Consider the following 576,716-nt stretch of genomic DNA (forward strand, 5'->3'; position numbering starts at 1 on the left):
GCCTACTTGGTTCTTTCTGGTCATGTGTCTTATCTGGGCTTTTCAATTCTTTTTCGAGTTCTTTTTGTCTCTTAATTCATGTGTGAATCATCCTTATTCATGGGCTCACAATCTTTGTTCAGAATTCCTTGGTCATCCGTTTCTTCTCTAGTGTCAGACACTATTACTCTCAAGATTTCTGAACCTTCTTCTTCTTTGTCCGCTTCCTGCACAGTCACTCTCGAACTTTCCTGGCTATCAGCTTCCTCTTGTAAATCAGGAAGTGCCACATATGTCCATTCCGGTGACTTGTACTTCTGGTTAGGCCTTTTAACCTCTTTGTACGTTGCAAGTGCTTCTGATCCGTGTCCTCTTGTTTTTCTTGACTGGACACTTCATTCACTTGTTTGGCATTATCATGCTTTATTCTTGTCAATCGGTATTTCAGTTTTTTGATATTATTAGGCCAAATGTCTCCTTTCAATGGCCTTTTTAATTTGGATCCTTTCTCTGCACGTTCAGATTTCCAAGCCCTTTTTCTCAAATTTCTTTCCCCTTCATGTCCTGTTTCACTTTCTTCTAACTCTGTCTCCGTTTGGATATCGCTTTCCTTTGATTTTATCCTCAATATTTCAGGTTCACTGTCTGAATTTATCCCTCCTCGTGTGACTTCCACACAATCTTCCTGCTGACTATCTTACCCTTTTTCTACCTGTTTTGGTTGTGTCCCTAAACCTCCTCGGGGTTCTTCCGCAATCACCTCAACCTCACTCCCTGTATCTAATTCTTCTCCTTCTACCTCTATAATTTCTGGAGGAATCTCTCTTGTACTTGTACTCGGGGATTCTTGGTCAAAGATTACTTGTTCAATTTCTCCTGTTTCATGATTAGTTATTTTTCGTACTCCTGCTTGCTCCATCTCAGATTCAGAACTAGTATCTGAAATTTCAAGGCGTCGTCTCAATGGTACATATTCCTGTCCAATAATTTGACTTCAGCCTTGTTCATCTGTTCCCGATGTGGTTCTTCAGATTGATCTTCCGGATCTGGGACTCGAAGAGTGTGACTGGCATGAGTCCAGTTCTTCACCCCTGCACACTTCACAGAAGTTGTCGTTGTCAGAATTACTTGACGTGGTCTTCCCCAGCGTGGAACTAGACAATTTCTTCTTATGTGTACTTTTGTGCGGACCCAATCTTCAGGACTCAAATCATGAGCTGGCTTCCTTTCAAGAGTGGTCGCATCTGGTCCAACCTGATGAAACACAGAATGTACCATATCAGCCAATCCTTTACAATAATCCAAGATGAAGTAATCAGATATAGGCAGCAGTTTGTTGACAGGAATGAAAACGTGTCTCATTGCTCTGCCCATTATTATTTCATGAGGGCTCAGACCAGTCTTCCTATCAGGAATTGATGTAATGCTCATTAAGACAAGAGGCAAGACATCTGGCCATTTGAGACCTGTGGCCAAACACATTTTTCCCAATCTGTTCTTTATGGTGCCATTCATTTGTTCCACCACTCCAGAAGCCTCTGGTCGGTAGGCACAATGCAATTTTTGTTGTACATTTAATGCTTCACAAATCAATTTTATAATTTCATTCTGGAAATGTGTCCCTCTATCTGTTTCAATCGTTACTGGGAAACCAAACCTAGGAATTAACTCTCTCAGTAGGAGTTTTGCGACAGAAACTCTATCATTTCTTCTGGTCGGGTAAGCCTCAACCCAATGACAAAATAGGCAAACTATCACCAGTACATATCTTAACCTGTTGCATGAGGGCATTTCAATGAAATCAAGCTGCATACGAGTGAAAGGACCTCACTTTCGTCCTATGGTTCCCAAGCTCAACACAGTTTTCCTTCTTGGATTAAATTGTTGGCAAATGAGACATCTCTGGCAAAGGCTCTCAGCTATAAGCCGGAATTTGGCATTATACCAAGTTTGTTTGAAAAGTCTAATCATGGCATCCCTTCCTATGTGTGCCTGCCCATGGTACATCCGTGCCATGGTAGAGATCATTCTATCAGGCATTACTGGTCTTCCATCTCTGTAAACCCAAACTTTGTCTATTTCTCGTTGTGTGCATCCTGATTTTATCCATTGTTTTTTCTCCTCTTCCCCTGCTTCTTCCTGTAACTGTCTCACTTCATCCCATGTACTTACTGTGTTAGTAAAAAGCAAGGGACATAAATCCATTTCCTTTTCCCTGTTACGATTCAATGAAGTCACATTTCGAGCACAGTATTGAGCTATGTCATTTGCAAACTCATTTCCAGCTGACACATAATCGGTTCCTTTCTTGTGTGCTGTACATCTCACAACAGCTATTTCTTTAGGCAGCTGTATCGCCTCAAGCAACTTGCTAACTATTTCTGCATTTCTAATTGGAGTTCCACTCGACGTCAAGAAACCTCTTTGGGACCAAATTTGCTCAAAGTCATGCACCACTCCAAACCCATACTGACTATCAGTAACTACAGTGACTCGCACATTTTTTCTCAACTTGCATGCTCTAAGCAGTGCAAACAACTCAGCAACTTGAGCAGATCGTACTCCCTTCAAACAAGATGCTTCCAAAACGGTTGCTACAGTGCACACAGCATATGCAGCACTTAGAATTCCTTCTCCAGTTCTTAGGCATGACCCATCTACATACATCACATAGTCAGACTCTTTCAGAGACATGTCCTTTATACCAGGACACGGTTTGGTGCAAAAATCAAACACTTCCAGACAATCATGATCAACTTCATCCTTTACTTCCGCATCCACAGCATCAGGCAATAATGTCGATGGGTTCACATTAGTGCATTTTACAAGAGTCACATTTGTAGCACCCAAAATCACCTTTTCATATTTGGTTAGACAACTATGCGTCATGAACTGTGTTTTACTTCTTGTCAAGAGAATTGCCACATCATGTGGAACAAACACTCTCACAGGATATCCCATTATAATTCCTTCACTTTGTTCCAAACTCTTACATGTGCAGCTACTGCTTTCAAACATCCAGGTAATGCTGCAGCTACTGGATCTAGAACAGCTGAAAAATAGGCAATTGGTCGTCTCAATTTTCCATGTCTCTGAACTAACACGGGAAGAGCACACCCATCGGGTTCCATGATGGAATATCGTTAACACAAATATCGTCAGAAATAAATATCGTCACTAAAATATCGCTTACATTAATATCGTCATCCTATACTTAAACAAGGATTCACACAAATATCGATTTTTTTTATCGACAACCCTAATATCGTTCACACTAATATTGACAACATAAATATCGACTACTACATTATCGACTTTATTTTAAATAACATTACCTTAGACATATATATCGACTACACTAACATCGACGACCTATCTGCTTATAGAAATATACAAAAAATATCGTCTTTTTATTACCAACTCGATATGCACTATTCTTTTATTTTACTCACTTTTTTTTACTATTGTACTTTACAAAACTATTCACACATATAATTATTTAGTTTTCCTAATACTTATTGATATAAACAAATAGTGATGCAACAAACTCTTACGAAAATAACGGTTTTCTAATTCAAAATAACGTTCTCGACCAATGATTTTGAAATTTCACTAATTGAACCAATCAAAAGCTACCATTAATTAACTCACTAATATAAAAACAATTATACACTTAACGTAATTTACCATTTTTGGCCCAAACTTGGAGAAAAAGGGTTACCTTGCTGAGAGAAGAGAATACAAACCTACGACTACAACTACAAAACGTCATACTACACTTCAAGTAAGTAAAATCCCATTGCTTTTTTCATTCGAACTTAGCAAAAAGTAGATAAACTCCCTAATTTAAAAACTGTTCTTCTTTAGAGTGAAAACAAAACATGTTGAACTTATCAACAACGACCAGAAACTTAGATGTAAAAACATTTATAAACTACCTTATCCATGTCTACTTAGATAGCTGATAAAAATTATTTAAACTTGCTAAGTAAATGTACAATTTACTTCATATGTTAACAACTACTATCATCCAAATACTATAAGTAACACAATGATTAGAAAAAATAAATAAATGCTGCGCTAGGTTGCTGTCCAGTAGCACAGGCGCAAAGGACGATAGTTCAGTTAATCCATGAATGTATAGGCAGCATACGTGGCAACTGCTTCCAACAAAAAATCGTTTGCAGGGCCACTAAAAGTCTCAGCCATCCAATTAATTTAAGAAAAGGAACATACGTGTTCTTCAACCATCGGAGCCTCTAGCACAATCAGAGGGCAACCGGAATGTTCCTCTAAATAGCTCATAGCCAAGAAGTCGTAGGCAGCCGTTGAGATGTCCCAATTACCCAGGATACCATGCGCCGCACCACAGGCCATAATCCGGACACCAGAACAGGCCAACTCGTGAGACACTAAGGGCCTCATCAGTCGATCGAAATCCGGCACCGGAGACACCGTGTTGGTCAAGCACAAATCCAGAGGCCATTCAAAGGGACAATCCAGGCAGTGAAATACAGGTTGCACGCAGGTGAAGTAGGAATACCTGAAGGATAATCCATATGCCAGGCTTAAAGTCGCCAATGGCAGAGTACCATAAAAGTCAAGCATCCTATCACGAAGAAGATGCAGACGGGACAGGTGCTCGTGTGGCACAGAAAGAGCAGCCATTACGCAGTATGAAAAGTAAAAGCAGCACACCTGCCACCAGCGCCAGAAGCAGCGGAACACCTCCAAAGATGCTCGAGAAAATCGAATGAAAAAATGCCGGAATCACACCAAAAATAGTTTGGAAAGAGGTCATGAGGCCTGAGCCTACAAGTTTAAAAAAATGAGCCAGGACGGTCGTGGACGAGGCATTGAAAATAGTTTGGATCAAAGCTCCGAAATGTAGGGGGAGGTCAGTATTCAAAAGCGCCTGTACCTCAGTGCGCGTATTAGCAACGTGAAGGACAAATGTTTCACGAGAGGAAGTCAATGGCACCTCTTTTTGGGACAATAGAGCTCTTATTCTGCTCAACTTGTTGAACTCTGCTTTCAAGGTTGGAATCGAAGGCCAGATGGAAACATCCAGCCGCCCGTGCGGGGGTGGAAAGAGAACATTATTGCAGCAGACAACCCTCTGCGATACAGTTACTATATATGGGATTCCCACTAACATCCCGCAGCAAGCTTCATTATTCAAAATTAAATAACTACCGTTTGCAAGCAGCGTGAAAGAAGGCGTAATCACAGGCACTGGGACACCTCGTAGGACGCAGGCCAAATTCGGGGCTTGTACATTGCATGCACCGTGTAATTGAATGTGCCTACATACCAAGGAATTATCTGGTGTCGTGGTACATTCCTCACCCTTCAGATAAACCTCAGTTCCGTCCCTAGTACATCTATACGTAAAGGGGAGGGACCAAACCTCATGTATGAAAGCGGTGCCCAGCTGTTCATATCTACCCAGAGCATAATGTTTCATACAAGACGTAAACTTAAAAAGTGCGAACGGGAGAGTTATCAACTCGTGTATAAGCCACGTGGCTGAATTGATTTCCGCCACAGAGAAAGGTAACGGTTCTAATTTTTCAATATGTAATAATGAATATGTAGCATCTTTCATGGACATAAATCGCTGCTTATCAGTAAGGTTAAAGGGAAGGAATAACGATGTAGTGTTCAAATAGTCCCAAGGGACCCTCCCTGCCTTTAACGTCTGCAATGTCCATGCAAACTGCATAACAGAACGCAACTGGTTTTGACCATGATATAACACAGACATATCATCATGCACAATATCAACAACTGACGAAACAATATTATCTAATGTATAAATTCTGGAAGAGAGAGTGCTAATGCTGTTATCTATAACGGCTAAAACCTTTTCCATGTTTGCTTGGTCAATAGCTCTCAATCTGGAAGCCGCCTCAATTTGCGACAATTTCCACACTTCGTTGTAAATAGCATACGCCCACCTTTTGTTTCTGCCACCCACAGGACCTTTAACAAAATCATTCAAATCTATTTTGTCATGTAACTTCGATAAATGAACTTTGACAGATGCCAAGGTGGAATGTCGCAGCCAGGATTGACATAACTTTCCCACAGAGTATGAAGTTACAGTATGTGACGACTCAAACCGAGGGTCTACGCGTTCCTGAGGACTAAATACCCTTTTGATCAAAAATAAATTGTATTAAATAGCATAATATTTACCATGTTTAGTAATAATTTACTTTTTATTGTTAAAAAACAAATGAATATTGTAAAATATACATTAATATGTTCAATAGAATTATGTATTAATTGTTTATTGTATATTAAAAAATGTTTTTCACTGTTAAATTTTTTTCTCAGATTTTTAAAAATGTAAATTTATGTTATGTACATATCGTGATAAAATCAATGACATAAAAATATGTAATATTTTTAATTTTTATAAAAAATATTAAAATTTAATATACTAATTTATGCATAATTGAAACTGTATTTATGTACAAAACTGCAATATAATTTGTTAGCAAAAATTATGTTAAATGTTTTATAAAATGTTCAAAATATTTGCAGTAACAAATTAAACTATGAATAAAAAAAACAATTAAAATGTTTTTATTTTTTAATTTAGAAACTTGTCATATGTATGTAAAAATGTTATAAATTTTTTTTTAATTTATATTGTTGAAATGAATATTACAACATGACATATATTAATCTTATAAAAATAGTAAATAGATAATGCTGGATAATAAACCATAATAATTAACTATTCTAACTCCAATCCTACGTAAGTCAGGGTAAATGGTGGATAGTAAACCATTATAATGAACTATTCTAACTCCAAACATAACATAAGTCAGGAAAAGTGCTGGATAGTAAACCATAATAAATTACTATTCTAACTCCAATCCAACATAAGTCAGGGAAAGTGCTGGATAGTAAACCATAATATATTACTATTCTAACTCCAAACATAACATAAGTCAGGGAAAGTGCTGGATAGTAAACCATAATAAATTACTATTCTAACTCCAATCCAACATAAGTCAGGGAAAGTGCTGGATAGTAAACCATAATAAATTACTATTCTAACTCCAAACATAACATAAGTCAGGGAGAGTGCTGGATAGTAAACCATAATAAATTACTATTCTAACTCCAATCCAACATAAGTCAGGGAAAGTGCTGGATAGTAAACCATAATAAATTACTATTCTAACTCCAAACATAACATAACTCAGGGAAAGTGCTGGATAGTAAACCATAATAAATTACTATTCTAACTCCAATCCAACATAAGTCAGGGAAAGTGCTGGATAGTAAACCATAATAAATTACTATTCTAACTCCAAACATAACATAAGTCAGGGAGAGTGCTGGATAGTAAACCATAATAAATTACTATTCTAACTCCAATCCAACATAAGTCATGGAAAGTGCTGGATAGTAAACCATAATAAATTACTATTCTAACTCCAAACATAACATAACTCAGGGAAAGTGCTGGATAGTAAACCATAACAAATTACTAATCTAACTCCAATCCAACATAAGTCAGGGAAAGTGCTGGATAGTAAACCATAATAAATTACTATTCTAACTCCAAACATAACCTAACTCAGGGAAAGTGCTGGATAGTAAACCATAATAAATTACTATTCTAACTCCAATCCAACATAAGTCAGGGAAAGTGCTGGATAGTAAACCATAATAAATTACTATTCTAACTCCAATCCAACATAAGTCAGGGAAATTTCTGGATAGTAAACCATAATAAATTACTATTCTAACTCCAAACATAACATAACTCAGGGAAAGTGCTGGATGGTAAACCATAATAAATTACTATTCTAACTCCAATCCAACATAAGTCAGGGAAAGTGCTGGATAGTAAACCATAATAAATTACTTTTCTAACTCCAATCCAACATAAGTCAGGGAAAGTGCTGGATAGTAAACCATAATAAATTACTATTCTAACTCCAAACATAACATAACTCAGGGAAAGTGCTGGATAGTAAACTATAATAAATTACTATTCTAACTCCAATCCAACATAAGTCAGGAAATGTGCAGGTTAGTAAACAATATAAATTTTTCTATCTAAATTATTTTTTAGATCCTATTCCCCTATAATACCAAAATAACGCTTCTTCAATATTAATTTAATATTTTTTATTAATATTAAAAAATAAATTTCGTGTAAAATTTTAAATTTCGATGTTACATTTTGATTTCATGATAAATTTCTAATTTATTAATATTTCATACAATTTTTTAACACTACATTTTTAAATTACTACCCACCCTAATCCCCTATAATACCAAAAACCCGCTCCTAAAATTTTTATTTGAAATTTTAAAATTTAATTACAAATTTAATTTCGTGAACAATTCGAAATTTCAAATTAAAATTTCGATTTCTTAATTATTTTCTAATTTGTTTATATTTTATACATTTTTTAAAAACCAAATTTTAAATTACTACCCACCCTTATCCCCTATAATACCAAAAACCCGCTCCTAAAATTTTAATTTGAAATTTTAAAATGTAATTACAAATTTAATTTCGTGAACAATTCGAAATTTCAAATTAAAATTTCGATTTCTTAATTATTTTCTAATTTGTTTATATTTTATACATTTTTTAAAAACCAAATTTTAAATTACTACCCACCCTTATCCCCTATAATACCAATAACCCGCTACTAAAATTTTAACAATTCTTTTGTAGAAAATATTTTTTAACACATATTATTACTAGTAGGAGTTTTGTAAGTTTTTTAAAAACATAATACATATTTTTTTATAAATTTTATAACACCTTATGTTTTTGTGTCGATATTATATAAAACGACATTTTGATCAACGATATTCTGTTCATTGATATTTTTTTATGACGATATTTTTGTCATTCTCACGAAACGATATTTTTAACAAAGATATTTTCTATTACGATATTTTTAACAGTCGATATTCTTACCACGATATTAATGCTAGTCGATATTTTCCCGTCGATATTCTATCTTTATACCCACCCATCTCTTTCACTGCAAAAAAGCTACAATTATTTTTCGTAATCAGGCATTCCCAGAGCCGGTGCTTCACACAAGCCATCTCTTAATTGTTTAAAAGATTTCATCTCTTCATTAATCAGCTCAATTGGATCTCTCACATCACTTTTTGTCAGACGTACCAATGGTTTTGCAATCAAAGAAAAATTACTAATCCACTGGTGACAGTACCCCACCATTCCAAGAAACATTCTGACTTCTCTCTGTGTCATTGGGGCTCTCATTCCTTTAATGATTTTAATCCAATCCAATGTTACTTTTCTCAGGCCTTTTTCAATCTTATGACCTAAGTATTGTAGTTCTTTCTGACAAAACTGTAATTTTGACGGTGATACTTTTAAGTCCTCCATCCGCCAAATAATTTAACAGTGCAATTGTGTCAACAACACAAGCTTCTCGCGTCTTTGATGCCACTAACAGGTCATCGATATTTTGGACTAGCACTGAACTTTCTGGCATTTTTAAATCTTCCAATGATTTCTTTAAGATCTGATCAAATATTGAAGGACTTTCTGTATACACTTGGGGGATACGGCACCATGCCAAAATACGCTTGCCGAACCGGAAAGCAAACATTTGTTGGCTTTCAGAGTGCAATGGAATGGAAAAGAAAGCATGACACAAATCAATGACAGTGTACCATTCTGCATCATAGGAAATCTGATATAGGATTACTGAAGGGTTTGGCACAATAGGACAGCAAGGAACAACAATTTTATTCACTTTTCTCAAATCCTGCGCTATTCTAAATGTCCCATTTGGCTTTTTCAAACCCATGATCGGTGAATTACATGGACTGCTCATTATCTCTTTTAGAATTCCTTGTTCAATCATTCGGTCTATTACAGGCATTACTCCTGCAACTATTTCTGGTGTCAATTTATACTGAGGAATATGCAGGTAATTTACTCCTTCTTTTACAGTTATTTTCACAGCATCCACCCTTTTCATTAAACCGACATCTTCTCCTGTGAAATCCCACACTTCTGTTTTCACTGTTTCCTTCAATTCTTTAGGTATTCCTTCTGGATCAAATATAACAAATGCATCAGTAATTTCTGGTTCTACGTTAGCCATTGTCATTCTATAAAGAACATCATCATCTGGCGTTTCAAAAGCTATGCCATCAGGTGTACAAAAGATGGTGCAATTCATTTTACAAAGTAAGTCCCTTCCTAACAGATTTACAGGACTAGTGTCACATACTACAAGACAATGCATATCAGCAAATTTCCCTATTCTAACCTTGACAGGTTCGGTAAGATGGGCTTTGATCTGTCTATTAGAAACTCCAATCACTTGGATTGTCTCACCCGAGAGAGGAAGGTTTTTCACTTCAGCTGATCTAACAGTTGAACGAGTAGCACCAGTGTCCACTAGGAAAGTAACATTTATTTCATTCACCTTTCCATCCACAAAGGGTCCAGTCTGGTCTACTTCTAGAGTCGCGCCAAGTACGCACTCCTCTTTCTCTCCTAGGCACCGTCAATAGCTCTCCTCTGACTCACTTTCATCGCGTTGCAGCCAATACTGCGAAATGGCACCAGCGCGCGGTAGCTTTGTTACCTGTTCTTCGTTGTAGAATCCTGTCTCATTACTGTATCTTTGAGGATTTAGGTTCTGTGCAAAAGGAGGCTTTGGCACCTGACACTGCTGGGTAAGAACCTGCTGCTATGGCGGCGGTTGGCAACTCACCTCACTCTGCACCTGTGGATTCAATGATGAATTATCACCATTAGCTTTCGGTGGCAATTTACACTCGGACTTCCAATGTCCTAACTTTCCGCAATTATGACATGCACTTCATCCTCAGATTCACTCACTCCATATCTATAACCTTCTGACTCTTTATAATTTATTTTTTCCGTACATTTTCTACCACCTGTATCTCCAGTACTTCTCAGAGGAAACATGCCTTCAGTCATGCTCGCATTTCGCCATCTTCTCATTCTGTCATCGTGACTTTCTTGACCATAATATCTACCAAATACATAATTATACCTTCTACCACTCCGATGCCTTTCCCTTTCATACATCTTTTTCTTCCCATTCAGTCAAAGCCTCAAATTGGGTAGGTCTGGGTTTCGGTTCTAATCTCATCATTCTATCTCTTAAATTTCGTAGTACAGCTAGGCTAAATGACCCATTTTCCGGAAACGCTAGTACTCCATCATCTTTGGTATACTTTACCCAATTTTCCAACCAAATGCATGTATGATAACCATATTTCGCCACCATAAAGGATGCAGGCGTTTTCGGCGGAGGAAGTATCTGTCCTTCTCTAGTTACAATCGGCTTATCTTTCTTAAATAGGTCTTTGATTTTCCCAAACCATTACTTTTTCTCCTTTTCCGGTGGATCGTAATACATCTTGTTTATTTTTTCCAATCTCTTATCAATGAAGCTCCGCGATTCACCTTTTCACCGCTTCTCAGTTTTTCTGACCAATCCTAGCGCGACTCACACTAACGCACCAATCCAGGGTGTCTACGTCACTCTTGTAATTCTCCAATCCTAGCGTGTCTCAAACTAACGCACCACTCAGTGAAAGCTTCGTTCGTCCTCAGCTGACCAATCCCAGCATGGTCTTTCTGTCGTCAGTCTTTCCCACTACTCCTGCTCTTGCTGACCCCTCCTTTACAAAATGTATCGGTAAACATTCATTAAGTTTACTTTTATCAACAAAAAAAATTCGGTTAGTAGCGACATAAACACATCTCCATTGCCTGTTTCACTAAACCAAAGGAATAGCTTTGTTCATTTACACAAGAATTCTGTCTTTCCAGTAGGCAGCGCTTACCTCTACCCTACCACAGAATTTTTTCCATTTCGCCGATAAAGTAGCACATCCCTCTACCTTACCCTTCTATCAAGAAAAAGACAAACCCGTTTCTCTGGGGATAAAACACATGTGCAGACTACAATGCTCCTGAGAATTAAGGCCAGAGTTTCACAAGAAAACCTATTGCTATTTCACTCGCACACATTCATACGGAGATTTCCCTAACATAACACAATTCCATGTGATCACGATTCTTGAAACCAGATAATGTTAATTCCATGTGACTTCTCTTGCCACATAAATACACTCCCTACTTCCCGGAAGCTTCAAACTTTTCCCCCGACTACACTTAATGTAAACAATACTCAACATTGAGGTGCCGATCATGATCCGGTAAAAAATATCCCCGTGCGACTCGTATCCGGTCTTTTTACCGTACGAATCGTACAAGTGCCGTACGAACTGGCAATCACGATTCGCATGGTAAAAAGTCCATACGAACCGCATTGGGAATCATTCCCCACACGTCCTCGGGTCGGAAAATGTGTCCGACACGTCCTCGTACGATTCACCGTACAAACGTGAAAGGTGAAGTCCGACCGAGGAATCATGATCCATCCCGGGCGTCCGAATGTACAACCGTATGGTTAAAAGACCGTCCGCACCGAACTCCCATAACAACCATGGAGACGTCCAAACAGGTGCCCGGTACGTGCCGTACCCCCCCCAGCCCCCGCATTGTACGCGCCGTACCCCCCCCAGCCCCTGTAGGTACGCGTAGACCCCCCCCAGCCCCCGTAGGTACGCGCCGACCCCCCCCCCCAGCCCCTGTAGGTACGCGCCGACCCCCCCCAGCCCCCGTAGGTACGCGCCGACCCCCCCCAGCCCCCGTAGGTACGCGCCGAACCCCCCCCAGCCCCCGTAGGTACGCACCGAACCCCCCTGTATGTACACCCGTGTACGTGTCGAACCCCCCCGTGTACGTTCGAGTCGTACCCCCCCGTGTATGTACGGTGCGTACCCCCCCGTGTACGTTCGAGTCGTACCCCCACTGTACGTTCGAGTCGTACCCCCACCCGTGTATGTACGGTGCGTACCCCCCGTGTACGTTCGAGTCGAACCCCCCGTGTACGTTCGAGTCGTACCCCCCGTGTACGTTCGAGTTGTACCCCCCGTGTACGTTCGAGTCGAACCCCCCGTGTACGTTCGAGTCGTACCCCCCGTGTACGTTCAAGTCGTACCCCCACCCGTGTATGTACGGTGCGTACCCCCAGCGCGTAGCGCTGGGGGTACACACCGTACATACACGGGTGGGGGTACGACTCGAACGTACACTGGGGGGTTCGACTCGAACGTACACGGGGGGGTACGACTCGAACGTACACGGGGCGGTATGACTCGAACGTACACGGGGGGTTCGACTCGAACGTACACGGGGGGGTACGACTCGAACGTACACGGGGGGGTACGACTCGAACGTACACGGGGGGGTACGACTCGAACGTACACGGGGGGGTACGACTCGAACGTACACGGGGGGGTTCAACTCGAACGTACACGGGGGGGTACGACTCGAACGTACACGGGGGGGTACGACTCGAACGTACACGGGGGGTTCGACTCGAACGTACACGGGGGGGTACGACTCGAACGTACACGGGGGGGTACGACTCGAACATACACGGGTGGGGGTACGACTCGAACGTACACGGGGGGGTTCGACTCGAACGTACACGGGGGGGTTCGACACATACACGGGTGTACACACAGGGGGGTCGGCGCGTACCTACGGGGGCTGGGGGGGGGTCGGCGTGTACCTACGGGGGCTGGGGGGGGGTACGGTGCGTACCGGGCCACCTACTCTGGTCGATTCGCGCCGTACTTCGCTTTTGCGGCACTTTTTGGGTGCCGTGAAAATATTGCCGTCCGGACTGCTGTCGGTTCGAATCGTAATTCCTGGGTCGTGAAACGCTGCCTGAAAGCGTCCCGACGTCACGTCGCAGCATTCCCGGATCACATTCGTATGTATATTTTCGTCGGTCGGTGTTTTTTACGATTCGTACGGAATTGGTGTTTCCGTGCGAATCGTAATTCCATGTTTGTAAAGTTTTACGACCGGGTACGAGTCGGACGGGGAATTCGCTCCGACCGACGGTTCGTACACGGTTTTTACCGGATCGTAATCGGCACCATAGTGTTAATCATAAATCAATAATCACCAAACCAATACAATAGTAACCATCACCTCTGCTACCACGAAATACTGATACAGCGCGGAGGACACAATTTACATAATCTCCTTATGTCACAGATTCTTATTCACCACAATTCATTCATACATTCATTCATTCATTGATGGGGCCCATAACACCAACTTGCTTCCCATCTACACAACTCACTCGAATATGTGCACAGGAGAAAGGGTACTGGACCAAGGGGGTACCTTATTACCTGTCAGGACTAATTTCCTACTAAATTATATATATGTGATCAAGACCGCTGTGTCGGTCGAAACGCGTCTGAACCAAACTTTAACTACGAAATAATAAACCGAGCATGAAAATCTGAACCAGCATTCGAGTGTCTCATTTTAAGCATGAATTTTTCGAAAACTTTAGTAAATTATTTACTAAAGAAATAGATAACAAATAACTTCAGGTTGACCGCACAAGAATAACCCAAAGACAAACGTAGCCACAACTCCAAACTGCAGCTCTCGAACTCCTTCCAAGCCCACTAACTCCAACTCGCTGCAACTGCGGCTTCTGGAAAACCCCAACACCGAACTGAGCTCTGAAATCCAAACTTAACCTAGGAGACCCAACTTCCCCACGAAACTGATGAGGGGTTATTATATCCTCTTGTCTCTTACTTAATACAAAATATGGCAACTTTAGGGGCAGACCAAATGTTCTGATTGGACAGTCCAGGGTTATCAATAGTTCATTGCACTCTTCCCAGAGCAAACTGATTCTTGTATAGTGACTTTGCACAAAGTTAATAAATTGTCACTTTCCTTCCAGTTCTCATACATGGAACAGTAAATATAACTTTCAAGGCAAAAGGGTCTTATTGACAGGTTCATTCTTTGTCTTTTCTTCGGTTCACATTTTGTCATCGTCTGACTTGCAGTCAAATCCCCAACACATTGACCTTGGCAAGGAACACGATGTCAGGAGTTCATGCCACCTTGTGATCTCCAAAGCTATCTAGGCATTCGCAGAAATCATCGCGTGCACAGAGAACGCCATCTTGAATACTGCGGCCTAGTAGGCCCGAACATTAACTAAGCGAAAATAGACATAGCAGCAATTAATATGTAGAAATGAAGGTTCTAATGTTCAAACTCACACTAATCCCATTATATATTAGTATTTTCCTAGCTGCAGCGACATTTAAAGCAATAATACTTACCATACGATAACTTTAAGCCACAATACAATCGCAAAGCAATATAAACCATGCAATTTTACTATTTCACCACAATCTAAGGTTAGTTTGTGTACCATGGTTAATTATTCAATTTTGCCATGCAATTTGCAATTTAGTCCCACGTGTATCTATGTTTATCAAGGTGCAAACATTTATTAGTACCACTTCCACTGCAAACATGTTATGTAAATTAATTTAGAATGATTACGTGATTAATTTCATGCACATTAGAGGAGGTATACAAAATGTTGTTTTACCTGCTCCATCAGGGCCTGTGGCTCACACTTACACGATGGTGTGGCAGTGCCATTCACAGAACAGCAGAGCCAGGCCACAGGAAGTGATGCTGTCTACGGTGTGGACTGGAGAGGAGCTTGGTTTTCTAGAAGCTCGGGGGGGGGGGCTACATATAAAAAGGCTGTTCAATCGGTGCACTGATGTTGAAATGGGAGCTCATTGTAGGCTCAAGATCATTCGTTTGTAAAATAAAGATGCAGGGGAACCATTCCTCGTGTGTGAAAGCAGCCCAAGGACTCCTGGGATGTCGCATGTGTCACTGGGTATCGCAATAAATGGCACTTTTGACATGTTGTTCCCATAAACAAGTTCTGTGCACAGTGGTGTGAATGTCTTATCGCCAGTGTGAGGCGCTGGTGCTTATTGTGGATATTTTGAGGCAAATTAATTAACCCTTTGGTCGGGTTTGCCTCTCAAAGGTGACAGCGCTCCATGCAAAGTGGTGATTTTGGGATTTACTTTCCAGTGCAAAGCCTATTTTATGATGGATAGTAGCCCCAAAGTCGCTCTTTGTCCTACTTTGAGCACCTTTGTATCAAGGAGGACGTGCCATGGGTGACACAGGGACATTCCCACGCAACCACCCATGAGTTTCGATGCCAACCCTCTCTACTAACGTTAGTAGGCAGGGATTTGTGCCCCTCTTCTCAAAGCTTTTCTAGCTCTTTATGCTGGCAGCACACATTAAAGTTATCAAAGTGTTACACCATGTCAAAGTCTAGTATTGAGTTGAAAGCCTTGTCCTTTACATCAGTGGAACAGACATGGATGGATGTTTGTCTTAAAATTGGGAGTGATATTCTGAGGTATTTCTCGCGGTACCAGCCGCGTAAGACGACATTTTGTATTCCAGGGCACCCTTCTCCAAAATGGCCGACGTCCACCGCCAACACATTGTCTCGCGCTGCTATAGGCAGAGCTTCCGTTTAATGGAAAGAAGAGCATGATTATTTCTAGAGTCCTTCAGTGAGCACACATCCCTGGGACCTCTCTGACCCTCTTCGAGTTCTTCCCTTGGGGCATAGCGCAGCCTATCACAAACCATTATGCATTGGTGAGCCAGTTGTCGAGTTTGGCATCCAGGATTAAACTCCAGTATGAACTGGGCTTGAATCACTGGAAGGTAGTGTAAAGATTGACAACCACACAGTACAAGCCGCAGCGTCTGACATTCGGGGGCGCTTTCCAGGACACACAAGTAATCCATAGTCGAAGGAAGATAGGGTTTCAAACATGGAGGAGCGCGAGTGTAGAGGGACCTGCCCGCTTTGCACAGTACCCTTTCAAAGCAGGCATCCAAAGGCTTTACTTTTTAATCACAATAAATAACCTTGATGCCACCACTATCCTTCAACCAGTGGATGGAACTAAGATGTTATTTGTCTATCTCTATGCCTTGATATGAGATCAAAAGTTTAAAATACTGGCATGGTTTGGGAGCAAAAATCAATAAAAATATATTTTTTTAAACCACAAGAAAATTATAATATTCTTTATTTATACATTACCAGACTATCAAATCTTAAAGATCATGATACAAAAATATCTTAGCTAGAATGTCACCGACTAAAATATCATGAAGGTAAGTATGTATTGGCATATATATAGGTATACATGGATTTACATGTCTTACTCCACGTGCATGTACCTCGACAATATATCTTCAGGATACATAGATCGGCCCCTCCAGGTTCCAAAAGATCACTAACGCCTGCGGATCCCTCACGGTTCCATACTGGCCCCTGTCAAATTCAGCCTCTACTTGGAGCCGCTTGGAGGTCCACTCGCAAATAAAAAAGTCTATAATAAAGTGATGGATGGAATGCTTGAATTAATCGAAGCCACGGCAATTACTTGGGCCGCATCCCAGACCTTCGTTATTTTGCATGCATGGTTCCTGTGCTCATTGTGCCCTAGGACTCAAGCTGTGCCCTCCTGGCGAGCCCCAAGTAGGGTGAGACCGGTCTGGTCTTGTGATTCCTTCTGCAGGGCACCTCGCGTGGCAGCTGTATGGACATCTCCCATGACGAGCAGCAGGGTCCCTACTGATTTACATAAGGCTGGTGTAAAGATACTCTGCATATTTTAGGTTAGTAATATATTCTATATTTTATTGAGTGTGGTACAACTTGACCAGCAGGAGGGCTGGACAGCAACAACTGCCATTCTGTAAATCAAAAACCAACATTCCTATCTCCAGCATCACCCTCCAAACAATCCAATCTAGAATCTTGACCCAACATCAGGCCTTTGTTTAGAGTGGCATGGTGGGTGAAAAATTGTAGACTGGAATGTGGCGGTGAGCAATTACCACTGTCTGAAATTACTTCAAGTAAACCTCCCCTTTGTTGTTGCAGTAGATGCCCTAAGTTTGACGAGAATGCCCAGACTACATCAGGACCTCACTGTGCCATAAGACTCAAACTACACCCTACTGATGAGCCCTAAGTAGGATGAAGCCGTCTTGCTTGTGGTCTCTTCTGGAGGAGGTATCACCTAGCACTTTGAGACGGACTGTTCCCGAAAGGAACAGTATGGATTTGCATAAGGCGGGCCTTTGTTCAGAGTGGCATGGCGGATGAAAAAGTATGGACTGGAATACAGCCACAGCAATTGCCAGTGGCTGAGATTAATGCAAGCATTCCATCAATCGCGTTGTTGTTGTTGCAGATGACACCCTACTACAATGGGTAAGTTTGTTGTTGTTGCTACTCACAAATAGCGCTAAGGTTCACCATTATGCCAGTAATACATAACTCTACTTGAAAGTCCCCTCCGCTTCAGACATCAACCCCTCAAACACTGCCCGTGCATCATCCAGACCAGGATGACCAGCACCTGCCCGGAGCTAAAGCCATCCAAGACGCAAGCCCTATTGTTTGCGAAGAACACCAACAAAACTGTTCTACCGTGGTCCAATGACAGGAACTTTAACCGTTTTGAATGCCAACTGTCATTGTGAGCAGAGGTGCTTGGATTCACCCTGGACACCATTCTCACCCTCCAGGGACACATTGCCAAAAACAAAACAGCCCCAGACCAACTGTCTCTTCTAAAGAAAGTGAAATGGTTTCTTCCAGAAGCACAGTTCAAGCCCTTAGACCCTGGAACCTGATGGTTAGCAGCATGTTCCATGGACTTCCAGACCCCGCACTGGCACCCCCTAGGGGCATCCTACATACTGCAGCACGTTTCACCAGAACCTGAAAAAAATATGATCACATCACCCTCATCCTGAAAGATCTTTTTTGGTTTCCCTCGGGTACCCGCCCTGCTTTCAAAACCAGCTGCATCATTCACTGCTCCATCACAGCCGACAGCCCCGCTTATCTTGCAGACACGCTCACCATCTCTGGTGGTTCTAGTCACACCCGTAGACAAGACACTTTTACTGCAGACTGGGAAGAAATAAAAAAGAACAAAACATGACAGCATGCACATAGGATCCAGAACAGCATCTCTGTATGCGTCAGGACCGCCCCATCGCTGCTCCAAGATGCACTTCTTGAAAGAACACTACATCACAATGCATTATGTGTCCACAACTCAGCTACCTCTCCTGTCACTGCTTGACTTTATGATTGTCTTTGACCCTGTACAGCATTCCGATATCTTTTAGCTAGGTTCAATCTATAGAAATACCACATACATACATACATATTCTTATCTCTCTCTCTTTCTCTCTTTCTATCTCTCTCTCTCTCTCTCTATATATATATATATATATATATATATATATATATTACCTACTTGCGGTCACCAGTAGGTAGTTATAGTTAGGACCTAGTTACTATAGGAAAATGGCAACATTCTATTCGCAATAACTTTGGCGCCGATTGATGAAGCTTTGTGAAATTTTCAAAACTAATTCTTTGTTGAGATCACCTCCTATGTTGAACGTTTGGGGGTGATTCGTCAAGGGGGGGCTGAGAAAAAAGGGTGTCCCAAAACGTGTTTTTCAATGTTAATTTCCATAGGAAACTTTAGACAAAGCTACAGGTCGAACGGGTGAACGGAATTACCCCAAAGTTGGCAGGGAGAAGGGTCTTGGTCTAGGAAGCACACTTTTGTTTATTTGGTGTAAATCCGTTCAGTAGTTTTTGAGAAGTATCGACATTTACAGATATCGATATTTGGCAATTCTGCCATCTGATTGGCTGAGGCGTTACGAGCACGAGCTTAATGCTGATTGGCTGCGAGCGCTTGGAACGTTTGCAACTGGGAAGTGTTGGCCGCCATTTTGTTATTCCGCTGAAGCGAGTAAGGGGGAAAAAGGGTGAAAAATATGGAAAGAGGAGGGTAGGAGCACTGTAACCTTTGTGGGGTGTTTAGGGTGTGCTATAGAGGGGGTGAGAAGTGAACTAATCATATCTACCAGTGTGAAAGTTCTAGGCTATGAAAATTAAGTGAGGTATTGGCTAGTGTGTGATGTTTCTAAGGTGAGCTTGTGCGCGGCTCAAGAATTAAAGCGTGAGCCCACACTGTGTGTCTTATGCTGTGAAGTCATGTGCCCTGGCCGCTGCAGTACAGTTGTGGAAGTAGTGTCAGCATGTGTTATACCTACTAGGATGAACTACTGACCTGTAGTTGTGTGAAAGTCCTGGGTACGGAAAATATGTGAGGTATTGTCTAGAGTCTTATGGAAGGAGGAAGTGTTGCTGGCATTTTGTGATTCCGTTGAAGCGAGTAAGGTGAAAAAAGGGGGAAAAAAGGGTGAAAAAAGTGGGAAATAGGAGGGTAGGAGCACTGTAACCTCTGTGGGGTGTTTAGGGTGTTCTATAGAGGGGGTGCGAAGTGAACTAATCATACCTACCGGTGTGAAAGTGCTAGGCTTCGAAAATTAGGTGAGGTATTGCCTAGCGTGTGATGGTGCTAAGGTGAGGTGGTGCAGGACTTGGGGATTAGAGCGTAAGTCTAAATTGTGTGTTTTATGCTGTGAAGTCATGTGCCGTGGCCGCTGCAGTACAGCTGTGGAAGTAGTGTCAGCATGTGTTTATAACTACTAGGACGAACTACTGACCCGTACTGGTCTGAAAGTTCTGGGGTATGGAAAATATGTGAGGTAGTGTGTAGAGTCTCATGCTGCTAAGCTGAGTTGCTGCCGGACTCGGGGATGAAAGCGTGAGCCCAAACTGTGTGTCATATGCTGTGAAGTCATGTGCTCTGGCCGCTGTGCCACATCTGTGCAAGTAGTGTCAGCATGTAGTTATAGCTACTTGGAGGAACTTTTGTTTCGAACAGTGTAACTTGTGTATGGTGCTTAGGGGGTGTTATATAGGGAGCGTGAAGGTAAATTCGTGTGTATGAAATGAATTTGGTATTTGGAAAGTGGAAAGCACTGAGGCCTACGGGTCTGATGGCGCTGGGGGCATAAGGTAAGGTGCTGCTGGAGTTGGGAATAAAGCTGATGAACTACTGACCCCTATTGTGAACTTTTAACGTGCCGTTAAATGTTCGATAAAATGTTGCAAAGGTATACCGTCAGGTTAAAAAAAAAATGATGAACTTTTTACCTGCAGGTGTCGTAGAAGGTTCCAGAAAGTGTGGTGATAAAATAGGTTGAACTTGTGACCTGTATGTGGCACGGAATAATAAGTAGCTTTTCAGAAGGAAAATTCAAAATTAACCAATGGAGGTAAGTTTTGGAATGTCGTTGAAAGAATGAAGTATTTTGATTTGTTCTTTACATGTATTTATGTGTGGAGTGACAGAGAAATTGTGCCATTCCTGGCTTTACATGTACTATGTGAGAAAGAGAGAATTGTATGCGTGTGTCATTTGAAATCTGGATAACAACTACAAAGGTGAGTTAGAAATGAACAAGGTGTGTTATGTGTTTTATAGTTTTGATTAAGTATTTGAGGTGATGTTTTTAATTTTAAAGTAATATAGTGTTAGTAAAGTGTGGTGTTTGATATTGGTTATGAAATATGCATACAATTTGAGCTGTTAAAATTAACGTCGTATATGGGTACAGTGGTGCTACTAGGAATGGGGAGGTTTCTTTTTGATTTTGTACTGTTAAGCAAGGGCGGGGGTGGGTGTGGGGGAGGTAGTTATGTTGCTGTTTGAAACACATAATATAGTAACGTGGAGATGTGGAGGTACTAAAGGTGATGTAGTACCACTAGGAGCACTTATAAAGTGCCATATGGCATGGTATATGTTTTACCCGCAAAATGCATGTTTTAATACGTTTTGCTGGTGAGCTTTTCGGGAGACATATGTTGAAATTAAGCCTCTGTATGGCTATTGTGGCAGTTCTACGTTTGTGGGGCTCTTTCTTTTATTGCGTAAAGTTAAGCAAGGGCGGGTGTTGAGGTGGTGTAGTGGTACTGTGACTATTTATAAACCGTCGTATGGTATGGTGTATGTGTAAGTTGCAAAATTGCAGGTTTAAATAGCTTTTGCTGATGAGCGTTCCGGCAGACACCTGTTGACAATAAGTCTATGTATGGCTATAGTGGCGGTAACAGGAGTGTTGGTGCTCGTTGTTTGATTTTGTAAGGTTAAGCAAGGGATGGGTGGGGGAGGTGCATATCTTGCTGATTATAAGACGTATATTTGTAACGTGGGCATGTGTAGTTACTAAAGGTAATGTAGTTTCACTGGGCCCATTTATAAATAGTGCTATGGGATGGTTTATGTTTTACCCGCCAATTTGCATGTTTGAATAGTTTCTGCTGATAAGTGTTCCGGTAGACACATGTTAAAATTAAGCCTGTGTATGGGTATAATGGCGCTACTAGGAATGGGCGGTTTCTCTTTGATTTCGTAAGGTTAAGCAAGCGATGGGTGGGGGTCGGGGAGGTAGTTATGTTGCTGTTTGAAATACAGAATATAGTAACGTGGAGATGTGGAGCTATTAAAGGTGATGTAGTACCATTGGGAGCACTTATAAAGCGCACTATGGCATGGTATACGTTTTACCCGCAAATTTGCATGTTTTAATACGGTTTCCTGATGAGCTTTCCAGGAGACATCTGTTGAAGTTAAGGCTGTGTATGGCCATCGTGGCGCTTCTACGTTTGCTTGGGCTCTTTCTTTTATTGCGTAAAGTTAAGCAAGGGTGGGTGTTGAGGTGTGTAGTGGTACTGTGATTATTTATAAACCGTCTTATGGTATGGTGTATGTCTGAGTTGCAAAATTGTACGTTTTAATAGCTTTTGCTGATGAGCGTTCCGGCAGACACCTGTTGACATTAAGTTTATCTATGGCTATAGTGGCGGTAAGGGAAGTGCAGGTGTTCGTTGTTTGATTTCGTAAGGTTAAGCATGGTATGGGTATGGGTGGGGGTGGGGGATGTGCGTATGTTGCTGATTATAAGACGGACATTTGTAACGTGGGCATGTGTTGTTAGTAAAGGTAATGTAGTTTCACTGTGCCCATTTATTAACCGTGCTATGGTATTGTTTATGTTTTTCCCGTGAATTTGCATGTTTGAATACTTTTTGTTGATAAGTGTTCCGGCACACACCTGTTAAAATTAAGCCTGTGTATGGGTATTGTGGCGCTACTGGAATGGTGGGGGGTTCTTTTTTATTTTGTACAGTTAAGAACAGGCGTGGGAGGTTGTGGGTGTGTGGGAGGTGGATATATTTCTGATTAAAACACAGAATATAGTAACGTGCAGATGTCAAGCTAATAAAGGTGATGTAGTACCGCTGGGAGTACTTATAAAGTGCCCTATGGCACGGTCTATGTTTTACTTGCAAATTTGCATGTTTTAATACGCTTTGCTTATGAGCGTTTCAGAAAGTGGGTGTGCTCTAAAAGAGGGGGCAAAGCTCTTAAAGGGGTGTGGGCTATGCAAGTTGGGCCGTGGTCTAAATCAAGATAAGTATCATTGTGTGCTTTAGAAAATCCTCTCCAATTATCCTACGTTTGGAAAAAAACATTCTTTAAAGGATTTCCCTTCCTTCTATAACGTGGGTAACGTAGCGTGATGTCTCCAATTCTCAGTTGTGAGCAAAATAAGCACGCGTACATCGATGTGCATGCTCTCACTGCAGTGCAATAAATTTTTTTTACAAAATTGACTATGTTTGCGAGGGCCGAAAATAAAATTGACTATGTTTGCGAGGGCTGAAAATAGAGCCTGATAGAGACCCTTTTGGAGGCTCCTTGAAAATAAGTGCTGGTCCGCAGACCTGGCCCAATTAAAGCCCAGCATTCATCTATCCTAAGCACTGCGCCATCCAACCATCTTTTAATTGATGCATACATTCCTACTTATATACATACATACATCTGTTCCTGCACTTATCTTAGCATCTTAAGCATCTATGAGCGCACTCGCCTATTGTAAGCACTGTGTCATTCATGCAGCCATACGCCTATATATCCATAGATACATCTGTCCCATAACCAATCCTAAGCATCCATCAGTCCACCAGTCTATCGTAAGTACTGGTCCCTGTATTCATTTACCCTTCCATTCATACATTGATACATCCATCTATGTATATATGCATCTGGCCATGCATCCACTCGCCTTTTATTCAACTATACATTCTTATTTTCGGGCATCGTCTGCCCCGATCCTAAATAGGACGTATTATATTCATCCATCCAGCCTGTTAAGGGGTCGAAAAGGTTTGCGAAAAGCATTGACAGGCAGATTGTTTTATAAGGAATAACAAAGCTTTGAGTTGCTCTTTGTGGAGCATACTTCACCATCCTTTTCTGGTGGTGTTTTAAAGAAAGGTACATATAGCGAAAGAAATGTAAAGGAGCTTTTATGTGTAAGACGTTAATTTAGAAACATAATGTTTTGTCGAGTTGTATATAGGCACACTGTTTAAAAGTGGCCGTGACTGACAGATACTGAATACCTGTATTTCTTACATTTGAGAAAGTATACCAGAGAGGTAATTTGGGGTGGTGAGAACCTTGATTTCTATATTTCCATGTGAAGTACAGTATAGGAATATAAAAGTAAGTGGAAAGCTTTTATGTTCATATTAAAGAGGGGGTGTGAGAACTAAGTGAGGCAGGCAAAGCGTGTGTTTTCGTGGCCCTAAAACAAGAGAATGTGTAAGGTCAGAGCAGGTTTGTGCTGGAGTTGCTTGGTTGTGGTCGTTTCAAGAGGCGCAACAAGAGCGAAATTTCTGGGGAGCCTAATTTTTTCAGCAATAGGCAGAGTGGGGATGTAGGGGCTATAAAAAGGGGTGAAACAGAACTGAGTCTTCTTTACCAAAAAATGATCTTTTGAAAACCTGTGAAGTACTCGGGTGCGGCTGTGTGTGTGCGCTCGGGAAGCTGTTTGAGAGAGTCCGGGGCAATGAGCGATGCGCGCCTGGTGGTGTGTTTGCTAATAACCCCACGATGATGTTGCTCCTGCGTTGCAAAAAGAGAAGGGAAATTCTGATCGAAAAAGTGTCTTTTTAAAGGATTTCCCTTCTCCTACAATGTGAGTCACCTGGCATGATGTCTGCACTTCTAAGTAGTGAGTAATGTGCATGCTCTTACAGTCTCACTGCAGTGCAATAAAGAAAAAAAAAGGGATGAGGCTTGTGAGGCCCGAAAGTAGACTCCCTTAAAGACCTGTTTCGAGGCCACCTAAAATAAAGTGCTGTTGCTCAGACACCCACAGACACCCTTCCCCGCACTTAAAACTGGGGGGGGGGGGGGCAGTGTTATGTTTGGAAAGTTGTAGATAAAATTGTAGGCTAATAATGGTAATTTTTTTGTGTGCTTTTTGGTTGATAATATCATCTTAAGTACATAGATTTAAAAAATTTAAAAATACTATCTATAAAGTTGTCTGTGGTGGGTTGCAGAGAGGTGTGCGGCGGAGAGGTGAAAAGTACGAGGTAGTGCAGTTACATATAAATTGTAAAGGTGTTTGTAAATAATTAAATAAATACTTGTATGTTCTATGGCACTACTTGTCATGTTAGTGCTGCTCTGTCGTGTTCAATCACGTTGCAACACTGGGTGTGGAAGTCGTTAGTGGAAGTTTTGTAATTGTATGTTATAATTTTAACATAGTGAACAAAAGTGAAAAATAATTGAATCTATTTTTTTTCCAGAAAATTATTTCGTTTGGATTAAAATTTGGAAATGCCAAGAAGAAGTAAAAAAAAAAGAAAAATATATATTGGTGTAAAAGGCAAAAGTTTGTATTTGGGAAAAATGGGAGTACAGAAAAACTTTGTTCTACTATAAGTACAAGATGAAAAAATGATCACACAAGAGGAAAAATAGGAATTTTTCAAGTAAGGTGAAGCAGAGTTCAATTTCAAATACTAGGAAAAGGAAAGATGATAAAGAAATAGTATCTGTTACTCGGAGACAAAAGGAGTTTCATGAAAATCGTCAGATACTTTTTCGATGTAGAGTGATTCAGAATTCAATGAAAGAATGCTTCAAATATAAAAGGAATGTTTTTGAATTGAAAGAGAAACAGCATATTGAAAGTATAGTGGATAGTGCTTTCAATTTAAAACAGAAGTTATTCATTGTGATTTTGAAGAGAAAGTATTAAACAGAACGTTAAGTGGTTACCAGGACTAGATCTATGTCACGTAAGAAAATATACTGAGAAGTATGGGCATTCTCTGGCTTGTCTTTGAAGAAAAGTTTGTAAAAGTGTTTTTTATCAGTTGAGGATGGTAGCAGTATGTTATTCAGAAATGCAGAAGTTTGTGAGGAAAGTGTACTATGTAAAAAGTTCTGTATTATTTTTAAGTGAACTGAGTACAAGTCTTTTATATGCTTCTTTATTAGTTTTTCAAAAAAAGTGTGATGATATTGAAATGCGATATTTTGGTTCAGAGGAGCATTTCATAGAATGTGAAAGTTTAACAATTACAGATGTTGGAGGAGATGGGAAAGTGATTAGCACTGATCAGTTTGAAGAAGAAATTGGAAAGTTTAATGTAGTGTGGTGTGAAATACGAGACTATGTTTTTGTTTGTTGTCGACGTACTAATTATAAAAGTCAAAGTAGGAATGTTGATTTGTATTTGAAAAGTGAAAAGGAGAACAATGGTAAGTGGGTAGAATTTACAATTTACTTATTGGTGGAATGTCAATTTGAGTTAAGTAGTGATCAACGTATATGTAAATATTGTTATAACAAATTAGAAGAGAACAAAATGCCTTTTAGAGCAGTACATATTAACTTAGACTTAGTAGCTATTCCGGAGGAACTGGCAGAATTGAATACTTATTAGTCTGTTCTAATTCAATGTGTTAATTATTTTCAAACTATAATTCGGATGGAGCCTAAAACATGTAAACTGTAACCAACAGACTTGAAAAGAGGTTTGAAGGAAGAGTGGTGTACTTAACTTTGGATTTTAAGAAAAATATTGAAACTATTGCTGGAGTGAAAGAGGAAAATTAGGCAGTAGTCATTCTAGTAAATGTTGTAGTAACAAAAAGTCGGAAAATATGGAAAGATTTTGTGGGTGTTAATAAAGTTGAAAAGTCTACCTTATATCTTACAGAGAACAATATATATTACAAAACTGTAAATGTGGGTGAACAGTTAATAAGTTAATAAGTTTAGAAGATGAATCTTGTTGATCGATATTCTGAAGCTGCAATCGGTACAGGTGGATCATTATACCTTTCACCTTCTCCTGTAGGAAACAGCTGTGGAAAATAATGACCTTCCAAGGTTTTCTCCCATACACTTATTGGAGTTCCCTGTGCTTTTTTCATTTCAAATAACTCAATGCGGCGTCCTATTACTTCTTTTGAATGCAAAGGACATATTGTGTAATGTTCATAAATATCTTCAATCCTTGACTTGTCCACTTTCTCTATTTGACCACTTGAAATTTCAGATTATATTCTGAAGATCCTAGATTTCGACAGTGCATTTTATACATATTTCACCTTTTTGTTTGAAAGTGATCTGTCTTGTTTGTCGTTTGCAGGGAACCACATACTTAAAACTAAAGTTCATCAATAAGTTCTTTCTGCAAAATAATTTGTGGGGAAACTTCAAGAACGAGATGAAAATTTAGAAGGCCACTTAATCAATTTGATGGCATGTCAACGTGGAACAAATGAGTATTGGTATTGTCGTCATGAAGAACTCAAGTGTATGTTACGGGACTTAGGTACAAGAACATGGTTTGTCTCACTTAGCTATGCAGAGTATGCATGGGAAGATTTGCTTGACTTTCTAAGAGAAGCGAATTCCAATATAAAAAATGTTGAAATAGAGACTCGTGGTGAACTGTGTTCATTGGATCCTGTATATGTGTGCAGATATTGTAATGATAGGCTTCAATCTATAATGTCTTTTATCTGCAATAAAAAGAATAAAGCTCTTGGAGAGGTTACCGATTTCTTTTGGAGAAAGGTGTATCAAGCAAGAGATGCACCTCATATACGTATGCTACTATGGATCAAGGATGAATCTAAATTTGGAAATGATTCTGATGAAACAGTATTGTCTTTCATTGAATAGTATGTGACATGTGAGATACCAAGAGAAGAAGGAGATAGAAGCTTGAAATAGCAAGTTTTACATTTCCAAAGTCACAGTTGTTGAAAGTCTTGCAGAAGAAACAACAACTTTATAGGAAAATTTTACAACAGATGTCAGTTTGGTTTCTCCTGTCCAGTCATTTGTAAAGGAAGAGTATTTTTTTTTTCTTCTTCTGTAAGGCACACAATAACTCGGAAATCTCAAAAGAATAACTACAAGTTAAAAAGAATAGCAGTGTCAAAATATATCATGATTACAATCCAGTCATTTTAAAAATGTGGAATGCGAACATGGACATTCAGTATGTTGCAGATAACTCAATTGCTGTTGCATGTTACGTTACATCGTACATAACAAAATCAGAAAAAATAGAGATGAAAGAACTGTGTGAAGAAATTTCACAAGAGAAAAGCCTTATTAAAGAATTGTACAGATTTACTTTGAAAATGCTTTCCTGCCGAGAAATTGGATTGTATGGATGTTCAGACTGATTGTGCTCTTCAAGTTTAAATTCAAAGTCACAAGGAATAATTGGGGTAAGTTTAGGTCTTGCCCGCAAACGAAATGGAGTCTTGAAATGATTTGAATAAATTGAAGAATTAGCAGTAAATGAAGCAGACAGTACAGACAATCTTAAAACTAATATGTTGGACACGTACTAACCGAAAAGGAGTCAACATCTGGAACAGCTATGCCTGTATGAAGTACTTCAACATTACAGCTTGAAATGTTAAAGAGAATGTAAAAGAAGGAAAATATGCAGTAGTTGGATGTCATGGTTGTTTAGTAAAACATGCAAAGAGTAATCTCATAAACCACAAGAATGTTACTTGCGAAAGTTTAGATAAGGGAGAATTTTACTATTTAGCACATCTGCAACTGTTTAATTCATGGTGTAGTGAAAGTGAATTATTTGGAGACTTTGACTGTTACGAAGATTCTTGTAATACATGTAAAAGTAGCGTTGCATGTACAATTTTTGCTATATATTTAAAAATGTTGAATGATGAAGTTGAACAGAAAAAGACTATTACAGCTGAAATTAGTAATGAAAGTTCTCAAGATTGTGAAACTCGTGGTCCATGTCAGTCAGTCAGTCAGTCAAAGAACTTTATTCGGTTACTAAAAACCATAAAAGCAGTACAAAATACATAAAACAAGGTTAAAAATTCAATAAAACAGATTTAAAAAGTGATTGCAAATCCTAAATAAAAGAAACGTATCAAAGATATGAGGAGTACCATATTTACAAATGACAGGTTTGGTGATTGATCTTTGTGGCCAGACTGATTTTCTTTTGTCTAGCGGCTGCTACCAAAAAACACGCTACACCATATGTGACCTGTACCGAGTTCAACATCTGTAAATATAATAGTGCCGGCCGTACCTGCACAAAATTTAAGTCTTTCAGGATAGGAAAAAGAAATTTTTTGCGGGCCACCAAATAATGTTCACAAAGCATCACTAGGTGCAGAGTATCCTGTGTGGAGAAAAAATCGCAGGTGCAAGGTGGGGAATCTTCTGGGATGCCCCACTTTGTATACGAGCCAAGCACAAGGTGTATCAGATTGAACCTGAACCTTATGAGTAGAAAACGATGATATGGTTTAGTAACATATTTTAAATAAGGTTCCATGGCCAAAGACGACGAAAGTTGGTAAAGTGATCTTACCATTGGTTTACAAAGCTCAACCGTTTCCCTCTCAGCTTCCAACATATTTCGAAAGTGCTGCTTGACCCACCTTACATCTTCTTTTTTAAGGTTCTGTGGAAAAGAGTACATATCCGGGCGTCCTAGCCTAGCGCATGCCGCTCTAACATACGCTAGCCACGGTATGCTATCTGCTTTGTCCAAAGACATGCAATCTTTAAGAATGCAGTGGTTCAATGTGATCTCCTCGTTTGTCCAGGTTTTAATCCAACATAACAGTGGGGACATTTTTAAGAGATCAGTGACATAACCCAAGCCTATTTCGTTATGTATTGAATATGTGGGGGATGATTTCGGGAGTGATAACAAGGCTCGTATAAAGTTGTTTTCTATGATTTGAATGCCTGGGGCTGAAACGTAGCCCCATATATCTGCCCCATATGATGCAATTGCCACACATTTGGCTCTATAAATACGAGTCATGGCTTCCATGGGTCTCGAACCCAATCTTTTAGCAAAATGCATAAGAGCTGTGGTAGATCTACTAACACCATTCTCCTTTAACTTTAGTTGGGCACCCCAAGTTCCTTTCTCATCAAAAGTGACTCCTGAATAACAAAAAAAGGGTACCCTCGAGATTGGAGAGTTGTTACAGCTAAAGGCCCTAATCTTCATGTTTTTCCTCCGTGAGCCTGTAACCATAACATGGGATTTAGTGGTGTTGATCTTTAGGTCCAAGGCTTCCATGAAACCACCAAAATGATCTAATAATCTTTGCAGGCCCGTACCAGTCCGAACTACAAGGACGGCATCGTCCGCATATAGCAGTACCGGAATAGGTAGCCCCCCCATATGCGGTATGTCCAAGGTAGCTGAATTCAGGGATTTCCCCTAGGAATTAATATATAGTGTAAAGAGGAGAGGGGCCAGAATGCAGCCTTTTCTGACCCCTCTTCCTGACCTAAACTTCGCCGTGCATCTCCCTTCCCTTGTGACCCTAACCGAGGCGGACAGATTTTGGTGAAGGTCGTGCAAAAAATTAACCAAGGTGCTATCCAAACCCATGTCTCACAAAATAATCCAAAGTTTTGAGCGATTTACCAAATCGAAAGCAGAAGATAAGTCCATAAATCCCAAATAAAGAAGCCCACCCTTCGCCACAGTGTATTTACTAATAATAAGGTGAAGGTTTAAACATTGGTCCATGGTCCCTCTATGTGCTCTGAAACCGTACTGTAAATCCGATAGAGTCCCGCTCTCCACTAGCCAATCCCCCATTCTTTGCAACATAACTCTGCCCAGAATCTTAACGGCAGAGTCCAACAGGGAGATTGGTCTAAAGCAGGCAGGGTCCCCCCTATTCCCTTTCTTGAAAATAGGCACGATAATGGAGGTAGACCAGGAGGAAGGAAAACCAGCTGCAGGTATCGCATTAAACACATTGGTTAGTATTTTTGACCAAAATTGCGGATACTGGATGTAGAGATCTGCGGGGACCCCATCCGGACCCGGGGCCTTGTGTTTACTTGTATCTTTAATCGCCCTCTCAACCTCAGTGATGTTAACCTTCAGGTGAGGTGTGGCATGGGTACTGACTGGTGGCGTTGATGCTGTGGATTCATAAATCTGTTTAAAGTGGCCTAGCCATCTTCCATCTTCGATCACACAGTCCATATCAGTTTTCCCATCCTCGGAAAAAAAAGGCTGGTTCACCAAGGCCCAAAACTTTTTGCTATCTCTCAGTACATCAATGGATAGTAAACTATCCCAAGCTTCCTCCTTAATTTGGTTTTTGCGATTAGTAACTGCAATTTTGTATTCCTTCCTTAGTTTAGTCACTAAGGGCCTATCTCTGGGTTTATGTTTTAATGCTTTCAACAGGGCACTGTGTTTTAGCGAGCAATCCTTGTTAAACCATTTAAAGATCTTCTTGTTCCTTAGAGCGCCTGGCCTTGACTCCAAGTTCTTAGAGATCTTTGTACATATTTCCTCGTACGCTGCCATAACATCAGAGCCAAGGGCAGTTGGATCTAGGCACACTGCCAAATTAGCCTCCGCCTCTTGGGCTAATGTTTGGAAGAATTGCTCAGGGACAATCATCCCCCACTTAAGGCGCCTTCCCTGGTCCTTAGTTGTCAAAACATTTGGAGCTGCCACACTTGTCGATCTACTAATCCGGAAACAGTCTAGGTCCAGCACTAGGAGGACAGGGTGATGATCACTGAAACTAGCAGTAACAACCCTATACTCACGTGCCTTTGACAGGACCCCGGATGATACAAAAATATAGTCTATGACAGTATTGGCGTCTCTCCCTATAAATGTAGGAGGTCTGGGTTCATTTTTACCCTGCTCAATTTCAAATAGATTTAAGTTCGCAAGAAAAGTCTCGAGGCACTCACCCTCGTTTGTGTGTTCAAAATGGGGAATGCCCTCGGTCGGTAAGCCCCCATATCTATCATTAAGACAGTCTCCCTCACAGGGATGAATGTTAAAATCACCCAGGATTACCATCTCTGGGACGGAATTGCAATCTTGTCTATAGACTGACAGGAAATCTAACAAGGAGGTCAAATGCTCATTCGCATGAGAAACCTCCTTGGAATTATAAAAATTAATGAGCAAAAAATCCACTCCACAACTAACGTGTTCATGGGTGCGGAATCTAATTTTTTAAAAACCCCCGCTAAGTTCAGAGAACATAGTGTAAGTAAGCCACCCTGTGCTCTCCCTCTCGCTCCTGGGACTGCTGGGGTTGAAAAACTACAGAAACCATCCAATGAGAAACTTCTAGTGGTATCCCATGTTTCTTGGATTGCCAAGACGTCATATTGTTTTACAAACCCTTGCCATATGGGGTCTAGAGCCTTTACATTTAAACCTGCCACGTTCCAGGTGAGAAATTTGCAATGTGATGAATCTGCATTAGAAGGGGTAAGCGCACCCCGGCGATCACCCTCCACTGGGTCTTTATCAGGGGTATAAGAAAGGTTTAGTTTAATCGAGTCCTCCATAGCAACAGCCTTACTTGGTTGAGTAGGAATAATCTTGGAACTCCGATCAAATTCCAAGCTCTGTGTTTGTCAGTCAACCCAATCTGTGGTTGACAGACATTCAAAACGATTAGCTATTGGAAAGTGCAAGGGATTATCTAGACCATTTGTAAACTGTTGGTAATGATAGGGTTGGCTGTAATGTGAACCAACAAGAGGGCCGCCTTGACGTGGTCTACCTCTTCTACTCCTTACCTGATTCCATCCCGCATTCCACCCCTCCTCCCACCCATGGGGTTGTATCTCCCAGGGGGGATTAGATCTTTGTCTAAATTTACTGTCATGGGGTCCTTTTAACCAACTCCATCGGTTGTCAGCTTGATTTTGTGGGAGATAAAAATAAGACAAAGGTCTAGCAACCACCGTGCTCGTCTGGAATCTAGGGGATCCACTACTACAAATGAACTCTACAACCTCAGTATTCTCAAAAGTGACCACTACACAGTCCCCTTGTAGGTTTTTTCTATTGCCTCCTACCCACGGAGCTCTCTCAATCATTAAAATATTGCACGGTATGTTTGGCGGGAGAGGATAATTTTTAGATAGCCAATAACATACTTTATTTTTCAGGGCCTGATACGATTCAACTTCTGGCGAAGAGATTTCGGTGACGCCAGTGAGAATAATTACGTAAGGGCAGGCATCAGGGGGAAGATGGATGTTTCTACGGGCCATGCCCTTGGCTCTGTCGGGTGCATCAAAATTTAGAGGCTGTGATAAGCGATCACTTAATGTAGCCTGAGTGGTTGAATTGCTCTTGGTTGTTGTCAGAGATTGATCTGTTTTCTGAGTTTGGTCAGTTCTGGGGGCTTTTATAGTGATGCCATCCTGGTTTATAGCGTTACTGGAATTCTTGGGGGTCATTTCTGTAGTCTCCAGCGATTTGTTAACAGCCACCGAAGGCTTATTGACCTTTTTAGCTGGAATGGTAACCTGGGCAGTTCTATTATTCAAGGTGAAACTAGGGGCACTTATGTCCTTATGTATGTTTTTTAGGACAGTTTCCAGACAGCGTAATCTAGCCTCTAAGGGTTCCAGCAGTACTTTTAACATATTAAAAATAGTGGTATTACTCATGCTTGAACCATAGCCCTCCTGTAATGGAGATTTTACTGAGTTGCCCGCTTCCCCGGTCAACTCCAGGATTTCCTCCAGGCTATGATCGATAATAGTATCGTCAGGAAGGCTCAGGGGTAAGCCACTCTTAATAACATGCAGTCCCTCTGTGGAACTGGGTAAAGCTCCTGGCAATTTATCCATGTTAGGGGGGTTAGGGGGAATTCGACCCTTCTTTCCTTTATGAATAGATGGTTTGTTGGTTTTTCGAATTTGCTTAGGGATAGCCCCTTCTGTCCGACCCCTTTCTTCTGTAACGGATATATTGTTAGAGGTATTTGACTCACTTTGTTGCACTCCACATTCTGATAGGAAATGAAGGTTAGGAGAAGCCTCCAGATCCTGTGAGGTGTTTAAAGCGTCAAGATCCCCAGTCTCTCCAGTACTATGTACTAGGACCTGTATATCTGACCGAGAATCAGAGTTGGGTGTCTGTGCCTGTGCTATAAGGCCCAAGGAGGATCGTTTGGCCATGGCCAGGTCTTGGGACACTCTCCTATCCATTAATGTTATACCCTCATCAATTAGCGCATGAGTGCGGGTGATAAAATCATCCAAGGTTCCTGTAAGTTTTTTAGCTCCTACAGCGGCCATGCTTCTGGTTTCACGACAGTTCATGGCCTATAATCCTACCAGTAAAAGCACAGGGGAGCGAAGTACAACGACTAAGGTTTATGGCCCAGTCCAGCCTCCTCTGGCCTCTGAGGGCCACAGAGGGCCCGCCCTTTGCCCGGGCTTAGCCCCGGGCCTCGTACCGCGCGCGTACCGCTAGCGCGCTAGGACGTAGGCAGAGATAAGCCCGGGGGAGGAGTAGGGGGCGTGAACGGGAAGAGGAACCAGGTGAGCACAGTTAGTGGAGCGCAATGCTCCGTGGTCCTCGCAGTCCCGTGGGGTAGTCGATCAGCATCCAGCCCCCAACAAACAGCATAGCGTCCAATACGTAGAAGAACAGCAGAGAGTCCCACCGCTGAAAAGCCCCAGCCAAGGTTTTATACGCTTGAGGCCAACGAGCGGCACCCGCGCAGCGGGGGCCGCGAGGCGTGGCAGTGGAGGGAGGAACCAGGCGGGAAGAGGAACCAGGTGAGCACAGTTAGTGGAGCGCAATGCTCCGTGGTCCTCGCAGTCCCGTGGGTTAGTCGATCAGCATCCAGCCCCCAACAAACAGCATAGCCTCCAATACGTTGAAGAACAGCAGAGAGTCCATGTAGTCACGATCTTCTTGGACGAGCCATACTGGAAAATGAAGCAGCCATTGCTATGCATGAAGTTGAAATTGCAATGCGGTACAGTAGGTCCGAACAGTGAAATGGGGTCTTGATTCTATGATTGAGGATGTCCGAAGTTAAAGTCTGTGATAATTTCTGTGTACCCCCTCTGACCAGGTGCAATCAACTCTAGGTCCCAACAGTGGAATGGTGTCTTGATCCCACAATGGACGATGTTACAACTGCATCTGAGAGTGGATATCAAGGTACTCCCTTCGACCAGGTGCAACTAACTCTAGGTCCCATCAGTGGAACGGTGTCTTAATTCTACCATGGATGATGTCCGATATTACCTGCTGCTTGTTTTTCGCAGAACTCACTCTGTTGAGGTGCATCAGACTCTGTGCTTCCGTAGCTAACTGCTGTACAGGATTATTGGGGTTGGTTGAGTGTAGTCAATGGAGTAAACCGCGGTACAGCAGGTCTGAATATTGAAACGGGGTCTTGAGTCTATTATTGAGGATGTCAGAAGTTAAAGTCTGTGTTTTTTTCTGTGTACCACCTTCGACCAGGTGCAACCAGCTCTAGGTCCTAATAGTGGAACAGTGTCTTGATCCCAGAAGGGAAGATGTCCAATATTACTTGTTGCTTGGTTTTTATAGAACTTCCTCCGTTGAGGTGCATCAGACTCGGTGTTTCCGTAGTTAACTGTTGCACATGATTATTGTGCTTCGTTGACACCAGTCAGTGGAGTACACAGTGGTACAGCAGGTCCGAACAGTGAAACGTGGTCTTGATTCTGTGATTAAGGATGTGAGAAGTTAAAGTGTGTGATGATTTGTGGTACCCCCGCCGATGAGGTGCATCAAACATTAGGTCCCAACAATGGAATGGTGTCTTGTGAGAGAGGGTCTATTTTTTATCATAGGGTACCCCAGGCCTGTTCTGTCCACACCTGAGGTATGAGACCCTTGTCCTTGCCCTGCCAGCCTAATTTATAGGCCGTGGTAAATTGACCGGAGGGTCCTGTGTTACTATATAACAAATACCCTGGGCCATCCTTGTCACTCAGCAAAGCATGAACCCCTACATAGGCCCTGCCAGCCTGATCTGTAGGCCTTTTGTTAAGTTGACCAAAGTTCTGCATCCATCTTTACTGAACAGCAGGCTCTAGGCTTGTCTGACCAAGAATCACAGCCAGCCTCTCTCAGCGAGGCCTCCTGCTCCAAACTAAAGAGCCCCCACCCTACCCGTGTGCGAAGTTCCCTAGCGCAGAGTTCACCATTTCTCTATTCTGTCGACATATAGCACATCACATCCTGGGTCTGTACATGAGAAATAGAGACGTTCCCACCGCAGCCGCGTCAAACTGGGGTGATGAATAACCAAGACACATATCCATATATGTATATTTTATTCCTTTGCATTACATATTTTCTGCCTGCCCTATGCAATTTACAACGAGCGCTTGGCCTGAGAAAATAACCTTTCACCTAGTCTACGTTCCGCATTTAGTGGGATAGACACGACACATCTGATAAAAGTTGCAGACCAAGCTTTAAAGTAACTGACGTAGGTAGAAGTGGCGTGAGATGACGTTACTGTAGGCGCTTCTCATAGCCTTAAAATGTATAAAAAGGGAGCTCACACAGTCCTCGGCAGACTACCCCACCCGTCTGTTAGTAGATGGCAGGCGGGTGTGGGTGCTCCCCAAGAGCTCTTGTTTTTTGTTTTTAAGATACAAATTACCTTGCCAATATATTTGCTGTATTTGCTATGCATTCTATTTTGCTATGCTATTTTGTCCCTAAATTGGTGTTTTCTTATTGAGCATTTCATACTTATATTACATTTGCAAAGCTGCTTTCCTTTATGTTTTAGGTAGGTACGTGAGTATTCTCAGTATTTTAGATCAAGTGTGTTTTACATTCTGAGAACATTTTCCTTGATTTAACTCATGTTTTTCATAATGCATTTATAAATGTGTCTTTGAGGTTTAGTGTCTCTCTCTCTCAAACAGTACAAACGTTTTAATACAGAAATGCCATCTAATCCATGTGACTATCTGTGAACGCAGAGCCACTGGATTCTGAATCTTGTATTTTGTATGCCTTTGTCTTGTAGTTTTTTGAAGTTGCATCTTCTTAATAAAACTGTTAGACTTTCAGCCTCGGTTTCCATGGCTCACATATCTGTTTCCTTCATTTTTAGAGCGAGCGTTTCCCAGACAGCCCGGCTCAAATTAAGGTGCCCCTTTTGTCCCTAACTCACTCCCTCGATCATACGGTGAAGGTTCCCAGAGCCCTGTGCTCAGCCCCCTGCCCTCTTGACCCTTAAAAAATCTCCCTCCAAAATATGGTGCCGTGACTTAGATTGGCAGTACCGGCAGACAGGAGACAGCTGGTAACCGTTTGGGGAGAGTGCTTGTGAGACATCTGCGTTCCTCTTCCCTTTCAGTTTTCTTCCCTGTCTAGCTGGTCTCTATAAAGGACATTCTAAAGCTGAGGAAGCTTGTGTGCGAAATTTAATTTTGAGCCAGAGAGTGAAGTTAGGAAGTTATGTGATTTACGTCTTTTTCTTGCTATAAATAGACGTACGTTATTACTGTGCCTTTCGTAGAGCCAAAGGGAAGACTGCGTTTGGCATCTTTCAGTGCTCATTTTTGTTTTATTATTGTTATAACGTGTTACCGTGCCTCTCTACATATAGCCAGGGGAGGGCTCTGTCTAAGTCACAAGGACTTGACAGGGAAGGGAAGATTGCGTTTGGCGTCTTTCTGTGGTTATCTGTTCATTTTTATAAGTTGTTACCGTGCCTCTCCACATATAGCTAGGGGAGGGGCTCTGTCCAGTCACAAGGACCTGACAGGGAAGGGAAGGTTGCGTTTGGCATCTTTCAGTGATTATCTATGGGTTTTTTTTGGTGCTTCACTGAAAATTCAGAGGGGGCCCCTATTTCAATACTAATAGGGAAGAGGTCGATTACCGGACGCGCCTAGCTAACGGGCTTACGGATATCTCCTGTTTAGAGTGGATTAGATGTGGTTTCCCCGGGATGATTTATTAGATATTATAATTTCGTTAGCTTAAGCATTGTGTTTTTAGGGCTTACATTATGTTTTTTTACTATTATATAGATATATTTTGTGCAACGGAAATAGAGTTTACGCCTGTGCAGGAAGGCAAGGAGTTTGCATGATGCAAATCTCAGCTTTTTGCGGGCTCAGGAGCGGTTCCGAGTCCCGGATAAGATGTGCCACTCTACGTCTTGTGACTGGCACATGAGGATTTATGATAAACAGTTATCAGACTTCCTCTGCTTTTGCGAGGGACTGTCAGTATATATTTTTTATTTCCAAAGACAGTCAACAGGAGTATTGTGTGATTCTGGTTTGTGAGAAGAACACCTTCCAATGTGGTTTTTTGTTCTCTTCCTGTGTTAAAATGAAATGTAAAGACGTTTATTTTTTGCTGTTATTTTAAGACATCCTTCTGTACGCATTTAGGCCAGCAGAGGAGAATGCGCAAATAGCGCTGTGGGTTTATATATATAGATAAACGTGTACATAATATGCTTCACATTTTGTATAATTGAAGTGCGAATATTTTACGGTCAAATGTCTTTTTATTATGGACTTTTTAGCATGCATTGTGGTTGTCTTTTTAAGCATCTGTGCCTGGCGCACTGACCTTTCATGTATTTAGTAAGACCAATAATAACTAGGATTGTTACTGTTTTTTTATATCAAAGCTGTTGCCTTTTTTGTGTATAGGTAGTATTATATAGTTACCCCTTGCCCCCCCAGCCCCTGTCTGACCCATGTGGCGCAGCACCACATTTAATTAGCACAGGTCACTTTCAGATAACTGACCACGTAGTGCACAACAATATACCCCGAATTGTTTAACTATTTCCTCACATTTATATTTTGGAGTCTGTACTTGGTGACAGGAGGTTGCGTCTGGCGTCTCCCACTTTGTGCCACAAATACATGTTTATGGGACTGCATCTGGCAGCTCACATTTGTTTTGAATTTTGATTACCTATTTGGTGTAAATTGTATTGTTTGAACTTTATTTCTGCAGGGAATGGGAGGCATCTTATCGCATTGTGTTTAACAGTGTATTTTTTCAACTGCGTGCTTCCAAAAGGGGAGCTACTTTACTTCATCACATCGCATTGTGGTTTCCTATCTCAGGCCTGGCAGTAGCCGACGCCTTTCGACTTCTCTCTCCATATTGTAATGGGTGTCCTCTGTTCTTCTCCTTTTTCATCTACATGCGGTGTACTTTGATAGATATAAGGTCTGTCACCTTCTCTCGATTTGCAATTTAGCGTCTCTCCCTCTCTTACCTGGCTTATAGGCCTTTCTCCCTGAAGTGATGCAAATCCTGTCCAATAGGAGCTCAATTTCATTATGATTCATGGTCAAAAATACTGTGACCTTTTGAGAAAGTTTTTGTCGCGTGGGTGGCACTTCTATTTTCTTAAAAATTTCCCAGAAGTGACCACAATGCGTCATGTCCTATAGGTCAGAGGCACCTGATAATGTCGTCCTTTTGTGGTCAATAGTTCATCATTAAAAGAGTATAAAGATCTGCTCCTTAATCCATTCAACGGACTACCCCGCTGCAGTGACCCCATGGGTCACTGACGCCTGTGTGGTCTCCTTCAGCCCTCTATCTAAGCATCTTTGGCTGAAGCTCTAATTTCTTATTGTACTTTGAGATGGTCTTTTTCTCTCTCCTCTGCATTACCCTTATTCTAAATTCTAAAACATTAATGCAAAGCACTAATGGTTGTCCCTCCTAACTTAACGTGTGCATTCCTTGCATTGCAGTCAAGTGTATGTTGCATTTTGAAAGTATTTCCATTGACTTACAATATATTTGCATTACATGAGTTTGTTCTTCACTCCAGAAATGTGTCTTTAAATTCCAAGACTTTGCTAAGACTCCCAGGCTATATATTAAATTTAAAAAAAAAGGGTTCTTCTTTCATATGAATAAGAAAGCTATTTTTCTCTATCGTTTACACATCTATTTTGTCATAATTTTGCAGAAGCACCCCCTCAAATTAAGCTGCCTTGGTGCAGTGCCCCAGGACCATGAAATTTCACCCTTTCATTGCCTTTAAATGTACTTTGAAATTTTAAATTCCTGCATGATTAATTTTCTCATTTAAGGGTTTGCCTTCTAGATACTTGAGTATCATAAACATCTATTCTTGTGTTACTATTTCTGGCTGATTACAATTGTAGTTTTGAATAGTCTTTCTGGAACTAACAAATTGATAAGCAATGATTGTGTAGCCCGTGACCACAACAGAAGGGAAATACTTACCATTCATTTCTCATTTTGCTTATGGGCCCTCCTCATCTCTTTCTCTCACAGTGGTACCACAGGAGATGTTATATATAGGTGTACGTCTCTTGTGCACTGCAGTGAGAAGTGATAAGCAGGAGCATCTGGGTACGTGCCAAGCACACCCACTTTAACTGAAACAGGTTCAATTAGAGACCACACAACTGGTGCACGGTGCATCCAGAGTTTTAACTAATTACACACTGAATGTGTGCATTCTGTTCCTTGACAGTCACACCTCACGCTTCCCATCTCACCTTTCTGGCGTGCTTGCACCCATAGTAAAGGATCCTCCCACTTGAATATCCAGTCAAGTGGTAGTAAGAGGGGGAGGAAGGCTTTTGCATGCATTTCTCGCCACAACACACAGCCACCTTTTTTATGTGGAATGCACACTAGCTACACCTATGGTTTGACTTCTTGGTCACACGTCAAATGCTGCTAGGTCCCCTCAGCCTTTCATCTTTCCAAGTTGGATAAAATGAGTACCATTGACTTAGGGGAACAACAAAGATTTGCTATTTTGCGCCACAATACCATTCTGAGTGAACGTGCGCTTTACAAAAAAGCCATATTATTTTAAAATAAGCTATATTTTACATACAATTAAAGACAACATGTGTCTTAATATTACATGGTGCTGAAGGGTTAATAGATTGTGTCTTGGGCTGCCGTTAGAAGTAGCATTCCTGGTCGACCACAGATTCTGAGCGTTGAGCCAGGCAGGAAAGGGACTTCCTGTGGTTGGCAACGAACATGAGATTTAAAGGAAAGAATATGTATGTGTAAAAATATGCTGGTCTGTGGAACAAAGCAAAGAAGAGAAATAAGTTGCCTAGAATCACACAATTTGGTAACGTGGGAAGCTGAGATTGAGTACAGTGTTTCAGGTTTCACGTTGTGCAGTTTAGTGAAGGAAAATGTATGTGTTTATGTGCAGATGGGTGAGAGGAGGTAAGGAATAAGTTTTCGGATATGCACAGCTGTGTGCAGCCTTCAAAATATGAGATAACCAGAGATTCGTAGGAATAGATTACCACAGGTAACCACCACATGCCCCAGTGCTAGGAAAATAAGAAAGAATAAATAATACGTGCAGATATAAAGTAGATTTCAATGTTAAAAGACGGTATGCATGGAGCGAGCAATGCTCGGTATCGCAGTATTGCCAGAATAATAGGTGTGAATTTAAAGAGGCCTTTTAAAAGTAGAGTTGCAGATTTTAGAGGTGGTTGCATATATTTTGCAGTTCGACCACTACGAGTTTTTATCTCTCTTAAAAGTTTCTATCTTCTGTTTGGGTTCTTCTTTCGCTTTCTTAGTTAATCAATGATTAGAAGTTTTGCAACATTATTATTATTAGGGTCTTCCCTGCGTCTCCTAGAAGTGGATTGGATTTCCTGTCTTCAGGATGTTTGCTTATATGGGCTCAATTGTTATTGTTTTCATCACCTCGAGTCTGGTTAGAAATAAAATATAAATAGGAACAACTTTCAGTAATGCCTGAAAAGACTGCTTAAAGATAAAATAGGCAAAATAAGCACGAAAATTGAGGGAAATAAATGAATAAATTGAGAGAAAGCAAAAATAGTTTATTGTCCATGGATCACTCTGTTTTCACTGACAAATATTACAATGTTCTGACAACAACTTAGCGCCCCATATACTTCTCCCTGAACAATTAATATATGTATAGGTCACATCAACTAGACATCACATTGAAATTATGTAAGAAGGCATATATTTGTATAAATTAACACCTCCTGCCAAGTTTCTTTCTTCTCAGGTATCCAGGCAGAAGGGGAAGGGCTCCATCATCCCTGAGTACAAAGAAGAGGAGGACAGGTGATCAGCTGCAACAGGAACACCGCCATCTTCACAAGCAGATGTTCTTCAGAGTTGGAGAGAATATTGGAGTAATAGATTACATTGTAAGGTGGAATGTGCTAAAATGCATTCTAAATGCAGTGCATTCGCCAGGGACACAAAGGATAGGAGTAAAGAAAAGTAGTAATGTTGTGTTTATATTATGTTTATGTATTGATCATTAGTAATCAGTATATGCCAATACAGAAGGATAGTGTGCATTGAATAACTCGTATTATAATGTTTCAAGGATACAATGTGTACAGATTTAATATGTCTTTTAACCTCTTCTGTGCCCATGACGAGATAGTCTCGTCATGGAGCACGGTCGCGCTGTGCCCATGACGAGACTATCTCGTCATGAACCCCACCCACTAATGAAACGCACGGCACAGGAGGGGGAAAGGGCGTGGCACAGAAGGGGTTAATATATAGGTGCAAACTTTCAGTGTGTTTGAAAACAGGTTTCAAGGTATAATGGATTGGCACAAAGGGGTGTGGAATTTAATGAAATATCTACTTGTTGATGGGGCAGGTTGCTTCTTAAATATACTTGTCCTGTAACAAAATACACTTGTCCCTTTTGTGCCATGTAATGCAGCAACAAATTATGGCAGCAATGTCATTATATAAAACCTCGGAAATAGCCTCTCTGATTACATTAGGGCTCCTTCCATAGTGGGCTTTGAATACTAACAATTCCCTTATGTTGCCACGTTTCCGCAGATCTACGTACTGGGGCTGAAGGTAATGGTAAGCAACAGTTCTGGTTCACAAAAAAAAAGTGGCTGGAGGAAAAGTGAACTTGCAATGGCTCAGATTTTCGCTTGAACAGATCTACACCTAAATATTTGCTCATGCTTAAATGCAGTTCACAAATATTTTCTAGGAGTTCTATTTCTTGGCCTACTTCTGTAGTCTTGTGAATTCACAAAAGTTGTATATCTGCACATACTCCAAGGACATGGGTGCACTTTATTTAATAATTAGGCCCCTAATTGGGTCTGGCGTTAACAATGACCTTTTATGTGTAGTAAAATGTTGTCTCTCTCTCCCTCTAGTGGCTAGCTTCACTGTGAGTGACTTCATTCTGTTCTTTCACAAGGAGCATATCGATACACAGTTGTTTTATCCAGTGCCAGGAACTACTGTGCAATGTGTGATTTTTGAGACCACAAGAATTTCTGCTTTTGCCAATGTTTGTTATAATCGTGAGGGCCCAGCAGCTCCCACACCAATGAGGTTTCACAAAAATATTGCCAAAACAAGTTGTGCATTGACAAAGCCAAAAGGCTGACCAAAAATTTCATTGGCTTTACCAATGCTTGTTTATTTTTATGTTGCAAAGAAATGGTACCTACCTTATTCCAGTAGTTTAGCGAAATGTTTTTGCATTTTTTTTGTGTGAACATTTTTATTTTGAAAGCAAAGAATTATCAGTCTTGCTTTCAAGCTTCTGCACATATTTGCATCTAATTGAAGAGCATTCTGAGAGCAGTATATATGGCCTCACATTGCTAAAAATTTAAAAAGTGTCTACACATTTTTATACTCCAACCACTGTCAGAAGTGCAGCCTGAGCTTACAACATTTACTTAGAGCGCTCACCTTAATAATAAAGCCTTTGTATTAATGAACAATAAATACAAGTCTGAACAGCATTAACACATGGACACAAATATTACCTTTATTGCAGACAATGCCTTTCCCTGATCCATAATGTGGTACTATAAACTGGCAGCCAAGGGGTTTGTGTTGTAGGGGTTGGGGCTACTTGTCCCAAGGACGAAATATGCATGAAAACTTGTTGCCCTTGACCTCAAAAGAAAATATGTCCTGGGCGTGGGGCTATAGGAATTCCACATCCCTGGGCACAGTTTGACAAACTATGAGTGTTTTTGATTACTAAAGGTGTTACTGTGACAGAGATTTTCATCTGTGTTTGCTGTTGGGTCAAGCTATAGTACAATGTTTTAATTCCTCTTTTGCTTTTGGAGATAATGAATTTCTTTTTAAAGTCTTGTACAGGGATGCCAATATAATTTTTGGGTTCTTTCCTTCATTTGGAGTTTCCTCAGCTGGACAACACATGCAGCGTGCACCATTAATAGCTCAACTATTGCAAGGCCTGTTACTACCACAGTTTTAATTGTAGAATGTGCTGCACACACACCTCCCCCAAGGACTGTGTATCAATTGGTAAAGAATTTATTGATGCAGATGTACAAAAAGGAATAGCATTCACTGATTGTGAGTACACAGCGGTTCAGATTGCTTCTACTACACATGATATCATGATATAAAGATAAAGGATGATGATACGCACTATGACACTAAGTATATTATTGAAAGGGCTGGGTGGAAGAAAAGGAAGAAGGGAACAGGGGAGGATGTATGCAACCAGACAAGGGATAGGAATAGACCCAAATGAAAAGAAATGTTTACCAACGATAATGCTTGCCCCCATGGCCCGTCTTTTTCATGGTCCATCACTTGTAGGACGTGTTGGGAAGATCAGACCGTTTTCCTAATGCTGTATTTCCACTGCCCCAGGCCACTTCATTTCCCCACATTTAGTGGACTTCATCAACATACCCCCCCCTACTCAAACTACAAGTACGTGTTGGTTATTGTGTGCATGATCAGCAAATGGACTAAGGCATGCCAATTCAAGAACAGCAATGCACAAACTATTGCCAAATGCCTCCTGAAAGAGTTCATACAGCGCTTTTGAGTATCTATGCTTTTGGGTTCTGAAAATGGACCGGCGTTCATCTCACATGTAATTGAGGGGTTGTGCAAGGGGCAAGGAGCCACACAGACACTACATGTGTTCCACGGAAACTACCAAGTGGGAATGGTATCCTAAGCTCATCCTGAAGGGTTGTACGTGCTACACAGAAGAGAAAAGACGAGTGTGTAAGCAGGCTAGAGGGATTCATCACCTAAAGAACATCTGGAAACATCGACGCCCCAACCCCTCAGTCTACAAGTTATGACAATGAGACATCTTTACCTTTTCTTCACTTTGTTTTCTTCATATCGAATGTGCCTAAGTAATAGAAGTGCTTGCAAACCTCTCAAATTACTTGAAGACAGGCACCAACGGTTACTTTTTCTTTTTACAGGTGTCATCTCTGAGGCTCTACATTATTATTCAGCAGACTTTTTTTGAAAATAGTAAACGTTCAGCAGAAGATAAGACATTCTTCTAACTAGTCACACTAGCCACACGTACCAATGATTGGAACAATGCCTCAAGACTTGCTCAAGACTTTCAGAACAATTAGAGAAAATAATCATGGGTGCTACTAGCAGCATTGACCCCCATTGCTACCATTGTAATGACTATGCTCCTTATAGTGTATTGTGATCACAGTGTTATACCTGAGAGACTGCTTACATGAAAAAGAGATATTGTACCAAAATGAATAAATTGCCATTGATAAAGACGGGACAGGGGGACAGTTGACAGAGCAGGATGTTATGTTTGCACACACCGGCCTACCGACACAGAAAACAGCATGTGTTACAATGTCATACCTCTCTCGAAATACTTGGGCTGTGTCCTAATGTACAATATGCTCTTCAGTCAGCACACCGAGTACGTAGCGGTTGCACCTCCTGAGAAAAGCATGATTAGCAAAGGGAGAACAAGGATAGAACAGGGAATGTGAATAACTTAGCACTTATAGAAGTTGTAGAAGTAACAATAGGACTACACTAAATGCAGCCTGCTACCATTACCAAATACCTCAAACACCTGAAAGGTATGCTGTAAGGATTTTGTTCAAGAATGAACAAGAGGAGGGAATGAGAGAGGGTCTATTTTTATCATAGGGTACCCCAGGCCCGTTCTGTCCACACCTGAGGTATGAGACCCTTGTCCTTGCCCTGCCAGCCTAATTTGTAGGCTGTGTTAAATTGACCGGAGGGTCCTGTGTTACTATATAACAAATAACCTGGGCCATCCTTGTCACTCAGCAAAGCATGAACCCCTACATAGGCCCTGCCAGCCTGATCTGTAGGTCTTTTGTTAAGTTGACCAAAGTTCTGCACACATCTTTACTGAACAGCAGGCTCTAGGCTTGTCTGACCAAGAATCACAGCCAGCTTCTCTCAGCGAGGCCTCCTGCTCCAAACTAAAGAGCCCCCACCCTACCCGTGTGCAAAGTTCACTAGCGCAGAGTTCACCGTTTCTCTATTCTGTCGACATATAGCACATCACATCCTGGGTCTGTACATGAGAAATAGAGAAGTTCCCACCGCAGCCGCGTCAAGCTGGGGTGATGAATAACCAAGACACATATCCATATATGTATATTTTATTCCTTTGCATTACATATTTTCTGCCTGCCCTATGCAATTTACGACAAGCGCTTGGCCTGAGAAAATAACCTTTCACCTAGTCTACGTTCCGCATTTAGTGGGATAGACATGACAGGTCTGATAAAAGTTGCAGAACAAGCTTTAAAGTAACTGACGTAGGTAGAAGTGGCGTGAGATGACGTTACTGTAGGCATTTCTCATAGCCTTAAAATGTATAAAAAGGGAGCTCACACAGTCCTCGGCGGACTACCCCACCCGTCTGTTAGTAGATGGCAGGCGGGTGTGGGTGCTCCCCAAGAGCTCTTGTTTTTTGTTTTTAAGATACAATTTAACTTGCCAATATATTTGCTGTATATGCTATGTATGCTATTTTGCTATGCTATTGTGTCCCTAAATTGGTGTTATTGAGCATTTCATACTTATATTACATTTGCAAAGCTGCTTTCTTTTATGTTTTAAGTAGGTTCGTGAGTATTCTCAGTATTTTAGATCAAGTGTGTTTTACATTCTGAGAAAAGTTTCCTTGATTTAACTCATGTTTTTCATAATGCATTTATAAATGTGTCTTTGAGGTTTAGTGTCTCTCTCTCTCTCAAACAGTACAAACGTTTTAATACAGAAATGCCATCTAATCCATGTGACTATCTGTGAATGCGGAGCCACTGGATTTTGTATCTTGTATTTTGTATGCCTTTGTCTTGCAGTTTTTTGAAGTTGCATCTTCTTAATAAAACTGTTAGACTTTCAGCCTCGGTTTCCATGGCTCACATATCTGTTTGCTTCAATTTTAGAGCGAGCGTTCCCAGACACCTTGGCTCAAATTAAGGTGTCCCTTTTGTCCCTAACTCACTCCCTCGATCATACGGTGAAGGTTCCCTGAGCCCTGTGCTCAGCCCCCTGCCCTCTTGACCCTTAAAAAATCTCCCGCCAACACTTAATCTGACAATGGAGGATGTTAGAACTTCATCTGAGAGTGGAGATGAAGGTACTTCCTTCGACCAGGTGGAAGCAACTGCAGGTCCCAACAGTGGAAGGGTGTCTTGATTCCACAATGGAAGATAGCCGATATTACTTGTTGCTTGGTTTTCATGGAACTCCCTCCGTTGAGGTGCATCAGACTCGGTGTTTCCGTAACTAACTGTTGCACATTATTATTGTGCTTGGTTGACACTAGTCGGTGGAGTACACTGTGGTACAGCAGGTCCGAACAGTGAAATGGGGTCTTGATTGTATGATTGAGGATGTCAGAAGTTGAAGTTTGATATTATTTCTGTGTACCCCTTCTGATCTGCTGCAAGCAAGTCCATGCTTTCAAATTGAACGGTACATGGCTGTCAGGTGAGTGAGTCTGGCCTACAATGGAGACAGACGTGTTCACAATTCAGATCGAGTGCTGATTGTTTAATTATAGAATCCAGTAGTCAAGTAACTACAACGTCTATTGGACTATACATATTATGTTTTTTAGTATACTTCTTTGAAGACATTTTTTTAAATGACTTATAGGTTTAGTACAATGACCACATTTAATTTGCAAGTGCAAAGGAACACTGAATAGTCTACACTGTAGACAGCAGAAATGGTATTTGAATTGTTTTGTTCTATTTATTGCATATTTCTCTGCAATTTATGTTGTTGTCTTTTGTTAAGAGGAAGCGAGAGAAAGTATTCATGAATGTCTGTGTGAGTACTGTTTACAATTAACACTGCAGATAGCAGTGTTCACAATTCGGATCGAGTTGGTCTTGTAGATGATGCAGTTCTGTAGGAAAAGACATTGCTCCAGTGCGCTCTGTCGACACCATGAATACGTATTATTACAGGCTCCAGACATGTTTTTTGTTGCTTCGCGTATGACAAACTGTGTAGCTGAATTCCACCTTACGTAGCTGTGGGTCCTTGCTGACTGCTCTCTCTGGCCTACACTGTAGACAGCAGTGTTCACAATTTAGATTGAGTTGCTATTGCTGATGATGTTCTGTTGATGGCAACAGATATTACTCCAAGTACGGCCTGCCCGTCTACAGCACACATCATTGCTGGCTGTTGACATGCTGAATGATTTTGATGTGGCTTTCTGAGTGCACTAAAACTGATGGACCCTTTATGATAAAATCTTTTTGTGTATTATTTCTGATGTATTAATTGTGTCTCAGTATACCATAAGATGTATTAATTGTGTCTCAGTATACCATAAGTTGTGTTTATTTTACGATAGAATATTTTTCTGTATTACTTCACATCTACTGTCCCTACCTTACTGCAGCACAAACTATTGATTCTTTTATTATTGAATGTCTGTGTTTGATCCAATGATTACTGTTGTAGTAGATGATAGCAGCAACTATTCCTTGAGGAATGGTTTACACTGACTCCACACGCATCCACCACAGACGTTACTGGATTTGTGACCCTGGTAATAAAAAGGTGTCGAGCGCATGTGCTCATACCCACTTCCACTATTTATCTGTGTCCGTGTGTTCATTATCTATGCATGATAGTGCCCCTGGGCCGTATGATATTACATTGTGCTGTGGGCAGTGTATGTAACTATGTTACCTCTGGTAGTGGGGAAAACTTCGCTTATGTAACTTGTAGGTGTATGGCTATCACAGGTGGAAGGCTACTTTACAGACCATGAATATTGATGAAGAAGATGGATGCATGTTGTGTGTAGTGTAAGATATGTGTACATTGCAAACAGTTTAGAAAAAAGCTCTCTAAGCAGAAGAGGTGCGTCTCATAAAATGCAGTACAGAGATTGACTAAAATGGGTGGCGTTTTCCAACTGTTACAATGGGAGATGTTATGAACTAATGAAGTGCTTTTTTTTATGGTCACATGGCAAATGTGCACCTAGTGCGCAAGGACACCGCACCCAACGTGATTTTGAGAAAATATAATTGCTAAAATATAAGTTTATTACAGTTAGACATATATAAATGTTTAAAATATGTTAGATTATCGCTTGCTCTCATATCCACTTTAAAGTTATTTAGATCTAGTTTTGAGACAAAAACAAAATGAGGGAATGGCGTACGCGGCGCAACACCGTATGTTTATGATGTAACACAGGGTGTGGCAGGGTGCACTCGTCGCATTCGCAACGCGCAGCGGGCACGACCCCATACGTACATGACGTAACGCACGGCTTGGTAGTGCGTACCCGTCGCATATTAAAGTAGCAGCTGTCGCGACCTCATACGTACATGTTATTAGGCGGGACGTGGTGTCCCAAACCTGTCAGATACGAAATGCGCATCATTTAAATGTGGTGGATAGGATTTGCGTGCTGATCGAGGTTGGTAGAGTACCGGTACGGGACTGTAGTTTTCTCAACAACAAAAAAAAGTTTGATATGCATATTTTTTGGGGAAGATGTAAAACATTACATAATTTTTAAAGTTAAACAAAAGGATAATAGAGTTGGAAAATAAAACAATTAGAAAAATATAGGTTTTAATAATATTAAAATATGAAATTAACATTTAAAAAAACCTTTGAAATTCACGGAAAAAACCATAGGTTTTACAGACATTATAGTTAGGAATTAGCATTTAAAAAACCTTAGCAATTCACTGAAAAAACCATAGGTTTCAGGCACGTTATAGTTAGTTGGACATTTGACTCATATAAAACCAGAGAAATTCGCCAGTTATGGTTAGTTGAGCTAACTATAACTCGCGCGCTCGCAATGCACTGCTGATGACGTCACATATTACATCACTCATGACATGGTCAGCGACATCACTCATGACATCACTGATGACATCTCAAATGACATCACTGATGACATCATCCACGTGATAATCTGATGCACATACTGATGCCCTAATATAAACTATGATACACGCACTCTAAAATACAGACTACTATTTTTGAAACCATACACACAAGAATGCCCGATACTACATAGCACCGACTATTTCCTAGGTCTATACACACATCCAGTGTCTTTCACATACAGTTACTCATCAATACAGTACTATAATATGTACTGATACACCTATACATAGTCACACTCTACCACTCATCCATAGAGTTAGTCACACACCTAGTTAGTCATGCAAAGAATGAATTACATACTCATTTACTCATGTATACAGTTATATACACCAATTGAGATACTTATACACACACCACATCACTTATTTATGCAGATACTAAGACATACTTATTGTCTTATACAATCAGTGATACAAGCAGACGCTCATTTATACACCAACTCTTCAAATAACTTACTCTGACATATAGTCATTTATATACTCCAACACTCACATATACTGCCTTAAAACATATGTAGTTACTCACACATATACCACTGAGACATTCATTCACTCACCACACACCCATACACACACTAGGTCACCCATACACCCCTTCCCAGATGCACTTTTGAATCCATACAACCAGTGAATTTCCCACTCAGACATCTGTGCACAGAGTCACCCCCCCCCCCCCTCCCTCCACCGACCCACACAGACACTCAGGCACTCATACAGATACTCAGACAAGAAATCAATAACCCATATAGAGACCTATGTAGATACTTACCAACCCATCCAGCCGCTTACACACCAACTGAGAGACTAATACAGACTTTCACACAGTTTAGTCACTAACCCATGCATTCAGTAAGACACGTTCAATCACTCACTTATACAGTCAGTCATGTGCCTACTAAATAATCCCTTCAGGCACTTGTAAATCCACTCATTCTTCAATACACCTTGGCATAGATATATATGAAAAATATTTAAAGTTTAGAGAAACACACATTCACTGGATGATGTAATAAGTGATGTCATCAGTGATGTCATTTGAGATGTCATCAGTGATGTCATCAGTGATGTCACTGACCATGATATGAGTGATGTAATATGTGACGTCATCAGCAGTGCATTGCGGGCGCGCAAGTTATAGTTAGCTCAACTAACTATAACTGGTGAATTTCTCTGGTTTTATATGAGTCAAATGTCCAACTAACTATAACGTCCCTGAAACTTATGGTTTTTTCAGTGAATATATATAAATATATATTTACCATCATAATAGTTTAGCAGCCAATACTCTTATTGTGACACAATATTTTTGTGCTTGATACTGTGACAACTGGCACAACTGAGGTGTTATTCAAGGACCACAAAAAAACTTTTTTTCTTGGAGCCCAAATACCAACACCTTTTTAGCACATTTACTACCGGTCTATTAACTTGTTTATACTGAACTGGGGGGGGGGGGGGGGGGGTTAGTGGAGTCGGACATACGACAGGCAGGAGTAAAGTAAGTAAATAAATAAAACTATTTACCTTGCACTCCCTGCATCGCCAACTCGGCTGTGGAAGAGGTATTAGCCATGCAGTCCCACGAACTGATCACAAGGGGGAAATGGAACCTGATTTATAGCCGTGCACTAAGGGAAACTGAACACACAATGGACCTGTGGGAGCGGTAATAGCCATGCAGTCCCACTAACTGATCACAAGCAGGAGATGGAACCTGGTGTATAGCCGTGCACTAAGGGAAACTAAACACACGATGGAGCTGTGGGAGCGGTAATAGCCATGCAGTCCCACTAACTGATCACAAGGGGGAGATGGAACCTGGTTTATAGCCATGCAGTAATGGAAACTGAACACGACAGGGGGCTGTGGGAGCGGAAATAGCCATGCAGTACCACTAACTGATCACAAGGGGGAGATGGAACCTGATTTGTAGCCGTGCAGTAATGAAAACTGAATACGACAGGGGGCTGTGGGAGCGGAAATAGCCATGCAGTACCACTAACTGATCACAGGGGGAGATGGAACCTGATTTGTAGCCGTGCAGTAATGAAAACTGAACACGACAGGGGGTTGTGGGAGCGGAAATAGCCATGCAGTACCACTAACTGATCACAGGGGGAGATGGAACCTGGTTTATAGCCGTGCACTAAGGGAAATATAACACACACGATGTTGCTGTGGGAGCAGTAATAGCCATGCAGTCCCACTAACTAATCACAAGAGGGAGATGGAACCTGGTTTATAGCTGTGCGCTAAGGGAAACTGAACACACAATGGAGCTGTGGGAGCGGTAATAGCCATGCACTTTCACTAACTGATCACAAGCAGGAGATGGAACCTGGTTTATAGCCGTGCACTGAGGGAAACTGAACACACGATGGAGCTGTGGGAGTGGTAATAGCCATGCAGTCCCACTAACTGATCACAAGAGGGAGATGGAACCTGGTTTATAGCCATGCAGTAATGGAAACTGAACACAACAGGGAGCTGTGGGAGCGGTAATAGCCATGCAGGTCGAGTGACTGGGTACAGGAGGCGCCGTGAGATCGTTTACAGCATCATTCTCTGGGAACTGATCGTGAGGGGGACTGTGAGCTGTTTTACAATCAGGCTTCTCTGTTAACTGATGACGCGGGGCTGATGAGAAGGATCGCAGGCCTGAAGGTCAGCAGTGATGAAGCTTGTGATGGTTTACAGTCATGCAGGCCTATTATTGGACCCCAGGGGAGAGCTGTGAGGTATGCAGCCTCAGACCTTATACCATCTGACAGCAATGCAGCCTTGCTCCCTGACCATAGACAGCGTGGAATAGTTTGTAGCAATGAAATGCATGTTATTAATCAGAGGCGGAGTTTTGAGGAAGTTTACATGCATGCAGTTCTCCTAACTCCTCACAAGGGGTGCTGTGAGCTAGTTTACAGTCTTGTGCTCTTGGCCATTGCTCACGGGCCGGGCATGTTACAGCCATTAAACCCATGGAGGAGCTCCTAGATGACGTACAGTAATGCAGCAATGCAATTCTAGTCACTAATTGGGAAGAGGGAGGTTTGAGGTTGTTCACACATATGCAGTTCTATTAATCACAAGGGAGGGGGGCCTCCGCCTATGAAGATCCCGCAGCCGGTCCTGCTGCTCTGCCCCCAAGCCTGGGGCAGGGGCCCCCGAAAAGGAGCTCATGGCCCCTTCCACGAGACTGATATCACAGCAGGGGGGTAGATAGAGAATAATGTCAGGGTGGAGGTGACCTTGAGACTTCCCAACAGGCAACGAGGTTTACCCAACTAAAAGGGACAGGGCAGGCAGCGGACAGTGGTAGTGGACAGGGTAGGAGTATTAGGTTTCATTTATGTGCAAAAGGTAGACCAGTCAGCGTAGATCCTGAGTGAAAACATCTTGACTATGTTGTCCACTCTAGTCCAGGTCTTCTTCACAGCAATGTACGTCAGAGAGGCCCCGCAGAGCCGGCTAGCATGGCACATATCCAAGATCAATAGACCAGGTCTAGGGTGGGCAGCCCAGACCCAGCCGCATACCTCGCTTGCAAGAAGAGAGGTGCGGGATAGCCAGCCAGCCTAGCCCATAACCCAAGATTAACAGACAAGGCCTAGGGTGGCAGCTCCAGCAGGAGGCCTCACTTGGAAGCAGAGAGGCGCGGGAGAGCCGGCCAGCATAGCACATATCCAAGATCAACAGACCAGGCCTAAGGTGGCAGCTCCAGCAACCCAGACCCAGCAGCAGACCTCGCTTGGAAGAAGAGAGGCGCGGGAGAGCCGGCTAGCATAGCTGATACCTAAGATCAACAGACCAGGCCTAGTGTGGACAGCCCAGACCCAGCAGCAGACCTCGCTTGGAAGAAGAGAGGCACTGGAGAGCCGGCCAGGATAGCCCATGCCTAAGATCAACAGACATGGCCTAGGGTGGCAGCTCCAGCAGCCCAGACCCAGCCGCAGATCTCGCTTGGAAGAAGAGAGGAATCAGGGAGAGCCTGAAAGCGGTGAAATAGTCAAAATGCTCCAGAATACCTAGCAGGGTGTACGGCAAGGCACCTAAAACTCCAGGAAAGGAAAGTTTGAAACTACCTGCACTATAACACCCTTGTACGTGTACACGGTGGTGATCTACAGCAAGAATCCAGAGATCCTGCTTCCTTTCCCCCTTTTAATAGAAACTATAGAAATCATGTCACATATTGAAAGATATGAGGATTATGGCGGTGGGTTCATGTGCTGAAGGGCGTTGCAGCTTGTTTTGTTCTATTGGATCTATAGTTGTCCATTGTTCGACTTCAGGTGCTTGTTCAGTTTTGAGCTTCCGTTCCTAATGCCGCAGCTTTGGTGACAGGCTCAGCGTCTGTGGATTTGGCTGCTTTAATCGAATCTTTTCACAAGGGATAAGTCTTCTGATGCAAGACATCATTTGCCAGCATAACTTGAAAGGATGTACCACTGAGGGATCAAACCCCTAGACAACTGTATGGCTGTGATCTGTATTGTGCATATGATGGTGACAGGAGTTGTGTCTCATGTGCACTGTGGTGGTAGGGTGATGTGTAAGTGTGGCCTGAGCAGGACGTCCCACTGATCTAGTGAACAATGAACCGTCTGCATGGCTTTTAGCTGTTTGATTGGCCCAGGATTTGTCCCCTCACCCACTGACATGTGACAGGACAACAAGGCACAATGACTTGAAGGGAGATAGCGATAGAAAGGGTAAACGGAGCCAGGCTGAGGCAGGAAGAGGATGAGAGTCAAGCCGGCCCCTCCCCCCCCCCCATGCACAATACAGATCACAGCCATACAGTTGTCTAGGGGTTTGATCCATCAGTTGTACATCCTTTCAAGTTATACTGGCAAAGGATGCCTCAGCATCAGTCGACATATTAATTGTGAAAAGATCAGATTAAACCAGCCAAATCCGCAACAGGTAGCCAGCACCAAATCCGTGGCAACAGGAAAGGAAGCTCAAAACGTAACAAGCACCTGAAGTAAATCTTCAGCACATGAAGCCACCCCTGTAATCCTCATATCTTTCAATATGTGCCATGATTTCTCTCTCTTCTATTAAAAGGGAGAAAGGAAGAGGGATCTCTGTATTCTTCCTACAGATTACCGCCGTGTACACGTACAAGGGTGTTATAGTGCAGGTAGTTTCAAACTTTCCTTTCTTGGAGTTTTAGGTGCCTTGTCATACACGCGGCTAGGTATCCTGCAGCATTCTCACTATTTCACCTCGCCGGCTCTCCCTGATTCCTCTCTTCTTCCAAGTGAGGCCTCCTGCTGGAGCTGCCACCCTAGGACCTGTCTGTTGATCCTAGGTATGGGCTATGCTAGCTGGCTCTCCCACGCCTCTCTTCTTCCAAGCGAGTCCTTCTGCTGGGTCTGGGATGCTGGAGCTGCCACCCTATGCCCGGTCTGTTGACCTTAGGTATGGGCCGATCTCTTGACTGGGGGTGAATGTTTTGATTTGTTCTGCATTCCGTCCATCAATTGTGTGTCTTTTGCTTTCTCGCCCTAAGTGCACCAGGTATGCCCAGACGTGGGTCCTGTGCTCATTGTGCCACTGGAATCAAGCTATCCTGGCTGAAGAGGGGTGAAACCCCGAAACTGGTCCTAGGATGCTTGTTTCCGGTCCAGGGAGGAATTGCCTTGGCAGTTCGGGCTGGACTGTTCCCATGAGGCACAGGGTGAAGACTGATTTGCATATGGCCAGGTCTAAGCTGTGGTGGCATGGTGAGCAAAAGAATGATGGATTTAACCCAGATCTCTTGACTGGGGGTGAATGTTTTGATTTGTTCTGCATTTCGTCCATCAATTGTGTGTCTTTTGTTTTCTTGCCCTAAGTGCACCAGGTATGCCCAGACATGCGTCCTGGGCTCACTGTGCCACTGGAATCAGCTATCCTGGCTGAAGAGGGGTGAAACCCCGAAACCGATCCTAGGATGCTTGTTTCCAGTCCAGGGAGTACCTGGCTTGGCAGTTTGGGCTGGACTGTTCCCATGAGGTACAGGGTCAAGGCAGATTTGCATATGGCCAGGTCTAAACTGTGGTGGCATGGTGAGCAAAAGAATGATGGATTTAACCCAGATCTCTTGACTGGGGGTGAATGTTTTGATTTGTTCTGCATTCCGTCCATCAATTGTGTGTCTTTTGCTTTCTCGCCCTAAGTGCACCAGGTATGCCCAGACGTGGGTCCTGGGCTCACTGTGCCACTGGAATCAAGCTATCAATTGTGTGTCTTTTGCAAACGATCTCACAGCGCCTCCTGAAATCAGTTACTCGAATTGCATGGCTATTAACGCTCCCACAGCTCCATCATGTGGTCAGTTTTCTTTACTGCTATAAATCATGTTCCATCTCCCCCTTGTCATCAGTTAGTGGAACTGCATGGCTATTACCGTTCCCACAGCTCCATCTTGTGTTCAGTTTTCTTTACTGCACTGCTATAAATCATGCTCCATCTCCCCCTTGTCATCAGTTGGTGGAACTGAAAGGCTATTACCGTTCTCACAGCTCCATCTTGTGTTCAGTTTTCCTTACTGTACTGCTATAAATCATGCTCCATCTCCCCCTTGTCATCAGTTAGTGGAACTGCATGGCTATTACCGTTCTCACAGCTCCATCTTGTGTTCAGTTTTCCTTACTGCACCGCTATAAACCATGTTCCATCTCCCCCTTGTCATCAGTTGGTGGAACTGAAAGGCTAGTACCGTTCCCACAGCTCCATCTTGTGTTCAGTTTTCCTTACTGCACCACTATAAACAATGTTCCATCTCCTCTTGTCATCAGTTAGTGGAACTGAATGGCTATTACCCTTCCCACAGCCACAGCTCCCTCTTGTGGGCAGTTTCCCTTACTGCACTGCTAAAAATCAGAATCCATCTCCCCTTGTCATCAGTTAGTAGAAATGCATGGCTGTTGACTATCCTACTGCTCCCGATGTGGTCATTTACATGAACTGCATGCCTATTCACTACCTCACATTCCCTCTTGGGTTAAGTTACTAGTGGTGCATGGCTATAAGCAGTTTTACCACTTCCCCTGCAGTCAGGTAGCAGATCTGTGTGGCTGTTAACCACCTCACAGCCCCAGCTGTTAGTACAGATCCCTGACTGTGAACGGTCAAAGATCTCCCCCTTGTGATCAATTGCTGAAAAGCATTATCGTGCACAATGGCTCCTTTGTGATGGTAATTAGGATACGAGGGCTGTTGTAACACTCCAATGATTTTTCAGTACTGCACTGAGAGAGAGGACTTGGGAATATGTGCATGTTAAGTGCGCATTTCAGGGCACAATCCAACAGATATAAGAAGCATTGGTCAAGAAAATTTGAGTTGCCTAAACATGGCAGCAATGTGTTTGCAATAAAAAAATATGTAAAAGGCGGTATCCTTTTAGTACAACTGTAGGGGTGCTTTCTAGCGGGCACATGTGCTTGTGCACTTAGAACATGGGCAGATATCCTTTTTACTTTTAATGCAAATCACAGGAAAAAACTTTTCTTAGTGGAGCAAATACAAGGTGCCTGGGCTTTAAATTACTGCAACCAAAAGGCATAGCTTAAACACAAAAGAATGACAAAAAATGTTGAAAAGAGAATGAACAATAGAAAGGAAAAAATGGCACAGTATTGGGCCGCCATCCATGGGACAGAAGAAAACTTCTATTTTAGGGAGACGTGCACAAGATGAAGCAGGCTGCCCAGCTGTCCCGTGCACAATGTAGTGATTGGAACCAAAATGTGAATGATCTTTGAGTAGACCAATGATTGAAGAGGGCTGACCCAAAGTCCCTCTCTCTATGATATAAATACATTTTTATTCATGAATTGTTTTGATTGCATGAGGCTAGCGAGACAGGTAAAGCCGCCTCTAACCGAGACCTAAATAGGAAAAGTATTCACATTCATTCATAAACCAATGAGACTGAATTGTGTCACATAGTATAACAAACAACTTTATTCTTATCTGTAAATAATTTACAGTCCGTTAGGTAATAAAGTAAGAATTGGGCCTATGGGTATATAGACAGTTAACTGCAGAGGGCTCGACTGCAAGACACACACACTCCTAAAGAATGCTTCCTTCCATGGGCTCAGTCATTAGTTAAATTACAACCAGTCATTATAAAGAAATACCAACTACATATTGTATTTATACATTTACATTTTTCACAATGTACATAGCCCCAATGATTTTAAAAATGACAAACAACGCATGTTCCCAGGCATTGGCTGCGTGGAGACACTGGCTCTTGCATGCTCTCCAATCAATCAATCAATCAATCACTGCATTTGTAAAGCGCGCTACATACCCGAGAGGGTATCAAGGCGCTGGGGAGGGGGGGTGCTACTGGTCGAAGAGCCAGGTCTTGAGGAGCCTTCTGAAGGCCAGCAGGTCCTGGGTCTGTCGTAGGATGGTGGGGAGAGTGTTCCAGGTCTTGGCGGCGAGGTAGGAGAAGGATATGCCGCTGGCGGTGGTTTTTCGGATGCGAGGGACTGTGGCGAGGGCGAGGTTTGCTGAGCGGAGGCTTCGGGTGGGGGTTCCCATGCAGCCAGGCATTGGCTGCATGGGAACGTTGCCTCTTGCATGCTCCTCAGGCATTGGCTGCATGGGGACACTGGCTCTTGCATGCTCTTCATGCATTGGCTTGCTGGGGACACTGGCTCTTGAATGCTCCCTGGGCATTGGCTGCATGGGGACACTGACTCTTGCATGCTTCTCAAGCATTGGCTGGCTGAGAACACAGGCTCTTGCATGCTCTTCGGGCATTGGCTGGTTGGGGACATTAGCTCTTGCATGCTCCTCAGGCATTGCCTAGATGGGGACACTGACTCTTGCAGGCTTCTTAGGATTTGGCTACATGGGTACACTGGCTCTTGCATGCTGTCCATGCATTGGCTGGCTGAGAACACTGACTTTTGTATGGTTCCAATGCACTGGCTGGCTGGGGACACAGGCTCTTGCATGCTCTCCGTGCATTGGCTGGGTGAGAACACTGACATTGGCATGCTTCCAAGGCACTGGCTGGCTGGGGACACTGGCTCTTGCATGCTCTCCATACATTGGCTGGCTGAGAACACTGAATTTTGCATGCTTCCAAGGCACTGGCTGGCTGGGGACATTGGCTCTTGCATGCTCCTCAGGCTTTGGCTGCATGGGGACACTGGCTCTTGCATGCTCCCCAGGCATTGGCTGCATGGGGACACTGGCTCTTGCATGCTCTCCAGGCATTGGCTGGCTGGGGATACTGGCTCTTGCATGCTCTCCAGGCACTGGCTGGCTGGGGAGACTGGCTCTCGCATGCTCTCCAGGCATTGGCTGGCTGGGGATACTGGCTCTTGCATGCTCTCCAGGCACTGGCTGGCTGGGGAGACTGGCTCTCGCATGCTCTCCAGGCACTGGCTGGCTGGGGACACTGGCTCCTGCATGCTCTTTCGGCATTGGCTGTCTAGGGATACTGGCTCTTGTATTCTCTCAGGCATTGACTGTCTAGGGATACTAGCTCTTGCATGCTCTCCAGGCATTGGCTAGCTGGGGACACAGGCTCTTGCATGCTCCACAGGCATTGGCTGCGTGGGGACACTGGCTCTTGCATGCCCTTTGGGCATCGTCTGTCTGGGGACACTGGCTCCTGCATGTTCTCCAGGCACTGGCTGGCTGGGGACACTGGCTCTTGCATGCTCTCCAGGCACTGGCTGGCTGGGGACACTGGCTCTTGCATGCTCTTTCGGCATTGGCTGTCTAAGGATACTGGCTCTTGCATACTCTCAGGCAGTGACTGTCTAGGGATACTGGCTCTTGCATGCTCTCCAGACATTGGCTAGCTGGGGACACAGGCTCTTGCATGCTCTTCGGGCATTGGCTGCCTGAGTCTTGCATGCTCTCCAGGCACTGGCTGGCTGCAGATGCTGGAGTAAGCACTCTGTCCCAGCACGGCCTGGCTGGAGTCGTTGGTGCATGTTCACTCTTCAGGCTATGGCTCGCTGGAGACACCAGCCCATGGTCACTCTCCAGGCTTTGGGTGGGTGTGGATGTATGCACTCACACACTCTGCAGGCACCCGCTAGCTGCAGATGCTGGAGTAAGCAGGCTGTCCCCGCATGGACTGGCTGGGGTCGCAGGTGCGTCTGCACTCTGCAGGCTGTAACTGGCTGGGGACACCGGCTCATGGGTGCCCTACTGTCTGTAGCAGGCAGGGAACTTCGGAGCATTCACTCCATGCTGTACAAGACTGTGCCTGCCGCGAATGCGCACTCTCCGTCTACTGGCGGTCAGGAGATACCGGCATATGCGCACTCCAGTCTATGCAATGCAGTCAAAAGGCGGGGCCTGGCCTTGTGCTGAAGGCTTTGAAGTCCAGTAATAATGCAGCTGAAACCCTGCTAAAGATCACCGTAAATAACAGCAACATAAATAAAAAATTACAATCAGGACAATATCTAAAGACAGGTTCAAGGCCGTGTCTATTACATGCCAACATCTTAGAGCGGGAAGCTGGGAGACCTGGAAATAAAAATCGGGAGAATGTAATTTCCACAGTGACTTCAAATGAAGCAGACACAATTTTAGGCAGGAGACAGTTAAAATAATGCCAGGTGAAACCCTGACCCTTGGTTCAAGGCCAGCACTCTCCCCATCAGCCGATTCCAGTCTCCCAGCCCAGCTCTGCGCCGGTCAGGGTTCGAGCCTGCTGCCTGTCCCTGCGCCGCAGTACCCTGCCTGCAGTCCGCCCCGGTGTGCCTGTATTGTCGCCCGTAATTCTTCTTTTACTCTTTTTTACTCTTATTCACTGCATCCTGTATTTAACCCTTGGTGTGCCTGTACTGTTGTCCGCTTATTTTAATTTTAATTTGTTTACTTTTGCTGTATTCACCCTTGATTGTTATGCTCCCTTCTGTGCCAGTTTCCTGACGCTGCTGCTCCTGCGGCCCCGCCCCCCGATCCCGCACACTCCCGCCTTCCGTCCTCTGCTCCCGCCGCCCTCTCCTTCATATGGCGACCACTGCACGGTCGCGCAGTGGACGCGCACAGTGGGTGCGCCTAGGCAAGCCCGTCTGCACCCGTCCGCGCCTGGACCACACCTAGTGCCAGACCCCCTGGCCCACGCAACCACCACAAGATCCGTCACCGCTACGACGTAAACACCCTCCACGCACTCAACGCCGGACAGACTTTCACCTGCTTCCAGGCCACCCCGAAGCTCACCCACGGACCCTTCACCTGCCGCAACTGCAGCTACACCAGCCAACGCACACCTGCACGCCCTGCCCAGCCCAACACTGCAGGCCACGACTACCTCAGCTGCGTACTACTCAACACCCACTCAGTCCACAAGCATGCCGTCAAACTCTGGGACCTGCTCGACTCCTCCGCCCCAGACGTCACCTTCCTGACAGAGACCTGGATGAACACCTCCTCGGCGCACGACATAGCCATAGCCATCCTGCTACAATTCACCCGCAGGGACCGAAACAACAAGAAGCCAGGAGGAGGAATAGCCATCGTCCACAGGAACACCATCAGGATCTCAACCAACACCGAAGACTCCCTCAGCATGGCTGAACACCTACACTTCCAGATCCATGTCAACCACAACACCACCCTCAGAGGAACACTCGTCTACAGACCCCCGGGACCCTGACCACAGTTCAGCGAATCCATCGCCGACCTCATCAGCACGCACGCCCTCGCCTCCACAGACTACATCCTCCTCGGAGACCTGATCTTCCACCCCGAGAACGCCAACAACAGCAACTCTACAACACTGATTGACAACCTCACCAACCTCGGACTCAAACAACTTGTTACAACACCCACCCACTCCGTCAGTCACACGCTCGACCCCATTTTCTCCACCAGCAACCACGTCACCTTCAGCCACACCACCGAGCTCCACTGGACGACCACCATTGCATCCACTTCTCCTTCGAGAAACACCCCGCACACAACCAACTCCAACACATCCCACACCGCAACTGGAAAAAAGTCACCAATGACCAGCTCACTGCCAGAGTCGCCCGAGAACCTCCACCCGAGCCCTCCGAGACCGACGCAGCAGCCAACAACTTCAGACAATGGATCGACAACTGCGCCAACACCCTCGCCCCGATCAGGAAACCCTCCAACATGCGCACCAACACGAGAGCCATCTGGTTCAACGCCGACCTCCAAAACTCCAAGCACACCTGCAGAAGACTCGAGAAACATTGGCGCAGTGACTAGACACCTGACAACCACGCAACCCTTATGAATGCCAGACGCAAACGCCACCAACTCATCCGGTCCACCAAAAAAACCTCCTTCAAAGAACGCATCGACAACAACGCACACAACAGCAAAGAGCTCTTCAACATCATGAAAGAACTCGCCACCCCCAACTCCTCATCACATCACAAGCCGCATCACAAGAACTCTGCGACTTCCTGGCTACCTTCTTCCACCGCAAGATTGCAGACATCCACAACAGCTCCGACACCCGGACTCCAATGACTAACACCATCACCCCCGACTCTACACCCACCAAGCACATCGACCCTCTACTCTCCTGGTGCAACGTCAATGACGAAGACACCATCAAAATCATGAACACCATCCACTCCGGCTCACCCGCCGATCCCTGCTCCCACCACATCTTCAACAAGGCAAGCTACATCATCGCACCCCAACTCCGAAAGATCATCAACAGCTCCTTCGAGACCGCCACCTTCCCAGAAAGCTGGAAACACGCTGAGATCAACGCCCTTCTCAAGAAACCCAAGGCGGACCCAAAGGACCTCAAGAACTTCCGACCCATCTCCCTGCTCCCGTTCCCGACAAAAGTCATCGAGAAGACCGCTAACAGACAACTGTCCCACTTCCTAGAGGAGAACAACGTCCTGGACTCCTCTCAATCCAGCTTCTGCAGCAATCACAGCCCCGAAACCACCCTCATCGCTGCCACTGACGACATCAGGACCATACTGGAAAACGGCAAAACTGCGGCCCTCATCCTCCTGGACCTCTCGCCCGCCTTTGACACCGTCTGCCACCACACCCTGCACACACGCCAACAAGACGCAGGGATCCAAGACAAAGCCCTGGACTGGATCACCTCCTTCCTCACCGGCAGAACGCAGAGAGTCCGCCTCCCCCCCCTTCAGGTCCGAAGCCACCATGATCACCTGCTCCGTACCCCAAGGATCCTCCCTCAGCCTGACCCTCTTTAACATCTACATGGCACCGCTCGCCAACATCGTCCAAGCACACCACCTCAGCATCGTATCATACGCCGACGACACCCAGCTGATCCTCTCCCTCACCAAGGACCCGGCCACCACCAAATCCAACCTCCATGAGAGAATGAAGGCCTTCGCAGAGTAGATGAGGACCAGCTGGCTGAAACTGAACTCGGACAAGATGGAGGTCCTCATGCTTGGCTCCACCCCCTCTGCATGGGAGAAGTCCTGGTGGCCGACCACGCTGGGAGCTGCCCCGACACCAACCAGCCACGCACGCAACCTGGGAGTCATCCTGGACTCAACGCTCTCAATGACCCAGCAAGTCAACACAGTTTCCTCCTCCTGCTTCAACACCCTCGCATGCTCCGCAAGATCTTCAGATGGATCCCCACCAAAACCAGAAGAACGGTCACCCACGCACTCGTCAGCTGCAGGCTGGACTACGGCAACGCCCTCTACGCAGAAACAACGGCCACACTCCAGAAGAGATTCCAACGCATACAAAACGCCTCCGCATGCCTCATCCTTGGACTCCCTTGTCACAGCCACATCACTACCCACCTGAGAGACCTTCACTGGCTCCCGGTCAACAAGAGGATCACCTTCAAGCTCCTCACCCACGCCCACAAAGCACTCCACAACGCCGGACCACCATACCTCAATGAACGACTGTCCTTCTACACCCCAAACCGCCAGCTCCGCTCCGCCGACCTCGCCCTCGCCACCATCCCACTCCTCCGCCGATCGACCACCGGCGGCAGATCATTCTCCCACCTCGCTGCCAAGACATGGAACATGCTCCCCGTCCACTTGCGTCAGACCCAGGACCTGCTGACCTTCAGGAGATGTCTCAAGACCTGGCTGTTCGACCAGTAGCTGCTCGCCCCTGTCCCTCAGCGGCTTGCGACCCTCACGGGTGAGTAGCGTGATCTACAAATGTTTGATTGATTGATTGATTTTTGGCTTCTAAAATTAGGAGTCTTGTTTCCCTTAATGGGTCAGTTGGCGTGTGTGTGTCTGTTACATTCAAATCTCATCAAAACACATTCCGAAATTTCCTTGGTAGTGAGAAGGGAGGTCAAAGCAGGACTCACAATATTTCATAATTCAAAAAAGTCTTATCACGAGTTCCAATAACTAAGTAGTGAAATACGTCAAAGCAGTGGTTGATTTGAGCCGGTGCTTTCCGGTGCTGAGCACAGGCACTTAATTGGTTTCCGGTGCTCGGTACCGGCACCTAATTGTCAACACCACTCTTAGGGCAGTCTGCCACAAGGTGGCGCTGCTCATGTAATTTAGAGATGAGCAGTATAACAGTTGTTTAGGAAAACAATATACATTAAAACATTACTAATACCTGCCTCCCCAGCCATTCCTTTAGCTTTGGGGTCCTGGAATAATCTGAACTGTCGCATTCACATGCAAAAGAGATGGTTACTAGTTGTTTTGGCAGAAACAACAAGGGCGATGGGTGGTGCAAGCAGCAGTGGCCTCCTGGTCAGAGCCCTGGCACTTAATATTTTACAAATTAAGCACTGCATCAAAGTTCTCTCAGGCCAGGTGGCATGACCCCTTCATTACCGCTCTCCTAATCACAGGCAATCGAAAAGCTGTGCCTTTTATTTTGATCCGGGTCGACATGCAATGTTTCCCAAAAACCCTCATTTGTAGGTCTCGGGGAAGAGACATTTGGTTTTCAATCTGTGGACTTCAACTTGCCCATAGTCTTACCAATTGCTCCCTCCATCCTCACTCTCATATCCTTTCTCCCCAGTTGTCCATAGTATGCATGCGTCATGCCTCTTCTAGTGTTCAGCCCTCCCCCAGAGCATGGACCAAGTACTTGTGTCCATCCCCTGCTCCTGTTTTAGAAGCTACGTTTTTCTTTGTGTTTGAGACCTCCACACGAGTGCTCGAATTTTTACAAGCTTGGTCTCCCACTCGGGCTTCAGTTCAAACAACACAGTTATTAGGAATCTGAGCACAAAGGCTGCATTTAAACAATTTGCTTTTGTTCAGTTTTGAAAGACTGGCAAAGATAGTTTTCAAAGTTTTTTTTAGCTTGAAATGTCAATGCATAATTTTAAACGTGCATGAAGTGGCATTATGACGCTTGCTTAGTTCAATTCAAGTTTTGTTTTACAATGAGGTGGGTCCCTCTAGCGTCTGAAAAAGGAATATCCCACACAATATCGCATCACAGCTGGGTCACAGCGCTTTGCTATTATTCAACATGCCTAGAAGACATTGACCATGATGACAACTCCAATAGCTCTGGGATTGCCGAAACCTATTGGCTTTGTCAATGCTTGTTTTAAGTTGAGGAGCCAGCTTCAGTCATTGCCACTCTCTGTGTATTGATCAGCCCAAAGCATTTACAGGAAGCGCTTGGGGGGGGCACCTAGAGGTGGCTGGACCCTCACCAGGGGCGTAACACGGGCTCCTGCGGAGCAGTGGGGCCCCCAACCCTCCAGGGGACTCATTTTGTGTCATGTCACTGACCCTCATTACTGGCCTTCCAGATTCACTGACCCTGAGTGATGACAGACTTCACCCCAGCCCTACAGTCCCAGTAGAATATATGTCTGACTCTGTCCCAGTCCGACTGGCTTGGCATATGCCTGCACTCCAGTCATGGACTCTCAGAGGCGCATGCGCTCCTGTCCCTCTGGAGTGCAGATGACCCCCTCCCCCCATCACTCACAGACCCTGCCTGGTCTCCAGCCTTATCCGCACCCCTCAGGATGGACCCACAGACCTTCAGGATCGCCTTGCCGAGGGGAACTGCCCTCCATACATATTTTCACTCATTCATTCGTTCATTAAATAATTCATTAGTTCATGCCTCTGGCCTGGACTTCAGAACTCTTGAGTCACCGTCTGTTTAACTCCTTTGTGGCCTCTGCTGGGGAAGAGCGGTGTTCAAGCAGCAGACATGGCAGGGAGTCTGAGGGAGATGGAACAAACCATGAGTAAAGGGTGAATTCAGCAGACGAACGCAACAAGAACTAAAATAAACTCAGACCATGCTTATGTTGGGATAGAAATGGTGCTTGAGGGAAGAAGTAGGGAACGTCCCAGATGGCAGCTGGATCGTCTCCTTTTGCAAAATGAGGATTGGGTTCAGGGATTTAGAAAATGAATTTTGGAATATTTTCAGATTAATGAGAGTATGGCTACCCCCTTTTCAGTATGGGGGGGGTTTAAGGCAGCAGCCCGTGGACAGATAATAGCCTATACGGCCGCCCAGTCCAATACCCGGAGGATTAAGATAACTCAATTGCAAACCGAAGTAGGTCGGGAATACGCTCTCCAACTTCAGCTTCTTCGAAATCTATATGAGCAGGCAAGAACAGCGCTGAGGGACTTTTCACTTTAGAAGAGGTTTGCAACTCACGAATATTCCAACAGAGGGTCTACGAAGAAAGTCAGTTAATCGCTAAATTCTTGGCAAATTCCACAAGGAAAAAACAAGAATCAGCCACAATAAACAGAATTTTAGATCCTCGGACTGGCCAAGAAATAATTAACAGTAGCGATATTTCACAGACTTTCGTAGACCATTTTCATCAGCTGTACTCTACTGAGTATTTAGTGGAGGAGGAGCAAATCCAGGAATATTTCATAAATATGAATGTCCCCAAGCTATCAGATGGCTGGATTGGTGAATTAGGAAGGGAAGTAGAGGTTGCTGAAATCTTAGCAGCTATTAAATCAACAGCCGGGGCAAAAGCTTGTGGGCAGGACGGCTTCCCTTTCGAGTTTTATAAAGTATTTTTAAAAGAACTTGCTACCCCATTGAAAAATGTATTTAACTTTGTTAAAAAGGGTGGCGAAGTCCCAGATGTTTTTAAAGAAGCAATAATTGTTTCTTTTGTTACAAAAGATAAACCAACGGAAGATGTGAATTCATATAGGCCCATCCGTCTGTTGAATTCGGACTATAAAATCCTGATGAAGGTATGCCGCCCAAGAAATAATCCATAGAGATCAAACTGGCTTTATAGCCGGCAGATCAATGGTGACCAACACCCAGTTTTTAATACATGCGTTGGATTATTTTAATACAAATTCCATCCCGGCCAGTATTGTAATGGTTGATGCGGAGAAAGCCTTCAACCTTGTGAATTGGAAAACCTTGTTTTTCACCTTGAGTCGGTTCGGGTTTCCTGCACAGGTAGTTAATATGTTACGCAACATCTACCAGGGGGCCACTGCCCAGATCATAATTAACTTAAACTGTGCAGGCACCATAAATATAAATCGTGGAACCAGGCAGGGCTGCCCGCTTTCGCCATTACTATTTACTATTTTTATAGAACCTGTGGTTTTAAAAATATGAAATAATGCTGCTATCCAACCCCTGATACCTGGTATGGCTAAATTAAAACTCTTTGCCGATGACATCATTTTATATCTGACTCCCGATAGAGAGAGACTCTAACAGCTCTGAGGGAATTTTCAGAGTTTGAGCAAATAGGCGGGTACAAAATAAATGCCAATAAAACCGAGGTTCTCGCTCTTAATGCTGATTTGAACTCTTTTCCACCTTGTCTAAAGATACAAGCAACAAAAACTGATCCTATAAGATATCTTAGGATATACGTACCCAATCAGTATCATCAGTTATTTGAGTTGAATTATTTAAAAATAAAGGGAAAGATCACAAAGCTGCTGGAACAACGGACATTACTCCCCCTATCGATAGTGGGTAGAGTTTCATTGATCAAAATGTCCATACTCCCGCTGCTCATTTTTTTATTTTCTAACGTCCCGATTAAAATAAATCAGTCATACTTTAATGAAATTGATACTCTACTCAGGGAATTCATTTGGGGTAGGAAAGCTCCGAGGGTTACATTGAACGTGGTCCAATTACCCATAGTACAAGGGGGCTTAGCGCTGCCTCACTTGAGAACTTATTATGAGGCCGCCTTTTTAGATTTAGTGTCTGGATTAATGGGATCCAATCTTATTAGTGACAGCTTTTTTATGGATAAAATGACACAAGAAATTGGATCACTAACCCCGGTATTTTTAAAAACTTCTAAACTTCCAAAAAAGACACGTTATAAGACTTTAAAAGATTATCTTTTTAGACTCCAGTCCTTTTTTAAAAAGATGGGCTCATCTGGTCTCCAGTTTTTAAAATTAAGAGAATGTACGAGTCTCGGCCTCCAGTTGCAATCTAGACATACTTGGGAAGGCTGTGGACTCTCCGAGTTAAGGCATTTTATAATTCAAAATAGGCCGATCTCCTGGCAAGAAATAGCGGCACGGTCGGACGGCAATCGGAAGCCGACCTTTCTTGAATATTTACGCTTTGTTCATCTGCTAACAAATACCAGTGGTATTTTGGACACCCCTTACCATTTTGTGGTAGCCCTCTATGGGGCCAATGTTAAAGGAGTGGGAAACTGGTACAGGCTGTTACATAAGCAGGGACAGGCTTCCGTGATAGAGACTCATTTGGATAAAATAACTCGGGAGACCGGATGTAGGCTGAATGGGAAGGAGTGGGAGTCTATGTGCCATCTAGGAAGTAAATCTTTGCGTGCCGCAAATTTTAAAAGGATGGGCTTTCTATCGCGATGGCTTTCTTATTTAACTCCGGCCGCATTAAAAAAAAGATTTCCTGGCGTAGAAAATAGGGTGCTTTCGCTGCCAAATAGATGGGGAGGGCGGGTGGCATCATACTTTTTTTGCATGTTCAGGACTTAGGCTTTTTTGGGAGGCAGTTTTCTCGGATATTGGGCAAGCAATCGGTAAGAGTATTTTGCTTGAGGCTGAAGCTGCCTTGTTTGGTATCAGTAGAGATGAAAAGATACTCTCCGAACCTAAAAAAGCCTTTGTATTTATTTCGTGTATGGTGGCTCGCTCTCCAATTTTGCAGAATTGGAAATCTAGGGAAGCACCTTCTCATCTGAAATGGTTCAACAAAATGGAAAGAGAGATCATAGCACTAGGGCTGGTAAATGAATGTAGCAGCTTGTTACTAAAATGCATCAGCACTTTTTCTTATTGCACTTTAGCAGCACTAGCACTTTAATAGTTTTAGCACTTTATAGAATGCATTTTGCACTTTTGTCAATGATGTGAGGAACTGTTATAGCCACAAATCCTCATTGTATTTATGTTGGCTTTAGGCGATAAGATGGCACTAGCACTTAATTGGCATTGCACTTTAGATGTATTAGGAATTCTCCTTATTGCTGCTGTGTTCTAGGATAAATGTGCATTTATTTCGCTTTGTGAATGAGTATATAATAAGCTGCTGTAGTTTTAGTTCTTTGTCATTTTCTTTATGTATTGTCTGGCTGTCATTTCGATTCTTTGTAGAAACTGGTTTTAATGAAAATGTTTTTTTTACCATGTAATTCTTGAACCTAATGCTCTGCTCAATAAAAAATAAAAAGAACTAAAATAAACTCACCCCACAGCGCCCACAGGGCTGTGGGAAAGAGGCGGGCACAGGAGGGGGCAGCAGCTGAGGGTGGGACGGACGGGTGGACGGTGGGTGTCTGACGTCACAGCAGTATCCCTGCTCTGGCCCATCGAATGCAGGGGACATTTCAGAACCTGGCACCAGGCCATGAAGGTGGTCTGTGGGGCAAGCGCCTTGAGGCCATTAATAATACGTCTTGAGGAGTTATATTGGATCCAGGGGGAATGTTTGAGAGCTGAAATGTTCTAATGGAGGGGGATGTAGGGACCACGGGTGGAATCTTATACATGATAGGGGTAAGGTGGACTGTTGTGATGGAAGGGGAATGTGCCGACGATGAGTGGAGTCCTGGGCATATTTGGGCTAAGGTGTAATGGAGGGGGAAAGAATGTTGGGACGACGGGTGAAATCTTAAGCTTTTTTTTGGGTGTCAGGCACTTGGTAAAGGACCCTTCCATCGTCACACCCCGCTCGTCCATTGCTTTGTTTGATTGGGCTTTTTACTGAGCAGACTTTCTGTTTTGAAGCCAGGTCTTCATTTCCAACAGTTGGGGTCTGCACTGTGCTGAGTCTCTTGTCCAGGATAAGTTCAAAGGAAAGCATCTGATGTTTTCTGTGTGCAAAGGGTTCTGGGAAAGGCTGAGCTCACAAGTGTGCCCCTTCAATGGTGTAATTGCCCTGAGACTGTTTGTGAAATAATGTCTGATATTATAATTCTGATTTTGGCAGGGAAGGTCAGGGGTCACAGATAGGGATGGAGTTAAGAGTTCACATGACTCCAGACCATAGAGAACGCTGCAGCCAGACTCATCCTGGGCCTCGCTAAACGAACCCACATCGCCCCCACCTGAGAGACCTCCACTGGCCCCATCCAGAAGAGGTGCCAGTTCAAGACCCCTACGCACAACCATCGACTGACCTTCCACCAACCCTCTAGACACCTGCACTCCTCTTCACTCGCCCTCGCTCACACAATCGCATCCGTCACAGCCGCAGGGGTGGTCACTCCTTCTCTTACATCGCTGCCAAGACCCCCAGCTCTGTGCAGCCCCCTCGCTGGCAGACTTCAGAAAGAAACCCAAGACCGGGCTCTTTGACAGAGACGCAATGCCCAGATACCCCTGGGGGTGACAGTGCTGCGCTCTACAAATGCTACTTGATTGATTGATTGAATGACATGTGCACGATCGAGAATAACCTGGCTGGAGGTCATAGGCTAAAAAGTCAAAGGTTAGAAAATTGAGACTCAAAGTAGGGGGCAGCCTTTGAGCTCTGGAGGGACAGAGCTTGAGGTCACAGGTCTCAGTACAGACGGACAAACCAGGCAGGACAGGATGCAAACAGACGTGGAACCGCTGAATGTCTCTGGACGAGGGTCTCGTCAAAGGGCTGCTGGTCCATGAGGTTGAAGGTCAGAGGGCTGCAGATGGGAGGATGCAGAGCTGGCAGGCAGAGACCAGACCTTCAAAGACTTGACATCCTACAGCTAGAGGTCACAGAAGGTCAGAGGAGCCCAAAGGTCAGGAAGATAGTGGTGAAAGTCACAGGACTGGAGGTGAAAGTTATGAGCCTACAAGTCAGAGGTTACAAGGCATCAGACATAGTTAAAATGAGGTCAAAGTCAGAAAGCTGAAGGTCAAAGTTCACAGAGCTTGGAGTCAAAGAATGCTGGGTTAAAGGTCACAGATGAAATTGGCAGAAGTCACGGGGATGAAGGACAAAGAGGTGGAGATCAAATGGCCAGAGGTGAAAGGTCATAGGACTGAAGGTCCGCAATAGAAAGAGGTCAGAGGTCACACGGATGGTAGTCAACGGCAAGAGGTGAAAGGTCACAGGGCTGTAGGTCGAAGGTGAGGAGGAGTTCAGAGGTCACACACTGGAGGTCAGAAACATAGCATCGTGGATCAGAACTTGGCGCAGTTGGAGCAGGTGCTGTTTGTGAGGGTCTTGCTTGTTAGGGTGGGGAGCACGATGTGGGGGTCCCGCTTGGAGTCCAGGCCCTTGTCGTTGGCGACAATGTTCTTTATCAAGCAGCTCGCGGCCTCGTCGATATTCAGGTTGTCCTGGTTAAAGGGAAGATCAAAGACTCTGTTATACAGCGTACGAGCAGCAGGGCTGAGGTGAGTGTACGCAGTGCCCGTGGGCCCTGGTGCAAGCAAGGGGAAAGGAGACACTGCTGCGTTTAATATTAGGCCGTGGGGGGCACCACCACTTATTTTTCTGCATCTGACATTTACCAAGAGCAAGAGAGTGAAAAACACCTAAACGGGAAAGGTGGTGGAAGAGGAAGGCAGAAAAACCGTCACAAAGGGAATTAATTTCAGGAAATTTTTTGTTAGCCGGGTCTTATAATACAATTTATCAATCTCTGCAGCAGTATGCTCCCACTTCGTTTACCCAGATTTCCTCTTTAAATAACGATCTTTTTTTCAACAATACTTTAATAAGGAAACCAGGAGAGTGGAAACGTTATCTCGCCCAGTCTAAACAAGGCGATCTGGGTTCCAAAGCAGTCAAAAAATGGTGGGAACAAGAAAAACATGTTTTATCATTAACGACGTGGCGGACTATTAATAAATTTAACTTTTCCACATTAAGGGGAGCTAACTGGCGCATAATGTTATTTTTTGGGAAATGGCTTTTGTATTATACCCCGGCGGCAATCGCTAAAATGTTTAGTAATTATATACCAATTTGTTTTCGTTGTCTAAACTTCGCCCCAGCTAATTGGACACACGTAATAGTTGACTGTAGTATGGTGAAAGTGTTCTGGGAAGACATTTTTGGTTTTTTAAGCTCTAATTATCATATCCAGATATCTATAAATGTTAAACTGATGCTTTATGGCTTTGATCCGTATCTTAATCTTTCCGTATCACTCGCTAAATTGCTTTACATTTGCATGGCAGTGGCCAGATCGCTGCTACTTCAGAACTGGCGCACTAATCAGATTCCATCTTTCCACGAACGGCTACTTAAAATGCGAAGAGTAAAGACAAGTGAGCGTAGCTATGCGGCGAGGATTGGAGGGGGGAGAAAATTTGAAAAAATTTGGGGAATTTTTTTTTAATTAATCGTCATGTCTGTTGTCTTTTTGTTTATGGAATTCTGTAAATTGTCTTTGTTATATCAGATGGAAGTTGGGTCCGTTTTATGAGAGATGTTTGGTTTCTGTAATTCTGCATCTTGTTTATTGAACTTTAAATTTGTATGACACCTATCAATTTCAATAAAATAAATTATAAAAAAACAAAAAACAAAGGGAGAAAGCAGGAACCTGCACGAGTGAGATAAAGGGGCAGGGAGTGTCTGTCCATGCATTAAAGAGGCCTGAGGTGGATTTAGGACTACAAAGCCTCGGTCTTCCGGCCGCGCACATTTAATTGCACAGCAGCATGTTTCAGAGCAGAGCTTTTGGCACCGGCAGTTTGTTATGCACAAACTAAGCACTGGCCACACTGCACCAGGCAGCAAAATGTAGTGATTTCTGGGGTACAGTGGGCCTGTCATACGATACCCCACTGCACGGCACTGCGAGTGCTGCACAAATAATAGCTGCACCGCTGTCACACGATACTCCACTGCACGGCACTGCGAGTGCTGCACTAATAATAGCTGCAACGCTGTCACACGATACTCCTCTGCACGGCACTGCGAGTGCTGCACTAATGATAGCTGCACCGCTGTCACACGATGCCCCACTGCACGGCACTGAGAGCGCTGCGCTAATGATAGCTGCACCGCTGTCACACGATACCCCACTGCACGGCACTGCGAGCGCTGCACTAATGATAGCTGCACAGCTGTCACACGATGCCCCACTGCACGGCACTGCGAGTGCTGCACTAATGATAGCTGCACAGCTGTCACACGATGCCCCACTGCACGGCACTGCGAGTGCTGCACTAATGATAGCTGCACCGCTGTCACACGATGCCCCACTGCACGGCACTGCGAGTGCTGCACTAATGATAGTTGCACCGCTGTCACACGATGCCCCACTGCACGGCACTGCGAGTGCTGCACTAATGATAGCTGCACCGCTGTCACACGATGCCCCACTGCACGGCACTGCGAGTGCTGCACTAATGATAGCTGCACCGCTGTCACATGATGCCCCACTGCACGGCACTGCGAGCTCTGCACTAATGATAGCTGCACCGCTGTCACACGATACTCCACTGCACGGCACTGCGAGTGCTGCACTAATGATAGCTGCACCGCTGTCACACGATGCCCCACTGCACGGCACTGCGAGCGCTGCACTAATGATAGCTGCACCAGCTGTCACACAATATCCCACTGCACGGCACTGCGAGTGCTGCACTAATGATAGCTGCACCGCTGTCACACGATGCCCCACTGCACGGTACTGCGAGCGCTGCACTAATGATAGCTGCACCGCTGTCACACAATGCCCCACTGCACGGCACTGCGAGTGCTGCACTAATGATAGCTGCACCGCTGTCACACGATGCCCCACTGCACGGTACTGCGAGTGCTGCACTAATGATAGCTGCACCGCTGTCAGGCGATGCCCCACTGCACGACACTGCGAGTGCTGCACTAATGATAGCTGCACCGCTGTCACACGATGCCCCACTGCACGGCACTGCGAGTGCTGCACTAATGATAGCTGCACCGCTGTCACACGATGCCCCACTGCACGGCACTGCGAGCGCTGCACTAATGATAGCTGCACCACAGTCACACGATGCCCCACTGCACGGCACTGCGAGCGCTGCACTAATGATAGCGGCACCGCTGTCACACGATGCCCCACTGCACGGTACTGCGAGCGCTGCACTAATGATAGCTGCACCGCTGTCACACGATGCCCCACTGCACGGCACTGCGAGTGCTGCACTAATGATAGCTGCACCGCTGTCACACGATGCCCCACTGCACGGCACTGCGAGTGCTGCACTAATGATAGCTGCACCGCTGTCACACGATGCCCCACTGCACGGCACTGCGAGTGCTGCACTAATGATAGCGGCACTGCTGACTGAGCGAGACAACAGAACTCGTATCGATGAGGGACGCCTAGGGTTGCAACTGCTGGCAGGGGACATCCTGCTGTCAGGTAGGACACTCTCTGTCGCACGTGCTGTGTGCAGGTGGACAGTGAATGCTAGAGGGAGCATGTATCAGGACAGTATTAGGGGGAGATCTGTATACATGCGGGACAGTGATTGTTAAAGGAAACATGTATCAGGACAGTATCAGGGTGAGAGCTGTATGCATGTGGGACAGTGAATGTTAAAGGAAACATGTATCAATCAATCAATCAATCCATTTATAGAGCGCGCTACTCACCCGTGAGGGTCTCAAGGCGCTGAAGGGAGGGGGGGTGCTGCTACTGCTCTAATAGCCAGGTCTTGAGGTGTTTCCTGAAGGTTAGATGGTCCTGGGTCAGTCATAGGTGTGAGGGGAGGGAGTTCCATGTTTTGGCTGCCAGGTAGGAGAACGATCTTCCTCCGGTGGTGGTTCTGTGGATCCGTGGGACGGTGGCGAGGGCGAGGCTGGCGGAGCGGAGCTGGTGGGTGGGGGTGTAGAACGAGAGGCGTTTGTTGAGGATTCGGGTCCTTTGTCGTGGAGCGCTTTGTGTGCGTGGGTGAGGAGCCTGAACGTGATCCTCTTGCTGACGGGGAGCCAGTGCAGGATTCTTAGGTGGGCGGATATGTGGCTGTGGTGGAGGATGTCGAGGATGAGTCGTGCGGAGGCGTTCTGTATGCTCTGAAGTCGTTTCTGAAGTTTGGCTGTGGTTCCTGCGTATAGGGCGTTACCGTAGTCCAGTCGGCTGGTGACGAGGGCCTGGGTGACAGTTTTTCTGGTTTTGGTGGGGATCCACTGGAAGATTTTTCGGAGCATGCGCAGGGTGTTGAAGCAAGAAGATGAGACGGCGTTGACTTGCTTGGTCATCGTGAGGGAGGAGTCCAGGATGAATCCTAGGTTACGTGCGTGGTCCATGGGTGTAGGTGCGGAGCCCAGCGCCGTGGGCCACCAGGAGTCGTCCCAGGCCGATGGGAATTGTCCGAGGATGAGGACCTCTGTCTTGTCTGAGTTCAACTTCAGGCGACTGAGCTTCATCCATTCTGCGACGTCTTTCATTCCTTCCTGGAGGTTGGTTTTGGCTGTGGCTGGGTTTTTGGTGAGAGAGAGTATCAGTTGAGTGTCGTCGGCGTAGGAGATGATGCTGATGTTGTGTTTGCGTGCGATGGCGGCGAGGGGGCTCATGTAGATATTGAAGAGGGTTGGGCTGAGCGAGGAGCCTTGGGGTACGCCGCAGATGATCTCGGTGGCCGCTGAGCGGAAGGGTGCGAGGCGGACTCTCTGGGTTCTGTCGGAGAGGAACGAGGTGATCCAGTCCAGAGCCTTTCCTTGGATCCCGGTGTGGAAGAGGCAGGTTATCAGGGTGCAATGGCAAATGGTGTCAAAGGCTGCCGAGAGGTCTAGGAGGATGAGAGCGGTTGTTTCTCCGTTGTCCATCAGGGTCCTGATGTCGTCGGTGGCTGCGATGAGGGCGGTCTCGGTGTTGGGGTTTGCTCGAAATCCGGACTGGGATGGGTCGAGCGAGTTGTTTGCCTCGAGGAAGGCAGTAAGCTGTTTGTTGACGGTCTTCTCGATGACTTTAGCCGGGAAGGGAAGAAGAGAGATGGGGCGGAAGTTCTTGAGGTCTTTGGGGTCCGCTGTGGGTTTCTTCAGAAGGGCGTTGATTTCTGCGTGCTTCCAGCTCTCAGGGAAGGTGGCTAACATGAAGGAGTTGTTTATGACGTTCCGGAGATGGGGTGCGATGACGGTGTCGGCTTTGTTGAAGATATGATGGGGGCATGGGTCAGAGGGGGAGCCGGAGTGGATGGAGTTCATGACGTTGGTGGTGTCTTCAGTGCTGATGGGGGTCCAGGTGCTGAGGGTGGTGGTGGGGGTCGTTGGTTCGGTGACAGGAGGCGGAGTCTGGGGTCCGAAGCTGTCGTGTATATCTGCGATCTTTCGGTGGAAGAACGTGGCGAGGGTGTTGCAGAGTTCTTGTGACGGTGTGATGTCGCTATTGCTGGCGCTGGGGTTGGAGAGCTCTTTGACGATGTTGAAGAGTTCCTTGCTGTTGTGGGTGTTGTTGTCTAGCCGCTCTTTGAATGATGTCCTTTTGATGGTGCGGATCAGCTGGTGGTGTTCGCGAGTGGCGTTCTTGAGGACTGTCATGTTTTCTGTTGTCCGTTCTTGGCGCCAGGTTTTTTCGAGGGTGCGGCAGGATTTCTTTGAGTCTTTGAGGGCGTCTGTGAATCACGGGGTTTTCCTGTGGCCGGTCTTGCCTGGGTGGTTCTTCAGTGGTGCGAGGTCGTTGGCTCAGTTGGTGATCCACTGTGCGAGGTTGTGGGCTGCATTGTTGGTGTCGGCGGTGTTGGTTGGCGGGTTCTGGCTTAGTGATGAGAGGAGCTGGTTTGTGGTGATTTTGCTCCAGCATCTGCGGGGGATTTGTTGCGTGCGGTGGTGAGATGTAGTCTTATTGAAGGTGAAGTGGATGCATCTGTGGTCAGTCCAGTGTAGTCCGGTGGAGTGGCTGAAGTAGACGTGGTTGCTGGCGGAGAAGATGGGGTCGAGCGTGTGGCCGGCGAGGTGGGTGGGGGTGTCCACCAGTTGTTTGAGTCCGAGGTTGGCAAGGTTGTCGAGCAGGGTGGTGGTGTTGTAGTCGTTGTTTTTCTCCAGGTGGAAGTTCAGGTCCCCTAGGAGGATGTATTCTGGTGAGGCTAGGGCATGCGGGCTGACGAAGTCGGCGATTGTTTCGCTGAATTTTGTGCGCGGGCCCGGGGGTCTGTAGATGAGTGTTCCTCTGAGGGTGGTCTTGGGGTCGGTGTGAATCTGGAAGTGTAGGTGTTCGGCGGTGGAGAGTCTTCGGCGTTGGTCGAGATGTTGATGGTGTTCTTGTAGATGATGGCGATTGTTTGGTTGATGCGGTCCTTCCGGGTGATTTTGTAGCCGTCTGGGATGGCTATGGCGATGTCGGGGGCCGAGGAGGCGTTCATCCAGGTTTCCGTGAGGAAGGCGACGTCTGGTGCTGTTGTGTCGAGGAGGTCAGAGAGTTCGATGAAGTGCTTGTGGACGGAGCGTGTGTTGAGGAGGATGCACTTGAGGTGGTTGTTGTTGTTGCTTGGTTTGGCAGGCGGGGGGCAGGTTCGGAGGCAGGTGAATTTGCAGGCTAGTCAGGTCAAGGGTCTGTGGGTGCGCTTCGGGGTGGCTCGGTAGCAGGCGGGTGGTCGTCTGGTGTTGAGTGCGTTGAGGGCCGCGGTATCGTATCTCAGTTGGGGCGGCTGGCTCCAGCTGGGACCAGGGGTTCTGGCTCTGGGTGCGGTCCAGGCACGGACGGGCGCAGACGGGCTTGCCTTTGGCACGCCTTTGGCGCGCCAGCGGCGCTTCCGCTGCGCGGCCTCCATATGAGGGGCTGTAGGAGGGAGGAGCAGCTGGGAGGCGGGAGCGGGGCGGCAAATGGGAACAGCGTGGGGCGGGGCCGCAGGGACACAGCGGCGGGAAAAGTGGCACAGAACGAAAACGGGGAAAAAGGACACAGAAGGCAAATCGGGGGAGAGGGGCACAAAGGGCACAACAGTTGAAAATAGGTGGTACAAAAGGCAGCAAGGCAACAGGGCAACAAAATACAAAAGGCAGCAAGGCAACAGGGCAACCAAAATACAAAAGGCAGCAAGGCAACAAGAGGGACAGAGACCGGAGGAGGTAAAGGGGACGGTGGAGGACTCACGTTACAACAGGCAGCAGCAGGAGCAGGCGACAGCTAATTGCGGGGGCAGCGTCACAGGAGGACCGTGTGGCGGCTGGCGACCTACCTGTGGGCAGGGTCAAAGGTCGGTGTATTAGGACAGTGTCAGATTGAGATCTGTATGCAGACAGGACAGTGAATATTAGAGGGAACATGTATCAAGACAGTGTCAGGGTGATATCTGTATTCAGACAGGACAGTGAGTGCTAGAGGAAACGTGTCAGCGTGAGATTTGTATGCAGACAGGACTGTGAATGCTAGAGGGAACATATATCAGGACAGAGTCAGAGTGAGAGCTGTATGCAGGTGGGACAGTGAATATTAAAGGAAACATGTATCAGGACAGTATCAGTGTGAGAGCTGTATGCAGGTGGGACAGTACATGTTAAAGGAAACATGTATCAGGACAGTGTCAGAGTGAGATCTGTATACAGACAGGACAGTGAATGCTAGAAGGAACATGTATCAGGACAGAGTCAGGGTGAGATCTGTATGCAGACAGGACAGTGAATGCTAGAGAGACCATGCACCAGGACAGTGTCAAGGTGAGAGCTGTATGCAGGTGGGACAGTGAATATTAAAGGAAACATGTATCAGGACAGTGTCAGAGTGAGATATGTCTGCAGACAGGCAGCAAATATTAGAAGGAACACATATATGAATTTAGTGTCAAGGCATGTGCTGTGGGGCAGGAAAGGGTAGAGGGCACACGAAGATGAGGGTCAGATCTGTCTGCTCTGACATCAGACGGGGCAGTAAATCTAACATCAATTCACGTCGGCTGCCATGGTTGCTCATGAGCGTAGCATTACATGCCCTTTTTTGTTTCTATTGCAATTTCATGAGTGGTACAGGAGGTTTGTTAAGTTTAGGAGAAACAAAATTGGACTAGACTGAGTGAATATGGTAACTGAGGCAAACTCTCAATTGACTTGGTAATGCAGGGTATTGAAGTCCATGCCTGGGTTCAACGAGAGGTGCGCGTACCTTGGCTGAGGTCTCGAACCATCCGCTGAAGCCGTTGTCCCAGCAGAAGTGGTCGAGTTTGGGCAGGTCGGTGCCCAGCCCCTCAAGTAACTGGTCGCACTTGTTGGCCAGCAGGATGATGGGGATTGGCTTGCCACTCTGGAGGGACACCTTGGAGTCTAAGTCATCCTTCCACCGCGGAACAGCCTCAAAGGTGGAGGCACGAGTGATATCGAAGACGATGAAAGCACCAACAGCATCGCGATAATATAGGCGCGTCATGTTCCCAAAGCGCTCTTGACCTGTGGGAAAGGAGAGGAGAAGCCACAATAAAACTTCAGGTGAAGAGAAAGGAATCTAGAAAAAAAAAGATCTACTCTAATCTACCTATTCATCCCACCAACCATCTGCATGAACTCAAGGCCCAACACTACTGAGCACAACTAAATCCTGTTAATTTAATCTACAACAAAGAAACTACAGCAAATGTGTGAAATGGTTTACTTGAGAGCACAATACTAATCCCATTAACCCATGGATTCCCCGCTAATTCTGGGTTCCGGAGTAACAGGCTACTCATTACAAAGTGCTTCAATGTCTTGTCAGGGGTAGCGCTATATAAATGTAAATATAACACAATAGGAATTCAGGAAAACAGAAGAAGAGTTTGGAGAAGGAGAGGAAAGTCTGGAATGAGAGGTAAGGTAAAGGGAGGGCAATCCAGAATAAGTGGTTGGGTGAAGAAAGGGGAATACAAAATAATAATTCAAGTACAGAGAGCAGAATCTGGAAAATAATTCATGTAATAAGAGCAAAATTCTGAATAAGTGTTCAGGAAAGGGCTAAAAGTGATCAGGTAAAGAGAGCAGAATCAGAGTAAGAGATCAGGTAAAAAGAGCAGACACCGAGTAAGAGTTCAGGTAAAAGAGAGCAGAATCCAAGTATTCAGGTAAAGAGAGGAGAAACTGAGTAAGAGTCCAGGTAAAGAGAGACGAATCCAAGTATTCAGGTAAAGAGAGGAGAAACTGAGTAAGAGATCAGGTAAAGAGAGGAGAAACTGAATAAGAGTTCAGCTAAAGAGAGGCGAAACTAAGTAAGAGTTCAGGTCAAGATAGCAGAATCCAAGTATTCAGGTAAAGGTAGGAGAAACTGAGTAAGAGATCAGGTAAAGAGAGGAAAAACTGAGTAAGATATCAGGTAAAGAGAGCAGAAACCCAGGAAGAGTCCAGGTAAAGAGAGCAGAATCCAAGTATTCAGGTAAAGAGAGGAGAAACTGAGTAAGAGATCAGGTAAAGAGAGCAGAATCCAAGTATTCAGGTAATGAGAGCAGAATCTGAGTAAGAGTTCAGGTAAAGAGAGAAGAATCTGAGTAAGAGATCAGGTAAAGAGAGCAGAAACCAAGGAAGAGTCCAGGTAAAGAGAGCAGAATCCAGGTATTCAGGTAAAGAGAGGAGAAACTGAGTAAGAGATCATGCAAAGTGAGGAGAAACTGAGTAAGAGTTCAGCTAAAGAGAGGCGAAACTAAGTAAGAGTTCAGGTCAAGATAGCAGAATCCAAGTATTCAGGTAAAGGTAGGAGAAACTGAGTAAGAGATCAGGTAAAGAGAGGAAAAACTGAGTAAGATATCAGGTAAAGAGAGCAGAAACCCAGGAAGAGTCCAGGTAAAGAGAGCAGAATCCAAGTATTCAGGTACAGAGAGAAGAAACTGAGTAAGAGTTCAGGTAAAGAGAGCAGAATCCAAGTATTCAGGTAATGAGAGCAGAATCTGAGTAAGAGTTCAGGTAAAGAGAGAAGAATCTGAGTAAGAGATCAGGTAAAGAGAGCAGAAACCAAGGAAGAGTCCAGGTAAAGAGAGCAGAATCCAAGTATTCAGGTAAAGAGAGGAGAAACTGAGTAAGAGATCATGCAAAGTGAGGAGAAACTGAGTAAGAGTTCAGGTAAAGAGAGCAGAATCCAAGTATTTAAGTAAAGAGAGAAGAAACTGAGTAAGAGTTCAGGTAAAAAGAGCAGAAACCGAGGAAAAGTCCAGGTAAAGAGAGCAGAATCCAAGGGCCCGATTCACAGAACTAATTTAAGACAAAATCCTAAACTTACTACCATTTTCGTATTCACAGAAGGCACTTACTCATTTTGGTATTCACAGAAGACACTTACTCACTTCGGTATTCACAGAAGTTAGGAGTCCTAACTTTAGGACTCCTAAATGCCTTCTGTGAATACCAAAAGTCTTAAAATTAGGATTTTTCTCAGTTTAGGAGTCCTAAAGTTAGGACTCCTAACTTTACTACTACTAAACTGCGAAAAATCCTAATTTTACGGCTTTCGGTATTCACAGAAGGCATTTAGGAACCCTAAAGTTAGGAGTCCTAACTTTACTACCACTAAATTGAGAAAAATCCTAATTTTAAGACTTTCGGTATTCACAGGAGGCATTTAGGAGTCCTAAAGTTAGGAGTCCTAACTATACTACTACTAAACTGAGAAAAATCCTAATTTTAAGACTTTCGGTATTCACAGAAGGCATTTAGGAGTCCTAAAGTTAGGACTCCTAACTTCTGTGAATACCGAAATGAGTAAGTGCCTTCTGTGAATACCAAAATGGTAGTAAGTTTAGGATTTTGTCTTAAGTTAGTTCTGTGAATCGGGACCCAAGTATTCAGGTAAAGAGTGGAGAAACTGAGTAAGAGATCAGGCAAAGAGAGCAGAATCCAAGTATTCAGGTAATGAGAGCAGAATCTGAGTAAGAGTTCAGGTAAAGAGAGAAGAATCTGAGTAAGAGTTCAGGTAAAGAGAGAAGAATCTGAGTAAGAGATCAGGTAAAGAGTGCACAATCCAAGTATTCAGGTAAAGAGAGGAGAAACTGAGTAAGAGATCAGGTAAAGAGAGGAGAAACTACGTAAGAGTTCAGGTAAAGAGAGCAGAATCCAAGTATTCAGATAAAGAGAGGAGAATCAGAGTCAGATATCAGGTAAAGAGAGCAGAATCCAAGTATTCAGGTATAGAGAGGAGAAACAGATTCAGAGATCAGGTAAAGAGAACAGAATCCAAGTATTCAGGTAAAGAGAGGAGAATCAGAGTAAGAGATCAGGAGAAGAGAGCAGAAACCGAGGAAGAGTCCAGGTAAAGAGAGCAGAATCCAAGTATTCAGGTAAAGAGAGGAGAAACTGAGTAAGAGATCATGCAAAGTGAGGAGAAACTGAGTAAGAGTTCAGGTAAAGAGAGCAGAATCCATGTATTTAGGTAAAGAGAGAAGAAACTGAGTAAGAGTTCAGGTAAAGAGATCAGAATCCAAGTATTCAGATAAAGAGAGGAGAATCAGAGTCAGAGATCAGGTAAAGAGAGGAGAATCCAAGTATTCAGGTAAAGAGAGGAGAAACTGAGTAAGAGTTCAGGTAAAGAGAGAAGAATCCAAGTATTCAGGTAAAGAGAGGAGAATCAGAGTAAGAGATCAGGTAAAGAGAGCAGAAACCCAGGAAGAGTCCAGGTAAAGAGAGCAGAATCCAAGTGAGTATGAGTATGACAAACTTTATTCGGTACGGAAATTGCATACCATAAAAGTATTTACATATAAAAATACATTAACATTTATACACTTTTCATTTTTGCAAGATTAATTTGTTTCGCCTAAGCAATTGGAACAAGTGCAAAATGACAAAAGCGGATTTAAAAGAGATGATGTAGCATTAATTTAAGAGTGATAAAATAGATTAAGAGAGTTTGGGCGATGTATAACAGTGCAGAAACAAACCCCCCGGAAGCAATTTTAAGATGCATAGGGGGCTAATCCCAGTTCATCGTAGGGTATGTTTTAAAGTGGTTCGCAGAGAGCATCTGTCAGTGTGTTATTTAAACAGAGATCTTCATTTAGAGGTTAGCTCTATGTCGTGCACAAAATTTTAAAAACATTGCCATATTTTTTGCCAGTAATTCTGTTTCTAGCAGTTGGAGGGCCATGAAAGCTGGCCGACACTGATTTAGGCCCAAATGTTTCAGAAAGGGGATCAAGTATAGCTTTCTTGGCTCAGCATAAAATTTGCAAAACATAATCACATGGATGGTAGTTTGGGGGGAAAGATCGTCACAGGGGCATGGCATCAGTTGGGTGCTCCAGTCGTTTTGCCCAGGGAAAGTGATTAAACGATGGAATATGTTCAGTCGCATTCTGGTGAGTAAAAATTTCTCGTAGTTGCTCAGGTTGGAGTTCAAGTATGGCTCAATCTGATCTGTTGTCTGTATTGAGAAGAACAGTTGGACAGAATTTTTATTTAGTTCAAGAGCCAGGCGCAGATCAGTTAAGTGAGTTAGACAAATATCTCGCAACCTTTTTCTGGGGATTAGAGTGTTATTTTGGGGCTTTAAAAAGAGGTGCTCAAGTTCTAAATCCGTTAGAAACTTTTTGACATATGCAAGCCAAGTGATTGATAGTCCGTGGTCCAAGTTCGTACAATCATTTATGAGTTCCTGGGTGAATTTTAGTTCTGGTGTCGTCCAGATGCGGTGCCATAGGAGGATAGGCTGCATGCGTATCACGTCCGTGATGTACGGAAGGCCCAGTTCGTAATGAATGTTAAAAGTTGAGGTGGACGATGGGACTCCCAGCAGGAATTTCATAAAGGAATTTTCAGTCTTTTGGAGTAAAGTGACGTGTGCGTTTCCCCAAATCCCGGCCCCGTAGATAGCTGTGCTGAGGCATTTTGAGTTATAAATATCTAACATTTCCTTTGATGCTCTTTTACCCAACCTCCAGCCGAACACTTTCAGGGCCGTTGTTGCTTTTAGAAACTGCAAGTTTCTGCTCTCTATTGCGCTTTTCCAAGTAGATTTATTATCTATCACGACTCCTAGATAGGGATAAGTAATAGTGTCCTCTATTTTCATGTCATGTAGATAAATATTTTTCTTGTTGCGAATCCAAGTATTCAGGTAAAGAGAGGAGAAACTGAGTAAGAGATCGGGTACAGAGAGAAGAAACTGAGTAAGAGTTCAGGTAAAGAGAGCAGAATCCAAGTATTCAGGTAATGAGAGCAGAATCTGAGTAAGAGTTCAGGTAAAGAGAGAAGAATCTGAGTAAGAGATCAGGTAAAGAGAGCAGAAACCAAGGAAGAGTCCAGGTAAAGAGAGCAGAATCCAAGTATTCAGGTAAAGAGAGGAGAAACTGAGTAAAAGATCATGCAAAGTGAGGAGAAACTGAGTAAGAGTTCAGGTAAAGAGATCAGAATCCAAGTATTCAGATAAAGAGAGGAGAATCAGAGTCAGATATCAGGTAAAGAGAGCAGAATCCAAGTATTCAGGTAAAGAGAGGAGAAACAGATTCAGAGATCAGGTAAAGAGAACAGAATCCAAGTATTCAGGTAAAGAGAGGAGAATCAGAGTAAGAGATCAGGTAAAGAGAGCAGAAACCGAGGAAGAGTCCAGGTAAAGAGAGCAGAATCCAAGTATTCAGGTAAAGAGAGGAGAAACTGAGTAAGAGATCATGCAAAGTGAGGAGAAACTGAGTAAGAGTTCAGGTAAAGAGAGCAGAATCCAAGTATTCAGGTAAAGAGAGGAGAAACAGATTCAGAGATCAGGTAAAGAGAACAGAATCCAAGTATTCAGGTAAAGAGAGGAGAATCAGAGTAAGAGAGCAGGTAAAGAGAGTAGAAACCGAGAAAGAGTCCAGGTAAAGAGAGCAGAATCCAAGTATTCAGGTAAAGAGAGGAGAAACTGAGTAAGAGATCATGCAAAGTGAGGAGAAACTGAGTAAGAGTTCAGGTAAAGAGAGCAGAATCCATGTATTTAGGTAAAGAGAGAAGAAACTGAGTAAGAGTTCAGGTAAAAAGAGCAGAAACTGAGGAAAAGTCCAGGTAAACAGATCACAATCCAAGTATTCCGGTAAAGAGAGGAGAAACTGAGTAAGAGTTCAGGTAAAGAGAGCAGAATCCACGTATTCAGGTAAAGAGAGGAGAATCAGAGTCAGAGATCAGGTAAAGAGAGCAGAATCCAAGTATTCAGGTAAAGAGAGGAGAATCAGAGTCAGAGATCAGATAAAGAGAGCAGAATCCAAGTATTCAAGTAAGGAGAGCAGAATCCAAATGTTCAGGTAAAGAGAGGAGAAACTGAGTAAGAGTTCAGGTAAAGAGAGCACAATCAAAGTATTCAGGTAAAGAGAGGAGAAACTGAGGAAGAGTTCAGGCAAAGAGAGCAGAATCCAAGTGTTCAGATAAAGAGAGCAGAATCCAAGTGTCCAGGTAAAGAGAGGAGAAACTGAGGAAGAGTTCAGGTAAAGAGAGCAGAATCCAAGTGTTCAGATAAAGAGAGGAGAATCAGATTCAGAGATCAGGTAAAGAGAACAGAATCCAAGAATTCAGGTAAAGAGAGGAGAAACTGAGTAAGAGATCATGCAAACTTAGGAGAAACTGAGTAAGAGTTCAGGTAAAGAAAGCAGAATCCAAGTATTTAGGTAAAGAGAGAAGAAACTGAGTAAGAGTTCAGGTAAAAAGAGCAGAAACGGAGGAAGAGTCCAGGTAGAGAGCACAATCCAAGTATTCTGGTAAAGAGAGGAGAAACTGAGTAAGAGTTCAGGTAAAGAGAGCAGAATCCGAGTATTCAGGTAAAGAGAGCAGAATCCAAGTATTCAGGTAAAGAGAGGAGAATCAGAGTCAGAGATCAGGTAAAGAGAGCAAAATCCAAGTATTCAGGTAAAGAGAGGAGAATCAGAGTCAGAGATCAGGTAAAGAGACAACAATCCAAGTATTCAGGTAAAGAGAGGAGAAACTGAGTAAGAGATCAGGTAAAGAGAGCAGAATCCAAGTATTCAGGTAAAGAGAGCAGAATCCAAATATTCAGGTAAAGAGAGGAGAAACTGAGTAAGAGTTCAGGTAAAGAGAGCAGAATCCAAGTATTCAGATAAAGAGAGCAGAATCCAAGTGTCCAGGTAAAGAGAGGAGAAACTGAGGAAGAGTTCAGGTAAAGAGAGCAGAATCCAAGGGCCCGATTCACAGAACAAACTTAAGACTAAATCCTAAACTTAGTACCATTCTGGTATTCACAGAATGCACTTAGTACTGCTGGTATTCACAGAATGAACTTACTACTTTTGCTATTCACAGAATGAACTTAGTACTTTTGCTATTCACAGAATGGATTTACGACTCCTAAACTTACGTCCGCACTCGGGCCGGAAATTCCGGCCCGGAGGCGGAGCTTCCGGCCCGGAGGCGGAGCTTCCGGCCCGGAGGCGGAACTTCCGGGCCGGAGGCGGGGCTTCCGGGCCGGAGGCGGAGCTTCCGGGCCGGAGGCGGAGCTTCCGGCCCGGAGGTGGGGATTCCGGCCGATTTAGCTATGGCTGAAATCTCCACCTCCGGGCCGGAAGCTCCGCCTCCGGCCCGGAAGCCCCGCCTCCGGGCCGGAAGCCCCGCCTCCGGGCCGGAAGCTCCGCCTCCGGGCCGGAATTTCCGGCCCGAGTGCGGACGTAAGTTTAGGAGTCGTAAATCCATTCTGTGAATAGCAAAAGTACTAAGTTCATTCTGTGAATAGCAAAAGTAGTAAGTTCATTCTGTGAATACCAGAAGTACTAGGTGCATTCTGTGAATACCAGAATGGTACTAAGTTTAGGATTTAGTCTTAAGTTTGTTCTGTGAATCGGGCCCCAAGTGTTCAGATAAAGAGAGGAGAATCAGATTCAGAGATCAGGTAAAGAGAACAGAATCCAAGTATTCAGGTAAAGAGAGGAGAAACTGAGTAAGAGATCATGCAAACTTAGGAGAAACTGAGTAAGAGTTCAGGTAAAGAAAGCAGAATCCAAGTATTTAGGTAAAGAGAGAAGAAACTGAGTAAGAGTTCAGGTAAAAAGAGCAGAAACGGAGGAAGAGTCCAGGTAAAGAGAGCACAATCCAAGTATTCTGGTAAAGAGAGGAGAAACTGAGTAAGAGTTCAGGTAAAGAGAGCAGAATCCGAGTATTCAGGTAAAGAGAGCAGAATCCAAGTATTCAGGTAAAGAGAGGAGAATCAGAGTCAGAGATCAGGTAAAGAGACAACAATCCAAGTATTCAGGTAAAGAGAGGAGAAACTGAGTAAGAGATCAGGTAAAGAGAGCAGAATCCAAGTATTCAGGTAAAGGGAGCAGAATCCAAATATTCAGGTAAAGAGAGGAGAAACTGAGTAAGAGTTCAGGTAAAGAGAGCACAATCAAAGTATTCAGGTAAAGAGAGGAGAAAATGAGTAAGAGATCAGGTAAAGAGAGGAGAATCCAAGTATTCAGGCAAAGAGAGCAGAATCCAAATATTCAGGTAAAGAGAGGAGAGACTGAGTAAGAGTTCAGGTAAAGAGAGCACAATCAAAGTATTCAGGTAAAGAGAGGAGAAACTGAGTAAGAGATCAGGTAAAGAGAGCAGAATCCAAGTGTTCAGGTAAAGAGAGCAGAAATCGAGGAAGAGTCCAGGTAAACAGAGCACAATCCAAGTATTCAGGTAAATAGAGGAGAAACTGAGTAAGAGATCAGGTAAAGAGAGCAGAATCCAAGTAATCAGGTAAAGAGAGCAAAATCCAAGCATTCGGGTAAAGAGGAGAAACTGAGTAAGAGTTCAGGTAAAGAGAACAGAATCTACATATTCAGGTAAAGAGAGCAGAATCAGAGTCAGAGATCAGGTAAAGAGAGCAGGATCCAAGTATTCAGGTAAAGAGAGGAGAATCAGAGTCAGAGATCAGGTAAAGAGAGCAGATTCCAAGTATTCAGGTAAAGAGAGGAGAAACTGAGTAAGAGATCAGGTAAAGAGAGCAGAAACCGAGGAAGAGTCCAGGTAAAGAGAGCACAATCCAAGTATTCGGGTAACGAGAGCAGAATCCAAGTGTTCAGGTAAAGAGAGGAGTAACTGAGTAAGAGTTCAGGTAAAGAGAGGAGAATCAGAGTCAGAGATAATGTAAAGAGAGCAGAATCCAAGTATTCGGGCAAAGAGAGGATAATAAGAGTCAGAGATCAGGTAAAGAGAGCAGAATCCAAGTATTCAGGTAAAGAGAGGAGAATCAGAGTCAGAGATCAGGTAAAGAGAGCAGAAACCGAGGAAGAGTCCAGGTAAAGAGAGCACAATCCAAGTATTCGGGTAAATAGAGGAGAAACTGAGTAAGAGATCAGGTAAAGAGAGCAGAGTCCATGTATTCAGGTAAAGAGAGCAGAATCCAAGTATTCAGGTAAAGAGAGGAGAAACTGAGTAAGAGTTCGGGTAAAGAGAGCAACATCCAAGTATTCAGGTAAAGAGAGGAGAATCAGAGTCAGAGATCAGGTAAAGAGAGCAGAATCCAAGTATTCAGGTAAAGAGAGGAGAATCAGAGTCAGAGATCAGATAAAGAGAGCTGAAACTGAGGAAGAGTCCAGGTAAAGAGACAACAATCCAAGTATTCAGGTAAAAAGAGGAGAAACTGAGTAAGAGATCAGGTAAAGAGAGCAGAATCAAAGTATTCAGGTAAAGAGAGGAGAAACTGAGTAAGAGTTCAGGTAAAGAGAGCACAATCCAAGTATTCAGGTAACGAGAGCAGAATCCAAGTATTCAGGTAAAGAGAGGAGAATCAGAGTCAGAGATCAGATAAAGAGAGCAGAAACTGAGGAAGAGTCCAGGTAAAGAGAGCACAATCCAAGTATTCGGGTAAATAGAGGAGAAACTGAGTAAGAGATCAGGTAAAGAGAGCAGAGTCCATGTATTCAGGTAAAGAGAGCAGAATCCAAGTATTCAGGTAAAGAGAGGAGAAACTGAGTAAGAGTTCAGGTAAAGAGAGCAACATCCAAGTATTCAGGTAAAGAGAGGAGAATCAGAGTAAGAGATCATGTAAAGAGAGCAGACAACGGGTAGGAGATTAGGTAAAGAGAGCACATTCCAAGTATGCAGGTAAAGAGAGGGGAAACCGAGTCAGAGATCGGGTAAACAGAGCAGAATCCAAGTATTCAGGTAAAGAGAGGAGAAACTGAGTAAGAGATCAGGTAAAGAGAGCAGAATCCAAGTATTCAGGTAAAGAGAGGAGAGTCAGAGTCAGAGATCAGGTAAAGAGAACAGAATCCAAGTATTCAGTTAAAGAGAGAAGAATCCGAGTAAGAGATCATGTAAAGAGAGCAGACACTGGGTAGAAGTTCACGTAAAGAGAGTAGAATCCAAGTATTCAGGTAAAGAGAGGAGAATCCGAGTAAGAGATCATGTAAAGAGAGCAGACACTGGGTAGAAGTTCACGTAAAGAGAGCAGAACCCAAGTATTCAGGTAAAGGAGCAGAATCCAAGTATTTGGGTAAAGACAGCTGAAACCGAGTCAGAGATCAGGTCAAGATAGCAGAATCCAAGTATTCGGGTAAAGACAAGTGAAACCAAGTCAGAGATCAGGTAAAGAGAGCAGAATCCAATTATTTGGGTAAAGACAGCTGAAACCGAGTCAGAGATCAGGTAAAGAGAGCAGAATCCAAGTATTCAGGTAAAGAGAGGAGAATCAGAGATCAGGTAAAGAGAGCAGAATCCAAGGAAGAGTCCAGGTAAAAAGAGCACAATCCAAGTATTCAGGTAAAGAGAGGAGAATCAGAGTCAGAGATCAGGTAAAGAGAGCAGAATCCAAGTATTCAGGTAAAGAGAGGAGAATCAGAGATCAGGTAAAGAGAGCAGAATCCAAGGAAGAGTCCAGGTAAAGAGAGCACAATCCAAGTATTCAGGTAAAGAGAGGAGAATCAGAGTCAGAGATCAGGTAAAGAGAACAGAATTCAAGTATTCAGGTAAAGAGAGGAGAATCAGAGTAAGAGATCGGGTAAAGAGAGCAGAATCCAAGTATTCAGGTAAAGAGAGCAGAATCCAAATATTCAGGTAAAGAGAGGAGAAACCAAGTCAGAGATCAGGTAAAGAGAGCAGAATCCAAGTATTCAGGTAAAGAGAGGAGAATCAGAGTCAGAGATCAGATAAAGAGAGGAGAAACTGAGTAAGAGTTCAGGTAAAGAGAGCACAATCAAAGTATTCAGGTAAAGAGAGCAGAATCCAAATATTCAGGTAAAGAGAGGAGAAACTGAGTAAGAGTTCAGGTAAAGAGAGCAGAATCCAAGTATTCAGGTAACGAGAGCAGAATCCAAATATTCAGGTAAAGAGAGGAGAAACTGAGTAAGAGTTCAGGTAAAGAGAACAGAATCAAAGTATTCAGGTAAAGAGAGGAGAATCAGTCAGTGGCTTATTTATTCCTAAGTTCTTTCTTATAAATAGCTGCTTAGCAACCACCATGACCCTCCTCACGATTCAACATTTTGATTAGTAACCAGGCGGAATGTCCAATGTGAAGTCTGGCATTGAAGCATCTTTAATCCATGTCTAATTTGTGAAAACCACGCCAGCAGTAGAGTCTTCCAGCAGGCTTGACAATTCAGTGGCATCTATCACCAGAGAATGGGCATTTAATCATACTGCACTGATGTTTGATTTAGACCCGCTGAAGTGACCCCATAAAAGGTGGATTGGGTGCTGGTCACCAACTCTGCAGATGCACACCTTAAGTGTGCCCAGGCGGGAGGTACTTGCTGCACACGAGAGGGTGCTATGTCACATGAAGGCGCTTGGCAAGCATCCAGGGCCTACAAGGAGCACTTAGAGACTCACAGGGTGTCAGTCAGAGGCCAACAGGAGGGTCCAGGTCCCGTTGCTGTTGGTCAGCGAGGCAGTCGCAAAAAAGGCCTCTTGTATCCTTGTAGCTCGGACAGGAGGTCAGTGTAAACAATGGGGTAATAGTTCTCGGGCCAACCCTACCAACGCTTAAGGCGTATTCAAGATGGCGAAAGTTTTTGGCCACACTAAACTTGGGCTCTAAGAGCTGTGGGGGGGGGGGGGAATGCACTATGGGAATTGTAGCACCCTTTCACTTCTAATACTAAAATCCAGTGGGAGGCAGACACTCTACCCACAATAAACCCAAACACAGAAGTCTGCTAAAACAGAAGTTGGGGTTTCCAGCAATTATACAGTGCAAAAAAAGAATTGTTTTTGTCATTGTGTTTTTCTTCCTCTCAAGTTCACCCCCAAAGTGTCATATGTATACCCAGCAGACCCGTCAAGCAGGATTTGAGATTTGAGCATGATTCGACACTGTAACTATAATGGACGCTCACAGCCCCACCCTGCATATTCATCAGGTTCAGAGCAGTCCTATCTGTCCAATCAGGTCTGCCTATTGTTTCAATCAATGAAGTCATATTTGTAGAGCGCACAGATACTCTACAGAGTGTTCAGGTGCTAAAGGCGCATCGATCGCTGCTCCCCCAAAAAATAATTAGAAGGCACAGCTAAACAACCAGATTTTAAGGCTACGCTTAAAAGAACCTACATCTTTAGTAGCATCCAAGTAGAGAGAAAGAGTTTTCCAGCCAGAAGCCATCAGAGCAAAGAAAGAGGTACCTCCCCATTTCTTCCTCTTGATTTTTGACACTACAGCCAGCAGAGTATCCAAAGAGCGCAGAGCGGTAGCATTCTGCACAAAATGAAGTCTCTGACGTTGGTATAATGCGAGACCCCAGTATAAGGCATTGCATAGCGCAGCCGAGAAGTTATGAGGGCATGGACTACCATCTTCTGGCAGTGTGAGGGAAGCATGAGCAGAGACGTTTTCAAAGATCTGAGAAGGCCAAAACACGTCCCAACCACACTGTCCACCTGGGAAGTGAAGGACAGTTTATTGTCAGCTTCAGCCCGAAGTTCCGAACAACTGTGGCAGGGTTCGAAGAAGAAGGAGCTGAGCTCAGCCAAAATTCACCGCTCCAAGGAGGAGGGATATGAAAAACTAGGACTTTGGTTTTACTGGTGTTGTACAGGAGATTACTCCAGCGCATCCACTGAAACACCGCTGACAAACACGCCTCAGATCAGTTCTGGGCATTAGAGATATTACCATTCCAGGTTAGAAGAATCTGCATGTCGTCTAAATATGAGACCACCCGCACGCCATAACATTCCACCAGGACTGCCAAAGGAGTCATATAGACATTGAACAATGATGCACATATTGCAAAACCACTAGGAACACCAAATTTTAAAGGTTTGGAGTCAAACCCAGTTCCCCTGGGTTATAATCATCCTACTGAACGTGATCCTTGTCCCTGTGATGGTACCAGTAAACAGAATGATCTACATTTTTTATTTTTCTGTAAATTTTATTTAAAATATATCAACTGGTTTTTAACACCTTATTTTAGAAAACAAAGACCCCTCTCCTTGGAGGAGTCCCGTCTAATGTTACTCTCCCTGGATACGGAGGAACTGACTTTTCGCACTAGCACCTTTTTAAGACTAATAATACGTGTACGTAAAACGATGGAGAACCTCTGAAAGATTGCTGTTTTAGTTCCTTTTTAATCTATAAGAAATTGTATTTTGAATATTGTAATAATGAATTGTTTTTATGCCTGTACTTTTATGAATTTAAGTAATTCGAATAAAGGTCTTTTGAATTGAATTGAATTGAGTCAGAGGCTTATGGCGGCACCCAAACAGATTGACACCTGTTTGAAAGAAAAGAGCCTAACCAGGCTAAAGCGGGCGCACCCGTCCTGATGTCCCCCAGACGTTGAATCATAATAGGGTGGGAAGCTGTATCAAGCACCGTGGATAAATCTAATAACAATAGGGTGACCTGCTTCCAATTGTCCATGGCCAGTTTGATGGCGTCAGGAACCTCTACCAGAGTAGATTCAGTGCTGTGTCCTGATTGCAATGGGTTCAGCAGCTGGTTGAGTCCAAACACCTAGAGAGTTGGACATTGATGAGTTTCTCAAGTATCTTCGATAGGCCTATAATTGGCTAAGAAAGACTTATCTGCCGAGGGTTTTTTAACAGCGGAATTAACTTGGCCTTCTTCCAACAGCTGCAGACAGTGGACTGGTGTAAAGAGTCATTTAGAAGAGAATTAAGAATGGTATTAATGGCCTCATAATTGGCCATAATATGAGGGGGCAAGGATTGCCAGGATGGCCCGATTTGCAGGAGTTAAGGGCTTTCTCAGAGTCCTCCAACGTGGTGGCGGTGAATTCTGACAAAGAGCAAGGGCAACACGTTGGAGCTGTCAAAGACTGGTCCCCTATCCAATTGGTATCAACATCATTATGGGATCCAGATACATTTAAAGCATCGACAATGCCCATGATCTTTATATAAAAAAAATCAGAAAGCTGCATGCATAATTTAGGGGAGGCCTCAAGGGGCTGAGCTAAGGCACCAGTGTTAAAAACGTTCTTAGTGATTTTAAAAACATCTTTAGGGTTCTTACTAGACATGGCAATTTCATCTGTGAAGAACTTAGCATGGGCTCTCTTTATTCCCTGATGGTACACTAGTCTACTCCGTGTTAATATTAGCCCTAATGTTTGCTCCTAGGAAGCCCTTCACACCTTTTTCACACCTATTCAAATGTTAACTACTGGCTACCAGAAGTTGGAGAGCAAATGCACATTTAGCTACCAGGAACTTCAGGCAGGGAAAAGGGAACTTTCTAAAAGTTACTTTTCCTGAACATTTATTGAAATCTGACCACACCATTAAAACGATTTTTTAATAACTTTTAAAAATAGTTCTTTATTTTTCTAGCTAGTCCCATTTCCGAGATACACTACTAGGATTTTGAATCTGCACTCTGTTTTTTTTAACATAGGACAGCTAGGCCAGCCACAGTAAAGAAAATAGCTTTTGGGTACTAATTACTGCAAGGACATGTTTACATTTAATTTTTGTATGTCCTGCTTTTTAAATATCATGTGCCCTGCCTTCTAGGCTACAAGACCTGTGTAAAGGTGATGTTTTCATATTTAAAATGGAGATTTTGATCTATCAAAAGTGTTTATTTTGAAAGGTCAATTCGTGGTTTTTACACCGCTACAGTCAGGGTACACTGGTAGGCCTGACGCCATGTTTACACTGTCACCGAAGTGGATGGCACAATGAGCACTGCAGTCCATTAGTGACACTTAACTAACAAACTCTGGAAACATGTTGTACCATATAATATGGACTTATAGGCAAGTTAAATATATCAATTAGGAATAAGCAAAATCAACCATGTTTAAAGGAAGTGCACAGACGTCTAACACCAGCAAAAATATAGAGTGCAGCAAAAAGCAAACAATTGAGGGTAACCACGCAGATAAGGTGGATTTCCTACAATAATGCGATGTTTGACCTCTTTCATAACAGCAGGACATACAGAGATGTGGTTGGAAATGGTGCAGGGTGACTGAAGGGCCAGTGGTAGGTACAGAGGCGGGGACCACACATTAGAGTGAAAGAAGCAGCAACATGACTGACAAAAGTGTGATGTGCGCGGGAGCAAGACACTGAATAGAGAGGCGGACATGACACCAGATTTATCACCTTGGGATCTATCTTGTTCCCTCCCCCACCAATCTGAAACACTGGTACAGAGACGTTGGACACGCAGCCCAAATATGGCCCGAGTCACAAAAGTAATCTGAGACAAAATCCTAACTTTGCGACTTACGGTATTCACAAAAGGGATTTAGTAGTAGCTAACTTTACTTCTCTCAAATCCCTTTTATGAATACCAAAAGTCGTAAAGTTAGGATTTTTCTCAGTTTAGGAGAAGCAAAGTTAGGAATCCTAACTTTACTACCCCTAAATGCTTTTTTCTGAATACTGAAAGTCGTAAAGTTAGGATTTTGTCTCCGATTACATTTGTGAATTGGGCCCTATGAGACCAAGTGAAGAGTGGGAGATTCTAAACCAGAACCAGAAAAATAGACCCCATCACCTTGCGATGAGGACAGTGACAATACAGCTGACTTTTCATTTGTGTCCAACCTGAAGCGCTAGTGAGAGTTCCCTGGCTGCGAACGAACGGGTCGAGTCGCCGTTCATGTTGTCACGGGCTTGTCTGAGTTTGTGAATATCAATTGGCAGTTCCCCAAATCCCTAGACACTTTGAAAAGAGCCGCAAACTGTTTTTGAATGCTTTAATCCTAACTGGGCTGATGGTAATCAATTTTTATGTGTTATTATGATCATGGCGTTAGTGGTAAAAGACCTCAAAGCTAATTAGCGACGGCAGTCACCTGCAGATGATGCTACTTTACTTGCCGATATAGGTGCTTTACTGACTTAGGTTTTTTAAGTGTGTCATTAAAACTGATTGAACTAAGATCATTAGTTGCAAACAAAACAAAGAGGAAACCTCTGCTGCTTCCATTGATCATTTGAAAGACCCAGCCAATCGCTACTCTTGTATTGTGGTTGCTGCTGAATTGATTTAAGAAGCTGTGGGAGGTGCTCTTGTGTGAGGATTTGTGCCCACTCTATAGGAGCAACTGAGAACAACATACGCAGGCCGGCAAAACAAAAATCTCTCATAATCGGTCAGAGGAAGAGGAAGGGCAGCAGTGAGGAGACAGGGTGAACATGGAGGCCAGCCTGGACAGGGAAGTGTGAAGGAGGAAAGACACCAAGGGCAGGGACGGGGATAATGTGCTCCTCCTAGTCTTTCCTCATGTTTCAATTGTGGTGAACTAAGACACTGAAACTGAGATTGTCCAAACCTATCCCAGAGTTCAGACGACCAACCAGAACAGAGCGAGTAACAACCTCCACCACCGAATCAGTATCCAACATTTCGGGACAGCCCGAGGGGAGCTAACTGCTTTGTATATGCTTCTGTTCTGTTGTCAGAAAAGGTTATACGTAGGGGGAAACAACCTTTGCAACGCGGTGGTTACCACGAAATACCTTTACCATGCATATGCCTGTCCCATGCACATTTTTACCATGCATATGCTTCTAGAGCAAAAATGTAAGTATTTTTCAGGTAAGTATATATATAGATTTTTTTTACCTACTTGCGGTCACCAGTAGTTAGTTATAGTTAGGACCTAATTTCCATAGGAAAGGCGTTTTTTGGTTTGTTAATAACTTTGGGGCCGTTTGACGAATTCTTGCGAGATTTTAAAAACTAGTTTGCCACTCACTTCGCCCACTGTCTTGAACGTTATGGGGTGATCCGTGGAGCGGGGGACGAGAAAAGGGGGGGGGGGGCAAATTGTGTTATCCCCATTCAATTTCCTATAGGGGTTTTAGACACAGCTAAAGCCTGAACCATTGAACAGAATTACCCCAAATTTGGCAGAAAGGTAGCAGAAATGAAGCTGAAAGAGACAAATGGTAAAAATGCCCACAAAAAATATAAGGGTTAGTGGTGATGTGCAGTACAAATCAACACTGTGTGCTAAATCCAGGAAAAATAAAAGGATAAGGGCTGCAGGGCTGCTCAGTGCAAAAAAAACAAACATGAACAAAGTACAAGAAAGAAACCCCTGTTATCAAGGACATGCACTAACGGGTGGGTTACAACTGTAAAGTAGGGGTGTGAAACAAGAATGGTAATAACCCTGTGTATTGAGAAAGATCCTGCGGGTTAATAAAACTGATTCAAGTTGAGGAACGCCAAGCTCATTATGACAACTGTAACTACGGTAGAGTTAATGCCCTAATAGGACACAAGTGAAGTTACACGGTGGTGGTGAGTTATAGGTGAATGTTATTAACAAGTGGGTTGCACGTAGTGCCTCAACACTAAAAACAAACGCCTAAGGTATAACACAAAATGCAGAACATCTTACCGCCATGAAGACGAGAAAGGTGTTTTCGCATGTGGAAGAATCCACAGAATGCATGCTCAGCGTGAGAAAGGCAAGAAATAAACGACGGACTGGAAGTGAAACCCCACAGAAACACCCGTGCATGTACTAAATGAAATGAGATTACTGTAGCAATATAAAGCTAAGTAATAGAGTAAACATGAAAACATGAAGAAAAAAAGGAAGGGAAAAAAAGGAACAAAGACAGGTGAAAGAGTAGAAATAAAGTAGGCACAGTAAATTATGTGACGCTACGAGGAAAATTGGAGCCATCTTGGAATGGTCAGTCACGGACATATCCCGCACAACAAATTTTAGTGAATAAGTGTAGAACAAAGCACACGTTGAAAGGGTGACTCAAGAATGGTAAAAAAACTAAAAGAAATTAAATGAGTCATGGTCAATCCAAGGGGGGCCATATTGGAGAGGTGAATCTAGTATGGAAATAGCGAAAATAAACACAATACACACGTTGTCATAAAGGGAATGAATCACAGTAGAACGAGGTGGGTGTAAACTTGTTTTACCAGAGGAGCCAATCCGTGGCGGTGAACCATATATCAACAATATGGAGGGGGGAAAAAACGAAATCAAACGAGCTGTAAAGAGTGGTGAACAAGAATAGGATAAGTACAAGGTAACTGAGCAAGAAGATACAGGGAAATAGGATAAGAGTGACTAATAAGTAAGCAGCATTGCCAAGAGATGAAAAATAGAGCAAGTCATTAAAGAAAACAGCCAAATACAATGTGATCATTGAGTCCATTAGGTATGATGGTGTCCAACAGTTTTGTCCAGGAATTTTTCTTTGGAGTAGATATTTGTGGTTGTTACTACCTTCACAAATATTCACAGTCTCTAGCACCATAAATCGGAGTTGACTGATGTTGTGTTTGGGCTCCAAGAAGTGTGTGGCTACGACTGACTTCTGGTTCATGGTCCTGATATTGCTCTTATGTTCATTCAGTCTGTTTTTGATTTTCCGTTCAGGTTTCCCAAAGTATACCAGTCCACATGGACATTTCAATCGATAAACCACATTTTTGGTGTTCCAAGTAGCAGTTACCTTGAATTTGATTTTGTTACCTTTGCGTGGGTGGGTTATGTAATTTCCTTTGATGATGTTGTTACAGTTATCACAATTGAGACATGGGACAGTGCCCTGATATTGATGGGTAATGTCAGTCAGTTTCAGTTTAGAAAGTATTTCTTTGACGTTTCTGCTGCGTTCATATGCAAAAAGAGGAGGTTCTGTGAAGATTTCTTCGAAGTCTGGCTCTAGTTGTACCATCGACCAGTGCTTTAAGATGATTTGCTTGAATTTAGGTCTTTTTTTGGAGAATTTAGAAACCAGGACCATCGGTCATTTGTGTTGTTGAGTGGTAGCTAAGAGTTCTTCACGGGTTTTAGTGGAGGACCTTTTGAATGCAAGGTCAAGAATCTCTGAAGGGTATCCTCTGTTACTGAATCGTTGGAGCATCTCTGTGGTTTTAATGGATAGTTTAGCAAGATTTTATGTAATTTGTTTGGAGTTGAGATTATGGCAGGTGTTTTTTTAAAGACTATTGATGAATACTGTTGAAATGCAACAGATTGTTGCGATCAGTGTCTTTTCTGAAGGTATTGGTTTCTAATTCGCTGCCAGTCTTCACAATAGATACAGCCAAGAAGTTAATGGTAGTGTCGCTGATGTTATAAGTGAATTCAATGCGATCATTGACAAGGTTTAACTGTTGTATTGATGTTGAGAGTTCTTGATGAGAACCTTTCCATAACAGAAAAATGTCGTCTATGTATCTAACATACATGGCAAGGTTATCAATCCATGGGTCGACCGTCAAAATGGGATCTAATTCGAACCTATGCATGAATAGATTGGCGACGCAGGGTGCTGCACATTTGCCCATGGAAGTCCCATTGAGTTGTAAGAAGTATTCATTTTCCTACAGGAAGTAACTATGATACAATGTGTAGTGCAATAGTTCAAACAGAAAGATCTTCAGATCCTGATCCAACTCCGTGGCGGTTAGGAAGTACTCAACCGCATCCAAACCCATGTCATGTGGAATGGATGTGTATAATGACGTAACACCCATGGCGCAAAGTAACATATATTGAGCACCCTCAAGGCTGATGGAATGGATTTTAAGCAGGAAGTCATTGGTGTCTTTGATGTATGTGGACATTTGTTGTACCACAGGTTGGAGTAACTTGTCCAAGTATTTCCCAATGGGTTCATGAATGGAACCGGGACTGGATACGATGGGTCTAAACCGGGGTTTCATGAGATTCTTATGGATCTTTGGCATCATGTAGATCCTAGGGCTTCTGGGATTATTTATCAGTAGAAACCGTTTATCCTAATCTGTGATAGTGCTGTTCATAACAGCGGCATCTAGAATCATTTTGAGAACTGTTTTGAATTTGTCAATGGCGTTTCTTTCCAGTTTCATGTAAGTTAGAGGATCTTAAACACTTTCTTGAACATTCTGTAAATGAAAGGTTGAATCCATGATGACAAGTGCCCCTCCTTTGTCACATCTTTGCTGCAAGTTATTGCAGGATTGTTGGCAATTTTTCCCAGGACTCTCCGGTCTTTAACGGTGAGTTTAGATTGTTTGGTTCTTTTTCCTTTAGACATTTTTTGTATGTCCTATTTTATGAGGATTTCAAATCAGTTCAAAATGTTGTGACTCACTGGTGGCATAACGCTACTTTTTGGTTTTAATCCTTTGAGTGTGCCTACTTCTTGGCGAGGTTGGTTATCCATTACATTAGTAAAAAAATGTTTAAGGAGGAGAGTACGCATGAATTTAAAGACACTCACTTCGAATTCAAGAGGGTTAGAATGGTAAATAGGAACAAATTATGTGCCTTTTTGGAGGGTGTTAAGTTCCACAGGGCTCAGTGGGTAGGTAGAAACGTTGATGACTAATTCTTGGTGTTACGTTTTGTGGCTTCTGGTTACTCTCTTGGACGACGTTGGATCGATTCTTGTTTCTGTTTCGTTGTTTGCCCCGTCTGGTTTGTCTGAGGCGGGTTGGCTTTGTCCTAAAAAAGAGACCTGGGAAGAAGTGACACTTGTCTGCTGATTGCTAGTAGATAGCAGTAATTGGTTGGTAGGGGCTTGTGTCACACTTAATATGCCACTTCTACAGTTGCCCATATTGGATTCACCGTCAATAGACAAAGTTTCTGTGTCCGAGGTTTTATGGGATGGTCTGCTTTGTCGTCTCTTTGCATGCATTTCGGCCCAATTCTATACCTCCCCAAGTTTGTAATCAATTGTGTCCCTTTTGAATTTCCGTATTTTCCGTTCCTTAAATTCTTGAGTGTGTTTTTCAAGTTGATGTCACCCAAGGTCTTTGACCAATCTTCAGCGGTCAGTTTAGCGGACTATTCTTGTTTGAGTTAATGTATTTCGCTGTTGAGTTCTCCAAGTAATTCAGATAGTTCCTCTCCGATTAGTAGGATCAAATCAAAAGGACACTTGCTTAGCACAGCATACCATTTTTCAATAAACTTTGAATTGTTTTTGCAAAGAGAAGGTTTAAGTGGAATTCCTAAACCTCTTGGAAAGCGTTGCACTCTGTGATACTTGATGAGAGTGGTGGCATGTAAGCGTTGGCTTATTTCTCTCTTGGTTATGTACAGTAGTTGTTTGATATTGCTTTGAATGCTGCCTGTACTTGAGCTAGTGGTTTCCTCGTCATTAATGAGTGCATATATTCTTTATGCTTTATTCTCGGAGAAAACAAAAGTGTCCGCGCGGTTCTCAGTGAGATTTAAAATATCTTCGTATGACATTCTGTCAGTAGGGTGCTAAACACCAGATCAGTAATAGAAATGATGAAGTGGTAGTAAATGCTGACTGATCCACCAGCGTAAGGCAAATTATGAGTAGAAGGCGTTAACCCACCAGGAAACGTACCCCGATTGCACAGCCAAACCCCCGAAGGAGGTTTATCCAATGGTAATCAGAAAAAAGACGGTAGGTTGGAATTATGTAGTATTTATTTTACAAGATAGTTGTGGTCAAATTCAAATTCCTTTAGAGAATGATATCATCTTTGAAATGAATGAGTCAAGTTATCCAGAGTCAATGCATTTCGGGCGAACCCTTCGTGAGGGGAGATTAAATCTGTAAGTAATGAAGCAGAAAGGGGCGAATGTAAAAAATGCCCACAAAAAATATGAGGGTTAGTGGAGATGTGCAGTGCAAATCAACACTGTGTTGGTGTAAGGAGGAGAAATAGCTTGATTCTATCTTTCTGTAATTACCTTTAGCATGTAAAAAAATAAACATGTTGCCATAAATACCTCCTTTCAGCTGATCACTGTTCAATAAAAAAAATAAAAAAAACAGATTAAAAAATAGAATAAACCTGATCTTGTTTTCGTTGTTCAAAAACAGGAATTATGTCATCACAACTCAGTTGTAGTAACTTATTACAGCTGAGAGACTATGTGATTTATTGGTTACAGATGTCTAGAGACACCAGAACTGAAGTGTAAGAAAGAATTTAGATCCAGGTTTTTATACTGGGATTACAGACTCAAATGTTTTATATATAGAATTGATGAAGCATGATTTTGCTAAATAAAATCACGTTCGATTACAACTTCTCATATTTGTCTTACTAATAAAGCAATGACTAATACTGTCACAATGATTAACATGGGTGACAAAGTTTAGTGAATAAGTGTAAAACAAAGCACATGTTAGAAGGTGCAAAATGAAGCACAATACATAGAGAAAAATGAAAGTAGCATTAAACATGTGGAGAGCATGAATAGATACACTTTCTTTATGTGAACTTAGACATTTACGAGAGAGAGAAAAATGGAAATAATAAATAGAAAATGCTTATGCAAACAATACGCAATAATGCTTATTTTTCTTTTCTTATAATGTGAAAGAGACATATTAATCAAGAAATGGACTCATTAGAATAATCTTTGTGGATATAGTAGACATTGATTATTCTTTTTGCCATAATGATCTTTTATGCAAGTATCATTGAAATTAAAATGTGCATTATTTCCCTAGAGAGAGACGCATTACAAAACCCTACGAAGGCCTCGAAACCTCGCTTGAATGATATTTTCTTTTCCTAAAATGTAGGCCTCGGAAGAAAATGTATTTTGTCCGGCACTAGTTCTAACTCGCTGTGTTAGTTTGCTTAGCTGGGCACAAATGAATCTCATGGAACGTCACTTGATTATTTACTGTGAATGAACTTGTCGGATGAAAGTTACGCGCAGGCGAAACGTGCGCGAGGGGTGGATAAAGAAGGTATTTTCCTGCTTCCGTGGAAGGACGACTTCACTAGAACTAACAGGGACTTTCTTCAATGATCTTGGTCGAGCCAGTATATCCAGATGACCCCCTTACTCTGACAACCAATGGAAGCAAGAAGAAGCTATGAGTGATACTTTTGGGAGATTGGCTTTATTATTTAGGGTATAAATATTTGTGTGAAAAGATTTTAAAAGATGAGAGTAGCTTTGTCTATGGGAGGAGAGCTTCGCTGCTGTTTTCGTCGACCCTACTCTGGCCGGCTGCTGTCTTTGCTAACCTGACTTAGACTCACCTGGATCCTTTGCACTTCATCGGCTGGTGTTGTTGCTCTTAGCTATACCCTATGGACCAAGAGGCTAGCTTCCTTTCTCATTGCACGCTCTTCAATCATTTCTCTAGGTCCGTATGAAATCAAATTGCATATTGATATTTGCAATGAAATATTTTCCCTTTTGTGTCTCTCTCTCTCCTACTCTCTTGCTCTCTCTCTCTCTCTCTCTCTCTTTCTCTCTCGCTTCTCTCTCTCTCCCTCTCTCTCTCTCTCACCCTCCCTCTCTCTCTCTCGCTTCTCTCTCTCGCTCTCTCTCTCCCTCCCTCTCTCTCACTCTCTCTCTCTCTCCCTCCCTCTCTCTCGCTCTCTCTCTCTCTCCCTCCCTCTCTCTCTCTCTCTCGCTCTCTCTCTCCCTCTCCCTCTCGCTTCTCTCTCTCGCTCTCTCTCTCTCCCTCCCTCTCTCTCTCTCTTTCTCTCTCGCTTCTCTCTCTCGCTCTCTCTCTCTCTCCCCCTCCCTCTCTCTCTCGCTCTCTCTCTCTCCCTCCCTCTCTCTCTCTGTCTCTCTCCCTCCCTCTCTCTCTCTTCCTCTCTCGCTTCTCTCTCGCTTCTTTCTCTCTCTCTCTCTCTCCCTCTCACTCTCTCTCTCTCTCCCTCTCCCTCTCTTTCTCTCTCACTTCTCTCTCTCGCGTCTTTCTCTCTCTCTCTCTCTCTCCCTCCCTCTGTCTCTCTCTCTCTCTCTCTCGCTTCTCTCTCTCGCTCTCTCTCTCTCCCTCCCTCTCTCTCCCTCCCTCTCTCTCTCTTTCTCTCTCGCTTATTTCTCTCGCCTCTCTCTCTCTCTCTCTCTCCACTCAATTGTCTGTTATTGATATTGTGCTGAGTTTGATGAAAATAGTTTCTTATATTAGTGATTTACCTGTAACATTTCTTTATGGAGAAACTTTTGATTCTTGGTAATGTGTTGATGTACTGACCATTCATATTCTGAAAACTTAGATAAAAGTGACTTGAGAAGTATTTCGGGGTTTGTCATTATTATGAATATTTTGACAGATTTGTACATATTATGACAGCTGTTTTTAAGTTAGATATTTCCTTCATTAGGGTCCTCATGAGGGGATGTTATCCGTCTTTCCATTGCTGTTGTAAGTGGTCATTGAGTTCTCATGGGGCCGAACTGCTCATCATAAAAGGGTCTCGTGGTATAAACACGAGTGATATCTTTAAGGATGAATAACATTTCTCCCGCTTCCGCGGATCAGAATTATAGATGGGTATCAGTGATTGATGAGGGTGGGGTTCACCGAGGGGTTCAGGTTGATATCAAATAAACGAAAAGAACGAAGCACCACTTTGGAAACATGTTTGTGGGGGTCTCATGTGCTTTCACGAGGGTCAACGTCTCTCTACTCTTTAGGAGACCCACTGTAAATGATTTCCGTTCGGGGTATTTGCGTAATGCGCACATTCTGTGATTGGATAGTGGAAATCTGACATAGCTTCTGTCCTGAGGACCATGCTGGGCGCTCCTGCCAAATGTTTCTAAATCACTTGGGACAAAGTACAGGCCTCAAGTCCAAACAGTTCAATTAAAGTGAAGATAAACTCCAGCTCCAGCTGCATGTGCTGTTGCATGAATACCCTGCACACAAACACTATGTCTCTGGTGACACAGAGTCATCTGGTGACCTGAGGGAAGAGGTGTGAATGGCCGCTGCCTTGGACTGGTGAATAGGACGTTCATCAGCAAAGTTTCAGCTTATGTGCCTGACTTCCTGTTCTTGATGTGGTTCTGATAAGCAGCGAAAGGAAGTGTCAACAGCCTTTCAGATCTGATGGTATCTGAGGACTGAAAACCGGCCAACTGTGTGTACTCTTAGTCCTGGGGCAGTGAGAGGGACATGGGTCAGGATTGAGGTACATCCTGTGAGCCCCTGCAGGAGTCCCAGTACTGGGAGAGCAGGGGGCTGCAGGTCAGTGCTGAGGTACATCAGCAGAGGTGGGGGTGGGTGGTAGTACTGGAAGAGCAGGGGGGCTGCAGGTCAGTACTGAGGTACATCAGCAGAGGTGGGGGTGGGTGGTAGCACTGGAAGAGCGGGGGGCTGCAGGTCAGTACTGAGGTACATCAGCAGAGGTGAGGGTGGGTGGTTGCACTGGAAGAGCGGGGGGCTGCAGGTCAGTACTGAGGTACATCAGCAGAGGTGGGGGTGGGTGGTTGCACTGGAAGAGCGGGGGGCTGCAGGTCAGTACTGAGGTACATCAGCAGAGGTGGGGGTGGGTGCCAGTACTGGAGGAGCAGGGGGCTGCAGGTCAGTACTGAGGTACATCAGCAGAGGTGGGGGTGGGTGGTAGCACTGGAAGGGCGGGGGGCTGCAGGTCAGTGCTGAGGTACATCAGCAGAGGTGGGGGTGGGAGGTAGCACTGGAAGAGCGGGGGGCTGCAGGTCAGTGCTGAGGTACATCAGCAGAGGTGGGGGTGGGTGGTAGTACTGAAGGGCAGGGGGGCTGCAGGTCAGCGCTGAGGTACATCAGCAGAGGTGGGGGTGGGAGGTAGCACTGGAAGAGCGGGGGGCTGCAGGTCAGTGCTGAGGTACATCAGCAGAGGTGGGGGTGGGTGGTAGTACTGAAGGGCAGGGGGGCTGCAGGTCAGTGCTGAGGTACATCAGCAGAGGTGGGGGTGGGTGCCAGTACTGGAGGAGCAGGGGGCTGCAGGTCAGTACTGAGGTACATCAGCAGAGGTGGGGGTGGGTGGTAGCACTGGAAGAGCGGGGGGCTGCAGGTCAGTGCTGAGGTACATCAGCAGAGGTGGGGGTGGGTGGTAGTACTGGAAGAGCAGGGGGCTGCAGGTCAGTACTGAGGTACATCAGCAGAGGTGGGGGTGGTAGTACTGGAAGGGCGGGGGGCTGCAGGTCAGTGCTGAGGTACATCAGCAGAGGTGGGGGTGGGTGGTTGCACTGGAAGAGCAGGGGGCTGCAGGTCAGTACTGAGGTACATCAGCAGAGGTGGGGGGTGGTAGTACTGGAAGGGCGGGGGCTGCAGGTCAGTGCTGAGGTACATCAGCAGAGGTGGGGGTGGGTGCCAGTACTGGAGGAGCAGGGGGCTGCAGGTCAGTACTGAGGTACATCAGCAGAGGTGGGGGTGGGTGGTAGCACTGGAAGAGCGGGGGGCTGCAGGTCAGTGCTGAGGTACATCAGTAGAGGTGGGGTGGGTGGTAGCACTGGAAGATCAGGGGGCTGCAGGTCAGAACTGAGGTACATCAGCAGAGGTGGGGTGGGTGGTAGCACTGGAAGAGCAGGGGGGCTGCAGGTCAGTACTGAGGTACATCAGCAGAGGTGGGGGTGGGTGGATGTGGGGGTGGGTGGTAGTACTGGAAGAGCAGGGGGGCTGCAGGTCAGTACTGAGGTACATCAGCAGAGGTGTGGGTGGGTGGTAGCACGGGAAGGGCAGGGGGCTTCAGGTCAGCGCTGAGGTACATCAGCAGAGGTGGGGGTGGGTGCCAGTACTGGAGGAGCAGGGGGCTGCAGGTCAGTGCTGAGGTACATCAGCAGAGGTGGGGGTGGGTGCCAGTACTGGAGGAGCAGGGGGCTGCAGGTCAGTGCTGAGGTACATCAGCAGAGGTGGGGGTGGGTGGTAGTACTGGAAGATCAGGGGGCTGCAGGTCAGAACTGAGGTACATCAGCAGAGGTGGGGGTGGGTGGTAGTACTGGAAGGGCAGGGGGGCTGCAGGTCAGTGCTGAGGTACATCAGCAGAGGTGGGGGTGGGTGGTAGTACTGGAAGAGCAGGGGGGCTGCAGGTCAGCACTGAGGTACATCAGCAGAGGTGGGGGTGGGTGGTAGTGCTGACGGGCAGGGGGCGGCAGGTCAGCACTGAGGTACATCAGCCGAGGTGGGGGTGGGCGGTAGCACTGGAAGAGCAGGGGGGGCTGCAGGTCAGTACTGAGGTACATCGGCAGAGGTGGGGGGTGGTAGTACTGAAGAGCAGGGGGGGCTGCAGGTCAGTACTGAGGTACATCATAGCGCACAGATGCTGCTAATGTACCTCAATACTTTGACCATGAAACAGCCCCCTGACCTTCAGTGACAAGCCTGGTCCTGCAGTAAGTGAATGACATCACAATAGTCTCAAGAACCGAGCAGACGTCATCACGCAAAGGAACATTCTGGAATACCTATCGTCAGAGATGCAACGAGAAGTGTTTGCTCCCCATAGGGCTGTCCCTTTAGGGTACTCTGGCGTCACCACAAATGGCCAGAAACACGTGCCTTATAAACAGGGAAAGGCCAATTATATTTTGACCAAATTTCTTTTTTCTTCTTGCCGCAGCCCCACGCCAGAGCACCCACAGCCCCCAGTTGTAACTGGGTAATTCAATCTACGTTGTGCTCTTCTGAACTGCAGATTGCTTCCGGGTCACCAGTGGGAGGTCTTTGCTTCTCGGTCACCAGTGAGAGGTCTTTGCTTCCAGGTCACTAGTGAGAGGTCTTTGCTTCCGGGTCGCCATAGAGAGATCTTTGCTTCCTGGCCACCAGTGAAGGGTCTTTGCTTGCGGATCACCAGTGAGAGGTATTTTCTTTCAGGTCACTAGTGAGAGGTCTTTGCTTCAGGGTCACCAGTGAGAGATCTTTGCTTCCAGGCCACTAGTGAGAGGTCTTTGCTTCAGGGTCACCAGTGAGAGGTCTTTGCTTCAGGGTCACCAGTGAGAGGTCTTTGCTTCAGGGTCACCAGTGAGAGGTCTTTGCTTCAGGGTCACCAGTGAGAGGTCTTTGCTTCCAGGTCACTAGTGAGAGGTCTTTGCTTCAGGGTCACCAGTGAGAGGTCTTTGCTTCCAGGTCACTAGTGAGAGGTCTTTGCTTCAGGGTCACCAGTGAGAGATCTTTGCTTCTGGGTCACCAGTGAGAGGTCTGTGCTTCCGGGTCACCAGTGAGAGGTCTTTGTTTCCGGGTCACCAGTGAGAGGTCTTAGCTTGTGGGTCACCAGTAAGAGGTCTTTGCTTGCGGGTTGCCAGTGAGAGGTCTGTGCTTCCGGGTCACCAGTGAAAGGTGTTTGCTGTACAGCCTGATTCCAAAGGTAACGTTCTGGCTCTAATGGAGACTTGTCCGAGACGCAAAAAGGCATTTTCAAATGTACAAAGCCCTAATTGCTATTCTCTAACCTATTAACGAATCGCAATTTGGGTTTGTGAATTGATATTTGGAAGCGGCGTGTTTAGCGAGTCCCTTCCATATACTGGTATGTACAAATGCTTTTCGAATGACATGTGGTCACAAAACATTAGCACTACCGACTCAAAGCTGGTGGTAAGCCATCCGCATATGGGAAGGCATCCCCTTGGGAACCCTTCCCGTTTGAGAATGAAAAAAAGATATATTTTTAAGAGCCCACTGCCTGCTCTTAAAAAATGAAGCGCCAAATGTACAAGTCCTGTGCACCGCCGGAACGCTCTTTTTGTGACATTCTGGTGGCGTACAGGGCTGAGCCATATCTACAAGGCCACGTAAAGCCACCCTGCGTGGCTTTTCATGGCCTTGTAAATATGGAGTAAGACGAGTAAGCCCAAGTCACTGCTTCTGCGTGAAAGAGGCGTTCCATGGGTGTTCCCACTCAACACCCATGGAATTTGACGCTGCCCTAGATTTACAACATCAGGTAAACCTGGGGCAGCACCAAACCCTTTCAACTCTCTAGAGCAGGTGTAACGAGGAGAAATGTTCTTTCTCCTCGTTTTTTCCTCTTTCCAAATGTGCTGCATCCTGCAGCACACATAGAAAGAGGAAATCGCCCCTCTAGATTGTTTTTGTGCAGGAAGGTTGAATCTTCCTGCACAAAAACAATTGTTGCAGCAACCCAGACACCCTTGCACCGTGGTGCAAGGGGGCCTGCGCTGGCGCTAGGTACCAAATTGTGCGCCTTTAGAAAGGACAGAAATGTGCCATATTTTGTAACTACAGTGCATTCCTGTGCTTTTGAACTGGCGGAGGGCAGCGCAGCAAAAGGACTTGCAGCGCTGCCCTACGTCAGTTCTTTGTAAATATGCCATGAAGTTTTTCTTTTTAAGCTCATCCTGTTTTCCTTTAATGAAAATGGGCTGCATTTAAAAAAAAAAACAGAAGCAATCACCGACATGGTGGCTTGCTGACCCCAGCAGGCCACCGTCCCTGTGATTTTTGCAGTTCCCAATGGGTGGCAAACAGAGGCTTCTTCATTATTATTCATGAGCGAGGTCTAATTATGACCCACGGTAATCGCTGAAAGTGTAAAACACACTTTAGTGCATTAGTGTTTGTGATCACCAAATAGTGCATTGCAAAAATGTGTTATTTGGTCATTGCAAACACATGTGGCCTAAAGTCCTCTATAGAGCCAGAGATTCTAAAGGCCGGACTCATCTCTCTTGAGACCCTAATCTGTCTGAGCTTCATTATGTGGAACCCCCTTTCCAGTCACGTGATGGTCTCCACCCGGGTGACGTCATCATCATGCGCTCCTGAAAGTGGTCCTAAGTGTCTCTGATAAACACACTGCATCCATTATCATTATTCCACCAGGACAGCAACTGTTAGTGGAAGGTTTTGTTTACTGGTGATTGTAACATATCTCTTGATGGTATTTCAGAGCTCATGTCCACAGACCTCCTGGGAGACCCCCAAGGCTTGAGGCTGCGTTCAAGGGGTGGCCTGGGCTTTGCACCTGATGCCCTGGTGAAGGGCGCTGAGGTCTCTTCCAGGGGAAACAACCTTTGCCACGACTCCGGAACAACGAGTTCTTGAGTCACGCAAGCCGAAGAACTACTTGCCCGAACAACGACTTAGCCTTAGCCACACGTGTGCGTGGTTAAGGCTGTGTCGGTCAGGCGTTCGGGCAGGGCGGAGTTCTGCTTGCATCACACAGGAACAGGTAAGTGGGGTTCGTGGTTAGTTTTTAGGGGGTTGGGGGTTAGTTTTCAGGGTTTGGGGGAGTTGGGGTTAGTTTTCAGGGGGTGGGGGGTTGGGGTTAGTTTTTAGGGAGTGCGGGGTTTGGGATTAGTTTTTATGGAGTGGGGTTTGGGGTTAGTTTTCAGGGGTGGGGGGTTGGGGTTAGTTTTCATGGGTGGGAGGGATTGGGGTTAGAATACAGGGGGATGTGATAGTTTTTAGGGGGTGTGGGTGATCGTGTTTGTTTTTAGGTGGTGGGGGTTGGGATTCGTTTTTAGAGGGTAGGGGTTTGGGGGGAATCGGGGTACTAGTTGGTATGCATTTATTTTTACAATGCATGCCTTTACCATGAAAAATCGTTGTAAAGGAACTTGTGGTAAAAAAGAATCGTGGTTTAGATGAGGTCGTGGTAGCGACCTCGTTGTTAGGGAAGTAGTTGTTGTGGAACTCGTTGTTCCAACATACAACCCTCTTCCAGGGGGGATCAGACCACTTTGTTGTTGCCAGCCATGGGATCAGTTTTATGTGGGACCAGCCTGAAGCGAAGTGTCACAGTGACGTCAAATAGATATATCCCATAAAGGGGGTCACTCTGCAGCTCAGCGCCTACACAGAAGGGCGAAGGGGGTTCAGGGCCACAGCGAAACCTGCTCGGCGAAGGATTGGCATCGGCTCAATGCCTGGCTTCCTTATCCCAGGATGGATGTGAATCCAGATGAGACACTTGCGATGGGGCTGAGGATCCCGGGAGGAGGACTTCACAAAGTATATGCTTTGGATAAAGATGTGTCTGGAGGCGTACCCTGGGCCCTAGTGTCGTCACTGCAGACAGCATCCCCAGACATGGCTTTCAGTCCTAAAGTCTTCCTTAAATCCATCTTGTTTTGAAAGTCTGGGGGAACCGTGCCATCCTGTGAAGATCTAGCCTTTTTTCTATACAAGGGGGTCCTCATTTATGGGGTTTTGGCGTAGGGCAGCACCGTACTACAAGGATGCCTGTGTTGTCGGCAGGATATTTTTGTGCAGGAAGGTGCACCTTCCTGCACAAAAACAATCCTAGGACGATGTTTCCTCTTTCTGTGTGTCCAGCACACATGAAAAGAGGTATAAACAAGGAGAAATAAGGTTATTTCTCCTCATTACTCCTCACCTTGGTAGGCGTAAGGTTTTGGCGCTTCCGCAGGTTTACATGGTTTTGCAAATCTGGGGAAGCGTCAACATTTGTGGGTGTTGCATGGGAACAACCACTGCAACGTCCATGGAACGCCTCCTGGTGGCAGAGTAAGGCAATGTAACGATTTGCATTGCCTTGCCTTACTCCATATATATGAGGCCATTCAAAGCCATACAAAGTGGCTTTGTGTGGACTCATAAATATGATTTCAAGGTGTGTGCCGCCGGAGCGTCATAAAAAGTGACGCTCTTGCGGCGCAAGGGGCTCATTAATGTGCCCCAGAGTACAGAGCTACGGAGAAGCCCCCACATCTAGTCCTGTATTCCTCTAACTCAGCCTAGAGGCCTCATTGGCCATCATTCGTGGCCGTGTCCTCATCAGTAGACAATCTCCTGCCACGCCTTAAATCTTCCTCCTGGATGGCCCTTCCATAGGGACCTGGAAACATCTGCTGACACTGCTTCATGGCAGCATCTGAGAACTTGTTAACTCTGTCAGTATTTGGGTGGTTCCAGACTGCTGAACAACTGCTCCTTAAAACAAGCATTGGCAAAGCCAATAGCTCTCCCCTTTGGGACCTTATGGCTGTACCAATGGTTTTTAGCCATGCTGCTCAGCATCCTTGATGCGGTGCAACATGGCTAAAGAAGAAAAAAAAGCCTATGACGCGAAAGGACGTGTCATTTGTAGGTGCGTGCACACCACTTTGTTTCTTTTAATTTACCAATGCAAGTTGGATCGGTAAAAAAAAAGAAAAATATAGTAGGAAAGCGATTTTTTTAAAGCAGATGAGGTAAGCAACCTGGAAGTGGTGGGTAGGGAGAGGAAGCAAGATGGAGGGCGCTGGTGAGAGCAGCGCAGAGCACAGAGTGGAGAAACACGGGGAAGAGGGAGCTATGAGGAGCTGTGGAGAGATAGCAACGTGGGGAAGAGCTCTCCGGTGAGTGCATCATGGAGGGAGGTGGGGGAGAAGCATATGGGCAAGAGAGAGCCGTGCACGGGGCAACAGAGGCATACGAGGGCGACAACTAGAGAACATACGCACTCTCATAGAGTGCTTATACAAAAAGAGTAGCTCCTGGAAAGTGAGCAGTGGAAGGACACAAGTAATGCGGCAGTGGCCGTGCTCAAGGTGAGGGCAAACACAAGAAGAGAATGTAAAGCTGACACATGCTGACAAAACAGAAACAAGCAAATGAGGGTGACAATAAGGCCAACCAATGGTAAGCAATGGGAAGGCTCTAAGCCCACTGGAAGCTGACAAGTCTTTTCCCTTAGAGACAGCTTGCGCTGCCTGGGCGATGAGACCTACAAAGGGTGCCCTGGACCCCACTGACGCTGCAGTTCATCGCTTCATTCCTCTTCTACTGGCAAAGGGCAATCTGCTTGAGGAGATAGTTGCTAAATGACTGTCCTCTTATCTTGAAGAGTCAACGCACTTGACTCGTGACAGCTGGACGTCAGCCAAGAAGAGGGACACAGTCTGCCTTGGTTCTGCCAGTCACTATTGATAATGTCGCTTTCCCAATCTGAGAAAACACGGATTTTATCACGCTTAAGTAAACGTCATTTGCACTCTTGTTTCTATATGTAGCCTCTCCTCAGCCGAGCAAGTGCTGCCTTCAGCTCAGTACACCATAGTTGTGGCTTCCAGGATGCTACCTGGATTTACGACTGCAATGGGCTCTATGCAGGCTTCCCAGACTATGCACTGACAAATTACAGCAGGTTCAGAATGTAGCCAGCATCTCTATTTTCACCATATGACACGGCCTCACCACCTATCCTCATCAGGCTTCTGCAAGAGATTGGCATCCTTACTTCTCGGCAGCCCGCAAACTCATCTGCAGAGTGCCTCAAAGTTCATTGCTCTACCCCACTTTTCAATGCATACATAATCCCTCTGGCCAAAGTCATCTGGTGGCCGATCCACACCCAGCACCCTCGCCAGGAGCCTAGGGTTCATCATCGACAACAACTGGACATGAGTACAATTCACTGCATCCTTTTTCTACACGCTGATGTCCCAATTATCCCCCCACCTCTTGGCATCTCATCTCTAATGGCCCAAGTATCCCCACCTGTGCTGTCCTAAGTATCTCATGTCTAATACCCCAGGTATCCCCCTACCTCTGCTCTTCTAGATATCTCATCTCCAAAGCTCAAGGTATCCTCCTCCTTGTGCTGTCCTAGGAATCTCATCTCTGATGCCCCACGTATCCCCCCACCTATGATGTCCTAGGTATCTCACCTCCGAAGCCCTGGGTATCCCCCCACCTGTGCTGTCCTAGGTATCTCATCTCAGAAGCCCCAGGTATCCCTCTACATGTGCTGTCCTAGGCATCTCATCTCCGAAGCCCTGGGTATCCCCCACCTGTGATGGCCAATGTATCTCATCTCCAATGGCCCAAGTATCCTTCATCTACACTGTCCTAGGTATCTCATCTCTGATGCTTCAGGTATCTCCCACCTGTGCTTCCCTAGGTATCTCATCTCCGATGCCCCATGTATCCCCTACCTGTGCTGCCCTAGGTATCTCATCTCCGATGCCCCATGTATCCCCCACATGTGATGTCCTAGGTATCTCATCTCCGATACTCCAGGTATCCCCCCCAACTTTGGTGTCATAGGTATCTCATCTCCGATGTCCCAGGTATTCCCCCCCACATGTGATGTCCTAGGAATCTCATCTCCGATGCCATATGTTTACCCCACCTGTGATGTCCTAGATATCTCATCTCTGATTCCCCGGGTATCCCCCCAACTGTGATGTCTTAGCTATCTAATCTCTGATGCCCCAGGTTCCCCCCCACCTATAATGTCCTAGGTATCTCATCTCTGATGTCCCAGGTATCCCCCCCACATGTGATGTCCTAGGTATCTCATCTCCGTAGCCCCAGGTATCCCTCTACATGTGCTGTCCTAGGCATCTCATTTCCGATGCTCCAGCTATTCTCCCACCTGTGCTGTCCTAAGTATCTCATCTCCGAAGCCTCAGGTATCCCCCCATCTGTGCTGTCCTAGGTATCTCCTCTCCGATGTCCCTGGTGTCTCCCCCACCTGTGATGGCCAATGTATCTCATCTACAATGGCCCAAGTATCCTTCACCTGCACTGTCCTAGGTATCTCATCGCTGATGCTTCAGGTATCCCCCACCTGTGCTGTCCTAGGTATCTCATCTCTGATGCTTCAGGTATCCCCCACCTGTGCTGTCCTAGGTATCTCATCTCCGATGCCCGGGGTATCCCCCCACCTGTGCTTCCCTAGGTATCTCATCTCCGAAGCCCGGGGTATCCCCCTACCTGTGCTTCCCTAGGTATCTCATCTCCGAAGCACCAGGTATCCCCCCACCCCATCTGTGCTGTCCTAGGTATCTTCTCTCCGATGTCCCTGGTGTCTCCCCCACCTGTGATGGCCTATGTATCTCATCTCCAATGGCACAAGTATCCTTCATCTGCACTGTCCTAGGTATCTCATCTCTGATGCTTCAGGTATCCCCTACCTGTGCTGTCCTAGGTATCTCATCTCCGATGCCCGGGGTATCCCCCCACCTGTGCTTCCCTAGGTATCTCATCTTCGATGCTCCAGCTATTCTCCCACCTGTGCTTCCCTAGGTATCTCATCTCCGATGCCTCATGTATCCCCCACCTGTGCTGCCCTAGGTATCTCATCTCCGATGCCCCATGTATCCCCTACCTGTGATGTCCTAGGTATCTCATCTCCGATGCCTCATGTATCCCCCACTTGTGCTGCCCTAGGTATCTCATCTCCGATGCCCCATTTATCCCCCACATGTGATGTCCTAGGTATCTCATCTCCGATACTCCAGGTATCCCTCCAACATTGGTGTCATAGGTAGCTCATCTCCGATGTCCCAGGTATCCTTCCCACATGTGATGTCCTAGGAATCTCATCACCGATGCCATAAGTATACCCCACCTGTGATGTTCTAGGTATCTAATCCCAGATTCCCCGGGTATCCCCCCAACTGTGATGTCTTAGATATCTCATCTCTGATGCCCCAGGTTCCCCCCACCTATAATGTCCTAGGTATCTCATCTCCGATGCCCCAGGTATCCTCCTACCTATGATGTCCTAGGTGTCTAATCTCCGATGCCCCAGGCATCCCCCACCTGTGAAGCCCTAGGTATCTCATCTCCGATGCCCGGGGTATCCACTCCACCTGTGATGTTCTAGGTATCTCATCTCCGATGCCCCAGGTATCCCCCCATCTGTGATGTCCTAGGAATCTCCTCTCCGATGCCATAGGTATACCCCACCTGTGATGTCTTACGTATCTCATCTCTGATGCCCTAGGTATTCCCCCAACTGTGATGTCTTATATATCTCATCTCTGATGCCTCATGTAGCCCCCACCTGTGAGGTGCTAGGTATCTAATCTCTGGTGCCCCAGGTATCCCCCACCTGTGCTGTCCTAGGTATTTAATCTCCGATGCTCCATGTATCCCCACCACCTGTTATGTCCTAGGTATCTCATCTCCGATGTGCCAGGTATCCCCCGCCTGTGATGTCATAGGTATCACATCTCCGGTACCCCAGGTATCCGCCACCTGTGACCAGGAATCTCATCTCCGATGCTCCAGGTATCCCCCCCACCTATGATGTCCTACGTATCTCATCTCTGATGCCCCAGGTATCCCCCACCGTGATGTCCTAGATATCTCATCTTCAACAGCCCTGATATCCCCCCACCTGTGATGTCCTAGGTATTTCATCTACCATGCCCCAGGCATCTCCCACTACTGTGCTGTCCTAGCTATCTCATGACTGATTCGCTGGGTATCCCCACCAGCTGATCTCTCCTAGGTATCTCATCTCTAATGCCCTAGGTATCCCTCCACCTGTGATGTCTTATGTATCTCATCTCCGATGCCCCAGGTTTCTCCCCACCTGTGATGTCCTAGGATTCTCCTCTCCGATGCCATAGGTATACCCCACCTGTGATGTCTTAGGTATCTCATCTCTGATGCCTCAGGTATCCCTCACCTGTGCTGTCCTAAGTATCTCATCTCCAGTGCCCCAGATATCCCTCTCCTGTGCTGTGCCAGGTATCTCATCTCCGATGCACCAGGTATCCCCCACCTGTGCTGCCCTAGGTATCTCATCTTTGATGTCCCAGGTATCCCTCACCTGTGCGGTACTACGTATCTCATCTCTGATGCCCCAGGTATCCCCCACCTGTGCTGTCCTAGGTATCTCATCTCCAAAGGCCCTGGTATCTCCCCACCAGTGCTGTCCTAGGTATTTCATATCCAATGTCTCTGGTATCCCCCCACCTGTGATGTTCTGTGCTGTCCTAGGTATCTCATGACTGATTCCCCTGGTATCCCCACCACCTGTGTTCTCTTATGAATCTCATCTCCTATGCCCTGGGTATCCATACACCTGTGATGTACTAGGTATCTCATCTCCTAGGTGTCCCTACATCTGCAAATCCTGTATGATCTTCTGCAATCTGCAATACTCCAGGTGTCCTCACACCTGCAATGTTTCAGGTATTACCTTAGCTGTGATGCACTAGGTAACCTCAAACCTTTGATAGCCCAGGTGTACAGACTTACGTGAAATCCTCAGGTGTCATCCCATCACAAAACCCCACCTCCGAGGCCACAGGTGTCCCTCTTCCTGTTCTTCCCAAAGTGCCCCCACTGACCTGTGAAGACCCAGATGTCCCCTCTCACCTGTGATTACTGAGGTGTTTCCTCTCACCTGCGATAACCCAGGTGTACCCTCTCACCTGCCATGACCCAGGTGTCCCCACTCACCTGCGATGACCCAGGTGACACCACTCACCTGCGATGACCGAGGTGTACCCACTCACCTTCGATGAGCCAGGTGTTCTCACTCACCTGCAACCACCTAGGTGTTTCCTTGCACCTGCCATGACCCAGGTGTCCCCACTCATCTGCGGTGACCCATGTGTCCCCACTCACCTGTGGTGACCCAGATGTACCCTCTTACCTACAATGACCCAGGTGTCCCCACTCACCTGCGATGACCAAGGTGTCCCCCCTTACCTGCCATGACCCAGGTGTCCTCACTCACCTGCCAAGACCCAGGTGTCCCCACTCACCTGCGATGACCCAGGTGTGTCCACTCACCTGCGATGCCCTGGTGGCCCGACTCACCTGCGATGAGCAAGGTGTGTCCATTCACCTGCGATAACCCCTGTGTTTTCACTCACCTGCTATGACCCAGGTGTCCCCACTCACCTGCGATGATCCAGGTGTCCCCACTCACCTGCAATGACCCATGTGTTCCCACTCACCTGTGATGACCCAGGTGTCACCACTCACCTGCAATGACCCAGGTGTCCCCACTCAAGTACGATGACCCAGGTGTGTCCATTCACCTTCGATGACCCAGATGTTCCCACTCACCTGCGATGACCCAGATACACTCACTCACCTGCAATGTCCCAGAGCTGGAGTCGAATGATGGTCTCTGGGCCCCACTTGAGAACTTTGAGTGCGAAGTCCACACCGATCGTGGCGCGATAGTGCTGTGAGTAGACCTTGTGCACGTAGCGCTGGATTATGGACGTCTTGCCCACTCCGAGATCCCCCACAACCAAAACTTTACACAGGTGCTCCTTCAAGGTTGTCCCCATGGTAGAGCTGGGACCCCAGTGCTAGGGAGCCAAAGAAAAGGATTCACTGGTCAGACCTCCTTCTATGTCCACCTTCTGGACATGTAATTCTTTACTCCACCACCCACTGGCAGCCCTTCCCGGACCACTAGACTACCCTATGGACACCATCTAGGGCCTTCCCTTCCCCAGGTCACTAGACTACCCTATGGACACCATATAGGACCTTTCCTTCCCCAGGTCAATAGACTACCCTATGGACACCATACAGGGCCTTTCCTTACCCGGCTCACCAGACTAAACCTATGGACACCATACAGGGCCTTTCCTTCCCCAGGTCATTAGACTACCCTATGGACACCGTACATTGCCTTTCCTTCCCCGGTTCACTAGACTACCCTATGGACACCATACAGGGCCTTTCCCTATGGACACCGTACATTGCCTTTCCTTCCCCGGTTCACTAGACTACCCTATGGACACCATACAGGGCCTTTCCTTCCCTGAACCAATAGACTAACCCTATGACACCATACAGGGCCTTTCTTTCCCCCGGTCAATAGACTACCCTACGGACACTATACAGGACCTTTGCTTTCCTGGGTCACTAGACTACCCTATGGACACCATACAGGGCCTTTCATTCCGCAGGTCACTAGACTATCCTATGGACACCATACAGTGCCTTTCCTTCCCCAGGACACTAGACTACCCAATGAACACCATACAGGGCCTTTCCTTCTCACTAGTCTTCAAGGATACTAGCCTTTTTATACTGGAGCCAACAATTCTCAGGACAGTAGAACAACTATTCTCAGGGCAGTAGACTACCTGTTCTCAGTACAGTAGGCCACCCATTCTTAGGGCAGTTGACCAACTATTCTCAGAGTAGTAGACCAACCATTCACAGAGCAGTAGACCAACCATTCCCAGGGCATTAGACCAACCATTCTCAGGGCTGTAGACCAACCATTCTCAGGGCTATAGACCAACCATTCTCAGGGCTATAGACCAACCATTCTCAGGGCACTAGGCCAACCATTCTCAGGGCAGTAGACCAACCGTTCTCAGGGCAGTAGACAAACTGTTCTCAGGACAGTAGACCAACCATTCTCAGGACAGTAGACCAAACGTTCTCAGGGCAGTTGACCAACCATTCCCTGGGCAGTAGACCAACCATTCCCAGGGCAGTAGACCAACAATTCTCAAGGCAGTAGGCCAACGATTCTCAAGGCAGTAGGCCAACCATTCTCAGGGCTGTAGACCAACCATTCGCTGGGCTGTAGACCAACCATTCGCAGGGCTGTAGACCAACCATTCTCAGGGCTGTAGACCAACCATTCTCAGGGCTGTAGACCAACCATTCCCAGGGCAGTAGACCACCATTCTCAGGGCTGTAGACCAACCATTCTCAGGGCTGTAGACCAACCATTATCAGGGCAGTAGACCTTATGGACAATAAATATCTCAGGTAATGTTAAATTCCATGTGAAGATTTTGGTTGCTGGATCACCAAAGTGGCCAGGATCTATGCATGGAATTCTGCAATCACGAGTCAGTCCCAAGGAGTACAACATACCTGTACGGACCTGGTTTTCCAGACCGTCTTCTGCAGGAAAGTCCCAGTTCCAGGTGTTTTAACACACACACTTACCAGCTTCTATAGGAATGTGGCTAAAATGTCTGGGCTCCTGTTCAGGGGTGCAGGGAGGGTTTGAGGTGGTTTGGGAGGATTGGGTTTGGAAATGGACGACATACTCCCCGTCCCTTGGCGGAGGCTCAAGTTGGCACCCAGAGATGGGTCTGGACTTTAAAGAAGCCCCTGACCCAAAGCAATGTTATTGGCTGGAATTTCCAAGCAGTAAAACCAGGTCCATTCTTCCCACACCTGGGAATCTGGCTGTGGGAACACAGACCCACTCATCATTATAACTGGGAAGTGCACTCCACACGACGAGATAGGAAAACCCTTCCCCAAGATCACTAGTGCTAATGAACACTAAACTTATCAAGACCAAGCCTTATCAGGGCACTAGCCCTCTTATGAAGGAGCCAAGCCTTCTCAGGGCACTACTCCTTGTGAACACTAGCCCTCACATAAAGGAGCCAACCCTTCTCAGGGCACTAGCCCTTATGAACAATAAACATCAAATACAACAGCCAATCTTTCTCAGAGCACTAGTCCTTGTGAACACTAGCCCTGACATACAGGAGCCAACCCTTCTAAGGGCACTAGTCCTTGTGAACACTAGCCCTCACATAAAGGAGCCAACCCTTCTCAGGGCACTAGCCCTTATGAACAATAAACATCAAATACAACAGCCAATCTTTCTCAGAGCACTAGTCCTTGTGAACACTGGCCCTGACATACAGGTGCCAAGTCTTCTCAAGGTGCTAGTTCTTGTGAACATTAGCACTCACATACAGGATCCAAGCCTTCTCAGGGCACTAGTGCTCATTGACCCTTGCCCTCACATACAGGATCCAAGCCTTCTCAGGGCACTAGTGCTCATGGACCCTAGCCCTCACATATAAGATCCAAGCCTTCTCAGGGCACTAGTGCTCATGGACCCTAGCCCTCACATACAGGATCCAATCCTTCTCAGGGCACTAGTGCTCATGGACCATAGCCCTCACATACAGGATCCAAGCCTTCTCAGGGCACTAGTGCTCATGGAACCTAGCCCTCACATACAGGATCCAAGCCTTCTCAGGGCACTAGTGCTCATGGACCCTAGCCCTCACATACAGGATCCAAGCCTTCTCAGGGCCATAGCCCTTGTGAACACTAGCACTCACATACAGGAGCCAACCCTTTTCAGGGCCATAGCCCTGGTGAACACTAGCCCTCACATACAGGAGCCAACCCTTCTCAGGGCACTAGTCTTTGTAAACACTAGCCCTCACATACAGGAGCCAACCCTTTTCAGGGCCATAGCCTTTGTGAACACTAGCCCTCACATACAGGAGCCAAGCCTTCTCAGGGCACTAGTGCTCATGGACCCTAGCCCTCACATACTGGAGCCAACCCTTCTCAGGGCACTAGCCCTTGTGAACAGTAGCCCTCACATACAGGAGCCAACCCTTTTAAGGGCCATAGCCCTGGTGAACACTAGCCCTTCCATACAGGAGCCAACCCTTCTCAGGGCACAAGTCCTTGTGAGTACTAGCCCTCACATACAGGAGCCAACCCTTCTCAGGGCCATAGCCCTTGTGAACACTAGCCCTCACATACTGGAGCCCAGCCTTCCCAGGGCACTGGTGCTCATGGACCCTAGCCATTACATACAGGAGCCAGGCCGTATTAGGGCACTAGTGCTCATGGACCCTAGCCCTCACATACAGAAGCCAAGCCTTCTCAGAGCCCTAGTCCTTGTGAACACTAGCCCTGACATACAGGAGCCAGGCCTTAGCAGGGCACTAGTGCTCATGGACCCTAGCCCTCACATACAGGAGCCAAGCCTTCTCAGAGCACTAGTCCTTGTGAACACTAGCCCTGACATACAGGTGCCAAGTCGTGTCAAGGTGCTAGTTCTTGTGAACATTAGCTCTCACATACAGGATCCAAGCCTTCTCAGGGCACTAGTGGTCATGGACCCTAGCCCTCACATACAGGATCCAAGCCTTCTCAGAGCACTAGTGCTCATGGACCCTAGCCCTCACATACAGGATCCAAGCCTTCTCAGGGCACTAGTGCTCATGGACCCTAGCCCTCACATAAAAGATCCAAGCCTTCTCAGGGCACTAGTGCTCATGGACCCTAGCCCTCACATACAGGATCCAATCCTTCTCAGGGCACTAGTGCTCATGGACCATAGCCCTCACATACAGGATCCAAGCCTTCTCAGGGCACTAGTGGTCATGGACCCTAGCCCTCACATACAGGAGCCAAGCCTTCTCAGGGCACTACTGCTCATGGACCCTAGCCCTCACATACATGATCCAAGCCTTCTCAGGGCACTAGTGCTCATGGACCCTAACCCTCACATACAGGAGCCAAGCCTTCTCAGGGCACTAGTGCTCATGGAACCTAGCCCTCACATACAGGATCCAAGCCTTCTCAGGGCACTAGTGCTCATGGACCCTAGCCCTCACATACAGGATCCAAGCCTTCTCAGGGCCATAGCCCTTGTGAACACTAGCACTCACATACAGGAGCCAACCCTTTTCAGGGCCATAGCCCTGGTGAACACTAGCCCTCACATACAGGAGCCAACCCTTCTCAGGGCACTAGTCTTTGTAAACACTAGCCCTCACATACAGGAGCCAACCCTTTTCAGGGCCATAGCCTTTGTGAACACTAGCCCTCACATACAGGAGCCAAGCCTTCTCAGGGCACTAGTGCTCATGGACCCTAGCCCTCACATACTGGAGCCAACCCTTCTCAGGGCACTAGCCCTTGTGAACAGTAGCCCTCACATACAGGAGCCAACCCTTTTAAGGGCCATAGCCCTGGTGAACACTAGCCCTTCCATACAGGAGCCAACCCTTCTCAGGGCACAAGTCCTTGTGAGTACTAGCCCTCACATACAGGAGCCAACCCTTCTCAGGGCCATAGCCCTTGTGAACACTAGCCCTCACATACTGGAGCCCAGCCTTCCCAGGGCACTGGTGCTCATGGACCCTAGCCCTTACATACAGGAGCCAGGCCGTATTAGGGCACTAGTGCTCATGGACCCTAGCCCTCACATACAGGATCCAAGCCTTCTCAGGGCACTAGTGCTCATGGACCCTAGCCCTCACATACAGGATCCAAGCCTTCTCAGGGCCATAGCCCTTGTGAACACTAGCACTCACATACAGGAGCCAACCCTTTTCAGGGCCATAGCCCTGGTGAACACTAGCCCTCACATACAGGAGCCAACCCTTCTCAGGGCACTAGTCTTTGTAAACACTAGCCCTCACATACAGGAGCCAACCCTTTTCAGGGCCATAGCCTTTGTGAACACTAGCCCTCACATACAGGAGCCAAGCCTTCTCAGGGCACTAGTGCTCATGGACCCTAGCCCTCACATACTGGAGCCAACCCTTCTCAGGGCACTAGCCCTTGTGAACAGTAGCCCTCACATACAGGAGCCAACCCTTTTAAGGGCCATAGCCCTGGTGAACACTAGCCCTTCCATACAGGAGCCAACCCTTCTCAGGGCACGAGTCCTTGTGAGTACTAGCCCTCACATACAGGAGCCAACCCTTCTCAGGGCCATAGCCCTTGTGAACACTAGCCCTCACATACTGGAGCCCAGCCTTCCCAGGGCACTGGTGCTCATGGACCCTAGCCATTACATACAGGAGCCAGGCCGTATTAGGGCACTAGTGCTCATGGACCCTAGCCCTCACATACAGAAGCCAAGCCTTCTCAGAGCCCTAGTCCTTGTGAACACTAGCCCTGACATACAGGAGCCAGGCCTTAGCAGGGCACTAGTGCTCATGGACCCTAGCCCTCACATACAGGAGCCAAGCCTTCTCAGAGCACTAGTCCTTGTGAACACTAGCCCTGACATACAGGTGCCAAGTCGTCTCAAGGTGCTAGTTCTTGTGAACATTAGCTCTCACATACAGGATCCAAGCCTTCTCAGGGCACTAGTGGTCATGGACCCTAGCCCTCACATACAGGATCCAAGCCTTCTCAGAGCACTAGTGCTCATGGGCCCTAGCCCTCACATACAGGATCCAAGCCTTCTCAGGGCACTAGTGCTCATGGACCCTAGCCCTCACATATAAGATCCAAGCCTTCTCAGGGCACTAGTGCTCATGGACCCTAGCCCTCACATACAGGATCCAATCCTTCTCAGGGCACTAGTGCTCATGGAACATAGCCCTCACATACAGGATCCAAGCCTTCTCAGGGCACTAGTGGTCATGGACCCTAGCCCTCACATACAGGAGCCAAGCCTTCTCAGGGCACTACTGCTCATGGACCCTAGCCCTCACATACATGATCCAAGCATTCTCAGGGCACTAGTGCTCATGGACCCTAACCCTCACATACAGGAGCCAAGCCTTCTCAGGGCACTAGTGCTCATGGAACCTAGCCCTCACATACAGGATCCAAGCCTTCTCAGGGCACTAGTGCTCATGGACCCTAGCCCTCACATACAGCATCCAAGCCTTCTCAGGGCCATAGCCCTTGTGAACACTAGCACTCACATACAGGAGCCAACCCTTTTCAGGGCCATAGCCCTGGTGAACACTAGCCCTCACATACAGGAGCCAACCCTTCTCAGGGCACTAGTCTTTGTAAACACTAGCCCTCACATACAGGAGCCAACCCTTTTCAGGGCCATAGCCTTTGTGAACACTAGCCCTCACATACAGGAGCCAAGCCTTCTCAGGGCACTAGTGCTCATGGACCCTAGCCCTCACATACTGGAGCCAACCCTTCTCAGGGCACTAGCCCTTGTGAACAGTAGCCCTCACATACAGGAGCCAACCCTTTTAAGGGCCATAGCCCTGGTGAACACTAGCCCTTCCATACAGGAGCCAACCCTTCTCAGGGCACAAGTCCGTGTGAGTACTAGCCCTCACATACAGGAGCCAACCCTTCTCAGGGCCATAGCCCTTGTGAACACTAGCCCTCACATACTGGAGCCCAGCCTTCCCAGGGCACTGGTGCTCATGGACCCTAGCCCTTACATACAGGAGCCAGGCCGTATTAGGGCACTAGTGCTCATGGACCCTAGCCCTCACATACAGAAGCCAAGCCTTCTCAGAGCCCTAGTCCTTGTGAACACTAGCCCTGACATACAGGAGCCAGGCCTTAGCAGGGCACTAGTGCTCATGGACCCTAGCCCTCACATACAGGAGCCAAGCCTTCTCAGAGCACTAGTCCTTGTGAACACTAGCCCTGACATACAGGTGCCAAGTCGTCTCAAGGTGCTAGTTCTTGTGAACATTAGCTCTCACATACAGGATCCAAGCCTTCTCAGGGCACTAGTGGTCATGGACCCTAGCCCTCACATACAGGATCCAAGCCTTCTCAGAGCACTAGTGCTCATGGACCCTAGCCCTCACATACAAGATCCAAGCCTTCTCAGGGCACTAGTGCTCATGGACCCTAGCCCTCACATACAGGAGCCAAGCCTTCTCAGGGCCATAGCCCTTATGAACACTGGCACTCACATACAGGAGCCAACCCTTCTCAGGGCACTAGTGCTCATGGACACCAGCCCTCAAATACAGGAACCAAGTCTTCTCAGAGCACTAGTCCTTGTGAACACTAGCCCTGACATACAGGAGCCCACCCTTCTCAGAGCATATCTCCTTGTGAGCACTAGCCCTCATATGAAGGACACAACCCTTGTCAGGGTAGTCCTTGCAAGCACTAGCCCTCACATACAGGAGTCAACCCTTCTCAGGGTACTAGTGCTTGTGAACACTAGTCTAATTAGAACTAAGCCCTCTCAGGGCACTAGTACCTGTGAACACTAGCCCTCTTATGAAGGAGCCAAGCCTTCTCAGGGTGCTAGCCCTTGTGAACACTAGACCTCACATACAGGAGCCAATCGTTTTCAGAGCACTAGTCCTTGTGAACACTAGCCCTCACATACAGGTCCCAGGTCTTCTCAAGGTGCTAGTTCTTGTGAACACTAGCACTTGTGCTCATGGACCCTACCCTCACATACATGATCCACGCCTTCTCAGGGCACTAGTGCTCATGGACCCTAGCCCTCACATACAGGAGCCAAGCCTTCTCAGGGCACTAGTGCTCATGGACTCTAGCCCTCACATACAGGAGCCAAGCCTTCTCAGGGCACTAGTGCTCATGGAACCTAGCCCTCACATACAGGATCCAAGTCTTCTAAGGGCACTAGTGCTCATGGAACCTAGCCCTCACATACAGGATCCAAGCCTTCTCAGGGCACTAGCCCCTGTGAACAGTAGCCCTCACATACAGGAGCCAACCCTTTTAAGGGCCATAGCCCTCACGTACAGGTTCAAAGCCTTCTCAGGGCCATAGCCCTTGTGAAAACTAGCACTCACATACAGGAGCCAAGCCTTCTCAGGTCACTAGTGATCATGGACCCTAGCCCTCACATACAGGTGCCAAGCCTTCTCAGGGCCACAGCCCTTGTGAACACAAGCACTCTCATACAGGACCCAACCCTTCTTAGGGCACTAGCCCTTATGAACACTAACCATCAAATACAAGAGCCAATCTTTCTCAGAGCACTAGTCCTTGTGAACACTAGCCCTCACATACAGGTGCCAAGTCTTCTCAAGGTGCTAGTTCTTGTGAACATTAGCTCTCACATACAGGATCCAAGCCTTCTCAGGGCACTAGTGCTCATGGACCCCAGCCCTCACATACAGGACCCAACCCTTCTTATGGCACTAGCCCTTATGAACACTAACCATCAAATACAAGAGCCAATCTTTCTCAGAGCACTAGTCCTTGTGAACACTAGCCCTCACATACAGGTGCCAAGTCTTCTCAAGGTGCTAGTTCTTGTGAACATTAGCTCTCACATACAGGATCCAAGCCTTCTCAGGGCACTAGTGCTCATGGACCCCAGCCCTCACATACAGGATCCAAGCCTTCTCAGGGCACTAGTGCTCATGGACCCTAGCCCTAACATACAGGAGCCAAGCCTTCTCAGGGCCATAGCCCTTGTGAACACTAGCACTCACATACAGGAGCCAAGCCTTCTCAGGGCCATAGCCCCTGTGAACACTGGCACTCACATACAGGAGCCAACCCTTTTAAGGGCCATAGCCCTGGTGAACACTAGCCCTTACATACAGGAGCCAACACTTCTCAGGGCAGTAGTGCTCATGGACAGCAGCCCTCAAATACAGGAACCAAGTCTTCTCAGAGCACTAGTCCTTGTGAACACTAGCCCTGACATACAGGAGCCCACTCTTCTCAGAGCACATGTCCTTGTGAGCACTAGCCCTCATATGAAGGACACAACCCTTGTCAGGGTGCTAGTCCTTGCAAGCACTAGCCCTCACATACAGGAGCCAACCCTTCTCAGGGCACAGGTCATTGTAAACGCTAGCCCTCACATACAGGAGCCAACCCTTTTCAGGGCACTAGTCTTTGTAAACACTAGCCCTCACATACAGGAGCCAACCCTTCTCAGGGCACTAGTCTTTGTAAACACTAGCCCTCACATACAGGAGCCAACCCTTTTCAGGGCACTAGTCTTTGTAAACACTAGCCCTCACATACAGGAGCCAAGCCTTCTCAGAGCACTACCCCTTGTGAACACTAGCACTCACCTACAGGAGCCAACCCTTCTCAGGGCACTAGTCTTTGTAAACACTAGCCTTCACACACAGGAGCCAAGCCTTCTCAGGGCACTAGTGCTCATGGACCCTAGTCCTCACATACAGGAGCCAACCATTCTCAGGGCACTAGTGCTCATGAACACTAGCCCTCACATACAGGAGTCAAGCCTTCTCAGGGCACTAGTCATTGTGAACACTGGCCCTCACATACAGGAAGCAACCCTTCTCAGGCCACTAGTGCTTGTGAACACTAGTCTTATCAGAACTATGCCTTCTCAGGGCACTAGCGCTTGTGAACATCAGTCTTATCAAAACTACGCCTTCTCAGGGCACTAACGCTTGTGAACACTAGTCTTATCAGAACTAAGCCTTCTCAGGGCACTAGCGCTTGTGTACACTAGTCTTATCAGAATTAAGCCTTCTCAGGGCACTAGCGCTTGTGAACACTAGTCTTATCAGAACTAAGCCTTCTCAGGGCACTAGCGCTTGTGAACACTAGTCTTATCAGAACTAAACCTTCTCAGGGCACTAGTGTTTGTAAACACTAGTCTTATCATAACTAAGCCTTCTCCGGGCACTAGTGCTCATGGACACCAGCCCTAACATACAGGACACAATCCTTCTCTGGGCACTAGTTGTTGTGAACACTAGCCCTCACATACAGGTTCCAAGCCTTCTCAGGGTACTAGTGCTCATGGACCCTAGCCCTCACAAACAGGAGCCAAGCCTTCTCAGGGCACTAGTGCTCATGGACCCTAGCCCTCACATACAGGATCCAAGCCTTCTCAGGGCCATAGCCCTTGTGAACACTAGCACTCACATACAGGAGCCAAGCCTTCTCAGAGCACTAGTGCTAATGGATCCTAGCCCTCACATACAGGAGCCAACCGTTCTCAGGGCACTAGCCCTTGTGAACACTAGCCCTCACATACAGGAGCCAACCCTTTCTCAGGGCACTAGTCTTTGTTAACACTAGCCCTCACCTACAGGAGCCAACCCTTCTCAGGGCACTAGCTCTTATGAACACTAACCATCAAATACAAGAACCAATCTTTCTCAGAGCACTAGTCATTGTGAACACTAGCCCTCACATACAGGTGCCAGGTCTTCTCAAGGTGCTAGTTCTTTTGAACACTAGCACTCACATACAGGAACTAAGCCTTCTCAGGGCACTTGTGCTCATGGACCCTACCCTCACATACAGGATCCAAGCCTTCTCAGGGCCATAGCCCTTGTGAACACTAGCCCTCACATACAGGAGACAAGCTTTCTCAAGAGGTTAGTCATTGTAAACACTAGCCCTAGCATACAGGACCCAATCCTTCTCAGGGCCATAATCCTAGTGAATACTAGTCCTGACATACAGGAGCCAACCCTTCTCAGGGCACAAGTGCTCATGGACCCTAGCCGTCCCATACAGGAGCCCACCCTTCTCAGACCACTAGCCCTTGTGAACACTAGCCCTCACATACAGGAGCCCAGCCTTCTCAGGGCACTGGTGCTCATGGACCCTAGCCCTCACATACAAGAGCCAGTCTTTCTCAGAGGACTAGTCCTTGTGAACACTAGCCCTGACATACAGGTGCCAAGTCTTCTCGAGGTGCTAGTTCTTGTGAACATTAGCTCTCACATACAGGATCCAAGCCGTCTCAGGGCACTAGTGCTCATGGACCCTAGCCCTCACATACAGGATCCAAGCCTTCTCAGGGCACTAGTGCTCATGGACCCTAGCGCTCACATGCCGGATCCACGCCTTCTCAGGGCACTAGTTCTCATGGACCCTAGCCCTCACATACAGGAGCCAAGCCTTCTCAGGGCCATAGCCCTTGTGAACACTAGCACTCACATACAGGAGCCAAGCCTTCTCAGGTCACTAGTGCTCATGGACCCTAGCCCTCACATACAAGAGCCAGTTTTTCTCAGAGCACTAGCCCTTGCGAACACTAGCCCTGACATACAAGAGCCCACCCTTCTAGGAGCACAAGTCCTTGTGAGCACTAGCCTTCATAAGAAGGACCCAACCCTTCTCAAGGTGCCAGTCCTTGCAAGCACTAGCCCTCACATAGAGGAGCCAACCCTTCTCAGGGCACTAGTGCTCATGGACACCAGCCCTCAAATACAGGAGCCAAGCCTTCTCAGAGCCTTAGTCCTTGTGAAAACTAGCCCTGACATACAGGAGCCCACACTTCTCAGAGTACATATCCTTGTGAGCACTAGCCCTCATATGAAGGACACAACCCTTGTCAGGGTGCTAGTCCTTGCAAGCACTAGCCCTCACATACAGGAGCCAACCCCTCGCAGGGCACTAGTGCTTGTGAACAGTAGCCCTCTTATGAAGGAGCCAAGCCTTCTCAGGGTGCTAGCCCTTGTGAACACTAGCCCTCACATACAGGAGCCAACCCTTCTCAGGGCACAAGTCATTGTAAACGCTAGCCCTCACATACAGTAGCCAAGCCTTCTCAGGGCACTAGTCTTTGTAAACACTAGCCCTCACATACAGGAGCCAACACTTTTCAGGGCACTAATCTTTGTAAACACTAGCCCTCACATACAGGAGCCAACCCTTCTCACGGCACTAGTCTTTGTAATCACTAACCCTCACATACAGGAGCCAACCCTTCTCAGGGCACTAGTCTTTGTAAACACTAGCCCTCACTTACAGGAGCCAAGCCTTCTCAGGGCACTAGTGCTCATGGACCCTAGTCCTCACATACAGGAGCCAAGCCTTCTCAGGGCACTAGTCATTGTGAACACTAGCCCTCACATACAGGAAACAACCCTTCTCAGGCCTCTAGTGCTTGTGAACACTAGTCTTATCAGTACTAAGCCTTCTCAGGGCACTAGTGCTTGTGAACACTAGTCTTATCAGTACTAAGCCTTCTCAGGGCACTAGTGCTTGTGAACACTAGTCTTATCAGAACTAAGCCTTCTCAGGGCACTAACGCTTTTGAACACTAGTCTTAACAGAACTAAGCCTTCTCAGGGCAGTAGCGCTTGTGAACTAGTCTTATCAGAACTAAGCCTTCTCAGGGCACTAGTGTTTGTGAACACTAGTCTTATCAGAACTAAGCCATCTCAGGGCAGTAGTGCTCATGGACACCAGCCCTAACATACAGGACCCAATCCTTCTCTAGGCACTAGTTTTTGTGAACTCTAGCCCTCACATACAAGAAGTAACCCTTCTCAGGGCATTAGTGCTTGTGAACACTAGCCCTCAGATACAGGAGCCAATCCTTCTCAGGGCACTAGTGCTTGTGAACACTAGCACTCACATACAGGATCAAAGCCTTCTCAGGGCATTAGTGCTCATGGACCCTAGCCCTCAGATACAGAGACAAGAATTCTCAGGACATTAGTGCTCATGGACCCTAGCCCTCAGATACAGGAGCCAAGCCTTCTCAGGGCACTAGTGCTCATGGACCCTAGCCCTCAGATACAGGAGCCAAGCCTTCTCAGGGCACTAGTGGTCATGGACCCTAGCCCTCACACACAGGAGCCAAGCCTTCTCAGGGCACTACTGCTCATGGACCCTAGCGCTCACATACATGATCCAATCCTTCTCAGGGTATTAGTGCTCATGGACCCTAGCCCTCAGATACAGGAGCCAAGCCTTCTCAGGGCACTACTGCTCATGGACCCTAGCCCTCACATACAGGAGCCAAGGCTTCTCAGGGCAGTAGTGCTCATGGACCCTAGCCCTCACATACAGGATCCAAGCCTTCTCAGAGCACTAGTGCTCATGGACCCTAGCCCTCACATACAGGATCCAAGCCTTCTCAGGGCACTAGTGCTCATGGACCCTAGCCCTCACATACATGAACCAAGCCTTCTCAGGGCATTAGGGCTCATGGACCCTAGCCCTCAGATACAGGAGCCAATCCTTCTCAGGGCACTTGTGCTCATAGACCCTAGCCCTCACATACATGAACCAAGCCTTCTCAGGGCACTACTGCTCATGGACCCTAGCCCTCACATACAGGAGCCAAGCCTTTTCAGGGCACTTGTGCTCATGGACCCTAGCCCTCAGATACAGGAGCCAAGCCTTCTCAGGGCACTAGTGCTCATGGAACCTAGCCCTCACATACAGGATCCAAGCCTTCTCAGGGCACTAGTGCTCATGGACCCTAGCCCTCACATATAAGATCCAAGCCTTCTCAGGGCACTAGTGCTCATGGACCCTAGCCCTCACATACAGGATCCAAGCCTTCTCAGGGCACTAGTGCTCATGGAACCTAGCCCTCACATACAGGATCCAAGCCTTCTCAGGGCACTAGTGCTCATGGACCCTAGCCCTCACATACAGGAGCCAAGCCTTCTCAGGGCAGTAGTGCTCATGGACCCTAGCCCTCACATACAGGAGCCAAGCCTTCTCAGGGCACTTGTGCTCATGGACCCTAGCCCTCAGATACAGGAGCAAATCCTTCTCAGGGCACTTGTGCTCATGGACCCTAGCCCTCAGATACAGGAGCCAAGCCTTCTCAGGGCACTACTGCTCATGGACCCCAGCCCTCACATACATGATCCAAACCTTCTCAGGGCATTAGTGCTCATGGACCCCAGCCCTCACATACAGGAACCAAGCCTTCTCAGGGCACTAGTGCTCATGGACCCTATCCCTCACATACAGGAGCCAAGCCTTCTCAGGGCACTAGTGCTCATGGACCCTAGCCCTCACATACAGGATCCAAGCCTTCTCAGGGCTCTAGTGCTCATGAACACTAGCCCGCAGACGTCACAATACAGTCCGTACAGAAGTTAAAGCAGCCCATAGGATTCCCAGCACCGTCCACCCTCCTCCCCCCATTACACTCCATGGTTTTCACAGTGCCGTCCATCCACTCCTTAGGATAGCCCTTGAGTTTCCCAGCACGGTTCATACTTCCCTTATTACACCTCGTGGCTCTCCCAGTATTGCCCATACACCTCGCAGTGTAGCCCACTCCTTCACCAGTACAGTCCACCCACTCACCAGTACAGTCAATACCCTCGCAGCATAGTCCACACCCTCGTCAGTGCAGCCTAAACCTTCACAGCACAGCACTTATCCTCGTCAGTACTATCTATACCTCACCAGTTGAGTCCAAACCCTCACAGTGTTGTCCACACCCTCACCAGTACAGTTCATACCTCCCCAGTACAGTCAGCACCTCACCGGCACTGTCCACACCCTCACCAGTACAGTCTACTCCATCACCAGTACAATCCACGTCCTCACCAGTACAGTCCACACCCTCACCAGTACAGTCCACTCCATCACCAGTACAGTCCACACGCTCATCAGTGCAGTCCACACCCTCACCAGTACAGTCCACTCCCTCACCAGTACAGTCCACTCCCTCACCAGTACAGTCCACTCCCTCACCAGTGCAGTCAACACCTCACCGGCACTGTCCACACCCTCACCAGTACAGTCCACACCCTCACCAGTACAGTCAACACCTCACCAGTACAGTTCATACCTCCCCAGTACAGTCCACACCCTCACCAGTACAGTCCACACCCTCTCCAGTGCAGTCCACACCCTCACCAGTGCAGTTCATACCTCCCCAGTACAGTCAACACCTCACCGGCACTGTCCACACCCTCACCAGTACAGTCCACTCTCTCACCAGTACAGTCCACTCCCTCACCAGTACAGTCCACACCTCCCCAGTACAGTCAGCACCCTCACCAGTACAGTCCACACCTCCCCAGTACAGTCAGCACCTCACCGGCACTGTCCACACCCTCACCAGTGCAGTCCACTCCATCACCAGTATAGTCCACACCTCACCAGTACAGACCACACCCTCACCAGTACAGTCCACTCCATCACCAGTACAGTGCACACCTCACCAGTGCAGTTCATACCTCCCCAGTACAGTTCACACTCTCACCAGTACAGTCCACACCTCACCAGTGCAGTTCATACCTCCCCAGTACAGTCAGCACGTCACCGGCACTGTCCACACCCTCACCAGTACAGTTCATACCTCCCCAGTACAGTCAACACCTCACCAGCACTGTCCACACCTCCCCAGTACAATCCACGCCCTCACCAGTACAATCCACTCCCTCATTAGTACAATCCACGCCCTCACCAGTACAGTCCACACCTTCGCCGGTGCAGTCTAGACAGCTGTCGTTGCAGCCCTTACATTGACAGGAACAGTGCACGAGGGACCCAGGGCAGAACAGATAGTCCCGTAGTGTCCTGGTGAGTCAGTCTACCCCCATAGAGTCCATGTGCTACTTCCCAGTACAGTCTGAATACCCCAGTACTACACCTGTACCCCAGAACAGCCCATGCACACCCCAAGCAGCCCTCCTACCCCACACAAACGTGTTCTCACCAGTGCAGGCCTCGTTGTCCCTTCCAGGTAGGTGGGGTGGGGGAGGCTGTGTCCCCTTAGTACTGACAGATGTCGCCCGTCTCCTTCAGTTGTTGGCCTCTCATTCGGATTGTGTGGACAGACTTTTGTCTCCGGGGGATGTCTCTAAGCCCTGTCTCCTGCTGACAGTCTAGGCGGGTGCTGGTGACAGGCTACTGTCTCCGAGGGATGTCGCTCACTCCTCTGTCTGCTGCTGTCAGTCTAGACGGATGCTGGTGACAGGCTCGTGCCTCTGGGGGATGTCGGTCACTCCGCTGCTGAAACTCTCGAACATACGCTGGTAACAGTCTATCGCTAGCAGGCTGCTGCCGGGTCCACTGACAGTCTCTTGTATTTTGTCTCCTGCTTGGAGTCTCATTCAGATGCTGCGAGCAGTCCCTTGTCTCCGGCGGGCGTGGCTCACTGTCCTGTACTCTGCTGACAGCCTCAGCAGACACTGCTGACAGTCTCGTGTCCCCTGCTGGGAGTTTGGTGAGACCCTACAGACAGACAGACAGTCTCTTGCTTCCTGCTGAGAGTCCCAGCAGACGCTGCTGACAGTCTCTCGTGACCGACGGATGTGGCTCAGCCCCTGTCCCCTCTGACAGTGTCAGCAGGCGCTGATGAGAGTCTGGTGAGGCCCCGCAGACAGCCTCTTACCTCCTGCTGCCCCCGTGCGACCCTTGCAGTGTGCTGCTGAGGCCGTCTCGCCCGTGCAGTGTCCCTCACATGGGGCTGTGAATGAAGCCTGCCCTCAGTGTACACTCACACCCTGGTGCCAGTCCTTCCTCTACCAGGGCCGGGCACACACCTCCCAGCACAGCTGTTCACGATGCAACGGACACTGCCCCAGCCCTGCTGACCTTAGAAAGGCACCGGCCTGAGATGTGATGGACACTACCCCAGCCCTACTGACCTTTCAAACGTCCCATCCTGAGATGCGACGGACACTGCCCCAGCTCTGCTGACCTTTCAAAGGTTCTGGCCTGACGTGAGTGACACAGCCCCTGCCCTGCTGACCTTTCAAAGGCACCGCCTGAGATGTGACGGACACTGCCCCAGCCCTGCTGACCTTTCAAAGGTTCCGGCCTGAGATGCGACGGGCACTGCTCCAGCCCTGCTGACCTTTCAAAGACACCGGCCTGAGGTGCGACGGACACTGCCCCAGCCCTGATGACCTTTAAAAGGCTCTGCCCTGAGATGTGACTAACACTGCCCCAGCCCTGCTGACCTTTGAAAGGCACTGGCCTGAGATGTGACGGACACTGCCCCAGCCCTCCTGACCTTTCAAAGGCACCGGCCTGAGATGCGACGGACACTGCCCCAGCCCTGTTGAAATTTCAAAGGCACCGGTCTGAGATGCGACGGACACGGCCCCAGCCCTGCTGACCTTTCAAAGGCACCGGCCTGAGATGTGACGGACACTGCCCCAACCCTGCTGATCTTTCAACGGCACCGGCCTGAGATGTGACTGACACTGCCCCAGCCCTGCTTACCTTTCAAAGGCACCGGCCTGACGTGATTGACACTGCCACAGCCCTGCTGACCTTTCAAAGGCTCCGGGCTGAGATGCGACAGACACTGCCCCAAACGTGCTGACCTTTCAAAGGTTCCGGCCTGACGTGAGTGACACTGCCCCAGCCCTGCTGACCTTTCAAAGGCACAGCTTGAGATGTGACGGAAATTGCCCAGCCCTGCTGACCTTTCAAAGGCACCGGCCTGAGATATGACTGACACTGCCCCAGCCCTGCTGACCTTTCAAAGGTTCCAGCCTGAGATGCGGTGGACACTGCCCCAGCCCTGCTGACCTTTCAAAGGCGAAGCCTCAGATGTGACGGACACTGCCCTAGCCCTGCTGCCCTTTCAAAGGCACGACCTGACATGATTGACACTGCCCCAGCCCTGCTGACCTTAGAAAGGCATCGGACTGAGATGTGACCGACACTGCCCCAGCCCTGCTGACCTTTCAAAGTCACCGGCTTGAGATCTGACGGGCACTGCCCCAGCCCTGCTGACCTTTGAAAGGCACCAGCCTGAGATGTGATGGGTACTGCCCCAGCCCTGCTGACCTTTCAAAGGCTCCGCCCTGAGATGAGATGGACACTGCCCCAGCCCTGCTGACCTTTGAAAGACTCCGGCCTGACGTGAGTGACACTGCCCCAGCCCTGCTGACCTTTCAAAGGCACAGCCTGAGATGTGACGGACACTGCCCCAGCCCTGATGATCTTTAAACGGCACTGGCCTGAGATGTGAGGGACACTGCCCCAGCCCTGCTGACCTTTCAAAGGCACCGTCCTGAGATACGACGGACACTGCCCCAGCCCTGCTGACCTTTCAAAGGCACCGGCCTGAGATACGACGGACACTGCCCCAGCCCTGCTGACATTTCAAAGGCACCGGCCTGAGATGCGACGGACACTGCCCCAGCCCTGCTGACCTTTCAAAGGCACCAGCCTGACGCGAGTGACACTGCTTCAGCCCTGCTGACCTTTGAACGGCACCGGCCTGAGATGTGACGGATACTGCCTCAGCCCTGCTGACCTTTGAAAGGCACCGGCCTGAGATGTGACGGACACTGCACCAGCCCTGCTGAGCTTTCAAAGGCACCGGCCTGAGATGTGACGGACACTGCCCCAGCCCTGCTGACATTTCAAAGGCACCTGCCTGAGATGTGAGTGACACTGCCTCAGCCCTGCTGACCTTTAAAAGGCACCGGCCTGAGATGTGACGGACACTGCCCGAGCCCTGCTGACCTTTGAAAGGCACTGGCCTGAGATACGACCGACACTGCCCCAGCCCTGCTGACCTTTCAAAGACACTGGCCTGAGGTGATTGACACTACCCCAGTCCAGCTGGTCATTATGACACAAGTCGGACACGTGACCAACACTATCACGCCCTGCTAGCCTTTCACACAATCAACTTACAATTGACTGACACTGCCCCAGCTCTGCTGCCCCGTGAAAGGCACCAGCCTGAAAAGCGAATGACACCACCCAAGTCCAGCTGGTCTGTTGGAAGCATCAGTCAGACATGTGACTGGCACAAGCTGACCCCCCTCAATCCCCTGCCTTTCAGTCGATCAACCTGACACGTGACTGACACTTCCCCAGCCTTGCAGGCCTTTCAGAGACACCGCCATGACGTGATTGACTTTCCTCCAGCCCTACTGGCCTTAAGATGTTCTTGCTTAACATTTTTATTTTTATTTAAAAAAGTTTTCTATAGCGCCAACATGACCCCCAGGGGTATCCGAGCGCTTTACAGTTTATAAGTCAAGGAAGGGTAAAAACAGAGCAACCAAACAAAAAGCAATCTTGACAGCCTCATAAAGAGGGAGCCTTGGAAGCCAGGAATCCAGGCGAAGGTTTCTCCATCCCTATCTGAGCTTCCTTGAGAAGGGAAGTGCAGGGATAAAGGCCATGTTGTGAACATGGTCTCAGTGGGTACCAGGGTACTTCACATAGTGCCAATATCGGCAACACTCCTCAGTTCTGGTACAGCAACATACATCAATAAACCACACCACACCTTTGTTAGTGGAGGAAATTGCTGCAGGTTTATTTGTATAGCAAATATGCCAACATGGTGGGTTATCTTACGGGCGATCCAAGGGCAGGCAGCCCCTATGCCGCCTGCCCGCCTGATGAGCCAAACTACACCGTGGCTGTCGCCAATCGGTGGTTACCAATTTTGGGAGGAGCCACCCCTCCCATCAGTGGACTGGCAGTCCACGCCCTTACTCACGCCCCCAAAAGGTGGGCGGAGGGTTCCAGGCAGCCCCCGGTTGCTCAGACCCACAACCGCACGTAGGACTAACGGGGCGCTGTCGCTCTTCCAGGGGACAACGCTAAGCCATCCCTGGGTATCCTTGGCTCAGCACCCTTGTTGTGCTGCTGCACATAGTACCAATCGGTATCTGGCAGACTCTGGATCGCCTTGTAACTCCTCCACAGCTCTGGGGGTGGCCACCGTCACAACCAGGGCCCCCCACCAAGGCAGATCTTCCTACATACATCCTGCTGCTTCCAAGGCCTCCCCAAGGTCCAGCAAGAATAAGCCCATGCCCACCCTTGAGAGGTGAACCCCCTCCACCTCCCAGCATCCTGTGGACTTGGCATGAAGTAAACCATGTCTGAGAAAGCCGAATCCCCTTTGCTCCGTGAATTTACGCATGGCGCTGTTCACTCTCCTACGTGAGATCTCAATGACGTCCCCAGATCGGGCTCCTGGCCAAACTGGCCGTGGTGTAATTTCTGACCACCACAGTTCACAAGCCCCAGCTGATTGCTCAACTGACCCATGGTGTCTCCCATGTCTTGGAGCAGTGCTCTCCTCCCCCGTGCAGTCAGGTCCCAAGTGTATGACCAGAATATGAGGTGGAGCGATCCCACCCCAAGTCTCTGCTGCGGCTTCCTCGTCAGATCTCAATGGCGTCCCCAGATCGGGCTCCTTGCCAAACTGGCTGAGGTGTAATTTCCGACCACCACAGTTCACAAGCCCCAGCTGATTGCTCAACTGACCCATGGTGTCCCTCATGTCTTGGAGCAGTGCTCTCCTCCCTAGTGCAGCCAGGTCATTCCCTCCCAAGTGTATGACCAGCATGTGAGGTGGAGCGATGCCACCCCAAGTCTCTGCTGCGGCTTCCTCGTCAGCTCGTTCCAGCGCATACCCGGGTAACCTAGCCACGTTATCTCGGTGGCGGAGAAGCCATGACGCCCCTTTCTGTCCTCAGCCCACCGTGCCACTCTAGCGATGCTTGAATGGCCAATTACCCAGACCTTGGTTCCTGGTAAATAAAGAGATGTTGTGTTTGTAACCATATTTATTGTAAACGTTTACACACTACTAGTCTACATTGCACGACAAACCACGTCACTGCAACATCCCTTGGCAACCGGGGCCCAAACTATACACCCTTATACACATAAATGCACGTTGGAACATTGGGCCTAAGAGTCCTCTCGCCACACCCTTCAGCTCAAGGCCTTATATATCGCTTGTAGCATTGGGACTCCCACCGCCCCACCTGCTTAATATGCTCTGGCGGCATCCCTGATAGGAAGGCTGTGGTTGCCGCCCCGATCCTGAAGGAGTGGCTACGGAATCTCTTGCCCACCCCTGCCTGTCCTGACAATTGTAAGCACGCCTGCATAATGTGGTCTACTTGGAACTTCGTAACCGGGGACCCGTCCTCATGCACGAGGAGGTACCCAGCAGTCCTGGGGCGGAGGGCCAGATAAGCCTTGACCAGGAGCAGAGGACAATAACAGGACCACTCTCCCTTCCCCTGCCTGATCAGTTTTAGACTCTCACCACTATCCTGAGACATGATGTGCAAATGGTAACGTCCTTCATATTCAAAGCCACCCCCGCGGTGTCCTGTTTGGATCTAGCCACTAGCTCCCCAATCCTAAAGGCCCCGAAAAAGGCCAGCGCAAAACTAGCCAAGAATAGCGATACCTCATATCCTGTGCAGGATGGTGTAACTGATGGGGGACCTATTGTCCGCAGATCGAGGTTCACTCCTTGCCCATCCCTTACGTGCGGCCCTGATTACAAAGGATTTGGTAGGGTCACTCTGTCCTCTCAACCTGGTGTGATGACTGATGGCCGACAAATGGCCCAAGATTCAAGGGTGAGATTTCCCCTCATCCTTGGCCCACAGGATAAACTTTTGTACTCTGAGCTCCAGAGAAGACCCCTCATCCTCCCATGCTCCCATAGTCGCACAAAATTTGTCAACACAAGTCCTGTAGCGCTTCACCGTCCATGGTGCCAGAGACAGCTCACCCAAACCCCTCATCCGCTGCTCCACTTCAGAAGAAGCCACAGGTGTTTTGGGAAAGGGGTCATCTCTCTCGCTCTCGGCCACGCCTTCCGGAAACGGCACCACTGAAAACAAGAGAGAGCATCAGCGGCCACGTTCTGCACCCCCTGAATATGGCGAGCCCTGCAGTCCACATCATTTTTCAGGCATGCCCTCACCAGCTCTCTCAACAGGCACAGCACCAGGGGGCAGCTTGCCGAGTGTGAGTTGATCGCTTGGACAACGCTAGGTTGTCGGACCAGAACAGGACCCTCTTCGCTGCCAGCACCCCCGGCCAAAGGTGGAAAGCAATTACTTTGGGGAAGAGTTCCAACACAGTGATCTTGGAAGTGATCTTTCTCTTCTGCCACGAGTTAGGCCACCTCTCAGCACACCACTCCCCGTCCAGGATCACCCCGAGCCCTTCCCTTCCAGACGCGTCGGTGAACAACGCCAACTCTGCGCTGTTAGCCCAGGGTGCGCGCCAGATGACAGACCCATTAAAGTTGTCCAAAAAGTCCACCCACATTAGTAGATCTTCTCTCATGCCTCTGCTCAGTTTCACCATGTGGTTCTTCTTTCTGACCGAAGCCGTGGCTCTGGCCAGCCTGCGCGCAAAGACCCTCCCTGCGGGAATGACCCTGGCAGCAAAGTTGAGTTTCCCAAGGAGGCTCTGGATGAAGGCCAGCGAGGCCTCGTCCTTCCCCACGGCTAGCCGAATCTGCTGGCCCAGGTCCCGAACCTTGTCTGGAGGCAGCTTGGATTCACCTACTACAGTATCCAGTTCAATCCCTAGGAACGTAAGCACCTGCGCAGGGCCCTCTGTCTTCTCCGGTGCTAGGGGGACCCCCAGATGATTCGCAATGGTTTGAAAGTTAGAGAGTGCCGCCTTGCATTCCTGCGTGCCATCACGCCCAATGAAAAGGAAATCATCCAAGTAGTGGGAAACCCCTTCCACCCCAAAGGTATCCTGTAGGGCCCATTGCAAGAGGGAACTGAATGCCTCAAAGAAAGCACAAGAGACCGTGCACCCCATGGGCATGCATTTGTCAAAAAAGTACTAGCCATCTAGCCTGAAACCCAGCAGGTGTTGGCTGCCCGGGTGCACTGGTAGCAAGCAGAACACCGATCCAATGTCCGCCTTCGCTAACCAGGCCCCCTTGCCCGCCCTCCTGAGTAAGTCCAGCGCCACATCCAGACTACAGTATGACACTGAGCAAGTTCCTTCTTGGAGCCCATGGTTGACTGAGTCCCCCTCAGGGTAGGATAGGTGATGAATAAGTCTGTAGGCCACAGGCTCCTTCTTTGGTACCACCCCCAGCGGGGAAACTACAAAGTTGTCCAGTGGGGGCTCCCTGAAAGGCCCTGCTACCCTCCCTAGCTCCAGTTCCTTCCTGACTTTGGCCTGCACTACTGATGGTAGGTCCCTGGCTGACTTGAGGTTGTCCGCCTCCCTGCATGACAGGGGGCCCACATAAGGGATCACAAAACCTTCAGAGAACCCCCCCAGCAGTAAAGCCCGTCCACCTTGTTAGGGTACGATCTGAGGAGGGGGAGGATGTTGTTCATGTTGACTGGTGACGGCCCTTTGAGTGCGTGGGGAGCCTGCGTGCAGGGGAATGCCAGGGGTTCGCTAAGCTTAGGAGGAATGCCAAGTACGGTCGAGGCGCTGCGCGGGGGGTCATGTGCTGGAGGGATTGATGTTTCTGCTTCCATCGGTGCTGCCTCAATTGTCCTGTTTACCGTTGGCTGACGGTTTCTTATCCTGCTTGGAATGACATGAGGTCGAGGGATGTCGGCCACCGCATTTACCGCAAGCATGTTGGAACCTACACTTGATCCCCCATGAGCATGCCCCTGCGTTAAAGAGATTGCATGTTCCTGGTGATGCCCTCCTAAACCCCCCTCTCTGGTCCCCCTTACGGCCCCTCGAAAGGGCTGCTTGAAAGCCCTCGCGCTTGTCTGGGAGAACCCCGAACCTGGGTGAGCCCCCCCTGCGTCTTAGGCTGCATCACTGTGCTCTGCGCCCTGCGGGACCCCATATGGTCCATCCACAACTGGACTTCTTTTTGGTCCCACGCCATCTCTGGGCATACTGCCATCTTCTTCCTGAATTCAAGGTCATAGTTCAACCACCCTGACCCACCCCACTTTTGTGCTTCCGTGTGGATCAGCCTTTGGTATTGCACCAGCGCCTGCCCTTGCTCCGGGAATTTTTCCAAGATCACTGACTGGAAAATGGAGAAGGCCGAGAGCCAGCTGTCGATAGACTTTTCCGGCCATGCCTGGAACCTAACTTTCTTATCCTCATCTTTCCCCCAACCCTCCGAGCATCCTGGCCATGTTGGCCAAGCAGGAGCAGGGAAAAAATGTCTAGACATTCACGCCATATTTAGGAGCGATATCAAACACAGCCCACACTACTTGCAGGCAGCCGCTGGCAGAGGGTAGGTGCGTAATGAGCCGGCCCCCGACGCAACCGTGAGTATACTCTTTCACCATGGTGGGACCCCGCAAGCAGCAGTCGTGATAGCAACAATCAGCATTGATACGCTCAGGGGCATCACTGGTAACATTGCCCCCTATGCGTTTTCTATTCAGCAAATAGGGTGCGGGCAGCCAACGGGCAAGCCTAGGAAACCCTCGCCCACACACACGAGGGTAAGCAGAACTATGCCCGTTTCTTTGATCTCAGCTATTCGTTTGCTTGTGCATGGTTCACCTCCCTGGGGTCATTAGAGAGTATATATGAACCTGTGCACTAACCTGAACAATCCTATACCCCCATTAATCCAGGGCATGTGTAACGTCTATGTATGGATTCTATTTTATTCCATTATTACTTTATTATTAATATTTTTTCGAAGTTCTGGTACCGTTCCCCACTGGGGCACCACACACGTTACACACCGAAGCGTGGTTCTGTCCACTTTAGCATCTCAGCTATTACCACCACGGGATTGGCCCCCTGCTACGGTTACTGACCACATTACTAACCACAAAGGTCAACTACCATGGCCGGGGACACTTTGTGACCACAATAAATACCCCCGAACATCGACTCTTGCTCGCATCCTTGTTGTTGTTTACGTATGGAATGTTTGTCTTATGTTCAATGTGGTATAATTCATGCTCTACTCATTCTTTGAGCCACCGTGTGACTGATTGGGACACTATTTTATGGATGGCAGTCAGGGGTATGGACAGTTCTTGCCATGCGTCACTAGACACGTAACTATAACCCCACTTTTTTTATCTTTTTGTCTCCTTCCCCTTCCCGCTCCCCTTCCCTTCTTATGTATCCTTACCAGGTATCACAAGCCTTGGGTCGTTCTAATGAACAACACTTAGACATATACCGCTCATTAGGCCATTGAATCTCGCGGTCTCCACCCACGCACACCTTTACACTCACGCGGGTTACCTTACCTAACCCGGAACCCCCACCAACACCGTGCACAACTATCCACAAAAGCTAGGTCCTGAAGAAACGCCATCGATCTTTGTAGGCTAAGCAGGCGTGAAACATGCCGACCTTATTTTGAGTTACACGGGCACATTGCGCCCATTAGTAACTTACTGACCTGCGGGTCTTTTATCCTACCAGGGGTCCCACAACATTAAATAACCTTATCTGGACACCCCTAGGTAATTTTATCCACATACCTTTGCACACACGTAACCATCAGTTTTTTTGGATCCCCCTCTTTACCCCACACACTCGCATTCACCTATCGGATTTTCTCTTTAAAAGATCTCCGCGAAAGAGACCCTTCGGAGGACCGTCGGGCATTGCAGCGCCGGCCCGACGAGGAGCAAAAAAACCTGATGATGAAGCATGACATCCTTTGGGGTGTGTGAGGGCAATTAAGAGGCAAGATCGAGCCCTCCCCTTCGGGACTGGATCCTTGATACCAGGGATACCTCTCTGTCTCTTTCTCTTTCTCTACCTTCCATTCTCTCCTCGTCTCCCTTTCTACTCTCTGATCTTTCTATCTCTTCGTTGAGCAGGTGTATATAAATATTTTTTCACCTCCGACTCGGAACAATGTCCATTGATTTAACAGTTTATGTTGGAGCACGGACATTGGACCAGAATTAGCTCCTGGTCCCCCCTCTCCTTTTTTGTTGACATAGTCTTAGCACGGCGGCACAGCCGAGGGACCCCCTCTTTCTCTACATTTCCTTGCTCTATATTCCACATTTTGTGAACATGACAACACCCAATATGGGGGACAACTTAGGTCTCGCCTATGGCGAAGACATTGTCTCTTAAATCCTGAAAACACCTTCAATACTTGACATGGACGGCAATATGGCATGCACCAGCTTGAATTCACTGACTGCCCTCAAGAAAACATTAGTCAAAGTGACATTACATGGCCAGATAATGACTGAATATCTTAGGGCCCATGCAACCCCTAATGGCCTTATTGTACACACTGCACCCCGCATCTTCCTTGACGATCCCATATTCAGGAGAGAATGGAGCCAGATCGCCTGGAAGTGTACCTGCGATTGGCTTATCCTTATCATCAGCACAGCCAATCGCCTATCGGAAGCCCTGATCATTAAAATCAAGATCTCTGAAGACGGCCTGAAAACGGGCATCAATATTTCATCCTTCAAAACACGGCTAGCAGAGATTAACAATGAGATGAACGAACACCGCGACTATCTACTACAACAGAAAATTACCAAACTTCAGAAGGATGTCAAGAAATTTGACAGAGAAAAGGTCTACCCATACATCAAGGATGACTATCAGACTACAGACAATGATGTCTAGGCCTGGGCTCTCAGAAGATGGCTCTACATCATCCAAACACTCAGGACAGTCGGCTAACAGCAACTCGAGCGACAGGAGCTGGGGAAGAGCAACAAACCAATCAGGCCTACTACCGCCACCACCACCTATTCCGCCTCACCCTTATGGTTTCCACCACCCTCCGTATCCGCCTCAAGGCCCCATGTGGTACTCAGCCTTCAACGGGCCACAACCAGGATATGTACACGCCGGCTATCCGCAACCCTTCTTCCCAAACCCGCCACCTCCTTTTCAATACAGAGGCAGGGGGCGAGGCAGAGGGAGAAGAAGAGGTCAGAAGCAAGTACAGTGGCTAGACGCCGGTCAACAACAACAACAACAAAGACAAACCAGGAGCATGACAAACCAAAGACCCTAATTGTCAATCTTTCCAAAAAACGATTGAGTGAAGAAGAAACCTTAGCTCTAGAATTAGGCCGTGGCTTCGTCCCTACCCCTAAGGAGGACAAATTCAGAATGAACCAGGAACTACATCAACTGTTCAGAAAAATACGGCTTCAAGCATTTTTTCTGGGGAAACCGATCCAGGAGAGAAATGACTCTGCATTCAGACCCCCATCCAAATTGACACCCACCACCGCGATGGTCCCCTCTGAGGTCCTCACATTCGAGAAGGCAGTACTAAATGAGACAAATCGGCTGACACAGGGCACTCCCTTCAATAATCTTCCAAATAAAGTACGCAAGGCATTGGAATCACTCAGAGAGGACGAAACCATTATCATCAAACCAGCAGATAAAGGGGGCGCTACAGTCCTCCTGGACATTGACGACTACTAGACTGAATGTGATAAACAACTCAGTAAAACCAGATACTACCGTAAACTCAATACAGACCCTGCGGAGGGACTATCCAAACGGATTAGTATGTTGGTGAACGAGGCGAATACAGAGGGCTGGATTTCCTCCCAGGAAGTGGCTTTCTTAATCAACGATGACCCCAAGACACCTTACTTCTACGTCCTCCCAAAGATACACAAAGGAGTGACTCCACCGCCAGGATGACCTATTGTCTCTGGTATTAACCCTCTCCTGGAACCATTGAGTCAGTTTAGCTTCTGTGTAATTCCTGGGCAAGTGGACCCTCATCTCCTGGACTTAGCTGCTGTGCTTGCCATCGCTGTTGGCCGGACCCGCTTCGTGGGTCACGCTTCACGGAAGGAGCAGCGGAGTGACTGTGGTTTCTGCGGCGGCTGGGGAGGTCTGTGGCAGCAGTAGGGCTGCGAGCGGTACTGCAGGGACTCCATCTCCCAGTAGTCCCTGCCTGGCCAATAGTTCACACCTGGCCCGCTCTCCCTGCAAGCCACGCCCCCAGCCTATACGTACTTAACTACGCTTACGACCGCGCCTTGACATCTCTCACTCCGGGCATAGGCCGCATACACGTTACTGGAGCAGTCACTCTTGCTCATGCGCGGGGCCATCTTTTTCGGTGCACGCAATCCCATACCTCTCCGGCAGCCATTTTCAGGCATAGCCTACCAGGGCCGAACGAAACTAATATAAGAACAAACACAACAGAAATTAGACATAGAAAATAAGCCTCTCTGTTTACCACCCGCCATTCTAATACCCCGTGTTAGATATTACCTAGCAAAAGCGATATTTAAAGCCATATTATTTACCATCTGCATTCTTTGCCACAGTATAATTTTACCACACAACAAAATCCATGTAATTTTACTCCATTTATTACGTAAATCACAAAACCTAAGTTATTTTAATGCACACTTGTAAATAAATTAGATTTTGCAAAGCCAGTTAGTTTTTCCACATGTAGTGTCTAATAAAGGTGCATTTTGTTGATTAGTACATACGTTCAAACAATTAGTATCATTAAAGTTATGAGGTCATTAATTTCAAAGGGGTACAAAAATATTTTGTTTCCCCTGCTCCATCAGTACATATATGTGGAGGTTACCGGTCGATATTTTAGATTCAATATTCTGACCTTGATATTCTGTGCCGTCGATACTTTGCTTTTGATAGTCGGGTGCACACCATGTGATTCCATATAAAGGAATGTGTGGATTATTTAAGATACATATTAAAGCACACACAATCAACCTTTCACATCCAACTTTAAATCTGATCAATTAGGTGGGACTTAAAGTAGAAGGATGTAAAACTGTAAATTAGGCTGCCTTGCACCTTTGTGTATTTTCTAGACTGTTTAAGCTTTGTGTAATACAAAGCTTATCAAGTTTTTGTTGTTGTTTAAATCAGCTGGCCTCAGCTCAGAGCCTTCCCTCCACACCTCTTACTTCAGGTCGTGGAAGCCCTGGCCTCGGCTCAGAGCCCTCCCTCCACACCTCTTACTTCAGGTGGTGGAAGCCCTGGCCTCGGCTCAGAGCCCTCCCCCCACACTTCTTACTTCAGGTGTTGGAAGCCCTGGCCTCAGCTCAGAGCCCTCCCTCCACACCTCTTACTTCAGGTGGTGGAAGCCCTGGCCTCAGCTCAGAGCCCTCGCTCCACACCGCTTACTTCAGGTGATGGAAGCCCTGGCCTCAGCTCAGAGGCCTCCCTCCACACCTCTTACTCCAGGTGGTGGACGTCCTGCCTCAGCTCAGAGCCCTCCCTCCAGACCTCTTACTCCAGGTGGTGTAAGTCCTGGCCTCCGCTCAGGACCCTCCCTCCACACCTCTTACTTCAGGTGGTGGAAGTCCTGCCTCAGCTCAGAGCCCTCCCTCCACACCTCTTACTTCAGGTGGTGGAAGCCCTGGCCTCGGCTCAGAGCCCTCCCTCCACACCTCTTACTTCAGGTGGTGGAAGTCCTGCCTCAGCTCAGAGCCCTCCCTCCACACCTCTTACTTCAGGTGGTGGAAGTCCTGCCTCAGCTCAGAGCCCTCCCTCCACACCTCTTACTTCAGGTGGTGGAAGCCCTGGCCTCGGCTCAGAGCCCTCCCTCCACACCTCTTACTTCAGGTGGTGGAAGCCCTGGCCTCGGCTCAGAGCCCTCCCTCCACACCGCTTACTTCAGGTGATGGAAGCCCTGGCCTCAGCTCAGAGCCCTCCCTCCACACCTCTTACTTCAGGTGGTGGAAGTCCTGCCTCAGCTCAGAGCCCTCCCTCCACACCTCTTACTTCAGGTGGTGGAAGCCCTGGCCTCGGCTCAGAGCCATGCCTCCACACCTCTTACTTCAGGTGGTGGAAGAACTGGCCTTGGCTCAGAGCACTCCCTCCATACCTCCTACTTCAGGTGGTGGAAGCCCTGGCCTCTGCTCAGAGCCCTCCCTCCACACCTCTTACTTCAGGTGGTGGAAGCCCTGGACTCGGCTCAGAGCCCTCCCTCCACACCTCTTACTTCAGGTGGTGGAAGCCCTGGACTCGGCTCAGAGCCCTCCCTCCACACCTCTTACTTCAGGTGGTGGAAGCCTTGGCCTCGGCTCAGAGCCCTCCCTTCATACCTCCTACTTCAGGTGGTGGAAGCCCTGGCCTCTGCTCAGAGCCCTCCCTCCACACCTCTTACTTCAGGTGGTGGAAGCCCTGGCCTCGGCTCAGAGCCCTCCCTCCACACCTCTTACTTCAGGTGGTGGAAGTCCTGCCTCAGCTCAGAGCCCTCCCTCCACACCTCTTACTTCAGGTGGTGGAAGCCCTGGCCTCGGCTCAGAGCCCTCCCTCCACACCTCTTACTTCAGGTGGTGGATGCCCTGGCCTCGGCCCAGAGCCCTCCCTCCAGACCTCTTACTTCAGGTGGTGGAAGCCCTGGCCTCTGCTCAGAGCCCTCCCTCCACACATCTTACTTCAGGTGGTGGAAGTCCTGGCCTCCACACAGGTAAAAATATAATTACCACTGATGCCAGTGGTACTGGTATTGGTGTTTTCCAGCGTTTAATGCACAACATTTTTGGTCATTTGGATTATGTTCTCATCTTCCAGAATGACATCCCTGTCATGGGCAAGGACAGTAATGATCATAGAACCAAACTCTTCCACTTGTTCTCCCTTTTAAGCAATTTTGGTTTAACAGTGGCATTTTCTAAGTACAAGTTTGCTGCCAATAGTGTGACTTATCTAGGCCATGAGATCAGTGCTGTGGGCATTCATCCCAAATACAAACTTGTTTCTGGTATTTGTGATGCCCCCAGTCCCAAAAACAAGGATGAAGTTAAATCCTTTTTGCATCTTGTTGAGTTTTTCTCTAAGTTTGTGCATAATTTTTCAAGCAGAACCTTTCATATTAGGCAACTACTTAAACTCAGATTGACTTTTGAATGTTCTTCCTTGTGTCAAAAAGAATTGTTTGACATCAACAATGCCACCTCTTCAGCTCCTGCCCTGCAGGGCTTAGGTCCTTCAGGTAAAAATATAATTACCACTGATGCCAGTGGCACTGGTATTGGTGCCGTTCTTTCTCAGGTGGGTGAAGATGGTTGTGAATCCATTGTTGCTTATGCTTTCAGGTCCCTGCCTCCTGCAGAATGCAAAGACGCTGTGATTGAACGTGAGGCTCTTGCTTGTGCTTGGGCCCGAGAGCATTTTTGCACTCTTGTCTGGGGCAGCGAAGTCACCATCAAATGTGATAATAAACCTTTGATCAAAGTTCTATCTAATGCTGGTATGATTAACATTTCTGCTAGATTAGCACGCATCTCCATGCGGTTATTAGATTTCCTCTATAAGGTTGAATACTTACCTGGTAAGAAAAATGCAGTTGCTGATTTTCTTTCTCGCTTGCCTGTTCAAATGGTTGATGTTAGAAATGGGATCTCTGGTTGGCTAAGGCTTGCGCCAAAGCCAGGCAGAGACCACCACTCTGGTCAGGGCAAGGGAGTTACACGCCAAGATAACCCCTGTTCACCCCCTTGGTAGCTTGGCACGAGCAGGCAGGCTTATCCCGGAGGCAATGTGTAAAGCGTTTGCGCAACACACGCACAGCAGCAACACACTAGGCACACCACAAAAGGAACTCCACACAAGGTTATGTATAAAAATAGTATACAAAAATACTGTAGGTCTACTGTTCAATATGGCTCCAAACACTGATACACCAGAAAAAGACAGAATTGAAAACCAAAGCAAACTAAGATTAACTCAAAAAAGATTCTGCTTAAAGAAGTTAAGTTCCCATCACCCACCGACGGTGGCTTGCTTCATCATCTGGGAACCCTGGGACTTACCATGAGTGCCAACCACTTCTGTGATTGTGGTGGTTGCACAGTTATCCCAGATGTGAGTAATAACGTACTTACAATCTCTGTAATGATGGCTTTGGAAGGTGATGGTTGCAGTGCAAAAAGTGGTGAGTGTAAAGTGCTAATAAAAATGGCTAACAAGACACTAATACTTTTATCCTGGCGCTGCCTTGGTGCCACTTTAAAAATAGCCTTTGTATTGTCATAAACACATTAGATCATAATCACACAATGTATACTGTGCCAACTGGCACCAGGCAGTATTTACAGGGGACTATATACACCTGACAGGGCCAATTGGGCCACTGTCAGGACCAGCACAAAGTGGAAAGAGTAAATGTAGAACTTGTAATAAAGGTAGATCACAACCAGTAATTACTGGCAAACACTGTACTCAGCATTATCCTGCAACATTAAAGATGGGACACCTAAATCATATCAGGCATGAATCTCATTAGGCATAAACCTCTTTAACATCACACATTATGCACCAACCTCATACGTAAAAGCACATTAGGCAAGAACCATGGTGCATAAACACATTAGGTAATAATCATCATAAACACAGGGTGCCCCAATCGGGGGCACACCACCTGGAACTGGCCCGAGGCCAACTGGCCTCTCACAGGGGCTCAAAGGGCCCTATTTCCCACAAAGTCAGGGCTGGCTGCCAAAGCAGCAAAATAAGAGTGTGCAATGGACTTGCCTCCTGAGCCCCTCTCTGTGACTCTCTAATCATATGCCACCACGTTGCAGCTGCCTCCGCTCTCGCAGGGCAGCTGGAAAAACCACAAAACAAGCACTGGCACTACACGTGCTAAAAGAGCCCCATGGGGACTCCTAGAACAATGGGGCAAAACGTTGCAGCTGCCCACTGTCGGACGGGGCAGCTGGGAGAGAAGCCAGCACCAACAAGGTGCACGTTGGAGTCCCGCTCTGGGACTCAGAAAGGAACCAAAACTGCCCAAGACGTTGCTGCTGTCCGCCTCGGCGGTACAGCTGGAGAAATAAACAGGCACTGGCGCTACTAGTGCTGCTTGGGTCCCACTCCAGGACTCGGAAAACACTGGTGCCCCCGTGGGGCGAACGAGCACAACCACCAACCACGTGGAGCCCCACTCACCAGGGCATCAGATGCGCCGACTCCGTCTCCTCCACTCTGCCCCACTCACCGGGGCTCTGCAGGGACTCCGGTGGTGTGTCTCCTTCTCTTGCGGCGGGGGCAGGCACAAGAAATGCGCCTCGGGCCCCCTTCGCTGTAATCACCTTAACGCGGCTGGCCGCGGGGCTCTCCCTCATGCAGGGGAGCTCCGCTCTTCCGCAGACACGGCTTCCGCTTGGGTGCTTCCTGACTCCTTCCAGGCCCCGCCCACAGTCAGGCAGTGCTGGCTTGACTTCCTGGTTTGGCGGAGTTCTCCTTCTCTGCGGCTCGGTGCCGCGGCAGTGATTTGTATGGCGGCGATGCGGGGTGGGCACCCGATAGGATAATAAATCAGATAGGCGGGGTGGGCACCCGTGAGGGCGCCATAATCAAATAAGCAGGGTGGTCTCCCGCTTAAATAAATTCAAAATGCGGCAAGAACGCGGGGTGGGCTCCCGCTACTTAATAAATCAGCACTGCAGCCATGACGCGGGATTGGCTCCCGCTAAGGAATCAGCACAAGCGGGGTAATCTCTACGTCGGGATTCCCTCCCAAATGATCGCAGCTCCGCGCTGCCAGCTAAAAATAAAAGCGCTTGGGGGAATCAGGGAAGCGCTCTAATCCAACTCCAGGGTCAAAACTAAGCGCTCTTCCCTAGAATAAAAGCAAGTTTCAGGGGGGCAAAGGCTGGGCTCAGGCAGGCCAGCTCACAGGGCCCTCCAGCAGGGAGGCAGTCCCTAGTGGCGGTTTCTCCAGGAGCCCAACAGCAGCAGCCCCCCCCCCCCCCAAATCAGGAACAGCACTACAACACATTTTTATGGGGTCACAGCCCCTATATTTATATTACAAAATCCCTTTATGTCACAGCACAGGGCTTGGGGATACCAGTCAGAACTGGTTTAGGGGGGATTTGGAGCACTTTGTTTTGCCCAGCTCCTCTCCCCTTTGTCGGGTGGGGGCTCAGTGATCAGACGCACCACAGGGGGGCGGAGCCAGCATTGTGGAGGGAAGGCACAGCCCTATTCAGGTCCCAGATGCAACTCCTCCCTCCCATCTGCATGCAGATCTATCTATTCATCACTGGGCTGACTCACCCTGTCTCATGGAGCCACCCACCCCCCTCGGCTCCTGTCACTCACAAGCCAGACATGCAATTCACATCAGGCTGGCAGACACAAAGCACCCAGAAATGCCAACTTCTAAAAGTGGCATTTCTCCACCAGTCACCATAAATCTGCGCACACCATTGCGCAGCATTTCTTCTCTTCTAACTCATACATACTAAACTTGCCCCTGCACTCCTCTCATACCAGGAATTACCATGGACACACATATCCCCCATGCATTCTTATGGGAGGGCAGGCCAATCTCACCACACGCACTCAGAGAGTGCACGCACTTTACACTGGGCCACAGTGCTAAAGTGCCCACAGGCCTAAAACCACCAACACTACACAGGAAAAAGGCTAGGAGACAGGCAAAAAGTTTAGGGGTGAACCTGCCAATAGGGCCAAGTCCAACATGTGAGAACCAAGATGAGCTCATGGATAGTGTTCAAGTAGCTTGGTTGTGGGACCATGGTTTGGAGTCTTTCTTCAAGGAGGAATGGAATGATGCTTTGGTCAAAGATGTGTGTTTGCTGAAATTTATTGAATTTTTTAGCAATGATTGGCCTGTCAAAATTGATGTGAAAGATTTTAAGGCGTTCTGGGAGGTCAGAGATGAGTTAACTATTATGGATGGTAACGTTGTAAGAGGTGTAAAATTGGTTCCCCCTGTAAGTCTCAGAGGTAAAATAATCTCTTATGTCACGATGGACATTTGGGTATCATGAAAACCAAAACTATTTTTAAAAGTATTTTCTGGTCGCCAAGTTTTGGACATTGAGGTAGAGAGAGTCGTTAGAGAGTGTGTTTATGTTTGTCGGCTGACAAAACTCTCCAAACTTGAGACCCCCCCATGGGTGATTTTATGTGTCCAGAGTCCCCTTGGGAGCATGTTGCTGTGGACATAATGGGTCCTGTTGGTAGTTCTGGGAAGTATGTAGTCTCTCCGATGGATATGTTTTCTAAGTGGCCGGTGGTCAAGATTATTAAGAAATTGGATACTGACACTGCTTTCAACTTTTTTGATGAGGTATCCCTCAGTGAAGGCACCCCTGCCCTAACCATTAGTGATCATGGTGTACAATTTTCCTCTGATATTATGTCACAGTATTTGTTGAAATGTGGGATAAAACTAAAGACTACCTCCTTGTACAATCCTAGTGGCAATGGTCTTGTGGAGAGGTATAATAGAGTTTTGAAGGGGACCATTCAGTTGGCCTGTAGGAACAGCATTCCTTGGGAGACACAAGTGTTCAAAACGCTCTGGTCTTACAGAGTTTCAGAAGTTGATTCCACAAAATGTTCCCCCTTTGAGCTCATGAGAGGAAGGAAGCCAAGAGCTAAGTTGTAGCCTGGTTGGATTAAGAGCCTTGGTGATGTGAGTTGGTCTTCTTCTGAGATAAAGAACAATTTGTTTCTCAAACATGACAAGTACAAGGAGTTTTATGACCATAGCATAATACCAAACAGACTACGCTTGTGTTGGTCAGTGGGTTAGAATTAAGAAACCTGGTTTTGTTCCCAAGAATGAAAGTACGTTTTTTGAGTTGCAACGCATTGCTGAATTGAGGAAGAAGATAACAATTAACAGGAGTAAGGCCCGTTAACCCAGGTGAGACCCGGTGTAATATGCAACAAAAAACAACGTCTCAACTGGAAGGTATTTTGAAATGAAATGAAAGCAATCTTATAATGCGCGACTAAGCCCAAAGGCATCAAGGCGCCTAACCAAGAAAAATCAAACAGACCAGGGACCAAATTTACGGAAGGGACAAATTGCAAGCGATGAATTAAATCACAGAAGGGCGGGGAAAAAAGGAGGGGAGACCACAGCGTGGGGGTAAGGTTGAAAAAATAAAGTTTTATACAATTCTGTAAGTAGTTAGGAAGCACTACAGTACATATATTTATACAATGACCATAACACACAAGGTGAGCACTGGGCGTGCTAGTGAGATGTGGACGACGCAGTGACACAAGGGTGCAAAGAACAGCATGAACGGCAAGATAGAGAAGAAATAAAGTGCTCAAAAAACATTGCAAATATATACAATTAGTATGTACAAAATTATTTAGATGATTTAGTTGACCACAGGAGTGCCTGAGTTCTAGGCTGTGTAGTCGACGGCGTTTCAACCTGGATAATTTCGGGTCATCATCAGAACATAGGTCATTAAAGAGAGGGTAGTGCTTCTGGTCGAGACCAGAGACGTCAAGTAAGGAAGTAGATCTTTAAGTAGAAGACGCTGTGTAAATCTGTGTCGATCCGATAAGAAAATCCAGAGGGAGGAGAGGAGCGCGTATTGGCGGGCGGGAGGCCAAACCGTGAAATTAAATCAGTGGCTTTAATCCGAGGTAACAGGTACTGGGCGCGTAGCGGAGGGGAAGTATATTAGGAGGCGTCCCAAGCGGGGCAGGGTGAGTGAATCCAGGAGGTCCACGGAGAGTAAATCAATCCTGGGAGAGGAACGAAACCTCTGTGAAGCAGGCGAGCCAGTACTTGTTACCTCGGATTAACGCCACTGATTTAATTTCACGATTTTCCTGTTGCATCTAGCTCTGTTGGTAACAAATTTGATTGTCATGATGTGTTTGTCCCTGATGACAGCTCTGTCAACCTGCAGGATTCCCTCGCCAAGTAAAGCAAAGTTGTCAATTCGCAAGATGTTTCTCAGAAGGCGGATGCCGTCACCCTGGGAAAAAGCATCATCAAATGCTTTATAGGATTTTATTTGTGACTAATTTCTCCTTTCTGAACTTTCTTTTTTTTTTTTTCAGAACTATTTTTCTTTTGTTCATTTTGTTTGCTAAGGAGGAGATGTGTGTGTTTCTTCTTTTTCCTCGTGGAGGCCCTCGTGAGAGTTCCACAAGGGAAGTTTGGAACTCTCCCTCTGTAACAATAGGCTCATGTTTAAACCAATTCTTGGTGCTTTGTGCTGGACTGGCAGTTGACAGCTGCATCTGTTGCTGGCAGTTGACAGCTGCATCTGTTGCTGGCAGTCCTGCTGCATCTGTTGCCGACAGTCCTGCTACATCTGTTGCCGACAGTCCTGCTGCATCTGTTGCCGACAGTCCTGCTGCATCTGTTGCTGGCAGTCCTGCTGCATCTGTTGCCGACAGTCCTGCTGCATCTGTTGCTGACAGTCCTGCTGCATCTGTTGCTGACAGTCCTGCTGCATCTGTTGCTGGCAGTCCTGCTGCATCTGTTGCCGACAGTCCTGCTGCATCTGTTGCTGGCAGTTGACAGCTGCATCTGTTGCCGACAGTCCTGCTGCTGCCGTTGTCTGGTTGAGTGAATAAACTTCCTCTTCTACTTACCTCGTGTGCGTCTTCACTACATATATTAATTACATAGGACCTCATAACAGCAATTTATTGGCTATGTCCATAAATTAGGTAAAGATAAAGTAGGATTTCAAAGGGATCAATGCATTTCAAAAGCAGATTCATACTGCACAGATCTTAACTTACAATATTCAAAAATCAGAAAACGTCTGTTGATGTTCTGCGGAGATGTCTAAAGAGGTCAGCTATAATAAAAAGGCTTCAGCCTGAGATGCCCTGAGTTCTGGTTTCCACAATATTTTGTTCAAGGAGATGCATACTCAGTGGGTTGACCCTGGCTGAGTTATCTGGATATTATTCCATTTTTGAAAGGTAGTCTGCAATAGCAGCCCTTTGTGACTTGACATTCTATACTGAGTGGTTTCAGATTCACACTACTGCTAGTTAGGGTATTTGCAGCACTCTGCAGCAGGCACATTAACCTAACAAACTATCTGGCTCCTACAAACAAAATAAGGATCTGTGGAGCAGAGGTGTTACCCTACAACTGGCCAGCGTAGGCTGGAGCAATGTCAGTCAAATATAAGTCGTGCCCGACTTCTGATAACGCGGCCTCAGCATAGTAGGTTTCTGATTGGACATTGCTGCTGGATGACTGGTAGATGTAGGTAGTGGCAACCACTTACGTATCAGGAGTAGGAACAATCATTACGGTTGCTGACTTCAGACAACATGACTCAATGTCCTGTACAGTTGTGCAATCCCTTCACACAGCAAAGTGTTGTTTGACTTACCACATGTGACAGGTGAGATGGGAGTTCAGCTAATGCCCATTGAATTCTTGGCCTCTCAGCTGTGAACTTGTGTTGATACCACTTTTCCTTTCATCTTCTCACACTCAACACTGTGGCATCCCACAGGGGTTCACCATATCCCCTCTGTTTTCAACATTTATCAAACCTCCTTACAAAAGCTGATTAAACCATTCAACCTCCCCTGTTACAACTACGTAGATTCACACCCAAATCATTTTTACAAATGGATGGTCAAGAAGACCTCTACAATTTAAAACTTTATGACGGCCTTCGGCCATGAACAAATGGACGATGAGTAGCCATCTAGAGCTAACTACCGCTGCAAAGACAGATCTTATCACCTGCAGACAATCGCAAAACTTCCAGCCTACCGCCACACGGCCAAAGGACCACGAGGCCCCTCTAACAATATCAAGAGAAGTCAGAAACCGTTCATTCAGACCTATATTCGAAACCATACATTAACAACATAAAACAGAGTGACTTCCACACAATGGAAACAATACTTAGCCTCTTACCATATCTCAGATACTAACAGAACTCGCTAGCCACCCTCACCCTCGTGATCTCCAAGCTTGATCATGCCAACAGGTGCACCCGCATTTATCATATGTAAAATTCAACTCATCCAAAATGCTGCTGCAATATTTCTTCTCTGCCCAAGAAAACACATGACTCCAGCCGTGCATTCACTCCAGTGGCAACCTGTTGACAACCAGTTCTGGTTTGGATAGCTTGCTCATTTCCATGAGCTGATTGTGGAATATCTCATGGCCATCACTACAGAATTCTTTTGGGTGGATGTCTGCTCGAAAAGGATGGAATGTTATTCACCAGTGGATCTTTCTTCCCTCTATTGGCCCAAATATGTATCCACTATGGCCACTTCTTTACCGCTCACAAAGACTTTCAGATATGAGATAGCAATAATAATGCCCAACGCAGCGTCTCTCTCCACGTCTCTCTCCCTCCAACACTGCAAGCTCTGACCCAGAACTATACACCAGCGGGCGGGTTTACTAATATTTTGCATCTGTGTTGCATCACCTGTGTGGCGCAGCCCCCGATACAAACTCATTTTTGGTGTTTCCTAAGCCATGCAAAGACGCTTTGATTGGCTTTGCAAAGTTTAGTGAATATAAAGTAATTCAAGGTAGTGAATATCGCTGCCTTGCATTGGGATGGCGTTCCAATGTGCAGCATGGGCGGTCCCATGAATCCACCCCTGGATTTTGACGCATGCTCAGATTTACTAAAGCAAGTAAACCGGGGAATGCGTCAAATGCTACGCCTTCCCCAGTGAGTCACAACAAGGAGAAAGGACTTTATTTCTCCTCGTTACTTCCTCCTTCTATGCGTGCTACATTCTGCAGAATGCATGAAAAGAGGACAATGCCTCTAAAAATTCTTTATATGAAGAAAAGTGTCTCTTCCTGCACAAAACCAATCTTGCCCATAACGCAGGCTCCCTTGCAGCATGGTGCAAGGGTGCCTGTGTTGGCGTTTGGCAGCACACGCATTGCGCCAGCAGAAATGTGCTATATCTTTGTAAATATGGTGCATTTCTGCTGTCTGATTTTCACACAACGCAGTGCAGCAAGCTGTGCTGCATAGCATGAAATGTAAGTAAATCTGCCCGAACATTTCTGATTGGGGGAACCAGTGCAGTAACCTGCTAAGCAGACTTTAATCATAAAAAATACCATCGTGGGACCTGCAGAGCTGTTCAAAGTTGCCAGTGGACTGAAAAACCATAAACTGTACGTTTGTGTGTCTCACACCTCATCATACACCACACTGCTGCACTCTGCATCTCATAATATGATAACCCTATCTCAGTGGTCATCCTGCACGAGATGGAAACACTTCGGGCCTCATTTATGAGACTCCTTGCGCCTCTGGAACGGCACTCTTTGTGACGTTCCGTGGCGCAGAAGCCTGCGTTATATTTATCAGGCCGCACTAGGTCACTTTCTTTGGCTGAATGCTGCCTGAGAAATATCAGGCCCTTTACCGCAGTGTTCTGAATTAAGGGGCGTGAAATGGGTGCTGCTGGGGGCATCCCATGCGACATCCATGGCCTTGGTACACTGCCCCAGATTTACGAGAAATCGTAAGTTTGAGGCAGCTCCAAAAGCTGACGCCACCCCAGGGGTCTGTATTTCTCCTCGTTTTTCCTTTCACTTTGTGCTGCATTCTGCACTCGCATAGAAAGAGGAAAAGCCTCCTGTGATTATTTTTGTACAGAAAGGTTTCCCTTCCTGTACAACGCAACGCACCATGGTGCAAAGGCGCCTGCGTTGGCGCACGGCCGCCCATCGTGCGCCGGCACAGGGGAAAAGGACAGGAATGCGTATCCTATAGATACGGCGCATTCCTGCCCCTTTTCTTTTGTCGTAGGGGAGCGCAGCCAGAAGCCCGCTGCGTTGCCCTACGGCAACACCTCCTAAATGAGGCCCTTCCTACACTCGATCATAAAATAAAGACAGCCCCCTTTTAACCCTACACCCCCATATATGGCCTGGCATGCTGCTTACGTAGGTAAGGGCCTCCGTGCCACACATAGGGGAAAGAAGCGCTAACCACATGTGCCACATAATAAAATACAGTTCAATATTTGTCATTTGTGTATTACCAAGAGTTGTTTTCATCCTATTAAAACCTTTGCTTCCATTACACTTCAGAATTATAAAACAAAATGTGCCTAATTTTACTGCTGGTATGTGAGGAAATATTTGTATTGTTCATTAACAGGTATTTACATTTTGTGTCAACTAGAAACAAATTGACGTCCAATAGTATTTCTTTCCGTCCTGCCCGTTCCAAGGCCATTGGATGGATGTGATTCTGCGGCTGTGCAGTGATGCAACTCTGGGACTGTAGTGTTTCCCTCTTAATTATGAATTTACCGCATTTGTCACGTAACCCGTCATCTGCTGCATAAATCTGCAGATTTAAACAAAAGCACGTTTTCGTTTCTAGCTCAAACAAATCAAAGGTTAGGAAAAGTGCCGCAACAAATGCTGCCGTGCAGTGGAGGGTCAGTCTCCGGGTCAGTCTCAGGGTCAGTCCCAAGTTTCAGTCTCAGGGTCAGTCTCAATGAAGCGAAACCCTTGCCCAGACAGTGCTAACGTGTACAAATGACAAGATAATGAAGTGACATAGGGGCATATTTACAACGAGGCGATAAAAAATTATCGCCGCTTTAGCGGCCGTTTTCGGCCGAAAAGCGGCGATGATTTTATCGCTATATTAGCAAGGTCACGCTAACGCGTGATACCTTGCTTTAGCGTGGGGATTTGTAACGCCCAGCTTTGCATCTCTAATGAGATGCAAAGTGGGCGTTCCTGACCTGACATGACAGGAGAAATGTCGCTAAGGGACATTTCTCCTATCATCAAGCCCCACGCTATGAAGCATAGCGGCAAGAAAAGTAGCGATAACCCCTGTTATCGCTACTTTCCTTACGCCTGCTTCAGGACTGACTTAGCCATGATATCCTATGGAAGGTGGATATCATGGCTAAGTTTGTGAGTCCCTATCAACAAGCTAGCGTGAGATTATCGCTGGGTTTCCAGCGATAATCTCACGTTAGCCAGTTAGCGCTAGGATTTTTATCGCCGATGAGATAAGCGTTGCTAATAGCACGCTATCTCAGCGATAAAAATCGGCGCTAGCCGGCGATAATTATCCGAGCGCTAAGTGCGCTCAGCGATAATTATCGCCGGTAGTTGTTGATATGCCCCATGATTACCAAATGTGCAGCATAAAGCCACATTATTAGAGTTTTCATTCCACATAATGTAGTCAACATTGCCACATAATGTCCTCCCCAAGGCCAATGGCCCTGTCTGTTCCCCAGAGAGAATGTCACATAGTTCACTTTCCAAAATCCTCTCAGCTTGCAGTCAAAGTAAAGTAAACAACATCTCTGCGTGAAAAAGCGTAAGCAGCAATAGGTCAGCAGACTGAACCTGACTTTTAACCAGCAGCAAATGTAACCAGATAAAAACAACATTTAAAGGCATTTTTATTTGCTCATTCGCCTTCTGAGCTCTGGTCGTTTGGGGGGGAGGGGGCAAAGATTATAATGGGCTGGCTGGGCCCTCAAATGACCCCCCCCCCGTTTATGGCCCTGGCTGAGAGCAGTCGACGAACGTCAAATGTATCTAATTGAATGACATGGTTAGAAGTATGAAGCAAAGCCACAAGGTCAGCTCGGCAGTGGAAACGAAACAACAACACGTGCTCAAAAAGCATCTATTGACGCGTGTCTTCATGTTTGTCAATTTGAGCACAGTCCGGCCTTTGGAAGCGTCGTCTGGCGTGGCCGAACCCAGGGCATGCCTCGCAGTCCAGGAGCAGCTAATGCCAATGGAAAGCATGGGACCCCGGGTCAGATGCCACAGCAACTGCCCCATGAATGCCCGATCTGTGTTCACCGATGACATCAAGACATTGCATCCCTGCAACTGTCCGTTCAATCCAGCGGAGATTCACAAGCAACGGGGACTCCGCTCACAGTGAACACTTCAGAGGGGAACACAGAGACATGCGAGAAACACCGAAACAGTAATCATCATGCTGCAAGAAAAAACAAGCATTGGCATAGCCAACAGGTCTCGCTTTTGGGACCTTATAAGCATTTAGTTATGCAACACAATATCCTTGGTGCAACAACAACTGTGGCATGGCAAAACACTTATAAGGTCCCAAAGGCGAGACCTATTGGCTATGCCAATGCTTGTTGCTGTTTTTGTGGTACTGCAATATATAGGGATGTTATTTGTCACAGTTTACAGTTTGGATTAGAACATTGATGACACTATTATTCATAGGATCACGATGTCTCCAGTGACAACTTCCTATTCCCAGGTCGTGCCGAGGGGTTCCTTTTCCGGTGGTTCTGCTGTCCTGATCGAGCCAAAGGTCCTGCTGCAGTTGTCTCCTCCCTTTGTGTGCGTGGTTGTGTGTGTGGTTGTGTGTGGTTGTGTGTGTGTGTGTGTGGTTGTGTGTGTGTGTGGTTGTGTGTGTGGTTGTGTGTGTGGTTGTGTGTGTGTGTGTGGTTGTGTGGTTGTGTGTGGTTGTGTGTGTGTGTGGCTGTGTGTATGTGGTTGTGTGTGTGTGTGTGTGTGGTTGTGTGTGTGGTTGGGTGTGGTTGTGTGTGTGCATGTGGTTGTATGTGTGGTTGTGTGTGTGGTTGTGTGTGTGGTTGTGTGTGTGTGGTTGTAGTTGTGTGTGTGTGTGGTTGTGTGTGTGGTTGTGTGTGTGGTTGTGTGGTTGTGGTTGTGTGTGTGGTTGTGGTTGTGTGTGTGACAGTAATACTAAAAGCATCTCAAAATAAAGTAACACAAACATTGAGTTTGTGGAAAGAGAAAGCACGCTGTAAGTCAAACGGGCGCAGCAAAGCATTGACACAACAACAAAAACAAAACAAGATCACTTAGCGAAGACTGAGTGCTGATAATGGATACACACAGCCCATCATCTTAAGAGTTCGATTGCAACCAATGTGCACTCACACCTGCCCCCTCCTTGTGAGTGGCACGCCATATTTCATGAGTTATAACTGCTGCACCCACCATAGCGCTTTGAGATCTAAAGCGCAACATAGGACTAATCGATTAACCAGTCGCCAACATGCTGTGCTTTTGAAGAGAATGTGCCAAAAGTTTCCAGCTTCCTCATCATGTCCTCATGAAAGCACCAACGAAAGGACTCCCTGAATGGTGCAGCCGCTGCGATCAGAAATAAACACTGTGAACGTTGTCCAGTTTCACTGTAACATTTCCTTAATGTTCCTTAAGGCACAAAACAGTAATACTAAAAGCATTTTAAAATAAAGGAACACAAACATTGAGTTTGTGGAAAGAGAAAGCACGTTAAGACAGCGATGGAAGATACATTTAAGGTGGGTGTGATATTGCCTGACGGAGATGCACCCACTGGGAGAATCCCGAACGCTTGTAAGCGCGAAGGCTGGGGGAGGGGCGGAGGCAGGGAGCAAGCAAGAGGAAAGACAGATGGAGCTGAAGGCTGGCGGTTGGCGCGTGCACGCTCGCGTGAACGCAAGCTTGTCGCCAGCCAACAGCACTTTGAAAACTCACCTACTAAAGTCTCTCCGTGCAGCGCATGCGCGCCGACTCAGCGAGACCTAACAAGGACACATTCATGTTTTTGAGATGGGCATATTTGCAAGCCCCTGGAGCCACCGCTGCATCACTTTTATGACGCTCCGGAGGCGCGGTGTTCTGGCCCATATTTACAAGGCCACGCACAGCCACCCCGTCTGTCTCTTTATGGTCTTGTAAATATGGCCCCTTTCACGCATAGGTCTGTGGATAAGAGGCATTCCATGGGCGGTGCTGTGGGTGTTCCCACGCAACACCCATGGATGCTGACACATTCCCAGATTTGCAAAGTGTCCTAAAATTGTGAATTCGTCAGATTCTAACGCCGCCCCAGGGGAGGCGTCAAAGTAGTGTGACGAAAACAAATACTTTTATTTCTCCTCCTTTTCTTTGCTCTTTCTATGTGTGATGCAATCTACAGCACACATAGAAGGAGGACAACACCGCCAATGGTTGTTTTTGTGCAGTAAGGGGTCCCTTACTGCACACAACAATCATCCCTGCAACACAGACACCCTTGCACCATGGTGGAAGGGTGCCTGCATTGCCTCTAGGCGGCCAGCGCACAGGAACAGTGGCGGTGCGTCCATTAGGGCGCTGGGGCATTGACCCACAAGCCGCCCGCGCCTGCAGCTGCCTTGGCTGTTCTGACTTAAGTAAACTGACAATACATGTCAGTCAGCATGACGCTGGACCGCCCACCTCCTTCAGAGTCTGAAGGGGGTGGGCGGTCCGGCGACACGCTGACTGACATGCATTGTCAGGCGAGGGGGTGGCGCGGAGCGCACAGAAGGCAGCAGCACAAGTACGCATGTTGGGTTTAGGTCGGAGAATTTTTTCGACCAGCCCAGTCATGCGCACTAGTGTTGAGTCTGGCTGGCGGCTGCACATTAGGAGAGCGAGGGCTGATCAACGCCGCAACCCTCGATCTCCTAATGGGCAGGCGGGCGGCGAGTGCTAAGCCGATCCTGGCGCTGCTGGAGCAGCGTCAGCATTGACTGAGAGGGGTTGCCACTCCAGTGACGCGGCTGTTCCTGTAGAAGATGTTGAAGGCGCCAACAGGGGACCCCGGCCCAGGAACAGAGGTGGTGCGGACCAGGTCAGATAAGTTTAAAAAAAAATTTTTATTGTAATCTCCCCCGGCCCCCACGCGACCCCCCGCGATTATTGCGAGCGTACATGAGTTTGCTTTGTGTTTCATAATGTTTGTTAGTTCTCACAGGTTGCATAGATTTACAACATCTATTCAAATCTGTCCGTTGTTTTATGTTCCCATAATCATTTACCAGCAGTCACCTGGCTCCCCAGTAAGTTTATTGGGGGGGGGGTCCTCCTCTATTGTTGGAGTGAACCTGCTAACTACCAGAGTCTAGGCGCTACCTGGTGAATGTCCGAACGGAAACATGGCGCTCTGTAACCCAGCGACGGGAAATTTAAATTGGCAAAAGCAACGACAGAGCGGTGGGTACAGCTTATCCACGAGGTGCTAGAACTGATGTCAGCAAGGAGCGAGAAAGGGGGCAGGAAGGGGAATGAAGGGACAGGCACGTGACATGGGGAAGAAGGAGGTGGGGTAACAGAGCACAGGACAAAGAAAGTGCGGGGGTCCGATGGGAAGACATTGAACTGGGTTAAGTTTTAATTGGCGGTCTCAAATATGGCGTCTGTCAAATGGTACAGCCAGGAGACTACTACGGAATAAGGAAAGGCAATGCTGTGACAACGAAGCGCACAAAAGACCCCGGCGAGGTGGTAGGCGCTTTACATATGGTGTCACATTCCCACGATAGGTTCTGTACTCAACCGAGACCCCCTCGTAGGAGAGAGCTCAGACAGTTTCATATCAGCCCTGCGCTGCTCAGCCAGCCCCGCCTCAGCCAGCCTTTACCAGCGCCTTTAATGAATGAAATGCGCGTGAGAGGGTGTCTATGGAGAGATGAGGGCACTTTTGCCCGGTGGTAGTCCGGGAATCCGATGAGGGAGTCATGGCGTGCCAAAACGGATTTTCGCACCAGGCGCCACGGCGCTAAAGCCGGCCCTGGAAACAAACATTGCTCGCTGCAAACACAGATTCATGCAGCCTTCCGAAACACCCGTGCAGCGCGTCTTTACAGGTTCACCACTTCCCCATTTTCCAAATGTAGGACGCTTTTTATCTATCTGGCTCGCTATAATGTTATTGCCCGGGCCGGTTTTCTGACCCAACCCGACCCTGCTTTCTAGCGCTTGGAAACAGAGAGCTGCGCTCAGCCACCTGCTTAGGCCCTCGGTGATACAGCAAGATAACTTAGGGCCTCATTTATGGCCTTTTGGCGTAGGGCAGCGCAGCAAGGCACCTTGCTTCCCTGCCCCACGTCAAAGCAAAAGGGCAGGAACGCACCGTATTTAAGCAACATGGTGCATTTCTGTTCTCCCCCCCAGCGACGTCGTTTCTGCAGCCTAGCGCCAATGCAGACACCCTGGCACCATGCCTCTGTTGCAGGCAAGGTTGTTTTTGTGCAGGAAGGGGCACCTTCCGGAGCAGAGAACGTACCCGTTGCCGCCACGGACATCAGCGCACTCGCTGTTGATCAGATGTACACACAAGGCGTTTTTGGACACCGTTCCGCTATTTCGGACGGCACGGTTCACGCATGATCACAGATACTAGGGTGCTTCATTGAACATACAACTTCCTACCCGCTAACGAAAGTACCAATATTTAGGTACCCTCCCTAATTCCTACACACCACATTTTTGCAACTCGCAATCTGTCGCTTACTTTCTAGACCATCCGGGTCGGCATTATCACCGGCAGAGTGCCCTGAAGAAGTCGCGTGATACTTCCCAGTGTGACGAAACACGTGTTGGCTGGTTTCCCATTTAATAAAAGACAATGAACAGATCCGATTGAACCTTTTTTTTGATCCATTCACTTGAAGGACTCTATGAACTATCATGAACAATTCATAAACGTGTGCATAGGGCCTTGTTTTACTGGCTTGCGAAGGATTCTTTCCTTCCCATTTTAGGGGTTATAGGGTGTTTCCCCTACCTTTTTGCACCGTACACACTAGGATATTACTTACACACATATACGCAGCAGGGCGCCATCACTTCCTAGGCTACCCACACCCCCCACTGAAGTAGCAATCCATCACTGCTTAAAGCCCCTATCGTAATCTCTTTCTTTCTAGTGAGTGGTGCTATTCTGCCTTTTAAAGTCCGATTAATGTATTGCTGACATGCTGATTGGAGCATGTGTGCATGACTGCTATTACTTGGCACATGTGTAGTCTGTTTATTTCACATGTGTGTGGGTACTATGGGTGTGTGCGTGCTTACGCTATATGTGGTTGTTTTACTTCAACCACATATAGTGTTTGCAGCTGGAAAATCAGACATTTAGGGCCTCATGTAGGTAAATAAATTTTACCGGTTCTTAAATACCGAGCCGTACCGAATCGGTAAATTAGAATCGGTAAGTTATATGTAGGTAAAAATTCGGTAACAGTTACCGATTCGGTAACATTCGGTAATCACGAATCGGAATTCACCGAATCGGTAAATACCGAGGTGGTATTTACCGAATCGGAAAATACCGAGGTGGTATTTACCGAATCGGTAATTACCGAGGTGGTATTTACCGAATCGGAAAATACCGAATCGGTATGTACGGATTCGGTAAATAAAATCACATGACTTGACGAAACAGCTAATCCTGTGCAACGACAGCCCACCCAACCGGGAAGTGCCCACACCCAGGCAGGTGTACATAATTAGCCGAAGTGGCCACACCCAGGCAGGTGTACATAATTAGCCGACCCTGGAGAGGCTTGGAGTGCAGAGGAGAGGCAGGGAGCCGTTGCATGTGCGAGCGGATAAACGAACAGCATGTCCAGCCAGAGAACACAGAAAGACGGAGGGGAAAGGAGGAGGAAGCTGAAATTCAGCCCCAAGGAACTCCAGGTGCTGGTGGAGGAGGTGGTGAAGCAGCACCAGAAGCTGTTTGGAAGGCAATCCCTGCAAGTGCCTGAGGCGGAAAAGCGCAACATATGGCTGGCCATCCAGGCGCAGGTCAATGCTGTGGGAGTGACCCACAGGGACATTGAGGTCCTCAAAAAGCGCTGGTATGACCTGAGGATTGTAACCAAGAGGAAGATGGGCGACATCCAGAAGGAGGCCAGCCAGACCGGAGGTGGAACCAACAGGGCACCTGCCCTCACCGAACTGGAGGAGCTGGTGGCGGCCACAATCGAGCAAGAGAGCGTCGTGGGTCTTGGGGACGCCGACAGCTCTGCCAGAGCCGCAACACACCAAGGTAAGACGAAAGCACAGCAATGTAGCCTCCCCTACCCCTATCCCACATCCCCCATTGTGAAACGAGAATCACACTGCAGTCCACACGTGTCAGTGCAGACAGGCAATGCATTCCGGGAGATGTAGTCAGGGCAACACTAACCATGACGTAAATGTTACAGGGCAACAAGGCATGTCACGCACTCGAGGCACAAGGAGACAGAGGACATATTGGAATGTGAAATGATTGATTGTGACGCTTGCAATGCAGCCCTTCGGGGACACTGAGCCAATGTTGTATTTCTGTCCACAGATGTGACATCATGCAGGACAGGGCATGCTGCAGGAGAGACGGCACACCGGCCACAAGTATCACCTCTAGCCAGCACAAGTTCAGACCAGGGAGCAGGCCCACTGGCAGCCGCACCACCAACACAGCCAGCCTCGCCGCACCCAGAGCCAGCATCACCTCACCGAGAGCCAGCTGCACCACAACCAGAGCCAGCATCGCCACTCATGTTCGAATCACCGGCCACATCTCCGCTTGCAGGTGTGAGAATGAGGAGGCGTCCAGCAGCCAGGCTACGAGCCTTAGACACCTCGTCAGACGACAGCATGGGCCCAGAAGACCGCACCGGGCCCCAGGAAGGGAGCCATGCCACTGTGCCCCACACCTCACAGGCAGCACAGACGGGAGCAAGAGGGCGCCGCAGGTCGCGTGTCCAGAGTCCACCAGCACCCACTGACGGCCATGGTGTCTTCTTGGGGCTCGAGGGCCAAATGTTGAAGCAACAGCGCCTGCAATCAAAGGCAGTTATGTCAGTCCAGAGGCACATGCGGGTGATGAAGACAACATTAGTCAACATGGACAATAACATTAGCGGCATGGCTGCGGGCATTCGGGACATGTCCCAGTCAATCCAGCAGTTGTGCAGCAAATTAGATGCTGACATCGAAGCACGGCGCCGGGAACGCCAGAGAAGGGACACTACCAGCAGGGCACTCAACCGTCCGGCAACTGCGACTTCTCTACTGTGCCGGCGCTCTGTGACGATGCAGGAGGGCCTAACACAGTGCTGCAGCGACCTGTCTCGGGGGATGGTGCAGGTGACAAGTGCACTAGGGGTGCTATTGACTAGTCAGGCGTCGACAACTGCTGCAGGGGATGCTGCGGAGAGCATCGACACCAGCAGCAGCATCACACCCCCCGTCCCAGAAGCACGCAGGAGCAGCAGGCGGCTTGGGGTTGGCTCTAGTGAGGATGCACAGGCCGTGCAATCCACCACTGCAGCGCGTATGCGCAAACATTGATGTAGCCCTGCTTAGCCACTTCCCATTGGGTGACGTAACCCTGGACATACTCCTTGTATAGATGGTATATTGCCAGATTGGCCTGTTCATGTGTTCATGGCGTGGTGCCACATTAAAACTACGTCATGACTTCTCACAACTCGCTGTGTCCCCTCACTTACTCAGAAATAGTTGCATGTGATCTCTGCCCGTCTCTCTCTCCCATCGATTGCAGTTGGCACTCTAGCTGCGTTGCCCTCTGGCTGGCCTGACTCATCCTCGTTGTCCTCAAAATATGTCAGTTCCACATCTGTCCCTTTTTTCGTGGCAAGGTTGTGCAGCATTGCACAAGTGGCAATAATCTTGCAGCAGGTGATGGGTTTGTACTGGCGTGCGCCTCCGCTCTTGTGCAGGCAGCGGAACCTGCTCTTCAGTAGTCCAAACGTGCGCTCCACCACATTGCGTGTTGTTTTGTGTGCCACGTTGTATCGTCTCTCACTCTGGGTTGCTGGGTGTAGGTAGGGAGTGAGGATGAATGAACGGCAAGCATATGCACTGTCGCCTGGATGAGTAAAAGGGAACCATCAGTAACATGCCTCTACACACTATGATTTGCAGGTTTCAAGGGGCGTCACTGTTACTTACCTAGCAGGTATCCCTCTCCGAATTCTCCGGCACTCAGTCGTGTGTAGATCCCACTATTCTGGAAGATGTAAGAGTCGTGGGTGCTCCCAGGAAACTTTGCAACAATATCTGTGATGATGTTCCCTGCATCACAGATCACCTGCACATTGATGGAGTGGGTGGACTTCCTGTTCCTGTAGATGTGCTCTGTATCAGCTGGTGGACAGATTGGGATGTGTGTACCATCAATACAGCCGATGACATGGGGGAACTGTGCCATGTGATAAAAGTCTGTTTTTGTTTTCTGCAGTGCAGCCTGTGTGTTTGGGAAGCTTATGTAGTGGTGCATTCTCTGCATCATGGCATCCAGGAACTTCCTGAAGAAACGTGACAGGCAACTCTGGGATACCCCACCCACCGCAGCTATCACCACCTGATAACTGCCGGATGCCAACAGATGTAGGCTGCAGAGCACCTGCACATGTGGGGGTATGGCGTGCGCCCTTCTTATTGGCTGGTCCAGGAGTGGGTGAAGGTCCCTGATTAAGTCCATGATGGTTTCGGGGTGTAGCCTGTACCTCTCATGTATCTCTGCATCAGTCAGCTGGAATAGTGTGATGCGCTGTCTGTAGATTTGTTCCTCCCGTCGCCACACCCTCAGTCCTGCTGCCTGTAGACGTAGGCGCCTTGCAATGACGTACATGGCGGCCATGTTGTCCACGCTGTTGCATTTTGGGTTTGCCTATATACATTGTTGATGGTTACCACCTGCTTTCAATCCGTGTTAATTACCGACTCTTATTTACCGATTTTCCTGGATTTCTTAATTACCGAGTGCTCCTACATGTCATTTTAAATTTTACCACTTCATATTTACCACTTCATGTTTACCGAATCGTTAATTATGTATTCGGTAAATCTGATTCGGTATTTTGGAATTCGGTAAATATGAATCGGTATTTACCGCCTCATATTTACCGAAAAGTGGTTTTTGGACTCCTACATCTCACTTGTCTAAATACCGGTCGGTAACGGCATATTTACCGAAAATCGGCCGTTACCGACCGGTATTTGGCTACCTACATGAGGCCCTTAGTGAATGAGGTATGCGGTATAATAGGGCATTTTCGAGTTTTTAAGGTACGTGTGTCTTCTGCTGTAATTGAATAGCCTCGTTTCTCCTGTACAAAATGAGTGAACTGTTCGTGTCTCACTTTGTTGCTTCTCCTTTCGTTGTGTGGGACTCTATTTCTTCAATTTTCTCCCCTCTGGACACTTTCTAACTTTTTCTGCATTCACTGATGACGTTTTCCCGAGTCAAATTGTTGCTTAACTTCTCTTCAGAGGAGCCAGGCTGAGTCTTGATGTCATCAAGGTCTGCCCGCCCCTCAGTGTGCGCGGCAAAAGTAGTCCTTTTAATGTGGTTGCAGATGCAATTTATTTCCTGGTGTTCACTACTGTAAACCAACCTAACACTGCAATTCTTTCTGGGTTGTTTTGTGCAGTTTTATGCAGCGCCAACACCACTGAAAGGTAGTGGAGCACTTTACACGAGCACCAGTTACTTTACACAAGGACACATTAATTTCTGTACGCGAGGGAGATTAAGCAATTTGCCCAGAATCAAGGATGTTAAACCTGTTACCCCAGCTCCATAGTCTGCAGTTCTGGCCCTTACACCACATCCTCTCCCAAGAGGGTACAATATCATCTTCTAGCCTCGGCTTCAGTTCCACATTTTGTGATTATGGATAATTCACTCAATCTCCCTGTTTCTATACAGAACAAGCATTGGCAAAGCCAGTAGGTTTCGCCTCTGCGAAATCTATTGTTTTTAGGTCTCGGCTAGACAGCGCATGCACTGCTCAGCTAGACAGTGCATGCAATGTCTCAAAGAGACATGTTGTGTCATGGCATGCGGGTGTTTCCCTCTTCTTGTGTGTGGCCCTCCCATAGCGCATGAACTAGGTACATGTCTCCTTACACTGCTGCCAGTTTGCGGCACTATTTTTTCTTTGTTTTCAAGCACTCATTAGTAGTATTTGTGTTTTCAGGCCGTCTCCCTTGTACACGTGCACACACACTACTAAAATGCATGCACGTGAACATAAACAAATGCATTTCTTGAAAAGTTATTAAAAAACGAACAGCACTTGTTTATTTTATTTTTTTGCACGATCCAATGGTATTGGAGCACTCGCTCCATCCACCATCTTGCCATAGCGCGAACACGAGCCGATGGTCCTGGAGCATTTTAAGTGCTCCCCAGTTACATTCCACAATGGCTCGTTAATTTCTATCGCTGGTCCTCCATTTTATTAGACCGAGCTTCTCTGTGCACCAACTGCCCAGGGAGCAAAAGACCAGAAGGTGGAAAGAAGACAGACTTTTGTTGTGTAGTCTTGACATTTTAAAAGCGCTTTGTACTCTACCCGTGACTGCGTAAAGTGACCTCTTGGTTTGTGTGCTTTGTTTCTGGTTCTACCTGCCCGGGATCGCTTGGATTTCTCTCCTAGTTTTCCCCAGACTGTGCTACGGCCTGTTTGAAGGCAAACCATTTGCGGCTCCCTTTTCTCTTAGCAAGGGACAAAAGACAAAATACACCGCAGAGGCTAAGCAGAGCGTGCTTTTAAGACTGCGTAATCTGTTTTTAGGGTTTAATCTGTGTTTGGAAAGTGTATGTAACGCTCATTTTTGCCTAGAAGAGTGAGTTGTTTAAGTGTGCGAAAAGTAGTATTTTTAGTGGCTTAGATTTGGCCCTTACCTGCAGGGAATCGAACAGGAACTCCAGAGTGTGGATTGAGCCTGTCTGTCTCCAGGGAGATTCTGACTTGAGAAGCAGCTCCCAGCCCCCAGACCGGCAGCCTGTGCTTAAGGTCACATGCCCCTTATATAAGTTTCCTACTGGTTGTTACATTTGTGCTCTGATTGGTTCCTATATCTGAGGTTTCTATTGTACTTAGGGCTTAGGATTAGAGTTTTCATTGGCCGATAGGTCTGGAGTTCTGATTGCTTCATGAGGCTAGGATTTCTTTTGGACTTGGGGTTAGGGTTAGATTTCTGATTGGCTAGTAGGTCTGGGGTTCTTAGTGGCTCCTAGGCCTATGGTTTCTATTAGTCTTAGGGTTTGGTTTCTGACTGGCTGTTAGGGTTGTGATTAGTTGTAAGGGCTTGGTCTGCTATTGGCCATAAGGCTTAGGGCTAGTGTTCTGATTGGTTAGGGCTAGCGTTCTCATTGGCCAAAGCTGTCACCTGATCACTGAGGCTATTTAACATTAGGGCTCAGGGCGTCGAGGCCGGGGCGTCGAGGCTAAGGGCGGAAAGGACAAGGGCAGTTGCCTGTTTGAACCAGTTCAGTTCAGTTCTGGTCGGTCCTAAGGCCAGAATGCTGCCCTTTTTACCATTTATCAGCTACCACCTTAACCAATCTACACCCACAAACATATTAACACATTCACAACAAATTTACCCTACTCTTTTACTACAAACAAATGTTGCACAAATTTCAATGTCCCAACACCCACTACAAAACCTCACAACCCACACATATACACCCTTCTGCCACAAATTCAACACAATGACACCTACAGTCACACTTAAAACAACAGTCTATCCTATACCATTAACCAATCCATACATCACCAACATGAAGCAAAGACACAATATACATATCTTTATTACATCCAGGCACACACTCCTTGTGTATGCAAAACACCAGCTTTACCCCCTACTTACTGCTAATGGGCCTTTTCTGTTACCACCAAACCTATACTCAGCCCTCTATCGTTTCATCCACCAATACCATACTTCTCTTTTTACCAAAAGCACACAACCAAACAATCCTGACACTGGAATCCACCTCACATATTACCTCTTTCAGCCATCAAATCAACATAAACACTCATAACTCGTGTCCATCCTGTCACACACCACATACACTCTTTTCCTAAGCACATCACCACCCATTTTCCATTAAACTTCCATTAACCAACGATATTTTATATACAATGCCTTTTCAGAAATTCACAACATCATCTCCTCTCACTACTCCCCAAAAACAAAACATCAGACATGCATCAGCATAACCAAATCTCTCTCTCTCACAACACACACTATCGCACAATACATTCCATCACAAACTTGAAACATACACCCACTCCCACCCTCCTGACTATACAAATAAGACACATCCTAAACCATCTTTACTGTCAACCTTTCTCTCTTTCCCATACCTAACACGAATACACCAACACAACAACTCTCATTCAAACGCCTCTAATCCGCTGCACAATTCAGAGCCTTAAAACATGACCCACACACTGTACCACCAGCTAACCCTGGGCGTAGTTTGCGTAGTAGCACTATGCGTAGCTACGCGAAGTTCACTTCGCACTATGCATGCTACGCGTAGCTACACAAACTGCGTAGTGCGGTAGGGAAATGCTGTTCTCACTGATTGCACAGTGCCGGATGCTTGTCTGCACTGTGCAATCATTGCAAACGGCATCTTGCACAGTGCAAGCGATAATTTTCTGCCGCTCGAGTAGATTTGTACTCAAGCGGCGCTTTCTCAACTTGATGTTGCTGATCGTGAACGAGGAAAAAGTCTCACCGGGATGTTGATTTTGCTCGCTCGCGGTCTTCAACTTGACGTTGAGGACTGCGAGCAAGCAAAAAATGCTCTCAACGCTATGCGTTTTTGCACTGTGCTACGTGCAATTCGCGTAATGCGTAGAAGCGCAAACTACGCACGCTCCGCAAGTGTAGTGTAGTACTATGCCCAGGGTTACCACCACCTCTAACTCATACACCTTCTAACCTAACCAGATGCAAACAAAATAATCCACATGCCACTCTTCACAACTTTGCATCTCCATGTCTATTACACAACAAAGCTACTCTACAAAAACAATATAGCTCATCAACTCGCTCTCAACCACCCTCCCCACCACCTACACACACAGGCCCAGCAAAATGCCTTCTAAGTCTGGTGGACGAGGAACACGATACAGAACAGATACACCATTGCTATCCTCATACAGATAGAACCATCACTCATGACACACCGGCTACAAGTCCACAAAGTACCTCTCACGCTTCTGCAAAACAAAGCCACACCTTCACCAAAACACTTTCTTTAAACTGCTTCTAATAAATGCCCAATCACTCTCTAAAACAAGCATCACATCTACGACCGTCTCACTGGCACACAGCATGACTTACTCTTCATAACTGGATCATGGTTGGGAGGTGATATGCAACATGAAGCCGTTTCCCTAAGCTATCAAACTATCACTCAAAGTTATATAGGCAAAAGAAGAGGTGGCCTGGGTGTTTGATTCAAGCAAGCAATACAACTCACTAAAGCTGACGTTGCTTCCATACAAGGTTGTGACATCCCCTTCACCAATTGCAACCCTACATCAACATTCTCCTGTAACTTCCTACCTCTTTACAGACCTCCACCTAGCAATGCAACATTCCCAGACACACTTCTAGACACGGTTTCTAACCTGATAACACTACACTCCAACCTATGCATTCTTGGTGATGTAAACATTTGGTTTGACAAACCCAGTATGCCCCATCCGAAAACAATCATCACTGGTAGACAACACAATTCAAAAAGTTGATAAATCAGATCCTATGACAAGCAAGGCTCAGCACCATATGAGACGCCGATGCTGAGTATAGGGTATGGTCTATAGCCTTCCGGAATAGAAAAGCCTAAAATTGATGGTAGACCAGCAACAAGTAGAACCCCACATGGGAAATCAGCAAGATATATATTCATATCAGATATGACAAATAGTTCAGCACCGTGTTAAGTGCCGGCATCTAGAGTAGTCTAATCCCCGTTGAATCGAACGGGGATTGGACTACTCTAGATGAGTAGTAAATGGTGCTGAGCAGTGCTTGTCATAGGATTTGATTGATTTATTGACTTTTTGAATTGTGTTATCTACACCTGGATTAAGGATGTAGTATCTCTTTAGGATGAATTATATCCACCCAGCAACTGGCCTTTGGATATAGCTGTTACAACTATTTAAATTATTATCGTAGTGACTGAGTTGTCCGAGTTCCCGTCATCCATTCTGCCATTTGGTCCGTTGCTTTGTTCTTTATCGCTTTTGCCCCGAAGAAGTCCACCTCTTTGGACAAAACGTCTTGGCTGGTCTACCTTATATATTTTTTGATACTCCTGATCAATAAAAGACGACTTGAAGAACAAATTCGGGATGCAGATTGTAAAATTGTCAATGTATTAATGTGTTGGTGCACCAATTGCTTTCTATGTGGAATATCTGTTACTTTACTCCTACTGTGAAAAAAAACATTTGAGTCTCTCCAATGCACTACCCTATTTTTCACCCTGTTCCTCCCTCCATATATCCTCTACCTCCACTCTCTGGCTCATCCCAAACCCCAGTCCACTACTATGATCTCCAAAATAACCCTTTCTAGACTCTTCCCTCCTTTATCCCTCCTTGCATCACCCCAAACCTCATTTTAATACTTTGCTCTCCCAAACAACCCTTTCTAAATTCTTCTCTCATGTATCCTCCTTAGATTCATGCCACACCTCATTTTACTACTTTGATCTCCCTAATTAATTACTAGAGACTCTTCCCTCCTCCATCTCGCGTTTACTCATCCCAAACCTCCTCCTACTGCTATGATCAATGTTGGAAATGGCACTTTCTGGTTGGCTGAGGTGGTGCCCTAGCCAGGCAGAACCTACCTCTCCCATCAGGCGTGGGTGATTACACTCACTGTATACTCTGTGCTCACCCTCGGGTAGCGTGGCAGTGAGCAGTCAGGCTTAACACAGAGGCAATGTGTAAAGCACTGGCACAGCACTCACTCACGATAAAGACACTTAGACTGGGCACAATGTAACATGAATCAGCTTGTCCGCATCTCCCAGGAAATGAGGCACAACGCCTGGTGCACATTGAAATGAGTCACACCAGACAGTTCCGGCCACACACAATTAAGAATCACAAACTCTGTACCTCCCTGGAACTGAGGCACAACGCCTGGTGCACATTGAAATGAGCCACACCAGACAGTTCCGGCCACACACAATCTAGAGTCACAAACTCTGCACCTCCCTGGAAATGAGGCACAACGCCGGGTGCACATTGAAATGAGTCACACCAGACAGTTCCGGCGACACACAATCTAGAGTCACAACCTCTGTACCTCCCTGGAAACGAGGCACAACGTCTGGTGCACATTGAAATGAGTCACACCAGACAGTTCCGGCCACACACAATTAATAATCAGAAACTCTGTACTTCCCTGGAAATGAGGCACAATGTCTGGTGCACATTGAAATGAGTCACACCAGACAGTTCCGGCCACACACAATTAAGAGTCACAAACTCTGTACCTCCCTGGAAATGAGGCACAATGTCTGGTGCACATTGAAATGAGTCACACCAGACAGTTCCGGCCACACACAATTAAGAATCACAAACTCTGTACCTCCCTGGAAATGAGGCTCAACGTCTGGTGTGCATTGATCCTAATTGCAGCAGACAATTCCGGTCATACACAACGAAGAGTTGCAAATTACATACCTCCCTGGAAGTGAGGCTTTATGCTTGGTGCACATTGATATGGGTCGCACCAGACAATTCCGGTCACACACATGGGCGCAAGTTTAGCAGTGTCGCACGAGGTAGAATGAGGCACTACTAAGGGTATGCCCTAACCCTAAGGGTCACAACCTGTGAATCGGACACCGCATGCAATGAGCATGCAGTCGGTGTGTCGCATGAGAAAGATTCGGCACGATCAACAAGCGAGCCACGCTGGATCCTGCAACTGGTGAATCCGCTCACCACCAGCAAGATGCTTATGCATATTGAGGCCCCACGATGCAGGGACACCATCCTTAGATGCGGCCAGTACTTTTGAGGCTCTGCACAAGGCACTCCGGTCTCCAGGCACAATACTTATTTCCATGCTCATGCCGCACCACCACTTTGGGATCCAGCAGATGTGGGCACTTAAGAGGGCACATCTCTCCCAGTGTCACAGGTAGAAGGTGTGGGTCCCTCAGGGAAGGTCACTGATGTCCCTGAGACCTCCAACAGAGAACAGGGGACAAGCCAACAAGCCCTTGGAGAGCACACTTCAGGGTGCCGCACAGCAGCAGGCAGTCAGCCCAGGCCAGCCACTATTCAGAAAAGGCACACGGTTCCTTTCAATGGCAGTAATCCTCCTTGGGCACAACAGATTCCTCGGCAGTGTGCACCACGTAGTTCCAGGATGTCCGGTCCCACTTCCCCAAAAGTTTATCTCTGCCCTGCAGAAGTATGGGCCCAGTAGACATACTGGAGTGTGCCTTTGAAGTCGGGTGGTTCAGGGGTTTCTCTTTGAATCAAAGATGTCGCCTCTAAATTTCATCCCTGTCTGCCATGAGGCCGTGGAATGCATACCCTAATCTTTAGTGGTGCCATGATCTGACTCCAGAGGCCAAGTGTCAGAACCTCTACCTCCAATCTATCCAGCTAGGCCCTCAAATGGCAGAGGTCTGACATTTCTGTTGCATGCCCAATGTTTATGACTGTTGCTGCGGAATGCACAGATGTACTCCTCCAGTGTGGGATGGAGTCAAACTAAAAGGCACACAAGGAGTTTTAAAAAAAAATCTATTTATTAAAGTTTTCATAACAGAGTGCATCCATAAAATCAGTACAGCTCATTCAAATAAAACAGTAATGCATTTCATTCCCAGTTGATCACACATCAATTTCTCCCCCTCCTCCTTGTTCATCATCGATTGTGTCTGTCGAATGTCTTAACAAGGGTGATCCTCCTCCCGGAGGGGAAAGCACAAATATTGCCCCTGTGTATGTTCCATTTCCCCATACCTGGTCCCATTTCTGTGGGCACCCCCTCCTTTTGTAGACAGTTTTTTCTGCGAACATACACCAGTCCATATCCCCCTCCCATATAGTCCCCTCTAGCTGGAAAAAGGCCATGGTCAAGGCTCTACTTAAAAAACCTAACCTAGATCCAGCAGAACTGGGAAATTACCGCCCAATAGCTCTTCTTCCAGGAATAAGTAAAGTGGCAGAAAAATATGTCAATCAAATCCTTTTGGGATTTCTCGAAACCCATAACCTGCTTCACCCCTCCAAAACAGGGTTTCGCCCTCATCAGAGTACCGAAACGGCCCTGTTGGCAGTAGTAGAGGAAAGCAGAAAAATTATTGATTCAGGAGGTTCCACGGCCATCATTCTCCTCGACCTAAGCGCAGCATTTGTCACGGTGAACCACAATATCCTAACTCACCGTTTGAGAAATATAGGAGTCACAGGCACCTTGCTTCAATGGCTGCGATCCTTCTTAGAGGGAAGAACCTTTCAGGTTTTTGAGGAGAATGTCCTATCTGAACTGGCCCCCTTAACAAGCGGGGTCCCGCAGGGTTCCTCGCTCAGCCCGACCCTTTTTAACGTGTATATGCCCCCCCTGGCAGCCATTGTAGCCCCCTCTGGAGCCCGCATAGTGACCTATGCGGACGATATGCAATTGGTGATTGCACTCAACCAGTCGGACCAAAAAAACAACAGTCTCCATACCTGCCTAGAAAACATTTCGCAGTGGATGGACGTATCCCAGCTCAAGCTCAACGGTGGAAAAACTGAGATTATGGTGTTGGGTAACTCCTGCAGTTTCAACCCTAATCTGATGTGGCCTCTGAGCATAGGTCCTCCACCTACCCCTAAGACCGAGATTAAGAGTCTGGGCATATGGCTGGACCAGGACTTGAATTTCAGGACACAGGCCAGGAAGACAGCAGCTACCTGTTTCGGCCTGCTTAGAACGGCACGAAAAATCCTCCCTCTTCTTCCCCCACCAGCAAAAAAGGTATTGATACAATCCCTTATACTTTCTAGGCTGGATTATGGGACTGCATTATACCTGGGCTCCCCTTCCAAAGTAATTTCCATACTCCAGCTAGTCCAGAATAGCGCAGCCAGATTATTAACGGGGTCATCCAATGGGCAATCAGCTAAACCGTCAATACGATCCCTCCACTGGCTCCCTGTGCAAGAACGCATCAGATTTAAAACTTTGTGTATTGCTCATAAAACACTGTCAGGGAAAGGCCCTCCCAATAACTCAGCCCTGATTCTCCCCTACAAAGCAAATAGAACATTTCGGTCGGACGAATTGTATCTGGCCGAGGACCCCAGAATAAGAAGGGCCAGAAGTGGTGGACGGTTCTTCTCCTATAATGCTTCCAAGCTCTGGAATTCCTTGCCACTCCACCTACGCTTGATTTCCACTCACCTGACCTTCCGCAAACAACTCAAGACCCTGCTGTTTCCCTAGTCCATCTCTGCCCGTGTTAGACCTTAGCGCTGGGACACACCCGGGTAGCCATGCGCTTTACAAATGCCCTTTCATTCATTCATTCCTCCTTGGTTGGCAGCTCCTGCACCCCCATCTCTGGGCACTGTTCAGTTTAGCGACCATAAAACCTAGAGCAGCCCAGAGTTGATCCATGTGGGTCATGTCGGAGGCCTCCCACACATTAAGTAAGCACAGTTTGGGTGTCACAGGCAGGGTCGCGCCACTAACCCTGCACACCACCGCCACTACGTTGTTCCAGTATGACTGGATGACTGGGCATTCCCAGAGTGTATGGTAGAAGGTGCCAATCCCCCCACATCTCCTTCGACACTCAGCATCAACACTTCTGCCCATCTTGACCAATGATGTGCATGAGATATATGTTCTGTGGAGGATCTTTAACTGGATTAACCTCAGGCGGGAGGATATGGCGACTTCGCGCAGGAAGGATAACGCATCACGCCAGTCCTCCTCCTCTAGGTCCCCCAGGTCGGCCTGCCAGCGCTTATGTAGCTGTTGCATTGGGTCGGGAGTGAAGTTGATTATTTTGCGATAAGTGAGTGCAATCATTTTACGGTTAATGTGTTCCGTGAGCAACCTGTCCTCCAGAGGTGAGGCCTCCGGCACGTCACCCTCCATTCTGAGCACTGACTTCAAAGCGTGCGATATTGGTATGTATCTAAACGCCGCCCCCACAGATAGTTCATATTCTTGTTGTAGCTTGGCAAACATGCTTATTTTCTCTTGCTTGACAAGGTCCCCCACTGTTGACAGGCCGATGGTATCCCATTTATCAAATCCTAAATATATGATTAGCTTGCCCAGAATCTCACTATGCCACAGGAATGTGCTCAGCGTGACTTTATAACACCAGCCTAGTTTTTGGGTGACTGCGTGCCATAAGACCACTGTAAGGGCCGTTGGGACTGTGAGTTGCTGCCCAGCTGGTTTCATATACAAGGCTTCTCTTAATCCCCCATTGCCCAGCAACCACCTATCCATTCTGCATGCGGGATCTTGCTGCGTGCCGAACACCCATTTATTAATGATCGACAGCTGTGCTGCCCAGTAATAGACTTGAATATTTGGTGGAGCTATCCCTCCGTCACACCACCCCTTGACTAGCTTAGGTGCCGTACTATGGGGAGGTTTCCCATCTGTAAGTAAGTGGGTTTCTGTTGCAGTAACCCCCCCACTCTTTGCCTGATAACTGATGCACTTTTCATTGGTGTGCCCTGGGCTCCTGCCGATCAGGTGCCCAGGGCCTGTGTTGCTTTCCTAAAAACTGCCTAACAGCCAAAACCCAATTGGCATCTCTGGCCACATATCAGCCCCTGGTAAATGGTACACTAGGTACCCAGGGCCTTGTGACCAGAGAAGGCTCCTGAGGGCTGCAGCACTCATTGTGCCACCCTTAGAGGCCCTGTACCCTTACACACACACTGCCTTTGCAGGCTGAGTGTCTGAGTGCAGAACCAAACAGAGACGACAGGGCACACATCCCTGTGTGCCATGCCCACAACACACACTGCCCTGGCATACATCAGCCACCCCTCTAGCTGGGTGCCCTATGCCGGTGGTGTGGGTAGAGGTGCATGAGCCCTGTGCCCCTACAGTACCCAGGTACATTCCTTTAAGAGTATATGGTGCTGGGAGATCGTCAACACAGCACCATGATGGCTACACTGAAGACTGAGAAGTTTGGTATCAAACTTCTCAGCACATTAAACCCGCACTGATACCAGTGTGGGATTTAATGTACAATGCACGACAGAGGGCATCTTAGAGATGCCCCCTGAACCTAACCTACAATCCACACCTTGTCTGAGGGGCTGCCTAGGCTGCCACACAGCAGACATGTTGCTGGACCCCTGGGTAGAGAGCCATCCGCTCTCCTAGGCCTGCAACAATGCACATCCTGGGCGAGGTGCTAGGTCTCCTCCCCCAGGATGGGCAGGTGAAGCTTCAAAGGCATGCCGCTTTTGTGAGCTTCTCCAGGCCACTTGCTGTACTCAGCAACTGGCGCCTACCGGTTCTGACCCCCACTCTGGCGGGAAGACTGGCCGGAAACCCCAAGGAAGGAAAGGGGGTGTGCCAGCCTCTGCCAACCCCACCCCTCAGGTGGGGGAGGCGAGGTGAAGCACATCTCCGGGCTCTCACCATTTTGAAGATGGGAAGTCCTGCCCAATCAGGACTAGGCTACTGCCCCCCTCCCACAGGAGAGTGGCAGGATAGGGGGTGTACCCACCCCAGGGAGGGGACCCATTGGTCCCTGCCCTTTACCTACCTGTAACGCCCCTAAATTTAGTATTTAGGGGCACCCTGAACCTTCCTTCCGCAGATCCAGATTCCGAAACAAGAAAGAAGGACAAGGAACAAGACGACCTGCCGTGCAGCTGCTAACAAGAGGAAGACACCAACTGATTTGGCCCCAGCCCTACCGGCCTGTCAACCCTCGAACCTGCTCCTGCTAAACCCTGGCATCTCAAGTGGTCAGCAACCTCAAAAACCCCGGAGGACCTGGCTGCCTTGTGACTCTAACTAACTGGGACTCCCACGAGCAGTGGTACTGCACAAAGCAAGTAACTGACCCTTGGCATCAGTCAGGAACCTCGAACCCTGCACACTCTGCACCCGCCAAGCCTGGCCTGTGCCGGAGTGGACAAAGACCACGAGGACGTCCTCCCGGTGACTGTGACCCTGAATCCAGCACCCAAGGACTCACCTCGATGCTCCTGACGACACCTGCAGCCTCAGAACCAGGGACCCCTCCAACCCTGACCAGCAGAGGGTAAGATTTCCCGACGCCAAAAGGCAGCCCTGCACCCGGCGCCCTGCGGCCCCCTGTGCCCAACTCCTGGGTGCCTACCTATCCTCCAACTACCCAACTTACCTCTCGAAGTGGTGGTCGCACCTGAAGAATCTTTGTCCCCGAGCTTGCAGCCTTTGTTCGTTCTTGAGCTTCTCCATTGAAATCCATTGAGCGCCCGATGGCTCAAAAGCACCCTGCACCCAGCCGCCCGAGTGCCCCTGGCAGTGTAACTTCTACTCTAATCTACTTACCCATTTGCCCTGAGCAAGTGACCAGGAGCCCAGCTCCAACAGCCGCGGGGCCGGCTATCCAGCAGCCACCAACCAAAGGCCTCCTGCCTCCCATAGGATAACATTGGGCCTAACTCACTCTGCACCCGGCTGCCCCTGTGCCGCTGAGGGTGTAACAACTGTACTTACCTGACCCTGGGAGACCCCTGAGTCTGTGCCCAGAACCTTAACTCTGCCAGTCGAGTACTTACCCAAAAGCCGATAACTCACTTTTCTTCCATAGGGTAACTGTGAGAAGTTGGCCTGGCATATGCTGGTCACTAGTTATAGTGGCCACCTTGCACCAGTACAATTCGACTCTTATGGTAGATAGGTTTAAGACAACCTTTTTAAAGAAAGCTATCCTAGTGGTAGCTGTGGAGAGCAGTCTTCAGGCTAAGTCTCAGAGGAATGTAAAGCAGCTTGTTTTACCTTATAATCTCTTGAATTACCAAATGAAAGGACACCACACAGGTATATATATCAAATATATATGTATTTATTTCTAGACACACTCTACTAATCTCTTTATGAGATTAGAAGCCAGGAACACATTCAAATATCAACGTTTCACAATAAGTTAAGCACAAATATGGCTGGGGCCCTAGGGGCGTACCAGACCATATACTAAAAAAGAGGTTTAGGAAAGTCGACTTGCAGAATGACAAGGCCTAGGGCCTGTAGAATCGCTGGGGCTTCACTACTGCAGTGAAAGCAGGTAAGTAACAGACCCATGGGAGACGCATGCAGTGTGAGAACACAGCCGCGGGTTCCCTATTGATTACAATGGAGCAAGTCGCTGTTTGATTTTTAAAGTTTAAGGGTACTTCGAGGAAGTCTACAAGCGAGCCACTTATAAGGTAAGTAATTCGAGGGCCAACACACACTAGGGCACCGGAGTGCTCGAGTTACCTCACCCAGGTGCATAGGTGTCTTTTGGTGTTGGGTCGCGTCGCTGTTTTCTATGGAGACCAAAGAAGACTTGCTGCTTGCGAAGACTGAAGAAGTGTCCGGTGGAATCGAAGGCTGGATTCAAGATGCAGATGACCTGAAAATTGAAGGGAAAGTATTCACAGTCACTTGCCAGTGACCGGGGGCCAGGAAGCTGGATGCCCACGGATGTCGGGTGATTTCAGGTGATCAAGGGTGTTTTGACTCTTCGCTCACAAGGTCCAGGAGAGATTGACGATGACCAGCAGCTGGATTTGGAGTGTCCCATGACGTCTGCAGCTGACTGTGGTGTCGGCAACCGGATTGGAGCCAACAAGCCTTGGCAACTGCAAGTCTTGTGAGAAGTGAATAAAGTTGATGGTGCAGACCAGCAAGGTCTGAGGGACTCACCCAGCAAAGGTAAGTGAGGGCAGGCAGGCCTGGAGCAACTAGGGGAGCCCTTTGGTTTGATAAGAAAGTCTTCAGGGGACCCACAAGCCAATGGGCAAGGGATCGCAAAGACGCCTCTTGAGGAAATGCTTCAAAGGAGCCCACGGTCACTCGGGACGGGGTAGGCCTCTGATTTTCGCTGCAAAACCTGCTGAAGGCTTGGGCCACAAATGGTCCAAAGCAGAAATTCATAGAATGTCGTGAAGGGGTTGCACTTGACAATAGTGCACGGTTCCCAGGTATTGCAGTTCCTCGTCACTCGTGGGGTCCACTCACCTCAGCTTTGCTGGGGACTCACAATGGCCGTTGAGAAGTCAGGAAATCTACTTCTGGGGCTGCAGGGACTTCAGACTCCAGCGGGAAAGTTGGCAACCGTTGATTTAAGTTTTGGTGCCTGTCAAGCAGGGGAGTCACTCCTTGACTCCAAGGGAGATTCTTCCATCTTCCAAAGGTAGTGGAACGTTGAAGGGCCAGGATTCATCTTGTAAAGCGTTGTCCAGGGTTATCTGCTTTGCAATGGCAAGGGTTCCCTATCTTATACTGAAGATAGGGGAGGGACTAGCTCTATGACCACTCCTCAGGGAGGGTCAGGGGAGTGGGTGGTCACACCCACTTCCCTTCGTCCAGTTTCACGCCAGAGCAGGGGCAGGTAGCCCCTGAACCGGTTTGAGCTGGCATATGCACAGAGGAGCCTACTGCTCCCCCAGTGCAGGACTTCAAAGCACTCTAGGAGTGCACCCACCCAGCCCCAATACACTAAATCCTGTCTGGAAGGTGGTGACACCTCCCTGTGACAGGATGCCTATTGTTGGGCCTCCTCCACTGCGAGTTTCAGTCAGCAGGAGGAGGGCAGCCCAGTGTCTGTGCTGGTGGCATCCATTTTGTGATGCCAGGGCTCTTTCAGATTTCGACTGTGTTACCACAGTAGGCGCATGTCCTCCCCTCTAGAAGGGTGGGGTCACACTCCCACATCATGGACTGATGTGGGGGTAGGATTCCAAGTTGTTTGACACCAAACATGACACGTTTTGATGCAGTCATTCCAAAGTTAGCATTTATAATGCACTTAAGAGTATATGGTTTAACCGCATCCACAAACAGCCACAGGGAATAGACCCTGCCAGCTGCAGAGGGGCCCTGCTCAGGAAGAGGCACCCCCTCACATTGTAAACCTAGCACCCTGCCCTCAGGATTGATAGGGCCTGCCATAGGGGTGATTGATAGGTTTATATGTGTGTGTGTGTGAGATATAGGAACCTATACCTCAGTGAGGAGTGCTAACACTACCTCCCAAGGCTGCAGTAGCAGGCCTGTGGTGTCAGATTTAGTCTGCTTCCCAGGGGTGGCATAATACATGCTTCAGCCCCTGGTAGGCCTGTGAAGTGCCTATGCCCTTGGTACCTAAGGTACCATATACTAGGGGCTCATAAGGTACCACAGTATCCAATCACTAGTGCATCTAATATGCACTCCAAGTTGTTTAGAGAGAACAGAGAGACTGGGGCCCTGATTAGCAGGGACCCAGCCAGACTATAGCCAGAAACCAGTGTTAACATGAGAAAAAAAGTGGGGGCAACATAAGTGCAGATCCTGCTCTCCTACAGTAACATTGACTGGTTTCACTTGGAAACTATTCTAAGTGTCGAGTTTTGAAACTTTAAAATACTCATCTAAAATCAGCCGAATTACGAAAACTAATTTACTCACCTGTTATCAGGAAAGATCCCAGTGCTGGATCTTGGTGCCCAGCACTGACCCTGAAAAGTAATTACAACCGTACTTATCTTTATCTTGATTTTCTTCCATAGGATAACATTGCCTGGTTTTCACCAGAAATTCTTCTGTGTCGATTTTGCAAACTTACAAATATTCGTTAAAAATCGCCTGTATAACAAAAACACATTCTTTAAACTGTTTACAGGAGATGCCCCAGTGCTGGATCCAGGATCCAACACTGAGTTAGAAAAAGTAACAATAACCCCACTTACCTGCTAAGTGAATTTCCTCCCATAGGATTACATTGGTGATGCTATGTAAAAAAGTTTCTGTCAACTTTTAAAATACAATAATATTCCTTAAAAATCACAACTGTAACCAAAACGTTTTTACTCAACTGTTTACAGGAGATGCCCCAGGACTGAATCTAGGATCCAGTCCTGTGGTAAGAAAAGTAAGCCTGGGCAAAGCACTATGCTACGCTCACGTAGTTTGCGAAGTTTGCGCTACTTCACACTACGCGAATTGCACGTAGCACAGTACAAACACGCATAGCGTAGAGCAGTGTAGGAGTCATTTTTTGCTTGCTCGCGGTCCTCAACGTCAAGTTGGCGACCGCGAGCAAGCAAACTGAAATCCTGGCGAGACTTTTTCCTCGTTCGCGATCAGCAACATCAAGTTGCCGATCGCGAGCGTGGAAAATAAACATCCCGGCGAGATTCTCAACGCGGGGAGGTCAGGTTTCTCATTGCGAGTGGTCGCGTATGCTCGCGACCGCTCGCAATGAGAAACTACCAGTCCGCATTGAGAAAGCTGCCGCTAGAGTAAAAATCTACTCGAGCGGGAGAAAACTACAGCTCGCACTGTGCAAGTTGCCGTTTTCAATGATTGCACAGTGCCGGATGCTTGTCCGCACTGTGCAATCATTGAAAACTGCATCTTGCTCAGTGCGAACAGGGTACTACGCAGTTCGCGAAGTGCTACGCGTAGCTCGCGTAGTGCGAAGTTCACTTTGCATAGCTACGCGTAGTGCTAATTCGCGAACTACGCCCAGGGTTAAAGGAAAGTAATCCAAAAAGTAATCAATTGCATTTAACTAGAAATTCCCATTGAGCTCAATGTTATATTATGTTTGAAATTGTGTTGCCTATTGCAACAACTGTATCTATTGCATTCAAAAGTCTATTGCCTATTGAAAGTATTTAACTAAAGCATCTCATTCTGAGAAAGTATATTTTGATACCCCCTTGTGGTTCTAAAATAAAACTATATATTTGTATATACAAACCATTGGCCAAGAGTTCAGTTCTTGAGTGTGTGAGACCATTTGCTGACTGTGTACAACAAATGCTTTACACTGTCCTCTGATACTGCCTTACTGCTCGACTAAGCTACCACTTTAGAGAGTAAGGTTATATCTAACATTAGCCTCTGACAAACCTCTGGGGACTGTGGACTCTGTGCACACTGTACCTATTTGGGAACAGTATATACAGAGCCACTTTCTTACACCATCCCATAGTAGTGTTGAGTTGAAGAACCTTTCCGCGACACTGTACGGCGTATGTTGTAGGGCATATTCATATAGGAGACGGGGCAATGCCATCATTTTGTATAATGCTGCGTGCCCGAGCAGGGATATTGGTAGTGCTCGCCAGTGTCGAACATCACCTTGTAAACGCACACAAGGAGTTTTGCCCACTTTCTTGAAGCAGCAATTCTAAGCTAGTAATGACAAAACTACCTTCACCACAGGAGAGGGTTTGTCATTGTAAATCCAATGACAGGAAACATTATGAGGCTGCAACACTGTAAGCCACCACGGCAGCTTAAAGTAATCTCAGCCATTCTCCCATGTTAACCCATGGGGAGAGCAAAGCTCATAGGCAGGGAAAACACCCATGTGGGTGCTTCACTAACTGGGCAGGGTACACACATGCGTACCTGCCCTGGCTTTACCCTACCACTTGCACCACCCCTCAGGGCTTACCCTAGGGGTGTCTTAGTGGTAGTGATCGACCCACTCTGCATTGGCTAATGGTTTAGAAATGCCAACGTGAGCATAAGTTCAAATGCGCACACGCAGGCCTACAACGGCAGGCTTGAGACATGTTTGAAAATGCCATGGGGCTGCTCCCTGCTGTAAACTAAGACTGTAGTTTAAAAGTCATTCAGTAATTCCCTCATGTTTACCAATGGGGAGAGCAGGCCTCCTAGGTAGGGAAAGCCCACATGGGGATTATTCACTACCTGGGCAGGGAACACACATGCGTACCTGCCCTGCCTTTCCCCTACCACTTGCCCCACCCTCAGAGCTCACCCTCAGGGTGTCCTAGTGGAAGTTCCCATTGGCTAATGGTTTAGAAATACCAACCTGAGCATAAGTGCAAATGTGCACACACAGGCCTACAATGGCAGGCTTGAGGCATGTTTGAAAGGCTATTCTGGTGGGTGGCACAATTAGCGCTGCCCTGGGTATGCTGTGTACCTTTTCACAGGTACGACACCTAAACCAATGAAGATAGCACCCCTTCCTAGCACGTATAGGAAGGGCACGCACACTTTCACGCTGCAGTACAGTGGGAAGATGCCCAGAGTCCTCAGACCACGAAAAGAGAATCAGCAAAAACCAGAAGGAAAATAAGCAAAAGGTTTTAGGGAAATCCACTAAGAAGGGCCGTGTCCAACAGTCTCCCAGTAAACACTTTCTAGACTCTTCCCTCTTCTGTCACCTCATTCTCCTTTTCAATCCAACTAACAGACTCACATGTCCACCTCTCACATTAAATTATTCCAAAGAGAGGGGACAATGGGCTTTTGGTAAGGTCCAGCGTTCATGCCCTAGACTGTCAAAAGGAAGAAGGGTGCGAAGTTCATTGGTGCCTCAAAAATCTTGGCCAGAGACCTAGTTATAGGCACTTGAGGCTGGTTGACCTGTCAGTTGAGTAGTGGGAGGAGAGTTATTCCTCCTTTCGGAACTAGTGCCCGCACACACCCAGCAAGCTAGGTGTCATGCTCTATCATATGGGCCTACTCCTCGTCGGGTTGGCGCTGCAATAACTGATGGGCACCCACAAAGGGGCTCTTTATCGGAGATCTTTTGTTCCTTGCCGTTTGGTGCCGTGGGTGTGAGGGCTCTAGTGAGTTTGGATGTACTAGTGAGTAGGATGATTAAAACAGGTCAGGGGACCTCTGGAACCAACTTTATTCTAGCAGGGTCCCTGCCTGATATATATATATATATATATGATTTATTTATTTAAGTTAACAATAATACTGTTAGAAATGGGATTTCTGGTTGGCTAGGGCTTGCGCCAAAGCCAGACAGAAACCACCACTCTAGTCAGGGCTGGGGAGTTACACGCCAAAGATAACCCCTGCTCACCCCCTTGGTAGCTTGGCACGAGCAGACAGGCTTATCCCTGAGGCGATGTGTAAAGCGTTTGCGCGCGCACCCAGCAACACCACCCAAGGCCCACCACAAAGGAAACTCCACACAAGGTATTCTATAAAAATAGCCTTTGTATTATACACAACACATTAGATAAAAACACACACTCTACAATGTGCCAACAGGCACGGGCAGAATTTACAAGGGATTATATATACAGGGGACAGGGCCACCTGGACCACTGTCAGGAATTAGCACTTTTTAGAACATAGGAATAATACTGTAGTACAAAATAACATATGTAGCACACAACCAGTAATTACTGGTATCAGGTAAGTACCACCTACGCAACCCTAAGCACCTTAGGAAAATATTGCGCAGGGAATCAGGACCTCACTAGCACCACCTGTACTAGGGAGAAAACAACCACCTAAGTATCACAATACCTGTAGGGGTCTAAGCACATAAACACATGATGCATAACATTCAGAGGTGTAAAGCAAAGCACATGACGCATAAACACATTCAGAGGTGCAGGAAAGGAACAATGGCGCAAAAACTCACATTAGCCACTATCTGTGGCAGTCCCTAGGCCAACTGGCCGTGAAGGGGCAAAGGCGCCCTGTGTCCAGCCAAGTCAGGGTGCGCCTGCGCAGGCTGCGCAAACCAAGGTGCACAAAGCACAACCTACACGTAGCAGTTGCCCACTAAGTGCTGGGCAACTGGAGAGATGCTGGGGCACCACTGTGCCTTCCTACATAAATATGGCAGGGGTTGGAGCCTCTCCTGGGCTCTAAGAAAACACTTGTGGCCCCCTGAGCCTCGCAGGCTCTGATCAATATTGTGGGGCAAGGTGGGAGTGGCCCGCTGCCATCTGGGGCCACTCAATCGCCAAGGAAATGCCCCCGTATGCGTTTGGAGCGTGCACTGCGCTCTCCACAACCAATGCGCTGCCGTTGGAGTCCCTCTGGACTCTGAACATAAATATGCCCTCTGCGTTGGAGCCCCGTGGGCTCGACAAAACACAATCCCCACGTTGGACCGCCTCGCGCTCAAAGACAATCGCTGCCACAGTCGGTGGAGCCTCAAGGCTCTAGTGACCCCAGAAATAATGCCCCCGTTGTGGGAGGGGCCGAGCAACAGGACCAGCGCTGGGCGCTGCCGGGGAGGACCGAACCCAGGGCCCCGTCACACCCCCAGTAGCGGACACTCACCGGGTGAACGCGCAGGTCCCGGCCGACGGCAGCGCTTCGTGGAGTCCCGCTCAGGGACTCGGGAATCCTTCGCCAGCACCGATCCCCGGATCCGCTGGCTTCCTCCGGCGACGCGGGACTCTCCTTTGCAGGCGGAGGCGGGGTAGGCTCCCGCCCTCGTCTTCTGGGTCTCCGTCACAGGAGCGCGGGGTAGGCTCCCGTCCGCTTCCTGTTTGAGGCGAGGCCCCGCCTACGTCCCTCTCAGATTTGCCTGACTTCCTGTGCGTCCCGAACCGGGCTGCAGCGGTGATTTTTCCCGTCACAAGAGGGGTAGGCTCCCTCGTTACAGTGGATGTACGGCGGGGTGGGCACCCGCCGTAAAATAAACAAATAAGCGGGGTGGGCACCCGCCAACGAGCACAGCAAGGTCCCTGGCAGGGTGGGCACCTGCCAGGGGATTTCAGGATTGGCACCGCACGGGGGAAATGCCGGGTGGGCACCGGCTTGCAGCAATAAAGCGCTCCTGGCGCTAGGACAAATAAAAGCGCTTCCAAGCGCTAAAGGAGAATAAAAGCGCTTCCAAGCGCTTAGGCCTAACAAGCACCACAAAGTCCAGCAAAGCTCTTCCCTGCAGGCAGCAGAGCAGGGGTGGGGGCAAGGCTGGACCCAGAGCCAGCTCACTGGGCCTCCAGGCAGGGAGGTAATCCAAGTGGCGGTCCTCTGGTCCAGCAGCAGCAGCAGCAGCCCCCCTCAGGTAAGATCCTGGCAGAGAACAGTTTCTGTGGGGACACAGCCCCATTTTTATACAGGCAAACCCTTTGTTCTGGGTTCAGGGTGAGGGGGAAAACCAGTCGCAGCTGGTTGGGGAGCACCCTTGATGTGCTCAGCCCCTCACTCTATTCACTGGCAGGGCTAGGGTCGTCAGTCGCACCACAGGGGGCGGGGCCAGCATTGTGTGTGGAAAACCCTGTCCTATTCAGGACCCAGGTGTACTCCTCCCACCCATCTAGCTGCTGATCTCCCCATTCACCACTGGGTGACTCATCCTGACTCTGGGGAATCCCTAGCCCGTCACATGACATGACCAGCCAATCACGCGACAGACACACTGCACACAGAAGTGCCCACTTCTAGAAGTGGCACTTCCACACTAGGTACATGCACGCCGCACACATCATCGCGCAGCATTCACTCCCACGAGTCCGCACATACCAAACTCGGGCCTGCACACCCCACGCATCAGGAACTACTAGGGACACATACACTCCCCATGCATTCCTATGGGAGGGCAGGCCTATCTCACCACATGCACTCAGAGCACGCACGCACTTTACCCTGGGACACAGGGAAAGTGCGCAGAAACCAAAAAAATTACCACACCAAGTCACCAATAAAAAGCCAAAAAGTCCAGGGGTGAACCTGCCAGAAGGGCCAAGTCCAACAAATACAGATTTTTTACTTTCCACAAATTTGCATTAAAATGCCTTTTCTACGCCCTGATTTCAAAGCTGGCCAAATATCTGGTATTTTTAATCTGAAAAAAGTGTCAATCCTAACGTCACCGGTCACCTCACTTTTTTACATTCCCCCCCCCCCTTCCTTTTTTGTTTATCTTGTCTTCCCCCAACCAGACCCATTGCCAGTTGTCATGGGAGCTCCTTCCTGGAGCGCTGCAGCGTTCCCTGCTATGCATTGCTCTTCGGGCAGGGCTCTCTTCACACCCATGGATCCATGGCGGGCATGTAAATGCAGCCGTTAGTGTTGGGGGGCACACAAGGGGAAGCAGCTCCTGCGCCGAAAAAAAAACATGAAAAGAAAACGGATTGTGCTGCACGGCCAAGTGCAATACCCTAAATGGGACTTGATTGTGTTATGTTTTATGAATTCATTTCGCGCGCGGATACTCGATAGAGTGTCCCGGCGCGTACTTGGGATAAGGAGACATAAACCAGGGCAACTGCTAGAAAAGAAAGGTTTTTACCTTTTTTTTTAAATAGCAAGATCTTGAATGCCGCGCAGCGCCAAGGGTAAAGCATTCCATGCCAAAGCAGCTTTCCGCACAAAGGAGCTCCCACCGAGCCTCTGGCGTTTGAACCTAGGGGTCTGCGCCAGAAGTTGGGAAGAGGACTGCAACTGTCTCACTGGATTGTAAAAAGCAAACCTCTTCTGTAGGTGGGCAGGACCCGAACCATGAAGAGCCCTCTGGGCAATAGCTAAAGTCTTAAATGTTATTTGTGACTCCTCGGGGAGCCAGTGTAAGGAGCGCAAGTGAACGCGCACACTACACCTGGTAGATAACCCCAGCAGCAGTCTGGCAGACGAATTTTGGACAACCTGCAATTTATTCAAGAGGTAGTCGGACATGCCTACATAAAGTGCGTTGGCATAGTCCAGGCGGGACAAGATCAAGGCGCGAACAACCGTTTCTTTAGCAGGTTATGGAAGGAGAGGAAGAAACTTCCTCAGAGCTTTCAAAGTCCAGAAGCAGGTCCCAACCAGCTTCTTAACCTGGGTTGAAAAAGACATGTTCTCATTGAACCAGACCCCCAGATTTTCAGCAGCATTACACTAGGCAAGGGGAAGCCGGGTGGGGAGGGGGGGGGGGCATAACCTCTCTCTGAAGTTAGCTGGAAAAACGCGGATTACTGACCGCAGCCCCAGCCCAGGTCATTTCACGGACTTGATGGAGAGGAGGTTAGGGGAGGAGGAGGGAGGGGGCTGAAGCACTTTCACCTGAATGGTCTGCCTAGACCCTGTCCTGTTAATCACAGCGTGATGCAAGCCCTCTCAAACCCCTGCAGTGTGGGGAGATTGAAAGGGTCACCTCTGGACTTTAGCAGCGTCCCTGCAAAATTCTACTACAGAGGCTCGGTGCAATTGTGAGATCCGGAAGCATCTGTCCTGCGTTGGAGGAGATACCGAATCCGAGCCTGCCGTGCCATCAACCAGGGTACCGGTACTCTCCCTGACTAAAGAAAAGTGCCGGTACTGACGGCTAGAAAATTTGGAAGTGCCGGTACTCGGTACCCGTGAGTACCGACCCATTTAAAGCACTACTCTCACTTCTCCATCACTCACCCTCCACCTCTCCATCACTCGCACTCGACATCTTCACTCCTACTGCCCTCCTCATCTTCACCTCTCAATCACTCACCCTCCACCTCTCCATCACTCGCACTCCGCATCTTCACTCCTACTGCCCTCCACATCTTCACCTCTCCATCACTCACCCGCCACCACTCCATCACTCACCCTCCACCTCTCCATCATTCGCACTCCACATCTTCACTCCTACTGCCCTCCACATCTTCACCTCTCCATCACTCACCCTCCACCTCTCCATCACTCACCTTCCACCTCTTTATCACTCGCACTCCACATCTTCACTCCTCCAGCTCTCCACATCTTCACCTCTCCATCACTCACCCTCCACCTCTCCATCACTCGCACTCCACCTCTCCATCATTCGCACTCCACATCTTCACTCCTCCTGCTCTCCACATCTTCACCTCTCCATCACTCACCCTCCACCTCTCCATCACTCACCCTCCACCTCTCCATCATTCGAACTCCACATCTTCACTCCTACTGCCCTCCACATCTTCACCTCTCCATCACTCACCCTCCACCTCTCCATCACTCGCACTCCACCTCTCCATCATTCGCACTCCACATCTTCACTCCTCCTGCTCTCCACATCTTCACCTCTCCATCACTCACCCTCTGTCTCTCCATCAGTCGCTTTCCACATCTCCACTTCTCCATCACTCACCCTCTGACTCTCCATCACTCACCCTCCACCTCTCCATCACTTGCACTCCACATCTTCACTCCTCCTGCCCTCCACATCTTCACCTCCCCATCACTCACCCTCCACCTCTCCATCACTCACCCTCCACCTCTCCATCACTCGCACTCCACATCTTCACTCCTCCTGCCCTCCACATCTTCACCTCCCCATCACTCACCCTCCACCTCTCCATCACTCACCCTCCACCTCTCCATCACTCGCACTCCACATCTTCACTCCTCCTGCCCTCCACATCTTCACCTCCCCATCACTCACCCTTCACCTCTCCACCACTCACCCTCTGTCTCTCCATCAGTCGTACTCCACATCTCCACCTCTCCATCACTCACCCCCCACCTCTCCATCACTCACCCCCCACCTCTCCATCGCTCGCACTCCACCTCTCCATCACTCGCTCTCCACATCTCCGCTGCTTCAGCCCTCCACATCTTCACCTCTCCATCACTCATCCTCCACCTCTCCATCACTCACCCTCCACGTCTCCATCACTCGCTCTCCACATCTCCATCACTCACCCTCCACCTCTCCATCACTCACCCTCCACCTCTCCATCACTCACCCTCCACATCTCTCTCCACATCTCCATCACTCACCCTCCACCTCTCCATCACTCACCCTCCACCTCTCCATCACTCACCCTCCACCTCTCCATCACTCACCCTCCGCCTCTCCATCACTCACCCTCCACCTCTCCATCACTCACCCTCCGCCTCTCCATCACTCACCCTCCGCCTCTCCATCACTCGCCCTCCACCTCTCCATCACTCACCCTCCGCCTCTCCATCACTCGCCCTCCGCCTCTCCATCACTCACCCTCCGCCTCTCCATCACTCACCCTCCGCCTCTCCATCACTCGCCCTCCGCCTCTCCATCACTCACCCTCCGCCTCTCCATCACTCACCCTCCACCTCTCCATCACTCACCCTCTGCCTCTCCATCACTCACCCTCCACCTCTCCATCACTCACCCTCCGCCTCTCCATCACTCACCCTCCGCCTCTCCATCACTCACCCTCCGCCTCTCCATCACTCACCCTCCGCCTCTCCATCACTCACCCTCCGCCTCTCCATCACTCACCCTCCACCTCTCCATCACTCACCCTCCGCCTCTCCATCACTCACCCTCCGCCTCTCCATCACTCACCCTCCGCCTCTCCATCACTCACCCTCCGCCTCTCCATCACTCACCCTCCGCCTCTCCATCACTCACCCTCCGCCTCTCCATCACTCACCCTCCGCCTCTCCATCACTCACCCTCCGCCTCTCCATCACTCACCCTCCGCCTCTCCATCACTCACCCTCCGCCTCTCCATCACTCGCTCTCCACCTCTCCATCACTCGCTCTCCACATCTCCGCTGCTTCAGCCCCTCATCTTCCTGTTCTCTACATCTCCACCATTGCAGTCCTCCACCCTCGTCATCCATCCGCATCTTCACCCCCCTGGCCCCCTCCCATCCACGCGCATACCTGCCCCCACCGCCCTTCTGCACACTGGTGCAAGCTGCACTCGGGCTGCTGAGTCCGGGCCCAGAGGTCCGTCTCTCAGGGGTGTGAGATTCCTCATCGCTGTGAGACTGGCTGCCAGGCTTCACCCCCTCCATGTCATCGCCCCCCCCCCCCCCCCACCCCCAACGGTTCCCGGAGACTGGGGAGCGCGGGGGGTGGGGTGGGCTTCGAGGGGGCTGAACTCGCGACCCATCTTCGGATTGAACACATGGACTATGGCAGAACCTGTGAAACTTTTGGTAAAGCGCCTAGACTCTAACACTTTACTGCAATCGGTGAGCTATGTTAGTGCAGGACACGTTCTTAGTCAATTCTCAGTGAGACTTCAACAGCGAGAGGATGCCGGGGTAAAGTCCCAGAAATGAAAGAGTGCAAGGGTAAGTGTGACTCGAGGGAAAGGGTGCAAGTGTGACCCGGTTACAACCCTTGGAAACAAACAAACAGCAGAATAAATATATCGCGCTTTCGGAATAACAAAATGCAGGTGTGTCAATGAGCTTTGGGATTAACTGGAGGAGTCAGAGCAGGCACTCAACACCCATTGGACTCAAAGGGCTTCAGCCCCCACGGCCCCCCCCCCCCCCAGTCGTGTGTGGCAGCCCGGGATGAGACAGCTTCCTGGGCACCCACACAGCCGCACCCGAGCACTTCACAGGGCTTTAAAAGACCATTTGCATGTTAATGAGGCCTTGCTGTTGTTTCACCCCTTCTAAGAGCCCCTGCAGCTCCACTCAGCCTATTGTTTAAAGATTCACCCCCCCCCCCAAATCAGCTCCACTCTGCCTATTGTTTAAAGATTCACCCCACCCCCAAATCAGCTCCACTCTGCCTATTGCTTAAAGATTCAGCCCCCCCCCCCCTGAAAATGCAGCGGAGGTGAAACTAACAGGCACAGTGCATCACGGAGGCCTTACTTGCGATGATTAAGGAATCGCGATTAAGGCCTCTCAAAAGCCAATGCTTGTAGGAATGGCTATTAAAATAGCGATTCCTAAACATTCCTTAATTGCGACACGCAAATTGCGAGTTGCAATTAAGGAATGGCTTCCCATTGCGAGTATTGCGCATGCAATTTCAAGGGTGCACGGGTGTCAAAAGGACACCGTGTTGCACCCCTGAAATTGTGATGTGCACCCATGTTGCGCACACACATGTCCCAAGGGCATGTGTGTGTGTAACCTGAAACCTTGAAAAATGCACTTTAGAGCATTTTTCAAGGTTTTTGCAAAATACAGACCAGAGTCATTTCTCTGTATTTTGCGGCCCCAAATAGCGAATTTGCTATTTCGAAGTGCTTTTAGCATTGCATTTAAGGAATCGCACATCGCGATTCCTTAAAAGCAATCGCAATTTAACCCCTTGCGTGTGCACGACGTCTCCCGGCCATCGTGCATTACGGTGGGCGTGTACGCACGACGGCTGGGAGACGTCGTGTTCCCGAACGCCGTTTATTTCTCCCGCACAGCGGGAGAAATAAACCCGCACGCAAGGGGTTGAGAAATCGCAATATATTGCGATTTCTTCAATTGCGAGTGCCTAACACTTTAAAGCATCACAAAAGACATTTTTGCGGGTGTAAACGGACGATTTTTGAGAATCGCACCGATTGCGCTCGCAAAAACCTTTGATGCATGTGTCCCATAGGGTCAAATCTTGTTAGCTTTTCACTTTGTTCAGTCCCTGTTTAGGAGAGATGCATGCACTGTAAGAATATCAGATGTGTTGGTCTTCCCAAGTATTTCCACAAAATAAATTGCATTCATATAGAGCTAACTTCCCCTGAGGAGGCGTTGAAATAATTTAAGTACCACAATTTTTTTCTAGTATACCCCAACTAATCCCAATGCAGGGTGTCAGAGCGCTTTACATCAGACGTGCATATTACATATATGATAAATTATATATGTTTGTAAATGAATCTACAGAATGTGTGACATAAAACAGGGGGGTTACAAGGTGTAGGGGTCACATATCATCTTCCATTGCTCACTGTGCTATTATCCTCACAATGCGCTCAAATGTACACGATAGACCTGCTAAACATATATGTGAGGGCTTTAGATCTGATGTCACTTCTTGTGATGCCACTTCCTGTAAAGTCATGGCTTTTGATGCCACTTCCGTTGATGTCAATTCCTGTAATGTCACATGTGATGTCATGCGCCGTGATGTCACTTGCCGTGATGTCACGTACCGTGATGTCACTTACAAGCTGCCTAACTAGGTGAGGCCCCCCCCACTTCTTTTTTTAGGACTTGTGCCCTGAGAACAATTAAAGGCAGCGCTCGTACCCAGAGCAGTGACCTGAAACACTATGCTGATAGCGCCCTCTCTTGGAGCTCAGCCCTCCCTGCGCGCTGCTCCGCCCGGACACGTGCATCTTCGGCTTCCTTACACCTCCTGAAGGGTTCATGGGGGTCTTTTCTTACAGAGCCTTGCAGGGCCTTGCCACTGAGGCATTCCCCGCTATCCATGCTCTACAGCGCCCGTCTGTACTAGAGAAGCACGTACCTGGGCACAGACATAGGATGGGCGACCCACAAATGGCTTCAGATGGGTCGGGAGACAGGCAGCTTTTGATAGTAGAAGACAGAGCTGAAGCTTCTCTTTTGAAGCCTGTGCCCTTTTACCCACTGCCTGGCCAAGACCTGGGATGAGCTACCGGCAGACATCAGACGCGCCCCCTCCCTGAACACCTTCAGGAAGACCCTCAAGACCTCGCTCTTTGGCTAAACAGATCTGCGGGACCCCCCCTCAGCACCTTGAGCCCCTCACGAGTGAGTAGCGCGCTTACAATTCCCTGATTGATTGATTGATTTGTTGAGGAGGCAGGTGGAGCCCACCTTCAGTGGTCCAGGGTGGCGGATGCCAGCAGTACGTCATTACCATAAGTAGAACCCCAGGGGAGGCCCAGCAGCTACAGACCTTTCTGTGAAGCTTGAGAAGAGATAGTTGAGACTCTATAAACCCTAGACAGTCTTCGCTTCGAGAGTTCAGACCCTTGGATTGAAAATGTGAAGAGGAACTGACACCCTTTGTGCACAGAGAAAGGAAAGAAGGCAGAACAGAGGTCGTCTGAAGGAAGTGACCCAATTAGGGCTCGACCTTCTGTAGCCTTCCTCTAATGAAGAGTCGATGACGCAGTAGAGAATACAAGCAAACTAGTTTATTCGCAAGGGACACTGCAGTGGAGTCCAATCTGACCAGCCTCCTATGATGCCTGACGAGGGACTGACTCTAGTAAGCATAAAGTTACATTATGTATGTTGCGGAGCCCACAAAGACCCGCCTGCTATGGAAAACACTGGTAGCTGTCGTATTACAATGGGGGTACAGAACAGAAGTTTCAAATCTGCAGCCTGGTCCAAGTTATCTACTATCCAAGGTCGTCTGGCCTATCCTCCCCTTTAGACAGGTGGGAGAAGGTCTCTATGTAACAGAAGAGGCATGCGTTAATGAGCAGGATTCAGCATCGGAGAAACAAAACTTACCAAGGACCATTTCTCCTAAATGGGCAAGTAACAGTTTCGATTATAATACAAAATGGCTTTCTCGAGAACTAAAATGGTGGCACAGTTGTCAACCTAACAAACGCAACATCTGCATTTACTAATTGCATATACATACAGTATGCATATAGAATGATTTAGCTATACAATGCTAACATAATATTAGGTAAAATACGAGTAATATGGCAATTTTATGTTTCAATTCGAACATTCCCTCCTTTTACCAATATATGCTAAATACGGACATCTTCATTCTTGCTATCAGGTAAGAGTCTTTACAATTCTAACAGTGGAGAGAGAAATACAGTTATTCAAACAATAATATGTCAGGTACGAATATATATATATATGCATAACCAATGTAAAGAAGAAAATGACACTAAACAGTAGCAGTAGGAGTGACATCAGGAGTGGAACCTGCAAGAGAAGTAGTAGAACCAAAGACCCCCTCATCGATGTTCATGATAGTATCAAACTCTTTTTGGAGCATTTTAGTGGCGCTGGCTACTTACCTCACTCCTTTTGGGAGTGAGGTAAGTAGCACAGTATGAACAGCATAAGGGAAGGCACCGAATCAAATCACAGCAACAAATTAAAAGGACAATGAAATATATCACCTTTTCTAGAATCCAACCCCAACCACCGAACAAGGACCAGCTCCAATTACTGCTCTCCATCCCAAAATATCTATAATATGCTGAGTGATATTTTTTTCCATATTAGTGATACCGACCACACACTGCTCTCCTATTATTGCGCATGCACCACCATTCTTAGTTAAAATAAAGTCACCTGCATATCTCGTTTGTTTGGAGTATATGCGCATACTTTCCAGTTGAGGGGTGATGTCCCGTAAAGCTGCCAACATAGAATTAGATAACATTTGAAACGTACACCCAAAATCCTCTCTAGCTTATTCACCCCGGGTCATGGCGGTGCCACCAAATGTAATAATAGAGGAAAGGATATATCCAAAAGTGATACCATTTCTATAATTATTAACTTCTAAATCGGTAACGCCCTCACAGAATTCTTTGGTCAATCTTCTTTTTACCCACCTTATATTTGGTTTACTGTACCTACAAGGTACCCCAAGAGGTAGCACCATTCCCAAAGCTACGTCCTCTGTACCGTTGCACATATTAGAATATGTACCATTTGATAAAAAATAAAAGCCTGGATGTGCATAGAGTGGACTTTGATAATCTAACGGAGCATATCTAGTATTCATCCCCTTCATACTGGATCATTCTTTCTCACTAAACGCATTACGTGTTTGTGCACTACTTCTCCAGAGCAATCGAGATGCAAATAAGCATCAGCACTATTTATTATAGGGCAAAACGCGGGGTAAATACCTGCCTCTTGAGTGACAGTCCGATCCTGGTAGTGCCAACCTGCCAGGGTGATATTTCTTTTACCAAGGTACAAATCACCACAATACATATCGGGCATGCACCCCGGGTACCCTGCCCCCCTCGGCTTTCTATAATATAAGCAAGGTCCAGGATATCCCAGGCCGAATTCACCTTTTGCCTCTTCGAAATGGGTAGGGCGAACATAAGTATCATTTACCAATGATTATGGATAAGTGGTCCATAAACTTGTAACAGAATCAGTGGGATAACAAGCTGTGTTATCCCCAAATAATTTCCGCTGTGTGTCTAAGAAAACATTGCTATGCATAGTTTTTTTTACTACGATCTGAGGAAACTGTCTGATATAAAACACAGGATGAGGGGCTTCCAGAATACTCCAATGCCCAGAACAGCCACCCTCCCAGCAGGAAAACAACATGACTACAGCCCAAAACATTTTCTTCCTGAGCAACCATTCAAAACTGATCTGCCCCGGTCGCAGGGCAACAAAAAACTGTTCACCTTCTACACGGGGACGACCAAAAAGATACATGTTCGCTATAGAATTACAAATGAATGCACCAGAGAAAGAGACGTCTTATAATGGAACCAATGGTGGAAAGGACACAAAAAGAGAAAAAATAAATAAAAACAGTGAGAAGATCCGGGTCCGTTCCAAGCCTCCCCGGCAGGCTTCTATTGTTCACTCCTCGGTGGTGCTCTTGAGCACTTCACGGTGGAGCCGCACTGCTGCAGCCCATCAGCAAATGTTCACTGTTTTCAGGATAGGGCGCTCTCCCTCCGTGGAAGATACCCTCAACTTACCCTGTCCTGCGTCTCAGACAGTGCACCAATCTTCTGATCCCTAATCTAATGGAAAAAGCAGAAACAAGGGGCATTTTCACTAATCTTATCCACAAAGTCCATCCCTGCTACACTCTCTTCGCTTTTGGTGCACTATCCTTCCGTCGAGGGCGCAAATTATACCTTTTTACTCCAGGTACTAGGTGGTGGAGTAGCGGCCATTGTACGCCAAGAACGAAAATTCACAAGTCTAACTTCACTAGACTTACCTCTGGTAGACAATTTAGTTTTCAAGTTGGAATCGGTCTCGACCCCTTTGATCTGTGTGCTATTATACAGACAACCCCAGATCATGCCTTTGTTCCCCCACTCTTTGGGTGAACAGTTGGCCCATCTTATTACCAACCATGCACAAATTTTGCTGATTGGGGATTTTAATTATTGGGCCAACGATACATGGGGTGGACCCCATGCTACAGAACCGACTGACATACTTAGTGGGCTAAACCTTACTCAGCAGATAACCACGGCCACACACAACAAGGGACACACACTGAATCAGGTCTGGACAGCTAACATTATAGTATCCGCACTTACTGTCTCTACTTGTATATGGTCCGACCACTTCTTAATTCAGTTCACCATTAAGAACATAACTATGGTAAAACCTCCAAGTATCAAAAGATCAGTGGCAAGGAATTGGAATAATATCAACAGAACCCATCTTTATGCCACGTTAGCAGTTCCAACCAATCAGGTGCCAATTAATTCAAGTGAGGAAAACCTCACAGCATGGCTCACAGCGGCAAGCAATGAACATGCACCACTTAGTATACCCAATAGACCGAGACCTGTCTTAATGGTATTTGGAACGTGGAGCATAGGAAAGAAATTTCCTATGCTCCACTCCCATGAGGCACGCAAACACCGCGTTTTCAATTTTCTCCTTTTAACGAATGGAACGAAGTGATTCCTAACCGTGAGTAGATGGTTAGGTTCTGAGTGACCAAGAGCAGGGTACACCTTAGCGAGTGTACACCCCTTGGGTCACGTTCACTGGTCCTGACGAAAACCTGGTAGTAACAATTGATGGTTGAAACATGTAGACCGCCTTTTTCACTATTTACCCACTAGAAGATACTGTAGGTCGATCTAACCTAACACGGTATCCCCATAATCTTTTAACATTGTCCAAATTGCCCTAGAATAAATTATTTGGATTGGGTTAAATTTGGCCAATTTTTAACCAAATTCTTTTCTATTCACCTTCACAAAAAAACCAGCTCCACTGTAATCAGGTGTTGCAGCAGACCTGGATGGCATTCGGCGATACAGGTGGGACCCCGATGATGATGCATGTCACCAACCAGGTTGGTGAGTGAGGGGTATTTTTAAGAAAGACATTTTTTTTCCCATGCTCCACGTTCCAAATACCATTAAGACAGGCCTCTGTCTATTGGGTATACTCCTCTTTTTTGTTTGTTATAATATTTATAAGGGGACCAGGAGTACCCCCTCCAATATCCTTTTATTGCGAGAATCCCTTTCTCTCTATTTTGTTTTGCATGCTCCACTTAGAACAATAAGATCGGCAAGGCGCCATGAGGCACAAAAATGGTTCTCTCCGGACTTAAAAATGCAAACACTAGCACTTCGCCAATCTGAAAGAAAATGGAGAATTAGTTATTCCCTTGATAAAAAAAGAGAGCTATTTAATCCAACTAAAGAGTATAAAAAGTCAATTTCCACTGCCAAGGCTACTTACTTCTCTTCAAAAATCTTGAGCTCTACCAATAGGTCTAAAGAGATATTCTCTATTGTGAACAAAAGTTCCAATCCTGACAGAATCACACTAAAATCTCCACCCTCTCATGCATTTTGCAACTCTCTTAATTCGTTTTTCATTGATAAAATTGCAACAATAAAAGCTAGTATCCCTTTCTGCCCTTCCCTTGAGGTATCATCTTCAATGCTGGAAAACCCCTGTTTTCTTGACCAGTTCTCAGCAATAGACAATCAGACTTTTCTAGATCTCCTGTCTAAAGTAAAGTTCACCTACTGATAGCTGCCCACCCCATGTCTTAAAATACGTTTTTACTATCTTCCCCAGACCCGCCTTGGCACTTCTAAATGACTCACTATCGCAGGGCTGTGTCCCGAGAGCTTTCAAAGAAGCAACTGTCGTCCCTCTACTTAAAAAGCCAGGTGCGGATCCTAGGATTCTGACCAGTTACCGGCCCATCTCCCTGCTCCCCTATTTGGCCAAGATACTGGAATCTCATGTGGCCAAATGCCTCTGTGCTTTAATTGAGCAGTCTGACTATCTTGATCCCAACCAAGCAGGGTTTCGCCCAGCCCACTCGACCGAGGCAGTAATACTTACTGTACTGGACACACTTTGAGAGGAAGCTGATAAGGGCTCCCCCAGGCCTTGGTGCTGCTGGACCTGTCTGCGGCATTTGACACGTGGTCGATCATGGTATCCTGATCGACCGTGTCAGGGCTGCTGGCCTTACGGGAGCAGCGTCCAGCTGGATGTAGTAATTTCTTGAGGATCGCACCCAGTCAGTGCGTCTCTCCCAGTTTTCTGCACCAAAAATGGAAACGACATGTGTAGTACCACAGGGCTCCACATTGTCCCCTCATTTGTTTAACCTCTACCTTTTTCCCCTACTTCGGTTCCTGAAAAACTGGCAGGTGTGCACGTATAATTATGCAGATGATTTGCAAATGGTGTTCACTCTCGATAATTCACCTGACTCGGTGTCTGAATTCCAGGCAACAATGCTGCACATCCGCGACTGGATGAATAGTAACCAGTTAACACTTAAATCAGACATAACTGAAGTGATTCTGATAGGGGGTCCCTGAACCCTTGGAATGCACGTTTTTGGGCAAGTGAGTTGGGCTCTTCCCCCACTCCTTCCCCCGCAGCCAAGAGTCTAGGGGTGATCATCATTAGTGACCTCACTATGAAATCCCAGATAGGAGCAGTGACCTTCACCTGTTTCTTTCAGCTTAGAAAGATAAGAAAGATCAGGAGATTACTTACTCGGGAAGCTCTGAGCCAGGTGGTCCTAGCCATGGTGATCTCACACCTGGACGATGCCAACTCTTTATATTTCGGCATCCCTTTATATCTTACTAAAAGACTGCAGCTGGTGCAGAATCAAGCAGCCAGGCTGAAATTTCAGCAACCCAAACGGGAACATGTCTCCCCCATTATAGAAAAATTACATTGGCTTACTATCCCACAAAGATGTGCATATAAAGGTGGCTGACTCATTTTTAAGTTCCTGCATGGTGCCAGCCCAAAATTCATATCCAGGCTTATTCAAAAATATATACCTTCCCGGAGCTTGCGCTCCGCTCATTGGAACTTCCCAACCATTCCTTCCTACAAACGGAAACGACTAGGTGGTTGTAGGTTCGCAGTACTGGCGCACAGCTTCTGGAATACTCTTCCCTTGGACATCAGAACCTGCACTGAATTCCCTAGATTCAGAAGGCTTCTTAAGACTTGGCTATATATTCAAGCTTGTATCTAGAACCCAGCAGACGATCAAACACATGGGGCTCAGGCAATATCCTAGGTCAGTGCCAAGAAACCAATCGGTGTATGTACGCTCTATAAGAAATTTTAACATAACATAACATACCAGGTACTGTCTCATCACAGAGAAGGATCTAAAATTCAGGGGTGCTGAAGACCGAGACGTAGGCTCCTGTGAATCAGATGACGAAGAAGCCTGTGCAGCCCTATTTTCTGGGGGACTGCCGCTGTCAAAGCTGCCTCGCTCTCCTCCTCCGTCTGCGCCCAAGTCAGCTGGGCGTCGGAAAAGGGAACAAAATGTGGAACCTTCTCCGTTTTGTGATCCCCTATCCCCTCTTTCACCGATCGATCATAGGGGAGGGGCAGCGGCACTTGCCAGCAGTGAGAGGTGTGGATCTAATGCTTCCGGCCGTCCACTCTAACTGACGTCCTTGTCGTGATTAGGAACAGATAGAGCCCCTTCCACCTAGGCTTCAAGCTGTCTCGTGTCTGGAAGTTTTTCACAAGAATATAATCACCAGGCTGTATGGCATGCCTGGGCCCCTCTGGGGCTGTAGGCAAAGCCTCATGCATCTGTTGGTGAATAGAACGTAGACATTTAGTGAGGTCATGTAAATAATCGACTAACAGAGGATAATCAATCTCAGAAAACATTTTTGGTCTAGGGACAATTTGCGGGACAGCCAAAGACCACTTCATGTGGCGATAATCCAGTTCTAGAATGGGCTGTCATTCTGGTGGACAGTAGAGCAAGGGGTAATGCAGCTGGCCATTGTGACACAGTACTTTCCTTAATCTTAGCTAATTTTAGCTTGAGAGTACCATTGTACTTCTCAACTAAACCTGCTGACTGAGGATGATTTGCTGCATGAAACTTTTGCTTGACGTGCAGACCATCGCACACCAATTGGATCACTTTGGCGTTAGCGTGACGTCCATTGTCACTCCAAATCAAACGGGACAATCCATAGCGCGGTAAGAACTCTTTAATAAGAGCTTTCGCTGTAGCCATGGCTGTGTTTTCTTTCGTTCGGTAAGCCTCAATCCATTTTCTAAATGCACAAACCACCACTAACACATATTTCAAATTATTAACTCGCGGCATCTCTATGTAATCCATCTGGAGTACCTCAAAAGGGAGAGAAGGTGGCACAAAATTACCAGAAGGTGTAAGAGTACCTTTTCCAGGATTGTGCTTCATGCAAATCATGCAATGTTTTACTAGGTGCACAGCAACCTTTGGGATATTATCATTTTGCCACACAGGATCCAATAATCTACAGATTCCCATAGTGCTAATGTGAGCTGGACCACGTGCCATAGTAACTACAAAAACAAGCATTGGTATAGCCAATAGGTCTTGCCTTTGGGACCTTATAAGTATTTAGTTATGCAGCACAATATCATTGGTACAACAGCATCAACTGTTGCATGCTAAACACTTATAAGGTCCCAAAGGCGAGACCTATTGGCTATGCCAATGCTTGTTTTGTTATGGGGGGCATAAATACCAGGAGGGTGAAGGTCAGTCAGTCAGTCAGTTAGTCAGTTAGTGAGAGTGAGTGAGAGAGTCAGTCAGTGAGAGAGAGTCAGTCAGTGAGAGAGTGAGAGAGTCAGTTAGTCAGTTAGTGAGAGTGAGAGAGTCAGTCAGTCAGTGAGAGAGTGAGAGTCAGTCGGTCAGTGAGAGAGTGAGAGTCAGTGAGAGAGTGAGAGAGTCAGTCAGTGAGAGTGAGAGAGTCAGTCAGTGAGAGTGAGTCAGTCAGTCAGTAAGAGTGAGAGAGTCAGTCAGTGAGAGTTGAGAGTCAGTCAGTGAGAGTGAATGAGTGAGAGAGTGAGTCAGTTAGTCAGTGAGTGAAAGAGAGTGAGTCAGTGGGATAGTCAGCCAGTGAGACTGAGTCAGTCTTTTAGCGAAAGTCAGTCAGTGAGAGAGTCAGTCAGTGAGAGAGTGAGAGAGTGAGAGAGTGTCACTGAGAGTCTGTCAGTGAGAATCTGTCAGTGAGAGTGAGTCAGTGAGAGTGAGTCAGTGAGAGTGAGTGAGTCAGTCAGTCAGTGAGACTGAGTGAGTCAGTCAGTGAAAATGAGTGAGTCAGTCAGTGAGTGAGAGTGAGTGGGAGAGTCAGTCAGTGAATGAGAGTGAGTGGGAGAGTCTGTCAGTGAGAGTCTATCAGTGAGAGTGAGTCAGTCAGTCAGTCAGTGAGAGTTTTGAGAGTCAGTTAGTGAGAGGGTGCTAGAGTCAGTCAGAGAGAGTCTGTTAGTGAGAGTGAGTCAGTGAGAGTCAGTCAGTCAGTGAGAGTGAGTCAGTCAGTGAGTGAGAGTGAGTCAGTGAGTGAGTGAGTGGGGGTGAGTGAGTCAGTCAGTCAGTGAGAGAGAGTGGAAGAGTCAGTTAGTGAGAGAGTGGGAGAGTGAGTCAGTGAGAGTGAGTCAGTGAGAGTCTGTCAGTGAGAGTGAGTCAGAGTCTGTCAGTGAGAGTGAGTGAGTCAGTCTATCAGTGAGAGTGTCAGTCAGGGAGAGAGAGTGAGTGAGTGAGAGAGTGGGAGAGTCAGTCAGTGAGAGTGGTTGAGTCTGTCAGTGAGAGTCAGTGTGAGTGAGAGAGTCAGTGAGTCAGTGAGAGTGAGAAGGTCAGTGTGAGTGAGAGTCAATGTGAGCGTGAGTGAGAGTGAGAGTGTGCCAGTGAGAGTGTGAGAGAGTGAGAGTCTGTAAGAGTTTCAGTGAGGGTGTGAGGGAGTGAGAGTCTGTGAGAGTGACAGTGAGAGTGTTATAGTCAGTGAGAGTGAGTCAGACATGAATGCAAGGCATTTGCAGTTAGGGTGAGTACTCTGAAGCTCAACTTTCATTGTGACAATGGTTCGAAATAAAACCCGTACCTGTTTGCAGAGTTTAACGATTTGTGGGTATTCCTAATGCTCTGAGGATACTACATTATTATATGCAAATAAATACATGCAGAACAAATAAAAGAAACAATTATAGTGAAGACTTGAATCTGCATGTTCTGAAAACCTGTAATTTCCCATCTTTCAAAAGAGCACAAGCAGCAGCTGTTTTTAAAGCACTTGTGCTTGTGCTCGTCATTGCTAATTTATATTAATCGATTTCATTTTAAAGTAATTCAATTAAGATAGAGAGACAGCACATCGGGTAAGGATTACAACGCACCTGAGAAAACACGTTAAACTCTTATCTTTTCAAGCCCGGGAGTGGTGCGTGCGCAGTCTTCACTTTTTCAAGCACTGCACTCGTGCTTGTGGCACGCCGCTGCGTGCTCCTGCAAGGTGGATGCCGCCACAAGCACAAGTGCAGTGCTTGAAAAAGTGAAGAACGACGGCTAAAGGCCCTCCTATGCAGCGCATGAGCACTGCGTAGGTGAGACCTAATAACATATGCATCGGGTAACATCCATCTCTGCTTCTCAGACTTATCAGTCCAGCACCCTTCGTCATCTAAACGCCCTGTACTTTCCTTCCACACCGCCAACTCCTCAATTGTTGCTTCACTCTGTATTTTCCGAACACTCTCTAGTGAATTTTCAAACATGGTAACATCTGGTACCCACCTAGCAGGTCCTTCCACAAACATCCTTCTCGTTTTTGACCTGGCTGTCTCTTTTGCTATCTGGTCTGCAAAAGCGTTTCCCTTCCCCACATCATCAGTAATTGCTTAATGAGCACAATACTTCACTATTGCCAATCGTTTGGGAATGGTCAAGGCTGTCAAAAGCCTTTCTATCAGTGGACCATTCTGAATTTTGGTACCATGTGAGGTCAAGAATCCTCTCTATGCCCAAAGGCGTCCGAAATTATGGACCACCCGAAGGCATACTGGCTGTCAGTATAAATACTGACAGTCAGTCGTTCACTCAATTCACATGCTCACAAAAGGGCTACCTGCTCCTCAGCTTGCGCTGATTGGTAAGGAATACGTAAGGTCTCAACTACAGTGTTCAGCGTAGCAATCATACGCCGCTGTAGTGGTGCCATCTGGCAGTTTGAAACAAGAACCATCAACATATAGTTCCCCTTTGTGGGTCAGATAAGGGAACGTCAGTCAAGTCTACCCATCCCTTCATCTCCTCCTCGGTCAGGAACAGACAATCATGGACATCTTTGTCCTCATCCCCGAAGGGAGGGGTAGTAATTTGGCTGGATTCAGAATGGCACATCGTTTGATAGTATTATGAGGTGCATATAAAGTTAATTAATAACCAGTCAGACTAGCACTGGTGAGATGCTGCGTCTTTGTCTTGTTTAAAAGTACACCCTCAGCATGAGGTACCATAACTGTAAGTTCACGATTGAGGAAAAGCCCTGCCGACTATCGTATACAGACCACCGCAGCCGCAGCGGCTCTTAAACAACTCAGGAGGGCTCTGGCGACAGGGTCATGCGTAGCAGAAAAATAAGCACACAGCCTCTGCTTACCTCCAAAGGCTTGTGTTAACACCGAAAGCGCACACCCAGCCATTTTGTGTACGTACAGCATGAAAGGCTTCTCATAATCAGGCGTACCAAGCACAGGTGCAGAGCAAAGCACAACTTTTAATTGTTCAAAAGCATGCTGACATTCATACGTCCAGGGCAAGGGTTCATGTAAATTGTAAATTGATAAAATGTAAATTGATACTTGTATAGTGCACTACTCACCCGCAAGGGTCTCAAGGCGCTTGTACGAATACCGCTGTGGAACCCATCCTGGCTTTCCCTGTGAGGCGTCCACACCTGGGCATCCCCAAGGTGGAGGCCAGGCATCCTTAGTGTTGTGGGGGCCATTGTGGAGATTAAGCAAGCTATTGCCCAGAGTTGCAGAGTGGGACTCCATGATTGGAATGGCACCGAGGCGAGAATTATCAGGTCTGTGGAATTTTTGAGCCCAAGACCCGCTGAGGCAGGGAATTGAACCCTGGTCCCGGGCTAGACCTCTGCATCAGGGTCTGTCGCTCTAATCATTGAGCCACACTTCTCCATGCACATCTTTAGTTGTTAGGCGAAGCAGGGGCTGTATTAATAATAAAGAATAAGCAGGTATCCAGTGTCGACAATACGAGGTGATAGCTATGAAAGCACACACATCCCTCTGAGTCACAGGGACAAGCATCTTAACAATGGCATCAACTCTTTCAGGTGTTAGCCTCCAACCCTCCTCCGACAGCAGGTGACCTAAATAGGTGACCTGCTGTTGACAATATTGGGATTTGGAAAGGGACACTATGTCTTTGTTCGCCAAATGCTTTAACAATCGTACTGTGGCATTCCGACAACCCTCTTGGGTATTGGGGGCGATCAGAATATCCTCCACATACTGCAATAATGCATTACCTGCAGGAAGAGAGAGAGAGTCCAATTGATTTTCCAAAGCTTGACTATAAATACTGGGACTTTCTGTATACCCCTGAGGAGCTCGACAAAATTGGAAACTTCTACCAACCAAAGCAAATCCAAACAGATACCGGCTATCTGGATGAATAAGAATACTAAAGAAAGCATTTTTCAAATCAATCACAGAAAAGAATTTAGCAGTAGAAGGAATCATCGTCAAGAGGGCAGTAATATCTGGTAGTACTAGGAACTGAGGAATTACTATCTTATGAATTTCCCGGAGATCAATGAAGAAATTACAAACATCAGGATGTACGTCAGGGCAATCCAAAGGTGCCTTCTTAAGAATAGGGAGAATGGGGCTATTGCATACATTCGCTACTGTCTCCTCAACCACTCCCGACTTGATCAGGTCCTGTATAATATGCATCAAAGCCTGTTCCCCCACCTGTGATATTTTGTATTGGGGAATACGAGGAAGTAAAATGTTATCTTTGACCTTTATTGAAACTGGTGGTATCTGTAACAACCCCACATCCGTATCCCCCATGGCCCACAATGAGGACGGCACATCCTTAAACTCAACAGGAAGCTGCGATCCTTTGCAATACACTGTTTTGCACTAACCACATTAGGTCCAAGAGTCAAGTAAACACCATCTGGGGAATAATAAATGGTAGCATGTAACTTTTAAAACAAATCAAATCCTAATAAATTTCCCCCACAATTTGCTGTTAGCAAAAATGGAGAGTCCACAGTAAAAGGACCAACAGTCAAAGCAAAAGGTTTGGAAATGGGGCTTACAACCGGTACGCCTGAAAAACCTACTGAAACATTATTACGACCAGACACGGCTGCCCCGGGGACCAGCGAATGAGAAACAGAGCTATTCATTGCACCTGTATCCACCAAACATTTCTGTGCCGAACCATGCAAATCTGCCGTGACATAAGGACCACGCTGATCTGCAGGAATTTGGACTGGTCCCTTTCCCTGTCCCTGGCTGTCCTAACCATAGGACATCCCTGCAGCTTCATCCATATCAAATCATCATGATAGCACTGCCTTCCCTGGTGGTCATCAAAATAATTCTGATCAGAACGACCCCCTATGGATGCACCTGCTTGAGCCTCATTCCAATCAACCTCATAACGGCCCCTTCCACTTGAACCTCGCCCTCTAGGGTCTGCAAGTTTTTGTAATAAATCTAGGCACTCACTTGGCCAATGTCCCTCCTTTTTACAATACGCACACTGATTCGGCCCTAGGGGGGCACCACCTCTACCAGCACCCCGTGACCTTTGAGCCGGACCAGTGCCTCGTCCCCTTCCGGACCCTCTTGTAACGCTTGTAACTTGCTACAGCAACACCCTCATCTTCAAATCCTTACTCTTCTTTTCCACCTTGTCCTTTTCCTCATTTTCTCGATGCTCATAGTACTGAGCCTTACTCAATATCACTGAAGGGGAAGAGGTAGTCCAAGGGCTCTCTGACTCTTGCAACCGAGCTGCAATCTCCAGAAGCAAATTTGTGACAAACCTGTTAACAAACAAACGGACACCAACTTCAACTGACAAATCCGGCCCACTAAAATCCAATAACACCCCTTCAAACCTAGTAAAAAAATGAGATACACTCTCCTCTTTCTTCTGGCGACATGCCATCAGCTCATCCCAATCTACTCATCTGGGTGGGATAAGAGAATGCATATAAGTAATGATGCGACCCAGCAAAGCCAGAACCTCAGCTCGAGCTTTCTCACCGGGCTTGCGCTTCTTATCCCATGCCTTAATCTCACCCCAAGAGCCACCCAATTTCACCCTGTGATCCTGCGTATGCACCTGCCTCCATATGTCCACTGGCACCAACAGGCCTAAAAACATCTCTATATCTGCTAGGGTCATAAAAGACGAGGAGGCGGCGTCTGTTAACTCTTTATAATATGCCATAGTGTTTTTCCTAGGATCCGCTAACTGACTTTTAAGAGCTAGCACCTCACTTCTCTTCCACGCGGTATAAACCCACTGTTCCTGAAAATGAGCCGCCACCTGCTGTTGGACCACCTCATCTCTTTGGTTCCGCTGCTCTGGGATCTCGTGATAAAAAAAGGGGGTACCTCCCTCATCAGAAATTGGGACACAGTAGTCGGGATTTGGTGATATAATCTCTTCTGATAACCAAGAAGTATCCCAACATTATTGAAAACTTCTGTAGGGGCCATATCAGCTAAAAAAAACCACTCGAATATCATAAATAATTTGAGGAGTTGTACCACCAATACACTGTTCCCACAAACTAATCAATGTAGTCGACATATGCTGAATGGCATGCTGCTGCACAAGCGTCTCAAAATCTTGCATCACACTCCATATATCCTCCGCAGTATAGATCGGACTAAAAGCCCATTGCGCTGCCTTATTTGCCACCAGCTTTTTCTCATCCTCACCCACATCGGATCTAATCAATACTCGCTCCAATCCCTCCCGTGCTGCCGCCCAATTCCCTACAGCTGATCCACGTACAGTTGTCCCAACACTACACAACACTGGAGATGAAATACCCGGGGAAGACACAAGAGGCAGAGACATAGGCGACAATGTTAACAATGGCTGAGTTGATGGTGTAAGAGAAGGGGAAGAAACATAAACAGGGAAAGCAGACGCTGCGGGGGTGCCTGCAGTCACCATACTTGAAGCTTGCAAAGCTGGAGAGGAGGCAGGCGGGGCTGGAGCAGAAGTAGTTGAGTCTGTAGCAGGACAAAAAGAAGGCAGGGGAGTAACAGGGGACTGAGACGACGGAACAATAGGATATATTTTCTGAAGGGCATAGGGAGGTGGGGGGTGACATTCCAGCAGATCCTCCACAAAAGGGTACTTGTCCTCTTGAAGTACATAAGACTTATTACATTGTAATCGAAACGTCCTATCGGCACACTCAATACCTTTCTCTGTTTGTTCTTTATCATAAACTACACCTTTCTGTACCACTGTCTTTATTGCCTTCTTCCTAGACTCCTTCTCGGCCCGTATACGCCTCTGCTTAGCTTCCTTCTTCCATACCTGCAAAGTATCGAACATCGACTGTCTACTTCTTCTAGCGAATAATTTGTCCTGTAAATAATACAATTTTTGTTCATTAAAGGTACCATCCAGTGGCCACTGAAGCTCAGTATTGTCCTTTTTATACTTATGCCATAACGTACAAAACATAATAGGGCCAATACCGTGCTTCACATACATCTCAAAACTCGGAGTCCCTTCTGGAGGCGCAGGCTGCCTTTCCTCCAGCCGATGATCAGCAGAACAACAGCGGCACCCCAAGCACCACACTTTACTCCAACAAGGCATCCTAGCATCAGACGCATTCACGTATTCACTTAATCAACACGTGCACACACATGCAATAAAGACACACACAAACAAAGAGCTCTCAAAAACAGTCCTCAGACTGCGTCAGGGCAAGTCAGTCCCCAGACTGCACTAAGACAAGATAGGCTCTAGCCCCAGGCCTTTTTCAAGAATAAGCCAAATTCAACAAGTGGCCTTGCAGAATGTTCAAAAACGCTCCTTGTCACAACTGTCCACAAACCCACCAAGTAAATTAAGACAGCGCTGCTTTTACCAAAATAAATCAAGATTATTCTCCACTGCCGACTCTCAGACCAAATGGACAGATAAAAGGGTTTTGCCTTTTCAGGACCCCCAGCCGAGATGACCACTAGACCAGGAGCCTCCTGATTAGACAGGCCGGGCAGCCGCAAGAACCAGGCTCTATCATATGGGGATCCCTGATCCGCCCATTCGACTGGACGCAACCCCGACCCCACAGCTTGACTAAGGGCTGGATGGGCCTCCTGGTGGAGTCCCTGTTCGGACACCAACTGAAGGAAGGAAGTGACCCAATGTTGCAGGGATTCGCTCATGCACAAAACTATGCGCAGGAAACCAGGACCTCAGTGAATTGCGGTGAACCAAAAACTCACCTCAGTACCCAGAACCCCTATCCGACCAGCATCAGTGTCTCATTCACTCTTCATACCGTATAGAAGCTACCAATGATTAGACAACCCAGAACATGTGACTTTAGAGTACTCTCAGGAATGGTGGGAATCAGAAATAACTGTTCGTTATTATTCTCATATCAGTCCACAACAAGAGTATTCAGAGACACAGTAAAGTTTAAAATGTTTATTTTAGAAACTACGTGTCCTAAGATGCAGTACTTTGGCTAACATAAGCAGACAAATGATTAAAATTAAAACCATCAGCATTGTTACAATACCATAGAAAATGAAGGGAGAAATCATATTACAAATGACAGTGGAATACAACCACCCTCCCTTCGCTAGTGAGCTAGTATTATTAGACTAATAGAAGGTCTCTAGGTTTGAATGGGGAACCCCATACCGTAAAGATCAGCTTAGGTGAATCACATCACAGGATCAGCTCTGCTCTGCACCTGGAAAAGTTCTTCTCCAGAATTTGTGTCTAGTGCATGCAAACTGTAATATTAAAAGCGCTCGGCTTTCAGATATTTGCAGCTGTGTGCGTGTTATGGCTAGAGCGTGGGCCGATCAACCTGAACTCAAAAACATACATTGTTTGGTGGCTCAGACTGTTTCTGCACACAATGTTCAGACCAAGGTCGCAGTGCACATCTAGGTATGTGAACAACAGACAGTTCCCATGTGAAGAAAAGGCAAGTAAGCAGTTTTCAAATAATAACATCAATCTGCAGTGTCATGTGCAAAAGCAGCAAAAGTGGCAAGATGGCGTTTCTAACATCTAAGACGCTTATGCCAACATAGCAATGTGTGTCATCTAAAACTCCGCCTACACTACACCCTCCCTTGATTGGACCACAAACTACTAGGGATACTATTTAAGGAACGCAGAGTTCAAGTTCGATAGAGCGGAATCAAGTGCCTGAATTGGAAAACCAAATAACAGGGAGTGAATGTTCGAAGAAAAAAGAAGAATAAAAAATACAAAAAACCTCTTAAAAATAAAGGAAATTGGAGGGAAACAAAAAAAAATGTGTAGTTCGTGTAAGGAAAATGAAATGACAACCAAGTTAATCCATCAACGTGTAAGCACAGTAAGTAGTGACAACCTCCAAGAGGAAGTCATTTGAATGGTCTGCAAAAGTTTCCGCCATCCAGTCTAACAAGGTAAACGAACATACATGTTCCTCGACAACAGGAGCCTCTAGCACAATCAGAGGACAACTGGCGTGTACTTCAAGATAACTTTGTGCTAAGAAGTCACACGCGGCCGTACCGATGTCCCAACTTCCCAGGACTCCACGTGTCGCTCCACAGGCCATAATCCTGACACCAGAACAGTCCAAATCATGAGCCACTAAGGGACTCATCAGCCGATCATAATCTGGGGCAGGAGACACCGAGTTTGACAAGCACAAATCCAGAGCCCATTCGAAAGGACAATCTAGGCAATGAAAAACAGGTTGAACGCAAGTGTAGTATGAAAACCGGAAGGACAATCCATAGGCTTTGCTTAAAGTGGCCAGTGGAAATGTTCCATAATATTCAAGCATCTGGTTACGAAGATGGAGGCGCCATGACAGGCTGTCGTGTGACACAAATTGTGTCCCAGGTCCGGCGGTAGGGGTAGGTCTATGAGTGTACGCGTCAACCGACGCAGGACCCACGTTGGAGTCCTTTCACCCGCCGGTCATTGCTGCAAGATTGCCTTGTCAGTAGCATAGGTTACTTCTGAGCACCTGTTAGGTATGTACAATCCACACACCTTTGCTGTAGATAGTTCGTACCTTTGATCCTGAGGAATTGCCGTGACCATTTCTTGGCTACCTAGGCATGAAACATGTTGATCTTCTTGAGCGTAGGGCATACATAACTAGCTACATAACCACTAGTGGCTATACCCACCTCAATTTCCATTTGTTTTAATTAGGCTGTTCACCACTTTAATAAATATTCATCCGTGGACCAACAGTACCTATTTTAAATACTTCCACTACATCTACACACTCTAGGGCCCCTCACCCCCACAGCACCCTTCGGCAGGAACAAAAGATCCCCGCTAAAGAGCCCCACTATTGGGAGCCCGTTAGGAATTGCAGCGCCGACCTGACGAGGGGCAGGCTCAAATGATGAAGCATGACACCTAGCTTGCTGGGTGTGTGAGAGCCCTAGTTCCAACAAGGGTTTCCCCCCTCCGTGACACATGACAGTCCTACAAACAACCTCCTCTGTGTCTTTCTTCGACTAGAGGAACTTTGTACCCTTTTTTGTATTACTAGTTGTTAGGGTATGTACACTGGACCTCTTTAAACTTACCCTCCTGTCCCCTATTTTGTTGACAAATTGTGCAGCCATTGCGCAGTAAGCACACCAACGGCAGCACACCAGCCGGGAGGGCGAGAAGTAAAGGGAGCCCGCCAAAGACGCTGGAAAAAATAAAATTAAAAAATGCCGGTATCACACCAAAGATATTTTGGAACGAGGTCACAAGGCCGGAGCCCACAACTTTGAAAAAATGCACCAAGCCAGTTGCTGACGAGGCATTGAATATGGTGTGGATCAGAGCACCGAAATGAAGGGGGAGATCAGTATTTAAAAGAGCATGCACCTCGGTGCGGGTGTTTGCTACGTGAAGGACAAATGTTTCACGGGAGGAAGTCAGAGCGACCTCTTTTTGAGACAATAGAGCCCTTATTCTGCTCATCTTGTTGAACTCTGCTTTCAAGGTTGTGATGGAAGGCCAGATGGAGACATCCAGGCACCCATGCGGGGGCGGAAAAGGACATTTTTACAGCAAACTACTCGTTGTGAAACAGTCACAATGTAGGGAATTCCAACTAGCATCCCGCAGCAAGCCTCATTATTTAAAAGCAAATAACTACCGTTAGCTAATAATGTAAAAGAGGGCGTAATAGCTGGCACTGGAACCCCTTTCAGGACGCAAGCTAAATTCGGTGCCTGAACGTTACCTGCTCCATGCAATTGGATGTGCCTACAGACTACTGATTGATCAGGCGTAGAAGTGCATTCCTCACCTTTCAAATAAACTTCTTTCCCTTCTCTCATGCATCTGTATGAAAAGGGGAGTGACCAAACTTCATGCAGGAAAGCAGTACCCAACGGTTCATATCTGCCTAGGGCATAATGTTTCATGCACAAACTGAATTTAAACAAAGAAAATGGCAAAGTGATTAACCCGTGGATAAGCCACACAGCTGAGTTCAATTTGGCCACTGAGAAAGGCAAAGGTTCCAACTTTTCAATATGTAGTAATGAGTATGTTGCATCTTTCATGGACATGAATTGTTGTTTCGCAGTCAAATTAAAAGGAAGAAATAACGATGAAGTATTCATGTAGTTCCAGGGGACTTTCCCAGCTTTTAAAGTTTATAATGTCCATGCAAACTGCATTATAGAACGCAATTGATTTTGACCATGATATAAAAGAGACATATCATCCTGTACAATATCAACAACAGATGAAACAATATTATCTAATGTGTAAATTCTTGAAGAAAGGGTGTTAATGCTATTATCGATAACAGCTAGTACTTTCTCCAAATTGGCTTGATCAATGGCTCTCAATCTGGAAGCTGCTTCAATTTGCGATAATTTCCAAACTTCGTTATAAATAGCATACACCCATCTCTAGGACCTGCCACCCACAGGACCCTTAACAAAATCATTTAAATCTATTTTGTCATTTAATTTTGATAATTGAAGTTTAACAGATGCCAAGGTGGAATGTTGCAGCCAGGTCTGACATAACTTCCCTACAGAGTAGGTAGTAACTGAATGGGAAGATTCAAAGCGTGGGTCTATGGGGATCTGCGTATACCCAGGTTTTAGATTCAGAAACCGGTGTTGACAGGAATCTGAGCTTCTCTGCCATAGTAACCACCCTTCATGATCAAATTCAGAAATGTTGAAGGATGTATTAGTAATGTACGACTGCAACTCTGTAAGGGACAGATCTGTATGATTATCCCAATTAGGATAAGCACCCAGATCAGGAATAGAGGGGGAACTCAACTTTTTAGAAGTGGCCAATCCAAAACAGGTAGTCTGAAAAATAGAAGAATTCAAAAACAACATGTGGTTTGGGATGAGGCAGGCTCGATGCAAGGTTTCTGTTCCTCGCACCTGCCTCGTCTTAGAACTCCAAACCGATTTAAGATCAATTGTAGCTCTCCACACGCCATAACCCCGATAGCCATTCCATCCATAAAGGATTTGGAATACAATAATTTAGTGTGTGTCAGCCGCACCTTCGAGGCAGACTCAGCTGCTAATTTAAAATAAAAAGCGGTAGGTTTTGAAACACTAAAATCAGTGAAATACGCACATTTTTTCACCAAAGTGTTGGAGCTGCCTTGCAAGGGCGTCGGACAATGTTCCCATTGTGTATAATTTACAAAATTCCGAAACGTATTAGCTTTATGTAAGAAATGATTGCCATAATGTTGATAACAAAACAGTTCACCATAATTAGCAGTGTCTAAATATAAATCTTCAGCATCAAAGGCAGCATAATATTTCAAATCAGAAAACAGTGCCTCTATGGCCTGAACGTCCCAATCATCAAAACTGATGTTTTGTTTCACAACATCACCCATAGAAACACGAAGAACATTCGGAACATTAATAACCTCAGTTGATTACATGAATTTGAAATTTAACAGCATCCCACACAATCTCATCTAACACAGGCCAGGCAGTAATGTTCACAAAAGTCTGGTCCCTCTTCATGATGTGTGGTGAGGAGTGGGGGGCCAAAGTTCCATCAATTAGTCTAATTGTAGATCTTTCCTTTAGGTAGTGTCCATTTACAAGACGAAAAAATACCATCACAAATCCAATGGACATAAACCAAAAAACACATATGAGCACCAGCCAAATGTAAGTCCAAGGGGCAATTCAAAAATGTCTTTTGAACCAAACAGCAAAAATAGTAACATTCGATGGAGTATCGGAAGTCATAGAATCAGTGTCAAAGGAGGAATTTGACTGGTTAACTGCGGTAGATTGTAAAACAGCCAATGTAACCTCTGTGGGTTAAGCATACTCAGTATCTTCAGGTGGACCACCAACCGTTGGTGTCAGAAAAGGATTAGTAAATATATGCATCTCGATGGCAATATCAGGCCTGGTGGAAGAAGCCGGAGCCAAAACAGAATTTCTCAGCATCGCAGGGAAAGAGACCGCTGGAGTCATGCTAAGAAGAATCGGCCACTCGCTGTAGTTTGACATTGTCAATTGAGATGTACCTGTTATCCTTGCGACCAGGAAGTGGAGGTAAAATGACTGTTCTTGTACCCTGCACGCCAAGCACTGGAACCGGTGCACGATAAGAGGGGCCGAACTCCTAGTTCTCCACCTTCTCACAGACCAGGGCACCAACTCGAGGTAGCCAGCCGACTACCGAAATCTGAAGCGCAGCATCAGATGTGGAGGGCAAGTGATCCTTCGCAAGACTGTCTCTGGTCTCTTGTAGATTCTGTAATACAGCACAGTGATCATCTACTTCAAAGGGAGCGGCTGACGCTGCCATGTCTAGACCATCAAGGTCTGGGACAAACATTTTTATGCCAAAAAGCATCATGTGTGGGGTCCGCCCACCCAGAGACCTTCTAGGGAGATTATTAAGTGCACGTTGTACGTTATACAGATAGGCAAACCAGTTTCGGCCAGTGCCTAAAACCCTAGCTGTCGGAGATTGCTTTAAGTCACGGTTCATTCGCTCCACAACACTATTACCCTCAGGCCGGTATGGAGACGAAAATTTGACTTGGACCCCCAAAGATCTCATGGCTTCTTTGTACGCCTTAGAGGCGAACGCAGGTCCTGGTCAGAATGAAAGGTACCACATGCAAAAATTCCCACAAAGACATGCAAATCCCTTATGACAGTTCGAGCATCAGCACTCCTTTGTGGCCATACCCAAATAAAACGTGTGCACGAATCCACTGCAACTAAGATATACTTGTACGCAGTATCAGAGGAGAAAGGACCGCAGTGATCTAAATAAACACACCAAAGTGGTTTATTAGATATGTACAACTGAGTTTGTGGTGGGCACGCAGCAGTCGAAGGTTTAATCTGCTGGCAAATGTCACAATCAAGAACATATGTGCGAGTTTGTTTATACAACCCGCACCACCAGTAACGCTGTTGTAACAGAGTAACAGTAGCCGAAACGCCGCCATGGGCAGAGGCCATCCCTTCGTGAGCCGCTGTTATCAAAGAAGGTCTGCAGTTCGCGTTGGGAATCAATCGGTCACCAACGTCTTTAATTCTCACATAGGGGACTTTATCAGGACTCAAATGATAAGAGTACTGAGAAGGGAAACCTCTAGGGTAATTACTACCCTTCTCTGTCGCAGCAATAGCTGTCAAGATCTCATCATCAATCTTACTTTTGGATCTTGTAACTGCTGCTACTAAATATGTTGCCACTGCTGTTTTCGCTGCCTCGTCAGCCAAGCTGTTGCCGACAGCGTGGACACCAACTCGCTGGTGACCAAGAGTGTGAATTATATTCACGAGTGGCAGATGCTGTTTAAGTTCTGCCACCCGAACCCAAAGCATTTTATGCTTAATTGTGCTATCTTTGGAATCGCGATATTCATTCTGAGACCAAAAGAATAGATTGTTGTTAAAAGACTGAACACAGTAAAACGAGTCACTCACTATAAGAGTGGTAACTCGAGGATCAGCAAACTCTAGTGCAAGCACCAGAGCACGAAGCTCTGCCAACTGTGCAGTACAATCACCCAATGACTGCGTATGCACGACATCGGACTTGAATTCTCCATTCACAAAAGTACCCACTACAATTGCGCAGGCCGCTGAATAGGCATGCTTCGATTCCATCGCCGGTTGCGCCGAACCGTCAGTGTGAATGACACAATGGTAATCTTCGAGCGGGCGCAAAGACAAAGGAGTTGGATGAACGAATTCATACTGCAGGTACTCCTGAGTCTGGAATGAGGCATCAAAGATATAAGTGACATCTGGCGATGTCAAAGAAGTGGCCCATTGTATCCACCGTGGATGTAAAGCTTTAGAGTTAGGTACACCGGCTTTCGTCACTGCCTCTAGAGCAGGATATGGTGTAACCACCAACATGCGTTTCCCTTGCGACAGCGCTCATTCTTTAAGAATCGCCATCTGCACCGCAGTTAAAACTTTTTCAACTGAGGAAAAGCGCAGTTCAGCCGAAGTGTACAGGTGTGATTTGTAGGCAATGGGGACTGTATCGCCCTCATTGAACGTTAAGTACGTGAAACCAACTGCGCCAGGCACAATTCTTATTACCAGGTTTGTGTGGTTATCACGCGTTAGTAAGTATTTAGAAGCAAGAAGATCAGCCTGCAATAGTTGCAAGATAGCTGAATGCTCTGGCAGCCAGCTCGATTTGGAAAAAGTAGGTTGTACCAAGGCATATCGCGGCTTGATACGTTGGGCATAATTGGGAATGTAAGTACGCCCGAAATTCAGAAAGCCCAGCAAAGACTGTAATTTCTTCAGCGTTGTCGGAGCACGCAAGCATGCGTACTTCTCCAGAAAGTGAGGAGCTAACCCTCTACCCTCATTGTTGAGCTCGTAGCCCAAAAACAACACTGTATACTCTGCAATGTGAGACTTCCCAAAGTTGAATTTGTAACCGAAGTCTGGAAACATGACAATGATGCGATCAACGCGACACAGATGCGGCCATAACTCGTCGTCCGTGAGATAGATATCATCAACATACGAGTATGCATCAGGGTCAATGCTCTCCAACAGAGAGACAACACTTGCGGCAAAGACGCCAGGGCTGTTCTTATAGCCCATGGCTAATCTCTTAAACTGTTTTTGTTTGCCGCCAGAAGTAAACGCTGTCCACTGACTGCTAATAGAGGACAGGTTATGGTTATAAAAGCCATTGGATATGTCAAGTGTGGTTTTAAACCTTTTTCTCACAAGACTATCAGCGAGAGCAGAACTGTGGGTATTCTGTACAGCACATGTCCGACAGTAAGAGTTCAAATGACGGTAATCCAAAACTAGGCGGTACGACCCATCAGGCTTCGTTACAGTGAATAAAGGATTAGTCATTGGTGACACACATGTTTCAATAACACCCTGATATTCCAATTGGTCAAGGATTCCCGCGACGTGTGATCTAGCTTCGCGACGCATGGGATATTGGGGCTGTGGCTGGGGCATAGACCGTAAAGGAATCTCATGGCTCGGAGACAATTTATCTCACCCAACCTGAGTACGGTACAAAGCCAGAGCAAGTACCTGAGCCCACTCCTCGGCAAACCGTTCAGCGTGATCCTTTGGCACTGTGTGTGCAAAGCACGGGAGGATTACCTCCTCCCCTCTAGGAGCATCCAAAATGAAATCCGGGGGACAGTCTGCCTCCGCTAAGAGAATATCATAGGAAGAGGTTAGATTATCCCAAAAAATCCCTTGTATTGTACGTTGTATGTCACCTTCAATTAAAAGGACTATGTCATATAGTCTGTCAGGGGGAGCCACTCTAGTATCAGCAGTTTCTACAGTTATGAACGTATCAGTTGCTGTCGCCTCCAGATATGGACGCAGTGCTTGCCGCACTACTGTAACCTCTGCTGCGCTGTCGATCTGCGTTAGTGCGCATGTCAGGTTCCGAAGCTGCGTCCGCACTATCTGTGGCATACCTTGCTGTTAATGCAGCAACTTTCTTCTTCTGAAACGGGGGACATTGACGTGCAAACTCGTCCTGCTTGCCTTTACTGTCAGGCTGACGGGGTTGCTCATGTCCTTTTGAGCACACCGACCTTTGCCACGTTCTCTGCCACCGGACTGTGAGGCCGATGTTTCCTGTGAAGAACGAGGAGAATGTTGTTCAGTAACCTGAAATCTATCAGGTGACCTAATACTAGTGCGATCGCGCAAATCATATGTGCGTTCGCCAGTCGCCTGTATCGGTGACGCAGGACGAGACCCCTGTTTCTGTTGCGGCTTTCCCTGTTTCTTTGCTTTCCAATTTTGTTTAGGAAAACTTGGACGATCGTCTTTTCCAGACTAACCCACCTTAGTTTGTTGTTGTATGTCTGGAATGACAATAGTATGCTTAATCCCCAAACTAGTGCGGCCAATAGTTCTATAAGCCACCGCAATAATTTTAGGTAACTCACGGGGCTTATCGAGTTAATCAACGAGGCCTAAACCATTAGCCACTTGAAAGTGTACCGCATCCTCCTTGAGATTACCAAGGACGAGAGTGGCAACTACGTCGAACACACCGACAAGCCGCATCCTCAACTCGACCGCCGCCTCCGGTCCATGTTGATCTTGAACACGTTTAATGACGGAGGGAAGCACGGCCATAGATGGTGTGCCAAAGCACTTAGAGTAGACCGCTGCAAAAAACTTTTCCCCAGTTGTCACAATCGGATACCTCTGGGACTAAGTCTTTCTGCAAACTAATGGTCAGGATCCTGTGTTTCTCCACAGGAGTAGAGTGCGGAAATACTGCCTCCAGCTGGTCAAATTTCTCAGCAAGCCAATAAGGTAAATCATCCCTATTTTGGGGGCGCTTGCCCATTCCCGAATTAACCATGACGGGACTAATAACAATCCCGGCTGGGCCAGCTGGCTGTCCCGCAACAACAGGTGCCCCCACCTGCACGTTGCGTGAGACGTATTGCACTAAAGCCCGATATACCGTAATCAGGGGTATAGGAGTGAAACGTATTATCATCCGCATTCACCGCCGGCATAGTCACCCAAGAGTAAAACAACTTGTAGGGGTAAGACGCATCGGCACTCACCACAAATATAACGGCCATCCCATCATCCGGCACTCCGAACTGCGTCAAATGACGTCGCAGCGGTGTCCGGCTATATGCTGCAATATCGACCGCCATATGGGCACAGAGAAGAAAACAATGTGTAGTAGCACAAGGGCTCAAAAAAATAAAACCTTTATGATTAACAAGCTTGATTGAACCTATCGCACTAATAGGTAGGTTAAAACCATCACTCCCGTTATCCGGAAACAAGAGTGACGGTGTCGTGGACTAATATAAGCACTACTAAGGCGACTCAAATATAAAGACCAAACGTTAGGTGCGCCATGTTGCAGGGATTCTGCTCATGCACAGAACTATGCACAGGAAACCAGGACCTTAGTGAATTGTGGTGTACCAAAAACTCACCTCAGTACCCAGAACCCCTATCCGACCAGCATCAGTGTCTCATTCGCTCTTCATACCATATAGAAGCTACCAATGATTAGACAACCCAGAACATGCAACTTTAGAGTACTCTCAGGAATGGTGGGAATCAGAAATACCTGTTCGTTATTATTCTCATATCAGTCCACAACAAGAGTATTCAGAAACACAGTAAAGTTTAAAATGTTTATTTTATAAACTACGTGTCCTAAGATGCAGTACTTTGGCTAACATAAGCAGACAAATGATTAAAATTAAAACCATCAGCATTGTTAAAATACCATAGAAAATGAAGGTAGAAATCATATTACAAATTACAGTGGAATACAACCACCCTCCCTTCGCTAGTGAGCTAGTATTATTAGACTAATAGAAGGTCTCTAGGTCTGAATGGGGAACCCCATACCGTAAAGATCAGCTTAGGTGAATCACATCACAGGATCAGCTTTGCTCTGTGCCTGGAAAAGTTCTTCTCCAGAATGTGTGTCTAGTGCATGCAAACTGCAATATTAAAAGCGTACATAAAGAAAAAACCTGACAGTGGAACCTTCTACTTACAGCAACTAACCTGTTTTAACACCCCTCACGTAATATCCCATCTATACTCAATGGGCTTAGTGTGCACACTGGATAGTACCCACCATCACAGTACTTATTCCTAAAGGAACTTAGACAATTAAAACCAAAGCACAGGTGCACCACTTAAGAACATCTTATGTCAAAAAGTAAAGGACAAATTTTATACGTCCAAGTTCATCAAAGAAAGCTCTTAAATTTGTTCTTATTTTTCTGTTTCTCTTTTATTGTTTCACTTTCATTTCGCGTCGATGACGCACAGCGTTTAACACACAGAACAGCCGACGCGCTTCGTCCCCTTGCAGGACTTCTTCAGGGATGATGGCAAATAATGGCGCCGTCAAAGTCACGATAACGATCACTCAATTGATAGAGACAGAGAGTCCCACTTATGTAATATCACGCTCTATCACTATGTGTACTTTGCAGGTGAGGTATAGGACCTATCCAAGGTATTCAGAGACCGGTGGATATCATCTTGTCTATAATACTTCTAAACCAAGCAGACTTCCAATTTGAAACATAATAAGCAAAACACCCCAATAAGGCAGGAAGAATGACAACCTCGATAAGGCTGTGACTTCTGGCGTGTATTCAATAGTGCGTGTCAACAAATAAACCGGCAAGAAAAAAGTGGAATGCAACCACCCTCCCTTCGCTAGTGAGCTTGTATTATTAGACTAATAGAAGGTCTCTAGGTTTGAATGGGGAACCCCATACCGTAAAGATCAGCTTAGGTGAATCACATCACAGGATCAGCTCTGCTCTGCACCTGGAAAAGTTCCTCTCCAGAATGTGTGTCTAGTGCATGCAAACTGCAATATTAAAAGCGCTCGACTTTCAGATATTTGTAGCTCTGTGCGTGTTATGGCTAGAGCGTGGGCCGATCAACCTGAATTCAAAAACATACATTGTTTGGTGGCTCAGACTGTTTCTGCACACAATGTTCAGACCAAGGTCGCAGTGCACGTCTAGGTATGTGAACAACAGACAGTTCCCAAGTGAAGAAAAGGCAAGCAAGCAGTTTTCAAATAATAGCATCAATCTGCAGTGTTGTGTGCAAAAGCAGCAAAAGTGGCAAGATGGCGTTTCTAACATCTAAGACGCTTATGCCAACATAGCAATGTGTGTCATCTAAAACTCCGCCTACACTACACCAATTAGGACCACCCAGGTAACTCTCGACCTCCTCTACCCGTCCACTAATGAAGAATCGATGATGGTGTAAAGTACACTGCAGTGGAGTCCAATCTGACCAGCCTCCTATGATGGCTGACGAGGGACTGACTCTAGTAAGCATAAAGTTACATTATGTATGTTGCGGAGCCACAAAGACCCGTCTACTATGGAAAACACTGGTATCTGTCGTAATACAATGGGGTACAGAACAGAAGTTTCAATTCCGCAGCCTGGTACAAGTTAACTGCTATCCAAGGTCATCTGGCCTATCCTCCCCTTTTGATAGGTGGGAGAAGGCCTCTATGTAACAGAAGAGGCATGCGTTAATGAGCAAGATTCAGCATCGGAGAAACAAAACTTACCAAGGACCATTTCTCGGAAATGGGCAAGTAACAGTTTTGATTATAATACAAAATGGCGTCTTTGAGATCTAAAATGGTGGCACAGATGTCAAACTATCAAACTATCAAACGCAACATCTGCATTTACTAATTCCGTATACATACAGTATGCATATAGAATGATTTAGCTATATAATGCTAACATAATATTGGGTAAAATATGAGTAATATGGCAATTTTACGTTTCAATTTTAACTCTACCATGACTAACCCCCTGGCATAGCAGGGATGCAGAAAAGGAGGCTGTCAGGGGTGCGGACTATGGGAAAGCTTGGGCGGACCACATTATTGATAGCCCAAAGATCTTGGACAAAGTGGTATACGTTGGCCTTATTTGCTTTGCGTATGGACAAAATCGGGGTATTGTACCTGCTATCAATAGGAACTAGAACCCTTTGTTTAATCAAACCAGCTATTAGAGGGCGAATCCCTGCCTTTGGTGAAGGGTTCAGTGGGTACCGAGGTATCTTTGGGAGCTTTTTCTGTGGGTTGATCTGATTTTCACCTGTTCCATTGGTGATATGAACCCCACATCTCTGGCTCCTGTGGGGTACAATGTACGCAGCTCCTGCCAAAGCCAATGGGTCAAATTCGGAGACATGGCCGTTTTATGTGGAGAAGTGTGGCTCACTGGTTAGAGTAGGCAGACCTGGAAGCAGAGGTCAGCCCAGGACCAGGGTTCAATTCCCAGCTCGGCTGGGTCTTGAGTCCATAAATTGTCCATGGACTTGATAATTCTCGCTCCAGTGCATACTCGACTCATGGGTTCACACTCTGCGACTCTGGGCAATAGCTTGCTTAATCTCCACAATGGCCCCTCGCGGCGGGATGCCTGGCTTTCACCTTGTGGATGCCCTGCTGGGTTATCTCACAGGGGAATACCAGGACGGGTTCCCTAAGCAAGCGCTTAGAGACCGGTTGGTGATTTGCGCTATATAAATATCTGTACATTTACATTTACATTTATTCTCATGAGACGGAGAATTAGTATTCTCACAAAAGAGAGCAGGATGATAATGTTCATGTTGTTGAGGTACATTCAAATACACGCCATTGGGGCACAAAACACTGTACAGATAAGCTTTCATGATATACGTCACCCTAACAAGTTGGCGGGTGCGACCGGGCTGAGTAGGAAGGAATATTTTTCATTGATGGATCAGAGAGAGATCGAGGCGGGATCCAAAACGTGAGGAAGAACTGGATGGCTAGAAATACAGACAGCGTATGTGGACAAGCCCAAGAGAGGAGGTGAAGGAAACTCAGCATTTTTTTTAAGGTAGAGAGACTAGTACCAATGTTAATGGGGCGCATAGTGCATTTGCCATTTATAATGTAATCTACGTATGGGCCTTTCTGGTCTCCTGGGATTAGGGTCATCTTGACACAGTCAGAACTTGTTGGGCAGTCCAAAAATTCAGGATATGAATTGTGAGCAATCTGATGAAACTCGGGCTGTCAGACGACACCATTTTCAGTGTCCTTGCCAGCCACAAGCAGAACAAGATCCTCCAACTCCGGTGGCTTGCCCTCTGCCCTTCTTGTCTAGTCAACCTCCTCGAACCCCAACCTACACCCACAGACTTCCTCTACTGATATACCCTCACTGCGATCAACACAAACCACAGACTAACCACCTGGAACCAGCTCTCCACATAGGACACAACTCTCATCACAAAATCCATTCACTCTGGAGCTCCCACAGACCCATGCCTGCACCACATCTTCAACCTCGGACATTTAAGGATCAGCCAGGAACTCACCACCCTACTCCACACCTCCATCAACACTACAACATTTCCCGATGCCTGTAAACACAGCGAAGTCAGACAACTACTCAAAAAACCCTCAGCTGACCTCAGCAAACTCAAAAACTACTGCCCAATCTCCTTACTCCCATTCCAAGCAAAGGTACTGGAAAAGACTATCAACAGGCAGCTGTCAACACGCCTGAAGCAGAACCAGCTACTTAACACCTGCTAATTCTGCAATTCCGCAGCAATCAGAACGCCGAGACCACCTTGATTGCAGCCACTGATAACATCTGAGCCCTCCTTGACTGAGGAGAGACACCAGCTCTGATCCTCCTCGACCTCTCGGCAGCCTCCAACACCATATCCCAACACACGCTGACCGAAAGACCACCACATCGGCATCCAAGGGGAGGCGCCCAGATGGGTCACCTCCTTCCTCACTGGAAGGACACAAAGGGTCCACCTACCACCTTTTAACTCCGAACCCAAAGATATCATCTGCGGTGTCCCCCATGGCTCATCCCTCAGCCCTATGCTGTTCAACGCATACATGTCCCCACTGGCCAACATCGTCACATCTCACGTCTCAACGCAATATCCTATGCAGACAACACCTAATTCATCCTCTCCCTCACCGATGAACCTACAACCACCAGGATCAACTACCACAGATGCATGACAAGTATCACAGACTGGATGAAGAACAGCTGCCTGAAGCTAAAGACGGACAAGACAGAAGTATGAAAAAAAGATAGAAGTACTGCTTCGGCAACAATAGCAACCCCTGGAATGAATGCTGTTTTCTCTCAGACCTGATACAAGCCCCCATACCCACCGACCTTGCTAACAACCTCAGAATCATCATTAACAACAAGCTCACCGTGAAATCACAGTTCAAAGCTGTCTCCTCTGCCTGCTCCCTCACTCTACGTATGCTATGGAAGATCTTCAAGTGGCTACCCCTGCACACGAGACACACCGTGACACAAGCCCTCTCCACCAGCCGACTGGACTATGGCAACGCTCTCTACGTAGGAATCGCTACACAACTCCTACAGAGACTTCAAACCATACAGAATGCCGCATCCAGACTCGTCCTCGACCTCCCCTCGACTAACTCTTGTCACACCACACCTCAGGCAACTCCACTGGCCCCCATACAGAAGAGATGCCAATTCAAGCTGCTGACCCCGCACACAAGACTCTACACAACCAAGGACCCGCCTAAATTAGCCACCGCCTGAACTACCAACAGCTGTCAAGAGCACTACCCTCTGCCTCCCTTTCACTTGCCCACACTCCCCGCATCCACTGAAGCAGAAGTGGAGGAGGCTTCTTCTCCCACATCTCTGCAAAGATTTCGAACAGCGTCCCCACGCACCCCCGAACTATCACCTCAGTTCCAGAATTCTCTAGAGCCCTCAAGACCTGGATGTTTGAAGGAGCCTTCCTGGACCTACAAGTGCCTGGATACCCTATTTGGTGATTAGCAGCGCTAAATAAATCCTGATAGATTGATTGATTCCTATGAAGTCACACAGTTATTTGCAACAGTTATTAATTCAAATATCTTCTTTGTTTGCCGTCCATATTCATATTGTCATCAACTGGCTTCACATTCGGTAAAAATTCCTGTAAGAAAGTTGTACCTACAGTTTCCTGAGCCATCTCTATTGGACGGGCAATGCCCAAATATCTTTCAAACACATCCTTAAGTCTGTCTAGGTTGTTCTGTTTAGAGTTCGAGATGTTAGTCTAACAGGTTTTTATCGGGCATGCATCCCCAATCACATTCAACAACGCATCTTTTGCAGCGTTCAACGCTCCATCATTATTATCAGGATCATCCTTTGCTATGCCGACTTTTCCATCGATCGGTGCTTCCCTTCACTCGCACCACCAATCGCCGTGAACTATTCCCACCCGCTTGTCTCCTCTGCATACTTCAAACACCCTTTGAAGCTTCTCTTGGGACTGGTCTGGGTTTCCCTAATGTTAGGAATTGATTCCTAAAACTCCTTAGGTCAGGGAGCGTCCAGGGGACCTGAACCATAACTTCCTCTGGTCGCAGGGTCGTCCCTGCAGGACGCTCGTTCTCTATAGTGCACCAAAACGAGGTACACTGTGCAGAGAGTCCAGGCAACCCTTATTGGCTTACAGAGGCAAAAATGATAACACTAAACGCTCTATTTTGTGGCAGTGTGGGTGAGCAGTTTAGGCTCACAAGAAGGCAGTGCTGAGCGTTTGCTGTACTTACAGCGGCAATAAATGAATAAATCCAAGACCAATTTAGAAAATTAAGTTGTAGGGGGCGTGGCTTAGGTGCCGACGGGCATGGCCGCCGCTCTCGGAGGCTCCGTGAGAGCGTGAGGCGACGGAACTCCCCCGGGCGCACACCGCGATTACAGGACCGCGTGGACCGTTCCTGGCAGAGGCGGAATTCCTCCTCAAAACATGGGTGGCTGAGCGGAGATACGGGGGTGAGCTTCTACAATGATTTTTCAACTTCTATTATCGGCCCCAACCCAGCGCTGAGTTGTGGCCGCCATTTTATGCTTTCATGCTCCCCCTGCTTCCCGCGAAGATTTGTTTTTTCTGCCTGCACATGACTTTCACTGCCTTGAGAGGATTATAGCTGTCATCTATCTCCTCAATTCATGATATTCTCCAATCCGCTTGGCAACTTGGTTATTTTTTTATTCTGAGGAGAATTTTCTTCGGCTCAATGTTATTCTGGACTCCATTTTAGCTTGTTGTCTCTGCCTGCATATTCGATTTCTACCTTGTTTTTCCACAACTTGGTTGGTATTGTTGCTCATTTCCACTCATAATTGATACATAAGCTTATATTGATGAAGGTTTTATCTCTGGCACGTATTAGCTGACCTTTCAGCTTTCCTCAACAAATTTTTCAGTGTTTTCTGCTGACAACTTTTTGAGATTTTGTGCTCTTCTACCAATATTTTCATCTTTCGTATTTTTTGGTAATGATGGCACGTTCTAACCGTAGCAGCGCACAACATATAAATGTCACTTCCGGGCCATTAGAGGAAAATAATCCATTTAGTGTTTTGCAGGACTCTATGGATGAAGTAGCTAACGACTCCATTGGAATAAAAAGCTCATCTCCTAATATGTCTCGCCCCGGCACCAAACCTAACTCTAAATCCCCTTCCACCCCAGGAAAACAGGCAAAGACGAATCCTCCTTCTCCCACGACCACAGCCTTGTCCATTTCCATGGAGCTTCTTCTTGAAGAATTACGCTCTCTTAAACCCTACATGGCTGAAACAAATGCTCGTCTTCAGAGTCTTGAAGATAATTGGTCGCATACTGAACAGAAAGTTGCGGATCTTGAAAGGAAAATGACCTCAGTACAGGAAATTTCTGACCAGGTTCTGGGAATACATAAGGAAATACAATCTCTTAAGCAACAGATTGAAAATTTAGAAAATCGTAATCGACGTAATAACTTACGTATTTATGGCCTTGTGGAAGGTCTTGAAGGTACTAATCCTATATCCTTCTTTCAATCCTTCCTGCCAACGCTCCTTGGTCTTCCAAGTTCTCCTCTGTTAATTATTCAGCGAGCACACCGTTTGGGTCAACTTTCTCGCTCTACCAATTTCTCTTCATCTTCAACGAAACCTAGGGGTGTTATCTTGTACTTCCTAGAGTATACCGACTTGATTAAAGTCATTCAAGCTGCCAAACAAAAGGGGAAAATCTCCTGGAATGGTTCCAATCTCTTTTTTGCTCAAGATTACGCTAAGGCTACTGCGGATCGTCGCAAACAATTTTTGGACATGAGACCTGCTCTCCGTGCCCTGAATGCACGATACGGACTGTTTCACCCTTGTCTCTTTAAAGTGACTTACAACAACAAAACGACGAACTATGAAGATCCTACACTTCTTCAACATTTCCTCAATTCCTGCAGAGATGGTTCTATGGACACTTCCCGTTCATAATTATGCGGATTGTCTCATTATTTTTTATTTTTTGTTTGCCTATCATTGTCTATTTTTATCCTCCTTTTTGCTGTTTTTGTCATGTCTTGAAGTATTTTTCTAATGTGTTTTTTCTCTTTCTCCTGTCAGGTGCAGTTTTTGTGATCCTTTTGATGTGTGACTTCCTCGTCCTTTGCCCGGAGGCTGTTCTTCCTTTGCCGCGTCCTCTTGGAATCTCCTGTTCGGTGTGTGTTTTCCCTTATGTGGTTCCTCCATCCCCACTCTCATTGTCTTCCTGTGGTATGTCTTTTCGACATTCTTACGCTTTTCCAAATAGTGTTTGACATGTTTTGTATTCCTGTTCCATGTTCTCTTCTTCCTTCTCCCTTTTTCTTTTCTTTCTTTTTCTTCTTTTTCTCTTCCTATTCTCTGTTTCTTCTCCTATTCTTTTTTCTTCTTTTTTCCATTTTTGATGACAGCCTCTCTTTTCCTTTCTTCTCTCTTTTTCTAATGTGCATCTCCCACTTTTTGTTACTCTAATATCTATCATTTTTATAATATTGTATTTAGTTTTTTCATTGCTTACATGATACTTGTTCGAGTTGAATCTAATCAGTTGCATATTTGTTCTAATTTCTACCAGTCATTTAGTATTGTGCTTGACTCTTTTACTGTTTGCAAAACAATTGTTGGAATTAATTTTATCAGGTTCCATTTAGAGTTGTTACATGGAATGTTAAGGGAATAAATAATCCTATACAAAGACAACGAATATTAACCCACTTAACCAAGTTAAAGGTTGACATAGCTCTACTTCAAGAGACACACCTATCTGATACTGAATCATCTAAATTAAAACGAGGTTGGGTTGGTAATGTTCTTTCTTCTCCAGCTCTTGGGAAGAAAAATGGAGTATCTATTTTATGCCATAAAAGATATCAGGTTTCAGTTATTCATCAAGAATGTGATTTGGATGGTCGTTGGATAATAATCAAGCTACTCATAAGCCAAATTCCTTTAGTCCTTTTTAACACCTATGCTCCAGTTACTGTGGATAATTCTTTTTGGACTTAAATTTCAGAGAAGCTTCTCTTGCTGGATGATGAATATATTATTTTTGGAGGGGATTGCAATCAGGTTTTTGATCCCATATTGGATAATCACTCTTCTGTTAGATTCTCTAACACTAAGATGCACTCCCAATTTACTTCTGCCATACGTCGCAAATCCTTGGTTGACATTTGGAGGCTTTGTAACCCTGATACCCGAGAATACAGCTTTTACTCCCCGCTCACCATTCTCAATCCTGAATAGAGTACCTCTTCTTTAGTAAATCCTTATCCCAACAAGTTTCTCACTCTGAAATTGGTTCCATTCTAATTTCGGATCATGCTCCAGTTTTTGTTGATTTTGATTTGTTACCCTCCACTCCGCATACACGTAGATGGCGATTCAACAATGCTTTGTTGTCTGATTCTAACTTCACAAGCCAATTCAGCTCGTTTGCTTCCGAATTCTTTTCCCTCAATTCTGTTTCAGACTCTTCCCCAGTTATGATTTGGGACTCTTTTAAAGCAGCGGCCAGAGGCTTTATTATAAATTTTGTATCCCGCAAAAAGAAATCTTTTGAAGCTAAAACTTCTCAAATGCTTACAGAAATTAAACAACTTGAATACGATTATTATCATTCAAATTCTGAATCTTCATTAAAAAAACTTATTGACGCAAAATTCAAATTTAATAAATCGTCCACTGAAGCGGCTTCTTCTTATCTTTTAAAGAGCAGTACTCGTTATTATGGAGGTCAAAATAAAATGGGGAAGTTATTGGCAAACTACCTGAAAATACGACGTGATCGAACTAAAATTGAGTCCATACGGAACAATGCTGGTACCTCTTTATTTAAGGACGATTACATTTTAAACAAATTTGTTTCCTTTTATAAGAATTTATATAATCCTGAACAACAACAGACTTTATCTAGTCTTTCTGCCTATTTTGAAACTATTGAACATCTTCCATCTCTTGATACTGACTTCTCCTCTTTAGAATTGGATATCACTCTTTCCGAAATTACCCATGCAATATCAGTTCTAAAAACGGGGAAGGCTCCAGGTCCAGACGGATTTACGATTGAATTTTACGTGCAATTTGCTAATTTACTCCTCCCGCATCTTCTTTTACTCTTCAATTCCTTTATTACAAGTGGTGCTTCTTCTGGTACATTTCAGGAAGCCTTGATCTGCTTAATTCCCAAAGATAACAAAGACCCTACTCTTTGTAAAAACTATCGACCAATTTCCCTAGTCAATCTTGATTATAAAATGTTTGCAAAACTTCTTGCTCTTCGCCTCGACCCCATCCTACCTAACCTATTTGGACCTGAACAATCAGGCTTCGTAAAAGGTCGTCTATCTTCCGATAACTCTAGAGTCTTTTTCAACATCCTTAGTAAAGCTTCTTCTCTTGAGTATCCTATCGCTGCCATAGCGCTGGATGCAGAGAAAGCATTTGACAGGATTGGATGGGATTTTATGTTCCAAGCCTTTAAATGGATAGGACTCCCTTCTAAATTAATATCCTTGATTTTGTTATTGTATTCGGGCCCTAAAGCCTCTATTTTTGTTAACAGTAAAATCTCAGACTATTTTCCTCTTTTGAGAGGAGTACGTCAAGGTTGTCCCCTATCTCCTCTTTTATTTATAATTGCTTTAGAGCCCTTTTTAACTAAAATTAGGCAAGACGCTCAAATTACCGGTTTCCAGCTTGACACTTCCCATGTTAAAATGTCTGTGTATGCGGACGATATTCTTTTATATTGTTCTAATCCTTCTACATCCATTCCGTCTTTTCTACAACAAGTTGATATCTTTTCTCAATTATCCTGATACCGGCTTAACTCAGACAAATGTGAAGTTCTTCCTTTAAATGTGCTTTGCATTAAACAAGATTTCATTCCTACGGGTTTTTCGTGGCAAACTTCTAAGATAAAATACCTGGGCCTGTGGTTTTCTTCAAACATTCCGGAAACACTTAAATTAAATTTTGATCACATAATCAAAGTTCTATCTGACTCTATCGATCGCTGGCATCCATTTTTTCTATCTTGGTGGGGACGACTAGATTCCATTAAAATGATGCTCTCTCCCATGGTGTTATATATTATTTCCATGATTCCTGTACATATTCCTGAATTTTACTTTAAAAAAATTGATACTCTCCTAATGACATTTCTTTGGAAAAACAAACCTCCCCGAATAGCTCTGTCCTCTTTAAAGAAAGACAAATCTTCTGGCGGTCTTAAATTCCCTGATTTCAAACAATATCATTATGCCTTTTCATTAAAACAATCTTCCCGTTGGCTTTCTCTTGCTCAGACTACACCTTCGCCCATGTGGTTGAATATAGAAAATTACTTTTTATCACCTTTTCATTTTAACGAATCTCTAACCTTTACCAACAATATCTCATCTTTTCGAACTACAGTCATCTCCCATACACGTAAACTTCTTGTTCCATTACTATCATCCTCTTATCCTTCGTTTTCCTCACTAAATCAACAACCCATCTGGCATAACAATCTATTAAGGATTAATAATCTTACCTTTTACTGGAAATCCCGGAGATCTAGGGGTCTGCTTTGGATTTCACAATTAGTACTTAACAACACCCCTCTATCTTTTTCGGAACTTCAGACACAATTTTCCTTACCACCTTCATGTAAAGCTCAATATGATCGACTATATCCTTCGCTCCGCCAATATCTTTTTTCTCTACCGACTACGTCTTCCCCTTCCTCCAGATGCTCCAGGCTTTATCCCTTACTATCTAGTTCTTCTTCAGCTTCTGCTCTCTATATTTGCCTATCTTTTTCCTCTGATAGGAGAAAACAAAAGTTGAATTGGCTTGGGAGAAAGATCTTCTTGAATGTTGGACAATCCCTTTTTGGGACAAGTTGTGGCTCAAAATTCAGAAGACGTCCAGAGCTGCTAATACATCTCAAACCCTTTATTTTATTTATCAACGCCTCTTATTTACTCCCGCAAAATTGGCCTCCTTCACTACAGATGCCTCTCCATCCTGTTGGTCTTGCTCTGCCTCAAACGCTGACTTATTACATATGCTTTTTCACTGCACTTCTGTAAACCGTTTTTGGCAATCAGTTTGGTCTCAAATTAACAAACTTTTTAAAACAAACATTCCTTTTTCTCCCTCTAATATCTTTCTAGTCTCTCTTTCTCCCCATTGCCCCCAATCGCCTTCCAATTTTAAATTACTAGATTTGTTATTGGCGATAGCTCTTCACTTAATAACTTCTAACTGGAAACAAGCTGATAAAGTCACCTTTAAAGCCTGGTGGAATGCAGTCTGTTTTCATCATAGACTTGACACCAGTTTTAATACCCATATCTCTGTATCTATCAAAAGAGACCTTTTATGGCCTCTTATCTCTACATATTTAACTTATATCGCCTCACAAAATGCTCCAATAGTTCAAACCCCTGATGAAGTCCGGAAACCTCCATGATACTCTTGTTGTCTTTTAACTAATTTCACAAAGATCCTTATTAATATTCCCTTTGATATTTTTTCCTTATTGCAATATGATTGACAACATTGTCTTTTCCATTTATAGCAAATACTCATGTGTATTGTTTTTCTTGAAGTTTATAATAATATTACATTTATTATAATACTTTCTTATCCCTTGTTCCTCTCTTACCTTTATCCTCTCCCTCCCCACCCTTTCTTTCCTCCCTTTTACAGTTTTATTGAATTGACTTTATTGCTTTTCAGTATTATCCCCATGTATATTTTATGTATTTGCTGTTTTCTTATTTTGTATTACATTGGAACATTGATGAATAAACTTAAATGTTAAAACTTAAAAAGAAAATTAAGTTGTATTTCTATGTAAGTCAGTAAAAACTTTATTTGGCCAATATGGTCATAAAAGAGTGGCAGCGATAGAAATACAGTTAAAAATATGATAAAAAAGCAGTCAATATGATGAAATTCAAAAGAAACAATTCGTGACTGACATCCTTGTAGCTATGCTGGTCAAACAGCAAGATTAATTATCAAAAAACAGCAGCAGAGGACATACCGTTAAAAACAATTCAAAAACAGAAAAGATGCAGTAAAAACAGTTCAAGGTTAACAATCAGACAGTGTCCTAATGTCTCTTCCAATCCTAAGAGAGTGACAAAGCCAATAGGCGCATGACCGACACTTTCAGAAACCAGGCTCCGCACCAGTTTGAGGCTTTCGCGGCCGATCTTCAGTTTGTCGAGCCTACAATGGGACGGAGAAATTGGGTTCTGGGAGCAGTAAAATATCTACAAAAAACATATCTGTCTGATACTGTCACAGGGACAGCAGGACAGGGACAGAAACCAACTGCCCTGCTGGGGGGAAGCAGCCAGGAAGTGGGTATTACACAACCTGAAGCGTGTTAAATAGAACCCATGCTCCTGGTAGGGAACCCATACTAGATGTGGTTCCACCCGCTGAGGTGACCTGATCTCCAGGTGGAGGAGCGCAGCGTCCATCACCCGGACTTGTTAGACCTTATAGATGCTGCTTGAACGAGGGAGCGTATCACGGCCTCAGTGTTACTATTTATCTCACTGGGGGAATGAACGAGCTGGGACCACCCAGATCTTGGAAGGATTTTGGGGTGTACGCTGATCAAGCGAGGCTAGTTCCACGATTCAAAATTAACACAGTCATTCATTCATTCATGAAACTTTATTTCTGCTATTGCGGCCATAAAAGAACATACATATACACAACCACTTAAAATTAATATCAAGAAAGAATACGATGTCGTAAGAACCACTTATTATAAAATAGTAGAAGCATAGATAGCAGTAATAATCACTCATTGGGAAACAGGGGAATAAAATGATAATCATCACTATGGGAAATATAATCAGTGCAAACCAATCATTAAAAATATAAATTAAACTAAATAAGTTAAAAAGAAATTCACAGCCTATGTTTTTATATAAAACCTAAGTCACGGTAGCAGCCAATTAAAAGCAGGTCTTAATAGATCTCATATCAGTTGTTTGTTAAAGTATCTACGCTTACAGGCTAGGTTTTTGTCAAAACTAGGGTCACAATAGTTGACAAGGGGGAGCGGGTATTACTAATTCTCACAACGGTTTTTCAATAGATACCTTCGCTTACACCACATTGCAAAGAGAAACTTAGAAATTGGAACAACAAAAACCGGGTTAGTATCAGATTTTAAAACCCTGTAGGATTACTTATAATTTCTAATACCTAGGTTCCTACACAGTTGAGTAACCCACTTTAACCTTGCCCACTTATATGCCAAGCAGAAGAACAACACATGAATTACAGTTTCCTCCTCTACTAGGCACCCTGGGCAAAGGTGGGTGTTAGCGCCTGCCCATTTGTTGGTAAGTGCATGGAGCGGCAGCGTCCCATATCTAAATTGCAAAAACAGTTTTTTTGCTGTTGGCGGTTGAATAAAATCCAACACCTGCTCAAATTTATATTGCTGTTTTATGTCCAGGAACCCATAGGTTAAACTAGAAGAGTTAGCGGTCTGTAAAATGCGTGACAATTTATACTCCTTCAGTACACAAACCAATGATTTTTTTTAAATGGCTGAGCATGACTCCTCCGGTGCCGACCATAGGTCCTCCCTTCCTATCGCACGGAATGAGTCTCTGATTAAGGAGAACCACGGGATACTAGCTGCCCCCATAGTGGACATTACAGCCTTTAATTCCTCTCTATAATGTCCTAACTCTGGCATACTCGACAGCCGTCACCAATAAAGCAGTGGGCGTGAAGCAATTAGGTCTGCAATGGGAAGGATGCCCAAATCCACCCTTAGTGGCGTTAAAGGAGTACTTTTGGGCAAACACAGGATTTGTCTCATAAAATTATTTTCTGTTATAGTGAGGGCATTAGCTAAGCTATGTCCCCAAAGTTTGGCCCCATACATAGTTTCCCCCCTAGCTTGAACCTTGTAGATTTCTACAGGCGGGCTTATAACCTTTAGGGCGCATCTCTTATAAATCTTTAAAATCCCCCCCGACTGCCTGAGTTAGCTTTAAATTAGCTTTATTAATTTGGGGACCCCACCCCATTTTGTCATTTAGTGTGAGGCCCAAATAATCGAAGATAGGAACCCTTTCTAAAGGTCCATCATCCATTCTTGGGTACGGACAGTTTGTGGAGTCAGCGTGAAAGACCATATATTTTGTTGTCTTAATATTTACTACCAAATTCCTCCTTTTACAAAACCGACTAAATTCCTCTAATACACGCTGCATCCCCATTGGTGATTAACATGTGGGGAGAAGTTAGTGAACGGGTATCTCCAGATTTTTACCCATAATAGCAGTGGTGCCAGTTCGATCACGGCTTAGACCTCAGTGTGGGTGATAATGTTGGCAGTGCTTTTAGGGACAGCGGTCTGAGGATAAATGTGTTTTCAGCTGCTTGAAAGCAGTCGTAATTCTTGTACACCGAGCTCCCGCCCCAGAAGTACCCAGGGAGAGACATTTTGCTTTAAAAGGGAGGTTTCACATTCTCTGATTGGTTTTTGTTTGAGTTTCCCTGCAAATCGAAACTTGTCTCAGCTGCACTATCCATTTCAAGTCCTTTCTGTATCAGAAGTTTGTCCGTTCATTAATTAGCATCCAGCAAGACCGCAAAGTAGTTCAAATGTGAGACTTTCGTGATGGCAGTGTCATGCGCAGTGAACCTGCGTGACCGAGTATTTCTGGGACCATAGGTGATAATAAGTGATTTTTTATGACTGACCCTAGCTACAGGATCACTGTTAAGTCATTAAATACTTGTTAGCAGTTTGCGATAATAGCACAGCATCGTCAGCGTACAGGAGTACTGGCACTGGCCGAGTCCCTATACTGGGCCAGTGCTTCCCTTGTACTGTAGGGTAGGATCAAGAGAGTTCATGTTAAAAAGAAAAAGGTAGGGGGCTCCAATGCACCCCTGCCTGACCCCTTGTCTACCTTCAAGCAGGGCGTACTCTCCCGATCAGAGACAAATAGAGCCTGGGCTAAAGTGTTGCGGTGTAAGCGCTTGAGGAGTCAACCCGGCACGATTCATTTAGTCCCACAACCTGCCCCTGTCCACCATGTCGAACGCACTAGAAAGGTCCATGAAGGCCAGGTGTGATGAGCATCCCTTGGCCTTGACGTACATCCACAGGATCGGAGCAGGTTGAGGGACTGCCAACCGTGCCCACGCCTGGTCAGCAGCCAAACTATACTTCGGAAAGGAAGCCCCTGCCTTTCGCCCATGCCTCCAACCTCTCAAGGATCGCCCTGACTAGGATCTCGACAGAGGAGTCCAACAGCAAGATCAGATGGTATCTTCATGGAATGCCTCTGTCCCTCTTCTTGAAGATCGGGGCGATGGTGGATTTCTTCCAGGAGCTTGGGATTTCTGTATGAAAAAGGGCGCAGAATACGTTTGTCCACAGGGTGGGTCCAAAAATATGTATTGTGTCTAAAGTAGTCGATTGGAACCACTTCTGGGCCAGGGGCCTTGCCGGGGCTACTCCTTAGGATGGCAGAAGTTACATCGCTCACGTCTATGGTGAACGGGGGAGGAAGTACTAACAGACGTGGGGGGACAGAATGGTTCATGCTGGGTAAAGGGGTATTAGGAAGGCCTAAATCAGGGGGTTTAGTAGACGTATCCTCAAAGATATGTGAAAAATCGGACAACCAGTCTTCTCTGGAGACATGGAAAGTAATATTTGGGTCATTATCATCTGAAAAATAGGGATGATTAATCACGTCCCAAAAAGCATTGGCGTCCCTAAGTTTGGAAGCTATAAGTATATCCTTCCAGGCCTTCTCTCTGATTTCCCTTATTGTGTGTCGTCTTATAAACCCGCCTGGCAAGTCTAATTTCTTCGATATTTCTGGGCCACTTTGGAATTGTGTCTCTGCGGGGTTGATGGCCCTCGATGGTTGCTCGGTGCTGTTAGAGTCCGGACTGAACTTGAACAGGCCTTGGTTGCTGTAACCCGGGGTATTGGAGGTGTGCGGCTCCTGTTAGTCCTGGTGTCCTCTCACTTGGTGGGTGGACAGATCTGACCTTCAGGAGCACAGGTGCCTCTTTCTGAGGGGCTGCTGCATCGGGCTGGCTGGGGAGAGGCACAACGGTAAACCAGACTCTGCTTTTTCGGTGCCTGCGGACTGCAGGGCAGGAGCTCCTCTACTCCAAGGGAGATTGCTGGCAATTTGCGAAGCGCAGGCAGTCTACTGGGGTTCTTGGTAGTTGCTCTGCTGCAGGATGAGTCACTGTCATGATTGTTGAGACTGGTGCAGGCTGCCTGATTTGGCAACAAAAGTCCACAGTAGTCCTCAGTTCTCGTTCTCTCACGGCTCTTCTTTCTCCTCTTCTTCTGGATTCACTGAATCTTAGTTCCAGGCATTAAGAGTACCCCTAAATATTCAATTTCGAGGTGTTAAGGAGAGTGACAGGTAGTAGCTAATGGGCTACTTACTTTTAGGGTGACTACACCCTCTATATGACCACTTCCTGTGGGAAATGGGCATTGCCCTGACCCAGTAATCCTAATTCCACCAAAAATCAAGATGGTGGAATTCTAGTTTTGGTGTTCATATCAGGCAGCCCACCTTAGGGGTGGAACTAGCCTGATTGGGAACACACCTCCTGACTAGTTAATTTGGTGCCAAAGGTGCCTCAGGCAGCGGGTGGCATCTCCCAAGTCGGGGAAGCTTGGGTCGCATATCAAAGGTGGCAGAGGCCGTTCTGTGGTAAATATTTCATTACCGGTACTATTTTTTATGCGGTAAAGTCTAGTAAGAATATCTCAGTAAATATAAGAGGCAGAATCCGTGGTATTAGAGGTTCTAAAAGGCTTTATTCCTATACAAAGGAATACAATTCGAATTGCAGGCTTCTATTCCATCACCACGAAAGTTCAGGAAGGAAGGGCATACATTATTGACAGATAATTAGTTTTATAGGAAATGCATTACAGTGAAACAGATGCAAGAGGCGTAACAGCTGATAATACAGATAAAATGTGCATACGTAACTAATAGAGGCGGACATATGGGCGTAACTTAGTAAACGTCATTATACATGATGTCACAAGTGGGTGGATCCATAAAAGAATCCTGCAATGTCAGCAGAAATATTTGGCAGAGATGCGCGCGCAGCCGCATGACGTGTGATTGACGTGCAACTAGAGGGTGAAGGGGACTTGACATTTAGCTTTACATGTGGAGACAGAAGTCTGGGGGGTCATGTCAACCTAATCCCAAATCATATCTAATATCCTATGTTTAAAGAACTGTGTTATCCAAAAGGAAAGGTCTCTAGGATAGAATCTATTCTATACTGACTGTTAGTGCGTGTACAAGCGTCTAAGTGTCTACATGAGATGCGAGGGGGTAGGAATATTCCATGGTAACGGGGGCTATGAATTACTTGCATGTGGACAGCGAGGCCTGGCCCTTTGCACGGTAGCTGGAGGAATGTTTACCTAAACTACTAGACAGGAATGCATCGGATGAGGAGCGGAGCAGATAATCTTGAAGGTGAAATACAGTTTTTTGCAGGCAAAGGCTGGATCAGGCACCGTTAGCCGCGCAGGGAGTAGGACAAAGTTCATGGACACAGATGCAGGCTCAGACTGGAGCTTTCAGAGGCAGAAGGCAGGAAAAGGCTTGATGACAGAATTCTGGGCCTACTCGCCTGAATCTGTAAAATGTGGAGAGTGAACCACATAAAGTCGGTGGCCTTTCATACTTAGGAATGGAATATCTGACCCATTCATGGCGGATCTGAAAGAGGACATGTTGACGGTGGACGCACATGTATTTGCGTCTTCAAAACTGGAACTGGAGGGAACATACATGTACTTATAGCATGCACATGGAGCCGTTGGGGTCTACGATAGGGGACATAACTGATCACAAAATTCATATTTCCTCATTCCCTCCTTGTCCCCTACGGACCCTCAGGAGATATCGATCTTCATCAATCCGTCGATCTGTTCATATAGCATCATTTGTTCTTCTTTCTTCTTCCGGGATCTTGAACGAAAACTTGGATGTGGGATACACGATGTGGCACACAGACCACAAATCGCTGGCCCACATTGTAGACATAAGCAGCAACTGAATAGTATGAGAAAGCCAATACCTAGGAAGGATAGGATTCTCCATCCCCAGGCTGACAACACGCTCCAAAACCAACCGGACCAAGTCCAGGTGCCTGGACTCTGGTGTATCTGGCTCACAATCTTATGAAGGCGAGTTATGGCTTTATATACTGACGGCGAATTTTCTGGTATGAAAACGCAGCAACTTGATCCGATGACCCTACAAGCTCCGCCCCTATCGGCCAGGATGACGTCAAGGACAAGACGATTTTGAAGCACAACAATCCGCATAGCAGACTGCTCTTCTGTTAAATTGCCTAAGGAGGAAGTAGTCTCGTTCACTACTGCTTCAAGGGTTCTGGTTAATCTACGTATCAGCTTACTATTAGTAACTGTACCTATATAGGGAAAGAAACCTTTATTGAAATCTGTGTATTGTTCCCATGCTGTTTCAGTGTAATCGACAATTGGGAGATCTCTCTGCTGTCTATTGTGTACTAAATGGGTATTTCTATGATAATCAGGAGGAGCTAGGAAAACAGGTGGCAGAAGGAATGCTATGTAACAGGTACCATCCCAGTCTAGAGGTAGACGTATATATGCGGTCTGGCCACATATGAAGTAGGAATGACGGGAGGCTCTAAATGTAGACTTGCCTTGATCACTGAATTTTATTACAGTGGTGCATTTACTATGGCCCATGTGTATGGAACCATTCTTTCTTACACATAATTCCCCTTTTACTGGGAATACTGACATGGCGGGCAAGATTGGTGTAGCTTCAGATTCAACGTTCAGGATCATGAGGTTAAGTGTAAAATTACCTAATCCATATACTTCATTTTCTAGATCAGTTCCTGTTCTTTTGGGAAGTCCCTCCTTGTTAGGGTAGCAGACTTTAAGCAAAACTAGGTTCAGGTTTCCCCATACCCAGTTGTCTTGGTAAACTGCGGAATTTGAATCTAGGGAATTAATCAAACTAAACCATGCTCCACAGGAGCCATTGTGTGTGAACGGATATGGAAAGAGGGGCAAAACTCCCTTATAGTTCTGATAGGGAGGGAGTCGGCCACATATCCAACAATTTGTGGCATTGCTGGTCTGATGGGAATGATGTAACATACTAATGAATGTGTTGTTGCGCAGCGCAAATCTATAGGACAACTCATGCGGAGGTAATTCGCTAAAAGAATGTTCTGCAGTTACATTGTAAGCACGCTTAAGAATAGGGTAATACATGTGCAATAGTATGCTGGAAATGATGATCAGAAGACTTAGAAAAAACAAAATTAATAATGTTACTGTGCAGTGACTACGAAGTGATTTACAATACGCATGCTTTTTAAGCTGCATCTGTTGATTTCTTTCTCTATTCCGGTCTAGAGGATACATGTCAGAGACAAATTCAACCGATTCACCTTGGAGAGGACTTAAACAATCAAATTGTCTGACTTGCTAGACCTTAACTTTAGTTTGTAAAGTTCAGCGTTTGTTGGCTCAACCAAGGGGAGCTTTGAGTCTGTCTGTGAGGGAATGCAGGGTTGAGCGTTCACACTAGATGGTAGTCCATAAAATTTCTTGATATGACTCGAGTGCAACCACCCTTTACGTCCCTCGATCTTCACGGCTGTCCTTGTAGTTAGTAGAACCAATTTTGGCGATGTCCATCTAGGCTCCAGTTGGGTCTTCCGGTCAAAATTCCTGACCAGAACCAGGTCGCCAGGGACCACGTCATGGGGCTTCACCTCAGTATTATCGGGAAAAGCGGCAGCTACCTGTGAACGACAAGATTGTAGTGCAGACATCAAGGAAGCCAGGTAATCTGTCAGCATATTACAGTCAACATCAGTGATTTTGCGAGGTATAGGCGTCCCCCACATATTTGGTGGTCTACCGAAGATCACCTCGTACGGGGATAGCCCTGTTCGAGAATGTGCTACCATTCTCATGTAAAAGAGCGCAACTGGTAAGGCTACTATCCAATCGACACCTTTTTCTCTACATATTTTGGACAATCTAATTTTCAGAGTTTGATTATGGCGTTCCACGAGACCTGCTGCCTCGGGATGTCGGACACAGTGAAATTTCCATTGGTAGCCTAACAAAAGGGAAACGTGTTTCATTAGTTCGGATGAGAACGGCTGGCCGTTATCTGAGTAGACAACACGTGGTAAACCGTACCGTGGGAAGAATTCTCGAACTAACTGTTTGGCAGTAGTCGGGGCAGTGTAATCTGAAACCGGGTAGGCTTCTGTCCAACGGGAAAGAGCACAGACAACTACGAGAACATATTTGAATCCTCGACATCGTTCCATCTGGATATAATCCATCTGGAGGACTTCAAAAGCATGATCAGGAGGTTGAAATCCACCCTGCTCTACGGGGATGCTTTTACCTGGATTAAACTGACAACATATCATACAGGTACGTACTTTCTGTTTAGCTGCGGCTCGTAAATGTTTGTTAAACCAGATGTGTTGAATGCTGTCTAGCATAGCTTTTTCTCCTAGGTGCGCTGGACTATGTATAGTGTTAATGATGACTTGAACCATGGAGTCGGGAAGAAACCATATAGATTTTTCCTTCGTCATCCATCCTTGACCTGTTTGGATCCCTCCTAATTCAGTCCATTTCTTTATTTCTTCTGGTGTAGCATGTGTCTGTATGTCAATTACATCAAGGGCGGGATCCTTAACTGTCATGCAATGTGTTGGTGTCGGAACTATTGTCTTTGTCGCGTCAGTTGTATGAGTCTGATTCTGAGCAGTCTGTTTAGCTGTTCTGTCAGCTAGGTCATTACCCTGAGAAATGATATCGGTAACTTTTGTATGGGCTTTGCATTTCATAATCGATATTGCGGTAGGTAGATGAATCGCGTCTAATAGGGCTTGAATGAGGGGTCCGTGTTGGATGTGGGCACCGTGAGAAGTTAAATAACCTCTCTCTCGCCACAGTACGCCGAAGTCATGGACGACTCCGAATGCATAACGTGAATCTGTGTATATGTTGACTTTCTTATTTTTGGCTTGAATACAGGCTTGTGTCAAAGCGATGAGCTCTGCTGCTTGAGCTGACAAAGTGTTAATACAATTTGTTTCAATGACTTCAGTGTCTGTTGTGACTGCGTAAGCGGCCACTAACTCTCCTGTACTTGTTCTCATACATGACCCATCTACATACAATGTCAAGTCTGGATCTGACAAAGGGATATCTGTCAAGTCTTGTCTGGGTTTCGTCGTGATAGTAATGACTTCGACACAATCATGTGCCAATGGATCTGTTCCGCCTACTGGTAACAGTGTGGCAGGATTTAACGTATTACAACGTCTGATTTCTATGTGTGGCTGAAATAATGTCAATTCGTAACCGGTGAGTCTCGCTATAGTCAAGTGTTGTGTTTGTGTGCGGTTCAAGAGAACCTCTACTGCGTGTGGTACTTGTACTGTCAATTGGTGTCCTAACACTATGGCATCGCTTTGTCTGATTGCTAAAGCTGTTGCTGCCACCGATTTCAGGCACGCAGGAAGAGCCTGAGCTACTGGATCTAATGTACTAGAGAAATAAGCACATGGTTTGTGTGATCCTGCTTGTTCCTGAGTGAGTACTGACAAGGCAGTACCTTCGCGTTCTGTAACAAAGAGTGTAAACTGTTTACTGTAACATGGTGTTGCTAAAACAGGTGCTTGGCATAAAGCTTTCTTTAAGCTTTCAAAAGCATGTGTATGTTCTGGAGTCCAAGGGAGGACAGTCGATGTGGCTGCCTCCTGTGTTGTCAACTGGATGAGTGGTTTTGCTAGAAATGCATATTGAGGGATCCACTGCCTACAGTATGAAGTGAGGCCTATAAAAGCCCGCACCTCCTTTTGTGTCTTAGGTGGTGGCATGTTAGCAATTAACTGGATGCGATCAGGTGTAAGCTGCCTTCCCTCCTTGGACAGCGAGTGCCCAAGGTAAACAACTCGCTGGACACAGAATTGCAGCTTAGAAGGGGACACCTTGTGCCTCTTGTCGGCCAGAAATCTCAAAACCGTCAGTGACGCTTTTTCACATTCAGGTTCGCTTCGGGCGGTGATCAGCAGATCATTGACATATTGAAGCAAGGCAGTGTTAACTGGCATGTGGATACTGTCAAGTTCTCGTTTCAGTGCTTGGCTATAGATGCTGGGGCTTTCTGTAAATCCTTGAGGCGCGCGTGTGAATTTAAAACTTCGTCCATTTAAACTGAATCCGAACAGATATTGACTTTCCGGATCTATTGGGACGCTAAAGAAAGCATTCTTGAGATCAATTACAGTGAAAAACGTTGCTTCTGAGTCAATAGCTGTTAGTAATGAAGAGATATCTGGGACCACAGGGTATTGTGGTACAATACATTTATTCAATTCGCGCAGATCAATAACTAATCGATATACTGGTGGTGCTTTTGGATCCGTTCTTTTAAGAATCGGAATTATCGGGGAATTACATACATTGGAGTCGGTTTCGACAACCACTCCTTGTGCAATGAGCTCGTCAATGATTTGCAGCAAAGCCACAACAGCATCTGGTGGTAACTTGTATTGTCGCATTCGTGGTAGTACTACTCCTGTTTTTAGTGTGACACGATATGGTGTAATATTCATGCAACCAACATCAGTGGGGCCTTGTGCCCATAAATGTGTAGGTAAATTCTGCAGTCGGTGATCCATGTCTCTGGACACGTAGTGACCTTTAAAGTCACGCAAAAATAATCGTACTCCTTCCGGAGAACAACATATTATAGCTCCTAGAGCTTTCAATGTTTTTATACCTAACAAGTTTTCTGGACATGATTTAGTAAGCAATAAATCTGTAGTACGTGTCAATGGACCGACCGTAAGTGGAAGAGGTTGTGTTACGTCATTAATTATAGGTTTTCCTGAGAATCCAAGGGAAATATTCTGTGAGCCTGAGAGGGGTGCCCCTGGAACTTCACTGTGTCTTATAGTTGTTCTGCTTGCCCCTGTATCAAGTAAAAACTTTCTGTCTTCCCCTAATAGTTCACTATGTACATAAGGTCCCTCTTGGTCTACAGGAACCTCTATAAGGGGTAAGCCAACTTCCCTCTCTAGGCTATTTCATGTGTATCGCTGATAATCGGGATAATCTGCTTGTGCATACTGATACATCTGTTGTGTTGTTGCTTGTGTTGCAGCAATAGGCTGTGCTTGTGGTGGTGCTACGGTCTGTTGTGGAGCTCCCTGTTGCGGAGCTAGTTGTTGCGGAGCTAACCTAGGTTGTGTATGCTGAGGGATTTGTTGTTGATTCTGATCCTGTCTAGGTGGACGTGGTCTCTCCTGGGTTCTACCTGTGGCAATATTATGTTTCAGGACTGGACAATCGTGTATATAATGACCTTGTTGTTTACAATAGTTGCATGTCCCTTTCGTTGGACCTGCGGAATCACCCTTTTGATGACCATCGGCTGGGACTGACTGAGCAACAAGCATTTTCATTTTCGTATCTTTCATACGTCTTTGTTCGTGTTCTTGTTCTTCTCTAATTCTATTGTGGTGATATTGTAACATCTGTAACATCTGTGATGGGGTATTACCTTGCCAGGTACTTTCGAATTTCAATACTCTATTCTTGACTTGCAGCAGAGAATTTTCAACTAATTTTGTCACAAACAGATGTGGATATGACTCACTACTGGCTTTTATGCCACTATTTATACCAAAACATTTTTCAAATCGGGAATAGAAATCACTAGTGTCTTCATCTGGCTTTTGTTTACAGGCTGATATTGCACCCCAGTCTTCCTTTTTCGTAGTTAATAAACGTGGCAGTACTTGTACTAGTAATCCTGGTAGTGCTGTAGTCTTTTCCCCAAGCCCTGCTCCTGCAGCTCGGGCCCTTTCTTCGTTTTCTAATGCTGTCCAATCTATCTTTTGGTCTCCCACCTCCCATTCCTTTTCTTTGAGTTTCTCATAAACACCGGCGGGTAATAGGACTTTTAATATTTTCATAATGTCGGGGTAGGTATACTCTCCCATGAGTAACATGTCTTTTATTTCACGGTGGAAACCTGCTGGATCCTTGTCATGGCTGGGTACTACTTTCTTCATTTCTAATAATTCCATTTTAGTTATAGGCGTGTACACAAACACGCGTGTAAAGTTATTACCGTCACCTCTGATTGGGTGTACTTCGCCTAACGGGTTCTGTCTATCTATGTGATACATTTTTCTTCCCATGATGGGAACTGGAACGTGTTCTGGGCATACGAAAGTTAAATATTGGTTTCGAAATTCTAGAATTTCTTTAATCAAATCAGTACCTGACCCTCTCCATATATTCGTGAGTAGTTCTGTCAATATGTCAGGTAAGGGTCCTGGATCGGAGTGTTGGCTTTTATATAATATAAGGAGGTGTTGAATCATGTATATACTAGCTAAACGCTGTTCGTATGGGTCAAGATTCAGAAACGTGTGTGCAAGTACATCATCATTGTATTCGCTGGGACTGTCAGCCCATTGTACTGCTGACCTGGCTAATTCTTGTTCGTCCATGGAATCGAGCATGTGGTACCCCCTTCGATCTCGGAGTAATTTATCAGCGGCTTGGAATAGGTGTTCCGGGGATCTTGTATTTAACATAGGGTTTGGAAAATGTCTATTGCATTCTGGACGTATCGGACGTATCGGATCATTAAAGCCTCTAGTATTATTATGGGGTCTTCCTCTACCTACATAAGCTATCGTATCTAATTGTTCTGATTCTTGCTCCTCCTCTTCCTCTGATTCAACTCTGTCTGCTTCTCGTCTTTCTTTGTGTATTCGTTCTACTTCCTTGCGGATCTTTCGATACATGGCGATTATACACGCCTGCCTATCATGTTTCTCTTCTGATATGTTCTGACCCCATTTGGCAAGTTTTTGCATGGTATCGTGATCTGCCCCAGGCCTGTCTTGATTCCTAATTACGCAATTTCTGAAAAAACGGAGTAGTTGTCTTTGTACATCCACTTTCTGGTATTCCATAGCTTCGTTAATACTTTCTGGACCTCGCCCTGTTTGGACAAAGCGATATATATCGTCTAGGTGTTCAACCATTCCTGGTATCGTCATTAAATACAATGTAGCTCGTCGTATACGTAGTGATGATATGAGCAATTTGTCCTGTCTACCTGGTACTGGGTCGTATCTACAATCCACAAGCTGTTCTTTGAACATGTCGGATGTCGCTAATTGGGGTGTACGTTGGAGTGCTAAATCTCTAAGGGTCTGTTTATTTCGCGGCGGGGTGGCAAACATGTCTGTCGTACCTCCTGTAGCACCATCTGAGGTGCTGGGCAAGAAAGGATTCGTTGGACGTAGGATAGAGATTGTAGATGCGGGAAAAACTGTAGAAACGGACGGACCTGTGGGAACTTGTGTAGGAGGTTGTAGTTGCGGGGATACAGACGGATGCTCTTGGTGTTGAACACCATCGGCAAGCGGTGTGTGTGGTATGGTATTAGCATACTCGGGAGCTACGTCATCTAAATAGGAGGAAAGGAAAACGTCCTTTGCTGTTTTGGGATGTGTTTTGGGATGTGCTTTTATCGGGAGCAATGGAGGAGTTAAGTCTTTTGGTATTTCCGGGGTAGCCTTAGGTAACCCTTCGGCCAGAAGAGGATACATACCATTCATAAGAGTGTTTCTTTGTCTATCTACTTGTTCTGATTTTACTCGGGTACCTTCCTCAATTAATAGATTTTCTCGGGTTTTATTTGAATTCTCTCTACCTTTCTCTTCCTGTCTGAGCGCTTTTTCTGTACGTCTATATGATTCTTTACGCCATAATTCAATGGCATCTTTCTGTGACTGTCTGGCTTTCTTTTTCCATAATTCTTCTTCTACTCTCATGATGCAATCTGCATCCCAGGTCCCCGCTGCGGGCCATCTCTGACTCTCTGGTAACTCTTTGGTGTAGTCCACCCATAAATCAAGAAATAATACGGCATCTAGGCCATGCTTATGATACATAAAGTATCCTGGAGTGTCCCTAGGTGGGATGGGAACAGCTTCTTCGAGTACCCCTTTTCTAGTTTTGATCTGTCTTAATTTCGAAAAGAGCGGCATTTTTAGATGGTTGCTAGAACACACTTTATACAGTAAACACAATAATGAACAATCATTCACACCACAATATATAGAACGTATTAAAACATTTAACACTTAACAGTTTTACGAACGATGATAACTAATAGAAAACTAGTTACTGACATAATACTGACACTAGATAATACTTATTTATATGCAAGACATACTAGATATACTGCTAAACAGTACAGATACACTGCTAAAATAGTGCAGACCGGATTTGTGTACCCAAACCCGTCTTGACCGGCACAGACTATGTGCACGTTAAATGCCTCCCCGGTAATGGTACTCACCGGGTAGCTCGGAACGGAAGGCCTCGGAACGGAACTGTAACTGGACCGGACTGGACTCGACTCGACTGGACTCGGAACTTCGGAACCTGGTGGGCCTCTGTATACCTCGGATCTTGCTCTCTCAGCTAGGCTCTGGTCGGGATACTTCGCACTTCTCACCGCCTCGTCTGGGTGTTGATCGCAGCCTCAGTCGCCCCCGCTTGGCCGGAGGGAGATACAGGAAATCCTGCAGGTACGCGTTTTTGTCCGTTCAGCTGTGGCAGGAGACCGGGCCTGCAACGCACCTCCGGCGCGTGAGATGAGAAAGTGTCCCTGTTCGGGCGCCAATTTATGTGGTAAATATTTCATTACCGGTACTATTTTTTATGCGGTAAAGTCTAGTAAGAATAACTCAGTAAATATAAGAGGCAGAATCCGTGGTATTAGAGGTTCTAAAAGGCTTTATTCCTATACAAAGGAATACAATTCGAATTGCAGGCTTCTATTCCATCACCACGAAAGTTCAGGAAGGAAGGGCATACATTATTGACAGATAATTAGTTTTATAGGAAATGCATTACAGTGAAACAGATGCAAGAGGCGTAACAGCTGATAATACAGATAAAATGTGCATACGTAACTAATAGAGGCGGACATATGGGCGTAACTTAGTAAACGTCATTATACATGATGTCACAAGTGGGTGGATCCATAAAAGAATCCTGCAATGTCAGCAGAAATATTTGGCAGAGATGCGCGCGCAGCCGCATGACGTGTGATTGACGTGCAACTAGAGGGTGAAGGGGACTTGACATTTAGCTTTACATGTGGAGACAGAAGTCTGGGGGGTCATGTCAACCTAATCCCAAATCATATCTAATATCCTATGTTTAAAGAACTGTGTTATCCAAAAGGAAAGGTCTCTAGGATAGAATCTATTCTATACTGACTGTTAGTGCGTGTACAAGCGTCTAAGTGTCTACATGAGATGCGAGGGGGTAGGAATATTCCATGGTAACGGGGGCTATGAATTACTTGCATGTGGACAGCGAGGCCTGGCCCTTTGCACGGTAGCTGGAGGAATGTTTACCTAAACTACTAGACAGGAATGCATCGGATGAGGAGCGGAGCAGATAATCTTGAAGGTGAAATACAGTTTTTTGCAGGCAAAGGCTGGATCAGGCACCGTTAGCCGCGCAGGGAGTAGGACAAAGTTCATGGACACAGATGCAGGCTCAGACTGGAGCTTTCAGAGGCAGAAGGCAGGAAAAGGCTTGATGACAGAATTCTGGGCCTACTCGCCTGAATCTGTAAAATGTGGAGAGTGAACCACATAAAGTCGGTGGCCTTTCATACTTAGGAATGGAATATCTGACCCATTCATGGCGGATCTGAAAGAGGACATGTTGACGGTGGACGCACATGTATTTGCGTCTTCAAAACTGGAACTGGAGGGAACATACATGTACTTATAGCATGCACATGGAGCCGTTGGGGTCTACGATAGGGGACATAACTGATCACAAAATTCATATTTCCTCAGTTCAAGCCTCCTTCCTTGATATGCTGATCACTTAGCCATCCTGCTTGGAGGCGGTGACAACACCTCTGGCGGGAGCAGGCATTGTTTCTGCCCTCAGAGAGCATGGGCTCCCACATGCAGGAGGTCAGAAACCTGTCTGTGGTGGCAAGCTGGTCTACACCAGTCAGCCAGCACACTAGAGTCGGTAGGGTTTCAGGGGGGCACCTCTAAGGTGGCCTCTGGGTACATCTATTAATAAATCCACCACTGGAATCAGTGTGGGCTTTTTAATACAAGATGTTGGATACCAAACATCTTTGGTTTCAGTCAAGCCATCATGTACATGGGGAACCCGTAATCACCAGTGCCCAGTACATATAATAAAGATGGCTTCCATGTTCACTGGCAATGTCCAAGAATCAACTTGGACATCACAGGGGCATATCTGCTCATGCAGGTATGTGCTCACATGTAATACATTGCACCCTGTCTTAGAGCTGTACGGTTTGCTGTAGGAGTGACTCACTTATGTTACATGCATTGTCTGCAGACATGGCACACAGGAGGTGTGCCATGTCATGTCTTCAATTTTCTCTGCGTCATGGCACGCAGTCTGCAATGGCAGTTTGCATGTTGGTGCTGAGGGGTGCCTTAGGGTGGCCCAATACATGCTGTAGTCCTATGGGACCCTTGTTAGTATTTAGGTACTAGGGGTACCACTCACTAGGGACTTCCAGGGGGTGCTAAAGGTATTGCCAATTGGGGGAACAATTGTACAGTTTTAGGGAAAGAACACTGGTACTGGAGACCTGGTTAGCAGGAACCCAGGGCACTTCAGTCAAAGTTGCATCCAATACCAGGCAAAAGGTGGAAGTGACCATGTAAAAAATGAAAGAATGCTGCCTAAGCTGGATGAAGCAGGACCCTCGTCATTGGGGTCACTAGAACGGGGAGAGGAAAAGTGCCTCCTAGCCTCTCTTAAGGATTCTCTACTATTAACAGGGATGTTCACTCAGGCTCGCTTTTCACTGTGGGAAGAGATCTCACTCATGCTCTTGATCTGTCCACAGAAGTGGAATCATCATCTTGTCTAGTCACTTGCACTTGTCTACTAGGTGCTTTACTGTCAGTCACTCACATTGCAGCTGTCACTTGTGCACTATCTGCTTGTGCTTCAGTTGCTGGAGGTCTCGCAGGAGAGGCTCCGTTCCCAGATGCATATGTGGGTGCACTCCCAGCCTCATCGGGTGATGTGGGGAACATGTCCAGCAAGTGTTCCTCCCTGGGTTCCTCCCTCCCTTTCTCCCTTTCTTGTGGTTTATTGCTCTGGTGGAAAAGATAGAGAGGACCCGGAACAGCTGACCTACAAGCCCTTGCTCTGTCCCTGGGGTAACTGATTTGATACTCCATCTCTTCTTGGGTATCTTTCATACCACAGACGTGGGATTCCTGTTACGTTGATCAGCCTCCTCAGGTCACTGCAAGAGTTGCCCCTGCTTGGCATCTATCTTGTTTTTGGGATCCTTCAGTTTCATTTGTGAATACCCTGATCCCTCTACGTCAAAGGTACCAGGGTCAGAAAAGGACTTCTTCCCATCCTCGTTAGCGGGTCATCCCACTGTTCTAGATGCATGCCCGTGCAGTCGACTATGGGTACTTAATAGCCACACTAACTGTAATTCTGATTGCGTGATATACATGATCACGTGCCCTTGCTCTCTACACTACATTGGGTACACTACACGCAAAATCAAGCTCCGAATCAGTGAGCACAAAAGCACGATTCGATGTAAGAAACAATCCACTTGCCTTACAGATCATTTTTTGGCCAAAAAACAACAAGCTGACGACCTGAGGTGGATCGTGCTTGAACGACCTCCGATTCCCCAACATGTTAGTGACACCTCTAGGTTCCTGTTTGCAAAGGAACAAAGGTGGATTTTCAAATTGAAAACGGACACACATGGTCTGAATGACAACATTCCATGGACCTCCATTTGACGGAGCCCACTTCGATCTTCGATTCCACACTTATGAGAATGTTTGTCCTTGACAGCCATGAAATGGGTCAGTACTGAATCTACAAGGAACGATATCAATGGGGACCTAGTAGCAGTAATATCCCATGGCTAGATGCTAGTCCACGTCTCTAGGCAAAAGTTTGATCTCAAGGACGGACAGTATTGTATATCCCTGCGAACTATGGATGGGGAGCCTGAGATCACGTGTGTCATATACCTGAACTAAAATGTGGGTGCCCTGTATCATTTCACTCCATCAATACCTTTCCAAGATCCTATAAACATTGCCAACATGGGTCGATATCCTGGTCGTAATACTTAAATCTCAATGACACTCTATATCTTAAAGACATTCTAAAGATAGAAGTAGATCCCACTGAATCGAATCAGCACTTGTATTATGACTTTTTGGCTGACCTGCATCACTTTCACTCTCACCTTCCAACGAACGCGGACTCATCTATTTGAGACGAGCTTCATTTCATGAGGTTTGGAAGTTGAAAGAAGTGATTGAAGAAGTGACTGAGCAAGTGACAATATTATAACACTAACTCATGTAGGTCACCTCCGGATAGCCCGCTCTAGTGCCTCTTCACCTTTCAATCACATCTACTACGTAGACAGAGGCGGCAGTCCTTGCTTTAGCTGGCCTGAGTAGAATAAACACGCTTGCTCATTTATTCATATAGTGTCTTTTTCAACTATTTCCACTAAGTTTTTAGTTTATAAGATGACAGCCATTTGTCGTTCCACTTGGTCCGGCTGTCCTTTGCACGGTGGTTAAGGCGCGGCACGTCTGGGGAGTGTTTGCGTAGCGTGGGCACATTGCTCTTGATTGTGAGTAATGGTGTGTCACAGGCACATAGTTTTGATGCTTGGTTTCGGTTGGGGTGCTGTATGGAGACATCGGCATACACTAGTCAAGCAGGTCACTCAGCATGCCCTGAACTATTGGAGAGACATTACCGGCGTGTAAATTGGACTGCGCATGTGCGTAGAGATTAGTGTTGCCTTTTTTCGCCTTTGCGAGGTCCGAACTGGGCTTGGGACTGCGCATGCGCTCAGAAACAAACGTTTCTACTTCCGCACATGCGTGTCTTGGAATAGGCGCTCAAAGCCAGGGAATACGTATATACACACACCTGTTGCTAGAATGTCCCACGTCCAACCTGACCAATTAGAGCAGGTATTTAAGGCTCTCCTTCCTGCCTGCCGTCACCTCCCAGACTGCTCGCAGTCAAGTCAGAGGAATCGACGGACAGGTAAGGAAGGGGATATCGAGGCTCTTCGCTACTACTAGGTATTCTGGTCAACCCTTTGATTGACTGTTGGATATTTGGGGAACTAACTGGATGATCATGCAGCGAACTTTTGAAGTTATGGGCTTTTGGTTGTCCCCAGAACAGGATGGGCTAAATCTGGCATAGACATTTTATGTAGTGTATGAAAGGGGTTGAGGTCCCTTTTCTTTTCTTTTCTTTTCTTTTCTTTTCCAAGTCACATCAGGATTTGTATATTGAGATAGGATATAAGAAAACAATCTGCCTGGTACATCTGGTTTATGACGCATGAGGGGGATGTTTTCTAAAGTCAAGAGCATATAGGTTTTAGATGTTGAATTGTGTGTAGGGACTTCCAGGCCATGGCTAAATCTCCGCCACTGGCCGGAATCCCCACCTCCGGGCCGGAAGCTCCGCCTCCGGCCCGGAAGCCCCGCCTCCAGGCCGGAATTTCCGGCCCGAGTGCGGACGTAAAGTTAGTAGTCGTAAATCCACTCTGTGAATACCAAAAGTAGTAATGCATTCTGTGAATACCAAAAGTAGTAAGTTTAGGATTTTGTCTTAAGTTAATTCTGTGAATCGGGCCCTTAGACTTTACCTAACTTTGGTTCATCGTGATCACGCCGTCCGGCCAAAGCACCAGGTCCAGTGCTGAGCAGCGCTCCACCCCTGACCCCCTGGAGAAACTTCTCCCTTACCTCTTGGGCCTGGAGTCATCGCGTGGAGTCGAGTCATTGCGTGGAGTCTGGTCCTGGGCAGTGCTCCACCCTGACCCCTGGGGAAACTTCTCCCTGACCTCTTGGGCCTGGAGTCATCACGTGGAGTCGAGTCATCGCGTGGAGTCGAGTCATCACGTGGTGTCCGGTCCTGGGCAGTGCTCCACCCTGACCCCTGGGGAAACTTCTCCCTTACCTGTTGGGCCTGGGGTCATTGTGTGCAGTCCAGTCATCGTGTGGAGTCTGGTCATCGCGTGGAGTCCGGTCCTGGGCAGTGCTCCACCCTGACCCCTGGAGAAACTTCTCCCTTACCTCTTGCTTCTGGAGTCATCGCGTGGAGTCCGGTCCGATGCTCTCCCATTCGTGTCACATAGATCGTCTCATGCATGCAATGCAACGTGTGTAAAATAAAATACACCCCTTTGCAGACACCTAAAAGTCTGACATCCATTTAATGCAGAAATAGCATGAAAGCAAAACAACGCGTGACCACTGTCGTTTGAGCATTAAATGCTAAAATCCATACATTTTGGCACAATTTTTTGCAGCTTTTTTTTAGTACAAGCCAGTGCAAACGTGAGCACATGACTGAAACTGCCTCTTGAATGAAACTAACTGATGGGCCGATGGCGGGAACAATATGAAGATCCAGAAATACAAACATGCGCTGACTCGACTCCTTTCCACAATTCCCGCTTCGTGGCGCCAATCCTCACAACGAGGCCACGCTTCCTCACAGCGCAGAAAATGTGCGGTTGAACAACAGTGAATAAAATGGCCTCTGGGCTCAGAGGGGACATGTAAGGAGAGTTAATGTGCACATCAGATTCCTATAACATGGTATTGCGATTCAGACATGGAATGTATCCGTACATGTTAATGCCCCACAAGCATCGGCGTGTGAACACTAAAGCACTGGCAGTGAGGCACGGAAACAAAGGATTATGCAAGAGGCAGCTTCTCCATTAGGGCGGAGGAGCCATTTTATGTTTCTACTTCTCGCACTGCGAGAAAGCAGAACGGTATGCCTGGTTGGGGGCGGGTGGCAGGGTATGCCTGATTGGGGGCGGGCGGGTTGGGGAGGAGTGGCTTTCCCAATGTTAATGGGCCCTGACTGTTTGGTCGGCCCTCTGGGGCCGACCAAACCTCTCATGCGCACTCTACATTATCCCTATGTAGGCTGCATGCAGCCTACGTGGAGAAAATGGCCTCTCTACAGGCGACCGGCTAGGCACTGTCCGCACCAATCACAACGCTGCCATTGCAGCGTTGTGATTGGCTTAGGGGAGGGAAGGGAGGAAACCTGCCAGCAACGGAGGCGGCACCGGACCCGGTGAGGTAAGTTTTTTGTTTTTTAATTAATCCCCCCACCCCTCCCACGCGCGAGCCCCAGCCGTGACCCCCCCCCCACCAACCTCCCCACCCGCGAGTCATGCGAGCCGCGACTGGGATTATGCTTTCTCAGTTCACTGCCTCCAGGTATTCAGGGTTTTTCCTGCAGTTTCAGAGGTGTCACCCAGCAGGACACATGTGCATTATTCATCACATAGCTCTGAGTCTGCTGTGTTTTCATTTCAAGTCTCTGAAGCAGCAGCTTTTGTTTCTTGGTGTCTGGTTCAATGGAAGTAAAAGTGAGTTTATTGTTTCTAAAAGATCTGTGAGGCACTGTTTGCAGCTCGTGTCCTGCTCTTGTTTCCTGTTCTGCCTGTGCTCACCCGGACATGTCCTTGGAAGCAGCCGGATGCTCACCCACAATGACCTTCATCTCGCAAGTACTTCCGGTTCTGTACCACGAGCAGGTCAGAGAGCTGTAAAAAGACAAAGTGGAAGAGGTGAAAAGGGGAGACGGCTTCCCCAAGCGAGTTCTTAGATACTTTGGGCCTCTTTTACTACAAATGGTGCAGCGCAGCACAGCGCAGCACAGCGCAGCACAGCGCAGCGCAGCGCCGAAAGACATTTTGCTGCACCGAGCTGCGTCATTTTAAAAGCATATGGATGCATCGTATCAACAACAATATGACGCATCTGTGTGCTTTCCCCTGCCCTGGCACACAATTGGCTGCCATGCTCCAGCGCAGGCACCCATGCGCCATGTTGCAAGGGTGCCTGCATTGCATGGATGATTGTTTTATGCAGAAAGAGACACTTTCCTTCACAAAAACAATAATTTATGGCCTTAGTCTCTTTCTATGCCTGCTGCAGAATGCAGCACCCTCAGAAAGAGGAAAAAACGAGGAGAAATAAAAGTATTTCTACTCGTTGTGCCACGGCTACGCCTCCCCTGGGGAGGCGTTGACTCTGATGCATTCCCAGCTTTACAAAATGTTGTCAATCTGGGATTGTGTCAGGTTCCATGGATGCTGAATGGGAAACACCCACATCAACACCCATTGAACGCCCCTTTCACGCAGAGTAATGCGCGAAAGGAGCCCATATTTACAAGGCCATAAAAAGTCATGCATGGCGACTTTATGTGGCCTTGTAAATATGGGCAAGCCCATTGCTGCCCCGGTGCATGAAAAAAAGTGACGCACCGGCAGCATAATGGGCTTGTAAATGAGGCCTTTTGGGGCTTATTTACAAGCCCCTTGTGCAGCTGATGCGTCACTTTTAATATGGGAAGAAGTGACGTACCGGCGGCGCAAGGGGCTTGTACATAAGGCCCTTCGTCTGCCTGCCTTCTGGTGAAGTGCAACTTACAAAATCAAAGACGATTATACGATTATTCAATTTATATGCTCATGCGAATGGCTTATTGGAGAATTCTACTAAGGTGCTAAGTTTCCGTTTTCCTAATGTCTGACATTTCCATGTTTAGAGTGTGTTCATATGTGACATTCCAATTCGTCTGTGTGACACATGTGTAAATCAGATCAAAGCATTATGTGTATAGCTTGAGAAAGATCTCATAAAATGCACCCCTTTATTCAATATATTGGCAGGGAGACAGTCTTTAAACAGCTGCATCTTCCTGAAGTGATGACACCAGTTCAGTAAATTTCATCTAATTTCTAAAAGGATCATCCTGGAAGCAGGCCCCCTGTTATTAAAAAGGCACGGATACTAAAGGCAGATGGCTGTCCGGCCGCGCAGCAGTGGGTAAGAACTCGCCGTGAGGCTTGTTACCGGCTTTTTAAAAAACTTAATTCTGCATCTTTTAAAATTGAGTTTTTAACTGTGTACTTACATGTGGTTTCTTGATTTTTGTTTTGCCACGCTGTCCCCGGTCCGTCACGGCTAGTAGTGCCAGTTGAACGGAGGGACGCGACTCCTCCCACATTGCTCCTCACTTCCTGCCCCTGGGTACTAAAGGCAGATTGCTGTCCGGCCGCGCAGCGGGCGCGCTGAGGGCGCGTCAAAGGCAAGCCCGTCCGTGTCCGTCCGCGTCCAGAACGCGGCCAGCGCCAGCCATGCTGCTGGTTGTGGGAGTGAGGAGGTTTTATATTGGTCTCGAGACGAGCTGATGCTCCTCAAAGGCTCTGCCTGTCCCGAGACACACCAGATCGACTGAGCAAAGACTACACTGCCGGACAGTTGCTGTTCATGTGGTCAGATGATGAAATATGTCGAAGATATCAGCGTTGGGAGAGCGACTCCCCAGGGCATTGCGATCGAGCTCACTGATAATATTAGGGCGTGCCTCGTTAATTGCAGATCACTGCCCAAGAATACTGCGGACGTCTGGCTAGTGTTAGCAGGGGCTACTTGGGACGTCATGTTTTTAACTGAAACCTGGCTAAATACGGACTCGGTGGCTGCGATTGCCCTGGCGATCCCGCCTGGTTTTAAAATGCGTCACGCCAATCGAGAGGGCAACAAAAGAGGGGGTGGGGTGGCCATTATTTTGAAAGACTCATGGGAGCTAGTTTCCTCTGTCCCACTTTACATGCAGGGCATTGAAGGACTCCATTTTTGCCTCCAAATCAACCCCTCTTCTTCCCTCTCAGGCATGCTCCTTTATAGACCACCTGATTGTGCAGCGACTGTATGTCAGGATCTTTGCAATTTTATTGCTCAGAAATTGCTAGTATATACCAATTTTATGGCCCTTGGTGATTTTAATTTGCATGTGAATGACCCTAACTGTGCACAAGCAGCGCAGCTGGTCTTGTCCCTGGCGGGGGCCAATCTTATGCAATTGGTGTCGCACAAGACTGTGACTTAGCAAAAGGAATCTATCTAAAAGCATTGAAGGAGTTTCATAAGTCACTAAAAGTAGCCAGGAGGGATTATATTGTCTCAAGTATTCACAACGCAGATCACCGCAGTAGAAGGGTCTTTAAGGTTGTCCAAACCTTTTTTAAGCCTAAAGCAATAGAGACTGAAGTGATACCATCTCCATCTTTGTGTGAAAATATTGCTAATTTCTTTGCTAATAAAATTGCAAAGGTCTACGACTCCTTCTTGGCACCAGAGGCAACAGAGAAATTATATACATCACTGGGAGCAGTGGAGGTTCCGCCGTTTTCTAATATCATACCTATCTCGCCTCAAGAGGCATTAGCAGAAATTCAAAAATGTCGATCAGGCGCCCCAGATGATCCATGCCCTCCTAAACTCTGGAAAATGCTGTCCCTTTCTTTGACTGGGGGCTATTTCATATTTGGAACACTTCTCTTGACACTGGTGTCTTTCCAGACAAATGGAAACGCCCAACACTTCTCCCCCTGAGAAAATAAACAAATGGTGACCCAGGAGATCTCAACAATCTTAGGCCAATCTCACTGCTCCCCGCGCCCGGTAAAATGTTGGAGAAGCTGGTTCAGCGCCAACTGACTAACTTTATCAAGAGCAATGGCTCTCTGCCTGACACACAATCCGGATTCCGGGCGGGTTTCAGCACGGAGACCGCTCTTCTCGAGGTGGCTGAGTCAGTGAGATGGTCGCTGGATTCAGGGGCATCAGCGTTGCTGGTGCTCCTGGATATGTCTGTTGCATTCGACACTTTTGACCACGCCATATTGGTCCAGAGACTACAAGATGTGGGCTTTGAGGGGAAGGTGCTGACCTGTCTGAAATCATATTTAAGTGGTCGCACCCGGAGAGTCGCCTTACAACCATTTGAATCAAAACCCAAACTTCTTTGGTGTGGTGTCCCTCAAGGCTCAGCACTAAAGCCCTCTTTAATCTCTACCTAGCTCCGCTTTTCTCTTTGATTGCCAACTGGGGAGTGAAAGCGATCTCGTATGCTGACAATACCCAGTTGCTTTTCCCCTTTCAAGAGCAGAGGGTAGATGCTTTCAAGAACTTTAAAGGGTGTCTGCGAGCCAAAGCATTATGGATGAATACAAACAAATTAAAACTCAATGCAGGAAAGACAGAGGTACTGTTCTTCGGAAAGGGCCCAGTGCCAGCTTCAGATCTGTGGTGGCCATCAGAAATGGGTCCACCACCTTCCCCCGCCACTAATATCAGAAATCTAGGTGTGATATGGGAGGCTGATCTCACCTTCTTGGCCCAAATTCAGCAGGTCACCGCTACCTGCGTCAGTAAATTAAGAAATCTCTGGAAATATTTACATTTCCTACTGGAAGATTGCCGCAAATCCGTAGTCCATGCCACAGTGACATCTAGGCTAGACTATGCAAATGGCTTATACCTTGGCCTTCCTAAATATTCTATCTGCCGCTGTACATGAAACGTAATGCGAAACTCTGGACTGGCCTAGACAGGGCTGATCCAGTCTCTGTCTGGAAGGAGAAAGAATGAAAAGATGTCCTGGGAGCATTGATAAACTCTTAGGGTGGAAAGATGAAGAGAGGAAGCAACCCAGGTGGAGGTATTGAGGCATTCCTCTCTGAATGCGGGCTGCCCCGGGTCCACGACGGGGACCCTCCAAAGAGGGCGGCCCCCTTAGTGCCACATGAGGGCACACGAGGCAGCCGCCCAGTGTTTGCGACCCCTAAGGGTCCGCATGCATGCGTCACTTCCGGGCATGAGTTGGCGGGGACGAGGTACAAATACCTCTCCCGCCCACTGGACGTCCTCTTTTGCCCACTGCCCTGATGCCATTTAAACAGGTCTCCCTGGAGCTGTACCTCATTGCGGTGAGTTGGTGAACTCCGCCCCCCCCATTTTATTAAATAGGCATGGCATCCTGCGCCCGGCAATCGCCGTGGCTGCGGACCGCCGGGGGGGGCGGTGTGGGGGTGGTACAGCTCCACGGGTCCATGTGTGGCATCCCTGGGCGTGGTCTGCGGCCTAGAAGGCGTCTCACGGGGTTGCGAGGTGTCGTTTGCCTGGTACTGCGAGCAGGGGTTTAAGGCTGTTTGTCAGGCCCGGGAGCTCTTCTCTTGCAGTCCCTGGTTTGGCGTCGGTTTTGTTCTGCGCTCCCCCCCCCCTCCACACATTGATGTCGTGGGAGCATTGATAAACTCTTAGGGTGGAAGGATGAGGAGAGGAAGCAACCCAGGTGGAGGTATTGAGGCATTCCTCTCTGAATGCGGGCTGCCCCGGGTCCACGACGGGGACCCTCCAAAGAGGGCGGCCCCCTTAGTGCCACATGAGGGCACACGAGGCAGCCGCCCAGTGTTTGCGACCCCTAAGGGTCCACATGCATGCGTCACTTCCGGGCATGAGTTGGCGGGGGCGAGGTACAAATACCTCTCCCGCCCACTGGACGTCCTCTTTTGCCCACTGCCCTGACACCATTTAAACGGGTCTCCCTGGAGCTGTACCTCATTGCGGTGAGTTGGTGAACTCCGCCCCCCCCCCAATTTTATTAAATAGGCATGGCATCCTGCGCCCGGCCCTCGCCGTGGCTGCGGACCCCCTGGGGGGTGGGGGGGGGGTCTGGGCCAGTGGTACAGCTCCACAGGTCCATGTGTGGCATCCCTGGGCGTGGTCAGCGGCCTAGAAGGCGTCTCACGGGGTTGCGAGGTGTCGTTTGCCCGGTACTGCGAGCAGGGGTTTCAGGCTGTTTGTCGGGCCCGGGAGCTCTTCTCTTGCAGTCCCTGGTTTGGCGTCGGTTTTGTTCTGCGCTCCCCCCCCCCCCCCTCCACACATTCACGGTTTCGGAGGGGCAGAATTTTGAATAACTGCATGCGTGCTCTGCTCCTCGGGGAGGCCCTGTGCGTTTCTCTGCACTGTGGGCAGAGATACATACTCTGTCTGGAAGACTGAGACGTAAATTCATTGTTTGGTTCCAATTGAGTGTGGTGCAAACTGAAGTGGCCGCCTGACGTCAGTGCTGGCAGAGACTTTTCTACAAATTACGCACTTAATGTGTAAATCTGTGAGATCTTGGGGCACAGCGGGGCCACTTTTAGGTCAAAGATATCTGGGCGTGTCTCAGGTCCTTTCCTGCCCGGGTCTCGACTTACGTGGCTGTTACTGGGGCTGAGCTCCCTGCTGTGTTCAGCGCGTGAATCTATGCGAGTTTTTGGAAGGCATGGCATAGCACTAGACCTGCAATATTACATAAATCCCCCAGTTCCCTGCAATATACTTGCACGCCCATTTCTCACACCTCCATGACATCCCCAAGGTGCTGCAACACAAGAAGAGGTTACCCTTCCTTGGGGGGAGGGGCCTCTTTGTAAGAGGGGGCTGGACTTGGTGCCGGTCAGAAGGGGGAAATCAGTGTTCTTGAAGCGAAATAATCAAGCTGTCATGTGATCTCGTTCTTATAGTAGTTGGGGAGTGAACGGATCGATTGGGTGAAAAGGAGCACACATGGATGTAGGACAGGAGAGCCAGAACGGTGCGCCGCTCCACGCCATGCAAGGAGTGAAGCTCATTAGCTCAGTTTAACTTGCCCCCGACCATCTTTCGTTCCCGCTCCTGTGGAGGCGGGTGAAGCACATGGTCAGTGACTGGCTACCGCCCCCCCCCCTTTATGACCTCACCACCCCGGAGACAAGAACATAAGCATGGTATCTTTGGAAGGCGGGAGGTCGCAAGACCCCCCGGCCGTATTTATTAAGTTATAAAACAATAAAAAATTTTATAATTGCATGATAAACCGTTATACAAAAATCAGCAGGACATTAGATACATTATTGTCAACAAGTGTGAATGACTATCCTTAACAAAGACTCTAATACAGATTGTTTCCTAACCGAGTCTAACATCCTCCTCTGCATTTTTGTATACTAACATTTCTAGGCCAAATGGCAAGGTCGCTAACCGGTGTCAGGTCCTACTAGCTGCGCCTCAGATGTGCGCATGCGCAGCCGGGCCCGGTAATTACCCGGTCCACGCCGTGAACTTCATTTACCCACTAAAGGAGGGCCCTTACTCTGCGCCATCCGGTGATGTCATGAGTATGCGCGCGCGGGGTGGCTACCAGCCTAAGGAAAGCGTGACTCCCCAACCCGCGCCCCTTTGAAGCACCAGTTACCTTGCCCCTGAAGTTCTAGGAGGGGCCAATGGCCCCTCCCCCTGGGCGGGAACCTCCATAGGATGATGCCCGCCCCCTCAGACCTTAAAATAGTTGCTCACCGGTCATGACCTTACCGCATGCCCCATACCTAATAAATACGACGACCTATGGGAAAAAATTCTAAGTACAACTACACTGACTAAAACAAAACAGACATCATGTATAACACCGTAGGGCTACAAGGGAAAAAAGGGCCTAGACACAATTGTACCAGTGACACATAATACAGAACCATTCACTACATTGGGAGAAAAAAGGCCTACGAGAAAGCATAGTCAGCAACATATCTTCGCAATACAATATTGATCACTACAATGGGAGAGAAAGTCCTAAAAGAAAACCTCATCAGAAAAACCAACATTTCATACCCAGTTTACCGTGCCTGAGAAAGTAAATTAACCACAACCTAGCAATTTACACCCTAAATTGGACTAGTAACGCATCAACCGCGTCCTACAGGGATGGTGGGTGGGAAAATCACGAGGCCCCGAGCGCGGGGCACGTCCGGTGTGGGGGAGCGTCCAGGCAACAAGGGGGTCACCTGGGCGCTCCCCGCCTCTTTATCTCCCAGCGGCCCACCCCCCCCTTCCCCCCCCGACCCGGATGTCGATTAACGCCATCCGGGTCAAGGGTGGAGTGGCAACCAATCGTTGGCAGGGCGCGCCCCAGTGGACACGCCCCACCACCGAGAGGTCCAGAGGGCAAGGGGAGGGGTCGCCGCACCGCCATGCGGGCGGGGGGGCCAAGGGCCCCCCCTTTTCACATGGTCAGTGACTGGCTACCGCCCCCCCCCCTTTATGACCTCACCACCCCGGAGACAAGAACATAAGCATGGTATCTTTGGAAGGCGGGAGGTCGCAAGACCCCCCGGCCGTATTTATTAAGTTATAAAACAATAAAAAAAATTATAATTGCATGATAAACCGTTATACAAAAATCAGCAGGACATTAGATACATTATTGTCAACAAGTGTGAATGACTATCCTTAACAAAGACTCTAATACAGATTGTTTCCTAACCGAGTCTAACATCCTCCTCTGCATTTTTGTATACTAACATTTCTGGGCCAAATGGCAAGGTCGCTAACCGGTGTCAGGTCCTACTAGCTGCGCCTCAGATGTGCGCATGCGCAGCCGGGCCCGGTAATTACCCGGTCCACGCCGTGAACTTCATTTACCCACTAAAGGAGGGCCCTTACTCTGCGCCATCCGGTGATGTCATGAGTATGCGCGCGCGGGGTGGCTACCAGCCTAAGGAAAGCGTGACTCCCCAACCCGCGCCCCTTTGAAGCACCAGTTACCTTGCCCCTGAATTCTAGGAGGGGCCAATGGCCCCTCCCCCTGGGCGGGAACCTCCATAGGATGATGCCCGCCCCCTCAGACCTTAAAATAGTTGCTCACCGGTCATGACCTTACCGCATGCCCCATACCTAATAAATACGACGACCTATGGGAAAAAATTCTAAGTACAACTACACTGACTAAAACAAAACAGACATCATGTATAACACCGTAGGGCTACAAGGGAAAAAAGGGCCTAGACACAATTGTACCAGTGACACATAATACAGAACCATTCACTACATTGGGAGAAAAAAGGCCTACGAGAAAGCATAGTCAGCAACATATCTTCGCAATACAATATTGATCACTACAATGGGAGAGAAAGTCCTAAAAGAAAACCTCATCAGAAAAACCAACATTTCATACCCAGTTTACCGTGCCTGAGAAAGTAAATTAACCACAACCTAGCAATTTACACCCTAAATTGGACTAGTAACGCATCAACCGCGTCCTACAGGGATGGTGGGTGGGGGAAAATCACGAGGCCCCGAGCGCGGGGCACGTCCGGTGTGGGGGAGCGTCCAGGCAACAAGGGGGTCACCTGGGCGCTCCCCGCCTCTTTATCTCCCAGCGGCCCACCCCCCCCCCCCTTCCCCCCCCGACCCGGATGTCGATTAACGCCATCCGGGTTAAGGGTGGAGTGGCAACCAATCGTTGGCAGGGCGCGCCCCAGTGGACACGCCCCACCACCGAGAGGTCCAGAGGGCAAGGGGAGGGGTCGCCGCACCGCCATGCGGGCGGGGTGGCCAAGGGCCCCCCCTTTTCATTTGGACCCTCCTTAGCAGCGCTGCGTCATGCTGTCCCTAGGATCTTTCCTCCGGGCATGCATGTGTGGGTGGGTACATATATGGAACATAACTTGGGAATCTTGTACTGGACAATGGGGTCATGTGGCCACACACATTGCTAATACTTGCAGCTTAGGGAGTGGGGTGCAGAGCGGTACAGTAACCGGCGGCATGTGGGGGGGGGTATAATCCCACCGCTTTCCAGCTCATTGGGCTACCCACCCTCACCCAACTGCAGTATGTTCAATTGGGGTCACTTAGCGTCCAGGCTGGTTTCTGTGTGATTCACTTGCTTTGGTCACTCGATTTCATCTTAGGCAACTAACCTGTTGGACGGTCAAGTTCAATTGAGGCATTATAGTACGTGCAAATATTCTCATTCTAGCGGTATTCGCTGCTTCCACATACTCTGGTATATTAATGTAAATAATCCCTGCTGTCAGCAAAAAGGGCGCGCTTTGGATGCACCGAGACGTCTGCAGCAGTGAGGGTCACATGAAGGTTAGATTGGACTGGCAGGTCACGCTAGGGTGCCCGCCACTTGCCATTTTTATCCTGAAGACGGCCTGCGCACTTGGCAGGTCAAGTCAGTTATGTTGGTGAATTCTGTAAGCAGAGGCAGGGTTCAGGTGCCCTGGCATAGCAGTTCATACCACACCACAGAGGGTTGCTTCAGTTAAGCTTGAATTTAATCGTCTCGCGAGTCTGGTAGGAGAAGTTGTTATCTACCAAGTGGGCTGTGGTTCCAAAGTTAGGGGGAACGCTGGGTGGAGCACGAAGGATGCGAGGTAGCACAATTGGGGCTCCAGGTATTCGAGACTAGGACGGGAATGGTACGTATGTTTCTCCCCCTGTTCCCGCCCATTTTGCTGGCTCATGGTAGACATAGCAGAAGTTAGGAATTGGGCGTCTCATGCCGGGGGGGTGTACATCGGCGTGGAAACACTGGACCTAAATAGCATTCACATGGTGAGGGGCCTGCATACAATTAGGCCTGGAGTAAACAGCATTCTGGGGGGGGCAGGGCTCGCCTCCCTCCCCTTAGCGCATTAGAGGGTATGGCTGGACCCCAGCAATGCTGGGCAATTACATGTGCGCACATGGGATTGATGGGAACAATGGCAGGTAACTGCATAGAATGGTTCATTGGTTCCCCGTTTTCCATGTCTATGTATGAGGTGCTCCCTGTAGAGTGTGAGGAGGGATAACGGGATCCGCAGTAAGCAAGCCCGGTGGGTGCGATGACTGCAATAGTGTGCTCAATACTGACATTCGCAATCCAGATTTGACACCACTAATGTGTTCGCCAGGGTTTAGTAATCAAAAAAATAAAGAAATCAAGAAATAAAAAGTCTGTGCAGAGGTCTGGTCAAATTCTGCAAGTATGTGTGCCACCGGGACAGCGAAGGCTGCAGCACAAAGAGCTTGTATGGTTCTCTCCACTCCAGTAGCTTTTGTACACACAGGCCTGCTTCCTGGATACGTTAGGGTGGGGACCAGGGCCAGCAAATGGGGACGACTTGCTCGGCATGCTCCCTGCAGACGTTTTCACTGACTATGGTGATGCGGGGAAAGGCTGCAAGCATGCGCCGAGGGATGGGTCCTTCGACACCATCCATTATGTTTACCTGGTTAGTATTCAGGCCAAGGAGCGAAGGCATGACCCTGGCTTTCCTTAGGCTAGCACAGGTTGTTGCTTCCACCGAGTTTTGGGGCAGGTTAGCAGGCCTCAGCTTGTCGCTGCAGCTTTTTTTTTTTTAAATTCTTTTTTATTAAACATACTCGACATAGAGGTACAGTTACATTCAGATCAGTTACAGGGAACACAGCAGATCCAAGGTATACATATATAGTAGGATAATAATTGGAGGTTACGGTGAGGGGGAACTATCACTTTCGGGGTCGCCTGGGGGGTGCAAATGTTGCCACGGTATGCATTCCAGGGAGCCCAGATCCTTTACCACTTTCGGGGACAACCCCTAGTCGTATATACTGTCTTTTCCCGCAGCATACACCAGTCAAGGTCTTTTTCCCAATCAGCGACCCTTGGAGCGTGCGTAGCCCCCCATAGTTGACCAATGTTTCTCTTAGCTATCATGCAGCCCAGTGTGACCCATTGTACAGCGTGTGAGTTAAGGTCAGTAGGTTCCCAGATATTAAGGAGGCATCTGGGGGCCTCAGGCCTCACAGTGAGTTCTAGGGTTTGGCTCATAATGTTGTGGATATCACACCAGTAAGTCTGTATTGGGTCGCACTGCCATATTATGTGCATAAACGTGCCTAGATGAGAGCATCCCCGTCTGCAGAACCCGTTCGTTGGACCACCCATGTGTATCAGTTGGGGGCCCGTGATGTAGACTCTATGTAATATTTTTAGCTGCACAAGACAGAGGCGCGCTGGGATGGCAACAGTTTTGGGGGAGGAGACAGCGGTCTGCCAATTTTCGTCGTCCAGTTAGATACCGTCTTCAACCCATTTCTCCCGTAGGGTCAACAATGGGTCATCCATATTGTTGATGAGTTTCCTACAGGTTAGGGATATGGCCTTCTCGGGTAGATGACCATCTAGTAGCCTGTCCTCTAATGGTGAATAGTCAGGTGGGAAAGTGTCACGGGGCACTGCTGTTTGCAAGGCGTGGCATACTTGAAGGTAGAGAAAGCGCTCTGTCTCCGCCATGTCATGTTGTCGTTGAAGGGAGTCAAAGGACTTGATGCCATTTTTATCCCAAAGGTCTCTGATGCGGGAGATGCCAATTAGGTCCCATTTATCAAAGCCCCGTGAGGTGCTCAAGTCCCCGAGTTTCTGGGAGTCCCATAGGGGTGTGGATAGGGTCAGTCTATTTGTCCAACCCAGCGACGCCGTCGCCGCATGCTAGATATGGACAGTATGTTTGGTGGGGCCAGTGAGGGGGTATCTGTTAGGCTTGGAGTAGATGGCCAGAGTAAAGGAGCCGTTTGGGAGGAGCATGGCGCGGTGGATCTCTAAACTTTACGGAAATAGGCCGCGAAGTGGTCGACTATGTCTTGAAGATCCACTATGGCTGATCCTCCAGAGCTTATTAGTTCAGGAACTAGGCGGCTAGCGTGTTCCTTTTTGTCTAGCCAGGCGATTAGTTTCCCCTGCCTTGTCGCCCCAGTCGTACACCCGCCCCATCCTATCTTGTCCTAGTAGTTTGGCCTGGTCGGTGACCAGGGCTCGGTATTCCTCCTGACGGAGTCGTAGGGCGTGGAGAGTCTCCGGCGAGGGAACAGGGTCTAGGTCACTCTCCAGGCAATAGATTTCTTGCTCTACGTCAGAGACAGCCACGAGCTTGTCTTTTTTGGACCCCGCTATTAGGGAGAGGGCTTCGCCTCAAACTACTGACTTGAAGGCTTCCCACAATGTCAGTGGGGATTCGACCGTGTGTTCATTATCCTGAAAATAGTTGTCAATGGACTTGATCAAACCAGTCCGTATTTTAGGGCTTTTAAGATACCAGGGGTTATTCGGGGCGACGCGCCCCACAGGGGAGTTGTCTAGGGCAATATGGACCCAGAGGGGAGAGTGGTCGTAGATGCCTCTAGCTAGGTGCCGTATCTCGTGTGTATCCGTCACCTGTGGGGCAGGGACAACAATGTAGTCTAGCCGCGAAAGGCTATTGTGGGCGCCCGAGTGGAAAGTGTGTTGAACCTTGTCAGGGTGATAAGTCCTCCAACCATCTACTAGTCCCATCGCCTCCAAGAAGTTAGAGAAAGAATGCGCGGTGGGAGGGAGTGTGCGTGGGGGGAATCTGTCCAGTGTACCTAATATAACGGAGTTGAAGTCCCCCTCGAGCACAAGGTGCCCTTACGGCAGTGTCAGCAGTACAGCGCTGAGATCGGTGAATGTGGTGGCCTGTAACCCTGGGGGTGCATAGACAGACAGAAAGGTGATAATTTTCCCTTCCCATGTGACTGTGATACCTACATATCTACCTCGGTCGTCTACGTGGGTGGAGGTAGGGGAGAAAGGGAATGATTTCTTTTGAATTATGCCCAACCCTCTGGAATTAGACGCAAATCCTGCATGGGCGATCATAGAATAGCCCCATCTGTGCATAGCTTTACAAGTGTGGCCAACGAGGTGAGTTTCCTGAAGTAACAGCCTCCGAACTTGTTGCAATACTATACTACGCTTGATTTTGTCCCCCAACCCGTTCACATTCCAACTGAAAATTCTAACTTCCTTGTTACGCTGTATCCCCATTGGTAAGCGTGTGGAATATAGCGGTGATACCCTCCGAAAATAGGAACTGCATCCTCATGATAGCGTCGAGAACAACTAACAAAAACCCCCAACATCAGGTAGGCAAAAAATAAGGCCCCTACCCAACAACCCCCCACCCCGCTGCCCTGCCCTCTGGGCTCAGAACTGCCCATAAACAACTTGCAGAGTGCCTGTCGCCCTAAAAAGATCAAAGAAAGAAGGAACAAATAATCCAAAGGGGGAAAGCAGGGAGCTCCGTGTCCATGCTCTAAGCTACATCACTGCCGCACCTCCATTAAACAGTTAACATCTGTCCATGAATAAATCTGTAGTCCCGTTCAGGTGAGGCACCCCGGATCCCCCCGTCCTTGCCCGCCCCACCCCCACTCCCCCAAATTGCAAAGAACCTGTCCTCGCCGAGGCTCCTCCTCAGGTCAATCCGTTGTCGTCAGGGCCTCCGGCTCCCCCCGCCGCAGGGTTTTTAGTATCACGGTACTCAATCCAGTCAGTTACGTCTTCAGGCCGATCAAAAAATCAAGCTCTCCCCCCTCATCCGCATTAGCCATTGCAAGGGCCGGTGGTCCGTCTGTACCCGAAAATGGGTTCCGAACAAGTAGGGCCGTAGTTTCTTGAGGGCCCAGACTACGGCAAAGGTCTCTCGTTCTATGGTACTCCAATGCTGTTCTCGAGGCAGCAGCCTTCGGCTGATGAAGGCTATGGGCTGATCGATGCCCTTGTCGTCGAACTGCGAGAGGACGGCCCCGATGCCGTGTTCGGATGCGTCGGTCTGGACCACAAACTCTTGGGAGTAGGCGGGGGCCTTGAGTACGGGGGCGGTGCACATGGCGGTTTTCAAGGCGTCGAACGCCTGCTGGCACTGGGGGGTCCACTGCACCTTCTTCGGGAGCTTTTTGGAGGTCAACTCCGTGAGGGGCCCGCGATACTACCATAGTTTTTAATGAACCTCCGGTAGTACCCTGTAAGGCCCAGGAAGGCCCGGACCTCCGTCTGCGTGGTGGGGGGCTCCCAAGACTTGATGGTGTCGATCTTCGGTTGGAGGGGGGCGACCTGGCCGCTGCCCACCTGATGCCCCAGGTAGACCACGGAGCCCTGCCCGAGCTGGCATTTGCTGGCCTTCACTGTTAGGTCCCGGCTTGGCGCAGGGCCATTAGTACTTGTCGGAGGTGCTGGAGGTGCTCGTGCCATTGAGAGCTGAATACGGCGATGTCGTCAAGGTATGCTGCGCTGAACTCCTCGAGTCCGGCAAGGACCTTGTTCACCAACCGCTGGAACGTAGCTGGGGCGTTCTTCATCCCGAACGGCATGACCCTGAAGCGGTAGTGTCCATCTGGTGTGGAGAAGGCAGAGCGTTCCTTCGCTCCCTCCGTGAGAGCAATCTGCCAGTATCCGCAGGTCAGGTCGAAAGTGCTGAGGAACCGGGTGGCCCCAAGGCGGTCGATGAGCTCGTCGGCACGGGGAATAGGGTGAGCGTCTGCTCGGGTGACCGCATTGAGCCCCCGGTAGTCCACACAGAATCTTAGTTCGGGGGCGACCCCAGGGGAAGCCGCCTTCGGGACCAGAACCACCGGGCTGGCCCAGGGGCTGTCGGAGGGTTCGATTACTCCAAGGGTGAGCATCTTCTGTACCTCGGTCTTGATGCAGGTGCGGACCCGGTCAGGCACCCGGTAGGCTCGGTGTCTCACAGGCGGGCTGTCGCCGGTGTCCACGTCGTGGACTCACCAGTCGGTGACCCTTGGAATGAGGGAGAAGAGGTCTGCGAATTGTCTGAGCAGCTGGCGGCAGTCGTCGGACTGTTGGGGAGTGAGGGTGGTTGACAGTTTCACTCCTTCCACGGCACCATCCAGGTCTTTAGCGCACAGGGGGTCGGGCAGGGGTTCGGTGTCTTCTTCCGCCCCATCATCGGTGGCCAGTAGCAAACTTAATTCCGTTCTCACAAAGTGGGGTTTGAGACGGTTCACGTGGAGGACCTGGAGGGGGTTCCGTGGGGACTGTACATCGACCAGGTACGTGACCTGACTCTTCCGCTCGATCACCTTGAAGGGACCAGTCCATTTGTCTTGTAGGGCGCAGGGCTTCACCGGGGCCATGACCCAAACCTGCTGGCCCGGCTGGAACTCGACCAGGGTTGCGTTCTGGTCATACCAGCGTTTCATCTCTTCTTGGCTGGCCTCGAGGTTAGCCTCCGCGAGTTCCCTGAACTTCCTCGTCTGGTTGCGGAGCGCCAGGATGTAGCGGAACACATCAGGGGGTGTCCCCCGGGGGCTTGTCTCCCAGCCCTCTTTGACCAGGCTCAGGGGCCCTCGGACGGGGTGTCCGTATAGCATTTCAAAGGGGCTGAACCCCAGAGACTTCTGGGGAACTTCCCGGTACGCGAACAGGAGGCAAGGGAGGAGGACGTCCCATTTCCGGCGCAGGGGCTCTTCAAGGCTCAGGATCATTCCCTTCAGGGTTCGGTTGAAGCGTTCCACCAGGCCGTTGCCCTGGCGGTGGTAGGGGGTCGTGAACTTATATGTGACTCCGCACTGCTGCCACAGGGACTTCATGTAGCGGGATATGAAGTTAGTGCCGCGATCACTCACAACCTCGCGGGGAAATCCGACACGGGAGAAGATCCCCATGAGAGCCCGGCCCACCACGGGAGCCGTCACGGTGCGGAGGGGAATGGCCTCGGGGTAGCGGGTGGCATGGTCCACCAGGACAAGGATGAAGCGGTGGCCCTGAGCTGTCTTCGGATCCAGGGGTCCCACTATGTCGATGCCGACCCGCTCGAACGGGGTACTCACAACAGGGAACGGTTGTAAGGGAGCTTTGCGTTTGCCGCCACTCTTCCCACTGCCCTGGCACGTGAGGCAGGATTTGCAGTGTACTTCTACATTCGCTCGCATCTTGGGCCAATAGAAGTGGGTAACCAATCGCTGATATGTTTTGTCTTGGCCTAAGTGTCCTGCCAAGGGTACATCGTGGGCCAGGCCCAGGAGGAGGCTTCGGAAACGCAGGGGTACCACCAGTACTCGGGCCGCGCCTAGCTCGGCGGACTTTTGTTCGCTGTATAGAAGGCCATTGTCCCAATAGATCCAATGGGTTCCGGTTCGGTCACCGGCGGCCTGGGTTTCGGCTTGTTGTCTGAGCCCCACGAGGGAGGGGCAGGTGGCCTGTTCCTGGCAGAACTCCTCCCGGGAGGGCCCCCCCTCACAGCGCCATTGGGCCATCTCGGGCAGTTCTTCGAGCTCAGTCAGGGCCTCAGGGGCGGAAGGTTCTGGCCCTTCTCCCGGGTTAGTGTCTTCTCCTCCCGCCGAAGGAGGGTTGTCCGCTTCTGGTAGGGTGTCCCAGTTCTCGGGGACAGTGTTCGGTGGGAGGGCCTCACCGCCCTCGGAGAGAGGCAATCGCGCGGTCATGGAGCGCGTGGTGGCGCAGACCCATTCGGGTAGGCCCATCATCTCGAGATGGGCTCTTCGTTCTACTTGCCCCCACGGGGAACTCTCCAGGTCGTTGCCCAGGAGGCAGTCTACGGGCTGTGATGTTCGGACCGCTACCTTCAATTCTCCGGAGACCCCTCCCCACTCGAAAGGCACCAGCGCCATCTGGCAGAGGCTCTCAGAATTGTCGGAGGATACGACCGGACAGAGGGCACCGGTCAGGATCTGGTCTTCTGAAATCAGGCTGCGGTGGACCGCGGTGACACTCGCCCCGGTGTCGCGGAGGCCCTCGACTCGGTGGCCGTTGATGGTCACCTGCTGTCGGTATTTCTTTGTGTTGGCGGGCAAGGGTGTCCCGGGGACCATTTCTCGATCACCAAGGGAGACCAGGGCCACTGCTGCTGCAATTCCCATTCTTCGGAGTCCTCCATCTCCTCCCCCAGAGCCACGGAGGCCATCTGCCGGGCCGGGGGGTTGGTTGTTGCGGTTCGCTGATACTGGGGACACTGGGGGTCATTGGCGTAGTGTCCGGGCTGTTGACAGCGGAAGCAGGTGATCCTAGCTCGTGGACCTAGCCGTCCTGGGGCTCCGGTGCTTGCTGGGGACGGGGCTGAACCTGCCGCTGGTGGGCTGCTGGGGGGCTGGTTGAGGACCCCGCGGGGAAGTCTCTTGGTCGGCCGTGGTTCCCTCCGCCCCTCTGGCGGGGCGGGCCTTGACTGTGGCGGCCGTAGTCCCCCACGGGGCCCCGGGTGGCCCGGGTATTCACCCAACGATCAGCCTCAGCGGCCAGCTTCCGAGGGTCGGTGAGTTTACTGTCCAGGAGATGTTGGCGCAGTTCTACAAAGCAATTGGCCGCTAAATGTTCCCAGGCAATCAGATCAAACAGTTCTTCGAAGGTGGAGACCTTGCTGCCCTTGATCCACCCGTCCAAGGCTCGGCTGTAAAAGTTCACGTATTCTACCCACGTGGTGCCCGGTATCTTCTTGCAATCCCGGAACCGTTGTCGGTACATTTCGGGGGTGAGTCCATACCGGCCAACGAGGGCTTCCTTCATGTGGCTGTAGGAGTTCATGACCGTGGAGGGCAGATCTAGCAGGGTGTCTCTTCCTTCGCTTAAGAACCGGCCCCATAGGCCAGCCCCCCAATCCTTCTGCGGGACTCGGTGAGAGGTCATGGCGACTTCGTAGGCCTTAAACCACTGCTGGATATCGTCGTTCTTGTAATACTCCTTTACCACATCCTTGGGGATGTGGACTTTGGTTTCCCCGGTGGGAGCGGACGGTGGATTCCCGGGCGGCTGTGACTTTTCGTTTTTAGCCCGCCACTCGATCCCCTTCAGGCTGCGTTCATGTTCTAGCTGGAGTTTTTTCTCGTCGTGCTCTCTTTGGTGTCTCTTCTCCTCGAGTTCCCCTTGTAGCCGTAACTGCTCGACGGCCAACTTTTTCTCTGCCAGTTTTATTTCTCCCTCGATTTTTAGCTTTGCCAGTTCAAGTTCGTGGTTGCGGCTTCTCTCTCGGTCCGCTAGCTCCTCGGGGGACAGGTTCCCCTCTGGCCTGTTGTTTCTCACCGGGATGCTTGGTGGTTCATGGGCAGAGTCTTCTTCCGTTTGGGTCGGGGGCGCCCCCGTCTCGACCCAGGTTTTCAGTACTTTCTGGAAGTCTTCCTTTGTGCTTAATCCAGTGGTAGTGATGCCAAGGTCCTTGCAAAACTGTTTTAATTCTCTATGTGTGTAATAGTCCAATTGATCCTCTCGGAACGGTGAGCTTATTTCGGTACCTGCGGCACCCAGGGAGGTTTCTCCTTCCATCTCTGTTTGGTAGTGCGTCAGTTGTTCACTGCACGCTCTCTTTCGGTGTCGGCTCGGATCCCGTCGTCTGCCACCAAATGTTGGAAAGGCGTTCGCCGGAGGGGGGGTTCAATGCCCGTCCGCCCACCCCTTTGACCCACCTCTCCCACGTAGGCCGAACCAGGCGCGCACACCCTGAGCAACACTACGAACAGAGTGACACCACACGTATTCTTTGTAGGACGATAGGTTCTTTTATCGATGATTTCAAGGGATCTTTATGATCCAAGGTGCAAGCAGTACAGCAGTGGCACAAGGTACCACAAATCGGTCGTGGGGAATGGGGGTAGCGGGACAGTCTTTCAAGATAGTGTCTCTGCGAAATACCCTGCGGATAGCTCACAATCCTCGAGCTGGAGGGTGTCGTGTCTCTGGACGATCTCTTACCGAGTCGTCCTCAAGGGGAGCGCCGCGAGTCTCTCAGCAGGCACAGGTGGTTGGGGTTCGGGAGCCGCGATTCCGTCAGCAAGGCTCAGATGGTTCAATAACTGGGGGCCGCGAGTCACTCAGCAGGCCAGGTGGTTCAGGGTTCGGGAGCCGCGACCTCGTCAGCAGGGCTCAGGTGGTTCAATAGCGAAAGGCCGCGAGTCACTCAGCAGGCCCAGGTGACTTCAGCGTTCAGGAGCCGCGACAGCGTCAGCAGGCTCGGATGGTTCCGGGTCTTCTCTGCCTTCGTTTCTCCGGCACCCCTTGTTATACTCCGCTGGTTCTTTGAAGTCCGGAGTCCTCGCAGAGGGGGGACTGGGGTGACGGAGGGGGTTCGGCGGGGTTTCCTGCCGCTCACTTCTTTGGTCTTTTCAGGTGGGTCTGGGAGGGACCCCAGACGCTCGGCAGGGGAGGCGCCTGCTCCCCAGGGGCCTGGTGGCCGATCGAGTCTTCCCGGGTAAGGCGATCCGAGGTGTGACTGGGCTGGCGCCTCTGGGTCTGGCTCGAGTGTTCCCGCTCCCTCGGTCGGACATGCGTGGTAGGGTGTCGAGTCTGTCAGGTCTCTGGCCGGCCCTCGGATCTGGGTGGCTGGGGCGGCTGGAGTCGGAGATGTCGTGTCTTGAGGGTGGTTGCAGGGTGGCTGGATGATTAGGAGGGCAACGCCTTGAGGCCGGTCTCACAGCGCGTCTCAGCTCAGACGCGCCAAGTAGCGATACATGATCCACAGCATTGTTGTAGCTCCAGGGTCCCCCCCAGCGCACCACGCGTCGGGTTCTGCGCCCATTCAGGGTCTCAGCAGCTCCACCAGCCGCTCAGAACGAGGTGTAGCGTCCACTGTTGAGGGGGCAGGTCCCCCGGTGGGTCACCGTCGCAGCCCGCCCTCAGCCTAGGCACCAACCTGGATTCCCATAATTAGGGCCGCACCGCTGCCATTTTCGAGTCCCGCGGCCGGCGCGCCCGAGTCAGGCTGCTGCAGGGGTTAATTGTGGCCTCAGTTATCCCCCCGAAGGGCCGCCCGTGCCTCCACTCCCACCGGAGCGGGCAGAGTCCATCAAGTTACGTCTGCAGGGGGGGGATCACAGCCGCGGCCCCGGCGCTGAAGGGGGGAGGAGCGGCCCAGATCTCCTCCTCGGCCTCAGCAGTCACCACAGTCCCCGGCTGCCGAGTCGCGAGCAGGCCGCGATCCGGGAGAGGCGCCCCCCTCCTCTTCAAATGATCGTCCGCACGCCTGGCTGGGCCGGACAGGCTCCACTTGCGATCCGCTGCACGGGAGCATGTCAGGGTGCTACGGATCAAGACACAGGATAGTTAAGGGCCGGGCGGACAGCGGAGCTCACAGACTACGCGGCCATTCCCGATCCCTGCTTGGCCACGCCCCTGTCGCTGCGGGTTTGAGGTGTCTGTCGTGTCATTTGACCGAGTACAAATAGGCTCTATTCAGTCAGCTGGGGCGGGAGTTTGCCATTCTCAAAAGGGTGCTGTTAACCCAATAGTGTTGATATAGAGGGTTAGGATCACACAGACCGACAATGTGAGACCGGCCTCGCGGCGTTGTCCTCTCCATCATCCCGCCAACCTGCAACCACCCTCAAGACACGACATCTCCGACTCCGGCCGCCCCAGCCACCCCCGATCCGCGGGCCGGCCAGAGGCCTAACAGACTCAACACCTACCACGCATGTCCAACCGAGGGAGCGGGAACCCTCGAGCCAGACCCAGAGGCGCCAGCCCAGTCACACCTCGGGTCGCCTTCCCCGGGAGGACTCAATCGGCCACCAGGCCCCTGGGGAGCAGGCGCCTCCCCTGCCGAGCGTCTGGGGTCCCTCCCAGACCCACCTGAAAAGACCAAAGAAGTGAGCGGCAGGAAATCCCGCCGAACCCCCTCCGTCACCCCAGGCCCCCCTCTGCGAGCACTCCGGACTTCAAAGAGCCAGCGGAGTATAACAAGGGGTGCCGGAGAGATGAGTGCAGAGAAGACCTGGAACCATCCGAGCCTGCAGACGCTGTCGCGGCTCCTGAATGCTGAAGTCACCTGGGCCTGCTGAGTGACTCGCGGCCTCTTGCTATTGAACCATCTGAGCCCTGCGGACGAGGTCGCGGCTCCCGAACACTGAACCACCTAGGCCTGCTGAGTGACTCGCGGCCCCCAGCTATTGAACCATCTGAGCCCTGCTGACGGAATCGCGGCTCCCGAACTTCGACCACTTGTGCCTGCTGAGAGACTCGCGGCGCTCCCCTTGAGGACGACTCGGTAAGAGATCGCCCAGAGACACGACACCCTCCAGCTCGAGGATTGTGAGCTTTCCGTAGGGTATTTCGCAGAGACACTATCTTGAAAGACTGTCCCGCTACCCCCATTCCCCACGACCGATTTGTGGTACGTTGTGCCACTGCTGTACTGCTTGCATCTTGGATCATCAAGATCCCTTGAAATCATCGATAAAAGAACCTATCGTCCTACAAAGAATACGTGTGGTGTCACTCTGTTCGTAGTGTATCTCAGGGTGTGCGCGCCTGGTTCGGCCTACTTGGGAGAGGTGGGTCGCAGGGGTGGGCAAGACGTGTATCGAACCCCCCTCCGGCGAACGCCTTTCCAACATTTGGTGGCAGACGACGGGATCCGAGCCGACACCGAAAGAGAGTGTGCAGTAACCGACTGACGCACTACCAAACAGAGATGGAAGGAGAAACCTCCCTGGGTGCCGCAGGTACCGAAATAAGCTCACCGTTCCGAGAGGATCAATTGGACTATTACACGCATATAGAATTAAAACAGTTTTGCAAAGACCTTGGCATCGCTACCACCGGACTAAGCACAAAAGAAGACTTCCAGAAAGTACTGAAAACCTGGGTCGAGACGGGGGCGCCCCCTACCCAAACGGAAGGAAACTCTACCCATGAACCACCAAGCATCCCGGCGAGAAACAACGGGCCAGAGGGGAACCTGTCCCCCGAGGAACTAGCGGACCGAGAGAGAAGCCGCAACCACGAACTTGAACTGGCAAAACTAAAAATCGAGGGAGAAATAAAACTGGCAGAGAAGAAGTTGGCCGTCGAGCAGTTACGGCTACAAGGGGAACTCGAAGAGAAGAGACTCCAAAGGGAGCACGACGAAAAGAAACTCCAGCTAGAACATGAACGCGGCCTGAAGGAGATTGAGTGGCGGGCTAGAAACGAAAAGTCACAGCCGTCCGGGAATCCACCGTCCGCTCCCACCGGGGAAACCAAAGTTCACATCCCCAAGGATGTGGTAAAGGAGTATTACAAGAACGATGATATCCAGCAGTGGTTTAAAGCCTACGAAGTCGCCATGACCGCTCACCGAGTCCCGCAGAAGGATTGGGGGGCTGGCCTATGGGGCCGGTTCTTAAGCGAAGGAAGAGACACTCTGCTAGATCTGCCCTCCACGGTCATGAACTCCTACAGCCACATGAAGGAAGCCCTCGTGGGCCGGTACGGACTCACCCCCGAAATGTACCGACAACGATTCCGAGATTGCAAGAAAATACCGGGCACCACGTGGGTAGAATACGTGAACTTTTACAGCCGGGCCTTGGACGGGTGGATCAAGGACAGCAAGGTCTCCACCTTCGAAGAACTGTTCGATCTGATTGCCTGGGAACATTTAGCGGCCAATTGCTTTATAGAACTGCGCCAGCATCTCCTGGACAGTAAACTCACCGACCCTCGGAAGCTGGCCGCTGAGGCTGATCGTTGGGTGAACACCCGGGCCACCCGAGGCCCCGTGGGGGACTACGGCCGCCACAATCAAGGCCCCCCCCGCCAGAGGGGCGGAGGGAACCACGGCCGGCCAAGAGACTTCCCCGGGGGGTCCTCCACCAGCCCCCCCCAGCAGCCCACCAGCGGCGGGTTCGGCACTGTCCCCAGCAAGCACCGGAGCCCCAGGACGACCAGGTCCACGAGCTAGGATCACCTGCTTCCGCTGCCAACAGCCCGGGCACTACGCCAATGATCCACAGTGTCCCCAGTATCAGCGAACCACAACGACCAACCCCACGGCCCGGCAGATGGCCTCCGTGGCTCTGGGGGAAGAGATGGAAGACTCCGAGGAATGGGAACCGGCGGCCATGGCCCTGGTCTCCCTTGGTGATCGAGAAATGGTCCCCGGGACACCCTTGCCCGCCAACACAGAAAAATACCGACAGCAGGTGACCATCAACGGCCACCGAGTCGCGGGACTCCGCGACACCGGGGCGAGTGTCACCGCGGTCCACCGCAGCCTAATTTCAGAAGACCAGATCCTAACCGGGGCCCTCTGTCCGGTCGTATCCTCCGACAATTCTGAGAGCCTCTGCCAGATGGCGCTGGTGCCCTTCGAGTGGGGAGGGGTCTCCGGAGAACTGAAGGTAGCGGTCCGGACCTCGCAGCCCGTAGACTGCCTCCTGGGCAACGACCTGGAGAGTTCCCCGTGGGGGCAAGTAGAACGAAGAGCCCACCTGGAGATGATGGGCCTACCAGAATGGGTCTGCGCCACCACGCGCTCCATGACCGCACGATTGCCTCTCCCCAAGGGCGGTGAAGCCCTCTTACCGAACACTATCCCCAAGAGCCGAGACCCCCTACCAGAAGCGGTCAACCCTCCTTCCGAGGGAGAAGGAGACACTAACCCGGGGGAGGGACCGGAACCTTCCGCCCCAGAGGCCCTGACGGAGCTCGAAGAAATGCCCGAGATGGCCCAGTGGCGCTGTGAAGGGGGGCCCTCCCGCGAAGAGTTCTGCCAGGAACAGGCCACCTGCCCCTCCCTCGAGGGACTTAGACAACAAGCCGAAGCCCAGGCCGCCGGTGACCGAACCTGAACCCATTGGATCTATTGGGACAATGGCCTCCTATACAGCGAGCAAAAGACCGCCGAGCTAGGCGCAGCACGGGTACTGGTAGTACCCCTGCGGTTCCGGAGCCTCCTCCTGGGCCTGGCCCACGATGTACCCTTGGCAGGACACTTAGGCCAAGACAAGACAAGACATATCAGCGATTGGTTACGCACTTCTATTGGCCCAAGATGCGAGCGAATGTAGAAGTACACTGCAAATCCTGCCTCACGTGCCAGGGCAGTGGGAAGAGTGGCGGAAAACGCAAAGCTCCTTTACAACCGTTCCCCGTTGTGAGTACCCCGTTCGAGCGGGTCGGCATCGACATCGTGGGACCCCTGGATCCGAAGACCGCCCAGGGCCACAGATTCATCCTTGTCCTGGTGGACCATGCCACCCGCTACCCCGAGGCCATCCCCCTCCGCACCGTGACGGCTCCCGTGGTGGGCCGGGCTCTCATGGGGATCTTCTCCCGTGTCGGATTTCCCCGCGAGGTTGTGAGTGATCGCGGCACTAACTTTATATCCCGCTACATGAAGTCCCTGTGGCAGCAGTGCGGAGTCACGTATAAGTTCACGACCCCCTACCACCCCCAGGGCAACGGCCTAGTGGAACGCTTCAACCGAACCCTGAAGGGAATGATCCTGGGCCTCGAAGAGCCCCTGCGCCGGAAATGGGACGTCCTCCTCCCTTGCCTCCTGTTCGCATACCGAGAAGTCCCCCAAAAGTCTCTGGGGTTCAGCCCCTTCGAACTGCTGTACGGACATCCCGTCCGAGGGCCCCTGAGCCTGGTCAAAGAGGGCTGGGAGACAAGCCCCCGGGGGACACCCCCTGATGTGTTCCGCTACATCCTGGCGCTCCGCAACCAGACGAGAAAGTTCAGAGAACTCGCAGAGACTAACCTCGAGGCCAGCCAAGCGGAAATGAAGCGCTGGTATGACCAGAACGCAACCCTGGTCGAGTTCCAGCCGGGCCAGCAGGTTTGGGTCATGGCTCTGGTGAAACCCTGCGCCCTACAAGACAAATGGACTGGTCCCTTCAAGGTGGTCGAGCGGAAGAGCCAGGTCACGTATCTGGTCGACGTACAGTCCCCACGGAACCCCCTCCGGGTCCTCCACGTGAACCGTCTCAAGCCCCACTTTGTAAGGACGGAATTAAGTTTGCTACTGGCCACCGATGATGGGGCGGAAGAAGACACCGAACCCCTGCCCGACCTCCTGTGCGCTAAAGAACTGGATGGTTCCGTGGAGGGAGTGAAACTGTCGACCACCCTCACTCCCCAGCAGTCCGACGACTGCCGCCAGCTGCTCAGACAATTCGCAGACCTCTTCTCCCTCATTCCCAGGGTTACCGACTGGTGTGTCCACGACGTGGACACCGGCGACAGCCCGCCTGTGAGACACCGAGCCTACCGGGTGCCTGACCGGGTCCGCACCTGCATCAAGACCGAGGTACAGAATATGCTCACCCTGGGAGTGATCGAACCCTCCGACAGCCCCTGGGCCAGCCCGGTGGTTCTGGTCCCGAAGGCGGCTTCCCCAGGGGTCGCCCCCGAACTAAGATTCTGTGTGGACTATCGGGGGCTCAATGCGGTCACCCGCGCAGACGCTCACCCTATTCCCCGAGCCGACGAGCTCATCGACCGCCTGGGGGCCGCCCGGTTCCTCAGCACTTTCGACCTGACCTGCGGATACTGGCAGATTGCTCTCACGGAGGGAGCAAAAGAGCGCTCTGCCTTCTCCACGCCAGATGGCCACTACCGCTTCAGGGTCATGCCGTTCGGGATGAAAAATGCCCCAGCCACGTTCCAGCGGTTGGTGAACAAGGTCCTTGCCGGACTCGAGGAGTTCAGCGCAGTGTACCTTGACGACATCGCCGTATTCAGCTCTCAATGGCACGAGCATCTCCAGCACCTCCGACAAGTACTAATGGCCCTGCGCCAAGCAGGCCTAACAGTGAAAGCCAGCAAATGCCAGCTCGGGCAAGGCTCCGTGGTCTACCTGGGCCATCAGGTGGGCAGCGGCCAGGTCGCCCCTCTCCAGCCGAAGATCGACGCCATCAAGTCCTGGGAGCCCCCCACCACGCAGACAGAGGTTCGGGCCTTCCTGGGCCTTACGGGGTACTACCGGAGGTTCATTAAAAATTATGGTAGTATCGCGGGGCCCCTCACAGAGTTGACCTCCAAAAAGCTCCTGAAGAATGTGCAGTGGACCACCCCGTGCCAGCAGGCGTTCGACGCCTTGAAAACCGCCATGTGCACCGCCCCATTACTCAAGGCCCCCGACTACTCCCAAGAGTTTGTGGTCCAGACCGACGCATCCGAACCCGGCATCGGGGCCGTGCTCTCGCAGTTCGACGACAAGGGCATTGATCAGCCCATAGCCTTCATCAGCCGACGGCTGCTGCCGCGAGAGCAGCGTTGGAGTACTATAGAACGAGAGACCTTTGCCGTAGTCTGGGCCCTCAAGAAACTACGGCCCTACTTGTTCGGAACCCATTTTCGGGTACAGACGGACCACCGGCCCTTGCGGTGGCTAATGCAGATGAGGGGGGAGAACCCCAAGCTACTACGATGGTCCATCTCTCTCCAAGGGATGGATTTCACTACCGAACATCGCCCCGGGACGGATCATGCCAACGCCGACGGCCTGTTCTTCCGCTTCGGCGAGGAGAACCCCCCAGTGGATGGGTAGTTCTCCACGCCTTTCAGCTGGGGGGGACGCGTGTGAGACCGGCCTCGCGGCGTTGTCCTCTCCATCATCCCGCCAACCTGCAACCACCCTCAAGACACGACATCTCCGACTCCGGCCGCCCCAGCCACCCCCGATCCGCGGGCCGGCCAGAGGCCTGACAGACTCAACACCTACCACGCATGTCCAACCGAGGGAGCGGGAACCCTCGATCCAGACCCAGAGGCGCCAGCCCAGTCACACCTCGGGTCGCCTTCCCCGGGAGGACTCAATCGGCCACCAGGCCCCTGGGGAGCAGGCGCCTCCCCTGCCGAGCGTCTGGGGTCCCTCCCAGACCCACCTGAAAAGACCAAAGAAGTGAGCGGCAGGAAATCCCGCCGAACCCCCTCCGTCACCCCAGGCCCCCCTCTGCGAGCACTCCGGACTTCAAAGAGCCAGCGGAGTATAACAAGGGGTGCCGGAGAGCTGAGTGCAGAGAAGACCTGGAACCATCCGAGCCTGCAGACGCTGTCGCGGCTCCTGAATGCTGAAGTCACCTGGGCCTGCTGAGTGACTCGCGGCCTCTTGCTATTGAACCATCTGAGCCCTGCGGACGAGGTCGCGGCTCCCGAACACTGAACCACCTAGGCCTGCTGAGTGACTCGCGGCCCCCAGCTATTGAACCATCTGAGCCCTGCTGACGGAATTGCGGCTCCCGAACTTCGACCACTTGTGCCTGCTGAGAGACTCGCGGCGCTCCCCTTGAGGACGACTCGGTAAGAGATCGCCCAGAGACACAACACCCTCCAGCTCGAGGATTGTGAGCTTTCCGTAGGGTATTTCGCAGAGACACTATCTTGAAAGACTGTCCCGCTACCCCCATTCCCCACGACCGATTTGTGGTACGTTGTGCCACTGCTGTACTGCTTGCATCTTGGATCATAAAGATCCCTTGAAATCATCGATAAAAGAACCTATCGTCCTACAAAGAATACGTGTGGTGTCACTCTGTTCATAGTGTATCTCAGGGTGTGCGCGCCTGGTTCGGCCTACTTGGGAGAGGTGGGTCGCAGGGGTGGGCAAGACGTGTATCGAACCCCCCTCCGGCGAACGCCTTTCCAACAGACAACTATCGGCACATTTTGCATTCATAGTTAAGAGGGTGCAGGTACATCGCTCACAGGTTTACTCCATGTCCTCAGATCCTGAAGCTTTGCATGATACAGGTTGCTTGAGGAAGCGTATTATCCTGGGGAGTGGTCAGCTAACAAGGGGACTACTGTCCCAAGTTATGGCCGGGAACGCGGGCCGGGGTGGTACTCCCTTACTGGGGTGTATAGAGAAGGGCAAACTCCGACCAAGCTCGGTTGAAGGGTATTCTGGTTGCACCAAGCTGGGGGATAGATGTATGGTCAGTGGGTCTGGATGCCCTCTACTTGGCCCCTCGCCCTTCTGGAGAGGGTTACCCTCGGGGTCATGCTGACAACAAGCCCCTCACTAATTTGGGGTTGAACGGGTACGGAAAGCGTGATGAAAGATGTCAGGCAATCCGGGCCCTGGCAGGCAAATGTTGCAGTCACCCTTTTTTGCAGGTGCAGCACATCCGGTGTTCTGGGTGGGCTTGTTAGTGGAGCACATCATGCCGGGGGACGATGGGAATCCCAATGTGTTAAAAGGTACATCTGCCCGCAGCCACCCAGTGGAGTGGCCGGAAGACAGGTCATGTGTTTTATGTACAGGCGAATGTTGAGTAGACCAGAGGCACCCCTGTGAGAAACCTGAGGTTTGTTGGGGTGCAGTGGTAATAGGTATTATGTGCAAGCTGGACTAGTTGTATCGAATGGTGAGCTGTGCTCAACAAAGGGTGTTTAGCAACCTAGCATTTCTCGGCCTGGCGCAGGAGGATTAACAGCGCCATGAGGAAATTCACTGAACAAAGGGGGTTTAGCTTCATCCGCATGGTTTAATGCACGCCCAGTCCATAGGGTGTTTTGATGGAGAAGGTGTACACCGGTCCAGAGTGGGAATGGACCTGTTCTTGCTTGACCTGGGGGAGGCCTTGGTATCAGCAGGGTGTAGATAAATGATGCCTATCTTGGTGGGGGGCCCTGGTTGTGACAGTAGCCACACCCAGAGCTGTGGCAAAGTTACAGGGCGATCCAGAGGCTGCAAGGTACAGAGGGGTACCCTCTGCACGAGCACAACAAAAGTGCAAAGGCCAAATATCCCCAGGGAAGTCCTCAAGTTGGACCCTGGAGGGCGGTTGTGGACCTGAGCAACCTGGGGGCATGAGTAATGTGGTGGACTGGCGGTCCACCAGTGGGAGGGGTTATCCCCTCCCCCAAATCTGGCAAACACCGATTGGCTATGGCCACGATGTAATTTGGCTTATCAGGTGGGCAGGGGGCGAGGGGCTGCCTGCCCTGGGATCACCCGTAACATAACCCACCATGTTGGCATATTTGTTATGCAAAAAAACCTGCAGCAACTTTCTCCACAAAGAAGGTGTTGTGTCTGTTTATTTCTCCAACACATTGCTGTGTGGGGGATGGGAGTGTTGCTGAAATTGGCACTATTGCGGGCTGCCCCGGGTCCATGAATGGGACCGTCGTAAGATGGCGGCCCCCCTTAGTGCCACATGAGGGCACACGAGGCAGCCGCCCAGTGTTTGCGACCCCCTAAGGGTCCGCATGCATGCATCACTTCCGGGCATGAGTGGGAGGGGGCGCGGTACAAATACCTCTCCCGCCCACTGGACGTCCTCTTTTGCCCACTGCCCTGACGCTGTTTCCCTCCCTACCGCTTACCCGGCGTACAGGCAGGGTGTGGGGGGATGAGTTTGTCTAATTAATTATTTTGTGTTGCAGGTGCAGTTACAGGGCGATCCAGATTCTGCAAGGTACAGAGGGGTACTGTTGGAAGGCGTTCACCGGGGAGGCTGCGGACTGCATTCCTGACCACCCGGGGACCCACCCCTCCCAGAGTTAGGCCGAGCAAGAGCGGGGAGGCCCTTCCTGGAAGGGTCTCGTACCTAGGATCGCACACGCTGCGCTACACTCTTCTGATAGAGGGACACCACACAGTAGTTCTTCGTAAGACAGTATACTTTATCGTTAGTTGTAAGGGATCTTTATGATCCGGAAGGCAGGTATAGAATTAATGCCACAAGCGGCGGCGATCTCGTGATGGGGGAATGGGGGTAGCGGGACAGTCTTTGAATCAGTGTCTCTGCGGAGTATCCTGCGCACAGCTCTCAATCCTCGAGCTGAGGGGATGTTGCTTCTCTCGGCAATCTCTGCCGATTCTCGTGGAGGAGGGTGCCGCGAGTCACTCAGCAGGCACAGGTGGTTCGTAGTTCGGGGAGCCACGACAGCGTCAGCAGGGCTCAGATGGTTCAGAGTTAGGGGAGCCTCGACAGTGTCAGCAGGGCTCAGATGGTTCAGAGTTCGGGGAGCCGCGACAGCGTCAGCAGGGCTCAGATGGTTCAGAGTTCGGGGAGCCGCGACATCGTCAGCAGGGCTCAGATGGTTCAGAGTTCGGGGAGCCGCGACAGCGTCAGCAGGGCTCAGATGGTTCAGAGTTCGGGTAGCGTTCTTCGGTTCGGGGAGCGATCGAGCCGCGACCAGGTCAGCAGGCTCTCGTCAGTCCAGGTCTTCTCTGCCTCCCGTCCCTTCCGCACCCCTTGTTATACTTCCCCTCCTCTTTGAAGTCCGGAGTCCTCGCCGAGAGGGGTCTTGGTGCCTGGGGGCGGTGTGTCGGGGCTTCCTGTCGCTCGGCCCTTTGATCTGTTCAGGTGGGTCCGGGAGGGACTCCAGACACCCAGCAGGCGAGGCGGCCGCTCACCGGGGGCCTGGTGGCCGATCGAAACCTTCCTTGGGGAAGAGACCAGAGGTGTGACAGGGTCGGCGCCTCTCGGTCTGGCTTGGGGGGTTTCTCTCTCCCTCGGCCGGGCATGCGTTTTGGGGGTCTGGCCGGCCATCGGGATGTTGGGCCATGGTGGCCGGAAGTCTGTGACATCGAGGATCGGTGCGGTTGCAGGGTGGCTTGCTGGTCGGGAGGGCCCACGCCACGAGGCCGGTCTCACACGTGTCCCCCCCAGCTGAAAGGCGGGGAGAACTACCCATCCACTTGGGGGTTCTCCTCGCTGAAGCGGAAGAATCGGGACAGGCCGTCTGCGTTGGCGTGGTCCGTCCCGGGGCGATGCTCCACAGTGAAATCCATTCCCTGGAGGGAGATGGACCAGCGTAGCAGCTTGGGGTTTTCTCCTTGCATCTGCATCAACCACCGCAAAGGTCGGTGATCTGTTTGAACTCGGAAGTGTGTTCCAAACAGGTAGGGCCGTAGCTTTTTGAGGGCCCAGACTACTGCGAAGGTCTCCCTTTCAATGGTGCTCCACCGCTGTTCTCGGGGCAGCAACCTTCGGCTGATGAAGGCTATGGGCTGATCTATGCCTTTGTCGTTGAACTGTGAGAGGACTGCCCCGATGCCGTGTTCCGAGGCGTCCGTCTGGACCACAAACTCCTGGGCGTAGTCGGGGGCTTTAAGTACCGGAGCAGTACATATAGCGGCTTTCAAGGCGTCGAGCGCTTTCTGGCATGGGGGAGTCCATTGTATTTTCTTGGGGTGTTTTTTGGAGGTTAGCTCTGTGAGGGGGCCTGCGATGCTGCCATAGTTCTTAATAAACCTCCGGTAGTAACCGGTGAGGCCCAGGAAGGCCCGGACTTCCGTTTGGGTCGTTGGGGGTTCCCAGGACAAGATGGCGTCGATCTTTGGCTGGAGGGGGGCGTCCTGCCCGCTTCCCACCTGGTGCCCCAGATAGATTACGGAGCCTTGTCCAATTTGACATTTGCTGGCTTTGATGGTGAGGCCGGCCCGGCGCAGAGCCAGCAGGACTTGTCGGGGGTGTTGGAGGTGCTCGGTCCATTGAGAGCTGAATACCGCTATATCGTCGAGGTACGCTGCGCTGAACCCCTCTAGTCCGGACAGGACCCTGTTCACCAGCCGCTGGAAGGTGGCCGGGGCATTCTTCATTCCAAACGGCATCACCCTAAAGCGGTAGTGTCCATCCGGGGTGGAGAAGGCGGAGCGCTCCTTGGCTCCCTCGGTGAGGGCAATCTGCCAGTATCCGCAAGTTAGGTCGAAGGTGCTGAGGTAGCGAGCGGCCCGAGGCGGTCGATGAGCTCGTCGGCGCGGGGGATAGGGTGAGCGTCCGCTCGGGTGACCGCATTGAGTCCTCGGTAGTCCACACAAAACCTTAGCTCAGGGGCGACACCAGGGGCAGCCGCTTTCGGGACCAGGACTACTGGGCTGGCCCAGGGGCTGTCGGAGGGTTCAATCACCCCGAGGGCCAACATCTTCGCTACCTCGGTCTGGATGCAGGTTCGGACCCGATCAGGGACCCGGTAGGCCCGGTGTCTCACTGGCGGGCTGTCGCCGGTGTTCACATCGTGGACACACCAGTCGGTGACCCCGGGGGTTAGGGAGAAGAGGTCCGTGAACTGCCTTAGTAGCTGGCGGCAGTCGTCGGACTGTTGGACTGTGAGGGCGGTTGACAGTCTCACCCCCTCCACGGAACCATCGGTCTCTTTAGCCCCCAGGGGGTCTGGAAGGGGCTTGGTGTCTTCTTCAGCCCCATCGTCGGTGGCCAGGAGTAAACTCAACTCCGTCCTCACAAAGTGGGGTTTGAGGCAGTTCACGTGGAGGACCCGGAGGGGGTTCCGCGGGGACTGCACATCGACGAGATAGGTGACTTGGCTCTTCCGCTCGACCACCTTGAAGGGTCCAGTCCATTTGTCTTGGAGGGCGCAGGGTTTCACCGGGGCCATGACCCAGACTTGTTGGCCCGGCTGAAACTCGACCAGCGTGGCATTCTGGTCATACCAGCGCTTCATCTCTTCCTGGCTAGCCTCGAGGTTCGCCTCTGCGAGTTCTCGGAATTTCCGGGTCTGGTTGCGGAGCGCCAAGATGTATCGGAACACATCCGGAGGGGTCCCCCGGGGAGTCGTTTCCCAACCCTCCTTGACCAGGCTCAGGGGTTCGGGATCTGGAGGCACCGACCCATTGTCGGGAATGGTCGCTTCTTCCGGAAGGGGGTCGTCGGGCTGGGGTAGTGCCTCCAGGACCTCGGGGATGGTGACTGTGTTCAGCGGAATGGCCTCACCTCCCTCGGAGGAAGGCAATCTGAGAGTCATAGAGCGCGTGGTGGCGCATACCCATTCGGGTAGGCCCATCATCTCTAGATGGGCTCTTCGTTCCACTTGTCCCCACGGGGAATTCTCAAGGTCGTTGCCCAGGAGGCAGTCTACGGGCTGGGAGGTTCGGACTGCCACCCTCAACTTGCCGGTGACTCCCCCCCATTCGAAGGGGACCAGGGCCATCCGGCATAGGCTCTCGGAATTGTCTGACGATATGACTGGACAAAAGGCGTCGGGCAGGATCTGGTCTTCGGAGACCAGGTGACAGTGGACCGCTGTGACACTCGCCCCCGTGTCCCGGAGGCCCTCGACGCGGTGACCGTTGACCGTCACCGGCTGTCGGTACTTCTTCGTGTTGGCGGGCAGGGACGTTCCGGGGACCATCTCTCGGTCCCCTAGGGAGACCAAGGCCATGGCGGCTGGTTCCCATTCTTCGGAGTCTTCCATCTCTTCCCCCAGGGCTACGGAGGCCATTTGTCGAGCCGGCGGGGTTGTCGTGGCGGGTCGTTGGTACATGGGACATTGAGGGTCACTGGCATAGTGTCCGGTCTGTTGGCAGCGAAAACAGGTGATCCTCACTCGGGGCCCCGACCTCCCCGGGGGCCCGGTGCTGGCCGGAGGTGGGGCTGGAAAGGGCGGAGGTTGTCCTCTGGGGGGACTGTGCTGGGATCCCCCTGGGAGTTCTCTTGGTCGGCCTTGATTCCCTCCGCCCCTCTGGCGGGGGGGTCCCTGACTGTGGCGACCGTAGTCTCCCACGGGACCCCGCGAGGCCCGGGTGTTCACCCATCGGTCAGCCTCAACGGCCAGTTTTCGAGGGTCCGTGAGTTTGCTGTCCAGGAGGTGCTGGCGTAACTCCACAAAGCAATTGGCGGATAAGTGTTCCCATGAGATTAGGTCGAACAGCTCCTCAAAGGTGGAGACCTTGCTGCCCTTGATCCACCCGTCCAAGGCCCGGCTGTAAAAGTTCACGTACTCCACCCATGTGGTACCGGGTATCTTCTTGCAGTCTCTAAATCGTTGCCGGTACATTTCGGGGGTGAGCCCATATCTGGCTACTAGGGCATCCTTCATGTGACTGTAGGAGTTCAGCACCGAGGAGGGTAGATCTAGTAGGGTATCTCTCCCCTCGCTCAGGAACCGGCCCCACAACCCAGCCCCCCAGTCTTTCTGCGGGACTCGATGGGAGGTCATGGCGACTTCGTAGGCCTTGAACCATTGCTGGATGTCGTCGTTCTTATAGTATTCCTTCACCACATCCTTGGGGATGTGGACCTTTGGTTCCACGACGGAGGAGAGGGGTTGCGTTCCCGAGGGTCTGGCCTCCTCACTTTTAGCCTTGAGCTCGATCTCTTTCAGGCTGCGTTCGTGTTCTAGTTGGAGTTTTCTTTCTTCATGCTCTCTCTGTTGTTTCTTTTCCTCGAGTTCTCCTTGTAGGCGTAATTGTTCTACCGCCAGTTTCTTTTCTGCCAGTTTCAGCTCTCCCTCGATTTTTATTTTTGCCAGCTCTAGTTCGTGGCTGCGGCCCCTTTCTCGGTCCGCTAGCTCCTCTGGGGATAGGCCCCCCTCGGGGGCACCGTTCCTCCCCGGGGTGCTTCGTGGTTCGTTTGGCGGCTCTCCTTCTGTTTGTGCCCGGGAAGCTCCTGCCTCGACCCAGGTCTTTAATGCTCCCTTTCGTGCTTAATCCGGTGGTAGCGATTCCAAGGTCTTTGCAAAATTGTTTCAGTGTTGGTGCGTATAAGATTCCAACTGGTCCTCTCGGAATGTCGTGCTTGTGTTGGTACCTGCGGCACCTAGGGAGGTTTCTCCTTCCATTTCTTCTTGGTAGTGCGTCAGCCGTTTACTGCACGATCTCTAGGTGTTGGCTCGGATCCCGTCGTCTGCCACCAAATGTTGGAAGGCGTTCACCGGGGAGGCTGCGGACTGCGTTCCTGACAACCCGGGGACCCACCCCTCCCAGAGTTAGGCCGAGCAAGAGCGGGGAGGCCCTTCCTGGAAGGGTCTCGTACCTAGGGTCGCACACGCTGTGCTACACTCTTCTGATAGAGGGACACCACACAGTAGTTCTTCGTAAGACAGTATACTTTATCGTTAGTTGTAAGCGATCTTTATGATCCGGAAGGCAGGTATAGAATTAGTGCCACAAGCGGCGGCGATCTCGTGATGGGGGTATGGGGGTAGCGAGACAGTCTTTGAATCAGTGTCTCTGCGGAGTATCCTGCGCACAGCTCTCAATCCTCGAGCTGAGGGGATGTTGCTTTTCTCGGCAATCTCTGCCGATTCTCGTGGAGGAGGGTGCCGCGAGTCACTCAGCAGGCACAGGTGGTTCGTAGTTCGGGGAGCCGCGACAGCGTCAGCAGGGCTCAGATGGTTCAGAGTTCGGGGAGCCGCGACAGCGTCAGCAGGGCTCAGATGGTTCAGAGTTCGGGGAGCCGCGACCGCGTCAGCAGGGCTCAGATGGTTCAGAGTTCAGGGAGCCGCGACAGCGTCAGCAGGGCTCAGATGGTTCAGAGTTCGGGGAGCCGCGACAGCGTCAGCAGGGCTCAGATGGTTCAGAGTTCGGGGAGCCGCAACAGCGTCAGCAGGGCTCAGATGGTTCAGAGTTCGGGTAGCATTCTTCGGTTCGGGGAGCGATCGAGCCGCGACCAGGTCAGCAGGCTCTCGTCAGTCCAGGTCTTCTCTGCCTCCCGTCCCTTCCGCACCCCTTGTTATACTTCCTCTCCTCTTTGAAGTCCGGAGTCCTCGCCGAGAGGGGTCTTGGTGCCTGGGGACGGTGTGTCGGGGCTTCCTGTCGCTCGGCCCTTTGATCTTTCAGGTGGGTCCGGGAGGCCTGGTGGCCGATCGAAACCTTCCTTGGGGAAGAGACCAGAGGTGTGACAGGGTCGGCGCCTCTCGGTCTGGCTTGGGGGGTTTCTCTCTCCCACGGCCGGGCATGCGTGTTGGGGGTCTGGCCGGCCATCGGGATGTTGGGCCATGGTGGCCGGAAGTCTGTGACATCGAGGATCGGTGCGGTTGCAGGGTGGCTTGCTGGTCGGGAGGGCCCACGCCACGAGGCCGGTCTCACAGGTACACTCTGCCTGGGCACAACAAGAGTGCAAAGGACAAATATCCCCAAGGAGGTCCTCGCATTGGACCCTGGAGGAGCGACAGTGCCCCGTTAGTCCTACGGGCGGTTGTGGACCTGAGCAACCGAGGGTTGCCTCGAACGCTCCGCCCCCCTTCTGGGGGTGTGAGTAATGAAGTGGACTGGCGGTCCACCGGTGGGAGGGGTTATCCCCTCCCCCAAATCTGGCAAACACCGATTGGCTATGGCCACGGTGTAATTTGGCTCATCAGGTGGTCAGGCCCGTAAAATAACCCACCATGTTGGCATATTTGTTATGCAAATAAACCTGCAGCAGTTTTCTCCACAAAGAAGGTGTCTTGTCTGTTTATTTCTCCGAGATATTTCTGTAGGGGGGATGGGGTGTGTTGCCGATGTTGGCACTAAGGGGAGAAGAGTAAAGCAGGTCTGGCCTGAGAAGAACTGAGAGCTCAGTGGGAAAACAGACATGAGAAGCAGGGCTGCTGAACTCTGTGGCTTGGGCAGAACAACTATCCCTCCTAATAAAGCAGAGCTGGTCAGAGCAGAAATGCAAGACTTTTGCCCGTCCCTCCCTTGCGGCCAAGCTTCCATCCTCCACTGACACTCTCAGGGCAGCTGAGGCATCATTCACTGACTGAGTGCAGTGCCACTGACCCCCATGGGGTTCTGAGTCAGGAGAAGTAGGAAGCAGGAGGTGCACCATCTCAGGAGGACTGCGACTCACATAATGTGAGGTCACGCCTTGCCTGTTGTGGTGCTGCACTGACAGTGTGTTAAGCAGTGGGAGCCAATGATTCAAGAAGAAGGGGAGAGTGAGCCACACACACACACACGCACACACTCACTCAATACCGCACATTCATACATGTGTACACATTCACCCACGACTCACAAATACACATGCATTCATACATTTAAATGCGCACTCACACATGTGCACTCACACCCATACATTCATACATGTGCACACATTCACCCACCACTCACAAGCACATCCACATGCGCACACACACACTCACACCCATACATTCATACATGTGCACATGTTCACCCACCACTCACAAGCACATCCACATGTGCACACATACACTCACATGTGCACTCACTCAATACCGCACATTCATTCATGTGCACACGTTCACCCATCACTCACAAACGCATACACATGTGCACACTCACATGCACACTCACACCCATACATTCATACATGTGCACACGTTCACATATCACTCACAAACGCATACACATGTGCACACACACTCACACCCATACATTCAGACATGTGCATACGTTCACCCACCACTCACAAGCACATCCACATGAGCACACATACACTCACATGTGCACTCACTGAATACCGCATATTCATACATGTGCACACGTTCACCCACAACTCACAAGCACATACACATGTACACACACTCACATGCACCATACATTCATACATGTGCACACGCTAACCCACCACTCACAAGCACATACACATGCATTCATACATATACATGTGCAAACACACATGTGCACTCACACCCATACATTCATACATGAGCACACGTTCACCCACCACTCACAAATACACATGCGTTCATACATACACATGCACACACACACATGTGCACTCACATGTTGGAAAGGCGTTCGCCGGAGGGGGGTTCGATACACGTCTTGTCCACCCCTTTGACCCACCTCTCCCAAGTAGGCCGAACCAGGCGCGCACCCCCTGAGATACACTACGAACAGAGTGACACCACACGTATTCTTTGTAGGACGATAGGTTCTTTTATCGATGATTTCAAGGGATCTTTATGATCCAAGATGCAAGCAGTACAGCAGTGATACAACGTACCACAAATCAGTCGTGGGGAATGGGGGTAGCGGGACGGTCTTTCAAGATAGTGTCTCTGCGAAATACCCTGCGGAAAGCTCACAATCCTCGAGCTGGAGGGTGTCGTGTCTCTGGGCGATCTCTTACCAAGTCGTCCTCAAGGGGAGCGCCGCGAGTCTCTCAGCAGGCACAGGTGGTCGGAGTTCGGGAGCCGCGATTCCGTCAGCAGGGCTCAGATGGTTCAATAGCTGGGGGCCGCGAGTCACTCAGCAGGCCTAGGTGGTTCAGTGTTCGGGAGCCGCGACCTCGTCCGCAGGGCTCAGGTGGTTCAAGAGCAAGAGGCCGCGAGTCACTCAGCAGGCCCAGGTGACTTCAGCATTCAGGAGCCGCGACAGCGTCTGCAGGCTCGGAGAGTTCCAGGTCTTCTCTGCCCTCGTTTCTCCGGCACCCCTTGTTATACTCCGCTGGGTCTTTGAAGTCCGGAGTCCTCGCAGAGGGGGGACTGGGGTGACGGAAGGGGTTCGGCGGGATTTCCTGCCGCTCACTTCTTTGGTCTTTTCAGGTGGGTCTGGGAGGGACCCCAGACGCTCGGCAGGGGAGGCGCCTGCTCCCCAGGGGCCTGGTGGCCGATTGAGTCCTCCCGGGGAAGGCGACCCGAGGTGTGACTGGGCTGGCGCCTCTGGGTCTGGCTCGAGGGTTCCCGCTCCCTCGGTTGGACATGCGTGGTAGGGTGTTGAGTCTGTCAGGCCTCTGGCCGGCCCGCGGATCGAGGGTGGCTGGGGCGGCCGGAGTCGGAGATGTCGTGTCTTGAGGGTGGTTGCAGGTGGGCTGGATGATGGAGAGGGCAACGCCGTGAGGCCGGTCTCACATCACACCCATACATTCATGCATGTGCAGACGTTCACCCACCACTCACAAGCACATCCACATGGGCACGCACACTCACACCCATACATTCAGTCATGTGCACACGCTCACCCACCACTCACAAGTACATCCACATGCGCACACATACACTCACATGTGCACTAACTCAATATCGCACATTCATACATGTGCACACATTCACCCACCACTCACAAGCACATACACATGTGCATACACACACACACACACACACACACACACACTCACATGCACCATAAATTCATACATGTGCACATGCTCACCCACTACTCACAAGCACATACACATGTCCGCACACACATTCACATGTGCACTCACACCCATACATTCACACATGTGCACACATTCATCCACCACTCACAAGCACATACATATGCGCACATACACACTCACATCAATCAATCAATCCATTTGTAAAGTGCACTACTCACCTGTGAGGGTCTCAAGGCGCTGGGGGGGGAGGGGTGCTGCTACTGTTCAAATAGCCAGGTCTTGAGAAGCCTCCTGAAGGTTAGTTGGTCCTGGGTCTGCCATAGGAGGATGGGGAGGGTGTTCCAGGTATATGCTGTGAGGTGGTAGAACGATCTTCCGCCATTGGTCGTTCTTCAGATGCGGGGGACAGTGGCGAGGGTGAGGTCGGCAGAGCGGAGCTGTCAGGTTGGGGTGTGAAAGGTGAGTCGTCTGTTGAGGTAGGCCGGTCCAGTGTTGTGGAGTGCCTTGTGTGCGTGGGTGAGGAGCTTGAAGGTGATCCTCTTATTGACGGGAAGCCAGTGCAGGTCTCTCAGGTATGGTGTGATGTGGCTGTGGCACAGGATGTCGAGGATCAGGTGAGCAGAGGCGTTCGCAGTGCGTTGTAGTCATTTCAGGAGTTTGGCCAAGGCTCCTGTGTAGAGGGCATTTCCGTAGTCCAGCCTGCTGCTTCTGACAAGGGCCTGGGTGACCGTTTTTCTTGTTTCGGTGGGGATCCACCTGTAAATCTTGCAGAGCATGTGGAGGGTATTAAAGCAGGAGGACGAGACGGCGTTGACTTGCTTGGTCATGGAGAGTGTTGAGTCGGGGATGAACCCCAGGTTACATGCGTGGTGGGTGGGTGTCGGTGCTGCTCCCAGTGCGGACGGCCAACAGGAGTCGGCCCAGGCTGAGGGGGTGGAGCCAAGGATGAGCACCTCTGTCTTGTCTGAGTTCAGCTTCAGACGGCTGTTCTTCATCCACTCGGTGACGGCATTCATTCCTTCCTGCACATGCACACTCACACCCATACATTGAGACATGTGCACCATTTGCCCACCACTCACAAGCACATCCATATGTGCACACACACTTACACCCATATATTCAGACACGTGCACACGTTCACCCACCACTCACAAGCACATCCACATGCACACACATACACGCACACTCACACCTATACATTCATACAAGTGCACACGTTCACCCACCACTCACAAGCACATACACATGTGCACACTCACACCCATACATTCATACATGTGCACACATTCACCCATCACTCACAAACGCATACACATGTGCACACACACTCACACCATACATTCAGACATGTGCACATGTTCACCCACCACTCAAAAGCACATTCACATGTGCAGAGATACATGCACACTCACACCCGTCATTCATACAAGTGCACACGTTCACCCACCACTCACAAGCACAAACACATGTGCACACTCACATGCACAATCACAACCATACTTTCATTCATGTGCACATGTTCACCCATCACTCACAAACGCATACACATGTGCACACACACTCACACCCATACATTCAGACACGTGCACATGTTCACCCACCACTCACACGCACATCCACATGTGCACACATACACTCACATGTGCACTCACTCATTACTGCACATTCATACATGTGCACACATTCACCCACCACTCACAAGCACATACACATGTGCATATACACACACACACACTCACATGCACCATAAATTCATACATGTGTACATGCTCACCCACCACTCACAAGCACATACACATGCATGCACACACACTCACATGTGCACTCACACCCATTCATTCACACGTGTGCACACATTCACCCACCACTCACAAGCACATACACACTCACATGCACACTCACACCCATACATTCAGACATGTGCACACGTTCACCCATCACTCACAAGCACATACACATGTGCACATACACACATACACTCACACCAAACATTCACACATGTGCACACATTCACCCATCACTCACAAGCACATACACAAGTGCACATACATACACTCACATGTGCCCTCACACCCATCCATTCATACATGTGCACACGTTCACCCACCACTCACAAGCACATATGCATGCGCACACACACACACACTCACTCGATACCACACATTCATACATGTGCACAAGTTCATCCATCACTCACAAACGCATAAACATGCGCACACACACACTCACACCATATATTCATACATGTGCACATGCTCACCCATCACTCACAAGCACATACAGATGCACACATACACACATTCACAGCACAAACTCACAAAAACACACACTTTCATACATATACATGTGCACTCAAACACCAAATATTATAAAAATAACTGATGGGCCGCAGTGCTGATCTTGGATGGCTGGAGGGAAGTCTCGATGGTTCATGAGGATTGAGACTAATACCTCCTCTCATTGGATGATCTTCTTATGGGTCAGCCAATGAGAGGAGGCGGCAGCCTCTCACTTGTCAGAGTGGGATGGGGTCAGTGAGACTTGTGAACTCACTGATGGACACTTAGGCCTGGGCATTTCAGGACTTAAAGCTGAAGCTCCCAGGCCTGAGGCTATCAGTGACACATGTGGGAGAGGGCCGCCAGGTGCTTTGCTGGGCTGCGGTCACACCCACAGGGCTGTGACAATTCACCCCAGCAGAGTGCAACTCTGGCACCCAGGCACGTGTGCATTTAGCGCAAGTACAGCTCCTGGCTGCCTGACCTGGTCATGAACAGTGTCTGTCAGGCTGACCTTTCCTCAGCCTGACAGGCACTCATCATGTTTGGAAGAAGGTTGGGGGCGGGCCGCGCCGCCCTTGGGGGTGTTCTCCTCCTGGCCCCCCCGCCCTTATGGAGGGGCCGCCGCTGGAGAGGTTTTGGTGCCATCACGAAATCATCATTTGCCAGCGGCTACTGAGACAGGAGGAGGAAGTCTGAGGAGCCACACTGCTGCGAGATGATGCATCGTCAGCTCGGCCCCTGTCAGGGGCGTAACACAGGCCCCCGCATCCGCTGCAGTGCGGCGGGGGCCCCAAGCTGCAGGGGGCCCCCTCAGCACAGTACTTAAACCTGAGCGCTCCGTATTAAATCCGGAGTCGGGGACCCTTTGTGTACATTGAGGGGGACCCCTTAAACTTATGTTACGCTACTGGCCCCTGCAGTCCCCGTGGCAACAGATCTACTAATTGGTGACTGAACTTTTGAAACTATTTTTTTTCCTTCTGTGTCTTTCTCTTTCTTTAGCAGTTTATGTACGATTGGTTTACTCTTCTCATCTGCATAAAACTGTGCACAGAATGAGACGTCTCACAAGTCCAGTACTTATAATCCACCTTTTCTTTTCATGTTGCCATCCATCTCTGTCCTTCTGCTGGCTGCCCGAATGCTTGCATGTTACCAGTTGTAGTTCACAATAAGAACACGCGGTGGCGCTAGAGGCTCAGGAAAGGATGCCTGGCTTCGAGCAGGCGCCTTGAACCCATGGAGTGGAGAGAAACTCCAAGGAGCTTGAGGAGCCGAAGCCCTGGGAGCGGACCGGAAGTACAGGGGGTGGGGAGGGGGGTGCTATCTGCCAGAAGCAGCTGCTGCAGCCGAGACTGGAAGAGGCGCTTATCTCTCCAACTGCTTAGCTGCAACTAGGGCTGGGAGCTTTGTTTGAAAAAATACCGACCTAGATCGGAGGATCTGTACTTTCAAACGCAAGTGAAGTGGGCAGTTTACACACACGGTGGAGGCGCACGGGACTTCTGGGCGCTAAAAGTGAAGCAGGTTTAACTGCAGTCCCCCCTGGTACCCCCACACTATCTGCGCCCCATCAAAGAGGGTCTCAAGTGAGTTCTGGGCTCTCCCTTCCCCAGACACTGACCTCCCCCACTCCCTCTTGCTTTCTTCTAGGGCAGTGGTCTAAAAACGTTTTATGCCACTCCCCCAACCCCATGAAAAAAGAAAAAATTCGGGGCCCCCCCTCAAAATTTTTCACAATTATTCTATTATCTTGGAGGTGTTTGAATATGTCTAGACTTATTTAAACATTGCAGTTTACTTCTGTTACCGTGTTAAAAATGCAATCAAATACACGATTGCCAAACATACTATTCTGGTGAGGCAGGCCTTACTAGCATGTAAAAGTATAAAAGGGGAGAGGATGTGGTTCGTCGGCTTAAACTGCCGACTTTGGTGCAGGAAACCAGGGTTCGAGCCTCGAGGTCACGTCCACATCCTGTGATTCTGGGCAAATCACTTAATCTCCCCGTGCCTGAATATGTAATGTAAATATGGTGCTCATGTAAAGCGCTCCAATACCTTCGGGTTGAGTTTGCGCTATATGAAATTAAATTTTGTACTTGTATAGCGCACTGCTGCCCCAGCGACAGGGCGTCCTGGCGCTTGTACTCATACCACTGTGGAACCCTTCCTGGCTTTCCCTGTGAAAGGTCCACACCTGGGCATCCCCAAGGTGAAGCCAGGCACCCCCAGTGCTGTTGGGGCCATTGTGGAGATTAAGCAAGCTATTGCCCAGAGTTGCAGAGTGGGACCCATGATTAGAGTAGGTACCAAGGCGAGAATTGTCAGGTCTGAGGAAATTGAGCCCAAGACCCGCCGAGGTGGGAATTGAACCCTGGTCCCTGGCCAGATCTCTGCATCAGGGTCTGCGGCTCTAACCATTGAGCCACACTTCTCCACTATATAAAAGATGCACAAAAAAAAGTATCCACTGTGTGATCATTAGAAATGGGGTTGGAGGTTTGAGGAATATTTGGAATCCAATCCCTTTTTGACACATACTCCCAGCCACATTATGAATGACAAAACATGTTAGTGATGGCCCATTACAGAGCAGCTTACCGCCACTGTTTCCCCTCCCTCCTTCCCCCCACCCTGCGGAAAACAAAGCACTGTTATCTGCATAATGCTTCTGTTACAATCTTAGTATTCTTAATGGAGTTGGTATGTTCCACCCCCCCCCCCCCCCCCCTCGCTAGAGTATGGTATGACCCTGCGGAGTTCATGTTAGAATGTTCCTGCTGGGTTAATCACTGTGTTGAGAGCGGATGGTCAGATAATAAAGGTTGCAGTAAACTTACCTGAGTGGCTTCATCTTTTAATACAACACTGGCGACGAACTGCGTAGGGGGCAGCTGGCCATCACCCCTCTGTGTATTCTCTCAAGGCACAAGAAGAATTGAGGTGTCACGTCAGTTTCTTGCTTCAAAGGGTGGAAGGAAGGAGGATTACTTTGACGAGCACCAGTAATGCTGTGGGCAATGTACAGCAGAGCAAAGTGAGCAAGAGACGAGCAGCAGACAAGGGTAGTGTGAGTCACTCGATCCCGTGAGAACAGTGAAGTAGTCACCGATCCAGTGACAACAAAAAAGGCAGTCGGAATCTCCTGGGTCTGACGGGAACCATCGGGTGCAGAGTGCGAGTGCAAGGTTGGTGCTGTGAGAACCACGGAGGCAGCGGCATCCGTCTGGGGGTGAAGCGGAGGCATTCCTTTGGTTCGCAGCTGCTGATCGCTTTCAGTATAGGCAGAACGGAGGCAGTGCTCGTGGAGAATTACTCATCGGGTATGCGGAGTCCGTAAGTTGACGACACGCCAGCGCCTTCCAGTGTCACAAGAGTAATCTCCGATCCACTAGGAGGTGGGATTCTGCCGCAAAAAGAGGTGTTCCCCATTGCAAAGGGCGTTTTGAGCAGCGCGTCATATGGAGGCACTAGTGAAATTCCAGCGGACGTCCTGTGAGGCAATTTCCTTCTGAGGAGACGGCACGCCAGCCTCTAAGCACCGTGCCGTGTCAAAGGAAGTTCCAGTCAGCGTTGTCCGGCGCTCCAGCCGCATGAGGGCCATTCGTGTCAGTTTCATCGGATTTTCCTTCGTGTGCAGGGGTGACGGCGCGCCAGCCTCTAAGTACCGTGCTGTGTCAAAGGGAGTTCCAGTCAGCGTTGACCGGCGCTCCAACCGCATGAGGGCCATTCGTGTCAGTTTCAACTGATTTCTTCTTCGTGTGCAGTGGCGTTCCAGCGAAGTCTCATGGTTTGGTGTGGTACCGGTCTCATCCTACATCTGTGTTGGGGTCAGTTTAGGAGGCAGTTCTAGTGACAAGGAAGGTAAAGGAGCCAGACCTGGTTGGGGAGCGGAACAGGGGCACCTTAGCAGTATAAGGAGTAGCCAATCAGTGCATTGTGTGTAGCCACCTCAAGCCCTCCAGGTAGCGTAAGGCTCTACTATAGCTCCCGTCCTTGCTTTGGGTTCAGAGGTGCACCTCCTGGGAGTGTGTCTTGTGCACGTAGTTCACCATGGGCATGCCAGGAATGAGCCAACCCCCGTCCTTTTTAAATGACTGCGGGGACCCTGAGATTCACTGGAAAGATTGGGCAAAGCTTTTTGAATCATATTTAATCGCCATGGGTGGTGAAAGGTTTTCGGGTGTAAGGAAACAGCACATTCTTTTGCATAATTTAGGTGTTCATGGGCGCAAAATATATGAGACCCTTCCTGAACCTGAGTTGGAAGATGAAGATGAGATTGACGTATTTGAGGTGACTTTGATGAAACTGGAGGCACATTTTGGGGATAAGATCAACGTGGTATTGGAGAGACACACAAATTTTTCAGCAGAGTACAAGGGAAGTGTGAATCAATCAGTAACTACATTGCAGCTTTAAGGGGTCTTACCCAACTGTGCGAGTTTGGGGACTTAAATGACTCACTCATACGTGACCAATTAGTTAGGTGCACAAACAACAGCAGCGTTCAAGAAAAGCTGTTGGCAAAAAATCCCACTTTGAAAGAGGCGGTAGCTATTGCTCAATCCATTGAACATACAGCGAAATGTGTTAAAGTTAGAGATGAGGTTGTAGCATCGGTACAGGTGAAGGAGCAAAGTAATGATGTGTTCAAGTTGTCAAACAAATGGAGCACGAAGGAGGCCCAGGTCCCTAAAGCTAACAGAGATATGCATAATTTAAAATGTTATAGATGTGGAAGCAGTAACCATCTTGCTAATAACCCTATGTGTACAGCCAGAAATGTTTTATGTAAAAAGTGTAACAGGAGAGGTCATTTAGCAAGGGTGTGCAGAGAGGGGGTAAGCAACACTGTGAGTGTGGTAAATAGCGGTGAGGAAGATCACGCCAGGTATATTTTCCAAGTGAAAAGCACTGCTGTGGGGGTTAAACAAAATTACCCTAAATGTATTGTGCTGTTTAATAACAAACCGCTTGAAGTGTTTGCAGATTCCTGTTCCCCTTTCACGTTAGTGAATGTGCACGATTTTGAGGAGTCACTGGGTGGGTCAAGAGAAGTATTAGAGACTCCTGATATCACACCTGAAGGGTACACGAGAGATCCTATTCCCCTGGTGGGTATGTTGAACAGTTACATTGATTTCAATGGGAGGATCACAAAAGGAAATGTGTACATTGTAGAGCATGGTGCCAATCTGCTTGGGTGGCAACACCAAAGGGAGCTGGGGATCATATTAGATCCCAACAGAGAGAACCAGGTGATCATGGTTGACAGAGCTAGCGATGAGAAAGGTCTACAGATTATGTTCCCCAGACTCTTTAGTGAGAAGTTAGGCAAGTTACGTGATTTCCAGCTCAAAATCAAAATCAGACAAGGGGCGAAACCAGTGGTTCACAGAACACGGTCAGTACCTTTCCATCTAAGAGAGACTCTCAAGGTAGAGCTAGATAAGCTATGTGACATAGGTGTCATACAACCTATCGAGGCCACGGAATGGCTTGCGCCTTTAGTTTTGGCATCTAAGGGTAATGGCAAAGGCATTCGCATATGTGTGGATCTTTGCTCCTTAAACGAAAACATTTGGGTGGAGAGATTCCCTCTCCCCAACATAAATGAGATGATAAGCACCATGGGCAAGGCATGTTTTTTTTCAGTAATTGATCTGTCCAGGGCGTATCATCAAGTTGAGCTGCATCCGGAGTCGAGACCATTGACAGAGTTCACGTCGCCTTTCGGGGCGTTTATGTTTGCGAGAATGCCTTTCGGGCTCGCCTCAGCAGCCTCAGTATTCCAGAAAATAATGCAGCAGGTGCTGAAGGGTGTTAAGAACACCCTCTGCTTCCAAGATGACATACTGATGTATGGGGAGACGGAGGAGGTACACGATGCCACCCTCCATGCAGTGTGTCGCAGATTATCTGATGCAGGGTTAACAGTACAGATAGACAAGTGTAGAATTAAGGTCACGTCAGTAGACTATTTGGGGCACACCATCACCAAAGATGGGTTTAGACCCAAGCACAGCTTGATTCAGGCTGTCAGCGATGCCCCGCACCCAACGAATAAGGAGGAGCTCAAATCTTTCTTGGGTCTGGTGGAGTACATGTCTAAATTTGTCAGGAACTTTGCAGATTTATGTGTAGGTTTGCGAGAGCTTCTTAAGAAGAATACGGCATTTGTGTGGGAGAAGGAACACAGTGAAATGGTTGAGCTGATTAAAAAACACATATTGGATTCACCAGCATTGGGAACTTTTGATCCCAAAAGGAGAACCATCTTAACCACAGATGCCTCTAGCAAGGATTTGGGGGCCATGTTGTCCCAGAAGGGAGAAGGGGAAGAAAGAGTAATAGCGTTTGCTTCCCGCACCTTGAGTACGAAGTTTACCATTCACACGGACCACAAACCCCTAACCTTTATGTTTTCTCCGAAACAGACACTAGACATGTCCCCGAGGATAAATAAGTGGGTTTTGGGGTTAGAAAACTTTTGTTTCAGAATTGAGTATTTACCTGGGCCAGAAAATGTAATTGCAGATTGCCTGTCAAGGTTACCGCTCAAGGGGGAGCAGAGCGAGGAGATGCTCGATGTACCCATTTGTGCTGTGCATATACCCTCGCTAACGGATGCAGAATGGAACAAGGGCATGGAGGAAGACAGGGCCATGGTGATGTTGAAAGAACTCATGGTAAAGGGGTGGCCAGAGAAGATTTCGGAAGTCCCCGACCAGGTTAAAGAGTTCTGGGAGGTGAGATTTTAACTTTCGATAATAGATGGCCGCTTGCACAGGGGTGAAAAAATTGTTCCACCTGAAGGTTTGAGGAACAAGATTATAGACCTGGCCCATGAAGGGCATTTGGGTAGGAGCCTCACAAAAAACAAAGTGCGGAGTTGCTTTTGGTTCCCCAGAATGGATTCTGAGGTGGAGCACAAGGTAAAAGAGTGTGTCAGCTGTGCGAGAAGCGACAAGAGCAAAATCACTCACAAGGCTCCATTGGCCCCCGTCAATGTGCCAATGATTCCGTGGACAAAACTGGCCATGGACATAGTAGGTCCCATGGACATCCTGGGGCCACAAAAGAGGTTCATGTTCGTGTTGGTGGACTACACTTCCCATTGGGTAAACTTTAAGTTCACAGCGTCCACCACAACGAACAATCTTATTGCATTCCAGCCACCCTGGTAACGGACAATGGAGTACAATTCATCTCTGAGGCAATGAAAGAGTTTTTGGAAGAACACGATATAAAGCATGAAAAGACTGCTCTCTATTGTCCAAAAGCCAATGGACTGGTAGAAAGGGTGAATCGTATGATCAAGGAACACATACAACTAGCCATCACCAACGGGTTGAATGTGGAGGAATCATTGAGAGAAGCCATGTGGGCATATCACACCACGCCCAATGGGGTCACAGGGTTATCCCCATTTGTGTTTCTCAGAGGAAGGGAACCCAGCACAAAAATGAATCCGAGGTGGTTGGGTGGGGGAAAAGGTGTGGTACCAGACTTAGGTCACATTGAGGAAAGAGTGGTGTCTCATCAACAGAAATAAAAGTCTTGGTATGATGGTAAACATGGAGCAAAAGATGTGGAGATAAAACCCAACACGACTGTGTGTGTTAGGAAACCCGGCAAGGTGCAACCTGGAACGAGCAAATTTGGTGTACCTCAAAGGGTGGAAAGCACAACTAGAAGTGTAGTTCGTTTAGAGAACGGACAAACATGGAGCAAAGACAGAGTTGTAAACACCTTGTGAATTATTGTTTGTTGTAATCCCTTCAGGGGGAGATGTGTTACAATCTTAGTATACTTAATGGAGTTGGTATGTTCCACACCCCCCCTCCTCGCTAGAGTATGGTATGACCCTGCGGAGTTCATGTTAGAATGTTCATGCTGGGTTAATCACTGTGGTGAGAGCGGATCGTCAGATAATAAAGGTTGCAGTAAACTTACCTGAGTGGCCTTATCTTTTAATACAACAGCTTCTTTTGGCCAGAGCCTGGAACCGCCCCCCCCATCACCCCACACCCAGATCAGTTGAGGCCCCCCTTGTCTCCCCCCACCCGTCCCAGTTTGAAGACCCCTGTTCTAGGGGTCAGGGGTCACACTGGACAGCAAGGGACTGGCCTGAGGTCTCTTCTCTGCAGAATTTAAAATGTTCTCAATGGAAAAAGTTCAGAGTGACTGTGGCTATGACGTCAGTGCAAAGGAGGTATTTAAAGCCAGGGGAGGGGCCGGCACCAGACTGCTGTAGCAGATGATAGACAGCCCCATGTTCATCACTGCAGACAGGCAGTGCCTGCCAAGTGACCGAAGGCCAGACGGGTACAGTGGGGCAAATATTACTGGCCAATGTGCTGCAGAATTCAACAATTCCTGGCACCGGTCAGATGGCAGCTCTCGCTGAAGTGCGACACTCTCTGTGAGAAGTTGGCCTGATATATGCTGTTCACTAGTTAAAGTGGACACCTTGCACCAGTACAATTCGACTCTTATGGTAGTAGGTTTAAGAAAACCTTATAAAGAAAGCTATCCTAGTGGTAGCTGTGGAGAGCAGCCTTTAGGCTAAGTCTTAGAGGAATGTAAAGCAGCTTGTTTTACCACATAATCTCCTGAATCACCAAATGAAAGGACACCACACAGGTATATATATCAAATATATATGTATTTATTACTAAACAACTCTCTACTAATCTCTTTATGAGATTAGAAGTCAGGAACATATGCACAAATCAACGTTTCACAATAAATTAAGCACAAATATGGCTGGGGCCCTAGGGGCGTACCAGACCATATACTAAAAAAGAGACTTAAGAACAACGACTTGCAAAGGGAAAAGGCCTAGGGCCTTTATAAGTGTTGGGGCCTCACAAAACCACCCAAGGCAGGTAAGTAAAGGACCCACAGGGGACACGTGCAGTGTGTGAACACAGGCGCAAATCGCCGTAGACTTCAATGGGGCAAGTCGCGGTTAGAAATTAAGAGTGTAAGGGCACTTCGGGACAGTCTACAAGCAAGTCACTTACAGGGTAAGTAGTTCTAGAGCCAACACCCACAGGAGCTGGAATTACCTCACCCTGGGAAGCCGGGTGCATAGGTGTCTTTTGGTGTGGGGTCGCGGCATCATTTTTAATGGGAGCCAAAGAAGACTTGCTGCTTGTGAAGACAGGAGAAGTGTCCGGTGGAATCCAAGCCTGGATTCAGAAGAAGGAAGACCTGAAAGCAGAAGGGACAGTGTTCAAAGTCACTTGGCAGTGACCCAGGGCAAGAAAGATGGATGCCCACAGTCGTCGCGTGTTTTCAGGTAGCTCACAGGTGTCTTGACTCTTCTGCCACGAGGTCCAGGAGGCGTCTATGACAACCAGGAGCTGGATTTGGCGTGTCCCACAAAGTCTGCAGCTTACTGCGGTGTCGGTGACCAGATTGGAGCCAACAAGCCTTGGTAACAGCGAGTCGCGTGGAAAGAGCAAAAAGTCAGCGGTGCAGACCAGCAAGGTCTGGGGGACTCGCTCAGTGACGGTAGGTCAGGGCAGGTCTGGAGCAACCAGAGGAGCCCTTTGGAATTGTAGGAAAGTCTTCAGGGGACCCACAAGCCAACCGGCAAGGGATCATGAAGACGCCTCAGGAGGATCCACTCAGCAGGGGCCCACGGTCACTCGGGACAAGGTAGGCCTCTGATCTCTGGAGGGATCCCTGCTAGAGGCTTGGACCATATGTGGCCCAAAGCATAGGAGTGTAGAACATCGTGAAGGGGTTGCACTCGAAAATAGTTCACGGTACCCAGGGATTGCCGTTCCTCGTCACTCGTGGGGTCCACTTGCCTCAGCGTCACTGGGGACTCACGATGGCCTTGGAGAAGTCAGGAAATCCTCTTCCTGGGCAGCAGGGACTTCGGGCGGTGGAGTTTGTGACCATAGTTTGTAGTTTTTGGTGCCTGCCAAGCAGGGGAGTCACTCCTTGACTCCAAGGGAGATTCTTCAGTCTTCCAGAGGTAGTGGAACGTCGAAGGTCCAGGATTATTCTTGAGAGCGTCGTCCAGGGATATCTAGTTTGCAATGGCAAGGGTTCCCTTACTTATGCTGGAAGGAAGGGGAGGGACTAGCTCTATGACCCCACCTATGGGAGGGTCAGGGGAGTGGGTGGCTACACCCACTTCCCTTTGTCCAGTTTCGCGCCAGAGAAGGGGCAGGTAGCCCCTGAGCCGGTTTGAACTGGTGTATGCACAGAGGAGCCTACTGCTCCCCCAGTGCAGGACTTCAAAGCACTCTAGGAGTGCACCCACCCAGCCCCAATACACTAAACCCTTTCTGGGAGGTGGTCACACCTCCCTGTGACAGGGTACCTATTGTTGGGCCTCCTCCACTGCGAGTTTTGGTCATTAGCAGGAGGGCAGCCCAGTGTCTGTGAATGGTAGCATCCATTTTGTGATGCCAGGGCTCTTCAGGATTCTACCGTGTTTCCACAGTGGGTACATGTCTATTCCTCTAGAAGGGTGGAACCATACTCCCACATCAGTTACTGGTGTGGGGGTATGATTCCAAAGCGTTTGACACCAAACACGACATGTTTTGATGCAGCCATTCCAAAGTTAGCATTTACCGCGAGGTTATAATGCACTTAAGAGTATATGGTTTGACCGCATTCACAAACAGCCCCAGAGAATGGACTCTGAGAGCTGCAGAGGGGCCCTGCTCAGGCAGAGGCACCCCCTCACAAGGAAACCACGCACCCTGCCCTCAGGATTGATAGGGCCTGCCTTAGGGGTGACTGATAGGTTTAAATGTGTGTGCAGGAGAGATATAGTGAACCTATATCTCAGGGAGGAGTGCTAGCACCACCTCACTCAGGCTGCAGTAACAGGCCTGTGGTGTCAGATTTAGTCTGCTTCCCAGGGGTGGCATAATACATGCTTCAGCCCCTGGTAGGCCTGTGAAGTACCTATGCCCTTGGTACCTAAGGTACCATATACTAGGGACTCATATGGCACCACAGATTCCAATCACTAGTGCACCTAATTGTAAATTGATACTTGTATAGTGCACTACTCACCCGCAAGGGTCTCAAGGCGCTTGTACGAATACCGCTGTGGAACCCATCCTGGCTTTCCCTGTGAGGCATCCACTCCTGAGTTGCAGAGTGGGACTCCATGATTGGAATGGCACCGAGGCGAGAATTATCAGGTCCGTGGAATTTTTGAGCCCATGACCCACCAAGGCGGGGAATTGAACCCTGGTCCCGGGCTAGACCTCTGCATCAGGGTCTGCCGCTCTAATCATTGAGCCACACTTCTCCACCTAATATGCACTCCATGCCGTTTAGAGAGAACAGAGAGGCTGGGGCCCTGATTAGCAGGGTCCCAGCCAGACTACAGCCAGAAACCAGTGTAAACATCAGAAAAAAGTGTGGGGGCAACATAAGAGGCAGATCCTACTCTCCTACACTCTCCCCCTCAACTAATGCAAGAAACTTCAAATGCTGAATTTTTTTTTAATAAGTGGAGGTGCCAATATTTTGCCTAACACGCCACAAGCACTTTCACCACTGGTACAGCCCACTTCCATTACCGGCACCACCCAAGTCTGGGTGTATGTAGTGTCGTACAGGGCAGGTCATGCAGCAGTCCTTCCGAAGGGGCAGTTCTACCACTCACCCCACACCCATCCAACACAGGCACCACCAGTCCTGGGACTTGTTAATAAAAGGGCCCGGGTGCACATGCTCATGGCCAGTTATGCACCATGTAACCAGTGTCCGTGTTGTCCTTTAGCTCAGTGTGCTGGCCTGTGGCCACCAACCTTTCAGTGCATTCCTTGAACTGACTGTAATTGAGCCCACCTCCCTCAAGAGGAATTCAGTGTTAGAGAGGTGGAGAGGCCTTCTCCCGGAAAATATGTTGAAACTCACAGACCACTGACTCGTCCTGGAGTGCAAACAGAGACGAAGGGCTGGCAGGGGTCGCTACAGCCGCATCCGGGAACAGGGCCAGACTGGGAACCACAACCGGCCCTGGCAAAGTGCTGTGCCGCCCCCCCGGGGGGTTGGGGGTGCTGCCGAGCTCTTTGCCAGGGCTGGTTTTCAGCCGATTTTGTTACAGGGATGATTTTATGCTGCAAAAACGGCCCTGTAACAAAAACGGCCCCCAGGGGGCCAAAACTTGCCCCCACCCGTGCAGCCCACCGGGGGATTGCCTGGTGCCCGCTACAGCTAGTCCGGCCCTGCCCAGGAAGCCCAGCAGATTAGAATTCGAGAAGATGGAAGAATGGTGAGGGCGGGAGACTCCTCATCGGATGACTCTGAGCCTCTCTCCAAGGACCTGACGCTACCCCCGATGAGCGAGACAAACCAGGCGGAGATGGAGACCACATGGACGCCAGCCCAGAAACACTTGGCTCTGGAAGAGCTAGGGAGAAGGATCGTTGTTGCAGAGCTGCAGAACACTACGTCTTGGCACCGAGTAGCCTATACAAACCCACCGCTACCAACATGGGTGAGGCTGCACACTATGACCCACTGGCCCATCCCGCCAGTGATGGTCTGGACCCCTAAATGCTTCTCAAGACGAGAGACACACTGCAGACATTTATTTGCCAGCGAGATGACCATTACAGGACCTCTGCTCCTGTGGGGCTTTTGGCGACCAGGGCTCTGCCTGCCAGAATGTGCCTTGGGCAAGGGCGAGTTGGGCCCTGGCCGTGTTACTAATATTCCAAGGGGCGCAGCAGGGGGCTGCCTGACTTAATGTCATGCAAACAGCAGCTCGTTGTGAGAAAGTGCCCTCTTTCTGCATCGTTGCCCCCACTTTTTGCTGAACTGATGATGTGCTTTGACTGAGTGTACTCTGGGCTCCTGCTAATCAGGTACCCAGGGCCTATGTTCTTTCCCTAAAACTGCATTGAAAACAAATCCCAATTGGCATCTCTAGCCACAGGTCAACCCCTGGTAAATAGTACCACAGGCACCCAGGGCACTGTGACCAGAGAAGGCCTCTAAGGGCTGTAGCACTTATTGTGCCACACTCAGAGGCCCTGTACCATTACACTCACACACTGCCTTTGCAGGCTGCGTGTTTTGGTGCAGAACAAAGTGAAGAGTTGACATGGCACACATCTGTGTGCCGTGCCTACAACCCACTGCCCTGGCATAGATCAGTCACCCCTCTAGCTGGGTGCACTATACCAGTGGTGAGGGTAGAGGTGCATGAGCCATGTATCCCTACAGTGTCTAAGTCCATTCTTAGGCATTGTAAGTGCAGTGCTGCCATTAAGAGTATACGGTGCTGGGAGTCTGTCATTGTGGTAAATAATTTAATTACCGGTATTTAATTTGATGCGGAAAATCTATAATAATAGCTCAGTAAAATAAGAGGCAGAATCCGTGGTATTAGAGGTTCAGAACGGGCTTTATTCCAAAATCAATTCGAATTGAGGACTCCATATTCCATCACCACGAAGGTTCAGGAAGTGAAGGACAATACTTTATTGATAGATAATCATATTTATAGAAGAGGCATTATAGTGAAACAGATGCAGGAGGCGTAACAGTTGATAACAGAGATAAAAACATACATGCATAACTAAAATGGGTGTAACTAGGCGTAACTAAAGAACGTCATTAGGTATGATGTCATAAATGGGTGGTTCCATGAAAGAATTTCGCAATGTCAGCAGAAATACTTGGCAGAGATGCGCGCGCAGCAGCATGACGTGTGATTGACGTGCAACTAGAGGGTGAATGGGACTTGACATTTAGCTCTACATGTGGAGACAGAAGTCTGGGGTTATGTCAACCTAATCCCAAATCATATCTAACATCCTATGTTTAAAGAACTATGTTATCCAAAAGGAAAGGTCTCTTAGGATAGAATCTTATTCTATACTGACTATACTGACTGTTAGTGCGTGTACAAGCGTCTAAGTGTCTACACTAGATGCGAGGGCAGAAATCTTCCATAGTAACAGGGCTATGAATTACTTGCATAAAGACAGAGAAACCGGGCCCTTTGCTCGGTAGCTGGAAGAATGTTTACTTAAACTACTAGACAGGAATGCATTGGATGGGGAGCGGAGCAGATAATCTTGAAGGTGAAATACAGTTTTTGGCAGGCAGACAGGCCGAGTTAGGCACCGTTAGCCGCGCAGGGAGTAGGACAAAGTTCATGGATACAGATGCGAGCTCAGACTGGAGCTTTCAGAGGCAGAAGGCAGGAAAAGGCTTAATGGCAGAATCAGGGCCTACTCGCCTGGACTGTGAAATGGCATAAATGAACCATATAAAGCCGGTGGCCTTTCATACTTAGGAATAGAATATCCGGCCCATTCATGGCGGATCTGAAAGAGGACATGTTGACGGTGGACGCACATGTATTTGCGTCTTCATAACTGGAACTGGAGGGAACATACATGTACTTGTGATTTATACATGAAACCGTTGGGGTCCAAGATAGGGGACATAACTGATCATAAAAATCCATATTTCCACATTCCCTCCTTGTCCCCTACTTGCCCTTAAGAGATATCAATCTTTATCAATCCGTTGATCTGTTCATATAACATCATTTGTTCTTCTTTCTTCTTCCGGGATGAATGAAAACTTGGATGTGGGATACACGAGGTGGCACACAGACCACAAATCGCTGGCCCACATTGCAGACATAAGCAGCAACTGAATAGTATGAGAAAGCCAATACCTAGGAAGGAGAGCATTCTCCATCCCCAGGCTGACAACACGCCCCAGAACCAACCGGACCAAGTCCAGGTGCCTGGATTCTGGTGTATCTGGCTTACAATCTTATGAAGGCGGGTTATGGCTTTATATACAGACGGCGAATTTTCTGGTATGAAAATGCAACAACTTGATCCGATGACCCTACAAGCTCCGCCCCTATCGGCCAGGATGACGTCAAGGACAGGACGATTTTGAAGCACAACAATCCGCATAGCAGACTGCTCTTCTGTTAAATTGCCTAAGGCGGAAATAGTTTCGTTCACTACTGCTTCAAGGGTTCTGGTTAATCTACGTATCAGCTTACTATTGGTAACTGTACCTATATAGGGAAAGAGACCTTTATTGAAATCTGTGTATTTTTCCCATGCTGTCTCAGTGTAGTCGACTATTGGGAGATCTCTCTGCTGTCTATTGTGTACTAAATGAGTATTTCTGTGATAATCAGGAGGAGCTAGGAAAACAGGTGGCAAAAGGAATCCGATATAACAGGTACCATCCCAATCTAGAGGCAAACGTGTATATGCGGTCTGACCACATACGAAGTAGGAATGGCGAGAAGCTCTAAATGTAGACTTGCCTTGATCACTGAATTCTATTACAGTGGTGCATCTACTATGGCCCATATGTATGGAGCCATTCTTTCTTATACATAGTTCACCTTTAACTGGAAATACTGACATAACGGGTAAAATTGGTGCAGCTTCGGATTCAACATTCAGAATCATGAGATTAAGCGTGAAATTCCCTAATCCATATACTTCATTTTCTAGATCAGTTCCTGTTCTTTTGGGAAGTCCCTCCTTGTTAGGGTAGCAGACTTTAAGCAAAACTAAGTTCAGGTTTCCCCATACCCAGTTGTCTTGATAAACTGCGGAATTCGAATCTAGGGAATTAATTAAACTAAACCATGCTCCACAGGAGCCATTGTGTGTGAACGGATATGGAAAGAGAGGCAGAATTCCCTTATAGTTCTGATAGGGAGGGAGTCGGCCACATATCCAACAATTTGTAGCATTGCTAGCCTGATGGGAATGATGTAACATACTAATAAAAGTGTTATTGCGCAGCGCAAATCTATAGGACAACTCATGCGGGGGTAATTCACTAAAAGAATGTTCAGCAGTAACATTGTAAACATGTTTAGAAATAGGATAATATATGTGCAACAATATACTTGCAGCGATTATTAAAAGACTTAAGAAAAACAAAATTAATAACGTCACTGTGCAATGACTACGCAGTGATTTACAGTACGCATGTTGTTTCAATTGCATCTTTCGGTTTCTTTCTCTATTCAGGTCTAAGGGATACATGTCAGAGACAAATTCGACCGATTCACCTTGGAGAGGACTTAAACAATCAAATTGTCTGACTTGTTAGACCGTAGTTTTAGTTTGTATAGTTCCTTATTGCTTAGTTCAACCAAAGGAAGCTTTGAGTCAATCGGTGAAGACACGCGAGGTGTATCATTTACATCAGACGGTAGTCCATGAAATTTCTTGATGTGACTTGAATGTATCCGACCTTTGCGACCTTCGATCTTCACGGCTGTCCTCGTGGTGAGCAGTACAAGTTGAGGCGATTTCCACCTAGGATCCAGCTGAGTCTTCCGGTCAAAATTCCTCACTAACACCAGGTCCCCGGGAACTACGTCATGGGGTTTCACCTCGGTGTTGTCGGGAAAGGCTGCAGCTACCTGTGAACGACAAGATTGTAGTGCAGACATCAAGGAAGCCAAGTAATCTGTCAGCATATTACAGTCAACATCAGTTATTTTGCGTGGTATAGGCGTCCCCCACATATTTGGTGGTCTACCGAAGATCACCTCATAAGGGGATAGCCCTGTTCGAGAGTGTGCTACCATTCTCATGTAAAAGAGTGCAACTGGTAAGGCTACTACCCAGTCGACACCTTTCTCTCTACATATTTTGGACAATCTAATTTTCAGAGTTTGATTATGTCGTTCCACGAGACCTGCTGCCTCGGGGTGTCGGACACAGTGAAATCTTCATTGATAGCCTAACAAAAGTGAAACGTGTTTCATTAGTTCGGATGAGAACGGTTGGCCGTTATCTGAGTAGACAACACGTGGTAAACCGTACCGTGGGAAGAATTCTCGAACCAACTGTTTGGCAGTAGTCGGGGCAGTGTAATCTGAAACCGGGTATGCTTCTGTCCAACGGGAAAGAGCACAGACAACTACAAGAACATATTTGAATCCTCGACATCGTTCCATCTGGATATAATCCATCTGGAGGACTTCAAAAGGGTGCTCAGGAGGCTGAAATCCACCCTGTTCTACGGGAATGCTTTTACCTGGGTTAAACTGACAACAGATCATACAGGTACGAACCTTTTGTTTAGCTGCTGCTCGTAAATGTTTGTTAAACCAAATGTGTTGAATGCTGTCTAGCATAGCTTTTTCTCCTAGGTGCGCTGGACTATGTATTGTATTAATGATAACTTGAACCATAGAATCAGGAAGGAACCAAACAGATTTTTCCTTCGTCATCCATCCTTGATCCGTTTGGATCCCTCCTAATTCAGTCCATTTCTTTATTTCATCTGGTGTAGCATGTGTCTGTATGTCAATTACGTCAAGAGCGGGATCCTTAACCATCATGCAATGTGTTGGTGTCGGAACTATTGTCTTTGTCATGTCAGATGTGTGAGTTCGAGCAGTCTGTTTAGCTGTTCTGTCAGCTAGATCATTGCCTTGGGAAATGATATCAGTAACTTTCGTATGAGCTTTACATTTCATAATTGATATTGCAGTGGGTAGATGTATTGCATCTAATAAGGCATGAATGAGGGGTCCGTGCTGAATGTGGGCACCGTGAGAAGTTAAATAACCTCTCTCTCGCCACAGCACGACGAAGTCATGTACAACTCCGAATGCATAACGTGAATCAGTGTATATGTTGACTTTCTTATTCGTAGCTTGAATACAGGCTTGTGTCAGAGCGATGAGCTCTGCTGCTTGAGCTGACAAGGTATTTATGCAATTTGTTTCAATGACTTCAGTGTCTGTTGTGACTGCATACGCGGCCACTAACTCTCCTGTACTCGTTCTCATACATGAACCATCTACATACAACGTCAGGTCTGGGTCGGACAATGGGACGTCCGTCAAGTCTTGTCTGGGTTTCGTCGTGATAGTGATAACTTCAATACAATCATGTGCTAGTGGGTCTGTTCCGTTTACTGGCAACAGTGTGGCAGGATTCAATGTACTACAACGTCTGATTTCTATGTGTGGCTGAAACAATGTTAATTCGTAACCGGTGAGTCTTGCTATAGTCAAGTGTTGTGTTTGCGTTCGGTTCAAGAGAACCTCTACTGCGTGGGGTACTTGTACTGTCAATGGATGTCCTAACACTATGGCATCGCTTTGTCTGATTGCTAAAGCTGTCGCTGCCACTGATTTCAGGCACGCAGGCAGAGCCTGAGCTACGGGATCTAATGTACTAGAGAAATAAGCACATGGTTTGTGTGATCCTGCTTGTTCCTGTGTGAGTACTGACAAGGCAGTACCTTCGCGTTCTGTAACAAAGAGTGTAAACTGTTTATTATAACATGGTGTTGCTAAAACAGGTGCTTGACATAAAGCTTTCTTTAGGCTTTCAAAAGCTTGTGTATGTTCCTGAGTCCAAGGGAGGATAGTCGATGTGGCTGCCTCCTGTGTTGTCAACTGAATGAGTGGTTTTGCTAGAAATGCATACTGAGGGATCCACTGCCTACAATATGAAGTGAGGCCTATAAAAGCCCGCACCTCCTTTTGTGTCTTGGGTATTGGCATGTTAGCAATTAACTGGATGCGATCGGGTGTAAGCTGCCTTCCCTCCTTGGACAGCGAGTGACCAAGGTAAACAACTCGCTGGACACAGAATTGCAGCTTAGAAGGGGACACCTTGTGCCCCTTTTCGGCCAAAAATTGTAAAACCGTCAGTGAGGCTTTTTCACATTCAGGTTCGCTTCGGGCGGTGATCAGCAGATCATCGACATATTGAAGCAGGGCAGTGTTGACTGGCATGTGGATACTGTCAAGTTCTCGTTTCAGTGCTTGGCTATAGATGCTGGGGCTTTCTGTGAATCCTTGAGGTGCGCGTGTGAATTTAAAGCTTCGTCCATTTAAACTAAATCCGAACAAGTATTGGCTTTCCGGATCTATTGGGACGCTGAAAAAGGCATTCTTGAGATCAATTACAGTAAAGAATGTTGCTTCGGAATCAATGGCTGTCAGTAATGAAGAAATGTCTGGGACTACGGGGTATTGTGGTACAATACATTTATTTAATTCGCGCAGATCAATAACCAATCGATATACTGGCGGGGCTTTTGGATCAGTTCGTTTAAGAATCGGAATTATCGGGGAATTACATACATTGGAGTCGGTTTCCACAACCACTCCCTGGGCAATAAGCTCGTCAATGATTTGCAGCAAAGCCACTACAGCATCTGGGGGTAACTTGTATTGTCGCATTCGTGGTAGTATCACTCCTGTCTTTAGTGTGACTCGATATGGTGTAATGTTCATGCAACCAACATCTGTAGGGCCTTGTGCCCATAAATGTGTGGGTAAAGTCTGCAGTCGGTGATCCATGTCTCGGGACACATAGTGCCCTTTGAAATCACGTAAAAACAATCTTACTCCTTCCGGAGAACAACAGATTATAGCTCCTAGAGCTTTCAATGTTTTTATACCTAACAGGTTTTCTGGACATGATTTAGTAAGCAATAAATCTGTAGTTCGTGTCAAAGGACCAATCGTAAGGGGAAGAGGCTGTGATACTTCGTTAATGATAGGTTTTCCTGAAAAACCAAGGGAAATATTCTGTGAGCCTGAGAGGGGTGCCCCTGGAACTTCACTACGTTTTATGGTTGTTCGGCTTGCCCCTGTATCAAGTAAAAATTTTCTATCTTGGCCTAATAATTCACTGTGTACATAAGGTCCTTCTTGATCTACAGGAACCTCGATAAGGGGTAAGCCAACTTCCCTCTCTAGGCTGTTTCATGAGTATCGTTGATAATCAGGGTAGTCATACTGTGCGGTCTGGTACATCTGTTGTGTCGTTGTTTGTGTGGCAGCAATAGGCTGCGGTGGTGGAGCTGGCATAGATTGTTGCGGAGCCGGCATGGACTGTGCATGCTGCGGGGCTCCTTGTTGGTTCTGATCCTGTCTAAGTGGCCGTGGTCTTTCTTTTGTATTACCTATGGCGATATTATGTTTTAAAACTGGACAATCGTGTACATAATGACCTGGCTGTTTACAATAGTTGCATGTCCCTTTTACAGGACCTGCTGAAACACTGGACTGTGTCATACCCTTTTTATGACCGTCAGCTGGAACTGTCTGGGAAACTAGCATTTTCATTTTCGTGTCTTTCATGCGTCTTTGTTCATGTTCTTGTTCCTCTCTAATTCTATTGTGATGGTACTGTAGCATTTGTAACATTTGTGACGGAGTGTTACCTTGCCAGGTACTCTCGAATTTCAATACTCTATTCTTAACTTGGGGCAAGGAATTTTCAACTAATTTTGTCACGAACAGATGTGGATACGATTCGCTACTTGCTTTTATTCCACTATTTATACCAAAACATTTTTCGAATCGGGCATAGAAATCACTAGTGTCTTCATCTTGCTTTTGTTTACAGGCTGATATTGCACCCCAGTCTTCCTTTTTCGTAGTTAATAAACGTGGCAGTACCTGTACTAGTAAACCTGGTAGTATTTTGGTCTTGTCCCCAAGCCCTGAACCTGGACCTCGAGCTTTTTCTTCGTTTTCTAATGCTGTCCAATCTATCTTTTGGTCTCCCACCTCCCAATCCTTTTCCTTGAGTTTTTCGTAAATGCCCGCGGGCATTAATACCTTTAATATTTTCATAATGTCGGGATAGGTATACTCTCCCATGAGCAACATGTCTTTAATTTCACGGTGGAAACCCGCTGGGTCTTTGTCATGACTGGGTACCACTTTCTTCATTTCTAATAGTTCTATTTTAGATATGGGTGTGTATACAAACACACGTTTGAACTGATTGTCATCACCTTTTATCGGGTGTACTTCGCGTAAGGGATTCTGTCTATCCATATAATACGTCGTTCTTTCCTTGATGGGCAGTGAGACATGTTCGGGGCATACAAAAAGAATGTACTGCTTTCTGGATTCCAGTATTTCTCTAATTAACTCAGTACCTGAACCTCTCCATTTATTCGTGAGTAATTCAGTCAATATATCAGGTAGGGGACCAGAATCGGAGTGTTGGCTTTTATATAATATAAGGAGTTGTTGAATCATATAGATACCAGCTAAACGCTGTTCATCTGGGGTGAGGTTCAAAAACGTGTGCGCTAGTGTATCATCACTATATTTTCCGGGACTATCAACCCAGTGAACGGCTGACCTGGCTAATTCTTGTTCGTCCATAGAATCGAGTATATGATAACCCCTTCGTTCTCTGAGTAATTTGTCAGCGGCTTGGAACGAATGTTCGGGGGACCTTATATTTATTATAGGTGTTTGGAAATTTCTGTTATTATCTGGACGTATCGGACGTATCGGATCAGTAAAGCATCTAGTATTGTTACAAGATCTCCCTCTACCTACATAGGCCATGGTTTCTAACTGTCCTGTGGGCAGTTCTAATTCTTCCTCCTCCTCGTTTTGTTCAGGCTGGTCTACCGTTAATCTTTCTTCGTGTATTCGTTCTACTTCTTTGCGGATTTTTCGGCACATAGCTATTATACTTAATCGTTTATCATGTCTCCCCTCTGATATATTCCGACTCCATGTGGTAAGAGTTTGCATTTCTTCCGGATTTACCCCTGGTCGGTCTTGATTTCTGATCACACAATTTATGAGGAAACGTAACAGTTCCCCCTGTATCTCCACTTTCTGGTACTCCATGGCTCTATTAATACTCTCAGAATCTCGCCCTGACTGGACAAAGTGATATATATTTTCCAAATGCGTAGTCATTCCTGGTAGCCTCACTAAATATATTGCAGCTCGTCGGATACGTAATGATGCCAGCAGCATTTCGTCCTCTTTGCCGGGCACAGGGTCATATCTACAATCTATTAGAAGTTCCTTAAGCATGTCGGGAGTTACTAGTTTGGGCGTACGTTGGTGGGCTAATTCTTGAAAGGAAAGTTTATTTACTCTGGGTGGCGTGGAAAAAATGTTTGCTGTACCTCCTGCAGCACCACCTGGGGTGCTGGACGTGAAAGGATTCGTTGAACGTGATATAGCAACCATAGGTGTGGGTACAGCTGTAGAAACAGATGTGCTTGCCGGAACTTGTGTCGGAGTTTGTTGTTGCGGAGGTACAGACGGAGGGTGGTCTTGGCGTTGAACCCCCTCGGCAGGCGGTCTATGTGGCGCAGTATTAGCATACTCGGGAGCTGCGTCGTCTAAATAAGAGGAAAGGAAAACATCTTCTGCGGTTCTGGGATGCCCTTTGGGATGTGCTTTTATCGGAAACAATGGGGGTGGCAAGTCTTTTGGTATCTCCGGAGTAGCCTTAGGTAACCCTTCGGCCAGAAGAGGATACATACCATTCATAAGGGCATTTCTTTGTCTGTCCACTTGTTCTGATTTTACTCGAGTACCTTCTTCAATTAATAGATTTTCTCGGACTTTATTTGAATTCTCCTTACTTTTCTCTTCCTGTCTGAGTGCTTTTTCTGTACGTCTATATGATTCTTTACGCCATAATTCAATGGCATCTTTCTGTGACTGTCTAGCTTTCTTTTTCCATAATTCTTCTTCTACTTTCATGATGCAATCTGCATCCCAGGTCCCAGCTGCGGGCCACCTCTGACTTTCTGGTAATTCCTTGGTGTAGTCTACCCATAAATCAAGAAATAATATGGCGTCTAGGCCATGTTTATGATACATGAAGTACCCTGGGGTGTCCCTAGGTGGAATGGGAACAGCTTCTTCGAGTACCCCTTTTCTAGTTTTGATCTGTCTTAATCTCGAAAAGAGCGGCATATTGAGAACTGATCTGATACCTAATTTTGAACACGCTTAATACAACAAAACACTATAATGAACAGTCATTCACACCACAATATGCAGAACATATTTAAAACATTTTAACATTTAACATTTAAATGAACAACAATGATGGCCATTTAGGGAACTAGTCACTAAGCATAATACTCGGCACTAACTAGGTAATTCTGAATTATATACTAGACATACTTGATATACTGCTAAACAGTACAGATACACTGCTGAAACAGTGCAGACCGGATTTGTGTACCCAAACCCGTCTTGACCGGCACAACCTATGTGCACGTCAGAACGCCTCCCCGGCAATGGTACTCACCGGGTAGCTCGGAACGGAAGGCCTCGGAACTGAACTGAACTGGACTTGGACCAGACTGGACTCGACTCGAAACTTCGGAACTTCGGAACCTGGTGGGCCTCTGTATACCTCGGATCTTGCTCTCTCAGCTAGGCTCTGGTCGGGATACTTCGCACTTCTCACCGCCTCGTCTGGGTGTTGATCGCAGCCTCAGTTACCCCCGCTCGGCAGGAGGGAGATACAGGAAATCCTGTGGGTACGCGTTGTTGTCCGTCCAGCTGTGGCAGGAGACCGGGCCTGCAACGCACCTCCGGCGCGTGAGATGAGAAAGTGTCCCTGTTCGGGCGCCATATATGTGGTAAATAATTTAATTACCGGTACTTAATTTGATGCGGAAAATCTATAATAATAGCTCAGTAAAATAAGAGGCAGAATCCGTGGTATTAGAGGTTCGGAACGGGCTTTATTCCAAAATCAATTCGAATTGAGGACTCCATATTCCATCACCACGAAGGTTCAGGAAGTGAAGGACAATACTTTATTGACAGATAATCATATTTATAGAAGAGGCATTATAGTGAAACAGATGCAGGAGGCGTAACAGTTGATAACAGAGATAAAAACATACATGCGTAACTAAAATGGGTGTAACTAGGCGTAACTAAAGAACGTCATTAGGTATGATGTCATAAATGGGTGGTTCCATGAAAGAATTTCGCAATGTCAGCAGAAATACTTGGCAGAGATGCGCGCGCAGCAGCATGACGTGTGATTGACGTGCAACTAGAGGGTGAATGGGACTTGACATTTAGCTCTACATGTGGAGACAGAAGTCTGGGGTTATGTCAACCTAATCCCAAATCATATCTAACATCCTATGTTTAAAGAACTATGTTATCCAAAAGGAAAGGTCTCTTAGGATAGAATCTTATTCTATACTGACTATACTGACTGTTAGTGCGTGTACAAGCTGTTAAAAAGACTCGTTTATCACAAATAACGAGTAACAACGAAGTTCAGCCGGAGCATAAGTTTATTCACCTTCCCAGTTCCAGTACAAAACATGAATCCCCCAACGTTTCCCCCAACGCTCACCACCACCCGAGTCTCCCTGTTCGAAACACAACACTCCGCGTGGTTTCCACGAGCAAGATGCAAGTTTGCTCGTGGACACCACGCGCCATGAACAAGTATGTATACAACACATCTCCCCCCCTTTATTATTCATTCATTTTTTTTTCATTGTTATTCGTTAAACTAAACCATAATATAATCTTTAAACCTTCCCGGGCAATGGTGTTCACGTTTTCTTCCAGAAAAATCTCTTCCCCAATGAGAACACCCTGGTTGTTGATCATACCTCATTTCATTGTGCACATTCTCCAATCGTGTGTCATTTTTAACATTTCTAAATGGAATGTCATTGCTTACATTATCTAAACACATGTCATTGGATGCATTCCCAGATGGTTGTGTAGAACCCTTAAATACAGAAACTCTGCTCAGATTCCAAACACTTCCACCCTCTATTCTCACCGCATTGTTGAAAACTTGTACAACCCTTTTTGGATCTGACCAGATTTGGGAACCCTTAAGGACATTCTCTTTCCTCTTTATGCGAACCAGATCACCCACTCCAATTTTTTGTATGCTCACTGGACCTCGCTTCTGGTCCATAGTTTCTTTCATTTTTTTTTTATACTCACTGACCCTTTGTCTAACTACATTGTAATCAACAGCAACCAACTTCTTATCATCCATACCCTTCTTTAACCACCATGGAACCAAACAAGTACTGGGCTTCCGTCCCCTCAAAAGCTCGAATGGACTGATTAAGGTTACTGAATTAGGAGATGTCCTATATGCTAGTAGCATGGACTGTAGAGCATTGCTCCAATTGAGTCCACCCTTAATGGCAAGTTGGATCGCTTCCTTCACCACGCGATTAAAGCGTTCCACCTGACCATTTGACTCCGGATGGAAAACTGAAATTCTCCTATGAGTTATGCCACATTTTTCAAAAAATGACTCCATTTCTCTGCTAATGAACTGGGGACCATTGTCTGTGACAATCTCCTGAGGAATACCTTCCCTACAAAATATACCATCAAGAAATTCAATGACACTTTGTGACGTAACTTCCTTAACCATCTTGATTTCAGGCCACTTTGAAAAATAATCAATTAGAACGATCCCAAAGCACTTATCCTTGGGCAAAACATGAAATGGACCAATAATGTCGAGCCCTAGTTTCCTCCATGGCCCAACAGGATACTCCACAGGACACGACTCAACTCTTAAAGGCACCGCAGATTTGTCACTATTCGAACATTTGTTACATTTGCGTACAAAATGTTCCACAGCGGAATCAATGCCAGGCCACCAATATGCTTCCCTTATTCGCCTCCTAGTGAATGAAACTCCCAAGTGTCCCTCATGGCCAATTCCCATAATGGTTTCTCTAAGAGAAAAGGGAGGAATTATTCTGTCCATCCTCATAACCAACCCATTCTCAATGGCTAATTCATCATGGACCTTGGAATAACTCATCATATCACCAGATAATTTCCTTTCCTCCGGCCATCCCTGCACAATGTAATTCTTAACATTACTCAATTCACTATCATTTCTCATTGCTTCCATCCAAACCTTTTCATCTAGACTCGCCTTATCACCATGTAAGAGATTGATATCATGCGTTGTGAAAGCAACTTCACAATCATCCTCCTGATGATCTTTATTACTATCCAAAGGTAACCTGGACATGCAATCCGCATGCATATTCGCTTTCCCCTGGACATATTCAATGTGAAAACGAAAGGATTGTAACCTTGATGACAACCTAGCTAACCGTGCAGACATGGATCTACCGCCGCCAGGAGACATTAGAAAAACTAACAGTTTGTGATCAGTTTTTATTATGAAATCAGTCCCCCACAAGAAACTTCTAAAGTGTTCTGCTCCCCATACGCAAGCAAGTAACTCTCTTTCAATGACAGAGTAGTTCTTCTCTGCATCTCTCAAAACCCTGGACGCATATGCTACAATCCATTCACTAGAATTATCTTTCTGCAATAAAACACTACCTAGACCTAAATTGCTTGCATCTACCATAACTATGCATTTTTTCCCAGGGACAAACGGTCTTAAACAAGGTGCATTAACAATGAATGCCTTCAATTTCTCAAACGCCTCAGTCATGTCACTTGTCCACACAAACTTTGCATTTTTTTTCAATAGGCACCTGAATGGTTCAGTCTTCATGGAATAATTAGGAATGAATTTAGCATAAAATTCAATCAATCCAAGAAAAGCAACCAACTGTTCTTTCGAGGTCGGTAGAGGAGCATTGGTAATGCTCTCAATGTGCTTATGTTTTGGTTTGATCCCCTTTCCACTGATAGTGTGTCCTAAATAATCCACTTCCTTAGCCTTTATTTTACATTTATCTAACCGAAGAGTAAGGCCTTTCTTTGCTAAGGCTGCAATGACGTTATGTAAATTTTCATCATGCTCCTCATCATTCCTCCCAAAAACTAAAATATCATCTTGGAAAGCGATGGCCCCTGATAGCCCCTCTAGAGTTTCTTTCATCAACCTCTGGAAAACAGAAGCAGCACTAGCCAACCCAAATGGCATACGACGATACCTGAATAGACCATCAGGTGTGATAAACGCCGTATAATTTTTTGAGTCATCAGACAGGACTACCTGGTGGTACGCGCTTGCCAAATCAATGCAGGAGAATACTTGCGCATCGGATAGGGTAGAAACCATCTCATGCAAATTAGGAAGAGGATGTGCATCTACCCAAATGACTCGGTTCAAACTGCGCAAGTCCACACATAATCTGAGCTCTCCTGAAGATTTGACTGAAATCACAATGGGAGAAACCCACGGGGAAGATTCTATTGGCTCAATGATGCCATCATTACAGAGATTTTTCAACATACTCTTCAATTTATCTCTATATGACAATGGAACATTTCTTACTTTCTGACGTACAGGAATGGCATTCTCATGGAGTTTAATTTCATGTTCAAACCCTTCGTATTTCCCAAGCTTCCCACTGAAAACACTAGGGAATTCCTTAATGAGCTCACCCACAGTGACCGACCCATGGTGAACATCATGGTCAACAACAAAAACTGGGGGATTGGCTCTTGGGTCAAGTTTGATGCTTAATTCGTGTTGATGTGGCCACCCTAAAAGTGATTTCCCTGACCTTGCCACATAAATTTTACTGTGAGTTTGCTGTCCTGCGAATTTTATGTTCGCGTAAAAATATCCAATCAAATCAATCTTGTGCCCTGTGTAACCACCTGGAGAAACATCAGGGTCACTAAGTTCCCTTTTAGGCCAATTTTCGTTGAAAACTTTCAAAGAAATAATAGAATACCATGCGCAAGAATCAACCAAAAATCTCAACAACACACCATCAACACTGATGAGACAGGAAGGAAATTTCGAAACCTTGTCATCACTACATACATTAATTACAGTGTTAATTTCATTTTCATCATTGTCATAGGACGGCTCATAATCATCTGAAAACTGTATGTAATTTACTTTCTTTGTGGGTGTTTTGCAAAACCTACTGAAATGACCTTTCCTATTACATTTAGAACAAACTTTGTCAATAGCAGGACACCCTTTGAAATTTGCTAGATGGCTGTTGCTTCCACACCTGAAACACAATAATAATGAATTATGTTTCTCACCCCTAGCATTTGAATACTTAATTCTGTTCCCATTTTTCGCAAAGTTTTCAGATCTTTGGGCAACAATTCTTTTTTGTTTATCACTATCTTTTAACTCTTTGTTGACACTGAATACATCTGTTTTCTCATTTCCTCTAATTTCTTTCACGAACTCTTCAGAGTGTTCAATGGATTTTGCAATATCAATAGCTGCATTTAATGACAAGTCAGATGTTGACCATAATTTCTCCTGAACTTTCTTGCTGTTTGTACGCATTAAAATTTGATCTCTCAGTACTTGTTCATATGATATATTCTCAAATTTGCAAGAAACTGCCAACGATCTGAGTGCTGAGACATAGTCTTCAATAGATTCGTCGCTGCGTTGTTTACGGGAGTAGAAGATAAATCTTTCCATCACTACATTTTTTTTTTTTCCAAAACGTATGTTAAGCTGTGTCGAAGCATACTGGTAAACATTAATTCTCCCAGGACTAATCAACGCAGGTAACGTTTGAAATTCTTTTAGACCAAATCCACCTAAGCAATGTTTTAACAATGACAATTTCCTTTCTGGTTCGCAATCCTCGCCTTCTAAAACCTCCACATATGCCAAAAATACTGGTTCCCATACTTCCCATGGCATGGGGGGATCACCCGATGATGATAGAAAAGAAGGAGGAGGTACGATACCAGACATATTGCACTATAAGTGGTAGATAAACTGTAAATTTTACATGCAAAATAGCAATAAACTTAAAACACATAAATTATTATAACTCACATATTGTTTGTCGGCTTCTGTAGATTATCTGACAAATTAATTACACCCTACACTACTTTCAGCAACTAAAATTGAGTTTACATGAATATGTGCTGTCTCAGTTCCTTGTGTTGAATCAGGCAATCCAAAAACAAAATTGTATTTACGAAGAACGTGACACGATGATACAATCTGCTTCCAGTAACTGAAACTGAATTTACACGAATTATGCAGTCTCGGTTCTTTTTGTAGAATCAGATAATCCGAGAAACAAGGTTGTTTTTAGATTCTTGTCGATCTTTTGTTGAATCAGATGATCCGAGAAACAAGATTGTGTTTACATTCTTGTCGATCAACGTGACGCGCTGATACAGCGCGCGCATGCACACCAACGCTGTGAAAATCAGAAGAAAACAAGTGCAGGATCCTTCTGCAATCGTGAGTAATAAACTCGTTTTTTTTTTTAAATGACCTCCGATGCAATCCTTGCTGTTTCCTTAAACTGATTACACCCTCAACACATTCATTCCGACTTACTTTTGTCAGATTAAATGCTCGTTGATAGACTGCTGCAGACGGATGCCCCTTGTATCCAAAAGGGCTTGAATTTTTTTTTCAGTTGAATTTGTCCTTATCGAGACGCTCCTTACAGTGTCAGTTTCAACTGAACACAATACTCCCTTAAAAATCAGCTTTTCTTCTTCAAATAAGCAAGGGCGGTCCGTGCCCGATCGTCGCCAATGTTAAAAAGACTCGTTTATCACAAATAACGAGTAACAACGAAGTTCAGCCGGAGCATAAGTTTATTCACCTTCCCAGTTCCAGTACAAAACATGAATCCCCCAACGTTTCCCCCAACGCTCACCACCACCCGAGTCTCCCTGTTCGAAACACAACACTCCGCGTGGTTTCCACGAGCAAGATGCAAGTTTGCTCGTGGACACCACGCGCCATGAACAAGTATGTATACAACACAAGCGTCTAAGTGTCTACACTAGATGCGAGGGCAGAAATCTTCCATAGTAACAGGGCTATGAATTACTTGCATAAAGACAGAGAAACCGGGCCCTTTGCTCGGTAGCTGGAAGAATGTTTACTTAAACTACTAGACAGGAATGCATTGGATGGGGAGCGGAGCAGAGCAGATAATCTTGAAGGTGAAATACAGTTTTTGGCAGGCAGACAGGCCGAGTTAGGCACCGTTAGCCGCGCAGGGAGTAGGACAAAGTTCATGGATACAGATGCGAGCTCAGACTGGAGCTTTCAGAGGCAGAAGGCAGGAAAAGGCTTAATGGCAGAATCAGGGCCTACTCGCCTGGACTGTGAAATGGCATAAATGAACCATATAAAGCCGGTGGCCTTTCATACTTAGGAATAGAATATCCGGCCCATTCATGGCGGATCTGAAAGAGGACATGTTGACGGTGGACGCACATGTATTTGCGTCTTCATAACTGGAACTGGAGGGAACATACATGTACTTGTGATTTATACATGAAACCGTTGGGGTCCAAGATAGGGGACATAACTGATCATAAAAATCCATATTTCCACATCATTACGAACTCCACAGCATCATAATGGCTACACTGAAAACTGAGAAGTTTGGTATCAAACTTCCCAGCACATTAAACCCACACTGATGCCAGTGTGGGATTTAATGAAAAATGCACACAGAGGGCATCTTAGAGATGCCCCCTGAAACAATGCACATCCTGGGACGAGGTGCCAAGCCTCCTCCCCCAGGAGGGACAGGGTTCACAAAGGGGAAGCTTCAAAGGCTTGCCACCTTTGTGAGCATCCCCAGGCCACTTGCTGCTTTCAGCAACTGGTCCCCACTGGTTCTGACCCCCATTTTGGCTCGGAGAACCAGCGGGAAAAACAAGTAAGGAAGAGAGGTGTGCCCACCTCTGCCAACTCCAGCCCTCAGGTGGGGGAGGGGAGATGAAACGCAACTCTCAGTCCCCACCATCTTGAAGATGGGGGGCTCAGCCAAACAGGGAAAGGCTTATGCCCCCCTCCCAGTGGAGGGTGGCATAATAGGGGGTGTACAGCCGTGCCGAAGCTAACAAGAGGCAGACGCCCACTGACTTGGCCCCAGCCCTACCGGCCTGTCCCCACCTCGAACCTGCAGAAGCAAAACTCTGGTGTGTCCTGCAGTCAGCAGCCTCAAGAACCCATAGGACCTGGCCTGCCTTCAAAAGAAAAGACATTGTCTCCCGTGAACACTGGATTTGTTCACCAACAGACTCCAGCTCCGGCAGGCTCCGTGAATCTGCACCCGACGCCCATGGCCCGAGTTCGAGTGGCCCAATACCAAGAGGACGTCAGGACAGGAGTCAGGTTATATCTGACAGCGTCAACCGGAACTCGGTTGTTCTGGGGCCGCAGAGACGAAGCACTTTACTTTTACTTTCAAAGGAATAGGAAGATTATTGGTTATAACGAAGCTCTGCCTTGAAAAAGCCTACGGCCAATGGGCCACTAGGGCGAAACACGTGTCGGCTTTTCTCTTCACAATCTCTATCTGCATTCTATCTATGGAAATATAAATAAAACCAAGCACGTGATAAACATCAGAAAAATTTCTGACATTTATTTTCTTACCAACATTGACTAATCGAGAGGGCACAACCCTCTACCATTCTTCACAATACCAAGAGGAGGTCTTTCCGGCCATCCTGACCCGAGATCCAGTGACCCCTGACCTGCCTCAAGCTTCCAGCCGACGTCTGCAGCCTCAAACCGGAAGGTCCCCCCAACTGCGACCAGTAGCTGGTAAGAAGATCCAACCCTAAAAGCTCAACAGTACCGCCAGTTCCAGCAGCACCGCCAGTTCCAGCAGCACCGCCAGCAGTACCGCCAGTTCCAGCAGCACGGCCAGTGCCAGCAGTACCACCAGTGCCAGCAGCACGGCCAGTGCCAGCAGTACCACCAGTGCCAGCAGCACGGCCAGTGCCAGCAGTACCACCAGTTCCAGCAGCACCGCCAGTTCCAGCAGCACCGCCACTTCCAGCAGCACCTATGGAGTAAAACTGTAAAACCTGCCCGCAGGTGGTAAATAAAGGACTGAATCAATTAGAGTGCATTGTTTCAGTCACTGAGTGCAGGTGCCACTGCTCCTGCTGCATCAATGACTACCACCCGCTCATCTGTGTGGGGGGGGGCGGGGAGCACACTGCCGAATGTACCAGCACACATTGTCTTCCAGATGCAGGGTGGTAAATGCAGTGCGCAACAGCAGCCGCTTCAGTTACGCGCAAGTATTCAGGTGGGCCGTTGTTGGCACAGCGAGACAATGTGTGTGAGTTATTCTCAGGGCCACTGGAATTATGTGGTAGGAGAGGGCCAAATTATGCGTCAGGGCTGAGTACATTATACAGCAAAAAAGGCAAACTATGCGGGGAAACACAGCACATTTTTAATACTATTAATTCATTATTTTGAACGTTTTATACATGTTAACTCTGTCTGGGCATTGGGTACCCTCATTAGAACCAGTTTAAAAACTAAATATAGCAATAAACAACAGAACGGTGACCAGTCAACCTTTGCTAAAGGCCTTCCACTGCGGGGCAACTTGTGCCATTGCATTTTTAGTAACGTTTGAACAGTTTGAGCTAGAATATTTTTTTTTAAATCTACATAATATGCAGCAGATGATGCATTATGTGGCAAATCTATAACTAAAAATCATTGCAGTCGCATAACTCCAGTGCCCTGATAATTGTCCTCCAACAGAGAATAACGCGTCGGTTTGGTATATTGGTGTATTATTGTCATATTTCAGGTGGATGCAGCCTGTCACAGGCCCACACCTCTGCCACGGCTTGTTGTTTTACCACTGCAGTTTCTCACCTTTACTGTTTTTTCAAAGATTCAAACTTGGTGGACTCAAAGTTAGAGAATTCAAAGTTAGAGGATTCAAAGTTAGAGGATTCAAACTTGGAGGACTCAAAGTTAGAGAATTCAAAGTTAGAGGATTCAAAGTTAGAGGATTCAAACTTGGAGGACTCAAAGTTAGAGAATTCAAAGTTAGAGGATTCAAAGTTAGAGGAGTCAAACTTGGAGGACTCAAAGTTAGAGAATTCAAAGTTAGAGGATTCAAAGTTAGAGGATTCAAACTTGGAGGACTCAAAGTTAGAGAATTCAAAGTTAGAGGATTCAAAGTTAGAGGAGTCAAACTTGGAGGACTCAAAGTTAGAGAATTCAAAGTTAGAGGATTCAAAGTTAGAGGATTCAAACTTGGAGGACTCAAAGTTAGAGAATTCAAAGTTAGAGGATTCAAAGTTAGAGGATTCAAACTTGGAGGACTCAAATTAGAGAATTCAAAGTTAGAGGATTCAAAGCTAAAGGATTCAAAGCCAGAGGATTCAAAGTTAGAGGATTCAAAGCTAAAGGATTCAAAGCCAGAGGATTCAAAGTTAGAGGATTTTGTAAATTTGAACTATCTGACCATCATGCTGTAGTACAGGGAGTGTGAAAGGAAAGGCACAACAACATTTAAATGCCTGCAAATTAACTGTTCAAATATTTAAAAATATATGAGCAGTTAGGTATGAACAAATAAAGCACTTTTTTGTAATTTTGAAGTGTGACGGAAACAGATATTTTAATGGGATGAAAACACATCAAGGACCTTTACTTGCTGAAGGGCAAATTATAGACATTTGTGGATTCTCAATCTCCACACATTATTTGTTTGTTATATAGATTTATAAATAAACTGCACGTCAGTGCAGAGTTTGTGGCCATTTCAACTGAAAGTGAGCGGTCTGTAAATGACGATGCGTTCGTAATATATCTGCGACTGGGTGCTCCAAAATGCACTACTGGTGGCATTCTACATCCTTACTACTCTCCTGCTGAGCGCATTAGCCGCACTCGTTCTTTGTCTGCAGCGTAGACGTTTCACGATCCCTGTGACTCCAGTGATGTCACATTGATAGCAGCACCCCCACTCTGAACATTGTTCCAGCACCACTGCCTATAGAATGAATGTCCTTACGTTAAACCAAACATGGTTTGCTTGGTCCTGCTTCGATTTTCACAGTGAGCTCCGTGACAATGTGAGACGAGATTTAGCAGAAGTAGCTGCGGCTGCTCCTGAATTTTGCTCCAGCTCCGGCGGCCTTTCCCATCCGGCTCCATTCATTTCAGCCATTCCTGAAAACCGCTGGGGGTCACTGGAGCATAGTAACAATTGTCACCAGAAGCTCTTCCAATGCAAACCCTTATATGTATTCGGTTTACCAGTCTGTGTGTTTTTAATACGCTGCTTCAAGAGTCCCGATGCCCAAAATGAAGAGCCAGTGGCGCCCCCCAGCAAGCGCCAGCACAAACCAAGTACTGGGATCCTCATGGGCCATCCTGTGCAAGAACGTCCACTGGCTCCTACGTTACGGACCATCTTTGAGCATTGTCCTCCATGTGGCCACCAGGCTCTGCCCACACCCCAGCGGGCCGGATTATTTCGAACCCTCTGCCTGTCTCTATCTACCAACTTACATGTGTCTGTGTTTGAGGGTTCAGGGTCATCTGTGTCTGCCAGTCCCTCTCCAGCGGTTGTATGATGGAACCATGCATGCCTTTACCAGGGATGCCTTAACAACGTGGACTATACAATGAACGTGTCATTACTACGCGTTCTTTTATCACATAGGTCGCCACAACGACTTGGCTTAGGGAAGCGCTGGACTTTGGAAATATATATTTTACTATTCCAACTCCAGTCAGTATGTTAGTGGGGAAGGTGTTGGATTTATAATCCAACACCAGTCCAACACAGCGTTCCCTGAAGCAAGCCGTTGTAATGACTTGTGTGCTAAAGGAACATGTGGTAAGGTTGCAGTGGTTGTAGTGCCCGAGTTGTAAAGGCACTGCGTTGTTCTGACTGCGTGGAAAGGATGTTTCCCCTCTACAGCACACAGTTGTCCCCCGTATACTTGGGTGGCATTTGCTAGTATTTGGCCTTTTTGGGCCTACCCACGCCCGCCTCTGTGTCTTCCTTCCGCCTCACCATAGATGGCCTTGTTATTTTCCTGTGCTTAGTGGATTGTGAAGGTTCGCCTTTTCCTGCAGCTCTATGGGGTTTAGACAGCAAGAAAGAGATGAGAAGGGAGTGCAGCAGTTGTGTAGCAAGGGGGTGGGGGGGTTCAGGTGGCACTAGTTTTGGGGGCTGTGCGGCAAACGGCAGGGATCGCCAGCACCCCCCCTTACCTGCGGCACTTGCGGGGCAGCAAAAGGTCTAGCTATGCCACTGGAGTGCAGGCTGATTCGAACCTTTTTGCCGGGGCTGCGTTTGGTTCCCAGTCCGGCCCTGCACCCCCCACCCTGTGACCCAGACAAAAGGTGCATAATACTCGCCAGTGAATATTCTGAGAGCCCACGTCCAACACGCAGATCGCGAGCATTCCTCTCTCTTATTCTCTACTTGAATTCCTCCCTTGAGTTCTTAAGACATACAGGTTCTTCCCGCAAAGCAGCGATGCCCTTATGGGCAGGGCTGGACTGGCCATAGCGGGCACCGGGCATTTCCCTGGCAGGCCGCCAGGGTGGGCGCCGGTTTTGGGCCCCTGGGTGGCTGTTTTTGTTACCGAGGGTTGGCAATATTGGCCCCCTGTAACAAAATCGGCCGAAACTGGCCCTCGCAAACTGCTCGGCTGCACTCCCCCTCACCCCAGGTGGGGGCCGGTTAAGCAGTTTGCCAGGGCCGGATTCTGTTCCCAGTCCGGCCCTGCTTCTGCATCAGGACTCTGTACGGAGCGGATTATCTGTTTTTTGTGTGCAAGATGTCCATAGTTTGAACATATAACTCAGAATTTCTCCCAGCTACCGCACGAACTGTAAAGAGATCAAGTCAGACACAGCGAGCAGAGAGCGCCTCTCCCTGTTTCTCACTTGTGCTGCCTCAAGTTCACACATTGACTCAGTAAAATTCCAACGTATATGTTTAAGCTGTAGACACCTTAGGGCATCATTGCTGTCTTTTCACACAACGCAGCACAGCAGCCAAAGTTGCTTTGCTCTGTGAAAGGGAGAGAGCGGGACCGTGCCATCGCTACTAAAAAATAGCTCTGTTTCCCTCTCTCCCTGCACTGGTGCATCTTAGGCCGTGCCCGCACCCCCACCCATGCACCATAGTGCACCGGTGTGTGCGTTTTATCAAGGGGAGGTTTAATACTGCAGGGCAGCCTTGCAATACAAAAATTATAATGTAATACTTTTTCCACTTTGTCAGTGCAGCACACACGCAACGTTGGAAACGTGGAGAGTAATTGCAGTTTGCTCGGCAGTTCCCACTACCTCAAGGAATCCGTGTCTATGAATGTCAGAAGGTAGGGATTTGCATCAAAACCCATGGGTCGGTGCCGGGGGGCGCTCACGCACCACCCCTGGTGTTGCATCAAAACCCCTGGGTCGGTGCTGGGGGGGCTCACGCACCACCCATGGTGTTGCATCAAAACCCGTGGGTCGGTGCCGGGGGAAGCTCACGCACCACCCCTGGTGTTGCATCAAAACCCGTGAGTCGGTGCCGGGGGGCACTCACCCACCACCCCTGATGTTGCATCAAAACCTGTGGTTCGGTGCCGGGGGGGCGCTCACGCACCAGCCCTGGTGTTGCATCAAAATCCCTGGGTCGGTGCTGGGCGCGCTCACACACCAACCATGGTGTTGCATCAAAACCCATTGGTGGGTGCCGGGGGGAGGGGCTTATGCACCACCCATGGTGTTGCATCAAAACCCGTGGGTCAGTGCCGGGGGGACTCACGCACCACCCATGGTGTTTCATCAAAACCTGTGGGTCGGTGCCGGGGGCGCTCACGCACCACCCATGGTGTTGCATCAAAACCTGTGGGTCGGTGCCGGGGGGCGCTCACACACTAACCATGGTGTTTCATCAAAACCTGTGGGTCGGTGCCGGGGGCGCTCACGCACCACCCATGGTGTTGCATCAAAACCCGTTGGTCAGTGCCGGGGGGGCTCACGCACCACCTATGGTGTTGCATCAAAACCTGTGGGTCGGTGCCGGGGGCGCTCACGCACCACCCATGGTGTTGCATCAAAACCCGTGGGTCGGTGCCGGGGGGGCTCATGCACCACCCCTGGTGTTGCATCAAAACCCATGGGTCGGTGCTCGGGGGCATTGGTCGGTGCCGGGGGGGGCGCTCATGCACCACCCCTGGCGTTGCATCAAAACCCATGGGTCGGTGCCGGGGGGCGCTCATGCACCACCCATGGTGTTGCATCAAAACCACTCCACTGGGTCGTTGCCGGGGGGGGCTCACACACCTCCCATGGTGTTGCATCAAAACCCCTGGGTTGGTGCCGGGGGAGCTCACACACCTCCCATGGTGTTGCATCAAAACCCCTGGGTCGGTGATGGGGGGCATGGGTCGGTGCCGGGGGGGGGGTGCTCATGCACTACCCCTGGTGTTGCATCAAAACCCATGGGTCAGTGCCGGGGGGGGGGGGCTCACACACCTCCCATGGTGTTGCATCAAAACCCCTGGGTCGGTGCTGGGGGGCATGGGTCGGTGCCGGGGGAGCTGATGCACCACCCCTGGCGCTGCTTCAAAACCCATGGGCCGGTGCTGGGGGGGCACTCACGCACCACCTCTGGTGTTGCATCAAAATCCCTGGGTCGGTGCTGGGGGCGCTCACGCACCACCCCTGGTGTTGCATCAAAACCCCAGGGTTGGTGCCGGGGGGGGGGGGGGGCGCTCACGCACCACCCCTGGCGTTGCATCAAAACCCCCTGGGTCGGGACCGGGGGGCGCTTACGCACCACCCCTGGTGTTGCATCAAAACCCATGGGTCGCTGCCGGGGGGGCTCACGCACCACCCATGGTGTTGCATCAAAACCCCTGGGTCGGTCGGTGCCGGAGGGTGCTCAAGCACCACGCATGGTGATGCATCAAAACCCATGGGTCGGTGCCGGGGGCCATGGTTGGTGCCGGGGGTGCTCATGCACCACCCCTGGTCCTGCATCAAAACCCCTGGGTCGGTGCCGGGGGGGGGGGGGGGTTCCGGGTGTTGCATCAAACCCATGGGTCGGTGCTGGGGGGTACACCCATGGTGCGTCCCGAGATCCAAAGTAGCTCATATGCGCTACTTTGTGTGACCATGGCCAACTTTCCAAAGTAAAGCTGGATCGCTTTAAAAAGTCATTCCCCCACAACACCTTGCACCGAATTCGCATTACAAAAGTAAAGTAAAGCTGGCGCAAGCCCTAAGGTGCAAAAACCAGACCCGGGGCTCTGGACAGAAGAACCATGAGAAGACAAAACCCCAGCTGTGCTGTTGCACTCCGTGGCCACTGGGTGGCGCAGATGCATTAGAAAGGATCTCCTGGGCTCAGACTAGGCTCATTGTTTGCGGCCGGAAAGAAAAACAAGTCATTAAGGGAGATTGGGTTTCCCGTCCCGAAAACAAGTGTTGTAAAGTCCTTTGACTAATCAGACGTTCACACAGTCACTGAGGGCAGGGGCACTCCAGGGGGCTGAGACACTAGAGGAACACCCTCACACACACAGGGTGAGAGGGCAGTGACAGCCCAGAGGGCTGAGACACTGCAGAGGAACACCCTCACACACACAGGGTGAGAGGGCAGTGACACCCCAGAGGGCCGAGACACTGCAGAGGAACACCCTCACACACACAGGGTGAGAGGGCAGTGACACCCCAGAGGGCTGAGACACTAGAGGAACACCATCACACACACAGGGTGAGAGGGCAGTGACACCCCAGAGGGCTGAGACACTAGAGGAACACCATCACACACACACAGGGTGAGAGGGCAGTGACACCCCAGAGGGCTGAGACACTAGAGGAACACCATCACACACACAGGGTAAGAGGGCAGTGACACCCCAGAGGGCTGAGACACTGCAGAGGAACAATTACCTCACACACACAGAGGGTGAGAGGGCAGTGACATCCTAGAGGGCTGTGAACATTACAGAGGAACACCCTCACACACACACTGGGCAAGAGAACAGTGACACCCCGAGGGGTGAGACACTGCAAAGGAACACCCTCACACACACAGGGTAAGAGGGCAGTGAAACCCCAGAGGGATGAGACACTGCAGAAGAACATACACAGGGTGAGACGGCAATGACACCCCAGAAGGCTGAGACACTGTCTGCAGAGGAACACCCCCCACACACACAGGGTGTGAGGGCAGTGACACCCCAGAGGGCAGAGACATTGCAGAGGAACACACACACACACACACTGAGAGGACAGTGACACCCCATAGAGCTGAGATAGTGCAGAGAAAACACACACACACACACACACACACACTCACACACTCTCTCTCTCAGAGGACAATGACTTTTCGGGGGGACTGAAACACCGCTGGGGAACACAATCTCTCTCACACACACACACACACACACGCACACACACACACACCACACACACACACACAGAGGCTGTGAGGTCAGTGACACACTCGAGAGCTGAGATACTGCAGAGAAAAAACACACACACACGTTCTCTCTCTCTCTCTCTCTCTCTCTCTCTCTCAGTGGGCAGGGACACCACAGGGTGCTGAAACATTGTCTGCAGAGGTACACCCCCCATACACACAGAGGGTAAGAGGGCAGTGACACCCCAGAGGGCTGAGACACTGTCTGCAGAGAAACACCCTCACAAACACAGAGTAAGAGGGCAGTGACACCCCAGAGGGCTGAGACACTGTCTGCAGAGAAACACCCTCACAAACACAGAGTAAGAGGGCAGTGACACCCCAGAGGGCTGAGACACTGCTGAGGAACACCCTCATACACACAGGGTAAGAGAGCAGTGACACCACAGAGGGCTGAGACACTGCAGAGGAACTCCCTCACATGCACATGATGAGAGGGTAGTGACACCCAGAAGACTGAGACACTGCAGAGGAACACCCTCACACACACAGAGTGAGAGGGCAGTGACACCCCCAGAGAGCTCAGACACTGCAGAAGAACACACACACACAGGGTAAGTGGGCAGTGACAACCCAGAGGGCTGAGACACTGCAGAGGAACCCCCTCACACACACAGAGGGTGAGGGTAGTGACACCCCAGAGGGCTGAGACACTGCAGAGGAACCCCCTCACATGCGCATGATGATAGGGCAGTGACACCCCAGAGGACTGAGACACTGCAGAGGAACACCCTCACACATACAAGGTGAGAGGGCAGTGGCACCCCAGAAGGCTGAGACACTGTCTGCAGGGGAACACCCCCCCCCCACACACACACAGAGGGTGAGAGGGCAGTGACACCCCAGAGAGCTGAGATACTTCAGAAAACACACCCACACATACACACACACACAAACACACACAGAAACACACTCACTCACTCATTCACTCACACACTCTCTCTCAGAGGACAATTACTCTTTGGGGGGCTGAAACACCGCTGAGGAACACAATCTCTCTCACATACACACAGACACACACCCACACACACACAGAGGCTGTGAGGTCAGTGACACACTAGAGAGCTGAGATACTGTAGAGAAAACACACACACACACACTTTCTCTCTCTCTCTCTCTCTCTCAGTGGGGAGGGACACCACAGAGTGCTGAAACATTGTCTGCAGAGGTACACCCCCATACACACAGGGTGTGAGGGCGGTGACACTCCAAGGGGCTGAAACACGGCAGAGGAACACCCTCACACACACACACAAACGGTGTGATGCCAGTGACACCCCCAGAGAGCTGAGACACTGTCTGTAGAGGAGCACCCCCCCACACACAGGGTGTGAGGGCAGTAACACTCCAGAGGGCTGAGACACTGTCTGCAGAGAAACAAACCCCCAAACACACACACACACTGAGCCAGCAATAACACCCCAGACGGTTGAGACATTGCAGAGGAACATCCTCCCCCCCCCCCACACACAATGAGACAGCAGTAACACCCCAGAGGGCTAAGACGCTGCAGAGAAACACCCCTCCCCCCACACACGTGGTGAGTGGGCAGGGACACCCCAGGGAGCTGAGACACACCTTAACAAGGTCCTACTAGTTGGGATTCACTCATGTACGCCCTATCTCCCAGCAGACCAAAGAGTTTTTAATTTTTAAAGGGGTCTGACCCACTCAAAATGTGTGGCATGCTTCATCATTGAGTCCTATCTCCGGCACAGCTATTGTTGTCCCATGTTTGGAGGGAGCACTCGGATGGTAGTCCTAAGGACTTTTCAGGGGCCTGGAAGTAGTGAAGGATTCAAATAGCCTGCAGGTGTACCCAAGACCGGTTTATTAGTAGAGCACTATTGGCTAGATTAAAAATAGTGCAGGATGCGACCAGTTTGAGCGGTGGAGCGTCGCCCGACAAACAAAAGCCCCAGGCCAGAGCTGAAAAATAAAATGGTAATAAAGTTTGTTTATTACCATATTATTTTTCACCAACCGAACCATCCCGAACTGAGCATCAGGACGGGACGGGCCCACTGCTGCTGAGTGGCCGCAGCAGGGTGGTGTGTGCTCTCAAGTTTAAAATGCGCATGTCTCTGTGGCCGGCTTTCTAGAGACGGTCAGCCAGGCATGCGGATTTTAAACCTCTAACCAAGCTAACTTAAGACAGCTGGGTAAGAGAAAGCAAAGGCCTCCAGTGCTCTTGTGAGCGTTGATAGTGGCCACGCCCACCTATCCTAGCGCTGCTCTCATGCTGGTCAGAGGAGTGCCAGGATTGGCTGGGGAGTCAGAAGCCTGCCTCGAGTAGAGAAGGATCGAGGAGGACGGTGCACTCATAGAAAAGGTATGGGCCTTATTTTATGTGTTCTCTGCCTCACCCGCCAACCTTCCTCAGGACATGCCAACCGCCACTGGATGCGACATCCCTGTGTCAAAATGTTTCAGTGGTTATTTTAAGCCCAAAAAGTTATCCTGCTTTCGTAAGGACCAAACGGATCCCATACAGTACTGTAAATTTCAATTTTCGTAATAGTGTGAATATTGGAATTAAGGGTGTGCCACTCGCTCATTCCAATCACACGAAACACGTTACTTCACAGTCATTATGAGGGATCAAACAGTCCGGAGGCTTTTGTTACGCTGGGTGATATCACCCCATAGGAGATTTACAGGCAGGCACCGCCTCGGTCACACATACTCCAGCTCTGTCACACATTCTCTGCCTCTGTCACACATACCCTGCCTCTGTCACACATACTCCGCCTCTGTCACACAAACTCCACCTCGGTCACACATACTCCACCTCAGTCACACATGCTCCACCTCTGTCACACATACTCCATCTCAGTCACACATACTTCACCTCTGTCACATATTCTCTACCTTGGTCACACATTCTCCACCTCGGTCACACATTCTCCACCTCGGTCACACATACTCCACCTCTGTCACACATTCTCCACCTCTGTCACACATACTCCACCTAGGTCACACATTCTCCACCTCTGTCACACATACTCTGCCTCTGTCACACAAACTCCACCTCGGTCACACATACTCCAGCTCGGTCACACATACTCCACCTCAGTCACACATGCTCCACCTCAGTCACACATACTCCATCTCAGTCACACATACTCCACCTCTGTCACACATTCTCCACCTCAGTCACACATACTCCACCTCAGTCACACATACGCCACCTCTGTCACACATTCTCCACCTCAGTCACACATTCTCCACCTCAGTCACACATACTCCACCTCGGTCACACATTCTCCACCTCGGTCACACATTCTCCAGCTCGGTCACACATTCTCCACCTCTCTCACACATACTCCACCTCTCTCACACATACTCCACCTCTGTCACACATTCTCCACCTCAGTCACACATACTCCATCTCAGTCACACATACTCCACCTCTGTCACACATACTCCACCTCTGTCACACATACTCCATCTCAGTCACACATACTCCATCTCTGTCACACATGCTCCACCTCACTCACACATACTCCACCTCGGTCACACAAACTCCACCTCTGTCACACAAACTCCACCTCGGTCACACATTCTCCACTTCTGTTACACATTCTCCACCTCGGTCACACATTCTCCATCTCTCACACACATACTCCACCTCTGTCACACAAACTCCACCTCGGTCACACATTCTCCACCTCGGTCACACATTCTCCACCTCTCTCACACAAACTCCACCTCTGTCACACATACTCCACCTCAGTCACACAAACTGTCTGCAGAAGAATACCACCTGCACACACTCACCTCACACACACACACACACACAGACAGACAGACACACACACACGCATGCACACGCACACACACACACACAATGTGAGGGAAGACGCACCCCATGGGACTGAGACACTGTCTGCAGAGTAACACTGCCCACACACAGGATAGAGGGTAGTTAACTGCTCTCCCAGATAAGGGGGCTAGGTGTCCCAGATTTGCCAGGACGGTCCCAGTTTTCCACCAGCTGTCCCGGCAGATTTCAGGAAATTTAGCTCATGTCCTGGATTTTAGAGAGGGTCGACAGAAACGGCGGGACGTGCTCTTTTATGTTTTACAAAGCAGGGTTAGTTAGCAGTTGTTTCAAGAAAGCAATTTAATTAACAGGCAAGCTACTGGGTTTAAAAATTGCATTTTATGTATGTTCTAAATGCCTGTTCTGTAATTCCCTGCTGGGGAGCGCTGTCATTCTGTGCACTGGCTTGAAGTAAAATTGTAGTCCTTCTTCTATTTTTGTGAAATCTCCCGTTTTTTGGCTTTAAAATTCTGGCCACCCTACAATAAAGTCATCCAATGGTACGCAGTGGGCGGGCTCTAAGCCCGCTGTAGCTTCACAATAGGTTTTCACAACCACACACCTTTGGCTGTCTGCCTCGCTCGACCTAAAAAGGACCTAAAACAATAGGAAATGTACTCCACCTTAGACCTGGAGTAAGTTCAGCGCCAAGCATGGTCAACCACTAGTACTGCAACTCCCTCCCATGGACAATTTTAGAAGCAGTGACTTAAAATAGAACCCAATAAGCAATCATTTAAAAATGTATTAGTATATTTGACTTAAAATATATATATATATATATTAAATTTAAACTTCAATTTCAATTCAGACTTTATTTAATTATTACAAAAATAATCATGAAAGTACAACAATAAATCTTACAATCATTTCAACTTAAAAACATCATAAAATAAAAACATACACATTCTCCACCTCGGTCACACATACTCCACCTCGGTCACACATACTCCACCTCGGTCACACAGACTCCACCTCGGTCACACATACTCCACCTCTGTCACACATACTCCACCTCTGTCACACATACTCCACCTCTGTCACACATACTCCACCTCTCTCACACAAACTCCACCTCAGTCACACATTCTCCGCCTCTGTCACACATACTCCACCTCTGTCACACATACTCCATCTCAGTCACACATACTCCACCTCAGTCACACATACTCCATCGCAGTCACACATACTCCATCTCAGTCACACATACTCCACCTCAGTCACACATACTCCACCTCAGTCACACATACTCCACCTCTGTCACACATACTCCAGCTCGGTCACACATTCTCCACCTCGGTCACACATTCTCCACCTCTCTCACACAAACTCCAAATCAGTCACACATACTGCACCTCAGTCACAAATACTCCATCTCAGTCACACATACTCCACCTCAGTCACACATACTCCACCTCAGTCACACATACTCCACCTCTGTCACACATTCTCCACCTCAGTCACACATACTCCACCTCAGTCACACATACTCCACCTCGGTCACACATTCTCCACCTCAGTCACACATACTCCATCTCTGTCACACATGCTCCACCTCACTCACACATACTCCACCTCGGTCACACAAACTCCACCTCTGTCACACAAACTCCACCTCGGTCACACATTCTCCACTTCTGTTACACATTCTCCACCTCGGTCACACATTCTCCATCTCTCACACACATCCTCCACCTCTGTCACACAAACTCCACCTCGGTCACACATTCTCCACCTCGGTCACACATTCTCCACCTCTCTCACACAAACTCCACCTCTGTCACACATACCCCACCTCAGTCACACAAACTGTCTGCAGAAGAATACCACCTGCACACACTCACCTCACACACACACACACACACACACAGACAGACACACACACACGCATGCACACGCACACGCATGCACACGCACACACACAATGTGAGGGAAGACGCACCCCATGGGACTGAGACACTGTCTGCAGAGTAACACTGCCCACACACAGGATAGAGGGTAGTTAACTGCTCCCCACAGATAAGGGGGCTAGGTGTCCCAGATTTGTCAGGATGGTCCCAGTTTTCCACCAGCTGTCCCGGCAGATTTCAGGAAATTTAGCTCATGTCCTGGATTTTAGAGAGGGTCGACAGAAACGGCGGGACGTGCTCTTTTATGTTTTACAAAGCAGGGTCAGTTAGCAGTTGTTTCAAGAAAGCAATTTAATTAACAGGCAAGCTACTGGGTTTAAAAATTGCATTTTATGTATGTTCTAAATGCCTGTTCTGTAATTCCCTGCTGGGGAGCGCTGTCATTCTGTGCACTGGCTTGAAGTAAAAGTGTAGTCCTTCTTCTATTTTTGCAAAATCTCCCGGTTTTTGGCTTTAAAATTCTGGCCACCCTACAATAAAGTCATCCAATGGTACGCAGTGGGCGGGCTCTAAGCCCGCTGTAGCTTCACAATAGGTTTTCACAACCACACACCTTTGGCTGTCTGCCTCGCTCGACCTAAAAAGGACCTAAAACAATAGGAAATATACTCCACCTTAGACCTGGAGTAAGTTCAGCGCCAAGCATGGTCAACCACTAGTACTGCAACTCCCTCCCATGGACAATTTTAGAAGCAGTGACTTAAAATAGAACCCCATAAGCAATCATTTAAAAATGTATTCGTATATTTGACTTAAAAAAAAAATATATATATACATTAAATTTAAACTGCAATTTCAATTCAAACTTTATTTAATTATTACAAAAATAATCATAAAAGTACAACAATAAATCTTACAATAATTTCAACTTAAAAACATCATAAAATAAAATTATACACATTCTCCACCTCGGTCACACATACTCCACCTCGGTCACACATACTCCACCTCAGTCACACAGACTCCACCTCGGTCACACATACTCCACCTCTGTCACACATACTCCACCTCTGTCACACATACTTCACCTCTCTCACACAAACTCCACCTCAGTCACACATTCTCCACCTCAGTCACACATACTCCACCTCAGTCACACATACTCCATCTCAGTCACACATACTCCATCTCAGTCACACATACTCCACCTCAGTCACACATACTCCACCTCAGTCACACATACTCCACCTCTGTCACACATACTCCAGCTCGGTCACACATTCTCCACCTCGGTCACACATTCTCCACCTCTCTCACACAAACTCCACCTCAGTCACACATACTCCACCTCAGTCACACATACTCCATCTCAGTCACACATACTCTACCTCAGTCACACATACTCCACCTCAGTCACACATACTCCACCTCTGTCACACATTCTCCACCTCAGTCACACATACTCCACCTCAGTCACATACTCTACCTCGGTCACACATTCTCCACCTCGGTCACACATACTCCACCTCGGTCACACATACTCCACCTCAGTCACACATACTCCACCTCGGTCACACATACTCCAGCTCTGTCACACATACTCCACCTCTGTCACACATACTCCACCTCACTCACACATACTCCACCTCGGTCACACATACTCCAGCTCTGTCACACATACTCCACCTCTGTCACACATACTCCACCTCACTCACACATACTCCACATCGGTCACACAAACTCCACCTCTGTCACACAAACTCCACCTCGGTCATACATTCTCCACCTCGGTCACACATACTCCACCTCGGTCACACATACTCCACCTCAGTCACACATACTCCACCTCAGTCACACATACTCCACCTCTGTCACACATGCTCCACCTCACTCACACATACTCCACCTCGGTCACACAAACTCCACCTCTGTCACACAAACTCCACCTCGGTCACACATTCTCCACTTCTGTTACACATTCTCCACCTTGGTCACGCATTCTCCATCTCTCACACACATCCTCCACCTCTGTCACACAAACTCCACCTCGGTCCCACATTCTCCACCTCGGTCACACATTCTCCACCTCTCTCACACAAACTCCACCTCTGTCACACACATACTCCACCTCAGTCACACAAACTATCTGCAGAAGAATACCACCTGCACACACTCACCTCACACACACACACACACACACAGACACACAGACAGACAGACAGACACACACACACGCATGCACACGCACACACACACACACACAATGTGAGGGAAGACGCACCCCATGGGACTGAAACACTGTCTGCAGAGTAACACTTCCCACACACAGGATAGAGGGTAGTTAACTGCTCCCCACAGATAAGGGGGCTAGGTGTCCCAGATTTGCCAGGACGGTCCCAGATTTCCACCAGCTGTCCTGGCAGATTTCAGGAAATTTAGCTCATGTCCTGGATTTTAGAGAGGGTCGACAGAAACGGCGGGACGTGCTCTTTTATGTTTTACAAAGCAGGGTTAGTTAGCAGTTGTTTCAAGAAAGCAATTTAATTAACAGGCAAGCTACTGGGTTCAAAAATTGCATTTTATGTATGTTCTAAATGCCTGTTCTGTAATTCTCTGCTGGGGAGCGCTGTCATTCTGTGCACTGGCTTGAAGTAAAATTGTAGTCCTTCTTCTATTTCTGTGAAATCTCCCGGTTTTTGGCTTTAAAATTCTGGTCACCCTACAATAAAGTCATCCAATGGTACGCAGTGGGCAGGCTCTAATCCCGCTGTAGCTTCACAATAGGTTTTCACAACCACACACCTTTGGCTGTCTGCCTCGCTCGATCTAAAAAGGACCTAAAACAATAGGAAATGTACTCCACCTTAGACCTGGAGTAAGTTCAGCGCCAAGCATGGGCAACAACTAGTACTGCAACTCCCTCCCATGGACAATTTTAGAAGCAGTGACTTAAAATAGAACCCCATAAGCAATCATTTAAAAATGTATTCGTATATTTGACTTAAAAATATATATATATACATTAAATTTAAACTTCAATTTCAATTCAAACGTTATTTAATTATTACAAAAATAATCATGAAAGTACAACAATAAATCTTACCATCATTTCAACTTAAAAACATCATAAAATAAAAACATACACATTCTCCACCTCGGTCACACATACTCCACCTCGGTCACACATACTCCACCTCGGTCACACAGACTCCACCTCGGTCACACATACTCCACCTCTGTCACACATACTCCACCTCTGTCACACATACTCCACCTCTCTCACACAAACTCCACCTCAGTCACACATTCTCCACCTCTGTCACACATACTCCACCTCTGTCACACATACTCCATCTCAGTCACACATACTCCACCTCAATCACACATACTCCATCTCAGTCACACATACTCCATCTCAGTCACACATACTCCACCTCAGTCACACATACTCCACCTCAGTCACACATACTCCACCTCTGTCACACATACTCCAGCTCGGTCACACATTCTCCACCTCGGTCACACATTCTCCACCTCTCTCACACAAACTCCACATCAGTCACACATACTCCACCTCAGTCACACATTCTCCATCTCAGTCACACATACTCCACCTCAGTCACACATTCTCCACCTCAGTCACATATCCTACACCTCAGTCACACATACTCCACCTCGGTCACACATTCTCCACCTCGGTCACACATACTCCACCTCAGTCACACATACTCCATCTCTGTCACACATGCTCCACCTCACTCACACATACTCCACCTCGGTCACACAAACTCCACCTCTGTCACACAAACTCCACCTCGGTCACACATTCTCCACTTCTGTTACACATTCTCCACCTCGGTCACACATTTTCCATCTCTCACACACATCCTCCACCTCTGTCACACAAACTCCACCTCGGTCACACATTCTCCACCACAGTCACACATTCTCCACCTCAGTCACACATTCTCCACCTCTCTCACACAAACTTCACCTCTGTCACACATACTCCACCTCAGTCACACAAACTGTCTGCAGAAGAATACCACCTGCACACACTCACCTCACACACACACACACACACAAACACATAGACAGACACACACACACGCATGCACACGCACACACACACACACACAATGTGAGGGAAGACGCACCCCATTTGACTGAGACACTGTCTGCAGAGTAACACTGCCCACACACAGGATAGAGGGTAGTTAACTGCTCCCCACAGATAAGGGGGCTAGGTGTCCCAGATTTGCCAGGACGGTCCCAGTTTTCCACCAGCTGTCCCGGCAGATTTCAGGAAATTTAGCTCATGTCCTGGATTTTAGAGAGGGTCGACAGAAACAGCGGGACGTGCTCTTTTATGTTTTACAAAGCAGGGTTAGTTAGCAGTTGTTTCAAGAAAGCAATTTAATTAACAGGCAAGCCATTGGGTTTAAAAATTGCATTTTATGTATGTTCTAAATGCCTGTTCTGTAATTCCCTGCTGGGGAGCGCTGTCATTCTGTGCACTGGCTTGAAGTAAAATTGTAGTCCTTCTTCTATTTTTGTGAAATCTCCCATTTTTTGGCTTTAAAATTCTGGCCACCCTACAATAAAGTCATCCGATGGTACGCAGTGGGCGGGCACTAAGCCCGCTGTAGCTTCACAATAGGTTTTCACAACCACACACCTTTGGCTGTCTGCCTCGCTCGACCTAAAAAGGACCTAAAACAATAGGAAATGTACTCCACCTTAGACCTGGAGTAAGTTCAGCGCCAAGCATGGTGAACCACTAGTACTGCAACTCCCTCCCATGGACAATTTTAGAAGCAGTGTGTGAGAAGTTGGCCTGGTATATGCTGTTCACTAGTTCTAGTGACCACCTTGTACCATGCCAAGCAACCCTTATGGTGTGGTTGTAAGTCAACCTTTTTGGACTAGCTGCCCTAGTGGTAGCGTAGGCTAAGCAGTCTTTGAGGCTAAACTCGTGAAGCGTGTTAAGCAAGCTGTTTTACCAATAGTAACCCCCTTTTATACCAATGAAAGGACACCACACAGATATATATTCAAAATATATATGTATTTATTTCTCAAAGTAACCCCTAGTCTCTTTATGAGCACAGGAGCACAAATCGTCAAACAAGATTATCACAGAATACACAGAAGTTGCACTTTATATGGATAGGCCCTGGTGGCCACTCGAACCATATACTAAAATAGTGGTATAAGTACCACGAACAGAAAAGGGAAAAGGCCTAGGGCCTCTAGAATCGCTGGGCCTACAAGGAGCTAACGTCAGTTAGTGACCAGGAGGTCCACGGGTGGCGTGTGCAGAGCAAATAGTCACACGCGTGCTCCCATAGGTTTCAATGGGTGCGTAAAAAGTACAAAGTTACTGCAAAAGGAATCTTCCGGATGACCTAGGAACTTAAGATTTGGAACACAGGCACTAGAGATGTAATACTACACTTGGGCACAGGAGTGCCAGCTTTACCTCACCCACAGGAAGCGGGTGCATAGGCCTCGAAGTGCGTCGGGTTTCTTCTATCGGTTCCGTGGGGCCTGTAGACAAAAGTGCTGCAGGCGGTCGGTCGGGAAGAGATGCAGTGGATCCAAGAGTGGATCGGAGATGTTGAAGACCTGTAAGCAGAGGGGACAGTGTTCACAGTCACTAGCCAGTGACCAGCGTGGCACCAGGTGGGTACCAGGCGATGTCGGGTGCAAACAGGAAGGAAGGTGTAGCTTGACTCTGCAGCCACGTGGTCCCTGAAGGTCGACGACGTCCAGGAGTCGAGTCACGAGCTGTCCCACGCCGGCTCTCGCTGTCGGTGGTGTCGGCGACTTGATCGAAGCAAACAAGCCTTGGCAAAAGCAATTGTTGTGGGCAAGGAGTTTAAGCTGATGGTTCTGACCAGCAAGGTCAGAGGAACTGCTCCTTTGGAGGGGAGCAAGGGCCAGTCTGGAGCAACCAGACCAGCGGTGTTTGTCGTAGATTTCGTCGCCAAGATGGCCACTAGCCAGCGGGCCAGCAACCGGTTAGGCGCGTCGAGTGGCAAAATGCAGAAGGGCCCCACGCAGATCGTGGAGATGCTGGAGGGCTCACCTTTGGTGCAGATGCTGCTCGAGGGTTGGGCTTCTCAGGACCCAAAGCACAACTTGGAGGGAGCCTCGGTTGTTGCACTGGTCAGCTTGTCGTAGTCGTTTCAAGATGGCTGGCTCCACGTGTCTCGGTGCCTCCACGGGTCTCCTCTTTGCAGGGACTGTGGATCGGGCGGTGAGAGGTCTGGAGGTCCAGGTCTTGTCAGTCTCTGGGCTCGGGCTCCGGTGGGAGGCGGCGGCAAAGCAGACGTTGATTCGCTGGATGGTGCTTGCGTTAGCAAGGTGGTCACTCCCTGACCACAGGGGAGATTGGCTTCAGTCCTCTGTGCAGCAGAGCGTCGAAGTTCCCGTCTTCTTCTTAGTTTTAAGTTGATTCCAGGATGTCTGAAGTCTTAGGACACAGCTCCTACCTTTAAGCGGATTCTAGGGGCCGGACTACCTGCTAGGTCCCTCCCTATGGGTGGGACCAGGAAGGGGGGTGGTTACACCCCCAATCCTTTGTCCAGCTCGCCCCAGGCCCAGGACTGGTGTGCCCCAGGACCGGTTTGAACTGGCATATGCACCGAGGCTCCTTGTGAGCCACAGGCATGTCTGGTTTCTTTCAAGCCCTACCTGACCAATACACAAAATCCTGTCTGGGGTGGTGCACGCACCTCCCCTGGCAGGAAACCCTTTGTCCACACCTCCCAAGCTGGAAGGACTCCCAGCAGCAGGAGGGCAGACTTGTGTCTGTGGTGGCAGCATCCATTTTGTGGAGCTGAGGCTATGTCTGATTTTACCCGGGTTTCAGGTACTGTACATGTCGTGTCCCTCTAGAAGGGTGGAATGCTAACCCCGTCGCCAGAATTGGCGAGGGGTTAGTATTCCAATTCGTATGACACCTTACTCGACATGTTTTGATAAAGCCAAACCAAAGATAGCATTTAACCGCGAGGTTCATAATGCACTTAAGAGTATATGGTATGACGATATCTGGAAACAGTAGAAGGAAGTTGTTCCGACCACTGCAGACAGGCTCAGCTCATGCCAGAGCACCATCTCACATGGAACCAAGCACTCTGCCTTCAGGATTGTTAAGGCCTGCCATAGGAGTGACTTATAGGTTACCAGGTGTCCCATTTAAGGTTAGGTATAGATATACTACACCTAAGTAAGAGGTGATTACACCAACTTACCCCAGCTGAGTGATCAGCCAGTTGTGTCAAATTGTTAGGCCAAGCCTGGGGTGGCATAATACATGCTTCAGCCCTTGGCAGGCCTTGGGTACACCAATGCCCTGGGTACCTAGTGTACACTGGTACAGGGGCTGACAGGGTGATCCAACCAATTGGGTATGTACCTAGGGTACATGGAGTCCATTTTAAAGAGAGAACAGCCAGGCTGAGATCCTGAATAGCAGGATCTCAGGCCAACTAAGTCGAAAAACCAGCTAGACACTAGGCAAAAATTTGGGGGTAACCATAGTCAGATATCCACCTTCCTACACAACCCCCCCCCAAACGAAGGGAGATAAGGCTGACCTTGACCAGGTAAGCCTATATTGCCCAAGTGGCCATATAAGGAGGAACCAGCACTGGCATGGTTACCCCCTGTCTCATGGTCCACTAAGCAATCCCTCACCCTAAGGGTATCAGAGGGTCTCCACCATAGGGAATCTCTACCTTTGGTGTGTCTTGGCAAAGTAAAAGGCTGGTGTTGAGATGGAGTACTGAAGTGAGTGTCCTCAAAGTGAGACCTCAGCTTCCTCCAATCCCCCTCCACCATGGATGCCTTTCTTTCCTTAACTGAGTTGCACTGTGCTCTCAGGGTCAGCCTCTGGCTACCTAAAGCTGGAGGCTGGGTCCCTTTTGTGGGCTTACTGGAGGGACAGGTCAGGTCTGGGGCCCTAAGGTCCCATGTTTGCCTGTACCCAACAGAATCCCTCTGGGGGAGGTCCCTAACTACCTGTAAAGGAGATCCCTCAGGAATGTTTTTACCCATCACCTGACTAGGGCTACTAGCCAGGCAATCCTCATTCTTTTGATGGGGGGGTTCTTGTGGACAGGGGCCCTCTTGGGGTCCACTGGCCTCCCTGACCTCTGCAGCCCTGGGCTGACTGAGGCAGGGTAGAGAGAGGCAGGCTACCTGCACCAGACTGGGTCCCACCTTGGAAGGGGCCACTGACATCAGAGGCTCTGCCAGGCCAGGCCTGGCTACCTCTGGGGCAGTTCCTTCACAAGGGGTGAGGTCAGCTCCCTGAGGAGGCTGACTTTTTCCTAATGTCTGGGGAGAGGGAGACTTTTCTTCCTCCCCACTACTCTCTGTTTGTGTGGAGTGATCCATAGTTTCAGGCTTCACTACACCTATGTCAGTCTGAGTATAGGCTGAGACCATTACAGCCTTGCCAACCTTTTCAGGGGGGCACTCAGTTTGTGTTTGAGCTGTGACTGTCACAGCTCTGCCAGTCTCTACAGGGAAGTCTGTCTGTGCCTGGGCTGTGGCTACCACTGCCCTTCCACCCTTTCCAGGGAGGAAATCTATTTGGACCGGGGTTGTGAATGGCACAACCCCACTACCCTTTTGTGAAAGGCCTACCATTTTAGAATGGGTGTCTTGTTCAACTCCAGCCCAAGCTGAGAGTTCTAAGTCATTCCCCAGTAAGCAGTCTACAGGCAAGGTTGGGGACACTGCCACCCTTTTAGGGCCAGTGACACCTCCCCAGCTGAGACATACCTCTGCCATGGGATGACTGTTCTGTTTGCCATCAATGTTGGTCACCTGGTAGGAGAAACCAGGCAAAAGCTGCTCAGAGGGAACTAGCCAATGGGCCACCATTGTGATGCTAGCTCCAGTGTCTCTGTAGGCCTCAGCTTTTGTACCATTGATGTAGGGCTCCTGTCTGTACCTACCCAAACTGTTGGGACAGGCAGTGAAGTTGGCAAACCCCATGCCACCATCACAGACAAGAGTATCTACTGCAGGGGAATTGGCTAAGCCAGGGTCCCCCTGTGTTCCCCAAGTAAACCCACCCAAATTTTTGGGGGCACTCCCACCACCTGGGGGATTACCGCTGACAGTAATAGGTGGTGTGACAGGAGTAATTGGAGGAACAGTTTTGTTTGTAGCCCTTGGGCAACTGCTGTCAGTTTTCCAATGCCCAGGAGTTTTACACTCATGGCAGTAGGGCTTTTTACCTGTGGTAGAGGAGGGAGCTTGGGACCCACCACCCTGTGTGGAGTTTTGGGGCCCTGAGGAAGATTTCTCTTTTGCCTTATCCCCTCCCTTCTCTTGAGGTTTGGTGGTATCTTTCTTTTGGTCACCACCCTGATTCTTAGGCCTGATCCTGGTCCTGACCCATTTATCTGCCCTCTTTCCCAATTCTTGGGGAGAGGTCAAATCTGAGTCTACCAGGTGTTGATGGAGGAGCTGGTTTTGACAGTTACTTAAAATCTGTTCTCTCATCATCAAATTGTACAATCCTGTATAATCAGATACCTTACTTCCCAGCAACCAACCCTCCAAAGCCTTAGTGGCACATTCAACATATTCAGACCAGTCCTGAGTCTGTGTCTTCTGGGTGTCTCTGAACATTAACCTGTACTGTTCAGTGGTTAAGCCTAACCCATCAACTAGGACACTCTTCAGGACTCTGTAGTTTCTGACATCCTCCTCCCTAACAGTGAGGAGTCTGTCTCTGCCTCTTCCTTCAAAGGAGAGCCAGAGGATTGCTGCCCACTGGTCTTCAGGAACCTGCTGTACTTTGCAGGCTCTCTCAAGAGCAGTTATCCATTTGTGGATATCATCCCCACTTTTGTAGGGGGGCACAACCTTAGACAGGTTCCTATTATCAAAGACCCTATCTTTGTCCTTAGGGACAATGCTGCCACCAGTGGGTATAGACCCACTCTCTCTAGGTTGCCTAGCCTTCCTCAGTTTTTCTTCCATCAGGGCTACTTCTAGCTCCTGCTTCCTGATCCTCAGCTGGGCTTCCTGCATTCTGGCCTCATGTTCCCTCCTCTGAGGGGTGGTCATCCTTTTCCTGGAGTGACCTTGAGAGCCTCTAGAGCCATGAGAAGCATTGGAGTCACCTGAGCGATTCCTTTGCCTCCCAAGCCCTGTGTTAAGTCCACTGGGGAGATCCAATGGGGTGAACCCATTGTCAGTCCCCAATAGCCTTGGTTTAGCTGGGCCAAGTATAACACTTGGCACTGGGCTAGTTCTCCCTTCATCCTCACCACTGTCTGTATCCCCCTCACTTTCCTCCTCTGTAGTATGGTTTTCATCTAAGGGATGGCTATTGGAAAGGGGTACCTCAGTGGCATCTTCAGAAGGGGGGCCTCCTGTTCCTGTCCCTAAGGGGGCTAACTGGGAAGCTCTCTTGAGCTCTCTTTGATTCTCATCATCTTGCAAGAGTGCTCTGAGCACAGCAGAGGTAGGGTTCTTGGGCTGTTTAAGGCCTCTAAGAGTTGCCAACTGCCTGAGCTCATTCTGATTAAGGGTAGCAAAGATGGATGGTGCCCTCGGGGGGTCACTCTCAACAGAGATGGGTACAGTGGACCCCTCTGCCCCAGCCATTGCTCTTAAGTGTGGGTGGATGTGTTGCAATCTACCTACACTTGGGTTTACCTACTAAACCTATCTAGTAGTTGTAGTCAGGGTGTGCTACTCCCTTTGCTCTACAACAACTAAGTTCAGTAGAACTTAAGTATATCTAATCTTGTTTTATATGTACCTACAGGTACCTATGTGATCTTTCAATTGGTAACCAAGAGATTACAATGGTAAAACACAGCAAGCTCAAATCCAACCGCTGCTCACCAATGTGAGAAGTTGGCCTGGTATATGCTGTTCACTAGTTCTAGTGACCACCTTGTACCATGCCAAGCAACCCTTATGGTGTGGTTGTAAGTCAACCTTTTTGGACTAGCTGCCCTAGTGGTAGCGTAGGCTAAGCAGTCTTTGAGGCTAAACTCGTGAAGCGTGTTAAGCAAGCTGTTTTACCAATAGTAACCCCCTTTTATACCAATGAAAGGACACCACACAGATATATATTCAAAATATATATGTATTTATTTCTCAAAGTAACCCCTAGTCTCTTTATGAGCACAGGAGCACAAATCGTCAAACAAGATTATCACAGAATACACAGAAGTTGCACTTTATATGGATAGGCCCTGGTGGCCACTCGAACCATATACTAAAATAGTGGTATAAGTACCACGAACAGAAAAGGGAAAAGGCCTAGGGCCTCTAGAATCGCTGGGCCTACAAGGAGCTAACGTCAGTTAGTGACCAGGAGGTCCACGGGTGGCGTGTGCAGAGCAAATAGTCACACGCGTGCTCCCATAGGTTTCAATGGGTGCGTAAAAAGTACAAAGTTACTGCAAAAGGAATCTTCCGGATGACCTAGGAACTTAAGATTTGGAACACAGGCACTAGAGATGTAATACTACACTTGGGCACAGGAGTGCCAGCTTTACCTCACCCACAGGAAGCGGGTGCATAGGCCTCGAAGTGCGTCGGGTTTCTTCTATCGGTTCCGTGGGGCCTGTAGACAAAAGTGCTGCAGGCGGTCGGTCGGGAAGAGATGCAGTGGATCCAAGAGTGGATCGGAGATGTTGAAGACCTGTAAGCAGAGGGGACAGTGTTCACAGTCACTAGCCAGTGACCAGCGTGGCACCAGGTGGGTACCAGGCGATGTCGGGTGCAAACAGGAAGGAAGGTGTAGCTTGACTCTGCAGCCACGTGGTCCCTGAAGGTCGACGACGTCCAGGAGTCAAGTCACGAGCTGTCCCACGCCGGCTCTCGCTGTCGGCGGTGTCGGCGACTTGATCGAAGCAAACAAGCCTTGGCAAAAGCAATTGTTGTGGGCAAGGAGTTTAAGCTGATGGTTCTGACCAGCAAGGTCAGAGGAACTGCTCCTTTGGAGGGGAGCAAGGGCCAGTCTGGAGCAACCAGACCAGCGGTGTTTGTCGTAGATTTCGTCGCCAAGATGGCCACTAGCCAGCGGGCCAGCAACCGGTTAGGCGCGTTGAGTGGCAAAATGCAGAAGGGCCCCACGCAGATCGTGGAGATGCTGGAGGGCTCACCTTTGGTGCAGATGCTGCTCGAGGGTTGGGCTTCTCAGGACCCAAAGCACAACTTGGAGGGAGCCTCGGTTGTTGCACTGGTCAGCTTGTCGTAGTCGTTTCAAGATGGCTGGCTCCACGTGTCTCGGTGCCTCCACGGGTCTCCTCTTTGCAGGGACTGTGGATCGGGCGGTGAGAGGTCTGGAGGTCCAGGTCTTGTCAGTCTTTGGGCTCGGGCTCCGGCGGGAGGCGGCGGCAAAGCAGACGTTGATTCGCTGGATGGTGCTTGCGTTAGCAAGGTGGTCACTCCCTGACCACAGGGGAGATTGGCTTCAGTCCTCTGTGCAGCAGAGCGTCGAAGTTCCCGTCTTCTTCTTAGTTTTAAGTTGATTCCAGGATGTCTGAAGTCTTAGGACACAGCTCCTACCTTTAAGCGGATTCTAGGGGCCGGACTACCTGCTAGGTCCCTCCCTATGGGTGGGACCAGGAAGGGGGGTGGTTACACCCCCAATCCTTTGTCCAGCTCGCCCCAGGCCCGGGACTGGTGTGCCCCAGGACCGGTTTGAACTGGCATATGCACCGAGGCTCCTTGTGAGCCACAGGCATGTCTGGTTTCTTTCAAGCCCTACCTGACCAATACACAAAATCCTGTCTGGGGTGGTGCACGCACCTCCCCTGGCAGGAAACCCTTTGTCCACACCTCCCAAGCTGGAAGGACTCCCAGCAGCAGGAGGGCAGACTTGTGTCTGTGGTGGCAGCATCCATTTTGTGGAGCTGAGGCTATGTCTGATTTTACCCGGGTTTCAGGTACTGTACATGTCGTGTCCCTCTAGAAGGGTGGAATGCTAACCCCGTCGCCAGAATTGGCGAGGGGTTAGTATTCCAATTCGTATGACACCTTACTCGACATGTTTTGATAAAGCCAAACCAAAGATAGCATTTAACCGCGAGGTTCATAATGCACTTAAGAGTATATGGTATGACGATATCTGGAAACAGTAGAAGGAAGTTGTTCCGACCACTGCAGACAGGCTCAGCTCATGCCAGAGCACCATCTCACATGGAACCAAGCACTCTGCCTTCAGGATTGTTAAGACCTGCCATAGGAGTGACTTATAGGTTACCAGGTGTCCCATTTAAGGTTAGGTATAGATATACTACACCTAAGTAAGAGGTGATTACACCAACTTACCCCAGCTGAGTGATCAGCCAGTTGTGTCAAATTGTTAGGCCAAGCCTGGGGTGGCATAATACATGCTTCAGCCCTTGGCAGGCCTTGGGTACACCAATGCCCTGGGTACCTAGTGTACACTGGTACAGGGGCTGACAGGGTGATCCAACCAATTGGGTATGTACCTAGGGTACATGGAGTCCATTTTAAAGAGAGAACAGCCAGGCTGAGATCCTGAATAGCAGGATCTCAGGCCAACTAAGTCGAAAAACCAGCTAGACACTAGGCAAAAATTTGGGGGTAACCATAGTCAGATATCCACCTTCCTACACAGTGACTTAAAATAGAACCCCATAAGCAATCATTTAAAAATGTATTAGTATATTTGACTTAAAAAATATATATATATACATTAAATTTAAACTTCAATTTCAATTCAAACTTTATTTAATTATTACAAAAATAATCATGAAAGTACAACAATAAATCTTACAATCATTTCAACTTAAAAACATCATAAAATAAAAACATCCACATTCTCCACCTCGGTCACACATACTCCACCTCGGTCACACATACTCCACCTCGGTCACACAGACTCCACCTCTGTCACACATACTTCACCTCTGTCACACATACTCCACCTCTGTCACACATACTCCACCTCTCTCACACAAACTCCACCTCAGTCACACATTCTCCACCTCTGTCACATATACTCCACCTCTGTCACACATACTCCATCTCAGTCACACATACTCCACCTCAGTCACACATACTCCATCTCAGTCACACATACTCCACCTCTGTCACACATACTCCAGCTCGGTCACACATTCTCCACCTCGGTCACACATTCTCCACCTCTCTCACACAAACTCCACCTCAGTCACACATACTCCACCTCAGTCACACATACTCCATCTCAGTCACACATACTCCACCTCAGTCACACATACTCCACCTCAGTCACACATACTCCACCTCTGTCACACATTCTCCACCTCAGTCACACATACTCCACCTCAGTCACACATACTCCACCTCGGTCACACATTCCCCACCTCAGTCACACATACTCCATCTCTGTCACACATGCTCCACCTCACTCACACATACTCCACCTCGGTCACACAAACTCCACCTCGGTCACACATTCTCCACTTCTGTTACACATTCTCCACCTCGGTCACACATTCTCCATCTCTCACACACATCCTCCACCTCTGTCACACAAACTCCACCTCGGTCACACATTCTCCACCTCGGTCACACATTCTCCACCTCTCTCACACAAACTCCACCTCTGTCACACATACTCCACCTCAGTCACACAAACTATCTGCAGAAGAATACCACCTGCACACACTCACCTCACACACACACACACACACACAGACAGACAGACAGACACACACACACGCATGCACACGCACACACACACACATAATGTGAGGGAAGACGCACCCCATGGGACTGAGACACTGTCTGCAGAGTAACACTGCCCACACACAGGATAGAGGGTAGTTAACTGCTCCCCACAGATAAGGGGGCTAGGCAGAGGCGCAACTAGAGCCAAATTTCGGGGGGGGCTGAGCAAAAATTTCGGGGGGGGCTGAACTTTAAGCAATTGGCAGAGTGGAGCTGCAGGGGCTCTTAGAAGGGGTGAAACAACAGCAAGGCCTCGTTAACATGCAAATAGTCGTTTAAAGACCTGTGAAGTGCTCGGGTGCGGCTGCTTTTTTGCCCGGGAAGGTGTCTCATCCCGGGATGCCGCACACGACGGGGGGGGGCTGAAGCCCTTTGAGTCCAATGGGTGTTGCGCGCCTGGGGCTAGGTGTCCCAGATTTGCCAGGACGGTCCCAGTTTTCCACCAGCTGTCCCGGCAGATTTCAGGAAATTTAGCTCATGTCCTGGATTTTAGAGAGGGTCGACAGAAACGGCGGGACGTGCTCTTTTATGTTTTACAAAGCAGGGTTAGTTAGCAGTTGTTTCAAGAAAGCAATTTAATTAACAGGCAAGCTACTGGGTTTAAAAATTGCATTTTATGTATGTTCTAAATGCCTGTTCTGTAATTCGCTGCTGGGGAGCGCTGTCATACTGTGCACTGGCTTGAAGTAAAAGTGTAGTCCTTCTTCTATTTTTGCGAAATCTCCCGGTTTTTGGCTTTAAAATTCTAGCCACCCTACAATAAAGTCATCCAATGGTACGCAGTGGGCTGGCTCTAAGCCCGCTGTAGCTTCACAATAGGTTTTCACAACCACACACCTTTGGCTGTCTGCCTCGCTAGACCTAAAAAGGACCTAAAACAATAGGAAATATACTCCACCTTAGACCTGGAGTAAGTTCAGCGCCAAGCATGGTCAACCACTAGTACTGCAACTCCCTCCCATGGACAATTTTAGAAGCAGTGACTTAAAATAGAACCCCATAAGCAATCATTTAAAAATGTATTCGTATATTTGACTTAAAAAATATATATATATATATACATTAAATTTAAACTTCAATTTCAATTCAAACTTTATTTAATTATTACAAAAATAATCATAAAAGTACAACAATAAATCTTACAATAATTTCAACTTAAAAACATCATAAAATAAAATTATACACATTCTCCACCTCGGTCACACATACTCCACTTCGGTCACACATACTCCACCTCAGTCACACAGACTCCACCTCGGTCACACATACTCCACCTCTGTCACACATACTCCACCTCTCTCACCCAAACTCCACCTCAGTCACACATTCTCCACCTCTGTCACACATACTCCACCTCTGTCACACATACTCCATCTCAGTCACACATACTCCACCTCAGTCACACATACTCCATCTCAGTCACACATACTCCATCTCAGTCACACATACTCCACCTCAGTCACACATACTCCACCTCTGTCACACATACTCCAGCTCGGTCACACATTCTCCACCTCGGTCACACATTCTCCACCTCTCTCACACAAACTCCACCTCAGTCCCACATACTCCACCTCAGTCACACATACTCCATCTCAGTCACACATACTCTACCTCAGTCACACATACTCCACCTCAGTCACACATACTCCACCTCTGTCACACATTCTCCACCTCAGTCACACATACTCCACTTCAGTCACATACTCCACCTCGGTCACACATTCTCCACCTCGGTTACACATACTCCACCTCGGTCACACATACTCCACCTCGGTCACACATAATCCAGCTCTGTCACACATACTCCACCTCTGTCACACATACTCCACCTCACTCACACATACTCCACATCGGTCACACAAACTTCACCTCTGTCACACAAACTCCACCTCGGTCACACATTGTCCACCTCAGTCACACATACTCCACCTCGGTCACACATACTCCACCTCAGTCACATATACTCCACCTCAGTCACACATACTCCAGCTCTATCACACATACTCCAGCTCTGTCACACATACTCCACCTCTGTCACACATGCTCCATCTCACTCACACATACTCCACCTCGGTCACACAAACTCCACCTCTGTCACACAAACTCCACCTCGGTCACACATTCTCCACTTCTGTTACACATTCTCCACCTCGGTCACACATTCTCCATCTCTCACACACATCCTCCACCTCTGTCACACAAACTCCACCTCGGTCACACATTCTCCACCTCGGTCACACATTCTCCACCTCTCTCACACAAACTCCATCTCTGTCACACATACTCCACCTCAGTCACAAAAACTGTCTGCAGAAGAATACCACCTGCACACACTCACCTCACACACACACACACAGACAGACAGACAGACACACACACACACGTATGCACACGCACACACACACACACACACACACACACACACACACACAACTACACGTGTTACCATCCTTGTGGGGACTATGTGTGAATACCTGCCTTGTGGGGACTAACCTTTCCCAATGTTTTTAAAATACTCTAATAACAGAAAAACGTTAAGAAAAAATTCATGATACAGGATCCTGCTTCAAATTTGCAAATATATTGTTATTTAATCGTGCGCACAGCACCATACTTGCGGGGACTTGAACACGTGCTACCATCCTTGTGGGGACCTAGTCCGTAACACTATTTGTGAATGAATACAGTTGAAGGCACATGGCTAAATGTTTATTTTATCAACAATATACACAAACAACATTATAATCTATTCATATATTAATTGCTGCATATATACTAGGGGTATACATTATAGACAGATCATGTTAATGTGCCAGAAAATATCATATCATGCTTAAAGAAAGACCCTTAAAGCTGTATTTAACCTATTTATCAGTGCTTAAAATCTTAGGAGATAAGGGAACTAACACATAAAGAAATTAACATACGGAACTAAGGAATATGGTCAAGTGGAACCCAGAGCTTGATTAGCTGCTTACATTTTGGCCAAAATAGGTGTTCAAGTCCCCAGAGAGATAGTGGGTGACGATCATTGTGTTTAAGTCTCCATAGAAATAGTGTGCACATTCAAAGCTTAAATCCCACTATAAGGATTGTGAAGCTAATGATGTTCAAGTCCACACAGAGGTTGTGTGTAATCATAGGAATGCTCAAGTCCCCGCAGAGATGATATGTTATTATAGCAATGTGTAAGTCCCCACAGAGATAGTGTGTTATCATAGAGAAGTTAAAGTCCCCACAAAGATGGTGTGTTATTATAGTGATGTTCAAGTCCCCACAAAGATAGTGTGTTATTACAGTGTAGTTTAAGTCCCCACAAAGATAGTGTGTTATTATAGCGATGTTTAAGTTCCCACATAGATAGTGCATGAAGGTGATTGTGTTGAAGTCCTCATTAAAATAGGGCCCAGTTCAAAAAGGTAAACTTAGACAAAAAAATCTAACTTTTCTACTTTTCAGTATTCACAAAGGTAAATTTAGACCAAAAGTCTAACTTTGCTACTTTCAATATTCACAAAGCCCCATACAGAGAATGTGAAGCTGATTATGTTCAAGTTGAAGCAAACACAAGGAGATGATGGACAGAGTGCTGAAACCTTTCAGTCACTCACCCCAGTCACAGATCTGGGTTAAATCCATCATCGTTCTTTAGCTCACTTCCTCACCCCAGCTCAGACCCAGCTATATGCAAATCAGTCTTGACCCAGTGCCTCATGGCACTCCCTGGTGCTTCAAGCCGAAACAGAGCTTGCGTTTAATTACAGGAATGCTCGAGTCCCCACAGAGATGGTTTGTTTAATGTTCAAGTCCCCACAAAGATAGTGTTTTATTATAGTTTTTTTCAAGCCCCCACAAAGATAGTGTGTTATTATAACGATGTTTAAGTCCCCACAGAGATAGTGCATGTAGATGATTGTGTGTAAGTCCTCATTAAAATAGGGCCCGGTTCACAAAGGTAAACTTAGGCACTAAATATAACTTTTCTACTTTTCAGTTTCACAAATGTAAGCTTAGACCAAAAGTCTAACTTTACTACTTTTCAGGATTCACAAAGCCCCATACAGAGAATGCAGAGCTGATGATGCTCAAGCCAAAACAGAGCTTGCATGTAATTACAAGAATGCTCAAGTCCCCACAGAGATGGTGTGTGATTATAGACACGCCCAGGTCCCCACAAAGATAGTGTGTGATTATAGAGATATCGAGGTCCCCACAGAGATTGTGTGTGATTATAGACATGCCCAGGCCCCCACAGATACAGTGTGTGATTTTATAGATGTCGAGGACCCCACAGAGATAGTGTCTGATTATAGACTTGCCCAGCTCCCCACAGAGATAGTGTGTGATTATAGAGATGTCGAGGTCCCTACAGAGATGGTGTGTGACTATAATATTGCCATGGATGACAAAGAGAATGTGTGAGATCATAGACATCTCCAAGTCCCCTCCAAAACCTACACCCACCTAAACCACAAACATTCCCTTGCCATCCAAAAACCCACACCCACCATAAAAAATCCCTTGTGACCCAAATACCCATTCAAACACTAAACCTTAAATGATTCATTGCCACCTAAAACACCCATACCAGCCCTAACCCCTAAATGTTTCCTTGACACCAAAAACCCATGCCCAACCTAAATCCTAAAAAATCCCTTTCCACCCAAATACCCACACCCACCCTAAACCTTAAAAACCCTTGCAACCCAAAAACCCATACACACTATAAAATATACAATATCCCTTGCCACCAAAAATCTCACACCCACTTAACACAAAAAATTCCCTTGCTACCCATAAAATCGATACCACCCTAAACCCTAAAAAATCTCTTTACGCTCACAAAACTACAACCACCGTAAACCCTAAAAATTCACTTGCCTCCCAAAAACACATGCACACCCTGAAAAATCCTTGCCACCTACAAACCCATACAAACACTACACCTAAACGATCCATTACCACCCCAAAAAAAACATACCCAGCCTAAACCCAAAGAAATTCCTTACCACCCAAAAATCCATACCCAACTGAAACCATAACATTTCCCTTGCCCACAAAAACCCACACCCACCCTAAACCTTAAACATTCCCTTGCCACCAAAAAACCATACCCACCCTAAACCCTAAAACATCCCTTGACAATCAGAAACCCATAACCACACTAAACCCTAAAAATATCTTACTGCTCAAAAACCTACATCCACCCTAAACCCTAAAAATTCACTTGCCTCCCAAAAACCCATACACACCCTGAAAAATCCCATGCCACCTACAAACCCATACAAACACTTCACCTAAACGATCCATTACCACCCCAAAAAAACCATACCCAGCCTAAACCCAAAAAATTCCTTACCACCCAAAAGTCCATACCCAACGGAAACCATAACATTTCCCTTGCCCCCAAAAACACACACCCACCCTAAACCTTAAAAATTCCCTTGCCACCAAAAAACAATACCCACCCTTAACCCTAAAAGATCCCTTGTCAATCAGAAACCCATAACCACCCTAGAAATAAAAATTCCCTTCCCACCCTAAACCTTAACAAATCCCTTGTCACCCAAAAATCCATACCCGCCCCAAAACATTCCCTTACCACCTAAAAAAACAAAACTCACGCTAAACCCTAAAAATTCCTTGCGACCCTATCCCCAAAAATCCTTTACCACCCAAAAACCCACACCCACCCTAAACCCACAAAAATTCACTGGCCATCCAAAAAACTATACCCAACTTAAACCCGAAAATGTACCCTACCACCCAAAAACACAAATTCCTTTATCATCCAAAAACCCATACCCACCCAAAACCATAAAAGTCCCTTCCCCCAAAAATCCACACCCATTCTAAATCTTAAAAATTCCTTTGCCACTAAAAAACCCACACCCATCCCAAATGCTAAAAAATCCCTTACCACTCAAAAACCTACACCCACCATAAACCCTAAAAGTTCACTAGCCTCCCAAAAACCCATACCCACCCTGAAAAATCCCTTGCCACCCAAAGACTCATACAAACACTACACTAAAAAGATTCATTACCACCCAAAAACCCATACCCTGCCTAATCCCTAAGAAATCCCTTACCACCCAAAAATCCATACCCACCCTAAACCCTAAAAATTCCCTTCTCACCCAAAACCCCTATTCTCACCCAAAACCACAACATTTCCTATGCCCCAAAAATCCACACCCACCCTAAACCTTAAAATTTCCCTTGCTACCCAAAACGCCATACCCACCTTAAACCCTAAAAAATCCCTTGCCAATCAAAAACCCATACCCACCCTAAAAGTAAAAATTCCCTCGCCACCCTAAACCCTAAAATATCCCTTGCCACCTAAGGACCCATACCCACCCTAAGCCCTAAACATTCCCTTACCACCCAAAAAACGATACCTATGCTACAACTCTAAAATTCCTTGCGACCCTAACCCCAAAAATTCCTGTACCACCCAAAAACCCTACCATTAAAAAATCCCTCACCTCCCAAAAACCCAAACCAACCCTAACCCCATAAAAATTCACTGGCCACCCAAAAAAACATACCCGACCTAAACCCGAAAAGTACCTTACCACCCAAAAACACATATCCACTCTAAACATTAAAAATTCCTTTGCCACACCCATCCTAAATGCTGAAATTTCCCTTGCCACCTAATAACCTATACCCACACTAAACCCTAAAAATTACCTTGCACCTAATATCCCATACCCACCCTAAACCCTAAGATTTCCCTTGCTACCCAAAAATCCATACCTACCCTAAACCCTAAAAATCCCTTACCACCCAAATACCCACACCAACTCTAAAAACTTAATTGCCAACCAAAACTACCATACCCACCCTGAACCCTAAAAGCCCTTATCACCTAAAAAGCTATACTCACCCTAAACCCTAAAGATTCCCTTGCCGAACAAAAACCCACACCAACCCTAAACCCTAAAAATCCCCTTGAGACTCAAAAAGCCATACACACCATAAATCCTACAAAATACCCTACCTCCAAAAATACGGCACCCATCCCGAATGCAAAAAATTCCATTGAAACTCATAAAAACCATCCCCTTAAACCCTAAAAATCCCTTAACACTCAAAAACATACACTCACCTAAACCACAAAAATTCACTTGCCACCCAAAAATGCACACCCACCATAAAAAATCCCTTGTGACCCAAATACCCGCACAAACACTGAACCTTAAATGATTCATTACCACTGAAAAAACCCATACCAGACCTAATCCCTAAATGTTCCCTTGCCACCCGAAACCCAAGCCCACCCTAAATCCTAAAAAATCCCTTCCACCTGAATACCCACCCCTACCCTAAACGTTAAAAATTCCCTTGCGACCCAAAAAACCATACACACTGTAAAATGTAGAATATCCCTTGCCACCAAAAATCTCACACCCACCCTAAACACAAAAAAATCCCTTGCCACAGATAAAACCCATACCCACCCTAAACCCTAGAAAATCTTACAACTCAAAAACCTGCACCCAACGTAAACCCTAAAAATTAACTTGCCTCCCAAAAACCCATACCCACCCTGAAAAATCCTTTGCCACTTCAAAACCCACACCCATCCTAATTGCTGAAGAATCCCTTATGACTCAAAAACCTACATGCACCCTAAACCCCAAAAATCCCTTACCACCCAAAAACCCATACCTACGCTAACCTTAAAAAATTCATCGCCTCTCAAAAACCCATACCCACCTTAACCCCATAAAAATTCACTGGTCACCCAAAAAACTATACCCAACCTAAACCCGAAAACTTATCTTACCACCGAAAAACACACATCCACTCTAATCCCTAAAAATTCACTTATCTAAAAACCAATACCCAGTCAAAACCATACATTTTCCTTGCCCTCCAAAAATCCACACCAACTCTACACCTTAAAAATTCATTCGCCACACCCATCCCAAATGCTGAAAAATCCCTTACCACTAAAAAACTTACACCCACCCTCAACCCTAAAAATTTTCTTGCCTCCCAAAAACTCATACCCATCCTGAATAATCCCTTGCCACCCAAAAAACCCATACAAACACTACACCTAAATGATTCATTACCACCCAAAAATCCATACCCAGCCTAAACCCTATAAAATCCCTCACCACCCAAAAAGTCATACCCACCCTAAATCCTAAAAATGACCTTATCACCCAAAGACCCATACCCGACCAAAACCCCACCTAAAAAAACTATTCTCACGCTAAACCCTAAAAATTCCTTCCGACCCTAACCCCCAAAAATCCCTTACCAGCCAAAAACCCATACCTACCCAAACCTTTAATTCCTCGCCTCTCAAAAACCGATACCCATCCTAACCCCATAAAAATTCACTGGCCACCCAAAAAACTATACCCAACCTAAACTTGAAAAAGTACCTTACAACCGAAAAACACACATCCCCTCTAATCCCTAAAAATTCACTTTTCATCCAAAAACCCATACCCACCCAAAACCATACATTTTCCTTGACCCCCAAAAATCCACACTCACTCTAAACCTTAAAAATTCCTTCGCCACTTAAAAACCCACACTCATCTCAAATGCTGAAAAATCCCTAACCACTCAAAAACCTACACTCACCCTAAACCCTAAAAATTCACTTGCCTCCCAAAAACCCATACCCATCCTGAATAATCCCTTGCCACCCAAAAACCCATACAAACACTACACCTAAATGATTTATAACCACCCAAAAACCCATAACCAGCCTAAACCCTAAAAAATCCCTCACCACACAAACATCCATACCCACCCTAAACACAAAAAATTCCCTTGCCACCCATAAAACCCATACCCACCCTAAACCCTAGAAAATCTTACAACTCAAAAACCTGCACCCAACATAAACCCTAAAAATGCACTTGCCTCCCAAAAACCCATACCCACCCTGAAAAATCCTTTGCCACTTCAAAGCCCACACCCATCCTAATTGCTGAAAAATCCCTTATGACTCAAAAACCTACATGCACCCTAAACCCCAAAAATCCCTTACCACCCAAAAACCCATACCTACGCTAACCTTAAAAAATTCATCGCCTCTCAAAAACCCATACCCACCTTAACCCCATAAAAATTCACTAGTCACCCAAAAAACTATACCCAACCTAAACCCGAAAACGTTTCTTACCACCGAAAAACACAGATCCACTCTAATCCCTAAAAATTCACTTATCTAAACACCCATACCAAGTCAAAACCATAAATTTTCCTTGCCCCCCAAAAATCCACACCCACTCTAAACCTTAAAAATTCCTTCGCCACTTAAAAGCCCACACCCATCCCAAATGCTGAAAAATCCCTTACCACTAAAAAACCTACACCCACCCTCAACCCTAAAAATTCACTTGCCTCCCAAAAACCCATACCCATTCTGAATAATCCCTTGCCACCCAGAAAACCCATACAAACACTACACCTAACTGATTCATTACCACCCAAAAACCCATACCCAGCCTAAACCCTATAAAATCCCTCACCACCCAAAATGTCATACCCACCCTAAATCCTAAAAATTACCTCATCACCCAAAAACCCATACCCGCCCAAAACCCTAACATATCCCTTGCCCCCAAAAATCCACACCCACCCTAAACCTTAAAATTTCCCTTGCCACCCAAAAAAAATACCCATCCTAAACCCTAAAAAATCTCTCACCACTCAAAAATCTACACCCACCCTAAATCCTTTAAATTCACTTGCCTCCCTAAAACCGATACCCACCCTGAAAAATCCCTTGCCACCCAAAAACCCATACAAACACTATACCTAAACGATTCATTACCACTCAAAAACCCACACCTAGCATAAACCCTAAAATCTCCATACCCACCCAAAACCCTAACATATCCCTTGCCCGCAAAATTTCCCACCCATCCTAAACCTTAAAAATTCCCTTGCCAATCAGAAACCCATACCCACCCTAGAAATACAAATTCCTTTGCCACACTAAACCTTAACAAATCCCTTGCCACCCAAAAACCCATACCTACCCTCAGCCCTAAACATTCCCTCACCACCTAAAAAAACGATTCTCACGCTAAACCCTAAAGATTCCTTGCGACCCTAACCCCCAAAAATCCCTTACCAGCCAAAAACCCATACCTACCCAAACCTTTAATTCCTCGCCTCTCAAAAACCCATACCCACCCTAACCCCATAAAAATTCACTGGCCACCCAAAAAACTATACCCAATCTAAACCCGAAAAAGTACCTTACAACCGAAAAACACACATCCCCTCTAATCCCTAAAAATTCACTTATCATCCAAAAACCCATACCCACACAAAACCATACATTTTCCTTGACCCTCAAAAATCCACACCCACTCTAAACCTTAAAAATTCCTTCGCCACTTAAAAACCCAGACCCATCCCAAATGCTGAAAAATCCTTAACCACTCAAAAACCTACACCCACCCTAAACCCTAAAAATTCACTTGCCTCCCAAAAACCCATACCCATCCTGAATAATCCCTTGCCACCCAAAAACCCATACAAACACTACACCTAAATGATTCATTACCACCCAAAAACCCATATCCAGCCTAAATCCCTCACCACACAAAAATCCATACCCACCCTAAACCCTAAAAATTACCTTATCACCCAAAAACCCATACCCACCCAAAACCCTAACATATCCCTTGCCCCCAAAAATCCACACCCACCCTAAACATTAAAATTTCCCTTGCCACCCAAAAAAAAACACCCTAAAAAATCTCTTACCACTCAAAAACCCACACCCACCCTAAACCCTAAAAAATCACTTGCCTCCCAAAAAGGCAGACCCACCCTAAACCCTAAAAAATCAGTTGCGTCCCAAAAAGGCAGACCCACCCTGAAAAATCCTACTACTGGGTGGTATAATATTTAATCAAATCCATTCTTGTATATCAACAGCAGCTATGTTATGCACAATTACAGCAGACACATTAACCTCACAAGCTGTCTTATTCATTTGATACCTGTGATAGATCGATTAAAAACATATTTCTGAGACTGACAAACATTTGAGCTACCTTTTTGGAATTTACTACTACACATCCTGTCACTGACTACATTTGTAAAGCACATATTACATCATGATTCCTAGCTGTAATGATTTTAAGGAAGATGTGAAACTAGGAGTGTCCCAACAAATGAGCTGCAACGAAAGTATTTTGCAGTTAGCGTGACAGCACTGAATAGGAGTAGCAGAAATGTGCAAGTCTGCAGGTTAGCTGGAAGACCATCGACTGGTTTTGATTTTGGCAGAGAGGGCACCCTGACCCAAAAGTGGCATAGTACCCTGCCTGCCAAACTGATGCTTTATTTATAGTCAGGACGGCCATTATGTTTCTGATAGCAGTGTTTGCGCAGGATGTACCAGTGGAAACACGATACCGACAGCCCGACTGAGTTGGATACTTTGGATTCGGTGCTTCAGACAATCCAACCTATTTTGAGTGGACAGTTGAATGTCTTTTTTCCAGTTCAGAACTGCCAGGGACACCTTTTTCAGTGAGGCTCCCATATGTTTAGTGGATACCACCAACACTTCTCAGCAGTGTGTGCCAAGACTAGCAAGTAGTGCAGTACTTTCATTGCACATTTCTAACACATCAGAGGAGGACTGTTGCACTTGTATTGTACATCACCAACACTCATCAGCAAGGCTGCTGCACTTACATAGTTCAATACTGTTGAAACCTGAAGGTTGTTTGGGTTATGCTGCAGTGTGATCAAAAGTGCTATTTATGCCACTTTCGGCCACATGTACGACCATTTTCATTTGCGACTCGCAATTTGTAAATTTTAACCACTTTCAATTAGTGAGTCGTAAAAGAAAATGTAGTAATGTGTCTCAGATGCATTTTGCAATTCCCAATGGGGTCGCAACTGACCTACCTCATCAATATTTATGAGGCAGGTTGCAATTTGAGACCCATTGGGAATGGGCAATAACACAGGCATGGTAGCCTGCTAGGGACAGCAGATCCCCATGTCTTTGTTTGCTTTTAAAATAGAGCATCTTTTTTTAACCCCTTCACTGCGGCACGAATTCCGCCGCGGCGCTGGGGGGTTTTGGGGGCAGTGCGGCGCCACTGTGCTCATGACGGAACCCCTCCATCATGAGTCACGGGCGAGCTGTGCTCATGACAGAGTGGTTCCGTCACGACATCGCCCGCACAGGCGGGGAATTAGAGCCACGTGGGAGGAGCGGCCGCCAACGGCCGCAGCATGACGGAACCACTCCGTCATGAGCACACGGCGCCCGTGGCTCATGACGGAGTGGTTCCGTCATGAGCACGGAACGGGTTAAAATGCAGCCTGTTTTACTCAAAGGAAAATGTGATGCGTTTCAAAAACAAAAATGAAATGTTTGTTTCACTTTTTTAAGAGTAGGCAGTGGTCTATGGGACCACTGCCTGCTCTAAAAAAACATTTTTGCTGGCAGTCCCAATTGGGAAGGGTCCCTTGGGGACCTCTTCCAGTTTGCGAGCTGCTTACCACCTACTCAAAGTAGGCAGTAAACTGCGATTGTTTTGCAACTGCATTCGGGTCACAATACAATCGTACATGCCCTTGCGACTTGCCTTTAGGAAGGGATGCCCTTGGCACAAACCTTCCTAATACCAACTCGCAAATCCTAATTTGCTTGTCGGTGACAGGCTACCGACTTGCAAAATAGGGTTGATACATGCAACAACCCTTTTTAGCAGTCGCAGATGCCCCGCATCTCCATTTGTGACCATTAAAAATGGTCATACATGTGGCCCCTGGTCCTAATTCCCATGTCTCTGCGCCCAAGTGTATCAGACTGATTTACAAAAGTAACTTACAATTTTGAGTAATTAAACATTTGAGTAAGTTTACTACTTTTTGGCTGTTCACAATACATGTCTCCTCCAAGCCGAAGGGGCTGGGGGCTGTACACTTTTGTAATTTATACTTTTGGGTCATTTACCGTTCTGAATCAGTTTAATGATTTTTGGCTATTCAGAAAATCTAAGTGTAAATGTACTCAAAAGCGTAACTTACACTCGAATTTTGTGATTAGCCAAAAAGTAGATTTTCTCAAAATTCTACATTTTTTCAAAAGTGAAAGTTATCTTTGTGTATCAGGCCCTTCTATATCTTCCTAGTCTTTCTCTCTTGCTATCTTAAAGGTTTTTGATTCCCTAAACTAGTGTCAAAGTTACAATGTTCCAGTGTGATATATGTTTGCCTTGCTATCTGTACCGTCTCTCTACCATTGCCCTGGTCTAAGGACATGTCTTGGAATTTGTGACTCCCTGTTCCAGTGTCTCTTCGCCAGGACACATTTCTTCATGTCCCAATGTTTGTGTCTCAATGTACTGGAATCAATGCAACCCTGTCTCATTGCAATTGTCTCTCTCTGTCCAAAAGTGTTTTCCTGCTGACCCCATGCCTCCCATATGCACGTCTTTCTATGTCCATGTCTCCCTATGTTAATATTTGTCCATGTCCATCTCACCATATCACTGTCTATGCAGCTCAATGTTCTTTTGACTTCCTGTGTCTGTATTCGCATCTATGTCTCCCTGTTTTAATGGATGCCCTTGTGTCTATCTGATCCATGTTGTATTGTATAATTTTCCCTGTGTCTCCTGTGGCCATGTGTTCCCCATTCAACACTCTATGTTTATGTATGCCCACGTCAGCCTCCCCCTTCTCGTTGTCATTGTCTATCTCTGCCCATAATTCTTCTTGCCTCAATCCACAGTGGCTGACTGCAACCCATTAGCAAATCATCTGTTCAATGAAGCTCAGACCTGTAATTTCCAGGAATAGCTAGACGTTGTACTGAAAACACTTTCATGGTAGCAGGAGCTTCTCAAAAAGGGGGCGCTTTACTCGGAAAAGTATGTACAGCATCCGTGGTGACTGTAATGCAGAAACCAGGAAGTGATAGGAACTTGGAGAGTAATAGTGAAGAGTGCAGATAAAGCGACCTGCACAATCTGCAAAATGTTTTTTGCCTAGTGCAGAACACTCAGTTGCAACCCAGATGACAAGGTGCAAATTCTAGCATTTTACATAATCCTGTCAAGATTCATTATTCACAGTTCACAGTCTACATTACAGACTTTGGATGCTTATTTGTATACAGGCATTTAACAGACATGGAACTACAATTAACCTGGCTTTATGCTCAGCTATTAATTATGCTATTCTTGTGAATATTCATCCTTCTTGGACAGCTCTGATTTAGATTTCTCAAATTCAGATTGCTGCTGTGCCCATTACCTGAGCCCTAAACAGTTTATAATTGTAAACAAATTAGTGTAGCAGTAAAATGTAGAGAACTAGCAACTTGCAGCATCACAGCATTATATATATGGCAAAAGAGGGCCTGATATGAGAAATATATGTTGTCGTAAAACAGAAAAAACTGAAAATAGTCTTTAATTTGAGTTACATGATTAGGTGCCCTTGCCATTCTTTTGTTGGACACCTGCCTCTCAAGTAGGCTTAGTCGTATTGCATGGTAAAAGGGTGAAAGAATTAAATAAATGCGGTTCTGAAAATGTTTTTTTTCCACTTGAGAACATGTTAGAAACTAGTACGAAATATCTCCTTCAAATTACAGTTTAATATAACCCGGAATTTAAATTGCTAATCTCGTCTGCATATGGCTTCATTAAGGGGTGCAGACATCAATACATACAGCCCAAGCGGATGCAGCCCTGTGCTGCCGGGTTTCTCTTGGATTGCTTGCTGCTCTGTGGGCGCTGGTGCCAGGGAGTGGAACAGGTCTGAATGGAGCTGGGCGCGTCAAGCACACGACCCCTTGTTATGCTGAACTCGGAATCGAGCACATTCACACCTGATTCTCTGCCACAGTCTGACAGCAGAGGCTGACAAAAGAGACTCTCACCCACAGCTCAACAGGAGTATGGGGGAGGGTTGCCGCAAAGAACTGGGCACGGAAGGGTTTCTTATCTTCAGAGGAAGAAAGGTTGCGGCAATGTTACCGTCAAATTCTCATCCACAATCCTACATTTCCTACAGCTGGAAAAGTAGGTAAAGTCAGGAATCTGCGAAAGCACCTCCAGTGCACGTGCATGCACCGAACATTTTTCTGTTACTGTTTGGCAATATCCAAATTTCATTTCCATTCAGTCACACGACGGCTTGGGGGTACAGTGACCTGTGCATAATTTACCAATTGCCATCCCTCGTTTTCTGTTCTAGTTTTAATATTGTACTATTTCTTTTTCAATACTAATACTTTCTTACTCACTGAGTCACCCGTTTTATAGACACACATTCTGTACACCATTATGTGTTTTCATTTTGTGTTTTACTATTATCTTCATTATACCTTTGTCAAAAGATTGCCTTGAAATTTTAGTTGCTAAACTCATCTGCAGCGTCTAACATTCCCAGACAGCGTGTAAAGATGTGCCTCATGCATAGTTTCAGTGGCACCTGCTCCTCATGCTCAGCTTCGGTCCTGAGTGCACTTCCCTCCATATCACAAGTTCCATGGAGTGCCATGTTCATAGCAACAAACACCATAGTGTGCTTTCTGTGCATTGTTTGCATAGCTGCCGTCTCAGGCATGTGGCTCCTGCATATCTGCATATGTCCAGCATGTGTTTATTGTACATTGTGTGTGCAATAATGTGATTACAATGTGACTTCAGCATTAAACATGCACTTATTGCTACACAAGCAACAAAGACTTCACATGGACGTTGACTCGCCAAAATGCCTGGGGTAGTGAAAGTGACATGACCATACATGCCAACATTTAAGGACAGGGACGAGGGAGATTTAAAATAAGAAAATCGGGAGAATTAAAATTCCTCATTGACTTCTTGTAAGAAAGTGGCTCTGTATATACTGAACCAAAGTAAGGTTCAGTGTGCACAGAGTCCACAGTCCCCAGAGGTTTGGCAGAGGCTAAAGTTAGATATAACCTTACTCTCTAAAGTGGTAGCTTGGTCGAGCAGTATCAGAGGACAGTGTAAAGCATTTGTTGTACACACTCAGTCAGCAAATGGTCTCACACACTCAAGAACTGAACTCTAGGCCAATTGTTTTGTATGTAAAAATATATGGTAGTTTTATTTTAGAACCAAGAATAGGTATCAAAATACTTCTCAGAATAAAATGCTGTAGTTGTATACTTTCAATAAGCAATAGACTTTTAAATGCAATAGTTGCAGTTGTTGCAATAGGCAGCACAATTCCAAACACAATTATAACATTGAGCTCAATGGGAGTTTTTAAGTAAATGCAATTTCAAATACTTTGCGTATGATTTTCTTACTCAAGGTTGGATCCTGGATTCAACCCAGGTGCATTTCCTGTAAACAGTTGAAAGTAATAATTTTTTTTACACGCGATTTTTAAGGAATATTTGTATGTTTCAAAAATCGACACTTAGAAGAATTTCGGGCAAAAACCAGGCAATGTTATCCTATGGAGAAAAAGTAGGTTATCGGCTTTCAGGTAAGTACTCGACTGGCAGAGTTAAGGTTCTGGGCATAGACTCAGGGGTCTCCCAGGGTCAGGTAGGTACAGTTTTTACACCCTCAGCGGCACAGGGGCAGCCGGGTGCAGAGGGAGTTAGGCCCAATGTTAGCCTATGGCGGGCAGGAGGCCTTTGGTTGGTGGCTGCTAGCAGGCAGGCCACGCGGCTGTGGGAGCTGGGCTCCTGGTCACTTACACAGGGCAAGTGGGGAAGTAAGATAGGATAGGTGTTGCACTTCCAGGGGCACTCAGGCAGCTGGGTGCAGGGTGCATTTGAGCCGTCTGGCGCTCAATGTATTGCAATGGAGAAGTTAGCAGAGGAACAAAGGCTGCAAGCTCGGGGACGGAGATTCTTCAGGTGAGACCACCACTTCGAGAGGTAAGTTAGGAAGCTGTAGGTTAGGTAGGCACCCAGGAGTTGGGCACAGGGGGCCGCAGGGCACCGGGTGCAGGGGTGTCTTTTGGCGTTGGGAAATCTTACCGTCTGCTGGTCGTGGTTGGAGGGGTCCCTGGTTCTGAGACTGCAGGCATCGTCTGGAGCGTCAAGGAGGGTCCTTGGGTGCTGGATTCTTGGTCACAGTCGCCGGGGGGACGTCCTCGGGGTCTTTGTTCACTCAGGAACAGGCCGGGCTTGGTGGGTGCAGAGTGTGCAGTAGTCACAGTTCCTGGCTAGCGCCAGGGGTTTGTTACTTGCTTTGAGCAGAACCACTGCTTGTGGGAGTCCCAGTCTTTTAGAGTCACAAGGCAGCCAGGTCCTCTGGGGTTTTCGAGGTTGCTGACCACTGGAGACGCCGGGTTTTAGCAGGAGCAGGTTCGAAGGTCGACAGGCCTGTAGGGCTGGGGCCAAGTCAGTTGGTGTTGTCCTCTTGTTAGCAGCTGCACGTCAGGTCTTTCTTCTTGTTCTTCTTGCTTGTTTCGGATTCGGGATCTGAGGAAAGAAGGTTCAGGGTGCCCCTAAATGCTAAATAGGACCCTTCTCTGGGATGGGTACACCCCCTAGCCTGCCACTCTCCACTGGGAGGGGGGCAGGAGCCTAGTCCTGATTGGGTAGGGCTCCCCATCCTCAAGATGGCGAGAGCCTGGAGTTATGCTTCACCTCGCCTCCCCCACCTGAGGGGTGGGGTTGGCAGAGGCTGGCACACCCCCTTACGTCACTTAGGTTTTCCCGCCGATCTTCCCGCCAGAGTGGGGGTCAGAATCGGTGGGGGCCAGTTGCTCTGTCCAGCAAGTGGCCTGAAGAAGCTCACAAAGGCGGCATGCCTTTGAGGCTTCCCCTGCCCATCCTGGGGGTGGAGACCTAGCACCTCGCCCAGGATGTGCATTGTTGCAGACCCATGAGAGCGGATAGCTCTCTACCCAGGGGTCTAGAAACATGTCGGCTGGGTGGCAGCCTAGGCAGCCTCTCAGGCAGGACGCTGGTTGTTGGTTAAGTTCAGGGGGCATCTCTAAGATGCCCTCTGTCGTGCAGCTTACATTAAATCCCACACTGGCATCAGTGTGGGTTTAATGTGCTGAGAAGTTTGATACCAAACTTCTCAGTCTTCACTGTAGCCATCATGGTGGTGTGGAGTTCGTGATGACGACCTCCCAGCACCATATACTCTTAATGGCAGCACTGCACTTACAATGCCCAGGAATGGCCCTGGGTACTGTAGGGGTACAGGGCTCATGCACCTGTACCCTCACCACTGGCATAGTGCACCCAGCTAGAGGGGTGACTGAAGTATACCAGGGCAGTGTGTATGTGGGCATGGCACACAGGGATGTGTGCCATGTCGACTCTTTGTTTTGTTCTGCACCAAGACACTCAGCCTGCAAAGGCAGTGTGTGTGTGTGTCAGGGTACAGGGTCTCTAAGGGTGGCACAATAAGTGCTGCAGCCCTTAGGGGCCTTCTCGGGCCCTGGGTACCTATGGTACCATTTACCAGGGGCTGACATGTGGCCAGAGATGCCAATTGGGTTTAGGCGTCAATGCAGTTTTAGGGAAGGAACACAGGCCCTGGGCACTTGATTGGCAGGAGCCCAGGGCACACTCAGTCAAAGTACATGAGCAATTCAGCAAAAAGTGAGGGCATACTATGCAAGAAAGATGGCACTTTCTCACACTTCTATTTTAGAAAATGCAATTTCAGGCGGGAAACAGCTAAAATAAAGCAATTTTTTACTTGAACAATCAGTAGTCTCCCGCCTGAATCGGGTCTATTGGCATGTATGCATGACACACCCTTTTACCATAATGGCATCACAGGAAGAGACCATGCCATGAATCTTACCAGTAAGTGAGGCCACATAACTATATCATAATGGCATGACAGTATTTGACAGCGCTGAAATTCCCAAATAGCTGCATGATTACTATGACAATACTACACAGGAATGCCCAATATTAGGATGCTGGCGTGATCTTTGAAAGTGATGGGGAGTAATATTTGCCCTCAATTGTAGCGAGCGAAGTAAGTGAGTCAGACTTCTTATATAAGGCTTCAGGTCTGGTTTATGGTGTCTCCCCTTGAGAACATTTTAAATAAAATGGGATCAAATGCTGCATTTGAAGCACAATTTTCACATGAATTTGCTCAAAAGCCATAGGCACTATAGGGACACTCATCAAATATTAAAATCCTTTAAAGTGTTCCTTATCAATGAATCTTGATGCTCCCCGTATTTTTCAAAGTGTGGATGGCTACCCACTACATGCCATGGATGCCGGCATGCCAATAATTACATACAATATGGCAGTGACAAAGTTTTGCCATTAAGGCCATCCATGAACCATAGCGGGGGGAAGTGGGAGGGGAACATCTGTTTTGAAATAATTCCTCTAGTGTGTCAGTGACAGCATTTTTTCATGATTGGCATGCCTTTATGCCACAGTTGTCCTCCCTTAGGCGAAGAACTACCTCCAGCTAGCTAGTGTCAGCCTTTTGAAATGGTTGCCTTCAAGTCAAACAGTTCCTCAACTGTGCCAGGTCCTGCATTTTCCATGGGTGCCAGTATTTTATTATGGATCTCATTAATCCAATAATTGCCTATACTTTCCCGGTGCCTATATTGTTTCACAGATGCCTGCCACCTGCTGTGGTAAGAATTGCCTCCAGTATGCCAGCTAGTATTTTGCCTGGGGGGCATTTATAAGCCAATAATTACCTTTGGTATTTCAGGGCCAGTGGTAAACTTGCAAGCAGAACAATACATTCACACACCACCTTACATTTATTCATACGCACTCATTGATTTGATTTGATTTGATGATGTACTTGTAGAGCGCAGCTATCACCCTACGGGCATCTTGGCGCTTTAGACTGAGGAAACCATACCGAAAAGACAGAAGAAGAGACAGGGAGAGTGGATCCAGGTTAGACTTTAGGATAGAGCCAGGTTTTGAGTCCCTTGTGGAATTAGAGTAGAGAGTTACACTGTCTCAAGTTCAGAGGGAGCTTATTCCACAACCCGGGGGCTACTATGCTGAAGGCCCTGCCGCCTACCTGAGAGCGTTTAAATCTCGGGACTACCAGTAGGCCTGCTGTGGAGGAGCGCAGCTGCCTGGTTGGTATATGGCGAGCGAGTTTATCCTGCAGAGGAGCTGGGCCCAGTCAATGCACTGCTCTGAATGTCATACACAGAGACTTGAAGGATCCAGATTTGGTTTCTTAATCAATGGAGTTACTACTGTTAATTTCCAACATTCCGGGACTGATCCTGCCATCAGAGACTGGTTGCAAATCAGCCTCAGGCCGGGAAAGGTGTTACGCCGGTGCAGTTTCCAAATTTTATGAGGGAGGGGGTCAAGAGGAGAGCCAGAGGACACGCTTTCTGTTAGACTGTCAAAAACTGCCTGGGGGAGTGGTTGAAAGCTGTCTAAGGCCGCGGTCAATGGGAGCGCTCCGTCGGCCAGGCTGGTGGTTTCCTCAGAGCCCTCCTGAGTCTTGTCGTAAAGTGTGTTAACAATATTAGCGATTTTCTCCTGAAAAAAGGAGGCAATTTCATTGCACAAGGTTTGTGAGGGAGCTACTCTGTTGTTCATGCAATCCGGGTTGGAGAGATCGCAAACAATCTTAAAGAGGGTTTTAATCCCATTAGAGGCCTGGGTGATGGAGCTCGCATAGAAATCAGCCTTGGACCTCAAGATCAGAGCTTTATATTTTCTCACTAACTGTCACTCTTACATTTTCACTCACTAGCAATCAGTCATTCTCAATCACTCTGGCTCCAATTTTTACTCTGGCTTATTTTTAATCAATCACTGACTCGCTCATACTCTGGCACTCACACTTAATTACACATACTCCTATTGTCAAACCCCCTTTCACTCCGACTCACTAATTTATTCAGACTCACTCACCCACACTCTTACTCATTCTCACTCTTTCACTTGCTCACAGATATGCTCACACACTGTCATTCACTTTACCTTATTGTCACTCACACTCATTCTTACAAACACTCTCTAATACTCCTTCATGCACATGCTTATTCATTCCCAGTCACCCACACTCTCACTTACATTCACTCTTAGTCTTACTCACTTGGATTCACTCATACTCACCGACGCTCAATCTCAATCATTCTTCTCCCATAATTCAATCATAATCTTGTAGAATTCTTAGGTAATTATGCTACAGGGTATTAGACTAGCTACGTCACTCCTAGTATTTAAATAGGCACAAACCAAGCTACAGTGATTAGAGCAAAGTACAAGGGTGAAGGCAAATATTATAATCATAGATTGTTTATAGGATCATAGGGTGGAGATCTGGGTTCATAGAGAGAAAGGGGAATTGTAATTGATGCGCTGTCAGATCTGTTTTATTTTTTCCAGCAAAGAAGAGGCTGATAGCATTGCATTTATTGATTCAGTGTGGGATTGATTGGTCTGGTAAAATTGTCCTAAAAGGCATTTTGCTTTTGTTGGCTACCTCATAGATTGCATTGGTGTAGCACAAATTGACTATAGCATGGTGTATAGAACTTTAGAATCGTTGGTGGATCTGTTTTTCTTTCATTTTATTTCTTCTCATCAATGGCTTGTTGTTAGTGAGTCCTAGGGAATACCAGGATACCTATGGTTTGGGAATACACCTGTGCGTTTTCATATTTGCTTGAATGTTTGCCTCGTTTTCAAGTAATATGTTGAAGTTATTGAGAAGAGTATCAATGTATGAAGCTGGAGGTGAGGGGTGTTGATAGACAGGAATATGTTTGCGTTATAGATTGTCAATGGCAATGTCCTTGAAAGATCTAAAGGTTTTTTGCTCTTATTTGAGTGACCTCAATCTATAAGTTGGCTGTAAATCAAGCTGATGGAGATGAGAAAATGGATGGTCCAGTCCAAGGGCACAGGTGGTTTTGTTTTAAGTGGTTGGTGATGCGGAGTTGACAAATTTGAGGATGTGGATATTGGAATGACTTGGTTCAGGGACACGTTGTACCATCTGGAGTATGTTGATGAGGTTGAACATGGTGTCTGTGTTGTTTACTATGATTGAGTTTAAATTCTCCAAAGATGATATTGTTGGTGTGAGGGATGGATGAGGTGGTGAGAAGATCATAGAACTTGTTTATGAATTTTATGTCCTTTCGAGAAAACATGTAAATGAGGTGTTGAAAGGTCGAAGATTGGGTTGCTGTGAGTAGCAGAGGCATGTCAGAAGCTCCACGGACTTGTTTGTCGCTTCTTCACCTAAGATGCAAGGTCAGGCATGATTCGTGAAAAAAGTGAGGCTACAAAACTTTCTTATGTGTTTGGTCTGAATGCTGACTGACATGCCCAATGGGTAAAGGAATATCTAGGATATGCGAGGTTGGGGGTGAGACAGGTTTCTGTGATGAAAAGTGCATCGTGATTTTTGCTTATGATTACAAATGTGCTGTCTGGATTGTGGATTACAGCACAACATGATTTAATGAGCATGAGTTGACGCGTGTTTGGTAGTTTATAGATGTCTGGTAGTTAGTTGGATGTGTATGAAGCTTGTGTGATGTGAGGGTGTTGAGTGTCTGTGTTTTCATGGTCTGTGTAATCTAAGGTGTTGTGCAAGACACATGATCTGGCATTACTTTGGAGGTGCTTGTTTGGTCGAGATGAGATCAGTGGTTCTGGCCCCCTGTCCTACTAGGATACCTTGCTGAGGACAGCTTGGGGAGTGTTCTGAACTAAAGTTTCACTCTGTCCAATTTGTAGGAAACCGGCCACAGGATGTAGGTTTACTGAGAGTTGTGCATCTGAACCTAAACAGAGGGCTGTCACTTCTTTTCAGTCCATTATAATGTCTAAATTGGCAAGAGACAGGCCACGGGATGCAAGGTTGCTGGTTGTCTTAAGCTTGAGAGCCAGCTATGGTTTCTTTTATAGTAATTCGCATTACCTAGTTGGAAACAAGCGTGTCGCATGATTGAGTGTGGTTGAGACTTGCGATTGGGCTTGGGCTTCTATAAGTAGTACTTCAAGGTGACTGACTGGCGGGAAGTGATCACTTGATGTTGGGTTTCTTGGACTTAAAGTTTTGTAGCTTGGGTTTAGAACTTCTTTAGTAGTCCTTTGCAGTACCTGATATTTGGGAAGTGGTTAGCGTCATACAGGGATTCTTGGTGTTGTGGTTGTAAGTCTGAAGACAGTCTATGGCTTTTTTTATTAGTCCATCACATTGACTGACTGGCAGTGAGGGAGTCACTTCATCTGTGGTTGCTGAGTGTTGTGGTCCTTAGCAGCTCTAAAAATTAATGCACCCCCTAGGTTGATTAATTATGTCTTGACTTGGAATTTCAATATGCATGGCAACTCCAAGCCGGCATTTGGAAAAATGGACACCATTAATCGGGGATTAAGCCAGTTTTAACAACCTCTTCATTAAGGTCTCAAGTAGTCCCATACCAGGCTGACGTAGCCAATCCAGTCCGGATCCTGTATCATGAGATGCATATGTGACTAATACTTACTGCCCACAGATCCAAGAATCCATCACATAGTTCTTAATATGTTTGCAAGTGATGCTTAGTTCCTCAGTGCACGCATATGAGACGGGCACAATCCTAGGGCTATGAGATAGGCATAGGGCTAAGTGCAGGTTGGGCTTGGCACAACACTGTTGGGCTTCTGCTTTGAGAATGGAAAAGTTTCCAGCTGGATGGTACTTCTGGTACTGAAAGCCAGGAATTAACTTAATATAACTCGCATATTTTTAGCCATCTAGGGATTACTACAATAGGCCTCAGAGCCCAGCTGTTGTGACCACCTTTGTTTTCTGAATGGACTCTTTCACCACTTATAATTTCACTTTTTGTACTACATTAATAAGAGAGTCAGCTTGGGCCAGTGTCTTCTGTGTGAGAAATAGGCTTGCCAACTCAACTCTCCTAATTTCATCCATGCAACCAAGTAAACATACACAAAACATATATGGGGCCCCCTTAGGAAATACTTAACCAGTAGCATGAAGTACATGTCAAGGCTCCAAGACCTATCGCCAATACACGCTCCTTTGCAACATGATGTAATGGTGCCTGCATTACGGGCAGGATTGTTTTGGTGAAGCAAGGGACACCTCCCTTTACAAAAACAGTCCTTAGGGACATATTCCTCTTTCTATGTGCACTGCAGAATGCACCACACATGAATAGAGAAAGTAACAAGGAGCAATAAAGATACAATTTGGTGCAAACCCAGGTTTACAAGTCCTTATAAATCTAGGTTTTCGGCAAAATACATGGGTGGATTCATGGGAACGTCCAAGTGCCACTCATGTTCTATTCTTCTCACCAGTTTTATTAAGCGCATGGCTACCCGACAACAGGCTTCCCAGCGCTATCAGTGCTGACTGGAGTGAGGGTAATTACAGGTGATTAGGGGAACAGATACGTTTTCAGTTCCTTTCTAAAAACTCATGAGTCGTCATCCACTGTAACGCCCAACTGACACAAAGTAATGAAAGGCAGAGTTATGCCTTGGTATTCAGCTCCCCAACCTTTGATGGGGCCAGCCGGGGACAAAACGTTGGGCACCAGCACTTATTATATTACAAATTAAGCACAGCATTCGGTGACAAAGGTGTGAGCAGCTTTTCTTCAGGACATTTGCCAAGCTGCCACATGTGCATCTCCTACATATTTTTGCACGCTACAGTGTAGATGAGGGAGATTTAAAAGCTTTGAATTTGGAACCAGGGGTTTGGCTGCTGATAGTTCAGCTTAGCTGTTTTGTTGTAGTGTGTTGATTAAATATATATGGCAAGTTCAGGAGTGATATTTTCTTTGGGAACAAGTTGTGATATACTGGTTTGGTATATCCCCATTAACAGATATTGTATTTAACCCCTTCCATGCGGGGCGGATTCCCCCGCGGTGCTGACTGATGTCTGCGCGGGCGTGGTCATGACGGAACGGTTCCGTCATGAGCACAGCTCAACCGTGGCTCATGACGGAACCGTTCCGTCATGAGCACCGAAGGGGTTAATCAAAACAGCAATTTCATAATACAGTCAAACTAACTTACACGAAATCCTGTTAAACAAAATGATTTCAGCACATCCACTTGATTGATATAAAGAATATGTATGTTAAGTCCAGCTGGATAGTACAAACTAATTATCTTGATTTGTTCTGCCAGGCAAATAAAATGTTTACCATTTCCCAAACTCCTAAAAATGCGTTTGCCCCATATGATTAGAATAACATCCATGTGTGGCTGGTCAAGTGGCATTTCTACAATCGAAAGCTAAAGATTTTGAAATGAAAATGTTTAAAATTAGTCTATCATCTACATTACAGTTTGCACAGAAAAGGAAATCGCCACTCTACATCACTCCATTGTACGCCACTCTAAGACACACTACTCTACAACACTCTAGGTCGCTCCACGCCACTCCGCTCTACGACACTCCACTCTACCACATGTCAATCTACTGCACTCTATGCCACTCCACTTTATGCCACTTTAGGCCATCCTACCCCACTCTACTCCACTCCACTCTATGGCACTCCACTCTATGGCACTCCACTCTATGGCACTCCACTCTATGGCACTCCACTCCATGCCTCTGCTGGTCTACTCGACTCTACGACACTCTGCTCTGCACTATACCACTTCAATCTACCCCACTCTACGACACTCCACTCTATTCCACTCCACTCTACTCTACACCACTCTATGACACTCTAATCCACACCACTCTATGCCACCCCACTCTTAGACACTCTAGGCCACTCTATACCACTCCGCTCTACACAGACAGTCTTCCTAGTGGAGCTACCCAAGGATTTTCCATGAAAGCATTCAATAGGGATCTATACGATTGGCTGATGTAAATGAGATAACCAATCATCACTTTTATTAAAGTTTGTTTTTTTGAGAGGACTGATAGGAAAACCCAGAGATGGGGACTGAGCAGGTGCAGTGGCGCTGGGGCTTAGATGTTTGTGGAGCCCTCTGCAGTATGCTTCCAGCACAGGAATGCAACTAACATTAGTGCTGCAGGTAGAGTCAATCCAGGGATAATAATGTAAGGAGCCCAGTACAACATACTCCTATGGCCCAGATGGCTGAGGATCACAGTGCAAACTGCTCCCAGGTTAGAGCACAGGTGCACAGCTAGTATTAGTGCAGCAGGTACAGTGGCACCAGACTAAAGGAGAAGAAGAGATCACTGCAGCCAAATTCTAGCCAAGCATAGAGCACAAGCGCAGCAGTTCAGTGGTATCAGGCATAGGCTGGGTTAAGAGCCAACAGCAGCCTGCTCCCAGGAGTAAGGTCTGGGGTGCTGCTATCATTGCATTGTATTGTACTATAGCACTTACACAGCGCTTCATACTCCTACGCGGGGTGCCAAAGCACATTTTTGGATGGGTAGCATGATACACCATCAGTGAGTGCGTGGCTCACAGAGTGTTGCATTTATCATCCTACGTGGGAAATGTTTTATCATGCGTGAGTTACCAGAGAGGTGCTTTTATTTTGTTTTGGAGAGCAGTGCCTATGGATGGAGCACGAGCTGTGAGAAATAGGCACACAAATTATAATGTTGTTAGGAATACAACATATCTATAGTAAGCAACATGGTTCTAGCCTAATCAGAGGCGCAGTGGCGTTCTGTGTTCATGTACTCCAAAACGGGGAACAATCAGAGAAGAATTCTAATTGGCAGCATGCACTGGGCAAAGATCCTGCCAAATGAGAAAAATGCGAGGGGTATGTGAAATTTGCTTTTGTGTAATTACATGGAATTTTAGGAAAATTATGAGCAATAACGCATATTGATGCAAAATGCAAATCCATCATTTAATACTATATTTGAGCATGAAATTTGTCCTCGTGTCAATTTTGATGTGAGGACACATTTCGAGGTAAAAAATATCACAAAAAACCACAGGTGGAGTAGGCAACAGCAGCTTTCGTTCTGGCCAAATGCTTTCTCCCCATGTGTTTGCGGTAACGTTTTGCTGTCAACAGCACATATTTACGCAACGGAAGGAAATAGCATCATTTCAGGACTTTCGCTTAACAAGAAATTTCCAAAATTACACGAATTTCTATGGTGTGATTTCAGTTTTGCCCAGGCCTAAAAATGATGCCAGCTGGGCAAGAATAGAAGTTAGTGATATGAGCAAATCATGCAGAGATACTACCTACTAATGTACAATTATGTCATTGACCTTGGAGCATAACACCACGCGATATGAAAGATTTTTAATTTGAAGAAATGCTACTCATATGGTGTTCTTGTAAAAGGAATATTATATGGAAAAATGGCCATTAAAAAAAACACACACAAACATTGGCACATTGTCAACATATGTCGTAAATGAATGTTAAAATCGGAACTATCTTTGCTCTGCTTGAGAAAAAAAATTATCACATCGAATTGCAATATGCATTTGTTTTTTCGGGAGGATTTGCAGATGTGGGGCCCAACCTCATCACATAAGGTAAAGAATGTTACTTGGTTATTTCATTTTCCACAGTAAAGTAGGCTTTGCTTTTAAAATTGTGTTTTGCACTAATGTTAGTGGACTCCGGTTTGGGATGTTACTGCTGTTGGTAGAAATCTACAGCCACTGGGGTCAGAAGTCAAAGCCGCTCGGCTGGAGCCGGCAGTGTCAAGGTCTAGGCTCCTTGTCATTCAGAGCTGCGCGGGACAGCGCTCCTTCGCACCTCTTCCTGGGCTTCAAGAATGACAAAGGAAGCTCTCACCTTGCACATCGAAAGGAGGGGGAGGGGTTGCCACAGAGGATGGAGCAGGGATCGGACGGATAGAGCTGTACTCTTTGAAAGTGAAATGTTAAAGGGTTTGCAGTGACGGCCCTGGAAGCTTCTAGTCTTAGGCCAGGGAGAAGGTGCATTTAAGCACATGAAAGACTGACCTGGAAATTGTTTTTAAACATAGTCTGCAAGTCAATTTGTGGAAGAAACGGGGAATAATTAAAATAGTGAAAACAAAAGACAAGCTACATTAAATCTGTTAATATTCAAAAAACAAACTGTACTCATGCATTACTACGAAAGATTATCTGCAACATGCACACCTGGAACTGTCTAGAATGTGCTTGTGCCCTATTGTGAATTTTATGTGCAAAATGTCTGACCTTGCTTTAAAGACGTTCCATTAAGTGCTACGATTTTTCAGCACTGGATCGTCGCAAGCTTCTCCTTAAAACCAAAGTTGAGTGCAAAAACGCTGTGCTCATTAAGAGCAGACTATGAAATCATGGCTTTATTCTTTAGAGTAAAGAATTAGAAGTGCATAACTTTTCTGATTGCATTCGGAGGCTTGCAGTCCTGCATTTGCAAACAAACCTTGGCACCTTTCAGGACATGGGCTATGTGCGACCATATCGAAGTCACACATCCTTGTAATATTTAAGACCCAGTAGGGAACCTTTTAGTTCTTGCGGACACGTCACAAGTAGAGAATTATTTTGGACATCACACTCAAAAGCACTAAAAAAGTTGACAAACACACTATGCAACGGAAAAACATTCTTATAAAGCTCTGGATAACGACGAGTGCTATTGCCACTTCACTGTACATTGTGAACATGCTCTTCTGTTTATTAGATAATATTATCTTCATGGCTATCCAAGTATGTAATTCATAATAGAGTATCTTAGAGAATAGTTTGGCAGGTGGACATAGCAGGACAAGCAGTCTGTGATACGCAGCATTAACCTATTGAGCCTCTTACTTATAGGTACCAATAGTGCGCCCTTCCACTCTTGAAGTGTATGGAAGCCCTCCGAATAGGACATGAACATGTGAGACTAAGACCATAGTGCACCAAATATGAGCTTGCTTCATATTGTTTTTTAATTAGGCCATCTGGTCCTACGGCTATAGAAACATTCCATTAATCAATTAGCGTAGTCACCCTCACTTTTTAATTTCTCACCTCAATTGCAATAAGAATTGAAGAGTCAAAAATGAGCACAGGAGCTATGCTGTTATGAACACCAAATAGTTTATTTATATATCCTACCCAAAAGGCTTGAGGGATCTCTTCCTTTAATAGAATAGATCAGTCCACAAATATGTCTTTTCAGATTAATCCCTATTTTCTTTTAGTGCCCCTATAGTGTTCCAGTTCCTTATAACTGTATTTCATTTCTTGTGAATAATCATATTTTTCAGAATCAGGTTTTCTCTTTTGATACGGAGGTGAATTAGTCAATACTTTAAAGTGGCTCCCATTTCCTACACACTTTTCTGAGGCGTTTAAGGTTACTGCTAACATCTCTAGGTTATCACTGCCAATTAATCACTCAATCAAGCAGCATTTAGAAAGCGTGGCTAATCATCTGTGAGGGTGCTAAGGGACTTGCTGCTTCGGGTGGGTTCGGTTGAACAGCCAGGTCTTAAGTGCTTTATGGAATTCTAGGAGAGAGGTCGAGGTCCGGAGGTGAAGGGAGAGGTCGTTTCAGGATTTAGGGGCAAGGTAGGAGAAGGTGCACCCTTCACTGATGCTTCGGTGGATGCAGGGGTTGTGTGTTAGGGAGAGAGAGGAGGAGCGTAGGTGTCTGCAGAGTTGGTGTACATTCAGTCAGTGGGCGATGTATGCTGGTCCTTGGCTGTGTGGGGCTTTGTAGGTGTGGATCAGCATCTTGAATTGACTTCTCTTCTGTATGGAGCCAGTGGAGTTTCTTGAGGTGAGAGGTGATGTGCGTCTGTTTGGGGAGGTCGAGGATGAGTCTGGCCACTGAGTTCTGTATGATTTGCAGTCTCTTCAGGAGGTTAGTGGTGATTTCTGCATAGAGTGTGTTGCTGTAATCAAGGCGGCCGATGACTAGGGCCTAAGTGACAGTTCATCATGTATTGACAGGGAGCCATTTGAAGATTTTCTGAAGCATGAAAAGAATGAGGAAGCAGGCTGATGAAACTGCATTGATCTGGCTTTTCATGGTGAGTTTGCTGTCCAGGGTGATGCCGAGGTTGCAAGCATGGTCTGTCGGAGTGGGTGAGGGTCCTAATTTGGGGGGTCATGAGGAGTCGTTCCATGGGCAGGTGCTGTTGCTGAAGATCAGCACTTCTGTTTAGTCTGTGCTGAATTTCTGGCAGTTGTTTTTCATCCAGTCGGTGGCACTCATCATACACCTGCGGAAGTTGGCCCTCGTGGCGGTGAGGCCTTCTGAGAGTGAGAGGATGAGCTGGGTGTCGGCTGCATAGGATATTATGTTTAGTTCATTAGCTCTGATGATGTTGGCCAAAGGGGTCATGTAAGTGTTGAGCTGTGTGGGGATGAGGAACAAGCCTCAAGAGATGCCACAGATGATGTTCTTGGGTTCCAAAGTGAAAGGAGGCAGGCAGATTCTCTAGATTTTTCCAGTGAGGAAGGAGGCAATCCATTTGAGGGCATCTCCTTGGATTCTGATGGGATGATGGCTTTTGATTAGGGTGTGGTAGAATATAGTGTTGAATGCTGCAGAGAGGTCGAGGAAGATCAGGGCCATCATTTCTCCCTGGTCAAGGAGAGTTTTGAAGTCATTGGAGGCAGCAATCAGGGCGGTTTCGGTGCTGTGGTTGGTGCGGTATCCAGATTGGGAGGTGTCCCGAAGATTGTTGTTCTCCAGGTGTTCTGCAAGTTGGCAGTTGATGGCTTTTTTTGTGGGCTCTGGTGGGAAAGGGTAGCAGAGAGATGGGATGGTAGTTCTTGAGTTCAGTGAGGTCAATGGATGGATTCTTGAGAAGGGGTTTGACTTCTGCATGCTTCCATTATTCGGGGAAGGTAGCCAAGGTGATGGATGCATTGAAAATGGCAGTAAGCTTGCTGCTGATTTACTTGCTCCTAAGATTGAAGATGTGGTGGGTCAGGGGTTCGTGGAAGCTGTGGTGTTCTCTGTGGTGAGCTGGTCCCAGGAGGTGAGTAGGTGGTCAGGGCTCTCATTTGTAGGAGCGAGGTGGCAGAGGAGGTCAGAGGGGGCGGGTTGGAGTCCGAAGTTTTTGTAGATGGTGGAGATACTGTCATGGAAGAAGTTTGCAGGGTGTTGCAAAGTTCCTGGCAAGTGGTGATGATGATGATTTCGGTGGCTGATTGATGATTTTGAAGAGTTCTTTGCTGTGGTTTGGGCTGGCTTTGCTGCAGTCCTCCAGGGCGTTCTTTTTTGTCTCCTTCAGGTGCTGGTGGTAGTGGTTGAGGGCTTACTGGAAGGTGGTTCTGTCTGTGGGCTCAAAAAATTCAAAGTGGGCTAAAAAAAATGTCATCAAAAGTACTTCTGCATGGTTTCCATCACTTCGAGAAGCAATTGCTGAAGGCTTCAAGCTTCATACTGTTCAGATTGTGTTGGAAAGAGTTGGCCTTGGCAATAGAGTTTTTACATTAGCTATTTAATTGAATTGCAGCATGTATTTTATAGTGGTGAGCCCTAGAAAGTGCTGGTTATCAAGGTGATGGAGCTGCAATTTTAGGGAGTGCAATAGTTCCAGACTAAGGCCACCTTCATGAGTCATTGTAGACAGATACCAAGTGAGCCTATTTCTTCAATGGTGTTGTGACTCTGTATGGAAGATTTAGTAACACTTTGTGCTGCTGCAAAATTGCACAAAGAGTTGATAAAGTATTTACTTTCCAGTGCAAAACGTTATTGTGCTGGAGAGTAACTATTAAAGTAACACAAACAGTGCTTTGAGTTGCTTTGAACGACTACCCCTAGGGGCTAGCCTGTGGGTGGCACATGGTCTTCAGCACTGCTAAGATATCTAGGTAAAACAACAAATCTGTAAGCCCAACCTTAGAGCGCATGTCTGTAATAAGATGTGGCTCAGTCTGTGCTACATTAAAGGGATAGAGGCATACGTCACAAAGGTGCATCATCCCTGCAGATTCACCAAAACGTTCGCTAGCAAACAGTTGAATGCAATTCCATACCAAAAACTTTAACCTGACATTCGGTAAAGGTTTGACAAGAAAGAAAACCCATCTAATACAAGAAGACGCTAAATAAAGTTTAATTCTTGCAAGTTTTCAATATCCATCCTGGAACTTTTTTCAAACTGTTCACACCAGAACATGGACTTCTATTGGAATTCTCAAGGGCATATTATCAATCCCATTATAACCACTTTAGCTGCAGTTTTCTGCCGCTAAACCGGCGATGATTTTTAAGGCCGTCCTTGATAATATGCCCCTTAGTCGCTTAGTTGTTAGGTGAAAGAGGGGGGCCCCAGCCATGCCTCTTCCTGGCGCTGATGGGCGCAGACAGGCCAGCCCTTGGCCCGGGCACACCTGCGTGCGTTCCCCACCGTGGGAGCCCGAGTATGCCATTATGCGCCTCCGGCGTGTGGGGGATGGTGCGGGCGCCTCCTGGCACTAAGGATGATGGGGGATGTAGTCCCCGGCTGCCCCGTGCAATAAAGTGCTTGGTGCTGGTTTTGGAACAGTCTCATAAACTTCATTAATCCCTTGTGCTTCATACTCTGATAGGTATCCAGTACAAACGATTAGTACTGCACTTTACACCTTCGAAATTCTGTGATTCTGTGGCTGCAGCGATTTCCACACAATTGTTGATTTGCTGTATTTGCCACATAATCCATCATTTACTGCATAATTTTGCAGATAGATTTTAACAAAAGAGAAATTCTAGTTCAAACTGATAAATAAGCAGACGTGTTGCTGCACAATGGAAGGCCGTTTGCAGAGGTGAAGTGGTCATCTTTCAGTAGGCTTTACTGTATTTGAGGTTAAAGTGGTAGTAATGAGGTGAAACCTTTGCTAAGGCAGTGTTAACATGGCCATAAATGACAAAATAATCAAGTAATACCATCATAAAACGTGCAGCATTATGCTACATAATATGCCTTTTCTTGCTACATAATTAAGTTAACCTGACACATAATTTGATGCCCTTATGATACATAATTCCAGTGGCCCTGGTTACAGTATAATGTGTAGCAGTGACATTAATAGTGTGTCATAGATAATAGAGGAAAAAACCCTTCCCCGGTTGATTGGCGTTTAAAAAGAAATGCTGAATAATGACAAAGCAAGTCTTAATTGCCCAAACATTCACATGGCTCCGTACTTACTGGCCATTTGTGCCCCAGTATTTATAGGACATTTGACCTCCCAAAATGTATGTGGGGAAATTGCAGGGGTGCTGTATTTACAATAAACCTCATAATTCCTATTTTTCTAGAAAAAGAAGATACCACTCATATATGAATTATCTGGGGGCTCTTTAATTTGAGACCTACATCTCTAATTTAAATGTTTCAGAAATGGCATGACAACTGTGTGACAAAAGCATGGCAATTGAACATTTTCTGCGTGTGTGACAGAGTTACTAATGTTTTGAACATACCTTTAGATCAGTTTGATATAAATCTAACATCTATATATTTAAGAAGTGACACAAGAAAAACTGCATGATAGATTGTCACAAACAGAATGACAACATGTAATCCCTATTCCTGGCAATCTGTAAATACTCATGCATGACAACATTTCTAATGTTTGACCATTCTGAGTAGCATTCTACCTGTCAGCCCCTCATTAGGGTAATAACTGTTATATAAATACTCATACCATACCACACCAAATTGTGTTTTCGTACCAGCCTTCTAACTTCCTGCAGGTCTAACCACATCCTCCAACATAACCCTTTGTTTTATCGATTTTTGTCAGAATACATTTGTATTTTTAACTTTGTGGCTGTAGGTAGGAAATGTGCACATACGTTGTGCATGTCCAAATGACTATTGTGCGTTTGTTAGTTGCACTTTTTACACCCACCCTTATGAAAACCATTTTTGGTCCTGTGTGTATTTCTTTCGTGTAAACAGCATAGTCAGACTTGGTAGGTACAGAAAATCCATTGGCGTCTATGTAATGTGGAATTCTAAAGTAACCCTAATGATACACTGTGTAGTGGTATTCAGCATTACTGTTCATTCTAATAGTGTACAGACTGGTGCAATAGATATATGAGCTGCATTAATTTTCTCTCTTCTCATATATTCCACCTTAGCCCTTCCATTCCTTTCCTTCCTCTGATCTTTGCATTTCCTTTCTCCTCTCGTTTAGTGCTGTTGATTTCCCATGTTCTCTCCCTCCTCTCTCCTCACTTCACATGCTCCAGACCTCCCACGTTCTCCTTTCTCAGATTTCCCCTTGCTTGCCCCCTTTTCCCAGCCATTTAAATTGTTTTCCTTCCATATTCCCATTTCTAGTGCACACTACTGAAGATGTGAACAGCTTAAAAAATGCAGAATAGTAACTCCAAACGTTCAGTTTATGAAGGGATTTGAGAGACATGTAAAACTTTCAGTCTGCACAAGCTCACAACAGAGCTGTGGTCATTTAAGTACAAATGAAACAATGTGTACACATTCACTTTTGCTGGGCCTTTAAAAACATACATTGGGTAATGCTTGCAATTGTTTAACTGCTCATAGATTGTGGCTGTGCAGAGACAGCCTGGGTTTGCAACCCTCAGCCCTTTCGTGTTGCCTCTCTGTAGAAAGGTGTGTTAGAAGCAGGACCTTCCCCCAGTCAGGCTTAAGAGAGCACGGGTCTCTTGCTGTGCTTTTGGCCACTTTGTTATGTGTAGAGGTGCATTTGCATCTCTGATCGGGCATCCTGAAGTCCTTCCTTGAGTTTCCGAACAAAGCAGGGAGTATTTACAGACGCTGTTGAGAATTCAATACTTTTTTTCAAAAGGGCTCGTAGATTTTAGAATCAAGCCAAACATGCACTTCTCTCTTTTAAGATCTGATGATTTTATCATTTAATCTCCCATGCCAAAAACAGAAATAAATATGTCCTTTTGAAATGTATCTGGTGCTCATTTAAAGCGCTCCAATACCTTTAGGCCGAGTGTGCGCTATATAAAATTGCAAAAATATAAAAAATAAAATAAACCAAAATGCTGACTAATCAAAAACATCACCTTATTTTTATATGATTGTTTTTCACCCACCCTTAGGAATATCAATAAACTGTTTTCATTAGGAAAGCTTTATAAACAGTTTTTAAACTAAGCAATTCAAATGATTTAAATGTAATTACATATTATGGCTGTATTTAAACATATCTTCTAACAAGTTCATTAATTCTATAAAAGCATAACTTTTCTGTTAAAAATAAGCATGGCTATGCAATGGGCATAAGCGCAATGCAACACTAGTCCCTCACTCATCTAGCCATCCTATAAAAGAACATATTCCATAGTGCATAGTGATAGGTAAAAAAAAAAGGCAAAGCAACATAAAATCTTTAGATTATTTGCTAAATACTATCAAATCAGTTTATATTGGAGGAGGAGCCTAGCGCGCAACCAAGATGGCCGCGTAGGTGCGAGGCTCCCGAGGACCTCCGCGACCTCCTGAATTAATCCTGGCGATATCCTGTCCTTGTTGAGGGGACTGTGTCGGGGAACCCGAGCTGAGGCGCCACCCGTTTTTCGGGCTCGAATCGGACCCCGGACACCGGTGGGAGCACCGATTGAAGGTTGCGGCCTTCTCCGCGCCGGCCCCCCGGATTCGGAGTAGTGGGGCGATCCGGGGACAAAGTGAACAACAGCGGCGGGCAAGGCTGGGCGACTCGCGTACCCCGCACTTTCACTTTCGCTTTTGCGCCCTCCTTGCCCTCAAGCGAGGTGGGGTTGGTGTGGTCTTGTCCAGGTGCCCGGCTGACCCGCCGGCTGTGGGTTGTCCTGCGGTTCGGTGGTCGCCCTCCCCCCCCCCCGGAACCCGTGAATTGGTATAGCGGCCCGTTCGAGGAGATTGGCACGACGGTGGGAGAGCAAGCATGTCCACCAAACAAGATGGCGACCGGGCGAAGGTGAAGACGACCCGCCGTGGCCCGGCGCACCAATCTAACAGTATGGACCGCTACACTCTCCAGAAGGGTTCTCCGGAGACATCGCGCACATCCCCGGCGGGCCCGACGGAGGCATCTGCTCAGCCGGTGGATCTGACCCTCCGGGACGTCATGGGATTCCCCCGCGGTGCTGACTGATGTCTGCGCGGGCGTGGTCATGACGGAACGGTTCCGTCATGAGCACAGCTCAACCGTGGCTCATGACGGAACCGTTCCGTCATGAGCACCGAAGGGGTTAATCAAAACAGCAATTTCATAATACAGTCAAACTAACTTACACGAAATCCTGTTAAACAAAATGATTTCAGCACATCCACTTGATTGATATAAAGAATATGTATGTTAAGTCCAGCTGGATAGTACAAACTAATTATCTTGATTTGTTCTGCCAGGCAAATAAAATGTTTACCATTTCCCAAACTCCTAAAAATGCGTTTGCCCCATATGATTAGAATAACATCCATGTGTGGCTGGTCAAGTGGCATTTCTACAATCGAAAGCTAAAGATTTTGAAATGAAAATGTTTAAAATTAGTCTATCATCTACATTACAGTTTGCACAGAAAAGGAAATCGCCACTCTACATCACTCCATTGTACGCCACTCTAAGACACACTACTCTACAACACTCTAGGTCGCTCCACGCCACTCCGCTCTACGACACTCCACTCTACCACATGTCAATCTACTGCACTCTATGCCACTCCACTTTATGCCACTTTAGGCCATCCTACCCCACTCTACTCCACTCCACTCTATGGCACTCCACTCTATGGCACTCCACTCTATGGCACTCCACTCTATGGCACTCCACTCCATGCCTCTGCTGGTCTACTCGACTCTACGACACTCTGCTCTGCACTATACCACTTCAATCTACCCCACTCTACGACACTCCACTCTATTCCACTCCACTCTACTCTACACCACTCTATGACACTCTAATCCACACCACTCTATGCCACCCCACTCTTAGACACTCTAGGCCACTCTATACCACTCCGCTCTACACAGACAGTCTTCCTAGTGGAGCTACCCAAGGATTTTCCATGAAAGCATTCAATAGGGATCTATACGATTGGCTGATGTAAATGAGATAACCAATCATCACTTTTATTAAAGTTTGTTTTTTTGAGAGGACTGATAGGAAAACCCAGAGATGGGGACTGAGCAGGTGCAGTGGCGCTGGGGCTTAGATGTTTGTGGAGCCCTCTGCAGTATGCTTCCAGCACAGGAATGCAACTAACATTAGTGCTGCAGGTAGAGTCAATCCAGGGATAATAATGTAAGGAGCCCAGTACAACATACTCCTATGGCCCAGATGGCTGAGGATCACAGTGCAAACTGCTCCCAGGTTAGAGCACAGGTGCACAGCTAGTATTAGTGCAGCAGGTACAGTGGCACCAGACTAAAGGAGAAGAAGAGATCACTGCAGCCAAATTCTAGCCAAGCATAGAGCACAAGCGCAGCAGTTCAGTGGTATCAGGCATAGGCTGGGTTAAGAGCCAACAGCAGCCTGCTCCCAGGAGTAAGGTCTGGGGTGCTGCTATCATTGCATTGTATTGTACTATAGCACTTACACAGCGCTTCATACTCCTACGCGGGGTGCCAAAGCACATTTTTGGATGGGTAGCATGATACACCATCAGTGAGTGCGTGGCTCACAGAGTGTTGCATTTATCATCCTACGTGGGAAATGTTTTATCATGCGTGAGTTACCAGAGAGGTGCTTTTATTTTGTTTTGGAGAGCAGTGCCTATGGATGGAGCACGAGCTGTGAGAAATAGGCACACAAATTATAATGTTGTTAGGAATACAACATATCTATAGTAAGCAACATGGTTCTAGCCTAATCAGAGGCGCAGTGGCGTTCTGTGTTCATGTACTCCAAAACGGGGAACAATCAGAGAAGAATTCTAATTGGCAGCATGCACTGGGCAAAGATCCTGCCAAATGAGAAAAATGCGAGGGGTATGTGAAATTTGCTTTTGTGTAATTACATGGAATTTTAGGAAAATTATGAGCAATAACGCATATTGATGCAAAATGCAAATCCATCATTTAATACTATATTTGAGCATGAAATTTGTCCTCGTGTCAATTTTGATGTGAGGACACATTTCGAGGTAAAAAATATCACAAAAAACCACAGGTGGAGTAGGCAACAGCAGCTTTCGTTCTGGCCAAATGCTTTCTCCCCATGTGTTTGCGGTAACGTTTTGCTGTCAACAGCACATATTTACGCAACGGAAGGAAATAGCATCATTTCAGGACTTTCGCTTAACAAGAAATTTCCAAAATTACACGAATTTCTATGGTGTGATTTCAGTTTTGCCCAGGCCTAAAAATGATGCCAGCTGGGCAAGAATAGAAGTTAGTGATATGAGCAAATCATGCAGAGATACTACCTACTAATGTACAATTATGTCATTGACCTTGGAGCATAACACCACGCGATATGAAAGATTTTTAATTTGAAGAAATGCTACTCATATGGTGTTCTTGTAAAAGGAATATTATATGGAAAAATGGCCATTAAAAAAAACACACACAAACATTGGCACATTGTCAACATATGTCGTAAATGAATGTTAAAATCGGAACTATCTTTGCTCTGCTTGAGAAAAAAAATTATCACATCGAATTGCAATATGCATTTGTTTTTTCGGGAGGATTTGCAGATGTGGGGCCCAACCTCATCACATAAGGTAAAGAATGTTACTTGGTTATTTCATTTTCCACAGTAAAGTAGGCTTTGCTTTTAAAATTGTGTTTTGCACTAATGTTAGTGGACTCCGGTTTGGGATGTTACTGCTGTTGGTAGAAATCTACAGCCACTGGGGTCAGAAGTCAAAGCCGCTCGGCTGGAGCCGGCAGTGTCAAGGTCTAGGCTCCTTGTCATTCAGAGCTGCGCGGGACAGCGCTCCTTCGCACCTCTTCCTGGGCTTCAAGAATGACAAAGGAAGCTCTCACCTTGCACATCGAAAGGAGGGGGAGGGGTTGCCACAGAGGATGGAGCAGGGATCGGACGGATAGAGCTGTACTCTTTGAAAGTGAAATGTTAAAGGGTTTGCAGTGACGGCCCTGGAAGCTTCTAGTCTTAGGCCAGGGAGAAGGTGCATTTAAGCACATGAAAGACTGACCTGGAAATTGTTTTTAAACATAGTCTGCAAGTCAATTTGTGGAAGAAACGGGGAATAATTAAAATAGTGAAAACAAAAGACAAGCTACATTAAATCTGTTAATATTCAAAAAACAAACTGTACTCATGCATTACTACGAAAGATTATCTGCAACATGCACACCTGGAACTGTCTAGAATGTGCTTGTGCCCTATTGTGAATTTTATGTGCAAAATGTCTGACCTTGCTTTAAAGACGTTCCATTAAGTGCTACGATTTTTCAGCACTGGATCGTCGCAAGCTTCTCCTTAAAACCAAAGTTGAGTGCAAAAACGCTGTGCTCATTAAGAGCAGACTATGAAATCATGGCTTTATTCTTTAGAGTAAAGAATTAGAAGTGCATAACTTTTCTGATTGCATTCGGAGGCTTGCAGTCCTGCATTTGCAAACAAACCTTGGCACCTTTCAGGACATGGGCTATGTGCGACCATATCGAAGTCACACATCCTTGTAATATTTAAGACCCAGTAGGGAACCTTTTAGTTCTTGCGGACACGTCACAAGTAGAGAATTATTTTGGACATCACACTCAAAAGCACTAAAAAAGTTGACAAACACACTATGCAACGGAAAAACATTCTTATAAAGCTCTGGATAACGACGAGTGCTATTGCCACTTCACTGTACATTGTGAACATGCTCTTCTGTTTATTAGATAATATTATCTTCATGGCTATCCAAGTATGTAATTCATAATAGAGTATCTTAGAGAATAGTTTGGCAGGTGGACATAGCAGGACAAGCAGTCTGTGATACGCAGCATTAACCTATTGAGCCTCTTACTTATAGGTACCAATAGTGCGCCCTTCCACTCTTGAAGTGTATGGAAGCCCTCCGAATAGGACATGAACATGTGAGACTAAGACCATAGTGCACCAAATATGAGCTTGCTTCATATTGTTTTTTAATTAGGCCATCTGGTCCTACGGCTATAGAAACATTCCATTAATCAATTAGCGTAGTCACCCTCACTTTTTAATTTCTCACCTCAATTGCAATAAGAATTGAAGAGTCAAAAATGAGCACAGGAGCTATGCTGTTATGAACACCAAATAGTTTATTTATATATCCTACCCAAAAGGCTTGAGGGATCTCTTCCTTTAATAGAATAGATCAGTCCACAAATATGTCTTTTCAGATTAATCCCTATTTTCTTTTAGTGCCCCTATAGTGTTCCAGTTCCTTATAACTGTATTTCATTTCTTGTGAATAATCATATTTTTCAGAATCAGGTTTTCTCTTTTGATACGGAGGTGAATTAGTCAATACTTTAAAGTGGCTCCCATTTCCTACACACTTTTCTGAGGCGTTTAAGGTTACTGCTAACATCTCTAGGTTATCACTGCCAATTAATCACTCAATCAAGCAGCATTTAGAAAGCGTGGCTAATCATCTGTGAGGGTGCTAAGGGACTTGCTGCTTCGGGTGGGTTCGGTTGAACAGCCAGGTCTTAAGTGCTTTATGGAATTCTAGGAGAGAGGTCGAGGTCCGGAGGTGAAGGGAGAGGTCGTTTCAGGATTTAGGGGCAAGGTAGGAGAAGGTGCACCCTTCACTGATGCTTCGGTGGATGCAGGGGTTGTGTGTTAGGGAGAGAGAGGAGGAGCGTAGGTGTCTGCAGAGTTGGTGTACATTCAGTCAGTGGGCGATGTATGCTGGTCCTTGGCTGTGTGGGGCTTTGTAGGTGTGGATCAGCATCTTGAATTGACTTCTCTTCTGTATGGAGCCAGTGGAGTTTCTTGAGGTGAGAGGTGATGTGCGTCTGTTTGGGGAGGTCGAGGATGAGTCTGGCCACTGAGTTCTGTATGATTTGCAGTCTCTTCAGGAGGTTAGTGGTGATTTCTGCATAGAGTGTGTTGCTGTAATCAAGGCGGCCGATGACTAGGGCCTAAGTGACAGTTCATCATGTATTGACAGGGAGCCATTTGAAGATTTTCTGAAGCATGAAAAGAATGAGGAAGCAGGCTGATGAAACTGCATTGATCTGGCTTTTCATGGTGAGTTTGCTGTCCAGGGTGATGCCGAGGTTGCAAGCATGGTCTGTCGGAGTGGGTGAGGGTCCTAATTTGGGGGGTCATGAGGAGTCGTTCCATGGGCAGGTGCTGTTGCTGAAGATCAGCACTTCTGTTTAGTCTGTGCTGAATTTCTGGCAGTTGTTTTTCATCCAGTCGGTGGCACTCATCATACACCTGCGGAAGTTGGCCCTCGTGGCGGTGAGGCCTTCTGAGAGTGAGAGGATGAGCTGGGTGTCGGCTGCATAGGATATTATGTTTAGTTCATTAGCTCTGATGATGTTGGCCAAAGGGGTCATGTAAGTGTTGAGCTGTGTGGGGATGAGGAACAAGCCTCAAGAGATGCCACAGATGATGTTCTTGGGTTCCAAAGTGAAAGGAGGCAGGCAGATTCTCTAGATTTTTCCAGTGAGGAAGGAGGCAATCCATTTGAGGGCATCTCCTTGGATTCTGATGGGATGATGGCTTTTGATTAGGGTGTGGTAGAATATAGTGTTGAATGCTGCAGAGAGGTCGAGGAAGATCAGGGCCATCATTTCTCCCTGGTCAAGGAGAGTTTTGAAGTCATTGGAGGCAGCAATCAGGGCGGTTTCGGTGCTGTGGTTGGTGCGGTATCCAGATTGGGAGGTGTCCCGAAGATTGTTGTTCTCCAGGTGTTCTGCAAGTTGGCAGTTGATGGCTTTTTTTGTGGGCTCTGGTGGGAAAGGGTAGCAGAGAGATGGGATGGTAGTTCTTGAGTTCAGTGAGGTCAATGGATGGATTCTTGAGAAGGGGTTTGACTTCTGCATGCTTCCATTATTCGGGGAAGGTAGCCAAGGTGATGGATGCATTGAAAATGGCAGTAAGCTTGCTGCTGATTTACTTGCTCCTAAGATTGAAGATGTGGTGGGTCAGGGGTTCGTGGAAGCTGTGGTGTTCTCTGTGGTGAGCTGGTCCCAGGAGGTGAGTAGGTGGTCAGGGCTCTCATTTGTAGGAGCGAGGTGGCAGAGGAGGTCAGAGGGGGCGGGTTGGAGTCCGAAGTTTTTGTAGATGGTGGAGATACTGTCATGGAAGAAGTTTGCAGGGTGTTGCAAAGTTCCTGGCAAGTGGTGATGATGATGATTTCGGTGGCTGATTGATGATTTTGAAGAGTTCTTTGCTGTGGTTTGGGCTGGCTTTGCTGCAGTCCTCCAGGGCGTTCTTTTTTGTCTCCTTCAGGTGCTGGTGGTAGTGGTTGAGGGCTTACTGGAAGGTGGTTCTGTCTGTGGGCTCAAAAAATTCAAAGTGGGCTAAAAAAAATGTCATCAAAAGTACTTCTGCATGGTTTCCATCACTTCGAGAAGCAATTGCTGAAGGCTTCAAGCTTCATACTGTTCAGATTGTGTTGGAAAGAGTTGGCCTTGGCAATAGAGTTTTTACATTAGCTATTTAATTGAATTGCAGCATGTATTTTATAGTGGTGAGCCCTAGAAAGTGCTGGTTATCAAGGTGATGGAGCTGCAATTTTAGGGAGTGCAATAGTTCCAGACTAAGGCCACCTTCATGAGTCATTGTAGACAGATACCAAGTGAGCCTATTTCTTCAATGGTGTTGTGACTCTGTATGGAAGATTTAGTAACACTTTGTGCTGCTGCAAAATTGCACAAAGAGTTGATAAAGTATTTACTTTCCAGTGCAAAACGTTATTGTGCTGGAGAGTAACTATTAAAGTAACACAAACAGTGCTTTGAGTTGCTTTGAACGACTACCCCTAGGGGCTAGCCTGTGGGTGGCACATGGTCTTCAGCACTGCTAAGATATCTAGGTAAAACAACAAATCTGTAAGCCCAACCTTAGAGCGCATGTCTGTAATAAGATGTGGCTCAGTCTGTGCTACATTAAAGGGATAGAGGCATACGTCACAAAGGTGCATCATCCCTGCAGATTCAACAAAACGTTCGCTAGCAAACAGTTGAATGCAATTCCATACCAAAAACTTTAACCTGACATTCGGTAAAGGTTTGACAAGAAAGAAAACCCATCTAATACAAGAAGACGCTAAATAAAGTTTAATTCTTGCAAGTTTTCAATATCCATCCTGGAACTTTTTTCAAACTGTTCACACCAGAACATGGACTTCTATTGGAATTCTCAAGGGCATATTATCAATCCCATTATAACCACTTTAGCTGCAGTTTTCTGCCGCTAAACCGGCGATGATTTTTAAGGCCGTCCTTGATAATATGCCCCTTAGTCGCTTAGTTGTTAGGTGAAAGAGGGGGGCCCCAGCCATGCCTCTTCCTGGCGCTGATGGGCGCAGACAGGCCAGCCCTTGGCCCGGGCACACCTGCGTGCGTTCCCCACCGTGGGAGCCCGAGTATGCCATTATGCGCCTCCGGCGTGTGGGGGATGGTGCGGGCGCCTCCTGGCACTAAGGATGATGGGGGATGTAGTCCCCGGCTGCCCCGTGCAATAAAGTGCTTGGTGCTGGTTTTGGAACAGTCTCATAAACTTCATTAATCCCTTGTGCTTCATACTCTGATAGGTATCCAGTACAAACGATTAGTACTGCACTTTACACCTTCGAAATTCTGTGATTCTGTGGCTGCAGCGATTTCCACACAATTGTTGATTTGCTGTATTTGCCACATAATCCATCATTTACTGCATAATTTTGCAGATAGATTTTAACAAAAGAGAAATTCTAGTTCAAACTGATAAATAAGCAGACGTGTTGCTGCACAATGGAAGGCCGTTTGCAGAGGTGAAGTGGTCATCTTTCAGTAGGCTTTACTGTATTTGAGGTTAAAGTGGTAGTAATGAGGTGAAACCTTTGCTAAGGCAGTGTTAACATGGCCATAAATGACAAAATAATCAAGTAATACCATCATAAAACGTGCAGCATTATGCTACATAATATGCCTTTTCTTGCTACATAATTAAGTTAACCTGACACATAATTTGATGCCCTTATGATACATAATTCCAGTGGCCCTGGTTACAGTATAATGTGTAGCAGTGACATTAATAGTGTGTCATAGATAATAGAGGAAAAAACCCTTCCCCGGTTGATTGGCGTTTAAAAAGAAATGCTGAATAATGACAAAGCAAGTCTTAATTGCCCAAACATTCACATGGCTCCGTACTTACTGGCCATTTGTGCCCCAGTATTTATAGGACATTTGACCTCCCAAAATGTATGTGGGGAAATTGCAGGGGTGCTGTATTTACAATAAACCTCATAATTCCTATTTTTCTAGAAAAAGAAGATACCACTCATATATGAATTATCTGGGGGCTCTTTAATTTGAGACCTACATCTCTAATTTAAATGTTTCAGAAATGGCATGACAACTGTGTGACAAAAGCATGGCAATTGAACATTTTCTGCGTGTGTGACAGAGTTACTAATGTTTTGAACATACCTTTAGATCAGTTTGATATAAATCTAACATCTATATATTTAAGAAGTGACACAAGAAAAACTGCATGATAGATTGTCACAAACAGAATGACAACATGTAATCCCTATTCCTGGCAATCTGTAAATACTCATGCATGACAACATTTCTAATGTTTGACCATTCTGAGTAGCATTCTACCTGTCAGCCCCTCATTAGGGTAATAACTGTTATATAAATACTCATACCATACCACACCAAATTGTGTTTTCGTACCAGCCTTCTAACTTCCTGCAGGTCTAACCACATCCTCCAACATAACCCTTTGTTTTATCGATTTTTGTCAGAATACATTTGTATTTTTAACTTTGTGGCTGTAGGTAGGAAATGTGCACATACGTTGTGCATGTCCAAATGACTATTGTGCGTTTGTTAGTTGCACTTTTTACACCCACCCTTATGAAAACCATTTTTGGTCCTGTGTGTATTTCTTTCGTGTAAACAGCATAGTCAGACTTGGTAGGTACAGAAAATCCATTGGCGTCTATGTAATGTGGAATTCTAAAGTAACCCTAATGATACACTGTGTAGTGGTATTCAGCATTACTGTTCATTCTAATAGTGTACAGACTGGTGCAATAGATATATGAGCTGCATTAATTTTCTCTCTTCTCATATATTCCACCTTAGCCCTTCCATTCCTTTCCTTCCTCTGATCTTTGCATTTCCTTTCTCCTCTCGTTTAGTGCTGTTGATTTCCCATGTTCTCTCCCTCCTCTCTCCTCACTTCACATGCTCCAGACCTCCCACGTTCTCCTTTCTCAGATTTCCCCTTGCTTGCCCCCTTTTCCCAGCCATTTAAATTGTTTTCCTTCCATATTCCCATTTCTAGTGCACACTACTGAAGATGTGAACAGCTTAAAAAATGCAGAATAGTAACTCCAAACGTTCAGTTTATGAAGGGATTTGAGAGACATGTAAAACTTTCAGTCTGCACAAGCTCACAACAGAGCTGTGGTCATTTAAGTACAAATGAAACAATGTGTACACATTCACTTTTGCTGGGCCTTTAAAAACATACATTGGGTAATGCTTGCAATTGTTTAACTGCTCATAGATTGTGGCTGTGCAGAGACAGCCTGGGTTTGCAACCCTCAGCCCTTTCGTGTTGCCTCTCTGTAGAAAGGTGTGTTAGAAGCAGGACCTTCCCCCAGTCAGGCTTAAGAGAGCACGGGTCTCTTGCTGTGCTTTTGGCCACTTTGTTATGTGTAGAGGTGCATTTGCATCTCTGATCGGGCATCCTGAAGTCCTTCCTTGAGTTTCCGAACAAAGCAGGGAGTATTTACAGACGCTGTTGAGAATTCAATACTTTTTTTCAAAAGGGCTCGTAGATTTTAGAATCAAGCCAAACATGCACTTCTCTCTTTTAAGATCTGATGATTTTATCATTTAATCTCCCATGCCAAAAACAGAAATAAATATGTCCTTTTGAAATGTATCTGGTGCTCATTTAAAGCGCTCCAATACCTTTAGGCCGAGTGTGCGCTATATAAAATTGCAAAAATATAAAAAATAAAATAAACCAAAATGCTGACTAATCAAAAACATCACCTTATTTTTATATGATTGTTTTTCACCCACCCTTAGGAATATCAATAAACTGTTTTCATTAGGAAAGCTTTATAAACAGTTTTTAAACTAAGCAATTCAAATGATTTAAATGTAATTACATATTATGGCTGTATTTAAACATATCTTCTAACAAGTTCATTAATTCTATAAAAGCATAACTTTTCTGTTAAAAATAAGCATGGCTATGCAATGGGCATAAGCGCAATGCAACACTAGTCCCTCACTCATCTAGCCATCCTATAAAAGAACATATTCCATAGTGCATAGTGATAGGTAAAAAAAAAAGGCAAAGCAACATAAAATCTTTAGATTATTTGCTAAATACTATCAAATCAGTTTATATTGGAGGAGGAGCCTAGCGCGCAACCAAGATGGCCGCGTAGGTGCGAGGCTCCCGAGGACCTCCGCGACCTCCTGAATTAATCCTGGCGATATCCTGTCCTTGTTGAGGGGACTGTGTCGGGGAACCCGAGCTGAGGCGCCACCCGTTTTTCGGGCTCGAATCGGACCCCGGACACCGGTGGGAGCACCGATTGAAGGTTGCGGCCTTCTCCGCGCCGGCCCCCCGGATTCGGAGTAGTGGGGCGATCCGGGGACAAAGTGAACAACAGCGGCGGGCAAGGCTGGGCGACTCGCGTACCCCGCACTTTCACTTTCGCTTTTGCGCCCTCCTTGCCCTCAAGCGAGGTGGGGTTGGTGTGGTCTTGTCCAGGTGCCCGGCTGACCCGCCGGCTGTGGGTTGTCCTGCGGTTCGGTGGTCGCCCTCCCCCCCCCCGGAACCCGTGAATTGGTATAGCGGCCCGTTCGAGGAGATTGGCACGACGGTGGGAGAGCAAGCATGTCCACCAAACAAGATGGCGACCGGGCGAAGGTGAAGACGACCCGCCGTGGCCCGGCGCACCAATCTAACAGTATGGACCGCTACACTCTCCAGAAGGGTTCTCCGGAGACATCGCGCACATCCCCGGCGGGCCCGACGGAGGCATCTGCTCAGCCGGTGGATCTGACCCTCCGGGACGTCATGGGCGCCATCGCAGAGATGAAGGCCTCGGTGGACCAGCGCTTCGACACCCTAGCGCAAAAAATAGACTCGGTCCTTGTGGATGTGAGCCTTGTGAGGGCTGACTTGTCCAAAACGAACGACCGGGTCGATTCCCTGGCCCACACCGCAACGAGCCTCACGACGGACGTGGTGGCCCTCCAAAAGGAGGTGCGCCGGCTTGGCCAGGTGAGCGCCCTGATGGACCGGCGACTGGAGGATTCCGAGGGTCGGGCCCGGAGGAATAATGTTCGTATTGTGGGGGTGCCGGAGGGACGAGAGGCGGAGGCGGCAGATCTTTTTGTGGAAGAATTGATCCTTACCCATCTCCAGCCCCGGGGGCTGAGTAAGCTTTTTGCGGTGGAGCGTGCTCACCGGGTCCCTGGAGGCAGACCTAAGACCGGTGCCCCGCCGCGGCCTCTCATTGCCCGGATTTTTAACTTTCGGGACAGAGACGCTATCCTCCAGACCTCCAGGCAACAGGGACCGGTCAAGCTTGATAACATGGATGTGCGTTTCTACCCAGACTTTACTCCGGCGGTTCAGAAGCAGAGACAGAGTTTTCTTGGTGTTAAACGTCGCCTACGGGACCTGAACCTTAAGTACTCAATGCTTTTTCCAGCCAAGCTGAGGGTGGAGGTGGATGGTCGCACGCACTTCTTTGACCGGCCCGAGGCGGCTGGGGACTGGTTGGACACTCTGCCTGGAGATCGGGGCCGGGGGGGCGGGGGGGGGCGCGGCTGGCGAGGAGGGCCCGCCGGATCAGAATTGAGGGGTGAATAAATAGGCCTTGCTCTGGACGATGTTCCTTCACCATTTATTGATTGCATATGTTCCCCTCCTATGGAGGTCGTGCGGGGTCTGTTGGGGGCTTCCCTCCTCCTCTGGGGGACTAGTTAGTTTTCAGCTATGGGGCGACAGGCACACTGCACTTTGGGGGGGCTGTCTGGGCTCATGCAGGGGTGCAGGGAGGGGGGAGTTCTGTTGGGATGGGGGGGTGGGGGGGGTGTGTTGTTTGTTTGCACCGCAAGGCAAACCCGCTACTGTATTGTTGCTTTTAAGATGCTCTGTGGGGGACGACCGATTGTTTCGACGTATGATGGGGGGTAGGGATTTTACTGTGTTGTCATGGAATGTTAACGGCCTGGGGGATAGGATTAAGCGTGGTGTGGTCCTGCAGTACTTGAAACGTATTTCACCAGATGTTGTCTTCCTGCAGGAGACACACCTTATAGGTAACTCCTTTCATGCAATGAATCGGCGGGGCTATCGTTTGGCGGCCCATTCTGGCTTCACTTCGGGCTCGCGGGGGGTGGGTATTATGATCAAGAACTCGCTCCCGTTGGAGATTGATGAGGTGCGCCATGATGAGAGGGGACGCTACACTGTCCTGGTGGGAAGAATGGAGGGTAGAGTGTTTATTTTTATATCAGTGTACGTCCCGCCTGGGTTACAAGCCACCACATTTGCGGACCTGGGGCACCTCCTTCTGGACCTTCCGAGTGGCCTGCTGGTGGTTGGAGGGGACTTTAATGCGGTAGCTTCTGGGTCTATGGATCGCCATCCCCCTAGGGACCTTCCCCGGGCACAGGCGTGGCTGTCCGGCCTTTTAGACACGCTGGGCCTGGTGGATTGCTGGCGACTAAAGCATCCCGCACAGCGGCAATACACCTTCCACTCGGGTGCCCATGGTAGCCTCTCGCGGCTTGATTACATCCTTGTCCCGGCGGCCCATGCAGGGAGGGTGGGGGAGGTGTGCCATCTGGCGCGGGGTATCTCGGACCACTCCCCATTGCTGTTACATTTCGATGTCTTCCCGAGGGGGGATGGCAGGGTGGCTCCAATCAATGCATGGTATTTGCGCGACCCCACCATTCGTGCCGATTTGATCAAATCCTTACAGCGATATTTCGACGAGAATGTGGGGTCGGTCCCTTCGGCCATCTCCCTGTGGGAGGCTTTTAAGGTAGTTCTTAGAGGGGAGGCCCTCTCCTTTATCTCCCACGCCCGGCGGCGCGAGCGGGAGGAGGTGACCCGGGTAGAGGCCGAGATTGCGGAGCTGGAGGGTGACCTGGGGAGCGGGGTAACGGATGCCAAGCTGCATGTTCTACACCTAAAGCAGGCGGCCTATCGGGCCCTCGTCACGGAGGCGGCCAGGGGCCTCAGTAGAGAGCAGCAGGGGCGATTGTATGATGTGGGTGATAAGGCTGGCAAATTGATTGCGTGGTTGGATAAGAGGGAGAGAGCGAGTCGCGTGGTTCCTTTGATTGAGAGTGTGGATGGTGCGTGTGTCACCGAGCCGGAAGCCATTGTCTCCTGCTTTGCGGATTATTTCCGCGAGGTCTACTCCCCGGTTTCCCCCTGCTCGGAGGAAGATTCCCATGCCCTGCTTCGGGACATCGCACTGCCCTCCCTTACGGTGGAGGACAGGGATTCGCTGGACGCTCCTCCCACCTCGGACGAAATTGCCTTGGCTATTCGCTCGGTTGCATCCGGCAAGGCCATGGGCCCCAATGGTATTCCCATCGAGCTATACAAGCTACGCCCGGATGTACTGGCGCCCCACCTGCGCGCGATGTTCCTGGCGGCCCACTCGCAGGGTTCCCTCCCGCCGGACCAGCGTCTGGCCACAATCGTGGTGATCCACAAGGAGGGGAAGCCCCGTGAGCGGGTCACATCCTATAGGCCGATCTCGCTCTTGAACGTGGAGCCCAAAATCCTCGCCAAGGTGTTGGCCAACCGATTGGTTGGTGTGGTGGGCGATTTGGTCCACCAAGACCAGTCTGGCTTTATACCACACCGCAACACGGCGCTCAATCTGCGGCGCCTGCACGGGGTGCTCGCGCGGGTCCCATTTGTGCGGGAGCCGGCCATCTTGGCATCCTTGGACGCCACCATGGCGTTTGACACGCTTGAATGGCCATACATCTGGGCGATGCTGGCGAAATTTGGATTTGGACCGAGTTTTATTAGCTGGGTCAAATTGTTGTACTCGGGCCCATTGGCGCAGGTGGTGGTGAATGGGCGAGTCTCGGCCCCATTCGCGCTGGGGCGGGGCACGCGACAGGGTTGCCCCCTGTCACCTCTCCTGTTTGCACTGGCCCTGGAGCCCCTGGCGGAGTGGCTGCGGTGGCACCCTTCCATCCGTGGTCTCCGCTGGACCCCCGAGCATGAGGACCGCGTGTCCCTCTATGCTGACGATATCCTCCTGTATCTTGCCTCCCCGCGGAAATCACTGATCGTCCTGGTTGATGTTTTGCGCTCATTCGGTCGCAACTCAGGCCTTGTCATCAACTGGGCGAAATCCTGTGTTTATGTGCTTTCCGGGGAGGCTCCGGTCCTACCACGGGACTGTCCGATCCAGATTGCCTCCCAGGGGTTTCGGTACCTGGGTATATATATCACTCTTGACCCGGAGGCCCGCTATGAGCGGAATTTGCTACCCCCCCTCCAGCGCTTGAAGGAGGACGTGGTGCGCTGGCGGCGTCTGCCGCTTTCGCCGCTCGGCCGAGCGGCCTTGTTTAAAATGATGTCCTTGCCGCGCTTCCTCTATGCCCTCCAGAATACTATGGACTTGGTTCCGGCACGCTACTTCCGTGAGGTGGAGGGCCTCCAGCGGCGCCTGTTCTGGGACGGGAGGCCGCGCATTGCTCTGGCTAAATTGACGCTCCCGTGGTACGATGGGGGGGTCGCCCTCCCGGACATTAAACGGTATTACTGGGCCTCCCAACTAGCTGCAATTAATCATGGCCTTTACGGGCCCGCCTTGAACCCGGCATTTGAGATGGACAAGATGCTCCTGCCCGGTGGCGACTACAATCGAGCGCTCTACTCTGGCGCGCCCGACTCCCGTCTGACGGGACCGACGCGTGTCATGGTGCGTGTCTGGCACGCGGCTAATGCAGCTATGGGGTGGAAGGACCGTTTGACCCGGGCGTCACCGCTGTACGCGTCTGAGAGGTTGGGCTCCCTGTGGACGTCGAAGGGCTTCGAGAAGTGGGACACGATCGGAATCAGCACTGTGGGAGATCTCTGGACGAGGGGGGGATTCAAGACTTTTGCGACGCTGCAGACGGAGTTTCAGCTGCAGGGCAGTGAGTACTTTCGGTACCTACAAGTCCGCCATGCGCTGGGCTCCGTCTTCCCGGATGTCGCGTCCATTCCGGAGTCTTCCCCCCTGGAGGACAGAGTGCTGGATGGCCATGTCCCAGACAGCACAATCTCCCTCATATATAAAAAACTGATCAACGACAGATCGTGCCTGCTGACTAGTCTCCGCGAGGCCTGGGTTGCCGACGGGCTGGAGCTGGACGACGAGGATTGGATTTCCGCGGTGGCCTCTCCGAAAGAGGTGGCCATCCCGGCTCGCCTTCGTTTCGTCCAGCTTAAGATCCTTCACCGGGTTTACGTGACGGGGCCAAGGCTTCTACGTATGGGCTTTGCTGGTGACGGATTGTGTAAGCGTGGCTGTGGTGCCCTGGCAACTTTCATGCATATACTGTGGGAGTGCCCTAAGGTGGAGCGATTCTGGCGTGGTGTGCATGAGGTCCTGCGTGTGGTTACGCGTGTCGCGCTGTTGCCTGAAGCGAGGAGATGCTTGCTGAATGTGTGGGAACCAAATGACTATTCGGTCCCGCAGACGCGGTGGGTGACTCTGGGATATATGATAGCTAAGCGTGACATTGCTCAATTGTGGGGATCCCAGAGGCCCCCGGCGGTGTTGGCCTGGAAAGAACATATGGATTGGTGTATGTTTCGTGAAAAGGTGGTGTATGTGGCGAGGGGTAAGCCTGGGGCGTGGGTGAAAATCTGGGGCCCCTGGAACGCGTACCGCGGGGGTATTTGTGAGCCGCCACTGCTGCCGGCTGCCTCGCCAGCTCCGTCTCCCTAGATGGCCCCCCTCCCTCAGCCGTGGGCACGCGGTTCCCCAGTCCCTGATCTACTCCCATTCCCCTCTTCAGAGTTCTGCTGCTGGTTGGGATCCCCCACTTATGGAGCACGTGCTGTCACTTTGGATCGCGGGTTGCCTTGCGGGTGTGGTTCTGTGTGTTGTTTTGTTTTGATAAAAGGGAACCGTATTGTGGGCATGGAGCTATGCGGCCTGCAACATTGATTTCTCCTGCTTTGCTAATCTGCACCGCCAAGAGACTCTTACTGTATGTATGCAATATGCTTTTGTCACTCTAGCGGCCGGCCGAGTGGTTGTAGGCCCATACCTGTAACTTTTTCAAACTGCAATAAACGGTTTCAAAAAAAAAAAAAAAATAAAAAAAAAAAAAATCAGTTTATATTATATTGTAGTGTAGTGCATCATCATTCTTTAATTGCAGATAAGGATCAAACAGCAATAGGTAAGTATTCTGGGATTCAAAACTGGCAAAAATTGTTTTTAGCAATGTTTATATAACCACAAACAATTTTCAGACACAAAAAATCTAAATTCAATAGCTTCATGTAAAATAACATTTTATTTTAATAAATAAAGAAATGGTTAATTTGCATGAAAAATATTTGGATAATCACCGGAGTATGCAGCTTTTTCTTTGAGAGTCTGTCCTTCCTGCTGCCAGAATGTGTTTCCAGTAAGCAAAGTGTGTTTAAATGCAAAGTGTGTTTAAGGCTGCAGTATCGCCTCCTGTCTACAGGGGCAGACCTGAGCAAAAATATAAACACACTTGATGAAACACAAGTGCCCACAAGGCACTTTTTTTAAAAGTTGTCAAAATTGACACAGATGTTCCTTAAGTCATTTTTTGTCATTTAGAAGACATTGCCTTGTGGGGACTTGGGTTCAAGTCCCCACAGTGCAATCAAGTCCCCACAGCGTGAGTGTGTTATCACACCCAAGTCCCCACAAGGTCTCCACCTCGGTCACACATTCTCCACCTCAGTCACACATTCTCCACCTCTCTCACACAAACTTCACCTCTGTCACACATACTCCACCTCAGTCACACAAACTGTCTGCAGAAGAATACCACCTGCACACACTCACCTCACACACACACACACACACACAAACACACAGACAGACACACACACACGCATGCACACACACACACACACACACAATGTGAGGGAAGATGCACCCCATGGGACTGAGACACTGTCTGCAGAGTAACACTGCCCACACACAGGATAGAGGGTAGATTACTGCTCCCCACAGATAAGGGGGCTAGGTGTCCCAGATTTGCCAGGACGGTCCCAGTTTTCCACCAGCTGTCCCGTCAGATTTCAGGAAATTTAGCTCATGTCCTGGATTTTAGAGAGGGTCGACAGAAACGGCGGGACGTGCTCTTTTATGTTTTACAAAGCAGGGTTAGTTAGCAGTTGTTTCAAGAAAGCAATTTAATTAACAGGCAAGCTACTGGGTTTAAAAATTGCATTTTATGTATGTTCTAAATGCCTGTTCTGTAATTCCCTGCTGGGGAGCGCTGTCATTCTGTGCACTGGCTTGAAGTAAAAGTGTAGTCCTTCTTCTAGTTTTTGCGAAATCTCCCGGTTTTTGGCTTTAAAATTCTGGTCACCCTACAATAAAGTCATCCAATGGTACGCAGTGGGCGGGCTCTAAGCCATCTGTAGCTTCACAATAGGTTTTCACAACCACACACCTTTGGCTGTCTGCCTCGCTCGACCTAAAAAGGACCTAAAACAATAGGAAATGTACTCCACCTTAGACCTGGAGTAAGTTCAGCGCCAAGCATGGTCAACCACTAGTACTGCAACTCCCTCCCATGGACAATTTTAGAAGCAGTGACTTAAAATAGAACCCCATAAGCAATCATTTAAAAATGTATTCGTATATTGGACTTAAAAAAAATATATATATACATTAAATTTAAACTTCAATTTCAATTCAAACTTTATTTAATTGTTACAAAAATAATCATAAAAGTACAACAATAAATCTTACAATCATTTCAACTTAAAAACATCATAAAATAAAAACATACATATTTTAAATCAAGCATTAGACATCAGATGTGCAATGATGGAGTTGGATGCTGGAGGCTCACACAGCATCAGCTGGGATAAGATGCAGGCGTTGACCGTTGACAGCTCTTTCCTTTCAAAAACATTGATTTATGAATGCGCACTGCTGACTTTAAAAAACATCCTACGATTCTATAGGGTCACCCAATAGCCATAGGGAAAAGTGCTGGTTTACATTTATAAATTCTACATGTTTTAAGAAAAGGAATTAAATAGCGCAATGTAAAGGATCTGTAAAATGTGCAAAAAAAGATTACTATGGTTTTAGATCCTTCTTGGCTGCGGTGACTCTAGAAGTGCAGTTTGTGACTAGTAATAGATTTATTTATTTGTGGACGGGTGTCTGCTCATACCCAAGCCCCTCCCACTAAGTAGTAAGTATTCCCCTATCTCCAGCCATCCCCCGTCCCTCCCACATTTACTACTAAGCAATAAACCTACCATGTGTGTGGATCTCCCCATAGAAAGCCAGGAGAGGTGGAGATTTGAACTCATTCGAATGTGAAATGCATTTTGCAGTCAGCGATACTGCTGTAGTAATGCTTGCATATGTCGGACGCCATCCAGGCCGCCACAGGACAGTCAGGAGTTAGGGGGCTAGAAGTGTGGGGATTGAGGCCTTTTACCACTGCTGTCCTGAGGTCTGTCCCACTATGGCTCTAAAACATGGCTATGTACAACCCTTTCCGCACTTGACTCTCAGGGGTACCGAGGAGAGCAGTCACAGGCTTCTCAGGGAAGTTAGTGCAGGGTTACTCAGTCTCAAGAACAAGCCTGTATCAGGGATCCTCTCTCAGCTTCAGCGTTCAAGGTAGATTAGTGGGTGCAGCTCACTCTGTCCCCCTTAGTGCTCAGTCTCTCGGGCCTAAGCCAGTTCAGCCTCTCAACAAGTTCATAGTAGCCGTATGGGGCCACGTTCGGCCCTCCTGTGGCACCCGGAGCTCACCAGCGATAGGTGCTTCCAGGCGTCATGCAGCAGTCTTCTCGGGAGCAGCGTGGCGACTGCTGAAGTACTGGGTATTTTAGACCCAGCGGTGCAGGGGCACACACCCTATGACTTCTGGGTTCACCCTGTTCCAGACCTACAGAAACACAGAGTCTTCTGGGTGAAGTCAAAGATCGTTTATTGGCTGCAGACCAATTACAGGTATCCTAGAAGTACAACAGCGTGTATGTTCTCAGGAGACTGCTGAAAATCATAGAAACGGACTTCATCTTAAATACAGTTTTTCCTGCCTCAAGCATACATTCCTAGTTTTTATGATACGGCAATAAACAAGTGTACATTTCAAACGAAAGAGCAGAGTCCTGATGACCATCCCACATTCCAGTTAAGCCAGCCCACAATTATTTACACAGCCAGGTTCAGATCCCACATTAGATAATCGATAGGCCCCAATAAACATGAGCATCTCCTGTTTTGGGAAACAAGCCATAAAGCAGGAACAAGCAGGTGCGAAAGTGATTAGCCGGAGGCTTGTGTGTGATGAAAGGACTTTATGGTGCGCTGAGCCCTGATGCTAATCACAGGTGGCCGGAGGAAGGGGAGCTCGTGGGACCAGTTTGACCTGGGGCAGCAGAGCCAAGCTGCCCAGGTCACAGAAGAGTCAAGGAAAGGCACATGCATTGCAAGGCCCGTAGTTGCTTCATTATAGCCTATGTGAGGGCAATCACAAGATGGCCACTGCCTCCAAAATGGGACCCGCGTAGTGAAGCAGAATAACGTGTACACAGTGCATTCATAGCTAGAACGATATATAAAGCACTCGTACATACCGCATTAACCATTTGCGGTTTGCTAATACCAGGATAGACAGGGGTGGGGCCCTGTCCCCTACGCGGTCGCAGAGATTTAAAGTACGACAGACCCTCCTTTTGCCCTTACATAGGCAATCACTATACTCATCTTAATCCGAGTCTAGGTCAATGTTCACAAAGTCATGGAGATGTTGCTGTAGCATCATCCTATTACTTAGCTCGTCCCTCGATACAGGTTTCCTTACACATAAGGTAGCACAGAGGCCACATATCGCAGGAGCACACTGTATGCACAGACAGAACAGGAAAAGAATGGCTAAGATCATTCCAATGACCATTAGAACTTTCCAACCCCAGGCAGATATCAGTTCCCAGAACCACCCCACCAGTGACCAGTCTCCCTTATCCACGTGTATGGTTTCAGATATTTTATGGAGTTTGGAGATGGCTTGATAGACTGTTGGAGCGTTATCTGGTATGAAAATGCAACAACTGGATTGGATAACCTTACATACCCCACCGTGGTCTGCAAGAATAACGTCTAGAACCATGCGGTTCTGCAAAGTCATAAGGCGATCCGCTTGGAGCTCTGCGGTCAGATTACCAATGGCACCAGCCGTCACATTGACAGTGGATTCAACCACACGAGTCAGTTGTCTCAGGTTCCTACTATTTACCATAGGTCCCCAAAACGGCAGGAAACCCAAGAAGAAGTCTCCTGCTTCCTGACCGGCAGTATCCTCCTTACTAATCACGCCCCTCACAACTCTGGTCTTGTGATAGTCAGCGGCAGCAGTAAATGTTGGCGGTAGCAAGTTCGCAATATAACATGTGCCCGAGAAATCAGGGGGCAACCATGTGTATGCTCGGTCATTGCAGATGAAATATGTATCTTTGGCAGCCAAAAACGCAGGGGAAAACTGTGACGGGAAAGTGTACGTTTCAGTACAGTCACTTCTTCCCAGTTGGGCTCTAGGATTCTGACCATTACCCTGTAAGCAGAACCGACCTATGTGGGGTACGACCCAGATTGGAGATGAGATTTTTCGCTGTCTTTCACCCAGACTAATACTATACCCCGTCGCGTTCCACCCTACATAAGCTCTCAGCTCTTCTTTGGGAATGGATGAGTATGCATCAATATCCCTACTCATATCGGCAATTCCTCTCACTAAGGCTCTATTATTTGTACTAGGTCTGATGGAACGCGGTTGTCGCGGGGAGTAGGCATCTAGAGCGTAGAGGAACATGGTCTGGAATGCCCATGACGATCCATTGTAACTAAAGGGCAGCACCAAATAAGGAATACCCTTGTTAATGGTGTGTGGCATTAACCCACAGACCCAGCAATTGGTCGTATTCATTACTAGTTGGTGTTGGTGCAAGAGCTGAATAAACGAGTTATTTACAAATTCTGATCGTCTGGTTTGTTCATGTTCAGGCAGAGGGTGAAAAGAGTGTGAGGAGGCAGTAGAAAGAGGTATAGGCTGTACAGTGGGTGCAATGGGCTCCTGGGAGGAGAAAAACACAAATCCCACTGTAAACATTATCATACTACACAGTATAAATAGGCACAGAAATACAAAACATTTACTTTTTACAATTCTACACATCCTTGCTTTAAAGTTCATTTCCTCAACGGGTCTCTCCATCTTAAAAAACTCCATCCTCTAATCGGGCCGCTCGCGGCGGATGAGTTTCTTCTGCTAAGGAGTACGCCTGTCAGTCCAGGGAAACGCCCTAGACCAACCAGAACCGTTGACCTAACGTCTTCGGCCTGTACCCCAAAGTCTTGGCACCGCGACCCTGCGGCTGAACCCGGATGGTGGTTCGAAAAACAAAAATGAAGAAAGTCCTTCAGATGGGAGAGCTAAAATGTCAAAAAGGAAATAGTAAGGAAATCTTTATTTGTCCATAGGCCTTGGTCTCAAATTATAGCGGAGACGGCCAGGTGCTGTTTGGTCTTGGAACAAAAGTTCAGGCTCTGTGGTGTCCAATCGATTTGACAGTGGCACAGCTTCTTGTAAAATATCGTCACTCTCTTGGTCTGAAACTGTGCCTTTTATGCGTGCATCACTGAATGATACAAAACGAGGTACAGTGTCTGTCTCAGAGTCGGCGATACCCTCCTGGACCCACCGGTCATATGGCAGGGGCAAGGGAACTACCTTGCAGTGGGTGCCGTGGATCCAGTGTTTCTTCCCCTTCACTCGCACCGCTGATCTTGTTGATAAAAGTACAAGGTGAGGGCCGGTCCAGCGAGGCTCGTCGTTGCTCTTGCGCTGGAAGTTTCTAATCAGCACCCATGTGCCAGGGTCGATAGGGTGTCCAGGAGTTTCAGAAGCTTGAGGAAGAGTATCATGCACCTGTTGATGTAAAACAGGTTTTACAGTTTAACAGTCAAATCATACAAGTAATCGAGTAGTACTGGATGCTCGATCTCACTGAATTTCGCCGGTCTTGGCACGCCCCATACATTAGCCGGGCGGCCAAAGACGACCTCATAGGGACTAAGTCCCACTCGTGAGTGTATGGTCATTCTGGTGGACAGGAGTGCTAAAGGCAGAGCATCAGGCCATTTAAGACCGGTGCTCGCCTGGATTTTGGCCAGCTTAAGTTTTAGAGCACCGTTGTAGCGCTCTACTAATCCAGCTGATTGGGGGTGATTTGCAGCGTGGAACTTTTGCTTTATACCTAGCCCTTCACACACATTCTTCATCACTTTACCCACGAACTCACTTCCATTATCACACCACACCATTCTTGGCATCCCAAACCTAGGGAAAAATTCCTTCACAAGGGCTTTGGCTGTGGATAGGGCAGTGTTATCTTTCAGAGGATAAGCCTCTATCCACTTCGAGAAAGCACAAACAACCACCAGTACATATTTCAGGTTGTTGCACCTTTCCATGTGGATAAAGTCCAGCTGCAAAACTTCAAATGGGTATGATGGGGGTGCAAAATGACCAGCTGGAGTTGGGGTTCCCCTACCAGGGTTGTATTTCAAGCATACCATGCAATTCTTGACCACATTCTCTGCACACTTGGGAATTCCAGCATTCTGCCATACTGGAGCCAACAACTTACAAATTCCTTTCGTACTGATATGTGCCATCCCATGTGCCATTGTAACTACTGGAAGCACATATGCATCGGGCAACAACCATCGCCTATGTTCTGTCAGATCAATCCAACAACCATTCTCATCTAACTTACCCACACTTTCTCTCCACTTGCTTAATTCTTTCTCTGTAGCTTCAGCTTGAAGCGACTTCACACTCTCTATTGTGTTTTCACACATCCCAACATCATCAACCCATCTTGCGGGGCCTGCAATATACATTCTAGTCTTTACATTCTGTGCTGTTTCTTTCGCGATCTCATCAGCAAACGCATTCCCACGTCCAACATCATCTGTGATTTTCCTGTGCGCACTGCATTTCATAATCGCAACTTGCAACGGTAAGGTCAGTGATTCAAGGAGATCATTCACCAGCTTGCCATTCTGAATTTTAGCTCCATGCGACGTCAGGAACCCACGTTCTTTCCACAGTCGTCCAAAATTGTGAGCCACGCCAAAGGCGTACTGGCTATCCGTGTATATATTCACTCTCATTCCTTCAGACAACACGCACGCTCTCGTGAGGGCGATTAATTCTGCTGCTTGGGCCGAATTATGTGGCACTCGTGCAGTTTCCACGACCGTGTGTAACGTCGTGATAGCATATGCAGCAGTCGTATCACCATTAGGGAGCTTGAAACACGAACCATCCACCCATAAAGTACCATCACACTCAGCCAGGGGAGTATCTTTTAGATCTACTCTCCCTTTCGTCTCTTCTTCTGTTCTGAACAGACAGTCATGTTGCTCATTCTCATCTAGGTCTGCTGGATTTGGCAATAACGTAGCTGGATTCAGCGTGTTGCATCTCTTTATGTGTATGTGATTTGCTAACAGTGTGAGCTCATAGCCTGATAATCGCGCACTAGTCAAGTGTTGTGTCTTGGTTCTGTTTAGTAATGTGTCTACAGCATGTGGAACCATAACGATCAATGTGTTGTCCATTACCAGACCAGCAGATTGTCGGATAGACATAGCTGCAGCAGCTGTCGCTCTCAGACAGCTTGGCAATGCCCTCGCTACAGGGTCCAAGGTTGATGAAAAATATGCGCATGGGCGCGGTCTGTCACCAAAAGGCTGTGTTAACACTGATAATGCGCAACCATCTTTCTCGTGAACATACAACGTAAAAGGCTTACTGTAGTCGGGAGTACCCAACACAGGTGCTGAACACAATGCATTGCGCAATTCCACAAAACTTTTCTGGCACTCTTCCGACCATGGGATAGGATTCGGTGTGTCTTTGCATGTTAAGGCTAACAAAGGTTTTGCCAACAAGGAAAAATTTGGGATCCAGTGCCTACAGTATGAGGTAATGCCCAAGAAAGCACGCACTTCTCTCTGTGTTCTTGGCACACTCAACTGCGCAATGGCTTGAATTCTTTCTGGGGTCAGTTTCCTTCCCTCCTTCGATAAGAGATGACCTAAGTAGGTCACTTCTTGTCGACAATATTGCAGCTTGGAGAGAGACACTTTATGATGGAAAGCAGATAAATGGCGCAACAATGACAATGTGGCTTCTTTGCAGATCTTTTCAGTATCCGCGGCGATTAGTAAATCGTCCACGTACTGAATCAGAATAGCGCCACTAGGTAAAATAAGTGCATCAAGCTGCGCTTTCAAAGCTTGACTGTATATGGATGGACTCTCACAGTAGCCCTGGAGAGCGCGTTTGAAGCGGAAGCTTCGGCCTCCCAGACTAAAGCCAAAAATGTCTCTGCTCTCTTCTGCAATTGGGATGCTAAAGAAAGCATTCTTTAAATCGATCACTGAAAACCATGCAGCAGAGGCTGGAATCATCGTTAACAAGGCAGTTATATCAGGGACAACTGGAAACTGTGGCACAACAATCTTATTAACCTCTCTAAGATCAATCGCAAATCTGTAAACAGGTGGCTGTGAAGGGTCCGTTCGTTTTAAAACAGGTAAAATCGGGCTGTTGCAAACGTTGCCTCTTGTCTCTTCAATTACACCCTTATTAATCAAATCGCTGACAATGTCTAACAATGCTTTCTGGCCTTCATTAGAGATCTTGTACTGGGGAATACGTGGCAGTCTGACATTAGCCTTTAAAGTTACCACGTATGGCGGTATCTCCAAGAGGCCCACATCATTGGGACCAGTAGCCCAAAGGACATCCGGAAGGGATGACAATTCAGGTGGCATGGTATTTTTAGACAAGTACATCGGGGAAATCACTTTCCTGCCTAATGTAAGTTGTACCCCTGACGGTGAACAATACAGTGTAGCATGTAATCTTTTCAACAAATCTAACCCTAGCAAATTCTCACCACAACCCGTTGTTAGAATCAGGGGTGCTTTCAGCTCGCAAGGTCCAATAGAAAGTGACATGGGACTAGAAATCGGGTTTCTAACTGGGGCGCCAGAAAAACCTACTGAAACATTTATATCGCCAGACAAAGGTGCGCCAGGGAGTTTTGAATGCATAATTGAACTCTTTGCAGCACCAGTGTCTAGCAGAAAGGGCTCCGTTACATTTGCTGCAGTCACCTCAACATACGGTCCGCTCTGATCCACTGGCACTGAAACAACTCCCTCTCTCTGTCTACGGCTGTCCTAGTAATCATTATTTTCTGCATCGCCGTCCTCTGCATAATAATCATTATTGTAGTACTGAGCTGTATTACCAGTCGCGTTAGCTTGCTGGTCAAAACTATTGATGGTATTTTGAGGCGGCAGAGGACGCGCGTTCTGGGGAGCATTTCCACGCCCTCTGCCTCTAGGAGCTTGCTGACCACCCCTACCTCTTGTGCCATAAGCATTACCGTTCCGCTGCATTAATTTAGGGCAACTATATTTAAAATGACCTTCCTCTTTGCAGTATGAACATTGGTTGGGACCTACAGGGACATGTGGTTGATAATACCCATTCATTTGCTGATTGTTCTGAAATTATTGGGGTTGGTGATAGACACCTTGGGGTTGCCTATAATTATTCTGACCTCCACGTGGCGGATAGGCCTGCTGCAAAAGGACCTTTGTCTTTAGTTCCTTCGTTTTCTTATCTGTTCTATCTTTTTCATCTTTATCTCTGTTCTCGTAATACTGTGCAGTAGCCAGTATTTGCGCTGAAGAGGAAACAGCCCAGGAACTTTCTGAATCTTTTAACTTTTTACACAGGTCAGGAAGTAAATTCTGCACAAATTTATCCACAAATAACCGTTGGCCACCCTCAGTACTCATATCTTGCCCACTGTGATCAATAAACGTTTCTTCAAACCTGGTAAAGAAGTCTGACACTGTTTCATCTTTCTTCTGCTTGCATGCAGATAGCTTGTCCCAATTTACGCGCATCGCGGGCATTATTGTCTTCATATATGTGATGATTCTACCAGGGAGTTCTGCTATTAAAGGCTCTGGTTTCGCGCCACCAATCTGTCTAGCGTCAGCAGCGATGATGTTAGCCCATGTGTCCCCTAGTTCTGCAGCATGATCCATATTACGAATGGATCCCCACAAAGGCTGTGGAACCACATTCCCAAACAGCATATCTATATCAGCCAGATTCATTACACAGGATTCTGCAGTTTGTGACAACTCCTTATAATAACCGGTAGGGTTTTTACGGGGATCAGGCAATGTCTGCTTAAGTGCTAACACCTCAGATCTTTTCCATGGAACATGTACCCAAATACGCTGAAAATGTGCTAAGACAGGTGGATTAGCATTTGGTTCAGCAGGTCTCCAAACTGGGGGAACCTCACGCATCGGATATTGGCGTGCTTTTACCTTTTTCCCCACAAGGACATCCTGTTCAAACAATGACTGTTGACAATCATCATTCCTGAAGGATAATACAACCGCAACTGCTTTATCTACCTCGCGATCCACAATTGTACCAGTTCCAAAATCAAACCTCACTCTACACAACTCCTGCGGGCTCGGGTGTTTACCACTATCCTCCAATTCTTCACAGAGAATTTCGCACATTTTCTCAAACACATATCTCTGTTTTGGGGCATCCCATTGATGGAAAACGTTGACAACTGATTCCACATCATACAGTGAAGGGAAAACAATCCATCTACGCGCCATGCGATCAATTACCTTTGTCTCATCGGGGTTAGGCAATTGACTGCGCAATTGCTTACGCTGTAAACCAGGAGTCGCACCAGATGACTCAAAGAGAGGAGACATTAATGTAGTAACCACATTAGCTAAGCGCTGTCGCGCTGAAGGAGAAGCTGAGGCGAAAACAGGGGGATAAACAGAGGGGAGAAAAGAGGATGCAGAAACAGGTACTGGAGTGGTGCAAGGAAGAGTATCAGGGGAGGCAGTCAACATGCTAGGCAAAGTCGCAGGAAGCGCGGGGGCAGTTGGAAACACAACTGGCGGCCCTTGAGAAGGCTGCGCTATAGGGATAGGAGCCGGCTGCAAAGCAACTGGCGGTAGCGGCAAGGCTTGCAGTATATTGACTGGAGGTGGCATATTCACAAGCTGGGGAGGCGCCGTGGCATTTTGAGCATACGGGGGTGGCGAACTCAACAAATGCGACATCAGGGGATCTTTCTCCTTTTCTTCTAACTCATTCTGCTTAGAGTGTGGTAAAGCTGGGTAACATTTGTCGATCCCTAACTTACGCTGCCTGTGCAATTGCTCATTCATCTGCTCCTCCTCATTGTCTTTAAATTGTACAGCTGCTTGCATTACTGTCATACCTCTCTCCCTTTTATTCTTTTTCGCTAGCTTAATTTCCTTCTGTTTGGCTTCCTTTCGCCACAAGCGGAAAGAATCAAACATCGCCGGCCGGGCTTTCTTTTTAAACAATTTAATTTCCAAATTATCTAAAATATCGGTATCGAAACTACAATTTTGGGGCCATTTTAAAACACCGTCTTTTCTGGGGTAGTGGATCCACACTTTGTTATATGCAATAGGGCCTACGCCATGTTTTACATAGAGCTCATAAGTTGGAGTTCCAACCGGAGGAACCGGACATGAGTCCTCCAGCTGGAAATCTCTTCCACAACCCAAACAAAATATTCTACCAAATATTCTAGAACCAGGCATCTTCGCTCACTAGTCTAGATCTAAACGTCAGAGGATTATCGATTACGATAGTCTCGTGAATACACGAGTCCTCTGGCTTTGGCGTTTGCAAACTCCAAATTTCCAAATCAAAACGATCCCGAGGGATACCAAACAAATGGGAGACGCTCCACTTATACTTAACTGAATATTGCTGATCGATGGCGTCACCAGAAGACTCTCTCGATTGTTTCGCTCTCTCAAAACTCGTCAAGGGTCCAAAACAGGTCGATTAATCAGGGCAGCAGTCCTTCGTAGCCGTCGGGACGCGGAGAACCTCGCAGAAAAGACTTTCGGACCACGTCGACATGCAGGGGTCGATGAAGTGGCGGCCTTCCTCCGGAATTTCCACACGAAGCTCCTCACGAACCTCTGGCTTGGACTGGTACCGCTGAAATCGCCCCACGTTGGGCGCCAAACTGAAGTACTGGGTATTTTAGACCCAGCGGTGCAGGGGCACACACCCTATGACTTCTGGGTTCACCCTGTTCCAGACCTACAGAAACACAGAGTCTTCTGGGTGACTACAACAAGGATAAGTGAGAAAGCATGCACTGCACAATCCGGCAGTGCCACGAGTGTTCGGCACACTTGCTCAGCAAGTCTCTGTCAGATGGATCCTGCCCTATGTTAATTGCAGCAGAACCTCCCACCATCCGTGCACTCTGCAGGGCTGCTGCTTCCTCTCTTCCCACACAGGTAAGATACCTTGGCACTCACGACAGCCCAGTAATTCCCCCTTCAGATCGGACCCCAGGTGACGTTCCCTCGCCTCCAGGGAGTCGGCTTTCAGAGCGATACCAGTCCTTGGCTGCATAGTAGACCCTGAGAATTCTGCAAAGTAGAAGAGACCATAACAACGAACAACGATGGGCTTGAGTCCCATCTTTACATCCGTTTTGCAGATGGAGGATGTGTATTCCAGGTCTTCTACCTCAGATCTGATTTGGGTCGGCTACCCTTTCATATGTCCTGGTCAGAGCAATTACGAAGCCTGTCACCTCTCTGCAAGGATGCCCTATGTGAGTAGTTGGCCTGGTCTATGCTGTCCACTAATTAAAGTGGGCACCTTGTATCAGACCAAACAACCCCCTTATGGTGAATAGGTTTAAGACAACCTTTTAAAGAAAGCTATCCTAGTGGTAGCTGTGGAGAGCAGCCTTCAGGCTAAGTCTCGAAGGAATGTAAAGCAGCTTGTTTTACCAGATCAGAAGCTCCTGAATGACCAAATGAAAGGAGAACCACACCAGGTATATATTTAAAATATATGTATTTATTATTAAACACTCTCAACTGAGCTCTTTATGAGATTAGAGCACATGGCACACAATACTTTATCAATAGAACAACAGTAAATAGCACAATACACAGAGGGCTCCAGGGGGAGACCAAACCATATACTAAATAAATGGTATAACAACAACGACTTCACTAGACACAGTGCCTAGAGCACATAGAATCGCTGGGACCCCAAGGAACCACCCAAAGGAGTGACACAGGGACCCCACGGAGGACGGGTGCTGTGTGAGAACACAGACGCGAGCTCCGTGCAACTCTATGGGAAAGTCGCGGTTAGAAAATTACAGTTTAAGGACACTTCGGAGAGGACTTCAAGCAAACCCTTTGGAACATGGAAGGTTCTAAGGCCACCACTCTTGTGAGTACCGAGGTACCCGTGTTACCTTTCCCAGAGGAGCCTGGTGCATAGGGGTCAAGTGGTGTCTGAAACCCTCGTTGTTTTCAATGGCGTGATGCGAAGAAGTGCTGCTGCCGTGAAGATGAAAAGTGTCCGGTGGAATCGTAGCCTGGATCCGAGGTGAGAAGAACCTGAGAGCAGAGGGGACAGAGTCTGGGTCACTTCAGGCTGACCAGGGGCTCGGTAGATGAATGTCCACCGATGTCCGGTGCTTCAGGTGAGAAGATAGGATGCTTGACTCTGCAGCCACGGGGATCAGGAGACGTCGACGATGACCAAAGTCCGGAGGGGAGCTATCCCACAAAGGATGTCAAGTGCTGGGGGGTCAGTGTCCGGATTGAACACCAACAAGCCTTCCAACGGAAACCCATGTGGGCAGAGGAAACAAGTGAAGGGGAGGACCAGCAAGGTCCTGGGGATTCTCCAAGTAATAGAGAGTCAGGGCACATCTGAGGCAACCAGGGAAGCCCACGGGGATTCAAGGTTACCCTCGCAGGGACCCACAGGCCAACAGACCAGGGATCGCGAAAGGACCTCGAGCTGAATCACGAAATATCAGCCCACGGAACACTCGTGGAGTGTAGGCTGGAAATCTTCGGTGGAAATACTGCTCGGGATCAGGACTACACGTATCCCAAAGCACAGCCTCAGGGATTGCCAAAAATCATATGCTGCTGCAAAAGTAAAATGTTCACAGGGGTTCGGGTTGCACGGTCCCCACGAGGGATACTGGTCTCAGGATTGCTGAGAGGTCAGATCAACCTCAGGGACGCTTGAGAACCCACCTCCTGTGTTGCAGACGTCCTCAGGCGCTCAGGAGATGCAAACCAGTCAGATGCGTTAAGGTGCCTGCTGCTGCAGGGGAGTAACTCCTTTACTCCAAGGGAGATTCTTCTGTCGTCCAGCGAAGTGTAGACCATTGAAGTACGTGGCTTCTGCTTGCAGAGTTTAGTCCAGGTAAAATCTGAAGTCCTGTAGTCAGGATTCCTACTTTATACCCAAGGAAAGGGTTGGACAAACTCTGGGGACCCACCTATGGGAGGGTCAGGACAGAGGGGTGGCTACACCCATGTCCTTTGTCCAGTTTTGCGCAAGAGCAGGAGCAAATGGCTTCTGCGACCGGTTTGAGCTGGACTATGCACAGGGACACCAAATGTGCCCCCAGTGCAGCCTTTCTGGCACTCCCAAAGTGCACCCACCTAGCCCCAATACACTAAAGCCTGTCTGAGAGGTGGTCACACCTCCCCGTGACAGGAAACCTATTGTCAGGCCTTCCCGTGCTCGAGCTTGGCTCAGCAGCAGGAGGACAGACTCATGTCTGTGGCTGGCAGCATCCATTTTGTGATGCCCAGGTCAAGAAAGCTGGTACTGGGTGTACCGGTGTTTCACATAAGTCCCTCTAGAAGGGTGGAATCATACCTCCCCGCCAGTCACTGGCGGGGAGGTATGATTCCAAGGTGTTTGACACCAAACACGACATGTTTCTAAGAAGACGTTTCAAAGTTAGCATTTACCGCAAGGTTATAATGCACTTAAATATATATGTTTGGCTGCATCACAGACAACCCCGGAAAATAGGTTCCGAAGGCTGCAGAGGGGCTCTGCTTATGCAGGGGCACCCTCTCACATAAAACCCAGCACCCTGTCTTCAGGATTGATAAGATCTGCCATAGTGAAGAAATAAAAACCTTTTCAGGGGTTCACTGATACACCTGGTCCTTTAAACCCAACAAATAAGAGATTGGCACGGAAGCTGTAACATCAAAAATAAATATTTATTAACCTCACATGAGGGAGACTGCGTCATACAGTACCCTCATCCCACTGTAGGAGACAGTCCAAGGAGTTCAGAGAACAGGGGCCTTATATACCCACACAGGGACTCAAAAGGAGGCAGTACAAGTGCACATGAGAAGAGTTACACACATAGATGGTCATACAGAAAATGCACAGTCAACAAGTAGGAGGAGTAATGAGTTGCTGACATCAGTTAGACCAGCCTGACAGTTACAGTCTAAGGCAGGTGCATGAGCAGCTACAGACTCTTCTGAGCATGTGCAAGGCTCTGGCTCAGTGCTGAAAGAGTTAACTATGTCACATGACACAAGCAGAATACAAGGGCAGTCAACAGCGAAGAGGGAGAAAGCACATGGCGAGCACATGGCTAACTAAAATGGCTGCCACAAACAAAATGGCTTCAGCAGATGCTAACAGCCATTGCAGCTAGTTTTCCACAGATGGCCGTTTTAGCATCAGCTGAAGACATTCGTTATGATTTAGAAGGAATATAGGAAATATTTTGCACATTTATTCTCATAAATTCATCAATATCCTAATCCATTGCTATCCATTGCTAGGTGGGCATTTCTCATTCTAAATATTGTTAAGCGGGCATATATAAGGTATAAGCAGGAGTACAAAGGGAACAGAGCATTGGGTCATAATTAACACACAGGTCTCAGGAGAACACATATCTAATAAAAAACATTTTCAACATACTTTTCCAATGTTCTTTTTATGAGGGCTAGAGTATCACTTAATATACTTAGGAATAGGGCAAAGAAGAATTTATCGATTGTTTAGCAAAATGTTTCTCTTGCAGAATAAACATTACTAATGCAAATATTAAAGAAAATACAAGGATCATTATAAAAACAATCTTTGCTTGAGGGGACCAGGAGGACCAAACGGGGCCATGGGAATTAGGACGAGGAGCCGCAAAGGGCTGCTCCTCCTCAAAAATGGGACGACCAAAAGGGTACATTGCTAACAAAAAGAAGTCCTTGGGAAATTGAAGCCGCTGTACAACCAGCCAGAGGGGAGTCTTCTCCCTGTGTCCGCTTGAGCCTCACAGGCAGGCTCTTGTTGTTCCCACGGTGGAGCTGCACAACTCGCAACTCAGGAATCACGGCCCAGTTTCAAGGGAAAAGTTTCTTCTTTCAGGATAGGGCGATCACCTTCCGGGACAAATGCTCTCAGCGATCCTGTCCAGTGTCTCAGGCAGTGCACCAGTTTTCTTCACTTTAATCTAACAGGCACCAGAAACACAGCACCTGTACCCTGAACTCAAGTCCTTCCCTAACTCCTGTATTGCTCTGCTGGCGCACTGCTTTTTTGTTGGGGCCACAGATTGTATCCGGTATGCCCAGGCATTCCTTGATCAACAAACAAAGGTGTAAACTTTCATTTATTTCACAGCCAGGATTCAGGGGCGTGAAGCTGAAGTACCTGAAGCAACCCTTATTTCAAAGGGGGTCACCTCAAGCAAAAGCCTCCTTTCCATTCTGGTCGGTCTGTGACTCTCAGCTGGGCATCAATAACTGGATCCACAAAGGATCAATTCTCCATTCTGATTTGTGACCCTGTCTTTCGCCCAAGACAGTGGCAGGGGTACACCCTTCACGTCCCAGTGCTTCCGGCCTTCTACCTTCACTGAGGTCCTGGCTGCCAGCAATGCCTGTGCTGGTTCCCTTCACCTTGGCTTCAAGCTGGACTGGTGCTGACTCATCAGGCTGGATCTGATGTCCGGGCCCCTCTGGCAATGGTTGTAAGGCAGCAAATATCTATTGGTGGACAGAACAAAAGGTCTTTAGACAAGGCACAGAAATAATCTATCAACAGAGAGGATAGTCTCAGAATACCTTCTCAGTCTTGGGGTACCCCATAAATTAGCAAGGCACCCAAGAACCACTTCATCTATCTAACATTGTATGCTTAGGACCATGCTCTCATCTTATAGGGGCAGCGGGAAAATCTAAAACTGCTATTTTAACAGGGATTCTTTTTACATAAAGTACTAAAAAACTCAACGTAGTGGGTAAATACATTTCTCCAGCAGAACATGTTGTAACAAACAAACTCCTATAAAACAATATTTTCCGTCAACAATGTTTGCTGAGGATCACATGGGCGTCTTCCCTGCATTATAAACCTTATGCATTCTACTTTTCATGATGTGGACTATGCAACAACTTTTTCAAAGGTAAAAACCCTATTCACCAGCTCTAATAAGGGATGTCAGCTGAATTACACAGACTAACTAATAAAAGACTAGCAATGCCCTTGCAAAACTGTATGTAGCATGAGAATAACATATAGTTTCCCCTTAAAGGTCAAATAAGGGAACAGCAATCTAGACTACTCACCCTTTCATAATTTCATCAGACAGGATGGGCAGTAACAGGACATATTTTTCATTCATTTTATTAATTCTTACAATTTTAAAACAGTATTACTGAATAGCCAATTAAATGTCTCATGGCTGTTCCGTAGACAGCTTAGACAGGCTCAAAAGAGAGTGAGAAAAAGAGAGAGAACACAAATTTGCTTACCTTTAATTTGCCCAGGAGCTAACCTCCTTTCCCCCATTTCGACAGTAGGAAACCTGAAACAGGTGAACTTCTGTCGACACTATCTACCCCTATGTTTGGCAGCTGGGCACAAACACACTTGTAGGAGGTAAATAGCACATTGAGCTAGCTAGAACACATTAATAACCAACTACCAATTCCTTTAGCAATTCTACTAGTGTAACATGAGAGCAAATGAATGCAAACTGAATTTCATTGCCTCCTTATTGTAGCCCTTGCACAGTAATCTTTAGTGCTATATACATGGCAGAGCTATTCTCTGCATATGACCTACAAATGCTGCTATCCCTTGATAATGTGATTCAATAGGATAAACCCCACCTGCATATCTCCTACACTTGTATTATGTCTCAAGAAAACAGTGATATCCCCATGTGCTCCTAACAGAATATGCAATATTTCCTGTAGCTAATGTTACCAAAAACAGATCCTTAGTGCTTTAGCCTACAATGTGAGAATCAGGACTGTCACAGTGGCTCCCTGCGTCGAAATTTCACGTTCAATTGGGCTGGTCAGCTCTAAAAACAGACCTTGGCCGTTGACCCTTAAACCTGTTGTCCCCTGTCAATAAGGCTATTCCATGTCGTCTTTCCAATTCGAAGCAACTCTGAAGAATCACAGCTGAAAGGCAGTCCTGTTCCGTACCAGTGGTCTAATAATTTTAAAGGTAGGATAATAACTTCTGCTGCTTTCTTTGTACTTATTTTCATTTGTGTGCAGTGTGTGGTGTGCTGAATAGCAGTTTAGAGGTCAGCTGCTTGTTCTATACTTGCATGTGTGCATTTACTGAAACTTGAGATCAGTTTGAAAACTGCCCTGAGTGGCAGAACTGCTTTTAAAAAGTACATTTTGCAGAAATTCGAATTTGGTGGTAGGGGCACTTAAAATGGATAACCTACAATGTTTTAGCATATTAGGGACCCCCAGGGTCTTCCCTAGATATCCTAGGGGTAGGGGATCAGAAATATATAAGGTACACCCTAAATAAAAGAGTTTTTATACGCCTGGGTAAAGTGAAATTTCACTCCCTACATTGTTGTTAAGTGCTACTTAAATTCAACTTTGATGTTAGGAGCTATATATTTTTCACAGTATGATTATTAGACATTACAAAGATCAACAGGCATTGGCATAGCCAATAGGTCTCGCCTTTGGGACCTTATAAGTATTTAGTTATGCAGCAGGTCCCAAAGGCGAGACCTACTGGCTATGCCAATGCTTGTTCCTCTTGTAACGTATTGTTTGCTACCTCTTGTATTTTGTTTGCTCTTGATACTTGCACAATTGTCACTATTGCCTCATGAAACGTAACGTTTGCTCTTGTACTATGCACACTTGTAATTTTCTCCTCATGTATCAGTACTGTTCCTATTGTTAAGCGCTATGCCAATGCTTGTTTAACATTGATCGCGAGTTGACTCCATTAGTAACTGGTGCTCATGTAAAGCACTCTAATAATACTTCCAAGTAGTGTTCATGCTTTATAAAACTGCATTAAAAAAAGAGAGACGGAGGATGGAGCATGTGAATGGAAAACACGAGCACTGTATGAAGTGCTCCAAGACAACGGGGAAAAAAAGTTATTAGTGTGTTTGTGTTTTTTGAAAATGCTCCAATCTGAAGTTTATGCACTTTCATTTAAGTTCATAAACTTTAAAAGGTGACCACGAAATGAATGGCAACTTTAATTAAGAAGGATGTCTGGTATGGCTTGTTCTCTCCTGGCACCCGTGGTTTGTGTACTTGTAACACTTGCAAATGCCGCCATTAATCAAGCCGGATGGCTCTGTCTGGCTTCGAGCCCAGTGGCGCCTGTTGTCTGTTGTCTCACGAAACTCTTCTGTGCAGTAAGGGAGGGGGAGGAGCGGGTGCGAGAGGGGGAGGAAAGCCTGCCAGCTGTGCGCGTGCACGACATCGTGAACGCAAGCTGGAGGCCTGAAAAGCCACTAGGTTAGCACTTCCAAAACCCATTTACTAAAACTCTTGCCAGAGCAGCGCTGTAAGCGCTGGCTCAGGCGAGACCTAAAAAACGATTTTAGTGCAATTATTTTTATTATGTTTTTTTTCATATAGTCAAAATATTATTTTTTTAAATAATTATCACCAACCCTTTTGATGTTTCCACATATGAAAAGCAAGCCTCATTCCTTCCCTTTTTGCTTTAAATGTATTTATTTATAACACTAAGCACAGAAGCTTTACTGAAACATGAATTAGCCTGCGCCACTTTTTAAAGAGCAGTGATTATTTTACCATCAGATCCGCAGGTGTACTTATGTAAAAAGCAACAAGAAAGAAAATCCTTACTTTTAATCCTTTCACTGTTATCCAAAAAATTGAAACTGTCTTTTGTTAACTTTTAAAAATCAGTAGTTGTTAACGCACGTAACTTCATACAATGCTTCCCATGGCTTAATCTATAATTTAGTGGCTAAAAATAGCCATGTGTTAATTCCTCAGCTGTGCTCTGACCAGCAGGCATCCATTTCTACATCTTTCTCAGGAAAAAAAACCTTTGCTGTATTGAAATGTCCTGAAAAATCTCCTTTTGGTGTGTCAGACAGCTTCTTCTCAGTGAGACAGCTTAAACACAGCTGTTTGAAAGCTCTTTTCCTGGTACAGGAAATTTAAGCACGGTTCAATCTATTTAAAAGTCAGGCATTGCAAGCCAGTCAAAATATATAGTTCTGAATGTTTGTACAAAAGAGGCGCTTTTATTTAACGAGTAACTACTTACTCAGATAATGTGAATTCCTTTTACTATCTAATACAATGTAGCTAAGGAGAATGCTGTAACATTTTATATTGAGTCCTAGGTGTGTAAAGCACACAATTTTGTTGTATCTTCCTTTCTATGAGGCCTATTTTATTCCTATTGATTGTGAATTCTAATGTATCTTTAGCACTGTGGCAATTTGCACATCCAGACTTTGTCACTATTTTACTTCCAATGTGCTATTTGGCATATGTTACATAATTCACTCAGAACACACAACACTGCTTGTTTAAAGCAAGCCATTCTCACACAAAAAACATAGTCTGCTTACTGAAACAAGTACTTTCAAGCATGTCAGTCCACAACCACATTCAACAACAAAACAATTATCCCTCATATCAACACTTAGGACAAAACAAGAGACAGCCCACAGACTGTACTCGAACCAGACCATTTGTAAATACTAATTGTAAGTCATATTTACAAAAAGAGCTCTAAAAAAAAAAAAAAAAAGAAACTGCACCAAAACAGCCCAAAGACTGTTCCATGGTTAAGAAGCCAAATACACGAAATGACCAGTTTGGCTGACAGAACACGCCATATCACCACTTATGAATTTTACTAAGTGAGCAGATCTGGATCCTTTGAATAGATATATTGGGTTCCATGGTGTACTAGTCACCAGGGAAGAAATACCATTTTTTTAATATACCTAAACCTATTTAGGTATCCCCTCTGGGGGGAGTCAGCTGAGTACTTTCAAGATTCACATTGGTAACTCCAAGAAAGCAGCACATTCTACGAAGTGCGCTTGAAACAGGCATGCCAAGAATTTTGTAAGATATACAATATTATACACAAAGCAGCACTTAACTCAACGTGTGACGTTCAAGTTTTCAAAGTTTCTCATTACCTGCCTATACAAATTGCAATTTGCATATTTACAAATAAGTCAAAATTTTGCCCAAACAAGCAAACAAATGTCGACGACCTTACCAAGCCTAAATCTCCAGCCTCTCACTGCCAAGTTCTGAGTGACCTAACGGTCGTTTTAGAATGCTCACGCCAAAGAAGGTCTCAGTCGGGAGCGGCTAACACCTGGAGGACCAGAGCAGGGATACCAGAACCACATGCGTCTGCAAAGACAAAGAATCCGTGCGCAGGGTACCTCCTCAATAGATTCCTGTCCCGTCCTCCTCAGTAGATTCCTGTCTCCTGTCAAGACCATTCCCTTGGATAGCCGCTTCTCCGATGAGGTCCACGTTCGGGCGCCATTTGAAGAAAAAAAAAGACTTTTTAGGGGTTCATTGATACACCTGCTCCTTTAAACCCAACAAAGAAGAGACTGACACGGAAGCTGTAATATCAAAGAGAAATATTTATTAACCTTACATGAGGGAGACTGCGTCATACAGTACCCTCAGGCCACTGTAGGAGACATTTCTAAGGAGTACAGAGAACAGGGGCCTTCTATACCCACACAGGGGCTCAAAAGGAGGTGGTACAAGTACACATGAGAAGAGATACATACATAGATGGTCATACAGAACACACACAGTCAACAAGTAGGAGGAGTAATGAGTTGCTGACATCAGTTGGAACAGACTGACAGTTACACACTAGGAGCAGGTGCATGAGCAGCTACAGACTCTTCTGAGCATGTGCAAGGCTCTGGCTCAGAGCTGAAAGAGTTAACTATATCACATGACACAAGCAGACTACAAGGGCAGCCAACAGCGAAGAGGGGGAAAGAACATGGCGAGCACATGGCCAACTAAAATGGCTGCCACAAACAAAATGGCTTCAGCAAATGCTAACAGCTATTGCAGCTAGTTTTCCACAATAGGGGTGACTGATAGGTTTACATGTGCAGTGATTTAGAATAGATATAGGTAACCTATATCTAAATAAGGGGTGCATGCACCACCTTACACAGGCTGCAGTAGCAGACCCGTGGTGCCATTTTTAATGGTCTCCCAGGGGTGGCACAATACATGCTGCAGCCCCTGGGTGGCCTCTGGGGTACCTATGCCCTGGGTACATAGTATACCATATACTAGTGACTGATAAGGGTACCCCAGAATCCAATCTGGAGTGTACCTAAAGTACATGCACAACCAATTTAGGGGGAAAGCAGATAAACTGGGGTCCTGATTAGCAGGATCCCGGTCAGACTAGTCGAAAACCAGCAAAACACCAGGATAAAAGTGGGGGTAACCATGCAGTCAGATTCCACCTTCCGACACCCTGCAGAGCAGTCTCCAGGTGGAGCGCCCACCACAGATGTACACAGAGATGCGGGAAGGCTGCACCCAACTATTTAGGACCCCACCTCACAGAGATCAGGAAGAGAGACAAGCATCCCGACCCTTCAAAGGACTCATTCCCTAATGTCAGATACTGCGGGCCTCACCCGGCACCCCCTGCCATCCCCTAATGACAGCTGTAGTCAGTCATTTGCAGCTCAATGTCTCAGGGAAGGCCCTGGCACTTGTAAGGAAAGCTTGTCTCCTCTTCGCTCACCAGAGATCCTGGTGTTTCCCGCGCCCATCTAGGAGATGCCAGCAATACACATGTGCTGTCTGGAGAGCGCACCATCCCCTCCATCTTGTACTCAGGTCCAGACAGTCCGCTTCCAAAATGGAACCTGCAAGCCTGTTTCACTCGTGTTTGGCACACTATCACATCTAGAACACATGCGGACATGCAACGGAGGTGATGTCACGTTCAGGATTCTGGGTTCATCATGAGCAGCAGAACTTCATCTGAATGTGCCTGTAAGTGCACATTAGTGTCTCACAGGAGCTTCATGTGGGGACGGGATTCCCCTTTCGCTGTGAGGGTGCGCTCCATGTGCTCCTCCGGGTACAGGACTGCGCCAAGAACCTATCATTGTCAAACGACCAGGCCTGGGTCAATCATCCCACATGGGATTAATGCGTGGCATGACCAAAAACAAGACCACAGGTATGCAGCTAGGGCACACAGGGCAGGGGACATGGCTGTACATCATGCAGGGGACATTCCCATCCCAACAACGTACTACAAAATGCAGTTTGTGAGTCAGGCCCGGCATGCTTTGCCCAAGTGCTCTTATGAACGAGTTAGAGAGCAGGACAATCCGTGCAGCGGGCGGCTGCGTAACACAACCAGAGCTGACGTCATGCATGAGAATACAGCGTCAAATAGTTGTGCAATCTCGTATGTGAAGGAAAGTTTACAAAACAGCTTCGCAGTGCGGAACATTATAAATAAAATGCACCACAGTGGAAAACATGTGTGCAGCACAGAGTAAGAACATTATACGTAGACTGCAGCACAGTGTGGGGATCACACATGGAGTGTGGAACTGAGTGTGCAGAACGATCACAGTGCAGCACAGCACTGTGAGGATAAACGAAATGAGAGTATAGCGCTGAGAGGGTAACCATGGTTAGAGTGCAGTGCAGTCTACATAAATATGATTGAATGTATCGCTGAGTGGGGAAATATGATAACATTGTGTGGTGAATAGGATTAGAGTGCAGCACTGTGTGAGGAATGGGATTAGAGTGCAGCACTGTGTGGTGAATGGGATTAGAGTGCAGCGCTGTGTGGTGAATATGATTAGAGTGCAGCACTGTGTGGTGAATATGATTAGAGTGCAGCACTGTGTGGTGAATAGGATTAGAGTGCAGCGCTGTGCGGTGAATGGGATTAGAGTGCAGCGCTGTGCAGTGAATGGGATTAGAGTGCAGCACTGTGTGAGAAATGGGATTAGAGTGCAGCGCTGTGTGGTGAATGGGATTAGAGTGCAGCGCTGTGTTGTGATTAGGATTAGAGTGCACCACTGTGTGGTGAATGGGATTAGAGTGCAGCGCTGTGTGGTGAATATGATTAGAGTGCAGCACTGTGTGGTAAATAGGATTAGAGTGCAGCGCTGTGCGGTGAATGGGATTAGAGTGCAGCACTGTGTGAGAAATGGGATTAGAGTGCAGCGCTGTGTGGTGAATGGGATTAGAGTGCAGCGCTGTGTGGTGAATGGGATTAGAGTGCAGCGCTGTGCGGTGAATGGGATTAGAGTGCAGCACTGTGTGAGAAATGGGATTAGAGTGCAGCGCTGTGTGGTGAATAGAATTAGAGTGCAGCGCTGTGCGGTGAATGGGATTAGAGTGCAGCACTGTGTGAGAAATGGGATTAGAGTGCAGCGCTGTGTGGTGAATGGGATTAGAGTGCAGCACTGTGTGGTGAATAGGATTAGAGTGCAGCGCTGTGTGGTGAATGGGATTATAGTGCAGCGTGGTGTGGTGAATGGGATTAGAGTGCAGCGCTGTGTGGTGAATAGGATTAGAGTGCAGCGATATGTGGTGAATAGGATTAGAGTGCTGCGCTGTGTACATAAATATGATTAAACTGTGGCACCATGTGGTGAATATGATTGGACAGAAGCACTGTGTAGTGAACATGCTTATAGTACAGTTCTAGACATAGAAACTACCACCTTTCTAACATCATCATTCGGAGTGAGGGTCATTGGCCACTTTGGGTGGTGGGTATTTGGACTCCTAGGCACTCATTTATGGTGTTTGGCGTAAGGCAGCACAGCAAGTCTTCTTTCTGCACTGCCCTACTCCAAAGTGGAGGGGCAGGAATGCAGCGCATTTATCTAATACGGTGCATTTCTGTGATTTCCCCCTGCGCCTGGTGCAGTTTCAGCAGCCTAGTGGCAACCCAGGCACCCTTGCACCACGGTGCAAGGGCGAAAGGTGCCTCTATTGCAGCAGGATTGTTTTTGTGCAGGGAGGAGCACCTTCCTGCACGAGGTGTTTCCCTCTTTCTATGCGTGCTTTCTAATACAGCACACATAGAAAGAGGGAAAAAAGAGGAGAAATAAAGTTATTTCTCCTCATTACGTGTGCGCTGGGGAGGTGTAAGATTGCAATGCATTCCCAGGTTTACCAGGTAGTCCTTGTAAATCTGAGAATGCATAAAAACCCACGGGAGTTGCATGGGAACATCCACCACAGCGCCCACGGAACGCCTCCATAGCACAGAGTAAGGCAACGCAGCGATTTGCCCTGCATTGCCTCACTCAAGATTCTTGAGGCTACTCAAAGCCACGCAGTGCGACCTTGCATGGCTTCATAAACCTGACTCAGAGCCTTGCGTCACGCATGCACCACTTTGCTTGGTGCACATGTGATTAACCCTGGGCGGACAACTACACTACGCTCACGTAGTTTGCGTAGTTTGCGCTACTTCACGCTACGCAAATTGCACGTAGCACAGTGCAAAAGCGCTTGACTTTTTTCTCGTTCGCGATCAGCAACATCAAGTTGACGATCGCGAGCGTGGAAAATAAACCTCCCGGCGAGGTTCTCAACGCGGGGAGGTCAGGTTTCTCATTGCGAGCGGTCGCGTATGCTTGCGACCGCTCGCGATGAGAAACTACCAGTCAGCGAGAAAGCTGCCGCTCGAGTAAAAATCTACTCGAGCGGCAGAAAATGACCGCTTGAACTGTGCGAGATGCCGTTTGCAATGATTGCACAGTGCGGACAAGCATCTGGCACTGTGCAATCATTGCGAACAGCGCACTACGCAAACTACGCCCAGGGTTACGCACGGCTCTCATACATATACCCCTCAGTGAATTCTGTTTATTTCCTCACTTCTGAGCTCAAACCCGCTGAGTTGTCCCCCTTGTGTCCAGGATGACTGGGGGTCTAGGACAAAGGGCAGACACATGACAGCACACTGAAGACTTTGTCACATTCATTGTGGTGCCTAGATACAATGTGTGTGTTGTCCACAGTGAAAGAGTGGAGGGCTCGTGGTCTCTGGCTCGTAGACTTCCAGTGCCACAGACTTCAGTGTAAACTGAATGCTAGTGCCTTTCTGTGTCAGTGCTATAAATATATTCACAGTTATCTCTCAGCCCAGAAGATGCTGGGGTTCTGTGTCTTTTGTGGGTCTCTTCATCTTTACTGTTTCTCCGCTGGCTGCTGTGAATACATCTGTTTGTAAAGTTCTCGCTCTGACTGGAGTTTTATTATTAGAGGTGTCCGGTTATATCCGGGCGGCAGACCCCCATCACCGCCCAAACTAAGCCCTGACTGCTCGGGCACACGACCGCTGGGAGAGTGCGGACACAAAAGCAAGACAGGGGGTGCGGTGCGTGCCAATGTGATAGTACTCACCGCCGGGGGGCGACACTGGTGAACAACAGTCACTCACCAGAGCACCGCTCACGAGCCGCGTGTAGAGAGCCACCCGGACTCTCCTTGACAATGTATCGCACAACACGCATCCCTACACCCCTCGGGGCGGGCTAGAACCCGAGGGGATAAATAAAGGTGGGCAAGACCGCACGTGGTCTTCTGGCCCAGAATAGTATACCGGTGGCCGTGTGTGTCCTTTACTGTGAGGCTATCCTGTAACTGCGACACCTGGCCCGCCGCGCTACACTGGCGACGAGGCCGGTCGCAACATCGCGTGCTTCCGTGGTGTGCCTAACTGGTGCGGAGCCCACCCGCATCGCATGCTGCCGACATCGCCGCTGCCCAGGTGCTTACCTCGTGCTGAGGATCCTTGGCGGAGCCCACCCGCATGCTGCCGGCGTGAATCCTGCGCTGTGGCAAGATCCCAGGGTGAGTGGCTGCCCGTGCGCCCTGAAGCGCTGCCTCCGCTTTCTCACTCTGTGTCCCGCGTGGGTGCCTCCCGAAGCGCTCCTGCCGGCTGCTCCTGCCGATCTCCTGGAGGGGGCCTTGGGGAGGCTGCCCTGCTCCTGCCTGCCCGGCTGCTCGCTCGCTCTGGAGTGAGGCCCATTCGGGGAGCACAACAAGGTGGAGAGGTCTCTATGAAAGGGGAAGACGGGCCATTGTGACACTGCACCGCTGCCAATAAAGTTTTCTGCACACAGTTAAACTCTACAGGCCTGGACCCAACAGCCCCACGTTCAGGGAGAGGAGTGGGGACACAAACAAGCATTGGCGCGACCAGCCACGTGGGGGAAGCACCAAGTCTGAGCGCAGGGCCATCAAAACAAGCATTGGCAAGACCATCCGAACAGTACACCATCACACAAAAAAAAACAACAAGCATTGGCAAGTCTGCCTACCACTCGTCAACAAAAACAATAAAAAAAGAGGACGGAACACTGGAAAAGGGAACAGGGTACCCTGAGCCGCCCACACAGTTGTAACACCGCAACCACGCCCAGTTCTGCCGCACGATGTCCACGGTAGCCGCAACAGGTGCGGGCACGCCACAGGCGGGCGGATCCAATCAAGGCGCCGGCAATCATCCTCCGCCGCCACCGGTGGTCTCCCACACCGCAGTAGCACCGCTGCCGCCATTCAGTGAAACCGCGGATCCGGCCACAGCGGCGCCAAGGTGGAAAGCCTGGGTAGGGCGGTTGAATCACTACTTCAAGGGGACCAGGGAGACCGACGGGACAGTCAAGAGGTCACCACTCATTTACTATGGCGGAGCCGAAATCTATGATTTATTTGACACGCTTCCCAACACCGGGAACGATGATGATTATGACGCCGCGGTTAACGCCCTGAATGCGCACTTTGACCTCCAACTCAATCCGGACTTCGAGAAGTTCAAGTTTCGGAGGGCATGGCAAACAGACACGGAATCCGTCGACATGTTCTACACGCGGCTGCGCCGGCTGGCCAGCACGTGCCCCTTCGCGGACCAAAGAGTAGAGATAAGGGACCAGATCATTCTAGGCTGCCGCTCTAAACTCTTGCGCAAGCTCATCCTTCGCCAGCCAGGAATCTCGCTGGATGAGATCCTTGTGCTTGCCCGGTCCCATGAACTGTCGGATGCCAGGGCAGAAGAAATGGAGGCCGCCCTCCACACCCCAGTGGCTACGGGGTCGGGGTTCAAGAACACACCCATCAAGGAAGAGAAGGTAGAGGCGATCCAGCGACGCCCTGCGGCATCCCGCCAGGCGCCCAAACCCGCGCCAGGAGGATCGTGCGGGTATTGCGGGGACGACCATCCAGCGACGGCAGTCTGCGGGGCAAAAGGCAAGACATGCTCCCGCTGCGGGAGAATGAACCACTACGCCCGAGTGTGTCGGGGCGGGCGGTTCCGACAGGCGTCGTCGAGGCCCAGGTCGGGGCCACAGCAAGTACGCCAGATCTCGCAGGAAGAGCCCCAGGTGACCCAAGATCGCCTACCACAGCCACGACACCCGGTATACGAAGACGAGGACGACGAAGTCTTCGTGGTATCCTACGTCTGCCGGACCGGATCCAGGCGAAGACCGCCGCCCATGTGCTCTGTCTCGGTGGGAGACACGGAGATCCAAGCCCTCATAGACACTGGAGCCTCGGTCAATGTAATGGACTCCGACCAATACGACCGCCTGTCGCCGAGACCCCCCTTGATGCCATCCAGGGCGCGCATATACACATACGGGGGGACGGACCCTCTCCCTCACCGTGGCGTCATCAGCGCCACCATCGCCACCGGGGAATACTCCACCCAGACACAGTTTCACGTCACAGAAGGCAAGAAGGGGACGCTGCTCAGCTGCCACACGGCGGAAGATATCGGTCTAGTGTTCTTTGCAAACCAGATTCACGAGTCCCACGCCAAGGACATCCTCCAAGAGTTCCCTACACTCTTCACCGGCCTGGGGAAGCTCAAGGGCAAGCGTTTCAAACTGCACATAGACCAGTCGGTACGGCCAGTGGCCCTCAGGCATCGGAGGGTACCATTCAACTTGCGCCCTCAAGTAGAAGAGGAGCTGCGGAAGTTCGAGGAGCTGGACGTCATCGAAAAGGTGTCTGGCCCCACCCCCTGGGTGTCCCCGCTGGTCGTGGCACCCAAGCCGAAGTAACCCGGGGCCATCAAACTCTGTGTGGATATGAGGCTGCCCAACACCGCAGTGAAGAGGGAGCGGCATATCACCCCGACGATGGACGACATAGTGGCAGACCTCAACGGGGCGAAATGGTTCTCTAAACTAGACCTCAATGCCGGCTATCATCAGCTAGAGCTTGATCCGAGCAGCCGGTACATTACCACCTTTTCGACGCACGTGGGGCTCCGGAGATACAAGAGGCTGAGCTTCGGAGTCTGCTCGGCGGCTGAGGTCTTCCAGAATGCGATCCGTGAGACCCTGTCAGGGCTGCAAGGGGTGATCAACCTCAGTGACGACATTTTGGTCTACTCGAACTCGCTAGAGGAACATCACGCGCACCTCCGGGCCACGCTCCAGAGATTGGCAGAGTGCGGGTTGACACTGCACAAGGCAAAATGTTCATTCTATCAAGACAGCGTGGACTTCTTCGGGTACACCTTCACTCGGGAAGGGCTCCTCGTAGATCCGAAGAAAGCCGAGGCCATCAGAGCCGCCCAGACGCCGCGCAGCCCGACGGAAGTAAGGAGTTTCCTGGGGATGGCCACCTACTGTGGGCGTTTCATCCCTAATCTGGCCGTCATATCCGAGCCTCTCCGTGCTCTCACACGCCACGACCACCCATGGGAATGGACACCGGCCGCCAACAAGGCGTTTCGAGAAATCAAAGAGGGGCTCCTCGACAAGACGATCATGGCCTATTTTCACCCCCGAAGGAAAACTGAACTGGTGGTGGACGCCAGCCCGGTGGGCCTGGGAGCGTTCCTCCTACAGGAGCACAGTCATGAAGTGTGGAAACCGGTCGCGTATGCCAGCAAAGCCCTCACTGATACCGAAACGAGGTATGCCCAGATCGAACGGGAGGCGCTGGCTATCAAATGGGCCTGTCAGCATTTCCACCTATATCTGTGCGGACAAGACTTCACGGTGGTGACGGATCATAAGCCACTGATCCCACTGTTCACGGGACTCTCCAGGCTGGCGCCGCCAAGAATTGAGCGGTGGGCCGTGCAGCTCCAGGCGTATGACTTTAAAGTAATTTACAGACCCGGGGCCCACAACCCTGCTGACTATCTCTCCCGTCACCCTGAACCCGCTCCACCACCCGCTGCAATGGAAGACACCTGTGGCACGGAGGCGTTCGTTCGCATGATCACCCAGGAGGCCTGCCCCAAGGCGATGACGCTGGAAGAGATAAGTCTAGCCACCCAGGAAGACCCCACCCTCACGCTCGTCCGCAGGGCCCTGGATAGCAATGGATGGTCCCACTTCATGGATGGGGCCCGCGCCCTGCGACCCGAGGTAAGCCACGCTTGCCAGCAACTGTGGCATGTCCGGAGTGAGCTCAGCGTGGGAGAAGAAGGGATAATCCTAAGGGGCTGCCTCATTGTAGTCCCAGAAAGCCTCCAGGACAGGATTCTGGCACTGGCGCATGTCGGACACCAGGGAATGGCCAAGACTAAAGCTCGGCTGCGGGACAAGGTCTGGTTCCCAGCTATGGACTCGAAGGCGTACGAGATGGTCCGCCAGTGCCACACCTGCACCATCACTGGGGGGGGCCCTGCCCCCGCTCCAGTGATCACTGATGCAGCATGCGAGACCCCGTGGACACATCTCGGCATGGATTTCGGAAGCTTCCCGGATGGTCGCCACATGATGGTCATTGTTGATTCGTTCTCCAAATTCCCGATTGTTGAAGTACTGTCATCCATGGCGTTTCCCTCAGTCAAGCGGGCATTGGGTCGAGTGTTCGCGACGATGGGGCTGCCAGAGGAAATCAAGACCGATAATGGGCCCCCCTTCCAGGGAAGGGAGTTTCAAGAGTACTTGGCTAGTCTGGCGGTCAGACACCGGAGGACAACTCCCTTGTGGCCCCAAGCAAATGGAGAGGTCGAGTGACTGATGAGGACACTCAATCGAGCGCTGCGAATTGCCGTAGAAAAAGGGGAAGATCCGGAAGCAGCCCTGGACCAGTTTCTCGGAGTGTACCGCCAAACGCCCCACAGCACCACCAAGTGTGCCCCGGCTCATATCCTGTTCAAGCGGGCTCCGCGGGACCTCATCCCGTCCGGCCCAGGGTGGGCCCCCATGGAGAGAGACGGAGCGGCCATCCAGGCAAGGCGTGAAGGCACGAATCGGAAGGCTAGTGAGTCTCGAAGAGCCCAAGATCGCCAGGTGAAGGTCGGAGACCGGGTGGTCATCAAGGATCGACACCCGGGATGGAAATTCCGGACCCCGTATGAGTCCGAGGTGTGGACGGTAACGGCGGTTCAAGGGACCATGGTGACAGCGAGCCGAGGCCAACAGGTCATCACAAGGAATGTGTCAAGTTTCAAGGCAGCTGCAGGTATGGACATGGAAGGTGACGAGCCCCAGGGCCGATGCCCTCCCACGAACGGGGTTGTCCCGGCATCCCCCGGTGAGGTGCCATCTCCCCCAGGGGTTAGCCATCAGTCACCTCGGAGGGGCGAGGAAGGTTCAAGACTCACTGGGCCCGATCAGGACGATGGGAGGCCGCTGACGGGTCCTCCGCCCAGTCCGCCGGCGTCGTACACCCGGAGCCAGAGGCCTGGCCTACGTCCTAACCCGATCCCCAGCCAAAGACTATCAGACTTTGTGTATCCCTCCCCGTGAGGTGGTGAACGGGGTTTTGTTTCGAACTAAAAGAAAGGAGGGATGTAGAGAGCCACCCGGACTCTCCTTGACAATGTATCACACAACACGCATCCCTACACCCCTCGGGGCGGGCTCGACCCGAGGGGATAAATAAAGGTGGGCAAGACCGCACGTGGTCTTCTGGCCCAGAATAGTATACCGGTGGCCGTGTGTGTCCTTTACTGTGAGGCTATCCTGTAACTGCGACACCTGGCCCGCCGCGCTACACCGCGGACGGCCTCAGGACTGGGGGGCAAGGCTCGCCAAACACCCACCACCCACGTGCCTGAATGTTTTATTTACGGACCACAGAGCGCCAGAGTGCTGAGAGAGGCCCCGAGGAGAGACCCTCGCTTCAACAAGCAAACAAGGGCACAAGCAACATGTACTGTACACGTAGAAAGTCAATTTTACAAAACGACTTTTCTGACGGATACTTCTAACCGCAGGATTGTCACCTTTACAATATCCCCAGGTGCCAGCTGGACCTGCTCCTGCTCATTGTAGGTGGCATCGTGCGGTTCTGCGAAGACCTCGTTCCGCCAGAGGAGTGATGGAGCCACATATAAGTACCATCACTGCGCACTGACGTCACTTCCTTCTTTCTGCACCTTCGTACATGGATACTTTTTCTCATCAGTTGACAAGTGTTTTCCTTCAAAAATATTTTTTCTCCAAAAACTACCAGTGTGCAAGGAAACGTTGTGCCCGCCAGGTCGGTGCCAGGTGACCCTGATTTTCTGGATCACAATTTTGCGCCAGAAAGTCCAAGGGTACGGCCTTCCACCAGCAGGGTTGATTCCTATGACATCTCCACCCCCCCCCCCCCCCGCAGAGAGGTGTTCAGAAATCGAATGTTCTCATTGGCCAGTCTAGCCCTACGGTCGGTCGGTGCCAGCTGCCTGCTTGGGTGAGATATGAGCACTCTTCGGGGCTTGGGCATCGAGATCTCGCCGGCAGGTCCCTCCCATCCTTAAATGAGATTTGATTCCAGTTCAAGGGCAGCAAAGGTCAGAAGTGAGCTCACAGGTACTGTGGTGTCCAGGTCTCCGTGTGAACACTACTGTGCTTTCAATACTCAACCACTTTGAAGAATTATAAACAAAAATCAATCTGTAATTCTTTTCTAAAATTTTGTTGGAGAAAAACGTTTTTAAAACACTCCTTAGTAAGTTTAGTCTCTAAATCTGACCGCATGTTTCTAATTATATTATAAATAAATAATGGATGGCAAATAATTAAGAGCCGATGATGCAGAGCACAAAGACCCATGAATGAATCAAATAGTTTCCTCTCCGCCCATTTAACTTGGAATGTTCATAGTGAGCGGGGTCTGAGGGGAGGACCTCTGGGGTTGGTGAGGGGGTTGTGGCGTTTAGCTCATCTTTTGCGGGGCAGGTGGCCTTCCACTGCCATATGCACCCAGCCTGGCACTGATGCTCTCCGCTCTACAAAGGACGTGGTGCACCGCTGAGTCAGTGTATGATATAAGGCAAAGAGCCCTGGGTGTGTTTATAGTATCAAGAGTGGCGGTGTCACCAAAAACGCACCTCTGGGGATGTCTAGGTTATCACCAATAAAGCTGTAAGTGGTCCAGGTATCGCAAGAAGCAGAGAGTTGAGAAGGTCAGGGCCAGAGCTCTGAGTGAGACTTGTTATTATTAAAAGCAGAGCTGTGAGTCAGTGCATGTTGTCTGATGAAGTCCTCGAGTTGGGCCAGTATTATAAGGAGCAGAGCAAGGAGTGAGTCTATTGTCCAGGTCCGGACTCTGCATTACTGTCAGTGATATCAACAGGAGATCTCTGCTGTGTTTTTAAGTATTGTTTTCTGATTGTGTCTGAATTAACAAGAGTAAAAATATAAACGTAACAAAAGCAGTGTTCTTGTGAAAATCTGGGATGTACTCACAGCAGAGCTCTGAGTGAAACTGATGCTATTCAGAGCAGAGCACTAAGTGAAACTGATGCTGTTCATAGCAGAGCACTGAGTGAAACTGCTGCTGTTCAGAGCAGAGCACTGAGTGAAACTGCTGCTGTTATCCAGATCAGAGCACTGAGTGAAACCCCTGCTGTCCAGAGCAGAGCACTGAGTGAAACTGCTGCTATCCAGAGCAGAACTCTTAGTGAAACTGCTGCTGTCCAGAGGAGAGCACTGAGTGAAACTGCTTCTGTCCAGAGCAGAGCACTTAGTGAAACTGCTGCTGTCCAGATCAGAGCACTGAGTGAAACTGCTGCTGTCCAGAGCAGAGCACTGAGTGAAACTGCTGCTATCCAGAGCAGAACTCTTAGTGAAACTGCTGCTGTCCAGAGGAGAGCACTGAGTGAAACTGCTTCTGTCCAGAGCAGAGCACTTAGTGAAACTGCTGCTGTCCAGAGCAGAGCACTGAGTGAAACTGCTGCTGTCCAGAGCAGAGCACTGAGTGAAACTGCTGCTATCCAGAGCAGAACTCTTAGTGAAACTGCTGCTGTCCAGAGGAGAGCACTGAGTGAAACTGCTTCTGTCCAGAGCAGAGCACTTAGTGAAACTGCTGCTGTCCAGAGCAGAGCACTGAGTGAAACCCCTGCTGTCCAGAGCAGAGCACTGAGTGAAACTGCTGCTATCCAGAGCAGAACTCTTAGTGAAACTGCTGCTGTCCAGAGGAGAGCACTGAGTGAAACTGCTTCTGTCCAGAGCAGAGCACTTAGTGAAACTGCTGCTGTCCAGAGCAGAGCACTGAGTGAAACCCCTGCTGTTCAGAGCAGAGCACTGAGTGAAACTGCTGCTATCCAGAGCAGAGCACTGAGTGAAACTGCTGCTGTTCAGAGCAGAGCACTGGGTGAAACTGCTGCTGTTCAGAGGAAAGCACTGAGTGAAACTGCTGCTGTCCAGAGCAGAGCACTGAGTGAAACCCCTGCTGTTCAGAGCAGAGCACTGAGTGAAACTGCTGCTATCCAGAGCAGAGCACTGAGTGAAACTACTGCTATCCAGAGCAGAGCACTGGGTGAAACTACTGCTATCCAGAGCAGAGCACTGAGTGAAACTGCTGCTGTTCAGAGCAGAGCACTGAGTGAAACTGCTGCTGTTCAGAGCAGAGCACTGAGTGAAACTGCTGCTGTTCAGAGCAGAGCACTGGGTGAAACTGCTGCTGTTCAGAGCAGAGCACTGAGTGAAACTGCTGCTGTTCAGAGCAGAGCACTGAGTGAAACTGCTGCTGTCCAGAGCAGAGCACTGAGTGAAACTGCTGCTGTTCAGAGCAGAGCACTGGGTGAAACTGCTGCTGTTCAGAGCAGAGCACTGGGTGAAACTGCTGCTGTTCAGAGGAAAGCACTGAGTGAAACTGCTGCTGTTCAGAGCAGAGCACTGGGTGAAACTGCTGCTGTTCAGAGCAGAGCACTGAGTGAAACTGCTGCTGTTCAGAGCAGAGCACTGAGTGAAACCCCTGCTGTTCAGAGCAGAGCACTGGGTGAAACTGCTGCTGTCCAGAGCAGAGCACTGAGTGAAACCCCTGCTGTTCAGAGCAGAGCACTGAGTGAAACTGCTGCTGTTCAGAGGAAAGCACTGAGTGAAACTGCTGCTATCCAGAGCAGAACACTGAGTGAAACTACTGCTATCCAGAGCAGAGCACTGAGTGAAACTGCTGCTGTTCAGAGCAGAGCACTGAGTGAAACTGCTGCTGTTCAGAGCAGAGCACTGAGTGAAACTGCTGCTGTTCAGAGCAGAGCACTGAGTGAAACCCCTGCTGTTCAGAGCAGAGCACTGAGTGAAACTGCTGCTGTTCAGAGGAAAGCACTGGGTGAAACTGCTGCTGTTCAGAGCAGAGCACTGAGTGAAACTGCTGCTGTCCAGAGCAGAGCACTGAGTGAAACTGCTTCTGTCCAGAGCAGAGCACTGAGTGAAACTGCTGCTATCCAGAGCAGAACTCTTAGTGAAACTGCTGCTGTCCAGAGGAGAGCACTGAGTGAAACTGCTTCTGTCCAGAGCAGAGCACTTAGTGAAACTGCTGCTGTCCAGAGCAGAGCACTGAGTGAAACCCCTGCTGTTCAGAGCAGAGCACTGAGTGAAACTGCTGCTGTTCAGAGGAAAGCACTGAGTGAAACTGCTGCTATCCAGAGCAGAGCACTGAGTGAAACTACTGCTATCCAGAGCAGAGCACTGAGTGAAACTGCTGCTGTTCAGAGCAGAGCACTGAGTGAAACTGCTGCTGTTCAGAGCAGAGCACTGGGTGAAACTGCTGCTGTTCAGAGCAGAGCACTGAGTGAAACTGCTGCTGTTCAGAGCAGAGCACTGAGTGAAACTGCTGCTGTCCAGAGCAGAGCACTGAGTGAAACTGCTGCTGTTCAGAGCAGAGCACTGGGTGAAACTGCTGCTGTTCAGAGCAGAGCACTGGGTGAAACTGCTGCTGTTCAGAGGAAAGCACTGAGTGAAACTGCTGCTGTTCAGAGCAGAGCACTGGGTGAAACTGCTGCTGTTCAGAGCAGAGCACTGAGTGAAACTGCTGCTGTTCAGAGCAGAGCACTGAGTGAAACCCCTGCTGTTCAGAGCAGAGCACTGGGTGAAACTGCTGCTATCCAGAGCAGAACACTGAGTGAAACTACTGCTATCCAGAGCAGAGCACTGAGTGAAACTGCTGCTGTTCAGAGCAGAGCACTGAGTGAAACTGCTGCTGTTCAGAGCAGAGCACTGAGTGAAACTGCTGCTATCCAGAGCAGAACTCTGAGTGAAACTGCTGCTATCCAGAGCAGAACTCTGAGTGAAACTGCTGCTATCCAGAGCAGAACTCTTAGTGAAACTGCTGCTGTCCAGAGGAGAGCACTGAGTGAAACTGCTTCTGTCCAGAGCAGAGCACTTAGTGAAACTGCTGCTGTCCAGAGCAGAGCACTGAGTGAAACCCCTGCTGTTCAGAGCAGAGCACTGAGTGAAACTGCTGCTGTTCAGAGGAAAGCACTGAGTGAAACTGCTGCTATCCAGAGCAGAGCACTGAGTGAAACTACTGCTATCCAGAGCAGAGCACTGAGTGAAACTGCTGCTGTTCAGAGCAGAGCACTGAGTGAAACTGCTGCTGTTCAGAGCAGAGCACTGGGTGAAACTGCTGCTGTTCAGAGCAGAGCACTGAGTGAAACTGCTGCTGTTCAGAGCAGAGCACTGAGTGAAACTGCTGCTGTCCAGAGCAGAGCACTGAGTGAAACTGCTGCTGTTCAGAGCAGAGCACTGGGTGAAACTGCTGCTGTTCAGAGCAGAGCACTGGGTGAAACTGCTGCTGTTCAGAGGAAAGCACTGAGTGAAACTGCTGCTGTTCAGAGCAGAGCACTGGGTGAAACTGCTGCTGTTCAGAGCAGAGCACTGAGTGAAACTGCTGCTGTTCAGAGCAGAGCACTGAGTGAAACCCCTGCTGTTCAGAGCAGAGCACTGAGTGAAACCCCTGCTGTTCAGAGCAGAGCACTGAGTGAAACTGCTGCTGTTCAGAGCAGAGCACTGAGTGAAACCCCTGCTGTTCAGAGCAGAGCACTGGGTGAAACTGCTGCTATCCAGAGCAGAACACTGAGTGAAACTGCTGCTGTTCAGAGCAGAGCACTGAGTGAAACTGCTGCTGTTCAGAGCAGAGCACTGAGTGAAACTGCTGCTGTTCAGAGCAGAGCACTGAGTGAAACTGCTGCTGTTCATAGCAGAGCACTGAGTGAAACTGCTGCTGTTCAGAGCAGAGCACTGAGTGAAACTGCTGCTGTTCAGAGCAGAGCACTGAGTGAAACTGCTGCTGTTCAGAGCAGAGCACTGAGTGAAACTGCTGCTGTTCATAGCAGAGCACTGAGTGAAACTGCTGCTGTTCAGAGCAGAGCACTGAGTGAAACTGCTGCTGTTCAGAGCAGAGCACTGAGTGAAACCCCTGCTGTTCAGAGCAGAGCACTGAGTGAAACTGCTGCTATCCAGAGCAGAGCACTGAGTGAAACTGCTGCTGTTCACAGCAGAGCTCTGAGTGAAACGCCTGCTGTTGAGAGCAGAGCACTGGGTGAAACTGCTGCTGTTCAGAGCAGAGCTGTTAGAAGGTGGTTCTGACACTATGGGCCGCCCGGATTTGCTTTTTGAGCACCTAATTGTTGAGCTTTTACTGTGGGGGAGCCTCATAAGTTGGGACTCACCCACAGTGAACTCAGGATGTAAGAGACTGCATGGGGATTTTACTGGTGTTCCCCTGGCTTGACCAGGCCACTGCGCAGCAGCTGGAGTAAGGAACACCGGGCTGGTTACATGCAGACACATGTGTACATGCGTGTGCACACGTGTACGGGCTGCGCAGGGGAGATTCCTAGCGTGCGCAGTCCAGGAGCAGCTACAAAGTGAATGGTGTGGCAGGACTTATGCAGTATTGGGTGGTGATATGGAATAGGCTTTATACGCTGGAAAGAAACATGCCAGGGAAAGTCAGTGTGTTTTACTGTGTTTTCACTTCATTATTTCCCTAAGGGAATGTGGGGCCCATGGCTAAATTAACTTCCACAAGGCCTACAGTTTCCAGACATGTACTAAAGTCCATTGTATTGGAGGTGAAAAGAAGTATTCTGCAGAGTCCAAAGTCATATTTGTACTGCTTTTGGGTCATCCAGAACTGTCATATTTCTGTGAGCCAGTCAGGACCAGACCCAGGCTGAGGGCTGACCTCAGCTGGATGGATTGATAACCTTTCTTCCACAAGCTAGGGCCTCCTCTCTACGAAGAGAAGATGGGAAGGGATACAGGCTCATCAATTAGCAGCTGTCACTGGGTGCCAGGCACCAGGCTGCACCAAGGAGGGAAGGCAGCGTGGGGGATGAGGCTTCAGACATGTGGCCAGAAACCCTGGACGACACCATTTTGAACAAGCTCAGAGGCTGGACAAGAAGGAGGGAGCAGGGGCAGGGACGTGATGTGTCGCTGTTTGATAGGACCAACAGAGACTTCCTGCCAGCCCCCTACTCAACTTTTAAAAAGTGCTTGCACAGGTCGAGAAGCTCTCTCTGGGGTGTGGTCGGCTGAGGCTGAGGCTGAAGGTGCTGGAGCCTGGCGCAATGAGCAGTTGGAAGGAGAGACCCCCTGACTGCCCCCAGGACCCTATCAACACCAGAAGAAGAGCCCGTTATAGTTAGTGCAGGCAACTATAACTCACGTGACCGCAATCCTCTGCTGATGCTACTACTGTATTTAGACACTTATTTGCCCATGTCTTCTTCCATTAAATTTTAGCTATACATATATTACAAATTTTTTTTTTCATAAAGACCCATATGTCATCAGCAGAGGATTGCGGTCACGTGAGTTATAGTTGCCTTCACTAACTATAACGGGGGAATTTCATTGGTTTTTTATCAGTAAAATGTCCAGCTAACTATAACATGTGTGAAACCTATGGTTTTTTCATTGAATTTGCAAGGTTTTTTAAATGCTAATTCCTAACTATAACGTGTGTGAAACCTATGGTTTTTTCAGTGAATTTGTACGGTTTTTTAAATGCTAAGTTACTTTACGCCATTCGTTGCGTGCGCGCCCACTTAACGCAGTTCGTGAAACTTTTGAAAGTGTAACTTGGTGAAACTGTGTCCTCTTGAACGTGTATCTTGGTGAAACTGTGTCCTCTTGAAAGCGTATCTTGGTGAAAGTGTGTCCTCTTGAAAGCGTATCTTGGTGAAAGTGTGTCCTCTTGAAAGCGTATCTTGGTGAAAGTGTGTCCTCTTGAAAGCGTATCTTGGTGAAAGTGTGTCCTTTTGAAAGCGTATCTTGGTGAAAGTGTGTCCTCTTGAAAGCGTATCTTGGTGAAAGTGTGTCCTTTTGAAAGCGTATCTTGGTGAAAGTGTGTCCTCTTGAAAGTGTATCTTGGTGAAAGTGTGTCCTCTTGAAAGTGTATCTTGGTGAAAGTGTGTCCTCTTGAAAGCGTATCTTGGTGAAAGTGTGTCCTCTTGAAAGCTTATCTTGGTGAAAGTGTGTCCTCTTGAAAGCGTATCTTGGTGAAAGTGTGTCCTGTTGAAAGCGTATCTTGGTGAAAGTGTGTCCTCTTGAAAGCGTATCTTGGTGAAAGTGTGTCCTCTTGAAAGCGTATCTTGGTGAAAGTGTGTCCTCTTGAAAGTGTATCTTGGTGAAAGTGTGTCCTCTTGAAAGTGTATCTTGGTGAAAGTGTATCCTCTTGGACGGTGTATCTTGGTGACAGTGTGTCCTCTGGAAAGCGTATCTTGGTGAAAGTGTGTCCTTTTGAAAGTATATCTTGGTGAAAGTGTGCCCTCTTGAAAGTGTATCTTGGTGAAAGTGTGTCCTCTTGAAAGTGTATCTTGGTGAAAGTGTGTCCTGTTGAAAGCGTATCTTGGTGAAAGTGTATCCTCTTGAACGTGTATCTTGGTGAAAGTGTGTCCTCTGGAAAGCGTATCTTGGTGAAAGTGTGTCCTTTTGAAAGTATATCTTGGTGAAAGTGTGTCCTCTTGAAAGTGTATCTTGGTGAAAGTGTGTCCTCTTGAAAGCGTATCTTGGTGAAAGTGTGTCCTCTTGAAAGCTTATCTTGGTGAAAGTGTGTCCTCTTGAAAGCGTATCTTGGTGAAAGTGTGTCCTCTTGAAAGCGTATCTTGGTGAAAGTGTGTCCTCTTGAAAGCGTATCTTGGTGAAAGTGTGTCCTTTTGAAAGCGTATCTTGGTGAAAGTGTGTCCTCTTGAAAGCGTATCTTGGTGAAAGTGTGTCCTGTTGAAAGCGTATCTTGGTGAAAGTGTGTCCTCTTGAAAGCGTATCTTGGTGAAAGTGTGTCCTGTTGAAAGCGTATCTTGGTGAAAGTGTGTCCTCTTGAAAGCGTATCTTGGTGAAAGTGTGTCCTCTTGAAAGCGTATCTTGGTGAAAGTGTATCTTGGTGAAAGTGTGTCCTCTTGAAAGCGTATCTTGGTGAAAGTGTGTCCTGTTGAAAGCGTATCTTGGTGAAAGTGTGTCCTTTTGAAAGCGTATCTTGGTGAAAGTGTGTCCTCTTGAAAGCGTATCTTGGTGAAAGTGTGTCCTCTTGAAAGCGTATCTTGGTGAAAGTGTGTCCTTTTAAAAGTGTAACTTGGTGAAACTGTGTCCTCTTGAACGTGTATCTTGGTGAAACTGTGTCCTCTTGAAAGCGTATCTTGGTGAAAGTGTGTCCTCTTGAAAGCGTATCTTGGTGAAAGTGTGTCCTCTTGAAAGCGTATCTTGGTGAAAGTGTGTCCTCTTGAAAGCGTATCTTGGTGAAAGTGTGTCCTTTTGAAAGCGTATCTTGGTGAAAGTGTGTCCTCTTGAAAGTGTATCTTGGTGAAAGTGTGTCCTCTTGAAAGCGTATCTTGGTGACAGTGTGTCCTTTTGAAAGCGTATCTTGGTGAAAGTGTGTCCTCTTGAAAGTGCATCTTGGTGAAAGTGTGTCCTCTTGAAAGCGTATCTTGGTGAAAGTGTGTCCTCTTGAAAGCGTATCTTGGTGAAAGTGTGTCCTGTTGAAAGCGTATCTTGGTGAAAGTGTGTCCTGTTGAAAGCGTATCTTGGTGAAAGCGTATCTTGGTGAAAGTGTGTCCTGTTGAAAGCGTATCTTGGTGAAAGTGTGTCCTCTTGAAAGCGTATCTTGGTGAAAGTGTGTCCTCTTGAAAGTGTATCTTGGTGAAAGTGTGTCCTCTTGAAAGCGTATCTTGGTGAAAGTGTGTCCTTTTGAAAGCGTATCTTGGTGAATGTGTGTCCTCTTGAAAGCGTATCTTGGTGAAAGTGTGTCCTCTTGAAAGCGTATCTTGGTGAAAGTGTGTCCTCTTGAAGGCGTATCTTGGTGAAAGTGTGTCCTCTTGAAAGCGTATCTTGGTGAAAGTGTGTCCTTTTGAAAGCGTATCTTGGTGAAAGTGTGTCCTCTTGAAAGTGTATCTTGGTGAAAGTGTGTCCTCTTGAAAGCGTATCTTGGTGAAAGTGTGTCCTTTTGAAAGCGTATCTTGGTGAAAGTGTGTCCTCTTGAAAGCGTATCTTGGTGAAAGTGTGTCCTCTTGAAAGCGTATCTTGGTGAAAGTGTGTCCTCTTGAAAGCGTATCTTGGTGAAAGTGTGTCCTGTTGAAAGTGTATCTTGGTGAAAGTGATCTTGGTGAAAGTGTGTCCTCTTGAAAGTGTATCTTGGTGAAAGTGTGTCCTCTTGAAAGTGTATCTTGGTGAAAGTGTGTCCTCTTGAAAGCGTATCTTGGTGAAAGTGTGTCCTCTTGAAAGCGCATCTTGGTGAAAGTGCGTCCTCTTGAAAGCGTATCTTGGTGAAAGTGTGTCCTCTTGAAAGCGTATCTTGGTGAAAGTGTGTCCTCTTGAAAGCGTATCTTGGTGAAAGTGTGTCCTTTTGAAAGTGTATCTTGGTGAAAGTGTGTCCTTTTGAAAGTGTATCTTGGTGAAAGTGTGTCCTCTTGAAAGCGTATCTTGGTGAAAGTGTGTCCTCTTGAAAGCGTATCTTTGTGAAAGTGTGTCCTTTTGAAAGTGTATCTTGGTGAAAGTGTGTCCTGTTGAAAGTGTATCGTGTCCTGTTGAAAGTGTGTCCTCTTGAAAGCGTATCTTGGTGCTGTTCTAAAACCCCCTAAAAACAGCCGCCTCCGACACGTCCACTGTACCGCAGGTCACGTGATTCTCGCAAAGGATGATGGTGTCTTAGTAGCTTCTGTCCGGTCAGTGTAGCTAACAATCTGCAAACTAGGGGGCATATTCACAAGGGGATTGCGCTACCAGAACGTCTCTTTTTCCAACGTTTGGGTGGCTTAACGCCGCTTTGTAGATATGACACCCTTTCGCGCAGATACCTGCGTGAAGGGGCCGTCCAATGGTTGTTGCTGTGGGCGTTCCACTGCAACACCCATACCCTGTCGAACGCCTTCATACTTACATATTTAGCATATGTGTTTAAATCCCTGTAATTTTAGTGAACTGACGTCACTGGACGGCACCCCCGCTCTGAAGCTTGTTCCGGCAGCAGAACTTACGGGCCTCTATCCGTTCCAGCCCTAGAGGCTCTTACATGACAGGTGACTGGCCGACCCCTGGCCTGGAGTTACCCTTTTGTTCTGTGTCTCGCATGAGGGTCACTTCCTCTGACCTTTCACCAGGAAGCAGTGCTTGTGTTACTGCCTGGGGTCAGTCACACACCCTGAGCTCGTCAGACACCCAGCTGTCTGTTATCTGCACTGCTTGAGTTACCTCCTGCCCTCCGCTGGGGTCAGACACACACCCTGAGCTCGTCAGACACTGCTGTCTGTTATCTGCACTGCTTGAGTTACCTCCTGCCCTCCGCTGGGGTCAGACACACACCCTGAGCTCGCCAGACACCCAGCTGTCTGTTATCTGCACTGCTTGAGTTACTTCCTGCCCTCCGCTGGGGTCAGATACACACCCTGAGCTCGTCAGACACCCAGCTGTCTGTTATCTGCAGTGCGTGAGTTACCTCCTGCCCTTCGCTGGGGTCAGACACACACCCTGAGCTCGTCAGACACCCAGCTGTCTGTTATCTGCACTGCTTGAGTTACCTCCTGCCCTTCGCTGGGGTCAGACACACACCCTGAGGTCGTCAGACACTGCTGTCTGTTATCTGCACTGCTTGAGTTACCTCCTGCCCTCCGCTGGGGTTAGACACACACCCTGAGCTCGTCAGAGACTGCTGTCTGTTATCTGCACTGCTTGAGTTACCTCCTGCCCTCCGCTGGGGTCAGATACACACCCTGAGCTCGTCAGACACCCAGCTGTCTGTTATCGGCACTGCTTGAGTTACCTCCTGCCCTTCGCTGGGGTCAGACACACACCCTGAGCTTGTCAGACACAGCTGTCTGTTATCTGCACTGCTTGAGTTACTTCCTGCCCTTCGCTGGGGTCAGACACACACCCTGAGCTCGTCAGACACCCAGCTGTCTGTTATCGGCACTGCTTGAGTTACCTCCTGCCCTTCGCTGGGGTCAGACACACACCCTGAGCTCGTCAGACACCCAGCTGTCTGTTATCGGCACTGCTTGAGTTACCTCCTGCCCTTCGCTGGGGTCAGACACACACCCTGAGCTTGTCAGACACAGCTGTCTGTATCTGCACTGCTTGAGTTACCTCCTGCCCTCTGCTCGGGTCAGACACACACCCTGAGCTCGTCAGACACTGCTGTCATCTGCACTGCTTGAGTTACCTCCTGCCCTTCGCTGGGGTCAGACACACACCCTGAGCTCGTCAGACACCCATCTGTCCGTTATCTACAGTGCTGCCAGATAAGACATAGCTAAAGGCAGCGCCCATGACCCAGGGGTTCACCCTGTCTTGGGAGAGTGGCTGTGCAGGGTGGCTTCCCTCTGGTGGCAGCTGAGGTGGTGCTGGCCAGCTCCCAGTTCTCCATGCGGTACGCCTCAAAGCACTAGAAGGAGTCTGTGCAGTCACATCACTGCACACCCATAGCAGATGCAGCTGCCTATGGCCCTGTCTGCTGTGCTCACACCCTGTGCTGACCACAAGGTGCCTATCCGCTGCTAGGAGCATCTGCTCTTCTGAGAGGTAACCTTCCTGCCTCACCGCCCCAGACTCTACGCCTCTACACCTCACGTCTCCTTTAGATTTCCACAGTCCTGTCCACTCTGCACCCCTGGACCCGCAACGCCCTCTTCACTAGCTCTCCCCACACTCCAACAACAAGCACACCTTGCCATCCTCTCTTCCAGATTATATTTACAGGTTCACCAGTCAGCAGGGCCAGCGCTTCCTTAACACGAGGTAAGGCTTTAAGGCGCCACCTACAGGCTGTGACAATTTACAAAAACAAAACGCCTGGAAAAGGCCTTTTTATCACTGTATGGGGAGCAGCCAAGCAGGCAAAATGCTGTTTTGCCTGCCATACAAATCCAGCCTGTGCGCCAGTCGATCCTGTCAGTCCTCGAGTGATCAGTCACTCTTTCTCTATGAACCTCCCTTTGAGCGTTCCGTTTGTACCGGCGACCCTACGCAGGGCTTTACTTACAGACCCCTCTTGTCCCTCCGAATAAAGCCCGTCCCACACCCTTTGGTCTCTGCAGCCTCATCTTTAACAGACTCACTCTTCGTCTCTCTTCTCACAGCCTGGTCCCTCTCCATCACTCCCTCCAGTGTTTCCTCCCTACTGCTGACCATCATCACCCCCCCGGACCTCCCCCTCCACTCGGCTCATCACCCACACCTCTGTGACCCTTGGGGTCACAGGGCCAGCCATGGACTGGTTCTCATCCTACCTCTGTATTGAACCCTCCCTCCAATCTGTCACTAATCTCTCTCCACTCTTTCTGCTTCTCGTAAGTTCACCTGTTCCCACTTTTCCCTCACCCCTTTAAGACTCCCGGTGCTGAATGTCTTGTTGGGTGACTCATGCTGAGCAGTAGTGGGGCTCCCTACCAGGGACTATTCACCCCTCGCTCTGAGGGAAGGGGTGAATACCCCGCTGGTTCCGGCTCCGGCCTGCCAGCTGCGCTCCCTCCCCTGTCCCCTACTTAATGGTGGCCGCATCAATCGTGCGCCAAAGGCAAGCCCATCTGCGTCCGGCCGCGACCCAACTGCGACCAGCGCCAGAGACCCTGGTTCTCCAACTCCCCACCGCTACGACGCAGCTGCCCTCCACGCACTCAACCCCGGAAGAAACCACATCTGCTAGCTGTCGATGCCAGACACCAACCACGGCCAGTTCTCCTGCCGACACTGCAGTGGAACCTTCTCCAACCTCTGCCCCCCTACGGCCACCGCCCCCCCTCCGGACACAAACTCACTCGAACCCTTGAAGTGCATCCTCCTCAATGTGCGCTCCCTCCTCAAGCACGCATTAGAGATCTGGGACCTCCTCGACACCCTTTCTCCAGATGTTGCCTTCCTCACAGACACTTGGACCAACTCCACCTCTGCCCCCGACATCGCCACCGCCATCCCCGATGGATAAAATATCCAAGGACCGCCTCAACCACCCAGGAGGAGGACTCGCCATCAGGCACAAGAACATCCTCCTACTCATCACTTCCAGTACAAACTACTCCTCGTCCCCCACAGAGCACCTCAGTTTCCTGATCCAGACCAGACCCAGAATGACCATACATGGCACACTTGCCTACAGACCCCCCGGACCACAACTGCATTCGCCACAACCATCACAGACCTCATCGCACCCCACACCATCGCCTCCATGGACTACATACTGCTCGGAGACCTGAACTTTCACCTCAACAACCTCAGCAACCCCAACTCCACTGCCCTCCTGGATAACCTTGCCAACATCAGACGGAAACAGCGCGTCACCACCGCCACCCACAAGGCAGGACACACCCTCAAGCCTATGTTTGCAGGAGGGAACAACATTCACTTCCGTCACACCATATAGCCCCTCTAGATGGACCACTGCATACACTTCTGCTTCGAAAAAAACACTGCTCACAAACCTATACCACGCCCCTTGTGAAGGAATTGGGGCAAAGTCACAGAGGAGCACCTCAACTCCACCCTCCATCATGATGCCCTCCCACCAACACCATCGACTCTGCAGCTAACAAACTCTACAGATGTGTGGTAAATAAAATTCCTTTACCTGGACTTAATTTGATACAGAAACATAATAAAATAGCTCAGTAAAATGAAAGGCAGAATCCGTGATATTAGAGGTTCGGAATGGGCTTTATTCCAATGATCGATTATAATCGGATGCTCCAAGTTCCATCACCACGGGGGTTCAGGAAGTGAAGTACATACTTTATTGACAAGAAGTAACTTTTATAGTACATACATTACAATGAAGCGAATGCAGTAGGCGTAACAATTGATAAGGAAATTGACGTTTTACCTGCGTAACCGAAAATGGGTGTAATAAGGAGTAAAAAGGAACATAATTGGTTATGATGTCACACATAGGTGGATCTATAAGATAATACTTGGCATAGATGCGCGCGCAGCAGCATGACGTGTAATTGACGTGTAACTAGGGGGTGAAGGGGACTTGACATTTAGCTCTACATGTGGAGACAAAAAGTCTGGGGGGTCAAGTCAACCTAATCCCAAATCATATCTAACATCCTATGTTTAAAGAACTATGTTATCCACAAAAGAAGGACTCTCGGAAAAGATCTATTCTATACTGACTGTGCGTGCGTGTACAAGCGTCTAAGTGTCTACACTGAATGCGAGGGGGTAGGAATATTCCCTGGTAACAGGGCTATGAATTACTTGCATGAGGACAGAGAGGCCGAGCTTTTGCTCAGTAGCTGGAAGAATGTTTACTTAAGCTGCTAGACAGGAATGCATCGGCTAAGGAGTGAAGCAGATAATTCGAAGGTGAAATACAGTTCTTGGCAGAGAATAGGCTGATGTCAGGCTTCGTGAGCCGCGCAGAGAATGAGACAAAGTTCATGGTCACAGATGCAGGCTCAGACTGGAGCTTTCAGAGGCAGAAGGCAAGAGGAGTTTTGATGACAGAATCAGGGCCTACTTGCCTGGACTGTAAAAATGGCATAAGTGAACCATATAAAGCCGGTGGCCTTTCATATTTAGGAATGGAATATCCGGCCTATTCATGGCGGATCTGACAGAGGACATGTTGACGGTGGACGCACATGTATTTGCGTCTTCATAACTGGAACTGGAGGGAACATACATGTACTTGTGACATGCACATAGAACCGTTGGGGTCCAAGATAGGGGACATAACTGACCAGAAAAATCCATATTTCCACATTCCCTCCTTGTCCCCTACTTGCCCGTTAAGAGATATCAATCTTCATCAATCCATTGATCTGTTCATGTAGCATCATTTGTTCTTCTTTCTTCTTCCGTGACGAATGAAATCTTGATGGTGGAATACACGATGTGGTACACAGACCACAGATCGCTGGTCCACATTGTAGACATAGACAGCAACTGAATAGTATGAGAAGGCCAATACCTAGGAAGGATAAAACTCTCCATCCCCAGGCTGATATCACACTCCAAAACCAACTGGACCAAGTCCAAGTGCCTGGGTTCTGGTGTATCTGGTTTACAATCTTATGAAGGCGAGTGATGGCTTTATATACAGATGGCGAATTTTCTGGTATGAATACGCAGCAGCTTGATCCGATGACCCTACAAGCTCCGCCCCTATCAGCCAGGATGACGTCAAGGACAAGACGATTTTGAAGCACAACAATCCGCATAGCAGACTGCTCTTCTGTTAAATTGCCTAAGGCGGAAATAGTCTCATTCACTACTGCTTCAAGTGTTCTAGTTAATCTACGTATCAGCTTACTATTAGTAACAGTACCTATATAGGGAAAGATGCCTTTATTAAAATCTACATACTTGTCCCATGCCGTCTCAGTGTAATCGACAATGGGGAGATCTCTCCGCTCTCTGTTGTGTACTAAATGAATATTTCTGTAATAATCAGGAGGAGCTAGGAAAACAGGTGGCAAAAGGAATGCAATGTAGCAGGTACCATCCCAATCTAGAGGTAGACGCATATATGCAGTCTGACCACATATAAAGTAGGAGTGGCGAGAAGCTCTAAATGAAGATTTGCCTTGATCACTGAATTCTACTATAGTAGTGCATTTACTATGGCCCATATGTATGGAACCAACCTTTCTTACACACAATTCACCCTTCGCTGGGAATACTGACATGGTGGGTAAGACTAGTTCAACTTCGGATACGACATTTAGAATCATGAGATTAGGTGTAAAATTACCTAATCCATATACTTCATTTTCTAGATCAGTTCCTGTTCTTTTGGGGCGACCCTCCTTGTCAGGGTAGCAGACCTTGAGTAAAACTAGGTTCAGGTTTCCCCATACCCAATGATCTTGGTAAACTGCTGTGTCTGAGTCTATGGAATTAATTAAACTAAACCATGCTCCACAGGAGCCATTATGTGTAAATGGATGTGGAAAGAAAGGCAGGACTCCTTCATAATTCTGATAGGGAGGGAGCCGGCCACACACCCAACAATTGGTGGCATTACTAGTCTGATGGGAATGATGTAACATACTAATGAAAGTGTTATTGCGCAGCGCAAGTCTATAAGACAATTCATGCGGAGGTAAGTCACTAAAAGAATGTTCAGCAGTAACATTATAAACATGTCTAGAAATAGGGTAATATATGTGCAACAATATACTTGCAGTAATTATTAAAAGACTCAAGAAAAACAAAATTAATAATGTCACTATGCAGTGGCTACGCAGTGATTTACAATACGCCTGTCGTTTCAACATTTTCCGGGTATTTTCTCTACTCAGGTCCAAGGGATACATGTCAGAGACAATTCAACCGCTTCACCTTGGAGAGGACTTAAACAATCAAATTGCTCGACTTGTTGGGCCTAAGCTTTAGTTTGTAGTTTTCAGAGTTATTCTGTTCAACAAAAGGAAGTTTTGAATCAGTCTGTGAGGGAGTGCAGGGCACAATGTCTATATCCGAGGATAGTCCATGAAATTTCTTGATATGACTTGAATGAATCCAGCCCTTGCGGCCCTCGATCTTCACGGCTGTCCTTGTAGTGAGCAGAACCAACTTGGGTGTCTTCCACCTGGGCTTCAGCTGAGTCTTTCGGTCGAAATTTCTCACAAATACAAAATCACCCGGAACTACGTCATGGGGTTTCACCTCAGTGTTGTCGGGAAAGGCTGCAGCAACCTGTGAACGACAAGATTGTAGTGCAGACATCAAGGAAGCCAAGTAATCTGTCAGCATATTACAGTCAATATCAGTTATTTTGCGTGGTATAGGCGTCCCCCACATATTTGGTGGTCTGCCGAAGATCACCTCATACGGGGATAGCCCTGTTCGAGAGTGTGCTACCATTCTCATGTAAAAGAGTGCAACGGGTAACGCTACTACCCAGTCGACACCTTTCTCTCTGCATATTTTGGACATTCTGATTTTCAGTATCTGGTTATGTCTTTCTACGAGACCTGCTGCCTCGGGGTGTCGGACACAGTGGAATTTCCACTGATATCCTAACAGAAGTGAAACGTGTTTCATTAATTCGGATGAGAACGGCTGGCCGTTATCTGAGTGAACAACACGTGGTAAACCGTATCGTGGGAAGAATTCTCGAACCAACTGTTTGGCAGTAGTCGGGGCAGTGTAATCTGAAACCGGGTATGCCTCTGTCCAACGGGACAGAGCGCAGACAACTACAAGAACATATTTGAATCCTCGACATCGTTCCATCTGGATATAGTCCATCTGGAGTACTTCAAAAGGGTGATTAGGAGGATGAAATCCACCCTGTTCTACGGGAACGCTTTTTCCTGGGTTAAACTGACAACAGATCATACAGGTACGGACCTTTTGTTTGGCTGCTGCTCGTAAATGTTTATTGAACCAAATGAGTTGAATGCTGTCTAGCATAGCTTTTTCTCCTAGATGTGCTGGACTATGTATAGTGTTAATTATAACTTGGACCATTGAATCAGGAAGGAACCATACAGACTTTTCCTTCATCATCCATCCTTTGTCCGTTTGGATCCCACCTAATTCAGTCCATTTCTTTATTTCGTCTGGTGTAGCATGTGACTGTATGTCAATTACGTCAAGAGTAGGATCTTTAACTGTCATACAATGTGTCGGTGTCGGGACTATTGTCTTTGTCATGTCGGGGGTTTGAGTTTGAGCAGTCTGTTTAGCTGTTCTGTCGGCTAGATCATTGCCTTGGGAAATGATATCAGTAACCTTCGTATGAGCCTTACATTTCATAATTGATATTGCAGTGGGTAGATGTATTGCATCTAATAAGGCATGAATGAGGGGTCCGTGCTGAATGTGGGCACCGTGGGAAGTTAAATAACCTCTCTCTCGCCACAGCACGCCGAAGTCATGTACAACTCCGAATGCATAACGTGAGTCAGTGTATATGTTGACTTTTTTATTCGTGGCTTGAATACAGGCTTGTGTCAGAGCGATGAGTTCTGCGGCTTGAGCTGACAAAGTATTTATACGATTAGTTTCAATGACTTCAGTATCTGTTGTGACTGCGTAAGCGGCTACTAACTCTCCTGTACTTGTTCTCATACATGAACCATCTACATACAAGGTCAGGTCTGGATCTGACAATGGGACATCGGTTAAGTCTTGTCTGGGTTTCGTCGTTATCGTAATAACTTCAATACAGTCATGAGCTAGTGGATCTGTTCCGATTACAGGTAAAAGTGTGGCAGGATTCAATGTGTTACAGCGTCTGATGTCTATATGTGGCTGAAACAATGTAAGTTCGTATCCTGTAAGTCGCGCTATAGTCAAGTGTTGTGTTTGCGTTCTATTTACAAGAACCTCTACTGCATGTGGTACTTGAACTGTCAATGGATGTCCTAATACTATGGCATCGCTTTGTCTGATTGCTAAAGCTGTTGCTGCCACTGATTTTAGGCATGCAGGCAAAGCCTGAGCTACGGGATCTAATGTACTAGAAAAATAAGCACATGGTTTGTGTGATCCTGCTTGTTCCTGTGTGAGTACTGACAAGGCAGTACCTTCGCGTTCTGTAACAAAGAGTGTAAACTGTTTTCTGTAACATGGCGTTGCTAAAACGGGTGCTTGACATAAAGCTTTCTTTAGGCTTTCAAAAGCTTGTGTGTGTTCCTGAGTCCAAGGGAGAACAGTCGGTGTGGCTGCCTCCTGTGTGGTTAACTGAATGAGTGGTTTTGCTAGAAATGCATACTGAGGGATCCACTGCCTGCAATATGACGTGAGGCCTATGAAAGCTCGTACTTCCTTTTGTGTCTTGGGTATTGGCATGTTAGCTATTAACTGAATGCGGTCGGGTGTAAGCTGCCTTCCCTCCTTGGACAGCGAGTGTCCAAGATAAACAACTCGCTGGACACAGAATTGCAGCTTAGAAGGGGACACCTTGTGCCCCTTTTCGGCTAGAAATTGTAAAACTGTCAGTGATGCTTTTTCACATTCCGGTTCGCTTCTCGCGGTGATCAGCAGATCATCGACATATTGAAGCAAGGCAGTGTTAACTGGCATGTGGATACTGTCAAGTTCTCGTTTCAGTGCTTGGCTATAGATGCTGGGGCTTTCTGTAAATCCTTGAGGTGCGCGTGAGAATTTAAAGCTACGCCCATTTAAACTAAATCCGAACAAATATTGGCTTTCCGGATCTATTGGGACGCTGAAAAAGGCATTCTTGAGATCAATTACAGTAAAGAATGTTGCTTCGGAATCAATAGCTGTCAGTAATGATGAGATATCTGGGACCACAGGAAATTGTGGCACAATGCATTTGTTTAACTCGCGCAGATCAATAACCAATCGATATACTGGCGGGGCCGTAGGATCTGTTCGTTTAAGAATCGGAATTATCGGTGAATTACATACATTGGAGTCTGTTTCTACAACTACTCCTTGGGCAATTAGCTCGTCAATGATTTGTAGTAAAGCCACTACAGCATCTGGTGGTAATTTGTATTGTCGCATTCGTGGTAGCACCACTCCTGCCTTTAATGTGACTCGATATGGTGTAATATTCATGCAACCAACATCAGTAGGGCCTTGTGCCCATAGATGTGTAGGTAAAGTCTGCAGTCGGGGATCCATGTCTCTAGACACATAGTGACCTTTAAAATCACGTAAAAACAACCTTACTCCTTCCGGAGAACAACATATTATGGCTCCTAGGGCTTTCAGAGTTTTTATTCCTAACAAGTTTTCTGGACATGATTTAGTAAGCAATAAATCTGTAGTTCGGGTCAGAGGTCCTATCGTAAGTGGAAGAGGCTGTGATACTTCATTAACAATAGGTTTTCCTGAAAAACCAAGGGAAATATTCTGAGAGCCTGAGAGGGGTGCCCCTGGAACTTCACTACGTTTTATAGTTGTTCGACTTGCCCCTGTATCGAGTAAAAATTTTCTATCTTGACCTAATAATTCACTATGTACATAAGGTCCTTCTTGATCTACAGGAATCTCGATAAGGGGTAAGTCAACTTCCCTCTCTAGGCTAGTTCATGCGTAACGCTGATACTCAGGATATTCATACTGTGCAGTCTGATACATTTGTCGTGTTGTTGTCTGTGTGGCAGCAACAGGCAACGGTGGTGCAGCTGGCACAAACTGTATTGGCTGTTGTGCGGCTGGCATGGCCTGTGCATGCTGCATAGCTCCTTGTTCATTCTGATCTTGTCTTAGTGGCCGTGATCTTTCTTGTGTTTTACCTATGGCGATATTATGTTTTAAAACTGGACAATCGTGTACGTAATGACCTGGCTTTTTACAATAATTGCATGTCCCTTTTACAGGTCCTGCTGAATCGGAATGTGTCATACCCTTTTTATGTCCTTCAGCTGGAACTGTCTGGGAAACTAGCATTTTCATTTTCGTGTCTTTCATGCGTCTGTGTTCATGTTCTTGTTCCTCTCTAATTCTATTGTGATGATACTGTAACATTTGTAACATTTGTGATGGAGTGTTACCTTGCCAGGTACTCTCGAATTTTAATACTCTATTCTTTACTGGGGGCAGGGCATTTTCTACTAATTTTGTTACAAACAGATGCGGATATGATTCGCTACTTGCTTTTATGCCACTATTTATACCAAAACATTTTTCGAATCGGGCATAGTAATCACTAGTGTCTTCATCTTGCTTCTGTTTACAGGCTGAAATTGTACCCCAATCTTCCTTTTTCGTAGTTAATAAACGTGGCAGTACCTGTACTAATAAACCTGGTAATGCTTTAGTTTTATCCCCAAGTCCTGCTCCTGCAGTTCGGGCCTTTTCTTCCGATTCTAATACTGACCATTCTATCTTTTGGTCTCCTACCTCCCACTCTTTTTCCTTGAGTTTCTCATAAATGCCAGCAGGCATCAATACCTTTAATATTGTCATAATGTCGGGATAGGTATACTCTCCCATGAGTAACATGTCTTTAATTTCTCGGTGAAAACCCGCTGGATCTTTGTCATGACTGGGTACCACTTTCTTCATTTGTAACAATTCTATTTTTGATATGGGCGTATATACAAATACGCGCCTAAACTCGTTGTCCTCGCCTTTTATTGGGTGTACTTCTCGTAAGGGATTCTGTCTATCCATGTGATACGTGGTTCTTTCCTTGACGGGCAATGAGACATGCTCTGAGCATACAAAAAGAATATACTGCTTTCTTGATTCTAGAATTTCTTTAATTAATTTAGTACCTGGACCTCTCCATTTATTCATAAGCAATTCAGTCAATATGTCAGGTAAGGGACCAGGGTCCGAATGCTGACTCCGATATAGTATAATGAGTTGTTGAATCATATAAATCCCAGCTAACCTCTGTTCATCTGGGGTGAGATTCAAAAATGTGCGTACTACTGTATCATCACTATATTTTCCGGGACTGTCCACCCAATGGACAGCCGCCCTGGCTAAATCTTGTTCATCCATAGAATCGAGAAAATGATAACCCCTTCGTTCTCGGAGTAGTTTGTCGGCGGTTTGGAACGAATGCTCGTTAGACCTTATATTAATTATAGGTATTTGGAAATTCCTGTTATTATCTGGACATATCGGACGTATTGAGTCAGTATGACATCTAGTCTGATTTCTATTACAAGATCTTCCTCTACCTACATAGGCTATGGTGTCCGACTGTCCCGCGGGCAGTCCTGACCCTTCTTCCTCGCTTTGTTCGAACTCGTCTGCCTCTAATCTTTCCTCGTGTAGGCGTTCTATTTCTTTACGGATCTTTCGGCACATGGCTATTATACAATTTTGCTTATCATGTTTCCCTTCTGATATATTCTGGCTCCATCTTGTAAGAATTTGCATTGCATCCGGGTCTACCCCCGGTCGGTCTTGATTTCTGATCACACAGTTTATGAGGAAACGTAACAGTTCCCCCTGTATCTCTACTTTCTGGTATTCCATAGCTCTGTTAATACATTCTGGATCTCGCCCCGTTTGGACAAAATGATATATTTCGTCTAGATGCGCAGTCATTCCTGGTAACTTCCCTAAATACACTGCGGCTCGTCTGATACGCAATGATGCCAGGGTCATTTCGTCCTCTTTACCGGGCACCGGGTCATATCTACAATCTATAAGAAGTTCCTTAAGCGTACGGGCACTTATGAGTTTGGGTGTACGTGAATGTGCTGACTCTTGAAAAGTAAGTTTATTTATTCTGGGTGGCGTAGAAAAAATATTGGTAGCACCTCCCGTGGCCCCATCTGGGGCGTCGGGTGTGAAAGGATTCGTCGAACGTGACACAGCAACTATAGGTGTGGACACAGCTATAGAAGTAGCTGTAGGAACAGATGCAGAAACAGATGTGCTTGCCGGAACTTGTGACTCGATTTGTTGCTGTAGGGATACGGGTGCTGGATCTTGGCGTGGGACCTCCCTGGTATGCGGTCTATGTGGGGCGGAATTAGCATACTCGGGAGCTACGTCATCTAAATATGAGGAAAGAAAAACATCTTCTGCGGTTCTAGGATGCCCCTTAGGATGTACCTTAATTGGGAATAATGGGGGTGGCAAGTCTTTCGGTATCTCTGGAGTAGCCTTAGGTAATCCTTCGGCTAGAAGGGGATACATACCATTCATAAGGGCATTTCTTTGTCTATCTACTTGTTCTGATTTCACTCGGATACCTTCCTCAATTAATAGATTTTCTCGAACTTTGTTTGAACTTTCTTTACTCTTCTCTTCCTGTCTACGTGCTTTTTCCGTACGTCTATGAGATTCTTTACGCCATAACTCAACGGCGTCTTTCTGTGACTGTCTGACTTTCCTTTTCCATAGCTCTTCCTCGACTTTCATGATGCACTCTGCATCCCAGGTCCCCGCTGTGGGCCACCTCTGACTTTCTGGTAATCCCTTGGTGTAGTCTACCCATAAATCAAGAAATAATATAGCGTCTAAGCCATGTTTGTGATACATGAAGTGCCCTGGAGTATCCCTAGGAGGAATAGGGACGGCTTCTTCGAGTACCCCTTTTCTAGTAGTGATCTGTCTTAATTTCGAAAAGAGCGGCATATTGACAACTGATCCGATACTTAATCTTGAACACACTTAATACAAAACCACACTAATGAACAACCATTCATACCACAATATGCAGGACGTTTAACACATTAAACATTAAACATTAAACATTTTTAACCTTTAAAATAAACAACAATGATGATCGTCTGCATAACTAATCACCAAGCATAATTCTTGACAATAACTAGATACTTCGGAATACTTGATATACTGCTAAACAGTACAGATACACTGCTAAAACAGTGCAGACCGGATTTGTGTACCCAAACCCGTCTTGACCGGCACAACCTATGTGCACGTCAGAAATGCCTCCCCAGTAAGGGTACTCACCGGGTAGCTTCGGAAACGGAAGGCCTCGGTAACTTGAACTTGAACCGGACTGGACTCGACTCGACTCGTCGGAAACTGGGCTTGACTTCAAACTGGTGGGTCTCTGTATACCTCGGATCTTGCTCTCTCAGCTAGGCTCTGGTCGGGATACTTCGCACTTCTCACCGCCTCGTCTGGGTGTTGATCGCAGTCTCAGTCGCCCCCGCTTGACCGGAGGGAGATACAGGAAATCCTGCTGGTACGCGTTATTGTCCGTCCAGCTGTGGCAGGAGACCGGGCCTGCAACTCACCGCCGGCGCGTGAGATGAGAAAGTGTCCCTATTCGGGCGCCATCATGTGGTAAATAAAATTCCTTTACCTGGACTTAATTTGATACAGAAACATAATAAAATAGCTCAGTAAAATGAGAGGCAGAATCCGTGATATTAGAGGTTCGGAATGGGCTTTATTCCAATGATCGATTATAATCGGATGCTCCAAGTTCCATCACCACGGGGGTTCAGGAAGTGAAGTACATACTTTATTGACAAGAAGTAACTTTTATAGTACATACATTACAATGAAGCGAATGCAGTAGGCGTAACAATTGATAAGGAAATTGACGTTTTACCTGCGTAACCGAAAATGGGTGTAATAAGGAGTAAAAAGGAACATAATTGGTTATGATGTCACACATAGGTGGATCTATAAGATAATACTTGGCATAGATGCGCGCGCAGCAGCATGACGTGTAATTGACGTGTAACTAGGGGGTGAAGGGGACTTGACATTTAGCTCTACATGTGGAGACAAAAAGTCTGGGGGGTCAAGTCAACCTAATCCCAAATCATATCTAACATCCTATGTTTAAAGAACTATGTTATCCACAAAAGAAGGAATCTCGGACAAGATCTATTCTATACTGACTGTGCGTGCGTGTACAAGCGTCTAAGTGTCTACACTGAATGCGAGGGGGTAGGAATATTCCCTGGTAACAGGGCTATGAATTACTTGCATGAGGACAGAGAGGCCGAGCTTTTGCTCAGTAGCTGGAAGAATGTTTACTTAAGCTGCTAGACAGGAATGCATCGGCTAAGGAGTGAAGCAGATAATTCGAAGGTGAAATACAGTTCTTGGCAGAGAATAGGCTGATGTCAGGCTTCGTGAGCCGCGCAGAGAATGAGACAAAGTTCATGGTCACAGATGCAGGCTCAGACTGGAGCTTTCAGAGGCAGAAGGCAAGAGGAGTTTTGATGACAGAATCAGGGCCTACTTGCCTGGACTGTAAAAATGGCATAAGTGAACCATATAAAGCCGGTGGCCTTTCATATTTAGGAATGAAATATCCGGCCTATTCATGGCGGATCTGACAGAGGACATGTTGACGGTGGACGCACATGTATTTGCGTCTTCATAACTGGAACTGGAGGGAACATACATGTACTTGTGACATGCACATAGAACCGTTGGGGTCCAAGATAGGGGACATAACTGACCAGAAAAATCCATATTTCCACAGATGGATCACCAACTGTCCAGACAAGCACGCCCCCCACCGTAACTCCGACAGACTGCGCCCCAAGAAAGCCACCTGGTTCACCACTGACCTCAGTGAATCCAGACGCACCTGCACCCGTCTCGAGAAAGCATGGAGAAACTCCAAAATCCCGGAAGCTCGGACCACCTACAAGAACACCATGATAGAATACCACCAAGGCATCAGATCCACCAAAAAGACCTTCATCCTGGACAAAATTCTCGCCAACTCCAGCAACTCAAAGGAACTCTTCAGCATCATCCAGGAATTTACCAGACCCCCAAGCGAAGCCTCGGACGTCACCCCTTCCCAGGACCTCTGCAACAAACTCGGATTCTACTTGCATCTCTAAATCGAGTCCCTCTATGACAACTTCAGCAAACAGACACCCGGCGCTGAAACCATGCCCACCCCCAGCAACGCCAGCCAGCCTACCATCTCCACCTGGACCCCGGTCACAACCGAAGACACCACCATGACCATGAAGAGCATTCACTCAGGAGCACCCACGGACGCACATTATCCACAGATAGCACCCAAGCTACGACGCACCATCAACGTCCCCTTCGAATCTAGCACATTCCCCGACAACTGGAAATGCGCAGAAATCAAGGCCCTCCTCAAGAAGCCATTTGCAGACCCAATGGACCTCAAAAACTACAGACCCATCTCTCTTCTCCCCTTCGCGGCTAAAGTCACCGAGAAAATCGTTGCCAGCCAGCTCACGAACTTTATTGAAGACAACTCCATCCTCGACTCTTCCCAATCCGGATTCCACAGCAACAACAGCACAGAGACCGCCCTCCTCGCCACTACAGACGACATCCGCACTCTCCTTTTACCAGGTCCACACAGCGGCCCTCATCTTTCTGGACCTCTCTGCAGCCTTCGACACAGTCACTCATCGCACCCTCACTGCCAGACTCCACGATGCCGGCAAACAGGAAACTGCCCTCAACTGGATCCGCTCCTTTCTCACCCAAACAATCAGACTCCCGCCCTTCCTCTCCGACCCACAGAGATAAACTGTGGAGTACCCCAGGGATCGTCGCTCAACCCCACACTCTTCAACATCTACTTGGCCCCCGTAGCCGCCATCTTCAAACAGCATGAACTCTGCATAATATCCTATGCCGACTACATCCAGCTCATCCTCTATCTCAAGAGGCAACCCGACACCACAAAACTCAGCTTCCAGAAAGGAATGAGAGACGTCGCATCCTGGATGATCAGCAGGTGTATGAAGCTTAACTCGAAGACAGAAGTCCTTGTCCTCGGTCCCACCCCCTCAGCTTGGGACAGCACCTGATGGCCCTCTGCCCGCGGCAGCCCCCCTGCACCCACCTATCACACCTGGAACCTCTGCATCATACTCGACTCCTCCCGCACCATGACCCGACAGATCAACGCCGTCGCCCCCACCTGCTTCAACACCATCTGCATCCTGCGCAAGACCTTCAAGTGGATCCCCACCGAATCCAGAAAGACCGTCAGACACGCACTCATAACCAGCAGACTGGACTACGGAAACGCCCTCTACACCGGAATCAACAAATCCCTGCTCTGGAAACTCCAGACCATCCAGAACACCGCTGCCAGGCTCGTCCTCGGCATTCCACGAAACAAACACTTCACCCAGCAAGTACAAGACCTCCACTGGCTCCCCATCGAGAAGAGAGTCACCTTCAAGCTCCTCAAGCCTACAAATCCCTCCACAACACCGGACCCCAATATATCAAGGAAAGTGTCTCCTTTCACGCACCCAAGAGAAACCTCCGCTCCACTGACCTCACCCTCGCCTAAAGCCTGCGCATCCGCAGAGCCAGAACGGGTGGAACAGCCTACTCCTACATCGCAGGAAAGACCTGGAACAAACTCCCCCTCAACATCAGATGTTTCTCCACTCTGCACACCTTCAGAAAAAGCCTCAAGACCAGGCTCTTTGTCTGATTCGTATCTGCATCACCTTCCCGCCCCCCCCTCCGCAGTGCCTTGAGACCCTCACAGGTGAGTAGCATGCTTCTCAAACCCCTGATTGATTGATTGATTGATCCAGTGCTCCAGATGAGGTCTCTAGAGCTGGACCCAGTGCTCCAGATGAGGTCTCTACGGCTGGACCCATTGCTCCGGATGAGATCTCTAGAGCTGGACCCAGTGCTCCAGACCAGGTCTCTAGGGCTGGACCTAGTGCTCCAGATGAGGGATCTAGAGCTGGACCCAATGCTCAAGACGAGGTCTCTAGGGCTGAAACAAGTGCTCCAGACGAGGGCTCTAGAGCTGAACCCAATGCTCCAGATGAGTTCTCTATGGCTGGACCCAATGCTCCAGATGAGGTCTCTATGGCTGGACCCAATGCTCCAGATGAGGTCTCTAGGGCTGGACCCAGCACTCCAGATGAGGGCTCTAGAGGTGGACGTAATGCTCCTGATGAGGGCTCTAGAGCTGGACCCAATGCTCCAGACGAGGTCTCTAGGGCTGGACCCAGTGCTCCAGACGAGGGCTCTAGAGGTGGACCCAGTGCTCCAGATGGGGGGTCTAGAGCTGGACCCAATGCTCCAAATGAGGTCTCTAGGGCTGGATCCAGTGCTCCAGACAAGGTCTCCAGATCTCGACTGACTGCTCCAGACAAGGTCTCTAGGGCTGGACCCAGTGCTCCGGACGATGTCTCTAGAGCTGGACCCAGTGCTCTAGACGAGGCCTCTAGAAGTGGACCGACTGCTGCAGACGAGGTCTCTAGAGCTGGACCCAGTGCTCCAGACGAGGCCTCTAGGGCTGGACCCAGTGCTCCAGACAAGGGCTCTAGAGCTGGACCCAATGCTTCAGATGAGGGCTCTAGAGCTGGACCGACCCAATGCTCCAGACAAGGGCTCTAGGGCTGGACCCAATGCTCTGGATGAGGTCTCCAGATCTGGACTAACTGCTCCAGACGAGGTCTCTAGGGCTGGACCTTGTGCTCCAGACGAGGGCTCTAGAGCTGGACTCAGTGCTCCGGACGAGGTCTCCCGATCTGGACTGACTGCTCCAGACGAGGTCTCTAGGGCTGGACCTTGTGCTCCAAACGAGAGCTCTAGAGCTGGACTCAGTGCTCCGGACGAGGTCTCCCGATCTGGACTGACTGCTCCAGACGAGGTCTCTAGGGCTGGACCTTGTGCTCCAGACGAGGGCTCTAGAGGTGGACCGACTGCTCTAGATGAGGGCACAAGAGCTGGAACCAGTGCTCCGGATGAGGTCTCTAGATCTGAACTGACTGCTCCAGACGAGGTCTCTAGAGCTGGATCCAGTGCTCCAGACGAGGTCTCCAGATCAGGACTGACAGTTCCAGATGAGGTCTCTAGGGCTGGACCCAGTGATCCAGATGAGGTCTCTAGAGGTGGACCCAGTGCTCCAGATAAGGTCTCTAGAGCTGGACCAACTGCTCCAGACGAGGGCTCTAGAGCTTGACTCAGTGCTCCAGAGCTGGACTCAGTGCTACGGGCGAGGTCTCTAGAGCTGGACTCAGTGCTCCAGACGAGGTCTCTAGAGCTGGACCCAGTGCTCCAGATGAGGTCTCTACGGCTGGACCCATTGCTCCGGATGAGATCTCTAGAGCTGGACCCAGTGCTCCAGACCAGGTCTCTAGGGCTGGACCTAGTGCTCCAGATGAGGGATCTAGAGCTGGACCCAATGCTCAAGACGAGGTCTCTAGGGCTGAAACAAGTGCTCCAGACGAGGGCTCTAGAGCTGAACCCAATGCCTTAGATGAGTTCTCTATGGCTGGACCCAATGCTCCAGATGAGGTCTCTATGGCTGGACCCAATGCTCCAGATGAGGTCTCTAGGGCTGGACCCAGCACTCCAGATGAGGGCTCTAGAGGTGGACGTAATGCTCCTGATGAGGGCTCTAGAGCTGGACCCAATGCTCCAGACGAGGTCTCTAGGGCTGGACCCAGTGCTCCAGACGAGGGCTCTAGAGGTGGACCCAGTGCTCCAGATGGGGGGTCTAGAGCTGGACCCAATGCTCCAAATGAGGTCTCTAGGGCTGGATCCAGTGCTCCAGACAAGGTCTCCAGATCTCGACTGACTGCTCCAGACAAGGTCTCTAGGGCTGGACCCAGTGCTCCGGACGATGTCTCTAGAGCTGGACCCAGTGCTCTAGACGAGGCCTCTAGAAGTGGACCGACTGCTGCAGACGAGGTCTCTAGAGCTGGACCCAGTGCTCCAGACGAGGCCTCTAGGGCTGGACCCAGTGCTCCAGACAAGGGCTCTAGAGCTGGACCCAATGCTTCAGATGAGGGCTCTAGAGCTGGACCGACCCAATGCTCCAGACAAGGGCTCTAGGGCTGGACCCAATGCTCTGGATGAGGTCTCCAGATCTGGACTAACTGCTCCAGACGAGGTCTCTAGGGCTGGACCTTGTGCTCCAGACGAGGGCTCTAGAGCTGGACTCAGTGCTCCGGACGAGGTCTCCCGATCTGGACTGACTGCTCCAGACGAGGTCTCTAGGGCTGGACCTTGTGCTCCAAACGAGAGCTCTAGAGCTGGACTCAGTGCTCCGGACGAGGTCTCCCGATCTGGACTGACTGCTCCAGACGAGGTCTCTAGGGCTGGACCTTGTGCTCCAGACGAGGGCTCTAGAGGTGGACCGACTGCTCTAGATGAGGGCACAAGAGCTGGAACCAGTGCTCCGGATGAGGTCTCTAGATCTGAACTGACTGCTCCAGACGAGGTCTCTAGAGCTGGATCCAGTGCTCCAGACGAGGTCTCCAGATCAGGACTGACAGTTCCAGATGAGGTCTCTAGGGCTGGACCCAGTGATCCAGATGAGGTCTCTAGAGGTGGACCCAGTGCTCCAGATAAGGTCTCTAGAGCTGGACCAACTGCTCCAGACGAGGGCTCTAGAGCTTGACTCAGTGCTCCAGACGAGGGCTCTAGAGCTGGACTCAGTGCTACGGGCGAGGTCTCTAGAGCTGGACTCAGTGCTCCAGACGAGGTCTCTAGAGCTGGACCCAGTGCTCCAGATGAGGTCTCTACGGCTGGACCCATTGCTCCGGATGAGATCTCTAGAGCTGGACCCAGTGCTCCAGACCAGGTCTCTAGGGCTGGACCTAGTGCTCCAGATGAGGGATCTAGAGCTGGACCCAATGCTCAAGACGAGGTCTCTAGGGCTGAAACAAGTGCTCCAGACGAGGGCTCTAGAGCTGAACCCAATGCTCCAGATGAGTTCTCTATGGCTGGACCCAATGCTCCAGATGAGGTCTCTATGGCTGGACCCAATGCTCCAGATGAGGTCTCTAGGGCTGGACCCAGCACTCCAGATGAGGGCTCTAGAGGTGGACGTAATGCTCCTGATGAGGGCTCTAGAGCTGGACCCAATGCTCCAGACGAGGTCTCTAGGGCTGGACCCAGTGCTCCAGACGAGGGCTCTAGAGGTGGACCCAGTGCTCCAGATGGGGGGTCTAGAGCTGGACCCAATGCTCCAAATGAGGTCTCTAGGGCTGGATCCAGTGCTCCAGACAAGGTCTCCAGATCTCGACTGACTGCTCCAGACAAGGTCTCTAGGGCTGGACCCAGTGCTCCGGACGATGTCTCTAGAGCTGGACCCAGTGCTCTAGACGAGGCCTCTAGAAGTGGACCGACTGCTGCAGACGAGGTCTCTAGAGCTGGACCCAGTGCTCCAGACGAGGCCTCTAGGGCTGGACCCAGTGCTCCAGACAAGGGCTCTAGAGCTGGACCCAATGCTTCAGATGAGGGCTCTAGAGCTGGACCGACCCAATGCTCCAGACAAGGGCTCTAGGGCTGGACCCAATGCTCTGGATGAGGTCTCCAGATCTGGACTAACTGCTCCAGACGAGGTCTCTAGGGCTGGACCTTGTGCTCCAGACGAGGGCTCTAGAGCTGGACTCAGTGCTCCGGACGAGGTCTCCCGATCTGGACTGACTGCTCCAGACGAGGTCTCTAGGGCTGGACCTTGTGCTCCAAACGAGAGCTCTAGAGCTGGACTCAGTGCTCCGGACGAGGTCTCCCGATCTGGACTGACTGCTCCAGACGAGGTCTCTAGGGCTGGACCTTGTGCTCCAGACGAGGGCTCTAGAGGTGGACCGACTGCTCTAGATGAGGGCACAAGAGCTGGAACCAGTGCTCCGGATGAGGTCTCTAGATCTGAACTGACTGCTCCAGACGAGGTCTCTAGAGCTGGATCCAGTGCTCCAGACGAGGTCTCCAGATCAGGACTGACAGTTCCAGATGAGGTCTCTAGGGCTGGACCCAGTGATCCAGATGAGGTCTCTAGAGGTGGACCCAGTGCTCCAGATAAGGTCTCTAGAGCTGGACCAACTGCTCCAGACGAGGGCTCTAGAGCTTGACTCAGTGCTCCAGACGAGGGCTCTAGAGCTGGACTCAGTGCTACGGGCGAGGTCTCTAGAGCTGGACTCAGTGCTCCAGACGAGGTCTCTAGAGCTGGACCCAGTGCTCCAGATGAGGTCTCTACGGCTGGACCCATTGCTCCGGATGAGATCTCTAGAGCTGGACCCAGTGCTCCAGACCAGGTCTCTAGGGCTGGACCTAGTGCTCCAGATGAGGGATCTAGAGCTGGACCCAATGCTCAAGACGAGGTCTCTAGGGCTGAAACAAGTGCTCCAGACGAGGGCTCTAGAGCTGAACCCAATGCTCCAGATGAGTTCTCTATGGCTGGACCCAATGCTCCAGATGAGGTCTCTATGGCTGGACCCAATGCTCCAGATGAGGTCTCTAGGGCTGGACCCAGCACTCCAGATGAGGGCTCTAGAGGTGGACGTAATGCTCCTGATGAGGGCTCTAGAGCTGGACCCAATGCTCCAGACGAGGTCTCTAGGGCTGGACCCAGTGCTCCAGACGAGGGCTCTAGAGGTGGACCCAGTGCTCCAGATGGGGGGTCTAGAGCTGGACCCAATGCTCCAAATGAGGTCTCTAGGGCTGGATCCAGTGCTCCAGACAAGGTCTCCAGATCTCGACTGACTGCTCCAGACAAGGTCTCTAGGGCTGGACCCAGTGCTCCGGACGATGTCTCTAGAGCTGGACCCAGTGCTCTAGACGAGGCCTCTAGAAGTGGACCGACTGCTGCAGACGAGGTCTCTAGAGCTGGACCCAGTGCTCCAGACGAGGCCTCTAGGGCTGGACCCAGTGCTCCAGACAAGGGCTCTAGAGCTGGACCCAATGCTTCAGATGAGGGCTCTAGAGCTGGACCGACCCAATGCTCCAGACAAGGGCTCTAGGGCTGGACCCAATGCTCTGGATGAGGTCTCCAGATCTGGACTAACTGCTCCAGACGAGGTCTCTAGGGCTGGACCTTGTGCTCCAGACGAGGGCTCTAGAGCTGGACTCAGTGCTCCGGACGAGGTCTCCCGATCTGGACTGACTGCTCCAGACGAGGTCTCTAGGGCTGGACCTTGTGCTCCAAACGAGAGCTCTAGAGCTGGACTCAGTGCTCCGGACGAGGTCTCCCGATCTGGACTGACTGCTCCAGACGAGGTCTCTAGGGCTGGACCTTGTGCTCCAGACGAGGGCTCTAGAGGTGGACCGACTGCTCTAGATGAGGGCACAAGAGCTGGAACCAGTGCTCCGGATGAGGTCTCTAGATCTGAACTGACTGCTCCAGACGAGGTCTCTAGAGCTGGATCCAGTGCTCCAGACGAGGTCTCCAGATCAGGACTGACAGTTCCAGATGAGGTCTCTAGGGCTGGACCCAGTGATCCAGATGAGGTCTCTAGAGGTGGACCCAGTGCTCCAGATAAGGTCTCTAGAGCTGGACCAACTGCTCCAGACGAGGGCTCTAGAGCTTGACTCAGTGCTCCAGACGAGGGCTCTAGAGCTGGACTCAGTGCTACGGGCGAGGTCTCTAGAGCTGGACTCAGTGCTCCAGACGAGGGCTCTAGAGCTGGACTCAGTGCTCCAGACGAGGGCTCTAGAGCTGGACTCAGTGCTCCAGACGAGGGCTCTAGAGCTGGACTCAGTGCTACGGGCGAGGTCTCTAGAGCTGGACTCAGTGCTCCAGACGAGGGCTCTAGAGCTGGACTCAGTGCTCCAGACGAGGTCTCCAGATCTGGACTGACTTCTCTAGATGAGGCCTAAAGGTCTGCACTGACGGCTCCTTCTGAGGTCTCCAGAGCTGGGTCCCCGAGCACCCCTGAAGCTCCCCCCCCACCCCCCCACACACACACACACTTACAGGTTCTTTACATAGTCACGGAAGGGGGGGCGGCTGAAGAGCCCTCACGAGTCCTCAGCATAGGCGCTACGTGACATTCACTCATGAAGCAACCGATCATACAATCACCCCCCCCCCCACCTCCCACCCCCAGAGTTTTCTACATAGTCATGGGGGAGCTGCGCCCGACTGAGGGTTCAAGGGCCGCCTGAGGGTTCAAGTGCTGTCTGAGGGTCGCACCCCGCGCAGCCCCTCGTCTAGCGCCTAGTACAGAGGGTTTTGCTTTGTAAACAGGTCACACGCAGATAGCAGCTGCCGAGCAGCACAAACACAAGAATTCAGCGGACAACCCCCCGCCAGACCGATGCCTCTGGCAGGACTGTGGGGCTGGGGCAAAGTCAGGCGTGAGTCTGACATGTGAATCTAGGTCCCGCCCCAGCCCTAGCGGTCTTGGAACCACGCTACACTGACTTTTCACAGCTGTGGACCCCCACAATGACTGACTCTGCCCGGCCCAGCTGACCCGTCAGAGGTGTGAACTTGAGATGTGACTCGCTTTCCCGGCCCCGCCAGCTTCACAAAGAGGTGACATTGACATGTGCGTGTGATACCCCCCCCCCCGCCTTTTCAAGGAGCGAGACCCACATGAGACTGACCCTGTCCCATCCCCTCTGAGTCTGACTTGTATCCGAGTAATCTCATTGCAGGAGCCCTGTAAAGATACAAACCTTACACTCCTCGCCTTACTCTGTCCTCACCTCGACCCCCCCTTCCCACTACACCACCCCCCGCACCCCTCCCGACCAGGACCACTGGCTCGGCCCGACAGACGAGAAGCAGAGCTTGGCCCGGACAGGCCCCGCCACATTCTCCGGGTACCAGGGGGCATCTGGGCTTCTTCTGGGAGGAGGGGGCCTGTCAGAGCATGGCAGGGACATCTGCCAGAGGTCAGCCTGGGGTCGTGCCACTGCCGCTCCCGGCACCCCACCAACTTCCAAGCGCCCACCCTGCTTCCTTGCACCTCCTCGCCCCCTGCCTGTGACCACACAGACAGGTTTCTGTGCCTGTCCGGCCTCTCTGCAATCACCCATCTCCCCCCAGACCTGTCTTGCCTCCCATCACCCGCCACGGGTAACCTAATTTACATTTAAAATGTAATTCTGTTAAATGAATTGAATTACATTAAAGTTATATTTCTGAAGCTTAAATAAGAAAATCCCACATAAAATATTTTTTTTAAATTATCTATAAATAATTATTAGAAGTGATATATACAATTAACTAAAAGTATTTTACTTATACATTAAAAAAGTAATGTTACAATAATCACTGCAGGTTCACTGAGGCAGCGGGCACCAGCACATGGCAGGGGACACTGCAGGTCCACTGAGGCAGCAGGCATGAGTACATGCCAGACATCACTGCAGGTCCACTGAGGCAGCGGGCACCAGTACATGGCAGGGGACACTGAGCTGGCACCATCCTTGGTCCATGGGCCACCAGGCGGGCTCCTCGCTGTTCCTCAGATCACTAAGCTTTCTCCCTCTCTGGTCCTCTGATCCTTAAGCTGGCTCCATCCCTGGTCCTCGGGTCATTGAGCGTGTTCCATCCTTGGTCCTCTGATCCCTAAGCGGGCTCCATCCCTGGTCCTCGGGTCATTGAGTGTGTTCCATCCTTGGTCCTCTTATCGCTAAGCGGGCTCCATCTCTGGTCCTCGGGTCATTGAGCGTGTTCCATCCTTGGTCCTCTTATCGCTAAGCGGGCTCCATCTCTGGTCCTCGGGTCATTGAGCGTGTTCCATCCTTGGTCCTCTTTTCGCTAAGCGGGCTCCATCCCTGGTCCTCGGGTCATTGAGCGTGTTCCATCCTTGGTCCTCTTATCGCTAAGCGGGCTCCATCCCTGGTCCTCGGGTCACTAGGCGGGCTCTCTCCCTGGTCCTCAGGTCCCTAAACTGGCTCCATCCCTGGTCCTTGGGTCATTGAGCGTGTTCCATCCTTGGTCCTCTTATCCCTAAGCTGGCTCCATTCCTGGTCCTCGGGTCATTGAGCGTGTTCCATCCTTGGTCCTCTTATCCCTAAGCTGGCTCCATCCCTGGTCCTCAGGTCATTAAGCGGGTTCCATCGCTGGTCCTCAGGTCACTAAGCTCGCTCCATCCTTGGTCCTCTGATCCCTAAGCGGGCTCCATCCCTGGTCCTCGGGTCATTGAGCGTGTTCCATCCTTGGTCCTCTTATCGCTAAGCGGGCTCCATTTCTGGTCCTCGGGTCATTGAGCGTGTTCCATCCTTGGTCCTCTTATCGCTAAGCGGGCTCCATCCCTGGTCCTCGGGTCATTGAGCGTGTTCCATCCTTGGTCCTCTTATCGCTAAGCGGGCTCCATCTCTGGTCCTCGGGTCACTAGGCAGGCTCTCTCCCTGGTCCTCTGGTCACTAGGCGGGCTCCATCCCTGGTCCTCGGGTCATTAAGCGTGTTACATCCTTGGTCCTCTTATCCCTAAGCTGGCTCCATTCCTGGTCCTCGGGTCATTGAGCGTGTTCCATCCTTGGTCCTCTTATCGCTAAGCGGGCTCCATCCCTGGTCCTTGGGTCACTAGGCGGGCTCTCTCCCTGGTCCTCAGGTCCCTAAGCTGGCTCCATCCCTGGTCTTTGGGTCATTGAGCGTGTTCCATCCTTGGTCCTCTTATCCCTAAGCTGGCTCCATTCCTGGTCCTCGGGTCATTGAGTGTGTTCCATCCTTGGTCCTCTTATCCCTAAGCTGGCTCCATCCCTGGTCCTCGGGTCATTAAGCGGGTTCCATCGCTGGTCCTCAGGTCACTAAGCTCGCTCCATCCTTGGTCCTCTTATCCCTAAGCTGGCTCCATTCCTGGTCCTCAGGTCATTGAGCGTGTTCCATCCTTTGTCCTCTTATCCCTAAGCGGGCTCCATCCCTGGTCCTCGGATCTCTAAGCGGGCTCCATCACTTCTCCTCGGGTCACTAGGCGAGCTCCATCGATGTTCCTCAGGTCACTAGGCTGACTCTAACTCTTGTCCTCGCGTCACTCCGTTGGCTCCGTTGGCTCCGTCTGTGGTCCACGAAGAAACTGGAGCAGGGTCACCGACAAGCAACTGAACTCCACCCTCTCCCGAGGCAACCACACCCGTGCATCTGACGCAAACACCGCAGCCAGAGGACTACACACGTGGATCTCCAACTGCGCAGACAAGCTCGCCCCACTACGCAACCCCGGCAAACAACGCCCCAGAAAAGCCGCCTGGTTCACCACCCACCTCCAAGAAGCCAGGTACACCTGCAGATGCCTGGAAAAGAACTGGAGGAACTCCAAGACAACCAATAACTACTCCACATACAGGGATGCCATGACGGACTACCACATCCTAATCAGAACAACCAAAAGGAACTTCATCCTCGACAAAACCCTCGCCAGCTCTACCAACTCCAAGGAACTCTTCAGTGTCATTCAGGAATTCACCAACCCACGCAGCGAAGCCACAGACATCACCCCGTTCCAAGACCTCTGCGACAAGCTTGGAGCCTTCTTCCACCTCAAGATCAAAAACCTCTACGACAACTTCATCGACCACCCACAAGACGCCTCAGCCAGCCCACCGCCTGCCCAAGACATCAGCCAGCCCACCATCTCCAGTTGGACACCAATCCCAACAGAGGACACCACCGCGGCCATGAAAGGCATCCACTCGGGAGCCCCCAACGACCCCTGCCCTCCGCACATCTACCACAGAGCCACAGGCACAATCGCACCCGAACTGCAACACACCATCAACACCACCTTCAAAACAAGCATTTGCAATGCAATAGGTCTCGCATTATTAAAAGTTGGTTTCACTCCAAAATTGCAGGGCAGCATCTGTGATTGCTAGGTACATGGGCTCTGCAGTACAGAAGGTCACAGAACAGGGCCTGCAGCAGAAGCATCCAGAGAGGGGGAGAGGACGGGTGTCCCCGCAGTACAGCAGTAGAAAGTGGCCAGGAAATGCCTCCTGTCGCTTGAAGACAAGCTTCGGAGGAGGCCTTCAGCCATGCTAGGAAAGCAGTGAATTCAAACCAGGGCCCACTCCTGCAAGAACATATAGGGTTGAAGGCTCTGAAAATACAGCACCTCCCGCCTACCGATAGGACTCGCGTTGCCCTCACGTTCGCAGGCTACTTGTGTTCTCTTCCTGCTCCCTTATGTACAACGGCTGCGCTGAAACGCTCTTCTTCCCGTTAGGATCTTCAACTCGACTGGCGAATCTAGCATTTCCCTCACTGTGTGCCCCCCACAGGGCAGTGCCCTTAGGTAACCCCCCTCATTCCCCAATCCTTGCACTCATCTGATGAAGCTCTGCTCACCTATGGAGAGTAGGTCCTGCTTTACCAGCTCTGACATTGTGGGCGGCTGGTCCATGGGGAAATGGCCGGCACATTCAAATTTCTTGATCCTTTGCACGTGGACATTTGTAAGCACTTATTCTGTGTGCGGGGGGCCTGCAAATAAGAGGTGTCTTGAACTGCACTGGCGGCGGCGGACTCCATTTAGTCCTGTGTCTGTTATCAGTAAGGGAACGTGTTCACGATAAAGTGTGGCCAGATTCTCGGCACCATTTCTTTCGGGCAGTTTTATATGCACGGACTCGACCTGAATAGTATCGGAGGGCTTTACATGAGCCCCAATTACATCACACAAGCTCATATTACCAGCGCAGGGGAGTTAAATGATGTGCCCAGAATCACAGGATGCTGGGAGACGGCCGGGATTCGAACCTGGATCCCCAGTGCCAACAAGAGCAGCTCTTCTTATGAATGACCTGCGGATGCAATGTGGTGCCTTTTAAATGTTGTGCATTGGAAGTTTTAACAAAAGATGACGAGCACTGGGTTAAAAAATGAATCCGTGCGTGCTTGCTTCGTGTGGGGATCTGCCAATGTCCCTCAATAACAAGTTACTAGAATGAGTGTGGAGTAAACATATAAACATTTGCTCAACACCAATTTTTATAACACGAATCATACAAGTAATTTAATTCTTCTGTTATACTTTCAATTAATTCTTAATGATAACAAACCAATGTAAATACTATACACGATTGACAAATCGAATCGAACAGTGACTCCATGTCTTGTCAGTTGTGCATTTTTAACGACCCCAATGCATTTCGGGTAACACCCTTCTTCAGGGGTATGATTTATAATGCAAAACGAATCGTCAGTGGCCTCCTGCCGGAACACAAAAAAACAAATATCTCAAATTGGAGTACACGCTCCACGTTACATTAGTCATTTACCACTGTTCGCAGGCATGTTAAACTGACCCCACACCGATGTGTTCAAGAGTAACCACCAGTGTGCCAACTAGTACCATGCTGTTCGTGCAATAAGTGAAAAATATAAACGTAAAAAAGGAAGGATTACATGAACAACTTGCTAATGTAAAAACAAATGTGCAATAATGACTCATCATATCCACAACGACTCTTAGTGTGAACATGCAAATGTAAAATGCGCTGTAATAAGTTGTGATGAAATAATACACCGTGTTAAGTCATGGTAAAATAATAACAGGGCGTGCAACCAACACTACCCGTACGTGCTTTGGTGAGCAAGAATCCCAACGTTAAATCATACCGCATACCTCCAGGCTATTGAAGTAAAATAACTTTCAAGTTGAAGCAGCCAGGTCTTCAACATTTCTTACGCTTGCCCCTGTAGTATAAGAAGCTCGCAGTTATAACCCGCCATAGTGTTAGCAAGTGCCCAGACCAGTATGTAGGCGGAATGCCGTAGCTCTATGGCGTTCTTTGTGCGAGTGTTTCAAATGCTCTCTGCCAAATCTTTAAACCAAAAAAGAAACTATGCAAAGAATTACATTATAACCAAAAACATACCAGTTATGCCGACGCGCTACCGGCAGTTTCAATCTGTAAGCTCACCCGTTCTCGATGCGTCTCACTGCGTACACGTGATCCTGAGGTCAAGATGACACGTTCATGACGTTACCTTATCAACCCATGGGTTACGCCCAATCAGGTGCAACAATGTCAACAAACTTTATTGTGCAACATAGATCTGCTGTGTCCTAAAATGTGCTGTCTAAATGTAACAGATAACAACTCTATTGCTCGTGACCGGGTATAACGCTGTACAAACCTCCCTGCTTTCTGGTGTGATATGATTGAGCGGAAAAATCATAATGTTTTGCTGCTGCGTGTTACTAATAGATGCTTCAAGACTTCACAAAACCACAATGGTCTGTGAGTCAGCGTAATCCCTACAAAGAAGCACATGAGAGATCCAAAAAACACCGTAAAATAAGTCGACCTAATAAAGGTGTGTGTCGAATCATGATTATCAAAAAACCCATGCTGTATCATGAGGATTTAACAAAGCCACAACGGAATATGGATCAGCGTAATCCCTACAAGAAGATGAACAAGCTGTATCTTACCTATCCCTCACCCCGTTTACCACCAGTTGCCCCTAAGAAAATAAATGTCCGCTTCCTAGAAGCCACTATCTTAATGCTGCGAGTGCCATTCACTGATTATATAAAAAACATTAACTGACAACGGAAATAAATAACTCGTAAGAGGATCTAAGAGCCAACCCTTGCTTCCAGTATGAACACAGCAGTGTAAGTTCAGGCGAACGTCAAACAAGTGATCCGAAAAGCTGCAGAGAAGTATGGGAGCAAGCAGGACAAAACTCTCTATTTGAACATTTTGTTGCTTCCCCGTGAAATGGATCCAAACACAGAAGAAGCCCGCAAGTGGTGCGCGCGTGCGCCACTGAGAGCCATGGCCTATTTGTGTCTATTACGCGCACCAAGCACATAATTAGACACCAATAGGCCGTGGGCGGAGCAATGCGCCCACCTTTGGCCAATAGCGTGCAGTCTTTCATTAAAAGACGCATGCTAGGGCCAATGGGGTAGCTGAAAAGGAAACGCACACGCACAAGCGTGTGCGATTCCTAGGTCAGCTTAGATTCCCCATTTTTCACCTACAAGATGCCTCTCGCCTGCGCGAGCTCTGCTGCGCAGTGCAACGCAGGCGCGAGATCTAAAAAGCACCTTCCCAGATGACTGGAAATGTGCAGAAGTCAGGCCCCTGCTCCAAAAGCCCACGGCCGACCCCACAAATCTCAAAAACTACCAGCCCATCTCGCTCCTCCCCTTTGCAGCCAAAGTGGCAGAGAAAACAGTCAACAGGGAACTAACGTGGTTCATCGAAGAGCACGCCGTCCTCGACCCGTCCCAATCCGTATTCCGAACCAACCACAGCGTGAGACTGCCCTAGTCGCCACTACAGATGACATCCTTTGTGGACCAAGGCTACTCCGCAGCCCTCATCCTCCTCAACCTGTCTGCAGCCTTTGACAGCGTCTCTCACCGCACACTGGTCGCCAGACTACACTACGCCGGCATACAAGGAACTGCCCTAGACTGGATCCACTTGTTACTCACAGGAAAAAGCCAGAGGATCAGACTACCCCCTTTCCTCTCCGCCCCCACGGAAATCACCTATGGAGTCCCACATGGGTCGTCTCTGAGCCCGACCCTCTTCAATATCTACACGGCCCCCCTCACAGACATCGTCCGAGAACACGGCCTTAACATCGTATCTTACGCTGATGACACCCAGCTCATCCTCTCCCTCATCAAAGACCCCACCACCGCAAAACTCAACTTCCAGAGAGGAATGCAAGAAGTCGCAGTCTGGATGACCGAAACTTGCCTAAAACTCAACGCCGAGAAGACAGACGTCCTCGTCCTTGGAACCACCCCTTCAGCATGGGACAACACTGTTGGAGAGTAGGATCTGCTTCTTATAGTTACCCCCACTTTTTGCTGATGTTTCACTGTTTTCGACTTAGACTGGCTGTGATCCTGCTATCCAGGACCCCAGTCAAGCTGCTTTCTCCTCTAAATTGATTGCATGTACCTTAGGTACACTCCAGATTGGATATTGGGATGCCCTTATCAGTCCCTAGTATATGGTATACTATGTACCCAGGGCATAGGTACCTCAGAGGCCTCCCAGGGGCTGCAGCAAGTATTATGCCACCCCTGGGAGACCATTCAAAATGACACCACAGGTCTGCTACAGCAGGCTGTGTAAGGTGGTGCATGCACCCCTTACTTAGATATAGGTTCACTATATCTACTCCATATAAACCTATCAGTCACCCCTGTGGCAGGCCTTATCAATCCTGAAGGCAGGGTGCTGGGTTTATGTGGGAGGGTGCACCTGCATAAGCAGAGCCCCTCTGCAGCATTTGGAACCTATATTCTGGGGTTGTTTGTGATGCAGCCAACCATATATACTTAAGTGCATTATAACCTCGCGGGAAATGCTAACTTTAAAACGGCTGTATGGAAACATGATGTGTTTGGTGTCAAACACCTTGGAATCATACCTTCACACCAGTAACTGGTGTGGGAGGTATGATTCCTCCCTCCTAGAGGGAGAAATATGACAACACCTGTACACACGGTACCAGCTTTCTTGACCCTGGCATCACAAAATGGATGCTGCCAGCCACAGACACGAGTTTGCCCTTCTGCTGCTGGACGAAACTCCAGCAGGGAAAGGCTGGACAATAGGTTTCATGTCACAGGGAGGTGTGACCACCTCCCAGACAGGCTTTAGTGTATTGGGGCTGGATGGGTGCACTCTGAGAGTGCTTTGATGTCTGCACTGGGGGCACATCTGGTGTCCCTGTGCATAGTCCAGCTCAAACCGGTTGCAGTATCCATTTGCTCCTGCTCTGGCGTGAAACTGGACAAAGGACATGGGTGTAGACACCCCTCTGTCCTGACCCTCCCATAGGTGAGTCCCCAGAGTTTGTCCCACCCTTACTTGGGTATAAAGTAGTAACCCCTGACTACAGGATTTTGGATTTACCTGGACAAAACTCTGCTACAGAAACCAAATACTTCGACTATCTACACTACGCTGGATGACTGGAGACTCTCACTTGGAGGCACCTTAAACGCATCTGACCGGTTTGCATCTCCCGAGCTCCTGAGGATTCCGAAGATTTCTGTAACACAGGAGGTGGGTTCCCAATTGTCCCCGAGGTCGACTAGTGCTCTCAGCAATCCTGAGACCCGCAGCCCTCGTGGGGACCGTGCAACCTGTACCCCTGTGCACCATGTCCATTTGCAGCAGCATATGCTTTTTGGCGATCCCTGAGGCTGTGCTTTGGGCTACTTGTAGTCCTGGACCCGAGCTGTAATTCCAGCAAAGATTTCAGGCCTTCACTCCACGAGTGTTCCGTGGGCTGGTATTTTGTGATTCAACTCGAGGTCCCTTTGCGATCCCTGGTCCGTTGGCCTGTGGGTCCCTGTGAAGGCAACTTTAACTTTCAGTGAGCTTTCCTGGTTGCTCCAGACGTGCCCCAACTCTCCATAGCTTGGAGAGTCCCCAGGACCTTGCTGGTCCTCACCGAAGCATCTTTCCTCTGACCGTGTGGGTTACAGTTTCCAAGGCTTGTTGGTGATCAATTTGGACACTGACCACCCAGCACTCGACATCCTTCGTGGGACAGCTCACCTCTGGACTTTGGTTGTCGTCGATGTCTCCTGGTCCCCGTGGCTGCAGAGTCAAGCTTCACCTCTTCTCACCTGAAACACCCGACACCGGTGGGCATTCGTCTATCATGCCCCTGGTCACTGTGAAGTGACCCAGACTCTGTCCCCTCTGCTTTCAGGTTCTTCTCAGCTCTGATTCAGGCTTGGATCACTCCAGACACTTCTCATCTTCCCAGCAGAAGCACTTCTTCGAATCATGCCATTGAAATCATCAAGCGTTTCCAACACCACTTGACAACTATGCACCCGGCCCCTCTGGGATAGGTAACACGGGTACCTCAGTACTCTCAAGGGTGCTAGCGTTTGAACCTTCTATGTTCCAAAGGGTTTGCGTGAAGTCCTCTCCTAAGTGTCCTTAATCTTTAAAATTCCAACAGCGACTTTCCCATTGAGTTGTACGGCGCTCGCGCCTGTGTTCTCACTCTGCACTCGTCCTCAGTGGGTCCCCTGTGTCACTATCTTGGGTGGTTCCTTGGGGTCCCAGCGATTTTACGTACTCTAGGCACTGTGTCTAGTCAAGCCGTGGTTGTTATACCACTTTCTTAGTATATGGTTTGGTCTCCCCCTGGGGCCCACTGTGTATTGTGCTATTTACTGTCGTTCTAGTGCTTTAATATTGAGTGCCTTGTTCTCTAATCTCATAAAGAGGTTAGGAGAGATAGTTTAGTAATAAATACATATATTTTATATATTCCTTGTGTGGTTCTCCTTTCTGGTTAACCAAGCTACTTTGCATTCCTTTGAGACTTAGCCTAAAGGCTGCTCTCCATAGCTACCACAAGGATAGCTTTCAATAAGGTTGTCTTTAACCTAATCACCAATAAGGGTCGTTTGGACTGTTGCAAGTTGCCCACTTTAACTAGTGGACGGCATGTACCAGGTCAACTTCTCACAAACACCACCCTCGGGAAACCCCCAACTCCCACAAACCACGCCAAAAACGTTGGCATCGTACTTGAGTCATCCCTCTCCATGAACTGACAGGTCAACGCCGTCACCTCCAGCTGCTTCAACACCCTCCACAAGACCGTCCAATGGATCCCCCCGAGTCGAGGAATACAGTCACACATGCATTCATCACCAGCAGACTGGACTATGGCAACGCACTCTACGCCGGCTACAACAAGTCCCTCCTCCTCAAACTCCAAACAATACAGAACACTGCGGCCAGACTCGTCTTCGGAATCCCCCGGTACGAACACATCAGCCAACAACTGCGGGGACTCCACTAGCTCCCCGTGGAGAATAGAGTCACCTTCAAAATCCTCACGCATGCCTACAAATGCCTACACAACAACTGACCCAAATACCTCAACAACAGAATAAACGTCCACGTACCCAAAAGAAACCTGCGATCATCCAACCTCGCACTGGCAGAAACCCCACGCATCCACAGAGCCAGAGCAGGCGGAAGATCGTACTCTCACATAGCAGCCAAGCCTGGGACGTGCTACTGGCAGACATCAGACTTGCTCCCTCCCTGAACACCTTCAGGAAAACTCACAAGACCTGGCTCTTCGGCTGAATGGAGTGGCACACGCCTCCCCCCCAGCCCCTTCAGACCCTCACAGGTGAGTCGCGCGTTTATAATTCCCTGATTTATTGATTGGTCCGTAGGTCACTAGGCGGGCTCCATCTCTGGTCCTCTAGTCACTAAGCGGGCTCCCTCATTGGTCCTCAGATCACTAAGCGGGCTTCATCCCTGATCTTTGGGTCACTAGGTGGGCTCCCTCCCTGGTCCACTGGCCAACAAGCTGGATCCATACCTAGTCCTCGGCTCACCAAGCAGGCTCCATCCCTGGTCTTCTGGTAATTAAGTTGGCTCCATACCTGACCTTGGTCACTAAGCTGCCTCCATCCATGTCCTTGAGTCACTGAGCGGGTTGCATCCATGGTCCTCGGGCCACTAGGCGGGCTCCACTGCTGTTCCTCAAATCATTCAGCTTTCTTCATCCCTGTTGCACGGGTCACTAAGCTGGCCCCATTTCTGGTCCTCAGGTCCCTAAGCTGGCTCCATCCCTGGTCCTCAAGTCACTAAGTAGGCTCCATCACTGTTCCTCAGGCCACTAGCATGGGTCCATTTCTGGTCCTCAGCTCACTAAGTGGGCTCCATCACTGTTCCTCAGGCCACTAGGCTGGTTTTATTCCTGGTCCTCAGGTCACTGAGCGGGCTCCATCCCTGGTCCTTGGGTCACTAGGTGGGCTCCATTGCTCTTCCTCAGGTCATTAAGCGGGCTCCATCCCTGGTCCTCGGGCCACTAGGCTGGCTCCATCCCTGGTCCTCAGGTCACTAAGCGGGTTCCATCCCTGGTCCTCGGGCCACTAGGCTGGCTCCATCCCTGGTCCTCAGGCCACTAAGCGGGCTCCATCACTGTTTCTCAGGCCACTAGGTCGGCATTATTCCTGGTCCTCAGATCACAAAGCGGGCTCCATCCCTGGTCCTTGGGTCACTAGGGTGGCTCCATTTCTGGTCCTCAGCTCACTAAGCGGGCTCCATCACTGTTCCTCAGGCCACTAGGCTGGCTTCATTCCTGGTCCTCAGGTCACTAAGCTGGCTCCATCCCTGGTTCTCAGGTGACCAAGCTGGCTCAAATTTCTGGTCCTCAGGTCACTAAGGGGGCTCCATGCCTGGTCCTCGGGTCACTAGGCAGGCTCCATCGCTGTTTCTCAGATCACTAGGCTGGCTCCATCCCTTGTCCTCAGGTCACTAAGCTGGCTCCATCCCTGGTCCTCAGGTCACTAAGTGGGGTAAATCGCTGTTCCTCAGGCCACTAGGCTGGCTCCATTTCTGGTTCTCAGGTCACTAAGTGGGCTCCATCCCTGGTCCTTGGATCACTAGGTGGGCTTCATTCCTGCTCCTCAGGTCACTAAGCGGGATCCATCCCTGGTCCTCAGGTGACGAAGATGGCTCCATTCCTGACCCTCAGGTCACTAAGCTAGCTCCATCCATTCCCTCGAGTCACTTCGCTGGCTCCATCTATGGTCCTCTGGTCTCTAAGCTGGCTCCATCCCTGGTCCTTAGGTCACTAAGCTGGCTCCATCCCTGGTCCTCAAGTCACTAAGCAGGCTCCATCACTGTTCCTCAGGCCTCTAGGCTGGCTTCATTCCTGGTCCTCAGGTCACTAAGTGGGCTCCATCCCTGGTCCTTGGGCCACTATGCGGGCTCCATCGTTGTTCCTCAGGTCACTAAGCGGGCTCCATCCCTGGTCCTCTGGCCACTAGGCTGGCTCCATCCCTGGTCCTCAAGTCACTAGGCTGGCTCGATCCCTGGTCCTCAAGTCACTAAGCGGGCTCCATCACTGTTCCTCAGGCCACTAGGGTGGCTCCATTTCTGGTCCTCAGCTCACTAAGCGGGCTCCATCACTGTTCCTCAGGCCACTAAGCTGGCTTCATTCCTGGTCCTCGGATCACAAGGCTGGCTCCATCCCTCGTCCTCAGGTCACTAAGCTGGCTCCATCCCTGGTCCACAGGTCACTAAGCTGGCTCCATCCCCGTCACTAAGCGGGGACCATCGCTGTTCCTCAGGCCACTAGGCTGGCTCCATTTCTGGTTCTCGTTCACTAAGCTGACTCCATTCCTGGCCCTCAGGTCCCTAAGCTGGATCCGTCCATGTCCTCGAGTCACTTAGCTTGATCCATTACTGGTCCTCAGGTCCCTAGGTTGGCTCTATTCCTGGTCCTCGAGTCACTAAGCTGGCTCCATCCCTGGTCCTCAGGTCACTAAGCTGGCTCCATGTCTGGACCTTGGGTTACTAAGCTAGCTCCATCCCTGTTCCTCAGGTCACTAGGCAGGCTCCATCTCTGGTCCTCACGTCACAAAGCTGTCCCCATCTCTGGTTCTCAGGTCACTAAGCTGGCTCCATTCCTGGTCCTTGGGTCACTAGGCCGGTTCCATCTCTGATTCTCAGGTCACTAAGCTGTCTCCATCCCTGGTCCTCGGGTGACTGAGCTGGCTCCATATCTGGTCCTCAGGTCACTAGGTGGGCTCCATTGCTGGTCCTCAGGTCACTAAGTTGACTCCATCTCTGGTTCTTAGGTTATTAAGCTGGCTCCATCCCTGGTCCTTAGGTCACTAAGTTAGCTCCATCTATGGTTCTCATGTCACTAAGGGGTATATTATCAAGGAAACGCGATAAATATCGCATTTCCTGCTTTGCGCGATTCTGTTTAACACGGCGTATAACACGATTCAATCGCCGAGATATCGCGTTATTATCAACGCATATCTCCACGGTGATCAAATCCTGCGATATCGGCGTCAAACAGAATCGTGCAAATCGGGAAATGCGATATCTATCGCGTTTCCTTGATAATATGCCCCGTTGCCTCAGCAGTACAATCCACCTGCCATGGTAAGTATGGCTAAGTCAGTTTCAAAGCATACTTTGCAAACCGGCAATAACTGCGGTTAGAGCGGTTTATTTTATCGCTTCGCGGGTTTGCTCGAGGCTTGCTAATATTGCGCTGCCGTTACAGCGCGGATTTCCACGGAGAGATGTAAGGGAACGCCTACTTGGCATCTCATTAGCGATATTCACCCCTGACATGCAAAGCGGCAAAAAAACAGGCGCTATTGCCAGTAAACTGTCGCTAGCAGCTGTTAGTGACAGTTTGCTAATAGGGCGATAAAAATATCGCCGCTTTAGCGACAAAAAGTGCCGCTAAAGCGGCGCTATTGCCCTTGACAATATGCCCCTAAGTTGGCTCCATCTCTTGTCCTCAGGTCACTAAGCTGGCTCCATCCATGTCCTCGAGTCACTTAGCTGGCTCCATCTATGGTCCTCGGGTCACTAAACTGACTCCATCCCTAGTCCTCGGGTCACTAAGCGGGCTCCATCCCTGGTCCTCGTGCCACTAGGCGGTCTCCATCACTGTTTCTCAAGTCACTAGGCCGGCTCCATCCTTGGTCCTCAGGTCACTAAGCTGGCTCCATTCCTGGTCCTCAAGTCACTAAGCTGGCTCCATCCCTGGTCCTCAAGTCACTAAATGGGCTCCATTACTGTTCCTCAGGCCACTAGGCTGGCTCCATTTCTGGTCCTCAGGTCACTAAGCTGGCTCCATGGCTGTTCCTCAGGTCACTAAGGTGGTTTCATCCTTGGTCCTCAGGTCACTATGTGGGTTCCATCCCTGGCCCTCGGGTCACTAAGCTGACTCCATCTCTTGTCCTCGGGTCACTAAGCGGGCTCCATCCCTGTTCCTCGGGCCACTAGGTGGTCTCCATCACTGTTTCTCAGGCCTCTAGACTGGCTCCATTTCTGGTCCTCAGATCACTAAGCGGGCTCCATCCCTGGTCCTCAGGTCACTAAGCAGGTTCCATCCCTAGTCCTCGGGTCACAAGGCGGGCTCCATCTCTGGTTCTCAGGTCACTAAGCTGGCTCCATTCCTGGTCCTTGGGTCACTAGGCCGGTTCCATCTCTGATTCTCAGGTCACTACGCTGTCTCCATCCCTGGTCCTCGGGTGACTGAGCTGGCTCCATATCTGGTCCTCAGGTCACTAGGCGGGCTCCATTGCTGGTCCTCAGGTCACTAAGTTGACTCCATCTCTGGTTCTTAGGTTATTAAGCTGGCTCCATCCCTGGTCCTTAGGTCACTAAGTTAGCTCCATCTCTGGTTCTCAGGTCACTAAGGGGTATATTATCAAGGAAACGCGATAAATATCGCATTTCCTGCTTTGCGCGATTCTGTTTAACACGGCGTATAACACGATTCAATCGCCGAGATATCGCGTTATTATCAACGCATATCTCCACGGTGATCAAATCCTGCGATATCGGCGTCAAACAGAATCGTGCAAATCGGGAAATGCGATATTTATTGCGTTTCCTTGATAATATGCCCCGTTGCCTCAGCAGTACAATCCACCTGCCATGGTAAGTATGGCTAAGTCAGTTTCAAAGCATACTTTGCAAACCCGCAATAACTGCGGTTAGAGCGGTTTATTTTATCGCTTCGCGGGTTTGCTCGAGGCTTGCTAATATTGCGCTGCCGTGTCAGCGCGGATTTCCACGGAGAGATGTAAGGGAACGCCTACTTGGAATCTCATTAGCGATATTCACCGCTGACATGCAAAGCGGCAAAAAAACAGGCGCTATTGCCAGTAAACTGTCGCTAGCAGCTGTTAGTGACAGTTTGCTAATAGGGCGATAAAAATATCGCCGCTTTAGCGACAAAAAGTGCCGCTAAAGCGGCGCTATTGCCCTTGATAATATGCCCCTAAGTTGGCTCCATCTCTTGTCCTCAGGTCACTAAGCTGGCTCCATCCATGTCCTCGAGTCACTTAGCTGGCTCCATCTATGGTCCTCGGGTCACTAAACTGACTCCATCCCTAGTCCTCGGGTCACTAAGCGGGCTCCATCCCTGGTCCTCGTGCCACTAGGCGGTCTCCATCACTGTTTCTCAAGTCACTAGGCCGGCTCCATCCTTGGTCCTCAGGTCACTAAGCTGGCTCCATTCCTGGTCCTCAAGTCACTAAGCTGGCTCCATCCCTGGTCCTCAAGTCACTAAATGGGCTCCATTACTGTTCCTCAGGCCACTAGGCTGGCTCCATTTCTGGTCCTCAGGTCACTAAGCTGGCTCCATGGCTGTTCCTCAGGTCACTAAGGTGGTTTCATCCTTGGTCCTCAGGTCACTATGTTGGTTCCATCCCTAGCCCTCAGGTCACTAAGCTGACTCCATCTCTTGTCCTTGGGTCACTAAGCGGGCTCCATCCCTGTTCCTCGGGCCACTAGGTGGTCTCCATCACTGTTTCTCAGGCCTCTAGACTGGCTCCATTTCTGGTCCTCAGATCACTAAGCGGGCTCCATCCCTGGTCCTCAGGTCACTAAGCAGGTTCCATCCCTAGTACTCGGGTCACAAGGCGGGCTCCATCGCTGCTCCTCAGGTCACTAAGCGGGGTCCATCTCTGGTCCTCCGGTCGCTAGGCGGTCTTCATCTCTGGTCCTCGGGTCACTAAGCTGGCTCCTTTCTGGTCCTCAGGTCACTAAGCTGGCTCCATTCCTGGTCCTCACGTTACTACAGCTGTCTCCATCTCTTGTCCTCGAGTCACAATGTTGGTAGCATCTCTGGTCCTCAGGTCACTAAGCTGACTCCATTCCTGGTCCCCAGGTCACTAATTTGGCTCTATCTCTGGTCCTCAGGTCACTAAGCAGCTCCATTCCTGGTCCTCAGAACACTAAGCTGGCTCCATCCCTGATCCTCAGGTCACTAGGTTGGCTCCATCCCTGATCCTCAGGTCACTAAGTTGGCTCCATGTCTGGTCGACTAGTCTCCAAACTGGCTTCATCCTTGATCCTCAAGTCACTAAGTTGGCTCCATCCCTGGTCCTTGTGTCGCTATGCTGAATCCATCTCTGGTTCTCAGGTCACTAAACTGGCTCAATCCCTGGTCCTTGGATCACTAAGCTGGCTCCATCCCTGGTCCTCGGGTCACTAAGCTGACTCCATCCTTGGTCTTCGGGTTACTAGGTGGGCTCCATTCCTGGTTCTCAGGTCACTAGGCCGGCTCCATCTCTGGTTTTCAGGTCACTAAGCTGTCTCCATCCCTGGTCCTCGAGTCACTGAGCTGGCTCCATATCTGGTCCTCAGGTCACTAGGTGAGCTCCATCTCTGTTCCTCAGGTCACTAAGCTGGCTCCATCTCTGGTCCTCGGGTGACTAAGCTGGCTCCTTCCTGGTCCTCAGGTGACTACGCTGGCTCCATTCCTGGTCCTCAGGTTACTACAGCTGTCTCCATCTCTTGTCCTCGGGTCACAATGTTGGCTCCATCTCTGGTCCTCAGGTCACTAAACTGGCTCAATCCCTGGTCCTTGGATCACTAAGCTGGCTCCATCCCTGGTCTTCAGGTCACTAAGTTGGCTCCATTTCTGGTCCTCAGGTCACTAAGCAGGCTCCATCCCTGGTCCTTGGGTCACTAGGCGGGGTCCATCTCTGGTCTTCCGGTCGCTAGGCGGTTTTCATCTCTGGTCCTAGGGTCACTAAGCTGGCTCCTTCCTGGTCCTCACGTCACTAAGCTGGCTCCATTCCTGGTTCTCAGGTTACTAAGCTGTCTCCATCTCTTGTCCTCGGGTCACAATGTTGGCTCCATCTCTGGTCCTCAAGTCACTAAGCTGACTCCATTCATGGTCCTCGGGTCACTAATTTGGCTCTATCTCTGGTCCTCAGGTCACTGAGCAGCTCCATTCCTGGTCCTCAGAACACTAAGTTGGCTCCATCCCAGATACTCAAGTCACTAAGTTGGCTCCATCCCTGATCCTCGGGTCACTAAGTTGGCTCCATGTCTGGTCGACTAGTCTCCAAACTGGCTTCATCCTTGATCCTCAAGTCACTAAGTTGGCTCCATCCCTGGTCCTTGTGTCGCTATGCTGAATCCATCTCTGGTTCTCAGGTCACTAAACTGGCTCAATCCCTGGTCCTTGGATCACTAAGCTGGCTCCATCCCTGGTCCTCGGGTCACTAAGCTGACTCTATCCTTGGTCTTCGGGTTACTAGGTGGGCTCCATTCCTGGTTCTCAGGTCACTAGGCCGGCTCCATCTCTGGTTTTCAGGTCACTAAGCTGTCTCCATCCCTGGTCCTCGGGTCACTGAGCTGGCTCCATATCTGGTCCTCAGGTCACTAGGTGAGCTCCATCTCTGTTCCTCAGGTCACTAAGCTGGCTCCATCTCTGGTCCTCGGGTGACTAAGCTGGCTCCTTCCTGGTCCTCAGGTGACTACGCTGGCTCCATTCCTGGTCCTCAGGTTACTACAGCTGTCTCCATCTCTTGTCCTCGGGTCACAATGTTGGCTCCATCTCTGGTCCTCAGGTCACTAAACTGGCTCAATCCCTGGTCCTTGGATCACTAAGCTGGCTCCATCCCTGGTCTTCAGGTCACTAAGTTGGCTCCATTTCTGGTCCTCAGGTCACTAAGCGGGCTCCATCCCTGGTCCTCAGGTCACTAAGCAGGCTCCATCCCTGGTCCTTGGGTCACTAGGCGGGGTCCATCTCTGGTCTTCCGGTCGCTAGGCGGTTTTCATCTCTGGTCCTAGGGTCACTAAGCTGGCTCCTTCCTGGTCCTCACGTCACTAAGCTGGCTCCATTCCTGGTTCTCAGGTTACTAAGCTGTCTCCATCTCTTGTCCTCGGGTCACAATGTTGGCTCCATCTCTGGTCCTCAAGTCACTAAGCTGACTCCATTCATGGTCCTCGGGTCACTAATTTGGCTCTATCTCTGGTCCTCAGGTCACTGAGCAGCTCCATTCCTGGTCCTCAGAACACTAAGTTGGCTCCATCCCAGATACTCAAGTCACTAAGTTGGCTCCATCCCTGATCCTCGGGTCACTAAGTTGGCTCCATGTCTGGTCAACTAGTCTCCAAACTGGCTTCATCCTTGATCCTCAGGTCACTAAGTTGGCTCCATCCCTGGTCCATGTGTTGCTAAGCTGAATCCATCTCTGGTTCTCAGGTCACTAAACTGGCTCAATCCCTGGTCCTTGGATCACTAAGCTGGCTCCATCCCTGGTCCTCAGGTCACTAAGTTGGCTCCATCTCTGGTTCTCAGGTCAATAAGTTGGCTCCATCCCAGTTCCTGAGGTCACTAAGGTGGCTCCATGTCTGGTCCTCACATCACAAAGCTGTCCCCATCTCTGGTTCTCAGGTCACTAAGCTGGCTCCATCCCTGGTCCTCGGGTCACTAAGCTGACTCCATCCTTGGTCTTCGGGTTACTAGGTGGGCTCCATTCCTGGTTCTCAGGTCACTAGGCCGGCTCCATCTCTGGTTCTCAGGTCACTAAACTGGCTCAATCCCTGGTCCTTGAATCACTAAGCTGGCTCCATCCCTGGTCTTCAGGTCACTAATTTGGCTCCATTTCTGGTCCTCAGGTCACTAAGCTGTCTCCATCCCTGGTCCTCGGGTCACTGAGCTGGCTCCATATCTGGTCCTCAGGTCACTAGGCGGGCTCCATCTCTGTTCCTCAGGTCACTAAGCTGGCTCCATCTCTGGTCCTCGGGTGACTAAGCTGGCTCCATCCCTGGTCCTTGGGTCACTGAGCTGGCTCCATATCTGGTCCTCAGGTCACTAGGCGGGCTCCATCTCTGTTCCTCAGGTCACTAAGCTGGCTCCATCTCTGGTCCTCGGTGACTAAGCTGGCTCCATCCCTGGTCCTTATGAGGAAATATGAATTTTTATGATCAATTGTGTCCCCTATCTTAGACCCCAACGGCTCCATGTACATGCTACAAGTACATGTATGTTCCCTCCACTTCAAGCTATGAAGACGCAAATACAATTGTGTCCAACGTTAACATGTCCTCTTTCAGATCCGCCATGAATGGGTCGAATATTCCGTTCCTAAGTATGCTTTGCCACCGTCTTTATATGGTGTACCTTTCACGTTTTTCAGCTCTGGCAAGTTAGGCCCTGAATTCTGCCATCGAGTCTTTTCCTGCCTTCTGCCTCTGAATGCTCCAGCCTGGACCTGCATCTGTATCCATGACCTTTGTCTTACTTCCTGCGCGGCTAACGGTGCCTGGCTCGGCCTGTTGCCTGCCAAGACTGTATTCAGCCTTCAAGTTATCTGCTCCGCTCCTCGAGAAATGCATTCCTGTCTAGTAGTTTAGGTAAACATCCTTCCAGCTACAGAGCAAAGGGCCCGGCCTTACTGTCTCCGTGCAAGTAATTCATAGCTCCTGTTACCATGGTAGGCCCATGCCCCCTCGCATCTCATGTAGACACGTAGACACATATACACGCACTAGCAGTCAGTATAGGATAGCCTCTGCCTGAGAGACCTTTCCTTCCAGATAATGCAGTTCCTTAAACACAAGATATTAGATACGATTTGGGATTAGGTTGTTCTGACATCCCAGACTTCTGTCTCCTCATGTAGGGCTAAATGTCAAGTCCCCTTCACCCTCCAGTTATACGTCAATCACACGTCATGCTACTGTGCGCGCATCTCTGCCATGTATTTCTGCTGACTTTGCAGGATTCTCTTATGGATCCACCCACCTGTGTCATCCTCATAATGACGTTTCTAGTACACGCCCTTATGCACGCCTATTGTAACGCCTTTTTCATTACGTATGTGTATTCTTATCTCTCTTCTCAGCTGTTACGCCTCCTGCATCTGCCTTTACTGTAATGCATTGACTATATATATGACAACCTGTCAATAAAGTATTGCTCTATCCCTTCCCGAACCTTCGTGGTGACGGAATCCGATTGCCTGGTTCGAACCAATTCCTTTGTAAGGAATAAATCCCCTTTTAAAACCTCAAATACCACGGATTCTGCCTCTTATTTTACTGAGTTATTCTTATTGAATTTTACCGCATAAATTAAGTCTAGGTAATTTAAATTTACCACATAATTGGCGCCCGAACAGGGACACCTCCCCCACCCCACGCGCCGGAGGTGCATTGCAGACCCGGTCTCCTGCCACAGCCGGACGGACAACTACGCGTACCCGCAGGATTTCCTGTACCTCCCTCAGGCCAACGGAGGTGACTGAGGCTGCGATCAACACCCAGACGAGGCGGTGAGGAGTGCGGAGGATCCCGACCAGAGCCTAGCTGAGAGAGCAAGATCCGACGTATACAGAGGCCCACCAGATTCCGAAGTTCAGTTCCGAAGTACCTACGTCACGAGTCGAGTCGAGTCCAGTCTGGTCTAGTCCAGTCCAGAGTTTCCGAGGCCTTCTGTTCCGTTCCGTGCTTCCCGGTGAGTACCGTTGCTGGGGACGCATCTAGACGTGCGCATTGGTTTGTGCCGGTCAAGACGGGTTTGGGTACACAGACCTGGTCTGCACTGTTTCAGCAGTGTATCTGTACTGTTTAGCAGTACATCTAGTATTATGCAGTTAGCTAGTTTTATTCTAATTATCATTGTTCGTTTTAAAATGTTTTAATATGTTTTAAATGTCGTGGTATGAGTGATTGTTCGATCTTCATTACTGTGTTTATTGTATAAATTGTGTTCAAGTCCAATTAAGAATCAAGTAGCAAGGTTTAAGATGCCGTTATTCTCAAAATTAAGACAGATAAAAACTAGAAAAGGGATACTCGAGGAAGCGGTTCCCATTCCACCTAGGGACACTCCAGGGTACTTTATGTACCATAAACATGGCCTAGATGCCGTATTATATCTCGATTTATGGGTGGACTACACCAAGGATTTAGCAGAGAATCAGAGATGGCCCGTTGCTGGGACATGGGATGCAGATTGCATCATGAGAGTAGAAGAAGCATTATGGAAAAAGAAAGCCAGACAGTCACAGAAAGATGCCATTGAATTATGGCGTAAAGAATCGCATAGACGCACAGAGAAAGCGCTCAGAAAAGAAGAGAAAAGTAGGGAGGATTCAGACAAAGCCCGAGAAAACGTATTAGTTGAGGAAGGTATCCGAGTAAAAGCAGAACAAGTAGACAGACAACGAAACACTCTTATGAATGGTATGTATCCTCTTCTGGCCGAGGGTTTACCTAAGGCCACCCTGGAAGTACCAAAAGATCTGCCACCTCCATTGCTTCCGACTAAATTGCACCCCAAGACCGCAAAGGACATTTTCCTTTCTTCCTATTTAGACGATGTAGCCCCCGAATATGTTAATGTTCCGCCGCCACGCACACCACCTGCTAACGGCGCTCGACCCCGAGATAATTTGTCCCTACCTCTGCAGCAACATACTCCTCCTTCCGTTCCAAACCTTCCGCCAGTGCCTTCACTTCTTCCTGCTCCAATTCTTCCTACCTTACACCCAACGAATCCTTTTGGACCTAGCACCTCAGGAGGTGCGATAGGAGGTTTTCATACGCCGCCATCAGCACGTCGATTGACTTATAGGGATTTAGCACACCAACGTACACCTCAAACAGCGAATTACGACATACTTAAAGAATCTCTTACAGACTGTAGATATGATCCAGTACCCGGTAAAGACGACAGAATGATGCTATCATCAGTACGTCTGCGACGAGTTGCGAACTATTTAATGATACTACCAGGAATGATTGATCATCTAGACAAAATATATCACTATGTCCAAACAGGGCAAGGTCCTGAAAGTATTGGCGAGGCCATGGCATACCAGAAAGTGGACACGCAAAAACTGTTGTTACGCTTCTTCATAAACTGCCTGATAAGACACAGAGATAGGCCAGGTGTAGACCCGGAAGAAATGAAAGCACTTAACAAATGGGGTCAGAATATAGCAGACGGAAAACATGATAAACAGAATAGTATAGAAAGTATGTACCGAAGGATCAGAAAAACAGTAGAACAAATATGTGAAAGAGAACAGCCTGAAAGAGAAATAGATGCAGATAAGACCGAATCCTCAGGGGAGGAGGAACAACTAGAAATGACAACAGGACAATTACAACTACCAGCTAGAGAAATGATAGCTTACGTAGGTAAGGGAAGATCCTTTAATAATTCAATGCGTCCGATACGTCCAGAAAGTAAGAGAATTTTTCAAGCAGCTATGTCAAATCCGAAGACCCCTGAACACTTATTTCAGGCTACTGATAAAATACTTCAAGAACGAATGGGGTACCATGTACTCGATTCTATGGATGAACAAGAATTAGCCAGGTCAGCAGTACAATGGGCTGACAGTTCTGATAAATATAGTGATGACGCGCTAGTACATACGTTTTTGAATCTTTCACCAGACGAACAGCGTTTAGCTGGTATATACATGATACAACACCTCCTTATATTGTATAAAGGCCAACACTCCGATCCTGGTCCCCTACCTGATATACTGATAGAACTACTGATGAATAAATGGAGAGGTCTAGGTACCGATCTAATTAAAGTAATTCTAGAATACCGACATAGATATAGTGCCTTTTTGTGTCCAGAGCTTGATCCAGCTTTCTCCATGGAAAGAAAGACGTATTACATAGACAGACAGAATCCCTTACGCGAAGTGCACCCAGTTAGAAATGATGATAATACTTTTAGACGCGTGTTTGTGTACACGCCTATAACTAAAATAGAACTATTGGAAATGAAAAAATTAGTGCCCAGCCATGACAAAGATCCAGCAGGTTTTCACCGTGAAATAAAAGACATGTTACTCATGGGTGATTATACCTATCCTGACATTATGAAAATATTAAAAGTATTATTGCCTGCCGGTATTTACGAGAAACTCAAAGAAAAAGAATGGGAGGTGGGAGAGCAAAAGATTGATTGGACTGCATTAGAAAACGAAGAAAATACCCGAACTCCAGGCCTAGGGCTTGGGGACAAAACTAAAGCGTTACCAGGATTATTAGTACAAGTACTGCCACGTTTATTAACTACGAAAAAGGAAGACTGGGGTGCAAACAGAAACCCGATGAAGACACTAGTGATTTTTATTCCCGATTTGAAAAATGTTTTGGTATTAATAGCGGCCTGAAAGCAAGTAGCGATTCATATCCACATCTTTTTGTAACAAAATTAGTCGAAAATTCCTTGCCCCAGGTTAAGAACAGAGTACTGAAAGTAGAGAGCTCTTGGCAAGCTAACACCCCGTCACAAATGTTACAAATGTTACAGTACCACCAGAATAGAATTAGAGAAGAACAAGAACACGAACAAAGACGTATGAAAGACACGAAAATGAAAATGCTCGTCGCTCAGTCAGTTCCAGCTGATGGTCATAAAAAGGGTGCGACACAGTCCAGTAATTCAGCGGTTCCCGTTAAAGGGACATGCAACTATTGTAAACAGCCAGGTCATTATATAAACGATTGTGCAGTTCTGAAACATAATATCTCTACGGGTAAAACCAAGGAGAGACCGCGTCCACCTAGACAGGATCAGATCCAACCACAAGTACCTCAGAATGTACAGCCAATGCCAGCTTCACAACAGACCGTAGCAGTACCACAGCCACAGCCTATTGCCGCAACACAAAACACGACACAACAGATGTACCAGTATGCACAAAATGACTATCCCGATTATCAGCGATACACATGAAACAGCCTAGAGAGGGAGGTTGGCTTACCCCTTATTGAGGTTCCTGTAGATCAAGAGGGTCCTTATGTACATAGTCAAGTATTAGGGAAAGACAGAAAGTTTTTAATTGATACAGGGGCAAGCAGAACAACTATAAGTCACGACGAGGTTCCAGGGGCACCCCTCTCAGGCTCACAGAATGTTTCCCTTGGATTTTCAGGAAAGCCTATTGTTAACGAAGTATCGCAACCCCTACCTTTTGCAGTTGGTCCATTGACACGGACTACAGATTTATTGCTAACAAAATCATGCCCAGAAAACTTGTTAGGTATAAAGACACTGAAAGCTCTAGGAGCTGTAATATGTTGTTCCCCGGAGGGGGTACGACTATTTTTGCGTGACTTTAAAGGTCACTATGTATTTAGAGTCATCGGATCAAGTTGCTGTGTTTTCATTCCAGAAAACGCGCCATCAGTATATAAAGCCATAACTCGTCTTCATAAGATTGCAAGCCAGATACATCAGAATCCAGGCACCTGGACGTGGTCCGGTTGGTTCTGGAGTGTGTTGTCAGCCTGGGGATGGAAAGTCCTATCCTTCCTAGGTATTGCCCTTCTCATAGTATTCAGTTGCTGCCTGTGTCTACAATGTGGGCCAGCGATTTGCGGCCTGTGTGCCACATCATGTCTTCCACGTTCAAGTTCTCATTCAAAATCCCGTAAGAAGAAAGAAGAGCAAATGATGTTACATGAACAGATTGATGGATTCCTGAGGATCGATATCTCATGAAGGGTCCGTAGGGGACAAGGAGGGAATGAGGAAATATGAATTTTTATGATCAATTGTGTCCCCTATCTTAGACCCCAACGGCTCCATGTACATGCTACAAGTACATGTATGTTCCCTCCACTTCAAGCTATGAAGACGCAAATACAATTGTGTCCAACGTTAACATGTCCTCTTTCAGATCCGCCATGAATGGGTCGAATATTCCATTCCTAAGTATGATTGGCCACCGACTTTATATGGTTCACTTTTCACGTTTTACAGTTCAGGCGAGTAGGCCCTGAATTCTGTCATCAAGCCTTTTCCTGCTTCTGCCTCTGAAATGCTCCAGCTTGGACCTGCATCTGTATCCATGAACTTTGTCCTACTCCCTGTGCGGCTAACGGTGCCTGGCTCGGCCTGTTGCCTGCCAAGACTGTATTCAGCCTTCAAGTTATCTGCTCCGCTCCTCGAGAAATGCATTCCTGTCTAGTAGTTTAGGTAAACATCCTTCCAGCTACAGAACAAAGGGCCCGGCCTTACTGTCTCCGTGCAAGTAATTCATAGCTCCTGTTACCATGGTAGGCCCATGCCCCCTCGCATCTCATGTAGACACGTAGACACTTATACACGCACTAGCAGTCAGTATAGGATAGCCTCTGCCTGAGAGACCTTTCCTTCCAGATAATGCAGTTCCTTAAACACAAGATATTAGATACGATTTGGGATTAGGTTGTTCTGACATCCCAGACTTCTGTCTCCTCATGTAGGGCTAAATGTCAAGTCCCCTTCACCCTCCAGTTATACGTCAATCACACGTCATGCTACTGTGCGCGCATCTCTGCCATGTATTTCTGCTGACTTTGCAGGATTCTCTTATGGATCCACCCACCTGTGTCATCCTCATAATGACGTTTCTAGTACACGCCCTTATGCACGCCTATTGTAACGCCTTTTTCATTACGTATGTGCATTCTTATCTCTCTTCTCAGCTGTTACGCCTCCTGCATCTGCCTTTACTGTAATGCATTGACTATATATATGACAACCTGTCAATAAAGTATTGCTCTATCCCTTCCCGAACCTTCGTGGTGACGGAATCCGATTGCCTGGTTCGAACCAATTCCTTTGTAAGGAATAAATCCCCTTTTAAAACCTCAAATACCACGGATTCTGCCTCTTATTTTACTGAGTTATTCTTATTGAATTTTACCGCATAAATTAAGTCTAGGTAATTTAAATTTACCACACTTAGGTCACTAAATTAGCTCCATCTCTGGTTCTTTGGTTATTAAGCTGGCTCCATCCCTAGTCCTCGAGTCACTAAGTTGGCTCCATCCCTGGTCCTCTGGTGACTAAACTGGCTAGATCTCTTGTCCTCAGGTCACTAAACTGGCTCCATCTCTGGTCCTATGATCGCGAATCTGGCTCCATCCCTGGTCCTCAGGTCAGTGAGCTGGCACCCTCCCTGGCCCTTAGGTCAGTGAGCTGGCTCCATCCCTGGTCCTTAGGTCAGTGAGCTGGCTCCATCCTTGATTCTCAGGTCAGTGAGCTGGCTCCATCCCTGGTCCTTAGGTCACTGAGCTGGCTCCATCCCTGGTCCTTAGGTCACTGAGCTGGCTCCATTCCTGGTTCTTAGGTCAGTGAGCTGGCTCCATCCCTGGTCCTTAGGTCAGGGAGCTGGCTCCATCTATGGTCCTCGGGTCAGTGAGCGGGCTCCATCCCTTGTCCTTAGGTCAGTGAGCTGGCTCCATCCCTGGTCCTCAGGTCAGTGAGCTGGCTCCCTCCCTGGTCCTTAGGTCAGTGAGCTGGCTCCATCCCTGGTCCTTAGGTCAGTGAGCTGGCTCCAACCCTGGTCCTTAGGTCAGTGAGCTGGCTCCATCCCTGGTTCTTAGGTCACTGAGCTGACTCCATCTATGGTCCTCGGGTCACTAAGCTGGCTCCATCCTTGATTCTCAGGTCAGTGAGCTGGCTCCATCCCTGGTCCTTAGGTCAGTGAGCTGGCTCCATCCTTGATTCTCAGGTCAGTGAGCTGGCTCCATCCCTGGTCCTTAGGTCACTGAGCTGGCTCCATCCCTGGTCCTTAGGTCACTGAGCTGGCTCCATTCCTGGTTCTTAAGTCAGTGCGCTGGCTCCATCCCTGGTCCTTAGGTCAGTGAGCTGGCTCCATCCCTGGTCCTTAGGGCAGTGAGCTGGCTCCATCCCTGGTCCTTAGGTCACTGAGCTGGCTCCATCCCTGGTCCTTAGGTCACTGAGCTGGCTCCATCCCTGGTCCTTAGGTCACTGAGCTGGCTCCATCCCTGGTCCTTAGGTCACTGAGCTGGCTCCATTCCTGGTTCTTAAGTCAGTGAGCTGGCTCCATCCCTGGTCCTTAGGTCAGTGAGCTGGCTCCATCCCTGGTCCTTAGGGCAGTGAGCTGGCTCCATCCCTGGTCCTTAGGTCAGTGAGCTGGCTCCATCCTTGATTCTCAGGTCAGTGAGCTGGCTCCATCCCTGGTCCTTAGGTCACTGAGCTGGCTCCATCCCTGGTCCTTAGGTCACTGAGCTGGCTCCATCCCTGGTCCTTAGGGCAGTGAGCTGGCTCTATCCCTGGTCCTTAGGTCAGTGAGCTAGCTCCATCTATGGTCCTCGGGTCAGTGAGCGGGCTCCATCCCTGGTCTTGGGTGGCTTAGGTGGCTCCATCCCGTCCTCCTGCTCTCGGAGTCACACAGCGCCGTGAAGCCATCACTGTGTTGAAGCGCTTCAAGAGCAGACCCAACACCTCCAGCTAGAAGTACAAGAGTCGCTTATGACCCCCGAGGGACCCCCTCTGGCTGTCGGAGGACACTAGCGCCTGGATACCCTCGCGGGTGATTAGCCGCGCTCTATAAATCCTGGCTGATTGATTGATTGGCTAACCACGGCCCTCACGCTTCCCTGGCGCTGCCGATCCTGAGCTGTATAGCGCCTCTCTTATGCTAAAAGACGGGCATCGGTGCGCACGTGGTGCTTTTCTCTTCTGTTCCCATTTGCCCTCCGTTCCCTGTTACACACGTCTTGTCCATCCATCCAAAGTGTCACCTGGGAGTGTAAAGCGCTTTGACACCATCGGGTCTAGTTCGTGCTCTATGAAACAGCTAAACAAATCACGATTTTTTAACCTGTGTAAGTTTTGGAAAGTTAGCCAAGAAAAAAAAGAGCTCACCCGGTTTGAACGTAAAATATTTCAAAGAGAATGTATTTGAAGTCTCTCTGATGTTTGTGCGTCAGATGTGTCACCTGTGCGGCTGCATCCCTCGTAGGTTTCAGCTGTGTTCTTCTGATGTCCTGTCACAGCCTGTCCCTGCCTCGGCCCCGCCCCGTGCAGTCTAGACACAGGGGCCTTGTCCTGAGGGCAGCAGCAGGCGGGCAGCGCTTTACAAGGCACGGGCTTCCCTTTTAAGAAAGGCGCTATGTTTAAACCCTCCTTGAAGCTTGGTAGAAAGGCGCTATGTTTAAACCCTCCTTGAAGCTGGGTAGGAAGGCGCTATATTTAAACCCTCCTTGAAGCTGGCCAGAAAGGCGCTATATTTAGACCGTCCTCTGGCTCCTTGAAGCTGGCCAGGAGGGCGCTATATTTAAGCCGTCCTGTGACCCTTGAGACTGCCACCTGCTGGTTCGCTAATATGTCCATACATCACTCTCGTCTCAGTGAGACCTCACTCTCGTCTCAGTGGGACCTCACTCTCTCCTCAGTGAGACCTCACTCTCGTCTCAGTGGGACCTCACTCTCTCCTCAGTGAGACCTCACTCTCGTCTCAGTGGGACCTCACTCTCGTCTCAGTGGGACCTCACTCACGCCTCAGTGAGGTCTCACTCTCGCCTCAGTGAGGTCTCACTCAGTGAGACCTCACTCTCGCCTCAGTGGGACCTCACTCTCTCGTCGGTGAGACCTCACTCTCGCCTCAGTGGAGGGGTCTGTGCACAATAATACCCACTTCTTTCACTACTTTCTGTAGCCAGCGGAATCCCCTCCCTAAAGGACACCCACACGCCTGAGGTAAGCAGCGCCTGGATGTATGTCCCCAGGCCCTCGCGCAGAGAGGCCTAGCCAAGCTTCTTGCCCCGCGTTGTGGCAGGTCGTGGCCCGTGTATGACGTAGGAGCCCCCCAGCCACCATGGTTCGCCCTCGTACTGTGGCCGACAGACATGGCCCACACTCCCCAGGGGTTGGGGGGCACAGTAAACACCCCGCTTTCACTCTCTCTAACGTGAACCCCAGAACCGGAAAGGTTCTCAATTCCGAGCACGCCACGTGCAGGAAGCGCTATACGAAAGCGTGTAAGATAGCGCCAATGACACGGCAAGGCGCAACAGTAAAACATGACACAAACGCACGGCTATTGGTACATCAGCCACAGGTTCGTTCAATCGTTGATACAGCGCCTTGAATCTAATTTAGAGGGTAGCTCTGTCAAGCTGTTTTCTCGTCTGCCCAGAAGAAGTACCAATATACGCAGTATATATTTTAAAAACATTTTAATATTTCAGTTTGAGCAGCTCCTATTTTTTTTAATATTTTAATATTTCAGTCCTATTTTTACATACTTCAATACTTCAGTTTGAGCGGCTCCTAATTTTTAATATTTTAATATTTCAGTCCTAATTTTTAATATTTCAGGTTGAGCAGCCCCTATTTATATATATTTTAATATTTCATTTCGAGCGGCCCTCGCTCCGTACAGGTTTCTAACACGACCCGCCAAGATTGAGAAAAGGTGGAAACTTTGGGGCGCCCCCGCCCCCAGCCCGGGGCCTGCTGCAATCCGTGGAAACTCATAAAAGTTAATCCTCGGCACAAAAGGCTGCTTATTAGGGAGTTTGTCTGCGGTGCGGGGATCCCGGCGCCTTTGAAGTGGTTTCTGAGCCGCTCATCCCGGGCCTGTCTCCGGCCTCGGGTTCGAGGGAGCCGCGTCCCTGCGGTTTCCTCCCAGATGTAATCTGGACCCTCAGACGGCCAGGATCCTTTAATCCTGAGGTTGTCAGACTGTCAGCTCACCTCAAGCAGGGGATCTTGGGGTGGATTTCACCTGCCCAGGGTGAGCTCACAGTAACACATGGGCGTGGCTACCATCGGTGCAGAGGGTGCAGCAGCACCGGGGCGGAGGTGACAATTAAACTCTAATATTCACCTCAAGCAGGGGATCTTGGGGTGGATTTCACCTGCCCAGGGTGAGCTCACAGTAACACAGGGGCGTGGCTACCTTCGGTGCAGCGGGTGCAGCGGTACCGGGGCCGGAGGTGCCAATTAAACTCTAATATTCACCTCAAGCAGGGGATCTTGGGGTGGATTTCACCTGCCCAGGGTGAGCTCACAGTAACACGGGGCGTGGCTACCTTCGGTGCAGCGGGTGCAGCAGCACCGGGGCCGGAGGTGCCAATTAAACTCTAATATTCACCTCAAGCAGGGGATCTTGGGGTGGATTTCACCTGCCCAGGGTGAGCTCACAGTAACACAGGGGCGCGGCTACCTTTGGTGCAGCGGGTGCAGCAGCACCGGGCCTCGGTGTGAGACGGAGCCGCGTCCCTGCGGTTTCCTCCCAGATGTAATCTAGACCCTCAGACGGCCAGGAGCCTTTAATCCTGAGGTTGTCAGACTGTCAGCTCACCTCAAGCAGGTGATCTTGGGGTGGATTTCACCTGCCCAGGGTGAGCTCACAGTAACACAGGGGCGTGGCTACCATCGGTGCAGCGGGTGCAGCAGCACCGGGGCCGGAGGTGCCAATTAAACTCTAATATTCACCTCAAGCAGGTGATCTTGGGGTGGATTTCACCTGCCCAGGGTGAGCTCACAGTAACACAGGGGCGTGGCTACCATCGGTGCAGCGGGTGCAGCAGCACCGGGGCCGGAGGTGCCAATTAAACTCTAATATTCACCTCAAGCAGTTGATCTTGGGGTGGATTTCACCTGCCCAGGGTGAGCTCACAGTAACACGGGGCGTGGCTACCATCGGTGCAGCGGGTGCAGCAGCACCGGGGCCGGAGGTGCAAATTAAACTCTAATATTCAGCTCAAGCAGGTGATCTTGGGGTGGATTTCACCTGCCCAGGTTGAGCTCAAAGTAACACAGGGGCGTGGCTACCTTCGGTGCAGCGGGTGCAGCAGCACCAGGTCCGGAGGTGCCAATTAAACCCTAATATTAGCTGTATGGTCTGCCCAGCAGCAGTCACAGGGACTATTTCCCACTGCTTGAACCAGGCCCATGGCATCCATGCCACAGTACTGTAATAATAGCGCTGGAGTGAGGGCCACAGAACTGTAATAACAGCGCTGGAGTGAGGGCCACAGTACTGTAATAACAGCGCCGGAGTGAAGGCTGCAGTACTGTAATAACAGCGCCGGAGTGAAGGCCACAGTACCCTAATAGGAGCGCTGGAGTGAAGGCCGCAGTACTGTAATAAGACCCCGGGAGTGAAGGCCGCAGTACTGTAATAAGACCCCGGGAGTGAAGGCCACAGTACCGTAATAGGAGCGCTGGAGTGAAGGCCACAGTACTGTAAGAACAGCGTGGAAGTGAAGGCTGCAGTACTGTAATAACAGCGCCGGAGTGAAGGCCACAGTACCGTAATAGGAGCGCTGGAGTGAAGGCTGCAGTACTGTAATAACAGCGCCGGAGTGAAGGCCGCAGTACTGTAATAAGACCCCGGGAGTGAAGGCCACAGTACTGTAATAAGACCCCGGGAGTGAAGGCCACAGTACTGTAATAAGACCCCGGGAGTGAAGGCCGCAGTACCGTAATAGGAGCGCTGGAGTGAAGGCCACAGTACCGTAATAACAGCGCTGGAGTGAAGGCCACAATACCGCAATAACAGCGCTGGATTGAAGGCCGCAGTACTGTAATAAGACCCCGGGAGTGAAGGCCACAGTACTGTAATAAGACCCCGGGAGTGAAGGCCACAGTACTGTAATAAGACCCCGGGAGTGAAGGCCGCAGTACCGTAATAGGAGCGCTGGAGTGAAGGCCACAGTACCGTAATAACAGCGCTGGAGTGAAGGCCACAGTACCGTAATAACAGCGCTGGAGTGAAGGCCACAGTACTGTAATAAGACCCCGGGAGTGAAGGCCGCAGTACCGTAATAGGAGCGCTGGAGTGAAGGCCACAGTACCGTAATAACAGCGCTGGAGTGAAGGCCACAGTACCGTAATAACAGCGCTGGAGTGAAGGCCACAGTACCGTAATAACAGCGCTGGAGTGAAAGCCACAGTACTGTAATAACAGCGCCGGAGTGAAAGCCACAGTACCGTAATAGGAGCGCTGGAGTGAAGGCCACAGTACTGTAATAAGACCCCGGGAGTGAAGGCATCAGACTAAGCCCCGGCGCCTTTGAACCCAAGAGGAACAAGGCCAGGGTCTTGTGTAGGGGAAGGTGGTAACATCTGGAGAAAAACAATGCATTCTCCGCCCAGGCTTCTGGTAGTTCAGATGCCCTCTTGTGACCAGCCCCCATGGTGGGTGCCCCACCCTTTTGTGACTGGTCCCCAAGGTGGGTGTCCCACCCTTTGGTGAATATTCCCCCTGGTGAGTGTCCTACTCTCATCACTAGTCCCCCTGGTGAGTGTCCCACCCTCTTGTGCTAGTCCCCCTGGGGAGGGTGTCCCCCTCTTGTCACTAGTCCCCGTGGTGAGTGTCCACCCCTCTTTTGATGAGTCCCCCTGGTGAGTGTCCCACCCTCTTGTCACTAGTCCCCCTGGTGAGTGTCCCACCCTCTTGTCACTAGTCCCCGTGGGGAGGGTGTCCCCCTCTTGTGACTAGTCCCCATATTGGGTGTCCAACCCACTTGTCACTAGTCCCTGAGGTGGGTGTCCTGATCTCTTGTCACTAGTCCCCACAGTGGGTGTCCCACCCACTTGTCACTAGTCCCCATGATGGGTGTCTCACCCTCTTGTGACTAGTCCCGTGGTGGGTGTCCCACTCTCATCACTAGTCCCCGTGGTGAGTGTCCACCCCTCTTTTGATGAGTCCCCATGATGGGTGTCTCACCCTCTTGTGACTAGTCCCCTTGGTGAGTGTCCCACCCTTTTGTCGCAAGTCCCTGTGGTGAGTGTCCCACTCTCTTGTGACTAGTCCCCGCAATGAGTGCCCCATCCACTTGTGACTAGTCCCGTGGTGGGTGTCCCACTCTCATCACTAGTCCCCGTGGTGAGTGTCCACCCCTCTTTTGATGAGTCCCCATGGTGGGTGTCCCACCCTCTTGTGACTAGTCCCCTTGGTGAGTGTCCCACCCTTTTGTCGCAAGTCCCTGTGGTGAGTGTCCCACTCTCTTGTGACTAGTCCCCGCAATGAGTGCCCCATCCACTTGTGACTAGTCCCGTGGTGGGTGTCCCACTCTCATCACTAGTCCCCGTGGTGAGTGTCCACCCCTCTTTTGATGAGTCCCCATGGTGGGTGTCCCACCCTCTTGTGACTAGTCCCCTTGGTGAGTGTCCCACCCTTTTGTCGCAAGTCCCTGTGGTGAGTGTCCCACTCTCTTGTGACTAGTCCCCGCAATGAGTGCCCCATCCACTTGTGACTAGTCCCGTGGTGGGTGTCCCACTCTCATCACTAGTACCCGTGGTGAGTGTCCCACCCTCTCGTACCTAGTCTCTGTGGTGGATGTCCCACCCTCTTGCCACTAGTCCCCAAGGTGGGTGTCCACCCCTCTTTTGATTAGTCCCCATGGTGGGTGTCCCACCCTCTTGTGACTAGTCCCCGTGGTGAGTGCCCCACCCTCTTGTGACTAGTCCCCATGGTGGGTGTCCCTCCCTCTTGTGACTAGTCCCCGTGGTGCGTGTCCCTCCCTCTTGTGACTTGTCCCGTGGTGCGTGTCCCACCCTCTTGTGACTAGTCCCCATGGTGGATGGTGTCCCACTCTCATCACTAGTCCCCGTGGTGGGTGTCCCACCCTCTTGTGACTAGCCCCCGTGGTGAGTGTCCCACCCTCTTGTGACTAGTCCCCGTGGTGAGTATCTCACCCTCTTGTGACTAGTCCCCGTGGTGAGTATCTCACCCTCTTGTGACTAGTCCCCGTGGTGAGTGTCTCACCCTCTTGTGACTTGTCCCGTGGTGAGTGTCTCACCCTCTTGTGACTTGTCCCGTGGTGAGTGTCCCACCCTCTTGTGACTAGTCCCCGTGGTGAGTGTCCCACCCTCTTGTGACTAGTCCCCGTGGTGAGTATCTCACCCTCTTGTGACTAGTCCCCGTGGTGAGTATCTCACCCTCTTGTGACTAGTCCCCGTGGTGAGTGTCTCACCCTCTTGTGACTTGTCCCGTGGTGAGTGTCTCACCCTCTTGTGACTTGTCCCGTGGTGAGTGTCCCACCCTCTTGTGACTGACTTGTCCCGTGGTGGGTGTCCCACTCTCTTGTCACTAGTCCCCATGGTGGGTGTCCCACCCTCTTGTCACTAGTCCCCGTGGTGAGTATCTCACCCCCTTGTGACTGACTTGTCCCGTGGTGGGTGTCTGTAGGAAAGTAGGATCTGCTTTCATGGTTATTCCCCCTTTTTGCTGGTGTCTCTGTTTTCCTGCTGATCAGGACCCCAGTCACTGTGCTTCTTCCCTAAATTGGCTATGGTGAGTACCTTAGTACATTCCTCCTTGGCTGCTTGTGTACTCTAGTAAGTCCCTAGAATGTGGTACCGAGGTACCTAGGGCCTAGGTACAGCAGGGGTCCCGCATGCGCTGCAGCATGTATTAAGTCACCCATAAGGGACCCTCCAAACGCTGACTACAGGACTGCCATGGCAGCCTGTGTGAGTCGGTGCTTGCACCTCTCACACAAGATATAAGTCTGCTTAGATCTAACATCACCATTACAAAAAATGGGGTAACCCTATTGGTCAAGGACCTGGGTACAGTATAATACAAAACACAATGGTCCCAGACCTTCTTTTAGACAGACATAAATCAGTTCCCTCTTTGGATATAATTTAGTGATAATTCACATGAGCATTCTCAGGCACCACGTACCAGCTCAAGGTATAAAATACCTTATTCAAACATAGAATTTAAAGAGTGCAATAACCCATTAATTTGATCACCACGCATTTTATTCCTATGTCGATGGTGTACAATTCAAAAAACATTTTTCAAGATAGTAAGCATACATCATTAAATATAGAGTTGCTCCAGATGGAACGTGCGTAGGGAGAAAGTGCTCAAGTGTAGGAGGATGTGAAAGAAAGGACTTCAAAGTAGTGAGATAGAAAAAGAGAAAAAAATTAGTATTTTAAAACAACTGGACTGGTTGTAATTCACCGTCCTATCAGGCCTGGCCGAGTTCGCAATAAACAATAAGTTGATCACACTTTACAATTACGCATCAATAAATTCTTGCATTGCACGTTTTTGGGAAAAGAATGTAGGGTCCAGGCTAAGTATTGGGGCGTTGACGTTTCGACCCGTCTTGTGGCCACGAGGGTAATTCAAGCCTCAGCCTTGCGGATCTTCCTCAGGACAGGGTGGAGCAACCTGATTCGATATAGGGCTTAGTCATATACCTGAAGAGGCGAAAGTAGGGAAACTAGAGTCAGGGTATTGCACTGGAGGATAAAATAATTACTAAGGGCCACTGAATGAGTGTCTTACTCTCGTCACTAGTCCCCGTTGTGGGCGTCCCACCCTCTTGTCACTAGTCCCCGTTGTGGGCGTCCCACCCTCTCGTCACTAGTCCCCGTTGTGGGTGTCCCACCCTCTCGTCACCAGTCCCCGTTTTGGGCGTCCCACCCTCTCGTCACTAGTCCCCGTTCTGGGTGTCCCACCCTCTCGTCACTAGTCCCCGTTGTGGGCGTCCCACCCTCTCATCACTAGGACCCGTTTTGGGTGTCCCACCCTCTCGTCACTAGTCCCCGTTGTGGGCGTCCCACCCTCTCGTCACTAGTCCCCGTTGTGGGTTTCCCACCCTCTTGTCACTAGTCCCCGTTCTGGGCGTCCCACCCTCTCGTCACTAGTCCCCGTTCTGGGCGTACCACCCTCTCGTCACTAGTCCCCGTTCTGGGTGTCCCACCCTCTCGTCATTAGTCCCCGTTGTGGGCGTCCCACCCTCTCATCACTAGTCCCCGTTTTGGGTGTCCCACCCTCTCGTCACTAGTCCCCGTTCTGGGTGTACCACCCTCTCGTCACTAGTCCCCGTTCTGGGCGTCCCACCCTCTCGTCACTAGTCCCCGTTCTGGGCGTCCCACCCTCTCGTCACTAGTCCCCATTTTGGGTGTCCCACCCTCTCATCACTAGTCCCTGTTGTGGGCATCCCATCCTCTCGTCACTACTCCCCGTTGTGGGCGTCCCACCCTCTCGTCACTAGTCCTCGTTCTGGTGTCCCACCCTCTCATCACTAGTCCCCACTCTGGTGTCCCACCCTCTTGTCACTAGTCCCTGTTGTGAGTGTCCCACCCTCTCGTCACTAGTCCCCGTTGTGGGCATCCCACCCTCTCGTCACTAGTCCCCGTTGTGGGCGTCCCACCCTCTCGTCAATAGTCCCCGTTGTGGGGGTCCCACCCTCTCGTCACTAGTCCCTGTTATGGGCTTCCCATCCTCTCGTCACTAGTCCCCGTTGTGGGCGTCCCACCATCTCGTCACTAGTCCCCGTTCTGGTGTCCCACCCTCTCATCACTAGTCCCCGCTCTGGTGTCCCACCCTCTCGTCACTAGTCCCCGTTGTGAGTGTCCCACCCTCTCGTCACTAGTCCCCGTTGTGAGTGTCCCACCCTCTCGTCACTAGTCCCCGTTGTGGGCGACCCATCCTATCGTCACTAGTCCCCGTTGTGGGTGTCCCACCCTCTCGTCACTAGTCCCCGTTGTGGGGGTCCCACCCTCTCGCCACTAGTCCCCGTTGTGAGTGCCCCATTCTCTCATCACTAGTCCCACGATGGGTGTACCGCCGGCGGAGACATCTTCACCAATCCGCCAGGGTGCGGCCACCCAGTCCACAGTGCCCGGTGCGCCACTATGTGCGGTGGAGTTCAGCAGGTCAGAGGGCGTCATGACATGTTTGACACACACTCGTGAAAAGGAGAGGACAGTGTATGGTAGATTTTCAGAAACACCCCCAGCATTTTAGGTACACAATATGTGGGCAGCGACAATGTACCACAAAATTAAATCATGGAACATGGACACTGGCGGATTTCCAGGAAGAGGACCCCCTCCCATAGTGGCTTCTCTCATGGTGGACTAACCTCACCTGCAAACGATCCGCCACACTGGGGGTGGAGATGAGAAGCAGAACCCCACACCTGCATACGTGGCACTACAATCAGAGACTGCAAGCTGAGAACATTTCAATCTGCTTGGCCTGACTCACCTGGAGGGGTATGTCTTGTGTCCTCTCAGTCTGTGAACTGGTCTGTCCTGGCCTCTGTGACTGGACCTGTCCCAGCATATGGGACTGAGCCTGTCCCTGCATGTGGGACTGGGCCTGTCCTGGCCTCTATGACTGGGCCTGCCCCTGCATGTGGGACTGGACCTGTCATGGCCTCTGTGACTGGGCCTGTCCCTGCCTGAGGGACTGGGCCTGTCCTTGCATTTGGGACTTGGCCTGTCCTGGTCTCTGTGACTGGACCTGTCCCTGAATGTGTGACTGGGCCTGTCCTTGCATGTTGGACGGGGCCTGTCCTGGTCTCTGTGACTGGGCCTGTCCTTCCATATGTGACTGTGCCTGTCCTGGCCTCTGTGACTGGGCCTGTGCCTGCATGTGGGACTGGGCCTGTCCTGGCCTCTGTGACTGGGCCCGTCCCTGCATGTGGGACCTGTCCTTGCATGTGGGACTGGGCCTGTCCTGGCCTCTGTGACAGGGCTTGTCCTGGCCTCTTTGACTGGACCTGTCCCTGCATGTGTGACTGGGCCTGTCCTTGCATGTGGGACTGGGCCTGTCCTGGCCTCTGGGACTGGGCCTGTCCTTCCTTATGTGACTGGGCCTGTCCTGGCCTCTGTAACTGGGCCTGCCCCTGCATGTGGGACTGGACCTGTCATGGCCTCTGTGACTGGGCCTGTACCTGCCTGAGGGACTGGGCCTGTCCTTGCATTTGGGACTTGGCCTGTCCTGGTCTCTGTGACTGGACCTGTCCCTGAATGTGTGACTGGGCCTGTCCTTGCATGTTGGACTTGGCCTGTCCTGGTCTCTGTGACTGGGCCTGTCCTTCCATATGTGACTGTGCCTGTCCTGGCCTCTGTGACTGGGCCTGTGCCTGCATGTGGGACTGGGCCTGTCCTGGCGTCTGTGACTGGGCCCGTCCCTGCATGTGGGACCTGGCCTGTCCTTGCATGTGGGACTGGGCCTGTCCTGGCCTCTGTGACAGGGCCTGTCCTGGCCTCTTTGACTGGACCTGTCCCTGCATGTGTGACTGGGCCTGTCCTTGCATGTGGGACTGGGCCTGTCCTGGCCTCTGGGACTGGGCCTGTCCTTCCATATGTGACTGGGCCTGTCCTGGCCTCTGTAACTGGGCCTGCCCCTGCATGTGGGACTGGACCTGTCATGGCCTCTGTGACTGGGCCTGTACCTGCCTGAGGGACTGGGCCTGTCCTTGCATTTGGGACTTGGCCTGTCCTGGCCTCTGTGACTGGACCTGTCCCTGAATGTGTGACTGGGCCTGTCCTTGCATGTTGGACGGGGCCTGTCCTGGTCTCTGTGACTGGGCCTGTCCTTCCATATGTGACTGTGCCTGTCCTGGCCTCTGTGACTGGGCCTGTGCCTGCATGTGGGACTGGGCCTGTCCTGGCCTCTGTGACTGGGCCCGTCCCTGCATGTGGGACCTGGCCTGTCCTTGCATGTGGGACTGGGCCTGTCCTGGCCTCTGTGACAGGGCCTGTCCTGGCCTCTTTGACTGGACCTATCCCTGCATGTGTGACTGGGCCTGTCCTTGCATGTGGGACTGGGCCTGTCCTGGCCTCTGGGACTGGGCCTGTCCTTCCATATGTGACTGGGCCTGTCCTGGCCTCTGTAACTGGGCCTGTCCCTGCATGTGGGACTGGGCCTGTCCTGGCCTCTGTGACTGAGCCTGTCCCTGCATGTGCAACTGGGCCTGTCCTGGCCTCTGTGACTGGGCCTGTCCTTCCATATGTGACTGGGCCTGTCCTGGCCTATGTGACTGTGTCTGTCCCTGCATGTGGGACTGGGCCTGCACTGACCTCTGTGAATGGGCCTGTCCCTCCATGTGGGACTGGGCCTGTCCTGGCCTCTGTGACTGGGCCTGTCCTGGCCTCTGTGAGTGGACCTGTCCTGGCCTCTGTGAGTGGACCTGTCCTTGCATGTGGGATTGGGCGTGTCCTGGCCTCTGTGACTGGGTCTGTCCTGGCCTCTGTGACTGGACCTGTCCCTGAATGTGTGACTGGGCCTGTCCTTGCATGTTGGGCGGGGTCTGTCCTGGCCTCTGTGAGTGGACCTGTCCTTCCATATGTGACTGGCACTGTCCTGGCCTCTGCAACTGGTCCTGTGCCTGCATGTGGGACTGGGCCTATCCTGGCCTCTGTGACTGGGCGTGTCCTTCCATATGTGACTGGGCCTGTCCTGGCCTCTGTGACTGGGTCTGTTCCTGCATGTGGGACTGGGCCTGTCCTGACCTCTGTGACTGGGCCTGTCCCTCCATGTGGGACTGGGCCTGTCCTGACCTCTGTGACTGGGCCTGTCCTGGCCTCTGTGACTGGACCTGTCCTTGCATGTGGGATTGGGCCTGTCCTGGCCTCTGTGACTGGGCCTGTCCTGGCTTCTGTGACTGGACCTGTCCTTGCATGTGTGACTTGGCCTACCCTTGCATGCGTGTCTGGGCCTGTCCTGGCATCTGTAACTGAGCCTGTCCTTGTCTCTGTGACTGGACCTGTCCTGGCATCTGTGACTGGTCCTGACCTTGCATGTGTGACTGGGCCTGTCTTGGCCTCTGTGACTGGTCCTGTCCTTGCATGTGTGACTGGGCCTGTCCTGGCCTCTGCGACTGGGCCTGTGCTGGCATCTGTGACTGGGCCTCTCCTGGCCTCTGTGACTGGTCTGTCCCGGCCTCTGTGACTGGCCCTGTCCCTGCATATGTGACTGGGCCTGTCCTGGCCTCTGTGACTGGACCTCTCCTGGCCTCTGTGACTGGGCCTGTCCTGGTCTCTGCGACTGGACCTGTCCTTGCATGTGTGTATGGGCCTGTCCCGGCCTCTGTGACATGTCCTGGTTCTGCATGTGTGGCTGGACCTGTCCCTGCATGTGTGACTGGACCTGTTCTGGCCTCTGTGACTGGACCTGTCCTTTGCATATGGGACTGGACCTGTCCCTGCCTGTGTGTCTGGGCCTGTCCCTGTCCCTGCATGTGTGACTGCACCTGTCCTTCCATAGGTGACTGGGCCTGTCCTTGCATGTGGGACTGGGCCTGTCCTGGCTTCTGTGACTGGGCCTGTCCTTGCATGTGTGACTGGGCCTGTCCTGGCCTCTGTGACTGGGCCTGTCCCTGCATGTGTGACTGGGCCTGTCGTTGCATGTGTGACTGGGCCTGTCCTGACCTCTGTGGCTGACCTGTCCTTCCATAGGTGGCGGGGCCTGTCCTTGCATGTGTGACTGGGCCTGTCCTGACCTCTGTGGCTGGGCCTGTCCTTGCATGTGTGACTAGGCCTGTCCTGACCTCTGTGGTTGACCTGTCCTTCCATAGGTGGCGGGGCCTGTCCTTGCAGGTGTGACTGGGCCTGTCCAGACCTCTGTGGCTGGGCCTGTCCTTGCATGTGTGACTGGGCCTGTCCCTGCATGTGTGTCTTGCTCTGTCCTGGCCTCTGTGACTGGACCTGTCCTGGCCTCACACCCTCTCTGAGGCTGGGCCTGCTACGGGGTCTGTGACGCCGTGCCCGGACGTAGGCCTGTCCACCTTGTCAAGTTTCACAGACCTGCTGTTGACTCTCCTGTGAGAAGTCAGGGGGTTTCGAGATGGTTCCAATGAAGTCAATGGAGATAAACCTGTTTAGGAGGTGGTGACCCTATGAAGCCTACAGAAGCCTTTAGTGTGTTAGGAGAGTGAATGTGAGTGGGGTCACCTCACTAAAACCATCGAGATTTTAAGCAGTTGTGGTGTCACCAAGCAAGCAGGTGGAGAAACAGCCAAATCTTTTACTCAGGGGAGATGTGGCCTTCTTGTCAGTGTACGATGGCAATCCAGGGTATGGTGGCCCTTCAGGGTACGGTGGCCATCTAGGGTACAGTGGCCTTGCCAGGGTACGGTGACCATTTATTTTTTATTTTATTTTAGCGATTTCTAGAGCGCCTGGTGACCCAAGGGCATCCCCGCGCTATGTGACTTGAAATCCTGTTGAGGGGAAGAGAGGGAGGGGAGAGCAACAGAAGGAATTTATTTAGGAAACAGGTGAGTCTTTAGTTTCTTGCGGAAAACCAGATAGTTGGGTTCTAGTCTGAGGGAGCGGGGGAGTGCGTTCCAGCCCTTAGCCGCTTGAACGGAAAATTGTCGACCTCCTGTACGGGTTCTTTTGAATCTAGGGGTGCTGGCAAGGTTCTCATTCTGCGATCGTAGGGATCTGGTTGCTGTGTAGGGAGTGATCATTTTGCTAAGGATCGCTGGACCAGATCCGTTGAACAGCTTGTGTGTTGTACACATCGCTTTGAATTGCACCCTTTGGCGCACCGGGAGCCAGTGCAGGGCTTTGAGGGCCGGCTTGGCGGACGTTCTGGAGGGGGTGTTAGTAAGCATGCGTGCCGCCGCGTTCTGTGTCCGCTGGAGTTTCATGATGGTGGACTCGGGGGCTCCCAGATAAACCAGGTTGCTGTAGTCCAGGCGGGACAGCACTAGTCCCTGGATGAGTAGCTTCCTTGAAGTAGGTGGCAGTAAGGGCAGGATTTTGCGAGTCGTGCGCATGAGCCCGAAACAGGTGCCAGAGGTTTTAGTAGCTTGAGTTATCATCGTGAGCTGTGGTTCGAGCCACACCCCGAGTGTCTTGATTTCACGTTTTGGGGGGGGGGATTTCTCCGAACACATCGGGCCAGAGTGTTGGAGGGATGGTCGTCCATTGCTTTCCTAGTAGCATCACTTCCGTCTTTGTCCCATTCAGTTTTAGTGATGAGTTATTCATCCAGTTATGAATTCCTATGAGGCAGTTAGTCAGGTTTTCTGGATGGTCAGTCAGCTGGGACAAGGAGACGACTAGTTGGGTATCGTCAGCGTAGCTCACCATTTTTATGTTAAATGGTGTTACCACGTCCTCGAGTGGGGTCATATAGACGTTAAAAAGCGTCGGGCTCAGGGAGGAGCCCTGGGGGACGCCGCTTGTGAGTGGGAGGGTAGATGAATGATGATTATCATCCCACACTTGGAAAGTGCGCCCTGAAAGGAAGGATTCAATCCATTTGATTGCTGTTCCGGTAAGTCCTGCATCAGCCAGTCTATGCAGAAGGATACGGTGGTTGACCGTGTCAAAGGCTGCGCTCAGATCCAGGAGGATCACTGCCACTGATCCTCCTGAATCCAGTAAGCCCCTTGCCTCCTCGATGACTGAGAGGAGTGCAGTGTCTGTTCCATGGCCCAGGCGAAATCCGGTTTGGGATTGTCGAAGCAGGTTGTTGGTTTCAAGGAACTGGGATAATTGGGTATTTACCAGTTTCTCAGCGACTTTGCTGATACCAGGAAGTAGAGATATTGGTCTGTAGTTAGACAGGTCCGATGGGTCTAGCTGAGGTTTTTTTAAGAGTGCTTTAACCACAGCACTCTTCCAGCTGTCGGGAACGGTTCCGTGGGCGAACGAGCTGTTGATGAGATCCGTAACAGTGGGTATGATTACTGAAGCAATGGTCTTGAGGAACCTGATTGGTGCTGGGTCCAAGGGAGACCCACTTTTCATTTTCGTTAGGGTTCGCTCAACCTCTAGGGGGGTGACTGGTCGGAATGTTAGTAGAGTGGGGCGTAGGTTACTTTCAGCCTGGTCGAGGAGTATACGGCTTTCCGTATGGCTGAGGGGTCCGGGGGTGGGAGGGATACCAGGATGCGGGTGATTTTATCGTTGAAGAAGTTCGCTAGCTCAATGCTTCTGTCAACTTTAGGGGTGTTAGAGGGGGAAGTGATGGGGACCTTGGTCAGCTCCTTTACGATTAAAAAGGATTCTCGGGCTGAGTTAGATGCTTCTTGAATCCGCGTATCATAGTACGAGGCTTTGGCTAGTTTGATGGCCTTTTTATAGAGTTTGACCGTAGACTGGTAGGCCTCTTTGTTGGCGTGTTGCCAGTTTTTTCTCCAGAGGCGTTCGGCTTTTTTACAATTTTTACGGTGTATTCTGAGATCCGCTGTATACCATGGAGCTGAGCCAGGTTTGCCGTTTTTGTCTTCCCTAGTTCTAAGTGGCAGTACTAAGTCTAGGGAGGAGGTGATCCAGTCCCTGAATCTTCTGTCTGCCGTGTCCGGGTCTTCTGCGTGTGCAGGGGTGGTTCTTTCAAGGGTCTTAGCCCAATCTTCCGTGGGGAGTCTGGACCAGGTCCTGTCCTTACTGTAGGTGGGGGGTATTCGGTGTTTCCTGAAGATTCCAGGTAATTGGAAGGGGACAAGGAAGTGGTCTGTCCAAGGGAGGGGAAGGGCCTCCTTCGCTAGCATCGAGGGAGAGCTGGTAAACACCGGGTCCAATAGATGGCCCTTGATGTGGGTGGTTCCGGAGTTTAGTAGGCGGATGTCGAGAGCCGCTAGGTCTTGGATCAGATCATTGGCTACCGAGTTTGTCGGGTCTTCTAGATGGATGTTCAGGTCCCCGACTATCATAAAGTTTGATAGGGAATGGGCCTGGGTTGTAACTAAGTCTAGGAGGGAACAGGTGAGGGGACCTGGGAAGCCGGGAGGGCGGTAAACAAGAAGTCCTGTTAGTGAGTTGGTTGGGTTGAGTTTAAGGGTGAAATGCATACTTTCTGCGTCGATAATCTGCGCATCGTGGGTTTTGCAGAGGAGATGTTCTCGGTGGATGATGGCTACACCGCCACCTCTGCCTAGAGGGCGGGGTAGGGACTGAATACAGTAGCCCCGTGGTGTTGCTAGAACCATGTCTGATTGAGAGTGTGGACCGAGCCACGTTTCCGTGAGGAAGAGTATATCTATCTCCTGATCTTCTAGGAGATGGGTAATCTGTGTCGCATGTTTCGGAAGTGAGCGACAGTTCAGTGAGGCAAGTTTAAGGGTGGCGGGTTTGATAGGTTTTGTATGGAGCGTGAGCTGGGCTGGCTTGCATAGAGAGCAGCGAGTGAAAGGTCCATTAAAGTCATGAATGTAATCACAGGAAGGGGGGGGGGGGTCTAAGGCTAAGTAGTTCTCTACGTGAGTAGCTTACATTAGGGTAGGGTGTTACAGGCAGGGGTTCTTGCCCTGGGCCCGGTCGTGCGCGGACGGGCGCAGACGGGCTTGCCTTAGGCGCGCCCTCGGCGCGCAAACGGCGCGCCCGCTGCGCTCGTCCGCTGCGCTGGTATGGCCGGCACATTTAAGGAAGAGGGAGATGGGCGTGGCCTCGAAGTGGGCGTGTCTGCCCTTCTAGCGTCGGCGGGTGGAGGGGAGTTTCCCTGTATCAGCGTTCAATCGGCTGTGTCAGGGGGAACTCCGTGAGCCTGCAAGGCGCCAAAAGTGAGCGTTACAGTGAAGGTGAGTGCAATTTAAAAAACAATGCAGAGTCTAGAATGACAGTTTTAAAATGGCACAGGGTGCAGATAACACACCTCCGGCTTCCGCCTCAGAGGTCAACAAGACGATTAAGCCGCGCTAGTGCTCAGCGTTTAAATACGGCGAGGGGGCGTGGCCTCGAAGTGGGCGTGTCTGCCCTTCTAGCGTCGGCGGGTGGAGGGGAGTTTCCCTGTATCAGCGTTCAATCGGCTGTGTCAGGGGGAACTCCGTGAGCCTGCAAGGCGCCAAAAGTGAGCGTCCACATCCAGGGCACAGTGGCCTTCTCAGGGTACGATGGCAATCCAGGGTATGGTGGCCCTTCAGGGTACAGTGGCCATCGAGCGTACAGTGGCCTTGTCAGGGTACAGTGGCCATCCAGGGTATAGTGGCCATCCAGGGTACAGTGGCCTTGTCAGGGTACGGTGGCCATCCAGGGTACGGTGACCATCCAGGGTACAGTGGTCTTGTCAGGGTACGGTGGCCATTCAGGGTATGGTGGCCATCCAGGGTACAGTGTCCTTGACAGGGTACGGTGGCCATCCAGGGTACAGTGGCCATTCAGGGTACGGTGGCCTTGTTGTCGGCGTACAATGGCAAGGGTACGGTGGCCATCAAGGGTACGGTGGCCATCCAGGGTACAGTGGTCTTGTCAGGGTACGGGGGCCATCCAGGGTACAGTGGCCATTCAGGGTATGGTGGCCTTCTTGTCAGCATGCGATGGCAATCAGGGTATAGTGCCCATCCAGGGTACGGTGACCATCCAGGGTACAGTGGCCATGTCACAGTACAGTGGCCATCCAGGGTACAGTGGCCTTGTCAGGGTACGTGGACATCCAGGGTACGGTGGCCATCCAGGGTATGGTGGCATTGTCAGGGTACGATGGCAATCCAGGGTACGGTGGCCTTCTTGTCAGGGCACGGTTGCCATCCAGGGTATGGTGGTCCTTCAGGGTACGGTGGCCTTCTTGTCAGGGTACGATTGCAATCCAGGGTACGTTGCCTTTTTGTCAGGGTCCAGTGGCCATCAAGGGTACGGTGGCCATCCATGGTACACTGGCCCTGTCAGGGTACGGTGGCCATCCAGGGTACAGTGGCCATTCAGGGTACGCTGGCCTTCTTGTCAGCGTACAAGGGCAATCAGGGTACTGAGGCCTTCGTGTCACGGTACGGTGGCCATCCAGGGTACGGTGGCCATCAGGGTACAGTGACCTTGTCACAGTACGGTGGCCATCCAGGGTACAGTGGCCTTGTCAGGGTACAATGGCAATCCAGAGTACGGTGGCCTTCCTGTCAGGGTATGGTGGCCATCCAGGGTATGGTGGTGTGAAAAGTTGGCCTGGCATATGCTGGTCACTAGTTGTAGTGGCCACCTTGCACCAGTCCAATCCGACTCTTATGGTAGATAGGTTTAAGACAACCTTTAAAAGAAAGCTATCCCAGTGGTAGCCGTGGAGAGCAGCCTTCAGGCTAAGTCTCAGAGGAATGTAAAGCAGCTTGTTTTACCTTATAATCTCTTGAATTACCAAATGAAAAGGACACCACACGGGTATATATATCAAATATATATGTATTTATTTCTAGATACACTCTACTAATCTCTTTATGAGATTAGAACCCAGATACACATTCAAATGTCAACAGTTCTCAATAAATTAAGCACAAATATGGCTGGAGCCCTGGGGGCGTACCAGACCATATACTAAGAAAATGGTTTAACAAAGTCGACTTTTTAAATTGACAAAGCCTAGGGCCTTGGGAATCGCTGGGGCTTCACTACTGCAGTGTTAGCAGGTAAGTAACAAGCCCACGGGAGACGCGTGCAGTGTCTAAACACAGCTGCGGGTTTCCTATAGGTTACAATGGAGCAAGTCGCGGTTTGTATTTTAAAGTTTTAGGGCACTTTGAAGAAGTCCACAAGCAAGCCACTTACAGGGTAAGTATTTCGAGGGCCAGCACACACTTGGGCACCGGAGTGCACGAGTTACCTCACCCAGGGAAGCCGGGTGCATAGGTGTCTCTTGGTGTCGGGTCGCGATGCTGTTTTCAATGGAGACCAATGAAGACTTGCTGCTTGAGACGACTGAAGAGGTGTCCGCTGGAATCCGAAGGTGGATTGAAGATGAAGAGGACCTGAAAATTGAGGGGACAGTGTTGAAAGTCACTTGCCAGTGACCGGTGGCCAGCAGGATGGATGGCCACAGATGTCACGTCGCTTCAGGTCGTCGATGGTGATTTGTCTATTCGCTCACGAGGTCCAGGAGGGCTCGACGATGACCAGCAGCTGGATTCGGAGTGTCCCACAACGTCTGCAGCTGATGACGGTGTCGGCAACCAGATTGAAGCCAACAACCCTTGGCAACTGCAAGTCTCGTGTGGACTAAAGATAGTCGGTGATGCAGACCAGCAAGGTCTGATGGACTTACCCAGCAAGGGTAAGTGAGGACAGGCCCGGAGCAACCAGGAGAGCCCTTGAAGTCAGTTAGAAAGTCTTCAGGGGGGTCACTAGCCAACAGGCAAGCAACTGCAAAGACGCCTTCACAGGAAAAGTTTCACAGGAACCCACGGTCACTCAGGACGGGGTAAGCTGCTGATTTTTGGAACAAGATCTGCTAGGGACTTGGGCCACAAATGGTCCAAAGCACAAGTTCGTAGATTGTTATTTAGGGTTTGCACTTGAAATCAGTGCACGGTTCCCAGGTATTGCCATTCCTTGTCACTCGTGGGGTCCAGATGCCTCAGCTTCACTGGGGACTCAAAATGGCCATCGAGAGGTCAGGAAATCTGCTTCTGGGGCCGCAGGGACTTCAAACTTCGGCGGGAGCGGTGAAGTTTGCAACCGTTGATTGAGGTTATAGGTGCCTGCCAAGCAGGGGAGTCACTCCTTGACTCCAAGGGAGATTCTTCAGTCTTCCAGAGATAGTGGAACGTTGAAGGGCCAGGATACTTCTTTGTAGAGCGTCGTCCAGGGTAATCTGAATTGCATTGGCAATGCTTGCTATTTTATAGTGAAGATAGGGGAGGGACTAGCTCTATGACCACTCCTCTAGGAGGGTCAGGGTAGTGGGTGGTTACACCCACTTCCCTTTGTCCAGTTTCGCGCCAGAGCCGGGGCAGGTAGCCCCTGAACCGGTTTGAGCTGGCATATGCACAGAGGAGCCTACTGCTCCCCCAGTGCAGGACTTCAAAGCACTCTAGGAGTGCACCCACCCAGCTCCAATACACTAAATCCTGTCTGGGAGGTGGTGACACCTCCCTGTGACAGGATACCTTTTGTTGGGCTTCCTCCACTGCGAGTTTCGGTCAGCAGCAGGAGGGCAGCCCAGTGTCAGTGCTGGTGGCATCCATTTTGTGATGCCAGGGCTCTAGGAGATTTCTACCGTTTAGTACAGTGGGTACATGTCATCCCCTCTAGAAGGGTGGGATCATACTCCCACACCAGTTACTGGTGTGGGAGTCTGACTCCAAGTTGTTTGACACCACCACGACATGTTTTGATGCAGTCATTCCAAAGTTAGCATTTACCGCGAGGTTATAATGCACTTAAGAGTATATGGTTTAACCGCATCCACAAACAGCAGCAGAGAATAGACTCTGCCAGCTGCAGAGGGGTCCTGCTCATGCATAAGCTCCCCCTCACATAGTAAACCAAGCTCCCTGCCCTCAGGATTGTTAGGGCCTGCAATAGGGGTGGCTGATAGGTTTATATGTGTGTATGGTGAGATATAGGAACCTATACCTCTGTGAGGAGTGCTAACACTACCTCACACAGGCTGCAGTAGCAGGCCTGTGGTGTCAGATTGAGAATGCTTCCCAGGGGTGGCATAATACATGCTGCAGCCCCTGGTAGGCCTGTGAAGTACCAATGCCCTAGGTACCTAAGGTACCATATACTAGGGGCTCATAAGGTACCACAGTATCCAATCACTAGTGCATCTAATATGCACACCAATCGTTTAAGGGAGTAAGCAGATAGGCTGGGGTCCTGGATAGCAGGATCCCAGCCAGACTAGTCAAAAACCATTCAAACACCAGGAAAAAAGTGGGGGCAACCATATAGTCAGATTCCACCTTCCTACAGGCGGTCCATCAGGGTACGGTGGTCTTCTTGTCAGGGTACGATTGCAATCCAGGGTACGGTGCCTTTTTGTCAGGGTACGGTGGCCATCAAGTGTACGGTGGCCATCCATGGTACAGTGGCCATCCAGGGTACGGTGACCATCCAGGGTACAGTGGCCTTCTCAGGGTACGATGGCAATCCAGGGTATGGAGGCCATCCAGCATACAGTGGCCTTGTCAGGGTACGGTGGCCATCCAGGGTATAGTGGCCATCCAGGGTATGGTGGCCTTGTCAGGGTACGGTGGCTATCCAGGGTACGGTGGCCTTCTTATCAGAGTACGGTGGCCATCCAGGGTATAGTGGCCATCCAGGGCACAGTGGCTTTGTCAGGGTACGGTGGCCATCCAGGGTATGGTGGCCCTTCAGGGTACGGTGGCCTTCTTGTCAGCAGACAATGGCAATCAGGGTATGGAGGCCTTCTTGTCAGGGTACGATGTTAATCCAGGGTATGGTGGCCATCCAGGGTACAGTGGCCTTGTCAGGGTACGGTGGCCATCCTGGGTACAGTGTCCTTGTCAGGGTACGGTGGCCATACAGGGTACAGTGGCCATTCAGGGTACGGTGGCCTTCTTGTCGGCGTACAATGGCAAGGGTACGGTGGCCATCAAGGGTACGGTGGCCATCCAGGGTACAGTGGCCTTGTCAGGGTACGGTGGCCATCCAGGGTATAGTGGCAATTCAGGGTACGGTGACCTTCTTGTCAGCATGCGATGGCAATCAGGGTATGGAGGCCTTCTTGTCAGGGTACAGTGCCCATCCAGGGTACGGTGGCCATCCAGGGTACAGTGGCCATGTCACAGTACAGTGGCCATCCAAGGTACAGTGGCCTTGTCAGTGTACGTGGACATCCAGGGCACGGTGGCAATCCAGGGTATGGTGGTCCTTCAGGGTATGGTGGCCTTCTTGTCAGGGTACGATTGCAATCCAGGGTACAATGGCCTTTTTGTCAGGGTACAGTGGCCATCAAGGGTATGGTGGCCATCCATGGTACACTGGCTTTGTCAGGGTACGGTGGCCATCCAGGGTATAGTGGCCATCCAGGGTTTGGTGGCCTTGTCAGGGTACGGTGGCCTTCTTATCAGAGTACGGTGGCCATCCAGGGTATAGTGGCCATCCAGGGCACAGTGGCCTTGTCAGGGTACGGTGGCCATCCATAGTATGGTGGGCCTTCAGGGTACAGTGGCCTTCTTGTCAGCAGACGATGGCAATCAGGGTATGGAGGCCTTCTTGTCAGGGTATGATGGAAATCCAGGGTATGGTGGCCATCCAGGGTACAGTGGCCTTGTCAGGGTACGGTGGCCATCCAGGGTACAGTGTCCTTGTCAGGGTACGGTGGCCATCAAGGGTACAGTGGCCATTCAGGGTACGGTGGCCTTCTTGTCGGCGTACAATGGCAAGGGTATGGTGGCCATCCAGGGTACAGTGGCCTTGTCAGGGTACGGTGGCCATCCAGGGTACAGTGGCCATTCAGAGTACGGTGGCTTTCTTGTCAGCATGCAATGGCAATCAGGGTATGGAGGCCTTCTTGTCAGGGTACAGTGCCCATCCAGGGTACGGTGGCCATCCAGGGTACAGTGGCCATCCAGGGTACAGTGGCCTCCTAATCAGGGTAGGGTGGCCTTCTTATCAGGGTGCGATGGCCTTCTTATCAGGGTCGGTGGCCATCCAGGGTACGATGGCCTCCTTGTCAGGGTATGGTAGCCATCCAGGGTGCAGTGGCCATTCAGGGTATGATGGCCTTCTTATCAGGGTTGGTGGCCATTCAGGGTACGATGGCCTTCTTGTCGGGGTACAGTAGTCATCCAGGGTGCGGTGGCCATTCAGGGTACGATGACCTTCTTGTCTGGGTACGGTGGCCATCCAGGTTACGGTGACCATCCAGGGTACGGTGGCCCCATTTTTTATTTTTAATAACAGAAGTGCCAGCGCCCTAGGTATTTCTAAGGACGCTCCCGAGACCCTACCCCACTCTACCCACTGACCCTGCCAGCGCTGCTGAAGAGTAAGAGTGACATGTTGTACTATTTCGGGTCACCAGATGGTTTTATTCTTTTTTTAAAAAGTATGCTGAACACTTTGTTGATGAGCTTTGCTCAATAATAGACTGACATCGCCACCATGTGGTAGACTGTCATAAATATATGCTGGTGTTTACAAATAAGGGCTGGCACTAAGCACCGGCACGCACCCCCACAAATTATGCATTTTGCGCCACATTTTTTACAACACTGAGTACAGTGTAGTTTGGTGTGTTCATTCGTGCAGCGGAATTCTCTATTGAAAGGGCATATTAAAGTAAAAACTGCAGAATGTTTGCACATTTTGATAATTTGCAGGCACCCTAGGAGCTTATGCAGGCTTAATGAGAGCTCATGCAGGCTCATTGAGACCTTATCCAGGCTCATTGAGAGCTAGTGCAAGCTCACTGAGGCTTTGTGGAGGCTCACAAAGTAAGCACTGACTGAGAGCTTGTCTAGGCTCATTGAAAGCTCATATTCTGATATTATCACAAACACACACCATTTAGCTCCCTCATTATATTTGAAGTAACAGTGAAGGAAATGTGCTCTTTCTGCAGGGTCACCCCAGATTTTTCACCTTTTGCTGAACCCTGTATTTTTGCTGGATGTACAACTCTGTGCACTTTGCCCCAGCTAACTAGTGATAAAGCCCTGTGTTCCCCCTTTCAGCATGATGAAATTGGTATACATCTGAGTGGCATATTTAACTTTCCCATACGTCTTTAGAATACGGCACAAAGTGTACCCGGGGGCTGGATGTTAAACGCCACTAGAGGACTGCAGCACCCCAGTGCCACCCACTACAGGGGCAGTGCAAACATAACTGCAGGCCCACCATTTGCAGGCTGGTTGTTGCAGATTTAAAGTGCAAATTCGACCAAAAACCTTCATTTTCTATATTTACAAGATACTCCTATGTAGGCATCACTGCCCATAAGGCAGAGTGGTGCAGGGCATTTAAAAGCAGGACATGTAGGAATTTAATTTTAAACAGGTCCATACAGTGAAAAAGCCCCATAAAAACAATTTCCACTGTAGCAAGAATAATGAAACAACTATTTCTAGTAGTTATTAAAATTCAATCCAATGGTTTATTAGGATGTTAATAAATATTACGAAAAAGGTACGTTTAGAAAGTTACCTGTTCCTGCCTAATGCTCCTGGAGGCCCATTTGCATTTGCTCTCCCAATTCTACAAACCTGTAATAAGCATCTGAAAAGGTGTGAAATGCTTCGGAGGAGTAAACAAAAGGCTGACCTCCATGGTCAGAGATGGCTCTCTCAAGATTCCAGAATATGCAGGGTGAGGGCTGTTAGAATCATTTTTGACATTGCAGAGTGAAATCCTGCTTGAATATCACATTGTACTTGACACGTCTGCTGGGATTACATATATAACACTTACGGCACACTTGAAAGGACAGGAAACAAGATGCCGAAACAATTTTTGTGTATCTAGTGCCTGGCTGCTGGAAACTCCTGCTTTGTTCTACCAGACTTCTGTGTCTGGGCTTATTGGGGGCACGGTGATTTCCCCAAACTCTATTTTAGTTTTAAATGTGAGAGGACACTAGGATTACCATAGTACACTCCCCACATACACACCCACCCTCAGAGACCAAGTTTAGTGTGGTCAAAAACTTCCTCCAACTTGAAAAGGCCCACAGTGGGTAGCATTGGCTGCAGGAACTTTGATCCCATTGGGTAGGGCATGCCCAGAGTTATTACCATCCACTAGCTCGTGCCTGGCATAAATGTGGCATCTGCAGGCACCCACTTCAGAACTCTCCTGGACCTGTGGAACAACAGAAAAGGACTGGGCCTGATGTCTGTGACCTGAGACGAGTCCTGTATGACTGAAAATGCTCCTCTTGTACCCAGGGCAGAATCAGACGCCACAGCTCATAAGAGTGACCTCCTGTTCAAGCTAAAGGCACACTACAAGTTACAAGAGGCCTTTTCCTGCAACTGCCCAGCTGACCAGTGGCAACTGGACCAGGACTGGATCCTGCTATTTCGCATCTGCCTGACATCCTGTGAGTCTCTTAGTGCCTCCCCTAAGGCCCTGGGGGCGTTAGAAGTGTACTCTTGTGATGGAGTGGAACTTAACAATGGACTTAAGTAAGGTAAAGGTTTTGACCCGGACGATCCTGGTTAGTATTTCTGACTCATGCTCCATCACAGTCAGTGACAAATTATGCTTACTCCCCAGTCTACCTCGATCATTGACTACCATTGGCACTTTATGCTTCTTGGTGCTATTCCTGCTTAAAAGTTAGAAAAATCTTATCCCCGATTTACCTCATTATAGTTTTGGCATTTTTGGTGTCATTTTGTTTATTACATTTTACTCTATTTTTCTAATTATGTTTGATATTTTTATTGCTTTGCATTTTGACTTTGTTACTGCTTTGGAAGTGCATAAATACTTTACACATTGCCTCTAAGTTAAGCCCATCTGCTCTGTGTCACAGTTACCAGTGAGCTGAGCTCAGGTTTAGTGACTTTGAGGGTTCACCCTGACAAGGGCTGTGATTATTCCTTGAGATGGGTAGTCACCCCAAATAATACTCTGTTAGAATCCAGATTCTCTGGTTGGCACATGTAGGTACTTGTATCAAGCAGGGAACCTTTCCTCCAGTCAGAGTAGGGGGTTACACTCTAACAATAACCCCTGCTCACCCTCTAGGTAGCTTGGCGCGAGCAGACCAGGCGTTATCTCAGGCGTAATGGTTAAGCATTTGTGATCACATACAACAATTCAATGACACCCCCCACAAATGGACTCCACACTGGGTTATCAAAAATATACTTCTTTATGTAAGCAGACTTATCACAAGACCCAATAACGTGTAAAACGGGCCCACAATACTATTTAGATAAAGCGTTCTTGGTTAAAGCTTAGTTCAGGAGGTCTGAGCGCTTCGTGCGCGTCGGCCGGTTCGTGTGGTGGTAAGAGGCTTGCGAGCGAGGCTCACAAGCGTTGGCAGACACTCCGGGTGACGCGTGCACCTTACGGTGTGAAGGGGGCACAGTACCTTGGTCTTGTAGAAGTTCGTCAGATACGGCGCAGTGAATCCTCAGCGCACGTGTACGGCTCGATGTCCTTTCAATCGCAGTGTGAGCTCCGGTCGAAGGGGGCCTCAGTCGCGGTGCTCAGGGGGACGGTGCAGACGTACGGTGCGCTGGCTCTTCGTTGCGGCGTTCGAGCCGTACCTTTGAGGACGGCGTCTTTGTTCTCGGCAGCACGCTCCGGGGGGGGAGCCACGTACCAACCACTCTATGAGCCACAGCCTGCCCTCAGCAAGGGCAGGGGGGCACGCAAAGTGGCACGATGCAGAGAGGCAAATATCAAGTGTCACAAAGTCCTTCCTTTGCGTTGCGAGCTACGGCTCGAGGGGCCTTAGTCACGGTGCTAGGGCCGGGCAGGGGGGCACAGGCTTGCTAAAGTACGCGCCGAGTTGGGTGGCGCACATTTCTCTCGGCATCAGCTTCACGGGGAGTACGGCGGTTCTCAAAGGAGGGGAAGTCCGCTGGTCCTGGGACTTCGTTCAGGGGGCAAGCTCAGCACTAGCCCTTTGTGGAAATATGGATTTTTATGATCAGTTATGTCCCCTATCTTGGACCCCAACGGTTTCATGTATAAATCACAAGTACATGTATGTTCCCTCCAGTTCCAGTTATAAAGACGCAAACACATGTGCGTCCACCGTCAACATGTCCTCTTTCAGATCCGCCATGAATGGGCCGGATATTCCATTCCTAAGTATGAAAGGCCACCGGCTTTATATGGTTCACTTATGCCATTTTACAGTCCAGGCGAATAGGCCCTGATTCTGCTATCAAGCTTTTCCTGCCTTCTGCCTCTGAAAGCTCCAGTCTGAGCTCGCATCTGTATCCATGAACTTTGTCCTACTCCCTGCGCGGCTAACGGTGCCTGACATCAGCCTGTTGCCTGCCAAAAAACTGTATTTCACCTTCGAGATTATCTGCTCCGCTCCCTATCCAATACATTCCTGTCTAGTAGTTTAAGTAAACATTCTTCCAGCTACCGAGCAAAAGGCCCGGTTTCTCTGTCATTATGCAAGTAATTCATAGCCCTGTTACTATGGAAGATTTCTGCCCTCGCATCTAGTATAGACACTTAGACGCTTGTACACGCACTCACAGTCAGTATAGAATAGATTTTGTTCGAAAGACCTTTCTTTTTGGATAACACAGTTCTTTAAACATAGGATGTTAGATATGATTTGGGATTAGGTTGACTTGACCCTCCAGACTTCTGTCGCCACATGTAGAGCTAAATGTCAAGTCCCCTTCACCCCCTAGTTGCACGTCAATCACACGTCATGCTGCTGCGCGCGCATTTCTGCCAAGTATTTCTGCTGACATTGCGAAATTCTTTCATGGAACCACCCTATTATGACATCATACCTGATGACGTTCTTTAGTTACGCCCAGTTACACCCACTCTAGCTACGCATGTATGTTTTATCTTTGCTATCAATTGTTACGCCTCCTCCATCTGTTTCACTGTAATGCCTATTGTATAAAAATGATTACTTGTCAATAAAGTACGCCCTTCACTTCCTGAACCTTCGTGGTGATGGAACATGAAGTCCTCAATTTAAATTGATTTTGGAATAAAGCCCGTTCCGAACCTCTAATACCACGGATTCTGCCTCTTATTTTACTGAGCTATTGTTATAGATTTTCCGCATCAAATTAAGTTCCGGTAATTAAATTATTTACCACATAAATGGCGCCCGAACAGGGACACTTTCTCATCTCACGCGCCGGCGGTGCGTTGCAGGCCCGGTCTCCTGTCACAGTTGGACGGACAACAACGCGTACCCACAGGATTTCCTGTATCTCCCTCCTGCCGAGCGGGGGTAACTGAGGCTGCGATCAACACCCAGACGAGGCGGTGAGAAGTGCGAAGTATCCCGACCAGAGCCTAGCTGAGAGAGCAAGATCCGAGGTATACAGAGGCCCACCAGTTTCCGAAGTTTCCGAAGTTTCGAGTCGAGTCCAGTCCGGTTCAAGTTCAGTTCAGTTCCGAGGCCTTCCGTTCCGAGCTACCCGGTGAGTACCATTATCGGGGAGGCGTTCTGACGTGCACATAGTTTGTGCCGGTCAAGACGGGTTTGGGTACACAAATCCGGTCTGCACTGTTTCAGCAGTGTATCTGTACTGTTTAGCAGTATATCAAGTATGTCTAGTATATAATTCAAAATTACCTAGTTAGTATCGAGTATTATGCTTAGTGACTAGTTCCCTAAATGGCCATCATTGTCTATTTCATTTAAATGTTAAATGTTAAAATGTTTTAAATACGTTCTGTATACTGTGGTGTGAATGACTGTTCATTATTGTGTTTTATGGTATTAAACGTGTTCAAAATTAGGTATCAGATCAGTTCTCAATATGCCGTTCTTTTCGAAATTAAGACAGATCAAAACTAGAAAAGGGGTACTCGAAGAAGCTGTTCCCATTCCTCCTAGGGACACTCCAGGGTACTTCATGTATCATAAACATGGCCTAGACGCCATATTATTTCTTGATCTATGGGTAGACTACACCAAGGAATTACCAGAAAGTCAGAGGTGGCCCGCAGCTGGGACCTGGGATGCAGATTGCATTATGAAAGTAGAAGAAGAATTATGGAAAAAGAAAGCTAGACAGTCACAGAAAGATGCCATTGAATTATGGCGTAAAGAATCATATAGACGTACAGAAAAAGCGCTCAGACAGGAAGAGAAAAGTAAGGAGAATTCAAATAAAGTTCGAGAAAATGTATTAATTGAAGAAGGTACTCGAGTAAAGTCAGAACAAACAGATAGACAAAGAAATGCCCTTGTGAATGGTATGTATCCTCTTCTGGCCGAAGGATTACCTAAGGCTACTCCGGAGATACCAAGAGACTTGCCACCCCCATTGTTTCCGATAAAAGCACATCCCAAAGGGCATCCCAGAACCGCAGAAGATGTTTTTCTTTCCTCTTATTTAGACGACGCAGCTCCCGAGTATGCTAATGCTGCGCCACATAGACCGCCTGCCGAGGGGGTTCAACGCCAAGACCCTCCTTCGTCTGTACCTCTGCAACAGCAAACTCCGACACAAGTTCCGGCAAGCACATCTGTTTCTACATCCGCATCCACACCTATGGTTGCTATATCCCGTTCAACGAATCCTTTCACATCCAGCACCCCAGGTGGTGCTACCGGAGCTACATCAAGCATTTTTTCCACGCCGCCTAGAACAAATAAACTTTCCTTTCAAGAATTAGCCCACCAACGTACGCCCAAACTAGTAACTCCCAACACGCTCAAGGAACTTCTAATAGATTGTAGATATGACCCTGTGCCCGGAAAAGGGGACGAAATGATGCTGGCATCATTACGTATCCGACGAGCTGCAATATATTTAGGGAAGCTACCAGGAATGACTGCACATTTAGAAAATATATATCACTTTGTTCAGTCAGGGCGAGACCCTGAGAGTATTAACAGAGCCATGGAGTACCAAAAAGTGGAAATCCAGGGGGAACTGTTACGTTTCCTCATAAACTGTGTGATCAGAAATCAAGATCAACCAGGGGTAAATCCGGAAGAAATGCAAATTCTTACCACATGGGGTAAGAATATATCAGAGGGGAGACATGATAAACGATCATGTATAGTAGCTATGAGCCGAAAGATCCGCAAAGAAATAGAACGAATACACGAAGAAAGATTAGCAGTAGACGAACCTGAACAAACGGAGGACGAGGAAGAATTAGAACTGCCCACAGGACAGTTAGAAACCATGGCCTATGTAGGTAGAGGAAGATCTTGCAATAATACTAGATGCTTTACTGATCCGATACGTCCGATACGTCCAGATAATAACAGAAAATTCCAAACTCCTATAATAAATACAAGGTCCCCCGAACATTCGTTCCAAGCCGCAGACAAATTACTCCGAGAACGAAGGGGTTATCATATACTCGATTCTATGGACGAACAAGAATTAGCCAGGTCAGCCGTTCACTGGGTTGATAGTCCTGGAAAATATGGTGATGATACACTAGTGCATACTTTTTTGAACCTCGCCCCAGATGAACAGCGTTTAGCTGGTATCTATATGATTCAACAACTCCTTATATTATATAAAAGCCAACACTCCGATCCTGGTCCTTTACCTGATATATTGACTGAATTACTCACGAACAAATGGAGAGGTTCCGGTACTAAGTTAATTAGAGAAATACTAGAATCCAGAAAGCAGTACATCCTTTTTGTATGTCCTGAACATGTCTCACTGCCCATCAAGGAAAGAACGACGTATTACATGGATAGACAGAATCCCTTACGCGAAGTGCACCCGATAAAAGGTGATGACAATGAGTTTAAACGTGTGTTTGTATACACACCCATATTCAAAATAGAACTATTAGAAATGAAGAAAGTGGTCCCCAGTCATGATAAAGACCCAGCGGGTTTCCACCGTGAAATTAAAGATATGTTACTCATGGGAGAATATACCTACCCCGACATTATGACAATATTAAAGGTATTAATGCCTGCGGGCATTTACGAAAAACTCAAGGAAAAGGATTGGGAGGTGGGAGACCAGAAGATAGATTGGACAGCATTAGAAAACGAAGAAAAAGCTCGAGGTCCAGGTTCAGGGATCGGGGACAAGACCAAAGCACTACCAGGTTTACTAGTACAGGTACTGCCACGTTTATTAACTACGAAAAAGGAAGACTGGGGTGCAATCTCAGCCTGTAAACAGAAATCAGATGAAGACACTAGTGATTTCTATTCCCGATTTGAAAAATGTTTTGGTATAAATAGTGGAATAAAAGCAAGTAGCGAGTCGTATCCACATCTGTTTGTGACAAAATTGGTTGAAAATGCCTTGCCCCAAGTTAAGAATAGAGTATTGAAGTTCGAGAGTACCTGGCAAGGTAACACTCCGTCACAAATGTTACAAATGCTACAGTACCATCACAATAGAATTAGAGAAGAACAAGAACATGAACATAGGCGCATGAAAGACACGAAAATGAAAATGCTAGTTTCCCAGACAGTTCCAGCTGACGGTCATAAAAAGGGTATAACACAGTCCAGTGTTTCAGCAGGTCCTGTAAAAGGGACGTGCAACTATTGTAAACAGCCAGGTCATTATGTACACGATTGTCCCGTTTTAAAACATAATATCGCCATAGGTAACACAAAAGAAAGACCAAGACCACTTAGACAGGATCAGAATTAACAAGGAACACCGCAGCATGCACGGTCCATGCCAGCTCCGCAACAGTCTATGCCAGCTCCATCACCGCAGCCTATTGCTGCCACACAAACAACGACCCGACAGATGTATCAGACCGCACAGTATGACTATCCTGATTATCAACGATACTCATGAAACAGCCTAGAGAGGGAAGTTGGCTTACCCCTTATTGAGGTCCCTGTAGATCAAGAAGGACCTTATGTGCACAGTGAACTATTAGGCCAAGATAGAAAATTCTTACTTGATACAGGGGCAAGCCGAACAACAATAAAACGTAGTGAAGTTCCAGGGGCACCCCTCTCAGGCTCACAGAATATTTCCCTTGGCTTTTCAGGAAAACCTATCATTAACGAAGTATCACAGCCTCTTCCACTTACGATTGGTCCCTTGACACGAACTACAGATTTATTACTTACTAAATCATGTCCAGAAAACTTGTTAGGCATAAAAACTTTGAAAGCTCTCGGAGCTATAATATGTTGTTCTCCAGAAGGAGTAAGATTGTTTTTATGTGATTTCAAAGGGCACTACGTGTCCCGAGACATGGATCACCGACTGCAGACTTTACCGACACATTTATGGGCACAAGGCCCTACAGATGTTGGTTGCATGAACATTACACCATATCGAGTCACATTAAAGGAAGGAGTGGTACTACCCCGAATGCGACAATACAAGTTACCCCCAGATGCTGTAGTGGCTTTACTGCAAATCATTGACGAGCTTATTACCCAAGGAGTGGTTGTGGAAACTGACTCCAATGTATGTAATTCACCGATAATTCCGATTCTTAAACGAACCGATCCAACAGCCCCGCCAGTATATCGATTGGTTATTGATCTGCGCGAATTAAATAAATGCATAGTACCACAATACCCCGTAGTCCCAGACATTTCTTCATTACTGACAGCCATTGATTCCGAAGCGACATTCTTTACTGTAATTGATCTCAAAAATGCCTTCTTCAGCGTCCCGATAGATCCGGAAAGCCAATACTTGTTCGGATTTAGTTTAAATGGACGAAGCTTTAAATTCACACGCGCACCTCAAGGATTCACAGAAAGCCCCAGCATATATAGCCAAGCACTGAAACGAGAACTCGACAGTATCCACATGCCAGTCAACACTGCCCTGCTTCAATATGTCGATGATCTGCTGATCACCGCTAGAAGCGAACCTGATTGTGAGAAAGCCTCACTGACGGTATTACAATTTTTGGCCGAAAAGGGGCACAAGGTGTCCCCTTCTAAGCTGCAATTCTGTGTCCAGCGAGTTGTTTACCTTGGTCACTCGCTGTCCAAGGAGGGAAGGCAGCTTACATCAGATCGCATCCAGCTAATTGCAAATATGCCAATACCCAAGACACAAAAGGAGGTGCGGGCTTTCATAGGCCTCACTTCATATTGTAGGCAGTGGATCCCTCAGTATGCATTTCTAGCAAAACCCCTCATTCAATTGACAACACAGGAGGCAGCCACATCGACTGTTCTCCCTTGGACTCAGGAACATACACAAGCTTTTGAAAGCCTAAAGAAAGCTTTATGTCAAGCACCTGTTTTAGCAACACCATGTTACAATAAACAGTTTACACTCTTCGTTACAGAACGCGAAGGTACTGCCTTGTCAGTACTCACACAGGAACAAGCAGGATCACACAAACCATGTGCTTATTTTTCTAGTACATTAGATCCCGTAGCTCAGGCTTTGCCTGCGTGCCTGAAATCAGTGGCAGCAACAGCTTTAGCAATCAGACAAAGTGATGCCATAGTATTAGGACATCCATTGACAGTACAAGTACCACATGCAGTAGAGGTTCTCTTGAACCGCACACAAACACAACACTTGACTATAGCACGACTTACTGGTTACGAATTAACATTGTTTCAGCCACATATAGAAATCAGACGTTGTAGTACATTGAATCCTGCCACACTGTTACCAATAAACGGAACAGACCCACTAGCACATGATTGTATTGAAGTTATCACTATCACGACGAAACCCAGACAAGATTTAACAGACGTCCCATTGTTAGACCCAGACCTGACGTTGTATGTAGATGGTTCATGTATGAGAACAGGTACAGGAGAGCTAGTGGCCGCTTACGCAGTCACAACAGACACTGAAATCATTGAAACTAATTGCATAGATACCCTGTCCGCTCAAGCAGCAGAGCTCATCGCTCTGACACAAGCCTGTATTCAAGCCACAAATAAAAAAGTCAACATATACACTGATTCACGTTATGCATTCGGAGTTGTACATGACTTCGGCGTGCTGTGGCGAGAGAGAGGTTATTTAACTTCTCACGGTGCCCACATTCAGCACGGACCCCTTATTCATGCCTTATTAGATGCAATACATCTACCCACTGCAATATCAATTATGAAATGTAAAGCTCATACGAAAGTTACTGATATCATTTCTCAAGGCAATGATCTAGCTGACAGAACAGCTAAACAGACTGCTCAAACTCAAACATCCGACATGACAAAGACAATAGTCCCGACACCAACATATTGCATGACGGTTAAGGATCCCGCTCTTGACGTAATCGACATACAGACACATGCTACACCAGACGAAATAAAGAAATGGACTGCATTAGGAGGGATCCAAACGGATCAAGGATGGATGACGAAGGAAAAATCTGTATGGTTCCTTCCTGATTCAATGGTCCAAGTCGTTATTAACACTGTACATAGTCCAGCACATCTAGGAGAAAAAGCTATGCTAGACAGCATCCAACACATTTGGTTCAATAAACATTTACGAGCAGCAGCTAAACAAAAAGTTCGTACCTGTATGATCTGTTGTCAGTTTAACCCAGGTAAAAGCATTCCCGTAGAACAGGGTGGATTTCAGCCTCCTGATCACCCTTTTGAAGTCCTCCAGATGGATTATATCCAGATGGAACGATATCGAGGATTCAAATATGTTCTCGTAGTTGTCTGTGCTCTTTCCCGTTGGACAGAGGCATACCCGGTTTCAGATTACACTGCTCCGACTACTGCCAAACAGTTGGTTCGAGAATTCTTCCCACGGTACGGTTTACCACGTGTTGTCTACTCAGATAACGGCCAGCCGTTCTCATCCGAATTAATGAAACACGTTTCACTTTTGTTAGGCTATCAGTGGAAATTTCACTGTGTCCGACACCCCGAGGCAGCAGGTCTCGTGGAAAGACATAATCAGACCCTGAAAATTAGATTGTCCAAAATATGCAGAGAGAAAGGTGTCGACTGGGTAGTAGCGTTACCAGTTGCACTCTTTTACATGAGAATGGTAGCACACTCTCGAACAGGGCTATCCCCTTATGAAGTGATCTTCGGTAGACCACCAAATATGTGGGGGACGCCTATACCACGCAAAATAACTGATATTGACTGTAATATGCTGACAGATTACTTGGCTTCCTTGATGTCTGCACTACAATCTTGTCGTTCACAGGTAGCTGCAGCCTTTCCCGACAACACCGAGGTGAAACCCCATGACGTAATTCCAGGGGACTTGGTTTTAGTGAGGAACTTTGACCGGAAGTCTCAGCTGGATCCTAGGTGGAAATCGCCTCAACTCGTATTGCTAACGATGAGGACAGCCGTGAAGATCGAAGGTCGAAAAGGCTGGATACATTCAAGTCATATCAAGAAATTTCATGGACTACCGTCCGACGTAAATGACACACCTCGCGTGTCTTCACCGATTGACTCAAAACTTCCTTTGGTTGAACTGAATAACAATGAACAATATAAACTAAAACTTCGGTCTAACAAGTCAGGCAATTTGATTGTTTAAGTCCTCTCCAAGGTGAATCGGTCGAATTCGTCTCTGACATGTATCCCTTAGACCTGTATAGAGAAAGAAACAGAAGGATAAGGTTGAAACAACATGCGTACTGTAAATCACTGCGTAGTCATTGCACAGTGACGTTATTAATTTTGTTTTTCTTAAGTCTTTTAATAATTACTGCAAGTATATTGTTGCACATATATTATCCTATTTCTAGACATGTTTACAATGTTACTGCCGAACATTCTTTTAGTGAATTACCTCCGCATGAATTGTCCTATAGATTTGCGCTGCGCAATAACACTTTTATTAGTATGTTACATCATTCCCATCAGGTTAGCAATGCTACAAATTGTTGGATATGTGGCCGACTCCCTCCCTATCAGAACTATAAAGGTATTCTACCTCTCTTTCCATACCCGTTCACACACAACGGCTCCTGTGGAGCATGGTTTAGTTTAATTAATTCCCTAGATTCGAATTCTGCAGTTTACCAGAATAACTGGGTATGGGGAAATCTGAACTTAGTTTTACTCAAAGTCTGTCACCCTAACAAGGAGGGACTTCCCAAAAGAACAGGAACTGATCTAGAAAATGAAGTATATGGATTAGGTAATTTCACGCTTAATCTCATGATCCTGAATGTCGAATCCGAAGCTACACCAATTTTGCCCGCCATGTCAGTATTTCCAGTTAAAGGTGAATTATGTGTAAGAAAGAATGGTTCCATACATATGGGCCATAGTAGATGCACCACTGTAATAGAATTCCGTGATCAAGGCAAGTATACATTTAGAGCTTCCCGCCATTCCTACTTCATATGTGGTCAGACGGCATATATACGTTTGCCTCTAGATTGGGATGGTACCTGCTACATCGGATTCCTTTTGCCACCTGTTTTCCTAGCTCCTCCTGATTATCACAGAAACACTCATTTAGTACACAATAGAGAAAGGAGAGATCTCCCAATAGTCGATTACACTGAGACCGCATGGGAAAAATACACAGATTTCAATAAAGGTCTCTTTCCCTATATAGGTACAGTTACCAATAGTAAGCTGATACGTAGATTAACCAGAACCCTTGAAGCAGTAGTGAACGAAACTATTTCCGCCTTAGGCAATTTAACAGAAGAGCAGTCTGCTATGCGGATTGTTGTGCTTCAAAATCGTCTTGTCCTTGACGTCATCCTGGCCGATAGGGGCGGAGCTTGTAGGGTCATCGGATCAAGCTGTTGCATTTTCATACCAGAAAATTCGCCATCTGTATATAAAGCCATAACTCGCCTTCATAAGATTGTAAGCCAGATACACCAGAATCCAGGCACTTGGACTTGGTCCGGTTGGTTTTGGAGTGTATTATCTACCTTTGGATGGAAGGTCCTATCCTTCCTAGGTATTGGCTTTCTCATATTATTCAGTTGCTGTCTATGTCTACAATGTGGACCAGCGATCTGTGGTCTGTGTGCCACATCGTGTATTCCACCACCAAGATTTCATTCATCACGGAAGAAGAAAGAAGAACAAATGATGCTATATGAACAGATCAACGGATTGATGAAGATTGATATCTCTTAACGGGCAAGTAGGGGACAAGGAGGGAATGTGGAAATATGGATTTTTATGATCAGTTATGTCCCCTATCTTGGACCCCAACGGTTTCATGTATAAATCACAAGTACATGTATGTTCCCTCCAGTTCCAGTTATAAAGACGCAAACACATGTGCGTCCACCGTCAACATGTCCTCTTTCAGATCCGCCATGAATGGGCCGGATATTCCATTCCTAAGTATGAAAGGCCACCGGCTTTATATGGTTCACTTATGCCATTTTACAGTCCAGGCGAATAGGCCCTGATTCTGCTATCAAGCTTTTCCTGCCTTCTGCCTCTGAAAGCTCCAGTCTGAGCTTGCATCTGTATCCATGAACTTTGTCCTACTCCCTGCGCGGCTAACGGTGCCTGACATCAGCCTGTTGCCTGCCAAAAAACTGTATTTCACCTTCGAGATTATCTGCTCCGCTCCCTATCCAATACATTCCTGTCTAGTAGTTTAAGTAAACATTCTTCCAGCTACCGAGCAAAAGGCCCGGTTTCTTTGTCATTATGCAAGTAATTCATAGCCCTGCTACTACGGAAGATTTCTGCCCTCGCATCTAGTATAGACACTTAGACGCTTGTACACGCACTCACAGTCAGTATAGAATAGATTTTGTTCGAAAGACCTTTCTTTTTGGATAACACAGTTCTTTAAACATAGGATGTTAGATATGATTTGGGATTAGGTTGACTTGACCCTCCAGACTTCTGTCGCCACATGTAGAGCTAAATGTCAAGTCCCCTTCACCCCCTAGTTGCACGTCAATCACACGTCATGCTGCTGCGCGCGCATTTCTGCCAAGTATTTCTGCTGACATTGCGAAATTCTTTCATGGAACCACCCTATTATGACATCATACCTGATGACGTTCTTTAGTTACGCCCAGTTACACCCACTCTAGCTACGCATGTATGTTTTATCTTTGCTATCAATTGTTACGCCTCCTCCATCTGTTTCACTGTAATGCCTATTGTATAAAAATGATTACTTGTCAATAAAGTACGCCCTTCACTTCCTGAACCTTCGTGGTGATGGAACATGAAGTCCTCAATTTAAATTGATTTTGGAATAAAGCCCGTTCCGAACCTCTAATACCACGGATTCTGCCTCTTATTTTACTGAGCTATTGTTATAGATTTTCCGCATCAAATTAAGTTCCGGTAATTAAATTATTTACCACACCTTGGACACCTTAAACAGCACAAGTTGAAGCAAAGTTTATCAGCAATCTTTCTCCTCTCCTTCAGCGGCAAGGCAACCACTGCAGGCCAATCCCCCAGGTCAGGGACAGTACTCCTCCTACAGCTGTCCCGGTTCCTTCTCCTCAGGCAGAGGCTCGTCTTGTAGCAGGATCTGCTTTCTTGGGAGCAGGGCACCTACATTTATACTACATTTCTTTTGTTCTCCCAGGCCAGGGGGGCCCTTGCCTAGTTCAGTCCAGTTCTGGAGCACTGTGTTTACGCGGTGCAGGCTTCTTCAGTCAGGGTGCAGGGCAGAGTCATCAGACGCTTGTTCTGCTCGATTTTCCCGGCCTTCTTGTGAGGAAAAGATGATTAAATGTGACTTCAGTCTCTTACCATTCAAGTCTAAGGGTTAGAGTAGTGAATGGAGCCTATTTACTAGGCACTTCGACATGATTCTGTGCTCTTCCCCATAGATCAGGGCTCGCACACATAGCCTAGGGGATAGATTCATTAGTATTAGGGATAACCTGTCCTGTAGTGAGGGTATTTCATGGAGCTGTGCTGAATTCAGGCCTGGTAGGCCTCAAACGGGAGAGACTCCATCTTTCTTTCTGCTCCGGCAGCTTGGGATGCTTCTAGGTCAAACGTAATGTTTTAGTTATGAGGTGTTATTCGCTTGGAGAGAACCGGTTCAGGCCGGCCCTTATCGAAGGATTGTATTTTTCTTCATGCCGAAGACACTACATCAGGCCGGCCGGCTGGGAACGTGTCCTTGGTACGGGGAGGTACAAGAATTTGGTGGGCGGCAGGTTACGGGCCGGAATTTTCCATGAGGAAACGCACCTCTATATTAGTGAAAGTCTGAGGCAGTTACATGTTCAGTCCGTAGGCGGCATCTAGCCGTTAGCAGTAAAGCTACTACTTATTCCAGGGAAGACAGACGCCATCTTGAAGGCGGAGAAGAACCGAGAGACAGATGCTTTCCTAGCAGAATAGCCAGAGAGGAGAGAGTAGCCGATAAGGAAGAGGTCCCAGTGACTCGGAGAAGGGTGATTCCAAGCGAGCCGAGGCACAGCCGAGAAGGGAACCTAGATGACCACTGAGTGCAAGCTACATACTACTAAGGTGATGTCGACCCTTTCTTATTAGAGTGTACAACTTAATCTTTCACTTTTCTTTGCAGGCTATGTGTTATATCGTAATGTTATGTGATTGTGTATGTAATGAGTAATAAAGTATCCAGTTTGTAGTGAACCAACATGTGCTGCGTGTTCTTGTATAAGAGGGTAGCCTATTCTTCTAGTCAGCTGCGGCTACATGAACAGATGTTAACCCTGATCAGGTAAGCGGTAACTGAATAAGGGAAAGAGGAGCCCCTCGAACCGGAGAACAGGCTATGCTCGAACTGGCAGTCCTTGTGTGATCTGATGAATAGTGAGACTGATTCCCTTTTTGTATGTTATGGTGATCATAGGATGAACTGTCGTATGAGACTGCCGTCTAGGTAGAGAGGTCTGGATTCGTATAGGATCGCGAGGCCGCCACTTGTGATACTGTCGTATGGGCAGAGAGGTCTGGATTCGTAGGGGATCGCGAGGCCGCCGATTGTGCTGAGACTGCCGTCTGGGTAGAGAGGTCTGGGTTCGTATGGGACCGCGAGGCCGCCACTTGTGATACTGTCGTATGGGCAGAGAGGTCTGGATCCGTATGGGATCGCGAGGCCGCCGATTGTGCTGAGACTGCCGTCTGGGTAGAGAGGTCTGGGTTCGTATGGGACCGCGAGGCCGCCACTTGTGATACTGTCGTATGGGCAGAGAGGTCTGGATCCGGATGGGATCGCGAGGCCGCTGATTGTGCTGAGACTGCCGTCTGGGTAGAGAGGTCTGGGTTCGTATGGGACCGCGAGGCCGCCACTTGTGATACTGTCGTATGGGCAGAGAGGTCTGGATCCGGATGGGATCGCGAGGCCGCTGATTGTGCTGAGACTGCCGTCTGGGTAGAGAGGTCTGGGTTCGTATGGGACCGCGAGGCCGCCACTTGTGATACTGTCGTATGGGCAGAGAGGTCTGGATCCGTATGGGATCGCGAGGCCGCCGATTATAAGAGGTCTTGGTATGCATAGTAGGAATCCCCTGTCCTTAGGTGGTAGATATATGTGGTTGCAGGATTGTAAATAGGTTCTAGGGAGTGGGTAACGTTCTGGCTGGGTTAGTGAGGCTCTGATGAGCGGGTTCTATCTGATCCGAAAACCCAAGCAGAACAACGCTCCACAGGGGGCGGAGCCGGCATTGTGGTGGCAGAGCACAGTCCCATTCAGAGTTCAGGTGCACTCCTCCCACCCATCTACCTGTCAATCGTCCTATTCACCACCAGGCTACCTAGCCCTGCCCATCTGGGTTTCCCCAGCCCTGTCACTCACGCAAGCCAGACAGCAGATACACATCACGCAGAGGCGGGCTGAAATGGTTAGGCAAGCAAAGGCCATCTTTCTAAAAGTGGTGTTTGCGAACACAGAACATTAAAATAAACCTTGCTAACAGATGTACCTTATTATTCTGAGTTCAGGCATACTAAACTCGATTTTCTACCATGTTCCCTGGGTCTGTTAGGATCATAGGATGTAACAATCTTAACAGCCCATTCTGGCCTATGAGAACAGGGTAGCCTTACAATAGTGAAAAACGAAAATGGCTGTAATTTACTATTACGACATGCCACACACATCAGGGCTTGTCCTACCTTATGCTTACAATGCACCCTGCCCTTGACCCTACCATAGGGGTGACTAATATGAAGTTAAGGGAAGGTTTTAGGGACTGGCAAAAGTGTGCACTTGCCCAGTAAGCATGTCAGTACCAGACTGCACGCAGGTTCTGCAGTGGCAGACCTAGACACATTTTACCAGGCCGCCTCTGTGGGTGGCACAACCAGTGCTGCGAGCCCACCAGCGGCATTTGTATTTACATGCCCTGGCACTCCTGGTGCACTTTACTGGGGTCTGACAGTAAACCAAATAAGCCAATCATGGAATCCAACCAACATATACAATTTACATAGGGAGCACTTGCACTGTGGCACTGGTTGGCAGTGGCACAGCGCTCTGAGCGGCCAACACCATAAGAACACATGAGGCACAGCGACAAAAAGTGGAAGGGAGACTCACGCCAAGGTGCCAGGTCTAACATACTCCCAAAAATAATCCAAGTTCTTACACTCGGTCTGCTCTCCGGGTACTGATAGCACTGTGACATCTTCACTTAGAGTTCTGTTAGTGAACCTCAGGGTGGCTCGTGGCTGGCAGCCTAAAAATACACCTGAGAGCTTTATACATGATAATATCCCAATGTACAAGGACTATAGACAAGGACCTCTGTTCTTGACAACATGGAAACTCCTTCTGAGTAAGTCATTATAATACGAGGTCATACATATAGACACTCTCCTCATGGTAATGTGCAGAACTATGCACCCACAGCACTGTGGTAATTCCTGGAGTAGCTCTTTATAATGCACAGCTCCGTGCTTGCTCTGGCTGCTTCTCTGAATAACACCCTGAGTCACAAGTTCTGTTGTTGATAGTACCTAGAGCCCTGAGGCCGTGGCTAGAAAACCAGCCGAGGAGGGATTAACTTGCTCTGGCTTTGAGCAGCAGACCTCAAGAGTTTCACCTTTTCTTACATTTACACGCTGCGGCTTTTCCGCAAGGCCCTTGCCGGCCAGAAGCTTGCATTACCCCATCATCCCTCTCGCCGTGATGACTCACTCATTGAGGTTCCTGTGCCTCCAATCACAACCCTTTCCCACAGATACAAATCCCTCTCCCTTTTTACTTCCTGTCCCTGTTTAGGTCTTGGCTAGCGTAGGCTGCGCAGATATGCGCAGTCTCGCTGGCGAGATTTATTGATTTATGGTAGCTTTCACTAGCGGGGTTTAAGCCCCGCCCCTCTTTTCCAGTGGCTGGCGTCACCGTTTATGCTAAACAGTGGCCAGCCATTGGACAAGAGCTTCCAGTGACGTACACTTTTCTCTTTTAGAGCCGTCCCAGTTGGACTGGCTCATCTGACTTCCTGCTGGCGTAAAAGGTTTCTTATCTTTATGGGGGCCAAACACATGGCCCCATAAAGATAAGAAACCTTTTAGCAGACGATGCCTGGGACGGCAGAAAAAGAGAAAAGAGTAAGATGCTGTTCGGGGGAAAAGTAGCCTATTTTCTAATAAAAATGGCGTGATATTGTTTTAACTTGTAATGCGCAAGAAGTTTTAATACGCTTTTCACTTCTTACAATTTACACTTTCTGCCGTAGATTAATTGTTCAAAATAATATGATCGACACCAATAAAGATGAACGAGAAAGTACACTAAATAACTTTCCAAATATATTTTTTCTTTTTAAGTTGACATTCGATGTACTTCCCCTGATGTTTTACTCATTTAAAAGGGGCAATCCTTTGGCTAGACTACAACGGAAGCTCATTGGCAGTCTGCTCTTCGCTCCTAGCGTTCGGAGGCCTATAAGGAATATCGCCAAGCACGAATCACGTGGTGTCTAGTTAACCAATAGGGTGTAGGGTCTCGAGGGCAGAGTGAAACCGTTTTTCAGTAAACGGTGCTCGGTCGGTCCGGCAGCCAGTCAGTGACGTCAGAAGAGTACGAGAGAGCGGAGTTTCGGTGTCTGCGAACCTTGGAGCACGGCCATCAATGACCCGTGATTACATAGAATGGGGGTTTTGCTGAGACTGGGGTTCAATGTCCTGTATACGTGCACGGCTAGATTGCTTAGCAATGGTACAGAGGGCTTTGAGCTGTTTATACTCTAGACCTTCGCTAGTGGGTACTTTCCGCTCCCCTGCTTAATTTAACTGGGTTGAGAGTGGGTTTTGAAATAAACGTGTGTGGAGCGGTAACGGGCTTCCGTTGTGTGCGTCCTCTTCCTCCTTGCAGTCGCCACGTTAGTGGCCTAGTGGGTTCTCAGGGAGCGGCTGGCGGGCCTACCACTGATCATTTTCCATTAAGCCTTGTGACATTTCAGTGTGCATGTCATGATATTGCACCCTGGCGCTACCACCTCAAACATTTCATGCGTTCGATCAGTTTCTGAGTACACGATCTTCATCCACTTCCCATCCTGTTTACTGTGCCCGTCGTCCGAGGCTTCGTTGCAGAATCCAAAAACCTCATCCGTCCAAGGGTCTAGTGAGTGTTCCCGTTCTCGGTATAACCCCTCTAGACCACCTCATACCCATTGAAAAGGAAGGGTTTACCATAGTCCCTGAAAGCCCCTACTTACCTCACTATGTCGCCAACACAATAGGGGCAGCCTGCTTTCACCCGTGACAGCACGGAGCTCCAGAGTCTCGCCCCCCATTTCCCCTCCCCCCACCCCCACCCCCCACCCCCTCCGACAATACTGGCAACGCGGCCGAGCGAGTTCAGTGTCTGAATTCGACCTGTTTGTGACCTGGCGAGGCCAGTTTCAATCATGCCATGTGTAACCGAAATGTTCACAATTCAAGGGTCGACAAATTGAATTTATTCAATTGTCTGTGTAATACATGTTTTGTGCAACTCTTAAATATGGTAAACATTTGGTACCTAAACCCTTTGTTGATTCTTAGCACTTCAACTACTTTAGAGGGAGCATCTCGTCCTCAATGACAACCTGGAGACCGGTTTTGTGCTCGGTCCCTTTCGAACACAAAGGTACATAAACGAATGTCTTAAAAGCCATGTAATAGCAGCAGACAAGAAACAAAAGGGTTTGTGATTCGCAGTTGGTATCGAGTCGATTTGTAGCAGGTGTAGGAGGCGAGCCCTGGGGGTTTCTCGAAAAGCCAGGTCTCCAGCTTCTTGCGAAAGTAAAGAGAGGAGGAGGCGGCTCTGATGTGGTTTGGTGGGTCGTTCCAGGCTTTAGGCGCCAGGTATTAGAATGCCCTGTCCTCTACCCAGGTTTTATGTATGCTTGGGGTGTGTGGTAGTGAGACCGCTGCAGAGGTGTCTGAAGCCTGGTGGAAGTGGTCCAATGTTGTATAGTGCTTTGTAAATGAAATAAAACGAAAATGCATTTATAAAGTGCTTGAATGCCCAAGAGGGATGGTTATGGCAACTAAAGCAGAGGCTGTAGATTGTAATGTCAGGTTTTAAGATTCCTCCTGAAAATGAACATGGAAGAGCTGGTCTTTAGGTTGAAGAGTAGGGCTTTCCAACGTTTGGTTAGGTGTGGGTGCAGAGTTTAAAGTGTGCACATTTGTGCATTTTCCTAATGTGTGCTGTGATGTGGGCTCAGTGTGGAAGGTTAAGAACTAGCCTGGCTGTTGCGTTTTTCGAAGGTCTGCAGTCTTGTGAGATGGTTTGTAATCCCGGTGTCCAGGGTGTTTTCATTGTGTTGTCCGATAGTGATGAGGTGACCTCCCCTTCCCAGTCGAGCATCCTCCTACTGTCACCCGTTGCTGCAAGAAGGGGAATTTCTGTGTTGTGATGCTGTGAAGAACCTGGTGTTTCGTTAGGTGGTCGGTGAGGTGCTTGTTGATGGCTTATTTCGGGATTTTGGTCTGTAATTTGTGAGCTCGGTAGGGTCAGCGAAGGGTTTTTTAAGGAGGGCGTTGACGGATGCATGTTCTCATTTTCAGGAAGGTGGCTGTACCGATGGAGGTGTTGAGGATAGGGATGAATGTCTCACTACTAGATTGCTCCTTTGTCAAAGGCGTGGCGGGGACAGGGCCCATAGTGAATGGTCTTAATGATGGATGTGGTTTCCTCTGTACTAATGGTGCCCCATGTGGTGATTGGGTTGACCGCCTTAGTCGCTGGGAGCCTTCTGGAGAGGGCCAGGGTGTGCAGTTGTAGTGGAAAGCAGCTTGATGTTGTTGCACCAAGCATATTGTGCTGCATAACTAAACACTTATAAGGTCCCAAAGGCGAGACCTATTGGGTATGCCAATGCTTGTTTGTGCTCCAAACAAACAATCCATGGGCAGGCATGGTGCGCGTGCTCCAGCGACTTTCAGCAGCTCTGTTCCCTGCCGTGCTGTCCCGGCAGGGGTGGGGAGTCTGCGTGTCCTGGTTTGCAGTCTGCCTACAGTTCCTTGGTGAGAGGTCTGTTCCGGGTGAGCAGTTCGCTGGACGTGCGGCGTGCAGTTGGGGCTGGCGATTCAGGTGTGTGGAGGGGTAGCGTTTCTGCCTGCAGTGTGGCAGGTCACTGCTCTCCCCTGCACACGTGGCTGTAGTTGGGCTGGAGGTCTGCGGTGCTTGCCTCCAGCCGGCTAGGGGAGCGTGTCTTTGCTGCCTGCGAGACTGTTTCTCTTCCGCGAATGCCTGGCGGCTAGTCCCTCCTCCGGTGGAGGGAGGGCGGCTGCAGTGTCGGGTGGCTTACGGACAGTTGCTGTTCTGGAAAGTCAGGGGCTGTGCTGTAGCTCAGTGTCAATGGCACTTGCGTTTGGTGTCATAGGCCCCTGTAATGCAAGGATTCATATCCCACAACTCATGCAATGTGTCGCAGAGCAGCCATTAGGTTTTACAGCAGTTCCGTTTGCCTCCACGTTTTTGTATGACGTGCTTGGCTCCTGATTGTGTGCCGTATGAGAGGCCGCACAGTCATGTTTCACTGTTCAGGTGGCATGAGTAGGCAGCGGAATCCGGCTGGTTTGCTGTAGTTGAGGGTGGTGCGACTGGCTGCGGTTGGCAGCGTATGCACTCCCTCCATTCAACCTCCTCCCTACCTTCTTGGACGCCTGGGCCAGAGGTCTGCTGTGCTTGCCTCTGGCTGGCTGAGGAAGGCGTTTCTTGGTTGCCAGCGGGCTGTAGCCACTTCGGCGACAAGAGTATGGTCTACTACTTCCAAATCCCCCTCCTCCCTTAACTTCAAAACCCTTGGGGGCCCTTCCCGTCTCCAGCGGGGCTCGCCACACTCTTCCCCCAAGCCAAACAATTCAGACAACACACTTGCTTGGATTAGGGGTCGTAAACCCCGGCCATATTTTATTACATAAAATAATCAAAACATTAATAATTAATATTATTTACATTATGTACACAATACGCAGAAAGTCCATTACATTGATAGGTACAGTATGTCAATTGCCTAACCCTAACATGCTTCTAACACATAGCCATTCCTATCGCAAGCTAAGCAATGATCAATGATGTTACCTTTCTGCGTATCCCTGTTTGAGCATATGGCAGGGTCAATGACTGGCCCCAGATTTAAGCTAGGTCCCAACCTCCTACCGGAGTGACCTTGCGCAGGGGGCCCAGTTTACCGGACGGATACCTCCCCCGGGCACCTCCTACGCCCTCAACATTATCTCCATAAGTGCCCGTTCAGTTATGCGTCCTTGCGCCCTTGAGCGCATGCGCGTGCCGGGGTTGGCCAACCAGCCTCCCGGAAGCGAAACTTCCCTTCCCCCGCACCCTTCCAGCCTACCGGCTGTAACTGCCCCCGGAGTTCCATGAGAGACCATCTGTCCCCCCCCCCTCGGGTGTCCCCATTTGACAATGGTGATGCGTGCTAAGGACTGTAACTATGCTCACCAATCATGACCTTACCGCCTGACCAAGGGTACACATATAAAATACGACAAAATACATTCCTGAAAATGAAAAGTTTTAGTTAACAAAACACATGTTTATTCTGATATCTAAGAGAAACCAAAACAAAGATGGTCACCAATTTGTTACATTAACTCTAAAAAAAAAATAGAAAAACAATACAAAATTAGCGAAACATTTCTGCCTTAGTGGATGGTGGGAGGAGAAAAAAGATCCATTAGGGCCTCCAATTGAGGCCCTGACATCCTGTAGTTTGCTGGCTGGGGAGCGGTAGAACGAGAGACTGCTCCTGCCGCTCCCAAGCCCTTTATAGGGTTCTGCAGGGCAAGCCGGTTCCTACCGGCTGAACCTACGTTTCTCGGAAGATTGAACCGGAAGCGCTATCCAGCGCTTCCACTCCATGTAGCCATCAGCCAATCAAAGGGGCGAGAGGAGGCCGGGGGCGCCATGTCACTGTTATCCGCGGCGCAGCCCCAGCCTCCTGACCGGCTGCAGGGGACCGGCACGACCACCATAATCGGTGGCGTTCTGGACTCCGTGCCCGCCTATGAATTCTGATGGTTCTGGGCATATTCCTTTACCCTCGTTCTGGGTCTCAAGGTGTTGCCCTTCTGGCTCGACAGTCTGCTCCTTGTCGTGCCTGCCTATTTTTTAATGCCGCTTCCTGATGTGTTCATTTGGATGTGCATATGGCTACTGACTGCTCTTATTGTTCTTCGTTTGTGCCTTTTCTGCTGTATCTTAGCTCGGCTTTTAGCTGGGTTGCCGCATTTGCGGTGCTCCTCAGCAACCCGCTGTTTGGCCTGCTGGGCCCTCTGGGGTCAATGGTTGGGCGGGCTGACTGGCTGTGGCTGGTTTTGGGCTCCTGTGTTCAGATCTCCTCTTGCTGCCCTGTGATGAGTTTTATATGGGGTGTCTACAGTGCTCTTTGTTTTGTATTGTGCTCTGACCGGATACTACTCAGATAAGCTCTGATTTCTCTCTGATGGCAATCTCTTTTTAACATCTCAGGTTTAAGGAGAAGCGCCCCCCTGTCTCCAGGTGTAGCCCCCTCTCTACCAAATGGAGTTTCTAGAGAGCAAGGACTGCCAATGATGAAGCGTGACACCTGGTGGTGTGTGAGGACAGTCCTTCACTTTCTTTGAGATGCCCGGTACTCTACTGAGTACCTTGTAAACTCCTGGTCAATTCCATTCAGGGTAGCTTCTTTTGTGTATACACGAGGTGAAGCTGTTGCCACTTTCTGGCCTGATTGTTCCTTCTTGGCCCCTCTTGTTGGCTGCTCCTTGTTCATTCCTTGGGCTTTTTGCCTTCCGATCATGTGGGTTGGAAAGTGGATGGTGGCTGGGTGGAGTTTTTCCTGGCCTCTAGTTTTGTTCCCTTAGCGGCCTCTTGTGGGGCGTTCTCGGTTTACTCCTTGGGGCAGGACTTTGAACCTCTGGCTGCGGCTGTGCAGGTGGGGGTGAGTGTGTTGGATGTCCTTGTCCAAATGGCTCGCCATGTTGCATTCCTGGCTGTTGTGTCTGCTGTTCTTGTCGGGGTGTCTGTGATCTCCTCCTCGGCTATCTTGGCCAGTCGATTTTCTGGTTGTCGCCTGGTGAATGGTACTGGCTGTCCGTTTTCATTCTTTGGTAGCTGTTAGGGGTGCTAAGCTGTTTGGTGACCTGTTGGTGGTTTGCCCGGCTGTTCGTCATGGAGGTATTGCATGCCTGTTCCTTTGGTTCTTAGGGAGTGTCTGAGCATTGCCAGGTTTCTTCAGTCGTCCTCTGCATTGGAAATGCTGTTGCCATCTTCTGTTGGGTTGTTTTATTTTGGTTCCTCTTTTTGGCAGGTCCTCGTTCACTCCTGATGGTTGGTTGCCTTCAGTTCATCTGGATCGCCAGGTCGATGGTGGTCTGCCGCCATCAGTTACCTAGTCTTCTCTGGTGCTCGACAGCCTCATATGGCGCCTTGCCTGCTTGTTCCTTGGTGCAGGCTTTTAGGGCTTTGGCAGTGGCCAGGCATGAGGGGATCAACTGTGTCGGTGTGCTGGTACATGCGGCTGGTTGCCTTACCCGATGCAGGTTTCTTGGGGTGGTGCTCCTGGTCTGGCTTGTCAGGTGGGGACGTGACCTATGCATGGCCTGGCTTGGTGTCCCTTCCATCATGGTTACTCTCTGTTGACTTTTGTCCTTGCAGTAGCTCCTTCCCTGGATGTCTCCTGGGGTCGTTGTGGCTGCTTTCATTCTGCTGGTTGCATTTCTGCTCCTGCACATTTGTCCTTGCCTTCAGCGGTTCTGTGGTTCGCTGTGGAGTCGTGTTTTTGCAGTTCCTGGTCTTGCCGTACAGCCTGTGGTCCTGTCCCCGGGTTGTTGACTGGTTTTTGGCTCCCCTGGTGGCTGTTCTTAATCTGCTGAGGATGTCCACGGTGGCTTCTTTTCCCCTTCCCTGTTACGTGTGCAGACAGTGCTGGGATTACTGCCATGTCATGGCGTCTTGGTGCAGCGAGGACATTGTTTCTTTGCATTCTGTCTCCTGGCTGTTCTTTGGCCTGTGGGCCTGCTGTTTGCTCTCCCTCCTTTTTACTTGCTCTGGTGCGGAGGGTGGGGGCTCCGGTTGTTTTTTTATTTTTATTTTATTTTATTTATTTAATAACTGGTGGCACATGGTGACATACATAATTGTGCGCCTACAACCCTGAGGCCGGCTGCATTACTACTGACCAACACGTCGTTCCCTCAGCTTATCCCACATCCCGGAGGCCGGGCATCGCTGTACGCTGAAGCAGCAGTGCATTTAATTTAACAGATGGCATGGTAGTATGTCATATCTCGTATGCACCTCCCCGTTGGGGACATACAGTTTTTTACTGAACTTAACACATTAACCCAACACCCTCCTCTCCCCCCACCCACCACTTTGAGGCGTCCAGTCAGATCCCCCCATCAGGGTATGCTCCTACATTCTGCCGTGTTGTGTATTCTCCCCTTAAAGGGCTCTCCTCTACATGCCATCCATGCCAGACTAGTGTTATGAGTGATCAACCTTCATGCCCCCTCTTGCCATCAGTCCCTTGCTGGCCAAGTTGCACCGCTACACTGTGCCCAGGGGGGCCTCCTAATCGCCAAAAGGTTTTCCCCCCAGGCCGCTCATGCAACCGCTGCGCCCGGATCCCCCTCGATGCCCGTCCCAGTCCCTTTCTCCCCGCCTCCTCCTCCTCCTCTGAGATGATCTATATATAACCCCCAGAAGTTCTTTGGCCTACTGCGCGGCGAGAGCAGCTCACTGAATATCTCTGATTGCGTGCAGCAATTTAGCACGTCTCGGGCCCACTGCGCCACTGTGGGCAGGGGCCCCCGCATCCAACACATTGCTACCCTACGCTTTGCCATCAATAATCCCATGTCCACCATTTTACGTACTGCCCTGGGCAGCTTTTTAGAGTAGCCCAGCAGAGCTACTGCCGGGTCTGGCGTAAACTCCAAATCCACCATTCCTCCCATCTTTTGAAAAATCGCCTGCCAGAAATTATAAACCCCAGGGCACTCCCATGCCAAATGAATAAAATCCGCAGTTTGGTGGTTGCATCTCTCACAAGTCGATTCCTCCCTTAGTCCATACCTTTGCAGTCTGTCCGGTGTGTTATATACTCTGTTTATATACTTAAAATGTAACAGTCTGTGCTTGCCATGTAATGATATTCTACGCGTAGCGGCACAGCAGTACGCCCACATGGCGTCGTCTATCACAATGCCTAGATCCCTTTACCAGGCCAGTCTAGCCTTGGTATATTGCTGTGTTCTCTGCTCCATTGCCATTCTGTAGAGTTTGGATATCAGTCTACGAGGGCATTTATGTTTGATTCTGTATGTTAATTCCGGCACCTCCGGGGGTTCAGCCATATCGTCTCCCAGCTGCTGCCGCCATGCCCTCCTCACCCTGTGGAATTGGAAGCGCTGCAGATGCGAAGGGGCTTCCGCCCCAGCCGCCACCCTCTCCCACGTTATCGCGGTGCCGTCCACGAACAGGTTTCCCATCTTGTGTAATCCCAACCCCCGGAGGGCCCGCACCACTCTCCGGTCCCCGCACGGAGGCAACCAGACCGCCCATTCTAGTGGCATTGCCGGGGAATATAACAGTGCCCCAGCAGTGTGTCGCAGTATGCTGTCCCATGCATGCCTAGTTGAATTAAGGGAATCCAAATATCCTGTCCTACGGTCAGCTGGCTCAAAGAGGACCGCAGGGAGCGGGAGAGGTTCAGCGAACAATCTCTCCAGTTTAAGATATGGGACTGACTCCTCGCCATGGATCCAACTGTGCTCCTGGGCCCCCTGTGCCGTCCTGTAGTACAGCTCCATATCAGGCGCCCCAAGTCCTCCCATATGATAGGGCAGTGTTAGCACACGCCAGCTGACTCGGGCCTGCTTGCCCGCCCATGCTAGTCTCAGCAGGGATTTATTAAGCCTATCAAAAAAGACACGCGGCAGCACCACAGGGATATTAGTAAACAAAAATAAAAAGCGAGGCAGCACTACCATTTTCATGATCGATATCCTACCCACCAACGAGAGAGGCAGTCCAATCCAGACCTCCACATCATCCTCCAGCTTATCAACGGCCCTGCCATAGATTTCCCTAATTATTATATCAGGATCTATGTGCAGCCTTATTCCCAGGTATCTGACCGCGTCGTCCGACCATTGGAGCGGGTACTCCATCTCAAAGGGAGCCGTGGATGGGGTCAGCGGGAAGGCAATGGACTTAGTCCAATTGACCTGCAGTCCAGAAAGCGCCCAGAAGTGCACCACCTCCCGCAGCACCGGTGCCAGATGATTCTCAGGGTCCCGAACATACAGGAGGGTGTCATCTGCATATGTGGATACCACTATCTTGTAGGTGGGGAAGTTCACCCCCCTGAGGCTGTGGTATTCCCGTAGAGCGCAAGCCAACGGTTCCGCAACCAGGGCGTACAATATGGGCGATAGGGGGCAACCCTGACGCGTGCCCCTGGAGATATGCATAGCCTCCGTAATTCGGTCCCCCAGCCGTATCCTCGCGCTAGGTGCCTTATATAGTACCCCGATCATGTGTAAGAAAACTGGACCCAGACCCAATTTAGTTAAGACCTGACGCATGAACGGCCATTCAACCGAGTCGAACACCTTCTCCATGTTGAGGAAAACCGCTAGTGCCTTCGTGTCCTGCCGGACATGCTGCATAGTACCAAACACCGTGCGTAAGTTGTAGGTAAGGTTTCTGCCAGGCACGAACCCCGCCTGCTCCGGAGCAACCAGCTCTGGCGTCAGCAATACAAGGCGCGTGGCAAAATACCTTCGCAAATATCTTAGTGTCTACATTTAGCAATGATAACGGCCGGTAGGAGCTACACTCCTCTAGGGTCTTACCTGGTTTGGGGATAGCCACCAAGATAGCCTCACTCATAGACTGCGGCATTTGGCCCGTAACACACATATCGTCAAACAGCTGCGATATATGCGGGAGCAATAGATCCGTGAAGGCTTTATAGAAAGCAACCGTTAGGCCATCCGCCCCTGGCGCACTATTCGCCCGCATTCCCGTCAATGCCTCCAGAATCTCATCCTTCTCAATGGGGAGGGCCAGGAATTCCCTATGTGAATTAGAGAGGAAGGGTAACTGTATGTGATCCAGGTAATCCCGTATTTCCTCATCCATGTCCATCTGTCGCGAAGCGTATAGTGCCGCATAATATGCCTTAAAACGAGCTGCTATTTCTGCTTCCTCAGTCAATAGGTCCCCTTCCTCCGATCTGATCTTATTAATGTTGGCTTTGCCCCTCCGGGCCTTTAATATATTAGCCAGGACTGAGCCAGGCCTGTCACCTTCTCCATAGACCCTGGCCGTAGCATACTTCCCCATGTGTTTCACCTCAGTATCTGCCGCCTCATGGTACTCCTCTAACAGCGCCTTCAGCTCTTCGGTAGCGTAGTCTGCCTCACCTATCAGCTGCCTAGCCTCCACCTCCCCCAATCTATGCTCTAGTATCGTTAATCTCCGTCGGATGGCGCGCAGCACCCCTGAATGCTTAGTCATGGCCACCCCTCTAATATATACCTTAAACGTTTCCCAGACCGTCTGGAAACTATCCACAGAACCGATATTGGCCTCAAAAACCATTGTTATTGCTTCCGCCATTTCCTCCTTAAATAGAGGATCCAATAGCGAATATGGGGGGAATCGCCACGTAAATGGTGAAATGGTCTTCTTAGGTGCGGCGAAAATCAGCAATACAGGGGAATGATCGGACAGGGTCCGCGGCAGCACCTGACAACATCGTACCTGCGACATAAGAGCCGTCGATGCGAACCAGTAGTCAATACGCGTGTGTAGGTTATGGTAGGCTGAGTAGTACGTGTAACCTCCCACCATCGGGTTGAGCGTCCTCCACACATCCGAGAGCGCCATGCTAATCATAGCCCTGTATAATATTTTAGCTGCCGCCGCAGGAGCCCTGGCCGGTCCCCCCGATCTGTCTAGGCTCGGGTTCAGCACCACATTGAGGTCTCCTCCCCACAGAATTTGAGGCGCTGCGCAGTCCCTCACGGTCTCGGCCAGTCTGTTATAAAACTCCGGGCAGTCGTAGTTTGGGCCATAAACATTAACCAACAGCAAATCGAGGCCCCTACCCTGATAGCGTGATAGCACATACCTACCCCCCCCCCGTCCGCTGCCACCACCTGCGCCGTGGACTCCGACTTGGGGTTGAACCAGGTAAGAACTCCTCTAGCATGTGTTGTAAATCCAGCCACGTGCGCATTTCCCCGCAGCCCCCCTGTGCGCAGCATAGGACTCTGGTTCGGAAGATGCGTCTCCTGAAGGAAGGCCTCATCAATGGCGTGCCTGTTAAGATGCTGCAACACCTTACGCAACTTCCGGTGGTCATTTAAACCTCTGACATTCCAGGTCACCACTCTAATGGGGTCTAGCGACACCCGCGGGGCTGTTGGATTAGTCATTGTTATCCTTTCCGTAATGCATTGCCCCTCCCCCTAAGCATTGTGGATGTTCTCCCTGGTGCAACAGGAGCATCCTCGCGTTCTGCCGGACTAACCTCTGAACAATAAACGAAACCCCATTCCCCTCCCCCTCCCACAGCAGACCCCCCCAACTCGGCTATGCCGCATCCCATTTAGAGATTACCCACACCTCCCTCTGCCCTCCCCCAACAAGTTAACCCCTCAAAGTTGTGATATGCACTCGCGGGCGGAGGTCGCTCCGTACTTAATTAATAGACAAAAGTCACCTAGTACCTAACCCCGACCCCCGCACGCAGAACTTAAATACGTGCCCCACCGCTAAGGAAGATTTGAGCCACTATATACATCCCTGCGCAACATACACCCCTAAGGTGAGGGCATTGTGGCCGCGAACGCCCTCCATCAGGAAACGGCAGGGCTTCGGTTCGCATCTATACCTATGTGTCGTCTACTTACTTCTGTCCGCCACCGCCATTTCCCTTTGCCAGCCTCCGTACAATTCTATATGTCAAATTTACAATATACCTCTAATGGGCATCCTCTGCATATAATTCGACTGCATAGTGTCCCCCTCATCAACCTACCCCTGTCCCTCCAGCCCCCAGACCCAAGCAATTTACAGCCCGCACTTGCCACCAGGCCATGCTCAGTCCTGCTGCTCCAGTACACCCTCCGTGGCAGCTTCCTGCGTTTGTCTCACTGGACTCCGCCTCCGCTCTTTGCTCCAGTCTTTCAGTGTCCTCTGCAGAGCTTTAGGGTCCAGAAAAATGTGGGACTTGGCAGGGTACAGCATTGCATAATCCAATCCAAAATCCTGCAGCTGCTTTTTGATCGGAATGAACTGCCGTCTGGCCTCCTGGACCAGTGCGGTGAAGTCTGGATACAGCAAAATGGTCGACCCCTCATATGTGAGCGTCTTTTTCTCCCTCGCAACATGAAGGGCTGCGTCCCTGTCCCGATAGTTCAGTAGCTTTGCGATGATTGGCCGCGGCGGTGCACCTGGGGGGGGCCTGCGTCCTAGGGATCTATGCGCCCTCTCAACCACGAACATGTTCGAAAAGACCTCCTTGCCAAGCAGCTCAGTCAGTAGTGTTTCCACAAAGCACTCCATCCTGCCCGTTGGCGTCGTCTCCGGCAATCCCGTAATGCGTAGATTACATCGTCGCGTAGCGGGCCTCAAGGTCTTCAGTTTTATCCTGCAATACCTGCATGATACGCCCCAGTTTCTTGTGTTCAGTATCCAGCGAGGTCTGCGCCTCCTCGACCCCCACCAGCCTCTGCTCCGATTGGTCCAGGCGCTCCGCATGCTTGTCGAGTCGCTCGCCCATGCGGTCCATTCGGTAGGAGAGCAACAAGCTCCGAATATCCTGTGCTTCGTCCGGGGGGGGGGGTAGTTGTACCACCTGTTGCTCCCTCTACTGAGTCCTGGATCCTGTCCGATTTGCCCAGCGTGCTGTCGGCTGCCTCTGGGCGTCGCCCGCCGCCGCCGCAGCTTCACCCCAATGATCCAAGTGCTGCAGATGTCCCGGTGTGAGTGCTCCCCAGGAGCGAACCCCCGCTCACTGCAGTCGCTGGCCAATACACAGTGCACGCCAGCGGCCCCTGCAAGTGGTCTCCGCCTCTGCCGCCGTGGCGTTCACTGCTTACACTCTCCAGATAGCTGTCTCTGTTCACCCAAGCACCATCATATGTGGGTTAGGGACATTGTTCCAAATTAAAGCAGAACCAAGCTGGTAGTCTTGACGAGAACGACGGCCCTGGCAGCTCACCCCGTCAGACACTCCGGCCTAGCGGCCTGCTCTCCATTTAGACCTCCCTCTCCTCTCGTCGCAGTTGCTCAGTTTAGGACATCCTTCACCTCCAGGCGTCCCCCAGACGTCGCTGCAGGCCGGCTTCTGGCCTCTTTGCCGCCACCCGGGCCCTCCTTGTGACGCGTGGTCTGCCTCGCGGGGGCTCCCCCCCTGCGTTTCGCCTGCTGCAGCCCCTCGCCGAGCTTGTGTATTCCGCCGCCTCGCCTCCACCTCCGGGAGCCACGTCAGGCTGCTCGTTCACCCAGGCCCCCACTCCAATATGAAGGTAACGCTATCTCCGCGGCACCAGAAGGCCGCCGGGGCTACTCCACCTCTCACCTCCGCGGCCCGCGCCGCTCACCTTCCGCCAATAGCACTTAGTCCTGCTGGGTTGTGCGCGGCAACCGGAGCCCGTGACTGCGCCGCTCAAGCTTCTCCAGTCAGGCTCGCTTCTGCCCCCGTGGTGTTAATGCCGCCGTCTCGCTTCTCCCCACGCAGCAAACCGCTACAGCTTCCGCCTCACAAGCCCGCCGACCACCTCAGCAGGCTGCTCCTCAGCTACGGCGGTCTCATGTGCGTCGTCGTATCAGTGATCCGCTCTTTTTACCATGCAGCAGGTCACAGCCGGGATTTCTTCAGCCTCGCAGCCCCGATCTTGCCGCACCACTCGTATCGGGTCCGCAGGATCAGATACTGCCCGCAGTTCCGGGCTCTCCCAAATTGTTCCGCCGCACGCGCGGTGACGTCGCCGCGCCGCCACAGCCACTTGAGCTCGGGGATTAGCGGACTCCACTTGCTTGCGTTTCAGCCCCGCTATCTGGGCATCTGCGGTGTCCCCAGCCCTCAAAAGTAGTTTATCCGGACGTACGCATATTCTGCCACAAGTGCCACTTCACCCGCTTCCACTTCTTGCGGTGTGGGGCAGGATAATTGAAGGATTGTCTCTCCTGCGTGCCGGAGCTCGAGGCTCAAGCCGCCATCTTCGTGTCGAGCCAAGCTCAGCCCCCCAGGGCTCCGGCTGTTCTGGTGGCTTTGGCATTGCCCAGTCTGTTTCCTCTGTTACTGGGGATGGTTATGGGTCTGAAGGGGCAGTTTCCGTTAGTTCTGTTCCCCCTGTGGTTTCTCTGCCTGGGCTTTCTCTTCTGTGACGGTGTCCGGAAGGTTGCTGCTTGTTCTTTTTGTACTCTGCCTGGAAGTTGTTTCTAGTTTGGTGTGCTCAGTCGCATGGGGTTCCACTTTCTGTTTCTCTGCCTCAGGTGCTGGTTTCCTCCTGGCGGGGCTTTTCTGGCTTCTGGACCCTTTGTGGGGATCTGGTGGTCATTCAGGGTCTGGTTCCTGGGACGTTTTGGTGGTTTTCTATTCTCCATTCCTGTCCCTCTGGTGCTGTGCCTGTTTTGGGTTTTGCATCTGGTTTTGTGGGCTCTACGGTCCCCCACATTTGCGCCCTTGACATATGTGGAGCGCTGTCTTTTGGCCTTGCTGGTGCTGTTTCGGCTCTGTCTCCTGGACTGCTGGCCCTTTATTTGCTTGCTGGGCAGATGGCTGTTCTGCTTTTCCTGGCCCATGGACAGATGTTCCAGGTCTCCTCCGCATGTTTGTGCACTTGGTCCCACTCATGGTTGGGGTTCTGTCTTCGACTCCGGCATTCTACTCCACCAGAGAACAGAAGGGTTGAAGAAAAGTCTACTTCCCCCCAGACTATAGGTAAGGACCAGCTTCCTCAGGGAACTGATCCTACCCCTGGTGAAGGAACTGCCCCAGAGGTAGTCAGGCCTGGCCTGGCAACATCCCTGATGGCAGGGGACCCTTCCAAGGTGGTACCCAGTCTGCAGCAGGTATCCTGCCCCTCTTTGCCCTACCTCAATCAGCCTAGGGCTGCAGAGGTCAGGGAGGTCAGTGGACCCCTAAGGTCCCACTGTCCAGAGGAACCCCCTCCTCAACAAATTATGGACATCCAGGCTAGTAGCCCTAGCCAGGTGAACGTTCCTCAACACACTGAGGGATCCCTCTTACCATTGGGTAGGGACCTCCCCCAGATGGACTCTATTGGGCAAGGGCAAACCTGGGACCAAATGGTTCCAAACCTACCCTCTCCCTCCAGTATTCCAACCAAAGGGACCCAACCCCCAGCTGTAGGCAGCCAGAGGTTGACCGTTAGGGCCAGATACAACTAAGACATGGAAAGAAAGGCCTCCATGGTGACCCGTGATCTGAGGAAGCTGAGACAAAGTTTATTAGAGCATCACTTCTCTACTCAGACACCCCACCAGCCTTTTACTTTGCCAAAACACACTACAGGTAGTAATCCCAACTATTGGCAAAAATACAATACCCTTAAGGGGAGGGACTCTTTAGTGGACCATAAGAAAGGGGGTATCTATGCTAGTGCAGGATCTTCCTTATATGGCCACTTAGTCAATAAAGTCTCAACTGGACAAGGTTAGCCTTATCTCCTTTCATTTGGGGCGGGGTTATGTAGGAAGGTGGAATCTGACTGCATGGCTACCCCCACTTTTTTCCTGGTGATTTGCTGGTTTTCGACTAGTCTGACTGGGATCCTGCTAATCAGGACCCCAGTCTATCTGCTTTCTCCCTAAATAGATTGCATGTACTTTAGGTACACTCCAGATTCGATACTGGGGTACCCTTATCAGTCCCTAGTCAATGGTATACTATGTACCCAGGGCATTGGTACCCCAGAGGCCTCCCAGGGGCTGCAGCATGTATTATGCTACCCCTGGGGAAACCATTCAAACTGACACCACAGGTCTGTTACTGCAACCTGTGTAAGGTGGTGCATGCACCCCTTACTTCGATATAGGTTCACTGTATTCTAAATCACTGCACATATAAACCTATCAGGCCTTATCAATACTGAAGGCAGGGTGCTAGGTTTTATGTGAGAGGGTGCCCATGCATGAGCAGAGCCCCTCTGCAGCTTTCGGGAACCTATTCTCCGGGGTTGTTGGTGATGCAGCCAACCATATATACTTAAGTGCATTATAACCTCGCTGTAAATGCTAACTTTAAAACGGATGCTTAGAAACACCTTGGAATCATACCTCCGCCAGTAACTGGCGGGGGAGGTATGATTCCACCCTTCTAGAGGGGCATATGTGATACACCGGGCTACCCAGTACCAGCTTTCTGGATCTGGGCATCACAAAATGGATGCTGCCAGCCACAGACACGAGTCTGCCCTCCTGCTGCTGAGCCAAGCTCGAGCAGGGGAAGGCTTGACAATAGGTTTCCTGTCACAGGGAGGTGTGACCACCTCCCAGAAAGGAATTAGTGTATTGGGGCTGGGTGGGTGCACTCTGAGAGTTCTTTGAAGTCTGCACTGGGGGCACATTTGGTGTCTCTGTGCATAATACAGCTCAAACTGGTTGCAGGAGCCATTTGCTCCTGCTCTGGTGCGAAACTGGACAAAGCACATGGGTATATACACCCCCCCTGTCCTGACCCTCCCATAGGTGGGTCCCCAGAGTTTGTCCCACCCCTTCCTTGGGTATAAAGAAGGAATCCTGGCTACAGGACTTTAGATTTTACCTGGACTAAACTCTGCTACAGAAACCAAGTACTTCGACGATCTACACTACGCTGGATGACTGAAGAATCTCTCTTGGAGTGAAGGAGTTACTCCCCTGCAGGGCAGGCATTTGTTACGCATCTGACCGGTTTGCATCTCCCGAGCTCCTGAGGACTCCGAAGATTTCTGCAACACAGGAGGTGGGTTCCCGAGCGTCCCTGAGGTTGATCTGACCTCTCAGCAATTCTGAGACCAGTATCCCTCGTGGGGACCGTGCAACCTGAATCCCTGTGCACCATGTACTTTTGCAGCAGCATATTCTTTTCGGCGATTCCTGAGGCTGTGCTTTGGGCTACGTGTAGTCCTGACCCCGAGCAGTAATTGCACTGCAGCTTTCCAGCCTACACCCCACGAGTGTTCCGTGGGCTGGTATTTTATGATTCAGCTTGAGGTCCCTTCGCATAGCTTGCTGGTCCTCACCGAAGCTTATTTACTCTGCTCGCGTGGGTTGCAGTCACCAAGGCTTGTTGGTATTCCATCCGGACACTGACCCCCCCCAGCACTCGAAATCCTTTGTGGGACAGCTCACCTCCGGACTTTGGTTGCTGTCGACATCTCCTGGTCCCCATGGCTGCAGAGTCAAGCATCGCATCTTCTCACCTGAAGCACCCGACATCGGTGGGCATTCGTCTATCGTACCCCTGGTCACTGTGAAGTGACCCAGACTCTGTCCCCTCTGCTTTCAGTTTCCTCTCATCTCGGATCCAGGCTTGGATTCCACCTGACACTTTTCATCTTCCCGGCAGCAGCACTTTTTTGCATCACGCCATTGAAAACGACGAAGGTTCCCGACATCACTTGACCCCTATGCACACGGCTCCTCTGGGATATGTAACACGGGTATCTCAGTACTCACAAGGGTGCTGGCCTTAGAACCTTCTATGTTTAACTGGGTTTGCTTAAAGTCCTCTCTGAAGTGTCCTTAATCTTTAAAATTCCAACCGCGACTTTCCCATAGGATTGTACGGAGCTCGCGTCTGTGTTCACACACTGCACCCGTCCTCCGTGCGTCCCCTGTGTCACTAATTTGGGTGGTTCCTTGGGGTCACAGCGATTCCACGTACTCTAGGCATTGTGTCTAGTCAAGCCGTGGTTGTTTTACCACTTTCTTAGTATATGGTTTGGTCTCCCCCTGGATCCCACTGTGTATTGTGCCACTTACTGTCGTTCTAGTGATTTAATATTGTGTGCTTGGTGCTCTAATCTCATAAAGATATTAGTAGAGAGGGTTTAGTAATAAATACATATATTTTATATATATACCTTGTGTGGTTCTCCTTTCATTAGGTCTATCAGGAGGTTCTAATCTGGTAAAACAAGCTGCTTTACAGTCCTTTGACTTAGCCTGAAGGCTGCTCTCCATAGCTACCACTAGGATAGCTTTCAATAAAGGTTGTCTTTAACCTATCATCAATAAGGGTCATTTGGACTGGTACAAGGTGCCCACTTTAATTAGTGACATAATATAAACAATGGTTCCAAATGGAAACACATAATTTCAATTGCAATAAATCAAACAGCAAAGATCAAAGAACAAAGATCAAAAAGCACAGCATTGAAAAATCAATCAAATAATCAATAATAAACAATGAATTACAATTCGAAAAACAACAATTTTTTTTTTTTGTATTGTCAGTTGGATATCAGCTTATTTGAATATAAACAAAAATGAAAAAGGCTGTATATACAATATTTTAGAAAAACGACGCAGTGACAAAGTGAATAAAGTGACTAAGTGCAATAGTGAAAGTGTAGGTATTTACAGTATATGCACGTGATTATCAATAACATCAAAGTATACACAAAATACAAATTTTACAACAAACTTTTTGTTGTAAAAGTCCTCAACTTCGTTATGAATATAGGATAAACCTTGTCAGACACATGTCCTATCTTTTTATGTTATACACAAGGAGTTCCAATTGGTAAGGGACTGTGGAATCGTCAACGTTTCGACCCTATATTGACCAGTCGTTGTAAATAGTCATATTGGGTCTTCTTCAGGACACAGAAGGTGTATAACAGCCTAGATTGCAGGTGATGGGACAGACTTTCACCAAAATGTCGCAGTTGCTACTCGTTACCAATCGGAAGGGACAGCCAGGATCGGAGAGAATCTTGATTGTAAAGGAGAATCGTCTTAGTCTAATCGATAACTCTTTATTTTCTATCTTTTTACGCTTCGAATAGCAGGACCTGCTAGGGACTACTGACTTCAAGGTAGAGACTTAACGTGTACCACAGCAATCAGGACACGAGTTCAACTGATGCTTTTAATTATTTCACGCACTCAAGGGGGATCCGTTCACTCGAAGCTGCCAGACACTTTAATTAGTGGTCAGCATATACCAGGCCAACGTCTCACAGTCGGTTTGTGCTTCTGCTTGTTTTTGAGCAGTTTGGCCTTTCTTCTCTTCTAGGGTTCCTGGGGAAGTCTCCTTGTGGCTTGTCGGCTTCCCTGGCTGGGGTTCATGTTTCTTCTTGCTGGGACTCTGTTGGGATGCCTTTTGGGTGGTTCTTTCTCCCTTTGGGTCTCTTTGTTGGGTGGTTTGGGTCCGGCAGTTCTGGATTTGTTGGATTCTGCTGTTCTTGCTTCTGCATTGTTCATTGTTTTTGCTGGAGCCTTGACCTTCTCTTTGCATTTTCTGTGCGGTTGCCTGGCCGCTTTTTGGATTGGGTACGTCTCAATGAGTGAGTCATCATGGACAAAGGGGTAACGCTCAGTGCCGTAACGAAAGTTGAGTGGGCCCCTCTGCAAGGTACACAGAGGGACCCCCGCTCCGGATTCAATCTGGAGCTCTCAGGCCCGAGTACTGTGCTGAGGGGCCCCTGCAGCTTGGGGGGCCCCCGCGCACCACGGGTACTGCGGGAGCCTGTGTTACGCCCCTGGTAATGCTGTGATTACTTACCAGTAATAGCATTACTCTGAATCCTTCTCTCGCCGTGATGACCCAGGCCCTCCCTCCCACCTGTGTGCTGTTTGAGATTAGAACAGATCAGGAAGTAAGGAGGGGGAGAGATTTTTATCTGTGGGTAAGGGTTGTGATTGGAGGCACAGGGGCCTCAATCAGTGAGTCATCACGGCGAGAGCAGGACGCAGAGTAATGCTTACCTGTAAGTACTCGCAGCAGTACTGCACCTTAGCCAGAGCCAATCCCTAGCTGTCCCTGTGAAAGCCTATAGGCCAGCGGCAGATCCATAAACATAGAAGAAGGACTGAAGGAGGTCTGGCTGCTACCAACCCGTAAACTCTCGTCCCTCCCTTACTCATCGCACAAAACTTGGGGGCAGATTCACAAGAAAGTGACGCATCTGTATAGATGCGTCACTTCCCCTGCGCCACCCTGAAAAACCCTTGCGCCTTCATGGATGCGCCGTATTTACAATACGGCGCACCATGGCGCAAGGATTGACAGATGTGTCAGAAATTCTGACACATCTGTTTGCGCCAAAGTCACGCATTGCTGGAGTCGTGTCGCAAGCACGACGCAACTCTAGCACTGCAAGCTGAGGCCTATTCTCATTGTGCTGCGTCACTCCTTACACCTGCTCCATGGTTTTGACGCAGTGGCGTCCTAGAAGTGGCACAGTGAAATCTTGTAGATTTCACTGCGGCACTTTTACGAGGCTTTACTGCGTGGGAACGCTCACCCTGCTTACATTATACCTGATGCAGGTAAAATGTGACGCGGGCTTTACAACGTGACTCATCTCCCTAGATGCGTCACGTTGTAAATGGGCCGCATATTTACACAGCCGCTGCGTCTCAAAGACTGACGCAACGGCGGCGGAAAAATGACGCAAGGGGTTTGTAAATCTGCCTTTGGTATTTTCTAATAAAAACCCGGTCTATAGCTCCTGTTACCTCGGTTTTGTGGTTTCTTAAATCTATAAGAAAGGTGTTTGCCACATGTAATGGTGCTCAGTGTATCTAGTGACAGAAGGATGAATATTTGAGTTGGCCCTGCCGCACTCCAACGTGTGATCTGGGGATCCTACACATGTCAGCCAGGCCTGCTCTAGTCTTTGAGTCCTGTCACCCTGGGCCTGTGAGAGATGTAGCGCCTCGAGCTGTGCTGTCAGCTGTTCATGTAGTTTAGATTTAAATCCTCTGCTGCTGACACAACTCCACAGAACACCTGGGGGTCTAGATTGTACTGGAGAGACCCGGAGGCCTCGCCAAGCATCAGTCTTGAAATGCTGAGGTAGTCCAGTGGGTTAACACACATACGGTGCAGACCCCGCAGTCTAGAGCACCGGGGAAACACTAACAAGGAAGCTGAAAGTTTGCTGGAATATCTTTCTTACAAGAGTATTATCAAGCTGTGGAAGTTTGTAGATATGGAAAACTACTTTCAATGCACTAAGCCAGGGTCTAGGAAGAGCAAAACTTGCCAGAGTGCTTTGAACCTGTGTTCGCCTCACAGAGAGCGCCCGTAGCATCGTTGGTGCTCAACTTTTAAAAGTCTGTGTTCCCTGAAGCTGCGGGACCAATGGACGCCGCGCCTGCACCAGGGGGAGAGCGAGAGCCTGTGCCTCATGGCGACGAGGACCTGCAGGGATGGGAGGGGCCATGGACCTGAGGGCGCCCTGAGGGACCTGAGGCCGAGCAGAGGATCCAGGGACCTGAGGCTGAGCAGTGGATTCGGGGACCTGAGGGCGAGCAGTCGATCCAGGAACCTGAGGGCGAGCACTCGATCCAGGAACCTGAGGGCGAGCACTCGATCCAGGAACCTGAGGGCGAGCAGTGGATTCGGGGACATGAGGGCGAGCAGTCGATCCAGGAACCTGAGGGCGAGCACTCGATCCAGGAACCTGAGGGCAAGCACTCGATCCAGGAACCTGAGGGCGAGCACTCGATCCAGGAACCTGAGGGCGAGCAGTGGATTCAGGGACCTGAGGGAGACCAGTGGTACCTGAGGGTGAGCTGTGGATCCAGGAACCAAGGGAGAGCAGTGGATCTGGAGACCTGAGGGTGAGCAGTGGATCCAGCGACCTTAAGGCGACCAGTGGGACCTGAGGGTGAACAGTGGATTCGGGAACCTGAGGGTGAGTAGTGGATATAGGAACCTGAGGGTGAACAGTGCATCCAGAGACCTAAGGGCGACCATTGGGACATGAGGGCGCCCAGTGGATCTAAGGATCTGAGGGCGCCCAGTGGATCTAAGGATCTGAGGGCGCCCAGGGGATCCAAGGATCTGAGGGCGAGCAGTGGATCCAGGAACCTGAGTGTGAGCAGTGGATCCAGGAACCTGAGAGTGAGCAGTGGATCCAGGGACCTGAGGGCGCCCAGTGGGACCTGAGGGTGAGCAGTGGATCCAGGGACCTGAGAGCGAGCAGTGGATCAGGAACCTGAGAGCGAGCAGTGGATCCAGGGACCTGAGGGTGCCCAGTGGGACCTGAGGCCGAGCAGTGGATCCAGGAACCTGAGAGCGAGCAGTGGATCCAGGGACCTGAGGGCACCCAGTGGGACCTGAGGCCGAGCAGTGGATCCAGGAACCTGAGAGCGAGCAGTGGATCCAGGGACCTGAGGGCGCCCAGAGGGACCTGAGGCCGGAAGTGGATCCAGGAACCTGAGAGCGAGCAGTTGATCTAGGGACCTGAGGGCACCCAGTGGGACCTGAGGGTGAGCAGTGGATCCAGGAATCTGAGAGCGAGCAGTGGATACAGGGACCTGAGGGCGCCCAGTGGGACCTGAGGCCGAGCAGTGGATACAGGAACCTGAGAGCGAGCAGTGGATCCAGGGACCTGAGGGCACCCAGTGGGACCTGAGGCCGAGCAGTGGATCCAGGAACCTGAGAGCGAGCAGTGGATACAGGGACCTGAGGGCGCCCAGAGGGACCTGAGGCCAGAAGTGGATCCAGGAACCTGAGAGCGAGCAGTGGATCCAGGGACCTGTGGGCACCCAGTGGGACCTGAGGGTGAGCAGTGGATCCAGGAACATGAGAGCGAGCAGTGGATCCAGGGACCTGAGGGCGCCCAGTGTGACATGAGGGCGCCCAGTGGATCTAAGGATCTGAGGGCGCCCAGTGGATCCAAGGATCTGAGGGCGAGCAGTGGATCCAGGAACCTGAGGGTGAGCAGTGGATCCAGGGACCTGAGAGCGAGCAGTGGATCCAGGGACCTGAGGGCATCCAGTGGGACCTGAGGGAGAGCAGTGGATCCAGGAACCTGAGAGCGAGCAGTGGATCCAGGGACCTGAGGGTGCCCAGTGGGACCTGAGGCCGAGCAGTGGATCCAGGAACCTGAGAGCGAGCAGTGGATCCAGGGACCTGAGGGCGCCCAGTGGGACCTGAGGCCGAGCAGTGGATCCAGGAACCTGAGAGCGAGCAGTGGATACAGGGACCTGAGGGCGCCCAGTGGGACCTGAGGCCGAGCAGTGGATCCAGGAACCTGAGAGCGAGCAGTGGATCCAGAGACCTAAGGGCGACCATTGGGACATGAGGGCGCCCAGTGGATCTAAGGATCTGAGGGCGCCCAGTGGATCCAAGGATCTGAGGGCGAGCAGTGGATCCAGGAACCTGAGGGTGAGCAGTGGATCCAGGGACCTGAGAGCGAGCAGTGGATCCAGGGACCTGAGGGCATCCAGTGGGACCTGAGGGAGAGCAGTGGATCCAGGAACCTGAGAGCGAGCAGTGGATCCAGGAACCTGAGAGTGAGCAGTGGATCCAGGGACCTGAGGGTGCCCAGTGGGACCTGAGGGTGAGCAGTGGATCCAGGGACCTGAGAGCGAGCAGTGGATCCAGGGACCTGAGAGCAAGCAGTGGATCAGGAACCTGAGAGCGAGCAGTGGATCCAGGGACCTGAGGGTGCCCAGTGGGACCTGAGGCCGAGCAGTGGATCCAGGAACCTGAGAGCGAGCAGTGGATCCAGGGACCTGAGGGCACCCAGTGGGACCTGAGGCCGAGCAGTGGATCCAGGAACCTGAGAGCGAGCAGTGGATCCAGGGACCTGAGGGCGCCCAGAGGGACCTGAGGCCGAGCAGTGGATCCAGGGACCTGAGGCTGAGCAGTGGATTCGGGGACATGAGGGCGAGCAGTCGATCCAGGAACCTGAGGGCGAGCACTCGATCCAGGAACCTGAGGGCAAGCACTCGATCCAGGAACCTGAGGGCGAGCACTCGATCCAGGAACCTGAGGTCGAGCAGTGGATTCAGGGACCTGAGGGAGACCAGTGGTACCTGAGGGTGAGCTGTGGATCCAGGAACCAAGGGAGAGCAGTGGATCTGGAGACCTGAGGGTGAGCAGTGGATCCAGGGACCTTAAGGCGACCAGTGGGACCTGAGGGTGAACAGTGGATTCGGGAACCTGAGGGTGAGTAGTGGATCTAGGAACCTGAGGGTGAACAGTGCATCCAGAGACCTAAGGGCGACCATTGGGACATGAGGGCGCCCAGTGGATCTAAGGATCTGAGGGCGCCCAGGGGATCCAAGGATCTGAGGGCGAGCAGTGGATCCAGGAACCTGAGGGTGAGCAGTGGATCCAGGGACCTGAGAGCGAGCAGTGGATCCAGGGACCTGAGGGCGCCCAGTGGGACCTGAGGGTGAGCAGTGGACCCAGGAACCTGAGAGTGAGCAGTGGATCCAGGGACCTGAGGGCATCCAGTGGGACCTGAGGTGAGCAGTGGATCCAGGAACCTGAGAGCGAGCAGTGGATCCAGGAACCTGAGAGTGAGCAGTGGATCCAGGGACCTGAGGGTGCCCAGTGGGACCTGAGGGTGAGCAGTGGATCCAGGGACCTGAGAGCGAGCAGTGGATCCAGGGACCTGAGAGCAAGCAGTGAATCCAGGGACCTGAGGGTGCCCAGTGGGACCTGAGGCCGAGCAGTGGATCCAGGAACCTGAGAGCGAGCAGTGGATCCAGGGACCTGAGGGCACCCAGTGGGACCTGAGGCCGAGCAGTGGATCCAGGGACCTGAGGCTGAGCAGTGGATTCGGGGACATGAGGGCGAGCAGTCGATCCAGGAACCTGAGGGCGAGCACTCGATCCAGGAACCTGAGGGCAAGCACTCGATCCAGGAACCTGAGGCCGAGCACTCGATCCAGGAACCTGAGGTCGAGCAGTGGATTCAGGGACCTGAGGGAGACCAGTGGTACCTGAGGGTGAGCTGTGGATCCAGGAACCAAGGGAGAGCAGTGGATCTGGAGACCTGAGGGTGAGCTGTGGATCCAGGGACCTTAAGGCGACCAGTGGGACCTGAGGGTGAACAGTGGATTCGGGAACCTGAGGGTGAGTAGTGGATCTAGGAACCTGAGGGTGAACAGTGCATCCAGAGACCTAAGGGCGACCATTGGGACATGAGGGCGCCCAGTGGATCTAAGGATCTGAGGGCGCCCAGTGGATCCAAGGATCTGAGGGCGAGCAGTGGATCCAGGAACCTGAGGGTGAGCAGTGGATCCAGGAACCTGAGAGTGAGCAGTGGATCCAGGGACCTGAGGGCGCCCAGTGGGACCTGAGGGTGAGCAGTGGATCCAGGGACCTGAGAGCGAGCAGTGGATCAGGAACCTGAGAGCGAGCAGTGGATCCAGGGACCTGAGGGTGCCCAGTGGGACCTGAGGCCGAGCAGTGGATCCAGGAACCTGAGAGCGAGCAGTGGATCCAGGGACCTGAGGGCACCCAGTGGGACCTGAGGCCGAGCAGTGGATCCAGGAACCTGAGAGCGAGCAGTGGATCCAGGGACCTGAGGGCGCCCAGAGGGACCTGAGGCCGGAAGTGGATCCAGGAACCTGAGAGCGAGCAGTTGATCTAGGGACCTGAGGGCACCCAGTGGGACCTGAGGGTGAGCAGTGGATCCAGGAACCTGAGAGCGAGCAGTGGATACAGGGACCTGAGGGCGCCCAGTGGGACCTGAGGCCGAGCAGTGGATACAGGAACCTGAGAGCGAGCAGTGGATCCAGGGACCTGAGGGCACCCAGTGGGACCTGAGGGCGCCCAGTGGATCTAAGGATCTGAGGGCGCCCAGTGGATCCAAGGATCTGAGGGCGAGCAGTGGATCCAGGAACCTGAGGGTGAGCAGTGGATCCAGGGACCTGAGAGCGAGCAGTGGATCCAGGGACCTGAGGGCATCCAGTGGGACCTGAGGGAGAGCAGTGGATCCAGGAACCTGAGAGCGAGCAGTGGATCCAGGAACCTGAGAGTGAGCAGTGGATCCAGGGACCTGAGGGTGCCCAGTGGGACCTGAGGGTGAGCAGTGGATCCAGGGACCTGAGAGCGAGCAGTGGATCCAGGGACCTGAGAGCAAGCAGTGGATCAGGAACCTGAGAGCGAGCAGTGGATCCAGGGACCTGAGGGTGCCCAGTGGGACCTGAGGCCGAGCAGTGGATCCAGGAACCTGAGAGCGAGCAGTGGATCCAGGGACCTGAGGGCACCCAGTGGGACCTGAGGCCGAGCAGTGGATCCAGGAACCTGAGAGCGAGCAGTGGATCCAGGGACCTGAGGGCGCCCAGAGGGACCTGAGGCCGAGCAGTGGATCCAGGGACCTGAGGCTGAGCAGTGGATTCGGGGACATGAGGGCGAGCAGTCGATCCAGGAACCTGAGGGCGAGCACTCGATCCAGGAACCTGAGGGCAAGCACTCGATCCAGGAACCTGAGGGCGAGCACTCGATCCAGGAACCTGAGGTCGAGCAGTGGATTCAGGGACCTGAGGGAGACCAGTGGTACCTGAGGGTGAGCTGTGGATCCAGGAACCAAGGGAGAGCAGTGGATCTGGAGACCTGAGGGTGAGCAGTGGATCCAGGGACCTTAAGGCGACCAGTGGGACCTGAGGGTGAACAGTGGATTCGGGAACCTGAGGGTGAGTAGTGGATCTAGGAACCTGAGGGTGAACAGTGCATCCAGAGACCTAAGGGCGACCATTGGGACATGAGGGCGCCCAGTGGATCTAAGGATCTGAGGGCGCCCAGGGGATCCAAGGATCTGAGGGCGAGCAGTGGATCCAGGAACCTGAGGGTGAGCAGTGGATCCAGGGACCTGAGAGCGAGCAGTGGATCCAGGGACCTGAGGGCGCCCAGTGGGACCTGAGGGTGAGCAGTCGACCCAGGAACCTGAGAGTGAGCAGTGGATCCAGGGACCTGAGGGCATCCAGTGGGACCTACGGGTGAGCAGTGGATCCAGGAACCTGAGAGCGAGCAGTGGATCCAGGAACCTGAGAGTGAGCAGTGGATCCAGGGACCTGAGGGTGCCCAGTGGGACCTGAGGGTGAGCAGTGGATCCAGGGACCTGAGAGCGAGCAGTGGATCCAGGGACCTGAGAGCAAGCAGTGGATCCAGGGACCTGAGGGTGCCCAGTGGGACCTGAGGCCGAGCAGTGGATCCAGGAACCTGAGAGCGAGCAGTGGATCCAGGGACCTGAGGGCACCCAGTGGGACCTGAGGCCGAGCAGTGGATCCAGGAACCTGAGAGCGAGCAGTGGATCCAGGGACCTGAGGGCGCCCAGAGGGACCTGAGGCCGGAAGTGGATCCAGGAACCTGAGAGCGAGCAGTTGATCTAGGGACCTGAGGGCACCCAGTGGGACCTGAGGGTGAGCAGTGGATCCAGGAATCTGAGAGCGAGCAGTGGATACAGGGACCTGAGGGCGCCCAGTGGGACCTGAGGCCGAGCAGTGGATACAGGAACCTGAGAGCGAGCAGTGGATCCAGGGACCTGAGGGCACCCAGTGGGACCTGAGGGTGAGCAGTGGATCCAGGAACCTGAGAGCGAGCAGTGGATCTAGAGACCTGAGGGCGCCCAGTGGGACCTGAGGCCGAGCAGTGGATCCAGGAACCTGAGAGCGAGCAGTGGATCCCGGGATCTGATGGCGCCCAGTGGGACCTGAGGGTGAGCAGTGGATCCAGGAACCTGAGAGCAAGCAGTGGATCCAGGGACCTGAGGGCACCCAGTGGGACCTGAGGGTGAGCAGTGGATCCAGGAACCTGAGAGTGAGCAGTGGATCCAGGGACCTGAAGGCGCCCAGTGGGACCTGAGGGTGAGCAGTGGATCCAGGAACCTGAGAGCGAGCAGTGGATCCAGGGACCTGAGGGCGCCTAGTGGGACCTGAGGCCGAGCAGTGGATCCAGGAACCTGAGAGCGAGCAGTGGATCCAGGGACCTGATGGCGCCCAGTGGGACCTGAGGGTGAGCAGTGGATCCAGGAACCTGAGAGCGAGCAGTGGATCCAGGGACCTGAGGGCGCCCAGTGGGACCTGAGGGTGAGCAGTGGATCCAGGAACCTGAGAGCGAGCAGTGGATCCAGGGACCTGAGGGCGCCCAGTGGGACCTGAGGGTGAGCAGTGGATCCAGGAACCTGAGAGCGAGCAGTGGATCCAGGGACCTGAGGGTGCCCAGTGGGACCTGAGGCCGAGCAGTGGATCCAGTAACCTGAGAGCGAGCAGTGGATCCAGGGACCTGAGGGCGCCCAGAGGAACCTGAGGCCGAGCAGTGGGTCCAGGGACCTGAGGCCGAGCAGTGGATTCGGGGACCTGAGTGCAAGTAGACGATCCAGGAACCTGAGGGTGAGCAGAGTATTCAGGAACCTGAGAGTGAGCAGTGGATTTGGGGACCTGAGGGTGACCAGTGGGACCTGAGGGCGAGCAGTGGATCCAGCAACCTTAGGATGAGCAGTGGATCCAGGGACCTGAGGGTGCCCAGTGGATCCAGAGACCTGAGGGTGAGCAGTGGATCCAGTAACCTGAGGGTGAGCAGTGGATCCAGGAACCTGAGGGTGAGCAGTGGATTTGGGGACCTGAGGGCACCCAGTGGATCCAGGGACCTGAGGGTGAGCAGTGGATCCAGGGACATGAGGGCGAGCAGTAGATCCAGGAACCTGAGGGTGAACAGTGGATACAGGGACCTGAGGGTGAGCAGTGGATCCATGGATCTGAGGGTGAGCAGTGGATCCTGTGACCTGAGCATGAGCAGTCGATCTGGGAACCTAAGGTTGAGCAGTGATTTCGTGGACATGAAAGTGTGCAGTGGATTCAGGGACCTGAATTCCGCAGTAGATTCAAGGACCTAAGTATTAGCAGTGGATTGAGGGACTTGAGGGTGTGCAGTGGATTCAGGGACCTGAGGGAGAACAGTGCATCTGGACTCCTGAGGGTGAGCAGTGGATCCAGGAACCCAATGGTGAGCAGTATATCCAGGGGCCTTAGGGAGAGCAGTGGATCCAGGTACCCAAGGGTGAGCATTGGATCCAGGGACCTGTAAGGCGAGCAGTGGATCCAGGTATCCAACGGTGAGCAGTGGATCCAGGGACCTGAGGGCGAGCAGTGGATCCAGCAACCTTAGGGTGAGCAGTGGATTCAGGGACCTGAGGGTGCACTGTGGATCCAGGGACCCAAGGGTAAGCAGTGGATCTAGGGCCCAAAGAGTGTGCAGTGGATCCAGGGGCCCGAGAGTGAGCAGCAGATCTAGGGAGCCAAGTGCAAGCAGTGGATCCAGGGAGCTAATTGCATGCAGTGGATCCTGTGACCCGAAGGTGAACAGTAGATCCAGAGAACCGAGGTTGAGAAGTGGATTCAGGGACCTGAAGGTGAGCAGTGGTTCCAGGGACCTGAAGGTGAGCAGTGGTTCCAGGGACCTGAGGATGAGCAGTGGATCCAGGGACCTGAGGGTGAGCAGTGGTTCCAGGGACCTGAGGGCGAGCAATGGATCCAGGGACTTGAGGGTGAGCAATGGATCCTGGGACCCAAGGGTTAGCAGTGGATCCAGGGACCAAGGGAGAGCAGTGGATCCAGGGACCTGAGGGTGAGCAGTGGATCCAGGGACCTGAGGGCAAGCAATGGATCCAGGGACCTGAGGGCGAGCAATGGATCCAGGGACCTGAGGGCGAGCAGTGGATCCAGGGACCTGAGGGCGAGCAATGGATCCAGGGACCTGAGGGCGAGCAATGGATCCAGGGACCTGAGGGCAAGCAATGGTTCCAGGGACCTGAGGGCAAGCAGTGGATCCAGGGACCTGAGGGTGAGCAGTGGATCCAGGGACCTGAGGGCGAGCAATGGATCCAGGGACCTGAGGGCGAGCAATGGATCCAGGGACCTGAGGGTGAGCAGTGTATCCAGGGACCTGAGGGCGAGCAATGGATCCAGGGACCTGAGGGCAAGCAATGGATCCTGGGACCTGAGGGTGAGCAATGATTCCAGGGACCTGAGGGTGAGCAATGGTTCCAGGGACCTGATGGCGAGCAGTGGATCCAGGGATTGATGGTTGAGCAGTGGATCCAGGGACCTAAAAGGGAGCAGTGGATCAAGGGGCCCAGGGGCATGCAGCAGAATCAGGGACCTGAGGGTGAGCAATGGATCCAGGGACCTGAGGGCGAGCAATGGATCCAGGCACCTGAGGGCGAGCAATGGTTCCAGGGACCTGAGGGCGAGCAATGGTTCCAGGGACCTGAGGGCGAGCAATGGATCCAGGGACCTGAGGGCGAGCAATGGTTCCAGGGACCTGAGGGCGAGCAATGGTTCCAGGGACCTGAGGGCGAGCAATGGTTCCAGGGACTTGAGGGCGAGCAATGGTTCCAGGGACCTGTGGGCGAGCAGTGGTTCCAGGGACCTGAGGGCGAGCAATGGTTCCAGGGACCTGTGGGCGAGCAATGGTTCCAGGGACCTGAGGGCGAGCAGTGGTTCCAGGGACCTGAGGGCGAGCAATGGATCCAGGGACCTGAGGGCGAGCAATGGATCCAGGGACCTGAGGGCAAGCAGTGGTTCCAGGGACCTGAGGGCGAGCACTGGTTCCAGGGACCTGAGGGCGAGCAATGGTTCCAGGGACCTGAGGGCGAGCAATGGTTCCAGGGACCTGAGGGCGAGCAATGGATCCAGGGACCTGAGGGCGAGCAATGGTTCCAGGGACCTGAGGGCAAGCAGTGGTTCCAGGGACCTGAGGGCGAGCACTGGTTCCAGGGACCTGAGGGCGAGCAATGGATCCAGGGACCTGAGGGCGAGCGATGGTTCCATGGACCTGAGGGTGAGCAATGGTTCTAGGGACCTGAGGGCGAGCAGTGGATCCAGGGACCCGAGGGTGAGCAATGGTTCCAGGGACCTGAGGGTGACCAATGATTCCAGAGACCTGAGCGCGAGCAATGATTCCAGGGACTCGAGGATGAATGTGATATTTACAGACTAGAAGATACGTGTCAGGACACCTGCAGTGTATGACGCTGTTTGTAG

At 48.4% G+C, this 576,716-nt stretch overlaps 1 protein-coding gene across 2 annotated transcripts; it reads right to left on the reverse strand.

The window, feature by feature from the left end:
• Positions 1 to 58,303: 58,303 nt before the first annotated feature.
• Positions 58,304 to 437,093, reverse strand: LOC146829730 (ras-related protein Rab-38-like). 2 transcript variants are annotated; one of them, XM_085608451.1, is made up of 4 exons: positions 436,919 to 437,093; positions 117,462 to 117,684; positions 79,788 to 80,068; positions 58,304 to 72,090 (listed from the first exon to the last, which is right to left on the reverse strand). In XM_085608451.1, the coding sequence occupies exons 1-4, from the start codon at positions 436,952 to 436,954 to the stop codon at positions 71,932 to 71,934; spliced, it is 699 nt and encodes a 232-aa protein (XP_085464577.1). In that variant the 5' UTR covers positions 436,955 to 437,093; the 3' UTR covers positions 58,304 to 71,931. The 2 variants fall into 2 exon arrangements, with proteins under 2 accessions (XP_085464577.1, XP_085464578.1); XM_085608452.1 differs by lacking the exon at positions 436,919 to 437,093 and adding an exon at positions 133,206 to 133,931.
• Between the last annotated feature and the right edge of the window lie 139,623 nt (positions 437,094 to 576,716).

This window comes from Triturus cristatus, chromosome 5_2 (assembly GCF_964204655.1).
Source record: "Triturus cristatus chromosome 5_2, aTriCri1.1, whole genome shotgun sequence".
Taxonomy (NCBI): Eukaryota; Metazoa; Chordata; class Amphibia; order Caudata; family Salamandridae; genus Triturus; species Triturus cristatus.

Bases quoted from the DNA above. Each gene is read 5' to 3' on its own strand.
- LOC146829730 (XM_085608451.1), bottom strand. From the start codon at position 436,954: ATGCGGGTGGGCTCCGCCAAGGATCCTCAGCACGAG. The intron at 117,685-436,918 runs GTAAGCACCTGG...TTGGCTCCCTAG, and splicing joins CCAAGGATCCTCAGCACGAG to CACTGGGGTCCCAGCTCTAC. The intron at 72,091-79,787 runs GTACGCGCACCT...CCCTTTAACCAG, and splicing joins GGTTCGAGACCTCAGCCAAG to GACAACCTGAATATCGACGA.